General features: G+C 41.4%; 6 protein-coding genes and 1 long non-coding RNA gene across 9 annotated transcripts; 5 read left to right on the plus strand and 2 right to left on the minus strand.

The window, feature by feature from the left end:
• The first annotated feature begins 9,088 nt into the window (after window positions 1-9,088).
• LOC120548261 (gamma-aminobutyric acid receptor subunit pi) lies at window positions 9,089-68,731 on the plus strand. 2 transcript variants are annotated; one of them, XM_039784380.1, is made up of 10 exons: window positions 9,089-9,312; window positions 23,716-23,805; window positions 48,350-48,462; window positions 52,275-52,342; window positions 53,837-54,054; window positions 56,479-56,561; window positions 61,060-61,197; window positions 61,367-61,519; window positions 62,946-63,136; window positions 63,633-68,731. In XM_039784380.1, exons 2-10 carry the CDS (start codon window positions 23,753-23,755, stop codon window positions 63,993-63,995), a joined length of 1,380 nt encoding a protein of 459 aa, XP_039640314.1. In that variant the 5' UTR covers window positions 9,089-9,312; window positions 23,716-23,752; the 3' UTR covers window positions 63,996-68,731. The 2 variants fall into 2 exon arrangements, with proteins under 2 accessions (XP_039640314.1, XP_039640315.1); XM_039784381.1 differs by lacking the exons at window positions 9,089-9,312; window positions 23,716-23,805 and adding an exon at window positions 35,645-35,705.
• A 43,335-nt stretch (window positions 68,732-112,066) lies between these two features.
• Window positions 112,067-338,180, plus strand: LOC120548047 (adhesion G protein-coupled receptor A3). 2 transcript variants are annotated; one of them, XM_039783992.1, is made up of 19 exons: window positions 112,068-112,870; window positions 135,438-135,509; window positions 153,319-153,390; window positions 156,334-156,405; window positions 156,589-156,660; window positions 157,075-157,238; window positions 163,943-164,156; window positions 180,602-180,766; window positions 188,175-188,394; window positions 188,913-189,062; window positions 190,382-190,543; window positions 190,865-191,101; window positions 271,883-272,096; window positions 272,613-272,821; window positions 301,556-301,683; window positions 309,155-309,278; window positions 322,791-322,939; window positions 335,694-335,789; window positions 336,746-338,180. In XM_039783992.1, exons 1-19 carry the CDS (start codon window positions 112,653-112,655, stop codon window positions 338,175-338,177), a joined length of 4,170 nt encoding a protein of 1,389 aa, XP_039639926.1. In that variant the 5' UTR covers window positions 112,068-112,652; the 3' UTR covers window positions 338,178-338,180. The 2 variants fall into 2 exon arrangements, with proteins under 2 accessions (XP_039639927.1, XP_039639926.1); XM_039783993.1 differs by lacking the exons at window positions 271,883-272,096; window positions 272,613-272,821 and having other exon boundaries at window positions 112,067-112,870.
• Window positions 338,181-365,442: 27,262 nt separating this feature from the next.
• LOC120548504 (kinase non-catalytic C-lobe domain-containing protein 1) lies at window positions 365,443-435,707 on the plus strand. The gene is given in 30 exon segments (XM_039784780.1): window positions 365,443-366,007; window positions 372,477-372,675; window positions 378,309-378,367; window positions 380,415-380,561; window positions 383,520-383,637; window positions 383,728-383,867; window positions 386,579-386,821; window positions 388,789-388,864; window positions 389,571-389,632; window positions 389,751-389,927; window positions 393,102-393,179; window positions 393,336-393,420; window positions 394,362-394,554; window positions 396,736-397,442; window positions 398,646-398,784; window positions 403,087-403,349; window positions 407,133-407,488; window positions 408,398-408,491; window positions 409,626-409,723; window positions 409,810-409,994; window positions 413,173-413,283; window positions 416,305-416,458; window positions 417,750-417,905; window positions 422,400-422,606; window positions 422,754-422,836; window positions 424,153-424,294; window positions 427,740-427,862; window positions 428,246-428,305; window positions 429,844-430,001; window positions 435,105-435,707. Coding segments are annotated over 30 exon segments (4,995 nt in total). The 5' UTR covers window positions 365,443-365,854; the 3' UTR covers window positions 435,334-435,707.
• A 7,674-nt stretch (window positions 435,708-443,381) lies between these two features.
• Window positions 443,382-444,748, plus strand: vox (ventral homeobox). The gene is made up of 3 exons (XM_039784347.1): window positions 443,382-443,842; window positions 443,968-444,182; window positions 444,400-444,748. The coding sequence occupies exons 1-3, from the start codon at window positions 443,563-443,565 to the stop codon at window positions 444,667-444,669; spliced, it is 765 nt and encodes a 254-aa protein (XP_039640281.1). The 5' UTR covers window positions 443,382-443,562; the 3' UTR covers window positions 444,670-444,748.
• Window positions 444,749-448,588: 3,840 nt separating this feature from the next.
• Window positions 448,589-457,343, plus strand: vent (ventral expressed homeobox). The gene is made up of 4 exons (XM_039784781.1): window positions 448,589-448,643; window positions 448,739-448,941; window positions 450,395-450,630; window positions 457,235-457,343. Exons 1-4 carry the CDS (start codon window positions 448,589-448,591, stop codon window positions 457,341-457,343), a joined length of 603 nt encoding a protein of 200 aa, XP_039640715.1.
• Window positions 457,344-460,515: 3,172 nt separating this feature from the next.
• On the minus strand, window positions 460,516-461,439 carry LOC120548108. The gene is made up of 2 exons (XR_005637140.1): window positions 461,267-461,439; window positions 460,516-461,014 (listed from the first exon to the last, which is right to left on the minus strand). It is a non-coding gene; the product is annotated as an uncharacterized LOC120548108 (long non-coding RNA).
• Window positions 461,440-501,812: 40,373 nt separating this feature from the next.
• hs3st1l1 (heparan sulfate (glucosamine) 3-O-sulfotransferase 1-like1) lies at window positions 501,813-537,159 on the minus strand. Its single transcript, XM_039782995.1, has 2 exons — window positions 536,835-537,159; window positions 501,813-503,317 (listed from the first exon to the last, which is right to left on the minus strand). Exon 2 carries the CDS (start codon window positions 503,125-503,127, stop codon window positions 502,186-502,188), a length of 942 nt encoding a protein of 313 aa, XP_039638929.1. The 5' UTR covers window positions 503,128-503,317; window positions 536,835-537,159; the 3' UTR covers window positions 501,813-502,185.
• Window positions 537,160-576,716: the final 39,557 nt, after the last annotated feature.

The following is a 576,716-nucleotide window of genomic DNA, read 5'->3' on the forward strand; positions in this document are numbered from 1 at the left end:
GGTAGCCATGCTGGTTGCAGTATGCCTTCAATTTTGAATAAATCCCCAACAGTGTCACCAGCAAAGCACCATCACACCTCCTCCTCCATGCTTCACAGTGGGAACCAGGCATGTAGAATCCATCCGTTCACCTTTTCTGCGTTGCACAAAGACACGGCAGTTGGAACCAAAGATCTCAAATTTGGACTCATCAGACCAAAGCACAGATTTCCACTGGTCTAATGTCCATTCTTTGTGTTTCTTGGCCCAAACAAATCTCTTCTGCTTGTTGCCTCTCCTTAGCAGTGGTTTCCTAGCAGCTATTTGACCATGAAGGCCTGATTCGCGCAGTCTCCTCTTAACAGTTGTTCTAGAGATGTGTCTGCTGCTAGAACTCTGTGTGGCATTCATCTGGTCTCTAATCTGAGCTGCTGTTAACTTGCGATTTCTGAGGCTGGTGACTCGGATGAACTTATCCTCAGCAGCAGAGGTGACTCTTGGTCTTCCTTTCCTGGGGCGGTCCTCATGTGAGCCAGTTTCGTTGTAGCGCTTGATGGTTTTTGCGACTTGGGGACACATTCAAAGTTTTTCGCAATTTTCCGGACTGACTGACCTTCATTTGTTAAAGTAATGATGGCCACTCGTTTCTCTTTACTTAGCTGATTGGTTCTTGCCATAATATGAATTCTAACAGTTGTCCAATAGGGCTGTCGGCTGTGTATCAACCTGACTTCTGCACAACACAACTGATGGTCCCAACCCCATTAATAAGGGAAAAAAATCCAGTAATTAACAATGACAAGGCACACCTGTGAAGTGAAAACCATTTCAGGTGACTACCTCATGAAGCTCATTGAGAGAACACCAAGGGTTTGCAGCGCTATCAAAAAAGCAAAGGGTGGCTACTTTGAGGAATCTAAAATATAAGACATGTTTTCAGTTATTTCACACATTTTTGTTAAGTACATAATTCCGTATGTGTTCATTCATAGTTTTGATGCCTTCAGTGAGAATCTACAATGTAAATAGTCATGAAAATAAAGGAAACGCATTAAAATGAGAAGGTGTGTCCAAACTTTTGGCCTGTACTGTATGCATTTCCTTTGTTCTCAAGTCTGGCCCAGCAGGGAGTGGCTCCCCAAAAAGCAGAAACAGCAGTTACCTTTCCTCTGGGGACAATGAGTCTTCTCCAGTATGCTAAATGACAGACATGACCTGATGATTCTTTAGAAGCTTGAGAAGGTGTGAGCCAGACAAATGCTAATTAAGTGTAGTTAATTGATTAGATCTAGCTGCAGGCTAGAAAAAACCAAAAGTACATTGTTTTCAAAACATTAGCATCGTTTTTAACTTTTTAAAACCTAACAATAGCAACGTGGATTTCGGTGCCTCATTCCGGTGTCACTGATATGCCTGCACATCGCTGCACGTGGCGCTAGTTAACACTACGCTCGACAGCTGCTAACGTTAGCCTACCGCTTGCTAGTAGCTGGATTAAACACGGTTGCAATGCTTACAGCTAACGCTAAACGGTGTAAAGTTTGTCTGTATTTCACTGTAGAGGATTCCGACACCGGGATGTAACAATCTGCTGCTGCCGTAGTCGGAAAAACACAATGAAACTGGTAACCTACAGCCTTGTGGTGCATTCAAAGTTATTGTTAAATGCCCTTTTCCCATCTGGTGGTTGTTTTTGTCATTCAACAGCTATTTACTAGTGAAATAAGTAATTGTTATAGTTATTACATTATTATTAAATAATTTAATTTTGACCATATGGCCTTAGCAATAAACAAACCATTCTTTAATGTCGCCAACTGTTGTTTAGCATCCTTCTTTTTTTAAACTTTCTGAAAAAGTATTGGTTCAAGCACCTTTAAGGCACCAGTACCGTTTTAAAAGTACCGCTTTAGCACCGGTATCGGAAAAAAAACTAAGAATACCCAACACTAACTCTGACACACAAGGAGGTGCCAAAATTTGCCCAAATGCAAATGCTGCCCAAACAATAGTCCAGGAGCAGCTAAATGAAAGTGTCCTGTGGGAGTGACGCTGGCTCATCCTGCAGAGGGATTAGTTTTTTTGCTGATGATGTTCGAAGCATTTGCATACAAAGCTCCGGTCTGTTTAAAGTTAGAGCTGGGATATGTTGTTTTAGAGCGTCTCCTTATGTTTTTCATCAATATCCCTGCAGACATCAACATGCAGCATATTCCCAATGTTACCATGGAAACAAAACATACTCTGCATGGACCAACAACAAATTGTACATTTGCCTCAGTATGTATCAGTGTTTAATCGGTCTAATTGTCAAACCAAACAAGCAAATTGGGAGTGCACTTGCTTATATTGTTCTACAAAACTGAAGAATGTTAACGTGTATGTTAATATGTGAAAATCACAAAACTAAGAATAAACCACTGCAATTTTTCACCCGCTTATGAAATGTGTACTGTAGTGTAATATGTCAAATCTACACCATAATGGCTTAGTATGATTAGTTTTTTTTTTCTTGCATACACTGGTACAGATATTGCTCAATGAAGACAGAATGCAACCCTACATATTCAAGTTTTGTACCCTCTTTACCCACCTCACCATCCTTCCATCAATCTGGCGGTAGCAAACATTGAATTATTCAGTGAATCCAATGTGTTGCACTGGATTTGCAGTGTAGGATGAGGTTCTGAGTATTCACAGAGAGCAAGTGGGCGTGTTGATGACGTTCCTATCACGCGATCAACGGAAATGTCTAACCGGAGAGACGACAAGATTATCAGGTCGCACTTTATTTTACGGTACAATAAAAATACGTAATAAGCCATACTTTGTATCAAATGAGATACAAATTGTACAAACGCGATTATGAGAACTTCTGGCATTTAGGGCTGACACCGAAATCTAAAGACAAATTCAAGTAACAGCAAGAGACTCTGTTGTTTATTACCAAATAACAAACCAGCTACGTGACCGCGGCGTAATATGCGTCATGTCCTGCCTCGTGCACGCTTTACCCACGCGCCACTCCTAGCCTAAACTAAAAAAAGTATTGCCAGTAAGTGAGAACGCATCTAACACGGACAGTCTACATGTGTGCAACATGTGTGAAAGGGCAACTTCTAACAATGTCTGGAGTTTATATAAGTAAATGACTCTCTTTGAGCTCTGTTTTTGGTCTCTACTAACTCCTGAGGGAAATATCTGACTCTTTAGCTGCTAAATGAGAGATTTTTTTGTTGAAAAAAGCTACATGCTCTGGCCAAAGATTATGCTATTAAAGAGTGAACAAAGACAGTTGAGTTGGTCATTTCCTCTGATTGGCTCCCAGTAATGACAAGACTCCTGGTAGTTACTGTGTCCGGCTGTTTCCCAAGAAATGACTACAGTAGCTTACCCCTTTCCTCCAGTCTTTATGCTAAGCTATGCTGATCGCCTCCTAGCTCTATTTCCATACCTAACACACAGACACGAAAGTGCTACCGATCTTCTCCTCTAACTCTTGGCAAAAAAAGAAATTAATAAATGTTAAACTATTTATTCAAGGGAAGTCTGCATAATTTACAACATTAATCAGGTTTGTTTTGGCATCTGAAAATGCACATATCTTTCAAGAAAACACAGGTGTTGCTGGTTTAAGGTGATCAGGCTGCAGGAAAGAAACATGAAAACATGGGCCTGCACTAAAGATCATGTTCAGCCATTTTCCACTGGGTACACCAGGGATGAACAGCCAAGAAAATAAAGTAATCCTCAACTGGAATGGCATCAACTGGAGTCACATTTGCTCTGACAAAATCTCTTAGTCACAAACTCTCAAACTACACTGTGACTCATTTGCAAGCCGTGGTTCATTCGTAACTCACCAGCTTTTGGGTGATGCAAATGCTTCTCCAGTAGTTAGGAGCAGAGAAAAACAAACTGAAAGTGTGAGTACTCAAAGCGGAAGGGTCTCCAGTGGACTCGGATGACTCACAGAACGCATTTTATTGCAATAACTTCAGTACGATTCCACTGGAGTTTTGGCTTTATATAGCGTTTTATTTATCTCAGTATCTGCAAGGTTAAGACATTTTTGGTTTGTCAAACTACAGCACTGTGTTGTTATGACTTGATGGATTTTGCATTCGTAGCCATTTCAGTTTGAAGATAAAATCCGGTTGATTATTTTAACAAAGTGACAGGCTGACAGGTGATGCAAACTCAAGGCTATTTTGACAGGGAATTAATTAAAAAAAAACTCACTTTTGAAATATAAAAGCAAGTTTTCATTTTCTCGACTCTTGGTAGCAAATCCTTTTTACCTGTCTGAATATTCTCTTTCTGCCAAATAAGCAATGTCAGCTTTTACTGGGTAATGTTGTATTATGTGAGTAAAACAAAGAAGAGAGAACCAACAGAGAGAAAGACAAAAATAGAGAACATGGTTGAATGAGCGAGGGATCAAATGGGAAAATATTTACAGAGTGGAGTGAGAGATGAAGGTACAAGGGGAAGAAATGGGAAAATGTGTTGTGGGAACCAATTATGTTGGTGTGCTCCTACCTGCTCCCCCAATGCTTAAATTGGTTGTGCTTGTGTTTTTAAGTAACTTTTACAACAAAGATCTCCTTCTTATGTTCCTGATTAAAATTCCTGTTTTAAAAAAAGAGGAAGCACATACTTTAAATGACCCCAAATCCCTTCTAGCTAGGCAAAATAAATGACATGCAAAAAGATAACATTGTTAAGCTGGAAAGTGACTTTTTAGCTCTGTAATTACTTGCGTAGCTAATGACATATATCATTGCAACGTGTTTTGATTTATTCATCAACCTAGCACCGCTGTTTTGTGACACATCATTCTGCCTTGTACGCAGGGTTATTCCAGTCATCCCAGTACCAGTGTGGGGGAACGCTCGACACAAAAACAACTTAATACGAACGCACCAGAAAATGAAAGGATGGAAACCTCAGGTGGAATGACAAGGCAGTCCAGCTTCCTCTGACATCTGTTCCTGTGAAAGGAAAGCAAGGACGCCACTAACAGTTTACCCCAGATACCACAGTCCCCTCTGGCATCAACATCTGTCTAATTTGGGTGCACAGTAGCTCCTGTGAAGCCAGACATAACGGAGCTTTGATATCATGAGGTTTGCTAACTTTTCAAGAAGATACAATCTAATGAGGAGGAAAAAGCTAAAATGCTAAAATGTATAAGATGTCTTAGAGAGGCTTAGATGTTTAAAAATCGAATTTTACCAATCTGTATCCAGATGCTTCATCTCTTATTGCATTTATAAAAATATATCTTAAGGGTTTGCATGGAGAAAATATAGGACTGCATGCTTCTAGTCAATATGTATTTGTCTACTTTCCATGGTACAAGCCAAGCTGGGGGCATATAATAAATTAGACAAGCTATGTATTGGTTTGTAATCGCTGCCAGTTAGGGGCTCCAACTCTAAATAACTCAGGTGTGACTGAAAGCTAAATGTGGCCTTAAATTGTGGCCTTACTCCATCCAATAGGCACGGTGTGCATTGCACACATTTTCTATTGTGGTTGTGATTATAGAAATGACTAGGGACAAGTTTATAAAGAAGGGGGGGTTACATGGGTACCCAGATAGCTCAGTTGATAGAGCAGGCGCCCATATTTAGAGGTTTACTCCTCGACGCAGCGGGTCTGGGTTCAACTCCAACCTGCGGTCCTTTGCTGCATGTCATTCCCCCTCTCTCTCCCCTTTCATGTCTTCAGCTGTCCTTTCATGTCTTCAGCTGTCCTGTCAATAAAGGCCTAAAATTGCCCAAAACATAATCTTTAAAAAAAGAAGGGGAGCACATTTGTAAAATGGGTAAACATGTGTTAAGACGCAGGTTTAAATCCCTGGTTCTTGGCAGTATTAAACTGTACATAGTTTAGTCACTGTAATAAATAAATCCCAAATAAACAATTTTAAATGTTCTAATATTTAATAAAAGCTATAAATAGCTGCTATTGGTAACTCCAAATAGCTAGAGACATCTATTCTTCTGTCTGTCTGTCTGTCTGCATGTCTGTCTGTAAAGAACGGCTACCAGATTTAGCCAGTTAGCTCCTTTTAGATAGAGCAGCAATGCCAAAGTAGTTCTGAATCAGCCAACTGCTGCAACTGCTTAGCTGCTGTAAATAAACTCAGTACACAGAAACTAAAATCTCATTTTCATGTACTGAGCTTAACAAGCCTGCGCATGTTAATTATGTAACTAGCTGAGTAACTAACTGGCTAGGCGCGGTTGTGAGCTTAGTTCATTAGTCAGCATAAAAGTTAAGAGACAATATCAGCAGCAGCCAATGTTTGTTACTTCTGCCACATTTTGAATCTAAAGATGCTCCTCGGAGAAAGACACACAGTACTGAAGAGCAATAAGACAGAAAGTCTTTCTCTGGGGTCGTTCAATGTTACAGTAAAAGGAGCTATAGCTAACACTTCTAACACTGGGTTCCATACAGCTGTAGTCCCTGCTGCTCACACTGACATAGAGAACAGTTTGCTGTCCATGGTTCTGAACTAGTGCGAATAAAGGGTCAAGACATTTTTTGCCCTATAAATAATTGTCATTTTAGAAATAATAATGCTTTAATGGTACAGAAATTGTTGCCAAATAGATATAAATCTTCACTTCTCCAAGTCAAGGGCAGAATCCATGGTTGACGACATGGATCTAGCTCTGCAAAGGCCACACGCTTGTGCTGGGAAAATAAATTGTGGATGAGTTATTCCTGAGGCTTTGCACTGAAATCCATCACACAGATTGGGAGGTCAGGGTCACCTTGCAACTGATTGAAAACCCCTTTTTTTTATCTAGATGAATTGGTTAAACGTAAAGATTGTGGTTGTCGGAATGTTGCATAATACACGGCCATGCTAATATCCCAGCTAGCTGTACTGGCTCTGTGGTCAAATGTTAAATAATTGGACAAGACAGAGACACTCTGAAGCGCTTCAGTGGCAACTGGAACACTCCAAAGACTTACTTCACTGCCACATTTGGAAAAAATAGGAGAACACAGCCCACATAAATCACGCATTTAACATGCACATGGCCATATAACCCTGGGTTAGATGGTTCGGTGAAAGCAGCAGCAGCAGCAGCAGATGAATGGGGGCTCAGGTGGATGGCAAAATACCAGGATTCAAATGAGACAGGGAGAGATTCATCACAAGCGGGCCTGTCGTTGGAGGAAAAGGTTGCCAGCATGATGGCCTTCAAGTTAGCGGCCGTATCTTTTCCCTTGTCTGTTCCTCTCTGCATAAAGAATGGCAGGGGGAGGGTCCCCTGTTGGAACTTCAAGGATAGAGAATAGAAGATATTAAGTCTGTAACATGCTACAAGGACAGCGAGACATGGCAGGTGGCAGTCATTTCTGGATGTGACTTGTATTTCTTTGTTGAATTGTGGGATGGATGGATGAATGGATGTATGTATGAATAGAGAGGCTTTTTGGGCGTAACGAGATCTCAAAAGTCAGACTACCATACTTCATTTTCTTCTATTTTACGTGATACAGTCTGTAAAAGTGAATATTTTCTCAACTGTAATTTTTAGCTCCCTACAGTAAAATGATTCTTTAATTACCCAAAGGCATTGGATTACAACTTTTTCACTTTAAAACAAAGCAATTACTACTTGTGTGTCTACGAGTTGTGAACAGTTAGCCAAAGAGTCATTTTTCCTCTCAAGTTCTTTTGTTTTAATAATTTGTCGAGGCCCCAGGAGGTGAAATTGTGAAGAAATTCACAAGAAAAACACTAAGATTTGAGCAAAACCTGAAGAAAAATAGGCATCACCCCTTTGCTGCAGAAATATATATCTTTCTGCATTCCTACCCTGTTACTCAATTTGTGACCACTGCAACTCGAACTATAAATGTCACATTTACACAGCATGAGCTGCCAGGTCGCATCACATCTGTGGGCACCGCCTAACTGTAAGTGTAAAAGAGTACAAAATACACAAGTGTGAATGAGGTTGCTAAAATGTCAGTTCCTCTGACTATCAAACTTTTGGTAGTTGTGTTGCGTAAAACAAACATATATTTTTCAAGATTGAACTGATCTCCAAAAGACATTTGTTTTTATATTTTTCCAATTTTCTTTATTGAACTCAACCAATAAAATGCCTCCAAAGAATCACTGCCTCTTTGAAATACATAATGTAACTCCATTCTGCTAATGCCTTAATAATCCCCATAGGGGACTCCTCTTGTTTCTCTCCCCTCCCCACTAAATTCAGGTTCAGGGTCAGCGAGAAAGTATGCCTCCCTGGAGGTGGAAGCTAATACATCAATGGGCGGAAGGGATTCTCTGTCCTACTTAAGCATGCTTCAGCTGAATGACTTGAACCCTGGTGGTCTCTATAAAAGCACCACAGCACTCCCCTGGCCTACCATGCAGCCACTGAGTGGCAACAGTTGTGGCACACATGTGAGCTCAGATTGGATCAGCTGCTGCCTGACTGACCACCCCTAACACCCTTTGGGGTGTTTTGGTTGGAAGTGTACACCCACGTAGAGGCAAAGAGGTGAGGCCTAGGGAAGGTTGTAGAGCTCCATCCATCCGAGGCAAACACCTTGGCACAAGGTCCTCCATCCTGACTTGTAGCCCCTGAGCGTCCTTCCCTGGATTTTTAAACCAACCTATTTTTTTTTTCTCCGTGAATCTGATTAGAAAGCATAATAGCTTCAAGTGCTGTTGTGAAGCGTTAAACGTGCACTGACAGGATTAATGTCACTTGATTTATTCAAAGTACCACAAATAGAGATGGAATGATAGCATACTGTGTGTGTCGTGTCTGTCAATATATATTCCGTTAATCCACTACGATGTCTTTGATGTAAAAGACATGGATCGCTGTTTGGGAGTTTGAAACAAACATTTACTGTAACTACATGCATCATTGTCTCATATGAAAAAAAGAAAAGAAAGAAAAAAACCACAAACTCATCCATGGTTTAGGTTGTGGCATGACATATTTTTATGTTTTTTTGTGGACAACATCATTACAGATATTCTGGGCATTCATCTCCTAGACAGCTTTGGAGACTCCAAATCAGCTGCGAGTCCATGGCGTGCGTCATTGCGCAGCGGCGCGTCCAGCACACAGTGGTTAATGGGAATCCGCTGACAGAGCACAACCAGTTGTTTCTGCAAGCATATGCATGCGCGGTTCAGCAGGTGCTCTCTTCACCCAAACTGGATGGAAGTCACGGTTAAAACCACACCGATCTGAGAGATCAATTCTTACGGCACGGACTCTCTTTTCCAGGATGCACTGACATATGTGACATGCTCACGGCGATCGACACGTACAGGTAAAAGTTCGGATTTTAACTTTGTTACCCTGGCTGATTTCTGTTTAAGTGGTGGCGGAACCTGTTCGTGCTTGCTGCGACACAAATATTTGGGGACGTTTGTTATTTTTTCGTGCGCCTTTTTTAACCAGCGCGCCTTTGAACAGAGCGCGCCGTATGATACAGGCTGATTAAAAGTCCGCTGACGATTTAAACTTTGAACTATGCAGTAATCTTTTTTTTATAGAAAATATCAAAAACAATCTGTAGAAAATGTTGATGCGTAGTGAACTAGTTTTTTGGCGTATCTCGGTGTTACTTAACAGCATGGTTTCCCTCCTAAAATCTGCTGCTTTCATTGAATTATGCCTGTGTAAGCTGTTGGTGCACAAGTGCATGCTGCTCTTTATTGATGTGAATGAGGGTTAGGAGGTTAACAAGTTTTTGCTTAATCACTTAATCCTTGATTGATTTTTCTCTGGGGCCATTTTCTTTGGGAGATCGGGCTCAGTTTATAATAAGAGCAGCATTCACAGTATTCCAACTGTGGTCCATCTCATAAAGCAAAATGCAACCTTTAATATGGCACAGGTACGGTTTTAATGATGGTAGTTATTAAGGAGACATGACAGTGAATGAAGGGGGATGTGGAGCCTGCTGTAAAGCTGTGTCTTATGTGTGTTACTGGGAGACATAAATGGAGAATTTATCAGGGTTAAACACTACAGCCTGTAGACTTTCACAATCTACTGTAGATAGTTCTTATCAATGGTGATGTCTACTTTGGCCAATATTTTCCCAGCAGCTCTGCATCAGATAAAAACAGTTAAGCTGTCAAGTCAACAGACAAATGCTCCGAGCAATGCTATGATTCCACTGCGATAAAACCTAACTAAAATCACGCTTCTGCTCCTCGAAGCCTTGTGCTGGGTTTCCCTGAGTCTTCCTATAATTCTCAAACTATATTTACCACAATGATGGCTGTAATCAGTGGAATAAGCACAGATTGTAAGGCATTCTTAATTGGTGCAGAATTCTGTTCACTCATTTGGTATAAAGTGCCAGCTGCCCTTCAGATTTAGCTTTCACAGTGCAGGCCAGCAGACACAAGACGGCAAGGGAAGGGAGAGGAAGATGATTTACATGAATAGAGTTGTGTAGAGATAATAGAAAGGCTCTCTGTTATCATCAAAACTCCAGAGCTGGGGGTGTATTCTCTTTGCCTCTCAGATGGACAACATGGAAGAATAAAAAAAAATAGCAGTCTTAAGCAGCAAACTGAAGTATTGTAGTGGCTGTGCCTTTTCGGACAAGTGACAGCATTGTCTACCTTTTCATTTTTCTCTCTCTGTATTGATTTTCCCCCTTCTCTCTTTCTTCTTCTTTTACCTGCTTATTGACTGCTTTGAGCTAAATAGGAGCGTTTTCTATCATTCATTCATCCATCTCTTATGTCAGGCTTATGACCCCACTTTTTCATACGTTTAATGTGTCTGCACTGAACTCAAAGCAACATTTTAGACTCACCAGGTTTGTTTGCATCATGGCAGTAGCTGCACCACTACCTGGTTTATGTTTTATGGGATTGTAGCTCTAATCAGTAGCCCAGTGTCATGTGTCATCAGTAATATAATCTGATAGCCTAAGTCCTTCTGGTATTGTCCGTTCTTGAGCTGTCACAGTGTCCAGATGCGTCTTCAGATCAACTGGTTTCCCTCAGGCTTTTCTTTTCAAGGATTACACGTAATCACAAGTGAAATGTGGCCAAAGCCCAGAGGTGTGGTCTTGATGGACCAGACGCTCTCAAACAGTTACACACTGTATGTTTCAGTCGATGGTGATGAAGTCCAATGTATCCACATTTGTCATTACTTCTTGGAAGAAATGTTGACATATTGGCAAATACACTTATTCGATTTCATGCAGAAACTGCATCCTCAGTGTTACATAACATAGAAACACAGGGTTCTCCTGGATAACAACCCTGTAGGTTTATGTTTTATAACATTATAATTATTTCAACTTTGTCTCTGAGGCATAATGTTTTGTCCCACATTTTTGGTACAGTGGGCGGCTCTATATACTACAATACCCATGAGCCTGCCGCTGTTGCTATGAAGAAAAAGCAAGATATATGGGCACGAATCAGAGCAGGAGCAATTCAAAACACATTGTTAGTAACTCCGTCTTGCCCTTAGCGGCCCAAGTAACAGACTATTAAGCTCGGTAAATGGATTTTTCATTCCGAAATGCACCATGGGAGTGGTAGTTAAACAAGCGGCAACGTCAGGGGCTTAAAAATCAATCAATCAATCAGTCAATTTCAGTGAAATGAAATCCCAATTAGTGCCAAGTGCTAACAACTGCAGTTCCTCGAATAGCCACTTGAAGCTAACTTCAATAGGGAGTCAATCCCCGTTAGTCTATATCCACGACGTTCCACTTCCGGGATTGCTCCGGTGCCGTCGGAAATACCTCTGGATGTCCATCTTTTTTTGGCCGGATGTCCGTCACCTTCCACTTTCTTTGTGTTGGAATTATAAACTCTAGTGGATTTCTGAGGACTATGGTTAACTGCTCCTCAGATCTCTGCAGGGTAAATCCAGACAGCTAGCTAGACTATCTGTCCAATCTGAGTTTTCTGTTGCACTAAACAACTGACCTAAAACAACTTTTGAACATGCACGTTCCACCAAAACAAGTTCCTTCCTGAGGCTATTTTGCAGCAGCACCGGGGCTCCGTCCAATGCTTAGCACCACCCAAGATGATTGTGATTGGTTTAAAGAAAAAAAACATTTTTCTCCCATCCCAGAATGCTGTGTGGACTAGCCAGACCCTCCTCCACAGCGCTGTCTGGCAATGCAAGACTAATCCCCATAGACCCCTATGTTAAAATGTCCAACTTTACAGCAGAATCAAACGAATGGTTTTGGTGAGAATAGCTTAGTTACCCCCTTCATGCTAACTGTATGGGGGTGAAGTTTTATATAACTCACCCGTTTACCTATTTTAAGGCTTAAAATTCTGTATAATTAAGTTCTGCTTTGAGTGACAGGTGGCTGCCATCACAGGTGGCTAGCATCAACTGTAGGCTTCATTAGGCCCACCTCAGCTCCATCCACGTTCCTCCTCTTTGCCCTTGTTTTGATAACACGACACCAGGCACTGCCTAGAGGGCGATGGAGGGAGCCACCGAGAGCCACCCACTTTGAGCTTAATTTTGGTTCTTCAGAAACCTATGGGTTACTTCACGGAGACTATGTCCATTTTTCATACAGTCTATGTAGTTCCCCCAAACAATTGGGACAGATGTTAATTCTCCGCAAGAAGGAAACCACGTGTATTTCCTAAAATGTTGAACTATTCCTTTAAACACAATCCCTACTTCATTATTATATCTTGCATTTTTAATGGATTTTCTATCTTCTCTGATTCCTCCTCATCCTTACCACGGCTGTAATTGCAAGCCTGCAGATTTCCTCCCGATGCTGTATGTTTGATGGGCAACACTGCTGACTCATCCCAATAATGATGCAGAATGACGGACACTGGAGAACTGTCTGAGATGATGAGAAGTAGAAGTAACTCAGTCTGAATTGAGACATCTAAACCCACAGATGAAAGAGGAGAGGAGAGGCCTCCGCCTAGATGAAGTCCATAGAGTCCCTAATGTTTCTGTGAGACATTGCCTTCTGTGTGTTTGAAAGAGAGACAGCGCAAGAAAGAAAGTGAGACTGAGAGGGTCTCTGTCGGGAGGTTGTGCTGGGGGGTACAGAGCAAACTAATTTTTATATAACAAGAAATGTTGGTTAGACTGTAGCAAGAACCTTAAATACCCTACAACATCACTAAGATCCTTTGATAACAGATGAAATGATTAGACCACACAGTGAAATACCCCATTAGTCTATTCCATCACTCTTACATTAGTTATTCTTTAAGAGCTGTTTTTGCTTGTATTAAGTCTATTTATTGTTAGCACACTTTTTCACCATATCTTTGTGTCGTAGTTTTCTACCTGACTGGATAGGTAGAGAATCAAAGAAATATTTGCCTGACAACATTTCATAAAGTCTGGATCAGCCTTTAGGGCAGAGACGGCCTAATGTTACTATGGCCATAAATTAAATTTCTGATGCTAGTTAATGAGACAAGATATTAATGTGCTCAAATATGTATATATATATATATATATTCAAAGCCATCACTTGCTAAAGTATATATATCAGAGATGGCCCCTGCAAAGAGCATTGGTATCTGTATTGGCTGATTCCCTGAGTTGAGCTATCAGAATCAGTATGGCAAAAAAGTTGGATTTGTGCATCCCTAGAGATTTGTTAAACCCTGGAATAAAGGTGACAAAAAAGCAATAAAAAAACATGTATAGCCAGGAACTTGCACAACACAATTTCCTAATTAGTACCTATAGTAAATGATAATTAGGCTTATTTCTGCCATTTTATTAAGTGGAACATCTTTACACTACATTTGCCAAAAATCCCCTCCTGCAATGTTTTGCTAAAAAAAATGGACATTTTAAAACCTGTGATTTGTCACAGCAAAAGTGTACCAATGCCTCCTAAGCTATGCTAGTGAGCCAGCGTCCACAACAGCAGGGCCCTAACTGGCATGGGATGCAGCCAAATTAACTGGCATGGGATGCAGCTATTATTTATGCATTTCATTACAATGGTACCTTTCCAGTTATAACATGTCAAAATTTCTCCTGTGCATAAAACCTGTTACACTGTAAAACTACTAATACTCACCTTGAGTAAACTACTTAGTGTAATTAAGCCATTTTGGATGGCCATTCCTTGGGGGAAAGAATCACGCTGTCACAAAGAGAAATGAGAGAAACAGGAAAATGCCAAAAAAGCTGCTGTGGAAATGTAAATAGATTTTAAGCACATAAGATACGTAAATATTCACTGTCAGTGTGGTAAATCACTAAATAATGCTGGTGACAGTTACTACTGAAGGATAGCTAGCTTGAGTGGGAGGCTGCTGCAGTACAGCAGTCGTGTTCAACTAAATCTCAGCCTAGCCTTGATCAAACAGTTGGCTATTAACAGGGTTGGTCATTTACAGTGAACACTTACAGTAGTCTAATGATACCTGGTCATTCAATCAAATATGTATCAATGTCCGGATAAGAAATATATGCCCACTGTGTTGGGTCATTGATCCACTTGGACAGGGGAAGACTGAAGGGGCATGAGAGCAGACCGATCAACCTTCATTTCTTATGGTATCACGAACGCTCAGGTTTAGGCAAGTTTGCAAAATACCTATTAGACATGTGTATTAAACAAATGTGTGTTTAACAAGAAAATGCATACAAAATGATTTAAAAAAAGTATAATCCAAACACACGTCCTGTTTCATCGACATTTATTTGGCTTTTCGGTTTTCTATCCCCCAAAAAGGAGTGTGGTCTTGACGTTTGTTCCGGTCTGGTCTATTCGCTAAGTCTCTGAAAAAGTTGTTTTAAGCATGGTTATCTACAGTAGAAATTTAACTTTAAAAATAAATAAAAAAGTCGGCTACTAAATGTAGCTGCATTGTACATGTGACATGCTAACATGCCATTAATAGCTTAGCTTGTAAAAGATGTTTGCATACAAATACATTGTTTAGGCCTACATGTGCTTACAGGACAATGATAGTTAGCTAACCAGACACCATAATTATAACAGATAAGCTAATGCTTTTATTTTTCCTGTTGTCGTGGCTTTTCTGCCTGCTCGTTACACTTAGGGCAACTAGCAAAAAAGCTTTTTTGTTCTCATTTTTTTTTTGTGTGTTTTATCAGGACCATAAAATATTCAACAAAAAAGCTTTTCCTGGATGGAAAGCCACTACAATAGGAAAAAGAAGATCATTATCTTGTATAAATATGGTGTCTGGTTAGGCTAGCCGTCACTGTCCTGTTAACAATAGCACATCTAAACAATTTGTATGCTAACATATCTTGAATCAAAATCAATGCCACCCTTCAGTAGGTCAAGGCTATTGCGGAGATAAATGAGAATAAGTGGAGGAAGGGGTGAATTTGACTATGGGCTAGCAGCTTGGAGGCCAAGGTTGACATGCTTTGTGACTCATCCAGTATGCCTATAGAATAAGTACTTTGAAGAGCGACAAAAGAGAGAAAAGCCAAAGAATTAGATGAAGTGACTCAGTTCTGCCTGACACATCTTTTTAATATTTGCTACTGCCCTTTTCAAGTCAGCTTAAAATCAAATTGCCAGCAGTTGGAGTCACAGCTGAAAGACAGCCTTCACTTTGGAGGGCTGTTGCCCATCCTCCAATGTTGGAGTGTCCTTCATCATGATAGTCACTGAGCGCGGGCGGATGCCGGAACAGATTTAACATATGAACATGGGCTGAAGAGTAGAGATATCTGTGCATTAGGTAGAGCGCTGCCTTACCTGGGGCGCTGGTAAATCATGGTCCCATCTCCTAAAATAACAAGTAAGCAGATATTTGGTACTTTGAAGATTAGAGTAAAAACAGCGGTAGTCAACAGCCAGTTTTCTATGTGCACGTTATTGCATCTGTATGTGTCCTTTGGTCTGAGGTTTTGTACCATAAATGTGAAATAAGGCCACAAAGGCTGAAATCTGTGTGTAATTTATTCATACATACAAAATGTTTTCCACTGACAGTGACAGATGGATTCAATTACACCTGATAGTGAGAAAACAAACAAGAAATGATGACGTTTTCCCAAGTACTGTCCATCACCCATGCCCACTAGGGCAGTAACTATAAGGTATTACAGACAATGACACAATCTTATGTCTAATCATTTTTATGATGGAAGTCACAAATGTTGTTACAAGAGAGGAACCAGTCCCTCCAGAAAAACGTGATTATGCGATCGCATAATTCAATGTATAATCAGCCAAAGTCCGCATATTCATGCGGGGGCTGCATTTTTTCAAATATGCCGCACTTTTGCCGCATAAATTGCCGATTTCCACGCAAAATATGCGGTGCTTGCATGATTTCATAATCAACGCATTTTCGTTGCAAAAAAGTCACATATATTTTAGCAGAAAGTTGAAAAAATGTTGCGTCTACTTCACACAAGAGCAGCCATTTTCCCCTGTTGCCATGCAAGTTCACGCATTTTTTGCAAGTTCCCGCAATTTCATTGCATAAAATTGCATAAATATCCCGCATATTCCATCGCATTTTTTAAGAAAACGTGCAGCATATTCAAGGATTTTTGCCTGCAACAATCACAAAAAAACTCTGCGTTTTTCTGGAAGGACTGAGGAACATTAAAATTAATGAGTGAAGTCCAGGACTCTAGCTGGTTACAAGTCTGTTGCATGGATTCCGGTTATTTGAGTATTGAGTATTCCTTTTCTAGCACTGGAGTAAAAACTAATTTAGATCAATATGTAATTGGGTGATGCTGCCATCTATTCACTGAAGCATGCAAATTGTCTTTTTGCAGGATGCTTCCCACTTTAAAAAAGCACTGTTGTAGCAGCAGATTTAAATAATCCACATTGCCTGCTGTATCCTAACATATCATATCACTTATACATATACACCCCGAATCTTACAGCAATCTTTTACTATATCAAAACCTCTTGGCAACCCTTCCTAAAATATATGGCAATATTCAAGCATTTGCATTGAATGATCAGTGTAAGTTTTAAAAGGTTATCCCTAGTGCCCTTAATGGTTCTCCTGGTTATGTGTTAGAATATGCTGACTGAATTGCTTCCATGTGAGTGGGCGTCATGCAGTCCTTTTAATGCATTACCAGGCTGCATGTATAATTATACCTAATGGCTGTCCACAGTAGGGGTCAAAGCATAAAGCTGGGAAAGATGAAAAGAATGTCTAATACATGTAATTGAAGTATTTAACGTACAAAATGGCACCTTGTAATTCATATCCGCTGCAGCAGGAAAAAAAAAACACATTTGAGTGTATTTTGTATCAAAATATTTTTAAGCTCTGTATTTTTGCGCTTTTAATGAGCTGAAAGTCCATTCCCACTAATTACCCCAACTCTGCTACTCACTGAGTGAGTTTGAGTGTATTCTGTCTTCAGTGCATCAGTCAAAAAGTAACACTTATATTTGGGTTTTAACATCCTTCATTGAGCTTTAATCACTCTGAAGTGGTGCACTCCGGTGTGTAAATGGAGCACACTCAGTCATTTGCCATTAGTCTTATGTGAGTGACAGGTCAGCGAGGAGGAAATATGATATGATGATTGGTTATTTTTGCTAATGTACAGCATTGGAAAATATTGCTTTAGTAGCATCAGTTAATAGTTTAAATATTTTCCCTGATGGTAGCCTATATTACGGTGGCCGGGAAGTGCAATGCAACATTACAAAGAATGAAACACTTTTACAAAGCTCAAGACAAATTTACATTTTGGAAAACAAATTTACATTTTAGAAAACAAATTAACATTTTTAGAAAACAAATTTACATTTCGGAAAACAAAATTACATTTTAGAAAACAAATTTACATTTTAGAAAACAAATTTACATTTTAGAAAACAAATTTACATTTTGGAAAACAAAATAACATTTTAGAAAACAAATTTACATTTTAGAAAACAAGTTAACAAGATGCAAAACACTTTTACCAGTCCCGAAACAAATTTACAAATGACAGATTCTTCACGGAAAGGGAATGTACCACATACCGGAAGTGATGAGGTGTTGCGGGTGTTGCTGGTGAGCGCAGTCAATTTGTGTTGTTGAGTATATGGCGTGAATGAAGTTTATGGTGACTTTACGTGTGTTCGGTGTTTTGAGTTTTATATGCGCCGCGGACCTGACAGAAACATTGGAAAAACGGGAACGCGTTGAGAGCCCGCGGCCGGATCGGAAGCTACAGCGGGGGCAGCTGAGTCCGGTTCTGCAGCTGCAGGACCTGGAGCTCACTGCCCATTCCTGGGAGCCAAAACCGACACCACGCACGGCTGGAGACCCAGGCCGTATTGCTGGGCCCGCTGGAGGGAAGGGAAGCCCGGAGAATCAGATCCAGGACTGAGCGGAGCGGACTGTCACAGCCTGCTGAAGTTTAAATCACAGGTTTCCTAAAGGGAGTCTGGCGGGACTCGGACTGTGGATGACCAAACATGACTTTAAGTCTCCCGTTAAATGAATAACTACATGCAGAAATAAATGAATCATTAGTGGGGGAGTGAGCCTGGACATTTCAGTCTGTTTAAACTTCACTTTGAAGCAGAACCTCTTAGTTCAGAAGGGTGAAGTTTCCCGTTTGTACTCATATGGGTGAACTGATTATAATAAATATTCTTTGTATTAACACCTTAATTAGTCTCTTTGTCTTTTGTTTAAAAAACTACAACATCGCATGAGATTTTGACGATTTATAGTGATTTTATTTCCGTTAGACCTTCGCCTACATTGACGCTGATGCATTAAGGACGGCCCATAGACAGTATATAAAAGGGGAGTGCCTCCCCTGTTCCAAGATGGCGGCTCTATTGCGCATTCGATCCATAACTGCCGTAATCAAGGCGACATGTATACAACACCTCATCACTTCCGGTATGTGGTACATTCCTCTCGTGAAGAATCTGTCATTTGTAAATTTGTTTCAGGACTGGTAAAAGTGTTTTGCATCTTGTTAATTTGTTTTCTAAAATGTAAATTTGTTTTCCAAAATGTAAATTTGTTTTCCAAAATGTAAATTTGTTTTCTAAAATGTAAATTTGTTTTCCAAAATGTTAATTTGTTTTCTAAAATGTAAATTTGTTTTCCAAAATGTAAATTTGTCTCAAGCTTTGTAAAAGGGTTTCATTCTTTGTAATGTTGCATTGCACTTCCCGGCCACCGTACTATATCCACGATGTTCCACTTCCAGAATTGTTCTGACTATCTGTCCAATCTGAGTTTTCTGTTGCACTAAACAACTGACCTAAAACAACTTTTGAACATGCATGTTCCACCAAAACAAGTTCCTTCCTGAGGCTATTTTGCAGAGACATTGTGGCTCTGCAGCGCTGTGGAGGAAGGTCTGGCAAAGCAAGACTACCTGAATGTAATGACCCTTATTACTCATTTAGCTCCCTTTATTGGACTACAGCACACAGCACGTACTATTGAGCAATACATTTTTATTTCATGTTAAAGGAGAATTCCGGTCGACTTCAACACGTAGCTGTGTTGTTTGTAAATTTGGAGTGCTGTCAGTAGCGAGAAAACCGAAAAGAATCGGTGTTGCCTACACCGTGTTATCCTCCTGCTACAGTTAGCACCCAGGAGGCTGAAACACGGGAAGTTTTAAACGTGCTTTTAGCCTCTTAACATGTTCAAAATGTCATTACAAGTGGCTACCCATGTGAAGTGATTCCTTCCGAGGGAACACGGTGAATCTGACTGCAGTAGATGTGAAAGAAATGCATAAAAGTTGTGTTAATTCAGCTCTGTTTAGTTCCGGTGTTGAGACACGCTTCCGCTGAGCACTGTCGAGAAGCCTGGTTATAAAATATCTCACACATTTTAATTATTTGAGAGTTTTCCATGGTTTTGACATTTCTGCCTTTATAACTGAGGGCATTACAATCAGAGGAAGGTTAAGTTTAAAATAAAAATGTTTAAATTTAATATATTTTTCTCCTGGTCAATTCACACATTAATAATAAGTAATAAAATAATTGAAATCCCAATTTAACAGGCTTTGCTAGTGGCCTGAGGTTTGAGATGGCGGCTATGTTGCTGTACAGCCCTGGTATGATTTGTTGCACCATCTCTCTTCTATCATCTTCTTTCAGCTCTCTACTCTCTCCTAATCTATACTGTATATACCTGTAACAAAGGAAAAATAACTGGCCCAGTGAGATTGTGTGGAGAGACAACAACAACAACAACAACAACAACAACAAAAACAACAACAACAACAACGGATGCGCTAGCACCTGGGGACCGTTTCAGGTAGAAGGTTTAACAAACTCTGAGTGTAACCCAGATGTCTGAGTTGATTTACCCTGAGATGGGAAACTCAGAGTTTTCGGTTCCAGAACAGCTGATATGAGTTGGTTCAATCACATGTATTTCGTTAAAAAAGCAAGACAGCGGCTGCTGCTGCAAAAGAGAGAGAATTGGTGTGGGAGAAAATTGCTGCTTGAGTCAATGCGTACGCATTAACAGTGTATTAATTTCATATTTAATCACAGTTAACTTATAATATTACTTGTGAAAACTGGAATTGTATTACACCTATAATTTCATTTAGGTGCAATCCTGCGGGCGAAAAAGTAAGTTATACTAATGACGGCTCTGCATACAGTGGCTTTACTATACAGTATGATCCGCTACACTGTTATAAAGAAAACTGCTGTTTGCAAGAAACTTAATGCGACACAAAGAATCTTCTTAATAAAGAAGCCTGTCCACGATGGTTGCTGTTGATATGAGGTCGGATAAGGTATCTAGGCTACATGTCTAATGGACTGTAATAAAAAAATACCTCTCAAATGGGTTATGTGGAAATGAAAATACATCTATAGTCGGGACTCAATCATCTCCCGACGTAAACTCTCTGTGAATTAATAAAGCATTTACATCAATGGGATCGTCAACAAAAGGACATGACATGTTTGAGAAAAAAACGTTTTATAATCTGCCTATCATAAACCAATACATTTTTTTATTCATGCAGATAACAAACTGCATTAAAATGCACCTGATACAGACTGAATGAATGAGGAAATGAGTTTCTCTCATTCTATAAACTCAAGGTTTTTTTCTCAGTTTCTTGAAGAAAACCTGCTCCCGACCAGGTTAGGTTCACAGACTCAGTTACCATAGTAACTGACTCTGAGGTTAAGTTACCTCTCTTTCTGAAACGGGCTGGAGTTACCCCTCTCTTTCAGGTTTGATTAACTTCTCTTTCTGAAACGGAAAACCCAGAGTTTCCCTCATCTCAGGGTTAACAAACTCAGAGTTTTCACTAAACCTGCTTTCTGAAACGGGCACCAGGTCACGGAGAAGGCCTAGAGGTAAACGGGCAGGCATCAGAAACAGGCTGAGGAACAGGGCACACCGCAGACCACTGCCCAGCATCCTGCTAGCTAACGTCCAGTCAATAGAAAACAAGCTGGACGAGCTCAAAGCCAGAATTAAATACCAGAGGGACATGCGAGACTGCAACATCATCTGCCTCACTGAGACATGGCTAACACCCTCGATGCTCGACCATGCAATTCAACCAGCGGATCACCTCTCAGTTCTCCGCATGGACAGAACGAGAGAGTCCGGAAAGTCGAGGGGAGGAGGCTCTCGTTAACCACCAGGCTGAACGTCGGGATACAGCTGTCATCGTAGCCGGGGATTTTAACAGTGCCAACCTGAAGAGAGTCAGACCTGACCTTCGGCAGCACATCACATGCCCCACCAGAGGAGAGAGAACCCTGGATCACTGTTACTCACCCTTCAAGAAGGAGCTTCTTCCCTCAAGCTGTCCGTCTGCTCAATGAGAACTGTGGCTAGCCCCCCACCCACCACCTCATTTTCTCTTCTTTTATTGTGACAGAACAAGTACACAATGCATTTCACTGCACATTGTACTATGTATGGTTGTGTACGTGAAAAATAAATTTGATTTTATTTGATTTATACTTGCAGGATTATTCAAATAATGACCTGAATGCACTATTTGCATTAACTGAGTAACTCATGAGTCATAATGCATGGCTGTTGAATGAGCTTATCAGCAGTGAGTGAAAACTTTAAACATTCCTGCACTTCTTCAGGAACACTTGTGGGTAATTGCAGTCTGACTGTGACAAAGTTGGCAGCACAGGCCCAAACACCAAATTGCTCATTATATAAATCCTATAGTCCTATAGCTTCTGTGTGCGAGGGTTGATGTGTGCTTGCTTAGCTACCACAATTGTAGCTTGTTCAGAGCTGTAGCACTGAGAATTAATAACAGGAAAGTCAGAAAATCTAGCTCTGATTACATATCTGTAAAATCCAAATTGCATTATTGTATTTTGGTACTGTGGTACGCATCTGTCCACAGCAGCTTAAACTACTTACATCACCATGATTACATGAAGATTATGGGCAACGGTGGTTAAGTTCATTGTCAGTTGTACTGTTAAGCCTGGCAATGATTGCCAGTGATGTCTTACCTGCTACAGACCAACACGCTGTATATAATGAATAGACTGTAAAAATAATGGACAAAGCTTTCGGTTCTGAAAGTGAAGCCAATGCTGAAGTGCCTTAAACTTGCATTCTATCTAATTTCCAGCAGGAGGCGAATCCACTGGTTGCAAAAATAAATCTGTTTCTATAGAAGTCTATAAGAAAATGACCTAACATTTTCATAATGAGTTTATATTCTCAGTCGCTACTTTCAAGTCTTTTTCAATACAGCTTGATGTTCATTTAGTAAATTATAGGCCCATTTATTTTATTTTGGCGACGTCATCCTGCCCTCCTCCACTCTCTTGTCAAAAATTGTCACATCCGGTTTAAAAAAAACAAGATAGCGGAGGCCAAATTGCCAAACAAGGCAACAATCAAGACTTCAAAACGGCAGTCCACAAACCAATGAATGACGTCACTGCTTCTACATCGGCTATTTTTTTCCAGTCTGTGGAATTATGTAACCAAAGGTCTTACTGTACTTCAAGTCGACACCACTGTAAAGTCACTTTTAACACCACAGCCACAGCTGTTCACTTCCAACTTTACATTAAATATTTCCTCAGCCCAGCATGCCGTCGACATTATTCGGGTCTCAGTGGTTGCATTCTGGTCTCTAAAGGTTTTCTGTCTGCTTTCATCTTATAAAAAAGGGAGAGAGAGAGAGAGAGAGAGAGAGAGAGAGAGAGAGAGAGAGAGGATGACAAGATGACTCTCTTTGAAGGAAACTGCAATATGCTTTTGTACTTTTCAAGTCTGGAGCTCACAGTGCCAGGCTTGGAGTTGAGGTCAGTAACAATAGGTCATTACTGTTGAGAGAATGTCCCTCTGGCATGTCAGTACTGAGACTCGCTCTTGTGTGATTTAGAAATACGTCTCGAAAAATTGTCCTACATTTCAGTGTGTGTGAGAGAATCTGTAAAAAAAAAGTTACCAAGTGGCACCGAGAAACCATTGTTACCTAGGTGATAGGTATCATCTCAGTAAAAATATTTGTGAAACTGTGGACTGTAAAGATTAAAAATAGAAAAGGGGGCACAGGCCATCTGTGTTGTGTGCCAACTGATTTAGTTTGAAAACTGCTCCTGGAAAAGGACGATGTAGGAGTCACTGCTAGCTTCCATCCTTGCTGAGATCCATCAAACCATCTTGGTTTCAAAGGGAACAAAATCCATATTTTCTGAATCAACTATCATCATTTGCATCTCTCTAAATTGCATGTTGTTGTCCTTTGTTTACTTTGATCACAGATAAACTCCACCTGGCGTCTCCACTCTTTTGGCAGCCATGTCTCTCTCTGTATCTGGAAGGACCGTGTTCACTATCCTCCTCATTAGCAGGTAAGACTGCTTACAGAAATACAAACACTGGGATCTGCAGACACAAAGCAATCGTAACAGGCAGAGGGCATCATCAAAGTGCTCAGATTATGCTTTTTGGCTTTTTCCCTTTCCTTTATTGTGTTATATATATATTTTTGTGCACATTATAGGTTTACAAAGTGAAAAAGTCCACCCTAAAGCAGTGGCGGTGTGTTGCAAATTTGAAAGGAAGCCAGTGAGCTTAGTATGTATACTACTTGCTCCATCGTCTGACAAATGAGCTTTGTTTCAGGATTGTAGTTGGCAAGTGCCCGCATCACCACAGCAGTTATGGCTTCAGCATCTCGTTCAAGGCTAACGTCAAAGAAACCAAGAAACCGCTCACATATCATTCCCTTTCCATTTACGTAGCGGATAATGACCGTCAATTGGCATTTGCATGATATGTCTGTGGTGTCATCCACTTCCACTGCTATGAATGACGCTGTGTGAGCAGCGCTCTCTATTATGTCATTCTGAATTGTCTTTGACACACCCGTAAATGTTGTAGCTGATGCTAGGCGCTCTGCTATCGTTGTGTCAAACTCGGCGACAGCTTGCACCAGAGCCGCGGGAACATATTTTGAATTGGGGGTGCTGACAAATTCTCCAGAGTGAAGTTTTAAGCCACAGTCAACCACCACACACCAAACTGCATCCACAATTTATTGAACTGTATAGAGATTCAATTCATATAAATAGCCTATCCAAGACCGTAATTAGCCTGCCGTGGGCTACTGATCCTCAAACCCAGGGAAATAATAGACCGTTATCGCTATTCAACCAAGTTAAATTTCTGTCATACCCTTACTGTCAAGATGAAGACAAAATATCTCTATTTATTAAAACAAAGACACTTTGTGGTGTCAAAACAGTACGGCTTCGGTACTAAAACTGGAACACAGGTACACGCTTCCACAAGCGAAAAAACTAAAACATGAATAAAGTCCAAAATCCAAGACAGAACAAACTAGGCACGGGTAACGCAGGATATAGACACACGGCTACGACAATGGTACAGAAAATGCCTACTACAAGCTCAAACACTGAGCCACAAAACACAAGGGTAACACATCACTGAATCATATTAAATCCAATCAAAGCCAGTCAGTCCTGACATATATGTCAGGACTGACTGATTTGAACACTGAAATGAAATAGAGAAAAGATGGTTTAGTCCCTTTAGGGCCTAAAGGGACTTAACCATCTTCCAGAGAAAACACTGTTCACAAACATCTCCAAACAGCTCTATTGTAGTCCAGCCTTTACTTCCGTGACAAACATTATAATTCTCACCTAGCTGCTAGCGTGGCGTGCCCTCATTCTCTGCACATGGTACTGCACATGTGCAACACCAAACAAAGATGGAACAGAAATGAGATGCCTCACTCTGTAGCTAAAACAGAGAGCTCAACACACAGGGTGAAAAGAGGAGCTGCAGCAATGTGCAGTACGACAAAAATATGGTGTTTTTTTTTAATTAAACCACATAAACTTATTCTGGTACGACCTCTAAATACAATTATGAACCAGAAAATTAGCATAATATGAGCACTTTAAGTCATGTCAGATTCACAGAACACCTACGCTGTGAATGTGGTGAGCTGAGAAGGAGATAAAAAAGGTACTCAGTTGTATAATTTTCTCGTGAACCATACTCAGTAACAACTCCCCATGCATCAGACAAGAAGCATTGAAATGCCATTGCCAAGTTCACGGTGCTGCTGAGCAGAGCTGATGAAGTAGGATCCAGTACCACGTGTAAGTCATCGCATACAATTGGTGTTATAATCCCTGCAGAGGTCATACAGAGGGGATGATGGGATGTTTTGGTGCTGATTTGTCTGTTACCGTGAAGAGAAGCCTCTCCACTTCTTACAGTTTCTTTTCAAAGCACAGAATGCACTTAGCACATTTTTGATAAGGCAAACCCTCTGGGTCTGGCTGAATCCTGCTATAAGATATTCTCTGTATAGTGCAGCGCTTCTTTGCACAATCAGCTCTGGGATTCATGTGCTGTAGCAGATTGCCTGCCACTAGTATGTTGCCAAATGCATGCTTTTAGTGTAAACGCCATATGCCAGACTTTGACCATTCCAGCATGAAATAAATGGATTTCATGAATCTGTGAGCTTTGAAAGATTCCATGCTGATTACTTTTGCAATGATCATTGTTGTGTTTGAGTGAACCGTCTGTTGTCACTGCACTATATACATCAAAAGAGCTCAACAAGACACCAACCACTGCATTTTTGTTAAGTCTCTTATTGTTTATTCAGCTACTGTATGCTAATAACGTACTGCCATTATATATAATGGCAAAATAATATATAATATATAAGGAATCATGCCCTCACAGGTCTGCTCAGGTGCGGCAGATTCAATACCCACATACAAAAACGTGATACCCACAAAGGTCCTAAACTTATAAAAGGTCTTCATGGGAACAGAGATCCAGATCATGAGGTACAAAGTATATATTCAGTCCAAACTGTAGGATTTCGTTGGATTGCCGTGGGTCTTGGTTCTGTGCGTCAATTTGACTGATATCAATTCAAGGAGACTCACTATAAGCACTGATGACATTGTATGCCAATGATTCTGGATTGGGTCTAATTATCCGTGGTTCTAGTCAAACTGGGTCTGATGGTGTTTTTCCATTGGTACTTTTGGCCCGGCGGAGTCAAACCATTACCGTGCTGATTCGCGTTTCCATTACCACTTTAAACACGCCGAGTTGTGCTAAGTCGCGCCAGGGTGGGCCGTCTCCAGAGTTGGGCTAAAGTGCGCCTGACCCCGCCAAGCGAAGACTTGACTGACTCAACTCAAGTCTGTGCAGGAGACCAGAGAGAAAGACGTTTTTAAAAGTCAGTGTGTGTTCAGCGCTCAGTACTATTGTAGCCTCTAAGTGAATCTCTGTGGTTTGAAGTTTACTTTCTCTCCTGTTTGAACTTTCAGGTATTTTTCAGGTTTTGCTTCTTCATAATAAAAGCTTTTAAATAACAAAATAACGGGGGACTTTCATTGTGAAGATTTTATAGAACATCAACCGTTTTACAGACGTTCCTTTGACCACTAGTCACAGCCATGGATCCACCCGCTGCTTTTCAACACCATCGACTCAAGACAAGAGCGTTACAGTTAAAGACACACCTTCAAGCGTGTAGACCTGTTGTAATGGCAAATCCCTGCCGTGCTGGGCTGACACGCAGAGTTAAGCCAACATGTGTATGGAAAACCACCATGAGTGTCTCAGTTCCCTTTTAGTTAGCTTAGCGTGCAGCTTTGCCTTGGGCTGCTCAGCCGCTTTGGCTTGTGTTCTGTCTTTTCTGACTGGAAAAGTAGGACAATGTAATTTTCTTTCTGCGTCTCAGTGTAGCGGCGTGCAGCTCACCATGAAATGGAGGTGTTTTTGAAAATTCGATTTGAATCTAGTGACAAGTGACCGCTTTCATTTTGCAGCATTTCAGCATCAAATGTTTTTTTTGTAGGACAGATTTATCTCAGACTACCATTTTTCCATAATTGATAGGTAGAAGAAGGAGAATTTTAGGATAGTTCATGCTACTTAAGAAGAAAATCCTGCCCAGTATGCCCTCTATTTTCCTTTCAAATCCAGATCTATACGTTTTTGCTGTAAATGCACCATTGTAATGGATGAAAATCTCTTTTTTTAGTCTGGTCTGTTTAATTTAGTGCTTGATGAACAAAAAACTGATCCTGTGTAATTTAATGATGGAAAATCAATCACTGCAAATTGCGACAAATAATTTAGCATGTAATTAATATGACCTCTGTGACATCAAGGCCCTAGAAAGTTGATTTACCATGGCCTGTAGCCCATCAGCTAACCCTGTCAGCATGAACTGCTCAGCCCAGAACCCCTGATAGCTTTTTCGATTTAGTGATTAGGAAACACTGCTTGCCCTCTGCCATTTTCACCAACATACATGGCCACATTATTGACCTGAACAGTTTTATGAAGACGACCCATGACCCTGACAATGCTGAAACTGCCAGGACCCGCACCTTACAGCAAAGGATAGCTCGTAAAGGGTCATGAAAGTCTCGCATAGATCTAGCACAAAAAGGCTCACAGGGACATGAACCGCCTGTTTGAATTCTGTGGAAAGACTGATGTCTTGCTTCATGTGGAGGATACATATACCACCAGTGTAGATGAATGACATGACATGTTGGCAAATGTTTGAGTGTCAGTCTAGCCTCAGATAACTTTCTCTTTTTGTGTTCCTGTAGCAATCATTGACAACAATGGCAGCATTAGAGCTTTGTTTAACTCCCTGAGTCAAAAGAACAAAGCAAGAAATCCAAGAGGATCACAGCTGAGCTTGTTATTATAAAAAAAACTGTTGCTTGAAAAAAAACAAAAAAAAAACTGAATCTTTGTCATCTGAGGCAGTCAGCCATATAGTTTAAGTGTTTACTGATTGTTGACTGTAATGTAAACATTGCAACGGTGTGCACCACATATATGCTTTGATTTCACTTTTTAATATTTAATGTGTGTTGATTCTTCTGCTCTAATTTTAGCTAGATGTTCACATTGAAGCTGGTGTCTTTTGCGAGAGTTCAGAAACAAATAAAAGGCGAGGAAAAGATGCAGGGGGAGAAAACAAAGCATCAGAAAATAGAGAGATTTATTTGCTAAAGAAGGCAATACATGTGACTGTTGTAATATCAAATTGATCGTTTCCTTTGTTACTGCTGCTACTCCTGTTAAGCTTGTTTTTCCTGTTACGTAATTTTTTGCCTCTAGGAGTCTCTCAATCAAAACAATGGATGTAAACCATAGATGTAAACACAGACTTTTGATGACGTCATGAAGTTGCGTGGGATAATGGGAGTTGTTGTCTTCATTGTTAACCACCATTGCCGATTGAAATGTATGTAAGTTGTATTCACGTGACGTTCAGTAACGTGCCATTCTCATGACATAGCTGCAGTGTTTCACACATAATTCTTTAGATAAAATACTTTACACAATTGATGTTCTATTCATGAACAGGGATTTTTTTTATGTTACCTGTAACCCCAAAAACTAATGTGTATAATGCACACAGCTCCGGCATGTGGACAAATCCAAAGCTTGACATGTTTGCCATGGCTAGTTACAATTGCTAAGCTATGATTAATCAATCATTTGTCCGGGGAGGGGTTTAGCCCTTCTTTTATTTACAATAATATGATTAATTTGTCTTTGTTTAAACAGCTACAAGGTAGAAAGGGCACATTTATGATTGTGTACCCTTTTGTGCCTATGTCTCGCCTAAAATGTATTCAGAAACATATTTCAGCTCATTGTTGAACTGTTATACGAGTGCGTTGTTACCAGCCTGCCGCCATATTGGTTATGTGACGTGCTCTCATTATACGTCACCCACCAGCGGGAGCGCTTATTGGTCCGGTGCCGGCGCCGCGCAGTGCATTCTAGTTGTTGTAGGTTTTCTACCTTTTGAGCGAAAGGGAATATCACAGCTTCTTTTCCCCTATTTCTCTGGCCATGTAGCACCAATTTCAAAAATGTCTGAGCCATTCTACTGCATTGACAGCCCTGTTTTATGAAATGACCCTCTTTCCAGTGGTAATGTACTTCTTTAACAGCCCACAATTACAAACCCAGGCAGCAGCATCAAAGCAGTCAGTCAATCTCTCTCAATAGAGGCTCAATGACGTAACACCACAGCACTGCAAATAGGAAGCGATGGTTTCACGGCACTGGTTGCAGAGAGCATGGATACAATTTTACTGAAGCCTATTACAGGCAGATTAAAGGCTTACAGTATGCTTTTCTTGCCTTTACTGGAGAGACATGACTTACTCCTGTATAGAAATCTATTTCTTGTCTTGTGAGATTAGTGTACCCCTATACTCGGATAATTACATGACTGAATTGTCTCAAACCACCACAAAAAGAAACGTGAGGAGAATTTATTGTCTTGAGAGAAGATTGTATGCTACTGTAGTGTAGTGTATTTTGTTTTTTCTTTAAGTGACTATATGTAACTTTTTTATGTTTCTAAAGCTCTGTCATATTTCATATAATGGTCTTAAATGACCTATAACAGTGAAAAGAACGCTATTTTTATGTAGCTTTTAGTAAGGCCTCTGCCTGGGTTCGATTTTTCCCGCTGAGTCACAGAATGATTTTCGGCAGGTAGATGGCGCTACAGTAACACATTCTGATGGGTCACAGATTTCTTTGGAACATCGGAAAAGCCTGTGTTAGCGTATGCCAGCGTAGCCAGGTAAAAGGAAGCATGAGATTTCTTTATATAGGCCTAATTGTATTTTTATGTTATTTTAGAAGTTATGGCTGATACTGGGGCAGGGCCATCACAAAAAAGAAGGAAATTTAATGATGAACAACTAAAAGCTAAAAGGGAAAGTGAAAGACAACAAGCGAAAATGCGAGTCACAGTCGGTCGGCTATCAACAGATGGAGACAATTACGGGATTGTAAATGATTCAAAAACATCCCTGAATTTGGCCCTCAGGTATGTAATATGTCTATTTCATTTATAAAATATCTTTACAGTGCGCGATGTGGTTGGATGCCAGTAGCCGACATTAAATAAGTCCCCCTTCCATTTAGCGCGGACGTTTTAATCCTTTAAGTCCATGTTTGTGTTGGCCTACTATTTTCTTTTCCCTTGTCCCCCTGTAATTGTGTAAAGTGTCCGTGGTTTTCATGAAATGCGCTGTATTAATCTAAGTTATTATTACATTGGTTGCTACAACAAACTCTTAATGCTATGGCTTGTGACACGGTGACAGTGATAACCATAGACTGTATATTAATGGACAGAGCATGTGTGACGTCACCCGTTGATTTGTGGAGATCTGCTATGACTCGTCGAGTTTGCCGTTATGGGCGCAGCCATCCTGGTTGTGGATTTGATGATTTTAGACGAGAGGGAGGAGTGAGGGAGTTACGTTACACACTTTCACTGGCAATCACATCATAGCCACGCCCTAAAACACCCCTTGCTTTATCGCCGATTTTAAAATCAACAAGACCATAATTTAAAAAATTAACATCATTCTGTGTTGCAAAAGACTTAAAACTAGCGATTAGACCATAAACTCATTATGAAGATGTTTACTGAGGTAATAAATCAAGTGAGAAGTGGGTCACTTTCTCATAGACTTCTACAGAAACAAGAACTCCTTTTGCAACCGCATGTGTCGCCCCCTGCTGGAATTCAGATAGAATTCAGGTTTAAGGCACTTCTGCATTTACAGCACTTCGCCGAACCGGATGCGTTGTCCATTAATATTATACAGTCTATGGCGATAATGTTATCCGGTTTAGCTTACGAGACATCCAGGCTAAGTATGCAACACTTGAAATGCAACGATGCATCTGTAACTTATTCTCTTATTGTTAATAAATGATTTTCTGTCTGAGCAAAACATTCATCGCAACTATATGACCTCCAGGTAACGCTAACTCAGTAACACAGCACCGTAAAGAAAAGAGCTTTACGACAGCGGGTGTGGTAAAAACACTACCGCTTTTGTCCAAAGTGGCTGCTAGAATCAACACAGACTGAAAGTTACATATAGCCACTTTAAAGGGGAAATAAATAGTGTTTTAGTGTCACTTATTTACAGTAAAGGACTTTATCATGTATATGAGGAGTAGGTAAGGTTGTTGATTTAAAATTTTAAAGGAAATGTGGGTTGGTGTATTATTTTCCCCATTTATTCAGCAGTTGGAAGGTATGTTGAAGTGTAAGCTTCCTAGAGATCATATAACAACTGAGATTGGACTCCAGCTAGGGCTCTGGCACATTGATTTGGAAGAGTGATCGTCAATTTGACTGCTCCTGACAAGTTAATGCTTGTGGCGGCTCGCTGATGTCACTTGTCAAGGGTTACCAAAATGTAATACCACTGATGTTTCTGAGCTGATGCAACCATTTGAAGCTTGACTGAAAGACAAAAAACACACGGTTAGACTTTAGCTTTGATACTAAGTGGCTTTAAAATGCTTATTGCAGCGGTTGCCATAGAAACACAAGATAACCCATGTTAGAATCTATTAGTTTGCCAGTGATTTGACTAAAAGCTTCCTACAGTTACTGGCAGCAGAATAACCTCCTAGACAGGTCAAGGAAGAAGGCTTTTAAGAGATTATTTGAACTTTTTAACTCCAAAAAAATCATGTTGCCTATGTTTCTCAGAGATATACACCCGCATATACTGTATTGCATCCAGTCTTAATTTAAATAAGGTTGTAATTGAGATCCTTTTGAATTTCACACAACCCCCTTTTGTCTTTGCTACAGAGGCTACATTAGGTTAGAAATTCCCTTGCCTCGCCTATTTGAAATTCATCATTTATCATTATCTGCAGCAGAGCGAACTGAAAACCAGTTTTTCATGTTCATTAAATTTAATTGTAGGTCCCCTATCTGGAACAATATCTTCCCTCGGTTGGGTTTCTCTGCCATTTCCATTTTCACAGCGAGTTGTCATGGTACTATTGTCACTTATATTTTCCCTAAGCAAGGTAATTTTCTCACTAGAGCCCTGCTTATTCTATACTGCTCAACGCTCTGAACCACAGGGCGTAATGGACTTATTGGCCTCTTTATTTCTGTGAGAGCACCTTGTCGTCAACTCATAACAGATTAACAATAAAAACACATACCACCGCTATCATTTTGTAAAATAATGTAAAAATGCATTTTGTTGGGCATTGGACGTTTCTTGACATGGTTAAACATACTCTTCTAAGATGGGTCTTTAACAAATGATGTGATATGCATTAAGAGTTGATTTCACTCCCTGCTGCAGATGACAGATGTGGCAGATGTTCCCCATTTAGAAGTTTAGCATTTTTGGGCACATAATTTGAAGTCTATCATTTTAACCATAAAAGTCATCATCACAACTGAATATGGCAAATTAAAAATGCATTTATACACGTTTTGCTAGCTGGAATTAAATACAGCTTGCAATTTATTGTTTAATATCTTCTTTTTAGTTCAGATGGTGGAGAAAGTTATTACAATTATTACAATGATTTTAATGAATATGATTTGATGTTCAACAGATAATGTTTTAACATAGTGGTACATCATTACTCATCAGAGGGAATTATTTTTATGACGTTATGATGTATTTTGTATCGACATGTCCATATGTGTTTTTTTGTTCATTTGACCTTTTTTGTAGCTTTTTTACTTCCCCTTTCACAATAAGTCAATCAATCAATCAATCAATCAATCAATCAATCAAACTTTATTTATAGAGCACTTTCAAACAACCAAAGTTGACCAAAGTGCTGAATAAATAAGACATAAAGTACATAACTCCCACAGGCATAAAACATACAAATAAAACAAATTAAGAGACATAAAACATGAGAAGACAGCCATACAGTAAAACAATAACATACTTCTCCTAACTCCTCTTTCGAGATAACAGACATACTGATAGGAAATATGAGTTGACGTATCGCATAGCATTATCCAGGCTACACATATGTGACGGTAGGAAAGGGTAAAAAGCTCCCTAAAGTTCAGAAATGACCAGGTTTTGACTGACTGGTTCAGTCCTGTGGTTAGAAACCTTCATCTCTGACATATAACTGGAAAGGTTAGCACTCCATTTCTTAGACAGCATTACATTTAAAAAAAAAAAAAAAAGCTATCATGTCAATTACAGCCTGCAAGCTACCATGCCAGTGTCTGAATGTGATTTAAATTTAGATAAGTGAGTCAGTATCAAATGGGGAAATTTGAAGAAGTCGGCCCTGTACAGTATGGACAGTATCTGTGCATGAGCTCCTCCAAAGCTTCAAGGTCCATTTCATATCACAAGACTGCAAAGCCAGAGCTAGGGAAATGGCTCTTATTACCATGATAACGCTTTGTAGTGTCATCTTAATTAACACTAACTGAGATCTTATTTTGGCCTTCCTTTGAGCTCCTAAAATCTCACAGCTCATGTAAAAGAAGATGTATTAAAGAAAGCACATGCTTCGCCTTGAGCAGGATGTTACTGTAGCTGATAGCTTATCCCATCGGACAGAGACTCTAAACTCAAGATCATTCTACTTTGTATCTCCCTCACCAAGGCTTTCTCGATGTTAAAGGCACTTGCAAAGTGATTGTCACGTGTTCGCTTCTCTCATACTCGAAGGCTTTACAGGCTTCGCTTCCTGATGATCCAAGGATTAAGTTTAAGAGCAACAGTGGGATTGAATCACGGAGGCACAGAAAGTTCAAGCTGTGAAATTTCAGAAAGGTTTATCCCCATTTTAATGTCATCAAAACCTCATTTCGTACCCTATTCTTACGTTAGATTTTTTTTTGTGTGTGTGTGAGTGCTTTAATAATTTAGTGCCAGAACAAACATTTTAGCATTACGTAAAACGCCCATTCCTATAACCAAGCAATACTGTAAACTTTAGTGAACACATTTTCTAGAGAACTCTTTAGATATGAAATATTTAAAGGTGCCCTGCCACATGTATTTTATTACTTTGTGGTGATGTCTGAAGTTCTACCATGGACTCTGTAACATTTTTTGTGGAAAAAATGCCTTGCTTACCTTGTTTCAAGCCATTCTAGCCTGGTATAGAAAGCCTGCAAGAAGAGTCAGCTCGATTTCTGCCAGTTCTCATTAATATTCAACAAGCTAAGCTGTTTGAATCTGATTGGCTAACAGCTAGCCAATGAGAGCCTGGCTGTCAGCATCCTTTACCGAGCGCAACTGGGCGAGCTCATGAATAGTAATGAGCTCAGGCAGCAGGATGTCAGACTGACCAGCTTCTGTAATTGGCCTGATTTCTCTGTTTATTTCTTTTCAGTGGCTAGAGCTGACAGAGGAGGTAGCAGTTCATTTTCACATTCACAACATAACACAAACACACGAGCTTCTACACAATTAAAGTGGTAGGGGAAGACTCATGAATATGCCTGCTCTGGTTGGGTTGGTTAGGTTTAGGCAAGAGGAGTGGGGTTGGTTATGGTTAGGGTAAGAATGTCAGGGCGATAATGTTCCAAAAAGGTGTAATACATGAGTAGCATGGATAACTGTGTGTAAATATATGCCAAGGTACTGTAAATGCACAGGGGTGCAAATAGCATATATTGATATTTGTACCAGATGGGGTATTAATAGAACACATTGCTGCGTGCACCGGCGGGGTACGAATAGCATTCATTTCTAATTTCACCAGGGTACGAATAGCACTTCTAATGGCACCAGGGTACGAATAGCATACACTGCTAATTGTACCAGGGGTGCAAATAGCCTCACCCTTTTCTTTTCTTTCGTCCTGTTTTACTCTGTTTTATATAGAAAATGTTACTACTGTATAGCTTTTGTCCTTTTTATTGTATTATGTATTTATTGTATTGTATTTCTACCTGCCTAATGGACTACAGATGGAAATTAGCCTTTGGGCTACAATCTGGCACTTTTACGTGTACTGCTGTAGATGTTCATCAAATGTGCATTGTCCTGAAATAATAAATAAAAAATTAAAATTAAACAACACGATTGTTTTCACAATAGCCCTCTTGTTGCTCTCTCACTTGTCACTTGCATTCTGCTGTACAGAACCTCTGGGGAGCTTTATGAACTTTTTACCTGATGCATCACAACATTTGAATCTTCCCTCTAGTTTCCAGTGTCTGCATGTGTCTGAACTAAACTCTGCACTGGCTGAACTTGACTAATTAGTTCCTCTAGTTGAAGTTGTGATTTTTTTTTTGTGAGCAGCTCCATTAAGAAAATCCCTTTCTTTCTTTTCTTTCCAGATCGTACAGTAGTTATAACCTCTAGGTGTGTTGGCAAAGGTTTTGATGAATGCAGTTGGCCTTTAACAAGAAAGCGAAAAGGTCAGATCTGATGAAAGCGATAGGCTACTAACGATCCACACTTTCCAGCTCATTTACCTAAATCAAATGTTACAGGTGCCTATGTGTGCTCTTTCAGTGCATTCGGAGAGAGCTATTACTCTTGCAACATATTGTCACAGAGCTTTCAAGTACTCCCTTCAAGATTTTGTTGTTGTTGCAGAATATAAATGCTTCTCAGCTTCTTGAGTGTCTATGTGCTCTGTGCAGTGTGGAGACTTAGTGCAGCACGTAACTGTGAGGATAGTTCGCCCATAATGAATCCATCAAAACTTTAAGAAACCTATATTAAACCAAATTATTCACTTCAAATCCCTGCCTTAAAAATTAATTTGCACATTGATAGTAGGTTGGTGGCTTTTTGATAATATAATTAGACTCGTATTATGCTTGCCCTGCAGATATTCTCATTCTCCATATACCTACCTTAATGTTTCAGCTCGGCAAAAACTCTATTAAGGGAAGCTTGACTAATCCAATACCCTGGGGATCTGATTTAATGTGCTGTCATATGGATGCGATGAAACTGAGAACTATTCTCCACTGTTCTGTTCTTTGGCAGCGGCTCAACTCACTTCAACTTTTCGACAGCCTTTAATTAGAGACTTAAGGGTGATGGAGGAGGTGTTTTAACCCGGACAACTGTGAGGATATTTTTAACTTAAGTGTGTGGTTGATCTTCAAATGTTTCTGCTTTGACAATAAAAAATATCAGCCCTGTAACACTTTGGAAATACATCTGTTGTTATTCCATGGTTCAATCCAGGAAGCAGTTTTGGTGTCATGTGCATCCACATTTTCTTTTTATTTTATTTTATTATTTCAGGACAATGCACAATGCATTTGATGAACATGTACAACAGTACACGTAAAAAATGCCAGATTGTAGCCCAAGGGCTAATTTCCATCTGTAGTCCATTAGGCAGGTTAAAGTTACAATAAAAAGGACACAAGATATACAATAGTAACTTTTGCTATAAAACAAGGAGAAACGGGAAGAAACAAAAAGGAAAACAGGACAATTCATTAGTAAGTGTTAAAACGGAGACACAATTCATTAGTATGATCTACTGGGCTAATACGGTACAACATACAGTTAGAGGTGGTTGCACGATTGGTTAGCTCTAAGCCACACCTTTACTTGGCTCTTAAAGGTGGCCAGAGTGGGCCATTCCCTTATAATTGGGGGTAGTGTGTTCCATAATGCACTACCTTTAATAGATTATCGCTGAAGGAGGTTTTTCTAAAAGGAACCTCACAGTCCCTGGCACAGCAGCTCTTACTAGCGGTCTGTTTTTAATAACTATTCATATTCAGGGGGTTTCCTAGGCTCAGAGTGGGTTTTTGGGGGGTGACTACACACGGCAGTAAGCATGATCAGTCCTTGTACAGTAAAGGCAATGGGTCTGTGTTACCTTATTTGACAGAAATCTATGCGTTTACCTGTTATTTCTGACAATATGATGAACACAATGTACATTACGCTTGAAGCAAAATAAAAAATAAGTAATTAACAAAACTGGTTAAAAAAATATATTAATATTTAAAACTTTAGTGCATAACTTTTTGATATTAATGAACGTATGTTACATTCAAGCCACTGCCAAATGAGTTGCTACAAAGCTATCAGCTCCACACAACTCTCTCTGTATGTATGGTAATGTTCAGAAGATTGTGTTGTCCGGTGACTTTCCCGCGCAGAAACTCGAGTGACGATAATTACCTCTTCTGAAAAGTCCATCATGTTTTTTTAATCCTCCATGTCCTCCTTGGTTACTACCAACTGTGTAGAGGAGGGGGGGTGGGTTTTGTTGTCATTACTTAGAATTCCTCATGGGGGCGACAGGAACTACGCACTATAGCTTTAAAAAAATCACCGGGAGAGTCCGGTACAGCCCGACTCTGGATTTAAAACTGAGATTAGCTCTCATATTCAAGTTTATGTTCTGCTTGTTCAACTGTTGTTTGGTAAATTGCCCTTAAACACATTTAGAAAGGATTTAAATTACTATTTTTATTCTCAATTCATTTCAGTGCTGGTGATTTTTCTTTTAGGGCAGGCTAAAACCTCTTTCGGGGGCGCCAGAAATTTCTCTATGCAGGAGAAACCCTGATATTCAAACACATATACAGATGCTGGCATCAAACAAGTTTTATTTTTGGAATAGTTTAGTTTTTGGAATAGCCCCAGTGTGTAACGTGTTTAGTTGTTCATTATCAAAATCTGTGTTGCCCGTTCACAAACTTTCAAACCTTTTTCATGAATATTTACCTCCACCATCAACTCTAAGTATAAAATTCTAAGTACATTTTACGTTTGCATTCGCATGAACTGGGGTAGACGCTCCATATTCATGCACCATCTTGAAATACGTTAGCCGGTAAGGGACATACAGGACACACTGCTCCGCCTTTCGCGTTTTCGCTGTCACATGATAAACTCACAGGTGCTGCTAATGTTGCTAATGGGTATCGTAGCTTCCCGGCCCCCGGCAAGTTTGAAGAAGGAAACATGGAGGACCACACGTATTCAAAATCCAAATTTCAGGAACAGGAGTTTTCTTCTTTGCCCAGAAAAAGAAAAAGGATATTGAAAAGAGCAAGAGACCGGCTTTTTGAAGCGTGAAGGCTACCGTAGCTGTAATACGGAGGCTACTTTGAACTGCGTGGTTGATTGCGATATATGATCTCAACGCTAGATGGGAGAAATTCCTACACATTGGACCTTTAAGGTTGGATAAAAATGTTACATGAAACCTCACTGTTGTCAGAATGGTAATATTGTTTTTTATTTCATGATTGCTCTGAATTGAGAAAAATTTTTGCAAGTTATGTGTGGACACGTTTGGTACAGGCATCCATTAACACGCTTATTACTCGGTTTCATCTGGCATTGAAAAGAGAAGACAGTTAATTATCCTGATGATGGGATTTTTCTGGATGGTTAAATATTTCTTCATAACTGATGAGTTTTTTCCTCAGTAATGACTGAACTCTGCGTTTAATGGGCAGGAAGAAAATGCTAAGAGTACTTATAAATTACCCACAGAGGCATAAAATGTATCTCTCACTTAATAAAAATCCAGCTTGTTGAGTGCAATCTTGGCAGGATGACATCTACTGTTTCAGAGTAATATTTCATTCCATTTGGGATGGTGCTACAGAAAAAAATTAGGGGGTCACCAAGTCATAAGGACACATTAGGGATATTAGGGAAAATTCTGAAATAAAAAAAAAAACTCAAAATATTGCAAAAAAAGGTTTTTATGCTTGGCAGTAGTGGAAAAGTTGATGTATTGATTAATACAAAAAGTGAATGTGAGTGCAATGGATAAAGGACTTGGGGGATAAATCGTGACATACACGGAGCATCTTAAACATCACTCAAGCTTCCACTGAAGACACCAAAACATCAGATCAACATTCCTCAAACTAATACATAATAAAGAAAATGAATGCCATATTTCCATCACATTTTCGCCATTGTTTTCCATCGTTTTAGGCTCTTTATTACCTCATCACCTCTGTTACCTCTTCTTGTTGTGTCCCCTTCCTCTGCAATCGTTTAAAGGCAGCTGACTGGAGAAATAGCACCGCCAACTGTTTCTCTCAGTTAGCCAAGTCCTCACATTCCAGTGGAATAACGTGTGGATGGAAATTCATTAATTCACATTTTCATTTGCCGATTTTCTGAAAACCTGTTGATAATTTCAGTCTGAACTAAATGAACGGACGTGGTGGACTGAGCAAACGACTGTTGTCCTGTTGATGCACAGGCACCCATATAAGCATATCTTCAGACTTTGCTTATTTTTGCATTGAAGGACATTTATAACAAGGATACATTGTTTGGTTACTCATGAATCCTTTCTCGAGACTTGTGACACTGTCTAAATAAAACACACAGAATTCAGTCTTCCCGAGCAGTAAGGGAGGAGCTCAGTCAGTTTGCCAACATGATTCTATGGCTCTTGGAGGTTTGAGTTACTTTGTGTCAGTTAAAACATTTTCCTAAGAGGCATTCAAATGTGCATCAGTATTTTCCAGTCAGAGAAAATTGCATTATCTTGCAGCACTGGCCATCATTTTCTTTAGCACTGATGGAAAGTAGTATGGGACCTGCTCGCCGGCATTACAACCAGCAATCCACCTGGACTGAGCCACTCAGAAGACTGTGCACACATTCAATCAATAACTCATGGCTGATTCTCAAGCCCTATTCGCATGAGACTAGTATTCCCAGGGGATCTGATGTGAGTTACAAATTCCCCAACCCACGTCTGTGTTTTGTGTGGCGCGTTCGCACAGAGCGAGAGAAGTCTGTGTTTTACTCAAATTTACTGACATTATCCCCCACATACAATATGTCAAAGCTTTCTTTTAGAATTGCCAATACAGCCAATACAACCCTGAATCACAGAGATGCCGATTCAACCTCTGTGTTTGGCGAAATATGATAAATTGTGGTGGAATATTTACTTGACAAGGCAGATTCAGAGGCGATTAAGATCACAGATGAGCTCTGCAATTATTACAAATTACTAAAGGTCCCCAGGTAATACTAGTTCCGTGCGAATAGGGCTTTAGACTGCTAATTCGCTATAACTGTATAAAGGGAGGTGAGAAACAGTTTGGGTCTAACATCAGACTGAAAGCAGGCCCGCAGTGCTGGCTGGATTTGTCTCACAGCAGGCTCACTAAAGCTGTGTTTAATCACTCTGAAAAACTCTCTGCAGAACAGTTCCTTGTCAAATCATGCACCGCTTGTTGTTTAGACAGCCATATGTGTCTTTTATCATTTTGTATATTGTGTTTTCTCTTTTGTTGAGATGCCGTTTATCAGTACAACGGCTATGAATATTCTTACTGTTCATACACGTTCACAGCTCTGTGGCTCCTAGAATGACAAACTGCCTGTGGAGAGCAGTCTCGTATAAAAGCAGCATCTGATGTACATTAACAACACAATTAACATACGCACATGCTGCGAAGCTCACATGGATAATCCATCCAATTTACCGTGCGTTTCAGCATACTGGTTCATTTCTGATTGCGCCGATGCTGTACTGATTGATTAAACGCTGTGTGGTTATAACAGGGCATGACAAGTTCATGGTGTAAAGTGAGCAATACTTCAGCGTAATTGGCAGGGGCTGACGGAGCAAAGCACTTCATTGACAAATCTCACTCTGCCCCTTCAATAAACAGCCTAGCAGAGCTCCCAGGCCTTCATGTCACCTATTATTAATGAAAACGAGGTTAATGACATAATGGAATATTATATTGGATGTAGCAAAGCGCTATACATTCGTATCTGTAATGATGGTATTTTAACATTAAAGTAAACCTATCAAGATTGCTAAGCATAGGATGCCTTGTAATCCAGGCAGTAGTGCTAATTCTTTTCCTTCCCTTTAGATGTGTTAGGTTATAACTGAGACTAGTAGCCAGAAGCATATCAACGTGTTCCATCTACACTTGCAGATTTGCCTGAAATAAAGTCACGATGTTGTACGACTCACATTTTTTCTGAGATTCAGACTTCAGTAGGCTTATGAAGACAGTAAATGTTCTGTATTTGGCAGGAGGGAGTTCTTCTATTCTCCTATGTGGATGGGGCTTAGGGAGCTGCCTGGGCTAGCATGAAAGGGAGAAACAGCTGCTTGTAGCCACAAAAGCCTGCGACTTGAACTCAGGAGGACTTTTTTCTTTTTTTCTTTCGTGGTGCCTGCCTCTGCATCTCCGAGCCTGGAGAGGCTGAGGGGTCTGAGGAAGCCTGGAAAGTCCCTGATGAACGAGAGAATAATCTCTGTATATGAGAGCAGCAGTGACTTTCCTCAAATCCCATTTCACAGCGGCAAAAAACTGATTATTCTACGCAAAAATAAAAATAAAAAAGCAGACGTTTAATGCAACGTGACAGGCGAAGCATCCAGTGCGGAGCGAACGTTTCTAGCAGATCTTGAGGATTGAGCTAGGCTGTATGTTTTACCTGTTCTCTCCAGCAGCCTGTCACTAGACAATGGGTGCCTCCCCTGACTTACAGCCTACTGTACCAAGGAAGTCAGGAGGGCACCTTTCATCCAGTGAAGCAGTGCAGTGTCAGCCCTGTATGGAGGGAAAATGAACCCATTAATTTGGCTTATATTTGATCTGGGGCTGTGAATTAGGACGCAAATGTCATTAGTTGTCATTTGAATATGAATAACCTTGATTCCCTAACCTTGAATGTCAACCGAGGACATGCCTTGTTTTATGGTTTGCAGAATAACTAATCATACGTCCACGATCTGTTTTAAATCATGGTGTCATAACCCGCATAATTGGAACCAATCCCTCAAATTCTACCATTTAGGACATCAAAGTGTGAAGAAATGCTTTGTATTATTAATTTGATTGATAGGATAAGGAAGGAAATTAAACTTTATGGTAATATGACCTACATTAGGGTCTTTATAACTGATATGCTTGTGGCAAATCAAGATACCCATCTGGAGAAAATGTGTTGGGGGACCTGTGGGTGTGCAACGGGAGGGAAATGTGTAAAAAAAAAAAGTGATGGAGCTACACTCCTGCCTTATTAAATCATATTCCGCTCAGCAAATTTGTACATGCTCCTCAATGGGGTATGTTCAATCAAATTGCTCCCTGTGCGTATACAGAACATACGTGTTGAACTCCTTTGTGAAGCTCGAGCATCATGGCACGCCAATAGCTGCGGGGATTTCTGCAGCGGAGAGGAGGCCGGCTGGGAGTTTGGGGAACAAGGAATGACATGAATCAATGAGAGAAGAGTGAGAAGCAAGGCTGGAGTCAAACATACTGCCGAGTGGGAGAGGGAACAGATAGAAGGAGAGGGAGAAGGAGGTCCACAGTGAGCGTTACTCAGTTCTCTGCAGGGGTTATTTTCAACTGAATTAATCTGTTACGAAATGTGCAAGTGCTGCCAGGACTGATGCCTTGAGAGTTTGGGAAGAAAAGTAAGAGTGAGTGTGTGTGTGTGTGTGTGTGTGTGTGTATGTATGTGTGTGTGTGTGTGTGTGTGTGTGGGGTGGCGGGTAATCTGGGAGCCTGTGTCATGAAACAAGATCTGAAAAGGCGAATTCACCCACAGGGTTTGAGTCCTTCATTCCAAGCCACCCTGTATTACTCTGTCTCAACCTATTCCTCCACCCACGCATCCAAACACAAGACACATCAGCGTAGCCTATAGGCCATAGAATGTAGATAATGTCGGCATAGAGGCTATCTTGTGGTGGTGGAGGTCGCTCATGCTTGTACCACATCCGCTAACCAGATGTTCTGTAAGTGCAGGACTACACAGTTTTACAGTCCTTGACATATTTTAACTGGAAGGGCTCTCAGAGAGCGCAGACTTCCACCAGAGCTGTATTTCACAACGGTAATGCAGCGGGAATTTTCTAAGTCGGTAACTCATTTTAAGGATTATTCCGACACCACATGAATGCAGCACAAATCTCACAATGTTAACGAAAGTGAAATATTTTTTGGAATCCGCCCCCTGATTTGGATCTGCTCTAAAGTTTGATTCCTTTTAGCAGAAAAAAGAGAGCTTAAAACGCAACTTGCTAGTGCACAGTAAATACTAGCAAGTTAACAAGCAGTTAAGAAATAGATTGTAAAGCCTTTTTTTTTTTTTACTTAATATTTAACGAATTTTCTTAATTTACTTTTTAAATATTTTTTTAATAATATTTTAACTGTTTTACTTTACTGATAGCATTAATCGGTCAGTATTTGTATTGTCGGTTAATGGTTAAACAGTTAATTATTAACATCCCTGCTCGCAATCTATGTAGCCTACCTTGTTTAAAAATGCAAAAATGAAAATTTGTGGTTGCGCTGGAACTAGTTCTTTCTAAACGACATGCAACAGGTTATTTGGTTTGATACTGTGGGTGTTTAACTTACTGTAAAAGAAACATTGGCTACCTGTTTTCCCCTGCTTCCAGTCTTTATGCTAAGCTAATCACCTGGCTGCAGCTCCATGCAGTACTTGTTGCACAGACATGAGATATGAGGTATTTATCGTCTCATCTTACTCTTGAAAACATGTAATTTTCAAAATGTTCTATTCTTTCAAGCTACATAGTACTTGATTAAAGTTGTTTTTTTTCTGAAACTACTGGCCACCAGTACATTTATTGGCAGATAGTTTCTGATTTCTTCCTTACTCCTTCATTGTGTTACTGGTGTTTTAATTCACACAGTGGATACAGTTTGGACAGCAGTAATATGATGGGTGCAATATTTTGGCTAATTATCTTCATCATTGACTGTTTACACTGTGAGAAAGAGGTGCGGAGACAAATGAGAGATGAGGAGAGAAGCGGAAGCACAATAAGCGAACCAAAGGGCCCATTACCGAGAATAGTGGAAGACTCTGATCCTGCGCTTCCTTCCCACCAAGTTCAGAAGACTTAATAAGCAATCACTTTGGACTGGCCAATTAGCACATTAGAAGGAGTTGTTTGCACTCACAGTGTCATGTGTCTGTGCTGATAATGTAGCGGTTTCAAGTGCCAGGACAGATCAAGCCCTCAGAAATCAGCTGGTGCAACTCGGCTGCTCATATCGACATCCCGTTTAGCTAGTTGAAGTGCTTGTGTGCGAGATGCGTTCTTGAAACAATACTTAACACCTTACCAAACAAATTATAATTTGAGACACACCGAATACCTATCCTTTAATGTGCCTCACATTTCCAAAGAAAGTGGCAGGCGTTCTTCATTTAAATTTAAAGCCCCCTTTGACTGGAATAGCCTGCCTGGGTCACTAAGATCAACCACATCTTTGAGTCGCTTCAAGACATCTTTGTTCATTTACTGTACTTGCAAACAAGCAATTGTTGTAAATGCTTTCCATAATGCTTGATTGTTGCTTATTGGTGTAATTCTTTATGGTTTTTCTGATTTCTCACATTTTTCTGTTATTTCTCTTTATTTTTGTTTTTAATCACTACTCATACATTCTCTGTTATGATCTTTTCTAACACTAGTAACATCTGGGCATGTGTGTGTGTGTGTGTGTGTGGGGGGGGGTAGGGGGAGCTTGTATGTGAGTGAATGTGTATGTTGTACTGCAGTGTCTTGTCTTCTTTATTGTCCAGTCCTACCGAGGACCCTATCGAAAAAGAGATGCCACATCTCAAGTGGTAGTCCTCGTACAGTAAATAAATACTAAATACTACATTTTGCATCTCTTTAGCATCACTATAAGTGTCTGTGACTCCGGTGGATTTGTATTGCACTTAGCATAACTTGACAATCACTGGGTTTACTTGCATTTAAAACATGTTGATTAGCGTGTCACAAATGCCAAGTGTTAGCATTTTAACAAATGATGCACCCATCCATCCATTTTAAATATAGCCTGTCCTGTTCAAGGTTGTGAGGGGGCTGACACTCATCTCAGCATGCAATGGGGCGGAGGCAGGGTACTCCCTGGACAGGCTGTCAGTGCTCATAGACAGAAAAACACACTCACACATACAGGCATTTGAAGTATACCCTTTGTGTGTTTAGTTTGTGGGTGGAAACCCAGCTGGTGCATTTACATGATAAAGTGCATGTTTTACTTTGCGTAAGATGCATCACTATGAGTGTACATTCAAATATCCTGCAATCATCTTCATATAATTTATTATACTGTAAATATGGCAGCTAATGTACAGAAATCCTCCTGGGCTTATATAGAGGGGCACATAAAAGACAAAGTCATTGTTTTTATTTTTTTATTTATATTTTTGTTTTTGCAGTTGTCTTCAAAGCAAGCAATAGCCGGTGACTTATTATGGCAGAGGCCTTCTTCAGCTCAGTTGAGTGCATTCAACCTGGTGGGCAGGCATGTCAGGTCTGTCAGCATGCATTCTGGGAAATTGTGCACTCCGCAGTGTGCTTTTATCTGGGGGGAGAGAGAGACCCTACAGTACATAAATATGAGTGATGTTTGTGTGTGTGTGTGTGTGTGTGTGTGTGTAAGAGAGAGAGAGTTAATGTGTACTTCCCTCAGCAGCACACAGCCTAGATCATGCTGCCTTGCACATAAATAACAAAGAGGAGTTGCTTATATCAGTAGCCTGTGTGATTCTGGGAGGATTATAACGATGTATCCTTAGTATCTTTTCCGAGGATGTTGTTTTTTTCATTGTCAGGGCTCAGTGGATAGCGACTGTTTGGCAGGTTGGAGATCTGAGGTCTCATCCCCGTCTGCAGGTGAAGGTTTAGACAGCCAAAAGTTCGAGAGTCTGGGGATTTACAGATATGGATAGGGTGAGAGGAGCTGGAAGCTGTTAGCACACGTTCTGGTCAAAGAAGCTGTTGTCAGACTGAAAAACACTGGCAGACGTCAAAGATGATTAGCTCTGCAGCCGGGTTAGCTCAGTTGGTAGAGCAAGTGCACCTATATAGAGGTTTACTCCTTGATGCAGAGGTTGTGGGTTCAACTCTAACCTGCGTCCCTTTGCTGCAGGTCATTCCCCCTCTCTCTTCATCTGTCCTGTGAAAATAAAAGCCTAAAAATGCCCCAAAACATGATTTGCTCTGTGGCTAACAGTTAGTGCTAGAAAATCTATTCCATGATATATGGCACATTTAGTAGAATGTTTTCTTGATGTTTTTATCACATTCCCACCATGGTTTTATTTTTTCATTTTGAGCTGCTATCCTTATCTGTGCCACTGCAGAGGCATTTTTTTTTTAAACAAGCCCACTTATACATTTACACAGATGCAAAAAAAAAATACATTTGGGAATGTAACGAGGGTCACACAGGACGACCCAGATTGATAATGCAGTATGCCAGAGGCAGAGAGCTGCCAGCACCGTCACTAACGTGGCTTTCCCATCCAAGTCTGTTGCCTGCTGAAACAACAGGCTGCGAGCTATGTCAGGGAGACTTTATGCAGCGTTAGCAACAGGGTGCTGCGGGCGAGTTAAGAGTCTAAGCTGATTTGACATAGTCAGGTGAAACAAGTTCTGAGTTTGGTGCTTTTTCGTTTTTTGTAGAAGTCTTTGGCTCTCAGGGCGGGTGGTGGTATCACCAGTAGAACAGCCTGTCCTTAAATGGGGAAGAAATGAAAAAGGACTGGCGTTGTGTCACCGTTTCAGGAGTTGCAGGTTAGAACCCAAACGCGGGAGAAGAGACGGGGAGGTTGCAGGGAGAGTTTCAATGATCTGCGACGACATTTCAAAATGTGCTTAAAGTATTAAAAGTAAAAGCAGTCAGTGCAGAAAAATCCTCACATTTTAGAGACTGGAAACGAGCAAAAAAGTTCTGTCAATCAAGTGTTTTAAGTGTTTAATCAGTTAATCATTTCAGCCATACTTGAAGGCCTGTATGTTGTTGGGTAGTTTCATTTATAATAAAACATGGTGTTTTATAAACTACATGCGTTTTGGGCGCAAAAATCTTAATTGGTAATGTGTAACTAAAGCTGTCAGATGAATGTAGCGGAGTAAAAAGTACAATATTTCTCTCTGAAATTTAGCGGAGTAGAAGTAGAAAGTGGCATGAAAAGAAAAGACTCAAGTAAAAGTACAAGTACCTCAACATTTGTACTTAAGTAAATGTACTTAGTTACATTCCACCACTGCTAATTGACGTACTTTACAAACAAAATCAACACCAAGAAGAAACTGTGTACTACAGGGTCAGATATAGCAGGAAAGCTAACGGATTACAACTAAATTGATTAACTTGTTTGCAGCAATTAAGGTATCAAAATGAAAGATAAACCGATGCTTTAAAACATGCAGCATCTTCACCCAATGATGAGTGACTGAAGGCGTGGGTATTTGATGACGCTGTGTGATAAAAAAAAATAAAAACAAACAGCATCCCATCTCCCTTCTACATTCTTGCTCTCCTTGTCACTCAATTTACTACAGCAGCGTAGAACTGACAGAGGGGGCTCTGAGAGGCTGCCAGCATATGTAGATGAATGTTTTCTGCCTTTGCACATGGCCTGATCTGTCTTGCCCCAGCCCCTCTTACATCATGACGCGTGCCCCTGGGCTTTCTCTACAGAGCAGGCGTTCTGTGTTTAGAACCTGAATTATACACAAACACACACACACCACTGGGGAAGACGCAATGAGTGTTCTCTTCCCTACCGCAATTGCCAGCAATATAATCATCTTCCCACACATCAATGGGCCTTTAAGGATAACATTCAGAAACAACGGGGGATCTCATGAAAGCAAATGGTAATTTTAAAGAGAGTGAATGGAAAAACAGAGAGATGGATGGTTTGAAATATTCTAAACCTAAATCAATTTTAGGTTACTAAATAAAAAAGAGTTTTATTGTTCTCTTATTCCTCTTCCTTTAGGTTTTCAGTTGCCATTTTAATCTCCTGTCTTTTCTCCCATTCCCGACCTGGTTTCTAAGATTTGCTGTGGAACTCAATCAACACCCTGCAGATTTTGTGAATAGTGATAGGCTCGGGAAGAGGAATTCGACTGGTAAATGCGAAACGTGAGGAGAGACGAAAAATAATACTGGTTTCTGTTTTTCTTTCGTTCTTTCTTTCTTTCTTTCTTTCTTTCCTTCTTTCCTTCTTTCCTTCTTTCCTTCTTTCCTTCTTTCTCTGTCTTTGTTCTCAGGTTGTTAGAGAGCTCGATGCTCAACGCCGAAGTGAAGGAAGGAGAGATTCTACCTCCTACCATTCAGAGGCTGATGAAAGGATACAACAAGTACCTCAGGCCTTTCTTTGACAGTAAGGAGACTGCAGACACATGGAAATGATGGAACACTCGGGGGAAATGGGTTTGACAGAGAACGAGAAGGGTTTCATATTACAATTTTGTGCTTGCGTGTTCCTTCTGAGTAATAAACGCTGACATATTTGATGACACAAGATGAAGTCAAGTCTTTGAAATTGTCCCACAATTACTTTGGGTGTAATAAAACAATAATAAGGAAATACATGCAGAATAAACCAAGCAAACACTGATATGATGCCTGTCAGAGTGCACGATATACTTAAATACTAATATCTTTTCTAAATCGGAAAATATAATGTTGTTAGTAGCTTAGCCAAGATAAGAGCTGCTAATACGCGATTCAATTTTCACATAGAAGAAAAGTCTTTCTCATTGTACGCTTTCAGAGGAACGATGTTATGTCATGTCCTGCAATCCCTCGCTACCGTTATTGTTCTGGGCCCTGGGAATCCGTCACACGCAAACACACATATTCACACACCCACACACGTGTATCTGCATTACAATGTAAGAATTTCCATTGATTTTTTTTCATTCCCTAACCCTCGAGGAATAAAATCACCCTCAAAATGCCTCACTAGATATGTGATACCTGTTATGTTGTCAGACCCAAAGGCATACATAAATCCGTGGGTGGGCATTTGATTTTGGTAAGCGGGGTCCAATGAAAACATAATAGGCAGCACCGGTACAGGAGTGTTAGGTTATAAGCACATCCTCCTTATCTATCCTATATACACTGTACATATGCACGTCATCACGCAAAGTCATGGCTGTATTCCATGTCTTGGGCAGCACAGACAGAATTTTCACTGATCTGGATACAAAATATTAAGCAACATTAAAAGTTACTGTATCATGGTCAGTGGAAATGCAGCGGACCTGGGCTGCTGCCTAGGAAATTGAACACAATTTGTGAACGCGATTTCAGACCGGCAGAGCGATACAATTAAACATGACATAAACATTGGAGATTAGCCAGGACCTTTGTCTTAGCTTTGATTACCAATCTCTATTTTGATGCTTTTTTTACATGCAAAGTATACAGTATGTCTTAATCATTGAAAAAATGAAACTTGTTTTTTAATTTTTCAGATGAATAATGATTTGGGATGTAAAACACTATGTAGGCTTACGCTCTGCCATTTCTCCTCTACTGTAACTTGTGTCACTCAGGGCTGAGAACCACACACAGAGTTAGTTTAGAGACATGTATTTTTGTTGACAGGCTGTTATGTTTTGAGGACTATCTCACATTCACACACGTTTTTTTGTCGAGCTTACATTGAAATAGTTTTTGGGTCTACACTTAAAATGACCTGGCGACACCAGGTGGAGTTTTTATCTTAGCAGCAAGTCACTAAAAGGGTCTAAAAAGTCCTTAAGTCTAGCGAGAAAACCGTGAAGTTGGCAACACAGCGGTACGTGTGTGTACATCAGAGGTCTAGGCTAAAAACACTCCTAATATCCATTATATTTTGCTAGTACGACTTTAGGGACAGAGGCTCGTCTAGAGAGGGCAAAGGTGAGTCAGTGGGCAGACCCCGGACCCCCACCCCCCACCCCCGTCGATGCTGCTGGGACTGAGTGCTACCATCATGCACTCTTCTCACTCTCTGTTTTCATGGCATTTTTAGCCACACACAGTGCAAGTTGAAATATTTTATTGCAGAGTTTCACTGCTTGTCAATGTCATCCTCTGGCCAGATAGCCCCAGGCACAGCCCGCAGGTTTGCTCAGTGCAGTCTGACCACACAATTCTAAAGCCGATTGCCCCATTACTCAAAATGTAATCATTATTTCTCATGCTGATCAAGTCACCTTAAAGGATTAGTTTGACGTTTTGCTTAATACGCTTATTCACTTTCTTGCAGAGAATTAGATGAGAAGATTAATACTACTTTTACGTTTGTAGCCTGATTATAAAGCTACAGCCAGCAGACTGTTAGGGCAGCTTAGCATAGTATTACATGTAGTGCCCTAGCCATATCTCTGAATATACAGTTCAGACATCAGAGTGCGATCTTCTCATCTAAGTCTCTGCTAGAAATCGAATAAACACGTTGAACTATAACTTTAAAGCCAAATATCGTCATTTTAAGTAAAAAATGTTGTGTGAAGACATGACATGATGTAAAGAAATACACAAACTGTGTGTCTCAATTTTGATACTTCCTTGAATGCACTTACATGTAGTGCCCTGTGCACACTTGTGCAGTGCGTACATTTTGTCAAGGGTAATGTTGTCTCCTGTCAGGCACGGCTGTTAAGCACTGACCAGAAATTAGTCTTCTTCTTCTTCTTCTTCTTCTTCTTCTTCTTCTTCTTCTTCTTCTTCTTCTTCTTCTTCTTCTTCTTCAGTTTAATGGTAAATTGCAGCCAGGCGGAGCATTACCCCCTCCTATTGTCGTCCGCCTGTCTACTTTTCTCACTAACTGACGACAGTGTAGTGGTACCTATCGAACAAAAACATGTACATTACATCTGTATCGTTCTTGTCTCGCCGTTTAAAAATACATTGGTGGTCCCATAGCTTCTGCTCCGTAGCAAAGCTACGTAATGGCAAATGCTGGCCCTTGAGTGCGAGTAGTGTCCAGCAATCCACACTCAACATTTTGGCCGCTTTGAGTGCAATATCTGGGTACTCTCAGTGCACTGCATGTAGCCACACCTCGTCAGTGTGAACGCACTATGTACTCAAAAGAGCAAGTGTACAAATGTGCGTGATTTGAGACCCATTGAGACACTTGCTTAGAGTAGCACATGCTGCAACTACACACCGTTACCCACACCCCTACAGTAGGCACACACACACACACACACAAACACACACACACACAAAGACACATACAGTACAGTATCTACATGTATGACAACAGGCTCATTACTCACTCTCACATAAATGAAGATTAGTGAAATAGAAGGAGAATGGCAAGATGAAACATAAGAGGGCAGCAAAATTACCCCTCTTTGATGGTGAATCAGGGAGAACTAATTCCCTCAAGGGGGTTCACACTCGAGAGACTGCAGCTGTTGATGTGCCAGCGATGTGATGTCTTTAGCGTTTTTAAATATGCTGTCCTTCAAAAAACCTATCGTTATATAACACTATGCTTTATTATACAACCATATATCCCTATGCCTCCTCACTATACACTGTTACGTCATATAACCCAGTCACATGTATATCCATCTGTATGTATGCATGAACACTCACTGTCACACATCAAAGGTCCCATATTATGCTCATTTTCAGATCGCTACTTGTATTTTGGGTTTATACTACAACATGTTCAAATGTTTAAATGTTTATTATTGCTTTTCTACTGTCTTTCTGAATTATCTGTATTTCTCTCTGTCTGAAAGGCTCTGTTTTAGCGTCTGTCATTTTAAGCCCCCCTCCTCAAAAAGCCCAGTCTGCTCTCATTGGTCAGCCTTTGGGTCTTTCACATCTGCGCTCTAGGTATCTCATTGCAGCCAGGGAATGATTGTAAAGGCACTGTGTCGGCACTTTCTGCCTATCTATGGTATAGTTGTGACATCACAACCGTACAGGGGTTCTGACGGTAAATACGGGCTGTGTGCATTCCTCCGTGACTTGAGCCATTTGGTACTTTCATATATAAATAATATAGCACCTAGACCTGCTTTATAATCACACAAAAAACATCACACACTTTTACAATATGGGAACTTTAAAGCATAGGTATATTTATTTATAAGGTATTTATTATGTAGTGTGTAAACAATGTACAATAGATGACACATCCAGCAGTTTATTGTTGGTTTCTTCTTTTGTTTGTAGATGGTCCTGTAACAGTGGGTATGAGCATGGACATTGCCAGCATTGACACCATCTCAGAGATCAACATGGTAAGACAATATTTTACAGTATGTTGAATTTAATATACAAAGCTGGCAGGGGCCAGGGGCACCCAAATGTGTGTCTTGCCCACCCAAAAGTTAAGAAAATGTTCAGCCAATGTAAAAATAGAACCGTTTTTTAACTTCTGATGGGGTGGGCAGCCTACAGCCTGAATACAAATCCCCAGCTCACCCTTATATAGCAGGCTAAAAAGTAATTTAGTGTAGCATGCAGTTGCTTATGGGTTGTTGTTTTTGCTTTCAATCCCAGGCCATCATTTGTTTAACTGATATTCTTCTCAGTTTAAACTATGGATATATTACATAGATGTATTACACTTTTTCACAATGACCATGGCGGTTAAAAAAAGAAAATGTGCATGCCCTGGTAGCTCAACTGGTTGAGCGTGCACCCCTTATACCAAGGCTCAGTCCTTACCGTAGCAGCCGTAGTTCGATTTCAATGCACGCCATCCCCACTCTATCTCCCCCCTTTCTGGTCTACAGCTCTCCTATCAATTAAAGGCAAAATAAACTCAAAAAATAATCTTAAAAAAGAAGAAAAAAATTTAATTAAGAAACATTTCGTGTAAATAGTTGCGGTTAATACTTGCATGAATGCTTTTGATTTCTGCTGGTGTAAAAAATGAAAGCTCATTACATAGCAGTAATCCAACTAATCTGGGAAAAAAGTTTTTGGTGTAACTAAACTAACATAATTTGAAGATGTCAGTTTAGGTTATGAGGGATTATGATTTTTTTTTGATATTTTCTGACATCTTACAGACCACTTACTGAAGAAAACAACTGGCAGATTAAACAATAAGAAAAATAATTGTTATTTGCAGCCCAATAATTAACTAATGACAGGCATTAATGCATCGTTTAGAGCCTCCTCCCCCAATTCAGCAGAGTCAGACTCATCCAAACCTGAAATGCACATTCCACTTGGATCTCAATAACAGCACACAAGAATCGATTAGAACAAAGCATGGTAGTGCATTTTGCACATAAGTAATAGAACTATTGACATGGCGGTTGACAGACTTCCACTTCACGGGTAGGCCTCACTTAAACAGTGGACAGGACGATTTCATTTCACTGGGACTTATTACTTCTTGTGGGGCTGAACATGTTTGGCTAGGAGATTGCACTCACAGCTTGTTGCTACACAACAGAAGAAATTGATTCAGCAGCTACACATGATGTAACAGAAGGACTTTTAGAATGGATGTCCTGCTCAAAATGTGTTCAGTGTCCTAAAAACCAGAACAGACTTGCTGACGTGAAGCAATGCTGTGGATTATTGTTGCTTCAGGGACAGAAGGGCTTAGGGACCTGACGCCATTAATACCCAACAATGCAAAAAATAAAGCCTAAAGCTGAATAATGAAATACAAGATAAACAGTAGATGCTTAGGTTGCAAAAACCTAACTTGTTGGTCAGCATATTATTGCAAGGATTGTTAGCTAAGTTGTGACCTTTGAGCACCAATCCTGCAGGACTACACCGCCACCATTTTCCTCCGCCAGCGCTGGACGGACGAGCGCTTGGTGTTTGAGGGCAACAAGAGCCTGAGCCTCGACGGGCGGCTAGTGGAGCTGCTCTGGGTCCCTGACACCTTTATCGTCGACTCCAAGAAGTCCTTCCTCCATGACATCACAGTGGAGAACCGGCTGATACGCATCTTCCCCAACGGGACCGTCCTTTACGCGCTGAGGTGGGATAACGAACAAGCTTGTTGGTTGTTGTGTTTGTTTTTCTCTGCTCCAACAGACAATGAAAAGTAAAGGCCAGGGAATGGAGAAGAAATTGGCTGAAGGGGGAAGCGTGGGTTGAATTTGATATAATGTGATTGCAAAGCAGGGAGTTGTGTCAATTCTATTACTTGGATATTGGATTGTATGAATACAGCATGCCATCCGTCAATACAAAGAGTTGCGGGCTATTAAAGCAACAGCAAGTCCCGTTAGCCTCTTTTCCGGCAGTGATTGCTGTGTGTGCGAGGGCTTAACATCTGACAAACTCTTGGCTAGCTTCTGAAACATGCATTGCTTTGACTTTCTGATTAGACACTGGGCCAAGCAGACAGGTTATAGATAGAATGGTTACAGATGATCAAGCAAGTGAATTTGTTCAGCTGTGTTAAGCCTGTGATAATGGGATTTACACATCCTACTGCTTTTATGTCACATGCATTAACCTCAGCCTGTCTATGGGTTGTGTAAGAGCTGTCCAATTGTACTGATTTGACTCCCCTCACTCAATGCTTATGTGCCTGGATCTCAGTGGTGCTGAACTTCTTTTTCACGCATACAGTTTTGTCGTGGTTACACGTGTCCTGGTTACGCAATCAAAGAGACAAAAGCCCATGGGAGACATTCTCACTGTTCTTATGGCAACGTTGTAACTATCATGGGCAAAAGCATGAATGTGGGTGTCATGTTATAATACATTGGGTTGGGTATCCAGGCTCAGTTCAGTCTGGCCTCACAGTTAATCATGTCTCCAAACTCTGTAAACATCAAGAGGGCACTGTCTTTGCTCTATGGTGTGTGAACATTTTCTCTGAGAGTTTTGATTTATGCTTTTATTTTTAACAAGTACATGGCATTGTTATATACAGAGTGACTTCATTTGGGGATTTATGTTGTTCTGAATGTCTGTGTGTGTGTCCTAGACTTTACGGACCTTTGCCTCCATAAAGAGAACTGCACAGTTTCAGTTTCGGGGCTTTACCCTGACGGAGGAAATGTGGAGGAGTGTAGCGCTCCCAGTCAGAGAGCAGAACTAGTGAGTGTAAAACAAGGCAAAAAAGATAGTCAGGAGTGGGATGGCCACCTCAGGGAATTGGGGCTGTGAAAAGAGACAGAGTGAGGTGAGAAATGTGAGGTGCTGAGGAAAGGACAACTGTGATAAATGTTTTTAGTGCTGTGCCAGAGGGAATACACGAGAAAGCGCAGAGGTAAAGGTTGAGCAGTTAAGAAGGCAGATTCAATAAGAATTACCGTTTTCTACTGGTTTTACGAGGGTCCAGTTTGTTCTCTGATGAAAGAGAAATCAGAAATTTCCATACAGTAAAGACTAGAGATGCCTATCAGACGAAGGCTTATGTAAATTGCTGTAACAGTCAAGGTGCATGATGGGTGGATTTTCAGATGGTCAACCTCCATTTTCCCAAGTCAATGTGGTACAACCATATTAGTGTATAGAAATGTAAAAAAAATTTCATTTCATACACAAGCTCAGTGTCCCCTTTGCTAATTATGAATGGTTATGTATAATATTTCTAAGAAAAAATATTAATCTTAATTAGAAAGTAGGACTTTGAATTTGAATTTTAGCAAACTGTAATTTTGAAGTGGTGACTGGAGTGACTCCTACATGTTGTGAAAAGGGGTTGATGCATAGACAATGCATTGAAGTGTTCATTTTTCTGATACGTTTTTTTAAATTATTTTAATGCTATGAAAACGGGTTTAAAAGCATGATTGACAGCTGTGATTGACTCGCGATTGGTCGGGCGGATGTATGGGCGGGACTGTCATACCACGGCTCCACCGCCTGACTACTGACTACTGACTTGGTCCAAAATTACAAGACGGCAGCACCCATATCCAGGATATTTTGGATTCACTTTTGTACAGTGGGAGGAAGTGGAGATGTGTCGGCCAACTTTATATACAGTCTACGGCTTTGAAATGTGGACCAAAGTTATGTCTACCAAAAATATTCTCCCTCAAGCACCGAATCAGTCAATAGAAAGCCTCCAGAGATGTTGTGTCATGGCCGCATCACATCAATCATCAGAACTTCATGCATACCATGTCATGATTAGGACTGCCCATCATTAGTTGTATCGTACGCTGCCATGACGCAATATTTTCATGCTAGCAAGAGGAAAGCTTGTACACTGACACTGTATTTCCCCTACAGTTTTGTCAACAATATAAATACACGCAATTTGGTCGTAATATTCATCAAAAGAACACAGTGCAGATAGGCTATAATCCACATGGCTAGTTAATATTCACTCGCATGCAGTCCGATGACGTCATTCATGTGAGAAACTATCTCGTACACACAAGTTAAACTCACCTCCATGGAATTTCCCTTGTAATAACAACTTTTTTTGTTTTTTTAGGATTACCACCACCGTGGCTTGCAACATGGATCTGACCAAGTATCCCATGGACAAGCAGACCTGCACGCTCCAACTGGAGAGCTGTAAGGACACTTCATACTTAATAAAGAAAATCCAAACTGTGTAGCTCCAAGCTGTGGCAGTGACTTGGTTGGTGGGTGGGATGTCTAATGAGTCTGATCAAACCGAAGGATCAAACAGATCACTTTCTTTCATCTTCTAGTGTGTGTGTGTGTGTGTGTGTGTGTGTGTGTGTGTGTGTGTGTGTGAGAAAGAGAGAGAGAGAGACTGCATGCTTATGTCACGTAGCAGACAGAAAGTTTGGGTCATGATGTAGTATTCTCCTGTGTATGTCTAAAACCCTGTATCTCAGGAACATAAGGTCGTAGAGACTTATCAGGGCCGGCCCAAGACTTTTGGGGGCCCTAAGCAGGATTTGGTTTGGGGACTCTCCACGTTGTAACGTTTTGCCACTGCACTTGGCACTAAACCAACTTGTGTATTGTAAATATTAGTTTAAGCACTCATAATGTGCAAATAAGCATTTAAAGACTAATGTGGGACCAATTAGCAGCAACACTTTATCTTTAAATAGACCGGCTCTTATAAGCTCAATTGTGAGACATTTCAAATCATCTTGGGGGCCCTCTGGTAGCCACGGGGCCCTACGCAGCCGCTTAGTTTGCTTATGCGTCTTGCCGGCTCTGGGACCAATACTGTTGTTTCAGGGACCATGGAAACCCACAGATGGACAATGGTTCAGGATAGGGTTAGCAGGGGTTAGGTATAGGTTACCTGTGTCTGTTATAAACTAGTGCCATGAAACAAAGTTAAAGTTACTCTATGAAAATTGTTTACCTCTTAAAGGCATAGTTCAACAGTTTAGGAAACATGCCTAGTTACTTTCAGAAACTAGAGGCAGGAGACCATTGGCTTAGCTTAGCATTGAGACTTAAAGCAAGTGAACAGAGCTAGGCTAGCTGTTTTAACTGCTCCCAGTCTTTTTGCTAAGCTAAGCTGATGATGTCATGTCTCTAGTGCTGCAGTTAAAGGTTCCCTGTGGAATGTTTGACCAGTAGTAGCACTATGGAGAGCTATTTTCATGAGTGGGTCCCCATTTCGCACACGTGCAACATTTAGTGGCAGTAACACGCAGAGACACACATGCTAACCAAATGTTACACACATATATTTTGTTTGTTTATAACACAACTCCACAGGATAATTCTAATGCACAGATGTAAGAGTGATATCAACCATTTAACTTTCAACAAAAAAGCATATTTCCAATTTCAAATTAGACCTTTAATGATCCAAACATGCTTTTTAAGCCCATAAGCACCACATTTTAGGGTCCCTGACAACAAGCCCACCTTATTTTACAAAACTCATTTAAAATCTTAAGAATGCAAACGTCTGCCAGTAGGCTTAGATAATTGTTCACTTGTTTAGATTTCAGAAATGTCTTGAAAGGGGATGTTTTCAATGGTATCAAATACAAATGTGATGGCACCATTTTTATAATTAAAACCATTGAGATTAAATAACATGGCAAGATGGATTTTTTTTGTGCAAGGGAGGGAAGAAGTCCCCCCCCCCCTTCCTCAGCCTCCCTCACTCATCTGCCATTTTTGCTTTCCAGCTCGCTTTTGCTCAATGGTATTAAATGACAGCCAGCCAGCCAGCCAGCCAGGCTAAGCTAAGTCTGATGTCTGCCAGAAGCCCACCACGACCTCAGTCCCAAATAAAATATTTAACAGCAGCTGCAGTCCCACTTTAGCAGACAAAAAGACATCTGGAGGTTAACGTTAGGTAACTGAGAGGATGATGGATCCTTCCTCCGCTGTTTTGATAATTCCAGGCTAAATATCTGCATATTTCTCTCTCTCTCTCTCTCTCTCTCTGCTGTCTCTGTCTTTACCACCTTCTCTTACAATCTCTCTCATCCTGCTGCTCTATCTTTGCTGTTTTATCTGTGTCTCTCTCTCCGTTCCTCCTCTCCTTCAATCTCTACCTCCCTCTTGTTCTGCCTCTTCATGAAGATGTATATTCAAGGATTTATTTCTTTTAATGTCGTGCCAAAAGTGGATCCTCTGTGCAGGAGGAAGGTTTAAAGAGAGCGTCGTTGTGGGAGGTTGTGAGGTTTTTAGATCGGGCTTGCAGTAAAATATTGAGTGCGTTCTGACAGCAAAAACAGTCAGAAGATAGTCACAGTCTTTTCTGGTCTTTTTTTAATTAAACTTTGGTGGTGGCTGTGAAAAACTCTTTGATTGTAGATATGGCCACTGGTTTGCAAGGGGGCAACAGGGCAATGGAAGGTTGAACGTACCCTCTTGTAACTCTTTCCATGCTATTGCATGGCATGTCACTACCCATTTGTGTCTCTCATTTGTACTGTAATGTCGAGGCTTTAGGTCGGGAAAAATAATGAGAGAGAGGTACAATGAGAGAGAAAACAGTGAATATACAGGACCTTTGAGCATCAAAGTCAACACAGAGCCCTTCATTAGGGGACTTTGCTCCCAGCACCATGGCTCACACTGGTCAATAATACATGACTCAATATGTGTTTAAATGGGGATAGCAACAGCAAATTAATGAGCATTTCATGTAGAACAGATTATAGAAGTGTATTTGAGCTTCAGCCAGCTGCACTTCCTGTAACATTTCTTATTCTCTTGCTCCCTCTGCAGATAAATGAGAGTAATACACAGAAGTGGTTGTTAATCACATCTTTTTGTCCTCAGCAAATTTGATCATGAGAACCACACCAGTTGTTTTTTAATTGATATGATGGTACTAAACAATACAATGCACAGTACCATCAAAAGCACTGCCACAGTTAGCCTTGGACCATATTCATTTTGCATGCCTTCTTATTCCAAGTTGTATTCGGGTTATCGTGGTTCTCTGGGGAGCAGTGCAATATGCATGATAAGTCTGTTATGGTACGAGGCAAGAGATGAGCTCCTCATCAGGACTTTTTGCTACCCCCTTTGAAGAAGTGAACACAAACACCACAAATGCATTTCCATTAGCAAATCTTGCTAGATCTATCCGTGTCAAACTGTGTTAGAGGTAATAATGGGAAGATAACATTTGTTTCCACTGTGACTGTAATTACATACACAAAGCATAAGCATTGTATATTAAAGAGTTTAAAGTGTTGTATAAAGTACTTTAGTGTTGGTGTAGACCTTGTCAGAGGTACCATAACGTCTTAACCTAGATTTTCAGAGGTTGCCAAATGTTTCTCTTGTGCAGATATTAAGCATTAGAGGGAGTTTACCACCCACTATGGGTTGAAAGCCCCAAACAACTCAACCATAAGAGGAACAGACTTCAGCATAGCTTGAGAAAAAAAATTTACTTTTTTTCTCTTTTTTCTTTTTTTTTTAATTTTTTTTTTTTTTTTTTTTTTTTTTTTTTTTTTTTTATTTTTTTTTTTTTTTTTTTCTGCTTCGTCATATATGCACCTGCCCAAACAATGAAACTGCTCCAGGTGAAGAACATAAATGTGTTTTATCTACCGTGTAACACATACCTGCCAACTCTCCCGTTTTCCCGGGTTTAGCCCTATCTCCCGGACCCCTCCCGGTTTGTTATTTTTCCCGGGAAACTGCATGGCCCAAGATCCTTTATAAATAATCGGATATGTTTGTCTAATGTTGACCAGTTGCCAGATTTTCTATGAAACGCATCCTATTCACACAATCCACACACCATATACAATTTTCAACCCGTTTGTCACCTCAACCTGGCAACCTGTAACCCAGAAAGAAATCGAAATATAGCTGTAAATTTCAACAGTGTTGGGCGCAACAATTTACATGCATCTTACCTAGTCATATCAACAACCTCCGCGCTTTTTGTAAGGTGTGTCGCATTGATTTTAATGTAGCGCATGGCGGAGAAAATGACATTTAAACACAGTGGGTATTACATTACACTACACAACAGTACCCCCCACCCCCCCGCCATGCCCCCGCACAAATCTCCAGGATTTTGAAAACCAAATGTTGGCAGGTATGGTGTAACATTGACATATTATCACCATATAGCGTTTCATAGTGAACGTATTAGCAAACAGTTGCCCATATACACATCCAACAGACATGGAGCAACATTAGCATTCTTAGTACATAGCACATGGTTGTGTTTGTGATCACCTGACGAATGTAAGTCAGATATACACCCTCTTTTTAGCAGGCTTGGTCTACAGCTAGTCGCTAACTTTATCTGTCAACAGTTAGGGGCTGGGTAGCTGGTGAATGGTAGGTTAATCAAAGCTTTTTGTCTGAAAGCAGCTGCCTGGTTACAAGGTTAATGAGAGTGGGAAGTCTGAACCAAAACAGTAAAGATGCAAGCTATAAAACCATAAACTCCACTTTGCGTAGAGCTTAGGGGAACTAAAGCAGCGTGTGATTATTCTCTGTGGGTTCCTTACTACGAGCAACACATTTCACATTAAACATACTCATTGGATCCATTGTTAAAATGAAAACATTGACTGGTGCAGCTTTAAGTTATTTTCTGTAATTTTCCAAAGAAAGTTATTTCCATCTCTTTTCTCTCCTACAGGGGGTTACAACATTAATGATGTCATGTTCTACTGGACCAGAGGAAATGAGTCTGTCAGCGGTTTAGACACTCTACAGCTGGCTCAGTACACAGTAGAGGACCACTACACATCTGTCTCAGAGGCCGTTTACGAAACTGGTAACGATGCCCTTCAATCCATCGATTAGCGTTACTCCCAGGGCTATACTATACACAGCAGTCGGTATAATTAGAGCCCTTATGGGTGGGATTACTGATTCACACCACATCTTTTCTGTTAACAAGTACAGTACTGTACATTGACGTACTTGTGTCCCTCTTTTCAAAGGCAATTACCCAAAGCTGGTCTTCCACTTTGAGCTCAAGCGGAGCATTCTGTACTTCATCCTCGAGACTTACGTCCCCTCCAGCCTGCTGGTTGTCCTCTCATGGGTTTCCTTCTGGATTTCCCTGTCCTCTGTTCCAGCACGTATTTGTATAGGTATGGGCCAAAACTTTCTTTTGTACACTCAAATGTGAAAATGTGCCTTCCTGGGTAAAAAAAGGTGCAGACGGTGCTGCGGACTGTTGTTACGATAATAAAAATCCTCCTTATTTCTCTCCTTCATCAGTTATCACAAATATAAGAGACTGTTATTCTCCTTAAGTGAGCACAGATGTTAGTTTGGATTTGATTTCAGAGGGCTGATGGTTGAAGAGAGCATCTGTGACACTGGTGTAATCTAGTGGGGACATCCAAACATAGATGTTGCATTGGATTAAATCCACCACTACTGCAGGGGGCTTTGAGAACACAGAGTTCTCAAAACACACAAAACTACAAGATATCCTACTTCATGGCACATTATCTTTGCTTATTTATTGTGTTGTTGCTGCTCTTTTTCTTTATATGATTGTCTGGGCATCCTTATCATATCATGACTGAATGTAGTTAAATTAGAACATTTATCTCATATTTTGGACATATGAGAAACTCTTAACTTATTTTCTGGTCATCTATCTGAATGTAGGAAAAAGATGACTTGAGTTGCATTAGCCTACTGAAGGCCAAACTGGAGTCATCAATAGGGAGTGCAAATTAAGTCTTGTCTCTCCGGTTGCAAGACATGGCGAGAATGATTCTTCATATTTGTATTTCTGTCAGCAGCTCTGTCTATTGGAGTACTCCACTCTCTGTGTCATTCTTTATTTATTTTTTTTAAACATATTTTTATTATTTTTTTGTTTTAGTACAGCACCATCAAACACTTACAACATCGTGAACATATGGCAGAAGTGAAAACAATATTTTAAACATTAATAATACTGAAAGGACCAAAATAAGTGAACAAATAAATAAAAATAAATCTTGATGTATGTGTGTCATTCTTTTTAAACACAGTTACATACAGGATAACATACATGTCAAAGGATAAGGCATTATCCAATATTTATCTTATTGTCAACAAATCCCATCAAAAGACCAAAACCCAGCCATGACCTTATCCTTTTCAACAAGTATTGCCTGTGTATCAAAATAAAGTTTATTAATCTATGCCATTGACCTATTTTAACAAAACAAACTCATTAAAACATATTAATTACCACACCGTTGCAGCGGGTTTTCTTTCTGTATTTTTTCTTAAAGCAAATATACTGTACACTTTATTCACTGAACAGTTTTTTGGGTAGTTGTCTGCAGGTTTAAAGCCCCCTGGAAAACCTGGAAAATATTCCATAACATTCATTATATAAAAACACGGAAATCCCTCATGTTAAAAACCCCCAAAACAGTTCCAGTTTTGGCAGAAATTGTGTGTTTATGTAGCAGTCCATCACTCATATAAAGACGGACTGAGATAATAAGTGTTAAGGTCTTTCATGATTGATCAAAGAATCCGTATGTCTCTGCGTGTTGTTTGTGCCAGGAGTGACCACCGTACTGACCATGACCACTCTGATGATGGGAGCCCGGACGTCACTGCCCAATGCCAACTGCTTCATTAAGGCCATTGACGTTTACTTGGGAATCTGCTTCAGCTTTATCTTTGGCGCGCTCATTGAGTACGCCGTGGCCCACTTCTGCACCCTCACTCACATGGACTCCCACATGGTCATGGTGAGACCCTCCTGGATGTAACTGTGTTATTGTTAATTGTTGTGGTCACAGTCATTAGGTGTGTCTCAAAATGCTGATACTTTCATGAGTACACTTACATGTTGTACGCTTTATACACTATGTACTCACTTGTGTAGTGCGTACATGTATAAATTGCATTTGTATAGTTCGTTTTTTGCCGTTTCAATCGCAACCGCTGCAGCTTTCTCGCTATACAGTATACACAAGTTTGAAAATGCGTTGGATACTTACTCAAAATAGCAAGTATAAGTACAGAAGTGCACGATTTGCACAGTAATTGTCTCAATATTTGGTGCTCATCATCATCATCATCTTAATCATCATCATCATCATCATCATCATCATCATCAGCATCATGGCATCATGAACACTTTGGGGTGAGTTGAACAAGCGCTAAACGCTCTCAGATTTCGATGTGTCACGTTTTTGTTCCTATTCAAAAATCTTTCTTTCTCTGGCTCTCACTCTCCTGCAGTACTCCCACCACATGCACGACTTCGACGATGAAATGAACGGCATCATCACCACCATCTCCAATCACAACAGAGCCAAGAGACGCAAGGAGGCCGCTGCAACTCCTACCCCGACTCCCGCCTCCCTAGAACTCACTGTCAGCCCGTCCAGCCCCTCGGGCAGCGAGCCTAACCCCGAGGCATCACCCCCGAAGCACACCCACTGGTGCCTCACCGCTCTGGCCACCGTCCGCAAAGTGCTCCGCTCCATAAATTGCTGTCACATAGAGAACCCCCACCACATAGACAACTACTCCAGAGTCACCTTCCCCCTCTCTTTTGTCATGGTTAACCTGCTCTACTGGATATATTATCTGTACTTTTAGCATTCACTCGAGTACAGCATGTGTCCCAGAGAGTGTGAGACGGAGAGTGTATGTTGACAACTGTATTTTACTGTATGTATGTACAGTAAGTGTTATTTAGGTGTGTTTTGAGATGAGTGTGTAAAATGTCTGCATTTGGATTCATGAGCAAAGTAGCATACTTGCATAGGGTTGTTTTTGGGGAAAAGTAATGCTTATGATTACAGCTCCATTTTTCATTGCTTTAAATTTAATGCAAAAATATGCCCATCTGACAATGACTGGATGAGATTTGGTCAATGCTGATACACGTTGAGATAAAAAGGAACTTTGGTTACAAAGGAAAAAATGGCCAGGCTGCCTGTTTTTGGCTATAGCCTAGTATATTCATTTGAAGTGTATCACCGTGAAGGGTGTTACTGTCTGAAACGCAGAAGATGGAGCTGTAATTTGAGGCTTTATGACAGAATATGCAGTGCTAAGGGAGAGCAAATGCCTGTTCCACCTTGATTCTCTGTTGTGAAGGAATGATTATTAATACTACAACTTCATCTTCTATTTCTGCCTGCAGGTCCCTACAACATTTAGAGAGAAAAAGCTAAAATAATGGATGGGAGAAGAGGGATAAAAAGAGAGATGAGCGAGCTGGAAAAATAACTCAACAAGGAGAGTGCGTTACAAACTTTAAGCCAGTCTCCGTTTCTGCTCGCTGTTGAAATCTCTCTTTCTTTTGTGTCCTTCTATGACTTATTTTTAATTCACTGAGCAGTGCTGTCTCTCTTTGCCTGACACTATAAATGTAGTGGCCTTTGATCACTTCAGTTGTATATTGAAAATCTGGCCAGCAGTATGATGACACTTGTCATCTCACATTGTAAAGCAGTTTCACACGAAGGGAAAAACTGTTCTTCAGTTTCACAAGGGAGGGAATGACACCACAATATGTTAAACAATAAACTACATAGCATAATTATAATGTTATGAAATTAATAAGCATATGCATACATAGAGTATATATAGATATGTTCCTGAAATACTTTATCAAATTATTAAAATTTAACTAGTTATTATATAATTTTTTTAATGATTTTTATTTTTCTTTAATTTCATTATGGATTTTATTTTATTTTAGAATGTCCTTTTTTAAACCTCTGTTTTAGGGCATTTTCCCAAATTTCCCAAATAACATTTTTTATTTAATAATTTCATAATGCAAAGCCTCCATTAGCAGGACTCAGCTACAGCTAACATTACCCAAATTTGACCAGCTAGCTCCTGAACAACCATGCTAAAGTAGTTCTAAATCAAGCTGCTGAAAATAAAGAGTTTAACAAGGCTATATCATGCTTCCTACCTAGCCAGCCAGCTAGCTAGGATAGGTTGTAAACTTGGATTATTTACACGGCATCAAGCTGAGAAGCTAGTGGTAGTTACTATCAGATTTACCTTGGCAGTGTTATGCTTCTTCTTGTTGGTTCCTCTAGCTAAGAGAAACTATAGCTAGCTAGCTAGCTAGCTGGCAGCAGAACTCTGTCTGGCAGTCGGTGGTAAATGCTAGATTGGTGGTAGATGCTAGCTCGTACCCAGCGAACTACGCAAGGGCCGTTATTTGAACCCTGAACGTTGTAGTGAATAAATATGAAGCTAAACGCTTATCTACCAAATAATTCATTATAGGCCTACAGGAAAACATGACTCACCTCATAAGTAGTGAGATGTAACTAGGGTGACCAGACGTCCCCGGTTTCGGTGACCTGTCCCCGGCTGGAGCTGTCCCCGGAAATGTCCCCGGTTTTCACTGTGACTGACAGACCCGAAATTGGAATAAAATAGTTGTGCACCCTACACGCACAGGCTCAAGACAGCCAGAGCCCCAGCAAGCCTCAGAGCTCAGAGATGTTCTAGAATGCCAATTTTACGATGCTAAAATTACTGTTTATTTACATGGAGTCTGGTGGGTTTAGCAAACTCAAATTCGCAGACTTTTTTATGTTTTTAAAACAGAAAGTTTTAACTGAAAGATCGACCTCCTTAGAATATTAATCTGAGCCTGTCAGTGGCAAAACAAGCACTTTTATGAACATAAATACAAGCTGGACAATTGACGTCCTATTAACTTACATTGTAGCTTGTTTCACCGTTGCCGACTGCAGCAATCTCGTTTAATACTGGACCAATGTCAAAGGAAAATATTTCCTCAATAGTTTTAATTGAAAAAACTATTCCACCTGTGTGTGCATGGTGATAATTCTGAAGTGCAAAATAGTTCAGGCTACAGAACAAATATTTCCTTCCATAGACAAAGAATAATAAGTCTAACCACAGAATTTCTTTTCAAAGTGCACCAGATTGATGCATTAAAACGTTAAAATAGACAACATTTTCTTACAGGGGAGCATGCCCATAGATCCCCCTAGGGAGGCTTGTGCCCCAGTGCAGCTCTAGGTCTAGTGACCCCCCCCCTCTTTCTTCTGTTTTACAAAGATAAAAACATTACCTATTTTGGAGGTATTTACTTCTGAGCTGAAAATGTCCCCGGATTTTGTCTCAGAAATCTGGTCACCTTAGATGTAACCCTAACTCAAACCCTGTCTTTCAACCAAACCCTTTATAGCTAGCTAGCGGCTAACTTAAGTGTTGACACAGTACGCCAGTTTCATTGGGTAACTCGTTCGCTGGGTTCGATCTAGCGTCTACCGCAGTGGGTGAGCCTGCCAGGTGAGGATGGGGGGCAAGGTGAATGTCATCAAAAAGTGACATTTTGGAATAAAATCTTCTATAATGAAATAAAAAAATTTAAATAAAAAAAAATCCTAAAACTGATTTTTATAAAAATAGCATTTCATAGTAATGGGATACGTTTTTATAAGTTATTAAATTATTTCACAATTTATTGATTTATTGATTTATTTATAAATGTGACTTTATTTATTCACATAATTGTGAATTTCATTATGTTTTTATATATTTATTTAATATTGAATATTTTGTATCTTCATACTAACTGGGCAGGCGTAACGCAACATTGTGGATATACAGAGCAGCAACACCTAGACATACAGGGTGCCACTAATAATAATATATGCAGCACTCTTTATGGGCTGCTGGTAGTGTTTCTTACTGTGCTTTTGTAATACATACGTAGGCCTAATGCAGTAGTCAGACCTAAATGTGTTAGACATTTTTGAGTGATTTGAATATGAATGAAATGGCCAAAACATTTCAACAGGATGTCATCATCTGTGCATTATCCAAATGGAAAAAGGCCTGGATTTGCTACGCTTGAGGTTTCCCTTCTCTCTTCCTTTTTAGGCTGTTGTCATTTTTCACTGTGTGAGTGTTGAGTATTTCAGTTCAGGTGATACAGTGTGTACGTTACCAGTCATGTGAACCAAAGAGCCAAAGATCCAATTTGATTTCCTCTTTGTTTCCCTTTAGTTCCTCAACTAGGAGATTTTGGGTGCATTTTTAAATGTTAATATCATGTTTGCTCTTGATAGAATTCTGAAATAGCATGCAGTCAATGACCAGATGAACATGGCACTTTACATTTCAAATAGAAAACAGGATTCAGTTTAAAAACAGAGATGCATGTTTATTTATTGCTGTATTCAATATAACTGTGACATACACTCACTCATTCATTCCAATTTCAGGAACGACCATGCAACAAGTATGATCATAAGCTGAATTGATAATATTTATTTATATTTCATTGCCTTTACAGCTGTTTATGTTCATATTTTATCTGCGTTATTTCTCTTTTTTTCTAGTTTTAATCTAGTTTTGAGTATGTCATCAATTTACCAACATTTTGATTTGGTAAATTGCCTGATGATAATAGAAAATTTACTTCAGTTTCTGTTTTTCCTGCATGGTTATCAAGTGCAACTTTTCTTTCTTCGGCTTTGCTTGGTTTCGTTTCAGTTTAATATGATGGAGAAGAATTACCATAAAATGCTCAGCTGAGGCTATTGAAAAGTTTTGTTCTGTGATGGCTAATGATGCGACTTGGATTTGGGGTCTCATCTGGGTCCAGGATGGATGGTTAAACTGCTGTTCTACTTTTCAGTCATTTGAATCTTATTGAAAAGGAAAAGTGATCAGTGACAGTGTTCATTTGCCTTTGAGCTGCGTATGCTCTGTGGAAGTCGGTGAGCACTGACCAATTGAAAAGGTTAATATGATAAAACACAGACTTTCATGTTTTGTTCAATATACTGTAGCACCACGGTTGTAGCTTCTCAGTGAACAGTACAAGATAGGAATGCCATTATGGAACCGAAGAACCACAAATGCAACCACATAGAACAATGTCTCACTCGGTGATGAAGTTTATCCACACGCAAAGCTCAAGAGTAACGGTCGCAACTACGTACATTATCAGTGCCGGTTTGCTCTGAATGAACGGCATTTTGGGTGGTTATAAATACCCGATGAAGGTGAGAATATATTGCGGAAACAAAGGTATGAAACAAAACATTATGGGTAATATTGCCAGCACATTATGTGGAGCAACTTTTCAGCAACTTTGAAAAGGAAAATGGCTACCGTTGGACTGCCCTTTCTTTCCTGTTGTGATACATTGGCTACCAACAACACAGTTCCTGGGATTTTTATGTGAAAAGCATTTATATACTGTACCATGCTAATATAGGGATCAGTTTGCTTAACCTGTTGTAAATAAATAGTACCACTGTGCATGTTTATTTGGTGTATGAATATGAATGATAGCAATAAAAGAGGGTTAACGTGTATTGGTGACACTTTTTCTACATTTCACTTATTGCATTAATGTTGGATAACCTTAGTTAGTCAAGATGGTATCATAATTTAACAAAGCAGTTTCAAAATCTGCTCATTTTTTAATATGAATTAGAGGTGCAGTGGGTTCTGCAGACATGCAAATGTGTATGCTTGTGTGTTGCAGATGTTAGGGCAGCAGTGTCCTAGTGGGAGTTGTGTTGAATGTGAATATTAATTCCCTGCAGCTCCATTAGCTCTGAGTCAGTAGAATACAGAGTGAGAGGGTGATCTGAGATCATCATACAGTACATACCCACACATTACTTTTATGGGTGAATCCTGTCACATGCTTTCCTTTAAAGATGTATGAAGTCACTTTGCTCTTTGGCGGTTCCAAGTGAAAGCAAAGATATCTGAAATTTTCATTACCTTAACGAATGTAATTTGAGTAAAATTTGGACTACATTTCTCCTTGTTAAGATGGTGGAAAAAAATTGCAGCTGATTCCAGCTCTGGAAAGACTAATTATTTGTGCAAGTCTGATAATCCAGGCATTGTTGCTTTCATTCATTAAGCTGTGCTGTATGTGCTTACACAACAAAGCAATAAAAAAAAAAATAATACTAATTTAGTCTTTAGACAAAAGTACACTTATTCCAGCAAGCACCACAGTAGCAAAGAATTAAAGTAAACAATACAGTGATACATAATGCACATTTAAATGTGTTAACATAGGCTAAACAAATGTCAACATCACAAGCAATGTAGAGCAGTTGAATTTTATTCTCTGGATGAACAGGCATCTTCATTTTGAAGACCAGACAGCCTGATAATACCTTTGTTAACTCAAAGTTGAAAAGAGGAATAGGAATACTGGTGCTTTAATGCATCCAGTCTTCATAATCCTCATTCACCTGTAAATCCTGATCCTCAACTGAATCAATCTCATTAAATTTAGAAATCCCTTTAAAAAGAGATGTACTGTATTTATTCAAAAGGATTACCATTAGCTGATGCCAACGGCACCAGATGGTCTTCCTGGGGTCCAACATCCAGTACATTATATTCATCATATAAATACTGTACACAATATCACATTTGTGTTAAGCTATGTTCATCATTACATGTACACCTGTATTGTTGTACATTAAGAAAGTGGTCATTTGAATTTTCTCAAACATTCATTCTGATGTACAATAAATCACATTGCCATTAAATAATTAGTCTCAGAAAAGGTCTAGGAATTAGCCTCAAGTGTCATCACCAGGGAAGAAGAACAGTATTGCCAATGGTTTTCTATACGTAGCCACGGTCTGCTATACAGAAATAACAGGCCATAGAATGCCGTCATTGACTAATCAGGATGGAGAATTCAACCAAGCCGTGTAATAATTTGCAATAATAACCGGCTGGCTCTACAGTACATTATCCATTGCTTAGATTGTTTCTTATAAGTTCAAGAGTATTGGAATCAATGCTGCTCATATTCTGCCCTAACCCTTGCGTTGTCTTCCATTCGACCATGCACTTGTCGTCCTCCCGGGTCGACAAGGAGGAGAATCAACAGTTTTTCTGACGTTTTTTGTCCCTTTTTTCTCAACACTTTTGGTGCTTTTTTCAATGTTTTTGGTGCTTTTCCTTTGCTGTTTTACACTTATTTTTACTACCATGTATAAACACTACTAACACCAACTTAGTACCACTAGTTTTACACTTATTTTTGGAATTCATGTCAATAAATGAGGTCAATAAACCTCATTTATAGGAAATTATACCTAATCCTTGAGTAAAAAAAAAACATAAATTATGAATTGACTCAGATTTAAGGAAGGATAATCACAGAAGGGTATATGTCAACGTTTAGTCAGGATACTGTTTCGAAACATTGCATTTTTCTTTCAAATGCAATTTCTTTTTTTCGAGATCCGATCTTTTGTTGTACTTGGAAAGCGCGTTGAATGGAATCATCCATGTTATTGTTGGGTAATTCAAATAAAGTAGTTAAAATGAAACCCATATTTCTGATAGAGAAATTTAGAAAACACAACACAAGACAACACAAAGGTTTAAAGGTCCCATGACATGGTGCTCTTTGGATGCTTTTATATAGACCTTAGTGGTCCCCTAATACTGTATCTGAAGTCTCTTTTATATAGACCTTAGTGGTCCCCTAATACTGTATCTGAAGTCTCTTTTATATAGACCTTAGTGGTCCCCTAATACTGTATCTGAAGTCTCTTTTATATAGACCTTAGTGGTCCCCTAATACTGTATCTGAAGTGTCTTTCCCGAAATTCAGCCTTGGTGCAGAATTACAGTCACTAGAGCCAGTCCCACAATGAGCTTTCCTTAGGATGTGCTGTGTCTTTAGCTATTGAGGAGAAGAGAGTGGGGAGGGGAGGGTGGGGGTGTGGCCTTGACCAACTGCCACTTTGCTCGTTTGAAAGCCATTATGTCTCTCTCTCTCATCAGTGGGCCAAATTCTCTGGGCGGGCAAAGCAGAGAAAGGGGAGGTAACCTTGCTCCTTATGACCTCATAAGGAGAAGATTCCAGATCGGCCCATCTGAGCTTTCATTTTCTCAAAGACAGAGCAGGATACCCAGGGCTCGGTTTACACCTATCACCATTTCTAGCCACTGGGGGACCATAGGCAGGCTGGGGGAACTCACATTAATGTTAAAAAAAAAACTCATAAAGTGAACTTTTCATGCCATGGAACCTTTAAGCATTGACCTTGTTTAGAAATCATTAAAATAATTGGCTTATATCCAATGGTTTGGTTAAAATCCTGCCATTTGACTCCACAAAAGAAATGCTCCAAGTTTCTTTTATGCATTATTTCATTTAAGGTTCTCCAGGATTCTTTACCATTTTGTTTTATGGCATGTATTGTTAATTCTTTTATTCAGTCTTGTCACTTGATTTCTCAATTGACAATATATAATAGATTTGGCTTCATCTCTCTTTTTCATTAGATCTTAAAAGACTCATTCAACCATGGAGACTGCATTTGCAGTACATGGGAGCATGTTTGTCGACAATCCCTATGAAGATGTTCATTAAAATGTGTAAAGAAGCATGATCATGATCATCATCAATAATTATTCAATCAATAAACATCTACTATCTTGCTACAACTACAACAAAGGCAACACAAGAAAACGTGGTAGGTGTGTGAAGAGAATCACTGCTTCGGTTCCAACACCAGCCAATATCAATGTCCTCTAGTAAAAATATTTTACCATTCACATCTGCAACTCTGTCAATAAGCTCACATAAGTCGTTCAGATATTGAGTATTAGGTCCAGGAGGCCTGTAGCAAAAACCTATCAAGATTGGCTTCAGGTGAGGAAGATGTACTCTAACCCATAAAGATCAAAGTTATTTCGCAGCTCATCAGTTGGACGTAGTACATATCAAAGGTGCCGTTTTTACCTTCTCAAGTATTCTCTACTGCAATTACTTGATGCTCAGCTTTGATCATAAATGGACTGTCCAATGGTCAGTCAGACTTTACATTTTCGATCATACCCTCTCAATATGTATAGTATTGTATCCCCACAGTTTTAAAATAGTAACACTGGCAGTTTTCAGAAATAACGTGAACATTTCATCACGAAGTAATAGCAACACTTGCAGCCCAACGTGATATCATGACTTCGCGTAAACATACACACCACTTTCTAAAGCTAAGTGGCGTGTTATCTGTACGCATTTTGAGCTATCCACGTGTGTGTCTACACTGTATACAGTGCGTTGCATTTTGAGCTATGCGCGTGTATGTGTGGCGGCAGGTTTTGAGGTTAATATGTTAATATTGAATATACGTTGTTCATAGGACCCCCCATACAATTTAGAACAGTTTAGTTTCTCGCCTATTCATTATTTTTGTTATTTTAAGATGCATGTAGTTACAGCAAGAAAGACTGTCTAGCGGTGTGTAAGTCAGTTGCACTCCTCGCCACTAGGCGGCGACATTGACCAGTAAATGGCAAAATGAACTCTAGGGGCAGAACTAACGCGAGTTTTACTTAGTTTTGCAAAAGCGTCTGTTAACGTTATGATTAGGTTCCTTTTTTGTTATTCAATGCCAGATGTTTCAAATGGATATCTGAATATAATCTGTTAAATTGATGTGTTTAGAATCACTGTATAATATGTAACTGGGGCAGCTGTAATGATGCAGTGTATTTTGTGTTCAAATGAGAATGTGCTGAGGGACATTTTGGTTTTATTATTGTACTTACTTTTGAAAAAGCGTCTGTTAACGTCGGCAGCCATTAGGCTTGTGGAAACTACAGTGCAACTTATATTGTCTTTCTTCTGTTAATTACAGAAACAGAGTTTTTTTGAAAATTAAAATATGTGGCACCAGATTCATCCTTCTGTCGTCAGTCTGCACCTGCTACATATGTCTACGCTGTATACAGCGGATGGGTTGCAGACTGATTTCAATAAGTGGCGTATGTATGACACGCCAATTCGTATGCCATTTTTGGCGTGTTATCAAGACACATAATCGCTTTTCGGGCAGTTGGGTTTGGGAAAACAATAACGGGGTTGGGTTTAGGAAAAGAAGAAAGCTACGGTTGGGTTTAGGAAACTTGACACGCGGGACACGATCCCCGGTCTCCTGGGTGAAAGTCCTGTGTTGTTTTACCCATCCACCACCCCAACCAACCTCCCTATGCGGATTTTCGAGCGTTCATACTACTCGCTATGGCGTAAATTGACATGCAATCGCAAGGTAATTTAAGTCAATGGAGGCCAAATGCTAAAAAAGTGATTATGCGTATTGAAAACATGCCAAAATGGCATACAAATTGGCGTGTCATACATACGCCACAAATTGAGATCAGTCTGTGCAGCCACTGTCAGGCCACAGCTCCACAATAGCCCCTCCTGTCACATGGAGAAACCTAAGCCCTAACAAAAGATAATCACAGTTATTCTAAATAAATACAATACTTAACTGTGGGATACGGTGTATAAGCATTGTGTGCTAATACTATTCTGAGGACTGAGCATTTATTGAGTGTTTTGCACTATGTACATACAGTAAGGACATCATTTCGTGTTCAAGAGGAACATTTTGCACGAGGAAACTTGTCTGAGCCCAAGCAATTATAAAATACTGTAAAATCTAAATGGACTTCAGTGTCAAACCACTGTCAAATATTTAACATTATCTTGAAAGCACACATGTACACACTTGTTAAGACTACAAAAATCCCAATGACTAATGGTCTCTGAAGTGACTGCAGACAAAATGCTTTTTAACATTTGCGGTATCCCAGACAGCTTTTTTTTTTTACAGTCACAGTGTACCTGTATTGTGGCTATATGGTACTCTGAAATATCAGTTACATCAGTGTAAAATCTGATAAGAGATTAAAAATAATTTTGCGGACCCTGTTACTCTCCCCGTGGTTAGAAGAAGCATGACAGAGAGAGTTATCACAGCATCAAAACAGATTATTCAGCACGAGTCAGACCGATACAGCATTGGACTCAAACAAGTTGCACTGGAATGTGAAATAATGTGTGCAATAATGTTTCCTCACAGTCTGTGAATTATCAATAATGGTCCAATCAAGTAGTAACTAAAGTAACTAAAATCTTGCTTGGAAGATAAATGTCTAAAGTCATTCAGATTATTGACATAGTATCGACGAGACCTTTCAAAAGCATGCAAGAAATTGATCGTAGCACGAGTGTGCGTGTTTGTTGATGATTGGTTCTGGAACGATTTCTATATATATAGCACTCAAGCGCTGAACTTTGGTACAATATTTAGGACAATTTTCTGAACTTAACTTGTGTATTTCCACTTTATACTTCTACTCGACTACGTTTTGGAGGTGGCTGTAGCTCACTCTGAGGGGACTTGGCTTGGGAACCAGAGGTTTGTGGTTCAAGTCCCCGTACAAACACAGTATGGACTGATAGCTGGAGAAGTGCCAGTGCCCTTGAGCAAGGCACTGAACCCCCACCTGCTTGGGGAGCCTGTCCATTGGCAGCCCCCTCGGTCTGATATCTCTCCAATAATTTATGTTTATAGGTCCTGTTTGTGCATGCATTTTGGGCCTATGTGTAAGAAATATCAATCCCCTTGGGGATCAACAAAGCATGTCTTCTTTTTCTACTTCTTCTTCTTCTTCTTCTTGAATATCAATGCTAAGTATAATCCAATATAATACATATATATATTATATATATAATTCTGAAATTGGCCCCCTGCATAATGAACACTTCTTGTTTGGGTACTTTAACTATATTTTGATGCTTATGCTTTTGTTGTACTTTTAATTAACTGGATGCATGACTTGTAACAGACTATGTTTCACACTGTAGTGTTTCTACTTATACATGTAAAGGTCTGAATACTAATAATTCTTCCACCACTGCCTGTGTCTTGTCTTAGGGCCTGCCGTATTACCCACTTGTTTTGTTTCTACGTCTTTGCACATCAAACCCATTATTAAGCTCCACATGGCTGCTTTTAGTATTAGAGAGTAAAAAGGTGTGACGTGTCCACAGCCAGCTAATTCTGTAAACAGTCACACTGCGAATTTAAATCAGTGTACCATTCCACCTTGCAATACCGTAACACGTTCTCCTGACACAGCCAGCAGAGCAAACTGTGCTGCTCTGAGTCAGCACAAGATGGCAGTGTGGAATCACATTTCACCATCAAGTCCACTGCAGTGCCAAGGAGCCACACCGTGAAGCAAAGCATAAGAGCAATGAGATTTACTCACGTGCTGATGCGCTGAGAAATAATCAGCTGTCATCACAATTGATTGACAATCCCCCTTTAATGTTTTTAGCGGATCGCATGTGTGAGACTCGTCTGTGTGTGTGTGTGTTTCTCGTTCAGCCGTTGTTACATTTCCATTGTTCCTCTCCTGAGGGAGCTGCAGGTTACAGTCACAGGAAGAAACATGATGCAGAAAAATGATGCTCATTAAAATGAGGGTCAGCTCGGGTGATGGGATTGTTTGAGTAGATTACAAGCTGCAATGTTGACAAGAAACTTAAAGGAACTGATAAGACTATAAGATTGATCAACTAATTGATTGATTTTGCCCTCTTTTTACTGATGTCATACAAAAAAATAATATCACTCTTTAATGCAGAAGAAACGATGAAGAAAGAAATAGAAAATGTTACATTTAATGTACATTTGAGAACAATATCTTAAGGAGAGTGTAAACTGATCACAAGGACAATTATAGTATGTTATAAGCACTCAGTCTTCTTTTGAGCATTTTCTTTTCTCACCTGTAACTTAAAAACCCTTTTCTGCTATATACTGTTCACATACAGATGCAAACGTGTATGTGTTAATGTAATTTAGAGCTGTTTTCTGTGTTTCCTGATATAATAAAGGGGCCATATAAGACATTCAGAACTTAAATTTAGCAGTAAACAACTATGTACATGTATTACAACGTTATATAAAATTCTCTTATGTTGTACTAAGGTTTCAGAAAGTCCATGGGATTCTTGAGGGCGGAGATGGAGAAAGAAAGTGTCTCCTCTGTGCTTTCTGACCACAGTCGGAAATATGTAGCAAGAAAAGTTATCTGTCTCGTTGTTTAAGGAGAAGGTGAACCCAGAAGAGGGGGAAATGCAACGCTACCAAGCCACGGCCAAACAGACCAATCACAGTTGTGTACATTCTTTGACAGGTGTACATCAGGCTACGGCGTGGAATACGGCAGAGGGTACAGCGTAGGGGTACGGCCTAGGGTACGGCCTAGGGTCAGAATCTACGTTTACCTACACCGTGGTACGCAGCACCATAAATTGGGCTTTATTTTGAAATCTACTAAGGATTGGAAGGGTATTCATTCTTTACTTAAAGTGCTCATATTATGCTTTTTGGTTTTCCCCTTTCCTTTATTGTGTCATATATCTTTTTTGTGCACATTATAGGTTTACAAACTAAAAAAGCCCAAAGTCCTCCCCAAAGGGACTTACCATCTCCAACAGAAAACACTGTTTACCAACTGCTCCAAACAGCTCTTTACTTTCACTTCATTTTGTAACACACGTTATAATGCTCGCCTAGCTGCTAGCGTGGCACGTCCTCATACTCGGCTTCTGACTGGCTAGTAGTCCTTACCTAGCTACTGCGCATGTGCGACTCCCACCAAAGATGGAATAGAAGTGTGATGCCTCACTCTGTAGCTAAAACAGAGAGCTCAACACACAGGGTGAAAAGAGGAGCAATGTGCAGTACAACAAAAATATGATGTTTTTTGAAAATTGAACCATGTAAACCTATACTGGCCCTAAATACAATTATGAACCTGAAAATGAGCATAATTATTATTTAGGTGTTCACTGTGTTTCAAATCTTCACTGTAAATGTTTCACCATAGCTTTGCAATTGGAGGAAATCACCTGTGGTATTGAAATGGCCCTGATAAGAACAAACAAATGAGGGCCATGTGATGCTATGGCACACCGCCGAGACTGTGCAGACATTTGTCATAGTAGGAAAAGCACAGGTGTGACTAATCACATTAACGACGGGTCCTTTCTATTCAAGTGTGCGAGTAAGCCACGATAGTGTGACAGTGAGTCAGCATGCATAAAACCTGGACTCAGAAACTTGTACTGTAATTTAGCCATTATGTATCTTATTATTTACAATTAATAAGTATTACATTTATTGTTTCTACTACTATGAGTATATTCTGTGAAAAACAGGCCTGAGTAGGGTCCCAATATGTGTAGTCTCGCATTGCCAGACCTCTCTCCAGAGCGCCGTGGAATAAGGTCTGGCTACACCACAGATACATTCTGGGATAGAAGAAAAAAACTCTATGTGTCGTTTGCATTTCTTCAAACCAATCACAATCGTCTGGGGCGGTGCTAAGCTCCAGACGCAGTGGCGGTGGCCCTGAAAAATGCGTCGTCTCGGCGAAGGAACTTGTTTTGGTGGAACATATGCAACCCGCAAAAGAAAGCGCCACATACAAAATTAAATGAAGTTTCCGATGCCGTTTTCCATCCATCCAGCAGATGCCCTTGGACTTTCCTTCTTTCCCCCTCACCTGACTGCCTCACCCATCTACACACCCGTTCATACTTCCCTCATCTCCCATTCCCCACCCACCTCCTCACCTGCATCTTATTCCCTCATCAGTCTCTCACTACATATACCGGCCCACTGCCATTGTTTCTTTGTCAGATCGTCACAGTTGCAATACTGCTTAGTCGTGTTCAAGCCACCTGAAGCAGTATCTGTCTGGCTCCCTACCTCCCCTGTATCCATACAGCCTTTCTGCCTGTCTTCCTGCCTACCTGTACCTGTCTGTAAGCCTTTCAACTTCAGTACCCCACCGATCATGCTGCCTCGACTGTCTGCATTTGGGTCCTTCCCTTGTTGCCACCCTCTCCATCATTGTTGGGCCACTGATTTACTGACTTCATAAAGTCAAACCTGGATCATGATTAAAAAAAGGATACTAATAGAAATGTAACATGAGTAAGTCAGAATATGGCCACTAACCAGCTTTCTGCATGTAAAGGAAGAGGAAGTGGTTTCACAATCTCTGCTGTGCTTATCATTCAGTTATACCGATCTACACAATCAACCACAACCGTCTTATCAGATGGGGCTCTTTAGCACAAAATCTTATCAAATGTGTTTCCCTGCTCGTTGTCATGTGCAGCCTCAGAGCATGGACTAACCCCTTATAATACTGCTTCTTCCACCCACACACACACACCTACCTCTATCTGCCCCCCACTTTGCCCATCCGCGAGATCACAACAGAATGGCAGTATTTAGCCTCTATTGAGAGCCCCCGTGCTGGGCATGCTGGAGTGATCCCTAATCTGCCCTGAGATCTGTGTTTCTCCCCGTGGCCTGTGAACACCATGTAATTGGGCTCAAATTGGAAGCAGGATCTGAGCTTGTTTATGTAACAAGCATTTGGTGTGATAACGCCACTGTGTTGTCTACCGCTCTGTCGGCGTGTCTGTCTCTTTTCTCTGCTGAACCTGCAGCCGTAGCCCCCAGTGAGGCTCTGAGGCAGCGGGAGTGGCCACATCTTTGATGGTGGCCGAATAAATCGATTTAGGTGGACAGTATATAGTCTCGCCCTGACAGACCTATCTCCACAGCGCTGTGGATGCATTCCAGGATAGGAGAAGAAAAAAAAGATCTGGGTTGTTTGCATTTCTTTAAGCCAATCCCAATCATCCTGGGCGGTGCTTAGCCTCGGATGCAGCATTGGGGAGGGGATGCCAGGCTTCATCCGGACACAGCGACGGTGGCTCTGCGAAATAGTCTCGGGGAGGAACTTGTTTTGGTAGAACAATTAGCTGAATACATGATTAAATGTAATTTGCTCATACCAGTGCATCGCCGTTTGTACTCGCTAGCTCGAAGTTTGTTGTTGTTTCTCATAGCGAAGGGATTTTGAGAACAGCAACACACACAGAGAGCGGAAGGTGAGGGACATGTTAATGTAATATCCTTCGAAATATACTTCAATTGAGCCAGACTTTACAGTATCAACAAAATAGCACACATTGAAAGCACAAAGTAGTTTGTATGGTCAGGTATTTAAAATTCAGTGCAGAACAACGCTGCCTACTGCAGTCAGATTGTACAAACAAAGCACTGAATGAAACAGCTAGCTGAAGTCTCTGGAGTTGTCTGGTGCTGTTGGCTGTGCATGTGCTGTACATCATTCCTTTTGCAGCCTGGTCGCACAGAATAAAGTGAAATGATCAGCAACTGTTAACAGCGCATTACGCGGTGATGGCACGGAATGTGTGAAAATTCCGTGTGGCCACCACGGAAAACAATGCCAATGTAAAGTCAATGAGAAGATGACGTAGCATTAAGAGCGACTACGGTAGCGAGTAGTATGTAAGGCCGAAATTCCACGTAAGGAGGTTAGTTGGGGTGGTGGACGGGTCAAACACAGGACTTTCACCCAGGAGACCGGGGATCGTGTCCCGCATGTCAATGTTTCCTAAAGTCGCTTTCTTCTTTTCCGTCCCGTTCTTCCCGTGTGTCACTGAACCATAAGCCCACCCACGACCTTTTCCTTAACTTAAGGGGCCGTGTTTATTTAACGGAATTCTTCCGTGGACCCATCACGGAATTTTCGGCGATCCGAAACTGCCACCGATCTTGAGTTAAGGGGCCGTGTTCAATTCACGGAATTCTGTGAGATCAGGTTGTCCTTTTGGGTTGTACATTTTATTTTACTGTCTTTGAGTCATTTCCATAGACCATATGAATGGTTTAAGTGTTTTTTTTTTTAAATGGGTATGTGAGTATAAATGTATGGATGCATATTTGTAATTGTTATTTATTTATTACATTTTTCTAGGGCTAGACTTTCTATTTTTCGAAACTGATGTGAATTCTGCTTTTTATTCGGTTGTTTAACTGTGAGCAGGAATTTAATAAAAACTCAAAACTCATCTTTAAATCTTGATGCTGCAAGTTTTACATCCTTATAATGCCTTTTTCTCTGTGTGTCTCTTCCTTGCCCTCTGCGTCTTTTTTTTTTTTTCCTCTTTGGGGGATATGTTTTCAGAGGTTATTTTGGTGACTGTGGCTACAACCTGGCGGTGGATTTCAAGCCCATGTTCACACGCTTGTTAAGCCCATTCCTCTTGGTATGTCTCTCTGCTGCTCTATCTGCCCCTTTTGTGTCTGACCTCAGAGATCTCGCTGAGAGCCCCTGATGAGTCATAGCTCAGCCTGGAGCCTCTGCATCACACTGGGGAGTCGGGAATACAGAGCAGCTCCGGCGCTTTACTAACACACACATGCACATGCATGAAGAAAGACAAACCGGCAGAGGAGCAGGGAAGCTGATTAGGGGATACATTCACACATAACATGACTGTGCATATGTCCAAATATACATAGACGTACAAAATATATTAGAAGTGTGTGTGTTTGTGTGTGTGTGTGTGTGTGTGTGTGTGTGTGTGTGTGTGTGTGTGTGTGTGTGTGTGTGTGTGTGTGTGTGTGTGTGTGTGCGCGTGCGTGTTTCAGAGTGAGCTAGAGAGACATTGCAGTATAGGAGTGTTTTCAAAGTTGAATGCATTTGACAAGGTGTACGCTCATGATCAATACCTTCCAATTAACAAAAAGAAATATTCATGGACACACACACACACACACACACACACACACACACAATGTTATTCATAATAATGCCTCATCCCCGGCAGCAGATTATCTTATTGTCTAACCCTGATCCTGTAATATGCAGCGCTGTGACGTTCCTGTGATCTTATTCACTTTTGCTGGAATCGTCAAGAGCCCTCCGCGTCCCTGATTAATTTCACTCGGCGCTGTGATTGAAAGTCACGCTACCACCTAACACACCGCCACATTAAGACAGTTTCCGCTGTTGTATCCCTGCCATCTCTCACCGCGTAGTATTTGAGTTCCCTCTCTCTGTGACTAAGGAGCGTGTTTTCCATTCTCCCACCCCTGCACCCCCCGAGACTGCAGTGGGATCTCAAAAGAACAGCATGCTCTGATGTATATTTCAGCTACTTCCTTTAGCAAACCCTATCTTAAACCACCCCTATTTTTTTTCTCCCACTCTTTCTCTTCGCTTTTGTGCTGCAGTAGTGGCTATGTAGTCGTGACATCGACTCTGGAAACGGTTTAGCTGGGGAGCTTCTGCGTCGGCGAGGCTCTTTTTTTCAAAATCTTAAACAAGTTTCTGCAGCTCCCCTGATCAATGACTTGAGCTATGTGATACGCCTACCTATGCATCAGAATTGAATAAAGGGGTGCAGAGATGAGAACTGTCTCCAATTTACCCAGGTGAGCCTCACTGGGAGTTTGAATGCATGTGGCCTCCAGCGAGTAACTGTGGAAAATGAGTCATGTTTCAGACACATGCTGGCTGGGGGAAATATACCACATGTCCTGCATGTCTAGCAACACAGAATAATGCATTTACAAAACAAATCAGGTGTATCTGAACATGCAGCACCTGGGTCTCTGTTGTGAACTCACTGTAACACTGCAATATGACTGCACGGTAGGGAAAAAGCAATGTGCTTAAACCTCCTTGGATTTCAGCCTGCGCCTGTCTTAGCACCTTAACGCATGCACACACGCACACACACACACACACACACACACACACACACACACACACACACACACACACACACTCAACAAAATGACAAAAATGTGCTTTACAGGTGAGTAAAGAGGTGCTCCAGCAAATTCATTAGTCTCACATTGTCAGACCTTCCTCCACAGCGCTGCGAAGAGGGTCTGGCTAGTCCACACAGCATTCCGGGATGGGAGAAAAATGTGCTCTAGTTTATTGGCATTGCTTTAAACTAGTGCTGTCAGTTAAAAGCAACAGCGTTACCGCAAACCCATTTTAAATGGCGTAAAAAAAAATTGCGCGAGATTAACATTCTTTTTGGCCTAGCAAACTTTGGCGTTTTTTTTTTCACATGCTGTTGCAACAACTAGTGACGTTAGAAAAACTACAACACCACACCGGATCTAGCTAGACCGGAAACAAAACAACGGGCACGTCGCACGCACTTGTTTGGGCTTGCGAGCCGGGCAAAAGAGTAGTAGGCTAACGTTACGTTTTGAGTGGATGGCGAGCGCGAGACGCCGAAATGGATGCCGATAAGATTCTGAATGGAAAGTTTACTTTTAAAAAGTTGCCAAATGGTTCCATTGATAAAACCAAAGTGATCTGTGTGTTTTGTCATTGTGAACGGAGCTATCATCGCAGCATGTCCAGTCAGACATACCACTTGATGACCAAGCACACAGCTGATGTGAATTCTCCCCCCGCCTCGTCAAAGCCAGGCGACAAAAGCACAAAGCGAGCCGATCCATTTTTCCATGTTGATAAGAGCATTAAAATGAGAAAAGATAATGGGACAAAAAGAAATCAAGGGACATTTAGAATAGATAAAAATGTGCGATTAATTGCGAGTTAAATATGACATTAATGTGATTAATCGCGATTAAATATTTTTATTGTTTGACAGCACTACTTTAAACCAATCACAATCATCTTGGCCTGTGCTATGTGCCAAGCGGAGCCACGGTGCCGCTGCAAAATAGCCTTGGGAAGGAACTTTTTTTGGTGGGACATGTTGGTTGGTTGTAAGTTTATTTGATTAGGACAATGCACATTAATCAACATTTCTGTAAATGCGCCAGTGTTAGCCAGTCGGCTAATTTTCAACTTTAGTCCTAGTATGACTAGTATGTGTACGTTCAAAGGTTGTTTTAGTCGTGCAGAAAAAAAAAAAAAACAGAAAACTCAGATAGTCCAGCTAGCTGTCTGGATTTACCCTGCAGAGATCTGAGAAGCAGTTAACCATAGTCCTCAGAAATCCACCGGAGTTTAAAATTACAACACAAAGAAAGTGGAAGGTAACGGACATCCAAAAAACGGACATCCGAAATGAGTGACATCCGGCGGAACAGAGCAATCCCGGAAGTGGAACATCGTGGATATATACTATACTTTCATAAAGTTGTGGGACTTGCTAGAGACATTTAGTCCCCTGTAAGGGTCGAGCTCCAAAACCACTGGATCCTACATTTTTCATGATGCAACTCGATGTTGTATTTCATTAGGACATCCCTGGCTAACGGTGCATGTCCACAGGGAGCGTCATTTCCACACTTCCCATTCGTTGTCTATGTAAGCAGCCGTGCGTAAAGTTGGGTTACAGGCTACATAATGCAAGCCAGGGGGCGTCAAGCAAGCATCGGCGCCTCTCTAAACTCCCCAAAATCTTTTGAACTGACCGTCGTCGATCCAAAGTGAAGACAGATTCAGCAACTGCATAGTTTATTTCTCGCATAAAATGTTTTCAGAAACACATTTTGTTGAAGTATTTTTGTAGAATAAGAGAAAGTTTCCAAACAAGCCTCCATATTGGTCCGTTTAAAAATCCGAGACAAAGAGTTCATCCAATCAGGTGCAGCACAGCAGGTGTAGGAGGGTGTAGCCTAATTTCTTTGCTTGTCAGTGGTCATTGAAGAGAAAAATATATATTAGGGCTGGGCAATTTGGGCAAGTTATTATCGCGTTAACTCATTAATTAATTAACGCCAACAATTATTTTATCGCGCATTAACGCAGTTTTTATTATTTCTTTTATTATTGTAAAAGTCTGTTGCTGACTGCTGCCGTGCTTACACGAACCGGAAAAGAAAAGAATTGGCGGATAAACAAACATGGAATAGGGTACGGAACTTTTACATGGCCATTTTCATTTTAAAGTTCTTCCAGACGGCGCAGTCGACAAAACCAGTTATTGGTAACCACTGCAAAGTTGAATTTTCTTATCACCGGATTACTTCCAGTCTGAAATATCACCTGTGCAATATAGTGCAATATACATAGTTGATACCAGCAAATCATTCAATGAAACAAACAGTGGCGCGTCGGCAGACTACGTTAGATGCAGCGTGTGGGAGAAGTTTAGATAAACAAAGGCAAGAGAAGCTAACAAATGCCGTAGCGAAGTGGATAGCTACAGACTGCATACCCATTAGTGTTGTGGAGGACGTCAGTCTGAGAAACATTTTGAGAATCGCAACAAATGACGGCAGGTATGAGATTCCCTCAAGACGCACCATCACAAGAAGACTACACGAGTTGGGAGAGGAGAGGACTGCTCACCAGCTTAATCAGGGCGAGTAGATGTAAGTTTGCCTCATTAGGTCCTTTCTGTAGGGACGGGCTGGGCAATCCTAAGGTGAAGAACAATAGGGAAGATAGTTCTGCAGTAAATGACATTTTTATAATATTTGGGGTGCCTATTGTAGTGGGTGCAGATATGTATAATAGTAGTGCTGTCAAACGATTCAAATATTTAATCGCGATTAATCGCATTAATGTCATAGTTAACTTGCAATTAATTGCAATTAATCACACAATTGTATCTATTCTAAATGTCCCTTGATTTCTTTTTGTCCCATTATTTCTTTCTCATTTGAATGCTCTTATCAACATGGAAAAGTGGATCGGCTCGCTTTGTGCTTTTATCGCCTAGCTTTGACGAGGGGGCGGAGAATTGGCATCAGCTGTGTGCTTGGCCATCAAGTGGTATTTCAGACTGGACGTGCTGCGATGATAGCTCAGTTCACAACGACAAAACACACAGATCACTTTGGTCTTATCAATAGAACCATTTGGCAACTTTTTAAAAGTAAACTTTCCATTCAGAATCTTATCGGCATCCATTTCGGATTTCCATTTCTCACGCTCGCCATCCACTCAAAACGTAACGTTAGCCTACTACTCGTTGGCCGGCTCGCAAGCCCAAACAAGGCCTGTTGTTTTGTTTCCGGTCTAGCTAGATCCGGTGTGGTGTTGTAGTTTTTCTAACGTCACTAGTTGTTGCAACAGCATGTGAAAAAAACTACAAAGTTTGCTAGGCCAAAAAGAACGTTAATCTTGCGCTAAAACAATCGACGCCGTTAAAATGGGTTTGCGTTAACGACGTTAATAACGCGTTTAACTGACAGCACTAATAAATAGTAATGTCAGCAGTAACTGATCTATCCAATTGTAATGATGTTTTGAGAAACTTAAGTGTTACTGTTGTTTGCTTAGGATAGCTCACCCTATAACCCCTGTGCAGGTGGTAGGTTCCACTTAGGGGAGGCTGAGTTAAAAAGGGCTTCGGGAGAAGAAGGCTTGAGAGACTTGGCAGCTTGCTGTCAGGTTGCCGTTTTGGTTGCCGTTATTTTGCCTCAGTTTAATATTGTTTTTGTATTTGCGTATGAGTATATTTTGGTGTCATTTTTGTTAATAAACACAAATTGTGAACTTGAAAAGCCTCCTCTCCAGTCTTCAAGCGTGACACTGCTTTTATTACATTTTATATAAAAAGTTTTCTGTATTAAAGAAAACTGTTGTAGTGAGACATCATGTCATTAGGAAGTAAAAGGTAAGGCATTTTAACAGAGGAGTGTTTTCATGGATTTTGAATTCTCTTACTCTCATTTTCATTCAATTCAAACACATTTTTAAAGTTGCTGTGGGTGAGCAACAGTGTTTTTCTCGCCTATGCGATTTTTCATAAAGAGCCTTTCAAAATGGCTTCTTCCATGTGTGAGACACAGAAAGGTGTGAAATGTCAAAAGACTGAAAAAGAACAACACTGAAAGCAATTCCACACCTGTGGAATTCATATGCCATCTTTGTTGCTTCACAGATGCTAACAATTGTCAGTGAACACAGCACACAAGGGGGTAAGGGCAAAAAGTGGCAGCAGCCGCAGAAGATGTAGAAAGAAAAAAAATCGATGTTCTTGAAATCTTTCATATCACATTTCATCGTCAGTCTGCCTCATGTGTTGAGCTGGAGAAAATGGAGAAAGTGGGGGTTTTATGGCATACCCCTGTAGAGTAATCAGAAGCGGGGGCTAAGCAGAAGTGACAGCAGCGGTTTGGGATTAGGGTCAGTAGCTGCAAACAGCTCGCTGCTGAGAGGGAGAAAGGAAAAAGGAGGGTAGGGTGTGCCGGAGGGCACACCCTCCCAAGGGGCCAGCTGGCGGAGGGACGGCCTCGAGGCCTGGTTTTCGGCTTTTGGGCTGCGGTAATTAACAGGTGTCGGAGGACTTTTTTCTAAAGTGTAAGATTATGACAGGACCCCATTTCACTCTGGACTCTGTGTGACCTTGTGCTCATTAATGGGGTGGCGCAATCAAATGTTAATGCTCTTCTGGGCTTTTTGGATAATGTTTGGCCCGTAACCAGGGCGCTCATGTATTGCAGCCATAAATGCTTATATAGTGCTTTCAGTGACACTCATGATGGGTCTAAATCCTTTTGCAATCAGTTTATTTTGGGACGGCAATGGCACAAGTTCAAGCAAATGAAAAAGAGTAGACCGCTCTTGAGATTAGAAACAGCACTAGTATGGCTGGTATTAGATGCTTTCTCCTCCACACTACTTAGTCCAAAATGTCTATTAGTCCTTATTTTTGCTATCTATTTTTTTATTAAATTAGTTTAGGGCACACTGATTTCCTAAGGAAGATGGATAAAGCCTCTTCATATAGTTTAATAGACATGATAGGTCCAAATGAGGGAGACGAAGAACGAAACATTCATTATACACAGAGGAGAAACTGAAACTGCCTCTAAAGAGTGAACATAATAAAAGCCTTGACAATCTCCAGTACATTCACCCGACAAGTACTTTAAATGCACTATGACAAGTCATTTTTTCAGTGCAGTGCAGCCAGACTTTGCTGTAAAAAAAGAAGAAAAAAAAAAAAATACCAGTTGTCATCTAGTATTCAGTATGAAAAAATCTGAGTTGTGATGTGTCAACGCGTTCTCATGAAGTGGTTTGTATGATATTGTACAAAAACGTATGCATGTAACCAACCATTCACATGAACCTTCAGCTTACATTAAATTACATTCCATCTCATTTAGCTGACACTTTTATCTAAAGCTTCACAAACTTCGGACAGCAAGAATCAAGTGCAAGCCCATTAGCTTCAAATAAGCCACAGTACAAAGAGTTGAATGTAAGTGTAAGTGCAATTTTTCATTTATTTTTTTTATCCAAAATGCAGTCAGAGGATATGTGTTTTTAGCCTGCTGCGAAAGATGTGTAGACTTTCAGCCGTCCTGATGTCAATGGGAAGCTCATTTTAGGGGCCAGGACAGCAAACTGTCGGGATTTGGTTGAGTGATTGGGTGTCCCTCACGGTGAGGGAGCAGCGAGCAGGTTGGCCGATGCAGAGCGGAGTAAACGGGCTGGGGTGTAAGGTTTGACCATGTCCTGGATGTAAGCTGGGCCTGATGGTATGCAAGTCCTAGTGTCTTGAAGCGGATGCGGGCAGCAACTAACCAGAGAAGGGAGCAGAGGAGCGGTGAGAGAACTTCTTTTTAATTTAATGGTCTTTACAGTTAATTTACCCGAGAAAAGGTTACTGTGAGCCGGGCACAGGGCACAGTGAGGAGTGGCTGGGAGCTACGATGGATTCCCTACCATAGCCTCCCCACAACGCAGTCAACGTCAAGTCAACTGATGACTACAAGTGACTTTACATCTCGCATTCCAGCAACTTCATGCCTCGCATTAATCATCTTTCATTATTAAATTGTTCAAAACATATCTGGTTGATGGTGTGCTCCTTGCTAGTGAATAGTAAACAAAGAAAAGCAGCAAGTCCTCACAAATAAGGTGCTGGAACGACTGAATGTTTGACATTTTTGGTAATAATTGCTTGAAAAAAAATCACACTTGTTGTCAATTCATTTTCTACCAACTAACAAATCCATTAAAATCAATCGTTCCAGCACTAAGTTCATTTGTATTTAGCTGCAAACTGATATTTTTAGAATTTTTTTGACAAGTTGCGTTTTCTTTTAATTTATTACCAGTGCTGAATTTTTATGTTAATTTCCTGTGCTCCTTTGGAAAATTGGTGTGAGACATGTCAAACTGTGCTCTTAGATCACGTTGATCAGAGCAGTGTGAATGTCGGAGACACACTTAAAAGTTGCCACCGGAGCTGAAACACAAGACTTTAATGATGCATTGGTGTAACGTGGGCTGTGTGGAGACTTTTAAAAACTGTGATTGGTCTTCTGTGGCAGCTGCATGCTGTCTCTTACATATTTCCAGTAGTGTATGTTTATCGCAAAGACTAATAACTTCACCAACTTCAAAAAGCAATTTCCTCTGAAAGAGCAAGTTGAAAAACTAAGTAATCTTCATCTGTCTGTAATGGAAGACATTGCATTTTGTGATATAGCAGAGCTGTTCTCTGTGCAAACCTCTCTCCTTGCCATGGTTGTCATTATCTATGACCAAGTAAATAAGATCATGTAAAACTTCAGATATATAACAAATGCACCACACTGTTTGATAATGCACAACACATCCATCATGTGTTTCAGCGGTACTGAAACAGCCAGCGGGTTAAATCTCTCCGCTGGCAGGGAAATAAATGAATAGCCTAGTGGATATTGTGGGATTGGAGGAAACAAATGGGAGCTTTACTGTACACTATAAACTGAATTGATTTTTACTTCTATAAATACAGGTTGCATTGAAAGTTTGCTACAACATCTACGATAAAAGCAGTGGAGCTTTCTGTGCCACAGTGCTAGATTAAGTGGTGGATTGCCAAAACAGAAAAAAAGAATCTAACAAAAACTGGACTAAATCTTTCGGAGTCTGTGCAATGACAGATAGTAAAAGGACTGAACTGCTGATGGAAAAACATATTTATCCTGCTGGGCTAGATAAAAACAAAGTGAAAAAAGAAGCTACATAGTCTCCTTTGTTAGCAGTAATTAAGCGAAAGTCTCATAATATTTTGACAATAATGCATTGATCAGTTGTAATTTCATTAGTGTTAGAGAAGTAACAGTTATTTAAAGGGGTGATAGAATGATTATATAGGGTATTTCACACTGTTCCTTATGGTCTCCTAATGGGGTATGTAACATTGGTTGGGCTGAAAATGGTCTGGTTGATATTTTATGGGCCCTTATGCATCCCTGTGTTTTGGCCCTATTTGTAACAAGAGCTTTTCTTCCAAATATGGTATGCTCATGAATATTTAGATGAGCTGCGCGCTGCTTGGTTGAGCCTTAGCCCCGTACACACACGTAGAGACGCGCGCTGATTGGTTGAGCGAATCGCCATACACACGCATTAGAGGTCGCGTGCTGATTGGTTGAGCGAATCCCCAATACACACACATTAGAAACGAATCTCATATTCCAGACACTGCAATGTTTCCTTACCAAAGTCACTTTTGAGACTTTTTTATGCGAGAAATCAACTATATAAAGCTCAAATATGGGCCGTTTTACGAAAATGGATGGCTAATTGCAAATTTGGTAAAACTGTGTGTCGGAGTTCAGCTGCCTGTGTTGCTGCCTCGCCGCCCGGCCTGCCTTTCCAAACAGACCCCGGCCTGCTGTGAGCTCAATTGAGCTCCGGCACAGCTGCTGCAGCCCACAGCACCTCATACCCGCGCAAAGTCACCGTTTGGTAGTAGTCCATTAGCTAACCCTAGCCCTGCCCTGACAGAGCTCCAGGGCCTGCATCTCCTCTCTTCCTGCTAGCTAAATGGCCCGTGTGTGAGAGCGCGGTCAGCGAGCTTGTTACACCAGCAATCTCTTACCATATGTTACACACATGTCACGCCACTTAGCTATACAACATATACCTAAATGTTTTATAAAGCTAACAACGGTTTCCGATTTCAAGTTAATGAATATTTGTGAGCTGTAAGGGTTTCGTTAGCTGCGACTGTCCCTTCAATCCTATGTGTACAGATTGCGGCTAGCTTCATTTTTGGTCGTAATTCGAGTATATTTACAGTTTGAATTTCGTCACGCCACTTACACAACATCTAACTAAATGTTTTATAAAGCTAACAATGGTGTCTGATTTCAAGTTAATGAATTTTTGTGAATTCCAGAGGAATTCTAAGAGGAGGCTAGCTAGCTCTCATTGATAGAGCTCCATCCAGCTGCAGGCTCTATCAATGAGACTCACGGACAAGCGGCGTTTATTTCCCCAATCGTTTGTTTAAATAACTCAACACATTATAATTACACACATTAAAAGAGTAACTGGAACCTGTGGTAAGAGAATGCTGGCGTAACAAGCTCGCTGACCGCGCTTTCACTCACATACACCGGGCATTTAGCTAGCAGGAAGAGGGGAGTTGGAGGCCCTGGAGCTCTGTCAGAGCAGCGGCGTTTCGTAGTTCATTAGCCCAAAACGGTGACTTTGCGCGGGTATGAAGTGCCGTGGGCTGCCAGACGTAACGGAGCTCAATTGAGCTCACAGCAGGCCAGGGTCTGTGGAGGAAGGCAGGCCAGGCGGCGAGGCAGCAACACAGGCAGCACCGGCCTCTGAAGTCCGACACACAGTCGGACAAAATTTGCATTAGACATCAATTTTCGTAGAACGGCCCATATTTGACCTCTACATAGTTGATTTCTCGCATAAAAAAGTCTCAGAAGTGAATTTAATGGTAAAATAGCAGATGAACAATGTATACAATTTCTGAGATCTGCACGACCTAGATTCAGAAGACTAACTGATCTCAGGTCAGTTGTGTAGCCTATGCAAATGTTGGGGCGTGACAAACACAGACTAGAGCCAAATGAGGAGGAGCCACAATAGTTGACGTCAACTATGGGGCTTGTTGAGATTCGCCCGTTTTCAGAGGCAGTTTCAAATAGTGAGATTTGCAGAGAAAAGAGGTGTCAATGGGATTTATAGGTTCTATGTATGTCCTAGTTACCCACTAAACTGTCATTATTCAACTATGACAAGGTAAAATCAGTTTTGCATTCTATCACCCCTTTAAGATTTTCAAACGGCATCTTCCAGGCCTGAAAAGTGAAGCCAATGCTGAAGTGCCTTAAACCTGCATTCTATCTAATTTCCAGCAGGGGGCGACTCCACTGGTTCTGAAAAGAAGTATGTTTCAATAGCAGTCTATAGGGAAATGACCCTACCTCTGCCTTGATCTATCACCTCAAAAAACATTTTGCTAACAATTTCATGGCGTCAATTGCTAGCTTCAAGTCTTCTTGAATACAGCATGATTATCATTTTGTAGATTATGGTCCCATTTATTTCAAAATTGACGATAAAGCAGGAGGTGTGGCTACACGCAGACCTGTCAATCCAACACATTCTCAGTCCCTTCGCGTAAAATACGGACGCTTAGGCATGTGCCTTTGGCGTTGTTCATGCCGCTAAAAGTCTCCTTTAGCGTCATATCCCAACGCGCTTGGTCGGGACTCTTGGCGTCACTTTTTGACGCCCTGGGTCAGGACATACATTTAACTGACATGCAGCACAAGAACGGGACAGTTAGGTTTAGGAGACAGAGTTCAGTGACACACGGGACAACAATGGGACACCAAACCTGGTCTCCTGGGTGAAAGCCCTGTGTTGCTTAACCCATCTACCACCCCAACCAACCTCCCTATGCGGCATTTCGGGCTGGCATACCACTCGCTACCGTTGTCGTTCTTAATACTTTGTCATCTGGCACCAGTACCAAAAGGTCCAGTAAAACTCAACTGGGTTGAATATCGGCGACTTTCCCTCCTTTAGCAATTAACTTAGCGCATTGAAACCATAGAGACACTGGCTTAGAGTCGTCATTCTCCACAGCTCTGCCAGTTTGTCCATAATGGTCACATCTGGTTCCAAAATATCAAGATGGCCAACGACCAAAATGCAAACTTCTGGCTTCGAAATGGCAGTCCACAAACCAATGGATGACATCACAGATGCTACATTCAATCTTTTTGTTCATTCGGAGATTTTATTGAATTGGCAATAATTGACACTATCTTTTGCTGTAATAAAAAAAGAATATAAGATTACATACATGACTAAATCATTGGATTTCATTTTAAGCATATGTGATCACTTGAAGTGCAATACCTAGAGACACATATCCTGCTTACATTTAAAATCCTATCCACCCTCATGTGTTCTGACCCAGGGAAAACAAATCAGTCACCACTCCCACGTTGGCTGTGTCACCCTCGACTTTACCATTAGAGCAATAGAAGCAATAAAGGGTGCTTTCCGGCTGCTGAAGGATAATGATGTTTACATAGCCATAAAATCCCCTCCAGAACTGCAGTAACACACACATATAAAGGCGAGATACTAAAATATAGAGCGTAACCCGCATGAACATTAAAATTGTTGACATATTGACACTCCAGAAGGATACAAAAAATACACAAAGACACACACTCAAATCACATATATCGGTTTCACAGTCAGCGAGCGTCAGGTTTCTGGTCTGTAAACATCAACAGGAATGTATTAAGATGAGACAGATGCTTCCCCTGGTACTCTTTATACGCAAACACACTAACATGAAGTTATTGATCAATACAGTATCAATCTTTTAATATTACATCTTAAGTAATACTTCCGTCCTGTCTCTTCAATTCATGACATAGGATTGCAGGCATCTGGGGACAGTAAAAGCAAGCTCAGTGTAATATTTGTGAATGGGGATGAGAAGGTGTTGAGAGACCTATGATTTTATTGTCAAAGCTTGCAGTGAAGTGTGTGTGTGTGCTGCACAAACACCTGGTGCAGACATGTCTACACACACACGTACGCACACACGCACACACACACACAAACACACACACTCAAAGGAATAAGTTCAGTTGAAGAGCAGCCCTCTCTAGATTAACTTGTCACTGACGTTGAGGGCCACAGTCCTCAGGAGGTGTCTTATCCCGGGCAGATTGGCCCGCTAGCTGCTCTGTGTTATTTAGTCAGCTCTTATCTGCCACTCTGGACCCAGGCAAGTCAAACGAGGATGGGCACACACATAGCTGCTACCTCCAGCCTGTGCAAAAATGTACTCAAAGCGCCATCCAATCTCAAAGCTTTGGGAAGGAGCAATGTTTCCAATGCAGCATTTGAATAAACTTCAATTACATTTTAGAAATTAGATATATATTACATATCAGAAACAACAAAGATGTTCATGTTGCATTGGTAGTGTTATGCAAAAATTACTTCACAATCACATTATCAATTACTTTTAGCTAACTATTTCACATCTGTTAATTTTTTAATTATCCATTAGCTACTGTAACTATTTCACTTTGTCCACTATTTCACATTATCTGTGTGTGTGTGTGTGTGTGTGTGTGTGTGTGTGTGTGTGTGTGTGTGTGTGTGTGTGTGTGTGTGTGTGTGTGTGTGTGTGTGTGTGTGTGTGTGTGTGTGTGTGTGTTTGAGTACTTTGCCAGGTGTTTATATGTCTGTCTACAGACAGATATTGTCACCGCCATAGCATCACAACCGTGCAAGATACATTCTGGAAACTTTACCAGTGTGTAGTTGAGATTTAAAAAATAAAGGGCCAAGTTTTTTGTTGTTTGAAGATGGGTGTGGTCAGAGCAAGGGCGCCCGATGTAGGGGGATAAAATGTAGGGAAGGGGCCTTGCCTACCTAACCCCCTGACTGTGCTATATAACTGTGTGATATAGTCAGGAAACTTTACAGGTGTGTAGCAGAGATCAAAATGAAGGCTGATTTAGAAGATGGGCGTGATCCGAGCAAGGACACTTTTAATAGCCCCTAGCCTAGGCGTTGCGGCTGGTGCGAGCCAATCGCAAGATGGTCTCTAGTTTTTCAAATCAAATTGTAATTCCAATTTTTTCAAATTAGTTGACCTTATCCACAATCTATCATTCTATCACAATCTATCTACCCTGTCAACTGCAGAAGTACCCCTGGTGTTCAATTACCCCTGGTTGGGACTCACTGCTTTAAGGCGCCATGTAATGACACAGTCAGAAGTGAAGTACATCTCCTCCCAGCCCCGAGGGACAAGAGAGCCTGATGGCTGATAAAATACCTCAACAACAACTGAGGTGGAAAACTGTCAAATGCAACCTTGCTTGAAACTGACAGGTGTCGAAAAGCACTTGCATGACTGAGGCATAGTTGTAACGTTTCAATGGGAGATGTGCAGCCTGAGTAAAGGTCAAGCGGAATTTTCCATTACCATGAGCTGTAGACAAGTTGTGGTACAGTTGAGGAATGAATCAAATAAAAAATAAAAACAAATACTGAGATTCAGACCCACCTTCACCTGACAGACACGGTGTAACACACACACACACACACACACACACACACACACACACACACACACACACACACACACACACACACACACACACACAGATTTGTTTGGCATTCACTGGAGTGTTAAAAAGTACTAGGCAGCTGCTACCTTCCACGGATTGAAGTTATCAAGTATAAGAGTTCACTGTATATTTACAAGTTTTCATTCACATTTTCCCCAAATATCAGATCATTTAAGCATAAGAGATACATTTATAAGAATATGTGTTGGTAATTACAGCTGCGGGAGGGAGTGTGAGACTTAAATCAGATACACGTCAAAACAGATTAGAAATGATTGTAGATCCTTTTTATTCCAACACTTTAGATCAGTGATGATGACTCAGATGTGCAGTAGGACTTTCCTAACTAATTTGAATCAGCAACTTCTCCGAGATACAGTACTTAAACTTGTTTATCTGCATGAGTCACCACAGAGAGTTCAGGCTGCTGGAGAGTTTTAGGAAGCCTAAACAGATTTAGAAGATGTTTACGAAGCCACGTCTACTTAACTGACCTCTCGGTTACACGTTGCATGCGTTTGGAAGAGAGATTTTGTTTTTTCTCAGACTTTTTCTCAGAAAGGAGAGTAGAAACATGTCCAAAAATAAATATAATATATATACAGTACAGGCCAAAAGTTTGGACACACTTTCTCATTCAATGCGTTTCCTTTTTATTTTCATGACTATTTACATTGTAGATTCTCACTGAAGGCATCACAACTATGAATGAACACATATGGAATTATGTACTTAACAAAAAAGTGTGAAATAACTGAAAACATGTCTTATATTTTAGATTCTTCAAAGTAGCCACCCTTTGCTTTTTTATTAATAAGAGAAAAACTTCCACTAATTAACCCTGACAAAGCACACCTGTGAAGTGAAAACCATTCCAGGTGACTACCTCATGAAGCTCATTGAGAGAACACCAAGGGTTTGCAGAGTTATCAAAAAAAGCAAAGGGTGGCTACTTTGAGGAATCTAAAATATAAGACATGTTTTCAGTTATTTCACACTTTTTTGTTAAGTACATAATTCCATATGTGTTCATTCATAGTTTTGATGCCTTCAGTGAGAATCTACAATGTAAATAGTCATGAAAATAAAGAAACACATTGAATGAGAAGGTGTGTCCAAACTTTTGGCCTGTACTGTATATATATATATATATATATGTATATATATTTTATTATTATTATTGCCAACTCTGGAAATCCTCTTGAGAAACCTTTGTATGGTTGGGACCTGCTAGGCTACGTTATGAACGTTATACAGCAGCGCCTAACCGATTACTGGATTTTTTTAAACTGATATCAATATTGAGGGTCAGAAATGTCGGATGAAGATATATTGTCCAATATTGTTCTTCTTTTTTAGTATTATTAATACAGAAAGTATGTTTTCTAAAACAAGCAATCACTGATTTTCTTTGGATTGAGACACTTTACATTTGTAAAAATAAAACTCAATAGGCGTCCGGTGGGAAAAATATGTAATACTGCCTCTAAATGATCTCATGACATATCTCTGGCATGAACACTCTTAATTCATCAGTGCAGGATTCAATTACAATAAACTCCTAAAGGAAATAAGAAAACTAAATCGCTCTGGCTTCAGCAGTAACACCACTTTGAAAAGTTAATCACGATTATTATAAAATAAATAATTATAATGTTTCCATGACATTTTGCTCAGTACCTCTTTCTTTCAACATGGGAGTGCATTTTAGAAATGCACACTGCAAATGAATCAACACATGGTTTTAAAGTAAAATGGCAGTTGAATATAAAAACCAAAGCAATAAGTTCAACAGATAATTTTATGTCGTTTTCCCAATAATTTTGAGAGCAGGCTAAACTGGGTATTTACTTTCAAGATTTTGCATAGAGATACAATTCTTTTAATTGTTCCCAGGCCATTCGAGGATAAACAACATGGCATCATGACTTTGCATAAACATACACGCCACTTTCCTAAAGCCAAATGGCGTGTTATCTATACGCATTTTCAGCTATCCACGTGTATGTCTACGCGGATGTAAACATACACACCACGTGGCGTCGCCACGTTGCGTGTTATCGCGAGAACGTGACGTACTATCGCGAGAACAATGTCACACGTGTGAAGAAAAAATGAAGGTTGGGTTTAGGAAAAGAACATTGGGACAAAAAAAAGACAAAAACACGACGGTGACCAACGTCACATGCTTAGGAAAACAATAAACGGTTGGGTTTAGGAATGAAACATTTGGGGAAGGCTTAAAAAATAAATAAATAAATAAATAACAGCTGAAAAACGCCACACACGGTACGTGATCTCGGCTCTCCTGGGTGAAAGTCCTGTGTTTTACCCATCCGCTGACTTACGTCCCTTCATGCTACTCGCTACGGCGAAAATTCACACGTAATGTAGGTCAATGGCGGCCGAACCGCGTTGATAAACACGCTAAAAAGCGATTATGCGTCTCGATAACACGCCAAAATGGCATGCGAATTGCCGTGTCATACATACGCCACTTTATGAGATCAGTCTGGGATAAATGTGGTTTGGCTTAGTAATGAAACTCAGTATATGCAATTAGTCCCTTACATACAGCTTAGTCAAAAGGCATTTCTCCTCAGTGTTTAGCGACCCGTGACAGAAGCTATTATCTCTTATGACTCATAGGTCTGCGCTAAAAGCCCGCTGTTGTTCTTGTAGTTTTCCTCTAATTGTGAGTTCTGTTTTTCTTGGTGGTCTGAAGGCAGTCAGAGACTTGATTGGGATGTTACCGGCCCACGTTCTGTCTCGTCTCGTCGTTCTCAACACAATGACAGGATGTGACGTCACACAGCACCAGTCTGCGGGCTGCAGGCAGTTTGAGCTGGAGCCTGCTGGCATCTGGGCTGCATTGGTGACCACTAAGCCACAAATGAAGAACCTATAAAGAGCTCAGCCTCATGCAAAACCAGTGGAGAGGAATCAAGGGGTCAGATGGTTTATTTCAGTCCATATATATAGAGCGGCTGGGTACTCCTCTGTGAATATGCTTGCGCAGAGATGATGTTTATTTGTGGAAGGTTTAGTGAATTTCTTCACGTCAATTTTCAAGTGTGCTCATTTGTTTGTCTCATTTTGATGCTGAATTATTTATTTTTTCCCACTGGAGGTTCTGAGAATAGCTTGACCCCTTGGTGACTGACCAGCAGACACTTGACATGTCAAGCCTCTTTGAAGCTAAATCCTGTCCGCCCGTCTCCTTGGAGACTCGTGGACAGACAGTGCGGAAGTTATTTCAAAAAGTAAAATAAGAAAAAAGCTTTTCTCAAGCCTAAAACAGACTTCTGTCTTTTTTTTTTTTTTTCGGATTCTGTCCTCGTGCGTCAGCAAAATCTATAAAGGTATGCTACCTGTTGGCTGTCGACGGCCAATCGTAGCTCGCCGCTGCTTATGGCCAGAGCCGAGGCCCTGCAGAGCCCGCTCCACGAGTGACGCCAGGGAATCAGGGTCAACATTTTGCTTGGCACGCTTCCAGTGTCTTGATCTGGAGGGAGTGAAAGAGAAGGGAATGGAATGAGGGGGGGAAAAAAAGAGCGAAACAGGAAAAAGAGCTACGATTTTTGACTCCTGCAGTGCGTCACTGAGATGTATGGGCCCCGTCTGCTGAGGATAAGATCGGCCAGAAAGAGGAGTATCCTCAGCCAGGATCCTTAATCACCTTCTGAAGTCATTCACAACATACAGTTTGCCTCAGGTTATGTTTCCATGACAGCCTCAAGAGGTAGTAAATATCTCCCTGTCTATTTTTCTAGCCATTTTTTATATAGCTTTTCTCTTCTTTGTATATGTACAAAAGAGTCTGAGATGCTGTGCATGTGTGTCTCTCTGAGTGAGCCGTTTTCTGTGCATCGACTGTTGATTCAGCTGGAGCCTCCCGAATGCCTTGACAGCCAACTGACATCCTCTGTCACTGGGCGCCGATGCGCAATCATGACTCAATAAGCCCAGGAAAATCAGGGGAGAGGGAGAGAGTAAAAACACACACACACACACACTCACAAATCAGGGCCGAGCAGAGTAGAGAGCAGCGGAGCAGAGGTTAGCCGGCCTCGGGGGTTTGAGGACTCCGGCACTGAGCTTCAAGTTACATCCATCTTGTTCCAAGACCTCCCTGGAGAGTACAGTATGTGTGAACATGAGAAACCCTTTGGGGTGAGTTGACTTTAACCAGGGTCAATCTGCTCTCCTTAGGAACATTTGCCCTACGCAGCCAAACATAGTGCATATGTATCTTTGGTCAAAATCAGAAAAAGACTGAAATCTGACTTTTCGCCATCTGTCTTACCGAATAGACTATTATTATCCAATAGAAATGTAACTTCCTTGAAAAGAAAGTGCTCGCCATCCAATCGCCGAAAAAATCCCATTCTTGCAGAAATGTCAAATGTTGTTTATACCAAATCGCAGCATCGATTTTTCTATGGTGTTCCTCAAGGTCTCTGTGTCTTAATTTGATATTTTGAAGGGATTTTTCACAATTTTTATCAATTCTTGAGTGGTAAAGAATTGTGTAACAAATGGCGTCAAGCCAAAAAACGTCTGCAACAATTTATGATACGGTAGAATCCACTTGTGCTAACCCAGCTCTGACCAACGACAAATGAAAGCTACATCATAACTACATGTTTGTCATTTCTTTTTTTTTGGGGGGGGTTCTTAAAAATTACCGATTAGTTACCAGTTAATGGTTGTCGGGCTATCAAAAGCCAAATTAACCGAAACTGACACTCCTACTTACAACCTTATTGTATGTTGCACAGTTCAAAGTCTGAGATATGTGCATTTTTGTTTACTGAATTTAAATTTATTTTTTCTCAATTTCAAAGTTTCTGTAGTTACTCTAAAGTAGGGGCTAGGACTATATAAGCATCCTGCCTGCTCCTTTTCAAATGTATCCTTTTTTTTGGGGGGTTCTTTTGTGAAATCTGATTGATTTGTCTAAGATGTTTTTATCTGATTTTGTTTTTATGTAGGGCAGCAGATGTCAATCTAGGACACAGTTAGTCCAAAAGACCTGAGCACCCATCTGCGTTTCGTCCTATATTAATGCTCAACAACAAGTGCAGGACTGAATTAGGACTCTTTTTTCTGGGTGGAGTAAAAAAAAGTGTGATGTGACCTTGTCTGTGACACATACGTTTATTTCAAACCGCCACCCTTAACGTGGAAACTTTAGTGAGGGCAGAGAAAGGGTGCGACAGCATGCTTCGGAACTGACATCTTTATGGCCTCGTGACAGTTATGTAATGAAGGTAATGCATTCCCTGCTCAGTCATGTGTTAAAGATATGTAGCTATTTTCACAGTGCACCCCTCCATAAAGGGAAATAATTGACATAAGCAATAAAACTAAACAAAACAACGTTGCTAAAATGCTTGTTGTATTTCAGTCAATAAAACATGTCAATGGTCCAGTGGTGAAGAATGCAGCCCAGACAAGGGTCAATAGCAACTGCACATTAGTAAATGGAGACAGATGGGTGGAAATTTCCTGCAAAAGATACTGCAAAAGAGACTGCTTAGACTATCACAGAAAAGTCTTCAAAAATGATTTGTTTGATGACGTTTGTAGTCACTATCTGGATTTTCCCCAGTTTGGTAAATCTCCATCTGGTACTCAAAGTAGTCTGAATGAATTATTCACAACTGCACACAAGTCTGTCTTTACCTGCAGTCAGATGCCAAATACTCAACACATGCTGAGTGCAGCTAAGACACCATCCAGTGTTTGTGCTGGAAGTGGATTTACTCTGTTCTGCCCGTTTGGATGATTCTTGTTGGTACAGTATATTATGTTGGGTTTCTGTGCAACCTTGCCAGGAGGCAACAGAGGCAGCAAATAAAATGCAGGTATGATAGCTGCTCTGACTTGCAGCTGCAGAACCAGTCGCTGATTCACTTATAGGGCCCTATTTTAACGATCTAAGCGCACGGCGTGAAGCTGCGTTTAGGGCATGTCCAAATTCACTTTTGCTAGTTTGATGGCGGAAAAAAGGCCGCCGGGCGCATGGTTCAAAAGGGATGTACTTAGTGTCTTCATTAATTCATAGGTGTGTTTTGGGCGTAATATGCAATAAACCAATCAGAGTCTCATCTCCCATTCTCTTTAAAAGCCAGGCGCGTTTGGACCTTGGCGCATTGCTATCATGATGGCGGATTTGCACCGTAATATTTTTATTTGTAATCTTTTGCATGTTTGTGTGCTGCTGGGCTTCCCTGTGTGTGTGTGTAACAAGCATAGTGTGCGTGCGCTGTGCATAAGCCCATCTCGCAAGAAATGGGAGTGACGTATTCGGCGGCAAACGTTTCATCCCCGCCAGCGGGACGCACCTATAGCCGACAGCTTAGGGCCGGCGGCAAAAAGAAGCCCTGCGGATATTTTTTGCTATCTGGGTAGGCACATTTTACTAAATTGCTGTTAAAATAATGAAATGCTGCGCTATTGGCTTTAGACCAGGTTTTTGTTGGTCAATGGCTCGATCACTTCCCGCTGCCTCAAGATAGCAATACGCCAAGAATGCACCTGAACACACCTCCCTGTAATGGGCGCAGGTGCATTTGCTATTTAAACGCTGTGGGCGCTTGGACGGGAAATTGACAACTGCGTCGGTCTTAAACTAGCAAAGACATTTGCGTCGGGCTTTGTGCTGCGCCGGGTGTAAGATAGGGCCCGGAGTGTGCCTCAATTCGGATACTTCCGTGTGTGCACCTACATGTAATACACTGTGTACACTCATGCAGTAAATTTGACAGGGGAGTGTTGTCTCAAAATCGCTCATGGCCGTTTTGCACTGACTGAAAGTGACTCTTCTTCTTCTTCTTCTATTTAATGGTAAATTGACTGGATACTCCCGTCGCGGCGCGCGTGTAAAATAAACCTGCCGCGTATCTTTATCAGAGCGGAGAGCCGCTTCACACACGCTTCTGGGACATGCTGTGGCGTGGCTCGTGGAATATTAAGCATTGACTTAAATGGCTGCGATTGCTCGCAGCGACTGTGGCGCCTCCAGAATGCAGTGGAAAATAGGGGTAAGTACAGAAGTGCACGATTTGAGACGCAGCATTAGTTTAGTAAGAAGAACCATCTCGATTTCCCACGGAAGCCCTCAGATTTAATAAGCTCAGCTGTTCAAGGCTGTGTGCTGTTTTAGCCCATCTGGGAATGCTCCATGCATGACCCTCTGGTTTTTGAGGCCATGGTTTCTTCCTCCTGGCAATGCCAGACGCGTCCTTCCTCATTGTGCCCACAGCCCGCTGCATCCTCCCAGTCTTTGCTGTGGCAGAGCAGCAGCGGAACATTTTGTGGAGAGGCCAAGCAGCACAAGCCAAATAAGCGGTTTTGACCAATTAGAGAGCATTTTGAGCGCAGGGTTCGGGTTTGGATGGCACACTGAGCGGCTCACGAAAGTGCGAAAGCGAAAGCAGTCGGGCGCAGGCGGGCGCAGGCGGGGGAGGATGGCACCAGCTCATCCTGACCATGAAATGTCCATGAGAATGTGTTGCTGAAAAGCCCGGAGTTGCTTCACTCTCTTGGCGAGCTGTCTCTCGGCGAGGCAGGGCTTAGCTGGAGGTTCCTGCGGTGAGAGACATATGCTTTCTTGATTTCCTCCTATCCATCCTCTTTGATGGGGGCGGCAAACAGAAAAGAGATGTTTCTGTGTGAAAGCAACGATGAGTGGATTTGCAATGAAAAAAAAAAGGATGGTTAAAAAAAGAAAAGCACTTGCTGGCTGCACAAGCATGAACTTGGGCCTAATACACTTGCACCAAAGTGTCCAGCTGTAAGCCTCACTCAGCAGCTATAAAGAAGAAGACGTGTCCAGCATGAGGCAATGCATGTCTTTTTAATAGAGAGGGAGGCCGAGAGATAAAGAGAGAACCACCGACAGGCGTGAAATGTGTGCCATGGGAGAGCCTCAGCTCTGGTTCTATGATGACCTATCGCACTACTGAGAACAAGTAGCGATTATGCTACAGAAGTGGGCCTGATAGGGCAGACTATGGGAGCCCTGCCTGTTTACAACCTTGCTATTCTAAAGTTTACAGCCATCGGGGTCAGAGTTCACATGCAAGCCGTCCCCCTTCAGGGCTGTTTTTAGATTCAAACTATCACACAATACATCTTTGTTTGAAATAAGTCCAAAACAGATTCTGGTAATATATGCTCATTTTAAACATGTTTCTGCATTTCCGTTTCCTGTTCATTGTTTATAATATAAACAGTGAAAAGCCAGTCTATTGGGTTTTGTACCCCATGTTCTAAAGAACAGTACACTACAGAGTAGTTTCCCCTCTTTCCCCAACAGGGCCCAGTATTGTCACTTCATTCCCATATCCATGATTGGATCACACTAGTGGGACTGTTTGGTGCATGCTTGTCTCTCTCTCTCTCTCTCTCTTTCTCTCTCTGTGTGTGTGTGTGGTGTGTGTGTGTGTGTGTGCGTGCTGCGTGTGTGCATGCATGTATGGATGCATGTATGTATGTATGTATCCTGCCCTTTCCCAGCTCTGTGAAATAGACAGCACTGCACACAATCCAAAAATATCTCAGATGACAAGTAAAGAGCAGCAGCAGAGAAATTTTTTTTTTAATACTGCAACAAAAAGAAGTCAAAAGAAATAAACCTAATATTCTAAACACTTTAAAAGACAAAGGAAAAAAGCCACAGGAAGACATCTTTACACCTACCGTTTTAAAAGAGAACCTCATGAGATCAAAAGTGCAAGTGAATTCCTTGCACCCTGCTGGCTTATTGTTTTCAATGTTTTGTTTAATAAAAAAAATGTATTTTAAAACTGGTAACATGATAAAAATGACTGGGTTGAAATAGTATTTATTTTTGCAGTGCCCTCGCTCTCCTTCTCCTCTTCCAGGAAACGTTCCCATGGTACTCCATCTCCTCATTGGGTCCCTACTCACGCAGGCCGGATTATGGACGGAGACTAGAATACTTATAAGGCCGGGGTTCACTGCTGCACCACAGACAGAGCTGGGCTACGTATCCCCTATCCCTCAACCAATCCTCTGTGTCATAACAACAAAGTAAAAGCCACAGTAAACAGCCTTGGAGTACTCATTCGTGTCAAACTTATTGTTTAGGATCGGCAGGCGGGAGCAGAGTGACCTCCGTGGACGCTAATGATGACAAACGAGCGGGCTGATGAAATTTCACGATGATCGTATCGAGACGTGAAAACAAGCGGGGAGCTTGTGTGCGAGCTCGTTTATGAGACTCGAGGGGAAAACAGTGATTACAGATGAATATACTCAACTTCCTGTCCGCAGCCTCCCTTGAAAACAATTTTGTGAAAAAAAAAAAGCTGTCATGTGCCTGGATTGTAAATGAGGTGAAAACGACTAGAGCTCAAACTCATTGTTGGCATCTGGTTTTCGCGATGCAAATCCACACTCTCGTAAAGAGGCCTCAGAAGATTAATTCCAGTAGTCTCTGTTTAGATCATCATGCACGTTCCAGAGCTTTACTGAAGTCCTTGTGCCGTACCCTTGGTGGTTGGTGGTCACTGGGTCCACCCTGCCGCTGTAAGAAACACTAATACGCCAGCTCACACCACACCGTCCTCCATTCTCAAGTTTAAAAGTAGCACTGGTTTCCCGAATCCTCTTGGCACCTTATTATAGTGAGTCTCAGTTTATTGAAAGTAAATTCATCCCAGGACCCTCTTTAACCCGGAAAGGACGCCAGATTGTCCTATGCTTAACATGTAATTAGCTTTTTATACTGCGTTGTTATTGCTCTTGTTGCTCTCTGGTTAGAATTAGCATTATCGCTTTCTTGACTGCGGCAGCACTGGCTCAGATGCTAACTACTCACAGAGACGTTGGCTAAGTCACATCCTACATCTCCTTTTTCCTGTGTTATCTATAGATGTTTTTTAAAGAGTGCTTTATAAATAAATCTGACTTGATTTGACTTGACTTGTCCTGACCAAAATCCTCTGGGCTTTAAGCTGGTGAAAAGCCATGGGCTCATGTTGGTGGTCAGCGTGTCAAAACAATACATGTCACAGGAGCCCAGTGCCTACTCGAATTTTATCAAACTTTACACAAGCACATGTTAATATGTGGGAAAGAAAGATTGACTGAATCTGCTGATTAACATTCTGGACAACTCATGGCTGACTCACACAGAGAACCCAGTGGGTCAGGACCATCAGGGATTTGGACATGAACCTGCCTCACTTCTCATAGCTGGAGTTGCTAAGAATGGACAGTAAACTACACTAACTTCAGTTAAATTGCTAGATTGTATGTGTGAAAAGCAGTAAGCTGCTGGTGTGCATGTGAAATACTGACCAAGTGCTTTAGACCATGTGGTTTTCAAAGTAGGGTCCAGGGACCCCCAGGGGACCTTGAGGGGTGTTCCAGGGGGTCCCCAGCAAAAAGGCGAACCATTTATTTTCAATATTCCATCCATAGTAACACAGTGAAAGAATGCATAGACTGTTTTGGTCATGGGTTTCATGCACTTTCTGTAATAAAACACCTAAAAGCAAAAATCCTATCAGAAGGGGGATGCTGGGATAGGATTTTATCAAATGGGGGTCCGTGGTCTAATTTTTGTCAGTTCAGGGGTCCTTGACATAAAAAGGTTTGGGAACTACGGTGGCCGGGAAGTGCAATGCAACATTACAAAGAATGAAACACTTTTACAAAGCTCGAGACAAATTTACATTTTGGAAAACAAATTTACATTTTGGAAAACAAATTTACATTTTGGAAAACAAAATAACATTTTAGAAAACAAATTTACATTTTGGAAAACAAAATAACATTTTAGAAAACAAATTTACATTTTGGAAAACAAAATAACATTTTCGAAAACAAATTTACGTTTTAGAAAACAAATTTACATTTTGGAAAACAAAATAACATTTTCGAAAACAAATTTACGTTTTAGAAAACAAATTTACATTTTGGAAAACAAAATAACATTTTAGAAAACAAATTTACATTTTCGAAAACAAATTTACATTTTAGAAAACAAATTTACATTTTAGAAAACAAATTAACAAGATGCAAAACACTTTTACCAGTCCCGAAACAAATTTACAAATGACAAATTCTTCACGGAAAGGGAATGTACCACATACCGGAAGTGATGAGGTGTTGTTGGTGAGCGCAGTCAATTTGTGTTGTTGTGAGTGAGTATATGGCGTGAATGAAGTTTATGGTACTACGTTGTGGTCGGTGTTTGGAGTTTTTATATGACGCGGACCTGACGGAAACATTGGAAAAACAGGGAACGTATCGACAGCCGCGCCGGATCGGAAGCTACAGCAGGGGGCAGCTGAGTCCGTCTGCAGCTGCAGGACCTGGAGCTCACTGCCCATTCCTGGGGGCCAAAACCGACACCACGCAGCTGGAGACCCAGGCCGTATTGCTGGGCCCGCTGGAGGGAAGGGAAGCCCGGCAGAATCAGATCCAGGACTGAACGGACCGGACTGTCACAGCCTGCTGAAGTTTAAATCACAGGTTTTCTAAAGGGAGTCTGGCCGGGACTCAGACTGTGGAACTGACGAAACCGACTTAAAGTCTCGTTAAATAAATAAATACATGCAGAAATAAATGAATCATTAGTGGGGGAGTGAGCCTGGACATTTCAGTCTGTTTAAACTTCACTTTGAAGCAGAACCTCTTAGTTCAGAAGGGTGAAGTTTCCGTTTGTACTCATATCTGTGAACTGATTATAATAAATATTCTTTGTATTAACACATTAATTAGTCTCTTTGTCTTTTTGTTTAAAAAAACTAGAACATCGCATGAGATTTTGACGATTTATAGTGATTTTATTTCCGTTAGACCTTTGCCTACATTGACGCTGATGCATTAAGGACGGCCCATAGACAGTATATAAGGCAGTGCCTCCCCTGTTCCAAGATGGCGGTTCTATTGACGCATTCGATCCATAACTGCCGTAGTCAAGGCGACATGTATACAAAACCTCATCACTTCCGGTATGTGGTACATTCCCTTTCCGTGAAGAATCTGTCATTTGTAAATTTGTTTCGGGACTGGTAAAAGTGTTTTGCATCTTGTTAATTTGTTTTCGAAAATGTAAATTTGTTTTCCAAAATGTAAATTTGTTTTCTAAAATGTTATTTTGTTTTCCAAAATGTAAATTTGTTTTCTAAAATGTTATTTTGTTTTCCAAAATGTAAATTTGTTTTCCAAAATGTAAATTTGTTTTCTAAAATGTAAATTTGTTTTCTAAAATGTTATTTTGTTTTCCAAAATGTAAATTTGTTTTCTAAAATGTTATTTTGTTTTCCAAAATGTAAATTTGTTTTCCAAAATGTTATTTTGTTTTCCAAAATGTAAATTTGTTTTCCAAAATGTAAAAGTGTTTCATTCTTTGTAATGTTGCATTGCACTTCCCGGCCACCGTAGGGAACCACTGCTTTAGGCAAGGCAAATAATGTAAAACAGTTACAAAAAGGCGCACAACATTGACACAAAGGTCATGTCCTCAGTATCGTGTCTGCGATCGTCCGGCTCAACGGATCACCGTTACTGGGATAAAACCTGACATCCCCTTCCCTTCTGATGTCTCCACTATCTGTTTTGCAAGGGAAATCCACTGCATCCGAGGCTTGGCGCAACCAAGGACGGTTGTGATTGGTTTAAAGAAATACAAACAAGCGAGAGGGTTTTTTTATCTTCCATATCCCAGAATAAATAAGTGGTGTAGCCAGACCATAATCCAGCGCTGGCACAGCATTGTGGAGATAGGTATGGTTATGTGAGACTATGTCTGCAATAAAACTTGCAATGTTATTCTTTTTTTGGCCACTTGGGGGCAATGTAACAAGCTGTAAACACAACATCGACATATCATCACCTTAAAAAGATGATATGGTGAACATTCTAGCAAACATTTGCAATTTAGAAATGCAGCGCACACTTTGCAACATAACCTTAGCATTAATTTAGAGTTATGTTTATAAGTCGAATATATGTCCAACAAACACTCTCCTTTCAACTCTATTTTGTTCTCCACCAACCCTGGGGAAATATCTGGTTCTTCAGCTGCTAAATGCTCAACTATTCTGGGCAAGTAGTGAGCAGAGGCTCTTCTATTTTGTATTTGAGTATAGTTTTGCTACAAACAGCTGCCTGCTGCACACAAAATTGACGCTTATGAGGGTGGGGAGACCTAACCTAACAAAAGTTGTGGCCCGTAAAACCAAAATAATGAGCTGAAAGATGCTAAAATGATTTGTACAGTACAGCGACAGTGTTAGGTGATAATTCTATGTGGGTTCATTTCTACAAACAACCCCTTTGACATTTCATGAAGTCATTTAATCCATTGGTGATATAAAAACAAACAATGATTAGAACAGCTTTAAATTGGACTTTTGGATTGGATTTTTGGATTTTTTTTTTAGGACAAATATAAATAAAGCGATTTAGTATTTCTGCAAGTTCATTCACCAGTCTCTCAAAAACAGTGCCAATAATATTGTGATTATACAAAATCATGTATTTTGTGTTATTTATATATCATATAATTATACAAACACATTTGCTTTTTAGATGCAACTTCACATATCCTGATATTTCACATTTAAAGTGTAGTGAAAAGTTTGTTTTTACTTCCCCCTGCAATTATTGACTGTACAAGAGAAAACTTTATTTTACATGCAAACAGAAATGTTGATGACAATACATTCACAGCTTCACAGGTATAGAAAACAATCGGTTCGTATAGATAAGATAAGATAATACTTTATTGTCTGTTTCACAAGGGTTACAGAAAATGTTCTTTGACAAGGCTCCAGTCACAAAGAGACATTCACACAGACATATAAAAACAAGACATGGGGTGTTGAGGTATCAGCTGACTGTGGTGTTCAATATGGCTATTGCTGAGGGGATGAAGGATTTCTTGTAGATGTTTTTTGCGGGCCAGTGGTGGGGGGGAGGGAGGGGGGGCAGTTGTTTTGGCAGCGTTATTCACTATACTTGAGAGTCTTGTTTTGTGTTTGATGGTGAGTTGGTTTTACCAGGAAGAGATATTGAAAGTGAGAAGTGATTCAATGAGGGAGCGGTATAGAACCATGCACTTTAAATTTACATGTAGGTTTTTTTGTTTCTTATAAGGACATTTTACCTTCAGCTGACTCTCTTCAGGCTGAAACACTGAGTAAGCATTATGGTCTCGTTGTACTGTTTCACACCCTACAGATAACACCAATATTAATGACTTTGAAACCAGAAACCACCTGTCACATTTGCTAAAAGCCAAAACAACAGCTCTCACTTTTCTTTTGCACTCCATCAGCAACACAGTCCTGAAAACCAGAAGAAGTGAAAATGCTCTGAGCCTATATCCAAAAAGTCATGACGTAATAATGAGAGTCTGTCATCCTGCGGTCGCCTGGCCTCTTCAAGTGGAGCAGGTAAATATTTAGCGAGGACTGCGATTGCTGCCGGCCATGGCCTGTTTATCTCTGTCACCAAGTAATAAAGGAGAGCCGTGAACACTAATGTGAGACAGGGAAAACATGAGAACATGCTCTGCAGAGGAACGCTGTTTGCCTTGCTTCAGTACAATTGACTCCATCCCTCCATTGTGCGCTAATGAGTCTTGACCTTGAGTCAACGCTGCGATCTGGACTCGTTTTAACGATTATGTTAAACTGTAAAGTATGTTATAGTGGTTTGTGCTGATTAGTGATGCCTTTCATAACAGGCTGTCGGTGTGAAAACGCAGCCTTTGCCAGGGAGAAAACCTTTATAGAATGGGACTGTGTTCGTGCTTCTGTTTTCCATTAAGAGCATACAAGTAGCTCAGTGAACAGACATGGCTCTCATCCAAGGAACTGTTTCTGCAGGCTTCATCAAAGATGGATCACTTCAAATGGTAATGTCGGCTACACCGGGGTGACTTTCCTACGGCTTCTCAGGGGGTCATCTGGCGGGAAGATCCTCCTCTGCACTAACATTCATCAGGTAAATATACATCTGTGTAAATAAGCGTGAGTGACAGTCCGAGAGGGCGTCATGGGAGCACGGTAAGGAGGGAATAAGGCCTCCATATGTGGATAAACACAGAGGGGAGAGGGATGTGTCTTGCCCCGCGCAGCCTGCTCCTGTAGGGAGAATGGATTCCATATTTGCCTGTCAGACAGGAGAATAGGGTCAGTGGGAGCGGCTTCAAATCCTGCTTTGTGCTCTAAGGCCTGCGTCGGAGACAATGTGGATAATGAGGGAGGAATTTGGCGCGGGTTGCAGTGCACGCACGCACGCATGCGCGCGCACTCACACACTCTCTCTCACACACACACACACACACACACACAAACACACACACACACACAGGGGACGCACCTCGCCCCAGCCCCGGGGAGCCCAACCAGCCAGCTGTCTCAGCTTCTGTCTCCCCGGGGCAAGCCTCTTTACACACAGGATCCACCATCAACGGATATGATTGATGTCACAGAATACAGTGTGCGGGTTGTTCAGACTCTCCATTCTCTGACAAGAATAGGAGTAACTTCTGCATCTATTCATTGACTTCTTTTCTCTGTCAAGAGTCATCAAGTGGCCGGGCATGCAGCGGCTCCTATTGGCAACGGTGTTAATGAAAGGTGAAACTGTGTTTCTTATCTCTCAATCAACATCACACACGTTCTCAGACAACGCAAGAACATAAAGACAGATGCTAGTTACTGTAAAACACTCAAAAGGGGACATATCAGACAGGGGGCTTAAAGAGACAGGCGCTAAAACGGAGCGTTTCAGACACAAGGTGAATACAGGGACATTCAGATGGACAGTGAGAAAATAATGTGCTTTTTTTAACATTAAAACATACAAACATCTTCTAGCAGAAACCTAAAATATAAGTATGAACCTGAAAATTAGCATAATAGGTCTCCTTTAAATCTCTTTCTTTTCAGACTCTTTCTGAAATATTCTAAGTTCAGCTATAAAAAAAAAGATGTTAATCAACTCCACGAGTCCAAGCGTGTGTTACTGTGTCAACTTGGTCACCTTCCAACTCCTGTTCTTTATTTATTGCCATCATTTAAATGAATGTCAGGTTTACAACTGTGTCCTTTGCTCGCAAAGTGCCTGACGCCTGCAGCAGCTTCTCATCGCAACTAATCAAAGTGGAGCAATATGGAGCTTGATACGTTAACATTACACTGCAACGTACTTTTGATGGACACTTAAACCCAAAAAAGTAAAAGAAGAATATTATGTGATTCACATTTTTAAGATTCCATATGAATGGCAATAGGAATGTTTTAGGGAGAAAGATACCTCGACTTCTTATGAAACACTCTTGGGAGTGATTCAGGCGGTGATTCAACGTTTAGATCATTTTCAGTTTGTGTACAGGCCACAGAAAGCGGATACAAACAGTTCCTTTTGCAGCTGTTCCCGAGTAAATGAAGTGAAATAAAACAAACAGCAACACTTTTCGTCACGCCATGTAAATGTTTGCGTATGAGAAATCATGCCTGACACACAGAGCCACAGTTCAGTGCGCGATGCTCTAGCTTCCCAAAGTGGGGCCCAGGGACCTCCCGAGACCCTTGGTGCTGACACAGTGGAGAAATAGTTTAATTTCAGCAGAGATGTGGACTTGAGACTCGACTTTGGACTTGAGGCATGACGACTCGGATGACCTGTGTATTTATACGTTTGAAAGTTAGCTGTTAAATATGAAATAATATGATGTAATGTTGTCACGTTTCTGTCTACCTGTCAAGTATGCTATGCAGCAGCAGTAGCAGCAGCGTGTCATGATTGAATGATTGGCTGTCAGTCAAAGTCCTGGCTATGGCAACTGCCAGACCTTCCTCCACAGCGCTGCGGAGGAGAGTCTGGCTAGTCCACACAACATTCCGGGATGGTAGAAAAAGATGCTGTGGTTTACTGGCATTTCTTTGAACCAATCACAATCGTCATGGGCGGAAAGGAACTTGTTTTGGTGGAACATGTGTACGTTTTAGTCGTGCAACAGAAAACTCAGGTTGGACAGATAGTCTAGCTAGCTGTCTGGATTTACCCTGCAGAGATCTGAGGAGCAGTTAACCATAGTCCTCAGAAATCCACCGGAGTTTAGAATTCCAACACAAAGAAAGCGGAAGGTAACGGACATCCGGATGAAAAGAAGGACAATCGGAGCAATCCCGGAAGTGGAACGTCGTGGATATAGACTAGTGGCAACAGTAACATCAAAGACCCCTGATGGAGCCTCATTAATCGGACCAGACCACCCCAATGGCTGCATCTGTGCCCCGAGTAATCACTTTTGGATTTAAAAATAAAAAAAATAAATGATTGATTTTTACTTGCCTTTACAAAGGACTCGACTTGACTTGACATAACCTGAGACTTGACTTGACTCCCCCCCCCCCTTGGTCACAACACTGTATTTCATCCGGTTTGAATCATATGATTCACTCCACTTGCATTGTTGCTTAGGAACTTACAGTAACAATGATGTGAGTGAAGTGAAAGGAATCATCCTTCCCTATTGTGGTTCACTGATATCACATGTTATCTAATAATGGGTGTCTGTGGCCTCGTGTAGCCCTGATCTGTTATGGGATATGGCACGTTTAGCCACGCTGGAGTCTGTCAGGACTCGGCGGGGAGGGACTTTCTGGACACTGCGCAACAAGTGCTAGGGCGCAAGAAGTGGCTGATAAGAGTGAATGACACGGCATGCGGTAGCTCAAACAGGAGACGGGTCTTTATGTGGATGATTAGGTACGATTTACTACCTCAACCGCGCTATATTACATTTCATGTAGCCTACTGCCGCTTGGAAAGGATGTGTCGCAGTAAAGTTTATCCGGACTTTGAAAGCGCGCCGTTCGAAGTTTCCCCGCATGTCACAGCGCAGAATACAGTTTGGAGGACTTCTTATAACACAGAATGGCAAAGATGCAGCGTTTCACACCCCTGGTGATTTACTTTCCTTTAGGGTTTAATCGCAAAAGTAGCGCTGGAAGTTTACAGCTGTTGAGGAAGCAGCAGGTGAGCAGCGGAGCGTGAGATTTGGACTGCAGCCCGATCAAACGCTGTGCTTTAATGTGACGGAAGGCAAAGTGAAATGGTCCCGACTTGTTACAGAAGCTGGGAGGATATAACTTGAAAGGAGCGTGTTTTTAGAAAAGAAAAAAAAAAAAGAAGAAAATTCATTAATTCCACCATGAGAGCGCTGACTTTACTGTGCGTAATTCTCGGGCTGTGGGAGTCGAGCCTGAGCAACAGAAACTGTCCGGACCTGATCGTTGACAGCTGTCACTGCTCGGCGGAGAGGTCCAAGGACCTGAGCAGGCAGCATGTCCGAGTCAAAGTTGTGTGCGATGATGTGGACCTGATGGACACCCTGCAGCCCCGCTTCCTACCCAACAGAACCGTGTCCCTGTAAGTAGCCTAGGTTCACTACTGCCAAAACCTTCTGCCTAAATAGACACTAATTGGAGCAGCAATATGTGTCACACGGAGCCCCACCACATTTTGGAACATTTGTGCCTAGATTTTCATGTTGTAGGCTAGTTGAATATACGGAAGAGGATTAGGGCCACACAAAAAAAAATCTATTTGAGTTCTCACTTGAGTTCAAAGTCAGATTTCTGAGAATAAATCAGAATTCTGACTTTATTCTTTAAACTCTGAAGTCCGACTTTATTCTCAGAATTCTGACTTTAAAATCAGACTTCTGACTCAGAACTCAAATGCATCTTTCACATCTGGCCCTAATCCTCCGTAAATCTGTAAACATTTGGAAACTGATAATAGCTATAATTCCAACGTTATTTGGGATACTGTATAGTGGATGGATTTTTTTCTCAGGGGCCTTGGAGCTCTCTAAAGGGCCCCTGGAGATGCTTAAATCCCAGTTAGGGGACCTGGATGCATGGGCAAGAGCATTCAGTGTTATAAATTGTCCAGGATACATGAGTTTTAGAGGGGTTATCACACAAATCAATAAACTGCAGTTTATATTCTACAGAATATTATAGCCTACTACAGAAATATTGTAGGTGAGGTCCATATTGATAGCCATTAAAAATTACATTACGGTCGCTAAATTCCCCTCAAATGCACCCCCAACAACAATATTACAGAAGTGCTGTGATAGTACCTTAAGAAAGCAAAGAAAAACATGAAATAGATAAAAATGCTAATTTGGCATGTATAGAAACAACCTTTTTAAAACGCATGTTTTGACTTTTTTCAAATCAATCAAACCAATAAAACTTCATTATATTATGGATATAATTAAGTGATTATATCCCTGTCTGTAAGACCTGCAACAATTAGTCATTTAAGTGATTAGTCGATCAACAGAATTGCCAACAACTCGGATAATTGATTACATGTCAAAAATTAAATTAAGCAACGATTCCAAGCCAATGCCATATTCACTGAGTCCATCCACTTCAGTGGGAGGATGTACTGCTTTTCTGTGTTGTATACATAGACTGTTAATAATAATAATAATAATAATAATAATAATAATAATAATAATAATAATAATAATATACAGTCTATGGTTGTATATCATTTCAAATGGAATGGGTTTGAGTTTCGGACTATGGGCCGGACAAAATAAGACATTTGAATATGTCACCTCAGCTTCTCAGATTCGGGTTCATTTATTTATATTTCCTAATTCCTTGTGTACTTACACACATAACGGAAAATGAACTGTTCTCCACCAGCCACTTGCAGTGCGACAGGAAAAAAACAACAATCATAGAGACATATACATAGACTAAAATCCATAAAACCAGATAAAAAACAATAGAAAACAGTAAAAAAAAAAAAAAAAGTTGACGGCACAGTGTGTTAAAGTGCTTTAGTGTGTTACAAAGTTGAAAAGTTAGCAGCGCAGCGTGTTGAAGTGTGATGGTGCCCATAATGGATTAGCAACACAGAATAGAACGTGAACATGATATTTATCTCATAGCCATGCAGTCCTGAAATCTTGCTCTCATTACAGATTCAGATTTCAACAAAGAAAACGCGATATGCTTTTGGACCCTTAGTGGTCCCCAGAACCCCACGTATTAAAAAAAACACAGTCCCTGTGCAAACCACATTCCAGCCTCACCTGTCCTGTGTTGTTACACTCGCCGCCTCCTCAAAAATCCTTTGCCTTTTCACCTCGCTCTTTAGGGATATTATTTGCATTGCATTCAAAGTTATTCAAACATAGATCTTGCGCTTTCGACAGGGACTTTGAGAAACCTCCCTTAGTATTCATCTGCGCCTCTCTTGTAGATGAAATAGCACTTTAAACACTCGAGGGGTTGATAACTTTCCCCACATGTCCCCCTCTCTTTCTCTGCAGGTACACAGATTGACTGCTAGATTAATAGACTTGGCAACTTGAGGTGTGCCTTTCGGAGTGTAAAAGAAAATACTAAATGTAAAGGCCCTTGACAAATTACAGCCGACCACTCATTCTAATCTTAGAGCACAGTTGATTAATGGTAGCACTTTGCTTACTGCAATTTATTTGGAGTGGTGTTTGCTTCCACGTAGGCAGGGGTGCCTTTTGTTCCTTTAAGTGGAGAATGGTTAAAGGCTTCGTTTTCAAAGTGGGGCTTTTTTGTTGTTGCTTGCAGGTACTAACGAAGTTTAGATTTTTAAAATTGCTCCACAAAGATACGCTAAGACTTCAGGTTTGCTTTTAAACACAGCGTACAGTAAGTATCAAACTGACCGCATGTTGAAGCATCTCTCCCATAGAATGACACCTTTCTCTCAGTTCACTTAAGAAATGCTGTGTTATGATTAGACCTGTACAAATAATCCTGTGCCTCACTCCGTCCTGAACTAAATCCTCCAGCCGAGCCCTAGCTGGCCAGGAAGCAGTTTTCCTGCGTTAGGAAATGTGACCTTTGTCAGGCTGAAGTGGCCTCCCTGCTCGCTCTTTTGTTTGGATGTGCTGTGCAAATAAACAGATAAATCAGGGGAAGTATGAGCCCCCCTCCGTAGACTGCCCAACAAATCTCCCAAATGTCTCGCGGCATGCTCACTTCATTCTCTCCGGATCTCACCACCTACATAGCTCCTCGTAGAGCCATTTCCTCAATGACAACTCGAGCACACTGTGTCACGTTCAAGAACGCTAACCCAGCTCCAAATGCCACCTCTAATTAAAGCCACAGATTGGGCTTTGTTGCTTCTCTTTTTGCCTTTTATTATTGCGTCTATAAAATGTTCATGAGGAACGAACCCTGTAATAATGCAGCGCCTTGCAAACGCCAAGAAGAAGAAAAACTTAACAAGCAAATAAAAGAGCATTGGCATGAATAAGAGAGATAAAAATGAACTAAATGGAAAAGTGTGTCATAGGGACGTAACGATGCATGGTGAATCAGTTGAAAATCAATATAAATGTGTAAAGATTACAATGTGTTGAGATAAACAAATGATGTCGTTTTTAAATGGCCTAGGGCGTTATCTGCTTTTGATTTCCCTTGTTTGGCTTCAGATCAGACGTTGTTACGTGTTCTTAGTTTCAAAATTTGTTGTTTGGTTGTACGATTTGTTTACAAAATCAAATTATTCATTTTTTATTCATTTTTAAGATAAATACAATTTCAGTAGCACTTTTCTGTTGTTTTGCACAGTTGGTATACATTTCTATATATGTACATCCCTAGTGTGTCATAAACTGTGTGTGAGGAACTTTCTGTGTGTCAGTTACTATCAGTGTCAGTAACTCTCTGTGTTTTAGTTACTCTGTTTAGGGTTGGGTACCTTTCACATCTGAACCGATATCGGCACCGGTACCGGTGCCTGGTGTTCAGTCTCGGTGTCAACGGTACTTTTTTTGGTACCTTACTCTTACTGAAACTGTAACGCCTGGTTGTAACAACTACAACATTTGATTACAATAAAAAAAACAAAAAACATTAACACTACAAACAAAGTACAGAAATTTGAACCAATACTCGGTAATACCGACGTGATTCGGTCGGTACCGGTAAAAGTACAGGGTTCGGTACCCAACCCTAACTCTGTGTCAGTTACTCTCTGTGTGTCAGTAACTCTCTTTGATTTAGTTACTCTGTGTGTCAGTAATTCTCTGTGTGTTAGTGAATCTCAGTGTTTTAGTTACTCTCTGTGTCAGTTACTCTCTGTGTCAGTTACTTTCTGTGTCAGTGACTCTCTGTGTCAGTTACTTTCTGTGTCAGTTACTTTCTGTGTCAGTGACTCTCTGTGTCAGTTACTTTCTGTGTCAGTTACTTTCTGTGTCAGTGACTCTCTGTGTCAGTTACTTTCTGTGTCAGTTACTTTCTGTGTGTCAGTTACTCTCTGTGTGTCAGTTACTCTCTGTGTCAGTTACTCTCTGTGTCAGTTACTTTCTGTGTCAGTGACTCTCTGTGTCAGTTACTTTCTGTGTCAGTTACTTTCTGTGTCAGTTACTCTCTGTGTGTCAGTTACTCTCTGTGTGTCAGTTACTCTCTGTGTGTCAGTTACTCTCTGTGTTTCGGTAACTCTCTGTGATTTTGAGTGGAGGAGTTTGGCGCTTGGCCTGACAGCTCTGATGACCCTGGGACCTATCTGGTGTAACTCTTTCAGCGGTGCAATGCCTCTCTGCAGAGAGGAGCAGCTGAGATGGTGGCCGACACCTGTCTCAGGCAATGCTCTGACAGGAAGACGCAGCGCTCGTCTAGGGGAGAGGAGGGGACAGATTGTGGAAGAGACAAGGGGATAGAGAGAAGATGGGAGACAGACATGGAGAGGCAGTGAAAGAGCCATTAGGGGAGCACATGGGAGTGACAGAGAGGATGCTGGGAAAGCGGGGATGGGGGAGCGTGTGGTTAAATCGTCACTTGAGAGCTGAGACGGAGGCTGATTGAGATGATGTGACTGCCACTAACAGGTTGTTGTGTCTGGGAGGCGCTTGTCGCACAGTAACAGCTGATTGTAACTGAGTGTCTGAGTCTCTTCACTGCTGGAAACTGCACGCAAAGAGATACACACTGTGCACTTACATAAGTCAAACTTATAAGGTTTTTGCTAAGTTTTTTTTTTTTTATAAAGTGCTACAACTGCCGCTGTTTTCCCGCTTGCTGAGCTGTCGTGTGGCAAACAAACCGGGTTGCATCATTTGCATATTATTCTTTTATTACCTGCTGACTTTGGCTAGCCCAGTGTGTGGGGTTTGAATTGTCACAGATCCAGGAGTACCATCCTGTGTTGATATCAAAATTAATTTAGTGCAACAAACAGCAGTGTAAATTGGCAGCTGGAGTTTTATAGTGATTTGGTCTTTTGACAAAAATCTGTATCAGTTGTAGTCACGTATTAATCACCTGATTATTGTTAGTTTAGTCTTGAGATGAGAAGCTAAAACGACAGATGATATTATTGCAGTAATTTCATTTAATGATCGTTGACAACCGGTTCCTTTAGCCGAAAAGTAATGTTAGAGCGACAATAATTAATGTTTTAATTTTAACAATAGCTCACATAATATGTATAAGTATGTGCAGGTGTAGCGAGCCTCTTCTAACCCATATCTCTGAGAGTATTTAGCACTGATAACGCCGATTCAATGGAGTGATAACATTTAAAATGGGTTTGTTTTCTACTTGCAAAAAGGATTACATATATTCAATTCAATTCAATTCAATTTTATTTATAGTATCAAATCATAACATAAGTTATCTCGAGACACTTTACAGATAGAGTAGGTCTAGACCACACTCTATATTTTACAAAGCCCCAACAATTCCAACAATTCCAGTAATTCCCTCAAGAGCAAGCAGTGCGACAGTGGCGAGGAAAAACTCCCTCTTGGGAAGAAACCTCGGACAGACCCAGGCTCTTGGTAGGCGGTGTCTGACGAGCCGGTTGGGGGTGTGATGAACAGTGGCGATAGTAGTCACATTAATAATGGAACAGTGACTGGATGTAGCGGGAATCTGCAGGGTTCAGCAGGACGCAGCATGACATTGCAGGGCATCGCTGAGCTCAGCAGGGAGTGCAGCAGGACCACGGCGACAGCTGCAACCAGGGTCTTGGTGCAAACGTTCTCCAAGGAAATACGCTGGGGGAAAAAAAGCATAAGGACACCGGGGAGTAAACTCCCCAGAAGCTAGGATTAGTAACAAGCATTTCTGGGACGGGCTGCACACAAATAGTAATAGTAATAGTAACAGTAATAGAAACAGTAATAGAAAGGGAGAAGAGAGAGCAGCTCAGTGTGTCAAAGGAAGGAAGGAAGTCCCCCGGCAGTCTAGGACTATAACAGCGTAACTATAACAGGTAACTAAGAGAGACAGGTCATAAGGAGAGGTAGCTTTTTCGGGCTTAGGGAACTCTCCCCCGCCGGATCTGGCTTGGCTGGCCTGCCTCCCTCTACTTTGTTATGTATTATTAATCTAACAATTATGAAGAGAAGCAGTTGGGCCAGTTAGGTGAACACTGCAACTCCTCACTCCCTAACTATAAGCTTTATCAAATAGGAGAGTTTTAAGTTCATTCTTGAATGAGGTGACAGTTTCTGCCCCCCGAACCCAGATCGGGAGCTGGTTCCATAGGAGAGGAGCCTGATAACTGAAGGCTCTAGCTCCCATTCTACTTTTAGAGACTCTAGGTACCACCAGTAACTCTGCATTCTGGGAGCGCAGTGCTCTAGTAGGACAATAGGGTATTAGGAGCTCTTCTAAATATGATGGTGCTAGACCATTTAGAGCTTTGTAGGTCAAGAGAAGGACTTTAAACTCAATCCTGGATTCAACAGGAAGCCAATGCAGAGAAGCTAATACAGGAGAAATATGATCTCTTTTCTTAGTTCTTGTGAGAACACGCGCTGCAGCATTCTGGATCAGCTGGAGAGTCTTAAGAGACTTATTTGAGCAACCTGACAGTAGGGAATTACAATAGTCCAGCCTGGAAGTAACAAATGCATGGACTAGTTTTTCAGCGTGCTTTTGAGACAGGATATTCCTAATTTTGGCAATGTTACGAAGATGAAAAAAGGCTGTTCTTGAGGTTTGTTTTAGATTGGCATTAAAGGATATATCCTGATCAAAGATAACTCCTAAATTTCTAACAGTGGTGCTGGAGGCCAGGGCAACACCATCCAGAGTAGCTATATCTCTAGATAATGAAGTTCGGAGGTGTTTAGGGCCCAGCACAATAACTTCAGTTTTGTTAGGGTTTAACATCAGAAAATTATAGGTCATCCAGGATTTTATATCCTTAATGCACTCTTGAAATTTTGCTAGCTGACTGGTTTCGTCTGGTTTGATTGACAAGTATAATTGGGTGTCATCCGCATAACAGTGAAAGTTAATTGAGTGTTTTCTAATAATATTGCCTAGAGGAAGCATATATAAGGAGAATAGAATTGGTCCAAGCACTGAGCCTTGAGTAACCCCATGGCTAACTTTAGCGTACTTGGAGGATTTATCATTAACATTCACAAATTGAGATCGATCAGAGAAATAGGACCTAAACCAACTCAGAGCAATTCCTTTAATGCCAACCAAGTGTTCCAATCTCTGTAACAGGATTGAATGGTCAATTGTGTCAAATGCAGCACTAAGATCTAGTAAAACAAGAATGGAGACAAGACCTTTGTCTGCAGCAGTTAAAAGGTCGTTAGTAATTTTCACCAGTGCCGTCTCTGTGCTATGATTCTTTCTAAATCCTGATTGAAAGTCATCAAATAAACTGTTGCTATGTAGAAAATCACATAACTGATTAGCAACCACCTTCTCAAGGATCTTGGATAGAAAAGGAAGGTTAGATATAGGTCTATAGTTTGCTAAGACCTCAGGATCCAGGGTTGGTTTTTTCAGAAGAGGTTTTATCACAGCTACTTTAAATGACTGTGGTACATAACCTGTTAATAGAGACATATTGATCATATCTAGTAATGAGGTGTTAACCACAGGTAATGCTTCTTTGAGTAGTCTCGTTGGGATGGGGTCCAAGAGACAGGTAGATGGCTTAGCTGAGGATATCTTTAACAATAATTGTTGAAGATCTATAGGATAAAAGCAGTCTAAGTATATGTCGAGACTAGTCTTTATTTCTAACGACTCTGCGTTTAGAGGTGAACCGTTAGAAGTTGAGTGTAAAAGGTGATGAATTTTATCTCTAATTGTTGTAATTTTATCATTGAAGAAGCTCATGAAGTCATCACTACTCAGAGCTAGAGGAATAGATGGCTCAGTAGAGCTGTGGCTATCTGTCAGCCTGGCGACAGTGCTGAAAAGAAACCTTGGGTTGTTCTTGTTTTCTTCTATTAGTGATGAGTAATAGTCTGATCTGGCCTTTCTTAGGGCCTTCCTATAGGTTTTGAGACTTTCTTGCCAATCCAAACGAGATTCTTCCACCTTGGTGGAACGCCAGTTACATTCGAGGTTTCGCGAGATTTGTTTTAATTTGCGAGTTTGGGAGTTATACCAAGGTGCTAGTTTCCTTTGCTTCATCATCTTCTTTTTCAGGGGAGCGACGGAGTCTAAGGTCGTCCGTAGGCATGTCGTAACACCGTCTATATAAAGATATATAGAAATATTTATAGACAAAATTCATGTTTAGACTATAGACAAAAACACTAGCAAAAAGCCTAAAAACACTACTACACTACAGTAGTATTTTCTACAGTACTGTAACAGTTACAGCCTTTTGTCAGAATTCATGAAAAGAAATAGATGTTTTTTTTTTTTATTTTCATTTAATTCTTTTTCGAGTTCATTGGATTCAACTGTTACAGGAGAAGATGCAATGTTTCTGATTGACTGTTATTCCAGCCTCTGGATTTGTGCATGTTCTCTGATGGAACCACGCTAAGGTCCTTCAAAGCCTGGTTGTCTTCTTTTTGAACGAGATAAAACAAGGGCATTTGGTCTGGGGCGGACCCCAAATTTGGAGGTGTTTGGCATAAAGTAGCCTCCTCTGTGGGCCCTCATCATCCTCATCATCATCTTTTCAGAGACAGACAGGAGGGGCTGTTTGCGGTGTCTAGGGGGGAAGTGATCAGGACGAGGCCATGGCTGGCTCCAAACCACTCCATGGTTACTGTCACAACAAAATTGTGTGTGTGCCTCAGCCTCAGCGGGCCAATGGAAGGTGTGTGTGTGTGTGTGTGTGTGTGTGTGTTGGGAGATATAAGGATTTTGAGTGCATAGCTTTGTTGGTGTGGGGTGGGGGTTGTTTTAGGAAGGGGGAACAATTGTTGTTGTAAAATTATATATTTTAAAGTGATGGTTCGAAGTAATTCACCCTAGGGTCTTCTGGTGTACTTACAAACTTTCCAATCCATCGTTTTATGAGTGCATAACCTATTTGTACTACTTGTAGACGTTTGGTATCATTTCGGGCATTATTAGTGGGGTAACTTACGAGATACAAACGTGGGTCCGTTAGCCCCTGCGCTAAGCTATTCAGCTGATAACGCTACTCTAGCTAACTCTCCCAATGTTAGACCCAGGTGAAAAAAGATTCTGGGGGGGTGTTTGGCTCGAGGTCATGGTGCAAAGGACCCTAGGGTGAATTAGGGTGAGTTTTGTATTTCACTTGCATGGCATTTTTATTGTGTTAATGATCTGTTAAGAGACTACGGGCGGAAAATAGCACTTGTGCTACAACCTGGCACAATGCATCTCTCCTTGTTTTTATACAAGGTTAATGTTAACTTGTGCATTGTCCCTGTTTTAAATAAAATGAATCTGAATCTGAAGAACTTGTCAGTCACCATGCCAGGGTAGACAAAGACCCAGGAGACACCGCAGGAAGCATGGCTGTAAAATAGCTCTTGCTGTTGGTCATCATGGGCTTCTTCACTGTAGGTGGGCAGTTTGTGATATCACCAATTAGGGGAGCGGGGGGGGAAACGATTCACGTATGTATCGTGATTTTTTTTGGCGAAAGCAGAAAATGCAGGAAATCCATGTTATGTACTTCTTTACAAATGAAATACATGTCAGACTGACTGACTGACACGTGATGTGATGTGCTTTCTTTGTAGAAAACAATACATTTTTAGAAATGTCTCATGATATATTGTCTGTAGAAGTTATTATTCAACTTTTGTTTTTGCTAAAGAGGGAAAAGAAAATCGCAATACTCAATACTATCGGATCGCAATACTTCTAGAATCGCAATCAATGAAAATCGCGATACATATCCAATCGACATCCATGTATTGTGAAAGAATCAGATCGGGACAAAAGCATATCGTCCTAGTCCTATCATCTATAGCATGATCAAAAAGTCTTAATATTGATCTGTGTGCATCTTCGTGAACAAACGTGGCATGTCAGAGCATGCCATTTTCTTGTTTCTTTTCCTAAAATGGCTTTCTGCATTCTCTCATCTCATTTTTTGGTATTGCTATAAATATAATTCTGTTTATCTCCCCCTCCACCTTCTCTCTTATTCACTCCCTCTATGTTATATTCGCTCGCTGTTATTCCTTGGGGGCTTTTTTTTCTCGTCTGCCGAGGTGCTTTTTGTGCTCTACCCTCTTCAGAGTTCTGAGTACTTCTGCATGAATATTTCATTGACATTGGCACACATAGCCCGTCCATATTCTCCTGTGCATTACCCTGCTGACAAAACCGGTGAGCACACACATTCAGAGGGCAAAATTCCCTAAATGATATGTCACCCATATGCGTAGAGAACTGGTCGTTAATCTAAAGAGAAGTGACCAAAACGACGCCGATAGAATATGTTGTATCTAACATCTGACGCTGCAAGGAGTCATGCCAATCTCTCTCTCTCTCTCTCTCTCTCTCCCTCTCTCTCTCTCTGTCTGTCCCTCTGATGGCTTCTCTCATGCTTATCTCCAGTGATATGGAAGATTTAAAGAAAGCAAAAGGTTCAACTTTAGATGAGGGCACTCTCCAATATCAGTCGTCTAAGCTCCAGAGGGTGTAATACTTTTAGATCCCCGGCACTTTCCCCTCTGCGATAGCTAAAGCCAAGAACATTTGCCCCGGAGTTATCTGTTTGCTCAAGAACTGTGAGGTCAGGGCCGATCCGCAGTGTTGCCGCATGCTCGAACCCGCCAGTCACCTTAATAAGCAACTATCGATTAATCTCTTTAACACCAAAGGGTTAGTATTTTGTCAAGGTTTCCTCCAGGCTTCTGTAGATGTGTATTGGTACATCACTCAGAGATTGTGCGGCTCCGCTGCCCTTCAGATTGGCTGTCTGAAAAAGCTCTGTAACTACCGTTCGTGTGGCGTGCTCTAAAGAAACAGCTGATCGGTATTGCTTGAGGCAATAACGATTCACTGATCAAGAGTTCATGGCCGCTGGGGGGAGAGGGGGAGTCTGTAAATCGTGCTGCAGCCTTGAAAATCCAAGAATGTGTCGAAACCCAGACTTACTTACTAAAATTATTAGGTAACGATAAATACAGCGGCTGCCAAGGATACGTCTGTGCTCTGCTATCCCTGCCTCCTTCCTGCGCTGCTAAGTAAATACTGAAGTTACTTAAAGGGTCATAAATTTGAGAGCAGAGGAGGGTAACCTCCAGCTTGTTGCCTTTTCCCTGTTTTCTGACTCATTGTAAAACAAGGTGATTAAAACCCTGATGTGTGTTGCTTCTGTTGCAGGGTGTGATCCCAGTGGGAAGCATATTAGCTCTCCTTCCCGTCTCACAGGAGCCTTGGCAGGCCTTTATCAGCACCGTGTGCCTGTCTGTGTGTGTGTGTGTGTGTGTGTGTGTGTGTGTGTATGTACATGCTGTGTTTGAGTCAGGGATGGGTTATGGGTGTATATGTAGAAGTCTTGACCTTATGGGTTGTTATGTTATGATGTTATGTGGTTATATCATGCAGTGGTGAGCTGAATATTTTCAGATCGCTCATGTAGGGCGGGCATAATCAAATGGCGGGACCAAGTGATTGTTCTATCCGGACCTGTGACCAATTTCTGATAAATAAATCAGTCCTTCCAGAAAACGCAGAGTTTTTTTGTGATTGTTGCGGGCAAAAATCCTTGATTATGTGGCAGGTTTTCTTAAAAAATGCGACCGAATATGCGGGATATTTATGCAATGAAATTGCAGGAACTTGCAAAAATTGTGGGAACTTGCAAAAACTGCGGTTTGATGAAAAAGAGAAAAAAAAGTGATTCCCCCAACACCCTGCTTTTCAATGATGTTCACGTCGCGTAATTACGTCACTTCGTAACGTTCCCATGGCAACAGGGGAAAACGGCTGCTCTTGTGTGAAGTAAACGCAACATTTTTCAACTTTCTGCTAAGATATATGTCATTTTTTTGCAACGAAAATGCGGGGATTATGAAATCATGCAAGCCCCGCATATTTTGCGCGGAAATCGGCAATTTATGTGGCGAAAGTGTGGCGTATTTGAAAAAATGCGGCCCCCGCATAAATATACGGACTTTGGTTGATTATGCATTGAATTATAAACTGGGAGGGGAGTGCCCTTCCCTGCCCCTCTATTTTCGGCGCCCTTGCTCGGACCACACCCATCTTTGAACTCTGCCTTCCTTTTGATGTCAGCTACACACCTGTAAAGTTTCCTGACCATATCTTGCACGGTTGCAATAGCGGTGACCAGGGCCGGATTGGGACTCATTTTCAGCCCTGGATTTTCATGCCTTAGACCGGCCCACTTTACTTCAAGAATGACTATATTAAAAAAATGTAATCAAAACCTTACTATATAAGTCTGCAATATCGCCCTGTCCTCTACATCCTTGTAATTCGGTGTATTTTGTAAAATATCACTATTTCCAAGTGTTGCCTCACAATGTAGATTTATTAGAAAAGTTAACATCTATAACAACCCAATGATGTTGAACAATATCAGAATCTGTTTCTGTGCAAATAAGTAATCACAGATGAAATAAAGAACAAGATACATTGTATTGCACTTTCTAATGACACCATAATCAATTTTTTCTTTTGAATATTTCATACAACTTTCATAATGGGTCACAAGTAATATTTGGTCATAAAAAGTGATTATATTGTAGCTAATCTGATCATGTTTGCTTGTTCACACACTGTGATACAACAGCTTACAGTAGATGTGCCATCCACACTGACAGCAGCTGTCCCTAATGCACACTACTGGCTCTGCTTCTGACACTAAATCACATTTTATAAATTGTCATAATTCTCAGCACAAATCTCTCCTTTTTACAAAGCTTTCTGATCAAGTCAAGTCAGTGTCATTATGGCAGTGCCGAATCATCTGGCATCATTAATTATCCCAGGGCATTTTTCATATAGAGCAGGTCAACACCACACTCTTATTAATTCTTATAATACTCAGTCAATGATCAACCCTACCTGCCCAAACTGGAGTTCTGGGCTCATATAGCTGCTGCTTGGTAACCTTACTGGCTCTTCATTGTCACTGTTAGCTGCAAACTGGACTAGTAGGCCTACTAGCTGCTGCTGCGGAACTACAAGAACAAGTTTGATTCATAAACATAAATGCTGGTTTGGGCACTTCTCCTAACTAACTTAGCTTACCCGTCTCAACGTCTTCATTTGGCGTTTTGCTAAAAATAGAAAAAGTTCATCTGGCCGCGTCACTTTCTAGAGCTCTACTTTTTAAATTGACGCTTTTTCAGTGCCGTTTTGCGCTTTCTATTACCCGTTTAAAACAGCTTCTTTTTGCCCCGCGGTGGCATCCTCCAACAAGCACCAGTGACTTGTGTACGATGACGGTTTGTTGTTTTTTTTAGCAAGGTGCTGCCGTCGGAGGACTCTGAACATAAATAGGTCATCGTTAACCAGGCTGCACTCAGCGAGTGGGCTGCATGTGGGCTGCAAGAAAAAATAAATACTGTAAATACAAAAAGTGGGCTGCGAGTGCAGGCAGCATAGGGACAGCATCCATAATATTCAACTATGATTTCAACCCAGTGCCATACCTGAACACCGGCCCTCACAACCAAACATCCAGACCGGCCTACCGGGAATTCTCCCGGTGCTCCCGATTAGCCAATCCGGGCCTGGCGGTGACAAAATCCGGCCGCAGACATATTAACAACTGGCAAGGTACTCAAACTTAAAAACAATCTTAATAACTGGACCTTTTTACATTTTTATTGGATATATGGTTTTAAGAAAATGTATTTAAATGTTCTTCACATAGCATTAATACCTAATACCTTTTTGGCGTTAGGACAATCAACCAATGATTCATGGTCTAGCTTATTGGCAGCCTCCATCTCATATTGTTGTTGGTGCTCGAGATGAATCAAATCCATTTAGGTTTCATTTATAACATTTGTAACTATATTTATCAAGTAAACACAAATATTCAGATGACATTTGAAACCACCTTTTGTTTTAGGCATTAAAAGACATTAAATAAGATATTACATGTTGATTTAATGAATGAGTCGGGTTTTTTTTACAAGCTTGCTCCAAACACTGGAGGTCCTGATGAAGAACTATTAAGTTGGTAAACATAAAATATTACAGCAATATGGTAAGAGTCTGTAAAAAAGTACTGAAAGTTATGTGACGGGACCCCAACCTTATTTAGGACTACATTTCCCAAATGCCCACTTGCTTCCTCTTAAAAGAAGGAAGTTGCTGCTTCTCTTGTTTCCCCTTTTATGCCAGGAGGGAATTCAGCAGTGGCTCCCACCTCCAGTGTAAAGGTTGGTGGAGCTTTTAATCCTTTGAGCAATATGTCTTTTAACAATGCACTACACCAACAAACCGCTTAGTCTAATGTTTAGGTGTCAAAATGTTACATCCATATCATTTCTAGCCAGGATCGAAAACAAGGTACAGTGACTGAAAATAGCCAGAGTGAGGCAAATCACTCACAAATGATAGGCTAACTGATTCAAGTCAATTTTTGAAAAAAAACTAATGAAGACATCTTACTCCTTTGGTGCATTTGAACCACTAAAACCTGTTATTTTTTCTTCAGAGTGTGGTCTATATTATGAAGGGTGGCGTCCCAGGCAGATGTGCGTCCCTATCATCTACCATGTGAAGCTCTGTTAATACGTACTTTGTAGGTAACCCCTAAAGCAACATCTGTTTCCTGTCCAAGGTTAACGTTAGTAGATATGAAATATGTTGTTTTGGTTAGCCGTGTCTAGTAACTCGATCTTCTAAAGTAACAGAGGGTTCGGCTGTTTGAAGAGAAGAGGTTAGAAACCTTGAGGCCAGCGGATCCAAATGTTTGCAATAGTTCACATTGTGATCTTTACTCCACTTGGTCCTCATGATTGGTGTGCTGGATAGCGTCCGTTGAAGCTATTTTTGATTCTGTTCGCCTGTAATAATAGAGTTGGATGTCTCTGGTGAGTCGGATGTCTCTGGTGCATGGCAGCCAGGCTGGTTTCTAGAGCGGTGACGTTTTAGTTGGACCTCACAGAAATATCCCAGCTGTTGCGGAGGGGGGATGAAAGCCAGAGCTGATGTTTTAGGGAAGAATTGATATGATCTTGCTGTTTAATCATTTGTAGCCACAAAGCTTAAGGACTGAAGCAAAGTGTGACTTTTGAAGTATGAGATGTAGGGCTGCAGCTATCAAGCTTTAAAAATTAAAGCAGTTAATTACCAATTAACCTGTTGATTACTTTCTCTCTAACAATAATGAAAAATGCCCATCGCAACTCCCCAGAGTTCTTGTTTTGTCCGACCAACAGCCCAGATTTTTTATTTATTTAGTTACTATTATATAAGACCAATAAATTCAGCACATCTTTAGATTTGGGAACTTGGAAGCAGCAAATGTTTGGCATCCTTACTTTAGTTAGAGGATAATCAATGATCAAAATAGGTGTTCATTTTCTGTCGAATGACATTTCAAACAAAGAGTTATTATATTGCTTGAAAAAAAAAAAAGTCTTAAATATATTTATCTGATATATTGGGATGTTAAAAGAATATGTAACCTAATGACAGGAACTTTGCAACCTTATAATTTTGAGCTCACAAAAAGCCAAATTCACACAAAACCGTTTTATGCCATATTGGAGAATTGTGAAAGTGCAACATTTACAAGCTATGAACTCGTGGTCAGACGTGACGTCTTGTATGTATACACGCCTGGCTGTGGCTGCCACTGGCACACCGTAAGCAATGACATAAACCGTTTGCTGCAGCCCACCGAGACAATGCTGAGTCCGTGCACTCGTCCCTCATTGAACGCAGCTTATCCGCACAGAACATAATTGATAATATAAATAAAGAGAGGACGGACGCTCCAGAAGTTTGTCATGGGCTGTTTACATAATGTTCAATTCTGTTTTCCCTGTGATTTCCTGGACGTTACGCAGAAGCCTGAGATAGGCATGCAGAGGTCGGCAAGCAGACACACACACACACACACACACACATGCATAGCACAGCACAGGACACGGTTGAGTTTGCACAAACAGAGGCTGCCTGTCCCTGAGTGGGACGTCCGTCCGCAGAGGTATGTGTAGCGGTCTGGGGAACAGAAGGGAGACCTGGGACGAAACACAGTGACAGTACTGGTATCTCATGATCTCAGTGTTGACTAACTTCACTTCATCACACCATCCATTTGTGGCTTTAAAAAAGAGCTGCTGCAGTTCGACAGAACTTGAAGTAATACTGTTTTAGAGTAACGCCCTGGAAATGAAACAATAAACTTCACTGCGCCTCTGATACTGAAACAGTTATCAGGGCTTTGGTTATTTTTCAATAAATCTGTGTATGAAATATTGTGAAATTGACCCTTCAGTCAAGTAGTTTCTCACCATGTCCAGTTGACTCCATGCTGGCATATATCTGCTGTAATTTTCTGCTCTAGGACAGCTTTGTATTAAGATGAATCCAATCTGACAGAACTCCAGTAGGATATTGATATCTGGATCAACAACAATAAAAATCCATATGAGTTGTCGTTTACTCACTTTTGCCTCCCTAAATGGTTGCCTCTAAATCGTGTGGTCCATTCCCACACATCTAAGATATTCTGATTGATTGGTGGGAAAAGAGAGGCATTTTGCGCACTAAATTTGACAAGCTCCCACATGTCTGATTCCTGTTTGACAAAGAGTGATTGTCCATTTGCAACAGGCCTGTCAAGCTTTGTATTTTTCACACATTAGCATGTCAGGCTAACTAGCTTACTTACAAAGACAAGGGGCATGACATTAGCTAACTATATTATTATGGGGTAACAGGTTTGTTTGTTTGGGTTTAGCGTCCTGCTAGTTTTTTGGTTTAGGGAAGTTTACGGTACAACTCCACATTTCTCTTGTAAAACTGAAGCCATTTGAAATGATGAACATTATATATGCTCTAGGGCGTCATTTCCACTGGGGACAGTGGGGACATGACCCCTCCCACTTTTCTAAATCCAGTTTGTGTCCCCCCCCCACTTTCAAATTCATTTTATATTATTATATTTATAAGTCTAGGTGATAAACAATAAAGAAAGTTAGACATATTTTTCTTACACATAGTTTAGTACTATTCAGTGGCATAGGCTGAAATGGTATTTTGGGTGGGCCAGTACAAATGTGAGTGGGCCATTTTCAAAAAGATGTAGAAGTAGCAAAAAGTGGCAACTTATCATGAACCCAAACAGCAGAGAATTCGTTTACATACTGCATGACATAGAATAGCCTACATCAGACAGAAATCGCACATGTAACATATCCTTTGTGCATTCATAACAGCATTGTTGCTTCAGGACTATGGTCAGATCATGAGCAGCAAATGCGCTACCAGCAGTAAAAGAAAATCAAAGAATGAAAACTTCCAGCCAAGCATTGTTTGAATTATGAAAGATATAATGGAAAGTGGCCAGCAAAGCGCCAAATCTTAGACAGAGTATCGAGTCCACGGCAGTAACAGGATCAAAGAAAATAAAAACCTCACTCACACATACGTTTTTAAGAAAACACCACACATAACGCTTCTTATTTAATGTGGACAAAACAACGTCCAAGCTTTTAGCTAGTACACGCTACAATTACTAAACAGGAAGGTTACTATGGTACAAAGGAAACGCTGACTTATTGGGACTTTAAGGCTTATTTTACTGTACCCCCAGAGTTAGATAAAGTCATCATACATACTTCATTCTCATCTTGCTGTGCTGTAAGGCTGCTGATCGGCTCCAGCAGCATCAGGCCAGCAAAGAACAGGCAGGTGAATGGTTCCAGTAATCCTACTGCTTCGAATTGTGACAAAAGTGACAAAAATGAGACGACAGCCATCTTCTAACCATAAACAAACCGGGAACTATATTCTCAGACAGGCTTGCTTGAAGCAAATCATTCCGCCCAAGTACTATATTCTTCCGCCTGAGAATATAGTTCCCAGTTTGTTTACGGTTAGAAGATGGCTGTGTCTCATGTTACGTTGTTTTTTGTACACGCTGTGACTATACAAATCACAACATGTAAATAGGAACATGTTGGCATTATTTTGTCACTTATTCAGAGCAGTAGTATTACTGGAACCATTCACCTGCATGTTCTGTGCTGGCCTGCTGCCGCTGGAGCCGTCAGACAGCTTTACAGCACGCACTGAGATGAGAAGGGTATGTATCGACTTGTCTAACTCTGGGGGTTACAGTGAATAAGCTAAAGTCCCAATAAGTCGGCGTGTTCCTTTAAATAATAAAGAAGACCCTGTTTTGTGTCCCCCCCCACTTCTCAAACCAAAGTTACACCCTTGGATATGCTCCCCATATACAGTATATGCCTTGTGTGAGAATGGAAAGCTAGACACACTACAACTAAGAGACGCAGGACTTAGTAATCATTTAGCTATCTCATCTAATACTATCATATGTATCTCATATGTGTATTGTATGTACAGTATCTTGTCTAGGCTCTGCTGATGTTTTCCTGCACAATGTTCTGTATTGTGACTAATTTGGCCACTAGTTCTTTGTAAATATGTTTTATTCTGAAGTGATTGAGACGTGCTATTCTCAGAAGTTGGCTTTTGGGGCAGACCCAAATGTAAATACAATCTTGGATGTTGACATGAATTTGCTGACACTTGTTTGTGTCCATCCTGGCCTTTTGCTGAGAGGGGATTTGCTATTTTCAGTCCTGTTTCTTGTGCCAAGACAACTGTTATCACTCTTGGGAGAGTAGGTACTTTCCCCAAAGAATATGCATATGCAAGCTTGTTAAAGCAATAAACAAACATACTGGCACAAATGCAAAAGTATATTTTTTTCTTGTCCAGAAAAATTGATATACATTTATGGGACCAAATTGACTAAATGTTGAGTTCTTTTTGTGAGTTTATGACTAGTTCGACTGTCTGTTTGTGCAGTGTGCGAGTCTTCACCGTGACATTTTCAGTGTACACACTTCCGTTCTGCTCCCCTAGCAATGTGCCTGTTCAGCACAATGCATTGTGGGATCCCTCTCCTTAATCCTAGGGTTAAAATTGAGTATACGTTCCCTGCAGCCATAACGAGCGCTGTATCGTCACAGAGGAGACCGGTGACACATCCCAATTACTCCTCTCTCCCTAAAGCTGATCAATCACTCCCAGAACCTTGTTAAAGGAGGATGGGGGAGGGATCTGACCGTGTGTGTGTGTGTGTGTGTGTGTGTGTGTGTGTGTGTGTGTGTGTGTGTGTGTGTGTGTGTGTGTGTGTGTGTGTGTGGTCATATGCTGACAGGAGATACGCAACATGACACATGCAAAGAAGGGCTCTTAGCAGCAGATCACATTGGGCATGCACAAATCCGCATCGTCACAGAGACAGAGCTGCCCAGCAGATGATTTAAAAGCTGGCTGGAGCAATCAATATTTGAGCAGATATGAAATCTACAAACGCCATCCAAGGTGTATTTAAAATGATGAGAATCTGGGCTGTAGAATAAGTGCAATACAAATCATTAGCAGCTCTACCTATTGAACGGTAGCTTGCAGCTTTGTATGACATTTTGCTACTACTACTACTTCCAACTACTGTCACAAAAAATTAAAAGAAAGAAAGAAAGGAGGAAGAAAGAAAGCTATTTTGATCCAAGCTTGCAGTAATTTTATTAAAGCCCATATAGTCAACAGAAATCATAGTTAGACCTGCATTAGAGCTTTAGTGCGTAACTTTTTGATATTAATGAACGTCATTAATATCAAGCCATTGCCAAATGAGTTGCTACAAAGCTAATCAAGACTATCAGCTCCACACAACTCTCTCTGGATTTCTCAGTATGGCTATGTTCAGAAGATTGTGTCGTCCTGGCAACTTTCCTGCGCAGGAACTCGAGTGAAGATAATGACCTCTTCTGAAGAGTCCATCATGTTTTTTTAATCCTCCGTGTCCTCCTTGAGCTACTAGCAGCTACGTTGAGGAGGAGAGGGAACACGTGCGCGATCACGTGAGGCTTGAATCATGTGGACACGCCGACAGTTTTGTTGTCATTACTTAGAATTCCTCATTGGGGAAACAGAAACTACGCACTATAGCTTTAATTGATGTTTTTGTCCACTTGGTGCCAGTGCAACAAGCTCACTGACATATTATAAGTTATAAAGTTGAGATGGCGAATGTGTTAGCAAACACATGCCTACAGTAAATAAATACCCATCCAGCAGACACAGAGCCACATTCATTTTAAGTAGTTTTTTTTCCGTCACCACAAATGCCAATCCAATCCAATTGCCAGTCCAATATTCTCCCAAACGTTTTTAGCTCTGTTTTAGTCTCCACCAACTCTGTACATGCTAAATCTTTCATTTGTTTACTAGCTAGTCGCTAACTTTGTCCGTGCGCTATTTGATGCTGGGTCACCTACAGTGGATTGTATTGCTTTTTGGAATGAAAACAGTGAAGTTCCAGGTTGCAAAACCATAATAAAGCTTTCAAAGCCCCAAACCTATGTAATCTGCTTCATCAGGGCTGTGTTGGTGTGATTTGTTTAGATGTGATTGACAGTGGGCTGGCAACATGAGAAACAACCCCACAACTGTCATCACATTTCGACTGAAAACAATCTAAACACTGATTGGTGCACAGGAGTGCGTGGCATCACCTATTTCTAACTGCACAGACAGAAATCTCTGAAGTGAAACGGTTATCAGAAGATATTGTTTTCAAGGAGGACTCCATTACCCATTTAAAAATATATATTCCAGGGCCTTAAAGGTCCCATGGCATGAAAATTTCACTTTATGAGGTTTTTTAACATTAATATGAGTTCCCCCAGCCTGTCTATGGTCCCCCAGTGGCTAGAAATGGCGATAGGTGTAAACCGAGCCCTGGGTATCCTGCTCTGCCTTTGAGAAAATGAAAGCTCAGATGGGCCGATCTGGAATCTTCTTTTATGATGTCATAAGGGGAAAGGTTACCTCCCCTTTCTCTGCTTTGCCGGCCCAGATAATTTGGCCCGCACATGAAAAAGAGAGAGACATCATGGCTTGCAAACAAAAAAAGTGGCAGTTGGTCAAGGCCACACCCCCACCCTCCACCTTGTCCCCCCCTCTCCTCTTCAATAGCATTTAAAGCTACAGACACAGAAATGGCACATCCTAAGGAAAGCTCATTATGGGACTGGCTCTAGTGGCTGTAATTCTGCACCAAGGCTGAATTTCGGGAAATAGACTTCAGATACAGTATTAGGGGACCACTGAGGCCTATATAGAAGCATCCAAAAAGCACCATGTCATGGGACCTTTAAAACTTGGGGTAATGTATGACTGTGCTGCAACTGTATTCCTTGTTTGTATTGCGTTTGATTTTATCTTATTTATTATGTCCCTATGTAATGTAATTTTTTTAAAGGATTTTCACAAAAACCTTGCTTCCCTTGCCTATAATACCCACACAAAAACATTTCTTAATGCTAGTGCGGTGTACTTGACTACCTGCAATGCCCTGTTGTATCACTGTGTTTGGACGTTATTAGCTGGGTGGGTGAGTAGACTTGTTCCTGTGTCTGAAATGTCTCTTGCACTTGAGCAGCAGGTAACACAGTCTAACAAGTCACTGTGGGATCATAACACTGCACTGTACTGGATGTGCGTTTTAGTGTTGTTACACTTCCTGTTAAGTTAACATTGTGTCAATCTCATTCCTACAAGATTTAGGTTTTGTGGGTTAGGTTAAAGGTTAAAGTTGATCATAGAGTACGGAGGATTATGGTAGTAGGGGTTAGGGAATAAATACTCTCAGCAGTAAGACCTCACAAGAATAATAATATCGGCGTAGGAGCGTGTGTTTACGTGATTGTATTGTGGTCTGTGTTTTGACTCTGGTGTGTTTGAGGGAAAGCTCAAGTCCCAAGGCCCAGTGTGTTGAATAATGGGACAAGATTTTGTGTGTTTGTGTGTGTGTGTGTGTGTGTGTTTGTGTGTGTGTGTGTGTGGCGTGTGTGTGTGTGTGTGTGCCAGTAACACACTCAGCAAGAAGTCCTGTACGAGCACCACATTTCTTTTCTTGCCAGACAAATGCGTCTCTTGAAGAACATATAGTCTTTACCGTTCAGCACAGACATAATTCATAAAAAAAAAAAAAGTAAAGAAAAAAGAAACGTCTGTCACTGAAATAATCCAAATGGAGTCCCTGCATCGCCTCTGAATATGTATTCATCACTTAAAGATCCCTGTGGTGCGTTTCATTGATTTGTTTTCTCTTGTAATGTGAGCAATGGATGATTGAATTGTGCTGAACCGGCGTTTCTTTAAGCTTTTCTATTAGGCCGATATTTTGACATGGAGGAGTGGAGAGGATGGGGAGGATGGGGGGGGTGGGGGGGATGGATCATTACCCATCTTAACCACAAACGCCAGTAAAAAAAAAAGACAGAGACGTGGCCAGGATGAGTAATCCACAGCTGCAATCTCATCAGACATACATCCTTATCTTTGGCCAACATATTGACAGTCGGAGGATAAGCAATCTTTCAGCCGTTTGAATACGTATTTTTCTTTTTTTCCCTGCAGCTCTATTTTTGTGATATTTTCTAAATGTACCTCCCTTCACTTGTTCTGTATGCTCAACTCACCTTCTCTCCCTACTATCTTTTGCCCCGAAACAGAAACCTGAGTAACAACAAGATCTCCCTGCTAAGGAATGGCTCCTTCTATGGCTTGGCTGCCCTAGAAAAACTGTGAGTACTTAAATCAAGCTCTCTTTCAAGTTTTGTCCTCCCCAGAGTCCTAATAGCGGTCATCACATGAGCCGTATCGCCAGGGGCGTAGCACAAAATTCTGGGCCCTATAGAAAGGCATTTTCTATGGGGCCCTACCCGCATCCACGGCTATTCATTCGAGCATCTTTTTTGGCCCTCAGTCCCCTTTTTCCCCCCCAAGTCCGACGCCCCTGCGTATCGCTCTGTAGCGTGGACAAGGCAAAAGGGGGAAAAGGTGGGTGAACTAAGAGGTCCTTGTCGGGGGTTTGCTCTGTAGAAGGCTTGCCAATGGTTTTTACCCCTCAGCCTTAATTCTTAACCTCAATCGCCGCAGTAAATGTCTTCAAATGGATAATATGTATCGTCATTTAAAGGCCTAATGCAGACGCGTGGACCGACCGCGCCGAGTCCATGTCGATGAGTCCCACATCGTATACAATTTCCCGGAGGCCTGTTTGCGTGCAGCCTGATGGTGAGCTCTATGATGGCTGTCTTGTTTTCCTGCCTGCCCCCTGAAGTCAACTATTGATTGCCTTCAGCTCCGTCCAGCCCAGTGATCACTGCTTTTCTACCTGGCGTTGGCTGATGATGAGGAAATCAGAGGGGCTGAAATCACACGGAGAGGATGGCTTAATAACTCTCTCCCTGTCAGTCAATCATCCTCAGATGTATGCATGCACGCTCTTGCTCACATAGAGCACACTTATTAAGCTCACACATGCACACACAGACACACACACACACACACACACACACACACACACACAAAGCGACTGCTTTGAATATTATACATATAAGTCAGTTGACCCACGTCTTCCTCACTACCTGACAGTTAAATTCAGATTGTAATGTCAGTGGAGTAATTCTGCCCTTCTTCCACTCCTTTCTGGGTGGCTATGTCGCCGGTCAACCTGTAGAGAATGATGTCACCTGTCTCCCTGGGCCTTATTAGTGTCATTAAACTGTTCTGCCATCATCTCCCCAGCACTGGAGGCTTTTAAAGACACTCAGCCAAAGGTTTGTGGAGGCTGACCTCTTGGATCAGCACTTTGCGTGCCCTATCCCTTCCTTCACCTCGCTCTCTGGGTACAGCCTGTCCATCCGTGCCGCCACATGCAGCATTTGGCAGAGATGTGTCTGTCGCTAGCAGTTGATGCCAAGCCAGGTAGCCTCAGTGAGTTGAAAGTGGCGGCCAGCTGTTCCCTGGTCTTGCCCAGCCGGCTGCCTGGCTGCCTGGCTGCCTGGCTGCCTGGTTGCCTGGTTGCCTGGCTGCCTGGCTGCCTGGCTGCCTGGCTGCCTGGCTGCCTGGCTGCCTGGCTGCCTGGCTGCCTGGCTGCCTGGCTGCCTGGCTGCCTGGCTAGATCTGAGGGCTGTGGTGAATCGGCAGCTGATTGACAAGCTTGATAACCCGTGTGTGTGTGTGTGTGTGTGTGTGTGTGTGTGTGTGTGTGTGTGTGTGTGTGTGTGTGTGTGTGTGTGTGTGTGTGTGTGCCACTTGTGCTGCAGCTGTGGACCTTTTGAGGCAGAAATGGAAACACGGTGATCCCAGAGAAGGTTTTTCTTTTGTATGTAGTGGAAATAAAATTAGGTTCTCTTTATTAAAGCAGTGGTTCCAAACTTTTTGGGTCTGAGGTACCCCCTCAGGCCAGTCAGATGAACTCAGGTACTCTTTCATCATCAATCAAATCAAATTTGAAAGGATTCATTACACAAAGGTGGATATTGTTATTTTTTTTTCATACTATTGAACTGTCAATATTTAGGTTGGTTGGGCATGAAATAGTACTACAGTACTATGACTTGGAGTGAAGCACGACTGTTTCAACCGTTTATCCATTACTTATACAGTAGCTAACTATTTGAACTTAATTAAACTGAACTTTAGCTAACAATTTCAGCGGCTTATGCAATTAGGGCTGGGTACCACCGATTATTTCCCGAATCAATTTGACTGCCATTCACCGGGTTCCGATTCAATTACATTTCCGCTTCGATATCAATATATCAATTATGATATATGGAGGCATACAGTCAAGGGAGAAGCCCATAGAGAGTCCACGAAAAGCATCGGAACAAAATATTTCAGCAACGTTGTGATGGATTGGAAATACTTCGTTATGTGGCAAGTGAAATCACGTGAAGTAACATTGATCCACAAACAGATTTCTCTTGGCACAGCTACCAGAAGACGTACAAATTTCAGACAGGTTGCTCACGTCACATCTACGTCATCAAGCTCAGTTTGAGGCTGCGCAGTAACGCTCAGCCAGCACCGGAAATGTGCTTCCAATAGACTTCACTGGTCTCCGTCGAAGTATATGGTGTCGCTGTGTCCATTTCTTTCACTGTTTATGGTCGCCCTCCATGATGTTGCATTAATTATTTTAGCATTGCAACTTATTAAACCTTACTAGGTGCTACATCGGAATACTTATCATCACAATCAGCATGGCACGCAAGTCAAAAGCACATCAGCAACTTTGTAAATCGCCCTAGGGGGAAATCTTTTAATGTGATTTGTCTCTATAGCCCAGAAAGCGTCCTCTTAATGGAGGGTCCCTGTATGTTGGATGATGGCCTGGATTCCCTCATATGGACACAAGCCCATTACCATCAGCCAAACTGGGTCCCATGGGAGCAAAGCAGGAACAAAGCCCATCACTGTTCTCTGGTCAGGACACTGAATGTAGCTTTTGCCGCTTCCTCATGGGTTCCCACCCCAAAAGCCCTCAGTTTGTGACAGATCTGTGAGAAACGGACGAGGCTGGCATATTTTTCAGTTTCCCAAACTGAGGGATGATAATGTTTCTATGGATACTATTGGATTGGAAACCCATTTCATGGCCACGCCATAGGCCATGCCCTATCTCGCAACGTTAAGAAAAGTGGCGCAGGTAATGACGAAGAAGTGTTGCAGTCTGTTCCTTCTTGAATTATACAAGATAAACACCTAGGATTAAAAAAAATAAAAAATACATAGTTAAAAGTTATTTTAGTGTTACACAATCCATTTCTATCTAGTTTCAAACAAAACAAAACCTATAGTTTAGAAATATATTTTGATGTAACGGTAGAAAGTCAGATTGTCCAATTGTTTGCACCGCTGTTGAGAAGCTCCTATAACTCCTATAGGCTACAAGCATATTGTGTGTCTTACAGTAGTGGTTATTTTTATTGTTGTGGGAGTGGTTGTGACAGGCGCTTTATTCTCTGCAGGCTATCTAAATGTTTTTTTTATTGAGAGCAGCAGGTCTTTTTTTTTTTTTTTTGTCTATTTGACCAAACGTTATTTATCTACCCTGAGGAATTTTAGAGGCAGGCTGAATAGACTGAGTGGACCTCGGCTCAGGCCGTAGACAGTATCAGAATTCAGAATGCCGTCTGCAATCGCTCATTCTGAAAAGTAGATGTCAGAGGTGTGAGGAGGAGGCGTCCTTTAAAAGGTTTCGCAACTCCTGTTGTTCCCATCGTGCAGGTGATGTTTATTCAGTCTTTCTCGTGAATGCCCCCTTTGGGAGGTGATTGATGAGGGCGTGGTTAACCGCTGAAGGATGCATCCTCTGGCTCCTTGAGCATAAGAATGCAGTGGTGGAATGTAACTAAGGCTATATTTACATTGCTACGTTTTGGTTTTTAAAGTGCTCATATTATGCTTTTGGGCTTTTTCCCCTTTCCTTCTTTTGTGTTATATATCTTTTTTGTGTACGTTATAGGTTTACAAAGTGAAAAAGCCCAAAGTCCACCCCAAAGGGACTTACCATCTCCGACAGAAAACACTGTTCACAAACTGCTCCAAACAGCTCTATTGTAGTCCAGCCTTTACTTCAGAGACAAATGTGCGTCACTTTGTAACACACGTTATAATGCTCGCCTAGCTGCTAGCATAGCACGCCCTCATACACTGCTTCTGACTGGCTAGTAGTCTTTACCTAGCTACTGCCAACCCAGTCTCATGGCAGTTCGTGAAATGGTCACGTTATTTAATCTATTGATTCGTGTTCACAGGGACGTTTTTCTCTTTTTTTTCCGTGGTGGCCAGCAGGAAAATGTAAACTAATGTATTTAAATGGGAAGCATATGTCGTGATCACAGTACGACTACGGTAGCGAGTAGTAGGAAATGCCGAAAATCCGCGTAAGGAGGTTGGTTGGTCCGTATAGACCATTTCGTGCTGGCCACCACGAAAAAGACGAGATTAACGTGTTGTTGTACACGAATCAATAGATTAAAAATAACGTGACAATTTCACGAACTGCCGTGAGACCGTGTTGCTACTGCGCATGTGTGACTCCCAACAAAGGTGGAACAGAAGTGAGATGTCTCACTCTGTAGCTAAAACGGAGAGCTCAACACACAGGGTGAAAAGAGGAGCTGCAGCAATGTGCAGTACAACAAAAATATGGTGTTTTTTTGAAAATTAAACCATGTAAACCTATTCTGATATAACCTCTAAATACAATTATGAACCTGAAAATGAGCATAATATGAGCACGTTAAGCGGAGTTTTGAGCGTAGTGTTTTTAGCTCCAGTAGAAGAACTAATCTCCGTTTAAACTAACACACCCAAACCGCATATCTCATCATCATTCTTGTATCCCGGGCATGCGCGTGCCGGGGCTAAACAGGAGGCAGCATGTGTACTCCGCCCGTTGCTAGTAGTTGCCATGGTTACGTTAGTAGCTTAGTCACAGAGACCAAATCCAAATCAGGCGGCGAAACATTGGCGTCGGTGTTGACGAAGGTCTCCGTTTGCGGCCGTTGAGACTGCAACACAACCCTGGAGATTCCCAACCAAAACGGAGTCAGAAGTGTTTTCAAATGTCTCCGGTTTAGGGGCTCGGAAACGCCAGAGCAGTGAGAATGCCAAGTGAAAACGTAACAAAAGATACGTTTTTAAACCAACGTAGCAATGTAAATGTAGCCTAAGTACATTTACTCAAGTATTGTACCTAAGTACAAATTAGAGGTACTTTTCTTTTCATGCCACTTTCTACTTCTACTAGAAATATTGTACTGTTTCCTCCACTGCATTAATCTGACAGCTTTAGTTACTTTACAAATTGAGATTTTTTCACACAAAACACATGTAGTATATACAGTAAAATACAATGTTTTATTATAAATTAAACTACCCAACAATATACAGGCCAACAAGTCCAGCTGAAATGATTAGACCATTAAACACAGAACTGTTTGGATCATTTCCAGTCTCTAAAATGTGAGGATTTTTCTGCATTGAGTACTTTTACTTTTAATACTTTAAGTACATTTTCCTGATGATACTTAACATACTTTTACTCGAGTAACATTTTCAGTGCAGGACTTTTACTTGGTATTAGTACTTTTAATTAAGTAAAGGATCTCAATACTTCTTCCACCACTGTAAGAATATGTGAGCGACTCCGAGAGCAGAGTGGTGGTAGGTTATCCTCAGCGGGTCAAAGGTCAGATGTTATTAACAGGGACAGCAGACAAATGAGAGTATTATTGACCCGTCTGAATCAATTGATGAAACACTTGATTAAAGCAAGAGATCACTCAATATATGATTTTAAATACATATTAGTATGTTGCTTTGTCAATCAGGAATCATGCCATGATGTCAGTGTAAAAATGTATTTGTTCTTAATTAATTTCAATTCAATTTTATTTATAGTATCAAATCATAACAAGAGTTATCTCAAGACACTTACAGATAGTACTTACTAGTCTAGACCACACTCTATAATTTACAAAGACCCAACAATTTCCCACGAGCAAGTATTTGGTGCAACAGTGACGAGGAAAAACGTCCTTTTAGGCAGTACCTCGGACAGACCCAGGCTCTTTGTGGGCGGCATCTGTCACTGCCAGTTTGGACACAGACCTGACAAACCTGAGCCAATTAAAGGTGCAGTAGGTAAGACTTATAAAACTAACTCTGTCGTATTTGTTGACCCTATGTTCCAGTAGAACTACATGAAGCAGGTCATTTAAAAAAGAAAATCCGGCTCCTCGGGCACCACCTACAGCCTGTAGTGCGATTTGCAAAAATCCACCGCTCCCTGTTCAGATGCACCAATCAGGGCCAGGGGGGGGTGTCTAACTGCTTGTCAATCACTGCTTATGCACATGCATTCATTCTCCCTTGTGGGGGCAGGGGCTTAGGAGATCGTTTTGGGCTTTAGCAGATCCTGGATCTTCACAATCCTACCTACAGCACCTTTAAGTTTCCTGAAAATAAAAAATAGAAATTAAATGTAAAGAGACCATTTTCTTTCTGCTCTTATAGTTTTTATTAAGGACACTGAAAAAGTACCAACTATTTAATCTGATTAAAATCCCAGAACACATTTATGGCTAATTTTAACAGCTGCATTTTCAATCGTTTAAAATTTGTTCTGTGCTCCACAGTAGGTCTGATGTTAGAGAGCAGTTATGTAGTTCACCAAGGGTGAAGGATCTAGATTTCCCTTTTAGTGTCCTGCCTGGTTGTTTTTATTTGTATCTGTTTACCTGAGACATGAAGTAAGATGAAGCCTTAAATGGATCAAAGCATACTCTTGTAATATGAATGGCTTTATTGTTATTTTACAAGAGACAGTTGCTGGGTCACAGTTGAGGCAAAACATGTGAGCACCATGGGTTTAACCGGTTTACTGACCAAGTTTGGAGAGACCGAGAGGACAGAGTCTTCTTCTTCCTCTTACCTCTCTCCTGTGTTTCACCTCTCTCTGCAATTACAAAAGTAGCAGTTGGATGCTGGAAACCTCATCATTTAATAGAAAGATTTACAATATTTATTTCCATCTTGGGAGTTATTTCTTGTTTTGTTATGCTATTTAAAAAGATAGCAAGAGAGCAAGAGGCCATGCATCAAAAGCTTCTCTTGGAAGAATTTGCTTCACACTCTCCTTGAACTTTTGCTTTGTTCTGATAGAAATATCTCATACTGATTAAAACAGTCGTTCCAAAATAGGACACAATTGCCAGGCTGTTAACCAAGACAGTATCTTCTTCACAGTTCAGGGTTTCTTCGAGCCTTCTCTCCATCTGTTGTGAAAATTGCTTCTGTTGGTTTCATGTGACTGTTCTCATTTTTGCATGTTGGCAGAAATGAAGGCGTCCTCTACAGAAGTAACTAGCTTTCTTCCCTCCTTTTTGTAATCTCTACAATCTGAGAAAAATCACTCCAAATATCTCATAAGCACTGCTCACCCACCCACTAGGAATAAATTGCACTCCAGCGGTGTTTGATAAATGTTGATCATCACCCCAACTGGGTTCAGACTGTGGAGACGTTAAAGTGGCAAAGGCTCACTTCTTTTTTTCCCCTAAAAACCTTTGTGATATTATGTATATAGTGTAAAGATTTATGCAAAATATTACATTGATTTCTGTTTACTGTTTTAAATAGGCTATTTGAAACAGTACGTCTTGCCGAGAAGGTTGAATAATGAATTCAAGCTTTATAGTGCGTTCCATTTGTACTAGGATATTGGATTTTACCAAGGTCAAAGTCGGGAACAAGCCCCCTGACCTCGGATTTCCGAGCTCGGAACTCCTCGGAAAAGTTCGCAGTACCCCGAGTTCAAAATCCAATATGGATGCCCCGTGCATCAACAGTCAAAGCTGTAGTAACGTACAGTTATTATCACTTCTTATTTGTGTCTCACTATAGTTGTAAACACACTCCTGTTCTTCTTCTTCTTCTTCTTCTTCTTCTTCTTCTTCTTCTTCTTCTTCTTCTTCTTCTTCTTCTATCTGTGGACACATGTCACACTGTTTGTATGTACAAAAAATGGCGTAATGCGTTGTTATCAACTGGTATTGCTAACAATGGCTAACTTGGCTAGTGCTATCCCCACAATGAAAAATCGGAGTTACTGTATAAATGGAACGCATTATTAGGCCTTCAGGCCTTACTGTATTTAATAATACCATAATGCAAACACACAAAGAGGAAAGCCATTGCTGTTTGATGCTCTGACAGCAGTAGCTACAAGCCAGTCACAATGTGTACACATTCAGACTGTTTAATTGGACTGAACTGTCTGAGTGTCCACCTTGTTTCCCCTCCTCAGTAAGCTTTCAACACATTAATTTACAAACCAGTAGGTGGTTATTTGTCTCGATGAGTGTTTGCTGTGATTCAGAGTGTGCGGCCAGGCCTTCCCTCAAAGCATCTGCAAACGGAACCCTGAATAATTAACGTGAATAAATGGTTTTAATAAACCGATTCCACAGTAGCATCAGGGTTGGTGCCAATATATGTTGCACTTTAGTCTTGTTAATGACACAGCCACTTAGAGGTTTTACAGTGAGTATGAGAGATGCAAAGGATTTGCTGCATGCTATCTGCCTCTATCTTAGTCTCCACTCAGGCTGCAAGAACTAATTGTTTTCATTCAATGACTGTGAATTTTGTCAATTTTTGTGAATCATTTAGTTTTTTAAAAAGGTATTTGGCGCCATCTTTGTTTAGCTGTTTAGCATGCTCACATTTGCTAATTGGCAACAAACACAAAGTACAGGTGTGGCTGATGGGAACGTTATTGGTTTTGCAGGTATTTGTCAATCAGGAATCATGCCATGTCGTCAGCGTAAACATGTACTTGTTCTTAATTACGTTTCCTGAAAATAGAAATGAAATGTAAAGGGACAGTTTTTTCTGCTCTTATAGCCTACTCAAATTATGGTTGATTCCATTCATTTGATCATTTAGTTGTTTTTTTAAAAAACAAAAAAGGTCCACTAAGTAGTGAGCAAGAACCTACAGCCATAATACTGGCTCAGTAAGGCTGTAGGCTATTTGCGGTTAAATGCTAACATCAGCATGCCGACATGCTGCTCACTCTCGTGCTGATAGTTAGCAGTCATAATGTTCACCATCTTAGTTTAGCCGTTTAGCATGCTAACATTTGCTAATTAGCACCAAACACTAAGTATAGCTGTGGCTGATGGGAATGTTATTAGTTTTGTAGGTATTTGCTCATAAACCAACGCATTGGAAAAATTCTGACTTTGACCTGATGATGGTGCTATATGAAAAGTAAAAGAATCACCAAAGTTATTACACCTCTTCCTGGGGAGGACATGCATGTTTGCACCAAATGTCATGGTAATCCATCCAATAATTGCCGAGACGTTTCACTTAAAACTACAAATGTCAACCAGCAAATATTTGGCATTTTTCCTGGACTAAAATATTATTCAATTACCAAAATAGTTGCTGAATTCTGTCAATTGAATACAGAACTAATTGAATAAAATGACTAACTCTCCATTTTCTAGTCTAAAATATGATAAAAACTGGATGTAGTTTGCTTGAGTGTGCATGTGTGTGTCTGGAGTGATTATTAGCCCTCTACGAACGAGAGTCTTCTTGTTTACTGGAAACAAGGTGCCTTTACTCACACACATCCTGCTGTAGACACCAACATGCCACTGAGAAATATGATGCAACTAAACACTAATGAATGTATGTCGTCTCATTTCATTAAGTCCGCATACAATGGGATACATCACGCAGCATCACTCTCCATTTGGATGAGCGCCCAAGTGGCCGCAGCAAGCTACAGTTTTATTTGCTTGTGTACTTCATGTAGAATTTGACCTTTTTGTGAATCTCATTTTGATAATTACATCAACATTGAGATCTATTCAACGATACTCTGCATGATTTAATACTGTTTGCTATCACAGAGAAAGCATTGCTCTGTCTTTTCCTGCAGCATGTGTGTGGTCTGGTCAGTGTTTATTTTTTTTTATACTTGCAGTGAGTATATGGAGGCGTGCACACACACACACACACACACACACACACACACACACACACACACACACACACACACATACATATGTGTGTGTGTGTGTGTGTGTGTGTGTGTGTGTGTGTGTGTGCACGCCTCCATATCAGTGTGACTGTGTCATGTGGTAATCATCCAATTCTAGAGGAATCTGCCCATTAGTGTCACATATAGCGAACAGGCTGATATCCTTGAGGTTGCATGGCTGGGGAGAAATTGAGCAGGCTAAGATATACAGTGCAGTTTAAATTAATTGGGAAGCACTTCAGTAGCTTTTCAAACATTAACCGCAAACGTTGGAGTCTCTGCTGAGGGCGGCTCCTGCTCTTCAAACATGCAAGGCCGGGGGGGGAGTAGACCATGGCTATTGTTTAAACATTTATCTCATTTGAGCTGCTCCAGCTGTATCTACAGTGGATATGTGGGACAAGTCTCCCCAAAGGTAGTTATCATTTGTTTGTATGTGTGTGTGTACCATACATTCTCAAATAGTGGCCAGGGCTTTTGTTGACCTCAACTGAAGAGAGAACCTCTTTGTTTAAGTTGGGCTATTTTCAAACCCAGCACTTAGGTTTTATTTCCCCGGTTCTAAACATATATTAAATAAACTCTATTTCTGATTAGCTCTGGTTTACTGTGTTACTATGATGTTGCTGTTTACGTTTTACTGCAGATCCAATGCTTTTTAATATCTGTTTTATATTAAAAGCCTCAGGCGGCAGAGTCTCCTCTCTTCCCTGGAAGGCCTTTATTGTGAAACACTGGAAGTGTGTACACAAGTGTGAATGTTAAAGTACAACAACAACAAAATCAGATGGGCCTTTTTCACGGAAGACCATTTGACTTGTCACAGTAGGAAAAGCACAGGTGTAAATAATGAAGTAAATGTTGGCTGAATTCCATTTAGCTTCTTTGATTCAGATTCCTATTGTGCATGCTTACTCACTGTCACTGGACCACTTGAATGTCATAGATTAAAGAAATTCTTAGTTGCCTAACACTTGTAGACTAATCAATTGGTAGACTGGGTAAACCCTGACGAACTTCCGGCAAATTTGAGATTTGCTCTTCAAGTCAGTCTGGCCGAGAGCCCATTCAAACCCATTTCCAATGTCCCCAAAATCGAGGCACCAATCACAACCGCTGAGGCGGGCTTTACACCAATCACAACCGTTGAGGCGGGCTTTACGCTACGATGATAGCGCAGCGACGGCGAGCAGCTTTTTGTTTACATTCAACATGACGGCTACCGAGGCCGTGCTTCACGTGCTCGGCCATGACCGGCGACCGGCAGGTCAGTCTGACATACGCCGATTTCATGCCGGTCACCGCTACAATTAACTGACAACATAAGTTATACGAGTTACAGTTCTCAAGGACGCACGCACACACGGACGCGACAGCACAGTCTCTTTTTTCATTTCTCTCAACTTTTCCGCCGTGTGTACCTGCTCACGGTAGTATGTAATGTAGGGAACCTCGTGAATTAACCTGCAACATGTCAGCTGTTTGTAAATTCTTCAGCCTTTTTTACAGAAGATAACAAGTTTGCAATATGCAACACCTGCAGGGAAAAAGTAGGGCGTGGAGGGAGAAAACCAAAAGGGGGAACCAAAAATCACATTTTTTTTTAGTTGGATATTGGATGTGAAAAGCTTCACCCGGATCGTTGGTCTGATTGGTTGAAGGACTATCCAATACGCCCAGAGCGGCGTCCGTTGGTGACGCCCCTTTGGAAATGAACTGTGAATGAACCATCCCCAGACCCACTCTCAGTTACAACTGAGAAGGGTCTGGTGTCAACCAGGCTAATCAATTGGTAGTAGTTCTACAGAAAAGAATCATGCACAAGCAGAGGGCCGAGTGAGAGCCGCTGCTCGGCGGGGCAGTTGCTCAGCACACCTCGTTTTTTCGGAGGCAGACCATTAAATTAGCACAATAAAAGGACAAAACTTGCCCACAAACGACAACCGGCGATGTACTCGGCCAATCGCCGACATATAATCCTATCGCCCAACCCTAGCGCAGCATTTCAATGGTCATTTAGAATTTGATTGTCAACATTATGAATGAAGCATTGAAGCTTTAAACCATTCGGTACAGCTCTAATAGGTTTGCAAACATATGGATGCACTTTGTCAAGTGAAGACTTGTTTCCTGCTGCACACAACAATGTGCAGTTTCAAAGTACAAGAAGCCTATGGATGCTGGCACTGTTGGTCATGTGGTCCTTGCCTTGTACGTTGTATCAGTGTCCTGTTCTTAGCCGTGACAGAAGAGAAGCTACCAGGCCTATTTACAGGTTCTCCTGTAAAAGCAGTTTGAGACTCCGTAAGGAGGTGCTGGGTTTGATTTAATCAGCCCCACAATTTGTAGCGTGGAGTTTGCAGTTCCTCCTCCACAATCTAAAGACAAGCAGTTTTGGTAAACTGAAAGCTCTTAACTTCCTGTAGGTGGTGTGTGTTAGGTTGTAAGCTGTCCAGATGTACCCATACTCAATGTGTGCTGTTATTGGCTCCAGCTCCTTGTGAACTAGTGTATATCGACGACCTTGCATTTCTGGGATTGTTGCTGCCGGATGTCCCTCATTTCAACCGGATGTCCTTCACCTTCTGCTTTCTTTGTGTTGGCATTCTAAACTCCGGTGGAATATGGTTAACTGCTCCTCAGATCTCTGCAGGGTAAATCCAGACAGCTAGCTAGACTATCTGTCCAATCTGAGTTTTCTGTTGCATGACTAAAACAACCTTTTGAACGTACACGTTATACCAAAACAAGTTCCTTCCAGAGTCTAATTTGCATAGGCACCGTTGCTCCGTCCGGCACTTAGCACCGCCCAAGACAATTGTGATTGGGTTAAAGAAATACACAATAAACCAGCGCACATTTTTTTTTTCCAATCCCGGAATGCTGTGTGGACTAGCCAAACCCTCCTCCGCAGCGTTGTGGAGGAAGGTCTGGCAATGCGAGAACCTGAACAGGATAGATTAGATGGAAATAAATCAGAATGGGTGTTATGGTAGCTTATGTGTGGAGGTTTGGACTGAGAAGAAATATGGATCTACTTGTTTGTGCGTGTGCATACAGGGGGGGGGGCAGGAAACCGGGACCTCTTGAACTCATCAGAGCTGCTTCTTCCTAAATGCAAAGGGAGTGTTGTACCAAAGACAAGTTAAATAAAATGTGTCGAGAGTAGAGTACGAGACAATTATGAAATTCTGTCCAGCGTCCACGAAAAACAGCACTTGAGAGCTTGATTTCAATACAAACTTCACAACATGATGTATGCATTTGTTTTGGGCTGTTTGGAGTACCAGACGCGTGGAGCTTACATTACGTGAGGACATTACAAATCATGCCAGACAGTTAATCACAGAAAAGGATGCTAAATGGACTTTCAAATAGTTTCCTCTGATTGTTGAAACTTTTTGGCATCCATTCTATTGTATTATGTGGAAGACCACACCCGTCTGGAACCCACAACCATAATTTATTACATTTAGTTGCAGATACTTGTTGGCTCAGGTTTGATGGCTGTAAAAGGTTGTTGTGTTGCCCGCAACACCATCATTTGTTTTATGTGGCTTTGTAAATTACCTCATACACAAAGTCAGGAATTCATTATCTTTAAGTGAATATTAGGATAGCAATATTTGATAGATTGCAGCAGGAATTCAGATGCACATGTATGTACGGCAGCAACTAACGATTATTTTAGTTTTCGAATAATCGGACGATTATTTCCTTGATTAATCGATTAGTTGTTTGGTCTACAAAATGGTGAAAAATGTCGATCAGTGTTTCCCAAAGCCCAAGAAGACGTCCTCAAATGTCTTGTTTTGTCCACAACTCAAAGCTATTCAGTTTAGGATTGAAGAAACTAGAACAAATTTACATTTAGGAAGGTGGAATCAGATAATTTTAATGAATCGGAAATCAAAATAGTTGGCGATTCATTTTATAGTTTAATAGACAACTAAGTATCCCATGGAACCTCATCCAAAGATTCAACATTGCAATTAAAAACTGTAATTTGAAATTTTCTACTTTTAGGATTTTAATTAAAATGTTTTGAATAGATTTTCGTTGTTTAGGTTGAGAGTTAGGGGCCCTTTCAGGCCATTGGAGTTCTTATGAAGTTGTCCCATATGATTGTCTCTGTCAACGGTTTTATGCACATTATAGAATTGGATTCAGCGTGCCCTGATATTCTTTGTACAGTAGCACATTTCCTGTATGTAGACTCCCTGAGTAGTGACCTCTGAACCCTGAATTAGGCAGACAGAGTAAGGTTGAAGGTTCTGAAAATTCAGCAAATTCAGAGAGGGCAGAGCAGTGAGCTGCAAGACGGTTTGAAGATAAAAGGAGGTGCTGCAGGCACAACTCCTGACCTTTTAAACCTCGACCCTCCGCACGCTCTTTGGTAGCATATTATACATGATCAAAGACAACTTTGGATGAGAGCCGAGATGAGAGCCAGCCTTTGGCCGAACTGACTGGACCAGGAGGTTAGTCTGTCAGGAAGGTAACTTCAGTGCTCTTCCTAAGGCGTGCTACACCTTGCTGTGCGAATGACGACTCCTGAAGGAGGTCTGCAGAAAGTCTCATTAGTTATTCTGATTGCGGAAAGTCAGCAGAAATAGAAAGCTGGTGTATTCAGGTGTTGAGTTCAAACCGAGCACACCGATTTATTTATATACCAGATTAAGAAATATACGTTTGACACTTTCTTAGATAAAACAAGACTAGGTGTGGACTAATGTGGATTCCTGGATATTAAATGTCCATCTGTAGTGGTCCCAGTAATATGTGTTTGTTGTGTACTGAAGTATTATATCAAATGACATGGTTAAAGGTCCCATGACATGGAGCTCTTTGGATGCTTTTATATAGGCCTCAGTGGTCCCCTAATACTGTATCTTAAGTTTCTTTCCTGGAATTCAGCCTTGGTGCAGAATTACAGCCACTAGAGCCAGTCCCAAAATGAGCTTTCCTTAGGATGTGCCATTTCTGTGTCTTTAGCTATTGAGGAGGAGAGAGGGGGGGGCAAGGTGGAAACTGCCACTTTGCTCGTTTGAAAGCCATAATGTCTCTCACGGGTGGGCCAAAAACCTTGCTCCTTATGACCTCATAAGGAGAAGATTCCAGATCGGCCCATCTGAGCTTTCATTTTCTCAAAGGCAGCACAGGATACCCAGGGCTCGGTTTACACCTATCACCATTTTTAGCCACTGGAGGACCATAGGCAGGCTGGGGGAACGCATATTAATGTTAATTAAACCTCATGAATTGAATTTTCATGCCATGGGACCATTTAAGATACATTTGAAACAAATAATTGCTTTAATTTAATTAATTCAATGCAATGTAATAATTTGTAGTTCTGGATTGCTCATCTGAAGTGTGTAATTAATGTTACTTTGTCAAACAGACCAGACCATTCCTGGACAACCGAAACCTACACTGTACATTTACTCTCACCTCACAACTTTACTGTTTATTTCTTCTCTGCTCTCTTCGGTGCACCGATAATAATGATGATTTTTTTTCCTTTCTTCATAATGTGTACTCCTTTGTTATTTAAGTAGTTTTTTATCTGAGTTTTAACTCAACGCACACACACACTTTGTGCATTAAAACGGCAGTGGCAGAAACATCAACTGCGTATTGAGGGAAAAATAATCAGCTGATTGATCGGCGACAGTGAAGGACGTTACCATGGGGAAGCTCCAACTCGACCGACATCATCACTCACTCCGACCAATGGTGTTACTACATCACTCACTCAGCAAAAGACCCAGCGACAGAGCAACAGACTTTTGCGTTTACAGGGCCGGCCCCCCTCCGGTCCAGCCAAAAAATGAATACCGGAGGTGCGTGCAAGTTACGCACTTCTGCATACGAGAAGACCTTTGGTCTGTCCGCAACCTGGTTGGAGGGCTGTTGGGGAGTCTTAATGGTGCAGACAAAGTGTGTTTCAACCATAGGCCGAACAATTTAACACAAGATACAGATCATTTACCCCAGATGGAAGTCATTTTTCTCCTGCTAATGATGGCTTGTCTTCTGTATGTGTAACTAATGCTTTACATCACTTACCGTAACACAATCAGTACATCTAGTAGTAGTGATGTACACATCCATGCTTCCAATCTCTAGAGAAAATCTGCATTATTGTATGGCTCCTATGAATCTTTCTGTACCGAATATAGTATGGTGAGCTATTTAACTTCTCCTTTGATAAGATAAAAGGGAGCATTTAGCTATTTACCAAACTGTCTCACGTGTCAAATAAAGAGAGTTCCAGCATTACTTTTATTTCCACTTTAGGACAATGGCTGTGGCTTTGATTGGTCGGTCTTATTTTGTTTCTTTTGGCTGGCCCTGGTCTGGCCTGTGTGACCGTTATATTTAAAAAAGAAAGAGGTCTTGGGCTGAGTTCAGCTACATTGTTGCTCAAAAGGAGAAAGGCACTACCCTTCTTCTTATTCTCATCACACGGGACATACAGTACAAAGTTAAAGGAAACCGGGGACACAATTTCAGGAAGTTTTCTTTGGCCTGCAGAGAAAACCAGAGAGGAGATTTTTTGGAGATCCATTTTTAGTAGCATCAGAGGTATTTGGGGGAACGCCTGGCTGAAATGTGTTTTTGCCTTGGCTGGATGTGCTGTGGGTCTCAAACGTGCAGGAAATGGTCTGCGCTTTCCCATTTACAGGTGGAAGTTAAGTCATTGATGAATGGCCCCAGTATTTCCCAATTAGAATGATATATGATCAAAGGTGCTAATGTTTTCTTTTAAGCCATTAAGCCTGCTAGAGACAGCCAACACATCACTCCCATCACGTCAAATACGGACACTTGGGCATGTGCCTTTGGCGTTTGTTATTGTCATATCTAAACATGCTTGGTCGGGACTCTTGGCGTTACTTTTGACGGTGTTTGGTGTTTTTAAACCCCCAATGTCGTCTTCCAGGCAGCGCGGGGAAAGCTTGTTTTATGGTTCTGCGTAGGCTCCACGCAGAGCTTTCGCCATAGCCTACGTAGTGGCCTGATGTTTATACTTGTGCGCTGGTGTGTGCGTCGAGGCCGAGGGGGGGGGGGCGGGGGGGAGTGTGTAGAGCGAGGGAGAAGTGAGAGAGTGACGGCGATTAGCTTCGGAGCGAGAAGCGACTCTAGAGTCATAGTGAGAGAAACAGAGTGTCTCCCCTGTGCTTTCTGACCACGGTGGGAAATCTGGAGCAGGAAAAGTTAACCCTCTCCTTGATTTCATGTTGTTTATGGAGAAGGAGAACCAGGAAATGAGTCCAAGCCACGGCCGAACGACGTGCGTCGCTACGACGTGCGTCGCTACGACGTGTAGTTACATTTTTCGAGAGGTGCACGTCAGGCTACGGTGTAGGGTCCGGCGTAGACGCAGAGGGGTCTGCGGGGGAACGCCGTCGATTCGACGCAGAAGCATAAAACTGCCTTTAGGCAAGTGAGAACGGGTTGGGATTGTAATTCATAATTAGCCTGCATGGCGAAATCTGGCTCATTTACATGTTGGACTCTGTGAGTTGTCCCTTTTTAAATAAAGAAATAAAAAAATAAAAAAAGTCAAATTTTAAATAGAAATGAATTTAGAAATCGCACAATTTCTTAAGTTGTCACTTGGAATGTTTTGTTTTCTACACGCGATGAAGCTGTCCCTAAGCAAATTGTTCTTGATTCTTCTAGCTTAGAGTCCTTCCCTTTATTTCCAACTAGCAAACCATTATTCTGTGAACTGCACTCTTCTGTGTGAACAATATAAACATCATCATCCCCATTTGAATGAATCCTAGGAAGGCGCAGGATTATTTCGGTCAGCAAGCATGAGCTCAACTGAACTCCACCTCAAAGCTAATGCCTGACCACCACTTGATGTCAGTAGACAGACAGACAGACAGACAGACAGACAGATATGTAGATAGATAGTAATCACTGACTTAATTGCTCTTTCTGTCTCTCTTCTCCAGGGACCTGAAGAATAATTTGATAAGCACAGTGGAGCACGGGGCCTTCCGTGGTCTGCTGGCTCTGAGGAGACTGTAAGTATGATGAAGCCTTGTAATAGCCTTCTCCAGGGGACACGGGGACAAGTCCTCTGGCCTTAGAGACAACGAGAAGGAGTGTCTACAGTACAAAGTAAAGAGAGAACTAAAACGTTTAACTACAGCCAAAGGTGCTGAATTACTATTTTAGCCTTTTCTGAGCCTTCTTTGTCCAGGCAATGCTAAGTGAAGGCACAATGGCCTTTCTTAAGCCTTGCCTTCCTTAATATAGACACATTCACAAGTGGGAACTTCCTGGTGTGACCACAGTCTGCAGAATTTTAGGGTATTATGTTTTGCTAGAGGGCAAACCAGCAGGAGGTGAAAGGAAGAGCATGTGTCACTCACTTTCTCCTCTGAGATTTTGGGGAACCACTGATCTTCTGCCGGTTAGTGTTAAAGCAAGACTAGTTAACCTTTGCTAAAGACACGACGACAGACTTTCTTTCCATTTCCCTTCATCCTTGAGTCATTTGCTTTAAAGACATAACCGGCCGTACCGGCAACATAACTGAGGAGATAAAATGTTTAACAGTAGCACAAGTAGTGTAGCTAAAATGTAGCTAGGCTAAGGCTTGCTAACACTGGCACCCATAGGGAGACTCTTGATGGACAACTACAACTTGCAAAGCCAGGGTTAGCCGAGCTAGCCTTACCACTAGCAAACTAATCTGCTAGCATGTTTGCTGCTGCCAGCTGGGGGACTGCCCATTTCTCCGACACTCCACCTCTCAATAAAAAAAATTCCCTTTGGTGATACAGCCCATTAGTCCGACGTCCCTTTGGTGGCAAAATTACGAATCCCACTATGGCCACGCCAAGACCCGCCCTACGAAGCAGCTCAAATGGTTGGGGTTAGGCATTTGGCCTTGAGTGGTTAAGGTTAGGATAGGCGATTGGTCAGGGGATAGGACCTGTACAAATGGGGTTACGTTACCTTGCGTAATGTACGCCTGGCCAATAAATGCTATTGAAGGGGCGGGTCTTGGCATGGCCATAGTGAGATTCGTAATATCGTCGGACTAGTGGGCTGTAGGACCAAAGGGAATTTTTCGGGTTATTGAGAGGTCGGAACAATGGAGCGTCGGAGAAATGACATGGCATCGCCAGCTGACCACACAGAAACTGAAAAACTTTTATTGATCCTTTAATGTGGTTTTCAAAATCTGATAATATTTAGGTTTGGCTTGCTACAAATCTTTACTTTGGTTCTCTCATGATCAGATTGTCTTTACATTTGAAAAAGTCAGCATTGTTTGATTCACTGTTTGTTGAAACTAAATGAAGATGGAAGTATAAAGAAACGTGGCAGGTTGAATAACACATTTTTTCAAATACCTTTTGCTGTAAAGAGTTTCACTAATTTTCAGGGACAGTTGTGTTATGATAGCCTACCTCCTTCGACAGAAGGCTTAGTGCAAGTGCCACATTCAGGTGTCTCTGTCTGTTGTGTGACCCTCACCTTGCAGTTAGTAGCTGTCCGTTTAGAGTATCCCATTCACCATAAACTAATGGTCACACAAAACCGAATAAGGATTTTATGGCAAAACGCTTAAGTGTATTGAAGAAAACTTTTCATTTGTAACAGGATTTATTTTTTGTTTGTTTAAGCGTGCAGTAAATACCTCCAGATTTACTACTCCATTGTTAAGAAAATAACAGTATGCATACTAATTTGAACAATGTTTTTTTTTATTTGTTCTGGTTTTTATTAATATACAAACTTGGACTTTCAAATTTACATACAACTTACATAAAACGTACTTGCAATATATGCGCAATGTTATAATTTTGGCCTGTAGAAAAATTTGAGTTTTTTTTTGTCTTTGTTTTTGATTTCTTCTACTCGAAGAATTTTCCTGGTGATTACTGTTATCCTGCCTTTCTACATATAGGCTTTAGAGTGAGTGACACGATTGTAGCCTGATATTTAGTGGGATCTTGGCTGGCAGAGATGCAGGCAGTGAGTTAGCCGTGCTGATTCGGGGCGCGTGTGCGCCAAGCTCGGGGAGCAGCAGAGTGCTAATTTAAGTGCTCCCCAACTGGTGATTACTCGAGTGCTCTGCTTATTTTCCCACAGCTGCTCCAGCAAAGCAGCTCTTTAATTACAAAGTGTGAGGGCACGCAGCCACGGACGCGACAGCGCTCAGCCACTCGCATACGGAAGCCCACTGCATTTGCACGTGGGTGTGTATGTGAGGTTGTATGTGTGCCAACAATGGTTATATGAGGAGTAAAGGTCAGCATAGATATTTCAGGAAGTTGAGTAGATGAATAAACATGGTTTACAGACAGCCTTCACAGCTGTTTATGTTCTGTTTTTTAAAAAGACAAGCATGCATGAACGCAGATACGTAAAGGTCCCGTGCCACACAAAACCGTTTATCCTTGTATTTTTGGAAATATGTAGGTCCATATGTGTTTGTGTTATGTGGTGAATGTGAAAATGAACTGCTACCTCCTCTGTCAGCTCTAGCCACTGAAAAGAAATAAGCAGGGGAATCAGGCCAATTACAAAAGCTGGTCAGTCTGACATCATGCTGCCTGAGCTCATTACTATTCATTAGCTCGCCCAGTTGCGCTGGGTAAAGGATGCTGACAGCCAGGCTCTCATTGGCTAGCTGTTAGCCAGTCAGATTCAAACAGCTTAGCTTGTTGAATATTAATGAGAACTGGCAGAAATCGAGCTGAGTCTTCCTGTAGGCTTTCTATACCACGCTAGAATGGCTTGAAACAAGGTAACCAAGGCATTTATTCCACAAAAATATGTTACAGAGTCCATGGTAGAACTTCAGACATCACCACAAAGTAATGAAATACGTGTGGCAGGGCACCTTTAAAGTTATGTCTGTTGTTTTGACTACAAGTTCAGTAAAATTGATTTCCACTATATAAACTGAAGGATGTTCTTCTCTCTTTGCCTTTTTTGTCCTTATGTAGGGACCTGTCCAAAAACAGGATTGGCTGTCTCTCGCCTGAAATATTTCTCGATCTGGGCAACCTCTCAAAATTGTGAGTAATCCCTAAATTGAAAACATGCGGCGCACAGCCTAATGCTTAATTTGTACAGTCAGAATATGGTGTTTGATACGGATTTAGTAATGTATAACAAAATACAGTTGTATGGCTTTAGTGCATGCACGGAGTGAGCTGTCTTTGGATGAATGTCTTGTGTTTTATCTTGTTCACAAACAGGAATTTATCTGGGAACATCTTCTCCACCCTGACCGTGGGACTCTTTACACACCTCGTGGCTCTCAGAGTGCTGTAAGGCAACCACACATGTACATTCAGTTATCTGAGTTGTAGTTAAAACATGTGTTTAAACCCTTGTTATAGATCATGCTACAGAGGCAAGGGTAAAAGTCAAGAAGTTATGCTGTTTTCATTGCTCATATTTGACTTATAGCAGTAAAGTCACAGGTGTGACTAATGACAATAACGAGGGCTATGCTCCATATAGGTGGGCTAGTAAGCAGCGAGTCAGCATGCACAATACCTGCAACCTGGAACTGGCACACATAAATGAAATGAAACTATAATTAATTAGATGTATTACACCTGTGTTTTTCCTTTTATGACATGTCAAAATGCCTGCTGTCCGCCTATACGATGAATGAAGTCGCTCACATTCAGTAGCACAGGCACACAGGTTGTAACTGTGCGCTGGTTTTCCAACAGGCACTTCAGCACTGAGACTCTGTTCTGTGACTGTCAGCTGAAGTGGCTGCTCCACTGGGCTCGAAGTAACTCGGTGAGGATTAGCAATGACACGGTGTGTGTGTTCCCTACCCGCCTCCACGGACTAGAGTTTCGCAACCAACGTGAACAACAGCTCAGATGTGGTAAGGTCATATCATATAAGCGTGAGGTTAACAGAGTGGGCACTATTGGGTGATACTGATTAACTCTTAACTTGATGTAAGTAACAATAAAGGAGTAACGTTAGAGTTAAAAAAAGAAAAAAAGTTACCTGAAAAGTGTTAAAAAGGCACATTGACTATGCACTGTTCTATATTATCCAAATTATTAATTAATATCCCTGCAGTTAAATTAATTTTGCTGCTAGCTTTAAACCTAGCTAGCTAGCACTAGCTTGCGCATTAACTAGACAACTGTAGCTGTAGGTTTAGCCTTTTTGCTTGTTGCTAGCTTTAGACCTAGCTAACACTAGCTTGCACATTAGTTAGCTAGACCGCAATAGCTGTAGCTAGGTTTAGCCTAGCTACAGTCACAAAGCTAAAAAAAGAAAAGAAACAAGTCACAAAGCTAAAAACATCACCATTTGGCTAATGTTTGATATAGCTAGCCTATCCAAATAATTGCAGCTTTTAACGTTGGCTCAAAACACAGTATCATATCACCGTAACTCACTAATAGTAATAAAAAAACAATAGCTGTTTTAAATTGATGTTACAAAGAGAATACATGTAACGTTAATGTTATTTACACCTCAGTGTTATTCTTGCTAAAATTACTGTAATAAATTACAACTTCTGAAGGGATTAAGATCAGGGAGAAATTGGCATTACTTTCAAAAGAAATTACAGGTGAATTGGATCCTTTTTATTTTAGAGAATAACGCTAGGGCTACTTGAAAAACATGTAAATATATAACATTATGTGACTTGGTTTCCATGAAATTAGGAATTTTCCTATAAAAGAAAACTCCTAAATGTCCATTTTACATACATATCAATGCATCCCTTCATTTATACGTAAACAAACTAAGAAACATATTTTAAACCATCAAACCTCAATAAATTGTAAGAGATTGTTTAATTTTACCTATATGAGAACGCTGCAAAAACTCTTCTTTAAAATATCAGTACGTGAGATGATCTTATATTAAGATTTTAAATATAGTCTAAGTTATTTCGAGTATATTGGATTATATAATGCTGACTATGCAAGACTTAATCCAAGTTAATGTTACTTGCCTTGTGTTAATGAGCAATTTAGATAGAGCTAGGGGACATCTGTTACAGGACCTCCAGTATGTTTGAGATTATGTTAAGGTCTGAAGTTTCAAGTTTGTCTTTTGGCTTGCATGAATTCTCAGCTTTATCTTCGGACAAAATATCTCATTTCAAGATTTAGACTTTTGAATGCAAGGCATTATACTGGTCTGTGCCACTGTGAAATATTATGTAGAAACAAGAATAGCACTATTCCTAATAAACCGTTTAGGTACTGTAATTTGATCTTGCTTTACGACTTCTGGTAAATTGACATGCTTGCTGACTTTATTTTAAGAAATATTACCGCACTGCCAAATTAGTTTTTCAAGCGAAAGGAAGCTCATATCGTAAATATTTTCTTTTAAATTTGATAGGACATGTTTGCAGTGAAGAAGCAAATATCCCATTCAGATTAATTTGTTTCTTAAAATTAACATTTTGCTGAGCACTGACAAATGGTAACGTATTAGATGTGGGATATCTTTACACAGGAATGCCTCCTGAGACTATTCATTAGCTAGATACCGTTTCATTTCACTAATATTGCATTTTCAAGTAGTTAGCACAATGAGAACATGATTAAGTAGATGTATTCTGATAATAGGTTTCCCTCCCCACTGTTATCTCTCCACCTGCTGAGAACGGTTTGACAAGCCTTATATAAGGCAATGATTTAGTGCCAGAGAGAAAGCCCCGGGCAAAAATTGTCTCATGATCCACTATTTGTGTGGCCCCTATTATGTACCACCTGTGTTGGGGCCAGAGGAAGGAGCTTGTGCTGCAGAAGTTGCTCATTCAAATCCTCAGATCACCTGAAGAAATCTGTGCCAGGAAAATGAATGAGCTATGCTCTCTCCTGCCTTTCCTGTCTGTCAGAGCCCTTCCAGTAAAGCATATAATTGAGCTGGTAGTCGTTATACTGAAGTTAGTGTGGCCAATGGTAGACTGTAGTTGAGCTGGACAGTTGCCAGTTATGAAAATGTCTGAAAATGTAGCAAAAGGTTGGAAAAGGTCAGGTGTGCGCAGCAAAACCTATAAAATTGTAGTTTTGGAAAAGGGGGGGTCCTTTAGGGTGTGTTTGCCCTTACCCACAGAAGACTAAAACACAAGAAAGACGATGCTGAGAAAGACCGAAAGATTGAAAAGTAAGACTAAAACGTATTTGTCCTTGTTTTATTTTTAGAATGCTAGTGAAATTGTACGTCTAGTTTCAAGCGGCTGCCACATTTGTAGAAGAGCCATTGTTATGCACACTTTTGGCAAAATTGGCTAATGTACAGTACATTTTTAAGACTAAATGAGTGTGAAGACTAAAAGATTAAGACAGACATTGTTGCAGTCTATGGTGTCTATCACCAGTGGGTGCATCAAACGGAGTTTATAAGCAGAACAAAACGGCCTCTCTACTGACTGGAAGCTACAGTAAAGAGAGAGTCTTAACTTTTCACTTTTTTTTTTTTTAAGACCAGTTACAGACAGGCAATCTACCTGTGCCTCCCTCCCTGTCTCCCCCACCTTCCCCACCCCCGAATGCTCTATCTTCCTGCTCCATGCTGCGGTCCACAGGGGAATTGTATCTCATGTGATAGAATCATCCTCCTCTTCTCTTTACATCTGGTTCACACAGGGGATATTGCTCTGGAATGAGAAAATCATTGGTTAGTAGTGGGGTATGTCTGCGTGTGTTTGTGCATGGGTGTATGTGAGGGGACATTATATGGACATTCACCGTATGCATGATGTGTGACACAGTTTGCAGAAAACTGATGAGGAAAAATGTGTCCCAGTCTGCAGCATGTACACAGACAGCACCGTCCTGAGACGTCTGCACCGCAGACATTCTGGAGTTATTCTATGTAATCCTAATTCTATGTGTTCTTCATTTACACAGAACAATCCAAAGCAATTACAGGGTAATTCTGCGCAGTCCACAGACAAAGAGCCACAAGTGGGATCCAGTGGCGGGACGAGGAGCGCTCCTTTCAGGCCCCTAAAGCGTCCATTATGGGATTACAATGATAACGTTCTGGGCTCCCTGCTCTTGCCATGCTTGGATTCTGCCTCTCCACAGCACAACTCCATCTTAAAATACCTTATTCATTTACAACACACAATTTTTCAATTGGATTCAGTGCAGCGCTCTAACAGCCATATTTTTTAATGCTATTCGATGGTTGTTATTTTCATATGGCTTCACTTTGCATAAAGAAAGTCTTACAGCCGTGTACACATGCCAGGACCTCGTTAAGGCTGTGTGGGTGGGATATTGCTCAGCACCTAGTGCTAGGTTCTTGATATCAAGACAAATTATAGGATGAAAATATCCCTCTTCCACACACTCATACCAAAATATGAATATTTCTCCACTCTTGTCATAGACGTGTCATAGACAAAGCATCGGTTTCTTTCTCCAGCTGCTCCAGCCTGATGGGTAGCAGATGTCTGCGCCATACATTCCAGCAATGAGCCCTTGTCCCTACGCTGATACAGGTCGGGTTCTGCCTGCAAATGAGGGGGAACGGAGGAGCGTGCGCAGCTTCCTGCCAGGATCAGGTGCTTCCTGCGTTGAGGTCAGGGCAGGCGTCTGTTTGACTCATCTAGCCACGGCCTTCTGGTTCTTTAACACTGCTGGGGTGAGAGCCACAGCACAGCCATGAGTCCGGAGCTAACATGGCATGTTATGCCTCTGCTTTCTATAGCAGTATTTATTGCATGACGACACAGCAGTGCAATTGCCTTTTTATTGGCATCGTGTCATTAAATTGCATTCCACATGCAGGCCCATGTCGTTTAGCCTGTGGTGTGCCTCTAATGATTTCATGATATAGAAATATAACAACATGTCACATGGGTCTTTGAAGTTCAGTCACACACCTTTTTTTTCAGTTGCTTTGAGAGAGTGATAATGAAGTGACTTCCAAAACACAGAGGAGCATCAACCTGAGAAGGTTTCATTTTCAAAACCTTTTTTGTATGGCTCATAATTGCAAAGTTAAACCTTTTTGTTTTGTGAATATAAAAAAAAGGGAATGCTACTCCATTTATCACTTACTATATAGCTTTCTGTCCATACCATACATTTTTACAAAAAAGATATTTCTTTATTGTCAGAACTTCAAAATCGTGACAGTTACCACAATAACTGTAATGCCAACGGGTGCGGAGAGTTATGGACGGTGTGTGATTTGATTATAGACTTTTTATGATTACTTTTTTTTAAAATGCTTTTACAAATTGATTCATTCAGTTTCATATTTAGTAGGAAACAGATGAAGACAAATATAAGTGTATGAATGTGAGGTGGAGATGATAGGTGTACAATTAAGTAAACCAAAACAATGTAAACTGTAAAAGTCTGAACATTTTTTTTTGTGATCCTACTTTTGAAACTAAAATAATCCTCATTTCAGCGGGGGGGAGTGGAGAAATATAATTTCTGCTTTGCAAATTTAAAGTTGCAATTCTTAAGGATTCAACCAAAAATAAAAAAAATGTCCATTGTCTTGTTTTGTAGACGCATTTTTTGATGAACGGTTGTGGTCAGTGCTAAGAAACTCTTTATGTTTCCTGTTGCTGCAGCAGTTGGATGTTCTTACTTAATAAAACTCTGAGACAGTGTCGAGAGTTATTAATGAGTAAATATAAAAATATAAATGCACTGGATTACATGCATGCAGTATGAAAGCACTCTGAATCCGTACACATTGTCAAATTGGGCTTTGATTTCTTCAAACATTTAAGGATTTCAAGGAATGTGTTAATTGAGTGAACACTGTCAAAGTCTTTAATTATTGTGGTGGCATGTCCAGGCTCCATTGAGAGAGACTAATACATTATCTGTATCCTAACAAAGCCCTGGTAGTCAGGGTGCATCAGTGTTTATTCCACATACTGAGCCACACTGCTAATGTACTCGCACTCGCATACATACAGTATCATTATGCCTCTGTTCGGGTCCCTGTCTCTCTTCCTCTCCTCCTCCTACACACACACACACACACACACACACACTCGCACACACCAACCAAACCAATAATTGCCTTTTGCTCTGGCAGTGTCCAACGGCCGAAGGCAAGCAGCCACACTCTGATCCTTGGCTCAAAGCGTTGTTTCAACAGTATCAGCATCGGCCAAGCCAACAGTCAACGGCACCCATGCTGTGTCTGTCGCGTGTCACCCCGCAGGAGAAAACAAAGCCTCAGCAACTGTTGCTGCAGACTTCTCGTAGAGTCTTAGCACTCTTAACGGGGTCAGCTCAAGTAATTACCCAGAGATGTCATCAAGGGAGATCCAATATTAGTGACAGCTTTTTAATGTTACTCTAGAAAGCATGGCACTTTTGATTATGCACCTATGATTATGAATTACTTATGTAGAAAATTGAGGTCACAGCTCCGCATGTGTTAATCGCCGTGATTGCGAATCGGTTATGTATTACCATAAACAGTTGGCCTCGCTACTTTTTTTTCTGCTCAGGGGAACTGTTGAGTTGTGGGTTTGAGACATTTGATCACATCACCTGATCTTTCAGTGTTTTTTTTTGTTTTTTGTTTTCAAACCAATGCATGGAGCAATACAATACTTTATGACCCGGGTATCGAATTGCCTGTCAGCAGCAACATCCACAATTGATTGGAATACAAGCGAAGGCAAAGCACTTGCTTACGCTGCTCTTTGGAGCGTGTCCAAGGAAATGTCTTGTGTGAACGAAAGCGCTCCGAAGGCATTCCCGAGGTGGTAAAAGCGAGCTGGCAAGGCACCGGGCTAATCCTGGAGAAAAAAAAAAAATATATATATATATATATAGTTTTTATATATATATATATAGTTTATACATGGCCTGTCTATGCTCACCAAACCTGGCAACAGTGATACATCTCCACAGGTTCGTCCTGATTAGAGAAATTGTGTGTTCTATAGCTGCAGTATGATTAGATCAATCAGGTCCTGAGGGATTTTCACAACAAATCAAACCCCCCCCCCCCTGTATTCTGGCACCGGACTAAACACTCTCCCCTCTCTTCTAATCTCATCCTTATCGTAGCCGTATTCTCTGGCAAAAAGTCTTGAGGACTTAGCCAGCTGCTTGGTAAGTAATCGTATCACTGGTGTTGTGGCAGGCTTCCATTGTGAACATGTAAGGAGTCAAGGAGAGACCAGGGGAGCGCTCAAGGCCTCTTCTTTATCAGCTGCTGTTCATCTCTCATAGCAACAGCAACGACATGTGGGAACGACGGGGGGGAGAGGTGTGACCTTGACAGAGTGTGTGTGTGTGTGTCTGTGTGTGTTGATAATATTGTGGCGGCATACACATGTCTGTGTGTGTAGGGGCATGCGCTAACAATGTGTTTGTGGTCGTGTGTGCAGGTTTCATATGCGTCTGATTTCAATTCATGCATGTAATTGCTAGATTTTAATACCACTTGCAACACCGATTCCCCCTAAAACCTCCATTCTGCCTCCTGTGTTTTTCTCCCAAGGATGGAAGAATGCCCTCTGCCTCTCTTCCTCTACCCTCCCTCCTCTGGAAGGGGGAAGGGAAGGTTTACTAGCTAACCTCCTTGTTTTCTCCTCTGCTCGTCTTCCAGATGGACCTCTGGAGATGCCCCTCTTCCAGCTCATCCCCTCCCAGAGACAACTGGTTTTTCGCGGAGACCGTCTGCCCCTGCAGTGCACCGCCTCCTACCTGGACCCTTCGGTGGAGCTGCGGTGGCGTCACAACGGCCACAGCGTCGCCACGCAGGAGGACCGGGGCGTCTACGTGGAGGAAACCCTGCTTCACGACTGCTGCCTCCTCACCAGGTACGCGAAGAGGAGAGAGGAGGGTTGCACTAACACACACACACACACACAGACACACGCACACACACACACACACGGATGTTTGTAAGTCCACCCGTGCAGATAAAGTCAAAACAGTATAGATAAACGGTCTCATACTGTTAGAGAAACACACACTTGCAGACAATTCATGTTCATTCATTCAGCACACACATGTTGACAGGGGTCAACACACAGACACGGATGTCACATACAACACACACACACACACACACACACACACACACACACACACACACACACACACACACACACACACACACAGGCATCTCTCACTCACCCATAGGAGCTGTGATTTACCTTTTGTTATGGGCGCCCTTGATAAGGATCTGAAAGGACAGGACAGAATTGGCTTGGCAGCATGCCAACACCTCAAAGCAATCTGCGGCTCGTCTCTAGAGATTGGCCGTCCAGCCAATCCCTCCGCGCCGGCGCAAGCCGAGCACACGCTAAGAGGAACAGATGCTGAATCATAATTGCGGTGATAAAGTAGACTGGCAATACTGGTTTCACACATTTTTTTTGTTGATAGAAGACATTGCTGCAACCCTCCATCCTCTTTCTGTCTTTTTTTGTTAAATGCATTTGACATAATGCTGTGGCAACAGGGCTCAGAGGCAGGAGCATATTGCTGTTGATTAGTTTAACTGCTGCCTGCACTGACTCTGCCTCTCTAACATAAATATTGATGGAGTGCTGACAGAAATATGTATCCCTGTGTCAACAGGGCCAGAACGCCTCTTGTTGTGTGGTTTATTTGGCAACAGCTACTTTTCCGCTCCATTTCTGGGAAGGTTTACCATTCCCCTGACTGCAAATGCCACAAATATCAATATTTCTTTCTTTTCATTATGTACCAGCTTACTGTTTGACATTCTCACTGATCCCCATGGTGAAAGCTCTGCCTTGAATAATTGGATTAAAGGGTAGAGAAGGCACTTTTAGTGAAGGTTCAGTGTCTCAGTAGTGATGTTTCTTGGCATAGTTTATTTGTATTGTAGTAAAAATGAATATGCATCAATGAAATACCTTTTCAGTCACTACTCATTGCCTACGATTATCCATTATGAACAGTGGTGAAGACTAACGTACTGTACTTAAGTACAGTTTTAAGATACTATTATTTCAAGTTTATGCTACTACAGACTTCGGGTCAAATTGACCCGTTTTCAATTTTCATAAAATCATATCATAAAATATGGGACGTAGAAATAAGCGCTGAAAATGTGTAGAAGATTTTTTTTTATTTAAAACGTTGGAAAAAGCAAAAACAAACTGTGGAAAAAAAGGCGTCAAAAATGTTGGGAAAAAAAAGGTTGACACGAAGACAGCACAAGGGTTAATTACCTCACTGCAGAAATATTGCACTTTTTAATTGACATTTTATTTGACAACTATATTTACTTAATCTGACGAGCCAGGTGGTTTGTTACACAGAACCATCTGAGAAGCCGTCTGAACGAAACGGTATGGAAAAGGGCAGGCACTTACCTAAAAGAATTACCTGGCAGGTGATTGGATGAACCATCTGTTGTTACGCCCGCCATTGTTGTTTTGTCGCACCGTCTCACACACACCTTAACTGCGCCCGACCCGTAGCTGCCAGTAGCTCCGTGATATTGTGATATCTCAACAATCCAGGTGCCGTGCAAGGAAATATTTACAAGTTGTTTGCAGATTTAGATTTTAAAAAGAAAACGTAATCAGCTTAAAATACGATGCATGAGATGATATAGTATAGCATAGTTTCAGGTTCCTAAAAGCATAAACAGTAGTGACAATTAGCTCCGCCTCTAGCTACAACAGTAAAATACTTCCAGGTATGAATGTGGAACTGTGTGAATGTGACAGGTTGTCGTTGCAAATGAGAAGTTTTTCTCAATCGACTTACCTGGATAAATAAAGGTTCAAAAATGCTGCTTACACATCAAGGTATAAGTAGCAATATATTAAATAATTACATTTTTTTAGGTTTCTAATATAATATCCCTGTAAAAGGTGCTTTTGTTGACTTATCTTTTTGTTGACAGTACCTCTGTACTTACTCGAAGCTGCATTAAACAATATTATTACATTAACATCAAATCAAATGACTATGTGTGACTAGGTGATACATAGTCTCGCATTGCCAGACCTACCTCCACAGCACTGCGGAGGAGGGTCTGGCCAGTCCACACAGCATTCCGGGATGGGATATTGTCATATTAATCATTTCAATGATGCTATAACCACATAGAGACTCTGAATACCATCTTCCAAACCGATTATCGGACGTTAGACAATAAAACTCACTAAAATCATGCAACCGTAGTGAGATTTCTGTTTGAAGTCACAGGCTCATCAGAGAGGAGATGAATCCTTATTGTAAGGTGTCTCGATTGAGGAGACTTAGGATTTAGCAGTACTGTGTATATCCAAAAAAAGAGAGGCTAAGGTGTGTGTGTGTGTGTGTGTGTGTGTGTGTGTGTGTGTGTGTGTGTGTCTGTGTGTGTGAGGCCTCTTTACCCTGTTTTTGCTGACCTTCAAAATGAGACAGTCCCGGAACACAATATTCCCTTATCATGAAGCAGTCTAGACCCTGAATTGTGACCTAGGACTGACTTAATGTTACCTAAGTCCCCCCCAAAAAGTGTTCCGAACTATCCGAGTTGTTCTCCATGTTGGTTAGATGTCAGGCAGACATCACGTTAGGTGCCATTGTAAGTATAACTTCTTATGCGACTGACCCTCCATTTTGGCTGTGTACTGACTGGTGACGTCTGTCAGCTCCTCTTCAGTCCCATCAGCTCAAACTGTACTGCTCCCCATCTCCCCGCCTCCTCAAAAAACAAGTCTCCCAAAATTGTGTCTCTGCTTTTCCAGCTCTGTGTCCCAATGGAACATGATGGATTTCTCATTGCTCACATTCTAATTAGGGCCCCCTGCAATTACCCACTGCTCTCCTCTTGTATACACAAATAATGTAATTTTCTCCCCCAAGTGGAACCCATTCTGGCCATATTTTTCTTGGCACCTAAAATGGATCCCTCCTGTAGAAAACCTGCAAGGAGCAGACATTTCCATAGCTGAAGAGCAACAGAGTTTCGGTCCAACAAAAACAATCGGCTGTGCCTGGGCTGATCTTCACCCTTCGCCCTGAGCTCAATCTTAAATTACACTGTTGAGTGAGAAGTGCAGGGGGAATTAAGGTCCTGTGATTTAACTGATCCGGCAACTCGTTAAGACAAAAAAAAACCGTAACTAATGTTTTGGCCTTTGACATGCCAGACGCTGTCAATGCTTGTTGAGCCACAGTGGACAATGTATTAGAGCTGTAATCAGGCTTTAAAAGTTAGGCCCGACAAGGCCTGAGCCCGACAAGTAGATTTTGATTGACCGCGTTGAAAAGCCTGAACCCGTTTTACAGCAGTGATTGTTAGAGTGCATGTTGGAGAATAGCGCGTACGCGTACCACTCAGCGGAAAAGGGAGAGAAAGGAAAAAAGAGACTGCCGCTGTCCGGAGGACTAACACCGACATTATTAAAATGTGCGCACGCACACAGCTCTTTTGCCTTTTGTCAAGAATGAGTCATTTATATATATATTTTTTTTAACATCATTTATTCATGACTAATGTAGGCTATAGGCAACTTGGAAGTTGGAACAAAGAAATAAAATAAGTCCTCCAGAGGCCAGCCTCCGTTTCACCTCCTCAGCATCCATTTTCGCGCTAATCGAAACCCATCACCTGACCGCTCATTTACCGCGCAACCAGGAGCGCAATGATAGAAATTAAGAACCCGTCGGATTCGGGCAAAGATCTTCAGCTCTACAATGTGTTAGTCGTTAGGGCCCGTGTTGATGTGGTTCACCGTGGGTAAATGTCCTCTGAGTCAGTCAGCCTCGCCCTGCATGCCCCATCAGAGGGGAAAGACTGAATACACAGGATTTAGCGCGGGGCTTTAAGCCCTCGTTCTGGATTTGTCGCACAGTGTTGCAGCAACGCGGGCGGAGATGCCAAAGCCTCAGTGAAGTGACCCCTTTTGAAGGTGAACCCAAAATGTTTTGTGATTTTGAAAACCGTTTTCTCAACTAAATTCTGCTCATCCTGCTTTAGGCTGCAGGCATTCAAAACATGACGTGATCTTTGCTTACTTCAACAGACGTGATTTTATGAAATATGTTCTTTCTGTTTGTAGTGTAGCATTGTATTTATGTGTCTTTTATCTCCCTCCCACTTTCACACTGTGCCGTGTCATTATAGCCTGTTATTTGCTGGCGCAGGTGGGCCGATAAGCTGATCCGTTTACATTGCTCACAGTGAGCAGCAGCAAAAAAAAAAAGCAGGTCCCGTGAGGCCTGATGGTTCTGCAATGTGCGCCAGAGTCCTGCTGAGTAATAGTGTCAAGCCAAACTCCCAGTATTAGCTATGCTAGCGGCAGCAGTGGGACCAGCCTGTGATTCATGTTTCATTAATCAAACATTTTAGAGCCCTGTAGCTAGCTACGGCAGACACTTTGGATGTATCTTACTTAATCCTCTCCATTTTTAATCAGGCTAATCTTGCACAAATGAAGAACCTGGTTTGGAAATATTACTGAAGGCAAAAGGAAAAAGGGAAATGTTTCTTCGTGTCCCTGATTGTGATCTCTCTAAAGCTCTCTTTCTATGTTTTTTTTTTTTCCCCTGTCTCTGCTGCTGCTTACAAACATAAACTTTAATTGTTTTTTATTCTACCCGCATCTCTTTCCTCTGTTATTGCATTCTACTGTGTTTTCTTTAAATCCTTGCCTCTGTTGCACTTTTTGTTGTTTTTCCTCATTTTCTGTCATGAATTCAGCCCTCTGTTTACAAGCTTTCAGATGCTAAGGAGACCAAATTTGATTAGTCACATTTACAATTGTACCTCTGGGTTCATCACTTTACAGCTTGCCAGTTTCAGTCAATAAAGGAAAAATACAATCTCTTGGTTAAATTGGATGAAGTTTAACAAGGATAAAGTGAAATGTTAATTATAAAGTAGTCTAGTGTAGAGTTATGGATAGAGCGGGTTAAGACAAGGGTGCTAATTTCATATGGATGCTGCTCCAACAGGAATAGTGTGTTCATTTTATCGAGTGAGTTATGCGCGTATGCCTATGTGCATACTAAACATGTATTACTCCTCCTGGCATCTAAATGTTTAAGTGAACAGTCGAGGTTCAAAGTAGCACATTTATTTTATATATATATATATTAATTTATTTATATATATATATATATATATATATATAATATATATTAATTTATTTATATATATATATATTAATTTATTTATATAGTTATGCACTGTCCTCACAAGCTGTGATAAAACACAAACTCACCAAGTGTGATCAGCAAGCTTGCATGAAAATGTCCCAGCTTTGGAACATTTGTTGGGTAGATGGGACAGATTGAAAGTGTACAGTCTCATAAGCAACCTTATGTAAACAAATTGTTAAATATCAGCGTACAAGCATTAATGTTCCTAATGAGTCCTTGGGGAGCTGCTCCACAATGGTGCAGTGTTAGCGTGGATGTAGGTCAGTGCTTTGTGAATGTGTGCCCCGGCCCTACTGCTTTTTAACGTACTGGAGCCATTACTTCATAAGTTTATTATGTGAGGATGACCTTTTTTTTAAATTTTTTTTTTTATGTGAACTGGACTTGCTGTTGGATGGTTTCCTCAGCTCTCCTTGTTTTGTCTGGCTGCAGCAGTTCACCGAGGACGTTTGTGATCCGGCTGCAGTAGTGAAGTTTTCCGGTGGGAGAAAGGGAGGCAGCAGCAAAAGGAGAGGAGAGGTGGGCGTTTGGGTGTGTACGTGTGTTTGGGTGGGGTGGGGGTGGGTAGTGGGTTATCTTCCGTGTATTCCCGAGCATTCAGACAGTTTCCCCATGTTCAGCAATGATGTAACTGTCCCCTCTGCAGCCTATTCATGCTCAAAGAGGACTAACTAGTGCAGCAGCTCTGTCACACATGCCTGCATGCATGTAATCACACAGTTGCAAGCGCACCGCCATCCATAAGAATTTGAATTTTGAGTTTGTTTTATGTACTGTACAAGGAACCCTATTGTTCCAGTCATAATTTCTCATGTGAACATTTGCCTAAAAGATTAATACATGACCAATTTGGTTTAATAACTTTTAACCAACTGCTCAAAACCAAGCCTCTATAATTTAACATTGGTAATAATGTGTCCTCTTAATGTAAAGCAATTCTGGAGTATATTTTATTAATTACCTGCATTATTTCTTTCTAGCTAGGGCTGTGGAGTGGTACTGTTTAAGTTGCAGGAAATGCATGAATAAACATGGCTATGTCTGGACATGTGGCATTTGATTGGCTATTTCATCGGCTATTTCAAGTACAATATGCCCACCACAAACACTAGTCGTGACACTTGATGATTCAAAAGTACTGCTAACAATAACAATTGCTGTTCTTTTAAATAAAAGAAAGACAATATCCAGAACACTCACAAGTGCAGATGGAAGGCAGACTGATGCAAACATAGATAACAGGCTTTGACGGGCAGAACAATTTTTGAGAGAGAGAGAGAGAGAGAGAGAGAGAGAGAGAGAGAGAGAGAGAGAGAAAAAAACAGCTCATCTTGACAAACGAGACAAACACAGGCAGGTACTGTTGTAAATGTTCACAAAAAGTTGCATCTTTAGTAACAGAATATATGAGCCATGAGTCCTGCTCATATGCCAGCTGCAGTAGCCAGTATCCCCCGGCCTAGAACAACGCTGACTTTACTGTAGAATGTCTCCGGTGGTCTCTCCTTCCTGTTCTAAGTTTGTCTCTCAACACCTGCCTCCACTTGCTTATTTTCACTTGTTTCTTGTACCTTGACAACGTTGTTGGATGATGAAGCAATGCATTTTTAGTATAAGGCTGGGATTCCAATGCAAAGTGAATAGCAGTTTACTTTGAAGTGACCTGTGGAGTTTTCATGCACGCATATGAAGATGCACATGCCACATCACTGCTAATTAGTTTCACAGTTCCACTGATCTACAGATAGGAGGCAATGCACGAGCAAAGGCAGGAAAGAAAAAGAGTGATTTCTAAGTAAACATGGATGTAAACAGTGATAAGAAAGGGCATCTTTGCAAATGCTGCGTTCATGCCACCTGGGAATAACAGGGACCACCCCCGTGATTACGTTGTTTTTCCGACTGCCAGTCACATGGTCGGAATGCGTATTCTTCTTCTTCTGTTATATTGGCGTTTGGCATAACAACTTGTTGCATGACTGCCACCAATGGTTGGGCGTAGCCTAGAGCATCAGGTGGGTGAAAACATGGAGGCCACAATAACAAAAGATGTGCTGCTGTTTTCTTATACGAGCATCCAAACAGCACATGGACAGGTTTGTTTTGTGTTATCTGCAGGACTGGGGGAACGAATGGGGAAAGGACACAGGTAAGGTGTTGTTTTTTTATACATGGGCCTATTTATGAATAATTTGAAACATGTTATGTTTCGTGGCAGAGGCGTTTGTCCACAATAAACAGTTTATTGTCATTGAAATATGTTCAGTGAACCAAAGTCGCCTCCATCAAACGTCAGTTGTCACCAACTAGGAAACTCTGTTAGCCAAATCTAGACCGAGTTTCCCACCTCTGATTCCCACAGGAAGTGACGTGAATGATGACGTTTTCACTCGGAAAAAATGTTTTTCCGATGTCTATGAACGCAGCAAACGGCTTTATGAAGAAGGAAATGACACATTTTGAACACGTTTGTTTCACATCAAGGATACACACAATGCATTTGGGTTAGTAACACTTTTCTTTGTTTACAAGAAAACTTCACGGGACACCTTCACTCAAGTTAATACAGTGTGCTTTATGTAAACATCAGAGGTGGAAAGTAACAAAATACATTTACACACGTTACTGTATTGTAGTTTTGTTGTGTATTTTGTATTTTTCAAGTAGTTTTTAAAATCGGTATTTTAAAATGTACTTGATTACGTTTTGAGTGAAGTATTGTATTTCGCTACATTACAAATCCCATCCGTTACTGAGTTAGGAAGAAAAAAAAATTGCGCCCGGAATGACTAGACCAGACATGGGGTCTCATTTATAAACGTGGCGTGCGCACAAAACGGGGCTGAAAATGGGCGTACGCCACTTCCCACGCAAAGGTTGTGATTTATAAAAAACAAACTTGACGGGAGAATGTGCGGTCCTCCACGCAAACTGACACGTGTGTACGCACGTTTTGGAGACAAAATAGGAATTGGCGACGCAGATGGTGAGGTGGTGAACTGAAGTCAGACTGCAGAAAGTACATGTGGGAATAACAATTACTCTTAATATGTTTAAGTATTAATGCCTCACGCACATTTCTTCACATCATATCATGAAGATTAAGCAGTGTTATTTGCGCTTGTACTGAGTGATAATTGTTCCATAAACACCTCCAACTCAAATCTTAAATCAAAACTCGTTCTTAATATTTAATCAGCGCTGTCTCGCGGTCACATTGTCCGCTACGGAGCGCAGGAGGAGATGGCCGACTGCACGGAATACATGATAGCATCAAATACCCTACCATTAGATAACGGCAGAACACAGTGTAAATAACTTAATATCTGTCTTTAATATGGTGCCTATACAGTATCCTCAAATGTCAAAGTCTGTAAATACAGCCGTTAAGCTCTCGCACAATCGTTACACTTCATGTCCTCGTTATCGGTCCAAACTTTAATACTGTTCATATTCATATAACAAAACCTGCATGAAGAAAAGTGTGTTTGCCTATTTCACTTTATTTCGTCTTCAAATTGTATCTCGGTGTGGGGAATACCACTAGTTGATGCTGTGATTTTAGCAAGGTGTTAACAATCACAAATAGTTGTAAACATATAAATACTGCGGTGAACCCGTGCGTAATGCTGCATGATGGCACTGCTGGCCCTGCAGGAGGACTGGAATGGAAGAATCAGGAGGGAGAGACTTCAGGGACCATGACGATGACTGGCTAATATGCCGATTTAAATTCCCTAATATAGCTGTAATAGTAATATAGCTGCGCTCTTGGATCAATGTACTGAATTGGGTCCAGTAGAGAGGGCAACGCACCGGAACCGTGCCATATCCCGGTCCAAATACAGGTCCTCGCCACTCTGGGGGAAACCGGCTGTTTCCAGAGGGAAATGTCAGACAGCTAAGTGTTTTTTTAAATAAATATTATATATAATCTTCAACTTAACACTTAGGCTTGTTTGGATATAATATATAGTTCTGTTAAATCTTATTATATACGTCTGGTATATCGAAGCTGTCCCCAAGTGCCATAATGCCTGCTGTTTTGGAAGATTTTATTAATTAAGGTAGTCTATAGAGCCGGTTTCCCTACACTGTGCGACAACAGGCCGAAATAATTCAATTGGCAGCAAATCCCGAGCGTCTGAGAGTTTTTTTGCTTTTTCCCCGCCAGTCGTCATGATTCAGCGTAACGAAAGAACAACTGCAAGGGTCATTAACCTACTGATCAGCATTCACGAGGTGCTTTGCATTAACTATTTATGGTTAAAAATGGGCGTGCACAGGGCGTGATAAGAGGCTGATCCACGTACGAACACTTGTAGTCAAGCTGTGATTTATAAAGGGAACATTGCTTACAGGTGTGCGTACACACGGTTTTATAAATCTGAATTTTTTTCGGCTACTTAGGTGTGTAGAAGCTAGCTGCTATAGTCTGGGCTGTGAACATTAAGGTCTAACCATAGACCGTTAATATTAATAATTATAATTAACAGTCTATGGGTCTAACCCCTTTATGGAGTCAAAACACGTGATTTGGCCTTGAATTGCATTATAACTGTTGTTTATGTTTGTGAAGAAAAGAAGGATGGCCCTCAGAACTAACAATGTATGTATTGACTTTCGATTGATAGTTTGAAAATGTTTCATGGGATGGTCTGAACTAAAATTGCACATTATACCTTTCTAAGGGTCTTAAATGTCATGTGTGACATGTGTTATGTTGTTATTACATGTGTATACATTTGTATAGATGTTTATACATTTGTATAGATTTTTCTTTAATTAAAAGCAAATTAGTTTTTGATTTATGACCCTGTCCTATTTTCACTGCATGGGAGAGATCCCCCGCCATGTTTTACAGGTTTTTTTATGTAACTAAGTAACTTTTACTTAAAGTACATTTTAAATGAACTACTTATTACTTTTACTTGAGTAATTTTTGAGATAGTTATTTTTACTTGTACTTGAGTAATATTTCATCAAAGTATTGGTACTTTTACTTGAGTCAAATATTTTAGTACTTTTTCCACCTCTGGTAAACAACATAAACTCTCCCATGTGATTCCAGCACATAGGTTTCAATAGAAATTGGTAGGGGTGTGCAAAAAAATCGATTCATATCCAATTTTTTTTTATTGTATGTCTACTCAATCACATGGGAAAAATAACTACATTTTCATACTGTGAATAATTTTTTGAATAGAGAATTGTTTTTGAATCGAATCTTCAACCTATAAAACCATATAGAATCAAATCGTGATATTTTCTGAATCGTGCACCCCTAGAAATTGGTGGCGATATTGGACCAGATGATTTGGACAAAGAGAGAAACCGCAGCTAGATAAAGGAAATCAGCACAAGTGTCAAATGTCTGGTAATTTAGTGGTGGGGCTATTCTAATTCTTGTTGGGGTTATAGCTCGACCCAAGCACGGCCTATGCCCACATTTCTTTGGGCGAAAACGGATTTCCGCTCATAATGCTCTACATATGATCTTCTCTTTTTGTTTACAATCTAGTGGAGTCTGTCTTAATGCTCACATCGCTCATTGCTGAATCGATCAACAAAGTGGAGAATGTTGGCTTCATGTATAGTATTTGTAATATGGACATAAACTGGTATTTCCTACCAATTATATTACACTGTGTGACAATAGAAATCAGTTTGTGGGGTAATCTATGAATTCCTTCCATCCCTATGTAATAGCTGTCCTCTGCAAATAGTCTGATAGAGTCCAATATGTCCTCTATATTATCTGTTTAGATTAGGTTTTCAGACAGAATATGTCCTCATTGTGGTTTTTTATATAACTGTTGCCCTGTATAGCTAGATTGAGCCCAGACGGTTTCAATATAAAGCCCATCCACACTTTAAACTCCCCTTGCGTCCTGTGGATAAGGGAGGATGTTGTTTTTAAGAGGGAGGTGGAGAAAGAGTCCAAGAGAGAGTTGTTGATTAAAGAAGCGTGTGTTGTGTGTGTGTGTGTGTGTGTGTGTGTGTGTGTGTGTGTGTGTGTGTGCGTGTGCGCGTGCGTGTGCGCTCTAGAGAAATCATCACAGTTGGAGAGTGACTCATTTCTATAGTATATTCTTACCTTGAAGTTAGAAATTCGTCTTAATGACAATACGTGGAAAAAAAGCTGTCCAAACTATTAAATGATTGGTGCACAAATTCCTCTAAACAAGCTAAAAATGTACTTACACACATGCAAACCCCCTCACATGACACCCCCACACACACACACACACACACATACACACACACACACACACACACACACACACACACACACACACACACACACACACACCCGCGCACACACTTGTTCTCTAGCTCAGAATGTCATCATCTCAGTCAAGCGTTCAAATCTGATTTAGTGCCTTTTAGAAAACCAATCAGAAGAGAGAGCTTTAGTGGAACACAGAAGATGAAATCAGGACTTATTTTATTCATTTTCATGGCTCGCCCACAGAAAGTAATTAGAGCAAAGTCACAGGTCCGTTTGGTACAGGGTAGGTTAACGGCATTCTCTGATTTCCGCTTGTTTTCTCTTACAAAACAAACAGCAGTGGAGACGAGTTCACACCAGAGCACATTGTGATTTTTCATTTAGACGCTTTTAAAGCCTTTATGTACAGTATACTAGGATCTATTTCTCTTGTGATAAGTTAAGACAGAATTAAATTGATAAAGTGCCTGATGTCTTCAATATACTAATCGCAACAAATGAAAGCTACCCTGTGTATACTAAAGGTATAATATGCAGTATTTTTCTCAAAAATACAACGTATTGACTCCTACAAAAAAAAAAATCCTTTCATTCATCACGTATGACCCACTAGAAGTATGTGGTAGTGTTTGTATCTGCAGAGACCCTGCCCTGTGCATGTATTTCCTCTTTTCTTCTTATTTCGCTGTGTGCGGCACGTTTACAGAAGTCAGCTACGTGGGTGTGTAACCCCCAGCCAAAACTGTGTGCCGGTTGTGCAGCCCGCTCTCATTCCCAGGTACATATCGCCTCAATCCAATTTATATTTAGTAGTGTATAAGGCATATACGGTATTTACAAAGTAATTCAGGAACAGTGATAACTTAATTACAGTAGTTATTTTCACTCACCCCCACTAAGACCACTAAGACGGTCAGCCCTGTAAGGACCATAAAGTTGCCTGGGAATGTTGATAATACTTTATTCAGTCCCTCCAGAAAAATGCGATTATGCGATTGCATAATTCAATGCATAATCAGCCAATGTCCCCATATTTATGCGGGGGCCGTATTTTTTCAAATACACCGCACTTTCGCTGCATAAATTGCCGATTTCCACGCAAAGTATGCGGGGCTTGCATGATTTCATAATCCCCGCATTTTTGTTGCAAAAAAGTCACATATATCTTAGCAGAAAGTTGAAAAATGTTGCTATTACTTAACACAAGAACAGCCATTTTCTCCTGTTGCCATGGCAACGTTATGAAGTGACGTAATTACACGACGTGAACATCATCGAAAAGCAGGGTGTTGGGGGAATCACATTTCTTTTTCATCAAACTGCAGTTTTTGCAAGTTCCCGCAATTTTATAAAATTGCATAAATATCCCGCATTTTCCATCGCATTTTTTAAGAAAACGTGCCGCATAATCAAGGATTTTTCCAGCGACAATCACAAAAAAACTATATTGAATATAAATAATGCATGCACGCACACACACACACACACACACACTTTGGTACATACTAGGGCTGGACGATTTTGGCTAAAATCATAATCACGATTAATCGAAGAAGTTACCTTACGATTATTGAACGATTATTTAAAAAATATATATTTTCTTAATCTGTAAATATGTGTAAGGAAACAACACACAGATAGCAATTAATGCTTATTTATTAAATATTTCAAACAACTGAACTTAAATCTACAACTGTAGATTTTACAATAAAATAAAAATAAAAAAGTAATTTAAGTTTTAATGTAAGCGGGGCGGAGTCACGTGACTACACGGCCGTAATATGTTTTAAGGGGAAAGTACATTAACACACAGTGGGCGGCGTGGAAATATTAATAGGATTAAAAGACCGAAATAATGGACTTGGTAAAATTATGTCGGTTATAGGCTCTGAATTTCGGTTTCGATTATTTTTCGATTAATCATCCAGCCCTACTACATACTAAACTATCTCAACTGCTGGATAGATTGCCATGACATTTAGTTCAGACATTCATGGTCCCCATAGGATGATAACTTTACATCTATCGTCATAATCAGGTCAAAGTATTGATTCGTTTAATTTTAATTGTAAGTGCATCCTCACAAACTCTAATTGAACATAACTTTTTTTGCATTTCTAAAACATCAACAGCAAAGGTCAGGTTTACAGTATGTGTCTGGCAGAATCAAATAGCAAAGGCCTTTGTCTAAATGCACTATATAGGACTGAAAAATTCATATATGGAGAAATCCATGGTAGAGCAGGCAAATATGCCATTTTTTGCACTTAATAGACTTAAAATATATGTCACTTTTGTCTTCAAGCTGGCTCTTTCTCACTGCCGCTACTCCTCTCTCCACCTTGATATGCAATATGTTCATATGGGTTGTGTGCTTCAGTTCTCTTAGTCCCATAGTCCACACACATGCTGGTCGGGTGCATTTTAAACTCTAAATTGCCAGTAGGTGTGAATGTGTTTTGTGTTTATGTGTTAGTTCCGTGATGGGCTAGGGTGTTTCCCTGCTTTTCACCCAGTGCATGCTGGGACAGGCTCAGAGAGAGAGAGAGAGAGAGAGTGAGTGAGAGAAAGAGAGGCAGACAAGATGAAGGCATTTAACGTTTCTGAATAATATTTATATCTCTCACATCCTCTGAGAAACGTTTTCTGGGATTACAGCTTCTCCACATCAGAGACGCTCAGCCACTAATCATCTTTACTCTGAGAGATTGCAGTTTCTTGTCCAACCTGTCACTTATCATTTTTCATGTCAACTCTCGTACTTCCCCGTTTTGTGGAGCATTGTTCCCTTAGTCGCATTTAAAAAACTTTATGCAGTATTGCTTGGGTATACTGTGACTTGTATTAAGAACACACACAGCTTAATTCAATCACACACAAAGCAAAGTGTATATTGGACTACAACTGGATTGTATTTGGAAATTAAACAGTTGGCATTTCTCAAGGAGGTAGTATTTCCATGGTGATAATGCCCGTTGCTTAGCAATCTCCGCCAGCTTTTATCCTTTTTTTCGTAAGGACTAAAATCCTCAAGATTAGTCGCCTTGGCAAATGGCCTGCATTGACTCTTTGTCACTGTTTCACCATCCTTTGTTTAATCAGGCATTTTCCATTGAGATAGGAATCGCTGTGACAAAGTAGCAAAGATAAGCATGAGTAATGATCATTTTAAGTCCCAGCCAACATTTTAAGCCCTTGCATACTCATACACGCACAAGGGTCTCTGAATGGATTAGATTTTGTGATGCAGACATTTTTTTTTTTTTTTGTGGTCCATTCCTGATGAGGAGCTTTCTACGAACTACAGAATCCTTCAAATGTTGCCCTTACCTTAACCCTCGGACTGCATGACTAACTTTAATCCTTAGCCTAATCCAAAAACTAATTCAAACCACCCTAACACAAAAAAGAATCCTCAGTCTACCTTTCACCCAAGACCAAATCCTAATCCAGCACCTTGTCTTAAGCGTTACTGTACGTACACACCGCTGCCGACTTGAGTTGCAAAAGAAGCTCTGGCCGCCCTGTCAAGGACGCTTGTCAAAAAGTACGGGGAAGCTTTTTTGACACTTTGGCCACTCTGACGTGGCAGCATTCTTCGATCGTGTTCAACACACGATTGAAGAAAAAGCACAAGCAGCCACTGCACGGCCAATACACTGACACTAGAAACCTTTTATAAATTACATATATAATGACAGAATTTGTATTGGTTGTTGGTCGTTAGCGTCTGAACCACAGCAGAATGCAGGCAGAGCAAGCGGCCGCCAGCTGTTGACCCGTGCAGGACTTCACTGCGAGCGGACTGTTTAGAGACGATGTGACCGGCAGGTAACGTTAACTGGTCCCTATAACAACGTCATATCATAAATGATAGGGAACCCAGCAACGGCGATTATGAGCTTTTCCTCCATTTTCTCGGAACTAATGTTTTGGTAGGAACGGAAGTTTACATGGTATGTTTCTCCGGAATCAGCCGGCGCGAAGGACGTCTATATTCCGATTGGTTGCTGGCGTTTGCCGCTGCTTGCCGCTGAACCGCTTCATAGCTCATTACCATAAAACTGACATACTTTCAACTTTCTGATTGACGCTCTGGTCGCTCAAAACGCCCAAAACGTGACGCCGACAGATTTGCCGCTCCTTGCAGCTGAGAGAAGCCAGCTTCCATTGAAAATGAATGACTTCCGGTAACTTTAAGGCGCTTACACACTAACCCGATAATCGCCCGTTGGACAGTGTGGCGAGGTCAGTGACTCGAGTCGGTTCAGTGTGTTCCGTGCCGTCGTCTGTCCGAGGGGCCGTTGGCCTTCATTTTGGCCGACCTGACGTGTTCAGTCGGAGCCAGGGCAGTCGGGACTCATCCGGAAATGGCGAGCGGAATGAGCGTGACTAGAGTCTCTCAAAATCTGACGGAAATCTTTTAAACTGACCTTTGTTGATCTGAAATGAAGACAGATTCAGCAACTGCATGGCCTATTTCTCACTTAAAATGTTTTCAGAAACCATGACAGTCTGGCTTTGAATTTCCGGAGAAAACAAACCCACCTGAAGCGTTCGTCCAATCAGCTGCCGGTTTTCATTTTTTGGGCAACAATACAGATTAGCGCCGCCTGCTGTTATGGAGATGTATTACGTCTCGTCTCTTTGGTGTGTTCCGAAGCACTTTTTGGACCAACTCCGGGAGACTGATCAGTCCGACTGGCTTTTCTGCCGATGGTTGGCCGTCTGGTTGGTGTGTAACTGCCATTAGAAGCTCAAATTGGCGGCGGTGTGTATGTACAGTTAGAGGACATTTGAAGCTCATAGGAAGAAGTTCACACACACACACACACACACACAGACATGTAATCCTCAAACTCACAGTTTTACACCTCTGTTCTTCTTCTCCAGTGAGGTCATCCTCTCCAACATCGACGTGGGCACCGCTGGCATCTGGGAGTGCCTGGTGACCAGTTCCCGTGGCAACACTTCTCAGCAAATGGAGATAGTTGTTCTGGAGACGTCGGCACCGTACTGCCCCGCTGACAGAGTCACCAACAACAAGGGGGACTTCAGGTGAGTCACCTCTCAGCGGTCACGTACGGCCGGCACTCGGCCATGGGAGTTCAACTCCTAACACTATATGCATGCAGTATATATTAGGATAACGCTACAGCACAACCTGCACACTGGGAAGAACGAAAGGTATCAGAGGAGAAGCAAGGTGTTGCCACGTATCATATTTTGTAAGCTAAGTTTCAAAACGATGGCAGAGAGATGGGTATACTATATATTAGAGGTGGTGAAATTAATCAAACTAGTGCTGTGCCCGTTGAAAACGGGATGATTGCTTGGCCTGTGGTGTTGCTGCTTGTAGAATTTATCAAAACCAAAGTGTACCCCAAAATGACTTACAGAAGGACCCTGAACCACTTAATATGCAACTCCACTGTATAGCCTACTATCTATTGACTTAGTGTAGGCTACGTCTACATCCGAGGAAGACATAGGCGCCGATACCGTGGGTGCTCCGGAGTTCGAACACCCACGGAAAATACCGAGCACCCATGTGTGCCAGACTGCCAGTAGGCTACATTTATTTAAAATTAAACATTGCAATTGGTGCTAAGTGGAGCGTCTGTCATAATGTGATTGGTTACGTCGCTGTCAGTACCCTGCTCCATATCCTATCCACCAATCACAGCGTCTCTTGGATGAAAACGCCTCCATCCCCCCCACAGTGCGTGCATGTGCGTTAGTTAGGCTAATTAGAGTGAGAATTAAATGGACAGATTTGTTATTAATAAAGCAAACCTAATGATGCAAGTGCATCAACGACATCCACCACCAGTGAAGAGAGTTCTTAATTTCCCACGAAGCTGATCGCGGTTGATACCCCAGAATCAGTTACTGCGTGCTAGATACAGAGCACTGCGAGCGACTGGTCGTGGTGCTCCATCAGGTCAGAGGTAGTTGGTGGTAGTTACCCCAGAATAGGTGACTGTGCGCCGGATACAGAGCACCGCAAGCTGCCGGTCGTGGTGCTCCGTCAGGTCAGCGGTAGTTGGTGGTTTACTTAAACTTCTCATCTCCAATCCTATCTGTATTTGTGAGAAGTGGCGCTGTCCTGAGTTGAAACTTTACGGCTTTATTATCAAGTTAATAGTGTGTTTGTATCGGCCGCTGTCCGAGAGAGATAGAGAGAGATAGAGAGAGATGTCTCTTGTTCGGATCATTAAGGAATTTAACATTTCAGCAGAGGTGTTCATTTCCATACAGGTTTAGTGGCTTGACGGTTAACTGTGAAGTAGGGGATTTGATTTGCGGGTGAGTCTGATGAAATCTGATGTAGGCTATCTGTCCGGTTCAGCTCTGAGATTTTCTTGCATTGCACAGCGCTCTGAAGGAATAATCTCAGAGATTAGGCTATGTTTTGTTCTGCCAGCTCGCAGCAATTTAATACAATAGCAGGAAAAGAGTCAGAGGCGCTGATGTGCAGGTTACCTTCCCCCCCAAACACAGGCACACATACAGATACATCTCGCTTTATAAGATAGATAGCTTGCCTATAAGTGACATCACGCTCTGTCTGCACTTGCTGTAGCTGGTTGTGCTTTGCATGTGTGGGATTCTGAAACATCCTTAAATTCGGGAATTGTCGTTTGTTTATTCAAAGTCAAAGACAGTCCAAAGTAGTGCTACTTTGCACACATTTTGGCTGCCAAAGCTCCGCTGCTCTGAGAGGGGGAGGGGCCAGCGGCTAGATCAGCAAAAGCCAATGTGTGCTTCTTTTACCTATATATTTAACGATATCTTTTGCATTTCTAATCCAAACAACGTCAAACTTTACACGGCACTTACTCATGCCCATAGCAAGACACCTGTCAAGTTTGAAATCCATCGGACTAACAGTTCGAGAGATATGTGCTTAACACCCAGACGGACAGACAATGCAATTATAGATGGATAATCCATGCATCGAATTGTGGACATGGACGATAATCGATAATCGGCAGGCTCATAATCAATTATTTCTGTTCACAATTTAATGTAGGCATAACAACATTTCTGTTTACATATTCTGTTATGTTTTGCACATTCAGGAAGTGCCATGTGCTCAGTGCTGTAGTTTTATGTATCCAATTTATTTAGTATTAGAGCACTGCAGAATGTTTTGTTTTTGAAGCTTGAAAAGCTATGAATTAAATATCTTACATGGCTTTAATAGAAAAATGTATTTAACGCATCGTGATGCATCGAGATATCGAATCCAACTGAATCGCCGACATGATAATCGTAATCAAATCGGGAGATCAGTGAAGATTCACACCTCTACTATATATTTTTTGATATTGGTGCATAACTCCTCATTGACACCGGGTTCAGACAGGTAGTGAAACTATCAGAGCAGATGGGCACCTGAAGGAAGCGTGCAGGGCTTCGGAGCACATGGGGTCGCTCCCGCCTCCTGTCTGAACCCGGCGTGAGGCTGGGTCTTTCCGGTGTTTCTAGCCGGTTTGATGCGCGCTGCTCTTTCACCGGTCAACCTGTGGCAAGGCCAGATCCAGAATTTCTCCATTGAGGCAGAAAGAGAAGATGGGCTTCCAGCCTCTTTTCACATTTATTTTTTAACTTTCCTATGTGGGAAAACCATGTTAAACAAAATATTAATCCTAGCAGAATATTTTTACATAACTTTAAAAAGTGTCTGGAGGGGGACTTTAAAGGAATAGTAATATTTTGGGAATACACTTACTCACTATCTTAGCAAGAGTTAGATGAAAAGATTAATACCACTCTTGTGTCTGTACGGTAAGTACTGTATAAAGCTACCAGCAGCTTAGCACAAGAATGGAAACGGGCAAAGGACAGCCGGGCTCTGTCCCAAGGTAACACAATCCACCTACCAGCATCTCTAAAGTTCACTAATTAATTAATTTAAATTAATATCTTGCTTATTTAAAGGAGAAATTCGGGCGCAAAATGAACCTAGGGGTTAATAACACATTTGTACCGAGTCCACCGTTCTCTGGGATCTGTTTTCATGCTAATCGAATGTGACCAGTTTTAGCGCAAACCGCTAATTAGCTTATAGCGCTAGTCGTTGGTGCACGGGTAAAGTATAAAGAAATCGCTATTTCTACATCACTAACAAGGCTCAAAATAGCACCACACTTCCACGGTAGCATAATGAGGGCCCCTACATGGAAACCGAAGCATTGAGAACTTTGTAAGTGTACAGACAGTTTATTAAAAAGATAGATTATAAAGACCGTTCTTGTATACAGGCAGGCGACATCTTGGGAAAACACTCACGATCAGTCGAACGACGAATGCCCTGCAACCAGTAACCTGTAACATAGCTCAAGCACGGCGTTTGTCATTCGACTGTTTTCCCAAGATGGCGCCTGCCTGTATACCTGAACGGTACTCTCTTCATAAACTATCTTTTCAATAAACTGTCTCTACACTTACAAAGTTCAGAATGCTTCGATTTACATGTAGGGACCCTCATTATGCTACCATTGAAGTTTGGTGCTATTTTGAGCCTTGTTAGTGATGAAGAAAAAGCGATTTTTTTTTTTTACTTTACCCGTGCCCCGACGACTAGCGTTACATTCGATTAGCATGAAAACAGATCCCAGAGAACGATCGACTCGGTACCCATGTGTTATTAACCCCTAGGTTCATTTTGCGCCGGATTTCTCCTTTAATCCGTACAAAAAGTGTAAAACTGGTTTTATGGGGGTTTAACTCAAATGAAACCAAAAATGTATGTGTTAATTAGTAACCCTTTGAGAGGTTGTCAGGCAGATGTTGTGACCTTCTAACAGAACCAGGCTGGCTGTTTCCCCCGTTTTCAGTCCTTGTATAAGCTAAGCTTACCGGCCACTGGCTGTAGCTTCATATCTGAATACATACAGTACAAACGTGGTTGTATCAATCTTTTTACCCAACTCTTGGAAAGAAAGCAAATAAGCCTATTTCCTAACAGCTAGGCCTGTCGCGATAGTCAATAAATCAATTAATTGCACGATAAAAAAAAATGTGCTCGATAATTTTTCCGGCCACGATCATTTCCATTTGCATGCTTGTTTGTTTTCCTTGTCTCTCTCTCTCTCTCTCTCTCTCTCTCTCTCTCCCCCTCTCTCCCTCTCTCTCTCTCTCTCTCTCTCTCTCTCTCTACCAAAGAGACTGGAGGACCACTCTCGGTTCCTTGTCAGTCGCATGGTCTTTGTGTGGGGAGGCGGGACTCCTGGCCATATCCTTGAATCTTAAGTGTCCTTTTCATTTATGAACTAGTTCTGTGTAATTATTGGTAGTGGTATAGGTTTCCTAAGCTGATACCAAGAGGTCTCCAGCTAAAAAAAGGCAATAGTTTAACCTCACAATATTTTAAGTCACCGGAGTCTACTGTATAAAAAATGTATACTGTAATCATTGCGCTCACTCTCTCTGCTATTACCTCTCCATGTACAGTGCAGCTGAGGTACTTGAGCTTGCTTCTTGCCAGTGTCGTGCTGTTTTTCGTTCCACCTGACAAAAGTGTGCCGCACCTGGTCTGCCTCGCGCCAGATGCGGCTCATTAACTGTCAGAGAGCATTAAGAATTGAGTACGTGCAGTAGAGCCTGGACAGTCCATATATTTAAATAATAATTGGATGTGTGATATGAAAACTACCCACAAACATTATGGCTCAAAATAGTTCGGCTTTATAGCGAGACTAATTAAAGAGGTAGAGCACTGGTTTCCATGACTCAGGTTCCACATTAAAAGAGGAACAAAAACCACACATCTCCTCACCCTCCTCCATCTATCCTCCTTTATCCTGTCCTCCACACCTTGTGACCACCTTGAAACCTTGTGGTTGTACTCACACTCTCACATGCTCCACCTCTCCTCCCCCGTGGGTGTGCTGTTGTCCTGTTCACTCCTTTTGTAGTCGCTGTACTTCACATCCCACTTTCAGCGCAGTAAGCACAGAGGCTTTGTTTCTGCTGGAGCACTGGAGTAATGGGCTGGAAAATGAGACCCCTATTTTGTTGGGGGTGAAATTAACGCCATTTATTACCAAGTAGCTGCTGTTGCAGGGAGAGAGAAAAAAGAGAATGCGTTGGGAAGCAGTGAGATGGCAGGCCTCTACCCCCAGAACAGATTACCTGCCTACTGAATGCACTGCTCCTTTATTTTCATTTAGAAGAAGTCAAAAAGTGTTGCCACATTAAGCATATCTTTGGCTACTTTTCTGCAGAACGTTTTTGACGTTGTCTTAAAGGTGCAGTAGGTAAGACTTATAAAACTAACTTTGTCATATTTGCTGAAACTGACCCTATGTTCCAGTAGAACTACATGAAGCAGGTAATAAAAAAAATATTGGGGTGGTGGTGGTGATGGCGCAGTGGATATGATCCATACCTTTGGTGTGGGAGATCCAGGTTCGATTCCCACTGCGATATGTCAACCAATGTGTCCCTGAGCAAGACCCCTAGTTGCTCCAGAGGTGTGTGACCTCTGATATATAGCAATGAATTGTAAGTCACTTTGGATAAAAGCGCCAGCTAAATGACATGTAATGTTATAAATTAAAAAAAAATCCGGCTTCTATAGCTTGTAGTGTGATTTGCAAAAATCCACCGCTCCCTGTTCAGATGCACCAATCAGGGCCAGGGGGAGTGTCTAACTGCATGTCAATCACTGCTCATGCACACGCATTCATTCTCCCTTGTGGGGGGAGGGGACTGTTTTGTGCTTTAGCAGAACGGGTGGAGGGACTGAGAAGTTGTCAGTGTTAACATTTTTGGGCTAACCTACCTACAGCACTTTTAAAGAGGAAATTGCAAAACATAAGATGCATGTTTTCCCGCTGATTGTACACAAATGAATCGGTATGTGTGAGCACCAACATCTCTTTCCTAAGGCTGCACAGGGAATAAGCCCTTTAATCTACAAGAGCGCCAAGAAACAAAACCTGGAGTTCTTTTATTATCTGGGAAATGGAGCCATATGAAGTGGACTGTGAAAGTTTGGCTGCTTTTTTACACTCAAATGAGCTTTATTTTATTGAAACACTAACAGGCATTACCCAGAAAATGAAAATGTTCCAATTCCCCGTAAAATAACCCTGGCTCCTATCACAGGTTGGTCAGTAGAGCAGCTCCAGGACTTGGCTCTTGACGACTTTATTGACAAAGTCTCATTTCTTGCTCCAGAGGAGACTTCACTGAACTTTGCATGGCCATACGAACAGCACTTGTAATTACTCTTTTAGGCTGAATTTCCCCTTCGGGAAGGAAAAGGCAGGAACAGGTTTCTTCTGCATATATACACCCATCTCTGTCGTGTTCCATCTGTGGCAATTTAGTAAAGACCGGATCACCGTGACGTCGCGCTTACACAGAAATCAGTTCTGGGGAGACAACTGGCCGTTGAGTTGAATTGAAATCGGCAAACTAGTCTATTTCTGTTGTCATTTTCAGCCGTTACTGTAATGTTTAAAGATGTATTGTTAAACACGGTGGTCCGACATACCTCATGTTTTGTACTATGTTGCTTTGCTAACATAATAAACCAAAACTAGCATTACTAACAGCAAGACCTCACCACCGGTCACACTGACTGCTAATTTGGGTGGTGTCATTTTCTTTAGTCTTTGGCCAAACAGGTAAATTGGGTCTCCAACCTAACGTTAGTGAAATGTTTGACATATTGTAGTAGTTATGTATGCAAGTTATTTCAAACAAACATTGTGATTGGGTCTGTTGCACTTTCATAAAGTTGTGTGACTCATGAGAGACAAATTAAATGATTAATGGTCATCATTGAAGAGCAGAGGCTGAGATATTCTGACTTTTAGGCATGGGTATGGGTCACTAAACACTAAAACTCACATTTCCCATGATTCAAATCGATAAAGTATTACGTTAGATCTTCCCTGGCTGTTAAGTTCCTGTGTCTTTCCCCCGTCCGTGCACCGAGTTTGTAAAGCTTTTTGTTAAAAATATTTATGTTCCGACGCATAACAAAAAAATAACAACAATGAAATCATCAGGGTATTTTTTTCAGGCTGTTCTGAGCTCATTCAGGGCCACATCATACATCATACAACTGTTTTCACTGGTAGTAGTACTCCCCATGAAGAGTGAACAAATCTTGATGCGTTAAATTGGTGGAGTGCCCATTTAAGTGCATTCTGCCATTAAACCGAACAGTCGTTTAAGTCTTATGCTGCACAAAGTAGAAATGAAATGAAGTTGATTAATACAGTTAAATACAGTTAAATAAGTCACAAATCATCACTTAGACAACCCATTGTTTCACAATCAAGTATCAGAACCTGGCAGTCTTCTGCAAAAAAAATAATTAGAGCTAGCTGTAAATCAAATATGCAAATTAATAATTTCCTAAGTACAGGGAGTATGAAATTGCCATCTGGTGCACTGTAGCTTCCTAAACTCACTTCATTGCTGATATCTTGTGTGGCAGGTGGCCAAAGACTTTAGCTGGCATCTTCTCCTTCCTGCCCTGCGCTCCTGCCACCTTTGGCTCTGCCCCCCACCCCTCTGGCAGCGCTCCTCACCCCTCCAGCCAGAAGGAGAAGAAGGCGTGGCGGAGCTGCGACCGGGCTGGACGCTGGGCTGAAGAGGACTACACCCAGTGCCCGTATGCCAGTGAACTGACCCGCGTGCTGTATGAGCTCACACAGGTATCGACACACGTGGAGAACAGATTCAATCACACTATCTTTTCCACACTCTTTTGTTTTTTTCTTCCCATTGTCAATGCATCCGTTCAAATGTAACATGTTGACTTTTTACATGTTTGCCAACCTGCTCACACTGTTTAACAGCAAGATTTGATAACTTCATATTTCTAGAATACAAAAACAAACATCTCCGCTGATTCATCTGTAGCCTGCCGGTATTTGCAGATCTGTACATGTAAGCCTTTATATGCATAATACAAACTGACTGATGACAAGCTGTTTTTGTTCTACATTACTCATGGGATCACTGTACCACGTTAAAGTATTCAAGATCAAAACTACATGCATGGCATTAAAATAGAAATAAAGTGATTTATATGTATTAAATGTTGTCAGAGCTGTTTTGTGTGTGTGTGTGCGCGTGTGTGTGTGTGTTCATCTGTCCTGCCGAATTATGATGATAGACTGCGTGATCATCCTCTTTTGAATATTGCTGTTTATTTGCCTTTGTATTCCAGATAACTATAAATACCACCAATGCTCAGCTTTTAGGCCAGCAGTTAGTGGCCTTCACCAGCAGGGCGGCACACTTCACCGATGTCATGGATGTCATCTTCGTCACACACCTGGTGGAGAGACTGACAAGGCTGGTGGAGAAACGTAGAGATGTAAGAGTGGACACACAGATACACCACAGCCAGTTTACTTCAAAACATGTGATCTGAGCCTAATGGTACGTGTCCACTGGCATGCGTCATTTCCACGCTTCCCTTTCGTTGTCTATGTCAGCAGCCTGGCAATGCATTTTGGTAGCGTCCTGGATGCAGTGAAGACAGATTGATCAACTGCATAGATTATTTCACACATACATTTTTTTCAGAAACACATTTCGTGTTTTCGTGAAATAAGCGAAAGTTTCCAAACGGTCGGTCAAATCAGGTGCAACCATTGTGGTTGTAGGATGGTGGTGTTTGTCAGTGGTCATTAAGAAGAAATTGATAACTGATAAAATGGCAAAAAAAACGCCCCTGTGGACACGTACCGTAAGTAGTAAGTAAAAGTAGTTTCCAAAGTCTGACTGAAGGGGAACTTCTGTGCTCATATTGTTAGCTGCTACTCCTGTTCTGACAGTATTCACGCATGTGCTCGGTCACAGTTTTCTGAAAGCAATGACTTTCTGTTGATAAGGTCAGGAAATCTGTTGACTAAGCTCACCTCGAGTTAACAACGGCTTCTCAAGAGCCCTAAGACACAGCAGGAGCTGCCTAAAAAGACATTGCAACACGCTGGCGTTCTGGCTTCAATCCTTCAATCCATTCCAGACAGCTTAACTTTTCACCTCGTACACGTCCCTCTTGCTCATGGCGCCGTTAGACCTGAATGGCAATTATGGTTCTGAAGATTCATCTTTTTTTTTTGGGCAAGCCGTGTTTTACCTTAGCTGAACTTCTCTTCTGTCTGAGGCCGGGCAATCAGAGGGCTTCACGTCACACTGAAGGCCAGGTTGTGCGAGGGGGAGGGTGTAGAGCTTAGTCAGTGAAATTAATCAATAGTAGCTCTCACTTGTCCAATTACTCATCATAGGTCACTCGGGAGGAGATATTATTAGGAGATACTTTGGGAGTTTTATCACTCCTAAGACAATAGCTGATGAGACCACCCTCATTCATCCAATAAGGAGCAGTCAAATCAAGCAACAATGAAAAGTACAGTAAGTAAATAGCAAACTGCCATCCCAAGGAACGATTATGCCCCATTGGAGCTGCTAATCTAAATTAAATCTCCCTATAATGAATGAAGCCACCATTGCCTCCCTCACAATTCTGACTAGAGATTATAAATGGGCCTGTTGTTGCGGATATGATTGATGTACATGATGAGTTTGTGTGTGTGTGTGTGTGTGTGTGTGTGTGTTTTTGTTGCGTACAGTTTGTGTAGTTGTGTTTATGCATCCCGTTTGCATTCATGTCTGCTTGTGTTTCCACAGCTAGGGGACTACATATCAGACATAGCCAGCAACATGATGCTAGTGGAGGAGCATATCCTGTGGATGGCGCAGAATGAGGCCAGAGCGTGCACTCGCATCGTCCAGTGTGTGGAGCGCATCGCTGACCTGGCACTGACCGGAGACAATCAGGTCATTTCCAAGGTGTGGCTGCACTTTGGAACAGTAACACCCACACTCACGGCCACACTCAGTCAGGGCAAAGGTTGATTTGTCTGACTAAATGTCCCATAGCTTTACCTTTTTTTTTTTTTTTCTTGCAGCCTAGAATAATCAGAAGTTAATTTGGCTCTAGCAGATAGCTACAATAAGGCAAGAGAAAGATAAATTGCTTCCTTTGTTTCTTTTTCCTTCCGTCTTTTTTCCCCCTCTCTGCTGTCACTTGGGATAAAAGCATCTGCTTAATGACTAATATAAAAATATCTTCCGCCACCCTCCAACCCTTCCTCCTCTCCTCACCCCCAGGTATCTGCTAACATAGCTCTGGAGGCCTTTGTGATCCACCCGGCTAACTTCCACGGTCTGTCCTGTACGGCACTTCAACGGCCCCCGTCATCATCCGCCACCTCGGCCCGCCCTGACAGCCCCTCCCACACTGACAAGGACACGGGCAGGGAGCGTAATGCCATGGGGGAATCGATGCTCAACTTCAAATGTCACACTGTCAACAACAGCGGCTCACCGGCCAGTCAGCTCAGCAAGGTAAGGCAAAAGTTAATAAATGGTGTGAAACTTTCCAAAGTATGCCGTTCTTTTGTTCGGCTCTGTCGTCACAAACTCCACCGAATCCAGCCTGAGGTCTGGAAACAGCGTTCAGTGTGGGCTTCTCTTTCTCACCTCCCACCGGGTTTTATTTTTTAAAGGCCACACACTTTTGTATTTTTTGACACTGTGCTCAAATGCAAATGTGAGAGAAGGAGGAGGGAAGATGCTCTTAACAGAGGAGAAAGAAAGCAACTGAGAGGGAAATAAAATAGAACAGCTTGTACAGCAGCTCGTGGGCACGATAAAATGAATTCACCAACGCTACACAGTTGAAGCATGCGGGACGGATTACCACCTGCCGTTAAGTCTGTTGTTGCCTATTTGTCCTGGCAAGATGACACCTTGTTTGGGTTTGTTGGCACGCCATATATCAGCTGGTGATAGGTGGGGGTTGTAGTAGGGGCAGGGCCTGCAAATAGGACGGCAATTTGGTAGTCAGTGAACGCCGGCCACTCCCCTGTGATGAATAAGATGGCCTTGCGTCCCTGTCACTTTAAATCAACTACGGCCCCACCATGGCCTGGTTGTAGCCATCCCAAATGACAAATACCACGCCAACAGACGAGGGACACTGTGCATCTGCAGACGGCAGGCAAAACATTCAACATCCCCTGGCACTGAAGTGGCATAGTTCTGAAACATTTGAACAGTTTGCACCCTCTAGCTATTCACTCCGCCGATGAATTCATCAGTGTGCATGTGGGTGTACCCTGTCTGTGCATGTCAGTGTGTATCAGCGGGAGAGAGTGCATGGGTGTGTGTTTGTCTTTCAGTCTGCGTGCTTATTTCATTTCCCTCATCATCTTCTTCGGTGGTGAGACGGTGTCAGGTCTCTGCGGTTTTGTCAGCAATTACAGCCTTTAGTTTTAGCTTCAGGCTATGTGTAGAATGTGTGCAAATACTTTATGTAAGTGTGTGTTTCTGGAAGCGAGCTAAGTCAGCTGTATCGTGGGGAGGACAATATTACAGTTTGAGAGGCCGCTCCACAACTTTGCTCAAAATCAACACTTGACAATTTCCACATGGACTTGTGAGGCAAATGTGGAGAAAACATGTTTTTCATAGTTTTGACAGGTTTCTCTACACTGTCAAGTTAAAGTGTGTAGAAGCGGGGTTGTTGGGCATAACCCTGAGTCTTGGCACTCTGTCCTTGAGTATCATACTCGAACATGAAACTCCCAGTACGGTGCATTTGGCTTTTCACAAACTGCAAATATGAGAGGATGTAGTGACGCGTGGTGCACTCCAAGCAGGGTCCAAAATGAATACCCGCCAAACACTAGTAAAAATCTACATTGTCGAATAAAAAAAAAAAGAAAAAAAGTTGCCATTGGCGGTTTGCTGAAAAACTTGTAGGCCTACTTCACTACAACACACAAGTTGATGCTGTGGTTACGCTTACTTTGAGCTCGCTACTCGGCTCGGTTACCAGTGGTACCGGTTGGAGGAGAATTTCGCGCTAACGGCAAAGAGAGTCTGCAAGTACGAGGGGGCAAGCGGGGGCCGGACTGGGAAAAGGGGACTCAGTATACGGAGTTACTAGAATGAATAGCTGTGGATGCGGAAAGGGGCTCATAGAGAATGAGGTCCAGAATTGTGTGCTACGTCCCTGGTGGCGGCACACTTCCAACTTTGCGTGGAATACCTGCAGAACATGGACATGTAAGTAGTTCTATACAATTTATTTTGTAGATTAGGGTGAATTCATGTGTGTTGTAGCAGTGTTTTGCCATTGAGAACAAGCATGCTAACGGTTAGCCCCCTAGCCCTCGTTTCGGCTAGTGACGTAGAAAGCCCTGCAGATTTTGAACAGCTCACCCGGAGACTGAAGGCAGGACACATTCAGAAACCGTATCTCACTCAAAACAGCATGGATGTTTTTTTTTCAAAGTTTGTATGCGTGTGGAAGCACCAGAGACACAAAATAACACCCCGAATCCCAGAAAAAGTGATTATGAATAAAGTGCCCATATTATGAAAAAACTTTGTTCTGTAAGTGTGCCGCCACCAGGGACGTAGCACACAATTCTGGACCTCATTCTCTATGAGCCCCTTTCCACATCCACGGCTATTCAATCTAGTAACTCCGATTTGGGGTGTTCTTTTGTGTCTCTGGTGCTTCCACACGCATACAAAATTTGAAAAAAAAACATCCATGCTTTCTTTTAGTTCTATGGATCTAGCTAGCTGACATGATCTACATCTGAGCTACTGAGCATGTGCGAGTGCAATCAAAGATAGTACAGAAGAAGAAGAAGAATTAAAGAGGTCTCACTCTGTAGCTAAAACAGAAACCAGGTGAAAAGAGGATCTGCAGCAGTGAGAGAGAGCTGTGCAGTACAACAAAAATATGGTGTGTTTTGAAAATTAAACTATGTAAACCTATTCTGGTACAACCTTAAAATACAATTATGAACCTGAAAATGAGTATAATATGGGCGCTTTAATGACATCATATCTTCAATGCAGATTTATGGCCGGTTTATAAACATTTTGGCCGGTAATGTTTTTCAGTTTGCCAGCCATTGGCAGAAAGAGCAAAAAGATCATTTTGGACCCTGACTCCAAGGCGTCTAATCATTGCCTAATCTCAAGGAAGAGTGCTTCTCCTAAAGCAGCAGATTTCCATGCAAGAAAGAAAACTCCTATCTTGTATTCACCTCTCTGAAGTTTAACTTTGCATGCATTGATGCTGCCTGTAATGACTTTTTTTTTCTCCGAGTGATGTTAGACGAATGCTTGTGTCTCTGCAGTTCTTAGAGCAAGAAAGCTAATTTGCCATATTAGAGGCTTTCCATCATGTTATGTAAAAAATGAAGATGTGCTGTGTAATTGCCTCTCCAGACAATCACTCATATCCTGACTGCATTACCTGTATCAGCAGTACAAAGCAGTGGTATTATGTATACATTACTGACTTACATTAAGACGGGGGATCATTACTGTATCACTGGCTAGCTGGCAGGGAGAAATCATAATAATAGTAGGTTCGAACATTATAGGCTAAAGCCATAATGTGTCTCCATTACGTTTTTATCTTCATTTAACAAGGCACGTTGACAAGAACATCACATAAATGAAGTTCCCAATTCACAGCAGGAGTCTGGGGGAGTTCTTGTAGGTAGCGAGAGGTTTACACACGTTTAATTTCAATCAGACTCAAAAGGAGTTTGACTTATCTATTATATAAACATATTGACCTAAGAGGACGATGCATAAAGATATATTATTGCAGAATCATTCTGCACAAACAATAAAAAGAGTTATCATTGGAATGAATCCACTGGCTGTGTTTAGATTTGGCATTTCATTAGGGAGGGACAGACAGTTTTTTTGGTAGCACTCTAAATTTGGGTAGTTTTCTGAGGAAAAGAAATCTCTATAAAGGTCAGTTTTTGCGCGTGAGATTAAGAAGTGTAATACTATTTCCACCTCATTTAACATGCAGAATGAACACAGTTTGTCCTCCCTGCTCCTCTGCAAAAGTTGTGGGGTGAAGAGCGGCGCCCTACTCGAGAGCACCCCCCTCTTTCTACCGTTGACAGGGCATTGTGATACTACTGATAATCTAGCACATGCTCTGTCTCACACACAGACGAGCAGACACACACACAAAGAATTCATATCCAGGCCATTTTGTGCTGTGTAATTGTCGAGACAGTGTGTTGATAAATAATCAAAATTGCATATGTGACATTTTCTTCCCTCTTTTCATACACTTTTATAATTTCATTTTTGACTACTTTTTTTGAAGTTCAATATTGCATTTTATTGAATTTAAATATTCATGTGTTGAGCTGTTAGTGGTTATCTTTTGGAATTTCACAAAGTTATTATTAAAACTTTTTACATGTAATGCAAACACCACATACAAATATGGCTTTCAGGCCAGTAGCTTGATGGTATTCTTTGCTTCTGTTGAAAGTGTGAATGTCCTCACTCAGCTAAATGAGTTGTAGATTGAGAGTATATAGAGTAAGCATGAAGATCTTCCTGATGGAACTTTTAGCTTCTTATAAACTTAACACAAAAATTTGTGTTTGGTAGATTATTTCTCTGTAGTAACAATGCTTTTTGGCAACAAATCTTATGCCGTTGGAAAGCCTTTTTAATTACCTTTCAAATGGTGCCCCATTTGTAAGGAACATGCATTTGTGGGATGAGCAGCAGCGCTGAGTATGTGGCTTGCGCCCATGAAAAATTTGCCAAATCTTCTCTGCCAAAAAGCATTGTTACCACAGAGAAATAATCTACCAAACACAAATTTCCTCACTTTTTGTGCTAAGTTTAGATGCACGACAACTCACTCACTAATTCCCTTATTATTACTATTACCCAACACTAAGCAAATCAAGAGGTTAAATATTGTAGGTGTGACTGCAATGCACTCAAATGGAATTAATAATCTATTTTAATTGCATAATGCAAATGTCAAGAGTCAACTGAGCGATGAGCATGTGGCTCAAGCTGTGCCACCAACAGTTGAATGTATTTCAATCAGGAGAGACTTCGTTGCAGATATGCAAATATTTATTGTAGGAAAGCGTAATATGAAATGTACATGAATGTACAGAGTATTTGGAGATTAGACTCCATCATTAAAAATATTTAAAGGGGTAGAGAAACAGACATATCCCCCCCCGATGGAGCCTAGACACTGGTGATGGCAGAGAGAGAACCTGGAGGCCGAACGAAGGAGCTGTCTGCCAGAAAGGGACTCAGGCTGCGTTGGTTGATGACGCCAGGAGGTGGAAGGGGAGGAGGAGGGTTGCACGTTAGCCTGAAAAGACAGCTGATAGCAAAGAGAGAGACATTTAAAGCAGGATGTCATGCTGTGATTGGATGATGAATTTCTTGGCCAATTCTGATTGGTTTACTTGAGAGCGAACGCCTCTTAACAGCTGAATAGATTTAGGGAGAGAGAGTGGTGATTGCAGTAATTACAAGTCTTCCTGAAAGAACTTGCGCTGATCTTCATTAGAAGAAGCCCAGAGTTTTCCCTGCTTTATAGGCTGATCCATGAGATTAATGTGACAAGAAGTGCTTTGTTTACCAGAACCGTCTATATCTGATCGTTAAATGTTGATTCTTTAATTAACACTATGTTTTTGACTAAAGAATCCCCGCCAAGGAGGTTATGTTTTTGTTTCGGTTGTCCGTTTGTTTGTTGGTTTGTTTGTCGGTCAGTAGGATTACGGGAAATCTACAGGCCCCATTTTTGTGAAATTTAGTGGAAGGATGTAGCATGGGCCAAGGAAGAACCCATTACATTTTGGAGCGGATCCAAATCACGGGCCAGATACACAAATTATTTTTCATTGTCGTTAACATTGCGAGATAGAGCGTTATGTGATCGGAATAATCGGAAGAATTAGTTCCTGACTGTGAAAATTCACACTGCATTAACATTGTAAGATGTAACATTGTAAGGGCATGCCTTGGCACAGGTCTGCGATCTCCGAGTGCCCTTCTAGGTTGAACTCCTACTGCTGATCCTGACAGAATGAAGGTTTTCTGCTAGTTTTCTACAAACGATGTGTAAAGAAAGTCAGGATTGAAAGGTTTCCATCCTCGGTTGGTACCTATCTTTCACCACCTTGATGAGTTTGTTCCATTGCTTTACAATAGTGTTGACATTGCAGCCGAAGGTGTCTCAACTCAGATGTTTCCAACACGTAAGGCTTGTGGCCTTCTATATCATCTTATATTTGAATGCTCAAAGTATCAAGTGTAAGTGTTGCCATGACAATAAGTAAACCGCACATCATTCAGCTGAATTGAATCTCATACTTGTGGGTCTATCAGCAGGCTGCCTAAGCCATTGTTAAGTTGGGGGATGAAGTAAAGCTTATACACCTACTAAAGGATGCATCCAATTAATACCAAAACCACCACGTGTTTAAATGAAGTATACAGGTCCTGTATACTTCTGCTTCTGATTAAATGATCTACTAGCCATTTGCCTACTTTAGCAAGTCACAGTATTTCCAAGCCCTGATAGTTTAACTGACACAGTAAATAATTCTTCTTTGGATTATGGAGTCTGGAGATCCTTTTTTCTTGTTGAAGGGGAAATTTATTCTTGGGACACATTTGTTTCTACTGTTTCAACTGAATTGTATTACTGTTGATAGTGTTTGGATGCTTTCAACGGTTTGTTCGAATTCTGCATTAGCAAAACACAACAACAACAACATTTTTTTTATAAAATGATAAATCTTTACCCGGACAAGTGACTTTTGTGCATAGACAAGTGAAACATAAATGTACTTGTCCAAAGGACAAGTTAATGTCAAGCCCAGCAGGAGATGTAGTAGGAGATATCATGTTGGATCATCTGCAGTTAAAAGACTACAATGACATGAGCAGCCATTCTGAATTTAGGAGAAGGGCTTTTGTGTGAACATTGGCATATTTTCTCCCACCAGGAAGGTGGCATGTGTGTTCAGAGTACAAACTCAAAAAATACACACACACACACACACACACACACACACACACACACACACACACACACACACACACACACACACACACACACACACACACACACACACAGCCCCCTATGACTCATCAGTCAGCCTGTATAACACTACTCAGTTTAACAGCTTACTGTGAAGGCTGCAATGGACACACAGCACCACCGCTTGTTATCCAGCAGTGGAGAAACGAAATACAAACAGTCAGAACAGAATAATCCTTGTTGGCACATCATCATGATTCATTTTGTTATTTGTTGGCCAAAATATAGACCGTTAAGTTATTTGTCAAGATTGTAATTTGTCATTGAATTATATATGCACCAAATCAGTTAGCTCGTATAAGCTTGTATGACGTTGACACACGTCTTTATTGACTTCCGGTGTCTATGTCAACAGCAGTCGGCCTGAGTGTCATTAACTAGAACAGTGGCCTTTTAAAAAGGGCTTTAAAAGTGATTAATAGGCTAGCTCCTAAAAACCTGCAGACTTCTCCATAAACTCGGCTTGGCTGTGCCCTCCGTCCTCATGTAACTGACTGACTGGCTAAGCGTTCTGCTCTCTGTCTCACTCTGGTAGAAGCTCAGCACCGTTTAGAGCCATTTGTGTCCAACTGGACTAAGACATGCAGCATATGGCCCTGCTGTGCCAACCCCTTGCCTAAAAGTGGTGTAATTACAACATCAGCAACTTAGGTAATGCACTCTATTGCAAATATATGTCTCCTGATTGATTTTCTGTATGTTCACAGATACAGTGATTGTGAGAGAAAGGTCAAAAGAGAGAGGAAATAAACTGTATCTTTTCCTTTCTAGGCTTAACATTAATAATAATAAAAAATATAATACTGTCCCTGTTGTACTTGTACGTTAAAAGGGAGAAACTTCAGGGGCTTCAATATGATGAGCATCCCAGTGGTCTGATGTGACGAGTCCGGTCTGGACTGTGTCATGTCCTCTTTCTCCCAAATGTTTCTCGTCGCTCTCTATTAAGCCAGCAAACAAACACCAAAATACCACAGAAGAAATCCTAACTAGCCCTATTAGTCTCTCAACTACTGAAGCAGCATACAGTAGATGTTCCACCCTGGAAACACATTCAAATATACTGAACCAGCCTGGTGTTGGAGGAACAGCTGTGCTGACATCTTCACTCTGTTGGTGCCGGCCAAATGTAGTCCGCTAGCTTATGTGACAAAAGAAGGGGATCCAATACTGTCTGTCTTCAGGCTGATGATTTAAAAACAAGACTAAGAATCTACAGCCACACTAGCAGCTCTTTAAAGCCCCTTTCCCACTGGACAAAAACAACACTAACACCCACTAACATCTGGCTTTTGTCTTTTGTGAGAGGTTACAATCGGCATTCATTTCCGGGACCAGGGTGCGATTTGCTGGGGGGGGATGCGTTGGATTTCTATATATCCCTGCCCCCCCCTCCTTCCCTTAAAGTGTTCATCTACTTCTCCAATAGCCTAGACCATATATTAATTATATACCTTAAATAGAAGTATTTTAAACTAAATAAAGAGCTGTAACGTGAACAGTAGTACCATAGAACGATCAAATCTGAGCAGCAGTTGCTGGTTGTATTTAGCAGCTTCGGAGCTCCGGGACGCCGGCTACCAGCGGCAGGTGTTCAGCTGCCAATCGGTGACTGCGAGCCGGTTACAGGCAGAACGGGCAACGTCAGATGACTGTCCTTTCAGGGGCCATGGGAGTTGAGTTAAAGGGATATTTCTCCGTTGGAAAGCTGAATATATCTTTAAATTGGGTCACTTATGTAGTAGAAATGTGAAATCTTTTTAGAAATTGGTGGCTTCTAGGCCGAGAAAAGCCAGAAAATGTGTTTTTGGCTCATGTGGATGAAAGACACCAAATCCCAGAATGCACTTGCTTCGCTGCTTTAGAGTCTACTCCCAAGCCACGCCTACCGTTTACAGACAGACAGACAGACAGTGAGACAGTCAACTCAGCTCAAGTGTATTTTATTGTCATTTCAACCATATACACGTACATTTTACGTACCATATATGACGTAGAATATATCAAAACGACATTATATAAAAACGACATACGAAACAGGCTACATTTATTGCACGCACATTATAAGCTCCATAAAGTTCAGCTAACACATAGCTACTAGCATTAGTGCTTGGTGGGCTGTAAACACTGATAAACAAGCCGTAAATTTGCGTGGAATGTAGACTGGTCGGCATTTAACAGTCACAAACTCCACCAGCGGTTAGCAGTAGTTGGATACAAGCACCCCATTTCTGCACCAGGCAGTCCATGTTAACACAGCCCACCCTGACTAGCTAGTCTTACCCGGCGACAGAGCAGCAGGCCTACCGTCGCATGGCCAACCTTAGGGTTAGATAAAGTGACATAGGGTTAAATAAAATGACATAGGGTTAGGGTTAGATAAAGTGACATATGGTTAGATAAAGTGACATAGGGTTAGATAAAGTGGCATAATTAACAGAGCAGCCAAAGAGCCGCATGCAGCTCGAGACCTGCAAGTTTGCCACCCCTGCCCTAATCTTTCCTCGTCCAGGCCTATTTGCATATGCGCGTCAAACAGCCCGTAGGCCTACATAGGCCTATTTGCCATGGAATTTGGCAGTAATGGTGGAAAAAGTAACAGACCGGGGAACATAGGACCCTTTTTGTGAAAAAGGGTCCTATGTTCCCCAGTCTCATACAAAGAAGGGAACATAGGACCCAGGGAACATAGACATGTTCACGGTTGAATGCACCTAATTGTTGTAAAAGTTTTCTGCTGAAAAGACCATGGATGTATTAGGAGAACAAAAAAAAAGAAAAAATGGAGCTCCCTTTTAACGAAGATTCAAGATGGCTGACGCTCGTTTTGCTTCGGCAATACTCGGAGAAAGACAACAGTCCAACCCCCTATGGGCGGGTTGAAAACATGCGGAAGTAGCTCCTACTTCTGGCTGTAGTCCATTGCCTCTGGGCAAAAATTCCTCCGATGACGAAAAACAACGATTTTTGCGTCATCGGAGGCTTTTTTCCAGACCCACAATACAAAGAAATCTAGTCTCAGGGGGACATGAGGGAGGGAAGCACGGTCATTTGAAAATACTACAGGGTTTCTGCTGATAACAAAGCTTAATGCTAAATCGGTGAAGTATCATTTTAAGCAAGAAAAAGTGGGCGTCATTGGCGCTGACAGTTAAGATTAGGCACCAAAACGACTAGTTCAGGAAAAAGATCAGATTTGGATTAAAACGCTCCCAAAGAAAGTATTTTGTTTTTGCCGTATAGTGATCTCCACTGTTTTATGTTCATTTTGAGATTATTTTCCATTGGAAATTGAAGTTCATAAATAAGTGTTTTGGCATGGCTGGCAGAGTGGCACTATCCATGGTATTGAAAGAGGGATGTAATTCTTGCATATTTTGTTTTGTTGTGCATGATCAACAACAACCCCTCTGCTTTCTCCACAAATCGCACCCTGCCCGGGACAATTGACTCTGCGGTAGTGAAGGGTATTTATCTGCTCCAGCGCCGATCGGCTGTATTGGAAACATGACACCCTGGTGAACACACTCATTTTCCCCACAGCTTGTCGTCTTTCTCGGTACCTTCTGTGACTCTTAATCGTCTCAGCCACAGATTTGGTCCGTCTCCGTGCAAGCAGCGCTCAAACAACATTCTAAATTAGTCGGCACTGTGTTTTAAAAAGAGCGCCAGAATAAGTAACAGATATGGAAGTAATCGCCGTAAGATTTTCACTGGCCTCCATGCTGCTTTCCACTCTTTAGACCATTAACCCCGTTTTTACAGTTTGTTTTGTGATGTCGAAGATGAGGCACTAGAAAAAACAAAAACACAGAAAGGATACTCTCATCTCCTGGCAATGGGGAAAGGAGGCTTTCTCCTATTTTTAGTGGATTTGCCAGTTTTCAGGCATATTGAAGCTATAATTTAAATGGTTATCTCAGTATGCCAGCATACCCACAAGGACAATGTGAACATGTTGATGTTCAGCAGGTATAATGTTTACCATCTTAATTTGTTGTTAGCACTAACATAAGCACTTTAGCAAAACCAATTAGCCCATATACAAAGTACAGCTCTGGATGATAGGAATGTTCACTAAGTGTTTCATCATAAACCAAAGTATTGAACCAAATCCTTTCGAATTTTGACATGACGATGGTGCAAGATGAACATTTAAGTGATCACCAGCATTATTGCAATTCAGCCTGAGGGTATAATTAACATCTGGACCAATTTCATGGCAATCCATCCAATGATTGCTGAGACATTTCACTCAAAACCACACATGTCGACTTCATGGTGTCGCTAGAGGGAAAGTCACCAAAGTCATAAGGATTCATCCTCTAAAGACCGTGAATGTGTGTTTTAAGCACTTGTGCCAATTCATTAAATAGATGTTGAGATATTTTATAGTACATGTGAAACTTTTGACCTGCTGGTGGAACTAGATTAAAAAGTGAGGAAATCACCAAAGTTACATGAGGGTTAGTCTCGCATTGCCAGACCACACAGCATTCTGGGATGGGATAAATGTGCTATGGTTTATTGTCATTTCTTTAAACCAATCACAATCGTCTTTGGCGGCGCTATGCGCCGGACGGAGCAGCAGTTCCGCTGCGTAATAGCCTTGGGAAGGAACTTGTTTTGGTGGAACATGTGTACGTTCAAAAGTTGTTTTAGTCTTGCAACAGAAAACTCAGATTGGACAGATAGTCTAGCTAGCTGTCTGGGTTTACCCTGCAAAGATCTGAGGAGCAGTTAACCATAGTCCTCAGAAATCCACCAGAGTTTAGAATTACAACGCAAAGAAAGCGGAAGGTAACGGACATCCAGCCGTAAAGAGTGACATCTGCCGGAATTTCCAGCAGCACCGGAGCAATCCCGGAAGTGGAACATCATGGATATGTAAGGGTTGATTGTCATGACAAGGATGGATGCCTGTACCAAATATCAAAGCAGTTCATCCGATAGTCATGCCATGCCGCTACCATGCCTAAAAAGATCCTTTTCTGTTCGTCTGTATGTAAGACACACATTGATTAAAAAAGGAGACTTGTTTATCGACCTTATCGATTCTCTTATTGGTTGTTCCTGATCACGCAAAAGCAAGTGTCATTAAGAAAGCAATCGGTGTCAGATCGTAGTTCAGTCATTATCCACTTGCTATGAATGTATCTGAGTAAGACAAGTGTGCATGCTCACATCATGCCTGAATATTATAATATACCAAAATATTTAAATGCTGACCTGATGTTCCATTTAACTGGGTTAAGTGAACTAAGTGGAGTAATTACAGCATCATACTTGACATTTTACATGTTTTATAACCTCAAACAAATACGAGAGGTATCCTATGTTTCTCAGATTCCCAGTAAGATTCTATTTTGACATTTCTGTGTGACGAGCATCTCCCCCACATACACAACATTGCACAAATGTAGTATGTGTACATGAACAAACATTGTTCTGTAGTCACTGAGTCACTTCATTTGATAGCAGACCCCCTTCTTATCTAGCACACACTGTTTCAAAGGTCTGCCTAAAACCTAATTGGTAGGGAATAATCTGAATTAGCGAATGCTTTGCTTATTGAACGTTTCCAAAAAAAGTCACCATCAAAATCCGTATGCCTTCTCTTGTCTTCACACACAGTAGAAAGTCTGCTTTGGCACTGTTGCTTCAAATATTTAAAATATGAACACTATCTGCAAGAGTTAGTGAACAAATATTTGGCACAGATAAAAAAAAGGAATTGTCACACTCAAAGCTGTTCTTGTGTATATTTAGGTGATTGACAGTTATCACAGGGTATTTATGGTGCAATTGCAAGGGTTTTATTAGAGTATTCAAAATCGTTCAACACATTGGTTCCCAAAGCAAGTGGAAATAATTCTGAGGTATAGAAACTATATTTAACGATATTTACAACAGAATGGTGAGACAAAATAGTTAAAGTGCTCATATTATGCTTTTTGGCTTTTTCCCTTTCCTTTATTGTGTCATATATCTTTTTTGGTTATGGGTTTAGAAAGTGAAAAAGCCCAAAGTCCACCCCAAAGGGACTTTCCAACTCCAACAGAAAACACTGTTCACAAACTGCTCCAAACAGCTCTATTGTAGTCCAGCCTTTACTTCAGAGACAAACGTGCGTCACTTTGTAACACACGTTATAATGCTTGTTTTTTTTGTCGGCTCACTTTTACTCACAACATGCTAACCGGCAACATATGATTCCATTCACTACGCTAAGCTAACTAGCTGTGGCGCTGCCAGTGTTGCACCGGACTAAAACGATGCATGCACAAAAAATGCGTTGGCCCACCTATCTACAGCTGGGGGAAACCGTGATAAGCCCTATTTCAACAAACGGTGGCGTATCCCTTTAACAACTGGTATTTTTAATTTGATTACATATGGCATTTTGTTGCCAAGTGACCACAGTGTAAACAAGATAATACCTCCCATGTACATTCCATGATTCTCCAATTCCAGATATTGGAATCCTATTACAGGCCAAGACTTCCTTTTCCATGCACCGGGTCCGATTAGGAACTTGATACGCAATTCCTATTCATATGCAGACTGCTATCTGCAAATGGATGCAGATGCATAAAAAAAAGAAGCTTAATTGTCATCAGGCAATAGCCGATGGGTTCCAAGATTGCATTTCCGCCAATCACAGAAAAGATTCTGCATCCATATGCAGATATCTGTTCATAGAGATTACCTGCCACGGAGCCTCCACATCGTTCATTACAATCATGAAATATAAGACTTGGCAGGCATTTCTCAGTTGTCTTTGAAGTCATTGATATGTATACATCAGTTATGAACTCAATCAACATATTTTAATTCTTTGTCTGCTTCACAACCCCCAAAAAAACTTTAAATCTGCAATTAAAATGAAGAAGAAAAAACCATAGTGTTTATTAGCATCTTGCCTGATTACTGCGTGTCTGCTGGCTGACCTTTAGTTGGTATCACGCAGTTGAATACCACAGTGTCACTTTGTTTGGAACGGATTCAGAACTAATTATGCCTAAATTACACAAACATATGGCACCTTATTCTATTTCCCAAGTCAGTGGGCATTATCCTTGAACTGAACTGCAGAGTGTATGGTTCACTGAGGATGACAGTTTGGGACAATATTTACCACTTTAGATCTCCCTCTTCCTTGTCATTGACAGGTAATTAGTGGAAGCCTTTAGGCAGCACGGGTGGAGTATTCCCACCTCCCTCTCTCCTCAGATAGCCTCTCTCTGCTCCACAGAGCTCCCCTGCTTTTTTAATTACAACCACCCGGCTCTGCGTGGGCGTGTGTTTGTTTTCATTTGTACGTGGATGTGTTAGTGCTTTTTTGGTGTGAGGGTGTGTTTAAATGTGTGTATGCGTCTGCCGCCCCTAAGGTTAAGACTCCATCAAGGGACACGTTTGCAGCAGAATAGAGCCGGCGGGGGCTGCCGCACAGTAAACGAATCCTCTATGTCAGCACAGGCATCTAAGACAACCAAACATGACCCAGTTTGTCCCGATACAGTAAACATGGGCGCTTTACGAATATGAATGCTTAATATCTTGATAATTTGCTTCTAATTGGAATATGTTAGTGCACAGTGTTCTCATAAGCTATGGAGGATTTAAAGTACTTAACTCCAACACGAGCAGGCCAAGGACTCTCCATTAGCTCGTTGACCTGCGACTCCGTGGGGAGGGGGCACAGATTGAGCAAATCTTCCCTCCATATTTGACATGCGAACGACCGGAGGTTAATTGTATGGCCGTTGAACTACATTTAAGAGTCAAAGTCAAAATGGCGACGGACATTAACGTTGGATGGGTATTAAGGTTTTATTAGTTCATGGTGAGCTTCATAATGAACAGTGGGTGGTTCGTGCACGTGTGCCATCTTCAGTGTGTCGGTAGGGGTATAAATCTGAAAGCATACATGCATGTCTGCGTGTGTCTTTAACTGTGGGAATATTTATATGTGCATGCATGCTTGCTACACGTTGCGTTTGCGTGTGTATGCAAAGACGCGAATGTTGCGCATCTGTGTGTATGTGGCTACACATCTATGCTGATGCATTATGCTCTGCAGTAAGAAGCCATATAGAAATTTTACTTTGTCCCTGAGGAATCGCATCTTGTTTTTCTCTCTCTTTGCAGCTCGGTGAAACAAACAGGCCTGTGATGCGGCAGTGAGAGGCCTTGAATGCTAAACACATCATAAGAGAGGAAGGCAGTTGAGAGGAGTTGGAGGGTGGGAGACAAAAAGAGAACTGGAATTGAAAAAAAAAAGAACGAGAAAGGATGCGATAACAGCAAAAAGTGACAAATGAAGGAGTAGAGACAGACAGGTGGACACAGCCCGGAAAAACAGAAAGTAAGAAGTGAGGTGGCGAGACTAAGTGGGGAACAAGGGAGAGTGATACTAGGAGCAGGAGAATGAGAAAGAGAAATTGTCCTATCATTGGCTGGAGATCAGCAGGCCTTGGGGACGTCTGTCTATTTCCACTGAATGAGAGACAGAGATTTATTTTCCCTTTTGTAAAAGGAGCGGAGGAGTTAATCCTTTACTTCCTGTGCAGAATGCGTGCTGCACGAAGTTGTCCCCAACTGAATCATTCGTACCAGCCCATCTTTTCTGAAAATCTACCCAGGCAGCACCGAGGCCACTTTTATCAGAAGCCTTTCTTTTCTGCCCCACCCAATGTCCTTTAGCTTACTTCACCAAACATTTTGTTGAATCATGCAGGATACTGTGCCGGGGAGTTTAGTGCGGTACGCACCAAGCCTCTGATGCAGTCTTTAACTGCTGCACAACAATGTTTTTTTCTAACTCTGCACCGAACAGAGGGGAGGAATGGACTCATCAGTGGCTGTCCTCTTTTTTTTTTTTCTCATACATTTAGCCAAGATCAGATTTTCTCTGTGGTGTGTCACACTCTTAGCAGGCAAGCTTTACCATATTCTCAGCCAGCTACTGTAGGAACGGCAGCTCCAGCCTGCCCACTGCTTCAGGAAAAAAATCATCCTTTGAAAAATAGGTCATTTTCAATTATATATTGTATCTCCATCTTAATAGTGTCTTCTGTAATCATGTCAAATAGAGTATGGTAAAGATTTCCCCTGCCCGTAGCTGCACTGTAAACCAGCATCACTCATAACAGCGTCACCTCGAATGAGCAGAGACTTTTCACAGTGTAATATGAAATGGAAAAATTCAGCTTTGGTAATACCTTTTGAAAACAGTTTTGAAAACTGCCAGTGGAAAGATATTTAGGTTCTAAGTTCACAAATCAAGGCAGGTATGAAAAACTGAGGATGTCATTTCGGCTTTCATTTCAGTGCTGCGGTATATTTACACAGGTTGGTGCAGGCCACTGAGTCAACGCTATTCAAAGTCAGAATGTTTGCTGGCTTCTGTTACGTGGCAGACAAAGAGCCAAAAGGCCAAACATATGCTGTATGTCTTAAAGTTACTTTAAAGTAAAAAAATTTAAAGTTTTTTAATTCCAGTTCAGGACATTTTGATCTTTAGATCTCATTAAAGTCTGGAAAAATTCAATATTGGTATAACGAAATTGGTAAAAAACTGTTGAGATACAGTCTGTTTTTTGTAGCTAATACATTATGCAAACTTTTTGTTACAGATAGGAAGTTACCGTGGTGTTAAATCAGAAGGTATTTTGTAATTTTGCCAAGATTTTCTGTCGACCTTTGTGAGCATTCAGTAACAAAGAGGATTACACACAAAACATGTAACTCCACTAAAGGGTAGACAATATACATGAGACAATATAAATGTGTCACACTTATGCCATACCATCATGTACAGTGTTTGTGCTATTGTAGCTTTCCATTTAAGAATGTTGCAGATGATTGAGCAGGGATGTCTTATTGACAACGTTGGATTTCTACATGATTTTTGCATCGGTGTGATGAAGTACGTTGATATGTCAGGTATTTGATGGATTAGCCAAAAACAGACCTGTCTGGCAATTTCATCATTTTAAAAGTTTTTAACCCTTGTGTTGTCTGCCCGTCGTGTCCCAGGAGTCCAAACCCAAATGCAGAGACAGCCAGGAAATGTAGTGAGCTTGAACATTTAATAAATGAAAATCCATACAAACAAAAGGTGTCCAGAAAACAGTAAGCAAGGTCATCCAAAATGTGGTAGCAGTCAAAAAACATGAATCACAGGAAACAGGACCACTGAGACAAAACGGGTAGACTACCACACAGAATCCAACACAGAAATACACAATGACCTAACAACAGACAAAGAAAACACAGAGACTTGGGGCATTTTCACAGCTGTAGTTTGTTTGCTTTGGTCCGAATCAGTTGGTGAGGTAGTGAACTTGGAGCGATTTGCCCTTGGTCGGTTTGGTTTGGTTTGGTTTCACACCTGGAAAAATCCAAGCGTACCAAAATGTGTCATTACAAATCAGGCAAGAACGTCCAGCCCTCTTATTGGTCGGATATGTCTGGGGGCGGGAGCAAGAAAGTAAATACAGGAAGAAGGTCCTGTGTTCTGGACTGGTGGTCAAACCAGCTCATTTCATTAAAATGATCAGACATTGTTTCGCAAGAGACATTACTACGTCTTCTCTGGTCACCGAGACTTCGCTCTGCTCTGCTGGTGTCTGTCTCCAGTTTTAGCGGCAGCTGGTTTGACCACGGAGATACGAGTGACGGACGGCGAGCTTGACCGCGGTCTATTTCTGTGAGAGAAACATTGAAGCTGCTACAGTTTGCTGCTCTGCTGCATCGCAGATTGCTAAACACACCTGACTACAGGACACATTAGCTCAGACTTGCGGAGTATGTATAGTTGGTGCGGTCCGAGTACGGATCACGTTCTCACCACAAACGAACCGCTCCAGAGTTCGATTGAAAGCGTACCGAGACCACCTCTTCAAGCAGGTCTCGGTGCGCTTGTTGGCTCCGCTTTTGGTGCGCACCGGAGTTTGATTGCCGCGTTCTCACCTGCCCAAACGAACCGCACCAGCGGGGCAAAGGAACTCTAGTTCGATTCAAACGAACTAAAAGCTGTCGGTGTGAAATCGCCCTAAATACAAGAGGTAACGAGGAAACGAGAGACAGGTGACACGAGCACACAGGAACAGGTGAAACAAATCAGGGTGGGGCAGACAGTCACACTTAGGCGGGGAAACACAAGGCAGGAAGTAAAACAAGACATGACATGGAAGAACAGAGAAACTACAAAATAAAACAGGATATGGAAAACAGGACACCAACTAAACACAGAAACTAGACACAGGGACTAGATGTGACACGTCATCCATGCAACTGGTTATTCTCCTGGGAAAATGTACCCTTTCTTTCACTACCACAAGATACACCACTAACATGAACTTATTGCCTCTAGTTTTACACTTTATTATGAGAAGTCATGGTCAATAAACTTCATTTATATGAAATTAAAGCCTACCCCATTTTTTTTTGTTGAAAAAAGCTGAAATTATGAGTTATTTCGACAGTTACGATTGAGTGGAAAATTACAGACTGTCAAAGTTAAGTCAGGATACTGTTGTGTTTTTTTTTAAATGCTATCAAATTTAATAAAACTTCCAAAATTCAATGAAAATAGAGATCTGATCCTTAATTTTACTTGCGAAGAGCGTGGTATGGAACCATTTATGTTATTTTTGGGCAATTTGCTTAAAAAAAAAAAAAACTAAATTCTGATGGTCAAACTTCAAGTCAAGTTTGACCCGAGGACAACAGGAGGGTTAAATTGATTTTCAGATAATGTACTTTGTCACAATATTGTGCTTGAAGGTTCCTTATCGACTTTGGGAATAGTAGTTTGACAAAAAAAAAGCTCTTAGCAAGGACTTGAGACAGACGCTGGAGAAAGATCGAGGTGACAACCCACATCCGATGCTAGAAACGGGACGTCTTTTGGGTGTCAATAGTTGTGAAAGAAAGAACCAACCTATACTGTAGGTTATTTGTAATGTTCTCTGCATTACCACTAACCAATACCGCAGTGAGGAAGGACATGTGCCAGCCAGTCACGTAATATTATCCTTCTATCTGACTGAATGTTACAACATAAACTACCCGCTCTTCAGTATGGTTGCTAACTAATAGTCATCACCACAGTGGCTACAGCTAGACAGACGAGCGACCTGGTTCTCTGATCCTGTTGTGACTGCTGTGCCTCTGTTTGACTGATAACAAGATGGTTACTGTGGTGGAATTTCCAGCAACACCATGCTGTGATCAGGTCATTCATAGGTCACATGTCAGGTAGTCTAGATCAATGTCGCTCCACTTTCGGGATTGCTCCGTTGCCACCGGAAATTCCGCCGGATGACACTCTTTTCGACCGGATGTCCGTTACCTTCCTCTTTCTTTGGGTTGGCGTTCTAAACTCCGGTGGATTTCTGAGGACTATGGTTAACTGCTGCTCAGATCTCTGCAGGGTAAATCCAGACAGCTAGCTAGACTATCTGTTACGATATGACCTAAAATCAAAGTCACGATTAACTGAACGTTTTACCTCGATAACGATAAATGAACAATAATAATTTTTTTTGCGATTCGACGACGGACTGCGTTCTTTCATTTTTTTTGTATAAAGTTTTAAAAAACGTCTTTCGCATGATAAAAATGTAAATAGGCTATACAATCTATTTCTTAACTGCTATTTAACTTGCAAATCCTAACTTTGAACCAGCAAGTTGCGTTTTAAGATCCTCGTTTTTTTTTCTGTTTGTGGAGAGCTAAGTAACACATGGAACTATATTGATGAGGACCGGCGAGTTAAACCGGCCGTCCGAGAGTGTACCAGGCAGACACACAGCTGGCAACCTGCAGGTGGAGGCGCTGGAGACAGGCTCGGACATTCACGCCGTGTGCCGCTGTGGACTTGTCAGTCGCGCAACCGGTTTCAGGAAAGTGGCTGCATTGTGTCCGACGACGCACAAAGCATCCACACAAGCCTACCGCTGTCCGTGGACACGGTGAACTGCGACTCTGTTTCCTGCTTGTCGGTCAACAGTTAATGATCGGTTAACATTTAATTTCATTGTGCTTTCTTTTGGAAGGCTGGCTGCCAAAATCGCCACTTACTAGCTAATTAATTAGCCTCAGTTAAACGCTAGCTATCAGTAAACAGAAGTGACATGGTGGCTGGCGTCTGGTGTGTGCGCCAGTGTTTGTGTGTGTGCGTGTCTTCCCGCAAAGCTCCGACATGCAGACAGCAGAGGAGCAGAAGAAAGTAGCTGCAGCTTCACTACAATGAAGACTGAAAAACAGAACTATCTTGGTACAAACATTTACTCGCCATGTGGCGGATAGCCCTCTGAGATTTACTCGCCAAAACAGAAAATGGACCCACATTTGGTGACTGGCGAGACTGTAGAATGTTTAGGTAAGGAGAAAGTAAGCCTGTCAACAGAAATAACTTATCGAAATTATCGCCATTGGGAAAAATACGTCGGTAACAGCTTCAGTAGGATTGTGATTGGTTTAAAGAAATGCCAATAAACCAGAGCAGTTTTCCTCCCATCCCGGAATGCTGTGTGGACTAGCCAGACCCTCCTCCGCAGCGCTGTGGAGGAAGGTCTGGCAATGCACGACTACATGTCAGGGGACTAGAATATTCGGCCAGTCTCTAATAACCAAACCTGTTCATGTATGATTATGTTTGTCTCTCTGCAGATTCAGAGAAGCTGCATGATAAGGGAACGTTTTGTTTCAGGACGGTCTCCTTTGGGAGGTCGGTGATAGGCTGAACTAGGCTTTAGCATCTGTGTTTAGTAGGGCTGGGAATCACCAGAGGTCTCACGATACGATATCATCACGATACGTATGTCACGATACAATACTTATTTCCAACTTCAAATTTTTCCCAATTTCAAAATATGTCCCCAAAAGGAAATTTTGTCAACATCTGTTTTATCTAAAAAGATACCTTTCTCTGTTTGTTCATCTCACTTCAATTTTGTTGCTGCAAAATGGGATTGTCAAGCAGACAAACTGACCAACACATATATAATAGATCGATACTCGGCATCTGTGCATCGATACAGTATTGCCACGGAAAATATCGCGATACTATGCTGTATTGATTTTTTCCCCCCCACCCCTAGTTTTTAGGCGCCTGCGATATCTTTGTTTACCTTAAAGGCTCAGCTAAACTTAACGCCTTCAGCAGGATTTTAAATACACCTTCAGGAAGACAGGAACTTGAGAAGTTGGGATGGCACCCACACTGTACTGTGTGATCCTAAACTCTCCTCAATTGAGTGTTCATGAAATGCCCCTGAGTATTTCATCAAAGTCTCCCTCAATCTTCTTCACGGATGTGCAATGAGTTGTGTTGCTCCAGAGTTTTCCCTCAACAGTTACCTTGCACGGCAGCTGGATTCTTGCAAGACCACGTGAGAATCCAGGATCCGATATCGCACGGAAGTCCATCTTGTCAGGCTTCAAGTAATGTGTATGTCTGAACTACCACTTAACTAACTGGCAGCTACGGGCGTGGTTTAGGCGTGTGTGATGACTCTGACTGCTCGTTCAACAGGGATCAAGTGGCGGACGTGATAAACACAGGTTCATCCAATCACCTGCCAAAAGATGGTCCCTTCTGTCTTATCAAACTGCTAATGAAGGCAGGAGCGCTGTGCTGTGTTCATGGTGCCTCTGAATAATCCCGGCAATGATGGTGACGGAAATTGTCGGTGGTGTCGCTACCATCAGCATATTTCAATACGATATATATCGTAAAACCGGTATACTGGCACATCTCTAATCTAGCTATAAATCCAGGTATCACTGTGCGAGTAATTTAGCGTATGCCTGCAGCTGTGTGAGGGAAAAGCGAGAGTGAAAAGACATAGCAAAGATGGCGGAGACAACGTAAAGTGAGTTAACAGTGAACAATTAAACGACGAGCTTTTGAAGATATGGTGGCTTCATTTGTTTCCAATACTGCCGGTAAAGTGAAGAGTGTTACCACTGAAAGAGCATCGACCCTGGAGGGAACGTCTCCCCTGTACTTCCCGACCACGGTCCGGGAGCCCGAAACAGGAAATGTGTAACACGCGCTTATGGTTAGACAAAGTTGTTGGTAAAAAAAATTACTGGTAACCAAGCAATCAGCCCGTTCCCAAACAGGCACACGCTCTAAACGGGCACTGCACTAGTTGTGATATAAAAATGGCATCTTCTTTGATAGAGAATTCCATCCATATCACCCATCCCTTACTTCTGTTTCATGTTTTAACTCCACTTGCATGATTACATGGTCCTCTGTGTCTTGAGAAAATAATCTGCCACTTATTATCCAGACTGAAATTTGAATATTTGTAAAAAAGAAAAAGCCTGTTTTCCTGGAAAGTGGATGTTGATTTTGTTGCTACAAAGGTACTCTGCCAACAGTAGCAATGTGGTTCATGTCCCAGTGTAACTCAGCAACCTCTTTCCTCCCTAAATGACCAATGAAGCCAGCACCAGAAGACTGGCCAGCATTGGAAGCCTGTTGCTCTGGCCAGCAGCCAGCTGTTTATGTGTCACTCGCACTTTTAAGGCAAGACTTTGCTGAAAAATCCCCATGCGTGTTAAGCCAACTTTATCTAGACAAATATTATACGTCTAAATATTACATGTCCTAATTCTAGCCGTTTAAATGACTTTGTCAACTTCTGTGACAGCTGCTGACATTTCATCATCGGCCAGCCAACTGTGCCTACAGTTTGACATGACATTAGGTCATTACAACCTAATCATGAGTCGGGCTTCCTCCTCCACTAGAGTCAGATGGCATTCATCATCCTCTGCCCTCTCACTGGCTCTTATTTGACCCGTCGCTCCACTAATAAAGAAGCATGTTTCAGCATTGGCATTTAACGATCTAGACACCAATAACCCCTTCTGCATTTCATATCCGCACTGTTGTGTGATCTCTTGCCCTTCTTCCCGGTTTCATAATCTCTCAAACACACAGACACACACACACACACACACACACACACACACACACACACACACACACACACACACACACACACATACATATCATGACTAAGACTAATACTAGCCAAGACTAATAATAGAACAGCTAGAACAGTCTGGGAAGTTCAGAAAATGACATCACCTTACTGTAATGCAGCCTTTAAAACCAGGAAATGACAACACTTACCATATAACAATATATGAAATTTAAGACAATATCTAGTGTCATATCCCGATATCGATATGTTGCCCAGCCCTAACTGCTCTGCTTCTGGCACACACTATTCTGCCTTTTTTAATACATACTTTTTTTTATAAACTGCCATCACACTAGTGTAAAGGACACAAATCCAAACCCACACACAGACATTTTACCTATTCCTCTCACTCCCTGCTCTCCCTCCCCCTGCCCTCATCCTTCTTCTCTGGCTCTTTTCATGTGGCTAAAAGCAGCGAATGCCGAGCCAACTGGCTGAGTTTGCCTCCCATGCGCTAGTTAATCTGGCCTGTCCTGCTTTATCTTCCACCTTTGCTTCTGGTCTACAAATCACAGCTCAATTGACTCCCATTTCTATGCTCCTCTCTCTCTCCCTCTGCCGTCCTTCATGTCCTACAGTACGCGCCGCCTCCTAAAAGTAGGATGCAGCAGCAGGGAGTCTCCCCTTTACCTTTGTGTTTCTCTCAGTGTGTTGCAAACTGCTTTCATCCTCTCATCCTACATCCGGATGAGAGGGGTAATTAGAGGTAAATTAATAGAGCATTAGGATGCTGCACGAGCAGGTTGCCCAAGTTCGAGGCCAGCAGTGTATGACAGAAAAATGCGAGAATTAATAACTTGAGTGTGTTGACTTGCATTGATATGCCACCCCACGAGACGCATACAAAGACATTCTGTTCCTCCTCCGCATCCCTGCAAACTGACGTTGAACAGCTGTTGATATGACAGCCGGCATCCAAAACTGCGTAAATCTAAATCTTGCAGCAGAATGGAAGTTAAGTTTTGAGTCCATACCTACTTACCTGAGTTGCATAATCTTTTTGGCGTCAGCTCCCAGTCACGTCTCCCAAAAGAAAGACTGGCTAAACTGCATTCTCAATAACGTTTTGACAAAAATGTATTTTCTTACTTTTTTATTACACTTGTTCCACTATGTCCTCATACCAGCAACTGGTTGACGTTGTGAATTGTAACAAAACTACATAGCTAGATTTAGGAAAAGATCATGGTTTGGGCAGTGTCCTCATTTAGGATCCTAGTGGCCTGAGGGTAGAAGCTCCTCCTGAGCCTCTCAGTGCTGGCCTGGTTTACCTTCTTCCCGATCTTAACAGAGAGAAAAGGCTGTTACCTGGGTGGTTTGTATCTTCAGTGTTTCTCCTAGCCCTTTTTCTTGCAGCGCCTGGTGTAAATATCCTTTTAGGGCAGGGAAGGGTACAGCTGAGGGCTGTACCGAATACCATTTTTTGAGCTTCGAAGCTTCGGTACTTGCCAACAGCAAATATTTGAAGCTTCAGCAGCAGCAGCGGGGGAATCGGTCTTAAAGTGCCCATATTATGAAAAAATCACTTTTTCTGGGATTTGGGGTGTTATTTTGTGTCTCTGGTGCTTCCACACACATACAAACTTTGAAAAAAATCCATCCATGCTGTTTTGAGTGAGATACGGTTTCTGAATGTGTCCTACCTTCAGTCTCTGGGTGAGCTGTTCAAAATCTGCACGGCTTTCTACGTCACTAGCCGAAATGAGCTGGCTAACCGCAACCTCTAGCATGCTAGCGTTAGCATGCCAGCGTTAGCATGCTACCTCGTTCTCAATAGCAAAGCACTGCTACAACACACACAAGTTCACCATAATCTACAAAATAACTTCTTAAATGTGCGCCCTCATTTAGAAGTCTCCCAGCTAATCCTGCCTTGTGACTGACCAAAGTTGGAGAAACAGCCTTTCTTTTACTGTCTATGGAGCTAACTAGCTGACATGATTTACATCTGAGCTACTGCGCATGTGCGAGTGCAATCAAAGATAGTACAGAAGAAGAATTAAAGAGGTCTCACTCTGTAGCTAAAACAGAGACCAGGTGAAAAGAGGATCTGCAGCAGTGAGAGAGAGCTGTGCAGTAGAACAAAAATATGGTGTTTTTTGAAAATTAAACCATGTAAACCTATTCTGGTACAACCTTAAAATACAATTATGAACCTGAAAATGAGTATAATATGGACGCTTTAACTTTTTGCTGCAGGCATTCAAAATAAATGGAAAGACCTGCGTTTTTGCCGGACTGTTTGAAGAACCATCCAAGCTGTGTACAGTAAGGATGGGACACTGTTGTCCTCAACTGAGGAGGAAATAGGGCGGTGGAAGGAGCACTTTGAGGAACTCCTGAATCCGATAAAACCCCCTCTATGTTAGAGGCAGACCTGGAGGATTATGGGGGATTGTTGTCAATTTCCCTGGTGGAAGTTGCTGAGGTAGTTAAACAACTCCACAGTGGCAATGCCCCAGGGATTGATGAGATCCGCTCAGAAATGCTTAAAGCTCTGGGTGTGGAGGGGTTGTCTTGGTTGACACGCCTCTATAACATTGCGTGGAAGTCTGGGACGGTGCCTAAGGAGTGGCAGACCGGGGTGGTGATTCCCCTTTTCAAAAAGGGGGACCAGAGGGTGTGTGCCAATTACAAGGGTATCACACTTCTCAGCCTCCCTGGTAAAGTCTACTCAAAGGTGCTGGAAAGGAGGGTTCGGTCGATAGTCGAACCTCAGGTTGAAGAGGAACAATGTGGATTCCATCCTGGTCGTGGAACAACGGACCAGATCTTCACTCTCGCAAGGATCCTGGAGGGAGCCTGGGAGTAGGCCCAACCGTTCTACATGTGTTTTGTGGATCTGGAGAAGGCGTATGACCGGGTCCCCTGGGAGATACTGTGGGAGGTGCTGCGGGAGTATGGGGTGAGGAGATCCCTTCTCAGGGCCATCCAATCTCTGTACGACCAAAGCGAGAGCTGTGTCCGGGTTCTCGGCAGTAAGTCAGACTCGTTTCAGGTGAGAGTTGGCCTCCGCCAGGGCTGCGCTTTGTAACCAATCCTGTTTGTAGTATTTATGGACAGGATATCGAGGCGTAGTCGGGGTGGAGAGGGGTTGCAGTCCGGTGGGCTGGGGATCTCATCGCTGCTTTTTGCAGATGATGTGGTCCTGATGGCATCATCGGCCTGTGACCTTCAGCACTCACTGGATCGGTTCGCAGCCGAGTGTGAAGTGGCTGGGATTCGGTTCCTCATTTCGGTTCCGACTGAAATATTTTCCCTCTGTCGCTCCGGACAGCAGCAGACTCTTTTTTTCTTTCTCCCTTTTCAGCCGAGTGGCGCACGTGCCCGCTTGCGGTGTGAAGCGGGTGTCCGCGCTATTCCCCCGACATGCACTCTACAATCACTGCTGATAGACGGCTTTTTGTACATGCTCTGAAACGGACGTAAAAATATCACCCTTACTCTGTAGTCTACCGTTAGCTAGCTACCGTATATGTAGGCTACTTTTAAAATGCCATATTTTCCCTCTGGGCTCACCAAAACGGACGTAAAATCATATGAACCATTCACTGACTGCATGTGATCGCTAATAAACATTACACTTACTCTGCTAGTCTATCGTTCAAGACAAGACCCTGTAGCCTGGTGGTGGGGGAGGCGAGACAGCCTCCCCAAATTGACTGCCCTTTCAAACTCATACCTGGGTGTGTACAGACCTCTTGGACACCGTCTGAGAGAGAAAAACTTCATAAAAAGCCTTTCTTTTATGTCATTTTTCAGTTTTTCAAGAATCAGTTTAGGAATCGGAATCGTTTTAAAAGTACCGGTTCGGCATCGGAATCGTAAAAATCCAAACAGCACCCAACCCTAGCTGGGATGAGGATCAGCACCTCTAAATCGGAGGCCATGGTTCTCAGCAGGAAACCGATGGAGTGCCTTCTCCAGGTAGGGAATGAGTCCTTACCCCAAGTGAAGGAGTTCAAGTACCTTGGGGTCTTGTTCGCGAGTGATGGGACAAAGGAGCGGGAGATTGGTCGGAGAATCGGTGCAGCGGGTGCGGTATTACATTCAATTTATCGCACCGTTGTGACGAAAAGAGAGCTGAGCCAGAAGGCAAAGCTCTCGATCTACCGGCCAGTTTTCGTTCCTACCCTCGCCTATGGTCATGAAGGCTGGGTCATGACCGAAAGAACGAGATCCAGGGTACAAGCGGCCGAAATGGGTTTCCTCAGGAGGGTGGCAGGCGTCTCCCTTAGAGATAGGGTGAGAAGCTCAGTCATCTGTGAGGAGCTCGGAGTAGAGCCGCTGCTCCTTCGCGTCGAAAAGGAGCCAGTTGAGGTGGTTCGGGCATCTGGTAAGGATGCCCCCTGGGCGCCTCCCTAGGGAGGTGTTCCAGGCACGTCCAGCTGGGAGGAGGCCTCGGGGAAGACCCAGGACTAGGTGGAGGGATTATATCTCCAACCTGGCCTGGGAACGCCTCGGGATCCCCCAGTCGGAGCTGGTTAATGTGGCTCAGGAAAGGGAAGTTTGGGGTCCCCTGCTGGAGCTGCTACTCCCGCGACCCGACACCGGATAAGAAGACGAAGATGAAGATGGATGTCTGAAGAGTGACGACCGACGCAGTGTTTGTGAATTAATACTCAGCCAGCCAGCACCTCTGCACAGCAATAATATGTTTACCTTTATCAAATTGCTTGAAAATACCAGGCAGCTACAATATAACCATACAGACCCCTACACACATCGGACAACTCACTTGTAACTCAACATGTCTGGAAGACACAGTGCTGCGTTAATTAGCCTGCAGCTAACGGCTTAATACGGACAAAACGAATAAATAACGAATCCCAAAATCTACCAATCGAGCGAATATTTGAATATTCGGATCCAGCCTTACCGCCTATATAAGTTCAGCCGAGCGAACCACTCCCTGCAGGGCCTTGTGGTCCTGTTCGGTGCTGTTTCTGTACCAGGCAGTGATGTTCCACGTCAGGACGCTCTCGATGATGCAGGAGTAGAAATTCCTCAGTATTTGAGGGGACACCTGGAATTTTCTCAGGCGTCTGAGGTGAAACAATCATACGGAGTATGTTACGGAAGTTAAATTACTCAACTTGCGACATACATTACTTACGTAATTTACGTCAGTCACCGTTGACTTTTGGTTTCACACAGGACCGGGCTCCAGACTAACGTTTTTCACTAGGAGCACAGTGGCCCCCAAAAGAAAATTTTAGGGGCACACACCGTAAATCAACATGTTAACCAAATATTCACATTTGTACTAATTTCCACTGTATTACTAATAAACACTTTGATAATAGATGCAGAAATTACAATGTGCTGTTTCAAATTCAGTGTCACATTTTATTTTGCCCTTTTGAAGATGCAACATAGAAGGTAAACCGACAGCACCATCGCTGTCATGACAGTACAAATATAAAAAAAAAACATACCAGCTCTAGTCTGCAGTCTACTATTACAATGAATTCAACTTAAAATTAAACATGCATTGTTTAGGCTACTACCCATAGGGTTGGGTACCTTTCGCATCTGAAACAATATCGGTACAGATACCGATACCTGGAATTTTTTCGGTACTTTCCCTCTGTAATTACAAAACAATTGTTTCAGTTGTGCCGTTGCTCCGCTCTCTTTCAATACGCAGAGAGGACAGATAAGCTTGCGCTTACGCGCTCTCAGGTACCGAAATGTCCACGTTTAATGTGTTAAAAAAAAATGTACTGGTCGCACATGTGCGACTGGATGTAAAATTTGCAGGACACGAACACAGCGGCCTCCATGGTGAAAGTCCGTTTGTTTGACCCATCCATGCACTCTGACCTCCTCCCTACGCAGACTTTGATTGAAAACATATTTGCGATTCGTCAAAAAAAAAAACGTAATCCGGGAGAAGATACGTTTCCCCCGAAACGTATGATTTAGAATGCGGGAACCTATGTTGCACCTTTACTTTTGAACATGTGTGTTGCATGTGTTGGGGACAACATATAACGTATGCTGCGGTGGTAAGTACTCGGACAATGTAGATGTGTCCGTTTGTACCGGCATCGATGGGAAGCACTGAAAAATCATGCGCGCACTCAGCGGCATTCCTTCTTTGATGAATAAAATCTGAAAATGTTCACACGCATCAAAAAACACATCTGTCATTGCTCCCGTAAATCACACCTTTTCGCCCTCCTCCTGCGTCTCACTCTTTCCTCTGACTTCCCCCTCTTTAATCAGATCCATCCACATCCGTGTTTTGGGGAGTCAGTCTCCTCTAATACCCGCGGAAAGGAGAGGAAGAAATTACTTTTTTTCTAATCGCTCTGCAGTGTGTTTGCATGTTGCACCATCTGTGGAGCTTCTGCCGTTCCCTCAATTAGAATTCTTAGATCAACGAGATTGGAGTTTTACCGCACCGCCTGTGTTTGCTCAGATGCAATGTGCTGCAAGAGCACCGACTTTTACAAGTTATAATTACAGTAACGCTGTGCTCCTCTCTCAACAGTGGGATATCTCTCTCTCTCTCTGTGTATTTCTCTCTAATTATTGTTATTCCTCATGTGGAAATGGTAGTTTTCACCCCCCTACTGTATCTGTTACTGCACTGTGCAAAGCTGTAAATTTGGCATAGCAGTTACAAGTCCTCCCACAGAGTGTCCATAATTTTGGATTTACTGAAACAATATAAGCTGCTTAGTTTTGATGAAACGTCTGTTTCTCATTCAGGAAGAGTGGAAAACACACATACACACAGCCTTTAACCCATGTTGTATGCAATGTTTTGAAGGTATCCGTGGGTCCTTAAAGATGTTTTCGCCAACCGCATCAAACCTGTATGTACTGTACCAATACGTACAAACAAACTCTGGTGTGTGTGCCCGTTTAATTTAGACCATTGTGACTTTTGCGAAGACTAAACTGGTCTGGTTGTTGTCCAAGCAAATTCCAGTGAGATATGTTTGTAGTGTGATTGGAAAGCAGACGAAACACAGCGGATTGTCTAAGAAGAAGAGGAGTCATTTTAGCACGAATTCAAAAGCTGAACTGCTATCGAATCCGTCTGCTGACTGCTGACCTCCCGACTCCTAGGAACGGTATACAGTATATGTAATCTGTTAACCAGCATAGTACTGCGACAAGTGATGCTTGGAAAATAGGAGCATGGGAAAATAAAATCCCCTTCAAAGCTCTTAATATCGTAGCCCATCTTGTCATTGTCTCGTCATTCACATTAACACATCCTTTCACACTTCTTTAATGGATTTCTTCACACTGTCACCAGGGAGAAAGAGACTTAGCCAGGTCTGAAAGCAGTTCAAAGCCTTTGTGGTTGGCCTTACATTACATTACCTTCATTTCTTCTCTTCTCTAATTTTCTAGGTCAGCTGAAGGGGTACGTTAACTGCAGGCATATGAGCACACCTGGACTAAGATAACTAGCTAACGAAGATATCTGATGAAAAAAAAATGGGCAGATTTAGCTATTACATCGGAAAACAAAAAAATCTAAAAAATAGGAGTTATTTTTAACACAGCGCCGTGTCACCAACAGCACACCTGATAGGATCCAATTACGGATAACAAACCACACCAACTCATTTTTCTCTATCTGTTTTGAGCACTTCCTAAATGTCTAGTTGACCAATCAGGTTTCCTGGTCACATCTACTCGTTCTATAAAAATAAATATATTGGCAGCTAGGGCTGGGCGATAACGACAAAATCAAATATCACAATATTTTTGACCAAATACCTCGATATCGATACCGCGACGATATTGTAGTGTTGACTATTGGTGCTTTCACAAAATATTTACACTATGAGATTTAAGATAAATAATCATCAGTAATGTGGATCTAATGACTAAGTGGGTAAAGGTAAATAATACAAAAGTTACAACAGTCTGGTAAGTTCAGAAAATGACATCACTTTACTGTAACGCAGCCTTTAAAACCAGGAAAAGACAACACTTATGCCATATTACGATATCCAAAATCTAAGACGATATCTAGTCTCATATCACGATATCGATATAGATATTGATATATTGCCCAGCTCTATTGGCAGCTAGCAGTTGCTGGTTCTTGGCGACCATAGCATTAGAAAACTGGAAAAGTACAGTAGAGTGCAGATCTCCACCAAAAAGAAAATTGGGATTTATTCATCTTGTATCGTGCCTAAATTTAGTGGAACATAACATATCGGTTATGAAATTAGTCTGCAGATGTTATGGTTCAAAATGAGGGAGAATGACTTTTCTGTGGATGTCAGATTTGGAGCCATGACGAAGGCCAAAACGTGGCCTGCAACTAACTAGGTAAAGCTTGTTTTTAGCCTAGCTAATTACCCAACATGCCTTTTGCTATTTAATTTGTTGTTGATCACTTGCGGCAAAAACAATAGCTTTTCACTGCAACCATGAAAGGTCCTTGTGCATACAGTCATACATTTGCACAACAAATATTATCCTGATGGGTCCAGTAGTAATGAGAGATTAGCTGCAGACAGATGGATGGACGGACAAATAAACGCATTATCCCTGAGGACAAACCACATTCTAAAATCCATCATGCTACGATTAAAGTTACACTGGCTGGAATCCGATTAGTTTTGATGCCCTATCTGGTGAGATGACCGCTCAGCCAAACTCTGTGATCCTAAATGAACGAAACACAAAACAAGTTCTGCATTTCAGGGCAAAGCAAAACAAACTGTAGGTATTGCTGAATGTTTACATTAATGCAGAGTAGAGCTGCAAAGATTAATCGATTAATCGATTATTTGTCAACTATTAAATTAAACGACAACTATTTTTTGATAATCGATTAATCTGTTTGAGTCATTTTTAATGAAAAAAAGTAAACGTCTGATTCCAGCTTGTTAAATGGGATTATGTTCTAGTGTCTTCTCTCCTCTGTGACAGTAAACTGAATATCTTTTAGTTGTGGACAAAACAAGACATGTGAAGACGTCATCTTGGGCCTTTTGGGAAACACTGATCGACATTTTCCACCATTTTCCGACAAATGTATAGACCCGACAACAGAGTAATCGAGAAAATAATCAACAGATTAATCGACAATTAAAATAATCCTCAGTTGCAGCCCTAATGCAGAGCATGCGTTTCAGTTCCTGCTTTTCCAAATGCCACTGAACATCATGTTAAATGTATCCTCCAAATCTTGGGCCTTTTGGGAAACACTGATCGACATTTTCCACCATTTTCCGACAAATGTATAGACCCGACAACAGAGTAATCGAGAAAATAATCAACAGATTAATCGACAATTAAAATAATCCTCAGTTGCAGCCCTAATGCAGAGCATGCGTTTCAGTTCCTGCTTTTCCAAATGCCACTGAACATCATGTTAAATGTATCCTCCAAATGTTTCGCAGGCTACTTGTCTGATGTTGGCTGGTTTGTCCTAAAACTATACCACAGTAACATAAAAAAATGCATTTATTTTAATTCTTAAATCAGGCTTTCTAACAGCTGCAGACAGCAGTAGTTTACAGCTGTATATAACAAATCCCCACCTTGTTTTCCTCTCAGCCCTGTAGATACATTATACAGAGGGCGATGCTGCATCCACAGAATCCACAATACATGTATTATTCCGTGCTATGACGGCAGAAATCTGGAATCCTCAGTCCTCATTCACACTCACCTCTTGAGTTCATCGCTGCGTCTGCTCACCCACTCCTGCTGCAGTCTTCTTCTCCCACACACTCCTTCACAAACACCCTGTTATCACTTTGAGTCGGACTCCGAATGCACAGCAGCTCCGCGCCGTTGCATAAAACACAGAGCAATTGCTTTGGTTGTATTGTCCAGTTTCAGGGGGTGTCCAGAAGATTGAGTGGTCAGTAGGTTTCAGGGCTGCATCAGGGGAATATAACATGCCCACAGCTAGGAGGTAATGTAACACATACATTCAGTAGCACATTGTCTGTTCACTGGCTGGTATTTAACCTGCTGTTTATTGTCCCTATCTCTGTATCAGTATGTGACGTCCTGTTTCTCTTGCACCTTGTAGGGCATTATGCATTCAGATCCAGATTCCTTCTGATTCTAGTGATACCCGCGTTGAAATGGTTAGCATGTTGACTCTGTTCAGTGTAATAGCTACCTGCAGTAGATATGGAGCAGAAGTGGACCGCAGTAATTACAATGGAGGAGACTGATCCTGCTCCGCAGGCCTGGAATGTTAATGCCATATCAGGCTTGGTGTATATGACTGCAGCTGTAGAAGCAAGACAAGGAAACTGGACTCTTATCTGTATTTTTGTTCTCGTCGTTCGAAATCTTTAAACATTTTGGGGTTAACTTTGTCGTTCATTGCCAGGTTAGCCGGTGCTTGTCATGAATTATGATTTTTCTTAAAGAAGAAAAAAAATGAAATACTGAGAGGTAGCTTTCTTCATCTTTGATGCAAATCAGTTTTTATTGATGTGTCTTCCTCTGCCTTGTATCAAGTTACGAACACTAGGGAAACCGCATAAGAAAAGAAAACCCTGACTGATTCCTTATATAATTACAAATAAACAATTTGAAGGTACAAGAGTGAGGGCCTTTTTTCAGTCCAAACCAAGGTTCATGTTTTTGTTACTTCGTATGCATTTGGTCCAGTTGGTTTGGTTTCACATTGCTATCATGCGAGCACACAAAAGACCTTCACGGGAAATACCTACTGTACCTAGGTGGGCCGCGTCCCCCTACACTTGACATTGATTGGTTTGAAGACGGGCTTCTGTGTTCTCTGGCATCTTCTCTCTAGTGTTGGAATTTTTGCAATTTCTTTCCAACCGACTCCTCTCCTTGTGCTGCTGCAGATCATTTGGTTTTGTAGAGACGGGAACTTTACTTTGGTTTTGAGGAGCCATTTATTCAGAGACAAACTGAAACCTCCAAAAGTAAACTGCTAATGTCTTATTCTCTGCTCCGATGGCGAACAGCTGTCTACTCTGAGCGCATCCATCCAACCTTCACTCTCTCTGTTTTGCTCAGCCACACACTACGTATACACTAAGCATTGAGTACGTTTACATGCACAGCAATATTCCACTATTATTCAGAACATGACAATATTACGAATTTGATACAGGTCATGTAAACAGCAGATTCCCGTTGGATATTCCGAATAAGGCCTTTTTTTCCCCCGATTATAGCCTTTTCTGATTAAGACGTGGGATATTGCAGTATTATTCGGGTTTTAGAGGCATTCTTTGGACATGTATACAGTGCATTCGGAATATGTTTTGTTTTTTACCGCAGTTTACGACCATTTTACGGCCTCTTGCCTGTTTACTGCTTATGGTCAGCTCTGTGCGTTGCTATGGTTGCTGTACACAAACCAACCAGCCAACAGTTTGGACGGCTACATATAAATGGGTTTTATTAGCCATGTAAACAGCTTAGTCGGAATATCGTCTTTTGCGGAATAAGGGAAAAAAACTGATTATTATGTGCATGTAAACGTAGTCACTGAGCTGTTCCTTATAGGAGCTGCCCTACTTGTATATCATGACGACAGCTCGCCAGTACTTGCTGTAATTGGTTCGAAAGTCTGAACCATCCAAAAAATGAATTAGAAAAAAAACGCACCATGGTTCAATTTTACCGAGACCAACTTTTTTCGTCGGACCAAGATCAGCTGTTTGGTCTGGACTGTAGACATGGGGAGTTTTTTGTTTGATTTGGTTCAAAGTGAAAAGTCCGCACCAAACGAGGTAGCTGTGAAAGCACCCTAAATTGCATAAAAGATTGGACGTAATTTACGCTAAGTAGTTTACATTTAGTGATATAATTTAGTGCGTAGTAAAAAAAAATTAAAATAGCTCTCTCTGATTCAAAGGCTGGCAAGATATCCCATGAAAAGACCCAAACCAAAATGACATTAGTCTCTCCAGCCTGTCTGTGTCTCTCAGCTGCCAGCCCATCCATTCCCATTGAAGGTGTAAATCTTTAAAGTTGGGTCACAACTATATAGTTAGATTTTATTTAGGCTAAATAATTTCCTAAAACAGCTGTGCACTGTAGTTTTTAACAAACATTACTCAAACAGCAGTAAATACTGTACTGTATTTGTTGGGGACTATTTGCAGCTGCGGTTTGGGCACACTAGCACACATTTACAGCATGTGGGATTGACTCAATAATGAAGGTGCTTGTGTGTGTGTGTGTTTTCGTGGTAATGAAGGAACATGTCACCCAGTGCAACACTGTGGCTCATTAATGTTTTTAATAGGACAACAATGGAGCTCTATGGCACAGAGGAATAAAACATACTGCATCAGGCTTTGGCCACACATGCATTACTTATTGGTTTGGGTCTTTTCATGGGACTTGTTGACCATTTAGAAAAATACAGAACATCACCAGCCTTAACTTTTAATTTATCCATTATTTTCTTCAATATCATATTGACTGGCGTTTAATTGCAGATACATAATCACATGCCCCACCCTGGTCAAAGACTGGACTTTGTTTTGGTCTGTCATGAGTCAGATTCCACTCATCTGGTCTTGACCACATCTATTATGGCAGGTATGATATTACTACATTATCCATGCTCATTAAGAGTGTAATTGCACTGCTATGGTACTACAATATCTGCTAACAATCCAGATCATTTCCGATGTCAAACAACAGGCCACTGTGATTAACTTCTTTCTCACTGCTAATTAAAAGCAGAATCTGACGCACACTAATTACCAAATTACAACACATACACTGGAATTTATCGTGGTGACACAAGTAGAGAAACATTGCAAAGTAAGAACCAGGAAATGGTTAAGTTCTCCAAATAAACAGAGCCCATGTTCCAGTAACATTCCCATGCAGTCTACACAGGAACCCCTGTCTGACTGTACCGTCAGAAAGAGGAAATGTCGACTTCTCTAATTATCTTTGCTGCCGTGAGCTTGTTCTTCCTGTTCATCCCTCTCTCACGCCCATTGAAGTGTGTAACCTTTTCCCCAGCTGTGTAATCCAGTGTGGCGCCGCTCTGTGTTCTCCTGAAGAGCATAAGCAACTCCCAGCCCCACTAATCCATACTGGAGCTCTCAACTCTTTCTATGCACAGCACCCGACTCCAATCCTAAGACGGGGGATCATCTGTATGTATTTGCCAGCAGCTCGGCTCATCTCGTTAGCAGACTTACTTTGCATTCACACTGCTTCCAGCCATATTGTTTTGCCAATGTCTGATGACATAAGGTAGCTGACAGCCTTCCTCACATTGCCAGGATGAAATTCTGTTTGGGAAATACTGTTTTTTACCTTTGCGGTAATATATATATGTGTGTGTGTGTGTGTGTGTGTGTGTGTGTGTGTGTGTGTGTGTGTGTGTGTGTGTGTGTGTGTGTGTGTGTGTGTGTGTGTGTGTGTATATATATTCAGTCTAAAAATAATTGGAATTGGCTTATAAAATTCCACGAATACATGACGTCAGTGTCTTCAAAGTTAGCTACAGCCCTCACAGCTGCCAAAGCAGTCCACCAGATTTTCTAATGAATCTGACCATGCAGAACACGTAAAACAGGTGATTCTAATTAAAAAGTGACAAAATTAAGTACACGCAAAAAAGGCAGCATGCACACTCAGTGTGCTTGATTTTTTAGTGTGCTGGTGTTATACACTATTGTTCCACAATACAATGCTAAAATAAAATTAAAGAAACACTCATGACTAAAAAAACAGTAAATGACATTACATTCATTTAGCGGACACTTTTATCCAAAGCGACTTATAATTCAACCATAAAGATTCCCCCCAAAAAATACCCCAAAAATGCTAAAATCATGCAAGTACATCCAATAATGAAAACTGCTTCAAGTGCTACATTTCTTGTGCATGAGGATGAAAATGCATGTGCCCATACACACGGTTGATGCAATACACCCCCCTGCCAATACCTAGGCACAGCAGTGCTTTAAGCTAAATGCTAACGTCAGCATGACAACATGCACTCAGTGGCAGTGGTAGCATGCTGATGTTTCAAAGCCAATGTTCACCATGGTTACCGACTTCGCTTTTAGCTACAGTAGCATGCTTCTATTTGCTAACACTTAATACGAAGTACAACTGAGGTTGATGGGAGTGTCAGTTTTGCAGGTATTTTGGTCATACATCAAAGTATTAGGTAGCCTGGGAAGACCCTGACGAACTTCCGGCAAATTTGAGATTTGTTCTGCAAGTCAGTTTGGCCAAGAACCCATTCAAGCCCATTTCCAATTTTTCCAAATTGAGGTACCAATCCCAACCGTTGAGGCGGGCTTTACACGATGACGATAGCGCAGCGACGGCAAGCAGCTTTTTGTTTACATTCAACATGACGGCCACCAAAGCACAGCAACCCGTTGATGCCGCTGTCGCTGCTCCGTCACCCGGATCGTTCGTCTGATTGGTTGAAGGACTGTCCAATTGCTCCCAGAGGCATTTGAGCACCATCCGTTGGTGATGCCCCTTTGGAAATGAGCTGTGAATTAACCTTCCCCAGACCCACTCTGAGTTACAACTGAGAAGGGTCTGGTGTCAACCAGTATTAGGCAAACGTCATTTTGACCTGATGATGGCGCCAGACGAAAAGCCGAAGGATCGCCAAAGTCATAACAAATAATCCAGGGATCATGAATGTCTGTGCTAACTATCGTGGAGATCCATCTAACAGTGGTTGAGACATTTCACATTTCACCACAAATGTTCCACCTGTGGCCCTAAATGAAAAATCACAGGATCACTAAATTCATGAACATCGGATATGTGTACCAAATTTCACGGCAATCCATCCAAAAGCGGTTGGGATAGTTCAGTCTGACTGGCTAACATTGCCATCATGAGAGCTCCTGACTTCGTTTAGGGTTTGTCTAAGAATGAAATTGGAAGGAATTTCCATGTAATTTGCTGTCATCCCTAGATGACCTAAAAACAGTTGAAATTTAAAATCCGTTCATGTATAACAAACTGTACGGTAATAGTAGGAAGTATACATTCAGGACTATGTGATAGTGAAATGTTACGGGTAGAGTAGTAGGCTGCATCAGTCATGCAGTCATGCTGCACTCAATTGTTAACAGTGATTATATTGTTTTAAAATGACAACATGTTTAAGACTCATGCAACCATTAAAGTTGAACATCTCTTAAATGAATGAGTTGCTAGAGCAATGTTTGTGAAAAAAAGTGCATAATTATACAATGAGAAAGTAATGCTTACAAACTGCAACTCACACATTTTGATCCCAGTTGAATCTTTGTCAAGTCCAAAGCCAAGTTTGCCCTGGAGTCAGTCTGCAGCCTGTACTTTAGTGCTGACAGGGCTTCTCTTGTTACAGTACCCTTGGTGTGTTTGGGTTGAGGTTTGGCCGGCGGATGGGTGATCTACTATGGGATTATTTTTGTGTCGTTAATTCCAAGCAAAACTTCTAAAAAAATCACTAACTCAAGCAAAAACAATTGTCACCTTGAAGGTAAAGCTTAAAGGTCCCATGACATGGTACTCTTTGGATGCTTTTATATAGACCTTAGTGGTCCCCTAATACTGTATCTGAAGTCTCTTTTATATAGGCCCAAGGCCCGAAATTCAGCCTTGGTGCAGAATTACAGCCACTAGAGCCAGTCCCACAATGAGCTTTCCTTAGTATTTGCTATTTCTGTGTCTGTAGCTATTGAGGAGGGGGGGGGGGCACTATCACTAAAAATACATTTCTGATCTGCTACTACACTATGACCCACCCAGACCTCTCAGGTCATCTGGGACAGGTCTACTTGTTGTCCCCAGAGTCAGAACTAAACAGAGTGAAGCAGCGTTCAGTTTTTATGCTCCACATATTTGGAACAAACTCCCAGAAACCTGCAGGTCCGCTGCAACTCTCAGTTCTTTTAAATCTAAGCTAAAGACCTATCTTTTTGATGTTGCTTTTCCTTAAATAACCTATTTTATTAACTTTAATTTCTTATACTGCACTGTAACTTTTATTCTTATACTCCTCTATCAATTTTATTCTTGTCTTTTAAAGTGCCCATATTATGAAAAAATCACTTTTTCTGGGATTTGGGGTGTTCTTTTGTGTCTCTGGTGCTTCCACACACATACAAACTTTGAAAAAAATCCATCCATGCTGTTTTGAGTGAGATACGGTTTCTGAATGTGTCCTACCTTCAGTCTCCTGGTGAACTGTTCAAAATCAGCTCGGACTGTGACGTCACAGTCCGAAATGAGCTGGCTAACCACAACCGTTAGCTCGTTAGCATGCTAACCGTTAGCATGCTAATGCTAACGCTAGCATGCTACGTCGTTCTCAATAGCAAAGCACTGCTACAACACACACAAGTTCACCATAATCTACAAAAGAACTACTTACATGTGCGCCCTCATTTAGAAGTCTCCCAGCTAATCCTGCCTTGTAACTGACCAAAGTTGGAGAAACAGGCTTTCTTTTACTGTCTCTAGAGTTAGCTAGCTGACATGCTCTACATCTGAGCTACTGAGCATGTCCGAGTGCAATCAAAGATAGTACAGAAGAAGAAGAAGAAAAGAGGTCTCACTCTGTAGCTAAAACAGAAACTAGGTGAAAAGAGGATCTGCAGCAGTGAGAGAGAGCTGTGCAGTACAACAAAAATATGGTGTTTTTTGAAAATTAAACCATGTAAACCTATTCTGGTACAAGCATAAAATACAGTTATGAACCTGAAAATGAGCATAATATGGGCGCTTTAATGTTTTTAATTTGTTTATTAATGTTTTTAAATTGTTTTAAATTGTTTTCTAACTGCTCTTTAATGTTTTATGTAAAGCACATTGAATTGCCCTGTTGCTGAAATGTGCTATACAAATAAAGCTGCCTTGCCTTGCCTTGGGGGTGTGGCCTTGACCAACTGCCACTTTTCTCGTTTGAAAGCCATGATGTCTCTCTCTTTCTCATGGGCAGGCCAAATTCTCTGGGCGGGCAAAGCAGAGAAAGGGGAGGTAACCTTGCCCCTTATGACCTCATAAGGAGAAGATTCCAGATCGGCCCATCTGAGCTTTCATTTTCTCAAAGGCAGAGCAGGATACCCAGGGCTCGGTTTACACCTATCACCATTTCTAGCCACTGGGGGACCATAGGCAGGCTGGGGGAACTCATATTAATGTTAAAAAACGACAGCCTTTTCTGCAGGACAGCTCTTTGAAGGGCTGGGATGTGGCTGTAGTCCTTCACTTCCTTGACTTCTTATTGTAAAACTTGAAGTACCTTATTAGATGATTTTAAAAAAGTGTTTGAATTTATCTCAGCAATAAAAACATGTTTAATAAAGCCTTTGCAGTCTAGGAACATTTATATAGCTTTCATAATCACTAAGTTGGTTTGTGTGTCCTCCAAAATCTCAAACGTCAGGCAGGCACTGAGCGGTCACTCAAACGTACTCAAAAACTCATTAGACAATGGGGACGCACCCCCGTAAGACCCGCCCACGCAAGAGGTTTGTGCCAGAATTGCAGTTAGTGCTTTTTGTTTGATACTTGAAAAGTTCTGCTTGGAATTAAAGTCACAAAAATAATTCCATAATCTGCGTGCGTCACGCACAAGTTTGAGGGGCGGGTGGAGGTCACAACAGTTTAAATAATGCATCCCAAAGGTCTACAGAACAAGGTGTTTCTGACTGGATTGCAGTACCTCTCCTCTCTGAGCCGCTTTAACCGAGAGGCAGGCAGACAGTGAGATGTGTTTCTGTCCAGGCCGCTGGACAGTGGACGTTCATAATTCATGAGAGTTTGATAAGGTACTAAAAGCCTCCCCTTGCTTAGACAAAAAGCAGGTGACAGCGTAGAGAAAAGAGGAGCCATGCGGTGGAGAGCGAGGAGAGTGCATCAGGCGGAGAAAATATTGGCGAAGACACCGAAAGGCAGAGAAAAGGTGAGGGTAATTATACATGTGGAGGACTGAGAGGAAGAGACAAGGTGAGAGATAGAGACAGAGGTAGACATAAATAAAGCATGATTGAAGGCGGGAGCGAAAGGGAATTTAAAATGCTTTTGTTTTTGTTTTTTTATCCTTGAGAAAGCACAGGTTGCCATTACTACTACCACATATGCCAAGATGCTGTTTGTGCCACAACAGAGTAAAATAGTCCACCGCTGAGTCATCCTGCACAATAACCTGAATAAACCTGGACCAGCAATGCATTAACACAGAACACTGAAGGACATGCCCGTCCTATAAATATCTTCTCCATTTGAATTTAAATAGGAAGATTATTGTGGATGACAGATGGATAGATAGATAGCCTTCAACACACTTCTGAAAAATACAGACATTTTGATTCCCCCCCCCCTTCCTCTTTCCCCCTAAGCACTGTGGATTTTCCAGGTCTTTCCGTGCTTGTGTGTCCCTGGCTCTGCTTCAGTGGCAGTGGGCGATCATTAGAGCTCTCTGCTCCTGGCGGCCGCACAGTGGTCCGAGGATCCGGCTGTTATCTGGAAAGCCCGGAGCACGAGGCAGCAGCCAATCCCACCGGACTACAGCCGGAGAGGAGGCACGAGCCTGCTCCCTGCGCAATGATTGGTGCATTGTTTCAAGGCACTCTGAGCCTGGCAGCTTGACTGAGCGGGATGCATTGAAAGAGGGCGATAGCAAGGGGAGAAGGTGAGCAGTGAGGGATGGTGATAAAAAAAAAAACTGAAAAAGAAGGCTCTTGCCTGCTGCTCTTTTAGATAACAGCTTTCTTTGCAGTTGTGCTTTCAGTTTGAGGAGGGACATTTGATGAGACTTGGGTGATTATGTGAGTAGAGGTGCATCTCCATGATATGTGTGGTCTCTCACAAGGAAACAGAAGTCAGAGGAGACAACTATAAAAGAACTTTCATTTTGTGTTTATTTTGGTGGCCCCTGTGGTCAAAAGCGGTAGTGTTTCCATGAGCACCAGCGCCTCGTCTCGCGAAGATCTTGATCTGGCTAGCATTGGTTTTGGAGGCGAGTGAAAGAAACACGCAACTTATTTTTAATACTATCTTTCCTTTTTAAATACAGCTGTTTGCAGGATGCATAGCGATTAGGTAATGTATCTATTTGTGGCTATGTAAGATTAATAACTACAATATAATCATGGTGAAACAAAGTCAACTTTATTTTAGTACTATTCATACACCTAGGTTACATGTAAGCTTGCCTAGCTGCTAGCATGGCACGCTGCACATGTGTGACTCCCAACAAAGATGGTACGGAAGTGAGATGCCTCACTCTGTGGCTAAATGAATAGCTCAACACACAGGGTGAAAAGAGGAGCTGCAACTATATGGTGTTTTCTGAAAATTAAACCACATAAACCTATTCTGGTACAACCTCTAAATACAATTATGAACCTGAAAATGAGCATAATATACTTTAAGTGTATCTAAAGATAACTTGCAGATGTCTCTTTTAGCTTTTTGTTGTTGTTGTTCTTTGGTCTATAATTTTCTATTTCTCTCTGCTGATCCTGCCCCACTATTGGCCATATAACGCCCCAAATCTCCTGATGCTGAGGTAAATACCTGGCTAATGTGCTCACTGCGAAACTTTGCATAGGAAAATGTAAACAAAAGCTCTTCTGGTCAGTGGGCTATAAATAGTTTTTTCTGATTTTGCGTTAAATCAGAAATGGGTAAGGCATTAACAATAACTATATAGAAATAGAAACATTCTCGCTGATGGTCCCATTTGCTTATGTAGGTCATATAGAGGCATCAGTATTAAATTGAGAATTTTTCATAACCAGGATAATTCCAGTTCCTTACAGTTTGCTTCATATTTTTTTAGTTTTTACCATAATTTATAACATTGTACACACCAGTAGTAAGTAAGTAATTGATCAATTCGACAATCATAGCTTAGCAACCGTAACTAGACATGGCAGGCTTGTCAAGGTTTTGACTGCTCGACATGTTAAAGCAGAATGGCCAAATAAGTGTGAAAATATACAGGAAATTTGACTTTGTCCTTTGTTGCTTTCAAGGTACACAGAAACAGACATCTGGCTAAGAACAAGGACAACAAAGCTGAACGCAGGAAACATAAAATGTGACTACTATGTACAGCTATATGTCTGTATATAAAGTAAGTGTATATATACACATACACACTTAAACAAACCAATCTATGATAACTGTAAACCAGTAAGACAGTAGGGCAATGCAAAAGTGCAAATGGTGCTGGAAGAAATATTAATATACAGGTACAGGTTGCTTATATATCTGAGGTGAAGTTGTTAGAGCAGTTGCTAAAAGGATCAAAACTCGCCATTTAAAGAGTTTGGAGGGTGGTGTCGTCTTTTTAAGCCTTTCCCGAAAACCAAAAAGTGTGAGGACTGGATTAACCTGCGTGTTTGTCATCTTAACGTTAGTCTATATCCACCACGTTCCACTTCTGGGATTGCTCCGATGCTGCTGGAAATTCCGCCAGATGCCAATCTTTTTCGGCCGGATGTCCGTTACCTTCCGGTTTCTTTGTGTTGGAATTTTAAACTCTGGTGGATTTCTGAAGACTATGGTTAACTGCTCCTCAGATCTCTGCAGGGTAAATCCAGACAGCTAGCTAGACTATCTGTCCAATCTGAGTTTACTGTTGCACAACTAAAACAACCTTTGAACGTACACATGTTCCACCAAAACAAGTTCCTTCCCGAGGCTATTACGCAGCGTGGCTCTGTTCGGCCATGACAACTGTGATTGGTTGAAAGAAATGTCTATAAACCAGAGCATGTTTTTCTCCCATCTCAGAATGCTGTGTGGACTAGCCAGACCTTCCTCCACAGCGCTGTAAAGGAAGGACTGGCAATGCGAGACTACCTTTTTTTTTTTTTTTTTTTAAGATTCTTTCTTTGGCATTTTTATGCCTTTATTTGGATAGGACAGCTTAGACTTGAAAGGGGAGAGAGAAGGGGAATGACCTGCAGCAAAGGGCCGCAGGTCGGAGTTGAACTTGCAGCCGCTGCGTTGAGGAGTAAACCTCTTTATATGGCCGCCTGCTCTAACAAGTGAGCTAACCAGGGGCCCAATGCGAGACTACCTTAACGTAAGCTACAATTGTTAGCATGTCCGTCTAACTGCCGTACTGCAGTAAGAACTAAGTATTGCTACAAAAAAATGAACGTTTGATATTGCTGTATGCAAGGCTGTATGTACCGGTATATGAGAGTCCATAATGCGGTATTTGAATTCTGTGCTCATTGTTGAGTGTTTCCCCAGCTGCTCTGTGTCTTCATGGGGCAAGCAGCTGTATGAAAGTGACACGGCTATGTGACATGGAGATCTCTTATTGCCTCACTCCTTAGGACATGTACATGTCACATCCCATTATGGTGGCGCAGCGTTGGGAATAGAACAGGGCCTTAACAGACTGAGATGAATTTAGATGTAGCGATCTTGTCTGGGATAGGCTTTAATAGATTACATTTTATGGTGATGCAGCCTGTCCCCTGTCGCTCAATGTGCACTTATCCTCTGAGCTTCACACATGCACGGTCGCGCACACAAACGCACAATCCCAAACAAACACGAACAACCCGCCCACTCTCATCAAGACTCTATCGCTCCCTATCGCTTCCTCACTGTCTATTACTCCGTCTCTCACTTGTCGCTTCATCCTAATATTACGCTGTGGTGTTTGGCTCTCGCTCTCCACCTGTGTCTCCTCTGTGATGAGATTTGGAAAGCTCCCTGAGCGATGCGTCTGTTTGCTTTGACATTAAGGAATCAGATGGGCTAATGTTAACGGCACCATAATTGCATAGATTGAACTCGGTGTTGTTCTGATTCGCCCTTGTCCCTCCACTCTATTTTTATCAGGACAGGCCCCGGGGCGTTGGGTTGTTAGCAGCTAATGGTGGCAAAACGACAAAAACCTCAAATTGCATTTGGCACTGGGGATTTAATGATTCAATAAAAATCAGTTTTACCCACCACTGCCCTTCTGCCCACCTGTCCTCCCAACCAGCGGCTCTCCTGCTCCACTCCAATGCTCTCCTCACATCTGTGTACTCCAATAAAACTCTTGATGTAAACTAGCTTCTTTTTTTTTTCATTTACGGCCGTTTAACTATCCGCGCTGGAGATAGCTTTTCAATTAAAGTGCTCATATTATGCTCATTTTCAGGTTCATAATTGTATTTAGAGGTTATCTCAGAATAGGTTTACATGGTTTAATTAAAAAAAAAAACACCATATTTTTATTGTACTGCACATTGCTGCAGCTCCTCTTTTCACCCTGTGTGTTGAGCTCTCTGTTTTAGCTACAGAGTGAGGCATCTCACTTCTGTTCCATCTTTGTTGGGAGTCGCACATGCGCAGTAGCTAGGTAAGGACTACTAGCCAGTCAGAAGCAGAGTATGACGGCGTGGCACGCTAGCAGCTAGGCGAGCATTATAACGCGTGTTACAAAGTGACGCACGATCGTCTCTGAAGTAAAGGCTGGACTACAATAGAGCTGTTTGGAGCAGTTTGTGAACAGTGTTTTCTGTTGGAGATGGTAAGTCCCTTTGGGGTGGACTTTGGGCTTTTTCACTTTGTAAACCTATAACGTACACAAAAAAGATATATAACACAATAAAGGAAAGGGAAAAAGCCAAAAAGCATAATATGAGCACTTTAAGACAATTGGTTCCAGATCATGTGGCTTTAACTTGTTGGCGCATTGATTTTCAGCTCAGTTCCACCCTACTCTTAGTTCACGGTGAACTTCTTTCTATATTGGTCAGTACCATATCAGATCCCAATTTGTGTTGGAGCCTCAATCAATATTGTTGTGGTGAATGCTTTTTTTATTTTATTCTAGCCCTGGGTGAGTACCTGAGTGACCTGGATGATGTACTCTCCATAGTGATTTGATTTATGTCAGTATATGTGTAAGTCAGCATCCATAAGAATCACATTCAAAACTAAAAGTAGGGAGACAAATTTGGAGGACAAATATACTATATATCTATAGACTGGATCACGGATGTATTTCAGTCACATTCAACACACTGTTTTTAGAGATGCACCGATTACAACTTTCTGGGCCGATTCCGATTTTCTTTGAGTAGGTCAGCCGATACCGATTTTAGCCGATTCAGATTTCATTTTTTCTAACACAAATATTTATTTTCTATCTTTTCTTTAATAGAACATTTTGTCCAGAACATAGAACATTTTTTGAACAGATACTGGATCACTATAAAATAAAACTATATAATTTACTACTGGTGTGGGAAATTCACACACATCTAAAGTGCAATGTTTGAACCATTTCCTTCTTTTCACATCCAATATCCAACTAAAAAAATGTGATTTTGTTTTTTTGGTGTCGTCCCTCCACGCCCTACTTTTTCCTTGCAGCTGTTGCGTATTGCAAACTAGTTATCTTCTGCACACACGCTGAAGAATTTCCAAACAGCTGACATGTTCCAGGTTAATTCACGAGGTTCCCTACATGTGCGAGAATAGCGCGGACACGCGCTTCACGCCACGGAAAAGTTGAGAGAAAGGAAAAAGAGAGCGTGCTGTTGCGTCCGTGTGTGCTTGCGTCCTTGAAAACTGTAACTCGTATAACTTATGTTGTCAGTTAATTGTAGCGTTGACCAGAATGAGATCGGCATACGTCAGACTGACCTGCCGGTCGCCGGTCATGGCCGAGCACGTAAAAAACGCCCAATTCCGGTCAGCGCCCGGTCTATCGGTGCATCTCTCACGTTTTACCATCGTGGCTTCTGAACATGAAGCAAAGACTGGTGTTTTAAGAAGACATTCAACCTTTTTTTGTTTGCCTCCTGAGGGAAAATCCAGTTCCTCCCGATCCAGCCAGTCATAATTTATTCATTAAAAGCCGTTATCAGATTATCTCCATTAATCAGCGTTGTGTGTTCCTGTAAACAGAGCGTGAGGACAAAGCGGAGATCCACCTGAACTTGTTTCCAGCTCCTCACGCCTGCGGCGCAGTAGAAGAGCCAGCAAGATTTGGGTTTTTTGAGCGAGTGCGGGCGTCGATTAAGAATTTATAATGTGAGAAGTGGGGGTGGATAGGGCCCGTGTAACAGGGGACGCTAAACAAAACAAGCCTGTGCCAAACATGGAGCCAAGCCTCTCCTCGAGCCCATGAATAATGTAGCAGAGGAAAACACTACATTCTGTCGTCGCACCGCAGCAGTAAACACACAATTAACATAATAACACACACACACACACGCACACCCACACAGTGGAAGGTGTGCCCTTGCCGTACAGTGTAGTACTAATTGTGACTAAGCACTGCAAATGAACTGGGTTAGATACAGGTGAAGACAAACATTAAAATATAGTATGACAAAGAACTTTATTCCTTCTCTTTGTTGGTCCTCTTTGCAGACTTTTAGTTTACCCTGCTTTGAAAATCTGTCCTCTAAAACGTATCTTTGTTCTATATTTATCCTAATGCCCTCATTCTTATGCAGTCCAGGCCTTCTCATAGATTTCCTTATTCACTACTTATTTGAATGGGATTTTCAAGGCTGCTCCCCTCCCACTGCAAGTGCAGGACTTTGGTTATCATCAGCGGTGCTGTAGCATCGCTAATGTTCTCCTCATTTATTTGGGTCAATTAAGGCATTAGCCCTTTTAAACGGGGTCAGATTTGGGGCAGGGTCATATCCTCTTAGTCGGGGTCTGTAGGTTTTTTTTGTTTACATCTTGGAGGTACCACATCTTACCTACATATCAATCGATCACTTGTATTTGTCGCATGAGGAATCGTACAAGGTTCAATTTCAAATGCAATCCCATCAGCTCGTTCAACTTGTGCATGATTCATCATGAAGCAGAATGTGGGGTTTAGCCTAGTTTTATGTTTCTCTCTTTTCATGTTTCCTCTCTTTCATCTGTGTTCTAACATGAACCACAGGTCTAAAACTGAGATGATGCATAGTGTTTGATTTGTTCGTAAAGGTTACAGCATCTTCGATTACCTACCTGCGTCTTCACAATAATCAGCATGCCTTTAACGCTGTAGTCTTTTTAAGATTTCAGCTTTCATTTTGAGTAGCTACTTTGTCAGAAATATAACAGGAAAGCTACCGTGTCTGTTTACAGTGCAACTAAACAAACTGTGGCTGCTCTTTGTTCTGTTTCTCACTTGATAAAATAAGAAATGATCCGCTGACGAATAAATGATGAAAAAAAAGTGAACTAGCAGCAGATAGAGTGAAGAGTAAACAGTTACCAAATGTTATCAATGAGATAAAATTACAAACCGTAACACGGGATAACCTGTAAGCCCCGTTTCCTGTGAATGCCTCCTGTGTGTGAGGGCTGTTTGAGTCCAGCATGGGAGTGGCAGAGTTCGCCACTGATAATGAAAACGTCTATAAATACAGGAAATTACAGAAAGTAAATACATTGAATGGCGATTGCTGAAAAAAAAATGTAGACCATTATAACATATTATAACATTCAAGACCTGCATCCACATTCTACACTATAAATATTTCCCTCCTTGTCAGGTCACAGTGTTAGCTTTCTTAGGAGCCTCTGGCTAGTGAGTAGGCCACAACAAAGAGACACTATATGGATAGAATATCTTACCATAGTTACACTGACAAGAAGCTTGTCCCCTCTGGGAGCATTGATTGACACACAGTGGGCTGTTTGGGGCACGTATCTGGGTCCTGCAGCCCCTGGAGTGTACTTTGGCCTGGATTGGCAGTTTTGGAAGGAGCTCCAGTTGGTAATGAGAAGGTAGATGCAATGTATTGTGGCCTTGAGGATTGAGATGGATGGCAGAGTGTGTTAGGTTAGGTCTTGTAGATATAGACTTAGGCTGGAGTTCCCATGGGGAGCCAACAAAGGTCAGTGGTGTTTGGGATCGCATGAGGAGTCAGTTGTGCGTTATCCAGTGCGCCTCTCCCTCTCTCTCCCTCCCTCTCTCTCTCTCTCTCTCTCTCTCTCTCTCTCTCTCACTTCCTCTCCCCCCCTGCCCTGGGACCGGGGACAGAGGGCTGAGGGCTGTCTATGGAAGGTCATGGAGATAAGGCAGAATGCTGTTCTGCTGTGGAGATAGGGAACTGCCGCAATCACTGCCGCGTCAATGGAAAGGCCTTTAAATATCTGCTGCTCGATGAGGAGGGGAGGTGAGGACACATCCTGCCAATCGCTCCCTTGGTGCATTGTAAAAACGAAAATCTCAACAAGTCATTTCATTTTATTTCATTTTTAAAGTTGTTTTCCTGAAACCATGTGAGCATGTCTGCAATTTCTCCCCAAATACAATCCAGGCTTTTCTCTTAAAAGAGCCTTTTAATTTCATTGTATGTATGTCGGGACCCGCTTGAAAACGAGATGATACATCTCAAGGGGTTTTTCCAAATATTGGATCAGACTGTGAGATGTAGCCTAGATCAAGAAACTTGAACATTTAGATATGATTCAATGCAGAAATAGTGTCAAACAGCCACTTAGTAAGAGATGGAGTACAGTAAACACATTATAAAAGGCCATATGAAATACATTATTGAAAAAGTGAGGTCTCATTGCTTCAAAATCACTGTTGGGAATAAAAGTCAAATTTAAAACAGGCTGTCTGTCCCATTTATAAGATGGCTGGTACCAGGAAAAAAACAAACACGGGATGCATATTTTGAGCGATTTCCGATTCAATTATTGGGCATGTTAACAATCAACCATCAGTAAACTACATTTAGAGGATTAAAAGATAATGCAGTGGTCCAATGCCCTTTTTTCGTCAATGGATGGCAAAACAAGTTTAACATATTTTATATAGCAAAGAGTGCTGCGTAACTTCCAGGCTTTATTGTAGGACATGAATTGGATTAGATTAAACAAAATGGTATAATCTAGCACTTAATACTGTAGACAGTCTGACCCATTTGTCCTGTATCAACACAAAATGTTGTAGCCTTCAACGGCATATAGCTGTTAATACTAAACATGAAATAGGTTTCACTGATCTCCACTCTTACCAGCCCAGGGAATCTTTGAACATTTCACATCCACCAGTAAATTGGATTTACAACCAAAGAGGGGGAACGTCGCTTAGAAGTCAAGTCAATTTTTTTTATATAGCCCAATATCACAAATCACAAATTTGCCTCAAGGGACTTTACAATCTTTACAGCATACAACACCCTCTATCTTTACAAAAGAAAACTCCCCAAAACCCTTTTAACATGTAAAAAAAAGAAGAAAAAAAAGAATGGGAGAAGACTCAAGAAGAGGAAGGAGGGATCCCTCTCATTGGATGGAAAGCCATGTAATAGATGTTGCGTGTACAGAATCGACCAACATAGTAAAATTACAGACAAACAGATGACAAAGTTATAGAATTTAAACATATAGAATGGATCTGGGAGGACATCGGGCGACCTCAGATGTCGCCAAAAGAAAGTTCATGACTTTTGTTTTTGATGTTTTTGGAAAGTCCTGCTTGTCCCCAATGTTGGCACTGTAACTTAAGTGGTGAAAAGTGAAGCCAATGTGGAAGTGCCTTGATACTGCATTCTATCTAATTTCCAGCAGGGGGCGACTCCACTAGTTGCAAAATGAAGTCTGATTGTATACAAGTCTATGAGAAAATGGCAATACTTCTCACTAGATTTATTACATCAGTAAACATTTTCATTATGACTTTATGGCCTCAATCACTAATTTAATTTCTCCTTCAATACAGCATGGTGTGTATTTTGTAAAGTATGGTCCCATTTATTTAAAAATGGATGATAAAGTAGGGGGATGCTTTAGGCCGGCCTGTCAATCAGAACAGAGGCTTAGCAAAGCTAACCATGGCACTATGCACATTAAAATAGCCGTGGACTTGTTTTAGGGTTTTGTCACTGTGGGTTTTCACTTTATATAAGTCAACTGGAACATTCTGGTCGCCTGTTCAGCATTTGGTAGCCCCTTGCCAACCAAGGCTGGCTAGCTTGTTTTAGCGTTATAGCGGTAAACTCTGCTGATTTCCAACCAGCAGCTACCACAGTGACCACATTGCCCTAAAACAGCAGGTCTCAGTCGTGCTCCAGTCCCGATTTTCCACCTCTCTTTCCCCTGCCCTCGCTCGGGAGATTAACACCCATGTTTCGGGAAGATGACCTAGATTTAATACATTGTCCTAATGTGCCCACATGTTGTCAACACCTCACTGAGATCAGAACTCAAAGCGAGCCAGACCACATGCCGATCGAATCCCAGTGCGAGCAAGATCTGATCACGGAGGGTACATACTTGACAGTTGATGCGTCCTGGCATGATCGTATGACAAAAGTCCCATTGGAAAAAAAACAAGTGTAACCATTGCCTCCGTTAGCTGGTTCCACTGGCACGACACTCTGGATATAATTTCAACAACTGAATGTAAATGCCGCACTGTATGTCCATGCATACATTATGGTGTTTATTTAGCTGTTGGTCTTGTTGAGTTCACTGAGCTCTCTCAGGGTTATTGGTGCAAAAATATCTATCCTAACGTAGAGCTGGACGATATGGAGAAAATCAAATATCACGATATTTTTTGACCAAATACATCGATGTCGATATTGTGGCTATATTGTAGGGTTGACTATTGGTGCTTTCACAAAATATTTACACACACATGAGATGTTTGATAAGAAATCATTAAGAAAATGACATCCCTTTAGTGTAATGCAGCGTTTAAAACCAGGAAAAGACAACACTTGTGTCATATTACGATATCACGATATTTAAACCGCCAAGTAAAACCTTGGTGGGATTTTCACAGAACCAACTGTGTTCTCAGTCAGGCGAGGTAGCTAGCTCTCAGGATTGCCACATTGAGCACAATAAGATGTGATTGTTTTTCTCAAAATTGCAGCACATTTTCTGACAGTTTAGACGCCATATCCCTCATCTTCTAGGTTGTCAAGTTAATGTTTTTAGTCGATTAACTCATTAACAGCTACGAGTTAATCATGACAAACCTACAACTAATTAACAGTAAAAATACATATCGAAACCTTTTTGGAAATCCAAGCCATATATTTAGGTTATGGAACTTTCATATCGGTGTGGCGCTTAAACTATCTAAAGGTGAAAATATTGGCTATGTGATATTACATTCGATCCCTCGGTGGTATATGTAATTGTGTGGATGGAGGAAAGCAGTGAATTTTCTGTGCATCGTGGTCATATGTGACACATTACAGGTGATACAGTGCCTCTAAAGTATGCGCACGTACATGCCTGCACATATGCATTCAGTCATACTGTATATCCACAGATTGTCTCACACTGATTTCATTTATCATGTTGTCTCTGTGTTGCTGTCTCTCTCTGACTCTCACTCTCACACCTTAATCTGGGATCTGAGGCGAGGAGGTACCTGAGGTGCTTTAGCTGAGTGAAAATTACATTTACACTGACATGGAAAGGCAGGTCCATCCCTGGAGTGGAACTAAAGTCTGGCTTGTGCTAGCCGCTGTCAAGCATCCTTTCTCATACAAATGTCCCTGGAGGCTGCGGGTTTGCAGCTCACGTTTGAGCAGCTTGTTTGAGGGAGACATGTCACAATCATCCCCATGGTCTCTTCGAGCAGCCTTTCTACACTTTGGTTGTTTATGTGTATGTGTAAGTGACTCACCATATGGAAAACCAGGACATTCTGTAAGTAAAATGATGTCCGTGAAGCCATAAGAGTTCATATTACCGTAGCCTTTTTTTTTCTCTTCTATTTTGGATCTTATGTTGGGGTTTTCCTGACGAACAACTCTGCTACCATCAACCTGATTTCCTTTTCTGTGATAAAGCTCCGATACACCTGTAGTACACTACCTGCCCAGTGCCAAACAGCAGACAGGCTAAGTTAGCGACTAGCCAAAAACACCAAAGTCACCAGAAACCCGACTCCATAATAATGCAGATGTTTCTCTGTCTCGGCTGCAAATGGGAAACTGTTTGCTGACATTAGAATTTTAGTATTTTCACCTTGTGCCGCCTTGTTCCAACCGTTACCCAACCAACAGTCTACACTTCTGTGATATTTTGTTTACTACGCTACTATTTGTTTCAGCTCTAGGGTACAGACAGTGATTTACTGTCGTGAAACACATTTCCAGCAGCAGGAGCAATGGCTTGACTAAAAGAAACATGAGCAGTGACACCCACCATGGCTAAACAGACAAAAGACATGTTGAAACTCAAACATTATCAACAGATTTTTTTTTATTGGTAATCTAGTGAACGACCTCTTTAAGGACACGGAAACCTAAATGAATATTGCTTGAATAGAGGAGCATTAAGTAGCCAGACTGACTTTTAAATGAATCTGAGGTCGAAGCAAGGAGAAAATCTTTGTATGTGCCTCAGCGCAGCTATTTGGGTCAAATCTCTCGCTGTAATCACGCTAACCTGTTCTGAAGAGAGTGGCTGAGACAGACCCACTGCCATGAACTGACCAATTACCTCTCATCCCTGAGATCCCTGTAGCTCAGATGCTGTGACATGGCGGCGGTCGCTGGGGGCACGTGACAGGCTCTTCAGTCTGATGGAGCTGGAGATGGCCGACGGCGGTGCCCGGGGTCAAAGGATCGTAGGCAAAGAGCTAGATAGTGTCTCTCTCAGGACAGAGGGGACAGCAGCAATGGGCTTGTTGGTATAAATCACCCCCCCCCCCACACACACACACACACAGCCATTCCCTCAACCAGCAGCTGAATTCCACTCCAGTCTGACACTGGAGAGGAGAGGACAGGAGAGGTAGAGTATGTCTTGTGCCTCTTCATGCTGTATGTCCATGCATACATTATGGTGTTTATTTAGCTGTTGGTCTTGTTGAGTTCAATGAGCTCTCTCAGGGTTATTGGTGCAAAAATATCTATCCTAAGGTAGAGCTGGACGAGGAGAAAATATCACTATATATATATATATATATATATATATATATATATACAGTATGGGCCAAAAGTTTGGACACACCTTCTCATTCAATGTGTTTCTTTATTTTCATGACTATTTACATTGTAGATTCTCACTGAAGGCATCAAAACTATGAATGAACACATATGGAATTATGTACTTAACAAAAAAGTGTGAAATAACTGAAAACATTATATTTTAGATTCTTCAAAGCAGCCACCCTTTGCTTTTTTTTGATAACTCTGCAAACCCTTGGTGTTCTCTAAATGAGCTTCATGAGGTAGTCACCTGAAATGGTTTTACCTTCACAGGTGTGCTTTGTCAGAGTTAATTAGTGGAAGTTTTTCTCTTATTAATAAAAAAGCAAAGGGTGGCTACTTTGATTCATAGTTTTGATGCCTTCAGTGAGAATCTACTATGTAAATAGTCATGAAAATAAAAAGGAAACGCATTGAATGAGAAGGTGTGTCCAAACTTTTGGCCTGTACTATATATATATATATATATATATATATATATATATATATATATATATATATATATATATATATATATATATATATATATTATTATTATTATTATTATTTTTATTTTATTTTTTTAAGATTATTTTTTGGCCATTCCCGCCTTTAATGATTGGAAAGCATTGAAAGGGGGAGAGAGAGAGAGAGGGGGAAGACATGCAGGAAACCGTCCCAGGTCGGACTCGAAACCTGGACCTTCTGCTTCGAGGCATTTCTTCGACTGAGCTATCCTGGCCACAAATATCACAATATTTTTGACCAAATGATTTATGCTTATAGTTTTCATGGTTATCAATGATTTGCCTTGATTGCAGAGTACTATCACTGAAAAGATATGGCCATAACCTCAGATGAAAATATTCAATAAAAGAAATGGTTAAGCATAGATAAAAATAATGTTGAAAGTTGTTGAAATTATAAATAGCTCACCACATTATCCTTTACACTGTATGGAGTCCCACAAAGACAAATAATTGTATTTGTATTTGTATAAATATTTGTTTTCTATGATTTGATTGTCAGAGGATCCAACATTAGATTCCATAGCTGCGTTACTGTTTCCCAGTATTTCACAAATTTTATCATTTTTTTTTTTACAAAAACATACACTATTGTATAGTAGCTTCAGAGGAAGACCCTTCTTCCCAGGCTTACCCCTTTTGTTCCCCAGCAACAAAAATGAAGTACACCATATTGATAATAAGTATACAATATTTTATTTAAATATATATAGTTTATATTACATTGTAATTGCATATGTTTTTTTTGTGAAAATATTTCTCAAATTATTTCATCATCATCATGTATCATGATACTGCCTTGTAGCCTGTAATTATATTACTGTACTCCACAATAATTGAATAGGTAATGAATTGCCAATTTTACATATGTGACCAGTTTTACATGTGCTATTAATTCACCAGTGAGCATTATACAGTTTACTTGATCCACGCTAGAGTGTTGATTTGTTAAAGAATGGATGGTACTCCTTGGTGAAAGAGAGCCAGGCTGTATCCTCCGAACCTAAGCTGGAGAGGTAAATCAGCGATTGCACGGTCCAACTTGGAACAAGCAGAAAAATCAATCAAAAACAATCGCTTCAGATCTCTTTGTTCTACCTTTTTTTCCCGAGCTTACAACGCTTGAATCAAGGAGGATTGTCGCATTCTGAAACATGTTAAACGGGGCGAGGAGACAAAGGTCAGTGGGTTGTTAACACCATTACTGTGTTTGTTTCCTAATCTTTGATGAATGACTTCTCTGCCTCCCTCTGTCTCTGTCTCTCTGTGGACACTGGCTAATACTGTAAGTCCCCGTTGGGTAACATGGCTGTTCTCCCAGCGAATCACTTTTTGAGACAGAATCTTCAAATTGTGCTCTCTTGTCTGATGCTAATCTGGGCCAAAAGGGCTCTGTAGATGGATGTGTGTGCGCTGTGGGTAGATTGGCTTGTGTTAGCTCTGCGCCATCCAAATCATCTGTCTGTTTATTTCACTGATGTGGTTTGGTTGACTGTGTTAAAGCGATACTTCACCGATTTAGCATTAATCTTTGTATCAGCAGAAACCCGGTAGTATTTTCGAATGACCGTGCTTCCCTCCCTCATGTGCCCATGGGACTAGATTTATCTGTATTGTGGGTCTGGAAAAAAGCCCCCGATGACACAAAAATCGTCATTTAGCGTCATTGGAGACCTTTTTGCCCAGAGTCTGTGGACTACAGCCAGCTAGTTGCGCATGTTTTCAACCCACCCATAGGGGGTTGGAGTGTCGTCTTTACCCGAAGCGAGCCGAAGTGAGTCGAGTGTCAGCCATCTTGGAGCTCAGCTACAGCTCTCTCTTTTCAGCAGCAAACTTTTAAAACAATTATGTGCATTCAAACTACCGCATGTGTACCACCGGGATACATTGGTACAGATCGGAGTATATGCAGGAAACTTTATTACAGACGGAATACTCGACAAGCGAGCCGGACTATCCAGCTACCAGGCCTGCTAGCCCTCTGAGCAGATGTTGCTCTGTCGGGTAACACTCGTGGAGGTGGGCTGTGTTAACACGGACACAGACTGGTGCAGAAATGGGGTGCTTGTATCCAACTACTGCTAACCGCTGGTGGAGTTTGTGACTGCTAAATGCCGACCATTCTACATTCCACGCAAATTCACGGCTTGTTTATCAGTGTTTACAGCCCACCAAGCACTAATGCTACGAATGCGTTAGCTGAACTTTACGAAGCCTATAATGTGTGTGTACTAAATGTAGCCTGTTTCGTATGTCGTTTTTATATAATGTCGTTTTTATATATTTTAAATGTGTAGCACCATTTGCGCCACGGTGAAACGTTGTTTCGTGTGTATGGTTGAAATGACAATAAAACACACTTGAGTTGACTTGACTATCTCACTGTCTATTATGTCTGTAAACGGTAGGCGTGGCTTGGGAGTGGACTCGTAGCAAAGCGAAGCAACTTCTAATAAAAAAAATATATATATATATTCATCTTTCCAGCGGTGAAATATCCCTTTAAATGCTGATAGGTTGACATCTAATACTGACGTTATTATGGGCAGCCATTCATTTTAGATACTGACGTCAGACCTGGGTCAAAGACAAGTAAAATGTTGTATTTGTTTTCATGTGCTTTGTGACAAATACAGAGTACAGAAGGAAAATTTCACTAGAGGTCAATTAAATGATGGAATGGATCCAAACCTAAGTGCAATGAGGTTCTCACCAGAGTCCCACCAACACAAACAAACAAAATAAATGCTCCTTAATGGGAAATTCCAGTTTTTATGGGACACTGCAGCTCCACTTTGTGATATTTGCAATACTGTTAACCTTTGTAGTACTTTGTAGAGCAGGAAAATGCTGAGTTCTGATGTCCTTATCATTTTTCAGACTTGCAGATGTGTGAATAAATAACAGCCGTTTCTTTTGACACCATTGCAGTGACACAACACCGAGGTGATGACCCCACATGGCCCATTGAGCATAGAAAAGTGCCCAAATTATGGCATTATGTTGTATGCTACAGTTAAACAGTGTTGCATCACTTCTCGGTGCACATTGTAGCGTATGTAGCACATACTTTATGTGACCCTTTAAAATGACATGTAGAAGATATACAGTATGTAGACCTCAAATGATGTGGAATTTCCAATGAACTGAAGAACATTAAGACTACGATCACCAATATAAAGCAGGGGCGGAGCCAGCCATTGTAAACATTCGGGGGCGCAATCTAGGGGGAGGAGGGGTTCGGAGGCATGCTTATTTTTCAAGCCATTTGATTTTAGAATGCCTAAAAATATGTACATCACTTGGGAAAAACATAATTGAGCCGACATCCTGTTTTGTATCTAATTGTTCCCCAATTATCTTCATCATTCTAAAACCAGAACACAACACATTTTGAGGATGACTCATTTTCATTCATGCCTCCTAAAAAATTAACTGATGTTTCTATTTTTTAACTTACAGAGTTCACAGAATGAATGGCGATATTTCCCCAGTAATAGAACTTTTGCTCCATTCATTTGCCGGTCCAGTCAGTGAGACTAAGGGGAAATGACACCAAGTTGAAGTTATTTTAAAACTCAGGGCTTTTGAAAAAAACATGCACTCTTATCTTAATAGTTTCTTATTAATTTTCATTTTTTAATGTCAATCAGCTAATCAATAATTATTTGACTAATCGTTTCAGCTCTACTGGCTAGTATAATGTAGCTGCATGACTCACCTATGATGCTAACAGTGTGTTGTCCCTGAAATTTATTAAATTATTAAATGAATGCCGCTCAGTGGTTAGCACCGCTGTCACCTTGCAACAAAAAGATTCCATCACGCTTTTGACCTTTCTGTGTGGACCCAGGGACTCTGTGTTGGCTTGGATTGATCAGAAATAAGCAGGTATAGGGGGTGGGGTTGAAGATGCGGACCATGTAATCCCAGTACCCTGTGGTTTGAGTCTGACTGGGGCCCTTTGTTGCATGTTGTTTCACATTTCTCTCTCCCCTCATTTCCTGATTTCCTGTTTGCTGTCTACTGTCCAGTAACGTCATAAAACTGTAGCATGTGGTGTATTTTTTAATCATCACTTTATGGATGGGAATCATTAGAGCTGCTGCCAACACAGTGAATGTCCATGCATTTGAAATTGAGCCAGGTATTGTGATGTATATTTGAAGTCACATTAGCATGTCACTAGTACAGTCCAGCTCTATTACCACATGGCTCAGGCCAGCGTTTCACTGGCAGTGTGCTAAATCGGCAGTAGATTTTTAAGTTTGTTACCCCTGTTTAACATATTAAATGGCTGACGAATCGAGTGCAGATCCCAGGGGATTTTATTTGCTCATAGTAAGCTCAGATCATCATCTTTTTTTTCATCTTATTAAGAGAACTGCCATTCCCATCATGGCCATCACCATCATGGCGCTGGAGAAATTGCTGCCTGCCTGCTCGTTGGAATGATGGTCCTGATTGAGAAATACAAGCCTCCTTCTCCTCTTTTCACTACATGTATGAGTCAATTGGCTGTGGTTCAACTGTAGCTGGAAGGGGGGTTGGGTTGACTATGAATGAGGCCTTCATTGATCAAAACATGGAAGGGTATGGGGGAAAGCTGAGCAGTCAGAGTGAGCTGACTATGGTAATGCTTCAACAGATCGATTAAAGGGATGTGCGTTTGAGGCACAAGAGCACTCCAATAAATCCTCCATCCTATCCTTGCTCACGTTGAAGTGTCTTAGATTCCTCAGCATGACCAAGACTTGGCGACTGGTACAGAATACCAAACAGCGGCTGTGGACCAGCACTTCAAAAGTGCACGCATTACATAAAAACTGTTAGATACAACTTTAAGGAATTTCTTAATAAATATAACTTTCACTTGTGAAAATCATCACATCTGCATTAAGATGTTCTCTGTGTTATACAAAAAGGGAAAATCGCACTTAAATGAGAGGAAAACTCAACTGGAATCTTTTGAGTGTCAAATACTCACTACCTGTAGGCTTTTAAGAAACGGTTTGACATTTTGTGAAATATGCGCAGAGTTAAGATGAGAAGATCGATACCACTCTCATATCGGTCTGTTCAGTGTGAAGCTGGAGCCAGGAGAAGGTTGGCTTAGTTTGGTATAAAGACTGGGATACCAGTCTTGTGCCTGAACGCGTTCATTGAACGATAGTTCATGAACTCGTTCATATTTTGGGTGAACGTGAACTGAACATACTGTATTTCTGCCTGATGAACGTTACTGTGAAATCGTTTATTCTGGTGTCTGTGAACGGCACGCTCTCTCAGTTTAACTTCGTTCAATAGGGTGCCAGATTTCTATAGAGCCTTCCAGGCCAAAACCCACCGTAAACAGGCCTTAATATGTAGCGGAAAAAACACCCAATCTGGCAACACCAGCCACCAGTGTCGCACCGCTGCATGCGTCATCAAAACAAAAAGCAGCAAGAAGGCGACAGCAGCAAGGAGGCGTCGTATGATCATTTAAACGGAAAAAAGGTCGGTGAAGATGGTAAAAATCTTACATTTCTGTGCAAATGTTGCCTGCCGGCTTTCAAAAAGAAAATCCGCACTTCAGTCACATCTACAGCAAACCTGAAACGGCGCATTGAACTGATTGGATATGAAGATGAAATCTCACGCATAGTTTGTGTTAAAACTCATAAAATAATGGTCTGTGGTTCTATATGGGCTGTGGCAATCATTTTGAAAAATAATGGCTCGCAGCAACATATGGAAAAAAAGAACTATGAACTAGTTCATTTTTAGAACTGTGAACTTAGTTCAAAATTTTTAAGTATGAACTATGTACTGAACTAGTTCATTTTAAAATTTGTGAACTGAACTTTGAACTAGTCCATGCAAGAAAAGTGAACTTTCCCAACACTGGGATACAGCTAGCCTGGCCCTGTCCAAAGGCATAGAAATCCACCCAACAATACCCCTAAAACTCATGTTTATCTTGTTTGTTTAATCTATACAAAAGACAAAGTAGGGATGCACAGATACCACTTTTTTAAGATCAAGTACAAGTACTTACATTTGGGTACTTGCTGATACCGAGTACCGGTACGAGTACTTAATAATCCCTCTGGGGTCCGAGGGCGTTTTCAGACCCACAGATGATTTTGGTCTTCTCTTATATTGTTGTCAATTAGAACAAAGCAGTATTTTCAAAGTACCATGCCTTTTTTATATTCAAAGCTCAGTGTCTGGGCCTGGACATTTCCCTGGGCTAGTGTCAATAAAATAAATCCTATAATTCCTGGTATCAAAATACTGAACTTTAGAAAGAATGAAGAACTCAAAGTCCGATGACGTCATTCACGTGCACATTAAGTACCCATGTGGATTTACCAATCCAGCGGAGAGGATGGTTTGTTTACGCCAGCAGCTAAGTTCACAAGATTTTGTCCAAATATAAAAATTTTTCACAAACTATAACATTTTTTCTCCCCCCCCCCCTTTTTTCTTTTTTTGTTTTTTTTTAAAAATATTTTGTTTTTTTTTTTTTATATTTTTTTTTTCTTTTTTTTTTTTTTCCCCCTTCACACCCCCCCCAAATATCAGTGGTGAAGTTTACGGGCAACAGGCTGCTCATGTGCTTTTTCACAAAGCAGCTTTGGAAACATGTTTTTTGTGATGTGGTGACGGCTGGGAATCATTGGGCAAGAGCCTAGTTATTTTCTTACAGCCAAAAATCCCCAAACAGTTGGCATTGCTCCTCTTCCGTCGCCTATACCTGCTTGACGGAGAAGTTATTGTCACATTGCTATGAGGTGGTATCGGGTGTGGTGGTAGTCAGAGTAGTAGTATGACTACAAGTACGAGTACATGTGCACGGCATCGGACCGATACCCGATACTGGCATCAGTATCGGTGCAACCCTAAGACAAACTTCTGGTGTACTTACAAACTTTCCAATACATCGTTTTGAGTGCATAACCTATATATACTAGTGTAGACCTTTGGTATCATTTCGGGCATTATTAGTGGGGTCATTTAAGAGATACAAACGTGGGTCCATTCGCCCCGCGCTAAGCTATTCAGCGGCTAACGCTACTCTACGCTAACTCGCCCAATGTTAGACCCAGGTGAAAAAAGCTTCTGGGGGGGTGTTTGGCTCGAGGTCATGGTGCAAAGGACCCTAGGGTAAATTACTCCGAACCATCACTTTAAGTTTAGACACTATAACGACTAGATAAGATTAGAAAAAATATTGTGGTTTGGATTAAAACATCAGCCCCCTTAAGTAGTACTCCTTGGACACGAATACCCGATTCCTGGGTAAAAGTCTTAACTTCTTCCCAACCATCTACCCGGACCTCCTCCCTACATGGAACTTCACTGTCTTAAACAGCGGCAGTCAATGTAGGCCATGTTACAATAAATAAATGGAATACATATGAATTACGGTGCATTACTTTTCGTAGCTATAGGTACAAATGGTTCATGAGAACAGCCTAGTCTTTTTACTTCCATTTAACTACAGTGATTGTGTGTCGGGCCCTGGGCGCTGCCAAAATGCAGGTGACCTACACCCAACACTGTGCCTGAACAGAACTGACAGAGGGCTAAAGCTGCTGCTCTGCTAAGATGCTGCTTTGGCTGTGCAGAATGTGTAGACAATATTGGTTTTTCCATTACATGGTACCTACTCGACTCGCCTCGACGCGCTGTGCGTCCGTTTTCCATTGCAGATTTTAGTACCGCCTCAGCGTGGCTGGTCGTCATAGCGACTGCCGTGGGCGTGGCTTAGTAGCTTGCTTTTCCCATTGACATATCCCGCATATCCCCGACTCATTTCCTGGTTCTCCGTCTCCGTAAACAACATGATATCAAAGAGATAGTTAACGTTTACTGCTCCAGATTTCCCACCGTGGTCAGAAAGAACAGGGGAGACACTTTGTTTCTCTCACATATATATGACTCTAGAGTCGCTACTCGCTGCGGAGATAATCGCCCCCACTCTCTCACTTCTCCCTCGCTCACCAGCTCCCAAAAACACACATACAAAGGCATTTCGACACACACACATGACACATGCACACACCAGCGCACAAGTATAAACATCAGGCCACTTGTATGCGTACGGAGAAAAAGTTCCCGCCTGGAGCCTCCGGCAGCAAAAAAACACCGCTGGCTAAACTATTTAAAAATGCCGTCTGTCACTAGCAATGCAGTGATCAGTGACGATTCTTTCCGACCAGTCAGCAGCCTGCAGGTTTTCACGTCACCGTTTCGGCTCGCCTCAGCTCGCTTGGAACCTCGACTGAGAAGGTACTAAAAAAAGTATCTGTTAGCAGGTACCAGGTACTTTTTTTCGTAATGGAAAACCAAAAAAAGCGAGTAGAGTCGAGGCGAGTCGAGCAGGTACCATGTAATGGAAAAGCGCCATATGTTAAGGGTCTTCACAGGTCCAAAAGTTTGGACTGGCTCTGAAACCGACTCACATTGAAACAGACCAAAAACCAACGTGCACATATGATTTTTTTTTTTTTTTTACAAAAAGAGAAATGACCTAAACAAGGACCTGAGGAAAGTCACAGAGGCCTGCACTATACTGTAGGAAACAAAAGTTCAACTGAGTCCTTATTCCTCAAATATGCTCAAAATTCCCAAATATATTGATAAATGATTTTAGTGTTTTCCTTTACATAAATAGAAGACATTTTGAATTCACCAGGATGCTCAAAATATCCTGGGAAAAGATCACCAGGCCTCTGTCTTCATATTTGTCCTGCCCAAAGTTGAAACTAAACCTACGGCCCTTAGCTTTTTGCCGAAACTCTGCCAAGTAAACAATTAATTCGCTTTCAACTGCTCTGTGTGCCAAACGGTTACATGCTTGACCGACTCAAAAGTCCAAGTGAAGTCAAGTTGCACGTCTGTTAGCTTTGTCAAGTCAAGTCATCAGATTCATGATGCAAGTCTACAGTTATCTGACTCAAGTCCACAACTGTGGCAGGACGTGCCACCAATCAACAAACCATTTAGATTGAGTAGAATATGGACCGCATCCCGGGTCAGGTCTTGGTTACTGTAGGAACTGAGCAGACCCATGAAGACCTCTAGTTCAAGTATCGAAAATGTCCATGTACACTTGAACTAAACTCCCATCGCCATTAAACGCTAAGTTGACCGAGTGTTTGGAGCATACTACTAATCAACATTTAAAAGTCTAAACTTTTCGATGTTATATCCTTTTAGCTGTAGATAAGTAAAGAATATGTTTCCAGCAAAGATTGTGAGAAACAAACAAAACCTTTGTTGACTTTAAAAAATGTGGAGGCTAGAATTTTAATAATGTTATGGCTAAGCACAGTGGGCGGACGTTTTATCCTGGGTGGGTTTGGTTTGGTGAATACACTTATTCTCGTTTTTCTTTCATGCACTGCATCACACTCACACTGTTACACACATCCATGTCCAGAAACTGATTAATGCAACCTTTTAACTGAGAGGCTTGGTGCAAATACTTTTCATGAGCACACAGAGACAAACAATAGAGGAGTGTAATAAACAAAGCACTGGCCTGGGTTTGTCATTTTCGCCCAGTGAGTTCATCATCAGCCCGATTAGAGAAAGATGACCACCAAAGCCATTACAGTTTTATTTGGTGCAGCTGAAGGATTAGTAGGAAGGGATTAATATGGTAAAAGGAGGCCATAAATACACGGCACTCTCCTTCTCCCCTTTTTTCTGTGCTTTAATTTCCTTCCCAGATCCGTTAGATTTGCCCTGACAATGCCCATAGGCATTATCCAGGCAAGAAGCTAAATGCAAAACGAGAGAACAGGCCACTGAAGACAATCACATCTCTAGACAATGCTAATGGTAGCTTAAATACATTCAAGCTATGAATATGTGAAAAATTCACATTTGAAATTGCTGTGCTGGTTAACAAAATGGCTCTATTAATGACAATTAACATTATACATGTAGCACTACCATGTTCTTAACGTCATTATAGTGTGAAGGCTTTTATGGTGATTCGCCATGTAATGTTCTCAGTGCAGCCTTTGCCTTTACACACAGCGCTGAGTGGTGAATTTCATTGTCCTGGCTGAAAGGACACGTGTGTGTGTGTGTGTGTGTGTGTTGTGTGTTGTGTGTTTTTCTTGATTGGTGGCCGCCTCCCTGCTGCAGGCTTCAGCTGGAAGCAGTCAGCTTGTTGCATCATCTACCACAATGATGGGACCATAGAAGTCCCGTTATGCTGTTTAGGTGTGTGTGTGTGTGTGTGTGTGTGTGTGTGTGTGTGTGTGTGTGGTGTGTGTGTGTGTGCGTACATGGAGGTGATTCACCTCCAAAGCTTTTGTTCTTTTTCCTCAGCGTGATTTGTCTATGCAGACAGCAACGACGCCTCTAGCGTCTCATTCATTTACACAACAGCAGGTGTGTGTGTGTGTGTGTGCGTGCGTGCGTGCGTGCGTGCGTGCGTGCACGCGTGTGCATAGATGCAATCCGAGGAACGCCACGCCACTGTGTCGGTGAAATCCTGTACAGCCTGCTGTTGAATTATCATCAATGAGCGGCTCTCAGGCCACTGCTTATCTTGCATCATCAAGCTCACATAGAAAATCTACACATTCCTGGGGGTTGATCAAATCACGTATAAAATTTAATTACTTCTGTCTTTTTAAGAATCTTTAAAATCTTAACAGGTTGATCTCTGCTGAAGAGGAGGTTGAGAGGGTGGTTAATCACGTTCCCAAGCGGAGGTCTGCAGCCAGCCATCTCTCTGTAGCATGTTGGACATGTTGGTTTTTCTGATGAATGAACCCCAGCTCCCCACAGTCATGCATATTCATGTCTACCCGTGTTGACGTAAAGGCACTTAACGCATGTATCGCCCGCCAGCCCCCTTTTCTGCCACGAAATTGTTAAGTCACTCCACTTTACAGACCGGTTACCATGGAGACACAGACAACAGCTCTCACAGCTTTCTGGGACGGAGCAGCTCTCATATCAAAAAATCTGACTGAGTCTATTATCGGTCATAAACTATGACAACCCAAGTTTGATATTAGTAATCAAAGGTGCAGTGCTACGCGCCCCTCTGTGCTTCCGTTGGAGCAGTTGCCCACTCATAGTCTAATAAGCACGGTGTCTTTCCCCTGGCTCAGATCGGTTAAATCAAAGGTAAACAAAAGATGCGCTATACTTAACAACCTAATTAGAATTAAAACGACTGCAACGATAGAACAAAATAGGAAAATTAGATGTGGACTATTAAATATTAGATCTCTGTCTTCTAAAGCAGTATTGGTAAACGATTTGATATCAGATAATAAAATAAATTTATTTTGTCTTACTGAAACTTGGCTGGGCCATGAAGAATATGTTAGTTTAAATGAAGCCACTCCTCCCAGTCATATTAATACTCAAATTCCTAGAGGCTCAGGCCGAGGAGGGGGAGTTGCAGCCATCTTTGATTCAAGCCTGTTAATTAATCCTAAACCTAAACTAAATTATAATTTGTTTGAGAGTCTTGTTCTTAATCTTCAACATCCAAAATGGAAAACATTACAGCCAATTATATTTGTTGTTATTTACAGGGCTCCAGGTCCGTATTCTGAATTTGTATTTGCACTGTTTTAACCACACCCTTGACCTTGTGCTGGCATATGGTATTGAAATTGAGGTTTTTAATAATATTTCCGCAGAATTCGGTATTATCAGATCATTCTTTAATTACTTTTGAATTCTTACTACCTGACTATACTAAATTAGATAAAAACTTCTACACTAGATGCCTATCTGACAGTGCTATAGCTAAATTTAAGGAAGATATTCCAACAGCATTTGACTCTTTGTCATGCCTTAACATAACAGAGGACCTTTATGTTAACCTACTGAGCCATCTATTCCTCTAGCTCTGAGTAGTGATGACTTCATGAGCTTCATTAATGATAAAATTATAACAATTAGAGATAAAATCTATCACCTTTTGCCTTCAACTTCTAACTGTTCATCTTTAAACGCAGGAACGCTAGAAAGAACGACTATTCCCGACATATACTTAGACTGCTTTTATCCTATAGACCTTCAACAATTAATGTTAAAGATATCCTCAGCTAAGCCATCTACCTGTCTCTTAGATCCCATCCCAACGAGACTACTCAAAGAAGTTACCTGTGGTTAACACTTCATTACTAGATATGATCAATATGTCCTTATTAACAGCTTATGTACCACAGTCATTTAAAGTAGCTGTGATAAAACCTCTTCTGAAAAAACCCACCCTCAATCCTGAGGTCTTAGCAAACTATAGACCTATATCTAACCTTCCCTTTCTATCCAAGATCCTTGAGAAGGTAGTTGCTATCAGGATTTAGAAAGAATCATAGCACAGAGACGGCACTGGTGAAAATTACTAACGACCTTCTAACTGCTGCAGACAAAGGACTTGTCTCCATTCTTGTTTTACTAGATCTTAGTGCTGCATTTGACACTATTGACCATACCATCCTGTTACAGAGACTGGAACACTTAGATGGCATTAAAGGAATCGCACTAAGCTGGTTTAAGTCCTATTTCTCTGAGCGATCCCAATTTGTTAACATTAACGATAAACCCTCCAAGCACGCTAAAGTTAGCCATGGCGTTCCTCAAGGCTCAGTTCTTGGACCAATTCTATTTTCCTTATATATGCTTCCTCTAGGTAATATTATTAGGAAACACTCAATTAACTATCACTGTTACGCAGACGACACCCAATAATATCTGTCAATTAAGCCAGACAAAAGTGGTCAGTTAGCTAAACTTCAAGCGTGTATTAAAGATATAAAATCCTGGATGACCCACAATTTCCTGATGTTCAACTCAAACAAAACTGAAGTTATTGTGATGGGACCAACGCACCTCCGAACTTCATTATCTAAAGATATAGCTATTCTGGATGGTATTGCCCTGGCCTCCAGCACTACTGTCAGAAATGTAGGAGTTATTTTCGATCAGGATATATCCTTCAATGCCCACTTAAAACAAACCTCAAGAACAGCCTTTTTCCATCTTTGTAACATTGCCAAAATTAGGAATATCCTGTCTCAAAACTATGCTGAAAAACTAGTGCATGCATTCGTTACTTCCAGGCTAGACTACTGTAATTCCTTACTATCAGGTTGCTCAAATAAGTCCCTTAAGACTCTCCAGCTGATCCAGAATGCTGCAGCACATGTTCTGACGAGAACTAAGAGAAGAGATCATATTTCTCCTGTATTGGCTTCTCTGCACTGGCTTCCTGTGAAATCTAGGATCGAATTTAAAATCCTCCTCCTGACCTACAAAGCTCTAAATGGTCAAGCACCATCATACTTAGAAGAGCTCTTAGTACCTTATTGTCCTAGTAGAGCACTACGCTCCCAGAATGCAGAGCTACTTGTGGTTCCTAGAGTCTCTAAAAGTAGACTGGAGGCCAGAGCCTTCAGCTATCAGGCTCCGCTCCTGTGGAACCAGCTCCCAATTTGGGTTCGAGGGGCAGACACCGTCACCACATTTAAGAGTAAACTGAAAACCTTCCTCTTTGATAAAGCTTATAGTTAAGGAGTGAGGAGTTGCAGCGTCCGCCTAACCAGGCCCATCTGCTCCTCTTCGTAGTCATCAGTTTTATTTATTATATAATCAATAATATAGCGAGAGTAGAGGGAGGCAGGCCAGTACAGCCCGATCCGGTTGGGGAGAGTTCTAGCCCGACCATGCACCTCTCTTTAACCTGCCTCTCTTAGTTATGCTATTATAATTCTAGACTGGCGGGGAAGTTCCTTCCTTCCTATGACACACTGAGCTGCTCTCTCATCTCTGTTTCCACTTGTTTCCTTTTGTATGCATCCTGTCCCAGAAATGCTTGTTACTAACCTAGCTCTGGGGAGTGTACTCCCCGGAGTCCTTATGTTTCTTCTGCAATTCCCGGCCGCGTCCTGCTGCGTCCTGCTGCGTCCTGCTGCGTCCTGCTGCGTCCTGCTGCGTCCGCCGCATCCACCCATGCTCTGCAGCGCCACGTTACATCCCGCAACGCCCTGCTGTGATGTTCATATGCACAGAGTAGTCAGGATCCGGTATAGGAGACTGCACTACTCAGTATGACACGATGTGCCCTGCTATGACATGAACTTCCACGATGACCTTCGAAGTCACTGTTATCTTTAATGTGACTATTATTCGCCACTGTTCATCACACCCCCAACCGCCCCCGTCAGACACCATCTACCAAGAGTCTGGGTCTGCCGAGGTTTCTTCCTTGCTACTGTCGCAATAGCCACTGCTAATGCTTGCTCTTGAGGGAATTACTGTAATTGTTGGGGTTTTGGAATTTATAGAGTGTGGTCTAGACCTACTCTATCTGTAAAGTGTCTCGAGATAACTCTGTTATGATTTGATACTATAAATAAAATTGAATTGAATTTCTTGCCGCTGAATCAAATATGGGAGAAGGCGCGACGGGCCAACATATGTCATTGGTTAGTACTATCGGCTAATACACGCTATACATCACGGAGAGGAGACAACACGCACATGTCTCAAATCTCCATGTGTTTGTGTTAGGGTTACACTCCGCAGCATAATTATTTCATTCCAGTTAATTTATCGAGTTCACCTTTTTTCCCCTTGATGGCATACGTTTATGAGATCAATACTTGGCTTTGGCTTGCCAAAATTGAGAGATTGTCATAAACACCACACGCGGCCTAAAATCAAATAGCCACTGCAAAGTAATTGAATGATTCAATCTGCGAATGCGCAACGCACACACACACACACACACACACACACACACACACACACACACACACATCAGTTCACATTCATTTCACCTCCGAGCCGAATCTTAAATTACAATCTGAAAAGGCCCAAAGAGACCGCAATTGTTCTATCCCCCCTCCCTCAAATGGAGATCTACTTTAATCGCCGTTGTTGGAGTGGAATTCACACTGTCTGGTTAAATCTACAGTCCTGACAGCAAAGCGAGGGACGGACAAGTTGTGACATTTGATATCGGCGCAGTACAGCTGCTTCTAATTGTGTCTGAAATAACATCAGCCGACAACCGAAGTGAGAAATCTATTGATGGATGAATTAGTGGCTCAACATGACCATGATGCTATCAATGTGTTGTCTTTTTCTCCATTGGATTGGACAATGACCCAAAATAAGTGAACGCAGCCATTGGAAAATAACAGAACTCTTACATACAATGAATCAAGGGGAGCTCATAGGTTTCTCCCTGTGGCCTAATCCGAAGTTATGACTGTGTTTCACCTCTCGGGCAGTGCTCGCACACCCACTTTGTGTGATAGCCAACTGTTATCGCTGCACCAAATGACCGCCCATTAATCCTGTCTCCCTGCCCTGCAGCTGAATCAAAGTTGAGAAGCGTGAGCGTGGGAGAGAAAATGTGGTGGTCGTAAAACACGACCTGGACCGACTCCAAAAGGACCTCTCGACTGTGTGTGTGTGTGTGTGTGTGTGTGTGTGTGTGTGTGTGTGTGTGTGTGTGTGTCTCTGTGTGTCTGTGTGTCTGTCTGTCTGTCTGAAATCCTTTCTCAGCCTATGGTAAAAAGGTATATTGTTATATTGTCTCTTTTCTTGGGATTCCAGTTGGGTCAACTCAGTTTTATTCACAAACGGGCCAATTATAGCTCGTTCAGCAGTATTCAGAGTGCCCATGTTGGTGAATAAACAGGTAATGAATGGTTTTAGCGAGTGAATGAATACATGAATATATAAAAGGGTTTTTGGTATTGGCTCTCTCTGTATGCGCTTGCTGGCGAGCCGTATCTTTACCTCGAATGGTCAAGAATATGAATGGTATTTACTTAATGATGCATCCAAACCTTTACTTTGTCTGCTCATTAACACTGCGAGAATAGAGACACAGATGCCATGTTTTCATGTAATGATTTCACACAGTGAGGAGCTATCTAAAAACACTTATGGAATATTATGAAGTGCTCATATCTTCTAAGCCAAAGCTTCCCAGAGAGACACCATCCTCTGAAGTCAGTGCTTCAGCTCAACTGGAATTTGACTGAATTGACAGACTGATGTCATGAAATGGCGTATGTATGACACGCCAATTCGTAGGCATGTTATCAAGACTAAGGGTGGGAATCATCAGAGGCCTCACGATACGATATCACCACGATACTTATGTCACGATACGATATTATTGCGATTTTAAACATATCGCGATATTCTGCGATACATTGCAATGTATTAACTTTTTTCCCAATTTTAATTTATGTCCCCAAAAGGAAAACTTTGTCAACATCTGTTTTATCTAAAAAATGTCGAATTTCTCCTTGTTCATCTGACTTCAATTTTGTTGCTGCAAAATGGGATTGTCAAGCAGACAAACTGATCAACACATATATAATAATAGATCGATACTTGGCGTCTGTGTATCGATACGGTATTGCCACGGAAAATATTGTGATACTATGCTGTATACATTTTTTTTCCCCACTTCTAATCAAGACGCATACTCGCTTTCTAGCGTGTTTATCAACGCCGTTTGCCCTCCATTGACTTACATTACCTTGCGATAGTGTGTGAATTTACACTGTAAGGAATAGTATCATAGGGCGAAAATCCGCGTAGGGAGGTTGGTCGGGGTGGCGGATGGGTAAAACACAGAACCCCGTTCTTCTTTTCCCAAATCCCAACCGGTTCTTCTTTTCCTAAACGAAAATAATAATAGAAATAGAAATAATTTGTTATTTAAAAAAAGACTAAAATGTTTTGACTAAAACTTGACTAAGATATATTGAGTTCTCTTTTGACTAAAACTAGACTAAAGTGACGAGACTTTTAGTCGACGAAAACTTGACTAACAAAAAAAGATATGTGAATGACTAAATATGACTAAAACTAACAAGGACATTTGGCACAAGACTAAGACAAAATTAAAAATAGGTGACAAAATTAACACTAGTGTATGTTTACGCAAAGTCATGATGTCATGATGGAAATGAAGATCAATGATGAAGTCAGATGTCCCCTCAAAGACAATAAAGGTTGAATTCTATTAAAGGCTTGACTTATCCAAATTACAAAGCAACAGATTCTCTCAAATACCCCATATGGTATCCAGCCTTACAGATAGTTTGGGGTTTCATTTCTCCAGGTTTTGAGAAGTCCCCACAGTAGCCTGATAAGAAGAAACGGAGGCTGTGTTGGTTGTTATGGATGTATAGGGATACACAGCTTACCCACATAGCCACAGTAGCTATGCCAGAATTGATCTGCATCTCCTCGAAAATGTACGCTGATTGCATGCCAGTCGTCTCAGTAATGAGACAGGGCGAAATGGAACTTATTACCTGTAACTCCAGTCGTGTCTGTATGCGCAGCACACCATCACTCCCTATCGCAAAGTACACGAAGGAATGTAAACCCATGGGGAAACATAATTAAAGCATATTACGCATATGCATCCGTCTAGCGTAGCGATGGTGCTATCAACAGGTTAAATCGGAGGCTGAACTAGATATATAAAGTAAAACCTTGGACTGCTGTTAACTCTGTGCTTCAAGTATGAATCCAGCTTAAAGGTAACATTTGTCACAATGATCAAAGATGTAAGAGATGTTATTTCTGACTTTGACTTAAAGTCACTATTTTTCATGGATGTTGCTACGATGATGATGTCCCTATTCTTAATCAGGCCCACAAAGATTGGCTGAGGTATTTGCCAACTGGGAATGATCACAAAAACCGACCTAATCGTGAATATCAGAGGCCTTGAACCAAGCTAATACAGTAGAAGTCAGTGTAACTTTATTTGTGGCGCTCAAAGCGGTAACCAGAGTGTATTTGCCATCCCCACTATCTACTGTCGTAATCATGCATCTTATATCTTTACAAACATTTGGTTTGGGTCTAAAAAAAATGTTGTTGTATAACATAATCCGGGGTTTTGCAGAAACGTCCAATATCAACATGTTGTCTGGCTGTAAGGATGCTCTCCTAAATGAATCCACAGACCTCACTGTGGACTACTTTCTTTTCAAGAACTAGTTGCATCTCAAGATTCATAGGTGGATATCTTAAAATTTCTGCACATTAAACAGACACTATGTGCGTGGCATGTGGTGATGGCGCAGTGGATGTGACACATGCCTTTGGTGTGGGAGTTCTGGGTTTGGTTCCCACTGCGATACGTCAACCAACGTGTCCCTGAGCAAGACACTTATCCCCTAGTTTCTCCAGAGGCGTGTAACCTCTGACATATATAACAATTGTAAGTCGCTTTTGGATAAAAGCGTCAGCTAAATGTAAACGTAATGTGATGATACCACCAGATACTAACAAGTTAAAATATGTTGGGATTTGGGCGAACTGACCCCGTAAGAATAGATGCTGGATGACTCAGAGGAATGAAATAAAGATAGCTTTTTTTTCTTTTGTTTGCCCAGAATTGTTTCTCATCATTACACAGTGGCATGAAAATATGTCCTTTCAAAAGACATTCTGCACTGAGTCACAGTCATCTTTGCCTTCGCTGATAATGGGCATGCGGGCTACACTGATGTAGCGTCGGCAGACTGATGAGTAACTCTCATAACACATTTCTGGATACGGAGGACGCTGACAATGGAGGTTCTGTAGAGAGTCACGTATTTGCATTAATTAATGCTAATACATGTCCCTTCTAAGATCTGTTTTGTATGAAAGAGTTGGCCCCCCTTTTTTTTGGCTCATTATCTATCGCCCTGCAGCTAATATGTTCAGTTATGCTTTTTACACACAATCCATTCATTAATGTATAATCCACAATGCCTTTTTAATCAAAACAATGTTGTCCATCTGTTGCAGCCTCTTGAAGGTTTTTGTTAAGACGCAGCCCTGTGATGTGACGGCTTGAGTCAGAGCTGACTGAGGAGAGTGGAGCTGACAGCTGAAGCAAAGAGCCTGATTTCCTGCTTCAAATCTGCTCAAATGTCCACCCCCACCCCGCCCACCTCTCCCTCCCCCCCTCCGTCAACCAACCCCACCCATCTGGAAGAAACAGACTCCTGTTGGCATGGCGACCGTGTGGGAATGTGTTTAATTTCTCTTGATAAGCAATGCTAACAGCACTACGACATAATAATGCTCAAAAAAAAAAAGGCCTTTCAAGCTGCTACCATGGCAATCGCTTTTGTAGAATTCTGTTTCCTTTGGTTGTATTTTTGATGTCAGGAGACACACATACAAACCTGGAAAGCTGCTCCGGCGGAGGATGGTCTCGCTGAATGTCGCTCGTGAGCAAACTGTGATTTATTGTCCGACTCTGACACATTTTGGGTGGAAATGAACCCCCCTGAAGTTGTCCTGATGTCTACCTATTTGTCATGGTCGCCGTGTCTTTGACCGCGTCTGCGCTGACAGCACTGCCAACGATTACGCACACAAAAAATTATGCAAATCTCCCATCGCGCTCGTCAGCAGTTCTTCTTCCCGGCTGGGGCCGAGCTCAGCGGGCTGCCCTTTGAGCCAAATTCATTTCATTTATAGTTAATTTTCAAGTTGCCGCCTGTGCAAATAAATACAATTATCTCTGCCACAGATATATCTACAAAGGCACAGAGCTGTAGCTTTTGCTAATTTTGGATTATGCTTTTTTTTTTTAAACACAGTTGCTGGCTCTAAATCTTCACCTCTTTGTCTTAAACACACGGCGACAATAACCCCCCCCCCCACCCCCCACCCCGTGATGTCGAGGAGCCGTGTTTAAGCGTGATGTTTGTGCTGTGATTTGGTGGCCTGCCCCGGGTCAAACAGCGCTGTCGTGTTTCGCCCTGCAGGCTGTTTCGCAGCTTTGTGGTTCTATCGAGCAGGGCCCGTGCATCAAGGGGCAGGTGGGGGAGGGAGGGAAGGAGGGAGGTGGAGGAGGGAGGTGGAGGAAAGGGAACAGCCTGAAATAGGAGCTGACATTCACCTGGATGCCCTCTCTAAGGAAAAGAGGAAGGAGAAGGGGAAGGATCCCGAGGCTAGAGCGCGAGGCGGAGAGCAGTGTGTGATTATGGTTGCTAAGGCTACAGCATGCGGCCCCCGTTGGAAAGGGAGGGGCTTGGAGGAAGGTCACACGGCCGAGGTCCAACCAGCTAAATCAACGCTGATGTGTTGGGTCCCCGGTGGCGTTGGGGTTGAGGAAATGTAGCTGTTTAGTTTGCTCAGGAGGAACGTAGATTGTCGCTTAGGACGAGACCTTGTGCCTTTCGCCGTGGCTTATAGCACACCCTCTGGGCTGTAAATCCCTTTGAAACGCCACATAAAAGAGGATAAAAGATGTGGAAATAGATGAGGAGACAAGTATGCGAGATAAGATTTCTTTTTGTGAGTTGTAAATTCCCCCACCCACCGGGGATGGAGGTCACCTGGCATCTGTGTTCGCCGGGTTGAGAAAGGGACCCCCCTTCGGATAGCGAGCCTGCCCCTGTGTTTAACTCTGCCCGTCTCTCGATGGTCACCGAGGCTCTAATCCTTCGCCGCCTCTATCTCTGATGTCTGTATCCCACGACATCTTGGAAACAGACTGCCAAGCTTGAGCTGTTTGGAGAAAGGAACTGATGCAACATAAATTTCAAGGCAAGGATTCTCTGTCTTTCTTCCTCTCCCCACGCATACGCACACACACACCGCAGGATGGAAATCGATAACCTTTCAAGAGTGATTCAATGCAGAAACTAATAGGGAACGAACCCAATGCTGTAAAATCACCACTGACTCCTCACACACGCTGGGTGTAATGTAAAGGACTTGTGCTCAAGCACGCCGTTGGAGACTGCCCTACCTCGAAACAAACGCTCCCATAAGTCGTTTGTTTAAGCAGCAATCACGACTCATATTTACGTTTATAGTGGCGGCGACCTCTCCTAATTGTTACGGGAGCAAAGGAAGCAGGAAGTCAGGCGACGAAGTATAACCCCGATTTTCCCCTGGGCGAGTAACTGGGCGTCTGTGCTGCGCTCCACATATAAGATGTTGGGGGGTGGGTTAGGTAAATTGACTGGATACTCTCGCTGTTTCACTTCCTGCCCGGCTGTCTGAACGCCGCACGGCTCGTGTGAAAATAGACCTGCCACGTATCTTTAGAGGAGAGGAGCGGAGCGGAGAGCTGCTTCATGCATGCATCCGGAACGCAGACGCTCCCAGTGGAAAATAGGGGGGTATAGAGCGCCAAATTTGGCACAAGGAGATAAGGCGCTGACACACCAACCCGATTATCGTCCGTCGGACAGCCTGGCGAGGTTGGTTTGGGGTGTTCTGTGGCGTCGTCAGGCAAATACGTGACTCTCTACAGACCCTCCATTGTCAGCGTCCTCCGTATCCAGAAATGTGTTATGAGAGTTACTCATCAGTCTGCCGACGCTACGTCAGTGTAGCCCGCATGGCCATTATCAGCGAAGGCAAAGATGACTGTGACTCAGTGCAGAATGTCTTTTGAAAGGACATATTTCCATGCCACTGTGTAATGATGAGGAGCCCTCAGCTTTAATTTTTTGGACGATTTGACTTGTTGAATCGGCCAGTGGGCAGTCGGACTCAATGACCAATCTGATTGGTGGAGTGCTAGCCCTTGACTAGCGAATCAGTGCACGTATGTTAAAACACTTACCGGAAATGACGAGCGGGAAGCAGGGTTCATACGTTTTGAAAAAACCTGGAAATGTTTATGGAATTTGAAAAATGCAAATTCCAGGCCTGGAAAGGTTTTGGAAACATAAAAAGACCCAGAAAGTTTTGGAAAAGTCATGGAATTTTTTTTAACACAGCATAATAATATGTCATTAATAAATGTATTTTCACGTTGTCTTAAACTCAACGTTGTATTCGGGGAGCGATATTATGAATCCCACTATGAACCACATACATTGTCATTCCTTTTATAGTTACTGAGGGTAAACTTTAACACAGATTTTTATTCTTATTGTATAATGTCAACTGACATTTTCAGGAACACATAGTCATGGAAATTTGCCAAAAAGTCATGGAAAAGTATTGGTTAAAATGCGTATGAACCCTGTCGATGAGCGTGACGAACGCCTCTCAAAATCTGACGAAAATCTCGCAAACTGACCTGTGTCGATCAAAAAAGTGACAGATTCAGAAACTGCATGGCCTATTTCTCGCTTAAAATGTTTTCAGAAAAACATTTCGGTGAACTATTTTCGTAAAATACGAGGTCGTATTCCGAACGAGCCGCCATTATGGTTGGCTTTGAAATTCGGGTGAAGCCAGACCAACACGGCCCACGCGTCGTCATTTCCGCTTTAAATTTTTTTTTGGCCGACAATACAGATTAGCGCCGCCTGCTGTCATGGAGACGTATTACGTCTCGCGCACGCGCAGAACGCGCGCTCGAGTCGAAGTCGCTTCGGTGTGTTCCGACTGCCTTTTCTGCCGACGGTCGGCTGTCGCGTTGGTGTGTCCAGATCCTTTAGGGTGGGGTTGTGGATAGGTCCAACAGCCACCCAGACGACAGGGGTTCGTGTCCCATTTGGAAACAAAAGTCAATGGCAAGTTTTCTTTTTAACTTAACGGAACAAACGGAGCTAGATCACGTTCTCCTTCACATGCGTAACCTGGAAGTTAAGTAACTTAACAGATGATTCTAACCCAAGCCATGATGTTTTACTGAATTTAACCAAGTAGGTCTTGTGCCTAAACCTAACCAAACTTCGACCAACGTTCGAAAACCACCACCGTCAGCCACTTTGTCAGGGTTAATTAGTGGAATTTTTTCCCTTTATTAATAAAAAAGCAAAGGGTGGCTACTTTGAAGAATCTAAAATATAAGACATGTTTTCAGTTATTTCACACTTTTTTGTTAAGTACATAATTCCATATGTGTTCATTCATAGTTGTGATGCCTTCATTGAGAATCTACAATGTAAATAGTCATGAAAATAAAGAAACACATTGAATGAGAAGGTGTGTCCAAACTTTTGGCCTGTATTGCACAAGGGTGGAAAACGCTCCCTTTGGTCGTTTTAGAGGGTAAGAATAAACAACCTATATCGTCGTATTCAAGGGGGTAGGTCTTTTTTTTTTATGTCTTTAATTATGTAAAGGGAATTATTATTCTCCAATAATAATTCATCAATAATATTATTATTCAAAACTTTCATCACACATGTTTCAGGATGTTTTTGTTTTTTTTATGAATCATGTACATCTCAAAAACAAATCTGTTAGAGAATGAGACCTCGGTAAAGCCATGTGGGTAACGCTTTACTTGAAGATATCTACATAAGAGTGACATGACACTGTCATGAACACATGTCACTGTCATGACCCAGTCATGACACATGAACCCTAACCCTAACCCTAACCCGATAACCACAACTTGTCATGACAAAAACCAAATGACACTTACAGACAGAAGCGTTATGTCATCAACGTTTATGACTTGTTTATAATGTTTATGACACTTCATGACAGTGTCATGTCACTCTTATGTAGATACCTTCAAGTAAAGTGTAACCGCCATAAGCTTCAGAGTTTAAATCTACATAAAAGACATGGAATCACACAAGAAGTCACATCTTCATTTTTCCTGCTCCTCTTGTGTTCTTTAACCCCCCTAATGTCGCAAAGTAGACACAGTTACTGTTTTGAGCCTCCTCAATAGTTATTATTTAACTTTTTTGGGGAGTGGGTTGTCTTTTATATTTTTGAGGGGGACAAATATACCTCTTCTACATCTTTTTTTTTTTTTTTTTTTTTATCCCCTGCATCCCCCCCCAAAATCTACGCCTATGGTCGTATAGTTTGGAGGCTTTGTCGTCCTTGTCACCTACTATTTTCCAGGATAACAAAAGGCGGCAGCAAATAGCCGGCCTAAGACACATACGAATGGACAAAGGAGATCTTGTTTAACTTGATTAAGAAATGTGCCCATCTTTCTTCTGGACATTGATTGGGCTGAACGTCTGACTAAGCAGCTCCCCATTAACTGTAAGGGCACTTTATGTGCATGCACATTCATCTCGGGCAGAAAGCTTCCCTCCCCTCTAGGCTCAAAGCGCTGATCCCCTCACACTGTGGGGTGACGTGATTGAAAGCCGAACAAAAACAAGACTTCATTTGGAGAGCGTGCCGTAGCGTAACACAATCATTATCTTTGCTACGAACACATCATCAGCCTCGTCGTTAGCGGCATTCTCCATTTAGGGTCCCTTACTGGATAAACACTTTTTCTTCCTAGAAATCTGTTCATGTATTAATAACCTCAGTTGTTGATAGATAGAGCTGCGAAGATGAATTGATTAAGCAATGAGTTGTCGACTACTAAATGAATCGCCAACTATTCTGATAATGGATTAGTCGGTTTGGGTAATTTCTTACATTTAGATTTGTTACATTTGAATATTTTCTAGTTTCTTCACTCATTTGTGAGAGTTAACTGAGTATATATGAGCTGTGGACCAAACACGATATGTGAGGACGTCATCTTGGGCTTTAGGAAAAACCGATCCACATTTTTCACCATTTTCTGACATTTTATAGACCACACAACTAATCGATTAATCGAGAAAATATTCGTCAAATGTTGAATTTACGGTTTCTGTGTAATCATCAACGGAGAGGATATTTGTCTGTTTTAAGCACTGGAGTGTTTCTACCAGCTGAAGGAAAAGATTTTCTGAATAAATTACAACCGAGATCATGTGTGTAGAAGCCTTTCCATTCAAAGGTGTTTATTTGCCTTTGCAAGGACACTGTAGTTCCTCTTCTCTATGTTTATGCGTGATATATATCGAGTGAATAACAGCCTGTGCAGGTACATATCACCTGCAGTGGTGGAATGTAACTAAGTACATTTACTCAAGTACTGTACTTAGGTACATATTTGAGGTACTTGCACTTTACTTGACTCTTTTCTTTCCATGGCACTTTGTACTTCTACTCCGCTACATTTCAGAGAGAAATATTTTACTTTTTACTCTGCTGCATTCATCTGGCAGCTTTAGTTACTACTTACTTTACAAATTAAGATTTGTTTGCACACAAAACACATGTAGTTAATAAAATGCAATGTATTATTATAAATTAAACTACGCAACAATATAACGGCCTACAAGTACAGATGAAATGATTAGACCGTTAAACACAGAACTGTTTGGATCGTTTCCCGTTTCTAAAATGTGAGGATGTTTCTGCATTAATACTTTAAGTAAATTTTCCTGATGATACTTGCATACTTTTATTTAAAGGTCCCATGACATGGTGCTTTTTGGATGCTTTTATATAGACCTTAGTGATCCCCTAATACTGTATCTGAAGTCTCTTTCCCGAAATTCAGCCTTGGTGCAGAATTACAGCCACTAGAGCCAGTCCCACAATGAGCTTTCCTTAGGATGTGCCATTTCTGTGTCTGTAGCTATTGAGGAGAGGGGGGGGGCAAGGTGGAGGGTGGGGGTGTGGCCTTGACCAACTGCCACTTTGCTCGTTTGAAAGCCATGATGTCTCTCTCTCTTTCTCATGGGTGGGCCAAATTCTCTGGGCGGTCAAAGCAGAGAAAGGGGAGGTAACCTTGCTCCTTATGACCTCATAAGGAGAAGATTCCAGATCGGCCCATCTGAGATTTCATTTTCTCAAAGACAGAGCAGGATACCCAGGGCTCGGTTTACACCTATCACCATTTCTAGCCACTGGGGGACCATAGAACTCATATTGTTAAAAAAACTTCATAAAGTGACATTGTCATGCCATGGGACCTTTAAGAACATTTTCAATGAAGCACTTTTACTTGTAACATATTTTTAGTATTTTTCCAGTGTGGTATTAGTACTTTTGCTTACTGAATAATAGTAAAGGATCTGAATACTTCTTCCAGCACTGGTCACCTGCTATGATGCATAGTGTGGAGTGTGCAAGTCTTATATGCTGAGAGTGCTACTCTGGAGGCTTTTTTTATTATTAAACTTGATCTTTTGGCACGGTTAAGTGCTGCCTGTGCTGTCCTGTAAGTGCAGCCAGTCACCGGTCCACACACCCTTGAACAACATTTTTGTCCACCAGGGGTGTCAAACCACTAAAGCTGTGGGCAAAGTTCCTGCAGCTGTATATCATGCTGCTCCAAAAGGCTGGTTCCTGATTTTCTTGGGACAGGAAGGGCACTTCAGACTCCCGAGTCCTGCCTGCTAACATGCCACTTGTTCAATGTAGAAAAGGATCAGCTACAGGTCATGACAGACCAGAGGGATTGTGGATCTTGAATGCAACTCCGATGGGATTTTTTTTTTTTTCTGGGGGGCGGGGGTATGGCTGGAGGGGTTTTGCTTGCAGTTACAGAAATAAAAAGCAAGTTTGCAAGATGAGTTTGGATTCACGTGTGCTCAAAGATGGCGAGTGCCTACACCTTATACCTTTCGCCTAGACAACCTTTTTTCCACCCCCCAAAAAAATGTTACCAGGGCTGTGTTTTTTTTCGGGGGTTCTTCTGTATTTATAGTTGGTGAAAAGAAGATAAAGTCAGACCGGTTGTCTCTTTAAATCAAGCTGCAGTGTTGATGTGCCCTCAAGCTGAAATGGTAAGAACCATTTCCACCTCTGCGGCAGGGAGCCTGACCAAATCGGCGCACTAGAGCGCTTCAAACGTGATTCTCATTCCCTTGGTCACTTGTGGTCTACGGTCGCCTGCACTCCTGGAGAGGAAAGCAATTTGTCAGTCTTTTTTCTATGGGACTTTGTTTCTTTCTTCTTTTTTTTACCCACCCCTGTGCATCTCGGAGACATTATTTAATTTTTTATTTCCCTCTCTCTTTTTTTTTTTTTTTTTTTTTTTGTTCCATCCGCAGAACTCAGTGGCAGTCGCCTCAATCCATTTACCGCTGGCTGGTACGCCTATCTCCTCCTCTGCTGCGTTGCAATCTGTTGATAACTCCACTTGCAAGCTGCAGTTCATTGTGTTTCGCAATGGGAAACTCTTCCCTTGTACGGGGAATTCGTCCAACCTCGCAGACGATGGGAAGCGCAGGAGCGTTTCAACACCAGTTGCTTTCACCAAATTAGGTAAGAGGAAACCCATGTTTATCATCATGCCATGCCTGTGATGTCAACGCAACTGCACTGTATATTGCCGACATGCTTACACACACACACACGCAGTCCATCAGTTTGTTCTGCGCAACATGTTGACACCGCTTCGCTGCCACGGTATGCATGTTGCCAAAAACAAAGAAAGAATAATTATGAAAGCTCAGTCACTTTCTGCTACTGTTTATTGAATTGAAATGGCTGCATGCGTGTTGCACTTGCACTGCTGCATTTCTGTTTGTGAAGAAAAAAGAAACACGCTGTCGGTTTCTATTGGCGATTAAAGTTCATGTGCAACACTTCACACAACAGCGTGTCAACTGCCGCAACGGTCTTGACGCGTTAATGTCGCGCGAGTGAAGGTGCGCGCCCGTGTCCACGGTCCTTTTTATTTTTTTATTTTTTTTTAGCCACATAGCTGTTTATTGCACTTCCAGACGTTCCACTTGGTTTCACTAATTGAATGTCTTGGCTTCTTTTCTCCCCTTGCAGATGGGTGCAGCCTCGGGAGCGCCGTGCACTCCGTTACTATTGCTCTCAGGCACTTCGCACTGGGTGTAGACCCCACCGCAGCCTATTGGGATTTTGACCTGCTGGATGGACACGGTGGCTGGAGGGCAGAGGGCTGCCACATAACAGGCTCCGGGGGCAACACGACCACCATTCACTGCACCCATCATAATAACTTTGCTGTGCTGATGGTGAGTAGAGTAGTCTTGTGGTAAACCAGTGGCATTCATTCTTAGCAAACCCCCACCCACCCACACACACACACACACACACACACACACACACACACACACACACACACACACACACATAACACTGTTTATAGGGCCTATATTGGACCAAATGCATCTTCTTCTGTTTTTTTTCCCACCATGGACTATACTGGAGTCACGTGTTTTAAGAGGCACTTGATGCAGGGAGCTTTTTTTTCTTTAAAGGCGTCTTTTATTGTTGCTCCTCAGCAGATGGGAAAAAAGGATTTGTCAAATGCGCCACGGGGATTTATTGGCTTTGGAATAGGATATGCGCCACGCTAAACGCCCCCACACACACACACACACTATATCCTGGAAATGAGAAGTTGCGTGTGTTGTAGCTATAGTCTGCCACCCTTTTTTTTTCCTTCTTCGTCCAAAAAGCAGCACAGCATAGAAATAGAAGCCGGGCTCAAGAGAAGGAGCGCCTTGTCAGGAGCTATTCGCCTCCGAGCGCATGTGGTGTGCTAATTGGTTGCAACCACCGGCGAGCAAAAAAAAAAAAGAACCAAATGTTGGACTGTAAAGCATAGCGACGTTCATCTGTTGTCGCTCAAGTTGGTCTCGACGCCGCCGAGATGCCTTCTTCTTCTTCTTCTTCTTCTTCTTCTTCTTCTTCTTCCTCCTCCTCCTCTCCTTCTCCATCTCCTGACGACGTCCCCGTGTTCAAATTGATTTCATGAGGATAATACCAAAAGCGCAATGGCATCGCATCTCCCGGTCGCTCCATAGAGCCGCTGCGCCGCCTGCCTGGTCCGCTTCTCTCTCTTTTTTTTTTTTTTTTTTTGTTGGATGAAAAAGAAATCCTCCGGATGTTTACCGAAGAGTGGGATTCGTTAGACTGGGAGGTCAGTTTCTCAGTAGAGCATGGCAAAGTGTTTGTGTGATGATGATGTGGTTGAGATGTTGCTGCTTTCCGAGTTGCCTTTTTACCTGCATATTTCATGAAGCCGCTGTTCAATTCCGTTGTTGTTCGTGTGTGGAAATAATCTGGCTCGAGAGGTGGAAAAAAAAAAAAAGCCGCATAGGAATGAGAAAGAGTGGGATACAGCTGTGGGGGGGAGGATGGGGGAAGCGGCATAGAAAAACGGCATGGGTGCTCTGGGGGGAGAGAGTGTGGGGTGTCTGTGGAGAATACTAAGCTGTTGTCAGATGGAGAGCAGATGTCAGATCGTCGTTGTGCATGTCTTTTTCTATCCGACGCGGGGCTTTTGGGGAGGCGCGCCGTCAATGGGCACCTTGTGGCTGTCGGAATGAAGCGAAATCGGCAGATTTGTCAAAATGTTCCCTGGCAGCAGATTGATTTGAACTTCAACACACGTCCGACAAGTAGATGGTAGTCATAGCGATGGTGGAAAGCCGTCACAGGAATGTTCCCATTCACATCATACGCTCTCATTGCCTGCGTTTGCGCCGGGGATTGCGCGTCTACTAATGCAGTCACCACACCCGCCTGGTCTCTGCAGTGCCCGAGAAAAGGACCCTTATTTACGGACTCGTGACATCATTCTCCTGTATATGACCCTCACAGCGTTTTATAGGGAGGCTTCTGCAAGTACTAAACCTGTTGCATAATTTCGTCATGTCAAATGGAGAGGAGTTGCCTATTACTGCCCGGCTGCAAGTTGAACATCTTTTTTTTTTATTTACAGTATGCACAATTAAGGCGCCTCCAGCCATCAGTGAAGCTCTCATTTGACATGAGTTACAAATGAGAGCACTGGAATAACATGAATGCCGCTTTGGTGTTCTGAAGGAAAATCAGGGTAACAAGTTACCAAAGTCTCTATATACGACCAAAGTTTGACATCTGAGCTGCTGTGACAATGATCCCAAAAGGTGGCTGTGTTTTAGCATTTTCTGAGTGCCAAGTATGCTTTGTGTCCTGATTTCAGCAGTCCCATCAGTATTTCATTTAGCTGTCTCACCTTCCCTGCTTCTAAATGATACAGCTGATTTCCTCCTTAGATAATCTGTCTGCGATATACAGTGTAAGAATCCATCTCATGGTGCATCTGTGATGTTGAGCTAACTGACACAGGGTTAGCCACAAAGCACGGCAGCTTTGAAAGATGAACAATGCAACAGATTCCAAAATCAGTTCAAAGAATGTGTGTGTGTGTGTGTGTGTGTGTGTGTGTGTGTGTGTGTGTGTGTGGGGTAGTAAGATGCCTGAAAGGCACAATGCATTTCAATATGCAATATCCAATTCCTGTTGATCTAGACCCTTTCAAAGTCAGATGGTGTGTGTGTGTGTGTGTGTGTGTGTGTGTGTGTGTGTGTGTGTGTGTGTGTAGAGATGATTAGTCTACAAATAGCATGACAAACCAATACAATTTGTCCCCGGGGACTGAGGTTTGGGATATAGGAAAGTACTTTAATGAGAATCTTTTTGACTTGGCTCAGAAAGAATTACATGGTAGAGAATCTCCCTCCCCTGGCTTTGTGATCAGAATGCCAAATAACCGACTTGGGATGGGATGTGTGGGGGGAAAAAACTCGACAGCAAAGCTTTTGTTCGGGCATATTTTCACACTCTCCCTGCCGTGGATTTGGAAGCTCAGAAGGCGTAAATAAATGCATCTTTTTAGTTTTTCTGGCATTAGAAGGCAGGTCAATGACTGACCTGTTACTCAGTGATACAGATTGTCTCAGATGTGGGTCATGTAAGGAATGACAGCACGCCTTTGTTTAGGATTCTTCTTCTTCTTCTTCTTCCTCCTCCTGCACTGAGCTGAAGTTGAAGCTGTTAGAAAGTGGCCGTTCCAGATTTCAGCACCGGGGACAGTTCCCTGTCTCCCTCCTTATGTCCCGCCTCCTCCTCAGCAGCACCGTGTCTGTCTGAAGGGAGGGCTGACTCAATCATTTACAGCAATGCAGCCTCACTCATCATCTGTCTTCATCTCAGTGACAAGTCTCAACCTCCCCCCACCCCCCTCAAGCCCCTTTTTAACCCCCCTCCAAAAGACACACCTCTGTTCTGCATCCACACTGTGTACTGTATGTTCTTACAGTAGTGGCTAATTCTGTTTATTTATGTATTCATTGAGGAGATTAACGTAGGTGAAGGAGTTCCTGCATTTGATTTGCTGCAATTCGCTCCAGACTGTTTAATATGCAGGAGCAGACCTTTAGAACGAGAGACACACGGAGGGGGTGGCTGGCTTTTTGTAAGTATCCAATCATAACAAAGGCCCTAAGGCCATGGTCCAATAAGGGAAAAGCTGTTCAGACATGTATTCCCATACACTGTACAGAATGTGATGAATATGTGAAGTGAAGTGGATACCTGGAAACAGAAGGGCTCCTCTAGTGATACTTTACATCTGCATCACAGTTACACTAGACCAGGTGTTAGTTAGACATGGTACAGGCTCAGACAGTGTGGATGGAGTGGGGATTGGTGATGATGGTTTGCAGGGAAAAGAATAAAAAGGAACATAAAGAGAGAGAAAAAGAGTTAGATTAATCCGGTGGAAGACGTATTTAGGTTATTCACTGCGCGTCAGACGGTTCTGGCCTCTCCTGTCCACCATTAATTCCTGACAATGGACACCTCGTCGGGCATTACCCTGCTTATAGCATGGTCACTTGCCATGTACAGTTTTTTTAAGAACATTCATTTATATTTTGAATTTGTTTTACAATAAAATCAAAAGTTTTTTCTAACAATAACTCCGTTTCCCTGGCTAGACCTGAGGGTTTGACTAATACCAGGAACAATCTTTCCCAACCCATGAGGTTCTTATGCAATTCAAACGTTGTTCGCTGCTCCAGTGAATTCAATGGGCCTTAGATACGACTTATCACGCTTAGCAACGGGAGATATTTATATAATCCGCTCAGCTCATAGAACCCTTCAGCTCAAACAGCTACTCTATGCTAGCAAGATTCAAAGTCAGTAACGTGCACGGTTGGCAATCAATAAATATAATTTGACAGTATGTTTACCGGCAAGAAAAGCTAGCTATCCAGCCTTGTTATTGTCCCCAAATCAATATCAAGACTTTCACGAACAAATGGTCCGCCATGTGTACTGTCGGCCGCAGCCTGAAGTAGCGAGTTGAACAAGCGAACGAGATGAGAGCTGATCGCTGTGAAACAAAGTCAGTTCAGAGGGGCAGCGTAACTTACTTCTTGCAGGTTGTGTGTCAGCGCCATCCTGTGATGTTCAGAGGACGAGGCACTGCTGGAAATAACAGATTCACTTTACCTTTTTCTTTAAAAGGTGCCGTAGGTAGGATTGTGAACATCCAGGACTTAGCCAAAAAAATTGAACATCGACAACTTCTCAGTCCCTCCCCCCTTTCCGATAAAGCCCAGAACGGTCTCCTAAGCCCCTGCCCCCCCACGAGGGAGAATGAATGCGTGTGCCTGAGGAGTGATTGACACGCAGTTAGGCAACCCCCCCATGGCCCTGATTGGTGCGTCTGAACAGGGAGCTGTGGATTTTTGCAAATTGCACTACAGGCTGTAGGTGGTCCCAGAGGAGCTGGATTTTTTTTTTTTTTTAAATGACCTGCTTCATGTAGTTCTACTGGAACATAGGGTCAGTTTCAGCAAATATGAAAGAAAGTTAGTTTTATAAGGCTTAAATACTGCACCTTTAATGTAGTACATTCATTTAGAACTGTCAACAGTCAGTTAGTAGGTGTCCCTTATAATGTTTTTATGGACACCCTGCAGCCATTCAGAATGGATAAAGTATTCACCCAGACCATGGTTTAATGTAAAAAAAAAATATAAAAATCATAATTCATTCATAATACTGGATACTTTTACCCATTTGGGCCTTTAACCATTATTTAAATGAATCCAACTGACAAGTTTAGTCAGGGAACTTCTCTTTTGATGGAACTGCTAAGAACTCATACACATTTAGGTGGCCTAAAATTACACTATGCTGTACTTTAAGGGGTCTTAAGCCAAAGCTTTTGGGAACCACTGATTTAATCATCTGTTTTTTAAGTAAAATCTTGATTTGAAAAAGGAACAAATAACTAACTAGAGCTGTCAAGTGAATGTATTGGAGTTAAAAGTACAATAATTCCCTCAGGAATGTAGTGAAGTAGCAAAACATGGAAATACTCCAGCAAGGTACAAGTACCTCAGAATTGTACTTATGCACAGTTAGGGCTGGGGACCGAACTTCACCAAACGAAATGCCTCCATAGTACAGAGTATTGAAAAATGCCTCGTCATTCATTACCAGATCTTACTACCTAAAGGAGTAAATCTCGTCAGCATCAGTGAGCCAATAAACATGCAGCGTGCTTGTACCAAGATCTAATAATGCTTTTGATTGGCTGTCTAACGTTGCAGGAAAAACACTACGTTACGCACAGAGACCGAGGTCATGTTGTGTGTGTTGTATTTTGAGACTTTGTCTCTTAAATTGCTTAAGTCAATTTTATTTAAGAAATTCACAAGTGGTCCAGACCTTAAGTTTAAGTTAACTTTTAGTTGCTGCTGTTTTCTGTTGCAGCTTTTTAAAACGTATTTGTCGCTTTTCAACATTTTTAGAACACATTTTGACATTATCTGTTTTTTTTGTTTGTTTTTTACTACCACCACTATAAACACCACTAACACCAACTTATTACCTCTAGTTTTACACTTATTTTTGGAATTTATGGTCGATAAACCTCATATGAAATTATATCAAAGTTTTGTGTTACAAAAGCAGGAATTATGAATCATTTTGACTCATAAGATCAGAGGGTTGTTTATGGATAATCACAGACAGTTTATGGATATTTTTATGGATAATCACAGACTGTTAAGTCAGGATAATGCTATAAAATGGAATAAAACACCCAAAAGTAGTGAGCGGATTCTTAATATGACTTGTGAAGGGCTTTTTAAGGAACCATCCATCTGTGTTATTTTTGGGCTAGGTTGAAAAACAAAACAAATTTCTGTTATGTAATCTTTGAAAACGGGTCAAATTTGACCCGAGGACAACCGGAGGGTTAATGTCAAACCATTGCTTTTTTTATTCCTGTCATAGTACGGCATGGACAGCTGTCCGCTATACTAGACAATAAATCTGGCCCGCAAATGGAGCAGAACAGGCAGCCTGATATATCCTTTTTTATAATACAATATTATGGAAATGTTCTAACATGAGGCCCACTGACCTCACTTCTCATTCTGAGAGTGGTCTCGTGGTCTCAGGAGCATCTGCTGTTTTAAACTCGTCAAACAGACCACAAATCACTTGTCTTCGCTGCTGTGCCTCCGCCTTGAACCAAACCAACCAAGACCGGATCCCATCTTGATACATTAGTTCTGATTGGCTGAGCCTTCTGCAGGCTCCATACCAGTGTGACATTACTGCTGACTGCTGGAGCTGACCACAAGGTCTTGTCTCCCATACAAAAGAAGACAATGCAGCAGACTGTGAGAATCCATCCATGCGTTCTCTCTTATCCTGAGGACTGTGGGAATAATCAGGCTGCACTTTACAAACAATATATCAGCTTTACTTTGTTTCTTTTTTGGTACATGTTTATTGTCTACTCAGTGCCTTTTATTGTCACTCAAGAGGTCGTAACTTGGAGGGAAGGAAGGAAGAATGGCTGGTAGAAACGTAGAGGAGATAAAATTAGAAAGCCTTCTGTGCTTCAGTGGAGAGGAAACACCAATTGATTGTGATTGCGCTCTTTAAAAAACATCCTTTTAAAGGGAGTTGTTTACTCAAATGCAATCCACATTTGGTGCTTTCTTGTTGAGCAATTATGGCTAATACACACATACTGTTGGTTGTGCAGGATACGTGTTGCTAATTGAAAATAACCTCTTGGCAACTTTCAGATCCTCTGTAGCTCAGACGCAGTGTTTTTTTCTTGTTTATTTGTCTATTTTTTTCTTAGCATATGGCAATCTCCGAGCTGCGTGTCCTCATTAGTCCTTTGTCCACATCCTTGCTCACGGCGGACATGAAGAGACAACAAGCCAGTTTTCATCGTTCGCCCACAAGCAGGCTCTGGCTCCGCCGGGGTTGACTTTATCCTCATGCCCTGGACTTTTCTATCTCTGAGACATTTTCGTGTTAAAGGAGCTTTGGTGTGTGTGTGTTTAAGGAGATGAAGGGATTTACAGTGATAATGACGATGACCCGTTTAGATATGCAGCCGCGTCTCACAGCGTTGTGTTGGCAGGTTCTGTTGATATGCATTGTTGTGGGAGGAGGAGCGGGAAGGGGCGATGACAGGCTGTTATAGCAACAGAGTGGGCTGATGCATTGTGGTTGTGTATTGGCTGACAGTTGATTTAAAAGGGCAATATACAATATGCACCTCTTAGGCTACATTGACACTACTACATTTTGGTTTAAAAACCAATATAAAAACTAATCTGCTACATTTAGTTCTTGTGTCCACACTACACGCATTTCTGATATCCTAAGACGGAGACATTTGGATAATTGGTTTGAAAATTCTGGGGTTGCTTTGTATTCTGGACGTGCACAAACAGTCTTATCGGTTAGGTAGGCTCAACCACAGAGTAACTTCAGACAATCTGCTTGCTGTTTACACCGGCGCGTGCAGGCCCAGTGTATACGAATGGCCATGTAATATGCAATATGTGTTGTCAGACGTGTAAATATGGATGGAGATTAGTTCTGCGACTGGGGAGCTTAAACTCTTGTGTGGACAGAGATCGTATTTGTCCCAAATGCTGCTTAAAAATGAAAACACAGTAGTGTAGATGTAGCCTGAGTGAATTGGCAACCTTACTGTGACGACAAGCCTCCAGGAAAAGTCACTGCTCCTGGCCAAGAAATAATACTTATGTATGGATATGTGTTAATCAGGTGCTGGTAGATGGATTTTGTTACCTTTAGACAGAGCCAGGCTAGCAGTTTCCAGTTTATGCTAAGCTAAGCTAACCGTCTGCTGGCTTTAGTTTCATATTTAACAAAACAGACATGAGAGTGGTATTGCTCTTAACACTCGGCAAGACAGCGATTGAGTGTATTTCCCAAAATGTTGAACTATTCCTTAAATTTGATTTTGGCCTTCTGTTTATACCTAATAAATACTTTATAAATGTGAAACAGGTTTTTCTGTGGATGGAGAGGAAACCACAAATCTAACTGAAACTAACCAACCACATAGCTTTACAGAATAGAAGTAATGAGTAATGCGTAACGTGTTGTTTGTGTTGGCGTTAAACTTTGTCATAATTAAGCAGCTTGAGCTAAGTCTTAGAGTAAATGCTACTTATTTACCGCCCACGTAGCATCAGCTACCTTTCACCCTCTACCTCACTTGCAGTTGTTCCACACGTGGCAGCTGCCAGAAGAGCGCTAACCCACCAACATCGGGCAGCCGTGCAGCCTCCTCTAACCAGCCGCTGACTCACCCGCTCGCACTCAGGCTTAGCGTTGTGCTCTGCTGTGTGAACTTACCGCACATGAGTGGAGGTTTGGATTAGGTTAATATTTAATACTTGCACTCATGTTCCATTTGTGAACATTAACTTAAATTTGATGTCAGGCATGATTACCTTAGCACATGGGGATTGCTGTGTGTGTGCGTGTGCGTGTGCGTGTGTGTGCGTGCGTGGTGAAACCACATTCCCACTGCAGACTTTCTTCTCTTGCCGCTGTTCTGATCTAACCTCTCGGTGTTTGCTGACTGCAGACTTGCTGTGGTGTGAAAGGGGAAGGGTCTGGCTCATCCAGCAGTCCCCGCTGCACTCTCAAAACTGATTGCTGTCGGCTAATAACCTGACACGTGATGCATATTGTTTTCTCCCTGACTGACGAGTTCAGAGCTCACAGACCACCATTTCTCTCCGACATCAACAGTTTTTCCCCGGCAATGCTGGAGTGATCCAGTACGTAACTATTGGGCCTTTTTACCCTGACGCTCTGTATTGGACGCTCTATTTTTTTATGCAGTGTGTATACCTCTTTTAGCACAGGATACAGATTGCATTGCTTCAACCTATTGTTGTTCAATTTATGTATGCCAGCTAAGTGTATGACGGATTATAATAGTGCTGCTCGCAGCAGAAGCAGTTGTTGCACTTGATGTGTGTGTGTGTGTGTGTGTGTGTGTGTGTGTGTGTGTATTTGCGTAAAGAAAGTTAATAGGCTATTGAATGGTCTCTTGGTTTTGATGTTGTTTATATACAGTCACTGATTAAATGGCAGGGAAAACTATGTGTTTGTTTTTTTTACAAGCAGTCTTTATGAAAGATAATGATGTAGTCGCATTTTTGATTTGATTTTCAAGTTGATCATTTTGGCACACTATTTCTCAAACAATCAGTGAGATATGAACATTTGGATTTTTTTTTTTTTTTTTTATAGTAATACTGTGTGGACTCGCATACATCTACTGCACCGGCTTATGATTAGTCAGACATGATTCAAATCAAACAGGTCCTGCTTGTCCTTTTTGCATGTGAAAGAGCCCATCTGACATACATGATTCATGTCCTGGAACGCTGTCGGTACACACAGTCTCGACCAAACAGGACGCATCTGATCTGAAACTGTCCATGTTTAAATGTCGTCCACCCCTCCCTTCTCACCAGCTGTTCCCTAGTCGACAGTGCAACCCTCTCTGAACCCCGGAGACAGCTTGGTTGAAACAAGGGCATGCCGTGTACACAGCCTCTCTCTCTCTCTCTCTCTCTCTCTCTCTCTCTGTCTTTCTCCTTCCCCTCTCTCTCCCTCTGTTTGAGTTTCTGTCACTGGCTTTCAATTGGGTTGCAATATTCATGCACTGCATTTAACTGAACCGGACAGCAGCTCATTTGCACAATGCTGGGCAGTCTAGACAACACACATTAAGAGCTTATTTTTTCCTCTATTAGGGCAGTGTAGAAAGTGATCCAGCCCTGTGGCTGGCTGGCTGGCTGGCTGGCTGGCTGGCTGGCTGGCATGTCCACCTCTGTTGTCAACCAAGACGGCAGCTCCCAGAATGCTCGCCTCTGCTCTGCCCCTCCATTTCGCTGCTGCTGCTGCTGCCAGGTCCTGATTAGCAAAAGTATATCAGCACAAAAACAGGAACGGCCGAAGGTTAAAGGCGACAGTCATTTTCATAACAGACTTGGACAAATGAAGCTCTCGCAAGTGGTTTTATTATACATCATGGCCTTTTCCGCCACAACCAATAATGATCACCATGACCTTTCACGTTTATCCTCATGACCATACCGCTTTGTAAAAGCACATTCTTCTCCTCAGCGTACAAGGAGAGTACAGCCTTGCCCTGCGGTTGCGTCTTTTTAAAAATCTTCTGTAAGGGCATGGAGCTGCTGCTGCTGGTTGCTAGGCTTATAATTAGGGAGTAGCTATTGATGCAATGTGGCCCCCTGTGCACTCCTAGGAGGGAGATAAGGACAGCAGAAAATGAGACTTGCTTAATTTGAAGAGAGGAGCGATAACATGACAGGCGAATGGGGTATATCTTTAGGCAAGGTTTGTTAAGATCCCTTCAGATTTATAGTCAGGGGTCTCAAATATTTGATGTTTTTTAGGATGTGATATTAATACATACATTTTCTGTTTTCATGCAGGAACGTATTCCTTCATCGACTACAGTGGGGCTGCCAAGGATTTGTTAGATTAGACCCGTTGTTCACAATTTTAAAATTTTTCATATCCAATCATGAACTGCAAGACCACCCGATGATATCTGGCGCAGGCAATTCCACAGACAGAGCAGTTCAACCGTGCATCAGTGCTCTCTGATAGGACAAGACCACGAAGTAGTAAGAACCATGCAACAAGTAGGGAGCAGCCTTAAATGATAATGCTGGGGATGTTCAATTGTATTCCGTTTTTCTACAAATCCAATGAAAAGACCAAAAACAACACTGTTTTTATCCTTCTAACAAGTAATGTCTGTGTAGACAAAGCCAGATATGCCTGTAGCTTATTTCTCTGTGCCATAGAGCTCCATTGTTTTCCCCAAACCCATCAAACACATCAGAAAGCTACACCCTTTTAGAGTAGGGTTGGACAAAATATCGATACGGCACTATATCGTTGTCCAAGGCGCTCCGAATAGATTTCCCTGCTCTCAGCGTTGCTACTTCATGGATCCTCGAGGTGGCGCTCAACACATAAATGAGGGAAACTTAAACGGCCGAAGAGGAAGAGGTTTTTAATGGGATGGCAGAATGCAGTTTGAGGAAAATAACAGATGCCCCAGCCATGTTTAAAGTGCCCATATTATGAAAAAAAACCTTTTTCTGGTATTTGGGGTGTTCTTTTGTGTCTCTGGTGCTTCCACACACATACAAACTTTGAAAAAAATCCATCCATGCTGTTTTGAGTGAGATACGGTTTCTGAATGTGTCCTGCCTTCAGTCTCCTAGTGAGCTGTTCAAAATCGGCTCGGACTGTGACGTCACAATCCGAAATGAGCTGGCTAACCGCAACCGTTAGCTCGTAGCGTTAGCATTAGCATGCTAACGCTAATGCTAACACTACCATGGTACCTTGTCTCCATAGCAAAGCAAAGCACTGCTACAACACACACAAGTTCACCATAATCTACAAAAGAACTACTTACATGTGCGCCCTCATTTAGAAGTCTCCCAGCTAATCCTGCCTTGTAACTAACTGAAGTTGGAGAAACAGCCTGTCGTTTACTTCTATGGAGCTAGCTAGCTGACATGATCTACATCTGAGCTACTGAGCATGTGCGAGTGCAATCAAAGATAGTACAGAGGAAGAAGAAGAAAAGAGGTCTCACTCTGTAGCTAAAACAGAAACCAGGTGAAAAGAGGATCTGCAGCAGTGAGAGAGAGCTGTGCAGTACAACAAAAATATGGTGTTTTTTGAAAATTAAACCATGTAAACCTATTCTGGTACAACCTTAAAATACAATTATGAACCTGAAAATGAGTATAATATGGGCGCTTTAAGTCCACAGTCTGGACCCATAGTTGCTCTATAGTTCTGTCAGTGTTTCCTGATGTTGATTTTGTAGTGGCGGCCCACCATGGCAACATTTCTGCCACCACGGTATCAGAAATAGGGCTGTACAAAAAATGTAGTCGCGGTTGCCTTTTAAATGATCCTACCGACATAACGCACCCCCCGTCGGCTGCCGCTCACATTGCAATTTAACAACAAGTAGAACTATTCAGAGGTTATTGGGCCCGTCCAGTTTAACTCCACATACTGTTGTGTTGATGGAGTTTATTGTCAAAACGTTTGCTTTCTTCCGAGTCGACTTTTAAACGAACAGCTCCATCAAAAACGGGCGAGGGTTGGGGTTGTTGTCCAGACAGACCTGCCCCCACTGCTAAAACAAATCCTAAAGGAAACTCTCTATTTTTAATTTACAGAGTGAAAAACTTGTGCTACGGAGTTGTGATGTTGAAAGTGACAAAACCTGCACTTAACCTTTGGGACTGACACAGACAAGGTGTGGAAGTAGATTAATTGTGGTTTTGGTCTTTCATGGGATTTGTTGACAAATGAGAAAAAAAATGAGAAAAACACATCATAATGCCAGTCTTATCTTTGAAGGAGAATTGGAACTGGCCATTTTGCCTACTTGGAGCTTTACAAGGGGATGGATCATACACCAACAGGCCTGTAGCTATCATTCTGGACCATGAATTGGCCCATGAAAATGTTTGAAGCAGAAAAACGGAAGAAACATGTAAGATTAGGCGTCAAACGTCCGTTTTGTTTGCATAGCCCAATATTACATATACAGTATCTCTCACAGGGCTTTACAGGCCCAAGACGGCAACGAGGATTAACTCCTCAAACAGCCTCAGCACAGAAGGAAAAAAAAGGAAGAAACCTCTGGAGAGTCTATTCAAAGAGAGATTCCTCTTCCTTGGACAGCTGGGTGTGCAACAGCTGCTGTAGGTGGATAATGGCTATTAAAAATGAACAGACAATTGTGTAAGTAATACAGAAGAAAGACAATATGCAACAATGGGGTAATATTTGAACAATATAATCATAACAATCTTGAATCTGATGCAAGAAGTCCAACTAAGTAAGTGTAAGGAAAGGGTCCAGTGAAAAAAGTCCACGACAAGTCCAGTGTCAGTTCTTCAAATCGTTCCACGTCCAAGGTGCCGTCTAGGTGGGGTCAGTGGGCAGTTTGGAGTAGTGGCAAGGTAGTTTGAAAGATGTCTAGATAGCTTGTCCTTGATGCTGCAGAACACAACCATGTTAGTTTGATGGATGGCAGTAGAGATTATTTTAAAAGGAAATGGGGGAAACCCCATTGGGTTTATCTTCAGCGTTGAGTGGCATTGTAGCCTCAAGTGTTATCTCGGTGTATGCATCATGCCATGCGTGTTTGACAGTATGGGTAAAGGAATGTCTGAAAATATGTATGCCAGAGTGAATTACCCATCCATAGACGGCAGCCTTTGTATCGCTGGGTGAGCGATGCACTCTGGTATCAAAGGTGAAAACTAATCTTGCCGCTGAAATTCCCTCCTGTTGCCCCGTCCCGACACTTTGCGTTTGCCTTACAAATGTCCCTAACGAGATGCAAACATGTAAATTGCTGGTGGAGGAGATGGTGCGTTAGCACTTAGGTCTAAATGGCACAGATAGCCCAACTGTCAGATGGTAAAATGGAACTGGGCTGAGATCACTCAACAAGCAATCTGTAATCAAAAATGGAGGAAAATTGCATTGCGGTTGGGGGAGGGAGGGATGGGAAAAGAGGCCAAGGGAGAGATCGGAGTCAGAAGTACGATAGCTTTCTGGGCTGAATCTGTTCTTCTCTCTTCGTCTGTCTCCAACACGTTTTGTCTTTTTAACACTCTTCATCTCCTTATCTCCCCTATCGCTGCTTTTTATAGTTGTCCCTTCTACAAGCTGTTTTCTGTTGGATGCACTACATAACATATTCTCCATGCATTTATTCTTTGCACGGTTGACTGCATTCATTCAAGAGCATCCCTCACTCCCTTCTTTTGCAGAAACCTCTGTGTCTGGGGGCTAAATGCCGCCACCGTTTGAGGAACATGGCAGCAGCAGTCCAGCACTGGTTACACTTCCTGACAAAGGTGTTTATGTTGCCTTTTCAGAGAGGTGGTGGCAAGACCCCAAACCTGCAAACATGCGTCGTGGTTTCTATGGCGGTGCTAAGAAAAAAGCCATCAAATGCCAAACATTACACAGTTGCTTTTTATTCTAGTCAACTTAGAAGTTAGAGGTTAGAGGTACTGGAGACATAGAAAGGGCACGTGGAAATGGTGGACAGCAACACTCATACACACACACACACACACACACACACACACACACACACACACACACACACACACACACACACACACACACACAGGCAAACGTATGCTTATTTTCCAATTGAGACCTCTATTGCCAGAGAGCAATGCATCCTTTTAGAGAGGCAGTTTGTATTGTGCTGCTTGCAGTGGCTGGGTTTAAAGTACATCCTGTCAGCCGTGATGTCTTTAAGTGTTAACAGAGCAGAACCTGTGGAGCGCTGCCCTATTCTCATCCATTGTTACGAGGAAAGAAATGGCATGTTTTTGGTACAACCTATCGACCTGTAAGGGAACTAGGTGCGGGCCTGTGTAATGTATGCTCCCACTCTGTGTGCTGAACAGCATGTCGTCTCAGGGACCTGAGAACAGAGTGTGAGCAGTGTGTGTACAAGGTGTTTCTGGCATGTGTGTGTGTTCATGTGCTTAGATTTGCCCTTGTGTGTGCTTCTGTCAACACCTGTGACTACTGGTGTGTGTGTGTGTGTGTGTGTGTGTGTGTGTGTGTGTGTGTGTGTGCGTGCACACATAGAGCCCCATCCATTGAGCATTCTATGTCGTGTAGCGATTGGAAGAGATGAGTCACCCCACTCAGACAACACCTACAAACCATCTCTCTCTCTCTATCTCTCCCTCTCACGCACACACGCACACGCACACACACACACACACACACACACACACACACACACACACACACACACATACACACACACACACATACACATACACACAAGCAAAGATGATGAGAGACATGATGTGGTTTCTCACCCAGTCACTTTAAGACAAAACCCTGTTGAAGAGGTTCCAGCCTCTTTGCTCTACATTTTAAAACAATCTTCTGTCAGATTTATTTTTATTGATTCATGTTCTCAGACTGAGGCGATGAAAGGTTGGAGGGGCAGGGTGGTGGCTTGAATCTAATGTTTGCGGTGAAAAATCTCAACATGAAATTAAGGTTGGGTTCCGGTGGCTAGTGCCATTTTAGATTTGGTTCCATGTTGGCAAGAAAGCTTGATTCACTATAGCCTGAGGCTAACAAATATCTTAAGGAATCTTTTATTGCTCTTCGCTCATTGTTATTAACAAAGACCAATATGCAAAACATTTAGGTAGTATGTTTTATTTTCAACTGGCACTTATTGTCACTTATTTGTCAGTTGAAATTTATTGTATCAGCAGTTAGTCTTGTGGAGTAAGGTCTGGCTACACCACAGATACATTCTGGGATGAACGCTATGGGTTGTTTGCATTTCTTTAAAACCAATGACAATCCTGTTGGGTGGCACTAATAGTTGGGAAGGAACTTGTTTTGGTGGAACATTTGCACCCTGCAAAAGAAAACGCAACATACAACATTAAATAGGGATGCACCGAAACCAGATTTTTGTTCCACTGGTTAAGATTCTACCGAATACGAATACCGAATCCTACTCCCATCCTCAGTCCATTTAAGTAGTTCTTTTGTAGATTATGGTGAACTTCTGTGTGTTGTAGCAGTGCTTTGCCATTGAGAACGAGGTAGCATGCTAGCGCTAGCATGCTAACGGTTGCAGTTAGCCAGCTCATTTCGGCTTGTGACGTAGAAAGCCGCGCAGATTTTGACCAGCTCACCTGGAGACTGAAGGCAGGACACATTCAGAAACCGTATCTCACTCAAAACAGCATGGATGGATTTTTTTTCAAACTTTGTATGCGTGTGGAAGCACCAGAGACACAAAATAACACCCTAAATCCCAGAAACAGTGATTTTTTTTCATAATATGGGCACTTTAACACAGTAAACACATTAATGAAGTACACAACGTCCACAGCAGTGTATTTTTCATTTGTTAGGGTCCTCGCCACCACGAGACAAATCGGCATTGCAAATTGAACATGTAGCTCGACTTGAACGGCCTTCTTTTGACTGCCAAACAAACAATTTTTCTGCTCACGAGTTCAATTTTCACTTTCTCACAGCCTACTGCATTGAACGGTCCACCGACATAAACACCTTCCCGTAATCAACGGTGGCGTCATTACGTCGACCAGCGTAGTGCGCGTAGTGCAAGCGTAGGTTTCGGTGGAAAAAAAATCTAAGGTTCGGCAGAAACTGAACCCCGTCAAAAAGCCCAATATTTGTCCGAATCCGAATCCTGGATTCGGTGCATCCCTAATATTAAATGAAGTTAACTGTTCAAACAAACAGTATCGTGAGCTGTTTAAAATAGCTGGATACATGGTTAAATGTAATTAGCTTTTTCCAGTGTATCGCCATGTGTACTTTGTCCATAGCTATCCCACCATTCGGTCCCAAACCATCCCAGTTAGATATTAAATGCCGTAAACATCATCATTCCCAGAAAGAACCAAGCATGCCTGCCTTGTTGCACGATCCAAATGTTCTTCACAACATTTTCCATTTTCCGCGTGTAGCTTGCTAGCTGGAAAATGTACTTCAGCTGATCCAGACTAATCAGCAGTATCTAATTTATTCCAATTCTGTAAGTAGCTTGCAGAATCTAGCAGCTTTTCCTCTAGCATCAAATACCTGCAAAACTAATGACATTCCTCTAGGGATGGACATTTTAAGTAATTTCCATATTTGAGTCCTCGCATTAAATTACTATGGAGCACTATAATAGGGTCCGAAATTAGTTTTTGACGACGTCTTGAAGTAGCGTGGGATCATGAGAGCTGTCTTCATTGTTTAACAACCACCATTGCAATCTATCCGACGTGACTCAGGCAGAAATAATGTTCACAGACGAGGTAATGTATTCAAGTTTTATACACAATTAGTCCCATTTATTAATGTTATGTAATTTAATTCTAAGTCTAATTCTGCAGACGTGAGCACTTAAATGAGTACTCGCGTCTCTTTGTTCCAGTTGTAGAGGGCCAAGTCAGGGTTTGGCCTACAGTGAATTATGAGCTTGTACTCTATTTGCGAGGTTGAGCAGTGCACAAGGCTCATTTTGTTTGATAGTCACGCTTTAAATATCTCCACACAACAGCGATCACAGTAACTTTTGTACAGGACTCTGAATAGCCTAAAGCTAAATGCAACACTTATAATCGGAGGCTCTAGAGAAATGAATGCTAATGAAACAATGCCCCCCCCCCTCCCTCCCGATGTTTGAGTAGATAAATACACAACGGATATGCCTGAGCCTCAGATGACGGCGCTCATCGAGATGGGGCTTCATCTTTCACGCCGGGCGAGTTTCCTCATCAGCTCATGATGTTTGTTGATTTGATAGATGTGTTGCTCGTTTACCACGTGGTTTGATTGCTCGTTTCAAGGTGGGCCTTGTTTGCCTACCGCTGTTGGAACATTCGCCGGGCGAGGGCGCCGATTACGAGCGTGACCGGCTCTCAAAGCTACGAGCTGAGTGACAGCTACAAGTTGCAGCCAAAACACTGATGACCTGCGTTAATGGTGCGTGACCGTTGTAAAGTCCGGAGGTTATTCTGTCCCGTCTGCTGTCCTGTCTCTCTGTGGTGTATGGGCGAGCCAGAGCGGGTTTGATTTGCACACTCACTTCTGTTCCAGTGTCCACGCGGCCACTCAAGGATGATAAAATACAGTGCTGGATGGGTGCTGGGAGCCGGGAGCCCGCGGGCTGTTCACTAGAGGATTTTAATTTTGTTCTTCGCTCACTCCCTTTCCCTTCCCTCTCTCCCGCAATGTTTGTGCATTCTTGCATGCACCAATGTGATTACAACAGGGAAAGGAGCACATTGGCGAGGACATATGTCACGGATTGGTTTACAGATTCTGCGGTATCAACAGCATCAATTAAAAGCAAAAAGTGCATTAAGTTTGCAAGAATTTGGGTTCTACCGGTTGTGCAGTTCATCATCATAACCGATTACCAAGCGGAAACAAGACACTGAGCATGTAAATCCTCTCAGATTAACAGTGTATTCGCCCCGTTTTATTTTGGAGGGCTGATAACCTTGCACCCACTGTGCCTGTGCGCTGAGATTATGGATCAAGTTTAATTGACTCTGGTAATCTGATTTTGGCATGGGGAGGGAGGATCCTGGATTAAAGTTGTAACTACAACACAAACGGGGGATCAGGGGCCTGTTTAGCTGCAGAGGCTAGGGGACAATGGGGGCACGTTTAGACGTATAACATGCCCGTGCTAATTCAGCATAGGCTAAACCAATCTGCCCTGTATGCTAGTATTGTTGCCTCTCTGTAATGAATTGCGCTGTCAGGGCGCTGGTCACATTGTCCTGCCACACAGACTAATAAAGTGGCCATTGGTGCCATGATGTAATAGATGGCAATAATGATAATAACTGGAGTGGAGGAATCACATTTGAAGCTGGCTCCTCCTGTCCCTGTCTGACATCCTGCTTCTGCAAGAAAGAGTACAACAGGGAAGAGTTGTTAAGTGCATGCTGCGAGCTACGCCAGTGGCCTATCAGTCAGCATGACAGCCGGGATTTGCAACTCTACAGTCTGTATCTGTTGCACAGCACAGTGAGATCTATACATAACTTAAATGTACAGGAGTCGGTGTAAAACTCAAATGTAGGAGCCCTTAAGAGATAAAAAAAAATATATAAGAAAAAGTCAATATGTGTTAAAGAAAATGATTAATAGCTGGATTATAACAACGGTGCAGAAAAGCGATAGTTCTTGAGCCAGTGTTCAGTATAAGTGTACATTCATCCCGCTCAAGCCTTCACTTCTAAATGCGCTGCAGCAGTTTGCTCCACATCACCCCAAGAGCATCAGCCCTGCTGCTAGGAGCCATACAGTATGACCAATTTGTTCAGGGCACCCTGTAGTTCACCCTCACCACTTTTCTTTGGGCCTATCCATCTGCAGAAAGGGACAGTCTCCCTTCATCCTTCTTTCTTTTTCTCTATACACCCCCGTCCCGTCCCTCCCTCTAGCTCTGCCTGCTATAAGCTCTTTTTGTGTAACCTTTATTTGTCCAGGGGAGGGTTCTGCTGAGCGTGCACACTTTATTCCAGCTTTGCCCTTCTTCGCTTTCATACTCGTCTGCTGTACAGTATATGCTGCTGCCCCATAAAAAGGCACTTCCTCTATTGTTGGCCTCTAAACAGCTGTTCAGCACCTTGCACAAGGATACCTCTGTAGTTGTTGAAGAAGTGGTTGTTACTCTTTCACTTTCAGCCAGCCTGGTTATTCCCAGCCAGCCAACTCAAACCTTTAGGCTACTGCTGTCCTTCTCTGGCTGGTGTGGAAGCTGCCTGCTCCACCAGCTCTTCTGCTTGAAATGTTTGTTTGTTAGTAGTCTCATGGAATTCACTTGTATAGCTTTGTGGTACTCTGCATGGCAACTATTATTTTAATTACGATTTAATCTGCTGTTTTTTTGTTTAGCTTTTTGATTCATTGTTTGGTCTTTAAAGGTCAAGTGTGTAACGTGTTTAGTTGTTCATTATCAAAATCTGTGTTGCCCGTTCACAAACTTGTCCTTTTTTCATGAATATTTACCACCACCATCAATTCCTAGTATTCCTTTTGGTTGAAATTTTACATTTGCATTCGCATGAACTGGGGTAGACGCTCCATATTAATGCGCCATCTTGAAATACGTTAGCCAGTAAGGGACATACAGGACACACTGCTCCGCCTTTCGCGTTTTCTCTGTCACAGGATGAACTCACAGGTGCTGCTAATGCTGCTAATGGGTATCGTACCTTCCCGGCCCCCGGCAAGTTTGAAGAAGGAAACATGGAGGACCACACGTTTTCAAAATCCCAATTTCAGGAACAGGAGTCTTCTTCTTCGCCCAGAAAAAGAAAAAGGATATTGAAAAGAGCAAGAGACCGGCTTTTTGAAGCGTGAAGGCTGCCGTAGCTGTAATACGTACTTTGAACTGCGTGGTGCGAGAGAGTTGATTGCGATATATGATCTCAACGCTAGATGGGAGAAATTCCTACACATTGGACCTTTAAAATGCCAGAAAATGGTGGGAAATGGCTGTCACAATTTCTTAATGCCCAACATTCACTTTGCTTGCTTTTTCCAAAACCGAAAGATATTTAATTTACAATTATATAAAAGTGAGAAAGGTAGAAAATACTCCAATTGGAGAGGCTGTAACCTGTGAATGTTTGGTGATTTTGCTTAAAAAGTGACTTAAACCATTAATCAATTACAAAAATAGTTGATACATTTTCTGTTGATCGACTAATGATGAATAGTTTCAGCTCTATTGCGAATCCCACATTCATCTGCTACAGGTTTTGATGATGGTAACATGTTACATCAGTGTCGACATTGTCTTTTTACGGGTGTAATATCTTCCAAAAGATTCTACTCATCTTACCCTGTCTTTATCTAATTTTGGAAATACTTTCATCTATGAGTGGACGGCACATGAATGATCAATTTTCTCAATTCCTCAATAATATTCCAGGGCCCTATTTTAACGATCTAAGTGCACGCCGTGAAGCGCCTGGCGCAGGTGCGTTTAGGGCATGTCCAAATTCACTTCTGCTAGTTTGACGGCGGAAAAAAGGGTCCGTGCGCCAGGCGCATTGTTCAAAAGGGTTGTACTTAGTGTCTTCATTAATTCATAGGTGTGTTTTGGGCGTAACCTGCAATAAACCAATCAGTGTCATCTCCCATTCCCTTTAAAAGCCAGGTGCGTTTGTACCTTGGCACATTGCTATTATGATGGCGGATTTGCACCGTAATATTTTTATTTGTAATCTTTTGCATGTTTGTGTGCTGCACTTCCCTGTGTGTGTGTGTGTGTGTGTGTGTGTGTGTGTGTGTGTGTGTGTGTAAGCCTAGGCGCATTTTACTACCGGTAATTTGCTGTTTAAAATAACAATGAAATGCTGCGCTATTGGCTTTAGACCAGGTTTTTGTTGGTCAATGGCGTGATCACTTCCCGCTGCCTAAAGATAGCAATAGGTCAAGAATGCACCTGAACACACCTCCCTGTGAGACGCAAAGCTGGGCGCAGGATGGTCTTAAACTAGCAAAGACACTTGCGTCGGGCTTTGTGCCGCACTGCGCTGGGTGCAAGATAGTTTATGAGTCGGAATAATCGGAAAATAGGCAAAATGCCCATCATCATTGTCTAGATTACATCTGACATAGTCAAACTGCTTGTTTTGGCTGATCAACCGCCCATGTAGGAGCCATGTATTTGATGTTTTGTTGAAGTCAGTAACCACATGTGTTTCTAGTTGGAAAGAGGCAAACCGTTTTTTCTGTGCTTGGACAACATCGTGCCGAGCATTATTGAGTATAATAATAAACACGTTATGATATAAAGTATTGGTAAAGACCGGATATTGGTTCTTCCGAGCACAAGTCTAAACAATTGACTTCAATTAGCAGCCGGTAGCGGCTAAAGGATAGGACTTACATAGTCACTACAGCCCAAAGATATTCAGTTTGCTATCATAAAAGACTTAGAAAACCAGCAAATATTCACAATTGAGAAGCTGAAACCAGAGCCCAATTTTGGGCATTTTCTTTATGAAATAATGAATTTTTTTAAATCAAAATTTTAATCTGTTTATTGACTGATTAATCAACTATTTGTTACAGCTCTAGTGTTAATTAACGCAGTGAGCATGTGATGCAAAAAACTGTTAAGTGATGTAACATGACTTTTATCATTTAATAATATGAACAAAGATTATTTACTCTCATTCACTTGTGTAAGAAATAACAGGTAATCTTTGTTTTTTCAATAATACTCCCATCACTGGTTATAATCAGTCCCTGGCTTCCTGGTAACCCACTGTCTGCTCTTCACAGTAGCAGGGATTGACTCATCACTGAAAGTGTTAAAATCTCCTACAGCAGTGAATCCAGACCCCAGCAGGCCCTGTGTGTGTATGTCATGTCTTGCTGTTCAGATATTCTTCATATCTGAACAGCCTTTTCCTGCATCTGCAGCTTTAGTCACACCTGATTTTTAGCTCCGCTATTGACGGCTCAGCTCGGATGGAGATGTTGGTCCGTCTTGGTTCACTTGGCTGCTGGGAACAGCACATTCTGCTGTTAGCAGTGCTTTTAAGCTTTTAATAAACTCAAATTGTGTTTAAAGTATGTAGCGCATACACAGTAAAAAAAAAAAAATCCTAAATTAAGTATACTCCAAAACGCCAGCATGCATAATTACATTGCTTGATTTTTGAATGTGGTGCTAATGGAAACTACTCCCAATGCAATGTTTGACAGAAATGGAGGAGCTACTAGAAACGCTAGAACTAGAACGCTGTTAATTACATACCTTTATTTGCGGCTAATGCTCCTTTCTTCGATGGAGCGTAGGACTTTGACCACAGTTCGCCAGAGTCTTCTGTCCTGGGCTATCCTTTCCAGCTGTTTCCATGTCAGCCCGCTCTGCTGATGTCAGTCTCAAAGTCCCTTGGCCGGGTGTTCTTGGGCCTGCTCTTTCTTGTGACTTGGGGGTTCCCTCTAAGGGCCTGCCTGGTGGTGCTGGCAGCGTTGTTGTTTTTTTTCGGAGTGTGAGGCCGATCCATCCCCATTCAAGTGTCATTCCCTTCAGGGTCACTGGGTCTTTGTGGGTTGTGTTGGCCTTGAGGACTTTAGTATCCCTTCATGAATGTTGAGGCTGACTTGTGTTGAGGCGTCTGCCAGTACTCTTGTCTTGTCTGTGAGATAGCAAAGTCTAGGTCATCTAGCTCATCAGTGCTGTGAATAAATACAATTTAATAAAAGATACAGCCGAGAAATAACTGTACTCCTTTTAAAAAAATGCAGTTTTTCAATGTTTTCAAATTGGTAATAGCATTCCGAGCTGCAGCTCAGTTGTCGTCTGCAGGTTCAGTTTTTCTGCTCAGTACATTGATTTCTTCTACAATAAAAGTCAAATTGCTACTTTTTTAGTAATGAGTAATCACTTCTAAGATGCATGACGTCTTATGGATTTGGAGGAAAAGCAGCTCAGCACAGCTGTGGACTACTGAGCTTTATATGTTGGGGTGAGAAATGGTTAAATACTCTGGAGGCGAGAGGCTGACATTCTCAGCCACCATTACAAGCCCAGTGATGATGATAATATATCCCATGAGACCGCTTGACGTCCTCCATTGCACCTAAAGCCATTTAACTATGGCTGCCGTCACTCACCATGTGACCCGCTCAATATGTCTGAGCACAAGTTAGTTTTTACTGATGCAGTAACTTAAACGTTTTCTCTTTGACCTTTAGTTACGTTGATGTTTGTGCTGGGTTATTTTTCATGATCTAAACCCCCCTATGAAGTATTATTTGCTCTTTAAGTATATAAATCAGCTTGCTGACATAAAAGCTTAATTTCAGTAGGCTTTCTTGCTGATGCTTCAGGGCCTTGATTTTTTAACATCAATTCATTGAGCTGTAATTAACACCAGTTTTCATTGTCCTTCCGTGACATCGCTCCGGGGGCAAATACAAACGTAATAATTCCCTGTAAATCTTTAGCTGCCAAATACGGCGAAGCTGTTTACAATTTTGGAATGTGTTTGTCATGTGTTTTCCCCCCAAAAGGGCCAACCCCTCAGCACCCTCCCAAGTGATGGTACATTTTTTTGTTGGGTTTAATTACAGTCCTCTCTCCTTCCCTGTTGTCGTTTTTAATTTTCTGGTCCAGCTACAAGCTGCAAACTAACGTCTGTAGTTTTATTGAAGATTGATAATTTGTTCTTCCACCATCTTTCAAAGTTTGGCAAGAATAGGTCTTCGGAGATGTTATGGTTAGTATTAAAGATGCTCTAAATCAATACTTTTATTTTAGCAAAGGATCAACTGACTACATGTATCTGGAAGATGTCGCGCACAGTGACAAGCTCACCGAGAACGACCACCCGACTCTGCACTTCCCCTCAGCTCTATGGTGTTTTAGCCTCTTTCAGCTTTGGTTTGACAGCCCCCAACTTAATTGATTTAGTCTCATCTCTCTCGCCAGCCTTGTTACCAGCAGCAGGCTAACTGTTGTCAGAAAAAAGCTCTGATAAACTGTACTGTACACATCACGCAAGATCCGCACGATCACATATGACACGAAAATCCATCTTGTCAGGCTTCAAATAATGCATTTGTGGTTTAGGTTTATGTGTGTGATGGCCGTGACTGTTTGTTCAAAACAACAATGGCGGGCATCTTAGATAGCAGCTCGTCCAATCACCTGCTAGGTATTCTTTTTTTAAGTACCTGCCCTTTTCCAAACAGTTTCCAGTGACGGCTTTTTAAATGGTTCTGTGTAACAAACCATATGGTGCATCTAGTTACTATACACTACCTGTTTAGCACTACACGGACAATAACGTTGGCAACTAGGTGTTGAAGAAAGTGGAGCATTTAGCAGCTAAAGAGGACTTAAAGAGCTAAGAAAAGGGGAGTGAATATTGGTATGTCAGGTGGACACAGGCACAACTCCAAATCAATGCTAAAGTTGCTCTGTGTCTGTGTCTGTCCCCTAATACTGTATCTGAAGTCTCTTTTATATAGACCTTAGTGGTCCCCTAATACTGTATCTGAAGTCTCTTTTATATAGGCCTTAGTGGTCCCCTAATACTGTATCTGAAGTCTCTTTTATATAGGCCTTAGTGGTCCCCTAATATTGTATCTGAAGTCTCTTTTATATAGGCCTTAGTGGTCCCCTAATACTGTATCTGAAGTCTCTTTTATATAGGCCTTAGTGGTCCCCTAATACTGTATCTGAAGTCTCTTTTATATAGGCCTTAGTGGTCCCCTAATACTGTATCTGAAGTCTCTTTTTATATAGACCTTAGTGGTCCCCTAATACTGTATCTGAAGTCTCTTTTTATATAGACCTTAGTGGTCCCCTAATACTGTATCTGAAGTATCTTTTATATAGACCTTAGTGGTCCCCTAATACTGTATCTGAAGTCTCTTTTATATAGGCCTTAGTGGTCCCCTAATACTGTATCTAAAGTCTCTTTTATATAGGCCTTAGTGGTCCCCTAATACTGTATCTGAAGTCTCTTTTATATAGGCATTAGTGGTCCCCTAATACTGTATTTGAAGTCTCTTTTATATAGACCTTAGTGGTCCCCTAATACTGTATCTGAAGTCTCTTTTATATAGACCTTAGTGGTCCCCTAATACTGTATCTGAAGTCTCTTTTATATAGACCTTAGTGGTCCCCTAATACTGTATCTGAAGTCTCTTTTATATAGACCTTAGTGGTCCCCTAATACTGTATCTGAAGTCTCTTTTATATAGACCTTAGTGGTCCCCTAATACTGTATCTGAAGTCTCTTTTATATAGACCTTAGTGGTCCCCTAATACTGTATCTGAAGTCTCTTTTATATAGACCTTAGTGGTCCCCTAATACTGTATCTGAAGTCTCTTTTATATAGACCTTAGTGGTCCCCTAATACTGTATCTGAAGTCTCTTTTATATAGACCTTAGTGGTCCCTAATACTGTATCTGAAGTCTCTTTTATATGGCCTTAGTGGTCCCCTAATACTGTATCTGAAGTCTCTTTTATATAGACCTTAGTGGTCCCCTAATACTGTATCTGAAGTCTCTTTTATATAGACCTTAGTGGTCCCCTAATACTGTATCTGAAGTCTCTTTTATATAGACCTTAGTGGTCCCCTAATACTGTATCTGAAGTCTCTTTTATATAGACCTTAGTGGTCCTCTAATACTGTATCTGAAGTCTCTTTTATATAGGCCTTAGTGGTCCCCTAATACTGTATCTGAAGTCTCTTTTATATAGACCTTAGTGGTCCCCTAATACTGTATCTGAAGTCTCTTTTATATAGACCTTAGTGGTCCTCTAATACTGTATCTGAAGTCTCTTTTATATAGACCTTAGTGGTCCTCTAATACTGTATCTGAAGTCTCTTTCCTGAAATTCAGCCTTGGTGCAGAATTACAGCCACTAGAGCCAGTCCCACAATGAGCTTTCCTAAGGCCGGTTACACACTGGAAGCGTCGCATGAGCGTGTCAGCTGCGTGGCGTGTCCGTTTATATTTCGTCTCCCATGTTAACAGGTCAGAGCTTACACACTGCCGACGTGAGACGCGTGCCTGCTAGAAATAGAACCGACGCCTATTTTTCACGCGAGACGCGAGCGTTTTGGAAGCGTTTCCAGGCAAAATAGAATAGGAAAATATGTTTATATGTCATTTAGACCCAAATACATATTAATAAATGACATGTTGATGTTTGAACGTCTAGGTTTTGACATCAATGTAGATATAAATGTAATACAAAATGTCAGAGAAAAGATTTTCAAATATTGCACCTGTCATACAGAATGAAATATTCTGTAACATATTTTGCAGTCAATACTGCCGACGTTGTCTTGCTTTAATCAAATCAGTAGGCTATATATAAATGGTGGGATAGGCTACGATAACAACGTAGTGTGTGTTCTGAGTGACGGTCCAACATCAGATAGGCTATATAGGCTCTTTACAGCTACACAAAGTTGTTCAGACAGCCCACTTACCCATTTATCAGAGTTTGAATCTGTCGGCACTATGTCCCGAGATCAGCCCTCCCTGTACCTAGCAGCAGGAGCAGCGCCGCGTCAGACACGCTTCTGGTATGTAGGACACAGAAAAATCCACGCAGCTGAGACGCAGCTGAGACGCAACAGAAACGCCACGCTCGCGAGACGCATGCAGTGTGTAACCGGCCTAAGGATGTGCCATTTCTGTGTCTGTAGCTATTGAGGAGGCGAGAGGGGGGGCAAGGTGGAGGGTGGGGGTGTGGCCTTGACCAACTGCCACTTTTCTCGTTTGAAGCAATGATGTCTCTCGCTCTCTCATGGGTGGGCCAAATTCTCTGGGCGGGCAAAGCAGAGAAAGAGGAGGTAACCTTGCTCCTTATGACCTCATAAGGAGAAGATTCCAGATCGGCCCATCTGAGATTTCATTTTCTCAAAGACAGAGCAGGATACCCAGGGCTCGGTTTACACCTATCGCCATTTCTAGCCACTGGGGGACCACAGGCAGGCTGGGGGAACTCATATTAATTCCTATATTAATGCCTGTTGAGAGCTGGAAAAAGACTCCGGCCCACCATGACAGGGAAAAGGGTAACATGCCGGCTATAAATGATGGATGAACAGATGGATGGATGGATGGATGGATGGGAAACATGTTTTATAGCATCAGAAGTGATGTATTTTATGCAGTTTGCAGTAAATAAAGTGATCTCTTGTTAGTAGCAGAACAACATCAGAGCAATGACTGCCTTTGAAGAATACATTGTGAATTTGTTTTAATGTATAACCCGAATGAAAATCTTGGCTCCGACTCTTTTTACTTCCTTTATTCTTTTTCCTCTTTCAACGCACAGGAAAGGCTTTATTAGACTCAGTGATGAGTGTCTGTACCACACACTCTCCTGCTCTACATCTCCCCAGCGTCCTGTCCCCCGAACCTTTGATTTCATCTCAGGCCACTACTTTACAACTGTGCTTATAAATGCTCAGTTGAAGGCCACGACCCGTCACAGGCAGCCTTTAGATAAACACGGAGAGAGAATATCCCACTCGGCTAAATTCCTGAGACAATGATGGAGTCAGACAGCGTGTGTGTGTGTGTGTGTGTGTGTGTGTGTGTGTGTGTGTGTGTGTGTGTGTGTGTGTGTGTGTGTGTGTGTGTGTGTGTGTGTGTGTGTGTGTGTGTGTGTGGGGGTGTGTGTATGTGGGTGGATCAACCTTGCAGACACAAACTCACACTGAGCTGGCAGGGCTATGGAGATAAGGTGCACTTTATTTAGCAACGTCAACATGATGGAGCCTAAATCGTGACGTCACAGCTGGCTCCACACAGAGATGCGAAATGGGTGTAGAAATGCTTGTTTTGTCTCTGAATACAACAGATCTAAATCTTACAGATACGGTGATAAATGAAAGTGTTAAAAAGGAGTCTCTATTTTGAGAGTTTAAGACCCAACGTGGAATAAATTACCAAGCAAATGGACAGTGACGTTGATAAGGGCTTAATGGGCGTCTGTTAACAATAAGACACAAAAAAGCGACTTGACTTTGTTTTCGTTTTTTTTGCCTGGCTGCTATCCATTTTTGTTTTGCTTTCAATGTTGGCAGACTATGAAGACAATGCTATTGTTGCACTCAGTCGCTCCGACTGTAAGAGTGTCAGCTAAATGCCTGAAATGCAAAATGTAAATGCAGGGGGAAGACTATTCACTCGACAGGGTTGTTACTCTTTTATGCTGATTTGGACAGCGTTGTAACTCAAAGACATTTCCTTGACATCCATTTGTATTTTGCTTGCGTATCTTGTCGGCGCAGTCTACTGTGCCTATGCATATGAGGAGCTCATCATCTTCGTCTTTGGGTGGATTGTCGGAAATGCTGTCACTGTGCAGGCCTAGTTCTTGCTCACTGATTATCTTTATGACACTGTATTTATGATGACTTCTGTCTGATCTCCACTTTCTCTCTCTCTCTCTCTTTTTTCCTGCCTCAGGATCTGAAGAAGGTGCTGTCTTTCCCCCCATACCCTGGGGAGTATTTGCACCCGGTCGTGTATGCCTGCACGGCGGTCATGTTGCTCTGCCTCTTCGCCTCCATCATCACGTACATAGTGCACCACAGGTAAGAAGAAAAGCACCGCTTCCATTCTGTTGAAGTATACATTTAAACTTTACGCACCTGCGTTTAACATCACAGCCATTAACTTCAGTTTTTTTTTTTGGAGTCCTCTGTCAGAAAACCTGGGGTGTGAGTCAGATGCTTTAGGCTGGCGTAAAGCAATGCAGCCTGTCTGACTAAGAGGATCTTAAACACATGCGTGTGTGTGTGTGTGTGTGTGTGTGTGTGTGTGTGTGTGTGTGTGTTCTTGTTTAACTATATTCGTGGGGTCCAAAAACCGGGAGTCCAGTATACTTGTGGGGTCCCGACAGCTTTGTGGGGCCAAAATGCTGGACCCCACAAGTTTAAAGGGCTGTTTGAGGGTTAAGACTTGGTTGTAGGATTAGGGTTAGAATTAGGTTATGGTTAGGGTGAGGGTAAGGGTTAAGGTTAGGCATTTAGTTGTGATGGTTAAGGTTAGGGTAAGGGGCTAGGGAATGCATTATGTCAATGACGGGTCCCCACAAAGATAGTGCCACAAACCTGTGTGTGTGTGTGTGTGTGTGTGTGTGTGTGTGTGTGTGTGTGTGTGTGTGTGTGTGTGTGTGTGTGTGTGTGTGTGTGTGTGTGTGTGTGTGTGTGTGTGTGTGTGTGTGTGTGTGTGTGTGTTTCTGATGGTCATAGCAGAAATGTATGCTTCTATTGGATTTCTAAGGGGCATGTAGGCCACCTTCACTCCATATTCCATATGGAGACGAAGACAGAGAATCTGCTGTTATTAAAGCGGCCAGAGCCCGTCTGGCGTATTATTTCAGCTCACCAATTCATCATCAGTTTTTCTTGTACTGTACATCATCAGTCACTTTATCATGTCCGTGGCATTAATGTGGAATTATTGTAATAGCCCACCATCCATTTTCATATGAAGGAAATGTCTCAAATGTCACATTTTCTAAAGAAAATGATTGTGTTATTCTTGGAATAACACAGTTAACCGATATTTTCTCAGACACATATATTTGGCTTTATTTATGTTTGTCGTGTCCCTACTGTGACTAAAGCGCAAAATTGATGAAACTGTGTGAACGCGCAGGAGCAATTGCAGTTTGCATCCGTCTGTGACACCTGGGCGAGAGACGGGCTGCGTCCGTCTGCAGTCAGACAGTGATGACAGCATCTAAGGCTCCAAACATCACTGCAGACATCACGTCTAGCACCGCAGCATTAACTGAAGAAAAACAGACAGGAGTGATATGTGAACAGTTTCCAAACACAACTGGATATTCTAAAATTTGGTGCAGATTTAGTCTATTATTAGTCAAACGTGATGCGAAGAAATAATTCACAACCATGATCCATAGTAGGGTTATAAGAAATATGAACAGGAATGAAGTAAAGACGAGTGCGAAAAATCCTTAAAAGTCCCATGGCATGAAAACTTCACTTTATGTGGTTTTTTAACTTTAATATGCGTTCCCCCAGCCTGCCTATGGTCCCCCAGTGGCTAGAAATGGTGATAGGTGTAAACCGAGCCCTGGGTATCCTGCTCTGCATGAGGAATCTTCTCCTTATGAGGTCATAAGGAGCAAGGTTACCTCCCCTTTCTCTGCTTTGCCCGCCAAGAGAATTTGGCCCACCCATGAGAGAGAGAGACATCATGGCTTTCAAACGAGCAAAGTGGCAGTTGGTCAAGGCCACACCCCCACCCTCCACCTTGCCCCCCCCCCTCTCTCCTCCTCAATAGCTACAGACACAGAAATGGCACATCCTAAGGAAAGCTCATTGTGGGAATTCTGCACCAAGGCTGAATTTCTGGAATGAGACTTCAGATAGAGTATTAGGGGACCACTAAGGCCTATATAAAAGCATCCAAAGAGAACCATGTCATGGGACCTTTAATAAGGGGGCTTTTTTATGAAAAGTCAGTAATGCACCACTGCTTAGGAAAAAAAATACAATATTCCAAAAAAATATATGTTTATTTGAATCTTAGATAAAGAACTATAGTAGTTGCTAAGTGTTGCGGTTCTAACAGGTATTTTACTAGACTATTTCACAACTGAGGGACAGGACTCTGTGTTTTAATATATGATTTAGTATCTTAACTTGCACACCATTAGAGGTTATATTGGAATCAGACATTTCTGGAAAAAAAAATCATTAGTTACATGTATGATCATGCAGTGATGCCTTTTTGCCAATGTTTTAAATATTAATTTCGCAGCAGAGTACATTTTACATGCACATGATAAGTATCCTGGTCTTACACCTAGACTGTATATAAAGATGGACGACATGTCTCCACTTCTTCCCACTGTACAAAAGTAAAGCCAAAATATCCCGGATACGGGCGCTGCCATCTTGTAACTTTGGAGTCTGCGCAGCAGTAATCAGGCGGTTAAGCCACTGTATGGAAGTCCCGCCCATACACCCGCCCAGAACACTTGTGAGTCAATCACAGATGTCAATCATAGCATTTCACCCCATTTTTGTAGCATCAAATAACTAATAAAAACCAAACCAGTCTGAAAAAAGAGCACTTGAACAAACATCAGCCTGATAAGAATTACCTACAATGAAAAAAAATTATTTGACCTGTACTTTTGATTTTTTTAATTTTGGCCCATGTAATGTCCCATCCATTAACATGGAGGGGGGTGGGATTCATGACCTTTACTGCAGCCAGCCACTAGGGGACTATCCAGATGTTTTGGCTTCAACCCCTGGTCTTACTGGGGTTTTGTTCATATTTATGATATGACAATTATATGGAACATGAGAAACCTTACTCATATCTCCGTACAGATAAACATAGCAGCATCCAGATTTCTGATCGCCTGCCTGCCGGCGTCTCTTCACCTGGAAAAGGTGTTTACATTCAACAGTATCCCGATTTCTACGGGGGTGCTCAAGCTGGCACATCCAGGTTTCTCAGAACCAGGCAGGGACTGAAGTTAACTTTTTTCAGCCACCAGCCACTGTGGCAGGTGGATTTTAAAATCCACTAGCCACACAGGCTTTTTACCAGCCAATGTTTTTGCCTCATAAAGGTGAAATACAGGAAATTGGACAAGCATCGTTCTTGAACTTGTTAAGAATACACATTTAAGTGCTGTCAAGTTATTAACGAAATCAATATAATTAGTGACTCTTATCAAACATATATTTTTAATCTTTTTATTTAATGATTTCCCCTGTCAGAGACAGTTATCATATACCGACTGCTCCTCTGAGTCCACAAAAAAGGAGCAGACACACTCCTCTTCCTCCACCTCTTTCTCTTGCCGTTGTCTCCAACTGTCCACTTGGTAATAAAACGTCTTCTTTTACTTTTCATCTTTTTGTTGGTTGCTTATTTCAGCCGGTCCTCTTCACCCCAGTAATGCGCCTCCACATTTTTTAGCTCAAATCCAAGCAAATGGCGGACTTGGTTGAAATGTGAAAGAACAACAATGGCAAAAAAACCAACTCTGAACCACTCAATTCTCATTGGCTGCCAAGGTGGCAGGTAGATTGACAGTTTTACCCACCAATGGCAAAATTCACCCGCATTTGGCGCGTGGTCGGGTGTTAATTTCAGGCCCTGGAACCAGGATAAGGTGTTTACATGGGTAAAGCATAACAGGGATACTCTAAAATACGATACTTTGCATGTAAACACACTAATGTATCACAAAGTGCTTTTGTGAACAAGAAGACATTAATTCCCGTCCAAACGAGAGAGAGAGAGAGAAAAAGCCCATATTTAGGATATGAAGCCTGAGCTTTTGTGATGTCTGTCCTACACACGGGAGGGTTAGAGGCTTTTTTGTCTTTCAACGGCGCTCACATTAACAAAATCCTCCACCTCCTCATCCTCCACACCTCCCTCTAGGCACTCCCCAGCACTGAAACACATCTCTGTTTAGTAACACTTTAGTTATATAGTATCACACCAGCTGACTGACAGTATCCGAGCAGTGAAGCACAGGGGACTTCGTGTTAAATGGGCAGAATGTGAGGGAGGCTGTTCAAGGATAGGCACCGGGGGTTGTTCATGTTTGAATTTGTCACTTTATCACTTCAGCTCTCACACACACATGCATCAATATATGCATACAACGTGTGCCGTTGGTTCTTTCTCTGCCAGCATGATAAGCCGTGATAGAATCTGATTGGTGATTATGGGTGCAATGCGGACGTGTGATGCATGAGCCTAGTCAAGAACATAGTGGTGGGTATCATATCGTTTGAACCCAAAAATCACTCAATTGGTGCAATTTGCGTCAAGTGTTCCCAGAGTCAAACTGGAGCACCTGATGTCATGCACATACTGATGGAATCAGAGGAACTTTGTCTTTCCAGTGGTTATCACTGTTCAACAAGGACAAACATCCATACGTGAAATTATATTAAAATTATGTTTCTTACTGAATTACTTCATTTTTTTTATTTTATGGTTACAGGAACTGTTAGCAACTAGTACAGCATTGCACTTTTCCATTGTCCATATTTACCAAACTGTCAAGAGACACTGATTAGGCTAAAATAAATACAGGCTGCTCTTTCTGTTTACAGCCAAAGCATGATGGATCTTGGTGTAGAAATCTTAAATTACGCATAATAGGAATGGAAAAAAAATGGTTAAAAAAATAAAAAATAAAAATAAAATAAATAAAAAGACAGTGACAACATGATCATTTTTAAAAATCTTTTTCCATCCAAGTTAATGATTTACAAGCAGCAAAATAAGATACTTATAAAGTACTGCTCTAATTACTTTTTTAATGGGTCAGCTGACTATGTGTAATCTTATTCTGCAGTTCTCCTCACCTCCACGAAGCTTTGTAGCATCTTTTAGCTCACTGTTTTGATTTTACAGCCTGCAACTCTACTTCTCTTTGGTTCAGCCTCACGGCTCTCAGCGGTATTTCCAGCCACAGCAGGCAGCTGTTTTCTGTGAGAAAGCTCTGATAAACCCACTGTACACCACCTGCTCAGCAACAAACGTTGGACAGACACACGTTAGAAGGTGGTATGTCATCAATGTGTTTACAGCTATTAGTATCTATTAGCATAATTATCAGTATCGGGGATATTTTCAATATTGTGGTATTGATTTCAACCGTTTAGCCCAGCCCTATGCTGCCAGCTTGCTACCTTTCCCCCCCCCCATCATAATTAGCATGAAACCACTTCCATTTCTCCATTTACCAGCGCTGCTACCTATGGTTTATGGGACTTACAGTATCAGCGTGTTTGGAGCGTGTCTTCCACCAATGAAATGGCTTGGCTGAAACTACCCATGGTAGAGTGTGTCATGTTATACTGTCCATAGCTTTATTGGCCCGTTCAGTTGGCTCAGCAGTGGGTGCAGGGTGAGAGCAGATACAGAGAGAGAGAGAGGACAGTTTTATCTCCCCCCTCCTTACCTTCTGGGAGATGGGGATGTGGAGGGTTGCCAGGTTAATGTACTTGACCCAATGAAAGCTCAGAGCAGAGCCTATGAAAACCTTCTTCCAGGGAGGCCAGGAGCCGGCCTGATTTATGGCCTCTTTGCTGAATGGAGTTCAGTACTTGGACCGCGGCGGAGGCATCGACAACAGCAGCTTTAACTCTCCCTCCCCTTCCACAGAGCAGCGCAGCCCGGCCCCAGACACGCCTCACAGCTCACTGCTGAGCCACTGCTTCATCTACAGTTGGCTCACGTGCAGCCGGGGCTCCGCTCCTCCATTTTGGGGAGTGGAGATTTCCAGCACAACATTATATAATTTCAAATGGTGACAGTGACTGTAGGGATGAAAAGGATGGGAGCAGACATGGGAAAGTAATTAAAAGAATGGATGCTCTGTTTATGTTCATATTGTCTGACCTATTTAGCCTATTCTCTAACAGCTAGATGGAAAATGGTAATGTGGGTTAAGTGCCCTGCCCAAGACTGTGTAACCCTCCCGGCTAATGCCATATTTCACAAAGTGGATATGAGTGCATAGTTTTACATTGTAAAAACTACAATTGGCCCAGCCAACTGGATGCAGTCTCATTTTATTTCTTCATCAAACCAGCAGTGTGACTCCTATTTGTGTGCATATACCACTGTGTGTACTGTATGTGTGAAAGAGCTGTGTAGGAAGGCTGTACACTGAATAACACACTGAGCTCTGACTAAGAATCTGATCTGTGAATAGCCCTCTGCCTGAGGGCCATCATCTAAAATACAGATTATACAGTTTGTTGGAAGCATTCCCATTTTGTCAACTGAGGTGGAACATTTCTTTCAATGGGTATAGTAGGTTTGGACCTTTTAATCTGATTGTTTAGATTTTTTTTTAGCACTTTCTTTTCATTGTCAGGAAAAAGCATTCCTGTAAATACCATTTCTTTGAAGTTCAGTCAAAATAAAAACGTAAAAATAGTGCGTCTCTGTCACTGCATGGCATAGATCTTCTTTGAATGTTTGTGTTGTTTTAGCTTTAGATTTCGTACAGTAGCACCCAAAGTAGAAGACAGCAATGGTTTGCGCTTCTTTCTGGTTGAAAATCAGATATTATAAATGCAAACAATTTAGTTAAAATTCATATTTTGACTTTCAGTGTCGACTCTTGTTTATTCATGCGGTTTAGATTTTTTCAACTCAAAATGTTATTTTTTATATTAATTAAAATTAGATCTACGATGGAGGCCAAATTTAAAAATCCTGTATTGGAGTCAACCTAAAAATAGTATTTTCTCAAGGTGGACAAAACATCCCAGCATGCACCCTGGCCCCAAAATCGTGCACAAGTCTAATGTTATGTGTGTTTCTGCAATGTTCCTGGTGTTGTGTTTTACAACATTTCCACTGTTCCACTACAATGCCATTCTTGTAATGCAGTTATAGAGTGAATTTGGTTAGCCCATGAGTGATGTTGTGTGCATGGTTAATGACATGGTACCCAATGAAATATTGGTTGATGGTAAAAGTTCACTCTGTTAAAATGTTCGTGTATTTTGTCAGACATGAAAAGCTCATGTTGCTCAAGGTGAGGGCAAAAATACAACTTTGCACTACTGTATTTGATAAGCTAGCAACCATTAAAAGGACAAAAAAAAAGTTTATTACAGTTTTAAAAAAGAATTCAAAATGTGTTTTAGTTCCATGAGTTATGTTGACTCAACTTGCAAATATTTAACGTGAATAATTACTTTTCAAAGTTGAGCCAAGGTGGAAGTGTTTTCAGAATACTTGACAGTGTTCTATTATTCAGCACATGTATTGGCAGCAGAGTGTGTAACGGCTTGTTTGCACTGCTCTATGAGCAGCATTCCCCAGGCTCTCCTGTGGTTGTTAATCTATATGGCAGTAGCAAGGTAAAAGAAAAAGGGCCTTGCAAAAGACTGGCTTAAATCATACTCAAAGTGACTGATGGGCACTAAACCTTGAAAACGGAATCTCAATGAGATTTGACTTTATGATAAAAGACAGAACATTGTGGGGTATGGTATTCACCGGCTAATTCTTTTCTTCTTTTGGCAGTGCAATCCGCATCAGTCGGAAGGGATGGCATATGCTTCTCAACTTCTGTTTCCACACGGCTCTGACCTTTGCTGTGTTTGCCGGCGGCATCAATCGAATCAAATACCCCATCATCTGTCAAGCAGTAAGTGCATCCCCTTTTCATTCATCCAGCTGTCAAAGCTTTTCAGAAAATTGATTAAGAATATAGAGCCCCGAGTGCAGTACGTGGGCTTATAGTAATGCAGCTATATGTGTCTTTCATGCTTCAGTTGCGTGTATGGTCTAGTCACTCTTTTAGTAAAGTGGTGACACAATGAGCCCCATCATTAATGCACTCACTCTCTATCTCTCTGTTGTCTGTGTCCACTTTTGTTGCCTGAGGTGAGTGGGAAGCAATATAGCCCAAATGTTATAATAATTTTTGCGGACATTTTGGAAAGTGGCAGTATATAAAACATTTTCTGGTCATTAGAATTACATACAAATATGTTTTTTCCAGGGAAGTTTAACATTGCAGTTACCATTTCACTGCTCATTAAATTACATTTTCCACAGGTATTATTACATTTTTATTTTCATGCACACTTACTCATCCACAGGTTTTCTCTGTAGGTGGCATAGACTGCATAAATCTGTGGCGTCACTCATTGGTTTGTGGACGGCCGTTTTGAAGCCTCGAGTTTGGCGATGGTGTGACGATTTTTGACGAGAGGGTGGAGCTGGGAAGGATGACGCGGCCAAGCCAGTGTTGTTTATGGTTGCAATGGCGCTGCGCTACATTAAACGCTAGAAAGGGAAAGTTGCTGATTTTCAACCCTTCTGAAGCCAGTCATCCAGTAGAGATTCACCGGCGGGTAAAGGCCATTCATCTGCATGTATGGTAGTACCGAAAATCGGCAGACTTTTCCTTTAATTACAAGCTAACGCTAGCGGTAGCTAGCTAGCTTGGTTGGCATAACGCTAAACAAGACATTTTTAGGCAAACAAATGTTTCAATCAATTTTGGTGAAGTGAAAACACACAGTGTGAGGGTTAAAGTTGAAGATGAAACCAGAGACTACACCCAATAACAAGTTCAGGTCTATTTGAATGTGCCCAGTGCCATGGTTAGCATTGCTAAGCCTCTGTCCTGATTGACAGGCCGGTGTGTTGCCACGCCCCTAAAGCATCCCCTACTTTATTGTCAGTTTTAAAATAAATGGGACCATAATTTTCTAAATGAACATCATGCTATATTGAAGAAGACTTGAAAGTAGCGATTGACGCCTTAAACTGGTTAGGAAAATGTTTATTGAGGTAATAAATCAAGGCAGAAGTAGGGTCATTTTCCCATGGACTTCTATAGAAACTGACTTCTTTTTGGAGCGAGAGGAGTCACCCCCTGCTGGAAAATAGATATTATCTAGGTTTAAGGCACTTCCACTTTCCGAAGCTTCATCCATTATTGTTTCAGTCAGTGGTAGGTGGTCATTTAGCACTTATCATCAATATATTTTTTCCAATACTTTGGTTTATTACTAAATACTTGCAAAACTAATGCATTCCCATCAGCTGTACTTTGTGTGTACCGGCTTATTGGCAAATGTCAGCATGCTAGCACACTAAACTAAGAAGGTGAACGTGGTCAACATTGTAACTGCTAATCATCAGCATGTTTGCATTGTCATAGTGAGCATTAACTAACATGAGCATCCGCCCACATTAGTTTTCAGCTCAAAGCACCGCTGTGCTTATAGAGCCGTTAGAGTGTTAACGTTAGCGTCTGAATGTTCATTCTGTTGTCTTTGGTCTATTTGGTAAATTTTTTTTTTTGGGTTTTTTTTTTTGAAAGGGGGGTGGGGGGTTTTTTTTTATATAAACAGGATTAAATACAATACACAAAAAAATACACAATACCATCTAGTACTACCTGAGATGATGGATATAGGGAAGCCAGCCCCACCTTGTGATGCAGCAAGTGTGTCCATGCAGTTGGACTTTCTGACCCTCTGGTGGCTCTATCTATGAATGAGTGAGCGAGTTTTGTGATGTCAGGATAGATTTGGAAACAGGTCGGAGAAAAACTTTCTTGCCTACTGGCACCTCACTATTTTACTTTGCTTTGTATATATATTAAGTAGTGGTGTCATAATTTTGATTTTAAATTAATCAAAATGAGCAGTCGATTTCAACTATAGAAATCAAAAGCAGGATGGGCAATTCCCACAGTATTCTTTGTCTCTTCACCCCCGCTTACTTAAACTGTTGTTGTAATGTACTCTTCTGCTATCTAGTGGCTCTTCTTGTGGCATTGCCGTCACTACCAGAAAGAAAATATTTAATAATAAAATTATCATCAGAAAGTAAATAGGAACTTGTTATATGGCCATTGCAGTGTATTGGTGACGGAAATAGTTAAAACCATGTCGAGATAAGAGTTTTTGTCAAAAAGAGAGGAAGCAAGCATATGAAATGTAATAGATTTCTTTTCTCTTTTTTTTTTTACGTGTTTGGAAAGCCATATGCTCCTGGCGGACTTGCTTTCCAGGTGATTGATAGCTGGACCTGTTCAGGTTGTGAGCATGAAACATTAGCTGGAGCAGAGCATTCTCCACTGTCAGTCCACCTCAGCAGGGGTGCATTTACCGTATGTAGCTGCAAAAAGATTGATGTACAGTTGGTTTCTACTTTCCACTCACAGTTTCAACTGACTCCCTGTTCTCTATCAATGGGCCTTGTTTGTGAGCTGCAGGAGGTTTGGGACTCAGTTGTCACAAGCACTTTAGGTGGCCCCTGGTTCTACGGTGTGAAGACGCCACCTCTACATGCTGAGATGCAGAGCTTCATATTTCATGCCTGAGCTGCCTAGCATAAGGGCCTGTGACAGGGAAGCCTGTAAAAAGTCACCATTCGTGTCACAGCCGTGGAGTCTTCCTCCACAGCTGGAACGGCTGGTGTTTGTGATAAAATGCAGCGTCCCTCACTCACCTGCTTCTTGCTGTTTAACATCACGTCAGTAACTTTACCATCTATGGTAAAAAAATTGACTCTTCACTCTGCTGACTTATCATGTTGAGGATGGGGTTCATATACTCTAAATACTCCGCACAACTCCAACATTAAAAGACACAACACCAAAATGCAGTCTTAATAGTGTACAGCATTGATACTGTACATGATCACCATATCCTAAAGAGGCATACTTTGTTGAGGGTTAATTAAGTTGTAGCTCGCGTCTTATATTAAAGCTAGAGTAGGCAGTTGATTTTTGGCGTAAAGAAATTATAATAATATTTCATCATATTGCAATTCAAGTGGTCTGAGGGAAAACTAGACCTCTGCATCTTCTCCTTGGCTCTGCATTCAGGCTTAAAGGGATACGCCACCGTTTGTTGAAATAGGGCTTATCACGGTCTCCCCTAGCTGTAGATAGGTGGGCCAACGCATTTTTTGTGCATGTATTGTTTTAGTCCGGTGCAACACCGGCAGCGCCGCTGCTAGTTAGCTTAGCGTAGTGAATGGAATCCTATGTTGCCGGTTAGCATGTTGTGAGTAAAAGTGAGCCAACAAAAGACAAAAAAACAACCTAATTACTTGCACTGAGACAAAAAATGCATTGGCCCACCTATCTACAGCCAGGGTAGACCGTGATAAGCCCTATTTCAACAAACGGTGGCGTATTCCTTTAAGTAGATCTAGCCATCACGGGAGGCTTTGGCCAATCACAGCGCATTTCAGAGAGAGAGAGCATTCCTATTGGGTGTTCTACAAATGCAGATGCACATTCACGTACCTTTTGGTGAAAGTTCTGCTTACCGTGGCCAAAGGCTCAGGGCTGCATCTAATTCAAGGCTAAACTATAGACCTTTTTCACGGCAGACATGTTGACATGTCATAGTAGGAAAAGCACAGGTGTATTCAAAACCATTACTGATGGCTGCATTCCACTTAGGCGAGACCCTGGTATTGTGCATGCTGACTCACTGAAATAGCTTACTGGGACACTTGATGGAACTGAGCCATCGTTAAGGTTATCAATTTCAGCTGTGCTTTTCCTACTATGACAAGTCCAAATGTCTCCTGTGAAAAAGGTCCATTAGATAGGAGAGACTTTATTGTCTTCCATTCATATACTGTACATGAGAACAAAGTTGTGCTGGGGTTAGTCTTTAGCCTTGCACGAACACTGGCTCTTTTGCCATATTTACGTTTCCTCTCACACAGCCCCGGCGTCTCCTTGTTCGGATGGCAGCAGCCTGCTATGTGGACCAGAGGCCGGAGCCGCGGCACCGCCTACTGCTGCCTTTCGAACGACGACACGAGTAATTAAAATAAGCACTGACCCTTTCGCATAGTCTGTTCTGCAAAATGTCCTGCTCAGTACAAATCAGATTGTTGGGAACCTCATCGAAGTTGGGTCGTCTTTTGCTTCCATAATGTCGTGTATTCCAGAGTGAGACTGAATATGTGGGCATGGTATTCAATCAAAAAATTGGGTATGGCTTTGTGAATACAGAGCGATACAGTGCTGTGGGGAGATATGGAGGTGTAGAGGACGGTAGAGGCCTCCTACCACACCTCCCTCACCTACGATCGATCAATATGCAGAGGACAAGGAACAAATTATTAAATTAAACCTTAACCACAATCCTTCAGGAAATGTAAGTGCGAGTCTTTGTCAACTGCACCCACCTCTGACCCATGACGTCGCTCTTAGCGACTACGACCCACATACTAACAAATAATGGGCTGGATTAGTTTATCGCCCAAAATCACATTTAATTTGGATATATTTAGGTATGCGCGCCTCCAAAACCTCCAATAATTTCATTTATTTGGCCACTTGGAGGATGCCGAAACACAACTTTGATATAACATCACCTGAGCCACAGCCTTCCACTGCATTTATCCACCAATGCAGTTGTAAATTTGAATCATTTGTTAATGGATGGATTTTGGTTTTTAACAACATGGAAACCGAAAAGGGTAAATGTTACTGAAGTCTACTTAAGCATTACGCCTCCTGTCCAGCAGTGTGAGCAGGTGTTGTTGACAATGCCGTGTAACTGAGTTGGCCCTGCTGTTGCTCTTTAACTTATTTAGCAGTCGTTCATTTATCTAATTTTATCCCGGGGCCTTTGACTGTTTCTTGCTGCCCCTCCTTTAACCAATCACTGCTAACAGGAAGACTCTGCGCAGATTTGGGCAGGAGCCCAGAATGTCTGCTGTTCCACTGGGGATGGAGGCCGGCCCCACCAGACACAATTTGGGATAATTACAGGACCGCTTGAGGAGATGTGTGTTCACATGACAGCGCACATATACGCACATTGAAATGCACACACTCATACGAGCAGCGCCTGCTGAGTTCTCTCCCCAATCATCCTACCTCCCCTCTATATACACACACACACACGCACACACACCCCCTACCCTCCTCCCAGGAGGACACATAAGTACATGCTCTCCCTCTGACAGAGGCAACTTCAAGGAGCTCTGAAACTAGCTTTGGCAGTACTAGCAGCACTTCAAGCACACACTCCCCACCCACCCAGCCCTCCGCCCCTCACCCTCCCCCCGTACCATCTCCACCTGCATCCTGTACTCATCTTCCCGCTCTCGATCTGTGTGCCCCTCTTCAGTGTTGCGCCGCCTCCCCGCCCACTCTGTCACCGCCGCTATGCAGCATCCGACGTCTTTACGGTCTCAGAGTCAAAGTCATCTGTGATCTCTATTTCCATCGTTCCTTTCCAACGAGGCTCGTTCTGTCATTGATTTGAGCAACACCCCAGCTGTCACGCTACATCTCCGGTTTGCTTGTATTAAGCAGCAGAACAACATACAGTATATCCTTGTTTTCCCTCGCCTTACCTCATCTTACCTTAGACCATCACATTTGGATTGGGTTGGACATCTCGGTTGATTGTTAACTAAGCGTGACCAGCGTTAAATAACCTATTAATTTAGCGAAGAACTTGGCTAAGGATGTGACCTAGATCTGAGGTTACATCCAACTGTCAGCTTAAAGATGCTGTACAGAGGATTTCCTCATTAGTGTGCAACTGTGAAATTAGTTGCGACGGCAAACCCTGGCAAAAGAAAGGCTCTAGACATTACAATATCTGCAGTGATTTGCTTTGTACTTCCATTGGGTCCAATTTGAGTGTTCCTGAGCTCATTTCCCTACATGTAAAATGCTTCCGGTAGACTGGTTACTTATGCATCAAAGCAGTAGGGTGCCGACATAATGAATATGTCCATAGTAGACAGCTTAGAGGCGACCTTTCAATTTAGCTCTGTTAGCATTCGCTCAAATTATTAAAACAATTCACCTGTCAGTGTTATCTTTACAGAAAATGCATAAGGGTGCCATTCTAAATCCACTGTAGAAATACTGAGGTATAAAGCTTTGCAGAAAATGATGTCCGTCAAATCAGCTACACACGCCGATAAGTGAATGAGCAAGTGAGTTATAGTCACTGTTTAAATAGCAACGTGTTAGGTCAACGCTGGGTGTATTGATACTGCAGAAAGACGAGTGAGTAAGCTAGCTTTAGCATGGTTTTTCATTTTGTTTTAGTGACCTCACACGTATGCAAATTACAGATTTTCTTTACAGCTTTCACAATTTCAAGAGTCTAAATCAAACTACTTTTTTATGGGTGTGCAGTGTGTGCATCTTGGACACCCATCCTAGGTGATGACAGAGGGAGTTTAAGGTGACAGAAGCTGTAGCCTTTTAATGGAGGACACATTGATCAGGTTTTCTGGGGCCGTTTCCAGCTCCTGTTTTGTTAACTGTGTGATCATTGTGCTGCTCACTGATCCGATCACTGACAGAAATGATGTATTTACTCAGATTTTTTACCAAATATGGTACTATGTGAATAGTAAAATATCAAACAGGGGCTGTGTTTATAGGTCTTATCTAAACATACCTACTATAACCAAAAAAAAAGATTCATATGACTGTTTTCTACTATGCTGCCACGATATAAAACACCAACTTTTTGGCATTCACTCCTCCTGAGATGGCAGGCTGCTGTTATTGTTGGATTTCCCATTTGCTGTCCTTGGTGGATGATCTGGTTGGGGGTTTGGCATCACTAACTGTTTGCTCACTAGTCTGCGATAAGTTGGTGTGCTCATCATTGGATTTTGTAGTGGAGTTGTATTGACTGTCTGTGGTCTCATGCAGGGTTGTTGTAACATGGGGCCATGTTGGAAATAAGTGTTTTCACTCCAATATGTTATCCTTTGGATTTGTGTTTCTATACTGATAATCCTTAAATAAAATCAATCAATAAGGGGGGGGGAATGCCAGCTGGTGAATTGAGAAGACGTGTCTGTACTGTAAATGGCCAGTTTCTGCCGCGTAGTGAAGACCTCGCCCGCCACTGTCACAGTAACTAAGAGTGGGGTTTGTTTAACCTGGACATTATTGCCTCTGAAGGCTCATCTTGCTTGAGAATGTCCAAAACCTAGGGCTGGTTACGGAATTCAATATGTTTTAGGCACCGACTGAATTGCCTCTATAGTATAGAGTATCCAAAAATGCCTCGTTATTCAATACCACATTTCCATACCTTAGAGTAAATCTCATCAGCGTCAGTGAGCCAATAAGCATGCAGCATGCTTCTACCAAGAGCGAATAATGCGGATGATTGGCTGTCTAACGGTACACATCGTAGAGACATTCAGGAAAAACTACATTATAGACAGAGACAGGTCTCACGTAGTTGGAGCTGAAAAAAAAAAAAAGGTTTGTGCTGTAATGTGTAAAATTGGTATCGGAAAAAGTATCGTTCAGGAACCGGTATTGAAGTCACGGTATTGTCATTTGTATTGGTACCGGTATCGACATTTTTTTAACAATACCCAACCATACCAAAACCTGACTTAAATTCAATCTAGTTCCCTGAAAGTGTACTTATTCATGCCTCAGAAGTGCATCTAAAGTCTGAAAAATGTAGTTTAATGTTATGTAGTTCTTTGCATGTCAACTAGTGTGTAGACTGCAATTGTGTGATCTGTAATATATATTTAAAAAAAACTGCCAGATGGACCACATGGCTGTATTGCTTTATGTATGCTAATGCAATTTGACTTCCTACATCAGAGGTTTAGTTCTTGTTTTTGTTTTCTTCAGGAAGTTGAAACCTAATCAGCCAACTCTGATCAATGTGTGCACCCCTACCTTTACCACCTCTGTTAGTTTGAGAACCCCCTCCTCTCTCCTTATTTCCATATTCCAAACACTTCCTCTGTGTATGTTCTTGGCACTAATGAAGCTCTGAAGCTTGTGGACAGTGATTGACTTACCGCCCGCTCTTTGCTCTGCTCTCCATAACCAGCTCAAGGGCACTTCCAATTAGCATCTGGGGTGCTTTTCATCATGCTAACGTGTCTCCTCGCTTCCCTCACTCAAGTCTCTTCCTCGCGTTATAGCTCTTCCCAGTTAGGAGGCGAGACAGAGATTCGAGGAAGAGATGCGAGGACAAAGGAGCTGCCAAACGAGAAATCCTCGGTTCTTAAGCGACATGACGTGATAAAAGACTGCACAGGATACACCTGTGTTTCCTCGCTCTAAGCTTCTCCAGAAGTGAAAGGTCACATTAAATACATTATTATTTGTTTTAGAAGACAATAAGATGGGAGAAGATAGTATCTTTTTTGTACACTTAATTTTGTTGTGGGGAAAATTCCATATACACAAGAAAAAATGGGCGAACTACTGCACCAATATGGCAACACTGTTAGAGACATCAAGAATTAGAAGGCAATTTGGACTGATTTTGTGTTTGAGAAATTTTGCATGTACCGATGATACATTTGATTTGAATGTGTATTGTATTTTCTATTACTTTTATTTATATTTTTACATATATTTCCTCTGTCTATGCACCTCTGGTATTGCCTTTTTGTGTATGTACCTACTGGCGATGTACCTATGTTCTTTAAATAAAAAAAGAAAAAAAAGAAGTGAAAGGTCACCGGAGGAGAGAGGACGCGAGGAAGTATAAGTAAGCATAATGAAAAGCACTCCCAGACGCTAGTGCACTAGCCTTACCTCCTCGGCCTAACAGACTGGAGAGAAGCCATTTGATTGGGTGTCTCAGGTTGTCTCAGGTCTCAAATAAGGCCTTTTATTTCGAAATCAGCATTTTCCGATTAAGATGTGTGGGATGTGCTATAATCATTCGGGTTTTAGAAGGGTTCTTTGGACATCTCAATCAGGGTTTTTACCACAGTTTGCGAGAGTTTAAGGCCTCTTGCCTGTTTACGGCTTATGGTCAGTTCTGTGTTTTGTTGTGGTTGTTGTACACAAACCAACCAGCCAAAAGTTTGCAAGGCTGCAGTAGAGATGCATGGCCAAAAGAAAAGCCCTCATCTCTGGTCGGAAGGAGAGACACACCTACTTATGAACATTAAGAAAGACTTGGATAACAACAGGTTTTTGGGTATGTGCAAAAAAGACTCTTTTCAAGAATGCGGTTGAAGAAATGAAACAGGGAGGCTGTGTCGAAACAATTCCACCACTGGTAGAAAACTTTGAAAAACTCCTAATCTTATCCTTTTTACACAACTGCATGTAAACAGGAATATTAGTGGACTTCCATTTTATTAGCCATGTAAACCGCTTAGTCGGAAAATTGTGCTTTTTCGGAATAAGGGCAGAAAACTTAATATTGTGTGCATGTAAACGTAGTAAGTGCCTTAATGAACAGGCTGAGTAGCATTTTAATTTTCTCTCTCCCCTCTTTTTTTGTAACTCTCATCTCTCCACTCTTTCTATGAGCTGGAAAAGCCTTTAAACAAAGTTAGATCAGTTCCCCCGTTCAAACATTATTCATGAATATTAAAACGAGGAAGAGTGGAGATAAGTGTACAGTGCATTTTGAAAAACAATCACGCGCTGATGGTTGTCAACGTGACTATCATTTATATTCACATTTGTTATTCGCAGTGCACTCCTCGTGTCCTCTAACTCAACTGATAAGGAGCTGCTCAGTATCCAGCAGTAGAACCTCACCGTATCCCAAACAACCTTGATGATTCAATAGCACTTTTTGAACCTGTCTTTCCATTCTTGTATTATTGTCTTTTAGTCAAGGATAAGACAAAGCAGTCAGGCCTTGAAGGAAAACGCCTATGGAGACAGCCTTGGAGTGACATTCAGTGGTGGAATGTAGCTAAGTAGGCTACATTTACTCAAGCACTGTACATAAAAGGTCCAATATGTATTATATTTACTGTAGTAAATCCAAAAATGACCCCAATGCGTCATCAGATATTAAGGAAACATGCTAAGTTGAAATACTATCTTTTCTAACAATGCCAGTATTTTCTCCTTTTGAAATTTCTGTTCCGTGACAGAATTTCTGTTTGTGTTTTGGCCTGTGTGTTATCAACTGCCCAGTTTGACAGCCAGGCCGGGTTGCCAGATATACCTGTAAAAACGTAAACCCAGCGCGCTACAGCTGTAACGTTAGCACAGCCATGAAAACAGCAAACAAACAAACAGGATCAACGGAGATAGATTCTACCCGACCTAAAAAAAACGGCATATTTCTAACAGTTGCGTGACCGGAGACGTAACAAACCCCGGGTATAATATTGGAGATGTATTTGAAAGATGGAGACAGCTTAGAGCCCAAGGACAGAGAGTTGGCTAATTTCCCCATGAACAGGTAAGCATTAGCTTCAGGCTAATTTATCACAGCTACAAGGGACGGGTATTTTATGTCATTTCAACATTTGTGTACTCACATTGAATTATATAGCTAGAGTACCCGAGTTGGTGACTCGCAAAAACAATTGAGACACAGCCAGTAAAGTGATCCCGACTGGTCCTGGCTAATGTAGGATTCTCGTAGGGTACAGATTTGATCATTGGCAAATTATCAAAGATGTTTTATCAATATCAATAAAGTTATGAATATGGTTATTAATAACTTTATCAAATCGACAAACAATCAAAACGGGGCACCACCCTGCTAGTCAGGGACCAATAATCAAACTGTGGAACAGTCTCATTTCTGTGGTAATCCTTTAAAAAGGAAATAAAGGAAGGGGTGAATCCAAGCAACGGACCTGATCGACCAGCAATTATTACAACAAGTACACAAATAATCACAAGCAACTGCTAATTAAGTATAATAAGATTTATTAACTTCACAATTATCAGTAGCTAAACAATAATCCTTCAATAATAAACTCATATACCTTTTTATAATATCACAACCAAAAACAAAGCAAAAACAAAGCAGCATGTGTCATGGACACGTCTGTGTCTGTGTGTGTGAGTGTGTGTGTGTGTGAGAGAGAGTGAGTGAGTGACAAAGGAGGGGGCGGTGTCGGAGTGTAGTTCTAAACACCAAAACAACTCCAAAGATGGCTACTCCTGTGAGCTGCACAAAACTATTTAGCCTCAAGAGGGCGGTAGTGGTGCTGCGTGCGCGGAGAGGGCTGAAGAAGCCGGGGGGGTTGCTAGGCAACGAGAACGCTTAGCCGATCTGGTAGCTAGTTCCTGTTTTAGCTCTGTACGAACGTAGGGAGATCCCGATGTGAAGCTACAGCCGTTAGCTTGGTAATTTGCGCTGGCGCCAGCTGTGTCGTGTGTGTGTGTGTGTGTGTGTTAGTAAAGGAAGAAAGAGAAGGAGAGTAAAGAAAAGAGGCACTTCTGATCTTAAGATCTTGATAACGGCCAGCTCAGTGGCTTAACAGCGGATTCATCGCGATTATCTCGCGGACAGTAACTAAAACTCCTGAAAGGAGTTAGCAGATAGCAATTACGGTTTTAACCCAGCTACTTTAACACAACCAGAATCAAACGATATAATGATCAGTTATATATTCACAGAACAGATTAATAACCAGATATGGCCCATACATGATTACAATCAGATCACATTAATGGCAACCGCCGTAGCCGGCGCCTTTGCTCATTAGTAACAAACCAAAAACGCACTAGTTCTAATATCTGCCCAGAACTGTGTAAGCCTCTTACTGTACATGCGTTGTTTGTCAGTTAAGTCTCTCGCCAGAGCTTAACGATCCGTTTCGTCCGAAGCAGAGGGGACGAACGTAAATCCAGGTCGACCAAACAAGAAACAGAGCGTAGTCCTTGTCTTGAATCCAGGCTGATTAAGCCCGCTGCAGATGAAGGAATACTTCGGCCAGTATTCCCTCGGATCCCCTTTGTATATCAGGCCGATAAAGTTTGTACCAGCTCGAAACTCGACCAGCGAGGCGATGCTAGTTTGCTAGCTAGCTAGTCCGGACTAGAGTGCTTCCTGTAGCGACGTGAGTCACGGTGGAAAAGCGAAGAAACACAGTGCCGACAGCTTTTATCCTCCCTCCGCCTCCTAGTGGCGGGGTGGTGCATTCAAGGACCCGACGACCAATGGGAAAACTGCAACCTGGTCACAGGTGTGAAGCAGTTCTTTGTCTCACCACCAGTCTGCCTTGCCGTCCTCGTGTTGGATGCACTTTCTCCATTTTGCGAAGTGGCGGCTTTTTAGGAGTTTCGTGAAACTGGCTTTGGAATTCACATGTAGGCCAAGATCCTTTGTCCTGCCTCCCCTGTGTCTCTGCAGTCAACTCAATCTGAGCCAAATCACTGTTTAACCAGCTTCTTGGTCCCCAACACTAACGACACCATGCTAACCCTGCTAACGTTACAGGAGGACCAGGCAAGTGGGCCACGGCTGTTAACGTGTAAAGTTAGCAGCTGTAGCCGACAACGGTGAGTTAGTTTAAGCCAAGAGATGGGGGCTGTAAATCGGGAAGAGAGGACCTTGAGTTTGCAGTGTGTTTAGCGATTCTTGCCGTAATTCTTAGCCAGTAAAGTGTGTTCAGTTGGGTGGAGAGGACGGCAAGGTAGTGTTATTTTTAGCTGTTCTCACTGTAATTCTAAACCTAGGAAGTGTGTCTGTCCGTCGGGTGGAGAGGAGAGGACGGCAAGGATGTGGTGTTTTTAGAGGTTCCTAACGTAATTCTAAGCCCAAAAAGTGTGTCTGTCAATTGGGTACAGAGCTCCGCGTGAGCACGGGCTTTCGTGACTGTCAATACAGCCAGCATCTAACGTTAGCTACTCCACTGTGCTGTGGAGTAATATCTGGCTATGTGAGACAAGTGTCTAGCAACACTGTTGTGGATGCTCAAAAAAAATAAAATTTAAAAAATTTGAAAAAAAAAACTGTTGTGGATGGTCCTTCAGCGCGCTTTGGAGGCCTACGAGCCCAGCTGAAATGATGATAAAACTCAAAAAAGTTGATTGACAGAACTGTTTGGGTCATTTCCAGCCTCTAAAATGTGAGGGTTTTTCTGTATTGAGGACTTTTTATACTTTAAAGTATCCTGATGATACTTACATACTTTTACTTAAGCAACATTTTTAATGCAGGGCTTTTATCTTGTAACAGAGTATTTTTACAGTGTGGTATTAGTACTTTTACTTAAGAAAAGGATCTAAATACTTCTTCCACCACTGGTGACATTGGGGATGTTTTTGAGAAATGAGTGGCAGCTCTGAACATCTTTTTCTTTGAAGTTACAGGAATATAATCAAGTCTGACATTTTTCCAGGGAGACATACTGTACAGTGTATAGAAGCAAAAGTTCAGAGAAGTCAAATAAATAACTTGATGTGCCCTCTTTCCCCCTGTGTCAGGTCGGGGTTGTGCTGCACTACTCGTCTCTGTCGACCATGCTGTGGCTCGGGGTGACGGCCAGGAACATTTACAAACAGGTGACCAAGAAGCCTCCGCAGAGCCAAGATGGTGACCCGCCTCCCTCCCCTAAACAGCCCCCCCTGTTGAGGTAAGCACAAAATGTCCTCGCAACCCTCCTTAACCCTGACTGCCTCGAGACAGAAAAGTGCATACACAGCTCTGTACAGTACTATGTGTGTGCATATGTGTTTTTGAACGCTCCTTTTTTGTACATGTCACAAGCCAAAAAAAGATTTATATTTTTGTTTTATGTAAAATCTTAAAGGGATACGCCACCGTGTTGAAATAGGGCTTATCACGGTCTCCCCTAGCTGTAGATAGGTCGACCAACGCATTTTTTGTGCATGCATTGTTTTAGACCGGTGCAACACCGTCAACGCCGCCGCTAGTTAGCTTAGCGTAGTGAATGGAATCCTATGTTGCCGGTTAGCATGTTGTGAGTAAAAGTGAGCCAACAAAAGACAAAAAAAAAAACCTAATTACTTGCACTGTGACAAAAAATGCATTGGCCCACCTATCTACAGCCAGGGGAGACTGTGATAAGCCCTATTTCAACAAACGGTGGCGTTTTCCTTTAACCTAAAAAAAATGTAAGTAAAAAGTAAAATATTTGCCTCCTAAATTTTGTGAAGTAGAAGTATAAAGTCACATTACATGGAAACACTTTGGTACAAATGCCTCTAAACTGTACTTATATATAGTACTTGCTTAAATGTACTTTCCACCACAGATTTTTGCCATATAAATATGGATCAGTTTTTCTTATTTCTAGATGCAAATCCTAAAATAAGTGTGGTTTAAGTGAAGTGTATTGAGTCATGTGTGTTTTAATTTGTCCTAGTCTCATCTTCGTGTGCAGGGGTGTGTGTATCGAAGTATTTGAGCGTATGCATAGTTTGTGTATTTTTTATTTTTTTAGGGGTTTTGCTGGCTCATGTTTCCTTTAGACGGCAACAATAGCTTAGATGAGTTATTGCATCGTTTATCTGCACAGACATCCGCAGCTAGTTTGCATTCTGTCAAGCCTCTGGCTTTGTTCACTCTGTAGTGACATAACTGTCAGGTCTTCCTTTTTGTACCGTTTTGGCTCTCCTTGTGGATTTCTCCCACATTTACTGTTGTTAGGAAAATACATTTTTAATCTGAGTCGCTGTCAGCCGCGAGAAAAGAAGTTTAGGTTTTGAACGGTAATGACTCAGTCAATGTGAAAATTAGTCTGAGAAATGCCAGCGATTAGAGGAGCCGAGTTAATTCCTTTTAATTAGTGACTTTTATGATCTGAGGCCTATATAGCTCAGACTCACCTGTTAAAGGTGATATTCAAGCAGCCAACTGCTGCTTAGCACCAATAACTCTGACAGAGAGACGCTATAAGACAACTGGTCCAAAACTCAGCTGCCCGTATTATCACCAGAACCCTGAACACATTACTCCACTTCTTAAACTACTGCACTGGCTCTCTGTCCAAATACCGTATTGACTTTAAGATTCTTCTTCTCACCTTCAAAGCCCTCCATAATCTCGCTCCTCCATACCTCTCTGAACTCCTTCAGCCCTACACTCCATCCCGAACACTCCGATCCTCCTCTTCCTCACTGCTTTCCACTCCTTCTGTCCGCCTGTCCACAATGGGGTTCAGAGCCTTCAGCCATTCTGCTCCTCGCCTTTGGAACATCCGTACCATAGAGTCTCTACCCACCTTTAAAACCTCCCTTAAAACCCACCTTTTCTGAAAGGCCTACCCCACATGACTTCACTCTCCATCAAAATAATGGATAGATTGCTTTATTTTCATTATTATTTATTATTATTTTCTATTAAGCTAGAACCGACAACCAAATAATATTTATCTTTTTCTTTTAGCAAAATTCTCATCACACACTCGACAGCCATTTTAATTCCAGAGCTCGCCTCCCTACTTGCACACGTTCCACCAAAACAAGTTCCTTTTCCGAGACTATTTTGCAGAGGCACCGTCACTGCGTCCGGCGCTTAGCGCCACCCAAGACCATTGTGATTGGTTTAAATAAATGCCAATAAACCAGAGCACGTTTTTCTCCCATCCCGGAATGCTGTGTGGACTAGCCAGACCCTCTGCTGTGGAGGAAGGTCTGACATTGCGAGACTAATCGGAGGGAACTATAAAGAGCTGACAAGCAGCAGTTTTAATCTTATTACCATAAGCATTGCTATCACCATTATCTTTGGCTTTTTATGCTCTTGCCCAGTCAGTCCCAACCAGGTGTACTTGTACATTGTGACTGCTTTAATTGTAAGAAAATACAAATTAAGATATGATTAAAAAACAAATCCACATATTGTGTTTAGGAGGAAAAAGTATATCCTAATAAGATTACAAATTGGTGTGCTACAGATCATAAATAGCCTAAATGTATTGTCATGGTAACCAGAAAGCTACCTGCCATGAAATGTTGAATGCACATTCCGACAATTAATAAACTGGTGACATTGCTCCCTAAAAATAATGTGTAAACCAGGGGTGTCAAACTCATTTTCACTAAGGGCCACACTGGAAAAAGAGAATCACACCAAGGGCCAGACGTGTAAATTTTATTTGTTTTTGTTCAGATTTTTTTGTGGCTTTCTCAGACATTTGTCACCTTTTTGTAAATGTGTTGCTTTTTCTGGCATTTTTGTACGCTTTTTGTTGACATGAAGCCCTACAAAAGTTATCAAAAGAGTTCCTTATGCCTGGCTCACACTACAGGAGTTTTAGGCCGATTTATGCCCGATTTACCCCTCCCGTGAATCTGAGAAACAATCTTGTCGAGGACCTCGATCGGTTCCGATGTTCGGCGCAGATTATCTGGTAATGTGAGGCGTTCACAGATCGAATCTTGCACCTCCCGATCTGCTCGCAGACACATCGGGGCCGCCCCGATAATATCAAACATGTTTGATATCTAGGATTATAATCGGGCGTGAAACGACTATGATTACGTCAGTACTTCCACAATAGCCAATGAGAGACAGGTCTGCAAGGAGACGGAAGTGACGGAAACTTTTGAAAATGTCCGCGAAAGCAGCTGTAGTACGGGTCCGGTGGACAACTGAGTTGGAAGAAAGGATGGTGGAGATGTGGCAACAGCACGAGTGCCAGTTTAATGTATCATCAAAAGAGTCTCATAATCGGAATGATAAAGAGAAGAGCTGGAGAGAGATCGCTTCAGATTTGGACCTAACGGGTGAGTGTACAAAGTTGCTAGCGCACTAGCAAGCAAATGTAAACATTAGATCTAGGTCAATGATCATCTGCTACATTCATGTCTAACAAAAGATGCATTGCACATAGTTTCTTTGAATAATATTATCGTCCACGCTCGTTTTATTTTCTTTTGTTTTTTATTGGTACAAAGAATAAGTATTACTACAGCAAGTTGCCGTGACACAGTATCCATTTTGTTTACATGCGCTTCCCCATTACATCGCGTCACGTGAGGTGCTAAATCTGGCAAGATAATCTTAAGAATATCTTGTAGTGTGTGATGCCCCACTGTTTTCAAATCTTGTAGTGTGAGCATGTTAAAGATTTGAGGGAAGAAAATCTGCAAAGATTCTCCTCAAGTGTGTTCTGCAACCAGATTTCAAAATCGGTTAGGATTTTAAAACTCCTGTAGTGTGAGCCAGGCTTTAACCATCATAGAATTTAGCAAATCAAGCAAAACAAAGATTTCACAGCCTGAATATGAAAACTCTCTGAGTCTCAGGGTCGGCAAATCTGCCATATTCTGCTTTGACTGGCAGGTAATTGCAGTTTAAAAACCACTTTCCTGTGTTTTTGGATTTGGAGGGCCAAAATTTATTGTGAACCCAAATTGATATACGGGCCGGTTCTAAATCTGCAAGGGGCCGGATTTGGCCCGCGGGCCTTGAGTTTGACACGTGGTGTAAACAGTCAGGGCAAAAATAGCTAAAAGTAAGCAGTATAAATAAATAAGTTAGCTTAAAGTAATGGCTAGGCCTAAATGCTGTTCGCTAAAAGTATAGGCTAATGGATAAACACTTATAGTAGTTCACTAAAAGTAATTAATAAATTGTTGAAATAGATAGCTAAAAGTAACTTAATAACAGTTGAAATAATTAGAGATCAACCTAATGGATGACCACTGTTAGCTTCAACTATAAGTAATGGACAAAGGGAAATGTCCAGCTTCAGCCACTCCAAGTGGTGGAAGCAGGCATGCAGACTTGACCAAACCAACCTAAACATTGACAAATCAATTGCATGGAAGAAATATTGTAAAATGATCTTTTATGTTGTGTAACTTAACATCCACTATGAAATCAACTGCAATGACCAGCTTTGGAACATGACAGGTGGCATTGAGTTGCTCATCTGATAGGGATATGGGGGTACATCTGACAGAAAAGGTTTAGGAACCACTGCTCTAGCCAATGTATATTTTTTGTAGTTTAAAAACCTCAGATTCTGCAGTTCTCCCATAGGTATAGATACACATTCTTGCAGGCAGGACAATGTGTGGAATAGCTGGTCTGTTGTTTAGTAAATGTTTTGGCTCAGTTATTCTGTTTGAGGCTCCCTGCTGCTCTTTAAGGCAAAAAGAATGGAGGGCAGATGAATGCCAAGGGGGAGGCGGAAGGTCGAAGAAGCCAACGACCTAAAACAACCTGTTACTATGGCATCACCGCCCCCGTGCTATAAATAATTACCTCAATCACCCGGGAGGCAGCCGAGCCAGGAGCCTTATCACCAATCTAAATGCATTTAGCTTTTTTGACCCATTAAATTCCTATTCGCTTAGACACACACATGCGATTGAATTTCTGCGTTTTGTGATTTCTTTTATTCTCTTTTCCACTCATTCTCCACTTCATTCCTTTTCTGCTTACTCACGACGTTTGGCATGTTTAAGAGGATCAGCTTTTGGACACACCCGGTGCTCGTCCTCTGCGGTGAGGAGGTGCTGCGTGAGCTCTTCTGCACGTTGCAACTGTGCTGCAGAGCTGAACTCCAGGAGCTCCAACGAGAAAGCCTTTTAAGGGAAGGTTTGAGAGCAGACATACGGAGGCAAACGGAGGGTGCACCGTAACAAATGCCTGTTTGTCATTTAATCTTGTATTCGGTTTTGGAGTGTCATTTCCTCAAAGCTGTCGGAATATATCAAGTGCCGTTTCGGTTGCTTGAATTTTTCTTGAACCTTATGAAATATTTTGAAGACGATATAGCCGAATGACCCCACACAATAAAATGATTTGGAATGGCACTGGATATGAACCCTACTGGGAACAACTCACTATTTGCTTTTAGACTTGCTTTCTATGGGGTGTTTTAGAGGATTATTGGGACACGGAGAACTCACACGGACATTTATCACCCATACACCTGAAACTAATATCTATAAAAATCTATAAATGAGCAGTGTTATATATTTCAACTGGAATCTGCTCAATAATGTATTCCTGACTGAAAGTCACTGAGGATAAGGATCCCCCCCTCAACACTAAGCAGCACTTTCCTCGCAAACAAATCCTCAGACACCTGCGTGATTGGGGGTTTTAATATGGAACCTTCTCGAGGCTCTCCCATCATGCACCGCTTGTGAATGAGATAATTTGTCTGGAGGCAGGCGAGGGGATCGTGTGGCGCGGCAGCCGAGTTGATCCACAGTGATTGACTGTAATGCTCTCCGTCAGACAGGCTCATGGAATGAGACTTAGCAGCTGGAGACAAATCAATTTCTCCTCTGAGCATCCCCCCCCCTCCCAGCAACCGCCCTTTTCCTCCTCATCTACCTCGTTGCCTGTCCCTTCGCTCCTGACAGCATCTGATGGCATACCCAGCAGACCATCACACTGACCTGTGTCAGAAATCTGCTACACTGTGTTGGAACACACACCTTAAACGCCGCCGTGCATGCTATTGCAGTTTTTGCCGATTTTTACACGCTGAAAGTGAGTCGTTAGACAAAAGCATCAAAACCTTAACCTTTTGTAACCATGCCAAACACAAAGGCACCAAAAGTACAAACACGTTTTCTGCTTTGCACTTCGATTGCAATTCTGCAACACGCTTCTTCATTGAAATGCAAGTATATGTTCTGTACTGGCACAATATTTCACAGAAGCCTGTATGAGAAAATAGGTATTAGGTAGTTCAAAGTACTAAAGAGAGCAGTGTTGTGTATAAAGTACATCAGTGTGTTGCTGCTGCTTTGAAAGAGTAATTCAAATGGTGCATGTGTGTATCATTTTGTTGCAAAAATACCATTTTTGAAAAGGGATTGTTAGATTTTGACTGCAGAGTTTCATATTGACATAGAAGTGAGATATTTATCTCCAAGTGTTGTGTGAAGAGTTTTGACACAATGAGCCACATTCCGCACCACGTATGTGTAACCAGTCGGCAAAAACTGCAACTGACAGTCATCTGCTGTGATGGGTGCAGATCATTCCTCTAAAGCAACACTTCACTTTAAAAGAACATTTATCTCCAACATCTGTTGAAATTCACCATCAGCATTTCTCCCCAGCTGCCAATATTAAGAATCCAAACAGGCGAATTCACTTCTTAAAAAGCACAGTCTGAGACACAGAATAAAGTGACGTCACATACTGTAGATATGCTTTTGCTCTGGTTGGGATGTTTTAGAAAAGCTATTCTTAGCTATCATAAAGGGAAATGGCTAGTATGAGTGACTGGTGATGCATGAACTATGAGATATGTGTATTAAAAAATGAAATGGTCCACTGAGGCAGAATATCTCTCTGAAATCACAAAATGACCTAACACCACTGGAAAGAAGAACATGAAATGAATATACTAGACTGTTACACGTTGCAGTTTTAAAGCAATAGCAGACACTTTTCGGAAACATGCTGGTTACATGCTGCCAGTCCGACATGCCGCCACTCCGACATGCTTCTATTCCGACATGCCGCTATTCCGACATGCTGCTATTCCCTAACCCTAACCCCTAGCCCTAACCCTAATGGAAACAAAAATTGTCGAAGTGGTGGGACGTTTGAAAACAGTGGAAGGGCCACCACTCCGACAATTAGACGTCAATGTCGGAGTGGGGGTATGTCGGAATGGATGGCGGAACCCAAATATGCTTATTTGCTCTTTTGCCGAGTCAGATGAGAAGACACCACCTTTATATCGAACCGTTAAATATAAGGCTACAGCTAGCAGTCGGTTAGCTTAGCTGGAAACGGGGGGACGGGGGGACCATCTAACTTGGCTCTATGCACAAGCGTAACAATACAGTATCTGCCTGGCCAAGAAATGGGTGGGACATTGCCCCTAATTAAACCACAAGCTGAAATGTATTGTTATAGATTAAATGCAATATAATGTGTTAGTGATCTTGTGAAGAGTTGATACCTTTGGACATTTTGCTAGCCCCTGCTTCCAGTGTTTATGCTAAGATTAGCTAACATCTGCTGGTGATCGCTTCTTATGTAAAGGCAGTGGTATTGATATTCCTATTTAACTCTAGAGATTTTTGAAGCATTCTGGTGTGTAGTCCGATTAGTGACCAATCACATTTGAGTGAGCTTTGGTTGCATGCAGGTGATCATTCCGTGTGGAGAGCAAAAGAGGTGTAACGCATTGGCCGAAATGCAATGTCGCAATCTCGGAACCCATCGGCTATCGTCTAACAACGATTTAGCTTTGTATTAGCTCCTTACATTCACGGTGCATTCATATGTAGATATCTGTTTGTAGATATCTGCTGGTATCTGTTTGTAGTCTCTTAACTTCAACTCTATTCTCACATCTCAAGTTACTAATCGGACCCGGCACACCGAGGAAGTTTTGCCCCCAGATTACCACTGGCTACACTGAAAATCCTGAAATATTGTCCGGAGCCCCCAGAAGCTAAATCATTGGGTTCCGAGATTGACTCTCGGCAATTAAGCGATATTCGTTTATCAGTGTTTTTTGCCCCCAACGGTGCCTTCCAGGCATTTTAATAATATTATTTTTAACTGATAGTATTAATCGGTCAAAATCAGTCAATATTAACATCCTTAGCCTACATACATTACTGTTGCATACCCATAAGCCTTTGCCATGTGCTGGCACTATATGACCATCCGTTGTCCCCAGCTGTGCTATGTATATCCTGGACCGGGTCCATAGAGAGGACAGCTCATAGTCCCAAAAACAGAGGACAGTGCTTAAGCAGAGGAACACGGATGGGAGGGAGTCACTGTAGCTGCTGGCTAAAAGGCACTTCAGGGTCTATTTATATCAGATGGTTGCTGTTCCTAAACTCACTCCGAAGCACAACTCTGCATACACAGCCATTTTATTTGAAGTCTTTGTTTTTTCTTCAATAGAATGGCCAACAAAAATGTATGTCAAAGTCACACAGGAGTGAGTGCATTGGAAAGAATTTTGATGTGAAGGAGCACCTTTTTTGCATAAAAGCAGCACAGCATGTAGACAAAGTCATTTCATCAAACATGCTATACATTTTTTGCACGCACTGTACATGTGTTTTGCTGGTCACAGGCCTGCGGGAAACACAAGCAGGGGATAAAGGGCCATGAGGCTTCTAAAGCACAGGGTGCTTTAACAACCACTACTTCTTCTCATGTATGCTTATCTGGCTGAAGGCTGTGTAAATGGCTTTCTGTTGGAGGAGAGTCCCCCAGGGGGAACCGTTCCACTCACAGACAGTGACAGGCCGGTAATCCCCCCCTCCCTTCCACGCCACCCCTCCATCCACCTAACCAGCCCTCGCCAAACCAGCCCAGACAAACATCTTGATTGTAATTGAATTTTTGGGCCAGGTGCTTTGTGACAGAGGACAGATTGGGTGAGAGAGAGGGTGAGAGAGAGAGAGAGAGAGAGAGAGAGAGAGAGAGAGAGAGAGACCTGAGAGAAAAGGGAGGAAACCGAGGATGAAGATGGTGGAAGATGGAGTGGTGTAAAGGTTAGAGCAGTGACAGAGGTTGAAATTGAATTGGAAGAAAGAGGAAATAGCAAAGTGTTATATAGGAAAGTGGATGACAGTGCAGAGAGAGGGGACAAGGACAGCTGCTGGGGATTAACTTAGTTCCTGCGCTGAATTCTTAAAGCTCATGATATGTATTCGGTGACGCAAGTGCATTGTTCAGATACTTGCCTGTGCACCTGGAGAATTAAAAAGTACATTCACTAGGCGGCAGATGAGGGACGATTCATTCCAAGCTGACATCCAAGTTTGCTCTACAGTACGTAAGAATGACAACTCACGGCGGTACCCGAGGGGCTTACAATAGTGTCATGTTAAGAACATGGCAGAGAAAGCGGCATATACATTTCAGTCCCTCCAGAAAAGCGCGATTATGCGATCGCATAATTCAATGCATAATCAGCCAAAGTCCGCATATTGATGCGGGCGCCGCATTTTTTCAAATACGCCGCACTTTCGCCGCATAAAGTGGCGATTTCCGCGCAAAATATGCGGGGATTGCATGATTTCATAATCCCCGCATTTATGTTGCAAAAAAGTCACATATATCTTAGCAGAAAGTTGAAAAATGTTGCGTTTACTTCACACAAGAGCAGCCGTTTTCCCCTGTTGCCATGGGAACGTTATGAAGTGATGTAATTACGCGACGTGAACATCATCCTAAAGCAGGGTGTTGGGGGAATCACATTTTTTTTCTCTTTTTCATCAAACAGCAGTTTTTGCATGTTCCCGCAATTTTTGCAAGTTCCTGCAATTTCATTGCTTAAAATTGCATAAATATCCCGCATATTCCATCGCATTTTTTAAGAATAATCAAGGATTTTTGCCCACAACAATCACAAAAAAACACATTTTTCTGGAAGGACTGACATTTTTGCAGAGGTGGTTTAGAACCAAGATTCCCCAACTCAGAGTATTTTCCTGTATTTTTGTCACGTGGGTTTCGCCATTGATTCCAATGGAAGAAGTGAACGTGAACACAGATTATGACGCTTCTTTGGCCCCACAGTCACCAAAGTAAATATTGGACCCATTTTTTTTCCACAAGCCACACATTTCCGGAACATTCTGACACTAAAATGGCATTTTCCATGTATTCCACGTATCAGAAGAAAATTAACTTTGGTTGAGACATGTTTCCATCTCAGGAACAAACTCTCGCGAGATCTGGCAACACAGACCGTACCAGTCAAACGATTGGACACGCTTTCTCTTTAACTTGAATGGGAAACAAAACAAATTTTCTTAATGCTAAATATGTATCTCATGCCCGTTTAGGAGACAGGAAGTGTGTACCGTTTCATACCGTTGCCGCAGCATGTAATCTTTAGTTATAGAGAATCTTTGATATATGTTTCTCTTCAAAACTCTCTGTCATTGTTATTGTCATTAGTTCACAGTCTGCTGCTGACCTTAACTTCCCATTCTGATACACTGCCCTTGCTTTTCATGTGTTTAATTGCATCTTGCATTGTTGTTTGAAGATGCTCACAACTAACACTCTGTAACGTATTGTATAATAGGCCGAGCAGCATTCATTCATCCAAATGTGTAGTAAAAAAAAAGTGTAAGGGCAATTCACTGCGTTTGCGTTTTTTAAAGCAGTTGGTACACAGCACACAACACATAAGCTTCCAATTTATCAAATGCAACAATCCACACTGAATCTGAGAGATCTGGTAACTGATTATCAAACTAACTACAGTGCCTGACGGTCAGCGCAGCGGTGAATAAACTCAGGTTTTCTTTTTTCCCCCAACATTAACCAATTAAAGTGATGGTTCGGAGTAATTCACCCTAGGGTCCTTTGCACCATGACCTCGAGCCAAACACCCCCCCGGAAGCTTTTTTCACCTGGGTCGAACATTGGGAGAGTTAGCTAGAGTAGCGTTATCAGCTGAATAGCTTAGCGCAGGGGCTAATGGACACACGTTTGTATCTTGTAAGTTACCCCACTAATAATGCCCGAAATGATACCAAACGGCAAGTGTTATTTACATAAACTTCTGGTGTACTTACAAACTTTCCAATCCATCGTTTTATGAGAGCATAACCTATTTGTACTACTTGTAGACGTTTGGTATCATTTCGGGCATTATTAGTGGAGTAACTTACGAGATACAAACGTGGGTCCATTAGCCCCTGTGCTAAGCTATTCAGCTGATAACGCTACTCTAGCTAACTCTCCCAGTGTTAGACCCAGGTGAAAAAAGCTTCTGGGGGGGTGTTTGGCTCGAGGTCATGGTGCAAAGGACCCTAGGGTGAATTACTCCGAACCATCACTTTAAAGGCCTTTTGATGTATTACTACACAGCAAACGCTACAAAGTAATCAGCCAATCGCTCACCTGCTGATCTTGATCAGACATATCCTCACACATCTCGTCTTGTTATCGGTTAGGTATTAGATGACGGTTTAACAAACGCCTTACTCATAATCAAGGCCGGAGTCAGTTTTGGAGGACGGTGGTGCTTATGCTCCACTGACTTCTTTATCTGCGTCTGATAGAAATTCCCAGTAAGAGTGTGTTCACACCAAGCATGATTGCAACCGTTTATAAAGTCTTTAATATGGGCAGAGGAGAGCATTGCTATTGAAACCTGTCTCGGAAATTCTCCCATAATGGAGATGGATTTCCCAATGAGAGAGCTGTCTTCCAAGAGTTTATTGAAACGTTCAGTCAATCGTTTGCAAATGGACCTCTGAGCTTGTCGAGCCGAGAGATACTGTATGAGCTTCCATCGTTTTTGTTCATACAGTGTAACTACCGTCTTTCAGTTGCTGAACAGAATTACTTATGTTCATTCTTAGATGTTTCTTTCTTCCCTAGGCCACTATCTGCCAAGAATTAAAAGTCGAAGGCCACACCTTTGCTTTCAGTAACATTTAAGAGCAACATTTCACCTCTTTGGGAACCGAAGAGTTGAACTTTTTCACACGAGAAGCAGAAAAGACAAAGGAACACACTAAGGGCATAACTTTCTTTCTTAGATTATTTTGTGGGCTTTTTATGGCCTTTAATTGACAGGATAGCTTGAGGACAGGAAAGGAGAGAGAGAGCGAGCGGACGACATGCAATAAAAAGGGCCGCGGGTCAAGGTTTAAACCCGGACCGCTGCCAAGGACTCAGCCTACACTCTACTGGGTGAGCTACAGGTCGCCCCAGAGCATGACTTTCTATCACAAACCACAACAACTTACTTAAAAATGTTTGCGTGTTTGTCATTCAAGATCACTGCAAAATATTCCAAACTGAACTCAAAATGAAAAGTTTCTAGCGGCACAAGTTGATTCATGTTGACATCTGACTGCGAGACACCTGTGATGCTCTGCGAGCCAAAAGCTGAATTTAAATTCTGCGTCTCCTTCTGCTCGAAATCCAGGTTTCTCTTCACGTCTCCTGAGCTGTTATGAACAGCAGATGCCGTAATTTGCAGCAAGGAGTGCTGACGAGTCAATCCCGCTTACATCGACAGGAAACAGATTTGTTTTCGGAGTAAAATTCACACTTTGGGTTTGTGGGAAAGAAAAACAAACAGCGGGTGTGATCACACCAGTGGAGTGTGATCACAAACACGTTGACAAGCTCTAACGTCATATTTGAGGGCTTGGGGGGGGGGAAAGGATAGCTCACAATATGTTCTCGTGCCCGTTCCTCAGTGTCATTGTTTGTGCGTTGTGAGCTTTACTCGCTGCGCAAGTCTATAATCTGATCTGTCTGTTTGGATCATCTTGCTCTTGTGTGTCTAAAACTATTTCTCAGTCACATTTTGACAGTTTGCTGCTGTAATCCAGATGTGCAATTGGGGATTTGTAAAACGCCTTTTCACGCCAAACATTCTCATCCCTTGTTATTCTCTCTCTGCCTCTGTTTGTCCCTCTATCACCTCACAGATTTTATTTAGTCAGCGGTGGAGTGCCCCTCATCATCTGCGGGGTCACGGCAGCCGTCAATATAGACAACTATGGCAGCGGGGAGCAAGCGCCGTAGTAAGTCCTAGAATTGCTTCTGCTCTCAATGTTGAATTACACACTGTGTTGGTGCTTTGTCAAAGGTTGCATGTGTGTATGCCGAAAATGTGGTTAAAAATAAGTGCTGTTTGCACTGTGTACATGCTCAAGGGTAATTTACTTTGTTTGTCTCAACCTGGACCCAATTTTCCAATGCATTAGTGAGGGAGAACACTGTAACCTGCAATAGGGCAAATGTGCATTGTCAATTTTTTGCTGTTTTTGCAACTGATAGGCTCATATTGTTATTCTAAGTGTTTTACAACAAATTACGGAAAGGATCCATACAGGGATAGACATTTTGTTAAAGAGTAAAACCAGAAACGGACACAAAATCTCTATTGCCAAACCCACCAGACTTAAATTGATCATTTAAATGATCAATACTTTTAGCGGGTATAGAGCCAGCATATTTCCACATGGAAATGGGTAAATGATGCGTTTTATTTCAACCGAACCATTGGAAAGGAGAACCTTATTTCGTATTTTTCTGTCGACTTTGAATGAAGTGTGTGTTTTACGATGATGAAATGACTGATGTTTATTTAAAAGTCTGGTGGGTTTGGAGGAAGCGATTTCGGGGCGGTTTCATGTTCTATAAAAAAGGATCTTACTCTTTAACAGAAAGGTCTGTAGAACAAGGGAAATTGAAGGTGCGCAATTGCCTAATAACAACTTACCTTGTGGCTTGTTTCGCTGCTGCTGACTGCAGCGGTGTTGGACCAATTTCAGAGATCATTCCTGCCGTCAGTCACTTAGACACAAAAACAGAGGGGGGGGGGGGAATGGTCCCGGTTGAAAAACATAAAAAGAATTGACCATTTCAAGCTAAGGGTTTCATTGGAAACAACTGCTAGAGTTAGTATCATTTAGTGTTTTAGTTCATGAACATAAATCAAAGTATTAAAATGCACCGGTGTTAATGTGTGTTGCAGCTGCTGGATGGCGTGGGAGCCCAGCCTGGGGGCCTTCTTTGGCCCCGTGGCCCTCATCGCCGTGGTGACGTGCATCTACTTCCTCTGCACCTTCATCCAGCTGCGGCGACGCCCCGAAAAGAAGTACGAGCTCAAGCAGCTGACGGAGGAGCAGCAGAGGCTGGCCGCCGTCGACGCGCCCACCCACTGCCACCAGGGAGCCGAGCCCGGAGCCCTGGCCGCCCCGCCCGGTGGGGGCCACTGCCCCGCCGGCTGCCCGGGGGTTCCCATCAACCCCGCGCTGCTGGCCAACGAGCACTCCTTCAAGGCTCAGCTACGAACGGCGGCCTTCACCCTTTTCCTGTTCCTGGCCACCTGGACCTTCGGGGCGCTGGCCGTGTCCCAGGGCCACTTCCTGGACATGATCTTCAGCTGCCTGTACGGTGCCTTCTCCGTCACCCTCGGCCTCTTCATCCTCATCCATCACTGTGCCAAGCGGGACGACGTCTGGCATTGCTGGTGTTCCTGTTGTCCCGGACGTCGACAGGCCGACGCCTGTTCCGGCGCCCACGTGCCTGCTCAGGCGCGGCCCAAAGTCAACGTGAACGGAGACACCCCCGGGCACGGCCACAGCCACGGCCAGTGCCACCACGACTCGCCGTGTCAGGGCAAAGCGCTGACGAGCTGCGGCCACGGCAGTTTGGGTCGCTGTAAACACGGCGCCCTCCCGTCCTCGCATAATCACGTGGCGTGTCTGGCGCCGGTGATGCCGTGCTGCGCGGCGCTACACAGCCAGCAGCTGATGGAGGAGGAGCCCGCGGCGACACACGTGCTGCTACATGCCGACCCGGAGGGTTACCGGCCGGGGATCCAGTTGCACCCCTGCCTAAAGAGCAGCACCAGGACTAAAGGCCGTCACTTCAGCCGCCGGGCCGGCGCCGCTGCCTGCGGAGCGGGGAGCGAGAGGGAGTACGCCTATCACATCCCCTCCAGCGTGGACGGAGGCAGCGTGCACAGCTCACACACTGACAGCCCCCACAGCACACACGAGCGTCACGCCCACGTCTGTCCACACCTGGCCCACGAAGGCCACCAGGACGGGCATCACACATGCCACGCCGCGGCAGCTACGACGCACGCGGCCCTGGCGTGCCACAATCCCTGCCACAGGCACATCTGCTGCGCCAAGGCAGACCTTTTCCCCTCTCTGTGCCCGGCAGAGGCGGGCGACACGGGCGTTTTCCTGTGCGGCTGCGGCAAAGTTGCCGAGCAGGACCCGATGGCAACACATCACCACCTGGAGATGCACGCCCCGCGCAGACAATCCTACCCTCAGAACCCGCCCAATCAGAATGGGATTCTAAAGGGGGGGCTGCACGAAGGACTCCTGTACACCTCAGACAGCACAGGGAATATACGCACCGGACCCTGGAAGAATGAAACTACTGTGTAGTGTGGGGGGCACCTCCTCGTCTCGTCCCGCCAAAAATAAACCCTCGCTTCCCTTTCTAGAATAAAAAACAAAATGAATTGAACAACATTTTGAACATCACAATCAGCGTGGGATATTTTTATTTCAATGTCCTCATGTTTTTATGTGTGCTGTTTTACTGTACAGAAATGGAAATGCTCCCCGAAGAGCGTCCATACACAGAACCCAGTCTCCTCCATCAAGAAGAATTTATGAAACGTGTCACATCATACCATCAGATGTAATTGAAGGTATTTCCACTGTTCCATATTACTACATCTCTCTCTATCTCTCTCTATATATATTTATATATATATATAAACAAGAAAATGAATGGTTGTATGTATGAATATGTGTGTTAGTGCTCAAAGGCAACACGCTGCAAGATTTTTTTTACACTCCGAATCGGAAATCGACAGTGAACCTCCAGTACTTTAAAGAACTCTTGGCATCCATGTTTTAGACGACTAAAACCAGCAATTTTAGACACCATGGGTATTTTTCGCCATTCAGTCAGGCTGCTGTGAACATCTACTCGAGATTTTCTAAATAATATACAAAGATCCTTTGGCTTGCCAGAGATGTGACGGATGCCAGTTGAGTTGTGAAAATTCAAAGACAGACAGAAAAAAAGACGAGTGACATTAAAATGTAAGCATCCTCTTCCAGGTTGGTATTGACCGTGCTGTCTGTATGGCGTCTTCACTGTTGTGTTTCTTTATTTATTTTTTTTCTGGACGGAAGTAAATAGCGGCAACATCAACAGCGACAGCGTTGGCCATTGTGAGTAGAGAGTTGCGAGGTCATTGAGTCATTGGATCCAGTCCCGATTTCTTCTATTAACACCGTGCCACACAGAGCCAGGTCTCTCACAGCGAGCTCATTGCCAAACCAGTGTGCAGGTTTTTAATTTTTTTTATTCTGCAATCAGACATTATAACGTCAGCATATGGTTCTATGTCAAATCAGACGTTTTAGGACAAAAAAAGAGAGGGATTGTGATTATAGAAGAAACAACAAGCTGCTTTGGGAATCCTGCCTGTGACCGATGTCCTCTTATTTTTTTTATTTTTAAAGGCAGGGTTGGTAATGTTGAAAAGCTAGCAAGATTCGAAAGTAGCTTTTCCTCGGGGGTCCGTCTAACCCCCCTCCCTCTGCCCTTGGGGCTCCGACACACACACACACACACACACACACACACAGACGTGCACGAGCACCGCTGCGCCGCTGCATCAGAGCAGAGCGGAGAAAAGGCCGCAATTTCACTCGAATCCAAACTACCAAGTAACCGCGGCAGCGGCAACTCTTGCTGAGTTTTCCCCTCCGTTCCTCCGGTAGACTTGCAGTAACTCCGGCGGCGACGACGTACGCTCAGGTTCGTACACGGGAGGGGTAGAGTAGGCGCAGCGGGGCAAGAAGGCATTTCATTGGTTCTTTCCAAGCAGTGATTGGCGGGCGTTTTTACAGGATTACAGCAGCTACAGATGACAGATCTTAGTCGCTCCTTTTTTCAGAGCCCATGAGTTATTTAGTGCTGTCTGGGGTGTAAAGACCATTTCAAACAAATATATATATATATATATATATATATATATATATATATATACATATATATATATATAAAAGTGTAAATTGTTAAATGTTACCAACCCTGCCTTTAACAGAACCTAATAAAACATTTTGCACCAACCTCACCCACACGTAGCTAAAGCCACAAAATGACACATGGCAAAACTAATTGCAGATGCAGTCCTTTTATATTTGATCTATTTTTCATTTGTCTCATAAAAGCCCCAAAGCATGCATGCCTTGTTGTATGTAGCGATGTGATATATTTTAACAGTGTCAACGGATGCCCATCCATGGACATATTATTTGCCTCGAACTGCTGCAGCTTGCCATGTATCATTTTTTTTGTCACACTCTTGGATTAAGCCTATTTCCCAACAAAATACTGTTTTATTTCCCACTGGTGATCTTTAGATTTATTCTAGAGTCCAGTCCAGAAAATCACAAAGCTCATGGTTCTGCTTTGGTAGATAGCTTGTGTCAGGAGAGGCCAAGATTGAAGTATGGATTTTCTTTTATTTATTTTTTTTGTTACCATGAAGGTCACATTCTTCTCTTTGAACAATTGCCACTCAAAAGAGAAGGCAAAAAGAGGCTCTGTATTGATTTAGAAGCACTTGTTTGTTGTTTTATGAATGATGATATTGAGTATGATGCTCCGGAGGAAAAAAAAAAAAAAAAAACACTCCTACATTTCGTCAGAAAAGTCAAACTTTAAAAAGAAAAGGTACACCCAAGCAGCGCATATAATCTCCCAGCAAACCCTGCTCTCGCAAAAGCTCCTCGGCATGCACACCATCTCTTTATCCATCTTGTGCACTCTTGTCTGTGTATATAGAATCAGTTTCTGCAAATTATTTTATATGAGATTTAAGCTATTTAAGAATAAAATAAGTCTATATGTAAAGAAAGTTGTATGGGGGAAAAAAAAAATAATAACTGACCTCTCAATGTTAATACTCAGTATCTGAGTTTAGAAATGTCCTTTTTGTTTTCTAACGGCTTTTTTTTTTTCTGTTGCAACTTTAGTTGTCTTCATAAAGTATGCAGACTCGCCATGTGTTGTGAGTTTATCCTGTCATATCAGAAATAGAAAATGCACTACTCATTAATATCGTTTGGCCTGCCGGAATAGAATTTGTCACTTGGAGTATGTTTATTATAGAATTGTTTGTTCAGACAAGTGACAAGAGAAAAGAGAAATATTAATGTGAGACTCCCTTTATTTAGATGGCAGGCTTTAAATAGTGAAAGGAGGCCCTAGTAGACATCAAAGATGATGCATGAACCTCATAACTTTGCACAGTTATTTCCAGGGTCTGGACAAATGGGATATTATGGGCCAAACGTATGAGTTCTAAAACAGTGGCCCACAATAGATGATACAATACGGGGCTCCTTTGAGCCACCTTAGATGCTGGCAGTCAGTGGCCCTGGCTTTACGGTTATTGGAAAGGGATTTGTAACAGTATCACAAGAAAACATTTGAAATCAGCCTCTCCCTCTGAAGCCACATTAAACTGAGACATTGGGCTAGGTTAATTGCTGTACAACATGTCTATTTGCTGGTGGTGTGTCTTAGGAGCAGCCTGAGCTTCTCAGTGTCTGTGAGACAATGTGTTTTTGGTATCATGGGCCACCGTAGGCTAACTTCTCTGTCGTCATCAGTAGCAGATGTACTGCCCTAAACGAGCTTGCTAACTTAGCTTTCGGCTCACCAGACGGCTGCTGGAATATATTCACCTGTGGTACTGTGACAAAAACCTAAAAGCCAGTTTTCACTTTTTTCTACATTGACACAGATTCCAATAAATGTATTTTTTCACCATGCAACGGATGAGAGCATCTTTGGTGTGTGTGTGTGTGTGTGTGTGTGTGTGTGTGTGTGTGTGTGTGTGTGTGTGCCCACACCATGTGAGCAGAGGTTGCATTTAACTTATATGACGATGAATGTGAGTGAAAGAAAAGCCAGTTTCTTTTTTTTTTTTTTTTTTTCAATTCTCACTGTAAATGTGTTTATTTTTTCTGACAGCGTGCTGGAGATTGAGATGCCTTAAGGAGCCACCACAGGGGAGGCATTCAAATGATAGCAGGCTTGACTGCCGCTGTGTCTGTGTGTCTGTCTGTGTGTGTGTGTGTGTGCGTGCGTGTGTGTGTGTGTGTGTGTGTGTGTGTGTGTGTGTGTGTGTGTGCGTGCGTGCGCGTGCGTGCGTGTGTGTGTGTGTGTGTGTGTGTTGAGCATGCCCAGACCTTAGACACATACATGTGCACACATCACCCAGGAAATGAGACAGTGTGTCTTCCGCGCATCACAAATCACATCCAGGTTTGACAGGCCATGAAACGCCTGAGTACATTTAATATGCAGCTGGATTCTTTTTTTTTTTTTTTTTTTTTTTTTCAAGGCCACACGGCTCTCGCCCCCCCATCCCCCCCCCTTCCTCCAATCAGAATACTTGTCTGACTGAAAGCCATGTGAAATGTCAGACCCCATCTCTCCTCTGTCTGCTGTGAAGACCCAGACTGAACATGAGTATTGCAGGCTGTCCGTTAAAGGTGAGTCATGGACGTCTGAAGACAGTATCTTAGTTTGTGCGCCGCAGGGCCAAAAGAGCTGCAGCGGTGATTATATAGATAATGAGTTCGAGGCTATGATGGCTTTAATTACCGAGGGGCGTCTTTTGTACGCCGATGAGTGTGTTTTCGGGGGTTTTTTCCAGAAAATGCTGTCGCTTTCATCCTTACCACAGAGAGTCAGTAAAGCAGAAGGATGCTTCACCGTGTGGTTGAAAGACTGCAGGCCACTTGCGGTAGGTTGGACCATGGCGGTCGGTGAAGGGAGAAATTGGCCTAGGATGGCATCTGTTTCATTAAATATTAATCTGGCTTTTGCAGCACAGATGTGTGTTTATGATACAATTAACTGTGTTTTAATTTCCTGTAGTAATAAATAGGTTTGTAAATAAAGAGTATGAGCAGAGAGAGAGAGAGAGAGAGAGTTGGGGGGGATATTGGGGAGTGATGCGAAATGAGAGTGGGCCTGAAAAAATCCCAGGCTGTTCTCATGAACTGTTTGAACATACACCTACAAAAAGTTGCACTATATATATATATATATATATATCTGTGTGAGCTAGCTAGATTGCTTGTGAAGGATGAGTCAAATTAACGTTAGACACACAAGGAGATATGAGTCAAACAAAACAACGGCATTATAGTACTAGCTAACATAGCAACATAATTCAGGTTAATAAAATACAGTAATGTAACCAAAGTATTAAAAACTACTTACATGTGGCTATAGTGTGACAGGCCTACTGCTGTTCAGTCTCGCATTGCGATACCTAACTTAGCTAGTTAGAGTGCTGCGCGAGGCCTGTTCAGATGACATGTCGGCTGCTGTGTTGTTAATAAATGTAAATAAAGCAGCTAATATCAACATGGACAAAATCATGAACGTACTAATTCGCTTTTTTTTTTTATGATGACCTGGCCGAAGTCACACCACATCTAGAAAGTTTTGTTTTCACAATGATTCATTGTAGGATTATGATATTATTGCAATATGTAAATCCACATTGACTCTTAATTTAACATATGGTTGGAAGAAGTAAAAATTGATCCAAAACTTTTTAGTTTTTAAAAATAATGACTTTTATCGTTGTGTAATGTCAGAAGGACTTTAACTGTTTTGTCAGTCAAATTAACTTTAATGAGTGCGTATTGAAATATTACACTGTTGGCAAAAAATGCATCTCAAAATGCATCAGATTGATGCTTTAAAAAATGGAATTTTTAAAATGTTCTTCAGGAGGAGCATGCCCCCGGACCCCCCTAGAAGGGTAATATCCTTCTCACCTTATATATTCCACGTATTTATTGCTTTATGCACAGTAACTGCTGCAGTATAAAGGCCTTTTCACACAGGGAGCGATTGTCACGCCTCCTAATTCATTTTCAATTAGAGGCGAGCGGACAGGTAGGGGTGCGCGGGCACTTTTGCGGCGCGACTAACACCGAAATTCCATCAACTGTGGATCGGCTCCGCTGCGTGACGGCTCTGTGCTCCGCCGTCCTTCAATACGACTGAATGACCGACAGAGAATGACTGACAGCTGAAGTCACGAGGACCCGCGAGGTCTCGCGAATTCACGTAGAATAGAACCACAGAACCTTTTGACGCGCAGCGCCGCCTTCCCGGGATGCTTTGCGGGCGCGTTAAAAGTCGCTTGATGTCACCCATAGGAATAAAGTGGAACGCGGCGCGATAGAAATGTCGCACGGCCAGGTGGATCTGCACGGTGACAGGCGACGCGACAAGCGGGCGCAATCCCGTCAAACTGTCGCGTGCGTGCGACGAGCACGAACGCGACAGTTTGACGGGATTGCCCGCTGCAGGAATTGAAATGTGTTGAACTGCAAATCAATGACCAAGAGACTGATTCTTGCTGTTTGTGAGTTCTCTAAAATGCAAACCTGTTTTCTAAACAGTTATCCGGACATACAGAAGACAGCGGGGCTTTTGCTTGTCAGAGCATCGGCACAAGACAGAGATTTATTGAGTAACGCCCGTACTTCTGACTAAGCTAATTTAGCTAAAAAAAGCTGTCAACAACAACAGTGGTTAGGAAAGACTAGTATTGCCACTATTTGTTATAAATCGACCTGGGATTAGGGATATATGATATGAGTACTACTTTGTCGGGACCGATGTTTTACCAAAGCACAATCTTTTTTTCCTTTTTTTTCTAATCTTAACTAGTGGTTTTGGAGCCTAAATTTAACCGTCGTCGCCACAGGACGGCTACCTTTTGTCGGCTACACTCAGCTACAACATCCACTGAAAGGGCCGTCACCTGGCGGTGCTCTGGACCCGACTCAAAGCCACCTTTTGTCGGGTAAAATCAACTACAACGGCCTCTAAAACAACCGGCACCGTACCTGCCTCCCAGTAAGCTTTTGTCGGCTAAATTTAACTGTAAAGACCGCTAAACTTAACTGTGGCCAGTCGTCACGTGACTGGCCGGTGTTCGCCTAATATCATACGAATTGGTGTGCATACGTTTTCGTACGATATCATATGAACCCGTTCATTAAATTGCGTTGAAAAATACATAAGTTGGATGTATTTTTTCTTGTGGGCATGCATGAGTAATCAGATCTGGAATAACAACATACAGTCTGATCTGATTTCAGTGAGCGTTTCATATAATGATGTAGGAGCTGCACGTATGATCGGGGGCATAATTTTCGAGTCTCTTTGTAGGCTCATCTCTTGACACTTGCTTTTGTCTTTCATTGACAGAGATGAGAGGGGTTTCTTGAAGTGTGTAGATCAACCTGACAACGTGTGGCACGCAGACGGATTATTGTTTTGACACGAGTAGGTACATGTATGCTCTGTCTTACGTAATCACAGATCGGCTTTCATTTCTTATAGGCCATGTTATCCTGCCTGTATGTGCCTTTGGCTTCCTCTCTCGCTCTCTTTTAACATCTTACATGTTTAGCCATTCTCTCTCCACCCTAATAACAACGCCTGCTCCAGCCTTGGCAAGACAAGACTTGGGATAGAAGGCTAGTGATCGACATGCTAATGCCGTCCTTGACTTAAATAACATGCCGGAGACTGACAGGGGCGCGAGAGCGAGGCAGAGCTGCAGAGTAAACGGAGAGAGAGACAGAGAGGGGGGGGATTTGGATGGATAATTTGAGGCTTAAGGGAAGAAAGAAACAGAAAGGGTGAGGTGGAGAGATCAAAGAGGAAGAGAAGACAGAAAGAGGTGGGCAAAACTTCTTATTAGATATCATCACTCTGGTTCTTGGAAGCTACATTTTTAATGGGGGCTGTGTGTGTCCATGAAATCTCTCCGTGTGTGTGTGTGTGTTGGGATGTGTGTGTATGACTGAGTGTGTGTCTAAGGCTACTGCAGCGGTGGAAAGTCACTTAGTACGTACTCACGTACTGTACAGAATAAACCGATTTTACACATGAATATTAATTTACTCATCTTTTAGGAGTATTACTTTGCCTGTTATGTTTTCTGTGGCTCTGGAAGACACGTCTGAGAAAATGACCCTAATGATGTCATAATGTCATCGGGGTTATCTCGGCTTGAACTAGGACGCTTTTTAATGTAAAGCTGTTCTACAAACTGGGGGCATGGAGTTTAGAAAATATGGACATTTACACGACAGGGAGGGTCTAATGAAAAACACTGTTGCATTATGGAAAATGTAGGATTTTGATACTTTTTAAGTCTTTAAAATTTGCAAAGTTACAATAGTAACTCCCTGGACAATTTTCAGATACCCCTTTGCTACGTTATACTTCCAACTCACTGCATTTTAGCGGTAATACTGCACTTTTTTGTATATTACGATGGATTGTACATGCTAAATCAGTGTCTAACAGACGTCATGAATCATTATAGTATGAACTACCAAACAATGCATGTATAAAATTGAAAAAAAGTTCAAGTTTAACTCCGTTAAAATGCTGCTTATACTTGGATGCATAAGTTAATTAATCATCAGTTATAATAACCCAATAATATAGTTGATATAATGATATCACACTTTCTGCATATAATACTTTTACGTTGACACCTAATTCTGTTTTACTATACTTTTGAATGCACTTTAATCTCTATTAAAGAATTTTTACACAGGCCTTTTTCACCGCAGACATTTAGACTTTTCACAGTAGGACAAACACAGGTGTAAACAATCCAATGACTATGGCTGAATTCCATTTAGCTGTTTCAGTTTCACGGTGTCACTGTCATGGCTTACTCAGACACCTGAAAGAGCCATCATTAAAGGTCCCATTTTGTAAAAAGTGAGATTGCTACATCTTTTTTGATTACAAAGCAGGTTGAGGTGCTATGTAACTACTGTGAAAGTATCAAAACGGTCAATCCACAAAGAAATGCACACAGACCATATTCAGCACGCATTTGTGATGTCATAACTATACTATCGGTATATGTGCAGCTACAGTGCCGTTACAGTTGTCCCCCAACTGCAATGACAGTGTAGAGACTGAGGGTGCAGATGCGGAAGACCCTGAAACGCTGACCAATCAGAGCAGACTGGTATTTTTCAGGAAGGTGGGCTTAAAGAGACAGGCGACAAAACGGAGCGTTTCAGACAGAGTGTGAATACAGGTATATTCAGACAGACGGAATGAGAAAAAATAATGTGTTTTTTGAACAATAAAGCATGCAAACATGGTCTATGTAAGTATGAACCTAAAAATTAGCATCAAATGGGACCTAATGTAATTACTAACACCAGTTGTGGCGTACTTGTTTGCCAACAATTGGCCATTTGCACATCCAGCTAACATGTAGCAACATTAGCTATGTCTCTGGCCACCTGATGAAAGTAATTCCAATATTCACTCTCTCTGTTTTGGTCTCCACCAACTCTTGGAAAAAATATTGGGTTGTTTAACTTGTTAAATACTCCACTGTCTCTCACTTACTGAAAATGTGCCTGGTGTGGGGAGAACCAATAAGACTGCGCCATTCAACATTACCCATCGCTGATATAAGAACTATTGATTAGTGCAGCTTTACTTAAAAGATCTGAACACTTCCACCACTTGCGTTAGTGATGATGCCGTCATAGTGAATCAGAGATGGAGTACTCGAGTCCTAGACTTAGACTCGAGTCACTATTCTCTTGGACTTGTGACTCAACTTGGACTCGCTCACTAATGACTTGGACTCGGACTCAAGGATTTATGAAATCGTACTACAGCATTCATGAAATATGACTCGGAAGTTGGATCAAGTTTCTGACTACTTTTATGTGTAATAGGCATTGATGGCCATCGCTGCCTATTACACAAAAAGTACCGGTAGTCCGAAATCTCATCCAACTTTAAGTCCTGGATTCGGACTTGATTCCTGGACTCTGACTCGAGTCCGATTCAAGTTGCTATTGTCTGGACTCGTGACTGCACTCTGACTCAAACTCAGGTAATGGGGACTCGATTCGGACTCGACTCAGACTCTTCTTTTGTGACTCGGATTCAAACACTGGGCACTCGAAACTTGACTCGGACTCGACAGTTGGTGACTCGACTACAACACTGAGTGACGCAGTGATTGATAGTGACGCGTACGCCTACGAAGCACGTTGCTCTGTCATCAAACATATTCCCTTGGAAGATACAGCCGGCTTTTCCTTCCTTACCCTGACTTGTACTGTAGTTGTTTGCCTGGCGGGCAGTGCACAGGGGCTCCTGACATGGGAAAACAAAAACAGCTCTATTGGTTTCTTTGTTTGTCATAGCTATGTTTCGCATCAGTGTAAGTCTCCCTTTGCAGAGGTTGCCTTCCAGCCAATTGCTATCTCTCAGCTTCCCTCAAGAAGAGCTCTGAAGACTATCATCGCCTGTCAAAGCACATGAAAGTAATGAACAAAAAAAAAAAAAAACAGCCTATTTTACCAAGCTCAGCCCCATTCTGCTATTTCACAGTGGCTTACTGTCAACACAGCCGCACCTGATTTCCATTCTATGATGTGACAATCCGAGGTAGCTTCTCATTCTGGCAAAAAGACTTAGACGTCTCGGTGAGTGACACATCCGAATATTTCCTTGAACTTGTTTTCTTGTCACAGCCATTGGCCCCTGCTGCGCTGCTGAATTTCTTAATGCATCAAATCCTTTGTGAGTATTGTGATGCATGCCAAAGACTAAGTCAGGTAAGTGTGAATATTACTGCTCTCACTCTAACTAAAAAGCTGTGTGTTGGGTTCCGGGGTGACGGTCCTGTGTCTCCACACCCTCCCCCCGCAGCCCCTCTTCGTTATTTATAGCTTCCTCAAATGTGTGACGCAACACGGTACAACAGACAGGAAGCAAAGAATCATGTGATGGTTTTAATGCAACAATCCAGTGGATTATGGTGGCCTAAAAGAGGCTGCTACTGCAGTCTGGAACATCAAGGCGCAAACATGACAGCCAAGCAGGCAGGGCTTCAGCCAGCCTGCTCCCCTTCCCCTCCCCCTCCTCTCTCCCTCTTCCTCCCTCCTTCAGCAGAGAGAGAACAGCACAGCTGGGGACGACATGGTGGGCAAAGGACCAGGGAGCAGGGAGGAGAGTTGAGAGGATGGAGATGGAGGGGTGAGGCCGGGAGATTACGCTACAGGAGCTGTTTGTTATGGGCGTGTTGAATCCCACACAGCTGCCAATAACCGGTGTTCACCTCCACCAGTCAAAGGTTATTAAACAAGTCAAAAATGAACTGAATACATGAATAAATAATAGTGCTGATTAAATAGCCTAATTCAAATATATTGATAAAAGCTGTCTTATTTTCCTTTAACCTCCAAACAGTTGCTTAACTGTGTGTCACGTCACTTTTCCCGCTTCGGTCCCCCTACAGGTTGGAAGCGGAATTGTCCATTACATTACATTGTGCAAGTTTGCCAGATCGGATCGCCTCGGATCTGTAGTTCGAATGAACCATAGACAGTATATAAGAATGGACCAACAGGTCCTGTTGCTCTGGACGGAGACCAGTGAAGGCTATTAGCAGCACTTTTCCGGTGATCGCTAGCTTTACTGCGCATGCAGACTGATCTCATAAAGTGGCATATGTATGACACGCCAATTCGTATGCCATTTTGGCGTCTTATCAAGACGCATAATCGCTTTTTAGCGCATCAACGCCATTTGGCCGCCATTTTTTTTTTTTTACACACGTGTGACGTTCATGCGATAGCCGGCACGTTCTCACCATAACACGCCACGTTCACAGCTCGTAGAACCCTTCAGCTTAGCTACGAGCTACGGGCAGCTAACGCAATGCTAGCAAGATTCAAAGTCAATAATGTTGTGTACATGTGACCTATGTGAGATGTCTTGTGTAGTTGGCAATCAGTAAAAATTATTTGACAGTATTTTGAACAACAAGTATACGTTTCTATGGTAACAGCGAGTTGGACCAATCCGAGAAGTTGCTGTTATGCTTAGGATTGTGGGTAGTGTAGTTTTTCTCCATAAGATCGCGGATAAAACATGTTTTTCTTAATATAAGGTTGGTTTCAGACTGACTTCTAGCTTCTACAGGAGCAGAAACCTTCGTTTCACAACCACGTAGCTCGGGGTCAGTCTACCTTTAGACATTATGACTGATATTCTAAATCCTTATGGAGAAAATCAATGGGATTTTTACTTCCGGAGTCGGCTGTGGGCGGGACTGTTGAGCTCTATTCCTGCCTGTATAAAACCTTACTGCTGCCTTTTTCAGACCTCCATATTGAAAAATCATTAAGACCCTCATTTTTGGGAAAAAAACAAATTTACAAACAGTATCATTGAACAGTTCACTGAAAGGGTTAAGGCACCACCCATGAACTGCAACGTCCAGCGGGGGGCCTTCGTTGCACGCCAATCCCCATCCCTCTCTTCTCTCATTCTCTCTACTACTGTTACTGTCTAATAAAGGAATAAAATGCCAAATTACAGTCTTCATTTTCTGTGAGTGGTCCTCTGCATTTCTAAAATCCTGGCTAGGACCCTACAATCTTTCAATGTAGACTCTATCATTAAGGATTCTTGGTACCGACTGTGCGCTCCAGAGTCAGTCTGTCGTCACTTTTATTTGTTTTCATGTGCTCTGGGAATCTCAGATTGCAAATGCCCAGTCAGACTCTTAAAGGCTTTAAGCATGTGGTCAAATGTGTAAACATATTGGGTGAAATGGGAGCCACGAAGCATTCAGAGAGCTCCTCAGGGTTTTCCTCGCAGTGTGATGGAAATCAAGTCCTTAGTTAAATAAATGCTGCGAGTAGGGAAGAGCTACCATTCACCCGAGATATAAAAACAGACAGTGTTGTGACATAGCTGGTAGTGGTTTCAAATGTCAGCAAAGCAAACACATTGAAACATATGACTGCCAGTCCTGTCTTTGGTTTCACACTCTTTTCTGCTCTCTATACAGGAACGCCATCTAGTGGTTAAAGTTGGTAACTCGAGCTGTTGAAGGGCACAGGTGGGTGTCGGTGAATAGCCTTCATTTACAGTACGTGTAAGTTTGAGGTCAACAGACTAGGTTAATGCATGAGCTGGGTTACTTTTTGTGATTGGAAAAGGATTTTCTGCACAGAGACAGAAACAGAAACCACATGAGAGATGATCTGTGCTACTGCAGTCGCAATAAAAACCAACAATATGCAAATGGTTGAAGTCAAAACATCAGTCTATTTGATATTTCCACATGAATGTAAGTGTAATTGCAAGACTGATCTGCTCGGCAAAGAATATTGTCTTGGCCAAGTGCAGCAGAAACACTGAGGCGTTGATCTAGGCCCTCTAAATCGCGTCCTGCTTATACCCCGACAGGCCTATTTAATAGGTTTTTATTAAGTGAAAGATTAGCCAGCTGAAGTAATTAAGTGTTCAGATGGAGGTGAAAAATGGAGGGGCCTCGGCTGATCTCAAACCCCCAGCCAAATGCAAATGAATGCAGAGATACACTCTAACTCCGTCCTTTCTCTCTTCCTGTCAAGCATTATTATATGCCCAGTGCATGGGCTGAGGTCATAAATGTTTCTCCTAGTCTATCATATCAAGTCTCACTGCAGCTATTTTAACAAGATTATGCCAGTAGGTTATTTTGTCTGTGAGGCCTGATGAATATGCATTTGTTTCCCTCCCTGACTTTTATGCCCGAGTGCTTCTACCCTCACACAGACAAACATGCAGACACATTTGGGCACAACACCAAGTCACATGCATAAAATGCTTTTTTTGCATACGGCTGCATGACAGAATTCCAATGCATTAATTAATCCACCTTACTGTCGATACATTTTTTTTAATTATGTGTACTGCTATGTATTGCAGTAAGTATGGCTGATATAGGCCTACTAATTAATTTAATCTTTAATGCGTTTGCGATGATTATGTAAGATTTTTGTTAATGATGATAATGATTATTATTGTGATATTGAATGCCATGGAACTAACTTTAGCGTCATATCCTCAAGACTGCAAACTCAAAGCAGGGAGAGAAGATGAAAAAGCAGCAACAAAGGAGATTAATGATGAACCATAGTAAAGTAAATTAAAAAGAAAGCAAGGAAGAAAGTAGAGTAAAGAAAGTACATAATAGGGTATAAGAAACAGTATTCAATCCTTGAACACATACTTCAGGCCAAGTTTTTTTTTTTTTTAAGTTTGACACTCCCTGCCCCTCTTCTTCTCAACAGGAAGTTTAATGTTGCCATGGATGGAGTCAGTGAGTTAGCTGTGTGCTTCAACTTTGTTAGCCTATATTTGTTTACATTGGCACTATTAAAAGGTCCAGTGTGTAACGTGTTTAGTTGTTCATTATCAAAATCTGTGTTGCCCGTTCACAAACTTGTCCTTTTTCATGAATATTTACCTCCACCATCAATTCCAAGTGTTCCTTTTGGCTTGAAATTTTACGTTTGCATTCACATGAACTGGGGTAGACGCCCCATATTCATGCGCCATCTTGAAATATGTTAGCCGGTAAGGGACATACAGGACACACTGCTCCGCCTTTCGCGTTTTCTCTGTCACATGATAAACCCACAGGTGCTGCTAATGCTGCTAATGGGTATCGTAGCTTCCCGGCCCCCGGCAAGTTTGAAGAAGGAAACATGGAGGACAACAGGAGTCTTCTTCGCCCAGAAAATGAAAAAGGAGATTGAAAAGAGCAAGAGGCCGGCATCCTCAGAAAAAAGAGTGAAGGCTGTAATACGTACTTTGAACTGCGTGGAGAGTTGATTGCGATATATGATCTCAACGCTAGATGGGAGAAATTCCTACACATTGGACCTTTAAGGTATGCCAAATTAGCTATAAACCAAAGTACCAATCTGTGTACAGGCAACTGTCACTGAATTCATTTGATACTTAAGAACACCTAAAAATATGTTGATTCTCAGGCAAGTTCTGGAATCATAAGGAGCTTGATTTCTAAGCGGATTTATTGATGTTTATTTACAATGGACATCAAAGATAATGACATCCTCGGAGGGTGTAAGTCACTCTGAATCTGAAATTGAATTTGACTAATGACTACGAGAAGGTGTGCCAATTTGATGCAAATTACTGGCCAAACTACAATCACTAACGTCCCATTGTTTTTAGAACACCTCAATGCACCTGTCCCTTTATCTTTGCCTCAGTGTCTCTGTTTCTCTAATGTGTTTCTTTAACAGATTTATAGGGTCTTTAGGTCGTAGGAAATAATAGGTGATGTTATATTTTTCAGTTTGGTCTCATTCTGTATCACAGGCAAGCAGGGGTGGAACACTGGGTTAGTTGCCACAGGTCCTGGGTCACGTGAGAGCCCAGAAAGGACCCTCTAACCTTTAATTAATCTGCTGGGGGTGCCTTTGGAGATCAACTTGCCCTGGGAATGAGCAAGACATGCGACGGCCCTGCTGACAAGCTCTTTTGTAATATTTGAGTTCTGTTGACACTAGCCTAGATCTGAAAATAAAGATGGGTGTGAAGCAATTTATGATGAGGATTAGGGCCAATTTATTGAACAATCATATCATTTAGAGGCAGAATTGGAGTATAGTGAGTATAATGCTACTGTAGCTCAGAGGAAATGAGGTTGACAGCATTGGACTGCGACCATGGATGTATGATAAGAACTCTACTACAGTAATACATTCATGACTACCAAGTGCACACAGCCATGTTGCAGTGATGACAGGACAGTGACTGATTTGTTGTTACTGTGCTGACTAATTAGTGTTTGATAAGTGCCAGTCATTGTACAGTCGCAGAGGACTATTACACAGTACATTATGTAGGCTAAATGAACATAAAATATACTAAGCTGTGTTTAAAGCAAACAACATTCTCATGAAAGGGTTTGTATGATATCTTACGAAAAGGTATGCATAACAATTCATATGATATCTTGCGGCCAACCAATCGGTCACGTGACCGTTTAGTTTAGTGGTCGTTACAGTTAAGTTTAGCCGAAAAAAAGGTGACTGTAAGACGGGTGCCGGTCACCGAGGTCACAGTCGTGAAAGGCTGCAGTGACAGTTAAGTTTATCCACAAAAAGTTTATTGTAATGCAGCGACGACAGTTAATTTTAAGACGTTACAAAAGGACTAGTCAAGATTAGAAAGTTTGTGGTTTGGGTTAAAATACCGGCCCCCTTAAAGTGCTCATATTATGCTTTTTGGCTTTTTCCGTTTTCTGTATTCGGTTATATATCTTTTATATTTAGGTTTACAAAATGAAAAAGCCCGAAGTCCACCCAAAAGAGACTTACCATCTCCAACAGAAAACACTGTTCACCAACTGCTCCAAACAGCTCTATTGTAGTCCAGCCTTTACTTCCGTGTCACTATGTAACACGTTATAATGCTCGCCTAGCTGCTAGCGTGGTACACCCTCATACTCTGCAACTGACAAGCTAGCAGTACTTACTGCGCATGTGCGACTCCCAACAAAGATGGAACAGAAGTGAGATGCCTCACTCTGTAGCTAAAACAGAGAGCTCAACACACAGGGTGAAAAGAGGAGCTGCAGCAATGTGCAGTACAACAACAATATGGTGTTTTCTGAAAATTAAACCACATAAACCTATTCTGGTACAACCTCTAAATACAATTCCGAACCTGAAAATTAGCATAATATGAGCACTTTAAGTAGTACGCCAGGGACACGAACAAACCTTTCCTGGGTGAAAGTCTTGTGTTTTCCCCTTTACTTTTCGTAGCTAGTTGTACGAACAGTTCACGAGAACGGCCTGGTTGAAAGATATCAATACGTTTTGAAAATGGCAATTTTTTGATTGAAAAGAAATTACTATTGCAAAAAATATGTTATTGTAAATGCTATTTTCTGAAATGTTTCAAGCACATCTGTATTTAATCTGTAGCTCAATCTGTGCTACTAAAGTCACATGCATTGTAATTTAATTTCAAACAAAAAATTGAGTACCATCAGCTCTTTCTCAGGTGACATAGAGACGTAAAGCATCTTCTCCATCGGTCTTAGTCCTGTCCATGGGAACAGCTTCTAACCACATGTAGTAACTACACTAATCAAGACTGTTTCCTGTTATTTTCTTATGCCAGTGTTTGATTATGTAATCCCCCAGATATTACTGTAGGTCTACACACTCAAAGCTTCACGCTAAATGAAATGAATTCTAAGAGTTACAAAGCGAACACAATTGCCTTGTAGCACGTGTTTTAATGTGTGACTCTGTGTGTGTGCTGTTTACAGGGTTTATTCAGTCCCCCCCTCTGGCCTAAGGGGCCACGCAAATTCCTCCTTTTCCATACTTTTAACAAGGTCCTGGGAGAACAGATTGTGTCGGATAAATCTCTCTTTGGGGGCGTCTAAACCCTGATCACACAGTATTTACAAGGAGAGGAGATAGAGTAAAGGTGAGAGTAGGACATTTGGGAGGGCTAAAGGAACTAGGAAGTGCTAAAGTACACTGCTCACTACACCAACCAGGACAACTAGGAAGTATAACGTGCTTAAAGCAGGCCTGCTCGGTTCTTTCGGGGAATGATTGTACGTTTTTACAAAGAATATGTTTACAGAATTTACTCTCTAAATGGGACGTTTTGGTAGACTGGGTAAACCCTGACGAACTTCCGGCAAATTTGGGATTTGCTCTGCAAGTCAGTCTGGCGAAGAGCCCATTCAAACCCATTTCCAATGTCCCGATCGAGGCACCAATCACAACCGCTGAGGCGGGCTTTACGCGACGATGATAACGCAGCGACGGCGAGCAGCTTTTTGTTTACATTCAACATGACGGGTACCAAAGCGCAGCGTCACCGGGATTGTTGGTCTGATTGGTTGAAGGACTATCCAATGCGCCCAGAGGCATTTGAGCGGTGTCCGTTGGTGACGCCCCTTTGGAAATGAACTGTCAATGAACCTTTCCCAGACCCACTCTCAGTTACAGCTGAGAAGGGTCTGGTGTTAACCACGCTAACGTTTTGGACCGATTGGAGGGGATTGCTGTGGATGAAGTACACACGGCTAAACAGTGATAAAAGGAAATTACATTTAACCATGTCTCCAGCTAATTCAAATAGATCACGTTGCTGTATTGTGTGAACAGTTAACTTTATTTAATATTAAATGTGGCATTTTCTTTTGCAAGGTGCAAATGTTCTACCAAAACAAGTTTCTTGGTAACACTTTACAATAAGGTACACAACAAAATAGGTAGTTAATGATTAGTTACTGTTTTTGAAAGGGTAGTTACCCTTTTTCAGAAGGGTAACGAATGGTTAGTTGCTCTTTTTGAAAAGGTAGTTACCCTTTTTCAGAAGGGTAACGAATGGTTATTTACCCTTTTTCAGAAGGGTAACGAATGGTTAGTTACCCTTTTTGAAAAGGGTAGTTACCCTTTTTCAGAAGGGTAACGAATGGTTAGTTACTCTTTTTGAAAAGGGTAGTTACCCCTAAACAATGGACAAATAGAGTCTTTAAACGCTTCAGATGTAAAGTTATTCGCTGTCAAAGTGACGTCAAAATGAATGGCAGTCAGTGTAATGCTAACGGGAGGTGATCGTTTTGTAGCATCAAAATGGCGCCATAGGAGGTTCGAGTTCTGAAGCGAAGCTTACCCCCTTGGTCCAGACCTTACATAACAGCGCTGTGGAGATAGGTCTGTCAATACGAGACTAGGAGTTGGGTGGATTGAAATAAACAGTTGGCACCTGCCTGGAGAATTAACCTGGACTAAGTTCCGGACTAATGGCGTTTTTTCCATTACATGGTACCTGCTCGACTCGCCTCGACTCGACGCACTATGCGTCCGTTTTCCATTGCAGATTTTAGTACCGCCTCAGCGTGGCTGGTCATTATAGCGGCGCCGCGGTAAACTGCCGTAACATAACGCGACACACACACACACACACAGAACGTTGAAGGTGTGTTGTTGTTGCCACAGCCAGAAGACACATTTTGTTTCAAATGAAGCTGGAGGCCACAAAACAAACACAGCTGGCTAAACTATTTAATTTGACGCTTTCACGTCACCTTTTGGGATCGCCTCGGCTCGCTTGGAACCTCGACTGAGGTTGTACTAAAAAAAGTACCTGTTAGCAGGTACCAGGTACTTTTTTCGTAATGGAAAACCAAAAAAGGCGAGTAGAGTCGAGGCGAGTCGAGCAGGTACCATGTAATTGAAAAACGCCATTACACTCGGTTAATTTCAAAATGACAGTTGACTTTTGGTTTGACATGGGACACCAACCCCGGTGTCCTGAGTAAAAGTCCTGTGTTTGTTTGACCCATTTGTTTGACCCCATAGACCCAATTTGGTGCTCCTATACTTTGTCACCTCACTTCCTCCTTTGCTCTTGCGATAATTACAACAGCCATGAGAGGCAGCCTAAAAAGAAACGTAATTGTGGATCGTTGAGCTGCTTGCATAATTGATCCATACTTCATTATGTGTTTTGATCAATACACCACCTTTTCCAACTGAGCTACACAGAAAAACGTCAATAATTCCACTTTAAAAAAATAAATAAAAAATTGTGACGTTTCCACTGAGATTTTTTTAATTAAAAATGCAAACAGGTGAATGGGAAAGCCCTTTGTGTTGAACGTGATCCAGAACTATCTACATGGCTAGATATGCCAGCAGAGGTAGGTGAGATAATTTTTGTAACTTGGGTATACTGACATTTAAAACACCTAGTTCTAGGGTAAACCAGCAAACATTACAAATATACCATATCCATACCATAGTTTTCAGCAGATGAGCTTCAATGACAGTCCAGCTCTTTAACCTCATGCTTTTGCCTCTACTGGTATAAATCTGAAATGTGATGTAAAAGACTATGTGGGAATCAACATTAACATATCCCTTGCATAAAATCAATACAACATGCTACTGAATGTGGTTTCATCCGGTTCCCCTTTCTGCACTTGCTCAGTTAAACACACAACGCTTTTACGCCTGCATACCTCAGCATCCCAAAGCCTTTCTGGCTGCTTTGTCAGAAATTCTTCCAGGAGCTTCCCCACTGAGACACAACCCTGAGCTGCACTTTTACAGGCTCATACTGGAACTGTCGACTCTTGGAACTTTTGACACCTCGCAGTTTTTTTTTTCTTTTTTTCTGGGGCACATCTGCCAGTATTCACCATTCCCCAAGGGCTGACAACTGTCCACACGCTTGACCTTCCAGTCTCGTCATGGTTCTGCTCCGTAACAATACTGTCCAGACTGTATAGGTCAGCCAGCCTGGGATACACACACAGGATCCCAGTTATGGGTCACAGGCCTCTTTTCTTTTTGTGTGCTTTTGTGTCTGCAAATTGGTTATTTTCTATTGTAGGCCTACATTGTGTTTTTGTATGAATATTTAAAGGGGAATTAACACTTTAGCTGGTTTAGTAAGCAGGGCAACCTTTAACCCTTTTAAAAAAATGTTGTGTTTGCGGAGAACCCCACAGGCTAAAACAATGTTGCAGACTTTTTCTAGCGTGTATAGGGTCCCCGCCGCTGATGCAAGACATCTGCCCTTAATCAATCCGATGGAGCGCTCCACCATGGCCCGTGTACCGACGCATAAAGGTCTTCTAAAAGAGCCCGATGCCAATAAGTGATCAACTGATGACTTCTTCTTCTCCTGTTAAACTGATTATATGCTGCACCGCAAGTCCACACCGACTCGAAAACTTGCGTACACGAGTTTAAACTTGACGTGAGATTTGATCGTAGCCTCCGCTCACGTCCATATTGATAAATGCCGAGCTTTGCGTGCAAATGACCGTATGCCGGTTTACGCTTGTTTTCTGTTGTACGTTCGTTTCGTAAATGAGGGCCAATGTCTCAAAATGTTGATGTAGTATCTCAAATGATTGACTTAATGTCTCAAAATATTAACTCAGTATCTCAATATATTGACTTAGTATCTCAGAATATTGACTAAGAATCTCAAAGTAATGAGAAACTTTAAAATATTGACTTAGAATATCAAAATATTGACTTAGAATTGCAAAATATTGACTTAGTATCTCAATATTTTGACTTAATATCTCAATATATTGATTTAATATCTCAAAATATTGACTTAGTATCTGAATATTTTGACTTAATATCTCAGAATATAAACTAAGACTCTCAAAGTAATGAGAAACTTTAAAATATTGACTTAGTATCTCAATATATTGACTTAATATCTTAAAATATTGACTTAGTATCTCAATATTTTGACTTAATATCTCAGAATATAAACTAAGACTCTCAAAGTAATGAGAAACTTTAAAATATTGACTTAGTATCTCAATATATTGACTTAATATCTCAAAATATTGACTTAGTATCTCAATATTTTGACTTAATATCTCAGAATATAAACTAAGAATCTCAAAGTAATGAGAAACTTTAAAATATTGACTTAGTATCTCAATATATTGACTTAATATCTCAAAATATTGACTTAGTATCTCAATATTTTGACTTAATATCTCACAATAATGACTTAGTTTCTCAATATATTGACTTAGTATCTCAGAATATTGACAAAGAATCTCAAAGTCTCAGAGTAACTTTAAAATATTGACTTAGAATATCAAAATATTGACTTAGTATCTCAATATATTGACTTAGTATGTCACTATATTGACTTAATATCACAGAAAATTGACTTATTATGTCAAAATATTGACTACTATCTTGGTTTTTTGACATAGTATCTCAATATGAATTTTGTGCATTACTGGCCAAATTCCATTTTATTATATAACCGCTCCCATCTGCTGTAAAATACAGAACACCTGCTGTGACATCACTGGTGGTGGCGTGGAATAAAGTGAAACAGTGAATAGACGAGGATCTCCTCTAGAGTGCGGTTCGGGCCGCATTTTTCTGTCCGAGCCCGGCCCGCGTCCGACAGAACAGTAACCAAACCCGGCCCGAGCCCGACATGCATTAAGATATTTATGTCCGAGCCTGACCCGAGCCCGACCAAGTTAAAATCCCCAAAAAAATTCTCATACTAATAACACATGTACGTTTGTTGTTGTTTGTGTGGAAAGCCCGCTTTTATTAAAGTAATGGTTCGGAGTAATTTCACCCTAGGGTCCTTTGCACCATGACCTCGAGCCAAACACCCCCCCCAGAAGCTTTTTCCACCTGGGTCGAACACTGGACGAGTTAGCGTTATCAGCTGAATAGCTTAGCGCAGGGGCTAATGGATCCAGTGATGTATCTCGTAAATGGGTCATTATTAGTGGGGTCCACTAATAATGCCCACTAATAATGCCCGAAATGATACCAAACTTCTACACTGGTACAAATAGGTGACGATGGACTGGAAAGTTTGTAAGTACACCAGAAGTTTATGTAAATAAAACTTGCCTGCTTTCTTCTGCTCTCTGCTGTTGTTGTTGTTGCTGTTAGACGAGTGCTTAGGGCCGTCTACAAATTACAACACCGAAAAGAGATGCAACAAAAATATTTATAAATTTAATGATTAAATAAGGTAATGTCTCCAAACTTACCTCAATTATAACTTGTCTCCTGCTAGTTATACTACAGCACTTACTTTAAAAAAAAAAGTTAAATTAATAAATATTTTTGTTGAATCTCTTTTCGGTGTTGTAATTTGTAGACGGCCCTAAGCACTCTTACTGCTAGGTAGCAGCAGCAGCAGCAGCAGCAGCAGAGACGAGAGTGTTATTTACATACACTTCTGGTGTAGTTACAAACTTTACAATCCATTGTTTTATGAGTACATAACCTATATGTACTAGTGTAGAAGTTTGGTATAATTTCGGGCATTATTAGTGGGGTCATTTACAGATACATCACTGGATCCATTAGCCCCTGCTATAAGCTATTCAGCTGATAACGCTACTCTAGCTAACTCTCCCAATGTTCGACCCAGGTGGAAAAAGCTTCTGGGGGGGTGTTTGGCTCGAGGTCATGGTGCAAAGGACCCTAGGGTGAAATTACTCCGAACCATCACTTTAAGCCACTGTTGGAAGGCATTCGGAAATGTCAACAGATGAGAGCATCAGCACACACGGGGCAACAAGCGCACGTTAACACAGGCGCGCAGTACATAATAAGCTGTTTTAAATTTAAATAAATGTTCATTGCCTTATCGCGCTGATGTGACCGAGCCCGACCCGAACTCGAACATCATTTCTAAATATCTGTCCGAACCTGTCGGGTATCCATCCTCTACTTTCCTCCCCCGAAAAAAAGCCAAAGTCGTCTGTTGAAGCAGCAATTACAGCCCATATTTACGTTTATAGTGGCGGCGCCCTCTAGTGGCTGTGGTAATTATGACGGGAGCAAAGCGTGAAGTAAGGCAGTGTTGCCAACATAGCGCCTTTTCTGACACCGTTAGCGATTTTTTTTCAGAAAAGAGACTAGCGACAAATCTGGCGACTTTTCTACAGAAAGTCGCCAGTATTGTCCAGCGAGCACGCAAGGTATTTCTCTCCTGTAACTGCCAAAACAGTCTTCTGTTCTGTGACTGAGGAGCAGAGGAGCAGCCTCTCTCCTCATGTGCAGCAGCACTGCACACAGTGCGCAGGCAGTAAGAAGGGGAGGGGGGACAGAGTGTGCGGGGGCCGGTGTAGGTAGGAGAGACAGCAGGACGTGATGGGAGAAAGACGCTGCTGAGCTGGCCTGGCCCTGGGCTAGCCAGCCTTCTTTGAGAATTCTTTATCGATCTTTCTCCCTCCCTTTGTAGAATTTTTTTTTTTCCTTTAAAGATAGGCTACCTAAGTAATAATTATAAGGTAAAATACATTCCTGTATTGAATTTGTGATTATTTGGCTAAAGAGTTCTATTTTTTTCTTCTACTTTGCTGACAACCACTAAGCGTGATTGCGTAATGACGTCACAAATATGCAAATGAGCGTATGACGTCATCTAGCGACTTTTAGCGACTTTTGGAGCTGGTGCTTGCGACTTTCATTGGAGAAGAGTTGGCAACACTGAAGTAAGGTGACGAAGCATAAGAGCGCCAAACTAAGGAGTAGGTGGGTTGGTGGAAAGGTCGAACAACACATAACGCAACAAGTTTTAACCCAAACCACGATCTTTTTCTAAACTTAAGTAAGCAGTTTTGTTGCCTTAACATAACTAAGTAGTTTTTGTGCCTAAACGTAACCAAACTGCGGATTTTTCACAACGCTAATGACGTATTCAAAACTGTGACCCTACCGTTTATATATGTGGTCAGAAAACGTTCCTGTGGGTCGTATTTCCTGCCACTGCTAGGGGCGCTAATTTATGAAACGCTCCTATGGATCATATTAGAGGGTAGTAATAAACGATTTATATGGTCATATGGTTTGGACAACTTGTTGAAATAAGCCATATGCCATTCAGTATTTACTTACACTTTAAATGTGTCTGTGGAGTTGTTATATTCAAACTAAGAGTAAAAAGATGTAGCTGAATCAGATTGAACAACAGTTAAAAAAAATTAGAAATAAATAATCTCAAATATGACAATAGGCAAAACTGAGCAGCCATAATACAACCACATCACTTCAGATTCCAATGTCAAGCTCATCACTGCTAAGTGCTCCCTCACTGTAAATGATTCAGCTGTTCCCAGCAGCTAGGCGCAGTATTTCCATGAGGAGCTAATCCTTTTGAAGATGCACCATCTTCTGAATTCATCTCTCAGTTGGCTACTGTACAATGCCAACAAGGATCAAATAGACTTCCTTGTTCTCGAGTTATAAAGTCATTGAGGGGATATGCCAGAATATGTATGATTACATTAATTGCCTGGCTGCTGAAGTGAAAGTATTTCTCTTTATTATCTCAACATGCCAGAACACTGAGCAGTCCATGTCACAGTGGTTCCCCTCTGTGTGGCCAGAGAGAGCTCTCTATCACTGCTCAGCAGCCGCAGGGCACTGCCGGCATTATAGCAATCTCATTCCCTGCCACCCTGGGCTCAGCTGGCACCCACACAGGCTTTCCATCATCACTAGCACGCAGCACAAGATGATACTCAAATGGAGTGTGCAATTAAGATGGATCAAAGTGTGTACAAATAGCATTGATCCAGAACAAGAGTGCACAAGTGTGTGTCTGCATTTGTAATATACAAGCAAGAAGGGTGCATGGCTGAGGAGCTCCCATTCCTCTAGAGAGTTGACGTGCTTTATACCATGCCAGTAAAGTGAACTAAATCTGCAGGATGCTACCAGGTACTGGGTTGACGTACTGTGCTCTCCAGCTGTCGACTAGCTCAGTGATTCCCAACCAGGGGTACATAACCCGTAGGCCTACTTATGCTGTTGCCAAGGTATGGAGTTAGAATCCTGCCAAAACCCTACACACACACAAAACGTGTTTTACTCACGCCCAACGATTCACAAACAAACTCAGTGTGGTTTGCAAATACAAAACATCATTCACAAACTAATGCATTTTGTTCTGCAAATAAGAAACCTACCTATTAAACAAATACAGTTTTACACATACAAAGAAACATATTTCTTCAATGACAAAAAATATCCTGCAAGTACAAACTAAAATCTTTCAAGTACAAAAAAAATCCTTCAAGTACAAAAAAAAATCCTCCAAGTACAAAAAAAATCCTCCAAGTACAAAAAAAAAAAATCCTTCAAGTACAAAACAAATTCGAAAGTACGAAAAACTGTCTCGTGACTTTTGGCACTAATTTTCCGCCTTGCTGATCCACACACACAAATGCAGGTAAATTTTCTAACAAATGTCCTGTAATTCGCACTCCACAACAGCAGGTGGCACTATTAAGTCAATTTAAGCCTGCCAGGACCATAGATATATACACGCAGGTTTTTTTAAACGTTATTACGGTGCATAACTTACTGGAACAAAGCTGAACAACGTGTTGTTGCTGGTGACAAAACCACTGATTATATATATGTATATTGAAGCGATACTGGCGTTAAAGACCCGCTGATCGTTGTCTGATTCTCTGAAATGAATGCCGGCATTGCATTGTGGGAAATCGGCTTTGCATGCGCCCAACTCTGATCATATCTGTTCTGTCTTACAGCATACTGTAATATTTCACCAGTAATCAGACCAAAATATTATTATTAAAATAAAGAAATGCATACCATTATAATATCTACATATATGTTGCTAGATGTAGTAGTATAGTTTAAAAAATTTCAAAACAACAAAGCAGCTTCCCTGGCCGAAATAGACCGAACTAATAACATTAAAAGAAATACAATTAAACAATGATAAGATCTGGTGAATAAATGTTGATTAAAGCAGCGGTTATTGGGCTAAAAATACCAATAATAGCAAAGCTGTATACAGCTTCTCTGTACAGAAAGAAACGTGCTGTGATCAGGGAATCTGTGTGTAGACCACGGATGATGCCTGTCATTGAACTACATAGGCATCGCATCCGTGGGCCCGTCACCGAATTTTCGGCGAATCTGTGAAACTGCCACAGATATTGAGTTAAGGGGCCGTGTTCATTTCACAGAATTCTGTGAGACCGGCAGCCTGTAGGCTACTACGAAGCAAGATCAACATGCTGGATTTCTTTCAGTTACCCGGCTTCGCTACCGCCGATTCTTCCAGCCTCGGGCTTGGACCCCTAATTATGATTTGATTAAAAGAATATATCAGCTGTATCACCTGGACACTAGATGCTTCAGTTATGTAAGAGGGCTTGAAAACTAGTTTAAAGTTTAAGAAGAAAAAAAGAAGTTTAAACAGGTAGTTGGTTAAGGATAGATTGTTGTAATAATTATCTTAAAGTATAGCATAAGCAACTAAAGTGGTTAGCTAAAAGTTGGCCAACTCGACTAAACAGTTCAAATAATTTGCTAGCTAAAAGTAATGGCTAAATGGTTGAAATAATTAGCTTAAAGTATTGCATAAGCAACTGAAATGGTTAGCTAAAAGTAGGCCTACTGACTAAACAGTTCAAATAATTTGCTAGCCAAAAGTAATGGTTGAAATAATTAGCTTAAAGTATTGCATAAGCAACTGAAATGGTTAGCTAAAAGTAGGCCTACTGACTAAACAGTTCAAATAATTTGCTAGCTAAAAGTAATGGTTGAATGGTTGAAATAATTAGCTTAAAGTATTGCATAAGCAACTGAAATGGTTAGCTAAAAGTAGGCCTAATGACTAAACAGTTCAAATAATTTGCTAGCTAAAAGTAATGGTTGAATGGTTGAAATAATTAGCTTAAAGTATTGCATTAAGCAACTGAAGTGGTTAGCTAAAAGTAGGCCTAATGACTAAACAGTTCAACTAATTAGCTAAAAGTAATGGAAACATGGTTGAAATAAAAATGAACAATATCCACTAGTGTTATGCATTTGAAGCATACATTAGGAATTAATGAAAGGGGTACGTGAGTTCATCTGACAGGTCTGTGAGGGGACCTCAAACCCAAAAGGTTGGGAATCACTGGACTAGCTTGTTTTTTTAAGCCTAGGTCACCATGTATCCTGAGGGCTATGGTTAAAGTCTGGCATATAACAAGATGTTGATGCAGAAAAGGCACAAATTGTTGCATCAAAATTCACCACAATGCTGGAAATTGAAAGATGGATTGCTAAAAATGTTATGGGGGTGTGCCCACCAGTGTTTAAACAAAACCTACGCTCTTGATCGCAGGAATAAGAAGATACTGAGATCTATGTGACTCAGACGGCTCTGCGCTGTGAGCGGAGGCGTGGATCCAACTGTAGCATGCAGGCAGCAGGCGGCAGCAGGCAGCGGCACTCTCCACGCTGCCAACACCGGCTCCTCCGCTCCGCTGGGAGGGGAGGAGGATTCACAAAACTGCAGCAATCGCCTTCGGTGTGTCGCCTGTTCCCGTGGAGGTGCAGTAGTAATGCAGCCTCAAAAACACGGGCCAGCCCCCACCCCACACCCCCTCACTCCCGCCTCCTCCTGCCCCGGCTCGCTGTGTAGACTGTAGACGGTCGACTTCAGTCGCATTGTCGGCGTTGTTTCTGGACTGTTGTGTCCCGCAGTGACCATCGACTGACTGCAGCAAGTAGTCAACCCCCGTTCGTGCCCAGTGGAGCCCAGAGAGCTCAGGCATGCCATCTGTCTCGACTGGAAACATTGTTGCATGGACCGACAGTCGCTTTACTACTTGAGGGGAGCCAAAGTTGCTGCAATGGAGACTTCTGGGAGTGATGCAGCGGTCACATACTTGGGGAAAGCTGAGGAAAGAGACGGATACTATGACCTGGAGCACCTGCCTCCACTGCTGGAGGATGAGGTGAGACAATGTTATAAACGTTGTGATTCAGGGTTCAAAATTAACTTTTTTGTTCACCAGCCAAACGGCTATATAGTGAATGTTCAAATTTGACCAGCCATCCAATAGATTATCAATGATTTTTGTTGGCTGGTGAGTGAAGGAAATCTACCAGCCACTTGCATATTTTGCCAGCATTTGGCTGCCTGCGAGGCATCTTAAAAACCACGCATATAAAAGCAAAACGGCTATAATGTTCTTGCATGTCCTTAAAAGCTTTCATATCGAATTCAAGTTGCTTACATTTTCATAATTAGACCACCGAGGATTTCCCCCCTTCAGAAACCAGGTAGGCCTACTTATTTAACTACTAACTTAACTAGCTAGGCCTTGGATTATTAGAACAGTGCCCCTCAGCTGCATCAAGTCTTAGAAGTTGTAATTTCATGTCCAATGTCTGCACGAGATGGCAATTGCAACTGATGCTGCGTTCTTCTTCATATATGTGTCCCCCATAGAAGTAGCCACCTTTGTCACTGTAACTTCTTCCCATAAGTGGCAGAAGAAGTAGGTCTATGATTCAGATTCTTTACTGACGTGAAAGTACCAATCATTTGAAAATAATTCTTGAATTTGACATTATACTTAAGTAAAAGAACAGAAGTATGCAGCAAAATGTATTTAGTAAAACGTAAGTAGTCAGGCCCCTCCAAAGATAAATCTGGTTAGCCCAGAGATGATTATTGGAGTCAACAAGTTCTGCTCTATAATTTTCTATTCATTCTTTGGACTTTGGATTGAATCTTTGATTTTTTTGGATAATTGCCTACTTTAGCCTTGAAGAGAAATTGAAGTTAAACCACCTGAGACGTGTAGAGTGGAAATGTCTCTTTAGTGGAACTTCTAACAACTTCTAGCCTACATCTTAAATGTTACAAGGGGCCATGACCACACCTCTTTTTTTTTTTGTAGGGTGTCACAAACCCAAAACAGGCCAATGCTTTGTATTTTGAAACCTCATCATATACGTATGTAATAAGTAAAATCTTAATTTGAAAAGTAGCCGTAGCTGTCAGATGAGTGGAGTTAAAAGTACAATATTTCCATCTGAAGTGGAGTGGAGTAGAAGTGTTAAATACGCATAAAATGGATCTACTTAAGTACTTCAGAATTGTACTTGAGTAAATGGACTTTTGAAAGCGTGAGGAAGTTCAGTCACACATAAACACATTGACTGCTGGCGCTTTCCTCTCAGTCCCGCCGTGCACACCAGCAGTCTGATCAGAACCTTGGGGCTCAGAGGCAAACTTATGTAGGACAGCTATTTAACTTGAGGGGGGTGAGAGAGACTTCCAGCTTCCCTCTGCACTCTTCTCAAGGGAAACGGTCTATTTATGGGGCTGCTGCTGCTCCTGCTCCTGCTGCTGCTTGAAGTGGCACTTTTCTGCCATGGAATTGTGCTCTACCCTACTAGATCTCATTGATACACTATTATCTGGCAGCCACTCAGAGATAAGCTAATGCAGTGGTTCTCAGCCTGGGGGCCAGATAATGTCTGGGGGTCGCCAGATGGTTGGGGTGGGAAAAAAAAATCAATGAAATAACATATTCTAGACTGAAGAATGGTTGTTGCATTACTGTGTGAGTTTGGTACATTTCATGTAGAGCTGGGCAATATCAATATTATATCGATATCGTGATATGAGACTAGATATCGTCTTAGATTTTGGTTATCATAATATCGTAATATGGCATAAGTGTTATATTTTCCTGGTTTTAAAGGCTGCATTACAGTAAAGTGATGTCATTTTCTGAACTTACCAGACTGTTGTCACTGTTCTATTAATTGCCTTTTTTATTTCTTTATTTAAAAGGGACAGTACACATTAATCAACATGAGTACAATGTCCAACATGTAAATGTGCCAGATTTAGCCATACAGGCTAATTTTCATCTCTAGTCCCTAGCAGGTTGATGACTTAAAAAAAAAAAAATACAATACAACAATACCAACAAGTACACATAAGATATGATGGCCTTTACCCACTTAGTCATTATGTCCACATTACTGATGATTATTTATCAAAAATCTCATTGTGTAAATATTTTGTGAAAGCACCAATAGGCAACACTACAATATCGTGGCGGGATCGATATTGAGGTATTTGGTCAAAAATATTGTGATATTTGATTATCTCCATATCGCCCAGCCCTAATTTCATGTGTTATATTCAGAGCCTCATTTGTAAATCAGGAGGTCCTGGAACACAGAAAGGGGTCTGAAGGAGGGAGGGAGGAGGGGGGGTGAGAGAAAAAGTCACAAATGCATCAATATCCACAGAGCCTGGAGCACATTGGACAAGGCTAGGTGCTAGCTAAAACTAAAACGAAACTGTCATTAAAGCAAAGCATTATTTGTTTACATGTATGAATCGGAGCATTTACAAAAATCACTCAAAAATTAGCAGGAGGAGGCGTGTAGATACAGCAGTTTACACCGGTTTGCAGCTCTCGTTGTCGAGGGTGGTGGGGGGTGGGTCTCCAACACCAACCTCATTATTCTGGCGGGTCGTGACTCGAAAAGGTTGAGAACCGCTGGGCTAATTAGAGCTGGGCAATATATCGATATTATATCGATATCGTGATATGAGACTAGATATCGTCTTCGATTTTGGATATCGTAATATGGCATAAGTGTCGTCTTTTCCTGGTTTTAAAGGCTGTGTTACAGTAAAGTGATGTCATTTTCTGAACTTACCAGACTGTTGTAACTGTTCTATTAATTGCCTTTACCCACTTAGTCATTATATCCACATTACTGATGATTATTTATCTAAAATCTCATTGTGTAAATATTTTGTGAAAGCACCAATAGTCAACACTACAATATCGTTGCGGTATCGATATCGAGGTATTTGGTCAAAAATATCGTGATATTTGATTTTCTCCATATCACCCAGCCCTAGGGCTAATGCATTTAGACTTAACTTTCACAGTTGGAGTATAAATAAGTCCCCATTGAGAGATGCTCTGTGGTATAAATAATGTCATGGAAGAAAAAGGGTCATGGTAATGGAAGTACTGGATAAAATGTTTGACAGTTGTTGCTTTGTGATGCCCCACTCTCCCCTCTTTTGCCCCTTTAGTCTGAGTTAAGGCCAGCTTTTGTGTCCAGTTGCGAAGCGAACAGAAGATCCTGTAATGATCAGACGGCAGCATTATGCCGGGTGCGGCGTGGAATCTGTGAGATCACTGCGTCTGCCAGGATTAATGGGGCCATTTGGTAATAGTGGATCACAGATGATGTATTGTGTTCCCGTGGGTGTGTAGAGTCACTCCATTGCATAAATAGTGTGTTTGTGCATGTGCAAGATGTCATGTACTTTGTGCACCGAATGCCCTTGCTGCCGAAGAAAATTCAGGATTTTCTGCTGCGTCGAAATGAGGGCACTGTTTATGGACTACTCTTGGAAGGATGCAGCCTCTTATGGCAAGGTCATTCACAGTAGAGCCCGACCGCTAAAGGATTTTTAAGGCCAATATCGATACAAATATTTGGTGATTTAAAAATCCGATATTTCGATATATTGGCCGATATATATATATATATATATATATATATAATTTAATTTAATTTTTTTAAATCCAGAAACGCATAACAAAACATGAACAGATTTCCCTAACATTAGTTATTTATGAGTCGTCACTAAAATAATATGATAATGCAGTTTTAAAATAAACTTGTTTGTTTTATTGTCACAACAAAACAGAGGAACATCAAAATATATTAAAGTTCTGATAAATAAAATGTATAAAAATACAACCTTAAGATATGAAAGTCCTTTTGAACAAAAACACAATTTAAAAATTGGTGTACAAACTATGCAATGCCAACACTCATAACATGGTTGAAGGGTGTTTCGTCCATTTGTATTTTATTTTTTAAATACTGGTATTCATTTATTGGCCATTATAAATGCCGATACGATAGTTTGGAAAATGCCTAATATTGGCTGATAATATCGGCCCGCTGATGTATCGGTCGGGCTCTAATTCAGTTTCTCAAAACTAAGACCATACTTTTATATAATAACTTTTCTGCCAGTATTGTGAACGGTCATCTTCTACTCGGGAGACTATTTCTGAGTATTAGCGTGCAAGTGTTGAAAATGTGATTTGTCAAGAAAACAGTCCCTCCAGAAAAACGTGATTATGCGATCGCATAATTCAATGCATAATCAGCCAAAGCCCGCATATTCATGCAGGGGCCGCATTTTTTTTCAGATATGCCGCACTTTCGCCGCACTTTCGAGAGCACCAATAGTCAACACTACAATATCGTTGCAGTATCAATATCGAGGTATTTGGTCAAAAATATCGTGATATTAGATTTTCTCCATATCGCCAAGCCCTACTTTGAAATACTGTTCATACAGGAGATGTTCACACTTCAATATCTCTGCTACGACTAAATGTCTTGATTTGTCATATATTTAAATGTACCCTGTGGAGTTTTGGGAACTCTAGTAGTGCCAGGGAGTAGTTTGTTTGGCAGACTGATAAGCAGAAATACACCGAAAAGAAATAGTCAGAAAAGAAGAAGTCTACTTGCTAGTAAACATTGACATAAAAAAAGCTGGATTTAAAGTATCTACTTAAAAATGGGCTTTCCTAATGTTTTAGGATGATGATGACACTACCATTTGGTTACCTTATCTCCCTATCTGTATCTTTGCAAGATGGCCCACAGTGATAATGCAATGTTATCAGTGGCAGCAGCGTGGCAGCTTATGTACTGCGTGATGTAGTACCCATCTCCAGCCCAGCATCCACCTGTAGGATCTAGTTCCTCCAGGCTTTTGGTAGAACTTTATCCCTCTCCAACGCCCCTCTGTGCTGCAGAGAGGGATGAGCTCAGAGCCAAACTTTAACTTTGCTCTGTTTACATTTTAATAAATGCGTTTTACATGAATTGGCTGACTGCAGAGAGCAGGGACTGTTTTCTTAACTCTTGTTTGGTGGTGCGTTAAGGTGCTCAAGGAGCGGAAGGAAACATGAATGCTCTGCCGCTTTTGGTCTCTATTGCTGGACATTAAAATGTATAACATGATCTGCCTCGCCACATTAAAAGCCCTTTCTAAAGTAGCTGAATCATTATATTAAACTGGCTTGCCAGACTCGACCTGGAAGTGCAGCCCTAATTAGTTGTTGCATTCTGCCCATTGGCTCTATTAAACTAGTGGACATAGCCAAGTGACCATATTTGGACGAGAGGGTGGAGCTGGGGAGGACTACAACAGTCTCTGGTTAACACAGGTTACCAGCCTAGCGGAGCTAGTCACTGTTAGCATTGCAAACGCTAAGTTACTCTAAGTAACTCTAGTGCTAGCTAGCTTGGTTCGCAAGGTGCATCTGTTAACTACGACATTATAGTGTTTCCTTTAGGATTTTTTTGTTGTTGCAGGAACTATAGGGCACTTAACATCTACAACAGGTCTACAAAATGAATTTTACAAGAAATTCTTCATAGGGAACCCAAAACCCAGTATAGAATGAAATATTACACTAACTTACTTACTGTTTGAATGTTTCCAGTATGTATGATATCAGGACGATGAGCTGACAGAACTGACCAGCTGAACGTTGTCCAATTAGAACGGACCCACCGCGGTGATGTTTTTGGTGGAGCTGTTTAATATAATAGTCGACTCGGAAGAAAGTGAACGTTTTGACAATAAACTCCATCAACACAACAGTATGTGGAGTTAAACTGGACGGGCCCAATAACCTCTGAATAGTTCTACTTGTTGTTAAATTGCAATGTGAGCGGCAGCCGACGGGGGGTGCGTTATGTCGGCAGGATCATTTATTTTAAAAGGCAACCGTGTGCGTCTGCCCCATTTCTGATACCGTGGCGGCAGAAATGTTGCCATGGCGGGCCGCCACTACAAAATCAACATAGAGGAAACACTGTATTAATTGGGATGCTTATTTTGGCTAGCAAAAAACAGTAATGTAAAGAATAATATACTCACCGGAGAAAATGAACTGCCCGACACCTTAGAGGCACCTCTAAACAAGCTATTTTTCGGCGACCAAAATGTTACAATTAATTTTCATGAAATCTAAACACACAGAGAGAGGTTCAAAGGCCTATGACAAAAACACGGGCAACACCCCAAAAAAATGCACGCCTATTTGAATGTACACAGTGCCATGGTTAGCATTGCTAAGCCGCTATACGGATTGACAGGTCACCATGGTAGCGACCTGTCGACTCAAGGTAGACATGCCCTAAAGCATCCCCTGCTTTATTGTGTATTTTATTCCAAATAAGACTATATCTATCTATCTATCTATCTATCTATCTATCTATCTATCTATCTATCTATCTATTTAGATGGATGGATGGATGGATGGATGGATGGATGGATGGATATATGTGTGTGTGTGCTTACCTGGAGATTCTTGTATGTGTGTTTGTCCACAGGAGAATGTGTCTCTGGCAGACATTCTGTCTTTGCGGGACAGCTGTCTGTCTGAGGAGGAGGTGTGGGCGGTGTGTGCAGAGTGCGTCCTGGCGCTGCAGAGTATCCGACCCTCCCACCTCTTTCACACGCTGTGCATAACACCAGACACCCTGGCCTTCAACGCCCATGGGAATGTTTGCTTCATGGAGCAGCTGAGTGGTGAGTCTACAGCACGGTCACACGCAATAATTAAACCACTTTCCCCTTCCACTTCCATTGGATTGTCCTTGATTTGCACTTTTTGCACGATATTTGGCTTATCATATTCTGATTTTGCAGGTTTGACTTCAGTGGGCCTGTCACGATAACAAATTTAGCTGGACGATTACTTGTCCCAGAAATTATTGCGATAAACGATAATATTGTCGTTCTGAGACCATTTTCATCTAATGATAATGGCACAATAATGCAGGTACACCTTTTCAAGAATATTTAACACTGGAACTGGAAGACATTTTAAATATCCACATTATGTCTTTGATCTCCTTTTAGTATGTCCTCTTTCATGCTGTTGTACAGTTGTGGAATTGCCGTTTGTGACACATATGTTCTCCCAGGTAATTCGTACTGGCTGTCAAATGTTTGCAGCATTCGTCGAGTGTTTGTATATATATATATATATATATATATATATATATATATATATATATATATATATATATATATATAATTAATACATTATATCTATCTATATCAATGTGGCTATCTGCCACATTGCGAGTAAATGTTTGTACCAAGATAGTTCTGTTTTTCTGAATTTTCACAGACATGTGACTAACAGAAATGGAATAATGTGTCCCTGAACAAAGGGCGGGGGGTTCCAAATCCAAAGTAGCCCTCAGTATGTGGTGTGGCCACCAGCTGCATTAAGTCCTGCAGTGCATCTCCTCCTCATGGACTGCACCAGACTGGCCACTTCTTGCGGTTGTTGTTGCCATCCTGTACCTGATATTCGGATGTACCGATCCTGTGCAGGTGTTGTTAAACGTGGTGACTTCCTGTCCCCCTGTAGCGCTGTCTTTTAGCCGTCTCCCAGTAGGGACATTGCAGCGTATTGCCCTGGCCACATCTGCTGTCCTCGTTCAGGCACGTTCACGCAGATTAGCAGGGACCCTGGGCGTCTTTCTTTTGGTGTTTTTTCCGAGTCAGTAGAAAGGTCTCTTTACTTTCCTCATTTTCTCATAACTGGGACCTTAATTGCCTACCGCCTGCAAGCTGTTACTGTCTTTTCGACCGCTCAACAGTTGCATGTTCATTCATCGTTTATGGTTTATTGAACAAGCATGGAAAACATTGTTTAAACCCTTTACAATGAAGATCTCTAAAGTTATTTAGATTTTTACAAAAGTATCTTTAAAATACAGTGACCTGAAAAAAAGGGACGTTTCTTTTTTTGCTTTTTTGCTGAGTTTATTAGTCATGTTTTTTGAGATTTCTCATTTACAAAATCCTTTGCAGCCTCATTTGTTGTCGTTCTTCATCGGACTGCGTTCCGTCCTCCTGCTATGATTCATCCTGTGAATAGCAGTGCCCACGTTACCCTCATTGTGTTAGTTGTTTGTGCTGAACACGGTGCTGTATCATTAATCAAAAACACCAAGCTCCCCGCTTCACTCGTTGCAGTTTCCCTATTGATTCCATTTAATTGAGCTTTTTATTTTGCGATCGGGATGACATTTCAAGCTGAGGCACGCTCCCACGGCCGATCCCAAACCGGCTCCCCCACCCGTACCGCCGTATGAAAGAGTGACCTCGAGGGCTGTGGCGATGAATCTCAGTGAGGATGGCTGTTGCCACAACAACTCGTCAATAGGGTTCATTGCAGCTAAGTAATGACTGCAGTAATAGCAGGACGGTTAGGCGTACGTGACTGTGGGTGATGGTGTGGCAGCGCCGGCGTCGCCAACGCACCCAGCCAGAGTAACATGTCCTCCGGTGGTTTTTCAGTAAATTATGACTTCCTGCTAAGGTTTAGCATCGCAAGCTGTTCATTTCTGATAAAAACTGGACTGCCTGTGCTCTGTGGGGAATGGGATCAGCACCATTTGGAAAGTGTGCTGAATCACTTGTATTTCTCAGCTCATACTACCTGTTGTGATAAAATGCTGTGGGCATACATGACTCACCAAGCTCTCGCCATCACCCCATAGACAGCGTCACTGACAAAGGCTGTCTTTTTCTCTCTCTCTCTCTCTCTCTCTCTCTCTCTCTCTCTCTCTCTCTCTCTCTCTCTCTCTCTCTCTCTCTCCCTCTCACTCACTGCCGATTTCACTGTGCTACAGTTCTTCCTGAATACAAAGGGTTGAAATATCGTGTCCTCCTTTTTCTACCCCTGTCTGTCCTTTTCTCCTTCATGTTTGTTTGCACTGTCAACCTCTTGGAGAGGAGAGGAGATGGCAAAAGGCATAGGAGTAGAGGAAACAAAATAGGTGAGGAGAGGAGAAGAAAAAAAAGGAGAGAAGAGGAAAGGGAAGCAAGGAAAAGATAGAGAATGGGAAGGAAAGAGGTGAGTAAAAGAGAGCCAAGGAGAGAGGAAAGAAAAGGAATGAGAGGAGAGGAATTGGAAGGGGAAGGGACAAAAGGGGGAGGATAGGTGAGGAGACTAGATGAAAAAGGATCTGGCGGCCACATTTTGTTCTATGATGAATCAAGCACAAGTTGAAGGAGCTGATTGGATTACATTTCACTGGAATTGTACCTCGCACAATTTCATGCGACAAATAAAAATTGATTTGATTGATGAATTTAAGGAGGTGGGGAAAGGGAATGAAAAAGAGGAGAGAAAAGGAATCAAAGGAAATAGGAGAGGAATAGGCAGGAAAGAGAAGAAAAGGAAAATAGGAATGATATGTGAGTAAAGGGGGGAAAAAAGTGGTAAAAAAGAGGAGAGGAAAGGAAATATAAAAGGAGAGGTGATAATAGAAAATGAGAGAGAAAAAGTTAGGGGAGAGGATAAGAAGGGAAAGGAAATAAAAAGGGAGAGTACAAAAAGGGACAGAGAGGAAAGGAAAAGAGATGAGGAAAGTAGGAAAGAGGAGAGGAATTGGCAGGGAAGAAAAGGAAATGGGAAGAGGCATGGAAGGAAAAGAGAGAAGAGTAGAGGGAAGGAAATGGGTGAGGAGATGAATGGAAAGTAAAGGAATAAGGGAAGGAGAGGAGAGAAAGAAAAAGGCTAAGGAGGAGAGGAGAAATGGAGATCGGCCTCGTTACACATGGGAGGGAAAATCATAACTCCAGTAGACCAACCCAGATCTGTCATGACCCATTTTATTCCCCTCCTTCTCCTTCTATCTCTCCTTCTCCTTCTCCCACTCTTGGTACAACCTTTCTCTCCCTCAAGCGGCAACTTCTGGGTCTGAAAAGTGAAGCCAATGTGGAAGTGGCATTAACCTGCATTCTGTCTAATGTCCAGCAGGGGGCGGAAAAAGAGGTCAGATTGTATAAAAGTCTATGAGAAAATCACTCTCTTTCTCACTTAATTTACTACCTCACTATACATTTTCCTAACAAGTTTATGGCCTCAATTATAGTTTCAAGTCTTCTTTAATACAGCATGATGCTCATTTTGTAAATTATGGTCCCATTTATTTTAAAATAGACAATAAAGTAGGGGATGTTTTAGGCTACTTGCCAACGTGTCAAACAGGACAGAGGCTTAGCAATAGGCCAGCAACTAACGATTATTTTCATAGTCGATTAATCTGTTGGTTATTTTCTCGATTATTCGATTAATTGTTTGGTCTATAAAATGTCCGAAAACGGTGAAAAATGTGGATCAGTGTTTCCCAAAAGCCAAAGATGACGTCCTCCAATGTCTTGTTTTGTCCACAACTTAAAGATATTAAGTTTACTGTCCCAGAGGAGAGAATAAACTAGAAAATATTCACATTTAAGAAGCTGGAATCAAAGAATTTTTACTTTTGTCTTAAAAGAATTACTAAAACTGACCAATCGATTATCAAAATAGTGCCCGTATGGCACATCAGACCAGCAAGCCGCGGCGATTCCTTAAAATATCCCCAAGAGCTCCGTTCAGCACGTGACATGGCAAGCCGAGGTAACAGTTGCGTCTGTATAGGTCATAGACTGTATAAGGTACAGGTTTCTAGAAGAAGTACAGAGAGCGCGTACAGCAGGACAATCTATCAGGACATTTGGTCTGTGCTCTCCGCTTCCCGAGGGTGCGGGCCGTCAGATTAGTGACACGCGAGTGCGCTCCAAATCACTTTCAACCAATCTTCTACACCCCTGCACCACCTAGGCTATGCAATGAGAAGGTACTCTTTTTATATCTGGGTCTTATTCGGTTGCATGTTTTCATACAAAAAGGGGCTTTACGCACATTATCAGAGCTGAATATTGAAATTGATGACTGCATTGTTATGTTTTGTAGTTTTGAATTTGGTGTTTTCAGTGCTCATTTAAAGGACAATTCCGGCGCAAAATGAACCTAGGGGTTAGTAACATGTGTACCGAGTCGACCTTTCTCTGGGATATGTTTTCATGCTAATCGAATGTGTATGTAGCTTGAAACAAGCTAGCGTGAACCGCTGATTAGCTTAACGCTAGGCATTTGGGGCACTGGAAGAGTAAAAATAAATCGCAATTTTATACCACTAACAAGGCTCAAAATAGCACCACACTTCCACGGTAGCATAATGAGGGTCCCCACATGTAAACCGAAGCATTGAGAACTTTGTAAGTGTACAGGCAGTTTATTAAAATCATAGTTTAGAATCACATTACCTTCGGGTATACAGGCAATCGCCATCTTGGGAAAACGGTCACGATCAGTCGAACGACGAATGCCCTGCCTGAGCTATGTTACTGGTTACCCTTTTTAAAAGGGTTGTTATAGCACGCCATCAAGGGCGTAACTTTGGGTTCAACATTGGTGGGGGGGGCGTTGAGATCCCTACCTACATTAAATTGAGAAAGCCAACCACTTACCATGTTTTATTACAGTTAATATTTTTGGATATTTGGAAGGGTTGCACTGGCCAGTTTTGATTATTGAAAATTACGCCTATGAACACCATAGTCAACTTTATTCAAAGAAAACCCAATAAAGCGTAATTTTCCACAAAGTAGCGGCTAGGCAGCACGGTGGCTCAGTGGTTAGCACTTCTGCCTCACAGCAAGAAGGTTCTGGGTTCGAACCCAGGTCGTCCCAGGCCTTTCTGTGTGGAGTGTTCTCCCCGTGCTTGCATGGGTTTCCTCTGGGTGCTCTGGTTTTTTCCCACCATAAAGACATGCATGCAACTAGGACTACAGTTGAAAAGACTGGCTAACACTGCCGCATTTACAGAAATGTTCATTGTCCTAATCAAAATAAATTAATCTTAGTGAAAATGAGTGGCTAGTAGCTTTGGAAAACTGGTGAGCAAAAAAGTTCATGTCAAGCCCTGTTTGTGTTGGTGTCTTCATGTATCTGTGTGTCCTGCATGTAGCCAGTCTGACCAGTGGCCTATTTGGGGAGGAGGAGGAGGAGGCCACACTGCTCCTCCGCGGCTGCTGCTTCATCTTCCGATCTGCGCTGATAGTTCCTGTCTTGTTTGTCAGGGATTATCTCTGACACATGAATTACGTAAACGAAGGGAAGTGGCTGCACTTGTTCACCGGACTGTTGTGGTTCAGCATATTCCTCTGATTTGCAATCTCATTCTGGTAGATGCTTAGCATGTAGGTTACAATACAGACCTGACATGGCTATACGTCATAGTGTTCACACACCGTATGCTTTTCACACGTGCCTAATGGTGCAGTTAATTGGTATGTTTTCCTCCTTGCAGATGATCCAGAAGGCTCCTTCGTGCCTCCTGAATTGGACACCACAGGCAGCACGTTTGAGGTGAGAGATGCCAAATCTTGTTATAGATTTTGCTGTGGTCACAGTTGCACACAGTCACCCCTGGGACCGCACACCACTAAGGCACCTTGGTGATGTTTGCTGAGGGAGGGTGTGGAGAGTGTTGCTCAGTTTCTTTCCTCACCTAAAATTCCCCACATAGGCCAGCGCCTGCTGGCCTACAAACTTCAGCTACAAACTCACCTCAGTCACCTCTAACTGATAAATGTGACATAGGGAGGAGGCAGTACCTACTCTAACATTCACCGAGTATTTCTATACATTCTGGTATTGCTATTGAAAATATCTGGGTGTTTCTTCTGCCTCTGATTTTCGGTCAGGTCTTATCATACCTCTCTTCAATTAACGCTTGTATGAGTTGTGCGCACACACACACAAACACACACACACACACACACAAAAACACACACACTGGCGCAACTCTGACACACTTTCCGCACTCCGTGGACAGCTGTAGGCTTGTACCGGTTCATGTTCTGTGTGTTGTCGGACACATGCAGCCACTTTCCTGAAACCGCTTGCGAGACTGACGTCTCACACTGTCTCCACCGCGCGGGCGCGTAAGCGGCGCGTATAGCCCGCGAAGCGTAGATACGTGCCTGATCGCGTCTGGCCATTCATACCGGACGCGTATTTCTCCGTGCTGGTCACAAAGCGATCCTTCTCTCTCTCGCTCTCTTTCTTTCTCTCTCCCCGATAGAAAGAGACAGGACGAGTGGGGAAAACTACGGTAATTGTAGCGTCCGTCGGTCTCTCTCTCCGTGTGCCCGATCGCGTCTACCGAGAGGTATTATTTGGCTATCACCAGACCAAGACCAATCTTTTAAGATTGAACATTAGTCTGGGGAGTCTGCTCAGTATTTTCTATTGCACAAGAGGCGTGATCAACGGGCATAGTTCAAATGACTCTGTACGCAATTGGCTAGTCCTTCAACTAATCAGACCAACGATCCGGGTGACGTACGCAACAACGGAGCTCCATTCTTTTGGCCACCAGCGGGGCTAGCTGGTAAATTAGGCTTTTACCAAAGCCGGTCGGTAGTTAGGCAAACACGTCCTTCTTTTGTAGGAATTGTTCCAGGGCAAGTTTCTGTTCCGTTATCAGAGAAAACTTGCCTTTTGAAATCTTTTCGAAACCGCAGCGACAGCGGCATCAACAGTGTGCTGCGCTTCGGTGGCCGCCTTGTTGAAGGTATCAAGTTATCAGTTTTAACTTTGCTGCGGGGTGCGAGCCATGGATGTATAAAGGGAACAGTGAAAGAAGAGGGTCTCTCTTTGTCTTTAGATGCTCCCCTACTAGACATCTGTGTCTTGAAATAGGTCTTTTTGCTGCATCTGATCTGACTGGGTTCTAACGCCTTTGGCTTCTTTTGCATACAAATGTGAAGCTCACGCACTCTCCTTGAGTGTGTCACTGTTCTCACCATAACATGAATACATTTACACTAGACTTATGTAACCCAATTTCAAATAAGCCGTGCATTCTAATTTTGCAGTCTGTCAAAATACACCGCACAAAAACAGACCCCTTCTTTACGTGTTTTTTTTCTCCCAATGTGTTTTTCTCAAGGGAGATATTACGCACGGCCAAAGTAATGGCGTGCATGTGAGCAAGAGGCCTTCAGCCGAGTGTTTACTCTTCTATTTTGGTGACCCACGCTGGGATCCGCCTTGCACATGTGTTTACCACATAAGTATGGGTGCAGTCCACTTCAGTTGTTGGGAGTGATGGTTACGTCTGAGATGTGAACTTGGTAGCACCTGGTTCAAACCCGCTGCTGACCATAATACCCACTGTCAGTGTAGCAAAGCAAAACAGAAGCTCTGTCATAAATACAGTATGTAGAATACATGGCAATTACTACCCAGAATGGTAAGAAGACCCTGTATTTTCTCTAGTCATTCACAGATTCAGAGCTCTGTACTTGGCTGTAAATTCACAGCTGCAGCCGGTTCCTGATGATGATGATGATGATGATGATGATGATGATGATGATAGTGTTTTCTCCTCCTTTATCCCCGGCTGCAGGGCCATGTTTACTCTCTGGGCTCGACGCTTTCTGCCGCACTGAGCTTTGTCATCGAGCCAGAGCTGGAGGCGGAGCTGGGGGAAGAGATCCAGAGGCTGTTGGAGCAGATGCAGGAGGAGAAGCCCGAGAGCAGGCCCCTCCTACAGGTAGAAACACTCTGCTGACTCTTCCTAACTGCTGCAATGATTTATGGAAAAGTGTGAAAAGTCAGAAAAGGGATTTACTGCCCCAATAAGTTGCGCTTATGTGGAATTTGCCTTGGCGAATGGTGCATACATGAACAAACAAACAAACAAACAAACATATTAAACATGAATATGAAATAAACAATAAATATAGAAACCAATATATATACATACAAAATTACTGTTGCATAAGGAAAAAGAGGCAGAATGGGTTGAGTGCAGAATGTGCAAACAATAGGAGCCAGGCCTGTGCAGAATCGATCACCGGCGATCGCCGCCCAATGCACGCCAGTTACATTTGTGCCCGACTTGATCCCGACGTGCTCTGACGTCATGGACACGTAGGCAGCGATAACCTCACGAGACCCAGGCGACGCAGCTGCTCCCCACCGACTGCAAGACCCGGGGTATGATGGTAAAAGCCAGGCTCTCAGCTGCTCTAACAGCTGATGGGTTGAAAATCGACTCAACATGATGGCTTTTTTCATATAAACTTTTTATTGTTTTTGAATTGGAGGGATTTGAATTGCTGTTTGTCTGATTTAAAGGCTTATTCTGTACAGGAGACATGTGTGGCTGATAGTGACGTTTAGAAGTCAGAGAGACTAAATCCGTTCAGATTACGGATCATCTACAGTCTGTTGTTTAACATCAGCAACGAATCGCCTGTAGAGCATTTTAACAGCTACTTTGTCATAAAAAAAAAAAAAAAAAAAAACTTGAGACTGTGTACGAGCTGATATATGGGCCTGATAACATTTTAATAAATCGGAATCAGACCTAACAGGATGTGAGTGTTTCTGTTCAGACTGAAGGCTGCTTGAAACGGCTGGAAACTGTCCGACTTGACCGCGGCTTTTTTCACCGCCCCCGGCTGCTCTCTCGGCTGCCACTTTACAGGCGAGGAGCAGCTCATCTCCAACGAGCCTAATATATAATATGTGCATGGGCAGATTTATAGTCCAGGATGAAGGATAATGCAAAGTATTGTGACTAGGGGTGGGCGTTGAGTATCAGTGACCGTGGGGGACCGGGGTCAGTCTTAATTCACCGAGCCACGTCTCCGTGAAGCACAAAACGGCAGATGTGGAAGAAGTTTTGGATTTTCCTCAACACTAGCTGAAGTTCGTCCAGTTTTGTTGCACAGTAAGTGCACGTTGGAGAGAAATATCCCAGGTAGTGGAGTGCGAAATCTTCGGCTGCGAAGCCATACAAGCACACCAAAGTGTTGAATAATTAGAGATCTCACTTTCACCAATTGGGTTGCCATGGCATTCAGATAAAAAATAAAAAGTGTCTGAAATAAAGCAAAGCAAGTGTTTAGTTAAGTGTTAAATTAGGTTCACTTCAATGCACGTACGTAATATGAGTGGGATTGCATGGCTTCTTTTTAACCATTTTGTGATTAAAACAACAACTTAGCAGTAAAATTAGAGAGTAAGGCATACAAAATCAAGTCAGTGATGATGTGATCAGTCAGTATTAGGGCCCTACCTTACACCAGGTGCAGCGCAAAGCCCAACGCATGTGTCTTTGCTAGTTTAAGACCGGCGCAGTTGCAAATTTCCCGTCCAGTGCCCGCGTCGTTTACAGCAAATTAGTCAAATGTGCCTAGGCTCGTGCACAGCACACGCACACTATGCTTGTTACACACACAGGGACGCAACTGATTACAAATAAAAAAAATTACGGTGCAAATCTGCCATCATAATAGCAATGCGCCAAGGTCCAAACGCGCCTGGCTTTTAAAGGGAATGGGAGATGACACTGATTGGTTTATTGCATGTTACACCCAAAACACACCTATGAATTAATAAAGACATTAAGTACAACCCTTTTGAACCATGCGCCTGGCGCACGGACCCTTTTTTTCGTCAAACTAGCAAAACAAGTTGGATTTGGACACGCCCTCAACACACCTGCGCCAGGCGCTTCATGCCGTGCGCTTAGACCGTCAAAATAGGGCCCTTAGTGTTATTGCCATTTCAGTTCATTTTAGAATTTCTTGAGATGGCTGGTGATTGCACATCAGCATGTGTGTGTTTTCAGCCCTGATAATGTCCTTACACAACAAGATCATATAATACATCTCAGTACAGCACTGCATCACTATTCCTTACAGTACATGTGTTTACAGTGAGTCTGTTTTTCTCTTATGACTGTTAGATGAACTACTGTGATTCTCACCGAATGTGGGGAGTCAGCGCTCTTGAGCAGCATCAAGTGGAAACGCTGTGTCGGTGCAAATCACACACACTGGGATTTACACTGACACACTACACTCTATTGCAGTCACACTCGGAAGTCCCTTCACTGTCAATCTGTCACGACATAAACTTGAACAGGGCAAATCAAAAGTACCAAGTAGTTAATAATACTAATAATGAATAGCAATAATAGTAAAAAACTTACATTTTTATACAAAATCGACTCAAATTTATATGTCACATACACAATTGGACACAATACAATGTGCAGGGAAATTCATTGTGTACCTGTTCTGTCTCAATAAAAACAGTAACAATAAAATCCATAAAAAAGAGTTTTTGCTATATATATATATATATATATATATATATATATATAAAGATTACAAAGATATATATATAAAGATATATATAAAGATTACAAATAAAAATATAACGGTGCAAATCCGCCATCATAATAGCAATGCGCCAAGGTCCAAACGCGCCTGGCTTTTAAAGGCAATGGGAGATGAGACTTTGGTTTATTACTATTATTAGGTGTGTTTTGGGCGCACGGACCCTATTTTCCACCGTCAAACTAGCAAAAGTGGATTTGGACGCGCCCTAAACGCACCTGCGCTTCACGCCGTGCGCTTAGATCGTTAAAATAGGGCCCATTGTGTTGTTGTTGTTTGCTTAATATTACAAACCTGCAAGTGTAATGCTCCCACAGGACATCCTGTCTCTGGCTGAAGCAAGGCTGTCTCATACCTCCTCTGCAGCTGTGTGCCGAAAACTGTCCTCCATTGGGCGTCGGGTGCTCTCCATCGAATCCGTGTCAACCTTTCAAGGTCTTTTCATCATCTCAATTCACACGTCAGCGTTTGGTCACAGCTGCGATATTCCTCCTGGTACTAATTGCTCTCTTTGTATATCCACAGATGGACAGGAAGGCTCCTGGGAGGCAAGATGGCAGCATCCCAAACCCAGATGTCTGCTTACAAGACTGAGCTCGGATGATAATACCAAAGACCTGTGTGTTGACACTTCTGTTAAAGCAAATGGTCTGTCTAGGCAGCAGGTATGTGACAGTTTTAGCTATAAACACTTTTAGGAAGCTGCTGCTGTGGAGGAAGAAATCATTTAAGTACACCAGAATGTGCCGCAGTAGGCTACAGGTTAAGAGCACTGACGCCTCCCTCCTCCCTATACACTTGTAAAGCTAGCATTTTAAAAAGGTAATGTTAGCAGTGTTTTCCCTAAGTTTGGACTTAGGTATAGGGCTGTGCAATTAATCAAATTTTTTTAATCAGGATTATGATTTTGGCTCCTCACAAGATCACAAGAACAGAGTAAAAAAACTCATATTCTGTATTAGGAAGAAAAAAAAGTTCTACGGGAAAAGGAAGGAGGCAAATTTCACAGTTCAAGGTGTTTTCACTGTTGATTTGTTTAACTGTTTTTTTTTAATTCAATACATGCATCATCTTTTCAAAAGTTAATGACTAATCGTGTTAAATAATCATGATTTTAATATTGACCAAAATAATCATAATTATGATTATTTATTTTTTTATCATCATGATTGAGCAGTCCTACTTAGGTGCAGGTATTTGGCAGGGGGTAGAGGGCCTTCCTTAACGAAAATGTTACATTTTTGAACCATTATTATTTCCATATCTAAAATGTTGGAAAAGCTAAAGCAGGTGAGACATACACTCAAAAAGCCAAAAGAAAAAACTTGCTAAAGAAGTCCACTGGGGACCAACTACAACCATCATTTAGTTAGTTTCGATGCTTTTACATTCATTCTGATTAGACAGGTCCCAAAATGGCTTGGGTGCTGCACCTAGCCTTATAATGGTAGGGGAAAACCCTGGTTAGCATGTATGACACTTGCTGTATACCTGCACAAGTTAAAGGCACAGAAGCCTCATTCTGGATTTTAGTAACTTTGCATGTATGGAAATTCCATAAAAATATGCACATATGCCAGCCATCTTATTGTTATATGTCCTAAGGTTGGTTGCCAGCAGTATAATATGATGTAATCAGCTGCATGGGATCACGAAAAGAGACTCTGAACACCTGTTTATGATATTTTGTACTTTTAATTATGAGCATCAAAAACGTGATGCATTTCCCTAGGGGTGGGTGTCTTTGGGTGGGCTACTATTTGATTGTATTGCGATTCTTTGTTTCGCGATTTGATTCAGAGTCAATACTCGATTTAAAACCCAATTCTGGATTGAATAAATCCAAAGGGGTGCACTATTTCCAGGCTCTTACGCAAAATGAAACCTACTGTTAAAGTGCCCATATTATGAAAAAATCACTTTTTCTGGGATTTGGGGTGTTCTTTTGTGTCTCTGGTGCTTCCACACACATACAAACTTTGAAAAAAATCCATCCATGCTGTTTTGAGTGAGATACAGGTTTCTGAATGTGTCCTGCCTTCAGTCTCCTAGTGAGCTGTTCAAAATCGGCTCGGACTGTGACGTCACAGTCCGAAATGAGCTGGCTAACCACAACCGTTAGCTCGTTAGCATGCTAACCGTTAGCATTAGCATGTTAACGCTAATGCTAACTCTAGCATGCTACGTCGTTCTCAATAGCAAAGCACTGCTACAACACACACAAGTTCACCATAATCTACAAAAGAACTACTTACATGTGCGCCCTCATTTAGAAGTCTCCCAGCTAATCCTGCCTTGTAACTGACCAAAGTTGGAGAAACAGGCTTTCTTTTACTGTCTCTAGAGTTAGCTAGCTGACATGCTCTACATCTGAGCTACTGAGCATGTGCGAGTGCAATCAAAGATAGTATAGAAGAAGAAGATGAAAAGAGGTCTCACTCTGTAGCTAAAACAGAAACCAGGTGAAAAGAGGATCTGCAGCAGTGAGAGAGAGCTGTGCAGTACAACAACAATATGGTGTTTTTTGAAAATTAAACCATGTAAACCTATTCTGGTACAACCTTAAAATACAATTATGAACCTGAAAATGAGCATAATATGGGCGCTTTAAGCTAACTAGTCCTAATGAAGGTCACTCTCTGACCAAACGGAGAGCTGGTCAGCTGGTCTTGTTCATGTTCGTGTTCAAAGTATCCACAGATACAAATACAGTATGTGTGAATTCATTTGTAAAGCTGATTATTAAGTTATTACATCCAAAAATGTGCCCAAACTCTTTGAAAATTAGCTACAAGATAACTCTAGCAGGTGCTGCACTGTGATAACATACCAAAAAAATGAGAAATTGTGGCATGTTGTCGATTTTGAGTCGTAAAAGGTAAGAATTGTGTGTTTTGTTTCCAATCCCTATCAGCCACCTCTATCAGCTGTCAGCAAGTCACATGCTAAAACCGATCATCGTTGCATTGATCATAGTGCCTGACACTTTTCCACTATTCTACAAACGAGCCATAAGCATGCATTAACAGTGTGAGCTGTCTTACCTTAAACTGTATATTCTTCCTCATCAGTTCCTGTTCACCACCACCATCTTAATAAAATCCAGAGCCAGACCTGGTCTAGACGCTAATAGTTAATTGTGCACAATTTATTCTCCAATCCAATCTTTCCATTAGCTCTGTCATTCTGATTTATTCCCTACTCCTCTACATGCGCAGCATCTCAACGATGACAAAATTGACCAAGGTTTCTTTAGCTCCGCCTCAGTTTTTCAGTCATACTAATTATTTTTTGTACACCCATTCATGTATAATGAAGAATATTTCTGCATTCTGCTGAAACAAATGCGTGTGTATACTAACACCGCGTTCTGCAGGTGTGCGGCGGCTGGGACTCCTCTCTCTGGGCGGAGGATATGGACAGCGGTGAAGGAGACGACCGGATCTTGGCAGATGAGTTGGACTGCAGGTCCCACAACAGCTCCCCAGTGAGGAGGAGAGCCCAGCAGAGGCTGAACAGAGTGAGGGGGGCTCTGAACCGCTCCTGCTCTGTCCCAGACTCCAACAACCCCCCTTGTCTTTCCCCTCAAACTCACGGAGATATCAGTATACCCAACCTACCACAGGGATCCAGACCGAGATGAACCTTGAGCTCTCAAACTCGACTGGGCTACCGTTGTGGACTACCAAGGATGTAGGGGGGGGAAAAAACAACTGGGCGGCTGGGATTCACACTGTCCGATGTCTTCCCAGGGCTGGATGGGGCGCCCTATGGACATACTCAATGTTAGACCACAGACCCACCACCTCTACTGACCAAAAAGCTGCTGTGCCTCTATGGCCTCAGGATGAGGGGGGACGAAGCCAAAAAGTTTTTTTGCTGTGGCTATAGGCTCTGACTGCATGGGGTGCACTCAGATGTTCTTGTCTGGTTCTACGGCTCGGTCAGTAAGGATTGTCTGTCAAAGGGGGGGGAAAAAAGAAGTGTGTGTGTGGCTGAAGTGGGTTTTTTTAAAAAAGAAAAGTTGGTTAGTGTTTAGAGCAACGTTTTTTTATGCATGTTATGAGTAGCTTAAAAAAAGGTTATTCCACGTTCCACTTCCAGTTGCTCTGTGCCTCCAATTCCCCTTACTTTCTTTCTGTTGTAATTGGGTTGTCTGGTTTATGGGCCTATGTGGGGTTAGCTGCTCCTCACGTCTGTCAGTGGTACTCCATACAGCTACCTGGCCTATCATTCGAATTTTATGTTGCACCACTAAAACAACCTTCCGGCTAATTTGCATCTTTACAACCCATATAAAAAAAACCAAAAAAAAAAAAAAAAAAAAAAAAAAAAAAAAAAAAAAAAAAAAAAAAAAAAAAAAAAAAAAAAAAAAAAACAAAAAAAATTCAATATTACACTCCATATTATGCTAGTTTATTAAATGGGAGAAAACTAAAAAAAAAAAGTAAACGTCCATTTTGGAGACAGTCTGACTGAACTTTGAGCTGTTTCACAACCTCAGCTGTCCAAGATTAAACGGTTGCTGTAAAATGACCCTGTGTTATGATTAAGTTTGTCTACTTTTACCATTTGTCTATTTTTCCTCTATTTCTACCCATTTATTCCAATCTTTTTTGCTTCCTTTAAGAAAAAACCTGCTTTAAATCCATAATTCATTTACAATAAAAACTATCCCCCCTCCTTTCTTTAACTTCATGTGTCCATTAATATTACACATATGTTTAGATTATATTATTTCTTATTCAGATGGATGTTCATTCTCTTGGTCCTGTCACCTGGCTCACAATGGAATTCTTCAGTTGAGTCTACTGAGGATCACAGTCTGTACTTATTTCTCTTAACTGGGTTTTTTTTCTATCAGTGGATCTTGTAACTACATTAGAGCTTTGGTCTCGGTCTCTATGTTCCTGTCCTACAGACCTACGTGTGTTCTCACTCCTGCTCGTAATAGGCGCTACAAGTTCTAATCATTTGTATTTATCATTACAACTGATTCTATTGTGGGAATCATTTATACATTCTCATTTGGTGCTCTTCGTATCTATGGTCTCAGTTTCCTCCTGTGTGTGGGTCATGTGTAGTACTATATTATATGTGTATATATATGTGTATATGCTGCATGCATTTATGTATATGTGTATGCTGTGTGTTGTGTGTGTGCTGTATCTATATATATATGCCTGTGTGTATATATACGTGCTGTGTGTGTGTATGTGTGTGTGTGTGTGTATATGTATATATGTGTGTATATGTGTATGTGTATATATATATATATATGTGTATATGTGTGTATATATGTGTGTATATATATGTATATATGTGTATGTATGTGTGTATATATATATATATATATATGTATGTATGTATATGTGTGTATGTATGTATGTATGTGTATGTATGTATGTATGTGTATATAGATATATGTGTGTGTATATATGTATATATGTGTGTGTGTATATATGTATGTATGTGTATATATATATATATATATATATATGTATATGTGTGGTTGTGTGTGTGTGTGTGTGTATGTATGTATGTATATGCCACAATTTCTCTGTCATCTGATTTCTCTCTTTTCCATTAGCCTATCTATGCCTGGACACACTGCATGTGGGCTGCGAGGGAGAAGTACTTTTCCTGAAACCTAAAAACATTGGTAAGTTTACTTAGAGCTACATTGTGTAAGAATTTCTCCCATCTAGCGGTGAAATTGTATATGACAACCAACTGAATATTACTTTCTAGACCCTCCTCCTACAGTGGCCAAACCCGAAATTAGCTTTCTCCATTGTTTACACGCCACTCCAATATTAACTTTGGTCTTGTTGCTTTACCTGTCGCGTTGTCGTTTTAATTCTCTTTTCGCTTCCCTGGCGATTAATCTCCCCCTTGTATTCGTCATGGTGCCAATAGGTGTAAGAGGGCGAAATGCAGAGGTATGCCCCTCTTTGGCTAATGTATTTTAAAGATGGAGGCGCTACATGGCTGCCATCATTCGAGCGAGTCGCTCGTATGTATTCTGAATGATTATAAATGTCAGATTCTACACTTAAGAGAATACTTTGATTAGTTGGTGGAAGTAATTACACATTAATGAGTACATATTTGTGAAAGAACAAATGGGTTTTTGCTAAGAATCAACTCAAAAAATGACACAATGTAGGTTTAAGTCCTAAAGTCGGCTGTGCTGCTGCAGAACAATGAAGCCCAGCCAGCAGGCTAACATTCTTCCATATTTTATATATTTAGGTGTTTACTTCCAAAATAGATGTTAAAAATGCACTATTTACCCTAGTGAATGAGTCAACAGTGTCTGGAGGTTTTTGTTGACTTCAATAACTGACTCTCAGTGTTCTTTGCAGGATCCCGAGATGAGTTTTTTCTCGCTCCTGAATATCAAGAACATGGAATTGTGACTGAGAAGGTTTGTCTTTCTGATGGGCCTTCATTTATTTATTTTTTTTATACCAACGTTCTGATCACCAATCATTTGCTTCAATTTGACATTTTTCCCTCTTCTATTCTTCTCTGTCTTGGCTCAGGTTTGTGTGTATGGCGTTGCTGCTATTCTCTTGAGGCTAAAAACAAATTTTAAAAAATAAAAAAAAAAGCACCCCCAAAGCAAGTTTTCCCAAAGCGCCAAGTTTTTGAAAAGACTGCTCCTGGAGATGGCAAAGAGGATGCCCATTGAGAGACCTACCATCATCATGGCTAAAAAAGTACATTATTTTGGTTTTTACTTTGACATTTTCATTAAAGAAAACATGCGTTGTTCAGACGAGAAAGCCCTTGCTGTTATATACAGTACCAGTTTTTTTCTTCTACTAGGCACAAGTCACTGCAATTTGCAAATGCATTGGCCTGAAATTGATCGTGTGTTTACCATAACATTGTTTCAACCATCCCATTACTTTTCTGACTCCCAACTGAAGTCTCCGACTTAAACTCCCCTAGCCGACAGTAGGCTAGCTCTGTTTGCAGCTCCCTGTTAGAACGCAGACAAAGCAGCGGGCTCGATTTCACTTTGATAAAATAAAATAAATAATTGTACAAACAAATTACAAAAAGGAAATGACTTTTAGACTTTTGACTTTAAGAATGGCTTTGGTGAATATTTCTGCTTTCTTTACTTATGGTTTTATTAAACTGGGTTGACAGCTTAAACACAAGCCTCTCCTCCCAGTTATGTGTTATACTCAAACAGTGTTTGAGGTTTTGAGGTGGGGAAACTGCCGATATTTATGCAGGTTTGTTTTCTATATTTCAATTCGGTTTTATTTTGTTATGTGTTTAGGAAACAGTCCGAACATGATTGTTTTGTGGTTTGTATCCTATCATCTACTGGCAGGACCTCCAGTGAGTTAATTCTGAAAGCAGTGGCAAGCGCTCGGAGAACAAAGTGATGTGAAGCATGGTTCAGTTCACAATGTTCCAAAGGTTTAAAGGTGCTCTAAGTGATGTGACGCGTTTTTTAGTCTACAACATTTTTTGTCACATACAGCTAACATCTCCTCACTATCCGCTAGCTGCCTGTGTCCTGAACAAACTGTAAAAAAAAAAACGGTCTCTGTTGACAGCCCAGGCTCCACTAACGGCAACAAAAACAAGCTGCGCCAACCTGCACCACCAAACATAACAAACAGTCTTCCAGCCACTAACCGACAAGAAGGTTGCACATGAAGGGGGGTGTGGGGAGTGGAGGAGAGAGAAGCGATAAGAGGGATGTTAGGTAGAGGAGAGCTATCCCAGACAACGTGTTATGGAAGTTTCCTTTGCAGCAGGGGGGGGAAATTTCAGAGTTTAGTAAATTGAAACAAATAAGACAGACTGAGACTAAACACCAAGTTGGGTTTTTGTATTTTATTAAAAAAGATATATTTGCAAATATAGGAGCAACATGATTTCACAAAAGGCCGCAGCCCAGTGTGGAGTCAGTTTCTCAAATGAGTGAACAGAACACTAGGCTTATATGCATCTTCAGAGTGGACAGCACACACGCACTTGGATTATTATGACGCTACAGTTCTTACAGGCAATCTGATACACATGAAGACAATCAGAGAAATACAAGAGACATCTTGGAGCCATTTGCCTTCTTCCCTTCGCTTTTTCCTCCGGTATGACTTTTTACCCCCAGTTACATCTTAACTGGCATGGGAAAACTAGAGAGTTTTAGGGCGACCTTGTAGCCCCTATCTGTTCAGACAAACCGTGCTTACATTATGTTCCAGACTGGATGTCTCACAAGGTTAGAATCAAAATCTGCATGTGGGAATGAGAAACTCTTTCAGCATTTGTGAGAGAATTAAAGTAGAAATAAAACATAAAAATATAAGGAATTATGCTTAAATGTAATTTTTGCCATTACAAACGACAACGTTTGACAATACTTTGAACGTCAACAAGAAGTGACGTCACCCAACATCGCTTAGAGCACCTTTAAGGAAACACAAGGATACAGTCTTGTGAAAAAATTAGGACACCCATGCTAAAGTTGACTAAAAAGAGGAATAAAAAAATCTTCTTTGGCAAATTGATCTTAATGCCTTAATTAAAAATAATGAGGAAAAATCCAATCTTTAAGGACAACAATTTGTGAATGAATAATGTATCGTAAATAAATAAATGTTCTTCCTTAAAATACAGGGGGCATAAGTATACACAGCCCTATGTTAAATTCCCATAGAGGCAGGCAGATTTTTATTTTTAAAGGCCAGTTATTTCATGGATCCAGGATACTATGCGTCCTGATAAAGTTCCCTTGACCTTTGGAATTAAAATAGCCCCACATCATCACATACCCTTCACCATACCTAGAGATTGGCATGGGGTACTTTCCATAAAATCATCTCTCAATGCAAATCAAACCAGCTATTAGGCTAACCGACATAAAACCATGCCAATCTCTAGGTATGGTGAAGGGTATGTGATGATGTGGGGCTATTTTAATTCCAAAGGTCAAGGGAACTTTATCAGGATGCATAATATCCTGGATCCATGAAATAACTGGCCTTTAAAAATAAACATCTGCCTATCTCTATGGGAATTTAACATGGGGTGTACTTACTTATGCCCCCTGTATTTTAAGGAAGAACATTTATTTATTTACGATATGTTATTCATTCACAAACAAAATTGGTGTCCCTAAAGGTTGGATTTTTCCTAATTGTTTTCAATTAAGGCATTAAGATCAATTTCCAAAAGATGATTTTTTTTTTATTCCTCTTTTTAGTCAACTTTAGCATGGGTGTCCTAATTTTTTTCACATGACTGTATATAAATGTTCTAACAATCTCTCCATTCACTTCGATGACGTGAGATTAGATAGATAAGAGAGAGGCTCCATAGCACAGTAGAGGACAAACAGATAAATCTTCAGGAAGGAAAATGGTGTAACAATTTATGATACCAAAATAAAACCGATCAGAGAGGCTTTGTTCAGAGTTTTCACTGAATGGAATGTAACATATTCTGCTGACTTATTTTATTCTGCCCTTCTGTCTATCAAATCTTGCTCTGGAGAGCACCTATAATTGCATATCATTGATTTGAAAAGTTCTCTATGAAATGCCTGATTTGATTTAAGAGAGGGAGTACCTTTCTAAATAGACATATCCTTTGTGAAAGACAATCACTTGTAATTTAAATATGGAGAATCCAATTTGTGCTTTGCACGAAGGACTGTCCTAAAACAAATATTATAATTTACTTAAATTTTTATGCGGTCAGTCATTTTGTAAAAGTAGCTGGATGGTTTATTTTCAATTTCAATATTTTCATTATTATAATTTCCGGGCACAGCTAATTCGGACATTATTGGTGTCTGTTTGTGATTGTGTGTGAAGTGTCCTGTACTGTTATCACATTTGTTTTTCTTTGTAAATCTGTTCCAGAGCTGTCGTGACTACTTATCTTGTCAAGGGACAAATGCCGAGACTGTGTGGAACAATCTCATCAGCAGAGTTCACCCGGTAAACCTTCTTTTGTTTTTCACCTCTACGTTCATTTGTCTTTATTTATTGTATACTAGTCACATTGTTACGGTCATATGTTTCTTTTTTTAACCATCCTCTTACTGTGGAAATGGGATCTCTCTATTGTAAAGAACCAATTCTATTTCCTTTCAGCCAGCCGCAAAATCCAGTGATGCAGACGATTTGAGTGCGCCTGAAACTTTACAGAGCTCATTTGAAGACTCTGCGCTAAACAGTGGTAGGACATCTTCACTTTATGGATGAACCTCATGCAGTTTACCTCAAAATGTACATAATATACACTAAGGGCCCTATCTTGCACCCGGCGCAGCGCAAAGCCCGACGCAAGTGTCTTTGCTAGTTTAAGACCGACGCAGTTGTCTATTTCCCGTCAAGCGCCCGCGTCGTTTAAAAAGCAAATGCACCTGCGCCCATCTGTGCGCCCATCTGTGCGCCCATGGGCGTGCTGGTCTTACAGGGAGGTGTGTTCTTGGCGTATCGCATCATTGACCAACAAAAACCGCTGCATTTCATTGTTATTGTAACGCCTGCTTCATCTCGTTGGAGTTTTGGTGGCATAGTGCTCATGCCGTATATGCTCTGCTCAGCTTTTACTTGACGCACGAGCAGATCGGTTTCTTCTCCTGAAAATCTCTCCTTCCTACTTAGCAAATCTGCCATCATAATAGCAATGCGCCATGGTCCAAACGCGCCTGGCTTTTAAAGGGAATGGGAGATGACACTCTGATTGGTTTATTGCAGGTTACGCCTATGATTAATGAAGACACTAAGTAAAACGCCTGGCGCACAGACCCTTTTTTCCGCCGTTAAACTAGCAAAAGTGGATTCGTACACGTGCTAAACACACTTGCACCATGCGCTTCACGCCGTGCGCTTAGATAATTAAATTAGGGCCCTAAATGTGCGAAATATTAGGAAGACCATTTCAATCGTGCTATTAAGACGCACCGCCAATTTGTTATTGTCCTTAAAAATGTCACTTCTTTTAACATTCATGGCAGGAGACGACTCAGTAAAGAAGGGAGCATGGCTTTTAACTGGGATCTCCGTTGTAGCCGATCTTCCTGATATTTCCCACATTGGGTGTAATTTACCGATGTGCATTGCATGAGACAATATCACTGATATTGTATCTGGCATTGTTGTAACTGTGTGTAGGCTTTGTGCCCATGGCCACTGAGAGCCGACTGGCTCCTGTGCCTGGCCCTGTTCCCCACAGCTATCCAGTCAACAAGGAACTCCAACTCCCAGAAGCCTTCACCTCCACTGCCACACACTTCACCCCCATCATCCTGACCAATGAAGGGGACTCAGAGGAGGAGATCCGACACCTTGGAGCTGCCATTGAAGGGTAGGGTGTTCCAGAAAAGTGGAACTATTATCACTTTACTTTTTTCTGTTTTTAAAAAGCTATTTTCTAGGTAAAAGGAGTTTCATAAAATTTAAAGGAATAGTTCGACATTTTGGAAATATGCTAATTGTCTTTGTTGTTGAGTGTTAAATGAGAAGATGTTAGCTTAGCACAAAGGAAAATGGGAGAGAGCTAGCTAGCCAGCCTGGCTCTCCACCTATACTTCACACCTATTGTTCTGTTTATGTCCCGATAAAATTAAAAAAATAGTTTCCGCAAGTGTAAGAAGGACAAGTTGTGGACTTCCTGCTGGCTCCACACACGTTCATGAACGCCATGAAATAATTTACTGATGCATATCTTCTAGAATTTCCATTTTTGGACTGAATGTATAAAATTCGGATTATAGAAAATTGTCACTTTGTGGTGTTTGTGACGCTCTATTCTCACTTTGCCAATATGGCAAAGTCTCCTCACAACTCAGGTCTGGTCTTGAAAGCTCAGGCCGGGTACAGTGACTTGCCGAAGTCTCTGCTGGTTGCCTCCCAGGAAATCACTGCACCACACAATTGTTTTTGTCTTTATGTTAAGCTGTTTATGGAAAAATTCAGGAGTAGCACAACTCATATTCACAAATGAGTTGTGTGCCGTGACTTACACGGTAGGGCTGCACAGTATATGGTTTTGTTATCGTCATCGCAATATCGACTGGCGCAATATACACATCGCGAACGGCAGCGATATATTGCAAAAGGCTCTCTTTTTATGTATTAGTTGAAGGAAAATATGAGTAGCAAACTTTCTTTTTCCTTTTTATTTAATTTAGTGTTCAGTTTGTTCAATAAAAGCAGCAGAAATACATAACTGAGTACACTTTAATATCTGTTTATGTATCGCAAGTAATATCGTTATTGCGACATTCAACAACGTTATCCCATATTTTCCTCATATCACGCAGCCCTATCACACAAAGCATTTAATGAAAACTCGGGCCGAGGAGAGATTAAGGCAGACCGTACAGTTTAACCAAGCGGTGTCGTCCTCAACTCTGAGGGTCTGTGCCTTTTCCCAGATGCATATATCTCTCCCTCAAGCTGTCAAGTTTGGTATGCCGAGATACTGAGATATTGATGGCACCAAAACAAAAGATGCTCACCTAAAACCTAGTTAAGTCTATCTCTCTTCTGGAATGTATGCTAATGTCTGTCAGACCCCAAAACATTCCCTTTATCATGCAGCTGCCTAGACTCTCTGAAACTGTAGAGACACAAACACATTCACACATGAAGAGCTTTGGTTATTACAGACTGGCCGAAAATTCTGGTCCCCTGACATGTGACCTATGAATGATCTGACGTTGTGTAAGTTTTCCCTTTGCCTCATCTTATCCCAACATGGTGTTTCTGGAAATTCCACCAGTTAAAACATTCGGCTGCTGGCTGTTAGTTCATATTTAACAGATATGAGAGTGGTATCAATCTTCTCGTAAACCTCAGCAAGAAAGAGAATAAGCGTTTTTCCCGAAGTGTTGAACGTTTTCTTTAAAGGTCCCATGACATGGTGCTCTTTGGATGCTTTTATATAGACTTTTATGGTCCCCTAATACTGTATCTGAAGTCTCTTTCCCAAAATTCAGCCTTGGTGCAGAATTACAGCCACTAGAGCCAGTCCCACGATGAGCTTTCCTTAGGATGTGCCATTTCTGTGTCTGTAGCTATTGAGGAGGAGAGGGGGGCGGGGGGGCAAGGTGGAGGGTGGGGGTGTGGCCTTGACCAACTGCCACTTTGCTCGTTTGAAAGCCATGATGTCTCTCTCTCATGGGTGGGCCAAATTCTCTGGGCGGTCAAAGCAGAGAAAGGGGAGGTAACCTTGCTCCTTATGACATTTATAAGGAGCAAGATTCCAGATCGGCCCATCTGAGCTTTTATTTTCTCAAAGGCAGAGTAGGATACCCAGGGCTCGGTTTACACCTATCACCATTTCTAGCCACTGTTGGACCATAGGCAGGCTGGGGGAACGCATATTAATGTTAAAAAACCTTATAAAGTGAAATTTTCATGCCATGGGACCTTTTAAACAACAGAATTTAAATGATATTTTTTTTTAAAGTAATAAAGACAGAAAATGCTGCACAACTTTAAAAGGATAAATAAAGCTTATTAGCGATTGTTTATTTTACAGGACTGTGGATGGATTTACAAAAAGCAGTGAACACATCGAGGAACGGGGCCTCGATTTCCCTTCCCACTCTGAGTACTCGTATCCGACACATACTGAACCCACTCTACGTACACAAGAGTCGCCTGTTAATCAAGAAACCACAACATCCAGCAACAAGATGCCGGCCAACTCTACTTCTACTCTCACTGATATTTCATGTCTTGACTCTCTTCCTCTGCCATTATCCACTAACATCAGTGGTTGTGGTGTTTTCAACAATTACATCTTCCGTCAGGATCCCACAACAGGAGATCTTTCCTTAGTGCCTGTGCAGGTTAGGGCTCCAGAGTCTCTCCTCGGGTTGAATATCAATCTCTCCCTGGTGCCACAGCCTCTACAGGGACTAATCAAAGTTCCAGAGAGCACTGATGGTGATGGTCCATTCATTAACTGTCTGAATGGGCCTTTGAGGCCTGGACCCTATGATTATCACCCACAGTCATCTAATTTCAGTGGTAGCTCCATCATTTCTGACCGCCCCCTGGAGCACAGTGTACCCAGAGCTTACAATGGAAAAACAAATCCGGGAGCTCGGGCTGAGAAGCAGTCTTCTTCAGAGTCCACCCCCCCTAAAGTCCACCCCGCCCTACAGGAGGTGATTGACCTGCTCAAAGGAGAGTTTTCACTTGATGCGTGTTTGGACAATGGACATGAGGACATTGCCATGGGTATGTATCTTTAGATAACGGTCATATAATTGTATTTAGTGCTGGTTTAAAATAACTGATTCTCCAATTAAAGTCGATCTTTGTTTGAGTGATCTGATATAGACTAATAAAATCCCGAAATCAGTCTATTAATATATGCCTTTTCACCATGGATGTATAAGGGTGTCACCTGACTTTCACCCAGGAAAGGGGGCCCGTGTTCTAACCCAAACCACAAACTTTTTTCTAATGTTAACTAGTTGTTTGGGTTACCTTTTGTTTGGCTAAAATCAACTGTTATGGCTTTTTTTATTATTTTCCATGGTATAGTCGTACAGTTGTTTTACAAGATTGTTCTGGCTGTAGTCTAAAGTTTCACTATATTGTGTTGACCACTGCTGTAGTTTTTCAAGTCATGTTCAACCCAACAACCCACCATCGACAGAAAAGGCAGTCAGACTGACTGCCTCCCCGAGTTGGTCGAAAAAGTGCCTCGGAACACACCGAAGCGACGCCGACTTGAGCGTACGTTCTGCGCGATGTAAGACGTCTCCATAACAACAGGCGCGCTAATCTGTATTGTCGCCCAAAAAATGAAAACCGGCAGCTGATTAGACGAACGCGTCACGTGGGTCTGGCTTCTCCCGAATTTCGAGGCCAGACCATAATGGTGGCTCGTTCGGAATACGATCTTGTATTTTACGAAAATAGTTCACCGAAATGTGTTTCTGAAAACATTTTAAGCGAGAAATAGGCCATGCAGTTGCTGAAACTGTCTTCATTTCAGATCGACAAAGGTCAGTTTAAAGGTAATTTCCGTTAATTGGTCATTGAGTCCGACTGCCCACCGGCCAATTCAACAAGTCAAATCGGCCCAAATGAAGGCCGACGGCTCCTCCGACTGTCCGAAGGCCGATAATCGGGTTGGTGTGTCAGCGCCTTTACGCAGCAAATGTGAACCACCTCTTGTATCTATATTTGTAAATTATGCAGTGATTCCCAACCAGGGGTACTTGTACAGTAATCTAGACCGCTGCAGGGTTCCAGAGAACAGACATGTTTAAGAAGTTTACAAATCTGCGTAATGTTCCTTTAACACCAGCTAGCTCCTTCACTGCAGGCATTTCTTTAATGAAACGACAAAACAATGACCCACTCCATCATCCCGCCTTGAGGTGTTCAGACATATTAATTAATAAAATTGACTTTTTCTCTTTTCCCGAGGGGAGTACATCTTCTCTTTGAAGGACCTCCAGAACCACACGTTTGCCAGTGTTGTGAAGGAGAGGTTCAGTGATCTGTACTGGGAAGACGACTTGCTAGGTGTATTGCACTGCCTGGTCAACTACAGCCCATCAACACTGTGAGTAGGACTTTAGACTTTTCCTTTAAACTGATTGACATAGGTCTGTCTGTCTGAGATAGGATTGTAAAAAGTGATATTTACATTTCTTTTTTTAATTACAGAGTAGGTCGCGGTGCTATATAAATACTGTGAAAGTATCAAAACGCTCCACAGAGAAACGCTCACAACCCATAATCAGAAACGGTGCCGTGAGGAAGGTTGTGATTTCACAGCTATACTATATATAGGTAGAAAGTGCCACTACATTGCTGTTACGGTCATTCCCCGGCTGCAGTGACGGTGCAGATAAGCATTCAATTTAAATTATCAAAATCAAAAGCAGTGTTGACGATTCTCCTAGAATTTTTCTCTCTCCACCACCACTTACTTGTGTGTCCGATGAAAAAAACAAATTCACAGACGACACAGCATAGCTACAAGTGGTAGCATGCAGCTCTAGACACATGGCAATGTAAGCTTACCAGTAGCCTAGTCTGCAGCTGCACTTTTTGAGACACCGTGGCCGCTGCCCAAGTCTGAGATGACAAAACTGAACACAACAGAACTGCAAAATCCTCCTGCTTCCCTGAAGTGAGTTATAGTAAGTAAATAAAGATTATTTCTAGAGCACATTAAAACACAGCTTGAGCTGACCAAAGGGCTGTACACAAAAGCACTAAGGTGCTGTATAAAAGAACTTTGCAATTTTAAATAAAAGTAGAAAGAAAACACAAAAAGAGCATCTCAACGACAACAACAAGCAGCAATTCACAAATACAGAATTATACACGATAACAGATCGAGAGATTAGTTAAAATATATATTTTTTAAATTAAAAAGGCCAGTGAGTAAAAATGTGTCTTTACCTAGATTTAAAAACCGAAATGGAGGGAGCCTATCTGATATCTAAAGGCAGCTGGTTCCACAGTCATGGCACAGCAACTGCAAAGGCTCTGTCACCTTTTAGTTTGAGTCGAGATCGGGGGACATAAAGGAGAGATTTTTCATCAGATCTAAGAGACCTCGGCGCTAAGAGCCTTTGAATAGGATCCGTAATATAACGTGGTGCCTGACCATTCAAGGTCCCATGGCATGAACATTTCACTTTGAGTTTTTTTAACATGAATATGAGTTAATATTATTATTAATATTACAATAGTACAATATTGCACAGCTGACATATTCCCCAACCCCAATAGCCTACATATCGCACAGATCCACAATGCACTGACAGTGCCCAACCTCGATAGACTACGTATTGGACAAATGACATAACGCACAACTGAATAGCCTAACGTATTGCACAATGACATGATGCACAACCCCAAAGAGCCTACGTATTGCACAACTAACATATTGCAAAACCCCAATATCCTACGTATTGCACAACTAACATATTGCACAACCCCAATAGCCTATGTATTGCACAAATGACATAAAGGACACCCCAATAGCCCACATATTGCACAAATGACACATTTCCACATAGCCCATGTGGTACACTACTTATCGCACAACAACATAGGACACAACCCAACCAGCCTACATGTTAGTGTTAAGAAGCTTAATGGACACAGGCACAAATGAGTGTTTATATCGGTTCAGCCTGCATCTAGGAACCCTGAATCTTGTACTAGACGGTAAAAGCTGAAATTCTGGGTGAAGTATGTGAGTCGGGTCAGAAACTATTTTTTGTGCCTGTCTGATAACCGACTGCTCATAAATTGTCTGGGGGGACAGATGGTTTTTGACCCCCATAATCTTCATAGCTGTCTGTACCTGACGGGCGATCTGTGATTTGGACTGTACTGTCAGGTTACCATACCAGGCTGTGATGCCATATCTTAAAATACTAGATAGAACAACAACATAATTTTTTGCTCGACTCCATACACTCTAAGTCTTCGTGGAAAATGCATCCTCTGTTGAAGTCTGGAACAAAGAGTGTTCACGTAGTCCTTCCAGCTAAGTGCATTATCGATATGTACACCAAGGTACTTGTAAGAGCTAACCTGGGTAATGGGTAAGTTGTTGATCACTACAGGCCTGGTGTCACCTATGGCCTTTGGGTCAAACACCATCTCCTCAGTTTTGGTCACATTTAGCACAAGATAGTTGTTGTTGTTGCACAACTGGACAAATTCCTCAATTTCCGTATGATACACTGCTGGGCTTTTATCTTTGTGCATAAGGCCGAGGATTGTTGTATCATCTGAGAATTTAATAATATAATTGTCGGTGTGGAGTCTAGTGCAGTCGTTAGTATACAATGTAAAGAGAACTGGAGAGCTGACACAGCCCTGAGGGGCACCAGTGCTGATTGGCCTGGGCTCTGTGAGAGCATTATTTACTCTGACCTGTTGAGTACGGTTTGTTAAAAAGGAAAAATACCAGTTAAGAAATAAAAATAGCGTTCATTTTTTCAGACCAGATGTTAAAAGTCTGAATGAAATAACAAATCAATCTGTGCCAATGGTGGCGTAGCCAAACGTTAAAGGACCAAACAGACCAGTATCATGCACAGTAATGCTCAGTTACACAGGTGAATTCAGGGTACCTGGTTGTAAAAAAATTCCGTAATACAAATTTTTTAATCAGAAGTCAAATGGAATCGTAGATTTGGAGAATCGTGACACCCCTATTGTTGATAGGGGTGTCACAGGCTCTGCCTGTGTGAGATAGAACTAGGTATTTAAAAGCATAACTTTCGGTCATCTCACACAGGCGGAGCCCTCTACCTAGAACTAGGGTTATAATAGCATGACCTTTGTTTCAGACATGATTGCCCACTGCCCACATCTCTCAGAGTCAAATAATGATGAATTAAGATACCTGTCCCTGATAATACCAATTTTGTAAGTGCCAGTGCACTGGAAATGTCATATTTCCCACCATATTTTCAAACATCCAAATCAACTACATAAGCTCAGTCGGAGCTCACTTCCAGCACAGTACAGTAGCAGTTCAATTTGCTGTAGTTCATCTCTTGACATATTACAACATGTGGAAAGTTATATACATATTTCAGTTTACTGACTGAACCATCCACTGTGCAGTTCAGATTCTAACTATTTTTAATTTTTTTTATTTTTCATTATCATGCATCAGTTTTTAATCCTTTTAAATAAATGTCTGTTTTTCAGGGGGTGGGCTGTCTAATGGATCCAATCAGCACACTTAGCCTTCATTATGAGTTAAAGAGATTATCTTTGGTGTCAGAATAATCAGCCTAAATTGAAAACGCGTATCTAGTTAACAACAAAACAGCCAGCGCTTCCGTCCAGACATTGAAATGCCCAAATTTGGCTGCTTGTGGTCAGATTTTTAATGTATTCTTTTGTGGGTTCTGAAGAATAGAATGATCCAGTCCACACTGAACATGACCTCTCCTCCTCTGCCCACTCTCAAATACATGTGCACATCCACACACAGGCATTCAAATGAGCATTAATACAATATGCACTTCAAACATAAACTTAAGCAGCTTAAACTGTCCCTATGGTAACTGATTTGCAGCATGTTTGTTTGTGCTGGGAAGGAAGTCTAAACCACATTGAAGACGCATGTAAAGCCTCTTCTGCATTGTTTAAAATATGATGACAAGTAGCCCTGAGGGGGGGGGGGTCAATCAATGTGTCTTAAGTGCATGAATGAAGGCAACAAATTCCATGCTCCGCTCTTCTCTCCATTTAAATCTCAGCTAGAGACGAGCAGAGGGATGAGCCTGTCACTTCTGGCAGACATCTTTTTATCCAGCCGTTGCCATGCTATTATGCTCAGGGCAATGTGTGGAGAGGCCCTGGCTTTAATCTGCTGTGGTACTAGGGAGACATCACAGCTTTGCATAGAGATATACACTCTTCTCTTTTTTTTTCTTCCCACTGTTCCAGTTTCTCTGAGGGGATAGACGGAGGACTGTAGCCTCTCTATTGAGAGATGGAGTGGACTGTTTGCTGTCCTGGTGCGGTTACATTTTATCGATCGATCGGTGTGATTTGCAAGTGCATCTGATCTGAAAGATGTGGGCGACAAGCTGCAAGATGTTTGTATTTAGTCTTGCGTGGGTTTTTGTTTGGTTAGTGGTTATTGCAATGGGTGATGGGGTTTTGTTTTAACATTAAATCAGTAAATCCCCACTGCTTTTACGCTGTATTCTGGATTCATCTATGAACGACTATTTTGTTTTTGGCTGCTTTCTTCCAGTTGTCTTTTTTTATTTATTACATACTTAAATGTTGTCCTCGTTCTTTACATAAGCGCTCATTTCCGCTAGCTTTGAACTTACTGTGTGTTTTCTCTCTCCTAATGCACCTCATGCAGCGGCTCTAATGAGCACCCTCTATCAAAGGCTGTGAAAAGGGCAGCCCTTACCCCACCCCTGATAGCCACCGTCTGGGGAGGGAAGAGAGAAGTTTGCCTGCATGGTTGTCTCGACCTGAATGGAAACATTAACACATCCAGTCCCGCTGCTGCTGTGGATTGTTGGGAAGGAACCGAGGCCCAGCCCTGTCACGGAGAAAATGAGGCTGCGCTTGAAGCTCTTGAATTAAGAACGGAGGAGAGTCAACAGTGCATCTGTCAAGGTAGGAGATAGTTGGATTCTCAACATTACTTTGTGGTTTAGACAAAGATCAAAGCCATTCAAATTACAGTGTGTAACTAGAAGAGCATTTGGAGAGCGCAGACTTTTGCCGAAGCATGCCGTATCTCAAAATCTTAATGCAGTGTGAATTTTCCCAGTCGGGAACTCATTTTTTCCAATTATTCTGACACCACATGAATGTTTCACAAACACAAAGAAAAACAGACAAGCTGTGTCAAAAACATAAACTCTTTTGCGAAGGTAAATAATGACTTAAAAAATGTGTTTGGTTCTGATAGCCGGTGTAATTTTGGATCCAGTTCCAAATGTATAAAATACACAGATGTGTTCATCTAGCAGTGTAGAGCACGTAGTCCGCTGAATACAAAATATTAGATCAATAACTTGAGTTTAAAAACTCACATGACATTATTTTGTAATACGAAATTGTTAAGTGTTGTAACTGCACTGCAGTGGTGGAGGTAGTTTTTGATATTTTAAATAAGCAGCAATAGTACAATACAAAAACAGTAAAAACCTTTTATTGGAAATGCCACACACGTAAAATTGTCAGTATATTAGTAAAATCTACTTAAAGTAAAAGTACACAACGTGCAGGCCCTGTGAGTGTTCTACTGTATTAGCATAATATTACTTCATTATTACTGATGGCATTCACTTGTAAGTAGCATGTTACTGTTGCAATAAGCCAACGTGGAGCTAATTTGACCTATTTGATAAACCGTTGGGTAGGGCTTGGCATCGTATCCAGGGCTCAACATTAAGGCTTGTCCGCTTGTCCGGGACAAGTGGATTCTTTTGTAGTGCAAGTGGAAGAGAAATTTGCTTGCCCCACTGAACAAGTTAAAACTCAAACAAAATAAAATGCCATGTTACTTCACGTTATGTGCCACTCATTATGTCTATTGTAGCAATTTTATTTTACCGATTTGAAACAAATAAATGTTTTTTCCCCACAATCCGTCGAACTAGCGTCCAACTCAGAATGCTTTGATTGGCCAATCAGGAGGCGGTCCAAGTAACAATCTCCCGCAGTTCAAACATACATTTTTACCTGCCTCAGACTGGACTGGAGTGGGGACTGATGTTTCTTCAGGCTCCGCAGCCCGGCCAAGTGCCAGGGAAAGCACCAAGAAAAATTAACCTTACAACAGCAGCACCATACGAGTTAAAAAGGGAAATAAAATGTGTGAACAGCTGGAGAGATGAATTTGACTGGGTGCGTTATGAAGACGGAGTAATGTTCTGCGGCGTCTGCCGGGGGCTAACCCAACTTGGCTGACAAGTAAGTGACGTTAGCTAGCTAGCGTCGGCAGCTGTGTACCTAGCAAGCATTAGCAGCATTTGTATCGGTTAAATGTATGTAGTTAAATATCAGCTAATATTGAACTGTAAAGTAGCTACACCTTTTAAAGGATCCCTTGGTAAATCAGCCTCTGCTGGGTAGAAAGTGAAACTGTGGAAAAAATTCTGCCTTAGCAAAAAACACACACAAAAAAAAACTATTATAAAATGATAAATCTTTACCTGGACAAGTGACTTTTGTGCATGGACAAGTACTTGTCCAAAGGACAAGTGCCTCTAAGAGTGAATGTCGAGCCTATATATCGATATTATATCAATATCGTGAAATGATGCTAGATATCGTCCGATCGATTTTGGATATTGTAATATCGTAATTTGACGTCTTGTCTTTTCCTGCTTTTACAGGCTGTGTTACAGTAAAGTGATTACTTTTCTGCTCTTGCCAGACTGTTCTAATTGTTCTATCATTTGCCTTTACACACCTAATCATTATATCCACATTATTGATGATTGTTTAAATCAACCCTACAATGTCGCCGCAGTATCGATATCAAGGTATTTGATGAAAAACATTGTGATATCTGATTCTCTTCATATTGCCCGGTCCTACTGTTGGATAGATTAATCTATAACAGTGCATCATATTTCATAAGTTAGTCATATGTTTTGTTTGTCAAATCATTATCCGTCAAATAGTTTGTAAATAAAGCTGTCAGATGAATGCGGTGCAGTAAAAAGTACAATATTTCCTCTACAATGAAGTTAGGCCTCCACAATTTGGGGGAAAATATGAATCACGACTTTTAAGCTTTATCATGATTCTCTGCCACGATTTTTTTCTCACGGAGTGTAATGTTTGTTGCACACATGAACCGTGACAAAACAAAACAAATTGGCAGTACCAAACATAGATTATTTTTTTTTTGGCACCTATAGCACATTGCGCATCACCACAAGCCTGTAAACATAGAGGCTTCAATGAATAAAGAAAATAAAGTACATATTGGCCATTTAAGTACAGTAGGCTACCAAAAATAGTGACCTATAACACATTGAACTAAATATGGCCCTGATACAGGCTCTAGCTGAACTCCTGGAACATGTCTTTACATAATTAAAACATTTCAATCAACATGCTGCAGCTACAGCTTCAGTCTCTAGAGAAATGGAGTTTGTCAATTGCCAATTTAACAGTCCCTCCAGAAAAACGTGATTATGCAATCGCATAATTCAATGCATAATCAGTCAAAGTCCGCATATTTATGCGGGGGCTGCATTTTTTCAAATACGCCGCACTTTCACCGCATAAATTGCCGATTTCCGCACAAAATATGCGGGGCTTGCATTATTTCATAATCCCCGCATTTTTGTTGCAAAAAAGTCACAGATATCTTGGCAGAAATTAGACATTTTTTGAGTTTACTTCACACAAGAGTCATTTTCCCCTGTTGCCATGGGAACAGTATGAAGTGACGTAATTACGCAACGTGAACATCATCGTAAAGCAGGGTGTTGGGGGAATCACTTTTTTGTCTTTTTTTTTTTGCATCAAACCGCAGTTTTTGCAAGTTCCCGCAATTTCATCGCATAAAATTACATAAATATCCCGCATAATCCATCGCAATTTTTAAGAAAACGTGCCGCATAATCAAGGATTTTTGCCCGCAACAATCACAAAAAAACACTTTTCTGGAAGGACTGATTTAAGTGCAGTATCAAAAACAGAATGATTTCTTAGCACACTCTTTAACTGCTTGCCTTTCATGTCTTCAGCTGTCCTTTTTTGTATAATGATTAATCGTGCAGGCCTAAATGAAGTGGAGTATTTCCATTAATTCTCCTTTTATGCCTCTATTCAAATAAAGTACAAAGTACTCAAATATGTAATTTTCAGTAAACACACAGATAAGTAGATTCTGTACTGGTTTTAGATTTGAACCCCAACCCATCTGTGATGTTTTTCTATATTTCCCTTCATTTGGCTGCTGACTGAAGTCATGAGAGCTGTGACTGGCTGTTGGATGCTGCTCTTAAGATTGTAGCACATTCATAAGAGTCCAAGGCATGCTAGCAAACTCTAAAGATGTGTTTCTCCTCTGGGAGAAGAACTCATTCCTGGCCAATGACATTCACAAACACACCCTATGCGTCTGCTTTAGTTGCGCTCATGTAATATGCTAGACGTGGTCTTGATTACAAACAGCCTCTTACAAGGTACTTGAGATAAAGCGATAGTTGGAAGTTCATCTTGCGTTGCCTTAAGGCTCTTCTGCTAAACAGTGGCTGCATTGTGCCTGTGATAGAGTTAGCAACAATACCCCCAGCACCACCCCTTGATCTCTCAGTGTGTTTTTTTTCCCCTCACAAATCCAGTTTTTTTTTGCTCTCCATGTGATTCAGTCCCTCTCTGTTCTCTCTTTTCTCCCTCTCTCGCCACTGTCCCTGTTTACTGGTCGAGGTGTGAGCACGGACAGTTGGGACACGGGGGTCATGGAGGGAGGAGATCATTCAGCGGGGGGCAGCGATGAAAGCCCCTCTGAAGCTGAGTTTCTGTCGGTGAGAGAGGAAGGGCTGCCGGGGGCCCACGAGGAGCAGATGAGCCCCGACTGCTCCGAGGACATGGAGGACAGTGACTCTCTGGTGTCGGAGCGACTCCTCTCGCCCGGATCCAGAGCAGAGGGACTGGGACTCGGCTTCAGCCCGGCCTGGTCCTTGGCCTTCTTTGGAGAAGACTGTTTCAGTCTGGAGGTGATCCAGTACGCGGTGAATCTGGGGCAGCACACAGGATCCCCACGTCTGGATGTGAAAACACAGGTGGGTAGACCTGTCGAGCTTACTGCCAGTGAGTCACACTTGACCTTATGTGTTTGAACAAACATCAGATGGCATGGTTTATTTATCAGATTCTATTACAATAAGGCAATGAAATGGATATCATAAAGTATGTGTTCCTATGTGAGTTGTGTTTATTAATGCAAAAGCTAAAAAAAATACTATCATGGAGTGGATGTTGTTGTTTTTTTAAGAGTTTTTTAGCAAAAAGAACAAAAACGATCGTTCTTGGTATATGTATATTTCCATCAAAATATTCTCTGGAATTGTTTCATTACTTCATGTTTATAAACTGCAGATTGAAAATGCTTTGCTGTGATTTAATTCACTGTTTCCATTTCCATTTTTTTTTTGTACATTTATCCATTATGTTTCCTCCATGTGGTTATTGGATACAGTTTCACGTCCTAGTTTCCTATGAATAAGTGCAGGAATTATTTTACTTATCTGTAATGAAGTGGGGCACGGTCAGGCTTTGGGGTAAATAGGACGAGAACGTGTGGGGGACTTTAGGATAATTGGCATATTATTCTCTCCAAACTGGATCTGAATATTAATATGTTGAACTTCGCCCCGGGCAAAGGAAGTTACTATCATTTGCAAAAGAATATTAATGAGAAGGCTCTGTGTTTGCACACTTTGAAGGCACCACTGCTTCTTCAAAAGGTTTGTGTTACAGCTAATAACACACCTTAAGAGCCGTGTGGCTGCGACTTCTCACTCGTTCCCCTTCAAAAGAACTGTTGTGTTCTGTTGCCACGGGAGGGAGGGATGGGAGAAGGAGAGAGAGAGAGCTCAATACGCGCTGCCCAAAGGGTTCTTTCAGTAAAAGCAATGTGGTGTTATTTTCGGGACCTTTTGTGTGATTTTGCGTGATTTCCTTTTGAACAGGAACTGCAGCAGCAGCTGATGATTGAAACAAGGAATCTAAAGAAAACGAGAAAGTTCTATCAGAAGCTGTTTCAACAGGAGATAAAAAACAAAGGTCGGTTACCCATTTCATAACACTGCTAGTAGGGCTGGGTATCGGTCAAACATTTTCGGCAGCGAGATGGTGAATTCGATACAGGTTCCTGACCCGGACAATACTTTTTCCAATTGCAATTCTATAAAATCCATTTTAACAAAAAGAAATGACAACATTAGACATTATGGTACAAATCATATAAAAAAATTGTTTAGCTCCTTTATTCACTTATGTGACGCACACTGTAGTCAAGCCTCTGAAAATACAACAACACACACGTCAGCCCCGGTCTCTGTGCGTAACGTAAACTAGTTTTTCCTGCATGCCTCCTCGACGTGTAAGGTTAGACAGCCAATCAGCAGCATTATCAGATCTTGGTAGAAGCATGCTGCATGCTTATTGGCTCATTGATAAGAGTCACTCCTTAGGTATTGAAATGTCATTACATTGTTACATTACATGTCATTTAGCTGACGCTGTTATCCAAAGCGACTTGCAATTAAGTGCTTTCAACTGTGAATGTTCAAACTCCAGACAGCAAGTAGTAAGTGCAAGTACATTAGCTTTAAATAAGCAAAGCTACAAAGAGACATATGAAAGTGCAGGTTCAAGAAAAAAAAAATTGTTTTTGTCAGAGGTGTAGTCGGAAGAGATGTGTTTTTAGCCTTCGGCGAAAGATGTGTAGGCTTTCGGCCATCCTGATGTCGATAGGGAGCTCGTTCCACCATTTGGGAGCCAGGACAGTGATCAGTCGGGATTTCGTTGAGTGATTAGTTCTCCCTAATCGCTCAACGAACGAAATTTCGTATTGAATAACGAGGTTTTTTTGGGGGGGCATTTTAGGCCTTTATTTGGATAGGACATCTTAGATTTGAAAGGAGAGAGAGAAGGGGAATGACATGCAGCAAAGGGCCGCGGGTTGGAGACGAACCTGCGGCCGCTGCGTCGAGGAGTAAACCTCTATATATGGGCGCCTGCTCTACCAGGTGAGTTAACCAGGTGCCCGACAAGGCATTTTTTTGATACTCTATCCTAAGGAGGCAATTCGGTCAGTGACTGAAAAAATTGCGGTACCCAGCCCTAACTGCTAGTATACGGAAATGGCATGTGCAGCTTCCAGTGTGATCTATAAACAGTGAATGTGTCCTAAAGGTTCTGACAACAAACTGATGCTGTCCAAACTCACGTCCCAGTTTGAGGAACTTCGGTCCAAAGTGGTCTTCTTGGATTGTGTGAAGAAATACCTTGAGGTACTTACAAAGTGCTACAATTCCAAATACTCCACCCAACAACTCGGCCCTTCTACCCTTTGATGTGATTTCTTGTGTTTCTGCAGATTCTGAGTGTGGACCAGTGGGGTTTGGAGGTTTCATTGCTGCCGTCTTTGGCTGTCTGTGGACCTGGCTCTCTGGACATCCAGTCCTCTGAGGACCCGTCTGTTATGAGCTTTGGTACCAGCAAAGGGAAGAGCACTCTGCTAGCTGGGTCTCCTCTGGGCCTCATGGCTTACCTCTACGCCAGGTATTATGGATGAGGGTTCACATTTGAAATGTGCTAGCCTTGCTTTTTCTCTAGTCAAGTCCTGAGGTTGCATTATTCAATGCCATAACTCATGAACGGAAGGGGAGATTGTGACCATATTTCACATTTGGTGGGGAACTGAATTGGTGATATGCGCACGTGTGGTTTAATAACAAATGAAAGTAAAAGGAGATGTTGGCTGTGTGAGAGTATAACCCCCAATTTCCTCCGCTCCGGAACGGCAGCGGAGTCATTAGGTTTCCATTAAAGTCAATGTGTTTCCACTGACTGCAGAACGGCTGCGTTCCGACTCCGGCACAGCTCCGGCGGCCGCAGCCCTCCGGAGCAGATACCCAGAGCTTCTGTTTTTGCCGGACGCCGGAGAGCTCCGCAGCAACTCAGCACACGGCAGATAGTGCGGGACAGGAAGCAAAATAAAGCATCCGGTTAATTTTCAAAATAAAATATATTCATATTTCCCTGCACTACAGCTTGAAAACAGCACAGAGTTGTTTCCCCTCTAGTCCTCTGGATGGAAACTAAGTGTTGTTGGTTTTGTGGTTCTATTCTACGTGACTTTGCGAGATCTCGTGGATCCTCGTGACTTCAGCTGTCAGTCATGTCCGCAGGCGTTGCGCAACAAATCCGGACCTGGTGGGTATTGACGGACGGCGCGGCACAGAGCCGGTCCGCAGCGGAGCCGGTCCGCAGCCGTTCTGCATTCAGCGGAAATCCCCAGTAACGCTGTCTCAGAGAACAACCAGCGACAAGAACTTCTGTATGAAAAACACATGTTGTGAAAGATAGGCCTATTCATGTTTCTAATCCTATTTACATTTAATTTATGTTTCACAAAAATAATGTTGTTGGGCTATATAAATGCTGAAATTTTCTTCATCAGGTAGTTGAATAGCAGGCGAAAAAGACATGAAGCATTTAGTTAAAAAAAAAAAAAACATTTTAAAGAGGCTGTTTGATACATTTCTATTATTGAATTTGTGCTCACTCAAAGATGGCGTAAAGAATTGCTGAGTGGCTTTAAAACGGTTCAGTTATTTTTATTTTATTTTATTAAGATTTCTTTGTTTCCCTGGCACAAAACGAGAAATAAAAAACATTGGCATCCAGAATGTCATAATCTGTGAATCTAGTAATAAAGGAACTTGTCACCCTGTACAGGTTTTTTGGCTAACAATGGCGCTCTATGGCACACAGCAATGCGATATATCGTGCTTTTGCTACAAAGCTGCCCAGTTACTGTTACTGTGATTAGAGACCTTTTTTATACCATTACTATTAAGCCTAACAATTAGGGATGGGCATCGTTTGGATTTTAACGATTCTGATTTCAATTCCGATTCTTCCTTTCGATTCCGGTTCTTATCGATTCTCGATTCCGATTCTTTGAGTGGGAGAACGGGTTAGATGCTTATTTCACAAATAAGTGAAGTGAAGTTTTATTTGCTGATTGGTAGGTTGGTTTTGCAGTAAAACCAAAGCTTTTAGAACGTAAAATAAAGCCAACTAACACGCTTACTGTGCTGCCGAACCAAAACTTGACATATTTAAATTTGCACGTCAATTTGAAACCAAATTCAAAACAATTCCAACAAAAGAACGATTCTGTTGAATTCTGTAATTTTTAACGATTCGGATTAAGGAATCGGGTTCTCTCGACCTAACCCTACTAACAATACACGTCAGTAAATGCATTGTCTCCAATTACATTGAGGTTTTAATTTGTCTGTTGTGCTCTCCCACTGGCGTTCTCTTTCTGTCAGGCTGTCTCTCTTCAGACTAGGACGTGTAGGTGGCTACATTCCTTTTGTTCCATCCCTAATTCTGATCTGTAAACAATGACTCTATCATCGGACATTACAGCATCTGGTTTGCATCTGTTGCCATATGAGAAACCGCATCGACAATCATAGAAACAGGGACACAATCCATCAATTTTGTAGCCACTTTTAATTCCCACTGCCTCAAGCTGAAGCTGTTTTTTTTTAAAGGCTTTGATAAGGCTGGTTTTCAGTTTATGTCCTCAAAAGGTGTCTTAATTAACGGCTTATTAGAATGTCAGTCAAACTGCAGAACCATTTACAGTAACAACTAAAACATAGGCAGGGGTATAATTTCCTCTGAGGATGGGAGGGACATGCCCCCCCTCACTTTTCAAAATCCCACTTTTGTTTACCTTACTTACAGTACAGTTTCAGTTTGATTCATGCACTGAAACAAAGACAGTAGTTCTGAGATTAATTCAAAATGTTCAAATTATCATCTGAGGCGCCTTGTTTATTTAAATGTGCACTCACAGACACACTTAACCTTTTACAAGCAGTGGTGAGTGGTTAACTATATACTATAACTTTAATATGATGTGTATACTTAGTTTTTTGTTGATCTTCATGAATACCCATTTGTCTGGCAGCTCACATGACAGCCACTACCACTTTGGTATGACGCTGCCTCACACTGAAAGGAGCCATTTAAAGTCATTCAGGCACCTCTTAAGGATGCCACAGGGACATCTGCTTTTGAAAATGTTCTGGGCACAACTAAATGGGAGGAGACCCTGGGAAGTATTACATCTCCCACGTGGTCTGAGAGTGCTGGAAGGGTCCCTATGGAAGGAGTTATTGGTTTCCCCCGATTTTTTTGATGAGGGCCCGGCTGGGGCCAGTCACAGACTGATGGCAGCACTAATGTAGAGCCCAATAGTTTCTGTGACAACTGAATCGTAGACGGAATCGCAAAATTGAGAATTTAAAAAAAGCTATAACACAGATCCCGTAGGGCCCTACATTAAGTCAGTGCTAAAAGCTAACTGGCCATTTGAAAATATGACTATGTCCAAGTTTCCAACCGAGCCGTAAAAAAACTGTAGTTTTAAAAAAATAATTCCCTGTGCCTTAGGCCTGGTGAGGGACATCTTAGATCCAGTGGGCCACCAAGCTTGCAAAACACTGAGGGAAACCCTGGAGTTACAGGCATATGCTGAGAGTATTTGACCAGGATAAGGCACTGGATAGAAAAGGTCATTCTATGTTGCCACAGGTTACTATATTCCTCAATTTGCAGTAGAATGTTTAATGATACATTTCACTGAAAACTAACCGTTAAACTGTGTTGCTTTCTGAAACTTAATTCAGTGTCGCTATGCCCCTTTACTTCCCAGAAATGCAGCTGTGGAGGGCTACATCCAGCAGTTCCTGTACACCTATCGTTTCCTCTGCACTCCTGAGAAGTTACTGCAGTTCATAACTGATAAATTCATCGGTGCTGCAAGGTACGGTATATCCAGTAGCTCATATTTACACAGAGAAACATCTATGTACAGTACGGTACAGTATGCCAAGAAAAAACATGAAAATCTCCAGTCCAGCCTCTCCTGGAAACTACAAAACATAATGCACAATAACACACAGTGTGAACCATCTTGCACTGACCAGTGCCTGAATTGGACCAAAGAAGGTGCTAGTACCTTAATTCAGCAGTTGCATGACATGATCATTGCATGTGTTTCGGATATATTTACATTCATATGTACATCTTGTATCTGTATAGTCGACTATTCGATCTAAGGAGCCTGATTCGACTACCATCTCACAGTCGAATCTTCGCAGTGTCCAAAAATGCTGTTATGAAACAAAGGCTCATTCCATTCGGGCTATATGGGGGACAGATAATTACTTGGTTTCTCCAAATAAATCCTGATATATAGTAGGGCTATGCAATTAATCAAATTTTTATCGCAATTTTCAATGTGCAATCACAAAAACGTGTCGAGAAAAAATATATATATTGCACATTACGTTTTGCAAGTATACTGTTATTAGGGCCCGAGCACGAAACTGCGAGGAACCTATTGTTTTTGTACAGATTATTATTATTATTATTATTATTATTATTCCGACGAGTCGCTCGCATTTTTGAGGGGCTTAGCATGCTGGAAAACTCACAAACATTTCTACACATGTCAGACCTGGTAAAAACTACAAAGTTCTGTAGTGATTGGGCTCGGGTGTTGACAGGGGGTTCCGTAGCGCCCCCAGTGGTTGGTCGCAAGCAGTGGTTCCCAACCTGGGGTCCGGGCACCCCCAGGGGGTGCGGCAAAGATCACAGCGCAAGTCTTTATCTGGTTTGAGGTTGAGGTGAAAAAATAAATATTACACGTTAAACAAATGATGATAATACACTAGAATATATAATGTATACAAAAGTCTGTATGAAAACTATATATTTTGTTGTATCCTCGTTTTTCCTGCTGCCACGGCATCACTATTTTATGAATGAAACATGGCGGAGGAACGTAACCGTGCTGATAACTCCTCTGTATCAAAAAAGAAAGTAAGGCTCTATCTCAAGAGTTACCTCAACTTCGGTTTCGGGGGGGAGTGGGGCTCAGCTTTTCTTAGACATGAGTACAACTGGGACCATTGGGAACCACTGACCTAAAGGATTATTAGGAACGCCTGTAAGATTTCTCGTTAATGCAATTATCTAATCAACCAATCACATGGCAGCTGCTTCAATGAATGTCAGAATGGGAAAGAAAGGTGATCTAAGCAATTTTAAGCGTGGCATGGTTGTTGGTGCCAGACGGGCTGGTCTGAGTATTTCACAATCTGCTCAGTTACTGGGATTTTCACGCACAACCATTTCTAGGGTTTACAAAGAATGGTCCTGAGCAGTCCTGGGGGCCGAAAATGCCTTGTTGATGCTAGAGGTCAGAGGAGAATGGGCCGAGTGATTCAAGCTGATAGAAGATCAACTTTGACTCAAATAACCACTCGTTACAACCGAGGTATGCAGCAAAGCATTTGTGAAGCCACAACACGAACAACCTTGAGGAGGATAGGCTACACCAGCAGAAGACCCCACCGGGTACCACTCATCTCCACTAAAAATAGGAAAATGAGGCTACAATTTGCACGAGCTCACCAAAACTGGAAAAGTGAAGACTGTAAAAATGTTGCCTGGTGTGATGAGTCTCGATTTCTGTTGAGACACTCAGATGGTAGAGTCAGAATTTGGCGTAAACAGAATGAGAACATGGATCCGTCATGCCTTGTTACCACTGTACAGGCTGCTGGTGGTGGTGTAATGGTGTGGGGAATGTTTTCTTGGCACACTTTAGGCCCCTTAGTACCAATTGGGCATTGTTTAAATGCCACAGCCTACCTGAGCATTGTTTCTGACCATGTCCATCCCTTTATAACCACCATGTACCCATCCTCTGATGGCTACTTCCAGCAGGATAATGCACCATGTCACAAAGCTTGAATCATTTCAAATTGGTTTCTTGAACATGACAATGAGTTCACTGTACTAAAATGGCCCCCACAGTCACCAGATCTCAACCCAATAGAACATCGTTGGGATGTGGTGGCATGGGAGCTTCGTGCTCTGGATGTGCATCCCACAAATCTCCATCAACTGCAAGATGCTATCTTATCAATATGGGCCAACATTTCTAAAGAATGCTTCCAGCACCTTGTTGAATCAATGCCACCAAGAATTAAGGCAGTTATGAAGGCGAAAGAGGGTCAAACACGGTATTAGTAGGTTGTTCCTAATAATCTTTTAGGTGAGTGTATACCAAATTTTGAGGGAACATAGGTCTCATCTTGAAGTCCATGGAGCATGTTTGTGAACATTTTTCTTCAGCTTCCCCTTATTGGTTTTAGCCCTTGTTTTGTCTTGTGTTCTGAATGAGAAAAGTTTAAACGGGAAAAGTATTAAGGGAAATTTCACAGTTCAAGGTGTTTTCACTGTTGATTGATGAAACTGTTTTTAAAGTTCAATAAATGCAAAATATTTTTCCAAAAGTCACAGAGTAATCCTGTTGAATAATCATATCTATATTTTTTATATGATATTTGTATTTATTTTGTATTTGGATGTGGTTGAGTGTACATAAGGTACCTTTTAGTCATCTGTAGCTTGCCTGGACATCTTTGTCAGACTATAACGAGGACCACAATGGAAATAAGTTTGTAACTTTCTTGTGTTATCCTCGACAGTTCTGATGAATGTACAATGTCACTGTGTTGGCATCTTGTTATGCATTTATTTCTGTTACTGTCTAATAAATCAACAACAACAAGATTTCAACATCGACCAAAATAATTGTGATGATGATTTTTGTTCCATAATCGTGCAGCCTATTTTGGTATTAATAATATCAGCCTATTAATAATACTGGTAATAACAATTAGAAGTAAGGGTTCTCATGTGGACAAAAATCAGAAGTGCCGGTACTCAGTACTGGGGAGTTCTGGCCCTGACTGTTTGTTTTCCATGCCAGACAGGGTCCAGACATGTCAGGAGACAGTGAAAAGATCTTCCATCGCAGTCTGGACCTGCTCCACATCTGGATAACAGAGTGTAAACGGGTGGACTTCACCCCCCAGAGGAAGTCCAGCCTGGTGGAAACGTTAGAAAACTTCCTTAATGCTGAGGTAACCACGTATATTTTGCCCTGCACTTTATGGAGACGGCCTATCAGTCAAATGGCTGCACTGTGACATGCTGTACAGTATTTAACTCTGGGATTTGAGTTCCTGAAGGGGGCTGTTTCTGCTCATGCTACCTACACAATTCATCTGCTGTTAATTAGAATCCCTCTGCTGTTGGAAGCATCAAACTTCCTGTGTGTCAGCATATTTTATGGGTTATGGGTCAAAAGACCATGGGACACTAGGTATTTAGAACAGCCAAAAGTAAAGTCTTTCATGAAGCATACAACTCAAATCACTAGTGCAAAAGGCATCTGTTTTTTTGCAGTTTAAGCTGTTAAACAGTGATCGATCACGTCACATTTTCTTCTCTTTATGAAACTGGGGCTGGATCTCCCTTCCCTTAAATTGCATCCCTGGTTCCTTCACTTGCTTCCCTTTCAAGGAAATCATGGGAAGAGAGAGGAATCGAGGAATTGAGACATCCTTTCCTCTGAAGGGTCACATGAATTCGTCAGCAGTATGGGCGGAGTTAGCAACGGCTTTTCAGCTGCACGGCTTCCGGGAAGGCTGCTCTCGTGTATCCCCGCTCATGGCTCCTTAGAAATCCATCCTCGCTCCTCCATCCTCGCTCCTCGGGGCAGGAATAAGAGCTTTGAGACGGCCTTCACGGAGGAGGGACAGAACAACTTCCGGTTCAGCCGAGGAGCGAGGAGGTATCAAGTTGGAGAAGTGAAATTCAGCCCATGTCTACGTTACTTCAGTCACGACCACTTTGTCAGTAAATAGATTTTATTCATCTGCAATTTGTATTTGGCTGTATGGCTCTGTTCTGGGTCCTCCCCGCACTTCCACTAACATACGTGGAAAGCATGAGGCAGAGAGGGAGAGCACACCTCCCTGCCCTTCCATGTGCATACATGGAAAGCCTTAAGCAGGGAGAGCAGCAGTGCAGGATCCCCCCAGGGCAAAGAACAGAGCAGCATCGACATTGATTAAGTCAGACAACATGAATATAAATTTAAAAGGAGGAGCTGGGATGGAGGTGGGTTGCAAGCGCTTGAAGAGATGCAGCAAGGTAGGCTGGGAAAAGCAGTTTAAATAGAGCACTGTATTTGGAAATCCAATCATATGCTTAGGAGGGAATCAGCTGAGCTATCAGCTGGCGTGCTGGCTTAGGAACTGTCATCTATGAGCTGAGATAATACCGGGGCTGGACTCCGTGACCTGTCTGAACTTGCGCTATGCTCCACAAGTGGTTGCCTCATAATGTGTATTTTTTTTCCCCCCATAGGTGATTCCTGTAGACAGCCGAGGGGAGGCCCTTCTCGCTGCTCTCCACAGCCCTCCTTCAACGACTTTGATCCAAGGAAGAGGAAGCCTAATCAGCTTTGAGGAAGATGATGATTCTACGGGTGTGCATTCATCTACTGAGGATCTTGGGAGAAAGGTCAGTATAATATGGTGACAAGTTCTGCAACTGTGTTTTGCGTTTTATAAATACTTTCTTTAAGGTCATCAAATAAAAAATCTTTTTTTAACATTTTTATTGGACATCAACAGTATAAAAAAATGTTGTGTGTGTGTATATACAGTGTATATATGTATGTGTGTGTATATATATATATATATACATACATACATACATACATACATACATACATACATACATACATACATACATGGATGGATTTCTTTCAGTTACCCGGCTTCACTAACCCTAACAACCGCGGTCCCACATAGCCTGTGTCATGACGGTGGTTAACAACTAGTTCAGTCAACCCAGGGATTCCCAATCCAGCGGCGCGCACGTTAACATAAAAGAGGAGGTGTTTGCACAGCACGACCTATCGCAAACATCTACCAGAGCCGCTTATTTTATATAAGAAGAGCAAACTACAATTCTATATAAATATGAAGAACACAAACACGGTTTTGCAGGCAAAACGCAATACAGTCCCTGCTTCCTAAAACAGGAGGGAAAGCTGTCAGCTGTCAAAAATAGCCGATGCTGTAAATGTGTAAATCACTACGCTTATCAATATCACTTCCCCATCAGTCAGGCACTAGATCTGACCAGAATTACACTTGTGCTTTCCATAAACTCTCGTTGCTTTAGCCTATTATTTCAGTTGAAACCCTGGCAGTGGAAGCGATCGTGAGAGCAAATAAAATATATGAAAACATAATTCAAACCGATGTGCGCATTGGCAACGCACGGCTCAACAAGCCGATAGCTTATATGTAATTCCTTTCCATTAACATCTAATTATTTCATAAAAATACCCATCAGGGAATGTTAACGGGGTTGTCGGTCTCTAAATGTTTTAACTTTTATGAGCGCATCCCTCTCTCCCTCTCTCTCACCCTCTCCCTCCCTCTCTCACCCTCTTTCTCACCCTCTCCCTCTCTCTCTCACCCTCTCTCTCGCCCTCTCTCTCTCACCCTCTCTCCCTCTCTCTCTCTCTCTCACCCTTTCTCTCTCTCTCTCTCTCCCTCTCACCCTCTCTCTCTCTCCACGCACCGAGCTCCACCTGATCTTCTATAAGAACGGTGATGCAGTTATCAATCGAGTATTGATTGGTCAGTAGGCGGTGCTTTAACACCGGTTGATCTCTGATCTCCAAATTAACCTGCTCCCGACCAGGTTAGGTGTTCAGCATGAGTTACCACGGCGATTGAACCCAGTAACGACTGATCCACCGTCGTGGTACAGAGAACTCTGGGTTGAACCTGAAGTTAGCTCGTTAACGCCAAATCTTGCTTCATAGTATAGGCCTCAGGTTACAAGATAATAGAGTACATAGATTAGGCAAGCCACAGCTGTTGAAGGCAATAAAAGCCAGTAAAATTCATACATGTTGACACTGAAAACTAACAGAATACATACAGTACATAATCATTTTAGGGCTGACATGTACAGTGGCTTGTATAGGTTTACACACCCATGCTAAAGTTGACTAAAAAGAGGAAAAACAAAATCTTCTTTTGGAAATCTTAATGCCTTGATAAAAAAAAAAATGAGGCAAAAATCCAACCTTTTTGATTGGCATGGTTTTATGTCAGTTAGCTTAATAGCTGGTTTGATTTGCATTGAGAGCTGATCTCATGGAAAGTACCCCATGCTAATCTCTAGGTATGGTGAAGGGCATGTGATGATGTGAGGCTATTTTAATTCCAAAGGCCAAGGGAACTTTATCAGGATGCATAGTATCCTGGATCCATGAAATAACTGGCCTTTAAAAATATTTGACATTTATTTATTGCGGAGGAATAACCCCTTGAGATGAACCATCTCGTTTTCGAGGGGGGTCCTCGAGTCCAGGTACAGAAATAGACACTGACCTTGCAGTGGCAGTCAAACAGAAGAAGAAACAAACAAACAACAACAACAATAAAAAACAACTTACTTTACGAAATTGGTAAGCAAAAATATATAATATATAACTCATACAAACAAGACATACACACACACACACACAAGACTCTCCCAAGGTTGCTCACTCATCCCTCAACAAAGTAAACATATGAAATATATATATGTACCGAAACACACATCTAGACACCAGTAAACACGTATGCACACATAAATGTAAGGAGTCAATGCATCATGCTTAAAATAGGTTTCATTTAGTCCCGTTTAAGGTATCAACTCCATCACTGGTAACCACTGTAAAGCAGCAGTGAAGTAGTGAACACCAATAATGCTCCAGCATCTGTCCTGACCTGTGCACTCAAACCAGCACATAGATCTCCAAAAAAAACAAAGAAAATACATACACATATAATTAAAAACAATTGCATATATTCTGAAGATGTTGAGCTAGGGCATTTTTAAACATTGGAAAGGAAGTCAAAGAGCGAATTGAAATTGGAAGGTTATTCCACTTATAAGGTGCTTTATGTTGAAATGCATATTTTCCTATTTCTTTATTAATTCGAGGAATGAGAAAATAAATTTGGTTATTGTGTCGCAAGTTATAAAATGAGCTAAATAAGCATACCTGTCAAGTATCCCGTTTTGGCCGGGAAAGTCCCGTATTTTACCCTTCTTTCCCGCCGTCCTCCCGTAAATCTCCCGTATTTTAACCTGCGTTATTAAAAAATAATAATAGCCCGGGCCCGAGCGGAGTAAAAAACAAAAACATTCCCAATCTGAGCTCTGTCAATAGCCTCGCGATAACTTCCACCTGCAGTAGGCAGTAGCCTACTACAGGTACTGTAGGTGGCAGTTGTCGCGAGTTTAGTGTGTGAGGTCATATGATGAGTGACAACGCAGAGAAAAAAAAGAAAAAAAACAGAGACGGATGATGGACGCTACGACAGAGACGGTGCGCTGCCAAAACTTATGAAGGCTTTACTATGCATTCCCCATAGCAATGCAAGTTCAGAAAGGGTGTTTAGCATGGTACGAAAGATTGTTACAGAGAATGACGCTAGACCACAGAACTGTTTGCGCTCTACTCTCATGTAAAATTACATTTTTTTCCAATTGCTAAAACACAATTTTGCAAACTAGTGTGGTTTTATCAAAATACTTAACACAATTCACAAAACCACACACCCAAACTGCAAAATACCATATATATCCTGCAAAATGAAGCACTGCAACCAAAACTACATATAGCATTATCAAAATCAAACTTTTGCACCACATGGCACACACTTCATTCATATTACCAGATTTTTGTCTAACCAACTACACACTGTTGGGCATAATGAAAAGCACTCTCATCTTTAGAATGCTTTGCCATAATACTAAAATAGTTCAAATTGTAGAAAATTCGTCAGATTGTTCACATGCACAGACCTTATCATAGTCATTGCACAGACCTTATCATGTCATTGCATTTCTGTGCGTGATTTTCATTTTTATTCTTATGTATGTGTGATATATGTGTGTATATGTATTTGTTGTGTTACAGTTTGGTTGTCTAAGCTAATGGATCCTAAAATTTCCTTCGGGATGAATAAAGTATCTATCTATGTATCTATCTATCTATCTATCTGCAGATACACACACATGATGTTGAAACATTTATGTTTGAATTTTTAACCAAACAAGTCAGTGCAACATATGCACAGCAGATATATTTATATAGGACTGAACAGAAATATGCTCACAACAAACAGTAAACTGAAAAAGAAAATTGCAGAAAAAATATATAGAAAATAAAGAGGTGCTCACAGATTGTTGTGTCTTATGCAGAGAACCGTGTTCAGTGCATTTAAAAAGGGCCATTTCGAATTGCAAAATGTGTGTAAAGCAGAAAATGTGTTTAGACTTTTGGAGACTTGAGAAGAGGTTTTGCTCTCTGTGTGTCAGTTTAAATAATTGTGCTATGCATGTCATTTTAGCATGTTAGCATGAAAATGTCCCTTATTTTCAAATCCAAAACTTGACAGGTATGTAAATAAGATTAGATATTGTTTTAAATAAGAAGGATAGTCCATATAAATACATTTAAAAATAAATTGTAACCAATGAAGCCTTCTATCTGGTAGGGTCAGCCAGGACAGTTGATGGTAAAAATCTGTAATAAAAATCTAAAATAAAAATCTGCCTGCCTCTATGGGAATTTAACATAGAGGTGTGTATACTTATGGCCCCTGTATTTTAAGGAAGAACATTTATTTATTTACGATACATTATTCATTCACAAAGAAAATTGGTGTCCTTAAAGGTTGGATTTTTCCTAATTTTTTTAATTAAGGCGTTAAGATCAATTTCCAAAAGATGTTTTATTTTTTTATTCCTCTTTTTAGTCAACTTTAGCATGGGTTTGTAAACTTATGCAAGCCACTGTATATGTATTGACCAAACATAGTTTCAGCTGCTTATTAAAAGCCATATATGTATACAGTTGTTATGATAGTAGCAATAAATTATAGCAGTTATAGTAACAATAAAGAGCATGTCTCCTCTCTTGTCAAATCTCTTCAGTGGAGGTTCTCGAGAGTGGTGGAGCCGTCTGCATCCCTGCCTAAAGACAAGACCTTCTCCATCGCCACGGCGCTGCCTATGCCTTTCTACGGCTCCCTGGTGGCGGGCCTCTCCAACGTCTGCCTGCACAGTGAGGAGCCGCTCCCCTTCAGCCAGAACGAATACAGCGCACAGCACATCAGCCAGCAGCTCACCCTGCTGCAGCAGGTACACACACAGGTCCACTCCCACAGCCCGCACCCAGGCTGCGGTTGTCTTTTTTTACCACTAGAGGGAGACATGCCTTTATGAATGCGTAGACGAATACAGTCAACCCCCTGATCTCATGCTAGAGTTGTACCTTTTGCAACGCAGGAAATGTTCCAAGGATGTCATCCAGTTCATTTCCTCAACTCCAGAATACAAGGAGTCAGGGACAAAGTGTCGACCCCAAACAGGTGAGAATACTGTTCTGGCTTTACACACCGTTTACTGATGTTCCTTACAGACAGGTCAAAATGGAAGGGTTTTTTAGCGAGGTGGTGGCGTAGATTATTTTTTTTCTCCTGGAAAGATGAACACCATTCCTCCAAAAAATATTCCCTCATTTGTTTTTTGTTTTTAATACTTTATAGCAGGAGTGTGTGAGTTAAAAACATACATTTGCTTACATACTGTATGATGTTGTTCATATTTATAGTATTCCTACGATGTTTATATATTTTATAATGAAAAATAATGTAATAATAAATTAGAGAACATAAAAATTAATACATTTATAATAATAATAATAATAATAATAATAATAATAATAATAATAATAATAATAATAAATAACTGTAAAATAAAGAGGAAAAAAGTCAGTTAAAATAAAGTAGGCTATTATGATGATGGTGCACATACATATACACATGTGCATACAGTATACATACACTTGCATGCATACATATATATATACACACATATCTGTACATAACTACACACATACATAAAGGAAAGAAAATTGACTCTTCAAACACTTCAGGGCTGAATCTTTCAATACAGTTTAATTATGATCCTCACAGCCAACCACCCTGATGATCGACCCATGTATTATGTAAATAGTATCATAGGTTAATGTGCAAAAATTGCCATTTAGTTTAAAAATACCTAATACCTAATTTCACAGAGCCGAAGGTGACCTCTCCAAATCCAAAAAAGACAAAGGTGTTTGGCACTGTTGCTTGATAAATAGCAATAACGATGAACCAGTTCTGAAAGTTTCTGGTAGTTAATTGCTGGTAATTAACTAATCATCATAATTGTTGTTTCAGTAATAATGTCTGGTGTAAATGTTCGGTAACACTTTACTTGAAGGTATCTACATAAGAGTGACATGACACGTGAACCCTAACCTTAACCCTAACCATAACTTGTCATGACAAAAACCGAATGACACTTACTAAAAGAAGCGTTATGTCATAAACATTTATGACTTATTTATTTTTTGGGCATTTTTAGGCCTTTTCTTCAACAGGACAGCTGAAGACATGAAAGGGGGGAGAGAGGGGGAATGACATGCAGTACAGGGCCGCAGGTCGGAGTTGAACCCAGGCCCGCTGCGTCGAGGAGCAAACCTCTATATATGTGCGCCCGCTCCACCACCTGAGCTAGCCGAGCTCCCGTTTATGACTTGTTAATAATGTTTATGACACGTTGATGACAGTGTCATATCACTCTTATGTAGATACCTTCAAGTAAAGTGTAGCTAAATGTTCCTACTTCTCTCCAACAGGAACGTGTCCCAGCATATCCCGCCAGCAGAGGGCAGCGCTCCGCCTCTATGTGAGGACGGAGTCCTCCGGCGGCTGCTCACACACGCTGACAGTGTTTCTAACTGGATCTCGGCTGAAATAGTCATCTGTGACTCGGTTAAGGTGAGAGGAGACACGAACTCGTGAAAGCAACAGGGGCCAGCAGGAGAAAAGCAAAAACAAGCCATTACTGCCACAGTCGGTGCTTTAACTTCTCATTTGGTCAGTCACAGACTTCACCCATTATGGGCTTTCTGTCGCTTCTCTAGTCTCATGGTTGAATGGTTTATAAAAAAGTTTGGATAAAGAACATGTGGGTCTTAAACCTGTCTTCTTTGGGCTTCGTAAGTTGCCATTTGTCATCCAAAAAGCTGAGAAACTCAAAAAAAAAATGAGTGTATTTGTATTATTATGGACACTTTTTTGTCCCTCAGCTACTTTCAAATAAACACTCCATTCGAAAGTTATCATTTTTAAATAATCAGCTCATTTAGGACATCTTTACATCCATTCAGATTTTTGATGTCTTTCATACTGACATGTCAGCTCAAATACTTCAGCTAGGGCTGGGCAGTATATCAATATTATATCGACATTGATAAATGCGGCTAGATATCGTCTTAATCTTTTTTGGTTATCATAATGGTTTTAAAGGCTGCATTACGATATGTGAATACGTTATATTTAAATGTAGCCTAGCTCTAACTCCAGCTATTGTACTTCAACTATCTCTGGTGCTTCAACTTCACCTTAAGGGGACATTTTATGCTCACTTTCAGGTTCATACTTGTATTTTGGGTTTCTTCTAGAACATGTTTACATGCTTAAATGTAAAAAAAAAAAAATATTTTTCTCATACTGTATTCGCCCTCTGTCTGAAACACTCCATTTTAGTGCCTGCCCCTTTGACTCTCCTCCCGAAAAAGCCCAGTCTGCTCTGATCAGGCCCCCAGGAAAAGCGCCGGGCTTTGAAACCAATTTGACATAGCGGCCAAACAGTGGAGTGACAACTACCAGGTCTGTCCCACAATGCCCTCTGGCCCAAACAGACTATTTCCCATAGACTTACATAAAGGTGAAAGAGACGTCTGTTAATCAGTGGATGCTTTCTTTTTTTTTAGCGTCACAACCCCCACGAAATGACTCCTTTTACTATCAGTATTTGATCGGTTGGATCTGATGGAGGAGGGTCTGGCTAGTCCACACAGCATTCCGAGATGGGAGAAAAACGTGCTATGGTTTATTGGCATTTCTTTTAAACCAATCACAATCGTCTTGGGTAGCGCTAGGCGCCGGGCAGAGCCACGGTGCCTCTGCAAAATAGCCTCGGGAAGGAACTTGTTTTGGTGGAACGTGTACGTTCAACGGTTGTTTTAGTCGTGCAACAGAAAACTCAGGTTGGACAGATAGTCTAGCTAGCTGTCTGGATTTACCCTGCAGAGATCTGAGGAGCAGTTAACCATAGTCCTCACAAATCCACCAGAGTTTAGAATTCCAACACAAATGAAACAGAAGACAACGGACATCCGGCTGAAAAGAGTCAAATCCGTCAGAATTTTCGATTGGCAACGGAGCAATCCCGGACCTGGAACATCATGGATATAGACTACACACAAGCTGACAGTTCAACTGCTTACGGAACTTAAAGCCCCAGTGTGTAACGTGTTTAGTTGTTCATTATCAAAATCTGTGTTGCCCGTTCACAAACTTGTCCTTTTTCATTTACCTCCACCATCAATTCCAAGTATTCCTTTTGGCTTGAAATTTTACATTTGCATTCACATGAACTGGGGTAGACGCTCCATATTCATGCGCCATCTTGAAATACGTTAGCCGTTAAGGGACATACAGGACATACTGCTCCGCCTTTCGCGTTTTCTCTGTCACATGATAAACTCACAGGTGCTGCTAATGCTGCTAATGGGTATCGTGGCTTCCCGGCCCCGGCAAGTTTGAAGAAGGAAACATGGAGGACCACACGTATTCAAAATCCAAATTTCAGGAACAGGAGTCTTCTTCTTCTTCACCCAGAAAAAGAAAAAGGATATTGAAAAGAGCAAGAGACCGGCTTTTTGAAGCGTGAAGGCTACCGTAGCTGTAATACGTACTTTGAACTGCGTGGTGCGAGAGAGTTGATTGCGATATATGATCTCAACGCTGGATGGGAGAAATTAAATTAAAAGTTCAAAATGCTTTTAGTGATTACACTTCAACTAATTTCAGGTCCTTACTTCAGAAAAACATTCTTAAAGCAACACTATGTAACTTTTAGCTGCAGCTGTAGTTCCAATGAGACAACCTGTAGGGGGACCGAAGCGGGAAAAGTTACATAGTGTTGCTTTAAAGGTCCCATGGCATGAAAATTTCACTTTATGAGGTTTTTTAACATTAATATGTGTTCCCCCAGCCTGCCTATGGTCCCCCAGTGGCTAGAAATGGTGATAGGTGTAAACCGAGCCCTGGGTATCCTGCTCTGCCTTTGAGAAAATGAAAGCTCAGATGGGCCGATCTGGAATCTTCTCCTTATGAGGTCATAAGGAGCAAGGTTACCTTTCTTCTTCTGCTTTGCCCGCCCAGAGAATTTGGCCCACTCATGAGAAAGAGAGACATCATTACTTTCAAACGAGCAAAGTGGCAGTTGGTCAAGGCCCCACCCTCCACCTTGCGCCCCCTCTCCTCCTCAATAGCTACAGACACAGAAATGGCACATCCTAAGGAAAGCTCATTGTGGGAAAGAGACTTCAGATACAGTATTAGGGGACCACTAAGGTCTATATAAAAGAGACTTCAGATACAGTATTAGGGGACCACTAAGGTCTATATAAAAGAGACTTCAGATACAGTATTAGGGGACCACTAAGGCCTATATAAAAGAGACTTCAGATACAGTATTAGGGGACCACTAAGGCCTATATAAAAGAGACTTCAGATACAGTATTAGGGGACCACTAAGGTCTATATAAAAGAGACTTCAGATACAGTATTAGGGGACCACTAAGGTCTATATAAAAGAGACTTCAGATACAGTATTAGGGGACCACTAAGGTCTATATAAAAGAGACTTCAGATACAGTATTAGGGGACCACTAAGGTCTATATAAAAGAAACTTCAGATACAGTATTAGGGGACCACTAAGGCCTATATAAAAGAGACTTCAGATACAGTATTAGGGGACCACTAAGGCCTATATAAAAGAGACTTCAGATACAGTATTAGGTGACCACTAAGGCCTATATAAAAGAATCCAAAGAGCACCATGTCATGGGACCTTTAAACTGCAATTCCCATTCAAAATGTCAGATGCAATTGACTTTTTTTTTTTAGACATTTTAACCCGTTCACAAAGCTTTGTTAACACATAACTAAGCACACATGCATTGCGCAGTGCATCGAGAACTTTGACTATATGTGGTCTTTTTCTTGCTTTGTTTTTCCAGTTCCATCCTTCATTCTGCAGCCTCATGTAGTCCAAAGAAAATCATACCACTGTAAAGACCTACAGGAGTTTTGCATTTTGCCTTGTTTAGCTTTTCCTTGTTTTTAATTGCAAGCTCTCCTCTCTTGCAGACACAAGTTGCATTGCTGACCAAGTATCTGTGGATAGGAAAACACTGCTACGAATCAAGGAACTTTGCCACAGCCATGCAGGTCCTCGGAGGTCTGGAGAACGTGATTGTCAGGCAGTTACCAGTAAGGCTGCATCTCATAAATTCCTCCTCACACAAACTGAGTTTCTGTAATAAGTCAGATGCCCTCGAGCTAAACGTTTTCCTCAGCTGTGATAGAATTGGGTGGTGTTTAATTAGTTTCACAAATGAGTAATTTGCATTAATGCATTCAGATAAGATGTGAGCGCGGTGAGGAGGATTGTGGCCCGTGAATAAGTCTTTTTTTTTTTTTTTTTTAAACACGCAATTAGAAGACGCCATTTTGAGAATATATAAGAAATTTTCGTATTTCCATGGCTTATATTCATTATATTCATCGACTCTTATGTTGCATTTAAAGCCAGGGTATAATTAGTCTTCCTTTAGTAAACTGTTAAATAAAAGTGCATCCTCTCTTGCCAACAGGCTTGGAAACAGCTGTCTTCCAAGGTGTGTGAGATCCTGGAGGAGCTGCGAGCTGTGCAGGTGTGTGTGTGTGTGTGTGTGTGTGTGTGTGCAGGTGTGTGTATGTGTGTGTGTGAACACACGTATGTTGCTTGTAACTGAAGGCTGGTCACATCATGAAACTAGGCTGCAGGGCAAACAAATCAATAGAAAAACAGCTTCAAGCAAGCCGCCTGTGTGCTGAGATCTTACAGCTGGCTCTGCTTCTGAAAGTCGTCGATACATCAAACAACCTGCGTCACCCTCCTGCCAACTTTTCTGTATTTCGCTGTATCACACTGGGTATCGGCAATGATTTCCCGAATCGATTCAATTCCGATTCAAAAGTAGGAGTAATGTTTAGTTAGGAAGGTCTGGTGCCTTTAGTCTTTTCCACATGGTGGAAGGAAGGTATAAGGTGGAAGGTATACAGTGTATTATTAATTGAACAACGGTACCGGATCGGTATCGGGTATCAACAGATGCACAAAGCCCAGACTAGGGCTGTGTACCGAACGTTCGATACTTTTACGGCACCGAAAAAAATCCTATGAGTATCGAAAAATTATTTATCTTTCGGTGCCAAATTTTGGTTTCAAAAGCGTCTGAGCGCGTAAGCGCAAGCAATCTGTCCTCTCTGCATATTGACACCGAGCGGAGCTCCGACCGACACACACACACACACACACGGAGAGGTGCGGACGGAGTAAACTGTCTGCAGTTTTGTTGAAGTCACAGAGAGTCACAGTTGGTTTCAAGTGTAGTTACAGTTTTTCAAAACTTCACGCAGACAGCGTTTGCTATAATAATGCGATATGATATTAATGGCGAGCCGAAAGCGGTAAATGGACTGTTTTTATATAGCGCTTTTCTAGTCTTAATGACTACTCAAAGCGCTTTAACATAGTACAGGAACCATTCACACACTTTCATACACTGTGGCCGAGGCTGTCGTACAAGGTGCCACCTGCTCATCAGATAAACATTCACACACATTTATACTCCGATGGCGCAGCATCGGGGTTCAGTGTCTTGCCCAAGGACACTTCGGCATGGAACTGCAGGGCCAGGGATAGAACCACCACCCTTCCGATTGGCAGGCGACCTCTCTACCACTTAGCCACAGCCTTCTGTTGTAAATTGCACAAGCAAGAAGCCACCCTCAAATGTTTTATAATGCACCAGGTTAATGTTTACATTAAGAATTGTATGATTAAAGTACTTTTTACTTATACATGCATGGTGAAAAAGGCATATATATATATATATTGATTGATTGATTGATTGATTGATTGCTTGATTGCTTGATTTCTGGATTTTATAAATCGATATCAGATCACTCGTACAAAGATTGATTATATTAACCCAGCCCTAGTAGCGAACCATGCTCTCTTGGCTTTTTAATGTACACTTGTTGAAAATCCTCTCCAACTCTTTCAATCAAATCACACCGCTACATTGAACATGCTTATTTCTGCGTCAAGCACCTTGAAACTTTGGCTTAATTGAACATTTTCTAAATGTTCTAGTCCAGTGAGAACTCATTTATTTACTGTGCTGTTAAATTGCTGTCTCCTCAGGTGTTTCTGAAGAGTGACGACCTCTGTCTGATGGGGGGGGAACCCAGGAGGAGGAGGCCCACCCTGCCGTCGGTGCGCATCCTGGCCATGCACGTCCAGAAGCTGGAGATCGGAGCCTTCACGCTCACCACCGGAGCTTACAAGTGGCCCAAGCTCAGGTGAGGGGAGATGACTTTTAGATCTGTAATAAGCGGTCGCTGACCGGCCGATGTTTCGTTTGTTCTATTTCTGCTTTTTGTCTTTCAACTTACGGTCTCTGTTGCTGTTGCTATGCAAAGCAAAAGGTTCATTTTGTTTTTATTTAATAGCACTAAAAAGAACATTAAAAGGTGCAGTAGGTAAGAATTTCTGTCATATTTGCTGAAACTGACCCTATGTTCCAGTAGAACTACATGAAGCAGGTCATTTAAAAAAAATTCCAGCTCCTCTGACACCACCTACAGCCTGTAGTGCGATTTGCAAAAATCCACCGCTCCCAGTTCAGATGCACCAATCAGGGCCAGGGGGGGTGTCTAACTGCGTGTCAATCACTGCTCATGCACACACATTCATTCTCCCGTGTGGGGTGAGGGGCTTAGGAGACCATTTGGGGCTTTAGCGGAAAGCGGGGAGGGACTGAGAAGTTGTCGATGTTCAAATTTATTGGCTAAGTCCTGGATCTTCACAATCCTACCTACAGCACCTTTAAGAGAGAGCAAAAACTAACAAAATGTGCAAGGGAGGCCACGTGCCTAAAAGGCTTAACCCTTGTGCTTACTTCGGGTTAAATTGACCCGTTTTCAATTTTAGTTTTATATCAGAAAATATGGGACGTAGAAATAAGCGCTGAAAATGTGTAGAAGAAAAATGTAACAATTTAAAACGTTTTTTTTTTTTCCAAGGTTGACGGGAAGACAACACAAGGGTTAAACAAGGGTCTCCTCATGTTTTGATGAAAAACAAATAAAGAAAATAAATAAATAATAATAAAAAACTAAAAACAATTTAAAATACAACTAACACATTTTAAAGCGTAATCATTTTCCCTTTTGATAAAAAAAAAAAAAACAATGAAAAACTGTTCACACAGCCAACTGTAAATTCCTCAAAGTTGGCAACACACGTCCACATTTATAAGTCTGGCCTGATGACTAGCAAGCAACACACGCACTGCTTGCTTTGTCTCATTTGCGGTGCAGGGAATTAATTCCCCCGAAGTTCTGTTTCCAAAGGAAAAAGAGAATTCCCGCACAAACGTATCACCTCTGCATTGGTTTATTTGGTCGACGTATCCACCAACATTTGTAGTAAAAGTGGTGGAGGACCTTTGGGATCTGGCTGGAACATAGAATAAAAGAAGATCACTGATAGCCTGACAAGCCAGACCCACATCAAGATGTTGGGTCTGGGAACTCCCCATTGGCAGGGCTCAATCCGAGGGGCGGGATAAACGGTTGTCTTTCAAATTCCCCCTGCACTCATAGCCAACCAGAGCAACGCTAGTTGATAGATTAAACTTTTGCTGTATCTGGTTGGCAAAACTCCGAACATATCTTCCTTTTTTAAGAATGACTTCAGTGCTTAACTCCAAGTCTTCCAGAGTCGCGGCTAAAGCCGATTCGAAAGACCGCTGTTTGCCAGCAGCCGCAGCAGCCATCTTCTTTGTTTTCAAGTAGCAGGGAATTCACGTGGAACCGCCGCAACTCTGCCGTCCTTATGTTAAGCCCGCCCACCGACTCTATACACGATGTGATTGGCCTGACCAGAATTTGTTTTTTCCAGCTCAAAAGCCAACGGAGAGTTGCTAGACTGACCCTGTAAATTAAACAAAAGTAAAGGTAAAAGTACTCAATGCAAAAACAGTTCTGTCAGTCTAAGTCTTAGTGTTTAATGGTCTAATCATTTCAGCTGGACTTGTAGGCTGTTATATTGTTGGGTAGTTTAATTTATAATAAATCATCGTATTTATAAACTACATGTATTTTGTGTGCAAAAATCTGAATTTGTAAAGCAACCACTAACTACAGCTATCCGATTAATATAACGGAGTAAAAAGTACAATATTTCTCTCTGAAATGTAGCGGAGTAGAAGTAGAAAAGACTCAAGTAAAGTACAGGTACCTCAAATTTGTACTTAAGGTCAGTACTGGAGTAAATGTACTTAGTTACATTCCACCACTGCATGATTGATCCTGCATGCTGTAATTTTCACTCATGGGATATTGCTGAAATGGACGTACAGCCAGTGAAATGAGCCTGCTACTTATCCTATCCTGTGACACGATATATTAACAGTTAATTAACAGTCTGTGTCATCAACTGGAAATGAGCGCTCTCTCGCCCCATCCCAAGAATCCATCTATGACAAAGTCGGCCAACTCGCTATGAGTGTCCTTCTCCTTCACTCCAATATGGCCGACCAGATGCCGAGGTCACAACAAGTGGCGGTTGGATGGTAATGGCACAGCTGTTGGATTTGGGTTGTTGGGTAGGGGGTGCCAGTGTTGCACCAGATGGCGTCCGTGGGATGGGGTTTGATTGGAAAGGAGGTTTCAGGCCAGATGCTGAGAGGCGACTGGCTGTAGCCAGATGTTGGGGTTCAGGAGATCTAGCAGGGAAAGGCAGAGACACAGCTGGTTGTAGTGGACCCAGGGTTCTCCCCGCTCTCTCTAAATCAGGTCACAGACAAACCTGCTGAGGCTGCCAGAGGAAGGAGACTTGGGTAGGATATGCATCTAGATAAGAGCTGCTTACATTAATCGATTAGTATCTAATAAGTTTGAGTCATTTTTTTTTTTTTAAACAAAAAAGTACATTTTATCTGATTCCTTTGGGAAACACGATCCACATTTTTCACCGTTCTCTGTCATTTTATAGACCCAACTACTAATCGATTATTCGAGAAAATCAACAATGAAAATCATCATTAGTTGTAACCTAATAACTAGATAGATATGGTGGTGATGGCACAGTGGATAGAACACATTCCGTTGGTGTGGGAGATCTGGGTTTGATTCCCACTGCGATACATCAACCAATGTGTCCCTGAGCAAGACACTTATCCCCAAGTTGCTCCAGATGCGTGCAACCTCTTATATGTATGTATGTATGTATGTATGTATGTATACGTATGTATGTATGTATGTGTATATGTATGTATGTGTGTGTGTGTGTGTGTGTGTGTGTGTGTGTGTGTATATATATATATATATATATATATATATATATATATATATATACAGTGCCTTGCAAAAGTATTCGGCCCCCTTGAACTTTTCGACCTTTTGCCACATTTCAGGCCTCAAACATAAAGATATAAAACTGTAATTTTTTGTGAAGAATCAACAACAAGTGGGACACAATCATGAAGTGGAACGAAATTTATTGGATATTTCAAACTTTTTAAAGAAATAAAAAATTGGCGTGCAAAATTATTCAGCCCCTTACTTTCAGTGCAGCAAACCTCTCCAGAAGTTCAGTGAGGATCTCTGAATAATCCAATGTTGACCTAAATGACTAATGATGATAAATAGAATCCAGCTGTGTGTAATCAAGTCTCCGTATAAATGCACCTGCTCTGTGATAGTCTCAGAGGTCCGTTTAAAGCGCAGAGAGCATCATGAAGAACAAGGAACACACCAGGCAGGTCCGAGATACTGTTGTGGAGAAGTTTAAAGCCGGATTTGGAAACAAAAAGATTTCCCAAGCTTTAAACATCCCAAGGAGCACTGTGCAAGCGATAATATTGAAATGGAAGGAGTATCAGACCACTGCAAATCTACGAAGACCCGGCCGTCCCTCTAAACTTTCAGCTCATACAAGGAGAAGACTGATTAGAGATGCAGCCAAGAGGCCCATGATCACTCTGGATGAACTGCAGAGATCTACAGCTGAGGTGGGAGACTCTGTCCATAGGACAACAATCAGTCGTATACTGCACAAATCTGGCCTTTATGGAAGAGTGGCAAGAAGAAAGCCATTTCTTAAACATAAAAAGTGTCGTTTAAAGTTTGCCAGAAGCCACCGGGGAGACCAAACATGTGGAAGAAGGTGCTCTGGTCAGATGAAACCAAAATCGAACTTTTTGGCAACAATGCAAAAAGCAACACAGCTCATCACCCTGAACACACCATCCCCACTGTCAAACATGGTGGTGGCAGCATCATGGTTTTGGTCTGCTTTTCTTCAGCAGGGACAGGGAAGATGGTTAAAATTGATGGGAAGATGGATGGAGCCAAATACAGGACCATTCTGGAAGAAAACCTGATGGAGTCTGCAAAAGACCTGAGACTGGGACGGAGATTTGTCTTCCAACAAGACAATGATCCAAAACGTAAAGAAAAATCTACAATGGAATGGTTCACAAATAAACATATCCAGGTGTTAGAATGGCCAAGTCAAAGTCCAGACCTGAATCCAATCGAGAATCTGTGGAAAGAACTGAAAACTGCTGTTCACAAACGCTCTCCATCCAACCTCACTGAGCTCGAGCTGTTTTGCAAGGAGGAATGGGCAAAAATGTCAGTCTCTCGATGTGCAAAACTGATAGAGACATACCCCAAGCGACTTACAGCTGTAATCGCAGCAAAAGGTGGCGCTACAAAGTATTAACTGAAGGGGGCTGAATAATTGTGCACACCCAATTTTTCAGTTTTTTATTTGTTAAAAAGGTTTGAAATATCCAATAAATTTCGTTCCACTTCATGATGGTGTCCCACTTGTTGTTGATTCGTCACAAAAAATTACAGTTTTATATCTTTATGTTTGAAGCCTGAAATGTGGCAAAAGGTCGAAAAGTTCAAGGGGGCGAATATACTTTCAAAGGCACTGTATATATATATATATATATATATATATATATATATATATATGTGTATATGTATGTATATATATATATATATATATATATATGTGTATATGTAGTGTATATATATATATATATATATATATATATATGTGTATATGTATGTATATATATATATATATGTGTGTGTATGTATGTATGTATGTATGTATGTATATATATATATATATATATATATATATGAATGTATATGTATATATGTATGTATATATGTATGTATATATATATATATATATATATATATATATATATATATATATATATATGTATTTATAGCAATTGTCGCTTTGGATAAAAGCATCAGCTAAATGACATGTAATGTAATAAATGCTTTGCATGTTTTCACTTTTCCTTCTGTTCTTTATTCCTATTTCATGTTGCGCCGCCCGCTCATCCACTTGTCCGTCCTTGGCTCAAGGAGCATAGCAAAGGTTGTGAGTCAGGTCCACGCCCTTCAGGAGGCTGCGTACCCCTACAGCCCGGACCGGGAGCTGCAGGCCTACCTTCGGCGCCGCATCGCCCGGCTCGCCACCTCTGACATCCACCTATTGGCCGCCGACAACGATGCCAACTTCCAGCAGTCCAGCGAGCGACAGACACGGAGGATCCAGGACACGCTGAAGAGGGTTAGGGCCACTTTCCAATGAGTCCTGCCCCCCCCGGTCACATCTAACAGCCCAGAGCGAGTCACCTCCACCAGGCCAACGCCTGATGTCCAAGCCCAGACTGAGGCTCCATGCCCATGCCACGACCCTCGCATGTCTCTGTTGTCCAGACAGCAGAGCCTTGCGGACTGGAAAGCTTTTTCTGCTGTCATATGTTCACTATCCGCAAAGGCCCCTTAATCTAAAGTAACTAATATATATGTAACTTTTAAATGTTGCTGAAACTGTATAATTTTCCATGTGATGATCTTAATCTGAGCTGTAACAGCAAACGAGACTAACAGTGAAATGAACGCTAGTTTTCTATATTTTTTATTAATGCCTCTGCCCCGGTCCGATTTTTCCCGCAAAGTCCAAAAAATGATTTACAGCAGGTAGACGGCGCTACAGTAACACATTCTGACGGGTCACAGATTTCGGTGTAACACCGGAAAAGCCTGTGTTAGCTTATCCAGCCAGGTAAAGGGTAGCAGGAGACTTCTTTATATAGGCCTAATTGTATCTTTATTTTATTTTAGAAGTTATCTGCTGTAGTTATGGCTGATACTGGGGCAGGGCCATCACAGAACAGAAGGACATGTAACAATTTAACTCGGTCAGGCTTTCTACAGATGGAGACAATTACAGGATTGTAAATTATTCAAAAACGTCCCAGAATTGGCCCTCGGGTATGTAATATGTCTATTTTATTCATAAAATGACTTTAGATTGCGTTATGTGGTTGTACATCCGTAGCCAACATTAAATCACCTCCCCCTCCTATTTAGCGCAGACGTTTTATTCCCCCTGTACTTGTGTGAAGCGTCTATATTAATATAAGTTATTATTACGTTGGTTAGTACAACAAACTCCTAATGCTTTGGCTCGTGAAACAGTGACAGTGATAACGTTATCCGGTTTAGCTCACAGTACATCCAAAGTAGGCTAAGTTACCGTATGCAACACTTGAAATGCAACGATGCATCTGTAACGTATTGTAAATGAATGATTTTCTGTGTGAGCAAAACATTCATCGCGACTATACGACCTCCCCGTAACGCTAACTCCTAGACCTTTACGACAGCAGGTGTGGTAAAAACACTACCGCTTTTGTCCAAAGGGGCCGCTGAAATCATCACAAACTGAAAGTTACATATAGCCACTTTAAAGGAGACCTATAATATACCGTTTTCAGGTTTATACTTGTATTTTGTTTTTCTCTTGGAACATGTTTACATGCTTTACTGTTCAAAAGAACGAGATTACAGCTTCCCCTGGCAGTAGAATGTAGCTGCATGTAGTTAACAGTGGATTGTAATACAGTATAGCAGCAATTTCTACCATTGGAAATCACAGATAAAGGCAGCTAAACCAAATGCTACACAACCGGACATGTTCCAGCAGGAATGTGACCTAAAATTTGGAAGAAATGAACACCATTTGCAGCCAAGATTACCGCTTTCCCTGGCGTTAGCGGGCAGCTACATGTGGCAGGGTATGAAGCGTAAACACTGCCGTAGCATGCCCGCATGGAGCACATGACCATATATGGAAAACCGGCTCTTTATGACATCATACAGAGCCGAGAGTAGAACAACTGCTGAAGCTGGAGCGTTCAGAACAGTGGGAAATCTGAGGTTTCGGCTCACAGGGATTTCTTTGAAATCATGTGAAGCTATGGCCACGTTTAACATTAACATCGGACATTGGAACATTATAGTTTGGACAGAAAATAGCATAATAGGTCTCCTTCAAGTCAATAATTAAGTTTAGACCCCAGGCAACTTTATTTATAACACCCTTAAGATTACGCAGGTAGTTTTCCCTCACTACCTTCCTTGTTTTTTATGAGTATTTCCCTTCCACAAAGAGAAGTAATAGGTGGCGTTAATAGTTCGCAATGATTTTTGTTTTTCTCCGCTCATATATTGACATTTCTAATCATTGTTTGTGAATTGAACCTGGATCTTTAGGCCTCATGTGGACTGATCATAGCAGCAATGCAGACTGCATGTCCAACATCAAGGCTGGATTACCAACATGGCAGCTGCACCAGGGCCCGAGACCCCCAGGGGCCCCCAGAAGCCACAGGTTTACTGTGTAGCAATGTGGTAATGTGATCGATTGTAACTTTGTTTGGGAATATGCACCAATAAAGCAGGATATCAACTGACACGATGAGGGCCTTTAGGTGGAGTCCTGCTTTTCTAGCCAGGGCTCTAGGACTGGCATTGTCCGTATGTCGGGCAATCCCCCACTTTGGTCCAGACTGAAATATCTCATCAACTATTACATGGATTTCCATGAAGTTTGGTACAAATATCCTTGGTCCCTAGAGGATGAATCCTCATGATTTTAAGGATGCCCTGACTCTTCCTCTGGTGTGACCGTGGGGGTTCACATTTGTAGTTTTCAGTAAAATGTCTAGACAGCTACTGGATGGATTGCCATTAAATCTGCTTCAGATAACCATGAAGCCGGTGATCACTTCACTTTGTGTTTACGGCCATCATCAAACGTCAAACCTTTAATTTGTCCAATACTGATTCATTGCAAAATATAGAGCTGCAAAAAGTAATCTATCGTGGGGGGGGGGGGTTAAACAAGGGCCCAGCAGCTAATTATTCCCCCGGGCCCTCTAGTAGGAGAATCCACTCATGACAAATGTATATTTGATGTTGCTGAAACATGTTTGACTTGTTCAAAACGCGACAAAATAATGCAAAATGTATTAAATGTAGTGAAAGTTTTATTGATTAGATATTTTGCTTAACCTACGACACGTAGTTTCTACTTGTTTAGCGATTAGGAGTTTACCAAATGAGATTTATATGACTAGATTGGTCCATTAACATCTAATATGAATCCCATTCAAACATCACAATGTGAAATAATTGCATTCATTATTAATCGTGTAACGGGAACATAGTCTCTATGGTCGTCAAGGGACGAGCTTACTGTCGGGAGAAGGCCTTACCATTATGGAGAAAATGATAAAGCATAATGAGATGTCAGTGTGCACCATGTTATTTGAGGAGTGATGTTCAGTCAGTGTCTATATTTCTATATCCTGCCTGCCCGCTCTCTCTCTCTCTCTCACTCTCTTTTTTTTCTCTCCCTGGTCTTCTGCTGTGAAACACACCGTGGAGATGGAATGTGACATGCTATGAAGATTTGCTTAATTTAGCCAAATAAATGAGATTTTCTAAGCCCTCTCTTGCCAAAGCGTATTATTGTCAGACAATATCCGTGATGGAATGGCTGTGTGGCAGGTTCCAGCCCTGTTACATCTGTCAGGGGATGTGGAGTGTGGTGGTTGGAGGTATAGCTGCTCTTCCTCTCCTCCTGCAGGGCTTTAAAGGCCTCATGTTGTATAAAGTGAGATTTCCATGTGTTTTTTTTTTGTTTGTTTTTTAAATGTATTATAAAGCAGGTCAATATATGCTATAAATACTGTGAAAGGATTAAAAGGTTCAGTCCACAGAGAAAGCTCCTCAGATCTCTGCAGGGTAAATCCAGACAGCTAGCTAGACTATCTGTTCAATCTGAGTTTTTACGATTTTACAGTGGCTCCGTGCGGAGCTTAGTGCCGCCCACGACGATTCTGATTGGTTTAAAGAAATGCCAATAAACCAGAGCACGGTTTTTCTCCCATCCCGGAAAGCTATGTGGTTAGCCAGACCCTCCTCCGCAGCGCTGTGGATGGTCTGGCAAAGCGAGACCACTGCAGGGTAAATCCAGACAGCTAGCTAGACTATCGGTCCAATCTGAGTTTTCTGTTGCACGACTAGAACAACTTTTGAACATGTTCCACCAAAACAAGTTCCTTCATGGGGCTATTTTGCAGCGGCCCGGGCCTCCATCCGGCGCTTAGCACCGCCCAAGACGATTGTGATTAGCTTTTTTTTTTTTTTTTTTTAAAGACAATAAACCAGAGCACTTTTTTTTCTCCTCTCCCAGAATGCTGTGTGGACTAGCCAGACCCTCCTTTGCAGCGCTGTGGAGGAAGGTCTGGCAATGCGAGACTAAAGCAGAAGTAATGCATCATTTTCTGTAATGCCAAGTGGACTTCTGGAACATTATCAACTCAAACTCCTCTTTATAAGCAGTTCTTATAGTCATGAAGTATCAAAGTGTTAAAACACTGTTAGGCATGTTTTGGACCTGTTGTGGAGGGCCCACGCCAGCGGTGGCATAGCCTGGGTAAACCCTGACGAGCTTCCGGCAAATTTGAGATTTGCTCTGCAGTTACAACTGAGAAGGTTCTGGTGTCAACCAGCCTAGTGGTGGAATGTATCTGTGTACATTTACTCAAGTACTGTAGTTAAGTAGAATTTTGACTTGCACTTTACTTGAGTATTTTCATTCCATGCTACTTCATACTTCTATTTCCTTACATATAATAGTAAAACAATGTGCTTTTGAATCCACTACATGTATCTGACAGCTGTGGTTACTTTGCAAATTAAGGTTACATACTGTATGTTTATGTCATAAAAGATGCACTGTAATAGAGTACTCTATCCATCAGTACATGAAGCATGTAAAATCTGCTCCACTTCAACATGCTACAACATTAAAACGATGCTTAAGCACTGTCATTTTAATCCAAAAATGACAGATTTACACAAATTGCCTAATTTTTGTCCTCTACTGACTCCTAAAACTCCGTAGCTGCAAGCTTGGGTCACAAACAAATAACGTACATCATTCCTCAAGCCCGTACTGTTTCTTGGTGAAAGTTATTGGGTGAAAGTTTTTGCCCCCTCATCTTGGTGTTGACTTCAGAGTCCCCTGCACATGTCCCCTCACTGAACACTGGCTACTCATCGTCGGATGTCCTTTGCTGACGAGTCTATTTGTTCTTGTAACTTCTTATGCTGCTGTCTCAGCCAGGGCTCCTTTTGTAAAAGAGATTCTGAATCTCAGTGGGAATAACTCTGGTAAAATAATCAAAAATGGGACTTAAATCAAACTTGCAAATGCGGGACCTTTACTGATAATGGAGTATTTTCTTGAATAATGGACTTCTTCCACCACTGAACTGTCCACCACCGACAGAAAATACAAAATCCTATGTGTCATGATTGTTTTTCCGCAATGATTTTTAAAATTCTTTTCTCTAGAATCAATATTTATTTTTACCAATGATTGACCTAAATATTTTCTGTTCACATGGTACCGCCAACAGCGACAACATCATATCCGTTTCCAGCTAAACAGACCGAAAGCAGAAAATGCAGGAAATCCATGTTATGTACTTCTTTACAGGGGCGTAGCACAAATTCTGAGCCCTGTAGAAAGGCATTTTCAATGGGCCCTTCCCCCCGCATCCACAGCTATGCATTCTAGCATCTTTTTGGGCCCTCCTCACATGAGGGCCCTGGGCACTCAGTCCCCTTTTTCCCCCCAGTCCGACGCCCCTGCTTCTTTACAAATGAAATAAATGTCAGACTGACTGACATGTGATGTGCATTCTTCTTAGAAAACAATTTAGTTTTTAGAAATGTCTCGTGATCTATTGTCTCTAGAAGTGTATTTTTATTCAACTTTTGTTTTTGTTAAAGAAGGAAATGAAAACCGCAATGTCAAATCGGCACGGCCATGTATTGGGAAAGAATTGAACCGGGACAAAAGGATATCATCCCAGCCCTTGTAAATATTCTCATACATAACCTGAAAAGGCTCGTATAAAAACAATGGACAGCCCAAAATACATTAATTGTATTTGCCATATGAGTTATAAAATATACAGGATTGTAATGCCGCTTCCAAACAGCACAGAAATACCTATAGGATAATTATAATTTTTTTTTTTTTGTATCCAGGCTCCCATTAGAACTTAAAAAAACAATCACTTGTCCCAGCCTTTCCTCCGGGACAGGCAGAGCCCATATGCAGTGAGGAAATCGCCGCAGTGTGAAGGCGACGTCCCGGGCGCTTTCATTGTTATCTACCGGGATCAGGGCGCATCTTCAAAGCTTCAGAGATAAAGAGCTCCAAAAGGCTGAAGGGACTCCTGCCTCCACAGCGACACATCGCCGATAAAAGGAGACAAGCAGGCCCAGCCTCTTATCTGCTTTGTCATAGAACTAAACGATCAGTTTAGTGCATTGTCCCTGCGGAGCTGCATGCGGAGAAATCTCCGAGCGCCCGCAGGTTATATAACCCGCAGGGTCAGGCGCTGTCTGCCTGCCTGACTGCCTGCCTGCCTGCTGGAAAGTTGTATTTGCGTCTGTTTGGTAGCTAATAGACATGATGTGATACTGTCAGTCATCGTGTTAACACCAAGTGGAGAGGGCTGGGCACTCAAAGCCAATGGAAAGTGTAGCTATCATTTGACTTTATTTATAGGGATCTTATTCATTTATTTTCCACTGAATGAAGCTGACGCTCTTCTGACTCTCTTTGTCTTAATCCACATTGATTTCTCAAGTGTTTTTTTTATTAGAAAGGCAAATACACTCTAATATTGTACATATTCCTTCCACGTTCATTTTAAATCAGTGAACCATATAAATTACTAACTGCTTATGAACTTAAAGGATTGCATGCCAAGCTGCAAAACCTCAACCCCTGCATTTAGGCCCCGACAATGTAAGTGCTATCTGTAAAATATGTGCAGCCTTTGGTATGTGAAGCAGTCAATCGGAGGATTACCTCATCCTTCAGTGAGCCCCCAGCTTCCTCGAAGCTTGTTTTAGCATATCTCCATATGAACGGGCCGACAATCAGCAGTAATTGTGTTGCTACTGTAATACCTTTGATCTGTAATGTTTGAAGCGCCTCGGTGCCAAATACTGGACCCTGGGTAGCCGGCGCCAGCACTCACCGGGGTATCAAAGACATGTCAATACCAAACCATCGACGACTGCTTTCTCCCATTCCAATTCCATTGCTCATTGCAGAGAGCTGAGGTTGCACCATATACCAAGGATCAAGTGCCGTGCGTAATACACGGATCACTATAGGATTAGGAACTCAAATGTGGAGCTGCTACTTCAGTACAGATATACTGTATATGTCATCCATGGGGTGGAGGCAGTATTTACATCGTTGTATTTAATATATAAAAGCGATTCCACACTAAAAAAAAAAAAAAATACTGCAATACAAGTAAAAGTCCAGCAATTAAAAGTGTGCTTAATATTAGTAACAACATGTACTTTCAAAACTGGAAGTAATCACCGTGCAGAATAGCCTATGCTATTGTTATAATTCATATTGCTGATGCATTAATACAGTGTTTTTTGAAGTGGGGTCCTGGGACCCCCAGGGATCCTTAAGGGGATTCCTGGGGGTTCCCCAGCAAAAAGGGGAATGCATGACTATTTTGGTCATGGGTTTCATATACGTTATGTAATTAAACATCTAAAAGCAAAAGAAAATCCCATCAGGGACCCTGGTTGAAATATTATAAAATGGGGGTCTAATTTTTTGTCCTTGACATGAAAAAGTTTGTTAACCACTGCATTAATATGTAAGCACTAGGCTGCTTGTTGCAGCTGTTCGAGGTGAATTTGGGTAGATTAGTCTGTAACAGAGCTCCATATTTCATAATAATCCGGATCATATTATTTAATAATAAAATAGCGGAGCACAGAATTAGCTCTTGAAGTAAAGTAAAAGTATATAAAAGCATAAAATGCAAACACTAAAGTTGAGTTGCACTTAAGCAAAGTTACTTTCCACCGAATATCTAGATGCTTTTCATCCAACTAAATAGGCCTATTTGATAACTCCTAAGGTGATTAAGATAGACATTAGATCAGTCATAGACAAATTAAGTTGTATTGTCTAAAGTCAGAGTCCTAACTGAGCCCGGCCTAAGAAGACTGGTTATTTTGACACCTTTCCCCCGGTGCTACTGTATGCAGGCAGGAGCAACATGAAAGTGGTCTCCACCTCTGCAGGAGATGCAGCTGTTTCTGCGGAGCCCCCAGTGGTTTCAGTCAGTCGGGGCGGACAAATGTATGAGCTCAGGAGGGTTCTCACAGACTTGGCGGCGCCAGGTCTTCACACACTCACAGGATATGTAAAGACTTCAATAACGAGCCATTAACCCCTAATCATCGGGATCGATCAGGCGTTAACAAGGGCCTCTACATATGCAAATGGGGGAAAAAAACCAAAGGCCAGGGCGCTATAAAAGACGACCCTGGCCAGAGGCTGCTACCACACACTCCCTCTGACATCTGCTGGATTTACAGGTCACCGAGTAGCACTGCGAACATGGTGAAATACTTTTCTGTGGACTGGCTGGCCCAGAGCCATCAGCACACCGCGCTGACCGAGGACGAACACGGAGCTGGCGTGGATACTGCGCCGACCTGCAGACCTCACATTCCCTGCATGGTGCAGCCGCGCCCGCCGGCTTTTGGCAGGGGTTACCTGCAGCCCAAACCCAAAGCATCCAAGCCCGATGAACACATGGAGCCAGCGGAGAGAGAGAGCGGGCAGGACTCCAGCCTGATGTGCTCCCCTTTCCATCCGACACGCTGCGCATCGCCAAGTAAGTAGTACAGCAGTAGAAGTAGTAGCAGGCGGCACGCAAACAAGTCCTCTAACTTTAAACCGACAATTCAGTCTTTACGCACAAGCAGCGTTTGTAACCAGAGTTTTTCCCTGCACTTTCAGTTTCAGAAATCAGCGGCTATTCCTCCGGGTATGAGAGCGAGGCGGCTTCCTCTGAGGGAAGCGACGTGGAGAAGGACGGAGCGCAGCGCCGTGTGCGCACCAAGTTTACCCCCGAGCAGATCGGCAAGCTGGAAAAGATCTTCACCAAGCACAAATACCTGGATGCTGGAGAGAGAGTGAAGGCAGCGCAGAAACTGAAGCTCACAGAAACTCAGGTAAGAAGAGACTCTGAATGCAAAACAAAATCTGTTCCAAATGGTGAATAAAGATCCCATGTTAAGTTGGGCAAAACATGTCATTTCACTCATAAAATAGGGCTCACATCACAATAAACCAACGCTTTTTCAACTCAGTTGAACAACAACAGTGACGGATTCCCTGTGTCTGCATTGCTCTGGCTGGATACTAACTTTATTTCGTGCTTTCTTTCAGGTGAGGACCTGGTTCCAGAACAGGAGGATGAAGTTGAAACGGGAGGTGCAGGACTACCTTGCTCCCCACATCCAACCGCTGATGTTCCAGCCTCTGCCCCCGGTGCAGTATCACCGCGTGGCCGGACAGCGACCCCACTACCCCGCCACCGGCCGGGCCTTTTACCCGCTGCAAGTAGTCCCGCAGCTGGTGATGCAGCAGCAGCAGCAGCAGCAGATGCCCCCTCACCACCATCCTCATGTCATGATCCGCAGCCCACACTTCTACTGAAGAACTGTCAACCAGAGACTTCTCCCACTGAAACACTTAAGAGTCCAAACAAGTGCAATCCAGAGTGCTTTTATTTGATGTGTGATTTTGTATTATATTTTATATAGAAAGTTGTATTTAATTCAGAAAAAAATGTCTATTTATAATTGAATAAAGTTTATCTTCTATACTGCAGCACTGGGCTCTGCCTTTTCTTTGCTTTGCCTTGCATCAGTGGTGGTAGTCTACATGATACCAGGTATACCCAGTGTACCCACTAAGAAAGCTCCTGGATTTCCATATACCCACCTAAAAATGTGCAATGGCACATAACAACATACTTTCCATTATATTTTTGATATATTTTGAATTGTCATCTGTATTTTCCTTCGCATAGGCTGAATAAAGACATTTCCTCTGTAAATTGGTGCATTTAAGTGTATCAAAAGGCAGAAAATTAAAATATATCCTTGGGGGAGCAGAGTTTTGATATGTCCATTCTGGTCCATATATATATATATATAAAATACATTAGACTACACCACTACCTTGCATCCATAACATCAAAGCTATTAGATTGCAGGCTACAACAACACTGGGTATCTTAAAGATACAGCTGATGGTATTATCTGTATTGCAGGATCAGTTCAACATGAATAGATCATCCTGTCTTTCATCCGAAGGCGGGAGGAGGTCTTGAGGAAAGGACTGATAAAGTTGGGAGTCATCCATTAAGGTTCAAGGCTCTTATCACAACTCATTGTATGGATCTCCTGGTTTATTCTCTAATATGAGACCAAAGCCTAGTAAAACCAATCCATGTACACAAATCATAATAGATGAAATCACTGAGGAGTTTGCATTGTGTTGCAACGTAACGAAATGCATCAAACAAACATCAAATTCTTAATCAGTGTCTTATACAGACATTGTGGTTTCCCCCATTGCACCTATGGGTGCAAGGGCGGAGGTTTTGTTAAAACATTGGTGGGGACACAGCAATCCAACGCTTAATTTTCCGGCATCGTGGTTCATTTTGATGCAACTATTTGTGCCTTTTTTTTCATCTATTTATGCTAGAATGTCTTTATTTATTTTTTAAGATAATGTTTTGGGGGCTTTTTTCCCCCCCATTTAGTTCAGAGTGCCAGTGGATGGACAGGAAAGGTGGGAGAGAGATGGGGGAGACACGCAGCAAAGGGCCGCAGGTTGGATTCGAACCCGGGAAGGTCTTTATTTACGTGAAGGAAATTATTATTATAAATGATTGTCCTGTATTGTTCATTGTTGTAGGCCTATTGAACGTGGTTATTTATTTTTTTTACCTCTTTTGGGGTAGTCTTTCATATTTTTTGTGAGGTGGACAAATCTACCTCTTGTAAAATATGGGTGGGGGGGATGGGTTACATATGCTCTGCCTTCACATGCATTGTTTGTCCCTTTCTCTGCACTTCAAACGCCAACTAACGGGGAAATCATGGTCAACAATTAGTCCTAATTAAGCCTCTCATTGATGAGTTTACACTTACAGCAGGATCCCTCCGCCCCGGCTCCAGAGAGTCTGGGCTTTTGTGTGGCCGAAGAATCTGATCTCTGGTTTGAAGTCTGAATGAGGCCTGTAGTTAAAACCTGATTGTGTTATGAGATTTGGAGATATAGAGACACTTTAAAATATTTAAAAGGTCATATACAGTATGTGAAAGCTGTGGGTCTTTTACATAATTCAGCTCGGAGCATTTTGTTAAAACATTTACAGTTACACCAAATCCAATGCAAGCGTCACGAAAAGTTTGCACAAATTTGAACTGGTTTGTTTAATCACCATTGTGCGTTGGCTCATTGGGACGACCCTGCTAGTAGTCAGCAGTGTCTGTTTGGTCAACTCGATTGTGTGATTGTGTGATGGGTTAGTTGACAATTCTTTCTGGTGGCACCTGGGCCCGGTGCTCCAAGATTATTCATGTAGGCTATAATAATAATAATAATAATAATAATAATAATAATAATAATAATAATACATTTTATTTAAAGGCGCCTTTCTCTGCACTCAAGGACACCGTACAGGGATACAAAAGACATTAAAAGCAGCAAAAAATAAAGAATACAACAGCAATAAAACAACAGAAAGAGGCAGAGCAATTGACATCAAGAGGAATAGGCAGTAGCTATGCTACTCATTCTCTCTCTCTCTCTTTCTGACAGGCACCCTCCCTGGTGATGTGGCATCTTTAGTTTATCCTTGATTGATTGATTAATTGATTGATTGAAATGTATTTCGAATGATATACAGAAAATATCAATATTACACAAAATAGAAAGCAAAGAGATACATCAAGAACACCTTCTTTTTTTGTATGTTCCAAAAGTAGTGGGAAGAAATATAGAGTACCCTTATTTAATCGCCCCTTCTCCATAACTCATTGTTAGTTAATTAAAATGCCTCCTCTGCCATATATTTAGTTTAAACTCATCCCTAGATGTCTTTTGCTTGCTTTGTACACTCTACAACATGCACGCCTTACATCACTGATCTTGACTTCCCCACGTTATGTGTTCCTTTACAAATGAATCCCTTTTGTTAAATAGATTTTCTTGATTTACCTGACGTAAACTTGCATCTCCATGTGTCATGGTCAGGTTATGACAGAGATACAGGTTGCATACGTGTTATGTGTGGGGTTTGAAGGTTGCCCAGAGGCTCCTCAGCATTATGTCTCTCTTTCTAATGGATCAACACAGATCAAACAGGACTTTCTCACTCACCCAGCCGCTCACCCTGTCCCACCACAACAAAGGCTTCATCACCAGCAGTTTGCTTGATGCTCAGACAGCTGGGGGCTTCTCTCTGCAACTGCAAAAAAAAAAAAAAAAAAATGCAAATCACAGATTTGACAACCAGGATTAAGACATTTTAATTGGAAATGGTTTGAAATTTGGGACATTTCGGCCTCTTAAAACACCAACACATGGCTGAATTATTTGATACAATGTTTAGACAGCCAGGATTGGAGACATTTTAATAGGAAAGTGGTTGTTGTTGTTTTTTTTAATTTGGGGACTCATGGCGTCCTAAAACACAAACACACACACACACACACACACACACACACACACACACACACACACGCACGCACACACACGGTTGATTGTTTGATACTGTTTTGACAGCCAGGGTTAAGACAATTTAATTGGAAATATTTTCAATTTGGGGACTTTTGGCTTCTTAAAACAGCAACACATGGCTGAATTATTTGATACTGCTTTGACACCCACTGAGACATTTTAATTGGATTTCTTTTTTTTCTTTTTATTTGGGGAGTTAGGCGTCATAAAACATCAACAAATGCCTAACATTATTTGATAGACTGTTTTGACAGCCAGAATTGAGACATTTTAATTGGAGATGTTTTTTTTGTTTTTTTTAATCTGGGAGATTTGGCGTCCTAAAACACCCACATATGGCTAAAATGATTTGAGATGCACTGTGACATTGTATGCAATAAGGGAATATATTTGACCAGTGGCACAGTAGGACGGAAAGCCAACTAGAAACCGCTTTGTATAAGATTTTAGTAAACAGCCGTGTATTGATAGGGGATATCACCCCCAATCACTTTATGCTGATGCCAGGTAACTGATACTCAGACTTACTGGCGCCAGCGCATCTCAGCCAGCCACGGAGGTGAGAAAAACCACAACCCAGCCTCTATTAACCTCAATTACAACGACCATCAGGTTTCTATCGTTCCGCTGAGAGCCCTTAACATATGCAAATAAAGACGTGTGGCCCTCCTATATAGAAGAGTCACCCAAAAATAAGGAGCAGCAACACACACGCCTTGAGACCACTGCTTGATACAACATGGCAAACTTCTCTGTGGAATGGCTTTCCAAAAGTTATTACGAGGTCGATGCACTTCATTCAAAAGTCCAGAGCGAAATGGAGGGGTTTGCAAAAGGATCAAGAAGCCAATACTCCCCGACGTCGCCAAACAGTAAGTTCACAGATCAACTTGGTCTCCAGAGTGGAGAGCGACGCATATTGATTTTGGGCTGGAGTAATTCAACTAAATGGTGTTTTTCCTTCCAGACAGTTGCGGTTACACGTCGGGGTCTGAGAGCGAGGTGGGGGACGACAGCGAGGGGGAAGCCGGCACCCAGCAGCGGAGGATGAGGACCAAGTTCACCTCGGAGCAAATCAGCAAACTGGAGAAGGCCTTCCGCAAGCACAGATACCTGGGAGCTATGCAGAGGAGGAAGACTGCCGAGAAGCTGAACCTCTCCGAAACTCAGGTGGGTTACAGACCAGTGGTGGAAGAAGTATTCACATCCTGCACTTAAGTAAAAGTAGCCTACTAATACCACACTGTAAAGATAACAAGTCCTGCATTTAAAATGCTACTTACGTAAAAGAGTATAAGTATCATCAGGAAAATGTACTTAAAGTATTAAAAGTAAAAGTACTCAATGCAGAAAAAATCCTCACATTTTAGACAAACTGTTCTGTGTTTAATGGTCTAATCATTTCAGCTGGACTTGTAGGTCGATATATTGTTGGGTAGTTTCATTTATAATAAAACATCATATTTTATAAACTACATGTGTTTTGTGTGCAAACATTTTCATTTGTAAAGTAACTAGTAACTAACCAAAGGTTTTAGATGTATGTAGTGGAGTAAAAAGTACAACATTTCCCTCTGAAATGTAGTGGAGTAGAAGTAGAAAGTGCCATGAAAAGAAATAAATGTACTTAATTACATTCCACCACCGGTTACAGAGCGTTGGAGGCCAAAGGTGTCAAAGGAAAATCACCGCAAAATAAGATTAGTGTGGTTTCAATAATGTGGATAATGTGGGTTTATGTCTAGGAGAATTTAGAAAGTAGCCTAATATTAAACGGTTACCCAAACCTCTAAAGAAAAAGAGGACCAGATCGTCAATAAGCCAACTGCCGAGACACTTAAGTGTAACAATTATTGGTTTATTTAAAGCAGACATGATGGTAAATCAACTAAAAGCTGAAAAACATCAGGGTCTTTACAGACACAATGCAGCTCTTCCAAAAAGAGGCTAGAGTAACGCTAGGGGACGTTACAAACCCGAAATAGATGTTAATAGTGTAATACTAATAGTTGATCAGTTGTTCCCAAAGGGGAGAGTCCTTGAGGGGGGTTCCAGGGGTCCTCAGCAAAAAGGGGAACCGTTTTTTTCACTAATAATAAATAATAATTAAAAAATCTAAAAGCAAAAATCCTATCAGTAATCTTATCAATTGGGGCTCCATGTGTGTCTAACATTTGTGCCAGTTTAAGAATCCTTCGTGAAAAAAGTTGCCCGAAGCAACTATAAAGTGCAGTATAATGGGGCTCCTCGTGAGTAAGGCTGGTCATTATAATTCATAACTGAGCTTAAGGATTGATAAGATTTCTGATCGGATTTTCATTTATGAGGGCGTTTCCTCTGCTCGGTTCAGCTCGGTTCCTGTTTTAAACAAATTCATTTTTGTCGATTTTGGGGTGGGTGGGTAGGTTGGGTGAATGGGGGGGGGGGGGGGGTGTATTGTGTTATGCGGATAAATCTGTGTGTGTGTGTGTGTGTGTGTGTGTGTGTGTGTGTGTGTGTGTGTGTGTGGGGGGTGTTATATAAAGCACTTTGTGCTACATTTACATGTCTGAAAAGTGCTGTATAAATAAATAAAGTCTGATTATAGTGCATATGTTAACAGCTGCCTTGTATTCCCCATCAGGTGAAAACATGGTTCCAAAACAGGAGGATGAAGCTGAAACGGGAGGTCCAGGACCTGCGTCCTGAGTTCCTGTCTGTCCCGGCCGCTCTGCTGTTTCAGCACCCCGCCCTGAGTGGACAGCTCCCCGCCCTGAGTGGACAGCTCCCCGCCGGCAGCGGCTTCTTCCCGCAGCTGCAGCTGCCGCGGCGGCCACCCCACACTACAGCCCTGCACCAGCGCCAGCAGCAGCACCACCAGCAGCAGCAGCAGCACCACCAGCACCAGCACCACCAGCACCAGCACCACCAGCACCAGCAGCCCCGTCCCCACCCGGCCATCATGCCTCCACACTTCTACTGAACTCTGTCTGCATCCCAGACTAAATAATAGTGTCTAGAATCTAGATATTTCCCCCATTCCTTTATCTAAAAGAGAGGTTTAAAAGTTGTGGATATAATCGTTTTCGACATACCTGAAGCACTACAGTATATATTGACGCAACTTGTATGTATGGTTGAAATGATGTAAATGTATTTGCTGAAAATATGATATGCTCTATGTCACAAATAAAATAGGTTTAAAGAATACACAAACTGCCTCTTCGCTTCGTTATCTTACACCATTTTCTCCAGTTGTTACAGAATGATATCACAAATTCATATTTAGACAAGAACACTATAAGGAAACACTGTTTTTATTCGTCACATACAATCGTACAATACAATGTAGTCAAATGTAATCTCCGCATTTAATCCGTCCTAAGCGCGAGGAGCGGCGGACAGACACGCAGCAGCGTCCGGGAAGCAACTTGGGGCTCAATATTCAGAATCAGAATCCGCTTTATTGGCCAGGTTTGCGTAAACAAACAAGGAATTTGACTCCGGTTAATCTTTGCTCTCAAAGTACAACACTCACTTAACATATAAAGAATAAAAACAGAAAGGACAATAAGAAATATATATATATATATATATATATATATATATATATATATATATATATATATATATATATATATATATATATGCTGTTACGTATACAGTATAACAATACAATAGAATTTACAAATTGACAAGAAATATACAATAACAATTGAAGAGAGGGAAGGAATAGTGCAATATTTTTCTATAGACACTTTGACACCCGTAACCCTTAGCCACAGCCACCATACAATCACAACTTATCAAATTAGATTTTGTAGGCTATATGCCTATACTTTTTAGATTATCTTTGAAAAACGGGGGAATGTGATTTGATCCTTATGTAACGTGAAGGTTAGATGTGTGGATGGAGCGTGATGGAGACGGATAACGTCATCAGCTTCACAACAACAACAACAACAACAACAACAACAACAGCACTTCCTTGTTTCTCACTCACATGTAGCTGAACTAACCAATCAGATAATCGCAGAACTTACACTGAGGTAAACGTGAGGAAAACTGCTGATGCAAATAGTGATGATGTAGTGTATTGTAAATAGTTCACTGTATAAACATTGTAAATATATAGTAAATTAACTCAGATATGTGAATTGACATGTCAACATTACACTTCCAAAGTAAGTCACTGACGGGAAAAAGTGAAAGAGAAAACGCATAAACTCTTATCGAAACACAATCAAAGTCATTACTGAACCAGGAGCTCCAGTGTGTCGCCATCTGTTGCAACATTGATGTGAACTACAACAAACGGAACATAAGGCGCAGTCTGGTGAATCTGTTTTCACTTTATTCTCACGCTTTCTGTCTCTCCTTATACTCTGTTCCGAGTAAAAGTCCTGCATTGAAAATGTTACTTAAGTGAAAGTATGTAAGTATCATCAGGAAAATGTACTAGAATTAAAGTAAATAAAAGTATTAAAAGTAAAGGTACTCAATGCAGAAAAAAATCCTCACATTATAGAGACTTGAAACGATCCAAACTGTTCTGTGTTTAACGGTCTAATCATTTCAGCTGGACTTGTAGGTCGATATATTGTTGGGTAGTTTCGTTTATAATAAAACATCATATTTTATAAACAACATGTGTTTTGTGTGCAAACATCTTCATTTGTAAAGTAACTAGTAACTAACCAAAGGTTTTAGATGTATGTAGTGGAGTAAAAAGTACAACATTTCCCTCTGAAATGTAGTGGAGTAGAAGTAGAAAGTGCCATGAAAAGAAATGAATGTACTTAATTACATTCCACCACCGGTTACACAGCGTTGGAGGCCAAAGGTGTCAAAGGAAAATCACCGCAAAATAAGATTAGTGTGGGTTCAATAATGTGGATAATGTGGGTTTATGTCTAGGATCATTTAGAAATCATTTTTCATAAACTACATGTGTTTTGTGTGCAGGTATCCAAATTTGTAACATAACTTGTAACTAGAGCTGTCGGATTAATGTAGTGGAGTAAAAAGTACAATATTTCTCTCTGAAATGTAGCGGAGTAGAAGTAGAAAGTGGCATTTATAATTCAGTACAGTACTTGAGTACTTAGTTACATTCCACCACTGCCACACAGGTCGCTTGTTTGTTGGAATATACAGGAACACATTAGGCAAAAGGCACCGGCTGTTTGGGGGGTATAACACAGGCCCAACCAGCCCGTCTCTCGGCCCTGTGAAGCGGCTCAAAGAGATGCTGCCTCCGGCTGCTGCAGGCAAACATTTTCCCTTTGGCGTCCGGTATCATGGCTCCCAGCTGTGATCGCTTTCTGCTCGTTGTAGACTTGCATCTTCAAAGGGACATCAAAGCGGAGGTAACTGCTAGATCATTGAGATCCATTGAGCTCCATTGTCTCCCGATTGAACCATTCGCACTTACGCGAGAGACGCGGAGAGACGGCGCCCTCAAGTCTGCCCCAGGTGTTTATTGCCTCACGTTAGAGTCATTAGGTGGCACCAGCTAAATAGGGAACTGATTGAGTCACTCAGTCGTAAAGGGGTTGTGCCTTGTTCACTTATGATTTGCAATTGGGATTCAGAATAGGAAATACCTGCTGCTGGAGGGATTCCACTCACTGCAGGTTACCAGATGCTGTGTCAGTCAGAGCCAGTGCTAGAAAAAGTATTCAGATCCTTCACTTAAGTAAAAGTAGGCTACTAATACCACAAACAAGTCCTGCATTGAAAATGGTACTTGAGTGAAAGTACCTAAGTATCATCAGGATAATGTACTTAAAGTACTAAAAGTAAAAGTACTTGATGCAGAAAAAAAATCCTCAAATTTTAGAAACGGGAAACGATCCAAACAGTTCTGTCAATCAACTAAGTGTTTAATCGGCCAATCATTTAAGCTGGACTTGTAGGCTGTTACATTATTGGGTAGTTTAATTTATAATAAAACATTGTATTTTATAGGCTACATGTGTTTTGTGTGCAAGGAATCTTCATTTGTAAAGTAACTAGGAACTAAAGCTGTCAGATGAATGTAGCGGAGTAAAAAGTACAATATTTTTCTCTGAAATGTAGCCGAGTAGAAGTAGAAAGTGGCATGAAAAGAAAAGACTCAAGTAATGTACAAGTACCTCAACATTTGGACTTAAGTACAGTACTTGAGTAAATTTACTTAGTTACATTCCACCACTGGTCAGAGCTGGGATCATTTGGCAGCTTTTATGTTTAACAGCCACATACCTGATTTAAAGGAGGATAGGGGTTTAAAGCTGCAGAGATTAGTCGTTTAAACGATTAGCCGTCAACTTTTAAAATGTATCTTTCAACTTTTTTTGGTTTTCACTGACATGTTCTATTAACTATAACATGGATTTCCATGAAGTTTGGTACACATATCCTTGGTCCCTAGAGGATGAATCCTCATGATTTTAAGGATCCCCCCTTACTCTTCCTATGGTGTGACCATGGGGTTCACATTTGTGGTTTTCACTCAAATGTCTCAAAAGCTATTGGATGGAATGCCATGAAATTTAGAATACATTTGGTGACACCAGTAATCACTTCACTTTTCGTTTGCCGCTATCATCAGGTCAAACTTTTAATTGGTCCAAAAGGGATTCATTGCTAAATATAGAGCTGCGGAAATTAATTGATAAATCGATTAGTTGCCAACTATTAAATGAATCGCTAACTATTTTGATAATAAAGGTCTAAGCCATTTATTCCAATATTTGGTTCGCCTGGTCACCTTGTGTAAAATTGATTGTATAACCTCAACCCTGTGATGCACATACATAATTTCTTTCAGGAGAACCTGAGCTTTCAGGATATGCATGCTGCAGGGATGCCACATGAATGTACAACTTGTTATATGACTATAAAGACACAAAAAAAAGACTAAGCAGAAATTAAATCTCACAGAAATGTATTGAAATCACACAGAGAACAATAAAAGTCCATACACTTGTATTCAAAAAGTTAGTTGTGTCACCTCTAAGGCATTACCTGTCTGCTGTTTGACATTATTTGAAATTATTTTATAATTAACACCTTGCGATCTACCATCTAGTTTTTGAGGGGGTCCTGAACAAAAAACAACAAAAAAAACATTACAAACATACAAACACGATAAACAAAACACAAAAGGAACAAATACAATAACACAACAATAACAAAACAAAAAAAACACAGAGCCTACAATTACAACATAATAAATAACAGGGAATAATGATCAGTCAACATATAGCCAAACTTTACTGTAGAAAGACAGTGAAATTAAGTAGTTCAATAAGAAAAGAAGAGTGAAGAATGAGATAAAACTGGAGAGAATTAAAGTCTACATGTACAGTTAGTATGAAAGTGAATGGCCAAGGCATGTTTAAACAGTCTGAAAGATGAAATTGTACGAATATTTACTGGTAAGTTATTCCAATCAGAAGGTGCTTTAAACATAAAAGCATTTTTTGATAAAGACTTAGAAACATGAGGTACTGAAAAGAAAAGCTGTACAGTATGTCTTAAATGATGAGTGAGGAAAAAGGAGCCAAAAACTGTTTTAAATAATAAGGATAATTGAAATGAACACACTTAAAGATGAAGTGCAACCAATGAATCTGTCTTCTTATATATGGTGTGGGCAAGTCAAGAAGTTCATACATTATACAGTGATGAGTTGTAAATGCACAGTTAAGAATAAATCTACATTAGTTGGTCAAATCACACTCACTTCAACCTCCAGGATTCATTCTGGTGTCACACACACAGACACAGTATATAAGACCCTCCTGTAAGGCCTCTCTATTGGCTGAGCAAACTCGATCCTTGAATGACTTGATGTGATTGGTCGAGCCAGCTGTCAAGTCAAGTAGGCACTATCCAAGATGGCACCCGGCTAACACGAATACATCAGTTTTTGGTACTAAAAGTTGACTAAATACAGTAAAGAGCCGATTCATCGTGGATTTATCGCTCTGGAATTGGTTGTGTAAGTCTCCGAAAAGTCACAGTCTTCCCGGCTAGATTACTAAGCTTCTGGAAGGGCTAAAGTGTTAGAGAGCCTCGTTGAAAAGATGCATTTCTCTGCTTCTAAACAAACAAAAAAGTAAGTCTCCACACTTTCTTGATCTGGAGATATTAAATAAGACATATAAAGTATGTATTGTCCTGTTGTATACGACAGCGTCGACTTTAGAAGGTTTTAAGGACTTTGAGTTATTTTTTTTTGAAAGAAAAGTAAAACGTTTCTGACTCCAACTTCTTACGGTTCCACGTGAATTCCCTGCAACTTGAAAACAAAGACAATGGCTGCTGCTGCTGGCAAACAGCGGTTTTTCGAATCGGCTTTAGCCGCGACTCTGGAAGACTTGGAGTTAAGCACTGAAGTCATTCTTAAAAAAGGAAGATGTGTTTGGAGTTTTGCCAACCGGATATGGCAAAAGTTTAATCTATCAACTAGCGTTGCTCTGGTTGGCTAAGAGGGCAGAGGGAATTTGAAAGACAACCGTTTATCCCGCCCCTCGGATTGAGCCCTGCCAATGGTGAGCTCTCAGACCCAACATCTTGATGTGGGTTTGGCTTGTCAGGCTACATTTTATGACATTTCATGGACCAAACAACTAACTGATAAAATAATTGGCAGATTAATCTACTATGAAACACATCGTTGGCTGCAGTCCTGTTGGGGGTTGTCCAGCAGGGCCTTCTCTCTGCATATACAAGTAAATTCAAAGGCAAAATAAATACCGACACCTCCCACCAGGAGGCACAGTTCTCAAAGAAGACAATTGGGATTCCATGCTTCAATAACATTATTCATTTAAAGGCTTACTGGGCCATTTATCCTCAATACAAAGCCTCAGTCTACAGCATTAACCGGGACAGTTCCTGGCACTAATGGCAACACCGGCATCAAAACATGATCCGTTGTGAGAGGGCAGAGGATTGGTGACTTGAATGGCAATGCGTGTTTCAACTGATCCCTTTGAATCCAGTTGAGTGGCCGGTTGAAGAGGTGATAACAGCCTGGCTGGAGCTGTGTTCCTGTTTTCACCATGTTGCATTTTATTCTCACGCTTCCTGTCTCTTCCTCCAAGTGACCCCACAGCAGTGGTGAAAGGAGTATTCAGATCCTTTATTTAAGTAAAAGGATTAATGCCACACTGTCAAAATACTCTGTTACAAGTAAAAGTCCTGCATTGAACATTTTATTTAAGTATAAGTATGTAAGTATCATCAGGAAAATGTAAAAAGTACTCAATGCAGAAAAATCCTCACAATTTAGAGACTGGAAACGATCAAAACAGTTTCGCCAATCAGCTGTCAATTGTTGGGTAGTTTCATTTATAATAAAACATCGTGTTTTATTAACTACATGTGTTTTGTGTGCAAAAATCTTAATTTTTGAAGTAACAAGTAACTAAAGCTGTCAGATGAATGCAGTGGAGTAAAAAGAACAATATTTATCTCTGAAATGTAACAGAGTAGAAGTAGAAAGTGGCCTGAAAAAGCCAGACACACCGGAGCCAAGGCTGGATGATGATGATGATGAGGATGAGGATGATCATGATGGGATTGTTCAGGTTCAGTGAGAGAGCCGCTAATGAGATCTGCAACAGCTGATGATTATAGTGATGGAATCAAGCTTACGACTGACGCAAGGGCGGAGTCAAACCTAGAGGAGAGTCCGGGGGGGGGGGGGGCATGCTCCATGTATGGCAGCTAAATGCACTATTTTTCAAGCCAATTGATAATAGAATGCCTAAAAATCTGTACATCATTTGGGAAAAACATAATAGTTGTCAGAAAAAATTATCCTGTAGAGCCTAAATCCTGTTTTATATCTAATTGTTTCCCAACTGTCTTCATCATTCTGAAACCAGAACACAACACATTCACTCCTGCCACCAAGGAAGTGAAAAAGTTGTACGATTTTACTATTTTTAAGCTAGTAGCTGAATAGTTAGGGTAGGAATTTGGTGTAAACAGAATTACTAATCTTGAAACCTATTTTTAGTTCACAGAATAAATGGGGATATTTCCCCAGTAACAGATCTTTTGATCCATTGATTTGCCGGCACATTCAAAGAGACTGAGAAGAAATGACACAAAGTTGCATTTGTTTTAAAAACCTAAATGATTCAGGGCTTTTAAGAAAACATTCAGGGCTGGAGCCCCAGAAGCCCAACCACTCCTTCGCTCCGCCCTTGCCTGACAGGGGGTAATGTGTGGTCAGTTATGAAAATGTTTTTTTTTACAGTTACGACCAGAAAACTCTCATCTTTGTCAGTGGTGGAAACTTCAAATGTATGTATAGTGTCCCTGAGGGGTAATTTGTGGAGCAGCAAGACAATTAAGACACACAGCACAACATAAGACAACAACAGAAGGAAATCCACATGACTGGGGCACTGAATAATCAGCAGATCGAACACAATCATACATTCTGATCATTTAAAATAGTTATAGTTCTACAATTCCATAGTTTTTCCCAGTATTTCCATCATAAAGGGCTGGTACAATACTAGTAAAATCCAGATAAATAAAAACAGACATCTGTAAATCCATAACTAAAATAAAATCTGAGCAACAAGTAACATCACCAATAAAACTACAGCCAATCACTACATATCTAAACAAGTCCATTCAATAATAAGACCCGAATAAATAAGAATCCAACCAATAAATAGCTTAGCAACCAAACCAAAGTAATATGCTTAAGTACCATTTCAGAGGGAAATATTAATTTGCTATTCTTTTTACTCCACTGCATTTATGTGACAGATATAGTTACTTTGCAGGTTACAGTTTTGCATTGAAAACATGATAAGTGAATATAATACAATCGTGTCAGATGTTTATGAGTTTTTTTTTCCACCAAGGAGACATTTCCACCCTACACTTCTCAGATTGTTGCATTGCTGCAACAGTTTGAGGCCCAAAGCTGAAAAATTATCCAATATTTCACGGAAAAAGCAAAGGTTCAGTCTAAAGTAAAAAAAAAAGTTGTGTAGCAGAGCGTGTAACAGAAGTTGTTCTTCTTTCCAAGCCCATTAATCATCTCAGTACCCCTCCAATTTATCTGCTGACCCTTTGGAGGGCCTCGAGCCTCGACCCCTTTGTTGGATACCACTGAACTACCTGACTGTATATAAAGTAGTTCAAACTAGCTACACCTCGAGCTGCACTTATGCATCAGCATTCTAATAATGGCATATGCATCATGAATCTGTCACAGGGGCCATTTCTTCCTATCCCTTTCGAACAGGAACAATATTATTTGAGATGTTTAGTGGTTGCTGCTGAGGACCCCATTTGTTTTCCTTTTTATAGTTTATAAGTTTAACGTTTTTAACATGTTAAATAATTTTTTTTGTATTAACGTAACATGAGCGTGCAATGCTCTAACCCAGGGGTCTTCAACGTTTTTAAAACCAAGGACCCCTTAGCTGAAAGAGAGACGGAGCAGGGACCCCCTACTACTAATATTGTATAAAATGAAGTTGCATATTAACCTGTGCCTACAATAAAGTGTAGGGCGGCCCAAAGCCTTTATGTTCCAGTGCATAGAATACTAAGCTTTTAAAATAAAACAAATTGTTGGCATGATTTTATAAATCATCTTTAAATGTTACACATACATGTTGCACAGTGAATCCTTAGGATATACTGTATCTGTGGATGGCTACCTTACCTTGCCTATAGGCCAGTAAGCCTATCATCAGTGGGGAATTATTTGCTAATAATACGTTGGTTTTATGTTAAGACATTTTAATTGGATGAAAACCTTCAAAAATTAACAATAATTTTGAGGTCCCCCTGCAGTGACTCTGACGACTCCCTAAGGGTCCCAGACCCCCTGTTGAACATCTCTGCTCTAACCCAGTGATGTAGTAGGCCGATGTGCTCTATATCGACAGGAATCATTTGTGTTTTGAGGTCAAATCCATCAAGACCAAGCTTTTATTCAAAAAAGAACACTCTTCTTCCAAGGCACTCTTCTTGCAAAAAGTTAAAAAGCCTTTATTTAGATGGCTATTTCATATTGAAATTGTTAGTACATTAAAGATCTTCTTCAGGGTGGTGTTTGTGCCTGTTTGTGCCGCTACGCGTGGGTTGCTTCCCAGCTATATGTTTAAATGTAATAACAATTTCAATATGAAAAAGCCATCTAAAAGAAGGTTGTTTTTTAAAACTTTTTGTAAGAAGAGTGCCTGCAGACTTTTGCTTTTCATACATTTTGATGCTCATATTGTACTTTAACTGAATTAATATTTTTAATGCAAAACTTTTAATAGAGGTTTCATATATTGTTGGTACTTTCATTCAAAGATCTGAGTACTTCTTGTGCTTCTACCCTTTGTTTTGATCTTTTCACTAAGAGTGAAATAGATAATTATATGTTTTCAAGACTGTCAGTGAACTATAGCCTGTTATATAAGAACAAATGGAAGCTTTAGTAGACGTTAAGTTATTTGTTGGTTATACAATGGGCAGTTTTGACAATGCATTATGACAACACTTCTAGCAGCGAACAAAACGGTGAAGAAAACGGTCAACTGATTTTTATGGGGTTAAAGCAGCAATACTGAGGCAATTTGTTGGGCACCGTGTCCATCAGAGCTGCACAAAAAGTTGCCTAGTGTATCACCACCCTAAGTCTTTTATGTGCAAGTGAAAATAAGAATGTCTGTCAGCCTCCTGAACTTAAAGACCCCATTACTTACAGTCGAAAAAGTCAGAATGCATAAAAGTCAAATCCAGTATTAATGCCAAGAGTTCTTTATTGAAAAAAACAACAACAGCAAACAGATTATTCAGAAGCAAACAGATGTTTTAAATGAACAATGGTGTAGCAAAAATGCAATATCACCTCAGTCAACACACACAATGTCATCATAAATGAATATGACAAAATTTGAGTTATGATATTACAGAAAAGCAAATCACAGAGACACAAAAATCACTTGCGGTCACACTGGTGTGTGGCAATATAAGCTTCGCAGTCTTCGTCTAAACAGTAAGCCTGGAGCCCAAAATGTGTGTGTGTTTGTGTGTATGTATGTGTGTGCGCTTTGAGGTCAGCTGTCCCGCAGAGAAGATGATGAAACGGCTGTCTGCCTGGTGGAATACCTCTGCAGCCCCATTTTCCCATGCCCTATGCCTCTTTAAAGTTACATCTGAAAAAGGTATATGCATAGGAAAAAGGAACAGCGAGTGCAAAGAGTCCTGCTGCCCTGTCGCTGCCAGTGCACGCCGGAGCCTGGAAGGCAGGGATGGGAAAAAAAAACAGCTGGTCAGTTACATAGTCTACATGTCCAAAAGAAGTTATAATTCAGGTAGGATTTCGCCGTTTGACTGAGATCGCTTGACATGTAGAGGAAGAGCAAAAACTCAGATCCTATCTCTTTGACAAAACATTGCTTAAGTTTGTCTGACATTTCTCTACTTTCCAACAGTCTTTTAGAAATTAAATTTAAGTTTTGGAATGAATGGAGGCATAAAGAGGACTTACCCTGTAAAGCTCCAGATGAGTGTCTCCTGGGAAGGCACCTCCTCTTGGCCATTTATCCCTTCCACAGGGACCTTGAAGATGTTTGAGAAAGACAGAGTAGCTGTTGTCGGTGCTCGCTCAGCACTTATCCTCCCTCCTTGGTTTGGAGCCATGGCGACACACCTGTGGACACCACACACACACACACACACACACACACACACACACACACACACACACACACACACACAAAAACTGATACACTTAGCTTGGGATGCCTATGCAAAGTTCATTGTCTGTTATGGCCAGATAACTCCGTTTAACAGTGAACTTGTTACAGATATTATCTCCTATCTGCACATGCTGCAGACGTTGAAGGGAAACGTTCAGGACGGCTCGTTCCTGCCAGCGGAGAAGTTTCTTATCTGTTCAGATTTTTTTTTGCTCCCTCTCTCTCTCTCTCTCTCTCTCTCTCTCTCTCTCTCTCTCCCCCAGAAGAGGGGCCCCCATGCCTTTTCAGCCCTCAAGGTCTCTAGACAAGGACTCTCAGGGTGTGCTCAAGTGAGACATACACACACACACACACACACACACACACACACACACACACACACTCAGGCCATGTAGTGTGTAGTGCAGGGAGTGTTATGGCATGTCAAGGCCAGTGCAACCAGGCGAAAATGAAACTGTGCTCTTTTGGAGTTTGCAGCGTTAAGATCAGCGGTCTCATATCACAGATTTTTAGTAAAGGGAGATCTATCTTAGATAGATCCATCATGTTGGTCATGTCACTGGGCACTGAACCAGTAAAAAAGCTCAGTATCTCTGGGCTAAACATGCTAATAATGAGCACCAGGTAGACAGTTGCATACTATTGGCTTGGTATGGTCACCTGAACATCAGGGACAAAAACCACCACAAAAGCCATATTTTAAATGGTGGTTGGCAAGGTGATAGGTATCCCACAGTCGCCCTTAATGGCTATCTTTGACCAGCAAGTACCTTCGCAAGGCCCGGGCTACATTACACTGCACAAACATACCCCCTTCACTCTGAGTTTGTAACACTCCCCTCAGGTAGATTTAGAGTACCCTGGTTCAAGAGCAATATAAGTAAAAAAAAACAACAACTTTGTTCCATGTGCAATAACTCTTAATTTGCACATGTAATGTAGAATTTTTAGAGGTCGTTCCAGTGGTGTTGTGTAAAATTGTGTTGCAGATATTGTGCGTACAGGAAACATTTTTGTACTTCATCTCTTTGTATTGTTTTTTTGTTTATGCGTACGTTGTTTGAATGTGTTTTTTTTTTTTATCTTGCACTCCTGACTGCATATCAAGTTTCCCATTTGGGATAATAAAGTGACTGAACTGAACTGATTAAAATCTTTACAAACAGTTTCTATATCTGGGTGTTAAGTTATGGTCAATGTAGACATGTTTTACTTTGTGATCATCAGTTACAGGTGAACAGTTAGTGTGTGGAATAACTGTGATAATGAGAAAATTATGTAAGTAATAGCAATTCATATAGCACTTTTCACAGATAAAAATCGCAAAGTGCTTCGTAATAAATTGAAATACAATAAATAGAAGACATAAGAATACAAGGAAAACATAAGTACATATAATCAGACAGCCATAAAAGCCCCTGTCTAACTAAAAGCCAGTTTGAATAGGAAAGTCTTCAACTGCTTTTTAAAAGAATCAACATAGTCTGAACAATGTAAAGAGAGCGCCAGTCCATTCCACAGCCTGGGTGCCACTGCCTGAAAAGATCGATCCCCTCTGGTTTTAAAATGAGTGCGGAGGAACACTAACAACATCGGACCTGATGACCTCAGACTCCGGGAAGAAGTGTATCAGGTCAGACATACAAGAAGGAGCTTGTCCGTGCAAGGCTCTAAAAGTAAGGACGCTGAACTGAAAAAAAAAAAGCTGGATCAGTTTTTAATGATTTATCACAAAGTGTTGCTTTTATCTTAGTCAATGTGTGTTTTCTCAAACCCTCTAGTTTTGTTTATTTGCTTTTTAGGGAGCCTATTGTAACATCTGGCCAGGGACTGCAGATGATAAGTAACCTTTTGGCTAAATCTGGCATATTTTTAAAGAATATTTCTTTGGGTCGACCAGCGGTAACAGGTTTTTATTGTAGCAGCCAGGCTTATTTTACAGCACAAGCCAGAAATTACAGAATGGTTCAAACTGATGACAGAGAGCTGCTCCCTTTTTTTATCTATTGTATTTTTATGATGTTGTGTGTTTTATATTTTTATAAAATGATCATATGTTAAAAACAAATAAAAATGTACATGACACAGGATATTTTTGGGCTTTTTAAGAAATGTATTAGATAGTGATGGATAGTGTGATGTGACACGCAGCAAAGGGCCGCAGGTCGGATTTCAACCCGGGCTGCTGGCGAGGACTCAGCCTACATGGGGCGCACACTGTACTGGGTGAGCTACAGATTGCCCCAAATCTGGCATATTTACAGAAACGTTTATTAATATGCACTGTACTTGTCAAATGAAATAAAATGAAGATAAAGATTCCTGTAGTAGCTGTGTTTAAACTAATAATATGTCTTCTTTTTAAGAGTGTAAAGACAGTGGCTTTCCTTGTGGTATGGAGACTACATAATTATAATAATATGTTATTGGCACATTCAAACTCAGAGCTGTTTCCAGCCAGCCAGATAGAAATAGAAATCCTCCAAAGCACCACTTGGTGGCAGCGGCTTCAAACCCTGACTGGCAGCAGACTGAGGTCAAACTGTATTTAAATACAGTATAATATAACTGTAGATATGTGTGTTATGTACTCAGAATAACATGTGTGTAAGGTGGACAGTGTATGACTCTACAGTGAGAGCAGTGCAGTCAAACAGCCATACCGACGGTATGTGAGCGATGCTGTGAGCCGTGCCCTGTCGGTGAGATAAGCACAAAACTATTCAGATCATGGTCCGATGAGCAGGGGCATATTTGTGCTCTGACAGCGGAGTGTGCAGTAGTCATGGAGAGCCTGTGTTTACTGTTAGCAATACAGTAATCCGAGGTACCGCCTCCTCCCCTCTGTACTCTGCCAAGCACACGGCTAAAGAACAAAACAATGACAAACGAGCGTACTCTAACGCAGCATCCAAATCTCAGACTCTCTTCCTCCTTGTGTCATGAGGGACTGCTTTCAATTGGGTACGCTTTAACATTGTTTCATTGAGCGGGGCAAATTTGCAAAGTTAAGCAGAAACAAAGGCAACAAAAGCTGCTTGTTCATCTAAATATATCTGCCGCTGAGCAGCAGCGAGACCCCTTAGCACAGCAAAGGCCAAACGAGGTTTAAGAAAAAGACAGATTGACAGGTTGAGGGTGTGATATTTCCTGAAATTGCAACGCAACAAACACCTGTGGTTGTCTTTAGGCTTGAATTGGCAATGTCTGTTAACGTTTGTAGCAGTATTTACATTAATTTCAGGGTGAGTTTTTCCCCCTGTATCCTCATGCTAAAATCGACCGTACCTCGACTGTGTGGACCTTTTTCACCCCATGCATCATATTGAATAGTTTCTTGATTCATTGATATAATATATAGTAGTTTATGTAGAATAGGCATTTCATTTTGTTGTAGATTGCTACTGACTATTTTACAAGGGAATGTATAGCAAATGGTCTCGTCTTTTTTATTTGATGTGAGTTCTTTGAACACAGGCGTATTTTTGAGGTGGCAATCGGAATCACTCGCAAGTCCCTCTCACTCTCTGCCCGACACATTGTTGGGGGGGCCCATGCAACCACACTGCCTACACTGTCTATATTTACGCCGCTGGCCTTTGCTGATCCCCTGCTTTTCCTCTGGTCTCAACATGACACTGACATTTTAGTTTTTTGTGTCGAATAAAATCTGGTGCACATATCTGTGTTCCTGCGAACATCATGCCTGAGATCATCTCTCTACATTCACAAGATGCATTACAAGTACAAGATTTTGTACAGACATTCATTCATGATGAATCGTAATGACGTTGTATTTAGAGTCATCACCAGAGGGCCAGTTTCACAAAGACAGACTTTGACTAGGTCTTAGATCAACCTAGTAAATCAGACTTCAGATAGACATGTAAATGAATCCATCACACAACGCTGTCTAGTTGTTCCCTATCTCAAGAAGGACTAATTTGCTATGCATTCTGGGTAAATTACTAATTAAATTACTTTCTTTTCAAACTAAAACACATGGCCGACCGAGCATCCGCCTCAAACCACTGGCTCTGTTCACTAAAGGCGCTGACACACCAACTCGATAATTGGCCGTCGGACAGTCTGGCGAGGTCGGTGACCCGAGTCCGTTTGGTGTGTTCCGTGCCGTCGTCAGTCGGAGGAGCCGTCAGCCTTCATTTAAGCCGATTTGACTTGTTGAATCGGCCGGTGGGCAGTCAGCCTCAATGACCAATTTCCGGAAATGATGAGCGGGATGAGCGTGACGCCTCTCAAAGTCTGACAAAAATCTTTTGTCTTTTGTTTTTTTGCTTTTTGTTTTCAGAAACAACAATTTTCGTAAAATTCGAGATCGTATTCTGAAAGAGCTGCCATTCTGGTCGGTTTTGAAATTCGGGAGAAGCCAGACCCACGTGACGCGTTTGTCCAATCAGCTGCCGGTTTTCATTTTTTGGGCGACAATACAGATTAGCGCCGCCTGCTGTTATGGAGATGTATTACGTCTCGCGCACGCGCAGAACGTATGCTCAAGTCGGCGTCGCTTCGGTGTGTTTCCGAGGCACTTTTTTGACCAACTCGGGAAGACCGACTACCTTTTCTGCCGACGGTCGGTCGTCGGGTTGGTGTGTCAGAGCCATAACATGTTGCACTCTTGTAAAGAAACGACTGTCTTCTCTTGTTCTGAGCAAAACACTACAGACCAGTCTGAAATACATCTGTGAAACCCTCGTCAATATTGGAATGTGTTCAATATTTTGGTTTAAGGCCACATATCTGCAAATAATGGCATTCCCATGTGCCTCAGCTGTACTTTGTGATGAGTGCTACTTTGCAAATATTAATTCTTTAAACTACATTTAATGACAAATAATGAACAATAAATAACAATTCAAAGATGAGCATTTGCCATTATTTAGAAATAATGTATTTGTGACTTCTGCTGGAATATGACACTAAAGATCTAACACTCATTTTATGCCACCGTTTCTTTACCATAAACATAAGAGCCTCACAGAGCTGCTGAGTCCTGGTCTTGTTTTTGGTTAAAGCTGCACCGGCAGCTATGGTTTAAAAAATGTCACAGTAGGAATAATGTAGAATGCCCAACATGTATAAACTTTAGGAAAACAAAGCATTGCATTCACTACAGTGTAATCTACCAGATAATGATAGATAACTGCCTTCATTCTCTATGTGAACCACACTGGCTCAAGGCCATTCAGATACAAAGAAAGCTTTCAGTTGCTAAGCGAATGTTAGCACTTGCTACTATTCTAACATTCTTTTCATTTTGAAAATGCTGCTTTGTTGCACACCTCTGTGAGGCTGTGAGCCCGCGTCTCCCTCTTCCTTTTCCTGTTCCCAGAGGTTAGAAAATCTTAACTTCCCCTCCCTCCATTTTCCTTGTTGAGTTGTGCTTTGGTGCAGGATGCTGGAGATGTTAAAACAGATGGAGACAGGGAGGGAGGGAGGGAAGGGGGAGGCTTCCCTGAGCCCCTCATGTAGGGGCCAATCTGCATCAGGCGGGGGACTGACAGAATAAGGCCATGGGGGTGTGAGACATGCACCTGAAGCAGGTCCTCTGGGGAGTGGGGCCACCAAGCTGCCACCTGGCTGCCAACAGGAGGGAGTTCAAGCATGCAGAGGCTGAAAGTTCTCTTTACCTCTGAGCCATTTAAGATAAGATAATATAAGAAAAATATTATTGTCTTTCATGAGTGACAGAAATGTGTTTTTGACAGGGCAGGCTGAAATGACATAAAAATAACATAAATATACCTATAAGACCATAACCTGTCAATCCATTCAAATATTTAATTGTGTTTAATTGCATGATTGTCCATAGTTATCTCGCGATTAATCGAGGACTATAAAAGGGATATTTTTCAAGTTTTAATGCTGCTGGTGGTGTTTGAGACTCAACGTATACGGGCGACAGTACATTCAAATATACTGGATATTTTTGTAGCATAGGTGTGTCTGAGGTTGGATGTATCTCCGCCTCTGCTTCTGAAACAAACATAACTGAGCTGCATAAATCTGAAGTAGGCTGTCAAAATGAACGCCATAATAACGCTCCGTAGTTTGGGAAATTAGGAAGCGATGCAACAGTAACATCATGGATGGCCATCAGAGCCAAACCCGGATCCGAACCGCGATGCAGTCACCTAACACCGAGCATGCCAAGAGGAAGACGGTGAGCGCCATGGATGTGGTGCACGCTCTGAGGCACCACCCTGTACAGCTTCGGAGGTTAAACCTGAGCCTGAATCACAAATAAAAGGCTCTTTTAGAAGCCACACACTTAATCTAAAAAGACACTTCCTGCTCTAAGTAACAGGCTTTATTACTTACATTTTAACTTAATTAATGATTATTAAAAAGCAGCTCAAGACCCCCAAAAAGTAACAAAGCTCCTTGAGCAGAAATGGATAAAGAAAAGGCTCTTTTGAATGGCAAGTTGAGTTTTTAAGGCCCTGCCACACGGTTCTCTTGACAAGACTAAAGTTATTTGCATGTACTGTCGATGTAAACTGAGTTACCACCGTAGTACGTTGAGTCTCAAACACAACTTGTGCATTACAAACTTGAAAATATCCCTTTTAAAGTACATGTACAGCAGATAAAAAATGTGCTATTATTTTGCGATTAATCGCGCTTTAACTGTGAACAATCCTGTGATTAAACGCAAGTACATTTTTGAAGCGATTGACGGCCCTAATTTGAACAGATAAAAACCAACAAAAATCAATATTGCTTTACCACATTTGTGCGATGTGAAGATATGGAGCATGGAGTGTTTAACCTCATTTTACATTTAAATAAATGTCTCCGGCTTAATTTTACAAGCAGTGAGTTTATAAAGTGTCTGTCTCTGCTCTCTGCAATTTGTAGGAATCTATTTGTTTGCAGGCAGCTGTAATGGAAGCCAGGCAATGTTTGACCTCAAGCTTTCTCATGACTCTAAATTCATGTGCTCACATCATTCAAGGCTGCAGAACACTGCCTGCAACCACCGCTTCTTCTTCTGTTTTCCTCCAGGCATTTACTGTATCTGACACAGAGCTACTGACAAAGAGAGCGGCATGTTTGTATATGACAAGATTTATTTTTCTCTCTCAATAGCAATAGATAAGCTTTTTTTTCTCATCTATCCTAGAGACATCACTATTCATGGTTGGACATTATATATGTGTGTGCAAGTCGTACTATTGAAAGACTGGGGGTAAAATCCATGAAATACTGGAGAGCTGAGAAGTGCCACCTTTGGGCTCACTGCCATGATAACTTTAAGCTTGTTGCCCCTCTTTTAACCGTAACAGTATTTCAGTGAGATGCAATACAAAAATCCAGTTCAATGACTCTTTTTCTATCCGTATTAATCTCACTCTCTCTGTGCCTATATGTCAATCTCTGCCTTCATATCTCTGTCTCTTTCTCTCTCACTAAAGGTGGCTCAATCAGATGACACCGGTGGCTGTCTGTCGTCGTCAAAAGACATTTCAATTTGGCGACCCTCCCTCGGGTTCGGGCAAATTACCACTTCAAAAGGCTGCGACTCCCCAGATCGCTCCAAGTGGGGTTGGCCCATACGCTCTTGTCCTTTCTCTCTCTCTCTTTCTCTCTCTCTCTCTCTCTCTCTCTCTCTCTCTCTCTGTCTCTCTCTCTCTGTCTCTCTCTCTGACCCCGCTGCTCAGCAATGCTGATGAGGGCCCAGGCTCCCTTCAGCATGCTTCTTCCTCCATACCAAACAAAACTCTCTCCAGGATGCATTATCCTGCATGTAGAGTGTAATGTCTTTCATTCATGTGTGGTGGAATGTATATGTAGCTTGTGCAAATGGGAGAAAATGTTACATTGCTTTTTAGAAGTTGTGACAGAAGACACATTCATTTCAATGCTAAATTTTAGTTGAGTTTTGTATAAATGATATGGGATTTTTAAGTAATTTAATTGTGTAGCTAATACAAATAACTGGGTGACCTACCAAATCACAGCTAATCCAATGTCACTCAATACCTGTCCTACACATACATGCTCAAAGCCACTTTTATAGTCTGATAGTAGAAGTTTGGTTTGTAAAAAAAATTAATTGAATGAAACATGGTCTAGTCCAGTGATATTCAATATAATGGGCAAAATCTGACTTGTGATAGGGTGCCAGTTGGCACGCCGAAAAGTATCTAATTCACAATGAAAATAAATTATTCACACTGGGCATTTTCTTTGTACTTTGAATGTATAGTATGACGAAAGAATTCATGAAAAGTCATAGCATAGTATGACAAAAACAGTAAAATCCTACTATGTTGAAAAAAGCCATTAAAAATTAATAATATAGTATGTCAAAGAAAGTGATAAAAATGAATGGTATAGTATGAGGAAAAAAGTAATAAAAAGTCATAGTATGTTAAAATAAGTCATAAAAAAGTCATATTACAGTAAGTTGAAAAAAAGTCATCAAAAAGTCATAGTAAAGTACGTCGAAAAAGGTGATAAAGTCAAAGTATAGTATGTCATAAAAAGTCATAGTATAATATGAAAAAAACGTCATCAAAAAGGAATAGTATAGTATGTTGAAAAAAGTCCTAAAAAAGTCAAACTATAGTATGTTGTAAAAAGTCATCAAAAAGTCACAGTATGTTGAAAAAAGTCATAGTATGTCAAGAAAGTAATTAAAAAAGTCATAGTAGAGCAAGTCCAAAAAAGTGATAGAAAAGTCTAGCATGTCCAAAAAGTGATAAACAAAGTCATAGTATAGTATGTTCAAAAAAAATCATAAACAAAGTCATAGTATAGTTTGTTGAAAAAAGTGATGACAAGTCACAACCTACTTTGTAGAAAAAAGTAATAATATAGTCAGTATAGTATGTCGAAAGACGTTATAAAAAGGTCATAGTTTAGCATGTTGAAAAAAAATCATAATATAGTCTGTTTAGTATGTTGAAAGAAGTCATAAAAAGGTCATAGTTTAGCATGTCGAAAAAAGTGATAAAAAAGTGATGGTATAGTATTCCGAAAGAAGTGATAAAAAAGTCATAGTATGTTATGTTGAAAAAGTATATCCAAAAAAGTTATATGTCGAAAAAAGTTATAGTATAGTATGTCGAAAAGAGTCATAAAAACAAAGTATAGTATGTCAAAGAAAGTCTGGAACAACATCCAAACTCCACACAAAAAAGGACAATTTGGACGTGGGATTGAACCAAGGTCTCTCACAAATAGCTGGTGTTAGCTGAAGTGCTAACCACTCAGCCACAGTGCCACCAATTACAGTGTGTTAAAAACAGGCATAGCATAGTATATCGGAAAATGTCATAAAGAATTCATAGTATAGTATGTCGAAAAAAGCCAAAGGATAGTATTTTGAAAAAAGGCATTGTATAGTATCTCAAGGAAAGTCTGGAATAACATCCAAACTCCACACCCGAAAGCGCTGACTGGACATGGGATTGAACCAAGGGTCAGAGTCTCCAGTGTATTTGTGCTGTTGTTAGTTGAAGTGCTAACCACTACGCCACCATGCCACCAAACATGGTATGCCGAGAACAGTCATAGTATAATATGTCGAAAAAAGTGGTAACAAAGTCATAGTATAGTATGTCGAAAATGGCCATTAAAAGTCATAGTATAGTACATTGAATAAAGTGTCAAAGAAAGTCTGGAAGAACATCCAATTTCCACACAAAAAAGGACTGTCTAGATGTGGGATCAAACCAAGGGTCAGAGTACTGTACTGTATCTGTCTGTCACACTTGTCTTTTAGTTCAAATGTGCGCTATTGATCTTTGTCTCTTTGTCAGTGCACGCTGTTAGGATCATTTTGAAGACTAATCATCATGTCATTATGGCACGTTACACAATTTTGCAGCTAATGCACCCGTAATTTGGACACTGATGATTTTGTTGCTTCTTCTTTGAAAACTCACACACCAAACTGCTGATTGTCAAACCTCTTCTGTAGCTGACAAAAAACATTAACTGGCATTCAATCTAATAACACCCACAGTGGATCAAGTTCATATTCACAGTTGTTATTTATTATACACTGCGATCTATTTACACTGTGAAGAGTTTGTTTTTTGTGGCCCATTTAGGAGACATTTGACACACTTCAAACAGTGTCAGTTACGGAGCCTGCAGTCCCTATTTGCAGCAGTGCCAACCACTGAGCTACTGTGCCAACAAAATTAAATATGTTGAAAACATATTTGAATGGAAAAAAATCCATTCAAAATTCATAGTATAGTATGTTGAAAAAAGTCACAGAAAATTCATAGTCCAGAATGTCAAAAAAAGGATTAATAAAAAAGTAATAGTATAGTATGTCAAAAAGATGATAACAAATTCATAGTATAGTATGTCGAAATAAGTGATAAAAAGTCATAGTATACTATGTTGAAAAAATTGGTAACAAAGATAGTAAAGTATGTTGAAAAAACCCATTAAAAAGACATAGTTTAGTATGTCGAAAATGGCCATTTAAAAGTCATAGTATAATACGTTGAATAAAGTGTCAAAGAAAGTCTGGAAGCACATCCAATTTCCACACAAAAAAGGACTGTCTAGACCTGGGATCAAACCAAGGGTCAGAATCTCCAGTGTATACTTGCTGATGTTAGTTGAAGTGCTAACCACTACACCACCATGCCATCAAATACAGTGTTTTGAAAACAGTCATAGCATAGCATATTGGAAAAAATCATAAAAGGTCCACGAAAAAATTCATAGTGCTGGTTTATCAAAAAAAAAGTGCCAGAATGTCCTCAAATCCTTGAAAAAGTTTTGGCCCTTTTAATGTTTATTCATTTTATCTGATACATATTGTTATGGTTTGTTTATTAACTGGCCACTGGCATCCTTTTGTTATGCAAAAGTGGCCCCTGGGCTAAGCAAGCTGAGTATGCCTGTTCTAATACATGTCTATTGCCATTGTCTATTGCCATTTTTTTTAGAAGTCACAAAGGTTCTACAGTTCCAAGGTCATTTGATAGTTTGACTTTTTGGGAGATATGCGTATTCGCTTTCTGGCCAAGAGTTAGATGAGAAGATTGAAACAACCCTCATGTCTGTATGCTAAAAGAAGCTAGAGGAAGCAGGCAGTTAGGTTAGCTTCTCTTAGCATGTACTGTACATGTTACATTGGTGCCTTTTTACCAGAGATGTTCTGATACCAGTATCGGTATCGGCTCCGATACTGCCTAAAACGTTGGTATCGGTATCGGGAAGTACTGGAGTTAATGCAACCGATCCGATTAGTAATAAAGCCCTAAAGAAAATCTATGTTAAAGTAGTTTATTTCTGTTCTTTTTTCCGTTAAACTTTTGGACAGAGTCCTGCAAGAAGGCGCTAAAACAGAGCGTTTCAGGCAGAGGGTGAATACAGGTATATTTAGACAGACAGTATGAGAAAAACAATGTGTTTTTGAACATTAAAGCATGTACTGTTCACATGTTCTAGTAGACACCCAAAATACTAGTATGGACCTGAAATGGGGCATAATATGGGACCTTTAACTTATTATGTATGTTAGTTTTGTAATATACAGCACTTATTTCAAAGAAAGCGGAGTAGCAAAGTAATGTGCAGGAGACAAAACAAGCACTTACGCTCACAAGTGAAGACTTAGAAATCGCAAATGTGAACTGAATTAGGTTGCAGGCTAGTTAGAAGCATTTTTTGCACCCTTGATGTACTGCATCTGTCTGTCACACTTCTTAACCGTCTTTTAGTTCAAATGTGTGCTATTGATCTTTGTCTCTTTGTCAGTGCACGCTGTTAACGTCATTTTGAAGACTAATCATCATGTCATTATGGCACGTTACACAATTTTGCAACTAATGCACCCGTAATTTGGACACTGATGATGTTGTTGCTCCTTTGAAAACTCACATACCAAACTGCTGATTGTCAAACCTCTTCTGTAGCTGACAAAAAAACCATTAACTGGCATTCAATCTAATAACACCCACAGTGGATCAAGTTCATGTTCACAGTTGTTATTTATTATATACAGCGATCTATTAACACTGTGAAGTGTTTATTTTGTGTGGCCCATTTAGTGGCTAGGAGACATTTACACTTGTGTTGTGCGTTCATTTTAACAGTTTAGTGTTTTCAAACCATGCAATTGTGCAAAGACTTGTTTTTCCATTCTTTTTAAGGGTACATTGTAATCGGGTGGATTATTACCGCCACCTATTGTCATTTTCGTCATTTCAATCGCAACAGCTGCAGCTTCCTTGCCCCCGCCATTTTCACAAGTTGGAAAATGCGTTGATGGTTCCGTAGCAAAGATGGTGACCGTTGAGGGCGAGTAGTGTCCAGCAATCCACATGCAACGTTTTGACTGTTTGGAGTGCAGCATCCGGGTACTTGCAGTGCACTGCATTTAGTCACACTTCATCAGTGTGAACACACTATGTACTCAAAATAGCAAGTGTAAGTACAGAAGTGGGTGTTTTGAGATACCGCATTGGTGTGAATTCCCTCCCTCCTCAGGCCATGACACTCCCAGGTTGCATGTGTGAAAGAAATATAACACGACAACCCCAACTGCTCGCTCATTGCAAGTCACGGTAAATAAAGACATGAGCTAAGACCCTTACATTTGATATAAAATATACATGAGTCGAGCTATTAACTGCAATACAAAGACACGGATTGAAGAACTAGCTTGCTTATCACAGCGAAAAGATCGACTTGTTTTAACAGAGATTTGAGTAATGGTGTTCCACTCCGTACGTTTTTGTTTTGTTGGGTAAATGAATGATGACAATCCGTCTTTCAGCATACGTGCAGCTTCTCTTCTATTACTGGAGGGGTTGTAATGAGCCTTGCAGTGAGTAAAGCAGACATTACAGAGCTTGGCAGGGAGCTGACAGAGAGTGAAGGCGCACTATTGTTTGAGTTCACTGACACTCACGGAGTAAGCGTGCATCACCACCGCTTTAATGTGGCGTGCTGCTGTTGAATGGCTCTGTTGCTCTGTTTGGTTTGATCAAGGCTAATGGTGCGCTAATATGGCAATTAAAGATCAAACGGCGTTTAATGAAATATTTAGTGCTTGCACATCGTTCAACCCCGCCTTTCTCGGGTTGCCTCTGAGGGCCTTTGACTCGGCTACTGCACAGAGCTTTTCATCGATCAAATTAGCACCGAGTAATTGCAACACAAACAATGTGGGGCGTTCGGGGACCCCAAGACTCCAAGAACCCTGGGCTGATGCCTACTTTGCCCAATTGGTAATTCCCGTGTGTACTCTGTGACTCATCAACTGTCATTCAAATGTAATCTGAGTCTTAGGGCCCTATTTTAACGATCTAAGCGCATGGCGTGAAGCGCCTGGCGCAGGTTTGTTTAGGGCATGTCCAAATCCACTTTTGCTAGTTTGACGGCAGGAAAAAAGGGTCTGTGCGCCGGGCGCATGGTTAAAAAGGGTTGTACTTAATGTCTTCATAAATTCATAGGTGTGTTTTGGGCGTAACCTGCAATAAACCAATCAGAGGGTCATCTCCCATTCTCTTTAAAAGCCAGGCGCGTTTGTACCTTGGCACATTGCTATTATGGCACATTGCTATTATGATATTATGATTATGATATTACGGTGCAGATTTGCACCGTAATATTTTTATTTGTAATCTTTTGCATGTTTGTGTGCTGCTGTGCTTCCCTGTGTGTGTGTAACAAGCATAGTGTGCATGCGCTGTGCATAAGCCTAGGCACATTTTACTAAATTGCTGTTAAAATAAGAATGAAATGCTGCGCTATTGACTTTAGACCATGGTGCAATCACTTACCGCTGCCTCAAGATAGCAATACGCCAAGAATGCACTTGAACACTACTCGCTGTAAGACCAGCACGCCCATGGGCGCAAAGATGCTAAGCTGTTTGAATCTGATTGGCTAACAGCTAGCCAATGAGAGCCTGGCTGTCAGAATCCTTTACCCAGCCCAACTGGGCGAGCTAATGAATAGTAATGAGCTCAGGCAACATGATGTCAGACTGACCAGCTTTTGTAATTGGCCTGCTTTCTCTGCTTATTTCTTTTCAGTGGCTAGAGCTGACAGAGGAGGTAGCAGTTCATTTTTACATTCACCACATAAACAAACACATATGGACCTAACAGATTTTAAAAAATGCAAGTAAAAACGATTTTATATGACAGGGCACCTTTAAACTAGCAGACATTTGCGTCGGGCTTTACGCTGCGCCGGGTGCAAGATAGGTTCCATAGACTGATCCTCTCACAGTCTGATCTATCATATGTCAGTCTGACATGTTGAGAGTGTTAACATCAAAATAAAAATAAAAGGTTTTCTGTAATGTTCAGTATAATTGTTTTTTTTGTTTTTGTGTTGCCTTCAACTGTTTGACGTACCGTTGTCTTTGCACATTATGCTATATTTTTCAGACGCACTGAATGCTCATCTCATTGGGTTTATTTGCTTTGGAATATTATCTACCTTCGGCTGGTTTCATGCCTTAATAATCAGGTTATTGGTATATCCACTACATGGTATATTTTGTGGTTACAAAACTCCTTTTGGGATTAAAATGTTGTCTTTCCTTTAAATAATAAAAAAATATGTACTGTATGTTCATTTGTAAATTGGTGGCAAACATGTACAGCTCTCTTTAATATGATGTTAGGTGAGTTTCTTTTACAAACCCTCAGTTTTTTTTTTCCCATCTCGCCTGTGCATTTTTTAAAATGTTATTGTGAATGTCTTCTTTTTAATTTTTATTTGATATGCACAAATAAAAGTCGGACATGAAAGCATACAACTTTTCAGATTATTTCATCCTCATTCATAATCTGGGGCTTTCAATCGGGGAATTCAATTGAAACAAATTCATTTAGAGTGAGGGAATTCAATTGATTCATTCAGTTGGATGTTTTAAAATGCTCACATTATGCTCATTTTCAGGTTCATAATTGTATTTAGAGGTTATATCAGAATAGGTTTACATGGTTTAATTTTCAAAAAACACCATATTTTTGCCACGCTAGCAGCTAAGCGAGCATTATAACGTGTGTTACAAAGTGACATATATATATATATATATATATATATATATATATATATATATATATATATATATATATATATATATATAGAAAAGGGGAAAAGCCAAAAAGCATAATATGAGCACTTTAAAGGATCTGAAATTGTTATCCATATAAGTTATTACCATAATGGAATACATTTATGTAGCGTCTTCCTACCTTACCGGAGAAAGAGCTTTGCCTCTCCAATTTGCCTCTCATTCACACATTCATACACCGATAATGGCGGAGCTGTCACGCAAGGCGCTGGCCTGCCCGTCGGGAACAACTTGGGGTTCAGTGTCTCGGTCAAGGACACTTCCACATGCTAACGGGAGGAGGCGGGGATCTATCCGTTAACCTTGTAATTAAAGGACGACCCTCTCTACTGACTAATTGCATGATTTACTATCAAAACAGATGAGAAAATGATGTTGTCATTTAACTGGTGATCCATAAATAATCCAAATTTACGGCAGACATGACTGACTGCAGTTTTTTCCCAAATAGGCATGTTTCAAATACGATGAAAACTGTTACAAGAGGTCAAAGTTACGCCAAGCCGGGGCGCCCTGGTATCTCATCTGGTTGAGTGTGTGCCCCATGTACCATGGCTCAGTCCTTACCACAGCAGCCGGGGTTCGATTCCGACACGCTGCCCTTTGCTGCATGTCATCCCTCTCTCTCTCTCTCTCTCTCTCTCTCTCTCTCTCTCTCTCTCTCTCTCTACTTTCCTGTATTAATCTGTCCTGTCCAATCAAAAAAAAGCCCCCAAAAAATTCCTGACAAAAAAAAAAGTTACGCCATGCCATTACTTTAATTGTGGCCGAAAATTTCTAATTCTGGTTAGTGGAATTTCACTGAAACCCTCCAGTTCTACATTATTATTATTATTATTGGGGCGTTTTATTATATAGGACCACTAAAGATGTGAAAGGGGAATGAAATACATCAATGGGCTGTAGGTCAGAGTTGAACCTGCAGCTGCTGTGACAAGGTCTGAGCCTTTGTACATGGGGTGCGCACTCTACCAGGTGAGCTATCCAGGCGCCCCATTATTATTTTTTTTAGTGGTTACTTAACTCTCACGAGGGATCCAGGACCCTCCCAGCCTCCCTTTATTCAAACACAGCTTCACATACTCATTCACAAATTAAGTTCAAGTTCAATACTTTATTGCAATGATAACACAGTTGTTTGGAATTTGTCTTGGTGCCAAGCAGGTTCAAAGAAGGCAATACATACACAGGAACATACAGTACATCACATAGACAATCATTCAAACCAGTAAAAAGCTGTAAAGACCTTGTGCTATTGCAACTTCCAATAAAGTGTCTTGTGCAGTCTATAAAGTGCATTTGAATAAGGTGCATTTAGTACAGGTTTACTCTGCAAGGTGCCTGAGCATTATGGAGCCTAATAGTGGCAGGATAAGTACTCTTACAAAAGAATAGTAAACTAGTACACCTACTAGAGCAGTTAAATGAACAGCATCTGAATGTGCTGGCTTTAGGTGTGTGTGTGCTAAGGTATGAGCCAACCCAGACATAAATGGTAGCACATCAGAACCGCTGATGGAAATGGAAATGTGGAGCTCTGTCTCTGCCTTTCTATATCTAACCTCATGCGGTGCCCGCGCTGTGCTGGGGTTACAGAGGGGAGATGTGAGGGTCGTCAAGCTGTTTTAGGTTTTGACATTTCTCCAGTTTCCTCTCTCTCACTATCTTTGTGTGAAAGTCTCACCCAGAGTGAGCTGAGATCTCCCTCTGTACGATGCGCCCTGGCGGGACGGATGATCAGACGTAGGCATGGGAAAGCAGGGCTGCGGCCTTGCACGACGGGAGCTCTCACCTCCTACCTCTCCTGCTCATCCTCCTCCCACCTCCTTCTCTCCCTCCTGGTCTGGTGATAAGAGTCGTATGAAAGACCTTCCTTTCTGCCGGTGGTGGGAACTCGGAGATAAGGTGGGCTGGGGGACGACTGCTGGGCCTTCTCCAGGGAACAGGGAGTTCTCAGACGCCTCTGATACCGTTGTACAGAGTGGGATGAAGGTTGCTCAGTGTATATTTTGTGCGTGTGCTTTTGGTATTTGACGGCTTGTGCTCGTCTTAGCTTGCACCTCTTGGCATTTTTCTCAGGCAACTTTACACAGTTAGACTAAACATGCAATACATTCTTAACCGATCACATTCTTGAACCCCGCTGACACAGCAACACCTAATATCTGATGGAAGGTTAACCAAAACACAGGTCAGGCTGACCCTGTGCAGAGCACACTGCCTCGGCCTTGGCTGTCTTCGCTTTTTTTCCTCTTTCTGGGAAAATGTATTGTGGATGAAAAATGACTGCTAATTCAGACCCAATTTTCTCAAGTAAAAAGCACAGTCAAAGTGATTCAAGTCAGAGCGAGTGATAAATCATCAAGATAAAAAATAAATAAAAAAGTCCTCCCTGAAAGAATTGCTCTTGAATAAGTAGCTGTCAGAAGCTAAAACGTTGGCAGTGGTCCCTTTTATGGTCTAATTAACAGAAATATAGAATCTCTCATTAATCTGATCTATTATCTTAAGGAAAGTGAAGTTACAGAACTTAAAAGTAGGCACAATTACCAAACAATGAAAGCTATTTTCCACCTGTGTCCCTCCTTGTCTCAGCCTGCAGCTTGAACGCAAAACTGAACTTGATTTCTCCAGCTTTATTGTCCAAGGTTGTTGTCTGTGTCAAGGGGAGGGTAATGAGCTGTCAATCAAGTGACCAGCGTTTTGATTCATGGGTAGCTTCTAGGGAGGACAGAGTTACTGCTCCAGTGAAACCCGAGCAGCGATGACAGCTGATGACTCGCAGAAAAAGAAACACAAATGCACATATGCATCGCTGTAGTTTTCCTTTTTTTTTTTTTTTTTCGTAGCTGCCATCACCTATTCAGTTTGACAGAAAATGTGATTATCTATCTTCCCCCCCATGTGGTTTAGAGTAGGAAAAGATGTGTGTGTGTGAAGGCCGGGTAGTGGCTTGAGGAAAGAGTCTGTGGTCTCTCTGCTGGATGCACCGTGTGTGTCCCTGACACTTTCTCTCATTATTAGATACACGGCTTCCTGCTGCGGAGGCCAGGTGTTGCTGGGGCTGACACACACACACACACACACACACACACACACACACACACACACACACACACACACACACACACACACACACACACACACACACACACACACACACACACTCAAAGGTGGATCTGGGAGAGGACAGATGTGATATATTTATCAGTCCATCACTATTATGCAGCGGAGGTGTTAGATTGTGGTCTGGAGAGGTGCAACCTAAACTTCAGTACCCATTTCTCAGCTAATAGCTGTCCATTTGGTGTGAAATATCAAGATGACGAGGACAGGTGTAAAACAGTAGGAGGGTGTGGGGCTGTTCGCTGGTCCTAGATCAGCACTGTGAAGAGGGCTGCAACATAGAGAAAATTCCCCTGGCAAGACTGTTTAAGACTCCTGTCTTCACCAAAAAATGTGTTCTTACTGTAACCTCAGGCATAAAAGAAACAGGTGGATGAAGATTAAAATGAAATCACATGGATGCACTTTAACATATATTTTAGCTATCAAAAGATACAAACAGAGTTGATTTGGTTTATGAACCCAGACAACACGCAAATCCAAGGGATAGCACGTTACAGTGAGAACACTTGTTTCCAAAATGGTTTCAAACGGGCTTTTAAAATTGAACAATACAATCTTAAAACCCAAACTTACATCAGTGCAAGCTAAACCAAACACTAAACAGCAACCTGTATTCACAGAAATACAATGTGGTCCGATAAGTAGTAAGGTAAAAATTCATACTGCATTCATAACTCTGTAAATAATCTCTAACCTGACCTAACTTAATATTTAATGTGAGGCTGTTCCACAGGGTAAAAGGGAGCCTCTGGCTACATTACTTACAAATATTCAGGAGCATGCCTATTAATGACATCACAGACCTTGAATTCTTCCTGTGAGATGAGTAAACCATTTTACAACAGCATGTCCAACATCCATAAACTGTAACTTATATTCTAACTAATAATTCTCTTGGCATTGCAATGTAATATTCCTGTCTTCACCAAAAACATATGTTCAAGACATCAGGGATAAGGAAAGGAGTAGATGACAAAGAATGGAATGGAATTAATTCAAGTTTTAATCCTTAAGAATTTTATGAAATCAAACCTCATTTTTGATACTGTTTATGATCTGCTTGTTTTCTGCAATAGCCATTCAATGTAGTAATTATAAGACTGTCCTCCCCCCCAGAACACTCCCAATAGGTCTTTGCGGTTCTAGTGGCGGTGCCCTCTAGTGGCTGTACTAATTATGATTGGAGCAAAGCAAAAAGTCATTTGAGAAAGTATAAGAGCTGCAGGTTCCATATAAGGATTCAGGCTGGGGTTGTAGATGTGTCAAATAAACACATGACTTTCACCCAGGAAACTGGAGTTCATGTCCTGTACGGGGTCACATCATGTTTAGCGTGTGAGTGCGTAATCAGAAGTGAGGTAACGTCTGATCTTAACCCAAACCACCAGTTTGGAGGAACACCATCTGGATATAAATGTAGATGTATACATGATGTGATCTTTTTCTAAACTCAAGTAGTTTTTCTGCCTAAGCATAACCAAACTTAAACAACGTAAATTACGTGTTTAAAACCAAGAGCGTTATGTTCAAAACTGCGACCAACGTTCTCTGGTTTAGATATGGGGATAGAAAACGCCCCTGTATCATTGATGGTTTGGAGGATGTGTTGAAATTCACTCTCTGCTGTATATAGTAGTTTTTATTGGTGGTGCGTGGCGGAGTCCTCATTGGATTCAAACTGCCTACCTAAACATGAGGGACTCATAGAAAAACAATGCATGCATGTAATCCAGCATCATTTCATCATAATGCTATCAGCCTCACTGCTTAATGATAACTCTCATCATAACACTGTATCAGAGCTGTATGAAGTTACTCATAATGAAGTTAACATCAAACGGGTCTGCAGATGAAAATAAGCCTGCATGGCTAAATCTGGCACATTTGCATGTTGGACTCTGTGCTCATGTTGATTAATTGCCCCTTTTAAATAAAGAAATCTAAAAAATGCAAGCGAGTAATGGAAGAAGCAGCAGCAGCAGACAGCCTGCACACCTCCAACTCCTCAGCAAGGCAAGCAACCTCACTGTGCTGTTGTGTGGAAAACTACTACACGGGATCAGATCAGGTCAGAGATGCTCACAAGTCTCTGAGCTCGAGTCCAAGTCAAGTCTCAAGTCTCAAGTCTCCAGTCTCTCGTGGTTATAATGAGTGTTGTATCACCTACTGCACTGCATCTACAACTAATGACAGCCGGTGGTGTAGTCTAATGTATTGTAATGGGTTTACTGTACCAAACACATATATATAGAGTGTGTTTGGTGTGTTTGGTATATATATATATATATATATATATATATATATATATACACACACTTTGATATGCCTTTGGGGCTCATATCAAAGTGTGGGGTCTGGGTGTCCTCACACAGGGTTATTTTTAGCGTCAAAGACTTCATTTTCTGCATTCTGATACACTTTTATGCACCGATTTATGGTGGGAATACCTTTATTTATCCTATGAGAAAACATATAAAAATATATAAAAAATATAATGGAATATAAAGCAGTAAGGGGGCTTTAAGGATACTGGCGTTGGTGTAGGCGGAACAGTTGGGCTCGGTCGCATGGCACACACTACGCACTGCGCTCAGCGGGTCGATGAAAGATGAGAGAAGTCTCCCTGCAGTGTTAGTTTAGTTTGCTGTCACATTCCTCGACCCCATATTTGTGTATACAAATATCTGAAGGGAAAGTTCTGTCACAAAACTACATTATGACATAGTTATTGATCTTTTCGTAACATCTAGTGATCGACAGTCAGAGGTCACCTGTGTAGGCCGTAGCCAAAGCAGGAAGCAAGCTAAGGTAAGCCAATGCTGAGCTAAACATGTTTGCTAACCTATCAGGGTGCATTTTCAGGTACCTGATTAAATGAGATGTGGTTGAGTCAGAATCCTTTCTCTTGATGACACATATTTTGCATTCAGCGATTCTTTTTTTTTGGGGGCCTTGTCTGAAGTTTTTAAAGCCAAAGCTTCTGATGAATGGCACAGCAGCTGACGGTGAGGTCAACATGTTTGTTGTTCTCTCTCATGTGTGGCCGGTGGCCGCGCGCAGAAGATACATTACGTATTACGTAGGTAGGTTATAGGTTATGCAGGGAGGGAAAAACATTCAGCTCATAAGATGGTTCCTAAAATGGGCTTTCTAACAGTTCCTAAAAATAAAGATTGTTAACGAGTTTGAGTCGGAAGTCTTTTGAGGACGAGTCTGAAGTCAAGGCTTTAGTCACTGTGTGTGCGACTTAAGTTGTTGTTAACTTCACTTCACTGTTCACTTCTCTGATCGACGTCTTTAATTTAAACAATGTGAGTTTGCTTGGCTGCACTATAACCAGATAAACCAGTTGGTCTTTTGTTGTATTTCTGACGGAGTATGTTTTCAACAAGTGTTCACAATAGTATTACAGTAAACTGCACTTGGTGTTACCACGGTAACCACAGGTATTGCCAAAATCAACCAGGACTGAAATCTTAAGAATAACAACTTGGCAAGCACATTTGTGATTAAAAATGTGCATTTAGGATATGCAAATAGAATGGCAAAAAAAAATGGCATAAAAGAAGATAATACGTTTTAGTAGTGGCTTGACGACTCATATTTCAGTTAACTTCAGGAACAATGTGCAATGTGCTGCACAGCCCTGACCCTCTGGGATGCTTCTCATTGTGAAGACATTGTGGAGGAATTTCTGTGATTTATAAATAGTGTAACAGCGCTGGAAAAGATTTTATCATAATAACCATGCTTTTCCTCCAACACTTTCACAGGAGGATGAGTTCAAATGTCTCCAGTGGTCCCAGTGGAGAATAAACAGCTTACACTAGAAGAGACAGTGCCATACTCTTCCCATTGAAGTAGCTCTCTGGGTCCTTATCTCTTTTTCAATTATATTCTCATCTTCAGCACTGGTACTGAATCTATTTCTTGCGGGGGTTTTTTCATCCCTCTTCATTAAGTTTCTTTTCAAGTCATCTCCCACCAAGGTTAGGGTTAATTTTTAATCTATTTAATTAATTCAAATTGTGGGCCAAAATCTGAGTTTGTAATTATAGTGCATCAATTATCTCTCATTCATTAATAGATTGAAAAGTACAGCTTCCTTATGCTAAAGACCCTTTTTAATATTCAAATTTTGAATATCCACTTCACGACCCTCCTCTAATTGAAAAAGGCATAACAAGTTTTGAAAAATTGTCGGCTAAAGTGCTCTTCAAGTAGGTAAAATTACAAGTTCTCTCTAAAAAAACAACACACAGTTTATGTGATGCTATCACATGATATAATCAGTACAAATGTGTACATGTGGAAAAGCTCTTTGGGTATATTGTAAGGTAAAAATCAGGCTACAGCCCATGTGCACTAACACACACAGCCTTTTCAGTGTCACAGATTTTTTTTATAATTTGCCAAGTGTTAAAACTGACCACCAGGGTCCCGTCTCATGCAGCAGTATTACCCAGTCATCTGCTTGCTGTTACGGAGTAAAAGCCATAACAGTCTTTTACAGCCAGAATTGTGAGACAGGTGCCAGATGATATCAAGTACACAAGAAGAAAAAAAACATATAAAGAGCAACTCAATAGCAGCTGAAATACTTTTTTTTCTGACCTCCAGTGGTTGAACCTTTCCTTTCCCTGCTGTGATGTAAAAGACTACGCAATGCTACAATGGAATTTGGGGTTTTGATTAAAATGTCTTGAAAACCTTTGAATGGATGCCATGACATTTAGTACCGACATTCATGCCAACCTGAGGATAATTTGTATATTTCGTATAGTGCCATAAGTCAGGGGTTATAAACATTCTGGGCTCAACCCAAATGTATGGGGGTCTGGGTGCATGCCACCCTTTGCTTTTTTTGATAACTCTGCAAACCCTTGGTGTTCTCTAAATGAGCTTCATGAGGTAGTCACCTGAAATGGTTTTCACTTCACAGGTGTGCTTTGTCAGGGTTAATTAGTGGAATTTTTTCCCTTATTAATAAAAAGCAAAGGGTGGCTACTTTGAAGAATCTAAAATATAAGACATGTTTTCAGTTATTTCACACTTTTTTGATAAGTACATAATTCCATATGTGTTCATTCATAATTTTGATGCCTTCAGTGAGAATCTACAATGTAAATAGTCATGAAAATAAAAAGGAAACACATTGAATGAGAAGGTGTGTCCAAACTTTTGGCCTGTACTGTATATAAAGTACAAAAAAACTACACTCACTCCAAATGGAGCTTTCTCTCCCACAGACAGCACTTTATCTCAACTGCCTGAAAACCCCTAGCCCACATTCTTGTTCGAAATTCCTCAATTAGTGATGTCAGTGATTGAGATTGTCAGCCCAGTTTTTCACATGTGCTGCCCTGTTGTGCTGCCTGAGCAAGCACAGTCCGCCCACGGGCTTGTTTGAATTTGGTTGCCCAAACACAACAAAGTGGGCCAGCTGACCAATCAGAGCAGACTGGGCTTTTTTAGGAAGGCGGGCCAAGAGCTCAGACAGAGTGTTTCAGGCAGAGGAGCTGCAGCAATGGGCAGTATGAGAAACATAATATGTTCTTTTAACATCAAAGCATGTAACCCTATTCGAGTAGACCCCAAGAGCCCCTATAATACAAAGGGGCTCCCTGAAATCTTCCATTCTGTGGGTTTGCAAAGAGGGTGTCATGAGACTACCTCCATCCTTGGCACAAAAAGTTCAGATGAAGAAATAAACTTGGCTGTAAAAGTTTCTCTGTATCCTTGCCGGCCATTTTTAATGGTCTGCAAAATTACAATTGGGTCAGAAGCCTTGACTGTCCCATCTAATCAAAATATCAAAGCTGAATAACTTGGAGAGTCTCACTGAGGACAGGGCATTGAGCAGTGGTGTGATAAACAAAAGTGTCTTGCCAGTGCCCTCTATGCCCATAAAGAGGAGCAGCCTCCCTGTATACATCCACAGACCAGTAATTACAGCTGATTCTGCCTGTCGGCTGCTTCTTTTTTCCTTTCGACATGTCAGTGCTGAACAGTGGTGGAAGACAATTTCAAATGGAGAGGTCAGGCTGGGGCCACATGCGATTTTAGGGGTACATGCATCCAAATACATGCACACATTTTACGTACCACCAATCCTTCAATGGTTTGTTTCTACAAAAGACTTATGATACACTATGATTACTATTGATTTTTGTTATTCGTTGTGTAAGGAAGACTGGCAAAGCAAGCTTTTCATTTCATGGTGTAAGTTGTCTTTACTGTGCATATGACAGTAAACCTCTTGAATATGGAAATTCATAGTATGTAAATATCATCAGAAAAGTGTATTTAATGGATTAAAAGTAAAACTACTCAATGCAGAAAAAACCTCCTGTTTTAGAAACTGGAAATGATCAAAACAGTTCTGTCAATCAACTAAGTGTTTATTGTTTAATTGTTTAAATAATAAACTTTATTTTTTTCACCTTTATTTTTAGTGGCATAGCAATTTAGGGAAAGGGAAAGCGGGCTAGATAATAAATAAATGTTTTTTGTTTAGAAATTATATAAAATACAATTTAAACTACTACACAGAAAACAGCAGATTGAAAAGATGCGAGACCAGATGCAGAGTTGGTTTTGGGAATGCTTAACTGAAGATGAAGTGAGGACTGGGTATTGTATGTGACAGACTTTGGCTGCAGCAGGTGACCTAAGTAAGGAGGTGATCGGCCAAGAAGGGTCTTGTAAATGAAAGCGAACCAGTGAATCTTATGGCGAATGTGAAGGGAGGGCCAGTCGACAGATGAATATAGGGTGCAGTGGTGTGTATTGAAGGGGACATTTGTGGCTAACCTGATAGCGGTTTGCCACAACAAGAGTGTTGAGTTTTGATAGAGTGGTCTTGCAAACAACCCTGTTTATAGTGTCACCATAATCTAATGAGAGTGAGTTTGGCAGAAGTGGTGAAAGTGGAGCGGTTACTGTAAAGGAAACCGAGCTTGGCCTTGACGTTAGATTGCAGCTTTGATATGTGAATGGAGAAAGAAAGTGAAGAACTAGATGCCCAAGTATTTATATGCAGTGACTTGTTCAAGGATAGCCCCCTTGCAAGTGGTAATGTTGAGGGCAGGCGAAGGCTTAGCACCCTTACGGTAAAACCACATGACTTTAGTTTTGGAGGTATTAAGAGTGAGTTTGAGTTGGGTAAAAGACTTCTGTAGTTGGAAAAAGCTATCTTGCAGAGTAGCTTGAACAATATCAGGGGAAGGACCAGTGGCATAAAGAATTGTATCATCAGCATATAAGTGAATGAGTGAATTGCCAGCTGCCTGAGGAATGTTATTAATGTATATTGAGAAAAGTGTGGGGCCAAGTATGGAGCCTTGGGGTACACCCGTGGTGACCGGGAGAGAATGGGAGAAAAGGTTTTCAAATATTACATGTTGCACCCGGTGAGAGAGATAATTGGAAAACCAAACCAGTGAGTGATCAGTGACACCATTGCTGCTAAGTGGTCCACGGAGTCAAAAGCTTTGGCAAGGTCAATGAATATAGCAGCGCAGTGTTGTTTGGTATCTAATACGGATGTAATGTCATTGAGTACATTTGTGGTAGCTGTAACACAACCATACCCTGATCGAAAGCCAGACTGTGCCCCGGAGATGATACCGTTCACATTAAGGTGTTTGGTTAGTTGTTTGTTGACAAGTTTTTCCAGAATCTTAGACACACAAGGCAAGATGGAAATTGGCCTGTAATTGTTTAGTTAAGCCTGATCACCGCCCTTAAACAGAGGAAGCACAACCGCTTCTTTCCAAACAGGTGGAATTTAGGCTGTATGGAGGGAGAGATTAATGAGGGCTGTTAGGGGAGCTGCAATGACAGGGGCATTTGACTCAGCTGTTTTATTGGGGACCGGGGAGCGATCAATTCCTTCAGGACCTCCCCCACTAAAACAGGCTGGATGGAAAAACTGTGAGGAGGTGCTGAAGGGCTGCAGGTACTAGGGGCTGCAGGGGCTGTAATAATAGACTTTAAAGACTCGGAAACAAAGCCAGAATTTATGAAGTGGCAATTGAATGCTTCAGCCATAGAGTTCTTATTAGTAATAACTATTGATCAGCAGTAAGAAGATCTCTAAACAACAACCATGCATCATTCATGGTGGGAATCTGACTATACCAGCTTAGATTTGGCCAGATCATGTAAGAAACCTTGAGCATCAAATGTTTCAAAATACGTTAAGTGGTGATAAAACAATAGGCAATAAAACAGTGGTCACTGAGGTCATTGCAATATACGTACACCTAATAAGGTACATGAGTGGGGCGTTTGTAAACACAACATCTATCAATGTGGCCTTGTCACAGCTTTTGGGGTTGTATCTGGTTGGAAGGTTTATGATTTGGTGAAGGTTTAGGCAGTCAAATTGTTGTACAACTTTCTCAGGAGGCTTAAGTATGTTCCAGTTGAGGTCGCAGAGTTGGATCAGCTCGGACCTGGTGAAAGCCGCAAGAGCACTGCTTAAGGCCTCTAGGGTACATTCTGGTACAGATGGAGCGCGATAGCAGCCAGCCACTGATAAAGGAAAGCTGTTGGATAGTTTGATGTTAAGAACAAGAACATCATACTGTTTGGGTATAGACTTTGCCAGGGCTATACTACACTGAAGATGTTCTTTGGTGAAAATTGCCACCGCCCCACCCTTATATGACCTATCCTGCCGAAAAAGGTTGTAAGAAGATAAATTCAGCTCAGGGTAGGGAATAGAGATACGCAGCCATGTCTCAGTGATCACTAAAACTTCAGGGTTAAAACTGTCAACCCATACTATGCTGGTCTAGTTTGGGTAATATGCTTCTTGCGTTTACTGCAAAAACCCAAGGTTTTTGCGGTTACAAAAATCAACAAAACATATGTTATTTGAGGCCACGCGATCAGCAGGGAAAGCAACACCAGAAGAGGGGCCAGGATGGACGTGAACATTACCAGAAATCATAAGCAGTAATATCATCAAGGCACGACAGAGAACAGCTGAGGCACTACAGTATTGTTGTTTTAACAAAACAGTTGTATGCAGTTTGTTGGGTAATGCAATCATTTTAATTAAGCATTCTCATAATAAAACATGTCAGCAGTGCCGGAGTTTGTCTGTTTTGCTGCTGGGTAAATGAGCAAGGTTATATTGTTTAATTGCACATGGAGTAACGCAAAGTACTGAGAAAGATGAGAGAAGTGCAGAGAAAATGCAAAATAGTTTGAAGGTATCCATGATTCAGCAGAGAACAAAGAACAGAGAAAGTCAAAAAGTCAGAGAAAGGACCTTTTTCCAGAGGTGGCTTGCACTTACCGATGCAATGTACTGTCAGGCAGTGGCAGAGCCACCCAGTTGAATGGTTAGTGGGTGAGGAGAAGTGACAAGCGGCAACGTTAAGCCTACCCAGGTAGAGCCACCCAGCTAGCCAGCTAGGCATCCATCCATACCGGCACGTGGCTAGCTCCCGTTAGCTTGGGTCCAGCTCGCCAAGCCCGAATCTCCCCACACCTGGCTACGCCAGCTCCCAGTCAGGCTCTCGTCAACAGGTCACCGTTTTACTCTCTGCCTTTTCGCCTCACCGTTCATCCTGGAAACGGGCTAGTTCTTTTTCCATATTTGAGAGACTGGAGGTGTTGGGAAGCTGAGAAATCTTTGGCACCTATGGCGGGATTCCTGGCTGACCTTCCTGGCTGACCTTCCTGGGCACTGCGCTGGCTTGTCATTTAGGATTCAAGCACCTGGATCCCAGTGGATGTCACCAACAGCAACAATTTGCTTACAGTATCAAAATAACAACGCTCCTTCTGTGTGCCAAGTTAGTCCTGCCTGGATTACTGTCGAGTCATGGTCTCATTTAACGATGTCCAGGTTATGGGCAGGATGCTACTATCCCAAAAACATTGTCTAGTCTCACAGCTTTGCTTGACTGTAGTTTAATAGGGGTGTGCACAAGAATATAATTCGGTGTTAACCTACATTTTATCTACCACTGCACATGAATTGTATCCCCTCTTTGGGGATAAAGTTGGGGATGAAAATGTATGAAAATATTTGCCAGAGGGGGGTCAAGGCTTAATATTATGGGGGCAGTGGCCACCCTTGGCCTGCCCTCGACAACCGCCACTGATGCTGAAGTCCGAGAGGACTGAAGATAAAGGGACAGGCTGTGGTGGCCGGATTAGCTCAGTTGGTAGAGCAGGCATACATATATAGAGGTTTATTCCTCGATGCAGAAGGTCCAGGGTTCAAGTTTGACCTGTGACAATTTCCTGCATGTCTTCCACTTTCTCTCTCCCCTTTAATATCTAGCTGTCCTATCCATTAAAGGTGGATCCATCAAAAATGATCTTAAAATGAACAGGCAGTGGTCAGCTGGCAGAAAGAAACAGCAGCAGAGTTGGGATGAATTCACCTTTGTTTCCATCACACAGGAAGTGGATTTTCTGCACAGTTCAAATATTGATTTTATTTGGGAGAGAGAAATAGCACCTTATTGGCAAATAACTGAGAATTATTGCTGCCACCCTTAGAAATATATGTTTGAAAGATTACACATGGGGCAAAAAGCACCTTTTCCCCCTTACACATCACTTGTATCTTCTGACTCAGTAAGACATTTACCAGATTTATATATAGTTTGCTCGCTCTTTCCGTGTTGCCCTTCCTTCTATAGGCCCTGCCACTGCAAATATCTGTGGAAGCCACTGTTTGATTTAATTTAAAGTGCAGTACAAACAGCTTTAACAATTCAAGGGTAGCCTATGTTTGTTTTAGATTATCTCCACAGCCGTGCAGTTTTAAAAAATTGACAGTTTAGCAATTTTGGTACACTTATAAGCTCGTTCCTCATGAGGACTGGGGAAGATTGGAGAGAACAAGTGTGAAATTGTAAATTGCGACAGCTGGGTTTGATGTTGAATTCCACAGAAAAAGAAAGTCATAATCTTGGACTCAGACGACTTTCCCTTCAGAGAGCCGGGCTTTGCCTATAAATAATCCTTGCACTCATTCGCTAAGGCTGCTCGCTGCCTCGCAAGCTAAAACAGCTGCGAGGAGAAACACTTCTCCCCCCCTTTTCCTTCTTTGTTTCTCTTTAATTGACTTTTTAACAAGGCTGTGTTCAAGCTGACCAACTACACCACTTTCATTACTGAACACCTCACACACACACACATACATGCGCTTCTCCTATTGGTTGAGGTGGGAAACTCATTAAAATTGTGTGTATACGTGTATGTAAAATGCTCCTGATTTCTAAATCAATGAGCTATTTGCAGAGGAATGCAAAAGAACAACATGTTTCTATGCATGATAATGCAGAGACCTCGGTTTCTGTCAGGGGAGGTCAAACTACATAATGTATTCTGTCTGAGATGAAAACACCCTCTTGGGTGGATTTGGGGCAAATGATTTCAAGCCATTGTAATAAAGTCCTGTAGTGAGAAAGAACTTGCACCAGGAGCATAATTTGCGGTTTTCAGCCAAACACTTTATGGTTAGAGCAGAAAATAGACTGCTTTATTATATCACACGGGCAATAGAAAATATTAAAATAAACATTGACATTTCACATGTAAATACCTCAGCTATTTGACGTTATAAATTATTATGGTGAGCAACCAAGCACACAGCAAATGACCTACACTGACAGTAGACCGTAGAAATCTCATATCACTCAATCAATCAATCAAGTCCTTAAAGTTGTATTTTCCTCCAGTAAGTAGGCCCGTATTTCAACCACAAATCTACTTCAATTTGAGCGTGAAAGGTAATATATGACCTTGGGACAGTAATTTGACCGAAAAAGAGTTAACTCCTAAATATGGATTGATAATGGTGATAACAACTGAGCTATCTCCATGACAGCTGAACACACTCCTTCCCCTGAGGAAGCCCATGCGATGTGGTTGAAAGCTCTGGAAAAAGCTGGCAAATGGTTTTTCTTTTAATTGTTTTGGTTAAACATATTTCAATCATTTTCTAAAATCAAGTCTCTATTTTTGTTCATTCCTGTGCAGCAATCTGCCTTATTGGTTCTTGACCAATAACTTGTTTCTAGAAGTGACTTGGAATTAGTTGATGTAGATTATTTTAATTAAGGGTTTAAAACTCAATTTTGGACTGAAATGACTTGATTAGATTTAGCAACAAAAGTTTGACGCCCCAGAAAAGAAACATTCCTTACCGGAACAGCCTTTACTTAGTACTACATTATCTGGGTATCTTTACCTAAAGGCAGTACTATCTTTGTGATGCCCCAAGTTTTAATATGGTCACTATGGCCACATCAGGCAATTACAGGATAATGCTAAATGCTAAAACATATGGTAACTGTAGAAAAGAGCCATAAAGTGAATGAACTGACTCAGGAATGTCAGCTACGCAGCAACATGTACACTTTGCTAACAATAGCTTACGTTAGCCACCATAAGCTACTGTTCATAGCAGTAGCATCAAAAGTGAACCATATTTACTATTAATAGTGTTTCATTCCTTATTAATTCACAATATCCTTTGTAGGAGGATAAATTACCTGTTTAAACATTTTAAAAGTTACATAGTCTCGCTTTAAAGGGGCTGTACTCGATATTCAGAAAAAAAGTGGTTAGGGATTCAATTCAACTCAATTTGATTTATAGTGTGAAATCATAAAAGGCGTTATCTCAGGACAGTTTACAGATAGAGTAGGTCTAGATCACACTATATAATTTACAGACACACAACAATTGCCCCAAGAGCAAGCATTTGGTGTGACAGTGGTGAGGAAAAACTTCAAAACCTCAGGCAGAACCTGGCCCTTCGTGGGCGACCATCTGCCGGGACTGGTTGGGGAGATGTAGAAATATAGAAATATGACTCATAATAATTATAGTAGTGGGTATAATGGAATGACATGATGAACAATGGCAATCATAGTAACAGTAAAGATAATAGAGCTATGACTAATAATAAAAGTGGCCGTCCACACGGCTCTCATAGACCATTCCCCATCTCCATTTGTCACGGCCCTCTGTATCAGATACCATACGCAGTGGTATATATGTGTATATGCACACACAGTCGGACCGGCTATCAAAACCAAGAACAGAGAAGCTCAGATCACAACACACACAGAGGGAGTGTGACTTAATTCTCTGCTCAGGAAGCCATTATAGCCACTATAGCTTTACATAGAAAATAGTTGTTTACTGCTATATTAATGTTCTGAATATTGTGTACAGTCCCTTTAATCTAATACACTATATTAAAGGAACACGCCACCGTTTTTTGAAATAGAGGTTATTCACCATCTCCCGTAGATTTAGATAGGTGTTCAAACACATTTTTGTCTCAGTGCATGCATTGTCTTAGTCCGGCAGCGCCGGTGCTAGTTTAGCTTAGCGTAGTGAATGGAATCCTTTGTTGCCGGATAGCATGTTGTGAGTAAAAGTGAGCCAACAACAAAAAAACGCCATCCTAATTACTTCTTGTGGCATGCATATTCACAACGAGTACAAATAGCAATGCAGATTAAAACTAGGCGATTTCCTAGGCAGATATTGACTTGGGACTATATTGTGGCGAAGCACAGCCGAAGCACTGCTACTTGGGCGCAGAGATACAGCAACTCTGTGTGACTACAGGTCTAATATGGGTCGATCTATCCCGTAAAATAACCATGTGTCATGTTTACAATAATCACTTACTCTGTGGACAGCTGTCCATTGGGTCCATTCCAACAAAGGATTCCATTCACTACGCTAAGCTAAATTAGCGGCGGCGCTGCCGGACTAAGAAAATGCATACACTGGGACAAAAATGTGTTTGCCCACCTATCTAAATCTAGGGGAGAAGGTGAATAACCCCAATTTAAAAAACGGTGATGTGTTCCTTTGAAAACTGCAACAACAACAACAACAACAACAACAAATTGCAGTAGCTATAACATATTATAAAGCTGCAACTTTACACATCAGCAGCTCCAAGTGGCATCAGCAGATAAACGTATCAAACTGTCTGAACATCAATTCCCCCAAACCCCTGCAGTGTAACATCAGTAAACTGCACACAGCACAGCCTGGCTGCTCTGTGACACTTTATGATACCAAATGATACCAAGGAGACTGGGAGGCATAAGGTCTAACATCGGCGAGTCCAGCTTTCTGTATTTCACTGTGAAGGTTTAATACTTCCTTTCCAGCAGGCAGAGAAGATTTCACACCCGTCACCACACCTGACACCGGAATTTCATTTTGGCAAATACCATAAATGTGTGGCACCCACAGAAGGGTGATGATGGGAGTTTTTTCTCTGTTGCAGCTTCACTTTGTGGTGTAGTCTGATAAGACAGGTGTAAGTATCTTGCCTCATGCAGGTTTCATCAAGTAACAATGTACTACATTTAAATAATCGTGAGCTTTTATGGCACTAAATGTCATTTTAGTGACATCATTTACCTCCTCTACTCTCATACAACACTCTGGGGGGATATTTTCTCTTATTGCATATTGATCAAGCCGTGGGCCACTTCTCACACATCTCACACATCAATGTGAAATTAGCTGACCACCTCTGTGTGCTGTTCAGCAACTGCTAATATGCAAGTCTGAGACAGATGCCAGTGTTCAAAATAAAAACACAATTTTGGGAGTCATTTTAAAGAAGTGATTCTGAGAGGTTGTACTTTTCCTTTTTTTCTTTCCTTCCTGCCCTCCCGTTTGGCTTATTTACCTATTTTCGCAGCCACAAGGCTGGTGGATTAGCAACCACCCCCCCAGGGGTAAGTTGTTCACTTTACGGAGGACTTCAGGGGGACTGAGCTGATGTTATCGCTTCCTCTGAAGTTTGTGCTATCCCTTTGAACACATTTTATCTTCACATCTCTGCACTCGCCTGCAAACGGAGCAACACACAGGGGCTGCTTTGGAATGAATTAGCAATAGGAAGGTGCCCGAGCCACTTGTGAAGCATACTTAATTTGTATAACATAAATTAACGTTCTAAAAATAAGAACCTCATCCATCCTTTGAGTGGGCTCACTGAGAGAGCTTGAGACAATGAAATCCAGACAGTGATGAGCTGGGACGACATTGAAATATTAGCAGAGTCAAAATGTCACCTTGCCCCCTGAAGTGCCGCAGCCAAGCAACCATGAGAAAAAAAAAGTACAGAAAAAGAAGACGAATGAACGAAAGCGCTCGCCGGGATCCCAGCTGACGGTGAAAGTGAAGCAAAAAAGACTGACAGACTTCAAGGGGGCTCAGAGAGACCTTCCTGCTTGTGTCTGGTCCCTCTTGCCCCTTTCTGCTATGGTTGGAAAACAATTGTTTGACACTTGGCTCCTGGCGGCCCGGGCTGCTATAAGCCACGAGTGAAATGCGATGTTTTCTGCCGTGGCTGTGCACTCCGACTGTTGTTGTTGTCTGGCTGTGGAGGGATCAGAGCAGGGATCCGGGGCTCTACTGTACACCCAAAGGAGAGCAGATTTCATATTCTAGAGTGAAATGCCTTCTGGCACTGTTCCGCCAGCCCTTGATTTGAATAGACAAGAGCTGCTGGGGAGGATTGAGGGATAAAAGAGGCTGAGGGACAGAAGTGACTGGAGCCTCAAGAAAGTCTATATGCTGTATCAGCACTCAGATATATGGAGAATGCTGAGTGCAAAGTGACTAAAAAAAGATAATGGGTGTCTTGATAGGTTGTAACTAGAAAGCTAGAAAAAAATATATGTTTGTGGAGTTCAAAGTTGGAGTGCTGGTTCTTGTAGTGTTTTTCCCTTATTCTATATTCTCATTTTAAAATGATTTATAACGACATGCTAAATGTTACCTTACATTTCAACATGGGACCCTCCTGGATAATGTAACAACACTACAGGTTGATGTTGTGGCCACTGGCCGCTGTTGCTATGGAGAAGAAGCCCAGTCAGAGCAAATTCATAACACTTTGTTGTTGCAGTTGAGAACAAAACACACCGTCATAGTTAATCAACCATCCAAATTGGACCCAGAATCCAAAATTGACTTCATTTAAGCTGCAGATTGTGTTTTCAGCTCTTTCAACACAGTAATCTTGTGCTTCCACCTGCCATTTGTGCCGCAGGTAACAGAATTTTAAGCTTGGTGATTGGATGTTTGGAGTCGTAGTTATTTATGTTACGTTTTCATGTACCCAGGCTAGTGCCGAAGAATCTGATATTTTCTAACACAGTTGTTTATCTGTTATACTGCTGATTAGACAGGGAGAGTCCCATGCCTATACAAGCTGTAGAAATGCTCTCAGTCGCCTCTCGTTGTCCATGGAGAAAATTAATGGGAGTTTAATTTTCAGAACGATGGCAACCAAAAGCTCCTACCACTTTGCACCTCTACACCCAAGCAGTACCAACTTGTGACTCCTGATTAGAGGTTGCATATGAGCTGTGAGAAGTTTGATCAAAGACTGTTCTTGTCTCAGTTTTTTTTTAAAGGTAAAACCAGTGTTAAATGCATAGTGTGTGTTTACACTGTAAATTGACAGCAACAAAAAAACAATAAAGGGGCGGATCCACTGATCGACATTGTGACCTGTAGTCACTTGGCATGGTGACTCAATGGACTATTGTAGAATCAAAACCTGGGTGGGCAAAGCTCTATAGCCTACCCGTCTGTGCCTGTGTAAAGTTTTGTTTTCTAGAAAACACGAATGGTAATAACCTATTAATCTTATTATTGATTGAGACATCTGGTACCTGGACATCCTGACTTATTGTAAGACATCTTATCAGGTGAAAATCACTTACTTACCATATATGATTTTCTTGTTTCAAGCATACCAAAGCTCATAGCTAAAATGTTTTCACATGATGGGAGTGCATAAGGTGTTTGTTCATAGGAGTTCTGAAACGCTTACCTTACACAGCAGCTGGATTCTCGCGATATGTCGATATCGAGCGAGAATCGCGGGATCACATATCACACAAAAATCCATCTTGTCAGGCTTCAAGTAATGTGTCATGGATGTATTGTTTTACTTGGAAGCTGGATCTCAAAATGGCGCCTGTTCAGTTCAATGGAGTTACTCGCCTGGCGCATGCGCCAAAAAAGTTACTAAGCTTCTGGCTTCCCGCTTGGCCAATGGACTTTACATTGCGAGGACGTCACAGGTTTTTAAAATTGCTTTTCTGGGCTCGTGGGTTTCTTATGAGGAAAATCCTTTTTGGGCCTCAGGGGGATTTTTGGTTGCAATGACCACTGGTCAACATTGGCTGCAAGGTATGAGCACTCTTCCTGGGGGCCTGGTTTGCGTCCGAACAGCAGTGGACCGAACCAATCAGCACCCAGTAAGGAGCTACTGGCAGCTACGGGCGTGGTTTAGGTGTGTGTGACGGCTTTGACTATTCATTCAAAACACCAACGGCGGACGGGATAAACAGATGTCATCCAATCACCTGCCAGGTATTGTCAGGTAAATGCCTCCCCTTTCCCAAAAAGTTTCCAATGGCAGCTTTTAAGATTGTTCTGTGTTAACAAACCACATGGCGCGTCAGGTTACTGAAACGCTCCACCAGTGACTCTCTATTGACATTGTGTCTCCTTTCCGAACAGCAAGAGGTCAACTTGCATGTAGAAGTTATGCTTACATTTCGGCACCACTCACACATGCCTACACAGTTTTTAGAATGAGCTCTGCATTCCTAGCCCTGATCTCACCTTTGTTTTAAAAAATTTTTTTTTATATCTTTTTCTTTTCATTGCCTCAAAGGATTAATCAGAGGCTTTTATAAAGCAGCCGCGAATAAGCAGACATGTCTCTTTCTCCTCCCTTTGACCTGAATGCAGGAGAAGCTTCCCTTCCCCTTTTGTAAAGACTGCCATGAGAACACATCAAACACATGCCCTCTGCACCTGAGGCAATGAAAAATAAATCATCAAACAAATGAATAAGTAATGACAAAAGGGGGAGGAAAAAAACAAGAAGCCTCTAAAATATGTGTGAATAACACATTTATCTGAACAATTCTTATGTTTCTGAGCCTTTTGTGTTCGTGATAATACGACGTGTATTTTGGGAAACATGCCGGTTTCCGGGTCCCTGATCTCATTAGATTTATGTTCATTGTTCTTGTTCTGATCAAGCAAGATGTAAAAAGGCTTCAGTGGGTTGGATTTGTGTACGGTATTGTTGGCTATATTGTATGCATCACTCCCCACAGGCTTCTTTTGCATTTGAGCCAGCCAATACAGAGCTAAAAACATCTCATTGCTGCTGGGTGATGTCTTGGCTGCAAGAATTGAATTAAAGTGTTTGGTTTTTTTTGTATCCTGCAAAGGAGCCACCTTGATGTTTTAGAAAATAGTTTCATAGTGATGAGAGCTCAGAGGCATCATCCAGATGGTCGCACCTGTGTGCACAGCTGTGTGAAATAGCTGTGTATTTAATTGAGAAATAAACAGAAAGTTACTCATTCAGTCAGCAATAAGGTTATCTTTGAAATCCTATAAAAGAATTTTTATCGTCATGTAAACAGTAAACCATTCAGCGTGTAATTAATTTCTTGTAAAGACACTGACGATCGTCGCTGTCGGGCAGAAACCGTGTATCTCCTTTGGTCATTTAAATTTAAATAACCCTTTATCTGCCTGTGAGTTTTACAGATATTTAAACGACGACGAGTTGATTTCCTCTGACTTTGTCTGAGGTAAATAGCTCAATAAAATGTTTTCAAATTAGCTTTTTTTCATTTCCTATGAAGCCAGTGTATTTAGTATTCAGATCCTTTACTTATGTAAGAGTACTAATACCGCACTGTCGAAATAATCTGTTAGAAGGAAAAGTCCTGCATTGAAAATGTTAACTAAAACTATGTAAGTATCATCGGGAAAATGTACTTAAACTACAAAAGTAAAAGTAGTCAACGCAGAAAAATCCTCACATTTTAGAAACTGGAAACGATCAACTAAGTGTTTAATCGTCTAACCATTTCAGCCATACTTGTAGGCCGTTATATTGTTGGGTAGTTTAATTTATAATAGAACATCCTATTTTATAAACTGCATGTGTTTTGGATGAATGTAGTGGAGTAAAAAGTGCAATATTTCTCTCTGAAATGTAGCGGAGTAGAAGTAGAAAGTGGCATGAAAAGAAAAGACTCAAGTAAAGTACTTTACATTTGTACTTTAGTGCAGTACTTGAGTAATGTACTTAGTTTACATTCCACCACTGTAAAAAACAACGGTTTTGGACATACAAGGTTTGTCAAGATGCCGCAGTGTTCATGAATAGACGCCAACTCCTGCATCTTATTGGGACGTAGCCCCATTCACTGGCCCGTGCTGTTTATAGCTTACGTAAACCTGCTGAGCCATGTCAGTCGACTCCTAATGTGCATTAGGCTCTGCTTCTAATATTGACACAGAGGTTATTAATTCACATCAAGGACACCTCGGTTATAGACTCGCATCACGCAAATACAGTGCTGTTAGTTTGCAAACAGCTTAGCAAGCAGCGAGCGTTCCTCGTGCTTTGATTCAGTGCTAAGTGCTTCATCAATCACAATCCCAGACAGATCATTAGAGGCTTCTAGGATGACAAGACCAGCCAAAACATCTACAGCAGATTGCTCCAGACCACCCCTCAAACCTTTAATTACGCCCGAGGTTGGCAGTTATCAAAGACATGCAGTGATAAGTGACTCACTCAATAGTAGCCATTAGTTAAAGCAACTTGTTAGTGTCGAGGGTATTAAATGACTTGCCTTGCGTTCTTGTATGTCAGAACCAAAGCAACATGGGCCTATTTTTCTGTATAAGGGAAAAAAAGTAGTACTCAAAATGCTGTAGGCCATTGAGAAAACTGTGCTGCACAACACATTGCGGTTTTTAATAAGAGAGCTCTCCTTCAGCTGCTTTCGGCTTCAGATTACAGTGGCAGACTGATGGTTGCTGGATTGAATCCCATGTCAAAATGCAAGATGATGAAGATAATGCTGCTTTCAGTTTATTTTAGCTGACAATAAATAGCAAGATTTACATCTCAGCATGTTTTTGGTCAGTCCATCACTTTGTTTTAGACTGAAATGTCTCAATAAGTTTTGGATTTGTACATTTTGACATTTATAGTCCCCAGAGGATGATTCCTACTGACTTTGGCAATCCCCTGTCTTTTTCTGTAGCGCCACTATGTGGTTGATATTTTGTGGTATTGAGTCAAATGTCTCGACTCAACTGTTGGATCCCACCATGGAATTTGGTCCAGAAATGTAATTCCCTCCTGGCATGTAGACCAAACAACTTCTGTGATTTCTCAACTTTCCATATAGCGGCATCATAAGGTGAAAATTTAAATAGTACTGTAAATTTAACTAATACTTCTACTGGTAATACCTGCAAAACAAATGGCATTCCCATAAGCCTAGTAAACTAAAGTAAAACACGTTAACAAGCTAAACTAAAATGGTGAACTGTGCTACAAGTACAGCCTCACAGAGCTGCTAGCATGGCTGTCTGTTCAAGGATAACACAATAAAGACCCGAATCTCCATTGTGATATTGTGATACCACGTTAAGAGTAACACAAGGATACATTTGCAATAAAAGTATTATTTTACCATTTTATTATCATCAATAAATCCTATGAACAAAGCAACAATCCTACACAAAAGCAGGTGTAGTCACAGCTTGAATCCTGTATAAAAGCTTAAGCCTACAGAACTCCATGACAGTCATATAGCTGCATTTGTTGCAGTGATATGAGCTTCAGGGGATTTGCTAATAAAAAAAACCTTAGCCTTAAACAACCCATTGCTGACTGCAGTTCCTTAGAGACCAATATTAGACAGCTACAGATGCACTATGCAGCTCCCAGTGTTTCTGCAAAACAGCAAGCATACTCAGTCAACTTTGCCTCCAATACATAAAGGCTATAAATGGGAATTTGTTCAGTGTGTACTCTCATATTGTAAGCAAAACATGCCCTTTTGTCCTTCCTGCCCACCTGCTTAATGGAAACACTGTGCTGCGCCAATGTAACACCTTGGGAATCATTGGTACCGTGTGTGTGTGTGTGTGTGTGTGTTGTGGCAGTGGAGCAAAGCCGCTCGTGCCGTGTCGTTCTCTTCCAGATGAGCGGCTGGGTGATACGGAGCAGACAGGCGTCGGCCAGGGTCGGGAGGTAACTGTCACAGGCCCTTCACCTGCGTGTGCACCCACAGAGGGGATCCTAGAAAGAGCACGTCTAGACACATTTCCTCACGCTGTTCCCTCATGAGTTACTCTGGAGTCCAAGTGCCCCCTGGTGAGCAGAAGGGATAAAAGTCCCTGAGCCAGATGAGTTATTGTGGATTCAGCACCGCCTTTGTCGTCACACAGTAATTGTATACACAGATGAAAATCACACAATCTTCCAGTCTATTTATAATTTAAAACCCCAGGTCACCAATGTACTACACTATTCATATTAATATTCAACATTTTCTATATAGCCTACAGCTACATGCCCTCCTCTTATGCTCTGTTCTGGATATAGATCCAATGTAGCATCAACGACTACTTGCCTCGGGAGAGTTATAGTGCTTATTCCAGCAGACAGAGTGGGGAGATCACATGAACATCGGATCCCAGCGGAGCTGTAGCTTTGGCTGCTGTTTAAAGCCTAATCAATGAAAGAAATATGACCCATGTCTATCTGTTGTGTACTGACAAGATGTTTCTGGGAAAACTGCATGTGAAGTATGATTCAGGAAAGAGATAATATATAGAAAAGGGTTTACACAAATATATTATCATTTGTAAATGTTTTACAGCATTTAATGACTACATTTAACAACTGAACAAATTGTTGAACAGACCAGTGGCAAAATGTAACAGCAGCTCCATGGATTTCAGCTTGCTGACTATGGAGATTTGACTGATATAGCCACAGGCACAGGCTACCTTCAATGTCCAAAGTCATTAGTGATTCGTGTACTACTAAAGCGCCGCTCCAGGGTACCCATTTCCTTGCATTACTGTCTACCTTCCACCACAGCAAATCAAAGGCCTATTCTAATGCCTCTGCCTATCTTAGTATACTCCCGAAATAACACAGGTGAGAGGGCTCAGGGGTATTTGATGGCCAGAATAAAATGGAAAGAGATAGAAGCATGCCACTTTTGTGGTACATTTGAAAGCAGAACAATTTATTATCAAGAACGAGAATATCAAACAAGAGAGAGGGGGAAAAAGTTCATCAGTTTCAGTTTTCGCTGCGATTTGATCACTTGGACGCTTCCAACACAGAGAGAATGACTTATTAAGCTTAGAGATTCTTCCATTTAATCTTACGCCTCTAATTACAGTTTTTCTTTTTTTTGCCTTATCGTGTAAATATAGAAGTGCTCTGCTGAAACCAAAGATCACAACAGTAGTTATTAAGAGGCTATTCAAAGGGTTTTTTAAAAGTTCTGTAAAGTGCTTTATGCCCCGTTTTTGTCCTCATCCCCGACAAGGCAGTGGCTCCCTTGAGTCCGCTTTGTGATCGATCTAGGTTACTCATTGCCAGTCGAAGGTGCGCTTCACCAGCCTGAAGAAGGTTCGGTTATGTTCCTGTAGGTAGGTGCGGAGCTGCTGGAGGACGGTGCTGTTGACAGCGGGGTGAGGACGTCCCTTAGACTCATGCAGACAGCGCTCTCGACCATCACTTCGGATACAGTAAAAGCCCTTGGTCTGGTTGAAGTAGAAGTTGGAGGATACTATCCTTGGGGGCAAGTTCAGAAAACGTTCCACCTTCTGAAGCTCTGGCAAGGGGTCTCGTATCAGAGCATCCCCATCTACGATGTGGATCTGTTCCAGGGGGAAGTGGCGCAGCCAGTTGCGCATGTGCACGTCATACAGGCTCCTCTGAATGGCCTTGTACCGGATATTCAGTGCTCCATTGCGCACTAGCAGGTTCTCAATGGCTTGCACCGGCTTGTGGTTCTCCAGCCGGTTGAAGTACACCTGGGTGTAGTCGGAGATGACCCGCTCGGACGGGTCTCGCAAGATCAGTAGCAACTTTATGGACGAGTTCATGGCGCAGATGCGTTCTGGTGCGAGGGCTGATGTAAAGTAACCTGGAGTCTTCTCCACTGTGATCTGGTTAGGGTAAGAGTAGGGCATCAAGTCACGGTACCACTCAAAGCCCTTGGCATAGTTCTCATCCCAGTCAAAGAAGTGCACCTCGGTGGCAGCAGCGGCAACCTCAGGGTGTATGTCTAGCATCTCCAACAACGCTCTTGTGCCCCCCTTGCGAACCCCAATAATGATACTGTGCGGGGCTCTTTTACTAGTCCCTGGGGGTGGAGAGGAGGGTACATCTCCAGAGACATCGACTGGTAGTCCAGGATCAAGGTCCATGGAGTCCAGTGTTATGCCAAATCCTGCCTGGACAAGCTCAGTTGGGGCAGCGTATGTCTGGAGAACCAGAAGAAAGGCGGATGCCAGGAAACAAGCCATGGTGATGGTACAGAGAGTGGAGATTGGCTTAAGAGATGAAAGCGGAAACAAAGGAGACAATGGTTTAGCTGTGGACCAGATCTGTCTTTTCGAGCTCAGTGATAACAAGAGCGGTGAGAAGTGCAGTCTTTGTCTGCCATTGAATTTGAACTGGAGGAGGAGGAGAAATCATCGGCAGTCCACAGCACATCTGTAGAGAAGAACAAAGACAAAAAGAAGGAGAGAAGTCTTTCAGATTTCAGGCATATAAAGCAGAATGAATGTCTGTATTATACTGAAATGGCACTTTCCTCATTCCCCTGAAAAAGTAATCCGACCATAAATACAATCCATGTCTGTTATAAGTGTATCATCTCAAAAGGATAATCTCAATTCATCTTTCTTTGAGTCTCTTTTCATCTTTCCTCGTCCCATCTGCTTTCTTCTCTAACTCTATAAAGTAACTTTCAATTGATAGTGAAATTTCTCCGGCTGAAAAACAGTTAGCCAGACAGCTCGTTAGAAAATGTGTCTAAAATATGCAAGTGTGGCTGCAGGCCAAAAGACAAGACCAGAGTGCTCCTTCTTCCTTTACCAGGTCAGAATCCAGACTCAAATCAATACCGGAGAATCAAATCATGGCATTTGGAGACTTATAAAGGCAAAGTTATTGCAGAAAATCAGATGAGTGCTCACTTCTAGATGACTTTGATTTCCTATACATGACAAGAAACATCAATACCTGGGCAATGAAATTCAGCAAACACAAGAAGGATATAGAGCATTATAATGTTGCAGAAGAGGTTTCTCAACCACATTTGCTGTCTCGTCTTTTTTACTTTTTTTTTTACATCGGCTGTTAAATCATTTTAATATTCACCCTGTTTTCTTGCGAATGTGCTCTTGTCAAATTGTTTGCGTTCACTTAACCAAAAAAAGAAAAAAGAAAAACATATGTAAAAATGTTCCCCTGCTCTGCAGCAGGAAGCCATGAGCAGAAATAGCAGAAGACATTTTGTTTTAAATGTCATGGAATTAATTTAAAAAATAAAAGTCTTCAAATACCTTCACGTGGAAAACAAGTTGCGAGAGCTGTTGCTTACTCTGTGCTAGTCAAAACAGCAGGGCCAGGCTATGCAAACATCCAGCTTCAACAGCAAAGGTCATGGTAAGGTAATCTCAACATACAAAGATATTCCCTGCCTGGGAACAGACTAACACACACACACACACACACACACACACACACACACAAACAAACTACAGAGTACTATTCTGGATTCAGCACATACATATTACTCATCACTTATATTTGTATAGGCTAAAAAAAAGGGTTACAGATCATTTTAACTCTTTTCTTTTTAAACTGGTCTTCTAACAGAAGTCACTTCAACACACTGTGGTGGGATTTGAGCATGCAGGGGGTGATCTTCCTACCAGTAAGATGCTGAATTACTGTGTCATTTCTTTGTAGTCTCTTATTACATCTATTGGGATTTAAAAGGGTAAGTTATTGCATGGCTTTTATAGCAGCAGGAAGGCTGTTTTCTGTCCAATTTTCCCATCAGAAAAAAAATAGGAAGACTGTTCTGCTTTGCCTAGATAAAGAGAGGCTGATGAAATAGAATCTTGTGACATTTCCATTTTGCCTGATCTGCAGCGAGTGTGTACAGTAAAATACCAAGGTAACAGTTACGAAATAGTAGTTTCATTTCAAAATGATCCACCATTGTGAAAGAAAGGTGTCATTTTACAGTAAGATAAGAGCCACAACACTCATTAGAAATTGATCAGAAAACATGTTTTGTTGAGAAACTGTCAGTAAATTATAATTAAAGAGGATCATTGATTCGTGAGGCATGCATAAAACTACTTTTCTGAAATCTGTGTACAGTACTTGAGTGGTTTTTAAGGATCAGCTGTTATTAATATGGCTCTGCTTGCAGAAATGCTCACCTCGAGTACAGTTTAATCACCGAGGTCCCTCTAATTAAGTGAAGTACGGGAGAAGTATGGCTACCAATGTGCATTTTTTACGATGTCAGTGGCCTTTCTCTCACCTTTCAGAGTTATTCAAGCGTATAAAGGCTATGACACATGCCCCTACTTCACACTCCCGTCTGTGGCTTGAGTGTGGGACTGGGCCTGTGAGCTGACCTGCCCTTCAGGGTTGTGCAAGGAGGCACTTATGTGCTGTGACAGGCGTGCCTGCCTGTCAGCGCTTCCCTGGCAGAGAGCTGCCAAGTCCAATGCTAACATCCAGGCAGCCAGACGAGCTTTCTGTCTCATCCAATTCCCCCCACTCCTTTTACAGCACAGCACCACCTGGAAGGAGTCATTGTTTCACATTCCACCGGGCCTTATTGCTTTATTCAGCACTTGATGCATATCTCTCCACCTTTTCACTCCGTACATGGCAGCACCGCTTTCTTGCAGACCACTTAACCAAGACTACTTCTACTGAACAGTGTTGGGCCAGTGGAAGGTTAAAACACCTTCTTAGTCCCAGAGCATCAAAAAGTGATGCTTGGTCAGGTGCCTTTGGCGTTTGTTATTGATGCAAAAAGTCTCCTTTAGCAACGGCCCCTTTGGCGTCATTTTTAGACGTGCTTGGTCGGAACTCTTTGCGTTACCTTTTGGTGCTCTGGGTCTGGACGTATGTTTAACTGGCTTGCGCCCCATGAACGGGACAGTTAGGTTTAGGAAAAGATCGTAGGTGGGGTTAAAAAAATTTATGTTTCACTGACACGCGGGTCAAGAATAGGACACGAACCCCGGTCTCCTGGGTGAAAGTCTTGTGTTGTTCGACCCATCCACCACCCCAGCCAACCTTCTTATTGGGATTTTCAGTCTTCCATACTATTCACAAATGCTATTAATACTATGCCATCTTACATCACTGCTGTCGAGCTGCTGCTCTGCCCGGTGCGTTTAATACGGACGCTAAAGGGGGATTTTTGCGTCTGTATCTGACGCTGAGCGTGAGCATTTTACAAGTTGGTAGTGAGAACTGGTTGAAAGTTATACACCCCATGTTGGCAGAGAGGAACTATGCCTCACTGAGTAGGATATAGCACCTGTGTGTGGTAGCTTAGTGTGAGCACTGCTGCTTCACAGCAAGACAGTCTGGATTCAATTCTTGGCTCTAGTCACGTTTTTTTGCATATGCAGTTTGCATTTTTTGCTTCTATGAATTTCCTACAGGGATTCTGGACGTGCACCATCTTAATCCCCTACATGTGTGAGCATAAAGGTGCAGCCAAACCAGAGCTGGCAAGGTGAAACACAGATGAAACTAAAAGGTTAAAGTGTTTCTACCATTTGATCAAATTATTTTCAATTAATTGTATTACCTTGATGTCCTTCCACTCAGTGCAGATATGCACTATCCCTCCTGTTTGACTGTTTGTATAATTTCACTTAGCAGTCATATAAGATTATTAACTAGGTATGCACAGTGTAATGTAACCTGCCTTCAGTCTCCAGGTGAGCTGTTCAAAATCTGCAGGGCTTTCTCTAGCCGTAACGAGGGGGCCCCCTCGTTAGCTCGCAATGGCGAGCTAACGAGGCGAGGCGAGCCCCTCCAGGTTGGAAGTGGAATTGTCCATTACATTAAATTATGCAAGTTTGCCAGATCGGGTAGCGGATCTGTAGTTTGAATGAACTGGACAATGTTGTTGAAAATGATCGTTAGAATAATCATCAATAAAAATAACCGTTAGCTGCAGCCCTAGTGATGTATACAGATTTTACATTTCAGGAAAGACAGCAGTGTTGGATAATCTGTATCGGTAAATACTGAGCATTTAGGTACTGCAGCTGGTATCTGGACGAAAATCACTTCATTCCTAATAGGAACAATTAATCCCTCCTGAATCACAGTTAATTCCCAGCTTTTCTTTCAAAATGGCTAGACATCGGCAAATTTTAATATTTTGCAGTTTAGGAATGAAAGGGGATCAATTTCAGACAGGAAGCAAAGGGCCCCCCGTCATCAAGGAAATCAATGAGTAGTGACTTGACCGCACTTTCACTGAATTAGTTTTAATGTGCTCTGTGATTGGCCAATATTATGCTCTAAATGCCTCCCTGCATTGCACACTGGGATACCCTTCTTGACGTGTGAATATAATTGTTATAAAAATGGAACTCAGTACAGACAAAGGCATGATTGCTTTTATAACAAAATCCAACCTATACTGCATTCCCACTTGAACCCGCCAGATAGAGCCTCCCCACACGAGAGCTGCACTTGCCGACCATTATCTGGGCTATAAAACTTGCCTTTCACCGGAGCAAAAAGTGATGCCTGCCGCCTGAGCTGACAGCTCCGCCAACTGAGCTGCACTATTCATTATATCCCACCAGGCTAAGAGGAGGGCTCCACAGGTTCTCAGTGGCACAGGAAACCAGGTTCCCACTAATTAACCCAAACTGCCGCTTCTATACATCTACAGAACAAACCCTCATTCATATTCAGCACGGACCCCTGCCATTAACTGTGGCAGGCAGCAGGTATTGCACAGGACAACTTTGTTGTTCTAATGGGCGCTCATTAGAGACGCTCGTACAAAATCATTATTACTGCAATAAAGCTTGATTGCAATGGGTGGCTTTTGTGGATGGATTGGATTGATTTCAAGCGAATAAGTTAAAGGTATTAATCATGGTTAGTATTCATATTTTCATTGTGGTCACACGCAAATGCACAAATGCAGTTACGATGGCAGTTGGAGAGTGTTTTGTTTTTCGGCACGACCGAAGACAAAATATGTAATCTGAAGTAGAATTGAGTGCGGAGACAACCTTCCTTATCGCCTGTTTTTTTCCCATCTTGTTTCTGTTTGACTAGCTCACAGCATTGTTGGATGATCTCTTGTAAGATACAGTGACTTCCCACCCAAAAAACTATCACTTGGGACGCAGAAACACACTCACCATCTTTCTTTTTTTCTCTGCACTTTCCCCTTTGCTCCTTCTTCTTTTCCTCAGCCATTCTCTCCAACAGGCCCTCAAAAACCCAGTACAATATATTACCCACCCACACACATCTAACTGTAGCTCTGAAACTGTACTCCCACATACTGGATGGGTTTTAAATTATGGATGCATTTTGGTTCACAGTGGGATTCCTGGCATGGATTTATTCATTTCTGCTACAACAACGAAAGACTTTAGCTACTCACAGAGAATGGAGATGATCTTTTCTTCCCTCCTTAACCTTTATTTTTAGATACAAATATGCATTTAATACAAACAGACACTCTGGTTTCATTTCTGGGGCATATGATGTGTACACAGAAAAGATAAATAAGTGTTTAATATCCAAAACTCAAAAGGAAATCAGCATGCAAGGGATTTTAAAGGGACACCTTGAGCACTGATGAGTTTTTCAATCCTCCCACAAAGCGAGTTTGGTCATGATGTGAAGAAATAATGAGTAAGGTGTCCCCATCTATTTACATTACTGGTATATCACAGCCACTTACTGGTGAGTAAATAGGTTGGAGGCTGTGGTTGCTTGAGGAACAGCGGTATTTAACCCCCAACTGCCCTGTGGAGCCAAAAAGTGAGCCACCATAAAAGAGCGGAAGCTCCCAAGACACATGACAAGTGTCAACTTCCATTGGATAAAGACTTAGAGATACATTGGTACTTTCAAGACTGTGTTGGTATTAGACCACAAGGGGCACCCCAAAATGATCATAGAGCAACACGTCTCTTAAACAATTTCAACAAAAACTGAACATTAATACCTTCATGAAGGGAGAATGTATTGCAGGACTGTTGGATTGGATTTTTAGGGCCCAAGTGCTGACAGCGGCGAAGGACCTATTGAAACTGAAGGAATTATTTTCCCGGCAAATTAATTGCCTTTTTGAGGAGCTTAACATACTCCAAAACTCACCGAAATTGGCGGTTGCATAAATCCTGGTGAAAGTTTACGTATTTTAAGGGTTTACAAAATTGGCTCGCTAGCGCCCCCTACAAAGTAAAAAAAATGTTTGCCCCTGCAGTACGTTTAACGTAGACTAACGGAACTTGGTAAACATATGTAGTATGTCAAGACCTACAATGGCTCATTAGAGCCATACCCTAAACCCAACAGGAAGTCTGCCATTTTTTATTGAAAGTTCGAAATTAGTGCGATTTTGGCCATTTCCACGTGTTGTACTTTAACGAACTCCTCCTAGAGATTTAATCCGATCAACTTCAAATTTGGTCTGTGCCATCTTAAGACGTTAAAGATGAAAAGTTATTAAAAGAAAAACTTTTCGTCATAGGGCATGACCGTGGCGGGGTGGCCATTTTGAGCATTTATCAATGAACGAAGACATTGTTGTAACTTTAGTGTACATTGTCATATCTGCCTGAAATTTCTCAGGTTTGACAAGGGTCCAGGCCTGAGGACATCTACAGGCCAAAATTGACTTTTGGTCATAGGGCCCCCGCTGGCAACAGGAAATCTGCCTTATATGACAAACATCATCCGATTTACAGGAAACTTATAATGTACGGTCTACATGTGATACTGAGCCGCCCCCTATACTTTAACCATGTCCATGTACTTAGGCCACGGCCCCTTTTATGGCTTTTGAACCGTTTAAGGTAGAGACTTGCCCTCCTCCTCTTCCTTTCATAACTGGTGACCCATTTAAGGTAGTCTTATGAGAGGTATCATTGAACTCAGCAGAGAGATTCTTTTTGATTGGTGATGGTTTGACCCACCCTCTATGCTGTGGCCACGCCCCCTTTCATAACTGGTGACCCGTTTAAGGTAGAGTCTTATGTGAGATATCAATGAACTTAGCAGAGACTTCCTTTTTTATTGGTAAAGATTTGCCCCGACCCTATGCTTTGGCCACGCCCCCTTTCACAGCTAATGAACTGTATGACGTACAGTCTTGTGTGAGGTGTCATTGAACTCAGCAGGGAGTTCCCTTTTAATTGGTGACAATTTGTAGTGTCTGAGTGCCGCGCTAATGCACGGTCGCAAGGAGCGGTATCCGCCAGTAACCCCCACGCGCAGAGGAGCGAGGCCCCATCCAATGCTGCTTGCAGCTTTAATTGGTTTTGTTTTAACTGAGTGTAAGTCAGTAACACTCTCCTCTGGGCCACCTGGTGGATAAGTATCTCTAACTAATTTTGTATTAATAACATCAATGTTAGCAGATGAATGAATGAATAGTTTATGTCGATCAACATACAAAAGAAGAAACAAAAAAACTTAAAATACAAGACACAGGAAGCAAAATGCTTTTCAGGTCCTTCCCTTTTTGGAATGTCCATACCTTTACATCTTTAATTACAAAAATAACCCATCTATTGTTTCTCAATATGCAATCATACAACCCTATAATAGAAAACATTGCAGAAATCCCCAAAAAACATTTGCCAATCAATCAACTGATCAATTAACAACTTTTTGTTGTTACTGGAATGATACGGGCTTCTCACAGCTGCCTCTCATTACAGGAACCACGAGGGGGGACAATGAAGCTGTGGAGCCCCCCAACCGGAGTCTTACCCCCTGCTCTATCATTGATCCCTATTCAACCCACTGTTCATCCCCTCGTACTTGAATCCCAAAATTTCATCCCACCCTTCAATGGCTTGGTCTACTGACTATTCATCGTCTCATGCATCTGATAAGACTTATATATTTGTTGAATGATGAAAACCTGCACTAGACTTTTAAGCTTGAGTCTGAGAAGTCCATAATGCCATTATTAGGACAGGTGTTATCTAATAGTGATATACACGGTTCTATGTTCCACCTCAGCAGCATTTCACACGGTGAAACTGAAGATGGAGAGACAACATGTCCTTGTTTTGAGCAGAAATTACACTGCAGCTCTGACAGTAAGCAATAGTTGGCTATTTCGGGAGCTCATGAGTAACACAATGACCTAATCCACACCCACTTGTCAGCAGAGGCATTCATTACGGACTTCAAGAGGAGGTAATCTGCCATTTGCTTGTACAACCAGACACATGTAGCCCCAGACACTAGTTACAGTGTTTCAACTGTGATCTTCTATACAATACGTTGAGCTAAACCTTCACAGTATAGCACTCTTTTCAGCCCTTTTTTTTCCCCTGCAGAGAGGATCAGTGTGCAACAGTCTCTCCCAATTACCAATCCTTCTGCCCACTGCCATCTGTGCACAAGTAGAACATGAGCCACCCAATTCGATGAAGGCCTGTGCCTCATGAACATATCAACAAAATCTGCATAAAGCTCTTCATCAACAATGGAAACATTCTCGGTTTTCCTGATTTTGGTCAAACAATCCTGCATCGAGCCACAAAGTGTAATTTCGCCGTGGCATTGTCCCTCCAGTTACCCAGCCTGAACACACCATTGTTCAACTGACATGGATCGCTTTAGCAATCTCTTTCACCCCCGCTGCATACCCTGGCCCAGGCTTCCTCCTATTTAGCTTTGACATTTGTCAATGCTCTGAGATTTATTTCAAGCATCAACTGACATTGTCTGGATTCCCAGGAGGCATTTTCGCAGATAAAATAGGCAGACTTGCTCATCACCCTTGGATGAGTGGAGGCAACCAATCCCAAGGACGCTGACTCACTCAGGGTAGTGTTCCTGCGGTCGGTCAGAAACAACAAGACTATGAGAAAGAATTCAATCAAAGGATGGCCTGATGATACTCATTCAGCCTGCCACTTCTGATAAAGCACCTATGCTTTTCACAGCGTCGAGATCTCCCCGCTGCAACAGCCTCCTCATCACTGGCTCCGAGATAAAGCTAATTCTGTTCCACCGATTAAATGTTACTGTAATTCTTATCATGCTTTTCCCATCAAGCCTGTACTCGTTATCACAACGAGTCTGATCTCCTCCATTGAAAGTAATTGCACCAGTTCAGCGCAAAGGGAACACTCTGAAATGCCGACTCGATCAAAACAAATGCACCGACTTTACCCTCTCTTTTTCTTGTATTGGTTCTAATCCTTTGGAAAGCCGATGCTGTTTTGCAGTCTCGCAGGCATCCTGCAAAAACTGCAATATACACGCATACATTATGGATGAATTACTTCATCAAATAAAAAACAGGGCATCTTGTAATGAACTGTGAGGATACTCTTAATCTTTGATGAGGCCTATCTGATGAATAGTTTAATGAGAAAAACTATGTGAAGGCCTGCTGGGAGCTGACAAAGATATCACAGTTCTAATGAGGAAAGTGCAGACAAATGCGTAATGTTTGGAGAATTTTATGATCATGTAGTGTTGTTTATTAAACTGCATCAATCTTACCGCTCATGAACAGCATTAAGTAACACATCAAGTGCAATCTCACCTTAGCAAAGCTTTGAGTTATGCACTGGGTAAGCTGTACTCTAAGGCAAAGCATGTAATACATATTAAAGGTGCAGTAAGCAATGCTAAGATTGTTGATATTTGAACACAACTGTAAATAAAGTACAACGCACACAGAAAATAGAGAGCTAGGTGAAAGTGAGGAGATATTTGTTAAATTTGACCGAAAGTGTATTGGATTAACGTAACTTACTATACCTATCGTATATCGTATATGTGCAATAGGGGCATGGTATTTTCTTCGAGGAGGTCAACTAAGATATCCTGTGTTTATTTCCCCTAACTACAGCTGGTGTGTGCAGTTCTACACAACTTGGAAAAGCTCTCGAGTTCTGGCACGACAGCCTGCTATTGGTAGGCGCACGCCAGAGATCTGCCAGTGTTTTCCTGCCATCGCAAATATGTATTCAGCACTGCAGAACTCAAGGTTTTTGGACCTTCTGCGATGTGCTGTTGGCTGCCAAGCGATTCCACAGCAGGCTGCAGCTAGCGAGCTGATAATAATGCATTCAACTTAAAGCCGTTTCCCACGGGGGTGTCCTGTGTTTGCTCGCATCAGAGGTCAGCAAGCATTATACAGTTAGATGTGTCAGTACTGGTTATGGTGCTCCATGCTGGCACATCACCGGCACACATAGTAAACACACAAGAGGGAGCACCCTCTATGTGGCCAGATGTAGTGTGGATCAACGGAAGTACATTGCCATGATAAAATCTAGCAATGTACTTCTGCCTCTCACCTTCTGCTCTCTATGTGTTGCCGTTCTCAAAATCCCTTCGCTTCGGGAAACAACAAACTTTGAGCTAGCAAGCTACAGGCTGAAATTGGCATGTTTTGAAGAAAATGTTGATCGTGCAACAAGGCAGGCCTGCTTTATTCTTTTGGGGAATGATTGTAAAGATTTTCAAAGAATATGTTTACGGCATTTACTGTCTAACTTGGACGTTTTGGGACCGATTGGAGGGGATTAGTACACACTGCTATACACTGGTAAGAGCAAATTATGTTTAACCATGTATTCAACTAATTTAAATAGCTTACGTTCCTGTATTGTGTGAACGGTTAACTTAATTTAATATTGTATGTGGCATTTTCTTTTGCGGGGTGCAAATAATCAACCAAAACAAGTTTTTCCCGAGACTATTTCGCAGAGCCACTGTCGCTGCGCTGCCCAAGACGATTGTGATTGGTTTAAAGAAATGCAAACAACTCAGAGTGTTTTTTTCTGCTATCCTGGAATGTATCTGTGGTGTAGCCAGACCTTACTCCTTACTACACAGATACACAGTGAGCAGAAGAGAGGCTGGCACAAAACAGCATATGTATAGTTTCTTACTGACAATCAGAAAAGTGAGATCTAGGTGGAGAAAGTCAGAGAGCAGACATCAACTGACCCCCAGAGTACATGACTTGACTGTCACATGAGTGCACAGCCAGGATTAGATTCATTGGTGTCTGCAGTACGTGCGAATGACAGATCAATGAAGCGTAACTGTGAGATATGCAGATCAGGAATGGAAAAGAGCATCAGACTGACACAGACATCACACACACACACACAACCCGCACGCGGCGCACACGCACGCACGCACGCACGCGCCGCACACACACACACACACACACACACACACACACACACACACACACAGTCTGGAAGGTCCTTTAGCCACAGCAAATGACCTTAAAGTGGAACTTACTCACAGTATCAAACTACCTCATCTGCATAAGTGAATCAAGTTGTCGCCTCACGTGCTGTTCATTGATTATATCACGATCAGAGGGATCGGACTGTGTAGGTTGAAACTTGCCAAGTCATTCTTTTCATTGTGTTTTGTATATATATATATATATATATATATATATATATACAAAACATTTAATTAAGGATTGGTTCACACTTTTTAAAGCCTGTCTAATATGAGCCCATATATATACTGAAACAGGTTTTGCTGTTATCGTTTCTCCTGTTCATACCAAAGTTAGCCTTTCAGCACAAAATGTCTTGTTTTTGCTACTAAACTCCCATATCTAATTATATACATGAAGCCTGGGACAGAAGAAAATGTACAACTTATGCACAGTAGCCGGCTCATGAAGTATATCTTGCCGAGCATCATGTTGCCTGGTGCATGAATGTTCAAGCGTACTTATGTAAACACACACGTCTCTTTCTGTTTGTCTGCCTCTCTCTCTCCCTCTCTCTTGCTCTCCCTCCAGTCTGTCCTTCTTTACTACTTATTTGGAATGCCTACAGTATCTTCCTAATCTGTTAATTTTGTACTTGTACAAACAATAACTTCTATTATAATTTATTTTGGTCTGAAAGGGTTTCATGTTGAAATGTTAACTTTATGTTAGAACCCTACCTGTATTTACTCTTTATTAACTTTTCATTGTTTGTTTGTTTTGTTTTATACTTTGTAACCTTTATGTATATATATTTTGTCAGTGTCAGCACTAGGAAAGTGTTTATTTGAAATGGGTCTGAATAATGGATGGGCTGTGTAAGCGTCCAGACACGGAAATAAACAATTCATTCATTCATTCATTCACTGTCCAGGGAAACACATTTCACACTAATGTAGTCTGTATGATGACTGTGGATTTTATCCTGCCCCCCAATACTTACACTGCAAGTGCATTAGGAAAGGGATCTTTTAATGTCCAGTACAAACAGGAGCAATTATTACAGCAAGCAAAACCTGTTTAAATGTTCATATGGCCACCTGACTATTGTGTCTAGATAGACTTGGAAAAAGTGCAATCCTATGATTTATAAGTAGATTAGTAGAAATTATGGTACATTTGGAAGAATATCTGTATTTATTCTAGTCTTAACGACTACTTAAAGCTCTTTAACATAGTACAGGAACCATTCACCGTTCACACACTTTCATACACTGTGGCCGAGACTGCCGTACAAGGTGCCACCTGCTCATCAGATAAACATTCACACACATTCACACTCCGATAGCCTTTTGAAATATAGCTTAACAAATATATAGGGCTGCAACTAATGATTATTTTTCTTTATCAATTAATCTGTCAAGTATTTTAGGTCAGAAACTGGGTTCTGAGGGTGCAAGGTGACATCCTCAAATGTCTTGTTGTGTCCAACCAACAGCCCAAAATAATATGACACACACAGAAATAGCAAATCTTCACATTTGAGTGCCTGGAGCTGGCAAATATTTGCCATTTTTGCTTGATTTAACAACAAAAAAATGATTAACCGAGTATCAAAATATTGTTTCCATTTCATTTTCTGTCGATTGACAAATGGGCTTCAGCTCCACAAATATAGAAATGTATTCTCATCATGACCATTGACGGGGACACAAACTGTGCTCAGCAAATGATGCTGCAACTGTGCACAGTGGCACCTTGGAGGCAAATAAAATCAGTGGCCAACTTTGAGCAACATTTTTGTAATTTCCTACAGTACTTGCAGGGCAAACTAGATCGAAAGGGAAGTGTTTATCTATAATAACAATCTCCAGCTCCATTTCCTGGTGCCTAGTCTCCGCCTCTGTGGCAGGGAGTGGGTTCAGAGGTCTGGCTGGGCAGAGATGGGGGAGGATGTCAACCATCATAGCGGCATGCGGCTGTCCTACGCTCTATCATTATATTGTTTACAGCGTTTGCCTTTTGCGCTGCTCCACACCACTGTCAATGTGGCACCAGGCTAGTCGGCCTTACCTCAGTGCAAAATTTCCACTCTGCCTGAGAGGAAATGAAAAGTGCCAGCTGGGCTCTACATCTGCTTTTAAGCCGAGTTTCCACTCCCATCAAGGCTGTGTTTACACATTTTCAAGGAAGGCTAACCACAAGTGTTGGCACTCTCTCTGCTACTTTTTATTTTCTGCTCTTGTTCTCCCTGGCAAACATAACACTAGCAGAGGTTCCAATGCAATCCTACCGTACACGTCTGGTGTTCAGCCTGCATGGCGAGGTGGGATTTGTCATCATTTAGAATCACTGGAGCACGCACAAACTGAGATGAGGTTAGGGTAAAAAAAAAAAAAACTTTTTTTATAAAGTCACTCCTGTTAACTGAATTAAATGCACATGGAAAGGAAGACAGAGTTGTGAGGTGAGATGCATGTAAATAATTCAGACTCATTTAAACAGCTGGAAAGACCTGTCTCCGACTTAATGACAATATCCGTGCATGTGCAGCTCTGGGGGATGTGACAGAATCAGGTTAAAAAGATAGAGGGACTAAAACATCACGAAACTTCAACAGGGTGGCTTTCATAGCAGAGCAGAGCATCGTCGCTGCGGGTATGAACCCACAAGCTAATGTTGGAGCCCTGGTAATGAGCAGTGTTGGAGAGTAGCATGTAATGGCGTTACATAATTTAGTTACAAAATAAAGGTATTTGAAATCCGTTACAGTTACTGGGGGAAAAAAATGTGTAATTAAATTACAGCTACCTATGAAAATGTTCATGAATACGTTTGAATATTTTCTGTAAAAAGCTAGGCTATATGTTGAATACTATTCGTTGTGTTGCTTTGCATGTTTATCATGTGCACAAGGTCTTCTTTTGCCATTTCCAGCTAAAGCCATTTAGTAAAGTTTGATGATTCTGTTGCTTTCGATTGATTCTCCTGTTTGAATTTTTAAGCGCCACCCGTCTGACAGTTACATTTCCTGTCAAGCTGTCATTAAAATTTTTGAAAAGTAATCAAAAACTAATTAAACGTAATAAGTGACATTACTTTGATAAAGTATTTGCACTACTATTACACTTTAAATAGGGTAACTTTTTTAATCGGTAACCTATAACAATTCCAAAGTTTCCTTCCCAACATTGCTAATGACTATGCAGTATTGTATGTCCCCCAACGAACTAGCACTCTCAACATTTCAACATTTATTTATTTCAAGCACAACACAAGTCTTATCAGAACTACATAACAACTTATAGTACTAGGGCTTCTCACTGTCAATTTCATCTGTGCCCTCATGATGCGCCATTCTTCATGAATAAGTCATCAGTCCCCCACGATTCCCCTTTGGCTTATTGCTCGTTCTGCCGCCTCCATGGCCCTGTAAAACCAACGGAAGTGTTTATGGGAGATAAGAGGCAAAGGAGGTCGCAGGCCCAATAACGCCTTTTATCGCCCCACGTTCCGCAGCAAGGGCCATTTTATGGGTGAATTTGCTGAAGACGAATTCTTAATTAGAGAAGTTTGTGGACCCGCATCGAAGGCCTAATGGGGGGATAAAAAGAAGCAGCAAAAGGGCATCTGCAGGATTGCTTGTTGGCCTGTTGTGTCATTAAGTCTTGTAGCAAAAGATGAAAAAAACCAGCCTTGTTTTGTTCTCACAGAAATATCAATGAAAAATGGCCTTTAATGGGTTTGTGAGGCTTGTTTGGTTTGGTGTGAATACGGTGTTTGTCTAGACGAGTTGGAGTCCTTTGTAAATTAGCTCAGGTTATTGATTGTCTCAGAGGCTTATCTTTATTAAAGGAGTCTACCTTGTCAATGGAATTACTGCCTCAGTCATTAAGGTCAGCTGATTCTATTTCCCATTATTGTAAATTCCTGCCCAAGAGACTTCAATGGCTTGTGGTTAATAGGAAATACATTGTTTTGTCCTGAGATTATTTGAATAGTCAACAAGATAATACATAACTTTTGTTTCCTACACTTTAATAACCAATGGAACCCTTTTGTCATCTTGTTCTGGTATCATGAAGTGCCACCTTTGACAATTATGAACAAGGTGGGATGGAAGGGAACTAGCTCAAATGTTTAATCAGCCAACTTGGTATCACCAGACCAGACCAGATAATGACTAGGACCCTGTGTTCCCAGTCGCCTGCATATTAACTGAGGAAAAAAAGGCAAAAATTAATTACTCATTTTCCCAGACGGGGGAAGAGGGCTCTCGTCCTTGGTTGCATAATTTTAAAACTCCATAATTATCTCAACTCCATAGCAACAATGAAGTAAGATTACATGAGTTTTCCTCTGGAGGCTCCTCAAAGCGGAAGCAGATTGGGAATGAACACACTTTACCTTGGCGAGAAAAATGCGCGTGACCCTCTCAACCTAATTCTCCTCACAGTAAAAGCACGACAAGGGGTGGGACAGTTTTTTGAAGTTAGCCCAAAAGAATTTGACAGCTTAATTTAGCAAACAGTGGAACAATGGAACATTAGTGGAGAAGTGTGATGCCATCCTCCCCTTCTCCGCTAATCAACCCCTGCTGTAAAGCCTAGATTAACCATCTTTCACTTCATTTGGAAAGAGGGTTGTTTTGGGGTTTGCCTGATTATATCTGTCTCGAGCACACACCATGCTTCTATTGGTATTTAACAAAGATTAGCTTTAAATTGATGATTAACCTTTGTAATCCTGCGTGCATATTGAAAATGGCTTGCGTGTCTTTACCACAGCCGCACAAAAGAGAAGCCGCATTATCGTTCGGGGAAAATTAAGGCTCGGAAAGCAAATGAGGCAGCGTTATCTGCCTGGTGCTTGGCTGGATAATGAAGACGAATCTTCAGACTATAGAGCCATGTCATAATGAATCTGAACCGATGAATTATTTTGCTTACTTGGCGTGCATCTTTTAATAAAACTTCACTGTGACCCTGACAAGCAAATTGCCGCCCATATCTTGCTATGAAGCAGACTTTACTTGTGGGAATGAGTGGTTGCTATTGTTTAGATTGCTGTATTAGAGAGTAATCAGACATTAAATGAGTAATTTCTCCGTATTTAACTCCAACTGGGGAGGTAATGGTTTCATTTGCTGGGCAATGAGTTTTCACATGTGGTGTACTCCTTGCATTAAATTACAGGCGGAATGAAACTGCATCTGTTGCTCTGGAAATTACAGATGCACACATGCCGCTGCTCAAACCTCTCTGTGCAGAATACAGTTCAAAGAACCTCTCTTGTGACTTCACCCATTTCAGGGAATAAAAAAAGTCGCACCGACCTCACAGAGTAGCAGTGCTTTAGAGAGCAAAGTAGGAATAACAACTGAGCAATACACACCCAACTTATGTCATCTGCGCACTGAACCTGGGGAACAGGAACTGGGGCTGGTGGAGTAGACTGTATGCACATTTCTACATAGTATATAGTACATAATATTACACTTACATTTGAATTGATGGGAAGCTTTCTTTGGTAGTTCAAAGTGCTAGACTTAAAACGCATTCATATTTGATTACACTGATGATTATTTATTTATTGTTCATTCTATAAAATGTCAGAAAAAAGTGAAGAATACCCATCACAATAGCCAACACATCCTCATAGCTAAAAGACAGAATAGGTCGATTGTCAGTGGCTCCCAAAGCGACATTAAGACCGTTATATTTCCTGCCGCACGTTGGCCGTTTTAAACAAGCGACAACGGTGGACATTTTAATCATGTGACCGTTTAACGCAAGGCGCGCAGTTTAAAACTTGTTATGCTTAGGCAACAAAAATACTTAGTTAGGGTTAGTAAAACATCAGGGTTTGACTTGGTGCTGGTCAGTGTAGCGGTTTTTACCGTATACCAGTATTAATTTCTGAAATTATGTGAATTTTTTATATACCGTAATACCAGTACATTGCTGCGAAGAAAGAAATATTTCCGCCAAACTTCTAACGTTATTTAAACATCACCAAAGCAGCTGACAGGGGAGCTACGTTCAGTCGCCCACTTTTCTATAACAACCTAACGTTACTTCTCTCAATAATTACTATGGCCACTATAGGTCGCTGCCTAACAAAAAACGTAAATATGTGTCATTACAAACTGCATGCACAATCGGCCGATACTGTTGTTTTCTGGGTCAGGATGGTCTGCAATTGCCTAAAGCCCAATTTTTTTACGGTATAACACTATGAAAGCCAGAAAATATTCACAATTCAGAAGCTGCAACTAATAATCTAACACAATTGTTGCTGATTATTTTTCTGCCTATTAATCGATTCATTGACTAATTGATTCGGCTCTAAATACATGAGAATATGACTTTTTATATAAAACCTTTTTAATCCTACTCGTCAACTTCCCTTCAAAGCTATAAACCAGAAGACCCGAGGACAGTAGCCAAAACCACCTTCTCTGTACTTTTACATATAGTGATGAAATGAGGATGGTGTATTATTCTTTGAAACCTTGGAAGCTGACATCAAATGCCATACCTAATCCCCACTGTGCTCCAGACCTCTGGAGCAGATCACAGCCCACACCTTGTAATCCTGCTGCAGTTTATTAAGGGGGGATGATGTAAAGAAGCAGCCGTGGGATGAAAACTCATTGTGAAGGTGAGTGGCAAAAACATCTGTTTGAATGTTATTGGGCTAAGCTCTCCCCGAGTTATCCTGTTAAGTTTTTATCACACACTCACTCTTTGAACCGACAAAAAGATCTTATGAAATATAAAGCAAACTACTCCCTGTGCGATACTCAAATATGAGCAAATATGGCACAAAGCCCCATTACAGGAGAAAAAAGTATTTCCAATAATGGAATATGCATACACACACATCAACTGAACATGTGTGCATGAAATATTTACCTGACCCTAAAATGAAGACTAGTAAGTACGTGAATACTGGAGCACAGATTTGAACTAAATGCATATTGCAAATTAATCATCCTCTTTTACTTCAACATGCTGGTCAACAGGGAGAAAAACCTTTTAGCTTTAACAAAAAATAAAAATCATTTCAGTCTGTGTATTATTTACTCAAGTCATTCGCTTTAATTCCAATTAGGAGATAATGTTATTTTAATGTTGCCTAGATGATAGAAAACTAAAAGAAAATATGAAAATAGTCATCATTATCCTCCTACACCCAATTTATTGCGGCTCATAATTATCTTTTTAAATTAACTATCATAATTATTAACTGGTCAAAAAAAAACACTCAGTGCTAAAGATGCTGAACAGCTGATACACACATACTGTAGATTTGTGTGTGTGGGGGTGTGGGGGGGAATGATATAATTACAAGATTAGAGTGAGTAAACAAAACTGCTATCAATTGAAATGGAAAATATAAACGACTTTGAAAAACTTTGGAGGAATCAAAAGGAAGCTATAATCTGAATTTGTCCGCTATCGGAAGGAGCTCCAAATTGGGGTTTCTTTAACAGATCAGTGATTGTATCGTTATATGGCCGGACTGTCACATATGGTAAAAGCAAGCCAAAAAAAATACATTAACCAGTTATTTCTAAATTTTTATATTGGGATTTAGGTTAAAACAACAGGGCCATCTTCGCTACCATGGTGCTAGTCTATATCGACAACGTTTCATTTACGGATAGTTCCGGTTCCGCCAGATGTCCCTCATTTTCGGCCGGATGTCCCTCACCTTCTGCTTTCTTTGTGTTGGCATTCTAAACTCCGGTCGATTCGGGACACATGCTCTGAGCTAGAACCGAGAATCAAATAATGTTTATCTTGTTTTTTAGTAAAATTCTCATCACACACTCTACAGCCATTTTAAATCCAGAGCTTGCCTCCCTACGTACACAAAAAAACAAGTTCCTTTCCGAGGCTATTTTGCAGAGGCACCTTGCTTTGTCTGGCATTCAGGCAATTGTGATTGGTTTAAAGAAATGGCAATAAACCAGAGCACGTTTTTCTCCCATCCCAGAATGCTGTGTGGACTCGCCAGACCCTCCTCCGCCGCGCTGTGGAGGAAGGTCTGGCAATGCGAGACTAATGGTGTTTAATGGTACCTGCTCGACTCACCTTGACTCTACTCGCCTGTTTTGGTTTTCCATTATGAAAAATAGTCCCTGGTACCAACAGGTACTTTTTTTAGTATCACCTCGAGGTTCCAAGCGAGCTGAGGCGATACCAAAAGGTGACGTGAAAACCTGCAGACTACTGACTGGTTGGAGAGAATCGTCACTAATAACTGCGTCATCATTGCTAGCGACAGACGGGGGTGTCCTGAACAAACCCGCCATTTTTAAATAGTTTAGCCAGCGGTGTTTTTTTTTTTGCTGCCTCCAGCTTCTTTTGAAAGAAAATTTGTCTTCTGTCTGTGGCAAACAGCCACATGCCGGAATCAAAAACAACACACCTTCGACGCGTTAGGTCATGACAGTTTCCTGCTGCGTCGCTATGACCGCCTCACGCATGAGGTGGTACTAAATCTGCAATGGAAAAAGGAGGATGGGGCCGAGCAGAGCTGAGCTGAGCTGAGCTGTAGAACTAGTAGTGGGTAAGCGCCACAACATAGTGCTCACCAGTCTCATTCAGCACCACGGACAGCTCCCTGCACAGCCTCAAGAGATGGCTGCTAAACCCTTTGACAGTAAGCATGACTGAGTCATCATTAACACCGGTAAGATAGCTTTCTCTGCAGACTAATCTGTGCCTATCACTTTCCCGTGTGTGTTTATGTGTGTGTGTGTGTGTGTGTGTGAGAGAGTCCTGTGTTACTTAGGCTACTTACTGTTAACAGAACATATATTTGTAAAACAAGAAACTAGGGCTTATTTGTGTTAAAAACTTGACGAGGGCTAAATGTTTTGATCTGACGGACACTGTGAGGACGTTATTTCCATCTCCTCTGTAACTCGGAAATCAAAGCACAGACTGTCTACGCTGCCTTTGTTAGGTGTGTGACCTTCCCACAATAAACCTAAATCAATGTCTCTAATTTCATATTAAGACAAACCCAGATCTTTGCCTTTGGAACAAATGTCAAATGTTGCTTCGGGTGGTGGCGCGAGAGCGCGAGCCCGCAGGACCGACCAATGCTTGACATTTTGTTCTCATGAGTATTCATCTGCTCCTGTAAGATTACTACCACTGATGTGTAAAGAACGGGGGGAGCAGACAAAGGAGGGAAATGGCTTCAGCTGCCTCGTGGAGTAAAACTGAATTAGTAACTAAAAGTTCTTTTCCAAATGACTGAATGAAAAACTTGGTCAAACAAGTTTGTGTTCCTTTGCAAAAAAGTTCTCTAATCAACCAGTACAACAGCAGTCTACAGTATGTTTACAGATTTAACTTCTTCAATCCCAGTCAAAGTACAAACTCGTGCTGTGAAGCCACAGAACTTTATTTTAGATTCTTGTGGAGATCCCAAAGTTTCCAAAGATACCAAATATGGCAGGGTGAATTTTTGAGGGGGTTGAAACTCCAGTAACCCTGACAAAGGCCCCAGGCCAAAGCTTGTTGGTCCCACGATAAAATTGTTCTTAATGCTAAGAGTTGCTGGAATTTTGACATTTTAGATTATTATTCTTCTTCAAGCATGGTGTGTAAGACATTGCAAGTAAGTCTTAGGGAAGTGTGTTTAAACCAATGCACAAGACATAAAACTGTGTGTTTCCATGTGATGGAGACACATCTGGAGTCTAGATGTGGAATATTGTGTTAAATTCTTAACAATGTATTCAATGTTATAGGGGCTTTAAAGGTAGCCTGGTCCTACCAGACTCTGGTACATTTCATTTGTATAGAGAGTCTGGCCACTCTCCATTGACAAGTGTTAACTTCCTTGAAGGCGGTTACTCTGTTGAAGTTTAAAACTATTGGATCTATTGGCCATAACCAATCGCTAACGTTTGGTCGTGACGTCGGCTTAGCATCGCTAGCGTTTGCCTTAGCCACTCCTTCACCACTAACAGAGCGAGCTGGAAAATCTAACTTTTCTCGAACCCCGAGGAGGGCCACAAACTCACACAACGCAAATATTATTCTTGCTCGGGCTTTAACAGCGTTGCCACAACGGACCGAATGGCTTTGCTCGAATCTTTCTACAACTCTAGCGCACGGCCTCAACGTCATCCTTCTCAGCTGCTCCCTCTGTTCGCTGATTGGACCGCCAAAAATTTGGCTGGAGAAAAGCCAAGACTATACCGCAAACCCAGACGTAGTACTGAAGGGAAATGAAAATTGAGCATAAGTACGTAGGAGGGCGGAGCCAGGCTACTTTAAAGGTACATAAAGGGCAAATAAAGTACACTGGCTGTTAAGGGCTTCATGTGCTTACAAAAAAAAGCTGTCATCTTCCAGAAACATGTATGGCACCATCTATCTCTCATGGAGCTATTGGGACACTTTTGTGTGACTGGCATTGATAACTGGACATCTTAAAAAAAAAGAAATACAGTGGCGTGTATAAAAGTAAACAAAGTGGCAGTTGTTTCAAGAACCAATTGGATTTTACCCAGGGAAGCCTAGGAAACCCAGAAACAGCACACGGCTGTCTGACGGTTACAGTTTTTGACGATTGCTCACACACTGAAATCCAAAGTATAACACCATTTTCAAAACCTTGCACTCAAGGAGCAAAACATTGGCCCAGATGTGCACCACTATAAGCACAATGTTGGCCTCACACTTTTTGCAAAAAAATACACACTGTGATTTACAACACACTAAACACACTTGTATTCATTAGACACAGACGTATATTATGATGTCACTTTCTTGCAATTCCAAAGCACTGACTGTCAGATTACCACACCTATGAGCCAACCTGTGAAACACTGCCATCAGCAATAGTTAAGATTGCTTAATTGTAGACCCACCATTCAGGTTTAAGCACTATAAAAATGCAGCGGGTAAGTTCACCTGCCTTCAACCAAAATGGAAGGAGTCAGAAGAAGAGGGAGGGTGAAAGGGGGAATCCACAGAGGAGGAGAAGGAGGTAGAGGAAGAGCTAACCCTCATTCGGGCCATGGAGGACGTCTGTGAACAGGTTGACTTGCAGCTGAGCAAGGATGGATTGGACATTCAACACGGTTCTTCCCACGTTGTCTTGCCAATGAGGATATGTCGACTGTGATGTTGACGAAATCCTCTGGCCAGATCCAGCTAGGAGAAGTGATAATGTCGAGTATTTTCTGATCTTTCTGATTCTGATGACCAGATCTTTTTTGTTTGTTTGTTTGTTTTTTCTATAATTGTAACCTGTACGGGATACAGTATTTGGTTACACTTTACTTGAAGGTATCTACACAAGAGTGACATAACACTGTCATAAACATTATAAACAAGTCATAGTGTCATTGGGTTTTTGTCATGACAAGTTAGGGTTATCAGGTAAGGGTTAGGGTTGGGGTTCATGTGTCATGACAGTGTCATGTCACTCTTATGTAGATACCTTCAAGTAAAGCGTTACCCAGTATTTTACGTTTGTCTGTTGTTTGCTGAGCTAACAGCGTTATGCACATTACTGTAGTAGCTGTATGAAAACTAGGACCTGTTTTGTTGGGATTCTCCATGTTGACTGATTTTGGGTATATGGAGAGAAATTAATGATATGTTCCTCAGTCTGCAGCATTGGTCTTGTGTAGTGTTTGGTGAACTTATTGTATATTTGCACTTTCTCTGTGTATTCATTTACAGTACTCTAATCACTGAGAAGTAGAATTGCTAAAAGTGTTTTAGGTTAGCAACAGCAGTGTGTAACTGGTTCAAACAGAATTAAGTATGGATTTTATAAATTAGTGTATAGTTTTTGCAAGAGTTTTTCATTTTGCAAAGGGTCTGAGGTGTTCTGCTGATTGGGTGTGTGGTTGTGCTAATTGTGTGTAGTGTTTTGAAAAACCGGTCCCTGCTTTCAAAATAGTGCTTAAGCGCGCGCACACACACACACACACACACACACACACACACACACACACACACACACACACACACACACACACAGCCACATGGGTCTATAACAATCCTGTCTGGGGTCCCCAGCAAAACGCTAGACATGCTCCAGTATGTCCAAAACTCTGCTGCCAGGTCTTGGTGTGGGTGTGGGTGAGGACCCATCACCCCAACCCTCATCCACCTTCACTGGCTCCCAATTAAGTCCCACATCAAATATAAAATCCTCCTTCTCACCTACAAATCCTTCCATGCCCCTGGCCCCACAGTACCTCTCCGACCTCCTCCATCCATACACCCCACCCCGAAACCTGTAGTCCTCAGACGCTGGCCTGCTCTCCATTCCCCACACCAGACTCTTTACCTTTGGAGACAGAGCCTTTAGTGTTGCAGCCCCATCCCTCTGGAACACCCTCCCCCCCCTGCAGATATCCGAAATGCTACATCCCTGGACATAAAAAAAAAAAAATCCTGAAACACCATTTATTCACCACAGCCTACAACCTCCTTCAGTAGCGCCACTGTAATTCTGTAAAGTTTTCTTGGGTTTCTTGAAAGGCACTATATAAATAAGTAATACATTATTATTATTATTATTATTATTATTATTATTATTTTATTATTATTATTATTATTATTATAAGGCTGATTGAAACACCTTCAGCTAAACAAATAGTATAATATCTTAAAAATAAATTCATAAAAATGATGTCATGTTTGCTGGTCGGTTGTTGTTGAGAATTATTATATATATATATATAGTTGCACTACACTCATGTGTAATATTAAATGCTTTGTTTTGATGTATAAATCAGGGGACAAGCACTGATAAGGATCGAGCAGTTGATCTGACACCTTTCAATATGTTAAACATTCAAAAAGCTGCCTTAAAACGAAGCTCCTCTTCATCCCTGATTATCTTAAAACCTCCACGTGAATGGCAAAAGGCCTTGTTCCAGTCAAATCATTTCATTAAAATGTTTCTTAAATATTGTGCTCTCAGGGTACCAGACAGACGAGGAACATATTTCACAAACAGAAACCAGTGGAAATCTCATATCCATATCTGTTACTTTCCCTTCCTCAGCCTCACACACACACACACACAAAAAAAAGCACACACGCACCCACACAAAATAAATTGATACATATGGCAGAGCAGAGGCATCTGAATCAAAACAAATCCCACTCCACATGACGGGGTCGTGATCTCTCCGAAGCGACAGATACCATTAATCTGACAAATATGACAAGCTATGGGTGTGATCTAAAAAAAATATATATATATAAATGTATGACACACAATCAGCAATAATAGGGATGTGGCTGACGTGTGCCTGCTCATATGAGGCAGGCAGAGAACAAAAGTAATGAATAAATAACTTAGCTTGTTATCAAGTGGAATGATGAATGTACTTCTAACACTTGGCCATGATGGCTGCATCAGGCTTTCTTGAGCCACTTGATGAAAAAGTGGCACGTGAAATGTGTTCACTAGAGGGTGTCACCGCCCTCTGCTGTATCCTCTTTCACCCACTCTTACGCTGTGCCTTTGACTGCAGAACTAAATAAAGTACATTAAAGGGATGTAACGATGCATCGTGAATCGGTTAAAAATCTATATAAATGTGTAAAGATAATAACCGGTTTGAGATAAAAACAAAAGAATCGCGATGCAATTTGAAAACGACCTAGGGTGTATTCTACTTTTGCTTTCACAAATCTAATTATCAATCTTTTATATTATTTGTTTTATTTAAGATATAATACAATTTCAGTTGCGCTTTTGATAAGAGGCCACATCTGTTGTTTGACACAGTTTATATAAATAAAGGAATATTTTTTTCAGTCATCTGTCTGCAGCTCATTCTTTCAAAAAAACTCCTGAAGAGAAAAAAAATGGAAATCGTATCGTGAACTTAGACCCACTTCTAACCCGTACTTGTTAGTTGAGAAAGGCGGTAAATTAAACAGCGAAAAGCCTGTTTCTGTCGTCAGATTCTGCATGCGGTTAATACGGCTTTCCCAAAGGCTGAGTTCAGACTCTGGGGCTTTTGATGATGAAGACGCAGCTCCCAATGTTTGTAATTGAAAGCTTTGATGCTGCTTTTTAATACTGTGCTGTTGCTGCACATCGTGGCTTTCTGCCCCTGAGATACGGCAAACAGCATATGGACCAAGGTGGCTCTTTGCTCCATGGATCGCTGCCTGCTGCACACTCATGAATTATGGAATTCGGCACAAATATGCAAATCTGGGCATTAGCCTAGTTATCCCCCTACTGTACTGTAAGTTATAGTGACTTATCTATTATGTATGAACCAAGGATGGGTGTGAAGAGGTCCTGGCAGTCGGCTTCACGGCCTTCACTCAGTTGCACACTTTCACATTATGAAAAAGCATGAACAGCAGGGGAGGTAGCTCCAAAACGCTAGCTTTCTGCCGCTCCACATCTCCGAAGACTTGGGAGAATTAGAGCTTGCTTCCATGCTCAATTGCCAAGCTCCTTAAAATAACAATGGCTTCCACAGGATTTGGAAGCCTGGAAGATACGTAGGGGAATAAGCATGAAGTTGTTGCTAATCCTCCAATTTCCCCCCACAAGGCTGCTATGAAATGGTAGTCTGATCAGTAATCAGTCCACAGGGGAGGCAGACAGGAGATCCAGCCAACTCTGCAGGGCACACATAGAAATCAGCCTCTGTATGACATTACCATCACAATGCTGAGTGAGTGATTGTACTCGGTTAACCTAATCATAGCGGCGTGTAAATATCCAAAATCAAGAAGCCAGCCGAAGGTTTTGAAATCACACACACAGTCTGCTCGGGGCTAAAGGCATAATGAAGAAGTCCTGTTTCCTCGGAGATAAACAGAGACATCATTAGCTCGGATCAAAGTCTATCATCACGCAAATGACAGCTGACAACTTTGATTTAACGACGTGCCCAGGAAATAATCACACCTGGTCAAACCTGGGTGAACCCAGTTGCCATGGTTACAAGACAAAGCCACTCCTTCACACTGCACCATAGTCAGCAGTCCTGCTAGTTTCTGACAGGAGAACATTTACTAAAGTTGAAGCTGAAAGTTGAATTCTCCTCACTTTTTGTGTCCGGAAATTTTTAACTATAATAATACTGCAGCTATTGTGCACATTTACCTTGTTTTCGAAGGAGGTTAAAACCTTTTTCTTCGGGGCATAATTGTAGAAAAAGTGTCTGAGCTTTAGGGCTCTAGGGGTCTAATGTTGATACATGCCAGTTTTCCCCTTTTTAAGAACCGCACATATGAAATATGATCAAACTTGGTCTATCCTGAGGGAAATGTCTGTGCAGCAGTTGCAATACAAAGTTGGAAGAGTGCAAATATCATTGGAGATGTATCATTAGTGACGTATTACGTCACATTCAACATTAGGGAAGACTCATCATGCTGTTCACTTTGTATTCCACTCCCAAAGTGAAACTAAGGATACTCTATACCTAAATATAGCACACTACACGTTGCGCCAAGGGTATGAAACGGTACACACTTCCTGTCTCCTAAATGGGCGTGGCCTCGTTTGAAAGTGTAGTGAACGTTGTGTGGATGGAAGTTATATTTGTATAATTTATTAACATTTTCTTTAGCTAACTTTAAATTTAAAACATGAGAGCGCATTTTACAGCTGAAAACAGGTTGTTGTTTTTTTGCGTAAGAGCTCTTATCCCCTAAGGGAGAATCAACCCACCAACCACAAAAAGCGCAAAAGTAAATTTAACTGAAAAAAAAAAAAAAAAAAAGGCATTTCTAACAAACACCCTTGTATGCCTCAGCTAATACTTTTCATCCTTTAATAAAAAAACCCTCATCAAATATCAAGAATTGTCATTCTCCTCTTTGACCATCAAACTCCATCAAACAAACCATAATGACAGGAAATGGAAACAGTTTCTCCCCTGACCTCCTCTCTCTATCCTCCCCACATGAAACTCTCCTGACATTACGGCGTAACGTCCACTGACCCTGCATATTTGTCCCGTCATAAATCACTACGACATCTTGAGTTTTCTTTGGGGATTTAGGGGCCATCCACACGGAAACACTTTTTGGTGCAAACGCACGTTTTGCATCGATTTGGCCGATCGACCAAACGAATCCTGTAAACGCACAGCCCGAAGACACACTTTTTTGAAACCTGGTCCCAGGGTGAAAAAATTCGACTTGCATACTTGTGTATCGATGATGTCATCGCCACACCCCTCGACTTCTAGCCTCCGATCTCTTACCCCGCGACGACGTCTCATGACAACAACACCACCTACATAAACAGGCATCCGTCCTAATCGTGGATGTGTTAAAGGTGCTCTAAGCGATATTGGGTGACGTTATAGGAGAGGTTTGCTGTATGTGACAAAAAATGTTGTAGCCTAAAAAAAACGCGTGACATCACTTAGAGTAAGTACCTTTAAGGGAATGGGTCCTAATCAAGGGGGTAAGCTTCGCTTCAGAACTCGAGCCATCTATGGCGCCATTTTGTTGCTACCTGGCCATCACCTCCTGTTAGCATTCCGCTGACCGCCATTTTTTTACGTCACTTGACTGCAAATAACTTTACATCTGAAGCGTTTAAAGACTCTATTTGTCCATTGTTTATTTCTAAAGAAACCCGACAATGTATAAAAGGCTCCATTACCTTGTACCTCACGTTATGGCTCCGTAGCAGACGCTTTTGTAAAAATAGGCTAACGATTGTGTCACATAGTAGAGGAATTACCGTATAGTACAGGATAAGCTTGCAGGCAGTTTGGCTTATATGAGCTGTTTAGGATTAATTACTAATGTTAACTAGCATTTTCGTTAGCAATAATTAGCCTGTGCCTATGTTATCTCCTTACATATACCTACACTCTCTGTCTCTGTAAGATTGGGAATGATTGAGATTTCTCTTGGCGCAGCTACCAGAAGACTTCCAACTTTCAGACACGTTGCTCACGTCACATTCTCTCAGTTGGAGGCTGCGCAGTAAAGCTGGCCATCACCGGAAAAGTGCTTCTAATAGCCTTCACTGGTCTCCGTCCAGAGCAACGGGGTCTGTTGATCCATTATATACTGTCTATGGTCCTAATGCCCACAACCCCTGTCACTGCCGATGTGAGTGAGTCGAGCGCAGATTTGTCACTTTGCGACGAGTGCAGATGTGAGTTGCGCATGCGTAACTTTGCGACAAGTAGCCTCCAAGATGCTAACGGCTTTTTGAGCTAACACACAGTCTATGAGCTGGCGTTAGCAATCAAACAATCATAGCTAAAACGTTTTTGAAATGACTGCTGCTGCTGGCTACAAGTTAGCAATCAAACCCAACAAAGGCTGTCACTTGAATGGCGTTTTGAGCTAACGTTAGCAATCAAACAATCATAGATAGCTAAAACATTTTTGAAATGATTTCCATCTTCTGTTATTGTATGTAAACAGAAAAGTTTATTATTTTATGGATTTCACAAATTTCAGTAAGACACGTTATGCAGTAAACCGTTTAAATCTAAGCATGCGCAACTCACATCTGTACGGATCGGGCAGTGACAAAGCCACAGCACTGTAGCATCGAAGGTAGCATATAGCTTGTGTTTGGTTTCTTCTTCTACTGTCTGTTTATATAAAGCGTGCAAGCCTGCTCCGCCTCTTGTTCTCCGCCTCTTGTTCTCTGTTTTTGGTGAATTTCTGTAGCAGAAACAGCGCCGCCTATAGGCCTGGCATATGAAGTAGCGTGTTGAGTCATTTACAAATGGATCCGTCTTGGAACGATGCCAGGGAAGACGGGCGGGGGGAGATCGTTACACGATCGTACGTGTGGACGTGGCCTTAGATATCATAACACCTCCCTTGACCACCATCGTCTTTACAACCATACTCATAAATCCCACCGACCAGCCAGCCCGCTGCCTTCTATCTAACTCCACCATTACTTACACGGTTGCTTCCAGGACAAGCAAAAGCAAACGCAATATCTGTCCCAGTTTAACTTCAGAGAAACAGTCCGGGTCATTAGCCGGGGAGGAAAATAACGAGGGCGCACACCCCTCTGCCATAGTGAGCCTTCGCTAGTGTACACATTCAATCTGGCAAACTGTTTAAATGACATTTTTTCAAACGCCGCCACCCTAGCCATGTCACAAGCCAATTCTTGGATTGACGGCACCCCTTTATTCCTCCATCCTCTTAAAAGAGTCTATTGTCAGCCTATATGCCACTTTTCTGACCAATTTAATCTCTCACTACAGGAATTGCCTTAGTTATATATATTTTTGCATTCATTGTGCTACATGTATTATATTTTACTGTTTTCAGCATCCGCACTTTGACTAAGATTTGTGCTTACATGCAGAGATGTATAGTAACGAAGTAGAACGACTTCACTACTCTACTTAAGTAGTAAAAGGCTGTATCTGTACTCTACTGGAGTATTATTTTTTTCTCCTACTTCCACTTTTACTTGAGTACATATTTTCGATGAGTTTTATACTTTTACTCTGATAAATTTTTTATGTGCTCCATCGTTACTCATTACTGTTGTGAATTCTGCACGCTACGGAGACTGTGGAGGTTACAGTGTGTTTAGTTATGGCTACGTTAGTTATGTACGCTAATTATGGAATTTACGGTCGCCTGTTCAGAAATCAGAGACGATGTAAGTTTGTACTCTTTCTATTTAGCTATTGTTGCAGCAGAGTAATCTATTCCTGAGTTGTTTCAGTCTGCAATGAGTACTGAATGTTAACCGTTTGACCCTGTGATGTAAAGCTGATCTAGTTTATCTGGATGTTTGACCCTGTGAGTGAAGCTGATCTAGTTTATCTGGATGTTTGACCCTGTGAGTGAAGCTGATCTAGTTTATCTGGATGTTTGACCCTGTGATGTGAAGCTGATCTAGTTTATCTGGATGTTTGACCCTGTGATGTGAAGCTGATCTAGTTTATCTGGATGTTTGACCCTGTGATGTAAAGCTGATCTAGTTTATCTGGATGTTTGACCCTGTGAGTGAAGCTGATCTAGTTTATCTGGATGTTTGACCCTGTGAGTGAAGCTGCTCTAGTTTATCTGGATGTTTGACCCTGTGATGTGAAGCTGATCTAGTTTATCTGGATGTTTGACCCTGTGATGTGAAGCTGATCTAGTTTATCTGGATGTTTGACCCTGTGATGTGAAGCTGATCTAGTTTATCTGGATTTTGCTAGCTTGCTAAATTTCCTGTACATCCCACATGTTACTAGCTAGTGTGTGATACATTTTTGGGGCTTTAATCGTTACTGTGCTGTGCACAGTGTGATAATTGTACATTTTATTTCAGTATTTGTTAATATTTGTTATTTTTAATATAATATATTTAATATTTGTTAATTCCTTTGGCTACAGCCTTGGCTAAACATTTGACATAATATAAACAATATGATGTTCAAACTTTTGACTGCTTTCTTTAATAACTAAATAACACAATACTTGTACTTTTACTTTCAGTACTTATTTAGTACTAATTTAAAACAAACTACTTGCAATACTTAAGTACAAAAAATGTTGAATACTTTAATACTTCCACTAAAGTGTGGTGCTTAAAGAGCACTTCTACTTCTACTCATGTCACTTTTTTGATAGAGCACTTGTACTTTTACTCAAGTATGGGTCTCTAGTACTTTATACACGTCTGCTTACATGAATTCATATATTCAGCACAGATCTTTCATTTTCAATGTTTGATATTGTGTGTATCCAAAATGAATTAAAAAAAGGGGATTTACTTCAGTAAATTTACGGTATGGCCTAAAGTCTGGAGAGCGCTGATTTAAATAAAAAGCTAGTGTGTGTCTTTACAGTCGCGGACATACAGCCTAGACCCATATAGTATCCTAATTATGACGACATTAACAGCCCCAGACCTCACTTTCAGAAGCACGGTTGCTAAGTGCTGCTTATGACTGAAGACTGTGAAAGAATGGAACTATTTTAGATAACCACCAATTAAAAACTGCTTTTAAAAAATAGGATGAGGCTGCTGCTGTGGCTGCTGCTGAGAAACAGCATGTTTCATTTGAATTTCATCAGAGAACTTATTCCAGTCAAACACCCGGCGGCAAAATCTTCAGTCAGATATGGGTTGAGGGTGGGGGGAACCGGGTTTGGGAGGTTAGGTACAACCCTGAAACACACACACACACACACACACACACACACACGCACATACACACACTATAAAATCCTATTAGTTTCCTAATGTGCACACACCTGACGCACCCTGTGTTTTAGTGATGGGGGGTAAGAAATCGATACAGCATAATATCGCAATATTTTCTGTGGCAATACTTTACTATTAATACACGTATGCCAAGTATCAGTCTTTTATTATATAAATTGCACTTGACAATTTTTGGTAGTAGAGTAATACAATCAATTGCTTTTTTCATTCCACAAGATGGCGCAGTTGAGTTGTTTTTTTCTGTTGAGGTCAGCAGGGGTGATTGTCAGCGTGCACGAGAAAGTTGGGAAAATAATTTTTTGCGGTAATAAATTGCAACATATCACAGAATATCGCAATATATTTAAAATCGCAATTATATTCAATGGTGATATTATCGTACCTGCGCCACAGACAGATTCCGGTGCACAGAACTGCCACCCTCAAGTGTGTGTGTGTGTGCGTTTTGACCAACCACACAATGTTAACCTGGCCGGTTAACAGTGACTCAGGTCAGTGACAATTGCTCTACAGACAACTGAGGGAGTGAAACTCAGATCATCCTCCAGCCTGGTACTGGACATTGAAGAAAGCTTGGACACTGGAGGGTGTCCGGTTCAAGTCCCTGCTCTGATCATGTGCCGGATAGGATGGGCCAGTTTGAAAAAGTCACGGTTTCAAAACCACTAACATTTTCCGTCATACCGTTCCTGCGGAGTCGTCAAGGACAGAAAGTGCAGTTTACAAATCCCTCTCCCTGCCAGTGTGCAGTATGTTTAAAAATAAAATAAATTGTGTTCTACGGAAAGAAAGTCGTTTTTTATCCAGACATCAAGTCCAAATAATACATTTTAAAGCTGTAATTGCCATACCGCAATACCGTGTGTTTTTTTGCTGAAGATTATCATACCGTCAGAATCTCATACCTGCACATGCCTAATTAGGGAGTGTGGACTGGTAGCTGGGGAGGTGCCAGCTCACCTCCTGGGCACTGCTGAGGTGCCCTTGAGCAAGACATTGAACACCCCCCTCCCCCAACTGCCTGGAGCGTCAACTATGTGGCAGCCCCATCACTGTGGCATCTCACCAATGCATGTATGTGATTCCCTGTGTATGTGTAATAAATAAAAAAGTGAAAACATTGAATTTCCCCAAGAGGGGATTACTTTTACTTTACTTGATTTTTTTTCCATCATTAACAGTAACACACTGGTAACATGTACATCTGTGGTACTGCAATTTAAACTGTGCCTTAGAACAGCCTTAGTGTCTGGTGTTTTTCTTTTGGCTTAGTCATAAGTGAAAAAGTTTAGTCATTTCAGTGTGCGATGCATAGGAAGTAACAAGTTACAATTGCAAGACTGTGTTTAACCTGTGTACAGCTTTGCATGGCGCTAAGGATACACAACGGCATAAAACTTTAGAACGTGTGCGCACAGCTGCTCACTGTTGCCGGTTGACATGTAAACCAACACGAAGCCGGAGGAGTTCAGTGACCATCCAGTGTGTGTATGTGTGTATGTGTGTGTGTGTGTGTGTGTGTTAATGTGTATGTGTGTGTGTGTGTGTGTGTGTGTGTGTGGAGTCGGTTTAACACTGAATATTAGCTTTCTCTTATCTTTTGGAGGCATTTGATATTTATTTATTTTTTTTGGGAGGGGGGGGGGGATTAATGCATTTGCAAACACTGTTTTATGCCTTTGAGAAATGCTGCAGCTAGAAGCACCAGCTCACATAAGCCAACACCCACACGCTCATAATTAAAGGTGAATTGCACAGCCTGTGGTAATTTGCATCCTGTGACGTGAGTATGTCCCTGCTGGAATTTCAGCAGACAGGAGACATAGGAGATGTGATGCTGATGGGAACACATCAAGGCTGCCTTGAACAGCCAAGAACAGGAAAGTGACAATAACCACTATAGCTGCATGTGTCTGCCCTTAAAATTGAGCGCATAGGCTACTTATTAACGTCAAGTACACAGTATGACACCTTTTTAGTTTTTCATCCACCAGTCTTCAGTCCTAAAAGTAGAACTTGCGTCTGTGTGAGCATTCTGTTATTTGAATCTCATTGAAACACACTAACTTAATACATTTCTAGCCCAAACTTTTAACGCATTAAAAGTGTAAATGTGAAGTTGATGTAATATGACATAACCCAAGAGGGTTTTTTAGTGAAGAGATTGCTCCTACCGGAGCTTATAAAGCAAATTTATGGGATGTAGCATTTTAATTAGTCAGATCAATACTCTATTACAGAGGATTTAAATGGGATCTGCAGGGAAAAGACAGGGCAACTCATGTCACATGAATGAATGATCATGTTTCAAAATGTCCGAGACTCGGCTTGCTGCGAGGCGATTCTGGATTTATTCTATCATAATAATTGATAAATTAATCGCCCGTGAATTTCAAAAAAGCATAAAACATCGTTTTGTCAGACGCTGCAAGGGAGATTTCAAGCGTTAAAAAGCGCAAAAAGCATGCGTCTGAGCCGCCGTTTCGTTCAGTGAGCGGAGTGCTTCACACAGACAAAAGTAGAGGAAATGTGTCGAGAAAATCTGGTTACCTCGCACGGGGTTTCGGCCAGGATCTCAGCGCGCCTCTTGGGTTTGGGCTGATCTCAGGAGCGGAGGATGGTGATGGTGATGGTGATGATGCTGAACCACGGAGCGCACTTTGGCGCACTGCCGGTCCACATAGAAGAGAAGCAAGAAAAGCGTCCGTCTCTCCTCTCGGCCACTCTCATCACGGATTCACATAAAGGCAGACGCCAGGAGGGGAACGGGAGTCCTTGTTTATTCAAAGCGGATAACTCGGTTCCCGTCTCCCAGCTCACGCAGACAAGCCTGTGCCTAGAAACGCGCCGGGCACAGTTGTGCCCAACAAGCCGCTGCTTTGCGTAGCAGAGACGGGTGGGGGTGGGGGGCTGGGGGTAGCGGGGAGGAGCCGTCTGCTCTGCCTTCGGATGATCAGGGAAAGGTGCTCTCCTCGCTGATACTCTGCAATCACCAGCCGTACAGAGCTGCAGTTCACACTTTAACACAATGATCCCTATCTAATCATCTACTCTCAGCGGGGAGAGACTACGTACGCTGTCACTCTCACATTGTGTTAGTGTAGCCTAGTATTGTTCTGCCTATGCAGATACACTGTATACCGTATGTGGCCAGGTGAGAACTAGGGCTATACAACGCCGTATATCGTTTTTTTTTACAACATATCATAAAAGGTCACGCATAACGCAAACATACCGAGATATGTCCGTCATATGTTGAAGGAAAATTACTAGATATTTTGTATAGCGAAAGAAAACCAAAAACTGGATTTTAAAATGTAACTGCCATTCTGTTTTTAGTGCTGCCTTTTATATTCAATTCAATGTTTAATATGTTCAATAAAAGAATGTTGGAAATGATTTCCTTTGGTTTTAATTCAACAAGCAATATATGTTGTATTCAGCGGAATACTGAGAGTAACAGAACTGAGTACACTATAATATCTGTAACAACGTTACCACATATCGCATATTTTCCTCATATCGTCCTAGTGAGAACTATTTATTATTACAGCTTTATTTGGGCTGTGGTGTATCCAGTTGATTTTGAATGCATGTCTATAATAAATAACAAGTCTATATGAAATGCACAATGATATTAAACTCCATATATCTTATCCTATAATGTGTGCTATGACTGTATATTGATACCATGGAGACAACCAGACATTAAAAACACAGACACAGTGTCAGCAGAAAGAACATGCCAAGGCCATCATAGCATCACCACTAAGCAGCACTCCACTATAAGTGCTTGTGGAAATAATATAGAGGCATGAGAAAAAAATAAAGGGGAATTGAAGTGATTTTACACATGCATTTATTTTACCCATCTCGAGCCTGGGCTTGAGAAATTTACATTACAATGTAACACAAAATGTTACCAACCCTGCCTTTAAGGGGACTGGTGTTTTAACCCAAACTACGATCTTTTTTCTTATCTTAAATGTGCTCTAAGCATTTTCATCTCAGCTTTTTTTTTGTCACATACAGCAAACATCTCCTCACTATCCACAAGCTGCCTGTCCTCTGAACACACTGTAAAAGACCGCGGTCTCTGTAGACAGCCCAGGCTCCACTAACGCCAACAAAAACAAACTGGCCAACCTGCACCACCAAACATAACAAACAGTCTTCCAGCGTTCCAACCAATAACCGATAAGAAGGATTTGGGGGTGGGGGTTGGGGGGGGTTAGTGCGCGGAAGCACGGAATCGAGGGAGAGGGGACGGGATGAGGAGGAGCTAGCCTCATTTTGTTTGAAAATACTTTGAACGTCAACAAGACGTGCCGTCACCCAACATCGCATAGAGCACCTTTAACTATTCGTTTTGATGCCTTAACTTAACTGTTGTTGCTGCATGACCATCACTTTTTGTCGGCTAAACTCAACTGCAACGGCTGTACCTGGCTCACCGTCACCTTTTCTTGACTAGACTTAACTATACAGACCGCTAAACTTAACTGTCATGTGACCAGTCATCATGTGACCAGTCATCACGTGACGGGCCGGCTGTCGCCGTCATTTCGTAGGATATCATAAAAATTTCTGTGCATACGTTTTTGTACGATATTATACAAACCCGTTCATGAGAATGTGTTGTCAAAGAATAAGGGTGATGGTTGATAATATCTTTGTATTGATTTGCACTGACACTTCTCTCTCAGGGGACAAGTGCCAGAAAAATCCCCCACACCTTGAAGCATCTGCCATTATTACCGCTGTATTCCGACACTCACTTATTCAAGCTTTTCCTTTACTGTGCCTCCAGTCTTTACTCAGTGTGCAGATATGCATTTGCATAGGACTGTGTATGCTGTTGTAGAAGTAGGTACAGTACATTATAAGGCTGTGGGTAGGTGTTATTCTCTGCCCGTTACAGATATCTCCAAGTTATGCTGGTCTCAGAAAATATTGATTTCTTTCTGCTCCCAATGAATAGGAAACTTTTCTGTCTTGGTTCAAAGCAGTCTGTCTCTAAGTTTAACCCGTACTAATTAACATACTACCAAACTTTAGTGATTCTTTCTCCCTCTGTTAACATCTCCTTGCGTCTGTAAGTCTAAAAACAGACTCATCACCTCACAGGTGGGACATAATGTCTGTAAAAGACAAAGCTGTTTTACAAAGAAAGGGTCAGATATGCCTGGGAGCGACATGCGAATCCAAAATCCCCATCCATAATGGAAGTGTGTGTGTGTCTAACATCCCCATTGACTACGCTGACTACTTCCTACAGGAGAGTCTCAGAATCCTTACTGTTGTAGCCTGATTCCTAAAAGGAGAGCCAAGGGGAGGGCAAGTGAAGGGCGCATTTATATTTCAACAGCCCAGTCCACCTTTAGAGAGAGGGAGAAAGACAGAGATCGTATTTGATTGCTTAAAAATGCATGGTGTTTGTACGACAAAAGACGGCAGCTGGATTTAGATCTCAATGTCTGGAAATGGGGAAATTAAAGAAGTCGCAGTCTAGTCACCGCCAGTGCAGCTGACATGGGAATCCGAATAGCTTAAATGAGCACGAAAGAGCCCTTTCAAGTTATGGGTTAACAGTTTGGAGAGTGGAAAGTAAAATGTCTGCCATTCTTAATAAAATATAATGCTGTGCTCGATAAAAGATGTTGGAAAAAGGGAATATCTAGGACCCCCAAGGGGTCCTGACCCTACTTTGGGGACTACTGGGGTGTAAGAGATGGAATAGTTGCTGGAATAGGCTGCACTTTGCAGCGTCGAGATGTATTTGATAATTTATCAGGCGCCTGTTCTCTGAGCAGCAGTGATAACCTACAGCCCGCAGTCGGCAAGACACCTAGAGTCACAAGGTCTCCAGCTCAAAATGAACTTTTCATGCTGACTCAAGGCAATATTTTTAAATCATATCCTTAATATTGTTAACGTTTCAGGGGTAAATCTAACATTAAATCTGCAGTGCAAGCTATTATTTATTGAAAAGGGATTTATTATTTATTTCACAGGTATTTTACCCTGCTTGTTTTTGCTTTGTTGATGATTTGCAGATGGACTATTTGTGATACTGACCCTTACATGCATTTATTGCCTGCCAGTAGCTCTAATACAAACAGTATTTTCATGTAATTTGAGTGTTCTGTTTGTCACTGCTGAATATTGTGTAATCTGCTTCCGCGACTCAGTGTGCAACCAGAGAGCTGCACCGGTGCTGTTCAGACATGTCCTGGCCTGGAAAAGACTTACGCTGATGAAAATTTCATTGAGCAGATGAAGCGGAGCGCAGTTTCATAATTCTCTGGTGAGTTGCATCAGCCTGTACTGATATCGTTCTATCAAGACCCACTAAGAGCAGATCTGATGTCTTGATAGCTGAGGGAAACTGTTCTCTTTGTGGATGATCCCAACCAAAGAGCTATGGAACATATGCATCATGACTGAGGGGCAATTTTGGATCAATGTGGTACTTTTCCATGTTATTGTCCCTTAAAGGTCCCATATGGTAAAAATTGTCTTTTTATATATATATATATATATATATATATATATATATATATATATAAAGCAGGTTAATGCTATATTTACTGTGAACGTATCAAAACACTCAGTCGACGGAAAAATGCACAGTGTATGTATTCAGAAACAGTGTATTAAACGCAAGCCGTTCTCACTCCCATCTTGTCAACATACTGACGGTTGGTCAGTGGCCCTCAGTGGGTTTACATGTACAGCCTTAACCAGGGTATAGTCTTACCCCATTAAAGTGAATAACCGGGTAACTCTACCTCCGGTAGAGTAGGTGGCGCTCGGCCATCTTACAACTGATCGGCTTTTTCTTCTGAGTTACCTTTGTCATAATAACAACAACTTGGAAAGTGGGGAGAACATGGACGACTTTTCAGTCTGTATGGGACGCAACGGGCAGGAAGGGTAGGGAGTAGTATTAAAGACCAAACATCCGCATAAGGAGGTAGGTTGGGTGCTGGTTGGGTCAAACAAGACAGGATTTTCACCCAGGAGACCGGGGTTTGTGTCCCGTTTTTGTCCCGTGTGGCACTTAAACGTACATCTTTTAACCCCATCCACGGTCTTTTCCAAACCCTAACTAAATGGATTTACCCTGCATATTGAAATATGACACAAAAGTGACACCCAGAGCGGTAAAAAATTACACCAAAGGGGTACCCAGAGCATTAAAAAGTGACGGCAAGGGGTCCTGAAAAAGCGTCAGTTTGTTGACAAGTTGGGAGTGAGAATGTGTTGTGAATCCAGCCGTAAAAACTTCTGTACTGTTGTGATGTCACATCTATACCAAATTTAGGTAGAAAGTGGCACTACAGTGCCGTTACAGTCATTCCCCGGTTGCACTGATGGTGCACAGAGAGCCATAGAGCCGAGAGCGTAGATACAGAAGACCAGGAATTCGGACCGGACCAATCAGAGCTGGGCTTTTTCCAAAAGAGGGCTTAAAGAGCCAAGCACCAAAAGTGGTGAATACAGGTATATTCAGACAGACAGTATGAGTTAATACTAATTATTTTTACCTTAAAGCATGTAAACCCAAAATACAAATATGAACCTGAAAATTAACATAATATGGGACCTTTAACTGTCAATACCACAACACATTCCGGTTGACTACAACAACACGTTCAGGTTGAAGTGACTCAAGGATGAGCAGCTTTGAAGAAAAGTCCAACAGGGACTGAGCTGCTGAACTACAGAATCCAGAAAATATAACAATGGTTTCTCTAAAAGAGTGTAATATAGTGGGATGCATCTACTGTATATCTTTTACTGCAGGAATTAGAGCAACATTCTTGCAGAAGAGTGTTTACATTTGAATTATTAAAATGTAACTAAAACATGTAAGGATGCTTGAGATTCATATTTGGCTCAGCGACAAAGATGGTGATTTGTTCAGTAATGCATCATAATTCTATTTCCCATATTTCCTGTTCAGTGTTTTTAAAAATTTAAAACATCTTTTACATTCCCTCCAACAGATAGTTTAGCAGGAATATGAGAAATAGGAGTCAAAACAATGAAATGTTATTGCTTTTGGCACTTGGTGTCTTGCCAAACCTGTGGCAACTGCTTCATGTTTATTTAAACACTTGGAAATCAGAGGAGGCTCTTGGTTAACAATGGGCTAGTCTGATATTTTCCATTAAATTCAATGTCAATAACTGTCAGCATGGTTATCTTTCTATTTCCACAATCTGGGAAAGTGGGAATGTTCAAGGCTCCAACTATTAACCTGATCAACAAGACAAGGGCCAAGACAAGCTTCTCAAAGTGCCTTTTTAGTGCTGAGAATTCATGAAATGTACTCCTACTTTCAAATGTAAGGCTATAGCCCCCATGATTAATTCTAAGTAATGACAACAAAACTGTTGGCGTGTCCATATGATACAAGCCTCGGAGGATTAAAAAAACATGATGGACTCTTCAGAAGAGGTAATTATCTTCACTCGAGTTCCTACGCAGGAAAGTCACCGGACGACACAATCTTCTGAACATAGCCATACTGAGAAATACAAAGAGTTGTGTGGAGCTGATAGTCTTAATTAGCTTTGTAGCAACTCATTTGGCAATGGCTTGAATGTAACGGACGTTTATTAATATAAAAAAGTTACGCACTAAAGCTTTAAGTATGAAAGCAAGTTATCAAATTTCTTAAAGCTAAGAATAACTCTTACTCTCCCAGTTATTTTACGACAGCTCCAGAGGTCTCTCAAGTGGTTAGGAGTTGCCGGTAGGGGCTTGTGATGGTGCTGAGGAGACAGAGACGTGCGCAAATCTTTGAGGAGAAGAATATTTTTGAAATGATAGACGACGAGCAGTTAATCAAACGGTATCGTTTGGACAGAGCAGGCATAAAATATCATAAAATCTAGGCCATATATAAGCAGGTCATTTAACAGCACCCACATAAATTCTTTATGTAAACTCCTCTTAGGAATTTCACCATTCAATGTGAATTTATCTGAGAATATTCTTAAATAAGGACATTTATTCAGTGATTGGTCCATCCTTATGTCGTCATCCAAAATCCAGTTTGAGCCAAGATCTTTTTTAGCCTTAAATCAATTCTTAGCCATGCTCTTGTGAGTCATTCTCAGAGGCTTGATAAATACGGGCCCAGGTCATTTGAAGTTTGGTGTAAAATATCGGACTGATCTAAATGCTCCATTTTGTTCCCCTTATATTTGTCTTCTTCTTTGTCATTTTGTTGTTTGGTGCTTGGCAACTATAGTGTACACAGTGGGATTAGCTTCATTTTTGTGCGTGTTGTTTTTCATTCGTACCTGCCTGATAAGGCTAAAAAACAACATTGATGAGAATGGAGTTGTTGGAAGGAAAACAACGAGCTTAAAGACAAATCACTCAATAAAGCTAAAAGGAACTTCGGAGTTGGGTGAAAATTTGCAGTGGGTTTGTAAACACGAGTGAAAACCAAGGGCGTAACTTTGGGTTTAACATTGGCGGGCCTGGCTAGTCTACACAACATTCCGGGATGGGAGAAAAACATGCTCTGGTTTATTGGCATTTCTTTAAACCAATCACAATCATCTTGCTAAGCGCCATACGGAGCAATGATGTGTCGGCAAAATAGCCTTGGGAAGGTACTTGTTTTGGTGGAACGTGTACGTTCAAAAGTTCATTAAGTCATTCAACAGAAAACTCAGATAGTCTGGCTAGCTGTCTGGATTTACCCTGCAGAGATCTGAGGAGCAGTTAACCATAGTCCTCACAAATCCACCGGAGTTTAAAATTACAACACAAAGAAAGTGGAAGGTAACAGATATCCGGCCTAACTGAGTGAAACCCGGTGGAATTTCCGTCGACCCCGGAGCAAATCCTGGAAGTGGAACGTTGTGGGTTGAGATCTCCGCTTTTGAGTAAAATTGGAATTTTGAGCATATCAAACGCTTCATTTCCTGCATTCTCGTAAATGTTTCTGCAACAATTTGTGCATTTTCTGCATGAAGTTATGGTGCAAATGTCTTTATTTATGTAAATTAAATTATTATTAGTTTTTATTAGATTTGTACCGGCCAGTTTTGCTTATTTGGGGGGCTGTAACCCCCCTATCCCCACTGTAAATTATGCCTATGGTGACGACTATTACATTAAGATAAAATAAGCCTTTATTGTGGGGAAATTGGGTTGTTGCAGCAGTATAAGGACATAAATAAATACAAATAAGTATAGACAGTAACTAGAAAATAATTAAATTAAAAATAAATAAATAATGGGTTAATCTGGGCTGCTTTGAGTGAATGTGCATGTGAACACCTTTTGATGCGATTGCACTACCTCTAAAATGTGCACCATGTTCAGTCAATTTTTTTCTTCAAAAAAGGGCATGAACGTTTTCAACTGACTCACAGCTCCATTGTGACTTTATGTGAGAGTCTGACTCTCGGCTTAGGTTCTTATTCTGATTATCTGCGAGAGGGAAAGCCAACACTCCAGGTCATTCATTGTGATTGCTCACTGCGACTTGCTAAGTATGAAGAGAACAACTCTTGTCAGCTAGGAACCACCATGAGGTGTGAGGTGACTCAATCACCATGGTCACCGAAGAGGCTGTCCCATCAATTCTTTGCATGGCAATGAAATACATTATTTTCCCGGAGGACGGGTTCCAGAGCTGCGACCTCCCACTCTACTGCTTTTCTCTACGGATGATTCAAAACGCAGAGAGCTCTCATTATCCTGCGAACAAAGCCAAGGCACAGAGGATAGTCAATTAATTGTTGACCTATGATGTATGTCTGTCACATTGTAGGAGCTGAAGAAACATCAAAATAGATAAGGTTGGAAGTTTTTAGTACAGCTTAAGAAAACACACTTTCACATTCTTGCTGAGAGCTAGATAAGAAGATTGATACAACTCTCATATTTGTACACGAATAGTGTCAATTCAATCAGGAGAGACTCCGTTGCAGATATGCAAACGTTTAATAGAAGAAAACAAGTACATAGACATAAGTATTTGGAACATAAGTAGTTTTGGAGATTAGTCTCCATTGGAAGGGTATCTATACAATTCTTTGGTTTAGGAAAACCAAACACATCCCCCAATGGAGACCAGACACCGGTGGCGGCAAGGGAAGCCAGAGACGAACAAGAGCCGACAGCCAGGAGAGGACCGAGAACGCCGTCCAAAGGCCGGGAGGAGAAAGGGGAGGAGGCGGGTCGCACTGAAGTCTGAAAACAACTGACAGAAGCAGGAGAGAAGACAGCTTTAAAACGCGGTAGTCAGCCGTGATTGGTTAGAACATAAGTGCCAGACTCTAAGTGGTTTACACCGTAACACCCACCGCCCAGCTGACAGTAAAAGGGGGAGTGACCACGAATAGAAGTCTCCCTGACTTGTCTAATAGTGTACTCGGAAGTAGGATTTTCTGAGGTCAAAGTCGAAAACATGCCTCCTGACCTCGGATTTCCAAGCTCGGAACTAGGACAACCTCGCAGTACCCCGAGTTTAAAATCCAATATGGATGCCCCGGGAATCAACAGTAGTCAAAGCTGCAGTAACAGAAAGTTATTAGGTCTTCTGTGTTATTTGTGTCTGTCATATATCAGTCATACAAACAGTCCTGTCCAACTTCTATCTGTAGACATGTTACGCTGTGTGTATGCACAAAAACAACTCGTATTGCTAACAATGGCTAACCTTGCTAGAGCTATCCCCACAATGAAAAATCCAAGTTATAAATTAAACACATTCAACTCGGGTGTGACGTCATTGCCAGCTCCAGCTTCCGAGTTCCGAGGTAAATGGAACGCATTATAAATATGAAGCTACTGCTGGGAAACAGTTATCTTAGCTTAGCATACAGACTTGAAACAGTACATAAAGCTCGGTAAAACTCTCAGTGATCTGCAAGATATTATCCAGTCAAATATAATGCATCCATGGAGTGGTATCAATCTTCTCATCTAACTTGGCAAGAAAGCAAATAAGCATATTTCCTAAAATGTCTAAATATTCATTTAATAAGTGTGATACTATCAGCGGCAGGTGTTTAGCCGCCAATAGGTGACTGTGAGCCGGCTACAAGCACCGCCAGATGACGGTCCTTTCAGAGGCCATGGTAGTGGAGTTTAGCCAGAAAAGTGTCATGCGGTGATGACAGTTAAATCTAAATTATTGTGGTTTGGATTAAAACACATCCGAGGAACGAACAAGCATTTCCTGGGTGAAATTATTTTGTTTTTCGGTTGGAAGTGAATTCCACTCCCTAGCGTGAAAGTGCTCTATTTTAATTTGACACGACGTTGTGATTTTTCATTTTGAGATTATTTTCCATTGGAAATTAGCCTGGGAAAACCCTGACAAAATTCCGGCAAATTTGAGATTTGCTCTGCAAGTCAGTTTGGCCAAGAACCCATTCAAGCCCATTTCCAATTTTTCCAAATCGAGGCACCAATCACAACCGTTGAGGCGGGCTTTACACGATGATGATAGCGCAGCGACGGCAAGCAGCCTGTTGATGCCGCTGTCGCTGCTACGTCACCCGGCTCGTTCGTCTGATTGGTTGAAGGACTATCCAATTGCACCCAGAGGCATTTGAGCGCCGTCCGTTGGTGATGCCCCTTTGGAAATCAGCTGTGAATGAACTTTCCCCAGACCCACTCTCAGTTACAACTGAGAAGGGTCTGGTGTCAACCAGGCCAATTGGAAATTGAAGTTCATGAATAAATGTTTTGGCATGGCTGTCTGAGTGGCACTATACCCATGGTATTGAAATGTGTATTTAATTCTTGCATGTTTTGTTTTGTTGTGCATGATCAAAATACAAAATACATCCCCCCCGCCCACCCCCCTCTCTGCTTTTTTCACAAATCGCACCCTGGATACGGTTTTAAATGATTCCCTTCGTGTGTGACAGAAAGCATTTCCAAGCCGTCGGTTCGTCTCTGTGTTCAGCGCTAGCTGAATCCGAGGATCCGCCGAGCTAATTTGGAGCAGGTGATGTGGGAAAGTTATAATTGTGCCTTTGTTCACACATTTACAGCTGACAATGTAACACCTGCCACTGTGTGAAGCGCGCTCTGATTATATGCCGCCTGTACTTGCCATGTGGTTTACGCACGGACATAATGATTCAGATATGCTTTGTAAATAAGCTCATCACAGATGCAGAACATAACCTCCTTAAATAGTGACATATTTAAACTCCTGAGAAAAAACATTACTTTGCATTTGATTATACTAATAGATTTCCATATTGTCAATTCAAGCAAGGTGTTTGAAATATAAAAGTTTTTTTTTCCATTAGAGCTTTTACTGTGTAGGAGTGTATTATTTCACTGTAATATGAAATGTGGCCTGGCGGCTGGAGTTCATTATCCTGCTCTTGGTCTGGTGCCGGTTAGAGAGCAAACCTCTGAGCAGGTTTCAGACCCCTATCAGATGAGCATGAACTTCCCTCACAACGGCTGGCTGCGCAATCAGATGACCACATATCTCGCTCATTCTCGCCCCAGAGCCTCTCCACACGAGCAGAGTGTGTGATATGTGGGCGGTATTTTTAGAAACACTATTTCATAGTCACTGAGGTGCATGGCTTCCCTGTTGAATTTTTTCGATCAAATACCTATCCTGATTGAGAACGATTAAATCTGGAAGTCTGGAACAATGTTCCACAAGTCCCTGAAACTTACCACCACGAAAAGCATTTTCCTTTCCTTTTTAATAACATACACACAGAAGAGGATCAGGGCCACATGTAAAAAATTAATTTGAGTTCAGAGTTTAAAGTCACAATTCCGAGAAAAAAAACAACATTATTCACAGTTTCAAGGCTGTTTAAAGTCAGAATTCTGACTTTAAAGTCAATTTTTTTAAAAAATTTTTTTTTCCCCCTTCTTCCCCCTTTTCTCCCTTCCTCTCTTTTTTTCCCCCCCCTCCTACATTTATGGGCTTCCAAAAAGAAAGAGTAGATGGCAGCTACGGTGTGACACCTCCCTCATCCAGACTCATCCAGCTTGAAAAAAAAAGAGACTTCATCAACAATAAAGAGGCTGACAGGAGTGTGAAGTAGGCCCACGGTGAGCAAATCCGACAGGGCTTCACCAAACGTCTCCCTGCTGACTTATTAGCATCCTGAAAAGTAGGTCAATCAAAGGAGGAGGGGGGAGAAGAAGCGTGTTAAAAACACATCTCGGTTTTGGGAATAGTACAACAAAAATAATACAGAACTAAAAAATACATATGTTTGTATTGTAGTAGTACTTAGCTGACAATGAAACTGATTTAAAAGCTATACAAATAAAACATGCACAGAGGCCTAATCTTAGTATTTAAGTGCAACAATTTGATACAAAAACAAGCTGCAAGGGCATTTCAGAGCCATCTTTAAATAAGTAATAGATGCTCATTAGCACTAGATCTTCTCTGCTTTCTCCAGACTATGGTTTCTTATGAGCTAATTGCCAATTAACTAATTTAAGAGCTTTGCAGAAGAGACATTCCCTACAGAGCCTATGATATTTTTCGTCAGTTTTCCCATTGTTGCCAAGCACCGAGTAGGGCAGGACACATCCTTCTTTAAAGTCAACCAGGCCTTAATGCTCGGATTTGTTTCATTACATGATTACATTTATAAGGCTATCATTGCAATCAGGAAATAATCCCCTTACAAGTGAAGAATCCCCTTACAAGTGACAGTATACAATCAGCAAGTTGATAATAAATAAGTCAATCCTGAAATATGTGATATCCAGGGCCACACGGAATCTTTCTGCAGATTATCCGCAGATTTTGAAAATAGTTTTTAAAAATGTATAATACAACTCAGAATGTTAACACATCTCCACCCCCAAGCAGAAAAACAGTCCGCTAAATTCCGCAGATTTTCATTCTGGCTCACCGCAGGAAACAGTAAAAACGGTTTTATCTTTACAGGATAAGACAAACACCAAGAATCTGTTTTTTAAAAGGGGAAGATCACTATAGAGAGCTAATACTGTACAATGTCACATTGTGATACTGATGACAGTAGTAGTGTAGTTTTCCTTTGATTTGAAGCTGGTTTGAAGTTTGTGTCTTTAGGCCGCTGTAACCTTGCTGCATTAATAATGGTGATGATGATGTCAGCTCCTGCGGATGAGAAATGGCACAGATGAAGAGAGAGTTGGCAGGCGGGTGGGTACAGCCCATAAGTACAAGAGACTTTTCATTTAATGCAGGGAATGGGAATCAAAATGACATTGGTCGAACAAATATTCATAGGAGAGTATACATTTATATCTGTGTGTGTGTTTACATAGCCTGCAACTTTTCAATGCGGAGCATCTAAATACTTAATGGCATGTAAAGGCTTTTTTTCTGGATATGCTGTGTTTGCATATATGTATGCTTTTAAGGCTCCGCAAACAACTGTGTTGATGGCTCACAGTGGATTAAATAAAGTTGTGATTATGGGAGAGTACAGGGTTCTTGCAAATGGACTCCTTGTACATTTATCACTCATTTCACTGGGCTTATAATTCACTCTCTGCTCCATAATTTAAAAACACAATGCACAGCACATAATGCAAATAAATGCACACAGGACTTTGAAGGATTTGTATTATAATATGCATGCAACATCCTAATTATTCTGGCTGCTGGAAGGCAAGGATAGCCAGGGTAATGATTTTGTATTGATAGTAGGCCTACAGCAGCAGAGTGTCTACTTTTCTCTTTCTTTCTTGTTTTTTACAGTCAAGTTGTTATCATGGTGTTGCTGGAAGCTGCCCAGACTAACTCTGATCACTTTTATAATCATGGCCGTGGAGTAATCACCAAACATAATAGCTCTGCCCTCATCCCTGGATATAAAAAGCAGCAGAAAAGGAGCAACATTAGGGTAGTACTTTTAGGGGAAAATGTGTTTTTTTTTTCAAAATTTTTGTCTCTGACAGATCTTTGAAGTTGTTTGTATCCTGCGGCAAGGCAAAAAGTACTGAGTGTGATAGCTTTTTATTCGCTGGAAGATTCTGTTTTTGTTTTGTTTCTTTTCCCTGACTTTTTTTTATGCAGCGTAGCATATTTTAGACACAGTGATGGCGGCGGAGCCTAAGGGAGTTACAGCCTGTCTGTGTGCAGAGTGCACTTGTTAGGGACCCTACGTTCTAGCGGTGGAGATCAAATAGCACTGTACGAACAGAAAGACACTAAATATGAAATGATACTCAAGTTTATAAGGATAAATTGAGATTAAAAACAAGAATATGAGTCTACAGCAGCAGCATGTGAGGCTGTACTTAGGCACAATGATGCTTTGAGGTTAAATGATAACGTCAACATAGTAATATGCTCACAGCGACTACGTTTACATGCATACAATATTCCAGTTTTTGCCCTTATTCCGAAAAAGACGATATTCCGACTAAGCTGTTTACATGGCTAATGAAAGTGAATATTCCACTAATATTCCCTTTTACATGCAGATGTACAAAACAGTATTTTTTCAATGTTTCCCACCAGTGGCGGACTTGGACCGTGCGAACGCAGCGTCCCTCTTTCATTCCTTCAACCAGCTTCTTGAAGAGGTCGCGATGTTTGCGCATATCCAAAAACCTGTTGATATCCAAGTCTGCAGTAAACTGCGGTAAAAACCACAATTGAGACTCATATTCTGAATGCACTGTATACATGTCTAAAGAATGCTTATAAAACCTGAATATATACCGGCATATCCCACGTCTTAATCGGAAAATGCTAAATTCGGAAAAAGGCCTTATTCGGAATATCCAAATGGAATATGCTGTTTAAATGACCTTTATGAAATTCAAAATATTGTCATATTCGGAATAATAGTGGAATATTAGTGTACATGTAAACACACTCAATAAATGCTTACATGCTGATGCTTAGGAGGAATAATGTTCACCATCCTAAGGTCTTTTTAGACCAAACCTGAATTTGTGCAAAGAAATCGCACTTTAAGTTGTGATTCAAACCCATCTATCATTCATGGAACCGGAAACTTTCGTATTTCTTTGTGCAGGGTTTTTTTCTGCAGCACTTTCGATTTCTGCAAATTTAGGATGCCGATAAGAACAGGTCAACCAATAAAATGACTTTTTCTCACGCCATCAATGGGTTTTTCGGATGTCAATGCCATAATTCTGTTCATACTGTCACCTATATGGATGTTGATTAATTGATCCATTTAGTCTCATAGGTGCGAAACTTAAATTTTAGGTGGCATGCACGGAACACAAATATTTGTGTTGCCTTGGTGTGTAAGGTTTGAATGCCAAAAAATGTTAACGTATATTCCGTATTGTTTTTATTTCTTACCCAGTGTTAAAAGGCCTTTAGTCAAACATGTTAAAATGCTAACCTATGCTGAATAGCACTAAACACAAGTACAGCTGAGGCTGATAGTAATGCCTTTAGTTTTTTTTAAAGGTATTAAAACCAAAGTCAAAGTACTGGACAAACTGAAATGCCAACTTTATGTTGGCGCTAGAGGAAAAGGGGAACACAAAAATCATGAAGGTTAAATGTCTGGAAACAAGAAATGATTGTACAAAAATGTGTGTCAATCCATCTGGTATGTTGAACTATTTTACTGCGTAAGTGAAAACTTATGGTGGTGCTAGATACATTAGAAATTCGTGAACTGTCTTTAAAAAAAAAGACCCAAAAGAAATGCCAATTTAATGGTGGCATTAGAGGAAAACCAAAGTCACTAGGAATCATTCTCTGATCATGATTCTGAAATCATTTCATGACAAGTTTTGCCATCCCTAGAGCCACTCCGCTAGCATTGCTAAAAAAAGATATGGTCATTCACATTTGGGTCATGCTAGCTTGAGTATTTTCACATTTGGTCTCATCCATTGGTACAGTATCTTGTAAATAAAACTGTTAAAGTGCATTTTCTTGTTTGTGGTTTTCATTTTTATTCTTTCAGGTACATTTATTTTTCTCTCTTGAAGATTACTATGTTTTCTCCTTAAATGTATTTTTTTGCACGAGTGTGTGAATGTTTGTGGATTTCATAATCAAACAGTTACGTTGTATCCATTATATGATGTCATACGATTATGAAATTATGTTATATTTTGCATACAGATGCAGGTGTTATATTGTTAAAAGGTTGAAGAGTACAAAATAATTCTATTCTGTTGACCTGCATAAGTAGATCCAGTTGGCAGCATATCAGAGGTCATTTACAACAGGCTTCACATCTATGTGTCACGCGTGAACTGTTGAGTGAGTCATTTTGGGCCAGAAGGGACAGACACCCTGTAGGTTTATTGTTCAGACGGATGAGCAGAGTATCAGGCTGAGTTTATCTGTCAGTGTAATGTAAGGTTGTGAAACACTTTGTCCCATTGTTGCGTTTCGTTTTGAAAGGCTCACACTGCCTAATTACAACTAAAACCGCAGGGATTTCAAACAAAATGTCTCAAAATTAGCTTGTTGGCAGAGTTTTGGTTACATGTCATCTCAGCAGGAGGATTCATAACAAATCCAATTCAACTCTAAGCATGACACATAATTGACCTCATCCTGTGTTGGTACAACTTAAGACTCCAATCCATTTATTATATATACAAAAGCTTGCAATCTAGATCATTTCCAGTGGTTTGATCAGCTTTTTTCTCACCCTATAAAAGACATGGCACCACACAGCTTTCTTGAAAGAGTTTTGAGACTTTATGCATAAAAGAGTCAGCATAAAAAAATCTAAAACGTACTGTGTGTGAATGCTCTCTTAATCAAGGGTGAGTGTAGGTCTGAAAACCCTGATTGTGGGTATAGAGGGGATGCTTCTTGAATGACTTTGAGAGGTGCTATATAATTCCCCAGCCCTTCGTCTACCAACCGAGCATGAGTGGAGAACTGAATGGGGCCTAAAGGGGGCTCAACCCGACTGCAGGGACACAAACAACTACAAAGAGGCACAAAATGACTACAAAGAGATGGAAAAGGCTACAAAGAGATGAAAACAACTACAAAGACATGCAAAACGACCAAACATGTCTGCGCCAAGGAATCCATTTTCTCAAAATCCATTCATGCAACCAAGGTTTCTGAGTAAGTATCCATGGATAAAGCAATATTTGTTTCATATTTGCATACTAATTGATGCATAAACTCAAAGGTTGGCAGTCACCATATCCAGTACATCATATTTTACTTCATACCTGTATTCAAATGCATGATGTGCATAAAGTCACCTGCTCACTAGGGCTGGGTATAGACAATGATTCCGGAATCAATTCCATTCCGATTCACAAGGTCCTGATTCAATCACATTTCAGATTTGAGTCAATATCAATTAGGCTAGGGAAATTTCAGTTACAATACCAATTTTGCTTTGATATAAATGGGATTTTCAGAGGATGTATGCTGTAAATTGTACAAGGAAAGAAGCAAACATGTTTTATAATGCACCAGGTTAATGTTTACATTGAGAATTGACCCCCCAAAAAACTTAGTTTAAAGTACTTTTAACTGAATAGGACTTTAGGACATTATTAACATATTAAAATATCAATTCCATTTTATTTTTTTTATTGATATCAGATCACTCAAACAAAGTACTGATTATTTTGACCCAGCCATACTGATCACCATATAATATAAAACAGTAGCCAAGGTCTGAACCAGCATGTCTACATGCACAACTGGATGTACTCCTATGGAGCCATATCAATTCACATGTGTCATTCATTCAGTTATCGCATCTGTAGAGACTAATGGATCTGCCAGGGCCACATGTTGTCGAGTGATATTCAAGGCTGCTGACTTGATTGCAAAGAGGAAAAGATGCACCGAGCATGTTTTGCATACTAACAAACTGTGAACACATTCATCACAATAACTCAAGTAATGCAGTTCATTAGACTCAATTCATTCATAAAGGTGCAATTCGTCTTTACTTGTTTGTTGCTGTTAGAAATGCATTTAAATCAAGTTTATAGGCTGACTAGAGCTGTGCAGTTGATTCGGGCCTGCTGAGAATCTGATTGTCATGTAGATCTCATTTCCATGAAACCAACTCCCACAGATTATAATCCACTTGATTGGAGAGTGGTTGTTCCCTCAACTAAAAAACAAATCCAAACAATCTGAAGTGCGGCCCTGTTGTGTAACTACAAGTGCTGTTGACTCAACTCAGTCAACCATGCGCTCGTTACTAAAATTGGATTCAAAAAGCTTAATCAGTCAACTGTTTTTCAGCTTCTTTCTTTCTTTCTTCTTGTGCTCATGCATTTTTTCACACTTACAGAAAACATGACATGCAATCCATATTTAAAAAAATGTATTAGAGCTGCAAAGATTAATCAATTAGTTGTTAACTATTAAATGAACTACTATATTAAATAAACTATTTTGCTAACAAATAAATACATTTTTTAATGAAAAAAAGATTATCTGACTCCAGCTTCTTAAATGTGAATATTTTCTAGTTTCTTGACTCCTCTGTGACAGTAAACTGAATATCCTTGAGTTGTGGACAAAACAAGACATTTGAGGACGTCTTCTTGGGCTTTAGGAAACACTGATCCACATTTTTCACCATTTTCTGACATTTTATAAACCAAACAACTAATCAAACTAATCAGCCCTAAAAATCCATACTATACTGTAGTCGGCTGAGTCACTGGGTTCCATAAAAACCTTGATGAAAAAAAACTTGCCTGAGCTCATCAACTCATTAATTGAGGGGGAACTTATCAAAGACCAACAGTAATAAAGTTACAGAAAATAATTAGTGCCTGCTCAAACCTTCATTCATTTAGAGCTATTCATTTTCGTTGATTAAAGCACTGTGTGGGTTGTCACTCATCGACTTGAAGAGGAGGAATTGGACAATTAAGTTATTTAGTATTATTATTATTATTATTATTATTATTTTTTTTTTTATGTTAGTTAAACTCTGTTATTATGTTGACAATATTGTGCATGTGTCAAATGCAGTCAATGAGGCCCAGGTGGAACAACGTAAAGACTACAGAAAGCCCTTGCTTATGCCAATTATTACTCTTCCTTTAAAAAAAAAATTAAAGGAAACATATATTCATGCAGCCACATAAAAGCACACCGAATATGAAGCAGGACATTGAAGGACATGTAGCAATATATGCAGATGGGGTGGCAACACGTTTTAAGCTCAGTGCTCTTCTTCAGGCACAATGCAGGGGCGAGGAAAATGGAACCTAGGAATATGATGAAAAAAAGAAAAAAGTGGGAAAGTAGCATAAGCTGAACTGGGAAAGACCACGTGAAAATATTATTTGTGTAAAATAACATAATATTCTAAAATATTGAGAATTATTTCCATTATTTCAAATCATTGATCAAATCATCAAAAGTTGCAAGAAAGCACAAAAACAAGACGGATCAAGTTCCTTATTCAGTCTGCCTGTTGTTTTGGGTGCCGTGATCGAAAATCCATTTGGCTTCTGCCTGAAGCAGAACCTGGTTGGAGCCTCCTCTCCTGGTGGAGGGTTCGATCAATATATGGAGCAACATGTAAATTCTACATCCACAGCTTCACGTTCTAACAATGAATTCACAAGGTCGAATCAAGATAGAAACTTATCAGCCCCTTACACACAAGAACTGCAAACCTTAAATTATCTAGACATTACCCGACGGAGATGTATGTGAGAACCCAAATGTCCAAATCCGTTGGATCAGATATTAAACAGAAATGACCCTGCCAGCTCCCTAGTACAAAGTCTGTGTAATGTCCGATTGAGCCCATGTGTGAATAGAGCAGCTCACTGTCCGGAGAATTCACAGCAGGCGAATGGGCGTGTTGATGACGTTTCTATCATGCGGCATGAGCGAAACTGGAAGATCACAAACATCCCATGGTCAGTGGTGTAGTCTAGTTTTTGTAGTGAGTATACTGTGATTTTTCCCTCCCAGCTTCATACTAGCCCGTCCCAGAGCGACGTGTCACAGAGCGACAACCCCATGCGTTTTTTTTGTAACGTTACCACTTTTAGCATCAGCCTCATTTCCTGTAGTTTCTGTAACGTTAACGTCTGCGTAGTGTCACTCGAAGCGGCAGTATAGCCTCAATTTAAATTTGCTTTCGTTTCATATATCTCCTTTAGTGATTCACGTTGGTTAATTTTCAAATTTGCGCAGAGAACGAACGCCAAGCAACTTTGTTGTTGTTCCTATATGACTCGCAACACAGTCGGTGAATTTATGAACAAAAGTGTGAACGTTCTGTCACAAAACAATCGTTGTTACGTATCCTTGTGCTTTCGTAAGTGGGTATGTGGAAATCCTTGACCCTTTCTAGTGGGTTTACGGCGTATACCTGCGTATCACTTAGACTACACCACTGCCGAGGGTGAAGAAAAAGGGTAATTTACATGAAGACGGCAACGAAAATGTCGAACTGGAGAGACGACGAGATTCGGGAACTTCTGTTCTGCCAACGCAGAAATTGCCAAACAAATTCAGCCAGAGACTCGGTTGTTTATGACCAAATAACGAATCAGCTACGTGGCCGTGGTGTTATCGGCGTCATGTCCTGCGCGCAATCTCCTGTTGTGTGCTACATGTGAGAAAGGGCAACTTCAGACAATGTCTGCACCTGATTCGTCGGACATTGTCCTAGTTCATATGAGAAAACAGCTCTAGCGACTTTGTTGATCTTCTGACTTTTCCTCTAATGAAGCTCAGCGCAAATTCTTTCAGAAAGACGTCATTAACCCAATCACTACTCATTCTTAAATCAAATCAGCTGTTCAAGAAGTGACGCTGTCAGTTAAACCAATCAGACTTGGCCACGAGATTCAAGGGCCTATCACAACCTTACAACTCTGCTTTAAATCTGTTCTCTCCTTGGGCTGTCAGCTGTCGTTTCAGGCAAAGCGCTCGACCCTCCTCCTCCCCTGCCGCCTCCGGTCGTTGTGTTTCTCCCGGCTGACCGCTCCGTTGCCTCTTCGGTCTGGTCTCTGGTCTCTTCGCCGCCACCGCCACCAGTGTCTGGACTCCATCGGGGGGTTATGTTCCCATTCCCTACCCCTTTAAGAAGATTATTAATTCGATAGAGTCCAATCTCCTAAAGACTTTGTACATTCAATATCATACAGTTGTCCAATAAATATCTTTGCATATCTGCAAACGAAGTCTCTCCTGATTGAAATATCACCATGACATTTTTTTTTTTCACCAATGTATCTAGGTCAAAGTTTTCACTTATACAGTAAATGTTCTAAAATATTTTGACATCTCCCACATGGATTGGCACATAATTTAGTACAATCATTCATTATTCCCAGTCAATAAATCCTAATGATTTTTGTGTTCCCTTGATTTTTCAACTTCGGTCAAGTCTGCACCTGATTTGTCAGTTCATATGTGAAAACGACTTATCTTAACACTGCTTTAATGTCAACAGGGCATGTCTCAGGGTCCAGTTGTTTACCCAGATGGAGAAAAGAAATGTTTGGTGTGCTTAAGCAGTAACTTCATTCAGCTCTGATATAACGGTAAGAGAGTGACCAGTAAAGGGTTGTCAATAAGATACAATTACAAACAGTGATGCTGGATAACATGCATGTATTGTTGCCTGTGAATTTCTTGTGTGTTTGAATCATGCCACTAACAATGAAATATGCTACTATAGAAGTAATTACAAAATGTATTGAAAAAAACAAACCAGTGTTAAAATTGGGGTTTGATTTCATGAAACTCTTAAGGAATATAACTTAAAGTTCTATTTGACAGTGCAAAAGCATATCTGTCCCTTTAAAAGAATACCACAACTCATTTATGTCTGAAAGAAAAGTAATAGAAAGCAAATACTGCTGAAGACCGCATATTGTCCAATGTACATCCACACAGTCAAATTCAAAATAAGCAGGTGTCAATAGCTCCTCTGGCTATCTGCGGGGTTTCAAAGTCAGCCTCCAGAGAGCAGCTAGGTTGTGAACTCTCCGTGACACCAACGTGAATGTGCCTCTGCATCCATCTCTGAATAATTTGTGGGCTGCCAGCTGAACCGGGCGAAATGGTCTCCTAGCCCTTCAGAGATGCACTCTGCTCTGCAATCTCAACTGGTCCGCATTTCGTACATTCTGAGGGTGCTATGATGAACGAACAACACATCCGATTTCACATGAAATAAACATTTGAGATTTTGCATGCTTAATAAATGATGTGCCACTATATGGATGCTTACCAAACAATTTAAAGGACAAATCTGGTGTAAAATGAACCTAGGGGTTAATAACAGAGTTCAACCTTCTCTGGGATTTGTTTTCATGCTAATCGAATGTGACCAGTTTTATCGCAAACTGCTAATTAGCTAATAAAGCTAGTAAAAAGAAATTGCTATTTCTATACCACTAATGAAAACATATCCCAGAGAACGGTCGACTTGGTACACGTGTTATTAACCCTTCGGTTCATTTTGAGCCAGATTTGTCCTTTAATTTGACTGACGTATGTATGAGGAATGACATGCTCTTTAACCATAAACAGTAGCACTAGTGAATATTGTAAGTATCACAGCAGTATACATATGATTTCCTAATGCTGCCATGGAAAGGGAGACATATGAATAGTACTATGAATTATGTACACTGTGCTCTAACTCTTTAAAAAACAAGTCTTTTGTACTGCTTACCTGCATCAAGAATTATGTAACCGATATGTCTTTGGAAATCTTAGTCTTTGATATTTTGTGACATAAGCACAATATCTTAAAATGTAGACTAATACACAGTACATGAAAAGCAAGAGAAATACATTAGAAACATGATAAGAAAGGCAGTGGTTTTATATAGAAATGAAAGAAAAATGTTGCAAGCAAGGTAGTGTAAGTCAGGATGGTGGATGGGTGTACTTCCTGAATTTCTAGTTCAAAGCTTAAGATTCCTAGCAATGCTTATTTATATAATTACTTATTCTTAGGACAAAAAAACAAAGGAGAAAGTACTGATGCATAAGATGAACGATTATCAAAAGATTTAGTTGCCCGATGAGATAGAAGTTGAATATAATCAGTCAGTTTTATCTCCGCTGAGTATACTGTACATCACAAAGACGTGAACTGCTGGTGCTTTTATGCTTTGTGAATTGTAACACATTAATTGTAAGTTTTCCCTACTGAGATTGCTGATGCATGCTTAACCAAGTAGGAACAATGGGGATATCAATTAGAAGAGAGGGCTCACCCACCTGTCTGGGAGCCTGATCAGCCTGGGCCATCTGCAGACTAAAGCTGTCTCACACACAGATCTTCCAATGAGCCAGAGCTTTGGGGAAAATGTTGGATTCACACCCCATTTAGCCCAATGTTAACATAAATCATTTTGGTATGAACACTTGGACTAGCCAGAACTGCACTGGAGCTCAGCAGAGAAGATATTGTCTCACTCAGGAATGTGCAGGATGATTGATGACCAAAAGGTCAAAGGTGAGAGGTCATTCTTTATAATTAAAGAATGACCAAATTAAAGAATTAGTTAAAAAAGTTTAATTATAAAACTAAAGAATGAAAGAATAAGTTTAAGAAGTTTAAATATAAAACTAAAGAATTTGAGAATAAGTTTAGGAATTAAAAATCACCAGAGCTCTCAGTGCAGACGCCTGCTCCCGACTTAAAGCTTTAGTGCGTAACTTTTTGATATTAATGGACGTCTGTTACATTCAAGCCATTGCCAAATGAGTTGCTACAAAGCTAATCAAGACTATCAGCTCCACACAACTTCTCTGTATTTCTCAGTATGGCTGTGTTCAGAAGATTGTGTCGTCCGGTGACTTTCCCGCGCAGAAATTTGAGTGAAGATAATGACCTCTTCTGAAGAGTCCATCATGTTTTTTTAATTCTCCATTTTTGCTACCTGCAACTGTGTGGAGGAGGGGGGGCGGCGCGCGATCACGGAAGGCTTGTATCGTGCGGATGCGCCGACAGTTTTGTTGTCATTACTTAGAATTCCTCATGGGGGAAACAGAAACTACACAGGCACTATACCTTTAAATGTAGTGTTTTCAGTTTGGTGAAATGTTTTTTCATTCAACTGTTTTTCACCCATTAATTCCCACTCATTTCAATGTAAAGTCAAACATAACAAGTAATTGTGTTGTGGACACTGCGCAGCTAACTAACCCAGTTAGAATCAATTGCTTTTCCTTGGGTTCCCAGATGTTAACACTGGATTTTAAACATTGTATTTTGCATCTGAATTTGGTATATTGAATTTTTTTACGTTTAAATTTTGATTCTGAATTTATGAACTTAGAAAAATAAAGGTGAAAATTAGTTAATTTCAAAATCCAATGAAACAGATTTACTTACATACACTTCCCCGTATTGTATCTTCATTGTACCGCCTGGCAGCAAATGCCTGTTTTCCCCACTCTTCTGCCATTCTGATAGTAGAAGGAAGAACTTAGCAGTTGACCCTTCTTGTCACTTGCAACATCCTTGGGTGACTGGTGCCCCACATCTGACTTAGCTTTTATACCTATGCTTCAGAGACCTCTGATACAATTAGGTGGTTAGGTTAGCAGTGGTGTCCTACTTGGTCCTGCTTCAGACACAAAATGCCCAAATAATCTTGTTAAGACACAAAATGCCCAAATAATCTTGTTACTAGCGGATTTTTGTCCACTCCATTAAAATGGTAAATTGGCCTAAATAGATAGATCGATAGATCAGTAGATAGATAGTGTAATGGTAATTTACATTTTTGTTGTTCTATTCAGGGCTCAATGCTAACTTTTTTCCCAAGGAGCACATGTGCTCCTAAGTGGAACAATTTAGAAGCGCATAAAGAATTTTAGGGGCGCTATGAAAATGTATCAAATATTGTGTTTTTCTTTCATAAAAGGAATACAAGGAGACATTTACAAGGAAAGGGATTTCATTTATTTGAATAGAACAAGTAGCCTAAACTAGGTTTTTGATTATTTCTGCTTCAAACTGTATTTATTTAATATTTATTTAATATTTATGTAATAATGTATACTTTAAACTGTACATGCAATCATATTTTGGGGGGGCGGGTGCCACCCCGTGCCCCCCTTCTAGCCCTGCCCCTGATCAGAGGTCTCTGAACAGATACAAAAGCTAACAGTTATGTGATTTTCTACATAGCAACAGTTTATTTGATGATTTTCAATCAGGATTTAGAAAGAATCATAGCACAGAGATGGCACTGGTGAAAATTACTAACGACCTTCTAACAGCTGCAGACAAAGGACTTGTCTCCATTCTTGTTTTACTAGATCTCAGTGCTGCATTTGATACTATTGATCATACAATCCTGTTACAGAGATTAGAACACTTAGTCGGAATTAAAGGAACTGCACTAAAATGGTTTAAGTCTTATTTCTCTGAGCGATCCCAATTTGTTAACATTAACAATAAACCCTCCAAGCACGCCAAAGTCAGCCATGGCGTTCCTCAAGGCTCAGTGCTTGGACCAATTCTATTTTCCTTATATATGCTTCCTCTAGGACATATTATTAGGAAACACTCAATTAATTATCACTGCTACGCAGACGATACCCAATTATATCTGTCAATTAAGCCAGATGAAAGTGGTCAGTTAGCAAGACTTCAAACGTGTGTTGAGGATATAAAATCCTGGATGACCCACAACTTCCTGATGTTAAACTCAGACAAAACGGAAGTTATTGTGATAGGACCAACGCGCCGAACTTCGTTTTCGAAGATATAGCTACTCTGGATGGTATTGCCCTGGCCTCCAGCACTGCGGTCAGAAATTTGGGAGTTATTTTTGATCAGGATATATCCTTCAACGCCCATTTAAAACAAACCTCAAGAATAGCCTTTTTCCATCTTCGTAACATTGCCAAAATCAGGAATATCCTGTCTCAGAATGATGCTGAAAAACTAGTCCATGCATTCGTTACTTCCAGACTAGATTACTGCAATTCCTTATTATCAGGTTGCCCAAATAAGTCCCTTAAGGCTCTCCAGCTGATCCAGAATGCTGCAGCACGTGTTCTGACGAGAACTAAGAGAAGAGATCATATTTCTCCTGTATTAGCTTCTCTGCATTGGCTTCCTGTGAAGTCTAGGATCGAATTTAAAATCCTCCTCCTGACTTACAAAGCTCTAAATGGTCAAGCACCATCATACCTAGAAGAGCTCTTAGTACCTTATTGTCCCACTAGGGCACTGCGCTCCCGGAATGCGGGGCTACTCGTGGTTCCTAGAGTCTCTGGAAGTAGACTGGGGGCCAGGGCCTTCAGCTATCAGGCTCCGCTTCTGTGGAACCAGCTTCCAGTCTGGGTTCGAGGGGCAGACACCGTCGCCACATTCAAGAGTAAACTAAAAACCCTCCTCTTTGACAAAGCTTATAGTTAGGGAGTGAGGAGTTGCAGCGTCCACCTAACCCGGCCCACCTGCTTCTCCTCGTAGTTAGTTATGCTATTACAATTCTAGACTGCAGGGGATGCTGTTTCCTTCCTATGACACACTGAGCTGCTCTCTCTTCTCTACTTGTTACTTCTGTATGCATCCTGTCCCAGAATTGCTTGTTACTAATCTAGCTCTGGGGAGTTTACTCCCCGGAGTCCTTATGTTTCTTCTTCGCAGAGCTATGCTCTGTGATTCTCTGCAAATCCCGGCCGCATCCTGCTGCATCCTGCTGCATCCTGCTGCATCCGCTGCATCCTGCTGCATCCGCCGCATCCACCCATGCTCTGCAGCGCCACGTTACATCCCGCAACGCCCTGCTGTGATGTTCCTATGCACAGAGTAGTCTGGATCCGGTATAGGGGACTGCACTACTCAGTATGACACGATGTGCCCTGCTATGACATGAACTTCCACGATAACCTTCGACGTCACTGTGACCTTTAATGTGACTATTATCGCCACTGTTCATCACACCCCCAACCGGCCCGTCAGACACCGCCTACCAAGAGTCTGGGTCTGCCGAGGTTTCTTCCTAAAAGGGAGTTTTTCCTTGCCACTGTCGCGATAGCCACTGCTAATGCTTGCTCTTGATGGAATTACTGTAATTGTTGGGGTTTTGGAAATTAAAGAGTGTGGTCTAGACCTACTCTATCTGTAAAGTGTCTCGAGATAACTTTTGTTATGATTTGATACTATAAATAAAATTGAATTGAATTGAAGAAAATAAAGTCAGATGAGTGGCAAATGTCACCCAAGGATGTTGCAACTGCTAATGTCCACAGAACTGTGAATAACGCTATTAAAGTTTAGTGGATTACACACAATGAAAATATAAGTTGAATTGCACAGTTCTGTGGTGTAATTTCCCAAATTAATTTAATATTATGCAATGGATGCAATTCATGGTGTCCTTCAGCGACACAATTTTTATATAAATTCTGTTTTTATTTGATTTTATTCTTTGAGAATTTAATAGACTGTTTGTTGTGCTGTGTTTGTTGCTCACATTTGGTTGTGATAATGTTTTAGGTAATGTCCCAGATAAACAAATAAATAAATAAATAAATTATATTAAGTGTCCCAATGTGGAATTATTCCTCTGAATCCAAAGTATAAGAAAATAAACTTTTGCTTTGAAGCTTAAAGGGTAACTACCGTGTTTTTCAACATGGAACCAATGTGACCAAAAATCTTTAAAATTGGCCGGCATGAACCAATCTGCAATGTAAGATAATAGGGCAATTGTGCAGCCTTGCTATTTTTTGGTACCGACAGGCTCCGATTGTTTCTAAATGTGTCTGACAACATTATCGATCTCGGGACGTGACTTTTTGTCTGAAGATAGCGGTGTAGAGAGTGGAACGCAAGTCTAGAAAAAGGTGTTCAGGGATTGTTGTTTCGCAGTAGGCTACAGAAAATCATAGGCTCCATTTATCTAAAAGATTTTCAATGTAATGGCTCAATATTTAGATGATTTCGACAATGTGGATGAGGTTGTTATAATTGGATGGCGGTTCGTATTCATATGAGCCAGAGTATAGGCTATGAATTCAGTATACGGATAAAGAGTGGATGAGGGAGAGAGAGAGAGAGAGAGAGAAAGAGAGAGAGAGAGAGAGAGGGGCTGCAGCTGCGGCTGCGCGCAGTGTTTCGTGCGGTCAATAGGCTGTAATACAGTTTCGTGTTATCTAAAAGATGGTTGGTATTTGCTCATGTCTCACAGCCCTGTTGATTAGATAGGGACATCCTCTGATGTGGGGACACAGCGTTGTGTCCGAGGTACATCACTGGACACATCCAGACCACAGATATCTGGCAGAAAAAGGTCCCACTCCTGACAACGTATTCTTTGGGCATATAGGGGCACAGCACCCACGGGAGCACTACCAATATCCCAAGCCTTGCAGCCTTCCAGCCGCTGCTTCAGTCTCCTCCGCCCGGTCTCTCTCGCTCTCTCTTTCTCTCCGTCCGTAACTTGTACTCTGGCTCAAATTAATACTTGTGGTCATCGAACTATAACAACCTCATCCACATTGTCAAAATCATTTAAATATTGAGCCATGGCACTGACAAACTTTCAGATAACAGGAGCCTATCATTTCTGTAGCGTAACGTTACGCTGAAACAACACTCCCTGAATCACTTTTAGTGGACAAAAAGCAAGGCTGCACAATTGCCCTATTAGGTTATATTGCAGCTTGGTTCGCATTGGCCCGTCATTGCGATCTTGCTCAATAATGGACCAAATTTAAAGATATTTGGTCACATCAGTCTATTAGACACAAATGCATTGGGAACGGTAGTTACCCTTTAAGTCATCATTTGATACACATATTCAGTGTTGCTTTATTACTTACTATTACACTGCAATAGTTAGAAATAGTGATGAATAAATAATATTGGCTATTGCAGAGCTCATTTTAATGGAGTTGGCAGAAATCCGCTAGTAACAAGATTATTTGGGCATTTTGTGTCTGAAGCAGGACCAAGTTAGCCTGAAGTGGTCATACTCAGATTCTAGTCAGAATATGAGTCTGAAACCGCTCTTATGGGGCGTGTTCCAACCGAACCAGGAAAAAAAATGCCTCTGTATTCATTGGATAGACCTACATCCAATCAGAGCAACGGAACTCAACTCAGCTGTCAACAGAACTCAACACTGTGTATCGTCTCCATAGCAACCACTCTTTGCACAATGCATTCGTTCTAACTTCCGACTTTTAGACCTTTTTGAAGCTGGATATATCATTTGTTGCGTGTAAATATAAATCTGGATAACGTTAGTGATAGTGACATGCTTGCTACAGTCGCATTTCTAGAGATGAATCGGCGAAAACACGTTTTATTTCTCTGATTCACGGCTTTGTTCTAGCGCCGCTGGGCGCTCCCTCTCTTCAGTCTCTCTCTATCTCTCTCCACCATATAACGCTCTCTCTCTTCAGTCTCTCTCTATGTCTCTCCACCATGTAACGCTCTCTCTCTTCAGTCTCTCTCTATCTCTCTCCACCATATAACGCTCTCTCTCTTCAGTCTCTCTCTATGTCTCTCCACCATGTAACGCTCTCTCTCTTCAGTCTCTCTCTATCTCTCTCCACCATATAACGCTCTCTCTCTTCAGTCTCTCTCTATCTCTCTCCACCATATAACGCTACCATGCTTTCTGGCAGTTGTTGAGGCTCCTCCGCTGAGGATTTTAAAATGAATGCGCTGTCGATATCTTCTGTAACAGACGCGATGGTGGAATCTACACATCTCAACAAATCCAACCCAAGAGTTCTTTGGTGACGTGGTTGATTCTGTTACTGTTGATCATCTGTCCGACAATCTGATTGGTCCGAACAGATCCTGTTCGGGCAATAATTTCTTCTCAACGGAGCGACTCCAGACCGAACTTCCCGACCTCGAATTTTGTGGGCGGGGCTAAGTTCGGCTGGCATCCAGGCTAGGACCAAGTAGTACACCACTGCTAACCTATCCACCTAATCGTATCAGAGGTCTCTGAAGCACAGGTATAAAAGCTAAGTCAGATGTGTGGCACCAGTCACTGAATGATGTTTCAAGTGACAAGAACAATACTGCCCAAAGTTACCATGGAGATGATCATTCATGCTTTTATTTCTTCACGGTTAGATTATTGTAATTCCCTTTTTACTTGTTTTAACAAATTTTCTCTGAGCCGTCTCCAATTGGTGCAAAATGCAGCAGCAAGGCTTTTAACAGGAACAAACAGAAGGGCACACATTACTCCGATTTTATTTACTCTCCACTGGCTTCCTGTAAAATACAGAATTGATTTCAAAATTTTAGTTTTAACTTTTAGAGCCCTACATGGACAGACGCCCCAATATATCGGAGACATGTTGACCCCTTACTCTTCTTTCCGCACTCTTCGTTCCTCAGGTCAAAATCTCCTAATGGTTCCTAAAACCAGCCTTAAAACTCGGGGAGACCGCTCTTTTCAGGCAGTTGCTCCCAAATTGTGGAACGCCCTGCCCCTGTCACTGTGTGTGGCCGATTCTACTGTTTCTTTTAAAAAACAGCTGAAGACACTACTATTCAGACAAGCTTTCAGTTGACTGAGCTATCATTTTTTATGTTTTGTATGATGTTTTTCAAATTGTTATATTCGTTGCTTGTGAAGCACTTTGTGATATTATCTGTGATAGGTGCTATATAAATAAAAGTTACTTACATACTTACTTACTTAAGAAGGGTCAACTGCTAAGGTCTTCCTTCTACTAGAATGACATAAGAGTGGGGTACAATGAAGATACAAAACGGGGAGGTGGCTTTGCTTACACAAACAGAAATCATACCAGAGGTACAGTATTATCATTTTACTTTTTTAATAATTTAATGACCAAATTATTATATTCGATAATTATTTAAAACATACATTCATGAAAATGTTAAGTTTATCTTTATGGAGTGACATAGCATGTGATTAAAAGACTTTCAACAGCAGGTAAAACCAGCTTCTCTAATCTGGAAACCATTTTGTACTGAGTGATGCAAGGAGGGTTTTGCTTCATGGCTTTTTTCTGGCCGGCTGTATTTGTGTGTGTCTGTGTGTGTGTGTGTGTGTGTGTGTTTATATTTGTATGTAGACCTCAGCTAAGGTATCATTTAAAAAAAGATCTGTACATTATAAACAGCGTCACTTTCTTCACAAACTGTTGTGAGGGGAGAGTGTGTGCTGGCAGGAGATGGGAGGAATGTTGGTATCAGATTACATGGGCCTAACTGGGAGAGACAGTTAGTTAGCTGCACAGTGTCAACAACACAATTACTTGTTATGTTTCACTTTACATTGAAATGAGAGGGAATAAATGAGGGAAAAAACTGTTGAATGAAAAAACATTTCACCAAACTGAAAACACTATTTAAGTCCAGACAAATCAGGTTAGATTCACAGAGAGAGAGAGAGAGAGAGAGAGAGAGAGAGAGAGAGAGAAAAAAAAGAAGGTGTCATCTGCAAATTGGAGGAGCAAACTGGAAACCATACAACACCAGCTCATTCTGTCGGATGAAGAGCTCGGGAGCGGATGTCTGCACTGAGAGCTCTGGTGATTTTTAGACTAAAGAAAATTCTTAAACTTAATCTCTAATTCTTTAGTTTTATATTTAAACTTCTTAAACTTATTCTTTCACTCTTTAGTTTTATATTTAAACTTCTTAAACTTATTCTTTAATTCTTTAGTTTTATGAACTAATTCTTTAATTCTTTAGTTTTATATTTAAACTTTTTAAACAAATTCTTTAATTTGGTCATCACGTAATCCCTCCCTTCACCCCCCTCTCCTCTGTGTCTGACTAAGCCTTTGAGCTAATAGCAATGTAATCCCATCCGCAGCAATACTTGCCGCTCTGGGTACCCCTTTGGCGTAATCTTTCAATGGGCTTAGTCACTCGTCTCTGGATCAGGACCGATTTGGCGTAATTTTTCAATGTGCAGGGTAAAAGCGCTTAGTTAAAGTTAGGAAAAGATCGTGGGCGGGGTTAAAAAAGAATTACGTTTAGGTAACACGTGGGACAAGAAAGGGACATGAACCCCGGTCTCTTGTGTTGTTTGACCCATCCACCACCCCAACCTACGTCCTAACGCAGATTTCCGTGTACTATACACGCTACTGTTGTCACTCTTTATACTACGTCATCTTACAGTGCTGTGGTCAAGCTGCTGCTCTGCCTGGTGTGTCCCACACAGACGCTAAAGGGTGATTTTTGCATTGGTATCTGATGCTGGGTGGAGTTGGAAGTGAGAACAGGTTGCTTTTTGCACTAAATTAAGGAGTCAAATACTTATTTATAAGTTGAAGCACCCAATCACGTGTCATTTAAGGTAACCTAAAATATTCCAGCTCTTCCTTCTTAAACACAGTTGTAACTGAAGCTTGAACACCAGTTTAATTGCCCTGAAAGTTGCAATCAACATTTAGGAACGCATTTGCAAAAGGGAAAAGAGATGTTGCTCATCTTTTATTGAGCAAACATGCATCTCATGCTGACAAAATACAGTATACTGCACCACAGGACCCAATTTACCAAACCTAACACTGTGCATGACCTCCAGGAATGTTTCAGATAAACAAGTCCAGACCAGCAGCCTATATGATGCATTTACTGTGTAATATTAAACACTATTACACACTTCAGCATAGGCCACAATGCTCTGCAGACTCTTCTTATACATGCGTTTACAATAGCATTAGTCCTACATTATCCGTCTTGTTCTTTTGACATGTAGACATTTTATATTAACGTTTTTTGCAATGTTATCAGAGTGTCCTGAGTCCTGAATAATTCATGTCAAGGAAGATCTAAATGACAAAGTACTCCCTAAAAGCATGTACGCATGTATTGGTTTTCTACGGAAGCAATAATAGCCAAGGATAAATCACGTCTTTGCGGCCATGTGGCGCCCTGAGTTGTAACAGCTACAATGACAAAGGGAAGGCTTTGTCATTTCCACTGCAATCACAAACTTGATTTGTGTTAAGAAATCTTGTTCTGGTTATGACTAACCGGTTTTGAAAACAAAAATAAATGTGCGAATAAGTTCTTGTGTTTTGTTTGTCTTGTGTTTTTTTCCGGGTGTTCCAGTGTTCCCATCCCACATCTCAGGTGGAGAGGAGACTTTTATATAAAAACACACATAAAGCCCTTTTCAGACAAATAATTCATAAGATTACATGGTTAATTTATTTGTCATTTTACAACATAGGGTTGCACAATGAAATGAAGCCTCCTCACACTACACCCACATAGCTCAATCTATAAACAAATATTTCAATTAAAATATAATATAATAAAATTAAATGAAATAATGAAATAAATCCTTATACACATAAATGCCTAAATTACAGGATTCATCTTTCTGTTAAATTGATGGCTTATTTGTTTAATTCATTAAATTAATGTTTCTTGTGGTTTTATGCAGACATGACAGGACATTTACAGAACAAGCCACAATGTGCCACAAAGAAAGAACGAGGGTGATAGAGAGCAGAGAGTTAAAAATGTTATGTTCAGGGTCTTTTTTGATTATAAAGCAGGTGGAGGTGCTATATAAAAACTGTCAAAGTATCAAAACCCTCAATCTACAGAGAAATGCACACAGCTCATATTCAGAAACTGTGCTTTTAAATGAGCCATCAGGACTTCTGTACAGTTGTGATGTCACAACTAAACTATATAGGCTATATAGGTCAACGTGCCATTACAGTCATTCCCCGGCTGCACTGACGGTGCAGAGACTCCATGAGCACAGATGCAACACTGACCAATCAGAGCAGACTAGGCTTTCAGATAGAAGGAGAACAGGTATATTCAGAGAGACAGTATGAGAAAAAAATTTTTCAACATCAAAGCAGTTAAACATGTTCTAGTTTAAACCCAAAATTCTAATATTAACCTGAAAAGGAGTATATTATTGGACCTTTAATGATGGTCAAGATGGTCAAATTGATTTTCTTTGAGCATAAAAGATTATGACTGATGCAATCAATTTATTACAGTGATGTTATTGTTTTTTGGGCATGTTTGCCTTCATTTGGTAGTGGTAGTAGAGATATACAGGAAATGTAGGTGAGGGGGGTAATGAATGCAAAATGGTACCCCAACCGGGAATGGATCCGCAGAAGTTGCTGTTATGCGCCTTACAGTACAGATCCACTTTTGCGACACGACTGTCGCGTGGTGTCGCGATCGGTCGCGATGCCTCCGTTGATGGGGGTTCAGCTATGGGCGGGTCCAGCGGGGAATGTTGTGTCAGGGAGAAGTGATGTTCTCCCCGTGTCCTCTGTGCTCTACTTCTATTGGATAGTCGCCTCGCGTTCAACGGATTCATTTGCATAAAGATGGGCATCGGCGAGCTTCTTGACGCGCTACATTTTCTCAAATGTAGCGCCGCCTTCCCGGAATGCTTTGCGTGCGCATTTGAAAAAATGCTGCGCGTCAAGAAGCTTGCCGATGCCCATCTTTATGCAAATGAATCGCGTTGAACGCGACGCAACTATCCAGTAGAAGTAGACGAAAATCTTTCAAACTGACCTTTGTTGATCTGAAATGAAGACATATTCAGCAACTGCATGGCCTATTTCTCACTTAAAATGTTTTCAGAAACACATTTCGGTGAACTATTTTTGTAAAATACGAGATCGTATTCTCAACGAGCCGCCATGACACTCTGTTGAAATTCTCGAGTAGACACACCCACGTCACGCGTTCGTTCAATCAGCTGCTGGTTAGGGGCGTGGAGCATCAACCATGGCTATATGACGTCGCGACACCACCCGACAGTAGTGTCGGACATATGGATCTGTACCGTTAACCATTAGGGCCATCAGGACGGCCCGATACAATTACTATAGTGATATTAGAAGATATGATTCAGATATGAGACCAGCATGTTAGATTGCCATCACATTTATGCACATTAACATTAACTGTCTTGGTTGTTTCCCTGACTGTTGCCCATATTCTGTAAAATGCAACCTTGTAATCGATGAATTACACAGACAAAGTGGATTAATACATTCTGCAGAAAGCTATAACCATTAGTGTTATACTGGATGCCTAGGTCACTAAAGCAAAGCCACTACCATAACTATTAATACAAATAAACAGAAATAACCTTCATCGTAATATGAATCCAAGTGAAATGGATGTATTGTTATAAACCAAAATGACTCTAATGCTCCACTGTAAAAACAAAAAATTTAGAAAAGACATTAGCTGTCTTTAATGTGGGTCGGTGTTATCAACAATAGGCAATATGTCTGCAGTCAGGATTCTAGCTTTTATAACACCCTCATTGAAACACACAAGTTGTTAAATTCTCAGAGCATTTCAATCTTGTGGGCCAAACACGGTATTGTAAAACATAATACAGCTCATTGTGCTCATCACAGCCATATTTCCTCATATCTTCCTTTGGACGCAGCACCTGGCCCTCGGTAGCTCTGTGCATCCGCCTGTCCTGCTCCTATAAACAAAAGGGTTCAATGCATTCAGCTCTGCATAAACACTTCCCCGAGAAAATCAAATCCTGCAGCTAATTTCTTTCTCTGTGGCCTGGCATGGAAAACAGAGGAGAAGAGAGGACAGGAACGGTGTTTTTTTTCTTTTCTTTTGAAGGCCCTCCATTAAAAATAAATGATCCTCTGATTCGGTGAAAAGAAGGCTGGGATTGGGCTCGTCTCCCAGACGGAGACGGGCAGAGTGAAGCCTTAACCGGTCCAGGTTAAATATCTCCTCTCCTTTTCTTTCTATTTTAGGTGTTTTTGGAAAAGAGCATGTGCGCTCTGCAAACCCTCTCTGGTTAAAGGTATAAAAAAAACTGTAGTTGCTTAGTGACGCCTGGCTGGAGACGTAACATAAAAGACTACTGCAGTTTGCTTGATGCCTCTTCTAACTTCTAATGGTAAAATATCCCGACAGCAAAGCCGTCTTGATGTCGGTCAGATAAAAATCTCTAGCAGTTGTTCATGTCTGTATTGTCAGTGACACGCCAGTAGATCAGAGAGAATTGTCAGAAAATTGTGCTTTGATTAATTGTGCTTTGTTGTAAGATATAACCCAAACACAGTTTTATCTGGGAGGGGGGGGGATGCTGAATACAGTCAAAGGAATGATCACACACTAAAATCGCACTCTAGTAACTTTATTTGTGCCATGTTTCAACTTGGCTGTGGAACTGTGGAAATGTGTCACCTGGAGAAGATCAACACTGGGTTGAAATAGTGCAATATTAAAGTTTTCCGGGAGCAGGAGGGCTTGAAAATAACAGCTAACTGTCTGCGCCTTCCAAAACCATTACAAGTCATTGTTAAAAAGAAATATGAAAGAGATATAAGGGATTTGTTTTTCTGGTGCGGAAAGTCTCGGCACACCAACATGCATTCAAATCTATGGTTTCTATGATGCAGAGTGAAAATAAAAACGCTAAATGTACATCCCTCCATCATTCCCCTCTGAAACATCCTCTATTATTGTGAATATATAAAGTGCTCTATATACCATGTGTGGTCCTAAATGCAGACACACACACAGCAAAAAAGATACACACATAATAACAATGACATGCTGCTAAGGCATATTCGTAGCTGTGAATAATTCATGTATTTTGAAGATTTAATGATGTGTGCATCATAGTGGATGGAGTATTCCTGGTCAGTCAAGGTCCCAAACCCTGCCTGCATCAGAACTGCAGCAGAATGCCTAAGAAGACGGGCAGGCTGAGGATACCAATGTTTTGATGTGTGTGTGTGTCTGTGTGTGTGTGTCTGTGTGTGTGTGTGTGTTGCACTAGGGAGTGGTCTTAAGATCACAGGGCAAAAGCTGCAAGCAAAATGCATCTTTAATTCCGACGCCGTTTATCTTTCCTCGTGTTAGAAGTGCAAAGAGTCTGTATAATGTAGAAAACCTCAGCGATAATTACACTCAATTTCATTTGATGCGCAAAGGAAATAGCTCTCGGTAAATCCCGAAAACAATCTTTAACAACCTCAGAGAAGAGTGTTTAGGCCTACATCAAAGCAGCATCAATAATTCCATGCTGAGACTATTTCCTACAGGTTAAATATGCATTTGTCCCTTACAAGCGTAGTAAAGACAGTGCAAGGGCAAATCATGCAGAGAAGTAACACATGTCCAAGAGTTTAATAAATTATAATAATTGTCTTCATCTACACTCTTTGCAACAGCAGAATATGCTTTAAATGCTTGTTCGCTGTCTATATGGTAGCAGTAAGTAGGGAGTGCAAGGATTGAAGGCACTGTGCCTATAACTGGATTTACACTGCATTTGCATGAGCCTTTTCCACACTACATTAGGCAGAAAGTGGAGATAGAGCTAATAATGTGAGCCCTCTCTTTTACGACATTGATAAGCTAATTTAAGCCATTACCCTTGAGATTTTTTTTTGTTACCCTAAGGAAGAGTTTGCTGAGCAGGCTTGCTCTTTTTCACTAGCGTTCTGCCACAAGAGTCAAACACTTTTACTTCTGGCAACTAACCTGTAAAAACACGTGGCACTTGTTACTAATGCTGCATTTACACTGCATGGTACGACCAGGCCCCCAGAACAAGCGCCTGGCTTTGAAGCAGATTACATAGTTGCCCAACAGTGGAATTGCAACTCCCGGCCCGTCACGTGATACCCTCTGGCCCAAAAAGACTTTTTCCCATGGACTTACATAGCGAAAAAGACGCCTATAAATCAGTGGATGTATTGTTTTAGTGTCACAATTCCTACAAAATGACTTGTTTTACTATCAGAATATGATCTATTTGGTCTGATAACATTTGGAAAGTCTAGAAGAGCCACACGATTAAATAATTCAATCTCCATTCAAGTTAACAGAGCGTTAAACCAAAGGTAGCCGGCTCCGGCTCGGCTGGCAGAGGTCTGAGCTAAGCAGATACTAAAAGGTGGAGTTTAAACACTGCAGAGTCAGACCCCTGATTGTTCAGAGAGAATTGTCACAAGCGCGACACAGGACATCCTGCACAAACCTGCCATTTTTACACAGCCAAGCTATTGTCAATAGCGGCGGCAATTTTTTTGTTTACCTGCCCCAGATTTAAAAAAATTGACAAAGTGCAGACATTGTTGCCGATGAAAGGATCCAACGAATGACGTGTTGCAGATAATGTCACCGCAGTTTCACGGTCTTCACTATGGCAATCAGTTGAGAATCCTGCCTGCACAGAGAGGGTACTATCCTCTAGAGCTGTCAGTCTTCCTCTGTAATACCATTCAAATTTCATCATTTTATTGATTTATAAGCAACCTGTTTCTTGCAGATTGTCGTTACTGAGAATACAGCTATTAGAAGGTAATATATTAAATTGAAGCTAACTCTGACAGCTGTAGGGCAGCTAACATAAACTTTAGCTGTCTACATGAAACTCCCAGCTAACGTAGGAGTACTGAGTTGTCGTCTATGGAAAAAGATGGATAAAGCAAAAAAGCTGTCATGGGCTAAAAATAGAAAAAGAAAGAGAGAAAAGGTGATGGCATGTCAAGGGATTAGCAGTTAAATAAGTGGATGGTGAAAGGCAACGGGTAGGATTTTAAGTGTGACGTCTGTGCTTGGAGGCTTGCAAATATTCATGTTAACAGACTAGCTAGCGTTTGCTAACACTGGGAATGTAGCAGCCAAATGGGGGTTTAACATAGAATCATGCATATATTTGCTACCAAACTTGGAGGCTTGCAAATATTCATGTTAACATACTGTTCTCAGACTAGCTAGTGTTTGCTAACACTAGCAGCTAATGTGGGGTTTACAGCTAGCTTAATGCAAACCAATGTTGCTGATAGCTACATTTAGATTTTGGTTAAACCCTATTGTACCAATCCCATGCGTGACATATATCTCAATTTTATTAAGGTAAAATAACAACTGGTAAATATATAAATGACAAGAAGCTGGAAAACACAACTTATGCAATAACTCTGGTTTACTATGGAATCATTAATAGATTTGATTTTGCCATTAGCTGTTCATGTTAGCTGTGCTGTCAAACATACAGGCTATAGTTATCTGTTAGGTGACATGGAAGCTGTAATTACAGGGTCACATCTATTTCTCTCTTTAAAGGTCTGTGCTAAGTGGCTTTCCATATTTGTACTTTTTAAAATCCAAAATGTGAATGTAATTTCAACAGCAGCACAACCTTACTACATAATAGTTGTCTTATCAGATGCCATCACTACGCTGATAAGAATCAAATTTAGGCTGCTATATTTAACAGTGAGTTAATTTCATTCAGGTGTGAGGAAGGTGGATCAGGAGGCAACATGTAGGTCTAACATTAGGTGGAAGTGTAGGGGGAGCAACTTGATACCAACAGATTAATTTCTTAATATTATTAATATGGAAAAACTAATATGGAAAATATATTACATAATGTTTGTTTGACAATATGTCTTAGTGGAGAAGAACACAGGCAGGGAGGTCGGCGATGGTATCAAGTAGAGATGAGACCAGTGATGACATCAGGTAAGAGTTCTATTAGTTAGACCACACAAAACTAAATGTCCAGTTCCGGCTCGACTGCTTGATGGTATTAGGTGCTTGTCTCTATTTCGTTTCGAACCATGCAGTGGAAATGAGGCATAACATGGTTGTCCTGTGATTGTAAAATTATAGAATTGTTCTGTCTTTGATTTCTTGCTATGAATTGCATTTTATTTTAAACACAGAACTACAAATAATGTATTATAAAATGATGATCATACTATTTTTTTTGTTATTCTTTCATAGATTTAGTGGAGCAACAGTTCCTCAACAAGTATACACAGAGTGAAGGTCAACAGGTATTGACCTTAACTCAATTTCAACCACATATATTCAATTGATGCTCTGTTTTGAAGCATATCTTCTTGTCTGTTTTAAAATGTCCAAAAGCCTTTTCGATGTGTTGTTTTGGTGGATTGGTTGCCTTTCTGCACTCTGGCACTCTCTGCCTCGCTTGTTTGGATGAAGGGGCACTTCGCCAATTTTACACATTACAATCATTTTACACGCCAAAGGAAATACTTCTCAGACTTTGAAAATGGTTGTACTGCATATTTACTTATCAGGAGGAAGCTCTCTAAAGTTTTAGGAAAAACCATGATGATGAAGTTCTGATTAAAATACAATCCTATTTTTGGTAACAGATTTTGTATCATGCTTTCTTCATGCATAAGGGTAGATCCACTTATATCCACCACATTAACAGCATTTTAAAGTTTATTGTTTATCAAGGATCCCCATTAGTCATCACCATAGTGAAGACGATTCTTCCTGGGGTCCAACACAAGACAATTCAACTGTTGGATGTAGCTACACCAATTATAGTAATAATGAGGTTAGATAAGGCTTCTTTGTTTCAGTACACATAATCATAGTCCTCTGTATTTGAACAGAACAGCAACACATAAGCACACATAAATGCTAATGAACAAGTTCCTGCAGGCATTTTTCCCAGGAAAATGTAAGATGGTTTTGGCAAGAAATTACAATAAATCGAAAC

This window comes from Perca fluviatilis, chromosome 19 (genome assembly GCF_010015445.1).
Source record: "Perca fluviatilis chromosome 19, GENO_Pfluv_1.0, whole genome shotgun sequence".
NCBI classification, from domain to species: domain Eukaryota; kingdom Metazoa; phylum Chordata; class Actinopteri; order Perciformes; family Percidae; genus Perca; species Perca fluviatilis.

Coding starts and splice junctions, on each gene's coding strand:
- LOC120548261 (XM_039784380.1), top strand. CDS start 23,753: ATGTCTCTCTCTGTATCTGGAAGGACCGTGTTCACTATCCTCCTCATT. Junction 48,463..52,274: donor CCTCAGGCCTTTCTTTGACA/GTAAGGAGACTG, acceptor TTTTGTTTGTAG/ATGGTCCTGTAACAGTGGGT. Junction 52,343..53,836: donor CCATCTCAGAGATCAACATG/GTAAGACAATAT, acceptor CCAATCCTGCAG/GACTACACCGCCACCATTTT.
- LOC120548047 (XM_039783992.1), top strand. CDS start 112,653: ATGAGAGCGCTGACTTTACTGTGCGTAATTCTCGGGCTGTGGGAGTCG. Junction 112,871..135,437: donor CCCAACAGAACCGTGTCCCT/GTAAGTAGCCTA, acceptor GCCCCGAAACAG/AAACCTGAGTAACAACAAGA. Junction 135,510..153,318: donor TTGGCTGCCCTAGAAAAACT/GTGAGTACTTAA, acceptor TCTCTTCTCCAG/GGACCTGAAGAATAATTTGA.
- vox (XM_039784347.1), top strand. CDS start 443,563: ATGGTGAAATACTTTTCTGTGGACTGGCTGGCCCAGAGCCATCAGCAC. Junction 443,843..443,967: donor GACACGCTGCGCATCGCCAA/GTAAGTAGTACA, acceptor CTGCACTTTCAG/TTTCAGAAATCAGCGGCTAT. Junction 444,183..444,399: donor TGAAGCTCACAGAAACTCAG/GTAAGAAGAGAC, acceptor GCTTTCTTTCAG/GTGAGGACCTGGTTCCAGAA.
- vent (XM_039784781.1), top strand. CDS start 448,589: ATGGAGGGGTTTGCAAAAGGATCAAGAAGCCAATACTCCCCGACGTCG. Junction 448,644..448,738: donor CTCCCCGACGTCGCCAAACA/GTAAGTTCACAG, acceptor TTTTCCTTCCAG/ACAGTTGCGGTTACACGTCG. Junction 450,631..457,234: donor CGCCAGCAGCAGCACCACCA/GCAGCAGCAGCA, acceptor GAAATGTAACAG/AGTAGAAGTAGAAAGTGGCC.
- hs3st1l1 (XM_039782995.1), bottom strand. CDS start 503,127: ATGGCTTGTTTCCTGGCATCCGCCTTTCTTCTGGTTCTCCAGACATAC.